The 519,598-nt window shown below is 38.5% G+C and overlaps 5 protein-coding genes and 1 long non-coding RNA gene across 13 annotated transcripts in view; 4 read left to right on the top strand and 2 right to left on the bottom strand.

The window, feature by feature from the left end:
- Positions 1-15,392: 15,392 nt before the first annotated feature.
- On the top strand, positions 15,393-69,365 carry LOC134516586 (uncharacterized). 3 transcript variants are annotated; one of them, XR_010071367.1, is made up of 12 exons: positions 15,393-15,630; positions 25,586-25,699; positions 34,633-34,728; positions 42,809-42,954; positions 44,087-44,230; positions 49,443-49,600; positions 50,424-50,671; positions 59,176-59,326; positions 60,188-60,249; positions 60,854-60,886; positions 61,086-62,184; positions 69,071-69,365. It is a non-coding gene; the product is annotated as an uncharacterized LOC134516586 (long non-coding RNA). The 3 variants fall into 3 exon arrangements; XR_010071365.1 differs by lacking the exon at positions 69,071-69,365 and adding an exon at positions 62,602-63,277; XR_010071366.1 differs by lacking the exons at positions 49,443-49,600; positions 50,424-50,671; positions 69,071-69,365 and adding an exon at positions 62,602-63,277.
- A 74,879-nt stretch (positions 69,366-144,244) lies between these two features.
- MARCHF1 (membrane associated ring-CH-type finger 1) lies at positions 144,245-392,340 on the top strand. 4 transcript variants are annotated; one of them, XM_063335300.1, is made up of 11 exons: positions 144,245-144,380; positions 223,135-223,213; positions 246,736-246,775; positions 246,861-246,944; positions 289,333-289,472; positions 337,947-337,997; positions 351,260-351,339; positions 351,621-352,361; positions 364,660-364,840; positions 382,351-382,498; positions 386,505-392,340. In XM_063335300.1, the coding sequence occupies exons 3-11, from the start codon at positions 246,760-246,762 to the stop codon at positions 386,804-386,806; spliced, it is 1,743 nt and encodes a 580-aa protein (XP_063191370.1). In that variant the 5' UTR covers positions 144,245-144,380; positions 223,135-223,213; positions 246,736-246,759; the 3' UTR covers positions 386,807-392,340. The 4 variants fall into 4 exon arrangements, with proteins under 4 accessions (XP_063191370.1, XP_063191366.1, XP_063191368.1 ...); XM_063335296.1 differs by lacking the exon at positions 351,621-352,361; XM_063335298.1 differs by lacking the exons at positions 246,736-246,775; positions 246,861-246,944; positions 351,621-352,361.
- A 207-nt stretch (positions 392,341-392,547) lies between these two features.
- On the bottom strand, positions 392,548-416,522 carry TMA16 (translation machinery associated 16 homolog). The gene is made up of 7 exons (XM_063335301.1): positions 416,478-416,522; positions 415,219-415,331; positions 406,111-406,148; positions 405,238-405,322; positions 403,979-404,127; positions 396,910-396,952; positions 392,548-395,328 (listed from the first exon to the last, which is right to left on the bottom strand). The coding sequence occupies exons 1-7, from the start codon at positions 416,505-416,507 to the stop codon at positions 395,190-395,192; spliced, it is 597 nt and encodes a 198-aa protein (XP_063191371.1). The 5' UTR covers positions 416,508-416,522; the 3' UTR covers positions 392,548-395,189.
- A 27,670-nt stretch (positions 416,523-444,192) lies between these two features.
- On the bottom strand, positions 444,193-452,647 carry NPY5R (neuropeptide Y receptor Y5). Of its 3 annotated transcripts, none has more exons than XM_063337033.1 (2): positions 451,800-452,647; positions 444,193-445,909 (listed from the first exon to the last, which is right to left on the bottom strand). In XM_063337033.1, the coding sequence occupies exon 2, from the start codon at positions 445,895-445,897 to the stop codon at positions 444,566-444,568; it is 1,332 nt and encodes a 443-aa protein (XP_063193103.1). In that variant the 5' UTR covers positions 445,898-445,909; positions 451,800-452,647; the 3' UTR covers positions 444,193-444,565. The 3 variants fall into 3 exon arrangements, with proteins under 3 accessions (XP_063193103.1, XP_063193101.1, XP_063193102.1); XM_063337031.1 differs by having other exon boundaries at positions 444,193-445,906; positions 452,390-452,647; XM_063337032.1 differs by having other exon boundaries at positions 444,193-445,906; positions 451,800-452,646.
- Positions 452,648-460,921: 8,274 nt separating this feature from the next.
- Positions 460,922-468,552, top strand: NPY1R (neuropeptide Y receptor Y1). Its single transcript, XM_063336826.1, has 3 exons — positions 460,922-461,149; positions 463,933-464,782; positions 464,903-468,552. Exons 2-3 carry the CDS (start codon positions 464,027-464,029, stop codon positions 465,359-465,361), a joined length of 1,215 nt encoding a protein of 404 aa, XP_063192896.1. The 5' UTR covers positions 460,922-461,149; positions 463,933-464,026; the 3' UTR covers positions 465,362-468,552.
- Positions 468,553-514,994: 46,442 nt separating this feature from the next.
- Positions 514,995-519,598, top strand: part of NAF1 (nuclear assembly factor 1 ribonucleoprotein) — a 21,032-nt gene continuing 16,428 nt past the window's right edge. The window contains exons 1-2 of the mRNA XM_063336299.1: positions 514,995-515,391; positions 517,666-517,804. Of these exons, the coding sequence (XP_063192369.1) occupies positions 515,069-515,391; positions 517,666-517,804 (462 nt within the window). The 5' untranslated portion in view covers positions 514,995-515,068. The remainder of the gene's footprint in view (positions 515,392-517,665; positions 517,805-519,598) is intronic.

Raw genomic sequence — 519,598 nt, 5'->3', positions numbered from 1 at the left:
CCCCATTTGCAACTGTTTAAACTTTGCATTGCCCATATTGGTCCCACATGCAGAAAGCAATGGCAGTGGCAGGAAGCCCTCGTCCCCCGTTCCCTCCCTCCCCTTTTTCCCTCCTGAAAGCGGGGGCTGGGAAGTCCCCCCAAGCTCGGCGCTCCTCGCAGCTCGAATGCCTTCTCTCTTCCCTAAACTAGCTGCCAAGTTGTGGCTATTCAAAGTGAAACTGGTGGCAGTTAAGGCTAATGGGTGTCTTTTGTACTGTCAAGTATTTTTAAAGGATCAGAATATTCTGGAATTAGATTTGCGAGACTTTTGGGGTTTTTTGTTGTTGTTGTGTTGTTTTGTGGTTGGTTTTTTTTTTTCATCGTGTCGGGTGAAATAGAAGTATTACACGATGTATCTGTTACAACAGTGCCATTTTGGGGAAAGCAGTTTTGGATGGGATGTTAGGTTTGCACAACCCACCTGTACTATACCACCTGCATTATATTTGTACTGGATTACGGCGAGGGCTCGCTTTGACAAACCGCGCTGGAAACAGCTGGGGGGGGTGGGAGTGCAGGTATGCCAGCCCCAGGAGAAGACAGACCAGCCCTGCAAAATGCGTTGGCAGCAGCGATGGTTTTGAAATCCCATGAATAACTGGCATCAGTTAAAATTCGACTGGTCCTTTTCTTATTTCCAACCCGCTGATTTCTTGGGATGAAGTAGCACCTAGCGATACGGAAAATGAAAATTTGTCCCTTTTGGGGAAAAGTTTCTGTTTTAAAATACATGGGAAAGAGTACATTTCTGAATAGATGAACTACTACTATTACTAATAGAAAAGCATTAGCCAAAGTGGTCTAAAGTTGTTCTTTGCCTAATTCCCAGAAGAGTGGAATATATGCTTTTTTAATTTAATTCCTCCTGTGTTTTCTCCCCTGTTACGGGTTTTCACACTTTCTTTAAAAGCCTCTTTAACTCGATAATGCATGTTAGTCCCTCTTCATAGAGTTATACATCATTAATGGGTTACTTGATTTATCTAGGTAAAGTATACCTGTATGAATTAAAGGACAACTTGCAGCTTGAATACACGGTGGAAAGAGTTAGTGAATGTTATTTTTAAATGATGGCGAGACTGCTGAGGAAGATGTCTCAGAGAAAACAGTAACAACGGAAATCCTCCGCTGGTTGATCCCATTGGTCCGTCATAAGCAGCGCACGCGTCCCAGTGTTCACCTTACAGCTTGCTGGTCATTGTGTTTTCTCTGTACCGTCTCTGGCCTTTACACTAGGCTTATGTTTTCTCTGTACAGTCCCTGGCCTTATAAACTTTAAACTAGACTATATAGACTAATTAAGGTTAATGCCACTAGCTCAGCTGAAATCAGGGTCCCATGGTGCCGGTGACAGACTAGTCCTAAATAGGGTATCCTTTCAAATAGAAAAGTGATGGAGAAGGAGAGATGTGGTGTGGCCGGGTCACACAGTGAGTTTGTGACAAAATCAGGATTACGTCCTCAATATCCTAAATCTCACTTTGTCACCGTCTCCACCGGGATACCTTTAGGGATGCGTTCACTTGTTCACCGTGACTGAGAACATGCTGGCCACTTCATTCATACAGCCCTGCAAATGACCATGACTTTAATTCATCAGTGAGCTGTATAAGGGGTCAGACTCATAATCTTAAGGTGAAAAGTAGTATAGTCTTCAAAGCGATAGGGACTCTGTAAATAGCTAAAAGAGCAGAAGGAATGCATAGACTATTGCCAGTCCCTCAGGCTATCTCTAGGCGTCTTCTGCACCGGTATGTGGTGAAGTTTGCAGACATTATGGGGAGACCTTAAATGTTAAGGGAATTGAGTAAGATGCGATATTTAAGTGCAAAATTTATCTTTTTATTTTTGACTTTAGTTTACTACGAGCTGTTCATTCCACAGTTATTCTGTGCAAAAGTCCAAGTCACTGTAACATAAGCATCACAGATTTCTTGTAATTTTCATATAAGCTACAGTAATAATTTGATGCTTACCCACTGAAGAAGTTTCTAAAAGGTATTACAGTCCCACTGTGGAATCCGTAGTTCTTTTGCAAGCAGCTTTCTTTCAGGTGCTTACCACTGCTTGAAATTGGGCAAAGAACAACTAGGCATAATGAAGTGATGTAATGGTTTCGCTTTTTCATAGTGTTTGCTGGTGGTTTTGTGTTTTGGGGGTTTGTTTTGTTTATTTTTGTTGTTTTGGTTTTTTTTAATTGGCTGAAGAGGAAAGGGAATGTAAAGTACATAGGAAAGCTGAAGGTCTGTAGATAATGCTTTATAAGCTAGAGAAGAATTAGTTCTTTGAATCAAAAGCTTCCCTTCTCTCTTATGATCTGAAAGGAACACCCTAAAGGGATGATGATTTCAGCGCTTATGACCTATATCATTGCTATTTTTCCAGTAGGCTCTCCGTTCCCTACCTCCCCTTTGGTAGGATCAAAATAGTCAAATTATCAGTTTACTTCCACAAAGCAGAAAAAAAAAAAATTAGCACATTGCAGAAATCATTTCAAAAGTTACAACAAGGAAAATTAGGACTGCCTTTGCCGGATAACAAACGTTAACTGTGAGTAACACACATGGCGTTGTCATTTGCTTGACACATTTCAGTAAGTCGTATTCAGTACTGCATCACTTCACTGGATAGAAATTGTTCTGCATGATATTTTCAGTACAGAGTGACCGTTCCAGTCTGTTTGGGGGAAAAATAATTTGAAATCATTGTGCCATGTCTAAGAATAAGATTGAGAGAAATAAGGGAAAAGTGACTGAGGGAGTATCAAATTATTTTGTCACACACAGAAAAATATAAAATCTTTTGATAAGTTAAATGAGGGAGCAAGTGATTGGAAGCACAAAAGATAAAATAATGGGTAGGAGCAGTAAAATTCATAGTAATAAGAAGTAGACTAAGCAGACTTGGATGATATCAACAGGAGAGGAAGATAGTTGGGCGCTTACTGGTGAGGAGTAAGGGATTAATTTGCATTCCCTATTGGGCTGCCAGTCAGATATTGAATCCTACTTTTCCTTTGAAGACCAGCACATAACTATAAACTCTAGTGTTTATCGTTAATCTTTGAGAACAGCTTTCAAGTGCTATCAGTATAAAATGTTAAATGGTAGCTTCTCAAGTGCAGGAATTAACTGTTATAAATGGCAATACTGGTTTCAGTCTCTGTACCTCAGATACCCGCTTGGATAATATCTCTTCCCTCCCTAGAGATCTGTAAAGATACATTGATCATTGTGGATCTCTACTGTGCTATGAGAAGACATGCCAAATGCTCAGCAGAGTCATAGTAATAATGAAAATTCGTGTTTATTTCGACTTAGAAGTGTCAGATAAGATACAATATCAGAGTTTCTAATCAAATTTTTTAACTTTGTGTTCCCCGAATTCATCCATCCTGCTAATCCAGAGGAATTATTTCACTAACCAGTCAAGATCAGGGATAAAAATGTTTACTTCAAGATAATTTGGTGAAGCAAATAATCAAGGCCAATGGCAAATATCATTAGGAAAAGTTCTAGGCTTTTCCTAGTTCCTTTCTGTTACATTGCAAGAGCTGTGCAACAGAGGAAAGAAAAAATGCAAAAAACATTATGTGAGTCACTGCTTGAGGTGAAAAAGTTGGCAAAGCAATTCTCGAAGGGATAAATTTTGAAATGTTGTTTAGGCGTCTGATGTATTTTTTTCACCACAAATTTCACTAGGATTATTATCTCGTGGTTTTATTGGATCTGTGTGCCAGCCACGAATATAAAGGATGGTTTTTCTTCAGCCCAGGGTACAGCATCAGAGGCCAAATATAATGTTTGCCTTCTTCATTGACTATAATTGAGAAGACTACTTTTTCTAGACAAAACTTCATGAGTTTGAAAATTATGACTTCAGGAGAAAATGATGGACTTTCTGTCATGATTTTAATCTGTGCTTGGAAATGAAAACCTACTCAGTAACTAAAACCCATTCCTCCTTTTTTTTTTGCATTTTATGCTTTTTCTGGAGGGAAAAAAAAATTAAAAATCCACTTCTCTGCCTGTTTGTGCTCAGCTGCCTTTCCTCCTTTCCTGCCTGGGGGGTGACGGTGCTCCGGAAGAAAATGGTGGTCATGAGGCCAAAGGAATGCACACCAGTAACCTGACACTGGAGACAGATGTGCTCAAGGAAAGGAAATGGGGGATGTCTCAGACTAGGCTAAATTTCGACTCTTTTTTTTTTTTTTTTCCTGTTTGAAAGGTTTTCCCTGTGCATTGCAGAGATGCGCAACCTAGACAGTACATTTTCTTTATTTTTAACCTGGGAAGAATGTTTGCTGCATCCATGGCAGCGTCTCCAGAGTCTTACTGCAGTACAAGTCATAATTATAATTATTAGAATAGTAATAAAAAGGAAAAACATTCTCTGGTAGACTTCAGTCTGTCTCAGTTCTGTAACCCTACAATCTGTAGAGTTGATGTCATTTAATACAATGAAAGTAGTACCAGCCACGCACCTGAATAATCATAAAGTTTCTCCTAGACAAATGATGATTTCATCAGTTACCTACAGAAGTGAATTGATGGATTTTCCTTTTTACTTTAAGGAAAACACGTTTACATAGGCTTGAAGGTGCACTTATTTGTCAGTTGTTTTCCATCCCTAACTAGTAAATTTTATTCTAAGATTCATCTAGGAAATATATATATATATTTATTTTTTTTTCCTATTATTATTTTTTACCAGGAAAACAAAGAGGTGAACTCTGGAGCAGCAGTGCCTGCAATCCCCACTAGCGCGGCCACATGTTCCATTTCAGGCAACCCATTCACGGTCAGATTCTTCTCTGGCACCGGTCATAATTTCAGAGCTTTTTTTAATTGAAGAGACATTTATGTTGTCTTGAATTAATGATGTTCAAGGAAAAAAAACCGCAATGCTTGCAAAGCACAAGATTCTATAATTAATTTTTATTTGCTGGTTAACTTTCAAATATGTAACCGCCTTGAATATCTAGACCCTTTATGCCCTAGGTTTCAGCCGGGAAACTCTCTAAAAAGTCTATTTTTCATGTTACGATGAAAACTCTCATAAGTGATCACGTAAATAAGGCAAGCAAGGTAACCTTTCTGCTACAGCATCTAACATACACATTTAGGAAAGAGAGGTGCTTACTGCAATGTTTAACATACATGTTACTGTTTATATTTGCTAGGGAAAGTTCAGTAAAGAAACAGAGATATATTTTTGTCCTAAGCTCTAAGTTTTAGAGCTTCATATGAGGTTGGAAAATTATTGTTTTCTATCCGTGTAGTTGTACAAATTTCAGTAAGTTTTTCCAGGTGGAGGATTTTATTTCCTGGAGATGGTTTTCTACATAACTGATCTTCTGTTTTGGATCTGGGCAGCCACTAGCCACCGCAACATTTTAATGCAGGAAATGCTAGGACGTGCTTGGCAAATTTCTATAGAGAGTGGATGAGTAATTACTTGAGAGAGAATTTCAAATGACCCTCCAGCTCTTTGCATATTTATAATTCTGACTTTGGGTAGTAAATTTGGTTTGCAGTTTCAGTAGATTTATTTTTTTTTTTTATGTTGCTTGAAGTTTATCATTAGGGATATGGTGTCAGGTGAAGCAACTCGGTAGGAAGAGCGAACTCAGGTTCCCATAAGGGGGTCTAGTGTGATGTTTTAATATTCCAAATAGTTGTCACCATTAATGTTAACCCTCTGCAAGCCTGGTCACCAACTTGCGACAAGGTGAAACGTGCGCTTTGTGTATGGGTTTTCCTATCAGGGTTTGGACCTTTCCAGTAGAGTCTTTTGAACTTCGCCTATTGGCGAAAAGATTGCAGCTCTGCCTTGCTCTTCATCAATGGCTAGGCTGTGGTGCAGCCTTTTTGTATTTTCCTATCTGAATTATTTCTTTATCTGCTGTGGTCAGGAAGGTCAGCCTTTCTGTTGCCGACATGACTGGTGAAAGGTGCAAAAGCAGAGAAGATATGTATGATTTTTTTCACTTTTCCGACCTTCAGGCAAACTGAAAAGCAGGAATTGCAAGCTTATGTTCAAATAAAGGATATCAACACACGGAAAAAAAGCAAAGGCAAGAAAGTCAAGCGTTTATTTAGGAAGATGTTGAATTTCTCATTGAATTCTTACGTTGTTTGGCCCTTGACTGCTGTGTGGGGAAAGGCCAATGTTTCCTGGTTGCATATTAAATAGTTTTGTTTATTGGAAAGTTTTGCAGTGCTTACTCTCAATTAGGGTAACAGCACCTACATGATAACTAGCCTTGGGTGTTTTATTAGCTTTTTTAGATATTGTATACTTCTAACTAATAATAGATTTTCCAAGGGACAAGATTTATGTCATAGACTTGTGAAACCTGTCTACGCCAGCTTCTCTTTTTAATTACATACACTGGATAATTCAGTTACTGTGCAGCGGTAACAAAGTCCATCCTGCTGAAAAGACTGCTCTGAAGAGGCTGTCAGTGCCTTAGCCGCTGTGCTTGCACAGACGGCCGCTCTGATCAGCGCTTGCCGTGGATCTTGCACACTGATGGTCCTACTGCTTCTCCCACCGTTGAAGCTGCACTGATGGGAAAGGTGGGAAATTTAGAGGAAAAAAGCCTGCTACAAGACAGAGCACTGTAACCTGTCACCCCCTTCTAATCCCATAAGGTGATTACTGGCTGTATAACACCTATAGCTATACCAAATAAGGTCCAGTTGTTGGGTTGGTTTTTTTTTTTTTAATGGAAGAGGGTTATCTCTATCAATGGAAAGACCAAAGACTAAATTAGCAGGGATGAGGCAGTGGAAATTTTTGCAATGCCTGATATTAGGTAGAGGGTACAGTGAAAGAACATCCTTTAGAAGCTGAAGCAGCCGTGCAGCTGGTTCAGCATTGTTCAGGGTTTTATTTTGCCAGTTTTGAAAGGTGACAATGTTTTGCACTGGTTTTGCTTCTGCAATATATGTATGTGTTAAATAATAATAATCTCTAATGTGACTAAAAGGCACAAAGCAAAGCTTATTTTACTAGTTTTGAAAGGTGATGGTGATTTGCACTGTTTTTGCTTCTGCAAAATATATATATATATATATATGTTTTAAATAACAATCATCCCTAATGTGAGTAAAAGGCACAAAGGAAAGCTCAAAGTAAAATGAGTTGATCTCAGTGTTCACCACAAGGATCCTTGCGTTAAGCCCTCAAAGAAGATCTTGAGGGTCCAGGCCCATCAAAGTTTTGTAGTGGATACTGTACTCCCTCAAAAATAGAGGAACCCAGGAAACAAAACAGCAGCCAAAAAACACCAGCCCTCAGACAAAATACACGCTTCGTGGAAGAGAGGTTACATTAGGTTACGGGCATAACTGAACCTAATGTCAGAAAGTGCAGTTCGTAAGCTGCGTTGCATCACAGCTTTAGAAACTCCCAGTTGAATTTGGCAGTGTTTTCATTTGCTTTTGTGGTTAGTGAATCTTTTCAGCTTGCAAATTTCTACTCAATAGTCACAAGAATCTGTTACCAGAGACCCTGAGGAACTTTCGTTTTGATGTGTGCTATTTTATGAAGTTTATTTTGCAAAAGGAGATGTGGTCCTTGCTCCTTTCAACTTATTCCTGATTGCTGTTTTTGAATTCCTTAAAAACAGAAAGATAACGTTATTGATACAGAGGTGAAGATGCTAATGTATATAAATATATATATAGGGTGAAGGAGTATTTAGTGATTTCGTCAAATTTCTTAACACTGTAAGTTTAAAGAGTGTTTATTTTAGCTTTGTGGGCACATACTGCACAGCCTAAATTCAAGTTGTGTTGCTCAGTTGTGGTGGATTGTGTAAAACAATCATCTCATTTGTTTTCAGTGTTTGTACTCATAATGTTTTCTCACAAAAAATAAGCTTGATTGAAATGCTGCTTCTAACGCTCATGAAAACAGCTATATATTGTTTAAATGTTTTCTAGACGAGCTCTGTGTTGAAAAGAAGTTGAAATTGAAAGTAATTGTAGAAGTACATCCCACCGAGGGCTGATTTTTGGTGTGCTTTTGAAAACTGGCCTTCACGTTTGGATGCTATTGTGCATATGTATGCAAACTAAAGCTACTTTTTGCCTTTTTTGTTTTGGTGTTTTGTGTTTTTCTTAAATGAGGCACTAAGGTGAGTAGGGGATAGCTGGCAGTGAGCTTACAGGATATACTTGGAGACTAAGTGATTTGTACCTTTGCAGGTAAAATAATAAATTTACTTTACTGACTTTAAGTTTTCCAGCATGATACATGCAGGATGGAAAAATCCCAGCATGAATGTCGTCGCTCAAGTATATATTGTGGTGCTGTTAGGTAGTAAAACACAGTTTTCCGTTTCCACAGTGAGCAAATTAAGTGTAGAAATCAGAAAGCTTCCCCTGGCCAACCCGTGGCCCTTCCGAGTGCAGAAGGTGTGAGGGAGCTGTGCAATGTCCGGCCGCCAGAGCTGCCTGGGGCTGCTTTAGCCCCTGCGTTACTTAGGTTTAGGTTAAGCTGTCTTTAAAAGCCTCCAGGGAGCTGTCGTGACAACAGGCAGGGATTAATGAGATGCAGGAGTCCAGGCTTGTTTCTGGCAAGGAGGTTGAGTGGGCAGTGAAGTGGCAGAGGCAGCTATCAGTAGTTCTGCCATTTCTGCGCTGTGTGAGTCTCCAGATATCTCACCGGGGCTTAGTAACCCTTTGCCTCTCCCCCTTGCCCACCCTGTGCTGTCCCACTGCTACAAGGGCTCCGTAGCAGAGGTCCACTGAATACGAAATCACATACCATCATCTTTGCAAAGTTGTCTTTTCAAGATTTTTGAGCTTGGATTCAATGTGACTGCGGTTATTTGCAGTAGTTTTGTTTCCCTTTTACAGATCGCATTTATGGACTTATTCCTTATCTGCGGTAGATTTTGGTGATGTCTAAAGTTGAAAGCCTGGGGAGGTCTCAGCACTACACTATCACGTGTTTGGGACTTCTGCAGAGATTCAGATCTTCCAGTCTTCAACTTCATGGATGAAGTCTTGGAGACACTGGGCTTTCTTTGCATGTGCTGCACTGCCCTTGGCTTCCAAGTTGCTTGGAGAGAAGGTGGCCAGAGATGTGGGCCACCACAGTCCAGGCATTTCTTACAGCCTCTTTCTAGTTGTCTTCGCTCTCAGGAGCGGTCAGGATGGAGAACACCAGCTGGATGAATTGGTTTGGTGCCAGTAACATCTTGCTTCTGTTGTCTTTCCTGAGGAGCCCTTTGGTTTCCCCGCTGTTGTATTGTGGTTGTATAGTTTTTGTAAGATGTGGAAAGGGTACTGTAGCCTGAAGATTTGGAGCAACTGATAACAAATTATAAGGTCCGCAGCTTGTTCTGGCAGATGGAAAATGTATTGCAGACTGCAGCTTGGACAACTTGTGGATGGTATTTCAACTGGAAATCCGAATGAAGAATGAATTTATAGAATGAGCATTGGAGGTGTTCTTCACAAGACTGTGTTATCACTGCAGTGATTTACCCATACCAGGTTTAGATGTGCTAGCTATGGTTACCTGAGCAGTGTAACAGCCGTGCTCCTGAGTATTTGCTCATGTCCTCTGATGCGTTTACAACCTGTTCTTAGGGCCATGCTCTCTTGGTGACAGGGGTAGTCTTCCTGAGCTAACCGATTTAAGGCCATCATTGAATTGTTACTAATTTCATCCTGATTAACCAACATTAAATGCTGTGTACTCAGCTAAATAAATTATATGAGGGGTATAGACAATAATGTGTTAATGTAAGTGCATTCTACCTGCTACAGCTTTTATTCTTTTCGTTTACTGTCTGTCTCTGGCATGTAGCGGTATAAATAGACCATGATCTCTTCATGTATGATAGTTCATATGTTTTCCTATACCAACAGCAGGGTTTCATGACTTTAAGTACTTACAATGCTAGGCATATGAAAACTCTTTCAGAATTCAAACCGACATTGACAGCAGTCATCTTTGGTTGCTATTCCTTGTCCCATTTTTCAAAGGATTAATGTGTATTTACTCGGGCCTTTTATTTCAATCTCAGTAGCAACAAACTGAGCTCACAGTTTTATTGATAAAGAGAATACTGTATAATTTTCTCAGTGTGTGTTGGTAGTAATTGAATTGTTAAAGTAATGTTTATACTGCAAAAAAATATTTTTTCCTCTTTGTTTTTTCCAAGAAAACCTGAGAAGAACACAAATAGAAAGTTGAGGTTTATTACACTCTAAATTAAGCTTAAATGACTTATAATCTTATATTTATAGATCTGTGACTATACTTTTTATGTAGAATTTTTATGGAGACCTTAAATAGAACTTAGTGATTTACAGCTAGCTGGTTGAAATACATTATTTTCAGGGTTTGTTGCTTTCGTTACACATTAACTAACAGTGTGCTAACAGCTAAGTAAATGTTTGGCAACTGATCAGGAACTCTAAATGAGGTCATAACACATGGAGAGGTCCTGAGAGCTTACAATTCCTGTTTGTCTCAATGAATATTGTAGCTACTAACCATCCTTCACAGCTCGTAGGCTCCAATCCAACGGTGCACTGGAGCATATACATGTCTTCAAGCCAATAAGTAGATCCATCAGCTCCACTAAGGCCGCCAGTCTGCTTAAAATTATGTACAGGAATGAATACTTCATTACGCCAAGGTGTTATGGAATAAATAAGTACTGTTGGGAGAGTTTCAGTACAACAAGGTGGAAGACTTGAGAACATCTTTGTCCAGTGTGTTGAGTTGCTTATTCATGTATGTGAAAAGCAACTGTTGCTCTATACGAAAAGTGTTGTTTTCTATTTGATTGCAGCTCGTGAGATCATAAATACATACAATGTACTCTTGTTTTATCCTTGCATAGAAATTGTCATTACAGTTGATGTCATGCATGCAGAACCATGAAAGTAATGATTTTAGGCTTATAGGTATGTTTCTTAAGATGTCAGTCTCAATTGACAGACAGATACTCACCCCAGCCCAGTATTTCAGAGGGAATAATTTGTTCACCCCACATCATCTCTAGTAGTTTTGATATAATTTGGATTGACGGATTGACTGCATTGCAGTGGCTGCTAACTGTAATGGGACGGTAAATAGAAATGCATAGAAGAAAAATGGTACATTATTTAATCAGGTAATTTATAGAAAAAAGTATCTTCTGAAGTATTTCATTGTGAATAGGGGAAAAGAGTTCAAAGTCTTTGCGCTGGAAAACTGATGACCAACTCTTAATATAGAGCAAAACTAACAGAAATGAAAATGTGAGTTATTTGGACGTTTGTATGAAGCCCCTCACCTAGCGAGTGGTAGAGATTGCTAAGAAATACCGGTATAAAACACAGGAAAGGAGAAGTATTTTCATGAATTTTTTTTGTTGAAATACCATCAGTTTATTCAGAGTTTCATTATCTCCTCTGTTATCAAACAGGAAGTCCTGTCTTTGCTTTACTGCCTCTGAAAGTTAGTCTTATCAACCAACCATTCTTTGCGTTTGGCTCCCCAAAGTTTCTTCCACTTCTAGTATCTCACAGAGTGATTAGCTCTGAAAGAAGCAGGTGGAGCCAGCCTGTGGTTAGCGCTCCTACACACCATTGGATATTTTATTTGTGTGAAGACAGAAAAGATTAATCTTGGCTCACTGAGGCTGATAAAAAAGTGTCCTGTTTTCAATTTGTTCAGGATTCCACTTCCAGAAAATATAATCGCTTGTCAGAAGGGACCGTGCCTTCCGTTATGGCAGAACCGTGTTTAGCAGTGCTATCAGCTTTATCGTAATGATACACTAATGGTGGTATTAGGTATACAAAACCTAGTTGCCTGGAGTTAAACATCTTGAACTGGAATTATTTTAGGAACGTGTTTTGATTTTGTGTTGGTTTTGGGTTTTTTTGGTGTGGGTTTGGTGGTTAATTTTTGTGAAGAAAAAAATAGTTGTCTTCAACATAGCATCCTTTTTTAATAGATTTTGTTAAAACTCAGATTTTATGTTTTGATGAAGAAGATCCAGAATGGTTTAAAAACAAAAATAAAACCAAAACAACTTAGGAAAATTTCTGTTGGCTTAAAAAGTGTTTTTTCCCCAACAAAATAAAAGAAAAATCCCAGCGACCTTTATTTATAACTAATTTCTCCCATGTCCGATGTGTAGATATAATCCCATACTGAGTACCAGCCGTGATGTAGTGCAGATTTTGAGGATGAAGATGAATCTAAATCCTCATAATAATTTAGTTGGTGTTTTAAATAGTTAATTTTCATATTTTTTAGTTGCTTGCAGCTCCCTTATTCAGATAGAAAGGCCAACAGAAACAGAAAACCAAATATGAGATAGATCATATATTAATTACTTGAGGGAATGTGTAGAAACATTTGCAGAACTGTGGTTTTTAACAATAAATGCATATTTTATTTTACGCTTGTAAATTAAAAGAATCTTACTTCTGTAAGATGACATAGTAGCTCTCCCATTAACTTGGCATCTAAGTTCCAGCCTGTTACAGTTTTCAAGTTCTTGCAGCAAAGATGCTAATTCTCTTCTTGTTTGGTTTTTTTTTGTTTTGTCTCCTGGTGTTCTCCTTGTCTAACCGTAAGCCAAATGGATATATTCGTATAATGTAATAACTTTGTTTCTACTTTAATTTATCCTGTGGATGTTTCCAGGTGACGAAAGGAGACCTTTTGAAAATTGCGTGCTCCTTTCTTTTTTTTGTTAAGCGATGGAAAGCGCGCCCCAGTGCTGACAGAGGCTGCTTTTGTCTCATTGACATGTATGCATAATTTATACAGCCTTATAAATCTTGGCTTTATGGGACTATGTGTTTTACAAATGAGATGAAGAGTGTCCCTTTCGGAATGGATTTGTTAACGCCCAGAAAGAGTGATATTCTCTCCCTCTAACCTCTTGACCACCCTTTAGTAAAATAGCATGGTTTAGTGTTAATGGATTAATTGCATGTATAGCAAACATCTTCATTTTCAAAGTCAGTGCAAGCTGACACCTGTATTGTCCTGTGTTAAAAATAGGACGGTGTTTCAGAGAAAAGAAATAGGGAGGAAAAGCTTATAAAGACAGACTGTGTTTGACAGAGTAAACACTGAGAGACCTTGGCTGTGTTTATATCTGTTATAGTAGTTATAGGCAATTATTGATATAGTAGATATTAGACAATTATATCCCTTCTAAAAAGATTAAAGAGCTTTTCAGAAACACTTCCCTTTCTTTGTATGTTTTTATGCTTGTGTAAAGGGTAGCTTCAGTCTCTAATACTTTGGAACTATTCTTCTCCAAACCAGGTACAGTCTTTGAATTTTATTTTGCCCAGATCAATTTAATGATCATCCTGTATGGAGAGAAAGGCCATCATCCAAATCAAAATGCATTTTTTTTTCTCTATTTTTGTGAAGAACTGAAAGAACCGGGGTGTCCACTTGTTTTAGCATTACACAGTCACTTCCTTGTCCAGAATTTTCTTTGTCTGACAAAAGTGGGGGATCCCAGCATTGCGTACTGAGGAGAGCAGCCCAGTTTATCAAAGACTACTGTTTTCAATTAAAAGCACGTAAACTTAGTTTTTGTTAAAACAGATTTAACATTAGTATGTTTAATTGCCCCCTGAACATCTGTCCATTAACAAACATAGTAAAAGACCTTTCCAGTAGTCTTTACTGCATTATCCAAAAACTTCCAGAAGTGAGCTACCCCCCAAAAAGTAAATGTTTTTTATATTCCTGTGTAAATGGAAAGTTAGGGAGAAATAAAAACATTCAAGTAGATCTAACAAAGCATGTAAAAGCAGCAAGTCTTTTACTAAGAAAAAAAACCCCAAAACCTAATGAAGTAGTTAAATTCTAATTTTCATTAAGATCCATTGACAAAGACAGACCTTTGATTTCTTCTCATTCACTTTCTGAAAATGTTTGCTACAGTACTGCTTCGGTTTGTTTTAGTTGCTCACACACAACTGGAGAACGTGTACATTTGCTATGATCCGTGTTTATACACAGGAGTTGTGCTGCCTTAATCAATTTAGTGAGATTCTGCTGTAAATTGGCACTGCTCCTTTTTATTACAATGACAGATAATTTAACGTTTTTTCATAATGTCTTAATGCCAATTGGCTACTAATTTATGCAATTCCATGTATTTTGTGTTTTATTAGGCTTTGATTTTGTCATAGTCGCTGGTCCTTGGCTATACAAACTCAGAAATTTTCTTTTTTTAGAATACGTAGCAAATTTTGAAGTTTGTCCTAGATCTGGAAGACCAATAAGAAATAGGAGGGAAGTGATTGATTAGCATTAGTTGTATTGGCACCACCGCGCCTTGTCAGCCTGGACAGGGGTCACTCACTGCCTGTTACTGTAGGAACCATACAAAACCAAAGCCAAAGCCCACCAAAAGCCCTCTGCATAATCATAGTGCTTTCATGGCTGGGCTGTGGATGGTATAAGGCAAGACATGCAGTGCAAAGGATCTCTCATTAGGTCAACCCATTCTCTGAGAAAAGCAGATGACTTTTCCAGGCACACAAGCCCTACTTCAGGTCTGCGATAGAAACCAAAATGTTGTATATTAGGAATTCAGTAGAGGTATTGGTTTTATAGCACGTTGTAGTTTCCCCATATGTTTTACCATCACCCAGTAGTTTTGCATTTTATTCTCTGCTAACTAACAGTCTTAAACTCTCTCTGCTTACTAATACCCCCTTTTGTTATACCTATTCCAACTTTTTTATTCCCTTGGAATCCCCCCTAATTTATTAACGTAATTAACATAACCTTAAAGCAAATTGTTCTCAACCTGTGGCTTCTATTTCAAACCTGTCCTAAAGCTTTTCTGTTTTTCCCACTTAGATTGATCAGCCTAATAAAAGGTATCATCATTTCTGAAATCCTGATCTTTTTATAATATGTGTAAGAAACAGTAGATGGAAGAGACAGGCAATGAAATAATATCAGTAAGTTTAAAAGGCAGTGACCAACAGTCTATTTATTCTGTTGATTTTCTGCCTCCTCAGTCAGTTTTGGACGAAAAAATGCAATAAAACTATATTTTTGTGTTTTGCCAATGACAGTTTGTTCTAAACAGTATGAGTTATGACTCCCTAAGCTCAAACAGTTTGGCAATTTCTAAATCAAACAGAAAGAAAAAACTGGTTATCATTAGTTTTTGTGTACATCTAAAAAACACAGTGCCAGAATACATTCAATGACCATCCAGGGCATATTTGCTCTGATGTGGCAATTATGCAAGACCTAGCAAAGACAGATGAAGAGATTTTTTTTATACTGTGATAAAACCTCATTCAAGGCATGAGCTCATGGCAAGGTCAAAATTCCTGATGATATTAGCAGCCAGCCTAGTACGTCTTCAGCTTAGGCTTGTATTACTGAGTATTGAAATGTGTCTCCTAACTCTTCTGATCAGGTGTGCTGCTCATCTATAAGTGAATGAGATCACACATGGGCAGCTGTAAGGACCAGTGTGCCCAGGCTACCCAGGTCGGTCCTTCATACAGTTCATCAGACGCTACTTATGCCTGGAGCTACTGGGCTAGAAGTGCCCTCAGGAAAAGAGGTAAGGGAGTTCAAACTTCCCTGGCTTCCAGACCATTGAATCCTCTCTTGAATAGATAACGTCTCTTCCTAGTCTGCCCTCACTATCTCTAATTCATGTCTCTGGTTTTACTGTTTTTTCCCAAGGCGCTCTCTGCTGCCTCCTTCATTTCCCTTTTTTGTGTCTTTTTTTACTTCTCTTTCTAAACAACTCCATAATAGTACTGGCTCTCCTTTTTCCTCTGCCTAATATAGGGCAGCACTCAGTGGCTTGTATCCTGAAAGCAGTAGAGCTTGGGTTACATAGGCTCAGCTTTCAAGCTAACAAACCTTGCCGCTCAACCGTGCTAATATGACCTCGCCAATTGTAGTTCCAGAGCTTACTTGATCAGACCTGGGTTGGATACTTCTGCGTGGTGCTCCACAGGGCAGGGCAAAGCGTGCTTTTACCTGGAGAGATCATATTCTAGCCTTTTCTCAGCTGCCGTCCCTTACGCCTGTCTACTCCAGAACGTAATACTGAAGAGCATTGCTAGCCTTCTAACGTGGCTGAGGTTTCTATCAGTAGAGAAGTATTTTCTATTGGGATTACAGTTTCTCTCTTCTGTAGTGTAGCTATTTTGATAAAAAGTGGCATCATCAATCAAAATAAAATATAGCAATAAAGTTTAGGCATTGGTAGACTTTACCCGCATCTGCTGAACAGCTTTCTAAACTGTCCTTGCAAGGAGGTTTCTAAGGACTTGAGATATTCGCAATTATGGGAAAAACTATTGCATAAATCAGCCCTGTAATTGTCATCCATGCCAATATGTGAAATGCTTTCTCCAAAACTATTTTGCAAACAGAGGAGGAATTCGTGGCTGTGTTATGAACTGTTATGTGTGATTCATTGGATATTTTAAATTTCAGATTTTCTTTTTCTAGGTATCTTGTTTGATGGTGGTAGGCAGAAAAAGGAGGGGAAAAAAAGTGAAATGGACTGTCTTTACAGTTGTCTAGACTTTAAGTTACCCAGACTAGAATACATGCATTTCTGCATTCTTGTCTCTTCTGTATTTTATGTGATTGGAGAGGTGCCTGAAGTGTTCTGGATGCTGTTATTTGTGCTCTGCACAACTGGTAAGTATTGGAGAACACAGATTAATACAGAGACATGAGTCTGTTGGTCAATACAAAAGTGGGATGGAAGCTTGCCATTGTAGGAATGGATATAAAAAATCTGCATTTCTCAAATCAAGTAGTTTCAAACTTTTCCATATGTGCTTGAGGAGTTGAAGAATACTTATCAGTGACCCATGAAAGAAAAGCAGTTCTAATGTCAGTCTGAAATACATTATACATGAGTGTAATGATTGGAATATTTTAAGGAGATTAAAAATGTTAAAACACACAGTTTTAGGCTACCTCGGAGCTTCAGCGTGCTGTGAGTAGAATGATGCTGCAACGTCTTCCTGAGTGTATCAGCATCTGGAAATGGTGGTTCAGAGGTCTCTTAACATCTCAGGTTAAGCCTAAACTTTGGAACTTCCCTGAAGAGCAGAACAGAAGTAGAACTGGCATTTCAGAATAAGCTGTGCTCATGTGTTCTGGATTAACAGGACATAACAACAGTTACAGTCTAGCAGTGGTCATCTTTACACAGAAAGCTCATTTTTTCAGCTTGCAAACAAGTGAAAACACGTTGGGAATGCTGAAAAACAAAGTACAGAAACAGTAGATGAACCGTGTTAGGATCTTTTGGGAAGGGGAAGGACTTTGGTAGGACTTGGATGTAAGGCCATGTTGTCATAGCACCCAGTTATCGCTGGAGGCAACTGATAAGCACCGACCATCTCCAAGGAAATGGAGGTAAAGTGTGCAGAACCACAGTGGGACGCAGAAGGTGCTGTTAAGGCTGGCTTGAGGTAGAACAAACCATTTTTCTTTCAGTCATTTTACTTTTCAGTGAAGTCTCCTCTGACAGCACTGTCTGAAATTAATGGTATTTTTTTGGTACAGTGTCTGCTTCTGGCAGTGGTAAGGCCTGATATTTATAGTTATTACCAAAGAATGGTATGCAGAGAGGCTCCTGCTTATTCTTATTGCTGTAACAAACAAGGTCAACTGACTTTGTTATTTGCCCCATTGGAGGGTTGGAAGCAGAAAAGCGTAGAGGGGTCCCACCTGTGGGGAGCAGCAGACAGGACAGGTGACCCAAAACTGACCAACAGGGTATTCCATCCCATCTGCCCCATGCTCAGTATAAAAGCTGAGGGATCAAGGGGTCAGCCCTTTTTATTCAATGACCGGTGTCCGGGGAGGACTCTGTCTGTTTGTCTGCCTTTGATCCTGATCCGTGTGTTCCTGAATCCAGTTCCCAATGGTCACTGAGTCCAGTCTGGGATATTCCCAGTGCCTGCTGGCAATGTGATTGTCATCCTTGGAGCTCGATATCATTTTTGTATATATTTGTATATATTTAATTATTTTCTTATTATATTTTCTTTTTATTATTAATATTTCATTAAAGCTGTTTTAGGTTTTTTTCCAACCCGTAAGTCTCTCTCCGTCTTCCCCTTCCTCTTCTGGGAAGGAAGAGGGACACTCTCATTTGTTTAGTGGCCAGCCCAGCCTCAACTGTGACAGCTCATCACAGACAGTCATTTAAAGGTCCCCAGCCATGTAAAAAAAATGTGAGCTGTGGAGTATTACTAATGAGAAAATATAGTTACTGTAGTCTGTGAAACCCTACCATTTCAAGGCTATGCACACTGAAATAACTAGAGGATCAAGGGCAGAATTCTATTTTGTCCCATTTGTTTGTTACTGCTTGGTCATGAGTTATTACATTCTCATCAGTGAGGTCACTGAAGACACTTGAGGCAAAACATGCCATGCTGAATTTCTTTGTTTTCTTTTTTTATGGAGCACTATGATTCTGTCTTGGATTCTTCTTTATTATGTTGTTAATAATTCACATAAGCAAGGCTATGTGAATAAGCTTCGCAAAGCTAGTACTTTGTGAATATGTATGAAGACAATGTCTTTATCCTGAAATCCTTGGTCTGCTAAAATTAGAACTTGCAGTTCAACATACTCAACACTTTGGTTTGATGTCTTAAAACCAAGCCTTAAAATATCATTAGGTTCGCAAGTCAATGCCTATTTGAACTGCATGGTTGGAACTGGAGGTGGTTTAAAACAATCTTCTGTCCTTAGCTAAGGGAAGTCAGAACTTGGCTATAAGTAAAATCTATGCATTTTCAAAGATATCTCAAAAAATGTTGAATTACTCCGGCACTGAACTTTTTTTTTGGTCATTGTAGGCAATCTACATGACATCAGTTTCTAGTAACTGCTGTTGTATTACAATTTTTTCATATAATTGCATTTTCTCTATTTTGCAACCCACTGAACTTTTTTGGGGGTTGGCTTTTTGTTGTGTGGTTTGGGGTTTTTTTGGTTGTTTTTTGTTGTTGTTGGTTTGGGTTTTTTGTTAAATGTTCAGCATAGGCAACCAATTCAGACAAAAGGACAGTAGCAGATGAAAGACAAGGACACTTCAAAAAGAGTCTAAAAGTTGGAAAACAACACCAACGAAAAAGGTTAACCACTCAAAATCTAAGACTGCTGGAAATCACCACAATTTCAGTTCTAGAGGTGCAATATTGTTGTTGTCACTAGGTAACCGTCCAGCTTCAGTGGAGCTACTACGGGTTGCTCTCGGGCCTCACTTCAGTGGGCCTCCATTACTCAATAAGGCTGTTAAGGCAGGTATCTGAGGGCTGCTTGCCGAAGAGAGATCAATTAAAGCACACACTCACCAACTTCGCTGTATGAGAACTTTCAGTCTGAACCTGCAAGTACTGATTTGGCTTCCTTCGCAAGGTTTTGACCAGTCCTAGTTCCCTTCAGTGGCAAAGTTAAGGAGCATTGTATGGACTTGTCAAATGTGTGACACAGGTTCTTGGGGAAGACTTGTTAAGGTCCATGCACCTTCCTGGTGGTCACTCTCTGAGTTAGTAATGCTATGAAGAAAGAGAATAGGGCTCTGTGAAGAGAAACAGTGAGAGAGGAGCCTAAACTGAAAAAGTTTTATCACAGATTACATGAACCTTAAACACTTTCTGAGGAAAGAGGGGGCTATTCAGTATAACTGTTATCTACAGCCAATTCAGCTAAGCAAATACATACTAACACTTAGGTAGTGGGGCCACCTGTCACCAAAACACCAAAAGCCACCTCCTTGAAATAATACTGCTTTTTAGATATCCACCTGAACAAAAGAAATACTTGAAAAGCAAACAACACACAAATATAAATTGCTCACAACAGTAGCCGTGGACAACTCCTTTCCCTACAACAGGACATTGATAAAGACACATAATTCAAGAAAACTAGTTGAGAAATGCCATTTGTATTCCCACTGCACTTAGGTCCTCTCCCACTCATCAAGTCTGTGGGAGATATTTGGGAAGAAGTGTAATAAGATATGAGATGTTATGTATACAAAAGATAAAGAAATTGTCACTTTGATGAAAGGAGATAACTAAAACACCTATAGACAGGTTTTTGCTAAAAACAGGAAAAAAAAAAAGGTAGAGAATTTGATGAGCTCTAAAGAATGAGGGGATGTTGTACTTCCTTCAAGCCCCGAGCTTACTGTGCTATGAATGAGTAGCAATGGATGCTGGTGTCTACTCTGGGTTTTCCTGAGCATGCAGAATGTATACATCAATTGTTTTTTAATCAAGAGGAATATCATATCTTTTTCTTTCTCGGTTTATCTTTCTTTTTATGGTGATTTTTTTGTCTCTGCTAGAATTTCTTCTTCCATGTTTTTTGGTGTTGCTGAGTTAGTGTTCTTGGACTTGCTGAGCTTGGTTTTGTTCATATGACAAAAAGGGAAGCTATTTTGCATGCCAGTTGTGCTTTCTTCAACACTGATGATGTCAATAATAATGGCACGACTGTCAAGGAACTGTTATGCCTGGCTGAAACTTATGAAAAGCAAACCAAAGAAGCATAACATTTTCCTGTTGCATGTGTTTGTGTACAACTGTTTAGCCAAGGATGGCAGTACAAAATCTTTGACCGAAGACTTTTAAAACAAGTCTAAGAACCTAGAGAGCCACACTAAGAGCCAAATTGGAAAGAAAAAGAAGTCTTAAAGATCTAAGATTCATTTAAGTGATGGAATGAAGAGAGGTAGTTCTTGTACTAAACGATTAAAAGAACTCCAATGTAATGGCTCCTCCTTCAGTACAGAATCATGAGTGACTACTGATAAAAGGGCCAGGCAGTTCAGTAAAAAAACATCGTGTCCTAAATCTATTTCTTTCTGGCTTGACTTCCTTCTTCACCCTGCTTTTTCTTCCTTCCCTAATCTCTCTATCCATAATTCTTCTTATATTTCTCTTTTAGTTTTATCCTTCCTCTTTATCCTTCATTTTGTGACTCCAGCTCTCATCTTCCTTCCAGACTCTATTCTTCTAGTTTTCTCTATTCTTCCTTGTTTTCTTACCGTTTTCCGTAACTCAGTTTGAATGTACCAAGGCCACAGCAGCTACAGTGACAGTAGATTATGCCATCTCCAGTAGCTTAGCTTCAGGGTCCTGAAGGGAGAAATTAAAGGAAATATCCAGGTTTGTGCCAGTTTTGGCATGCGGCTATGCAGGTATTTGTACTTCATTTAGTGGTTGTTCTTTAAGCTCATGTGTTATCATTCAAAGATGAGCAGTGTTATAAATGTCAAGAAGGAGGGAAGTTTAAAGAATGTTCAGGAAGAGCCAACTTTTGGAGTTTTTGTTTTCAAGTTAGGTCAGTCCTTGACTTTTTGCTTTTAAATCTATAACCAAAAAGTGCACAAACTAAAAAATGAGCTTAAATCAAATAAATGATGGCTAAAAGCTAGTTACTTAAATATCAGCAAATTTTCTTGAAAACCATAATTGAAACAGATGTAATTTGTAACAGTTTGACACATCTTAATAAATACAGTTGTTACAACAACTCCACAACTCATTTTTTCCCTATAAAATAATACATTAATTTACATTCTTTCACTATCAGTTTGGATTTTAAAAGGGACAGAGAGCGTTACCCTATACTTTTACATCATTCAGGCTATACAATTGATGTAAACTCTGAATGCTCTTCGAAGGCAGGGGTAGAAAACAGAGAAAAAGATGCTGTTAAAACAGGAAATATTTTCCTGAGTGTGTAAGCATCCTATAGAATTCAGTCCTGCAGAAAGTTAGAGATTCAGAGATGCTATGACTGGGTTTGAGATGGTTAGCTATGAAAACCAGGACTACAAATGTACCTGACTGAAGACTTCAGGTCTGAAAAGGAATTTCTGAATGTGCATTCATCACTGGTTCAGTAAATTACAAAGTTAATAGCTGTATTCTGAAACAAGTGGTAATGGGTAATTTTAAGAGGTGCTTGATGTTCTAGCATGGTAAAAACATGTAGCATGGGAAAACGTGAGTTTAAGCAGAAAAACTAACAGTCTCAAAATGATAAAATTTGCACCCAATAATTAAAACAATGGCAAGAAAATCCATACTTTACTAAAGGGTTCTAAAAAATACATTGGCAAGAATGGAGTAGTAATTAAAGCATGAGAAAATTATCTAAACTTTCATAAACATTTTGGTAAAGTAAAATAAATATTTTGTATTAAATATACAGCAAAAACCACCGATGTCTTTCATATCAGCTCTGGAAATAGTGAAAATTTTAGTAAATGTTAAATAAAACGCGTCCTTGTTGATTGCTTCCTCTATGCAGAAGGAAGTAACTTTTTTTTCCCCTCCAAAACAATACTATTTTTATTATCTAGGTTTATATTGTTGTAAAACTAATAACTAGGAATAATGATTAAAAATATAAAATGTTTTCTGAAGCCCTGTAAGGGCAATAAATGCGCAGAGTTGTTTCCCAGGAAGGGGCAGTCGTTGAACTTTGAATGAAATGGGCATTCCATTCAGAAAATTTATTAGCTCCTATTTTAAACAATAATCAACCTTGGCTGAGAAGGTGTTTGTGTTGATTATTGACATTAAAATGTACATTCATTTGCGAATTTTCTTTGGCAATAGTCTTAATATCAACCAAAGTATGTTGGATCTGAAAATTGCCTTTTCTACTTTACTCCTCATCTTCAATAATAAGGCAGAAAAAACAATAAAAATGGTTTGCCTTATTTCCTAATAACTGGTCTCCTCTGTTCTTCTCTTTCCAGCTACTGCAAAACAAATGGAGAGCTAAAATCACGGTTCTGTCCCTTGTGTAACTATGTTTTTTGTGCTATATTTTAGGCTGTTTTCTAAAAGCTCAATTAATCTGTCAGTTGGTGCTGAATATACCTCTAGTGTTTCTAAATGAAGCCTGCAATTCCATTGCAATGTCAGATTTACAAGGCTTTCTGCTTTTTTCTGCTATTGTGCTTATTATATGTGGTACCTGCACTGCTAGTTCCATTCTTTTGTTTAATAGGATGCTAAGAAGAAGAGGAGGAGGAGGGAGGAGGAAGAAGAAAAGGAGGAAGGGGAATAAGAGGAGGAGGAAAAAGGATGAGGAGGAAGGAATAGGAAGGAAGAGAAGGATTACTGGATACCCAAAAGTACCCGTCCATATCATAGCCCTTTAATACCTTTGTAAATATGGTTTTCTTACCTTCATGTTCACCAAAACACTGTGTCATTAACACTGTACTTTCATCTCTTTTGGCCTGGAGCAATAACGTCATAAAATTTACATCTCTGTTATTGTCCTTCAGTTCTGCTAATCTTCCTTAACGGGGCTGTAAATAACACCACTCACGTTCCCTTTAAAATAAAAAGTAAATGAAAACGAGGGAGGGAAAGTCTGCAAATAACTCCTCCCAAGGCCATGACCTCCTCCATCTCCCACGACCAGAGCAGGTAGATAAGGAGGTTACATATGAAAGCAACCCTTCTGAGTGACTACACCTTAAATCAACTTGTGGATCAAGCTTTGACAGGTGCTGATATGAAGGGCTGGCAGAGGCCACATGGGAATTGTGTGCTACATATCTATTATTTTCCTGGTTCCCCAGGATATCTGAAGAAAGCAGAAAGAGTGAAAATCTTCCATCTCTATAAGCAGTTCTTCACTCCCCTCTCACTAACGGATCTGCAGCTCTTCTGCAGCATTATAGTGTTCTCAAGCCATAATATTTCACTCCAAATATTCTTTTGCTTGAGAAAAAATACACTGAGGCATAGAGCCAACAGTTGAAGCGCTATGTTTTCATCAATTATAATTTCAGTTATTACTTTGGGCTTGCATCCAAGTGTAAATTGCTAACACTTTATGCAGTTTCCACATTAATGGATAGTTAAATGGTACATCTAATACAACAAAGATAAAATTATTACAGTGGTAAGGACATTTCCTTGATGTACAGTTCAAAACTTTCTGTGCTATTTTTTTGTGCTACATTAAAACAATATGACAGTCATCGTCCCATTATAGAAAATAGCAAACACAGATAGAAATAAAGACAATTTCTTACCAACAAACCCTGCCACCCAGAAAATAATGTCTGTTCTTTCATGCTCTTTTCAAGTTCATCTGTTTCACGCAATTGAAGAGCTCATACCTTTGAATCTGATAAATTAATTATTCGTAGAGAACTCTTATGAAGAAGATAATAAATAGATTAAAAAAAATTTAGAAAACATAGATCAAAGAGTAATCTTAAAGTCTAAATCCATAGTAGTAGCCCAAGAGGAATATGCAAACAGACTTTTAATCTTTCAGCATAGCTGCCTCCAGGCTTAATTTGAATTCAACACTTTAGAGTATGCGAAACCAAGTAAAGTGTCAAATTTTAGAGCTGAGTACTTTGGCTGAATTCTAACAAAGCAGGTGAGTGTATTAAACTTCAAGTTTTTATGCAGCTACAATAAGTATGTATATTCATGAAATCATATGCTGTCTGGTGGCTTTTTCGATCTTAGTGGTTTTATCACTTTTTATCCCTTTTAAAGTGAATATCCCAATCATTCCGGTTTACGGTGCTTTACTTCCTGTCATGAAGCAGTATCAGAAAGTGCAAACTGGATTCTTTTTTAACTAATTATGAATTGAAGATGAGTACAACAGATGAGGTCCAACTGCTAATGTGCGTTTGGTCCGCAGAAGCTGATATCTGAGTAAATGCTCCTGAAACGTATGTGGTGTGGACGTTGCGTCCTCGGCACCAGCCGTGGTGGTCTACAAGCCTTCTCCCGTGGGGCTGCACGACTCCCTCACCCAGGCGTAACCTCAGCATTCTGAGTCAGAACTCTTGTCTTTTTGCAGTCAGTCTGGTTCTCGGGGTTTAAGGACAAAAGTGGGCATATTCCCTTCTAGTCCAGAGCACTTCAAGAGTGAGTCTCGGAGAAATTTCGAAAATAACAAGAAGCCTAGGTACATTATAGAAAGGGGTAGGAAAAGCCCAGCAAGGGTGGATTTTTTAATTTATACAGAGTAATGATTTTATCTTTGGTCTGCCTCGAGCAACCACAAAAAATTACGCAGTTTGTAAAGCTAGAGGTAATGCCACAGAATGCCTATATATATGTGTGTGTGTGTAGACTACATGTTGCGTGGGTTCAATCCCACTGTACTTTACAACCCTGTGTTAGGCAAGGAATGAGAATACATCCTGAATGCTTTCATTTAAGAAAGCAGGTGAATGCTGTTTTCATCACCTTAATATTACCTTTCTTTGGAATATGTAAATATATAGTCCCGTGAATTTACATCTATCAATTACATTTTAATAAATACAAGATTTACATGTATCATATAAAACAAAGATGAAGGCTACACTGTGGAGCTAACCCCTCAAAAATTCCCTCAGACTAATACATAGAGTTTAGTGCTTAGCTGAATAGAGAGATACACTAACTGTGTCTAATCTCTTTCTTTTTTCATGTCTTTTTCTTCTGTGTTGTGTGGCAACGTCATCTTTGAAGATGCTGTAGCTGGAATTAATCACTTCTCTATATACCAGAGCACTGGCATCCTGAATTTGTTACATCAAAGGATATTGACTGAGAAGACAAATAATTAAATGACCCGTAACACAGGTAAATGATACTCTTGGGATCAAAGGACTCCCCTATGAATACTGAGTGCTGCTCTGTTCTGCCAGTCATGGAAAGTGTCATTTGGTTGCAATGGCTGTAGTGAGGTAGCTTTTGTCAGTCCTTCAAAGCAAGGGTTTTCCAAACAGGATCTTCCTGTTTGTTTTCCTTGTTTGCTAATTGTTCAGAAAATACTAAGATGAATGTAAGACTTGGTCAAATATCAATTCATAGGACATGGCTGCATTAGTACCTGCAGGCTAGGCTTCTGAACCACTTTCAAGTGAAAGAGAAGACAGTCACCAGTAACGTGGTTTGGAAATGGATGGAGATGGCTGACTAAGAATTTCCTGGTGCAAGAAAATATTATGCAAAAGATACTACCTTTAAATCTTACCTTGAACCAAGACTGTTGTTTTTAGTTCTCGAGAGTGAGTTAAGCTTAAGATGTTTAAATCACAGTCTTCTAGTACAAGAGTGCCCATGTAGAAAGTTACGTAGAACAGCTGCTGTAGCTGTAGCTTAGACTGTGAGAGCTTGGTTGCATAGAAATACTGTAATGTGCCTTCCTTGAGTATGTTTTCCTAGGAATCATGGCTGTGTCTGTCAGCGCCTCTGTTCTCTCTCTTCCTCACTTTTTTTGAATATAAAGATCTTATTCAGCTGTCAAGGTTAATACTTTACATACCATTAGCTTTGAACCTGGTTGGATATTTCACTGTGGTGCAAATAAATCATGAAACTAAAAATCTACATGAGTATTAGAAGGCAGAAATAATATCTGTGCTCTGAAGCAGTCATTCTTCATGTTATAGCTTCTCTGATTATGATGGATAAGAGCTGCTCTCCTGCAGCAAAATAATTTCAAATATATTTGTGTGAATGATACAATATTTAGAAGAAGAATAAATGAAAGGTATTGTGATTGTCTAGAAGGTGATGGCTGGATCAGTAGCTGGTATAAATTTACATACTGCTATTGAGAGTCAGAGATATTACTAAATGACTCAAAACTTGAATATGTTGCCTGATAATATAAAAATATTTCCATTCAAAATGAAGCAGAAATCTATAGCTGCAAGGATTTTTGGAAGATTTATTAAATACTGTCTGCTATAGTAAAACATATATTCAGATGTACATATAAATAATAATCTCATGGATTTCAACTGTTAGCCAACTATATACAAATTCTATACTGGTGTGATGGTAATCTGGTATGATTAATTCTTTATGCAATTTCATGTAAAATAATTGTTCACACACATTTGTTTTCTTTCTTACTATTTTTTATTACCTCATTAAAGTTCATGGCTTAGATCCACATTTTCGGTGAGGTACTTCCCATCACTATTTAAAATTAACTTTCTCAACTGATGGTGCTCTTTCTTTTCTGCTTCTGCTTTATAAGGAGAACAACAGTCAGCAGGAACTACATCTATCCGTCAGTGCAGAAACAGTACACTTTATGGGTTGATCCTAAGGAGCAATAGCCACTAAATCTCAGAATAAGAAAATAGTTACTTCACCTGTACTGTGTCTGTACTCGAAAGGATTGCTTCCCCTTTGGAGTCACTCATATGGGAATTTTTTAATAAAAAATGAATTAATTTCAGCCCTGAGGATGTGGCCATTAGGACGAACAACTCACTCCCAGAATTACAGTTCCCCTTCTGTAACTTGTGCCTTGAGCAGGAATGGGCTATTAAGTCTAAGTTGCCCCCTAATTGAATTAAACTGTAAAAATCTTCCCCACTATGACAGAGCCAGATTTACATTCCAGGAAAGACTTGTCTAACGCCAGGATCTTTACTGGGATTCTCTACAGCTGAAAAACTTTACCAAATGTGATAGAAATAACGCTGCTAGTACTGGGAGGAGAAGGAGGATACCCAAGTGCAGAAATTACCCGCAGGAAGGTTTACAGCTGTTCAGGGTGGAAGATGACATGTTGTCTTCTTACAGAACATAATAAAGCATAAGTAGAACAATATCTCTGAATAATAATAGAAGGGAGCACAGAATTTTAATCTGGTAAAGTATAACTGCATGTCCCTAGTAAAAGGTCTTCCTCTCTACTGTGTGAGCATGGTTGCTTCCTGTCTCTTAATGGTTAGGAGAGTAATTAGGTGATGATTGTATGACACCTTTAATGTTCTAGTGGCTTTTATAAATATAAATCATTAAAATTAGTTTTGTTGTGACTGGGCAATAATGTCAGAAGTGATTTTACCTCTGTATAGTGGTATCTGCCAGCATATCTGTGAAAGACTCAGTCTTTGTCTTTACAAGAAGGTTAGGTTGATTTGCTGGGAAACATTTCTGCAGTAATGCAACTCCTGTATGGATATTCTTATTTCAAAGTGTTTTCACAACAGTTCAGCTTAAATGTGTTTGCAATCCGATTCTTAACCAAGAAAGATCCAAAGTGTATGATGATCAGAGGATCTCTTCATGTTCAGAGAAATTTGAAGAGAAATTTCTTTGCAGTATTTAACATTAGTTTTTGTGTTGAGAGCCTTCAAGATGGAACTGAAATTAATCTCTACCTAGTGACAGCTTCTCTTTGCAATAGCAACTTCATGAGTAAGTACTTTTTCACACTTACACCTCTTTTCATTGTAGGGCAACATTTTACTGTCTATACCAGAGTTATCTGGTGTCCCGTCCTGGTATGCTCTCCCCTTTGAAAGTGACGTTATAAATCTTCTTAAAGCTATGTCTCACTTAGCTTGAGAACGCGAACATAGATTTATTTTAATTTTTTTTTAATTCTGTAATTTAATGGCATTTTTAAATACACTTACTGTGCTGGGAGGTTGGTCCCCTATATCTTCTATTAGTTAAAATATTAGAAAGTTCACTTTAGTTCTGTTTAGAACGTATGCAAAAACGTGGGCTGCAATTCAGAAGCAGGATTGAACGTGTATGCTTGATTTGGATCTTCCAAGCCACAGTTCTGAGTTGTGAAGTGCTCTCTTATCTTTGTGTCAACGCTGAATAATTTTTTGCTGGATGTATCCCTACAAACATGAATTGTTGAGAGCATGAGAACATTGGATGAGGAACAGTAGTTTTTAATCAAAATAACTGCTCTGTAAATTAAATGTCTTCAAAGCAATAATAAAAAAATAAATTAAAGACCAAAGAAACTCAGTTTACAAAGAAATACAATTTACTGTGTTTTTAAATAAAAAGTGGTAGAATCTGGATCCTTGTTAGGTTCATTCACCTTAGAACAACTTGTAAACAGCTCATGAAACCACAAATGCCTCGTACAGTGTTTTCTCTCAGAAAACCTTGTTTACACAGAGATTTTCTGCTAAATATATTTATATGACACCTGAAGATAAAAAAAAAAAATATATATTTCTTCTGTTATATATTCTTTCCTTACTGAAGAACTACTTGGTTGAAAGAAATTATTAAAATAGTGGACTGTTAAAACCTGGTCAGTGAGTGGTTTATTCACTATCTTAAATGTGTTCTCTGAACACGTATTTTAAAAAATAATTTGATGTTTAAGCAAGGCAGGAAGTATTTGCAGCAAACACTCTATATTTTGATAATTTTAAAATTTTACAAATTTAAAACTTCCCATTTTATTATTTTATTTCACTTGTTTTGACCATGTTTTCAATACCAGGAACATTTAATGAGATCTTGAAAGGTTAAAAAATAAAACAAAAAAAAAAGTTAAAACTGAACTTGTCTTAACAACAGTGTATATATTGGGAGAGACAGTTTGCAGGATTTTTTATTACCAAGCCATTTAAAATAGCGTGAGACTTTTGCATTGAGAAAACTTGCTAGAATAAAATGACGTGTTTTATTACTTAGTCTGTTAATTAAGATATGGAAGGATTTTATAATACAAAATTCTAGGAGCCACTTCCCTTGAGAGGCAGTGACTCCCAGTGAGGTCCTGCACACACCACAGACATTTCCCTGTGCAAGACCAGAACTGGGCTCTTACTTCTGAATGTTGGTTTTCTTCCAGTTCAGAGTTAAAGAGATACCGACTACTGAGAGGCCTTTGTCTTCCCCAGAAGCAGGATGTGACCGATCACTTTTTAACTCGGTGGGAAGAGGGAATCTGGACGCAGCTGGCCAGGAGACACGGTCTCCCAGCTCCTGCAACCTTCCTGCTCTGCACTGAGTAGCTTTTTTTTGTGATATTCTGAACCAGGCTGCGGGAACGCAGTGAGAAGGTCTTCTGCGTGAGGCACCAGCTCCCGCTGAGGTCCTGCAAGCAAAGCAGCATGTTGCCTAAAGGTGTTGATATTTTCTGCTTATTATAAAAAGAGCGAGATAATGTATTTTACTGTAGGAGGATTTGACAAGGCCTAAACTGGATAAGTGTTCCTGGACTTGCCTACCATTACCAGAAAGCAATTGTAATTTAGATATCCGTTTTCATAGTGAATTGATTTGTTTTGGGAAAACCTTTTTTGTGCTAAGGACAAGCTGGATAGGTAATAGGAAATAATGTTTATGGCATAAACCAGGGATTTTGGATTAATGTTCGTTATCTGACAGAACAGACATTCTCTTTGCTTTCCTAAAAAACACTGACAATCTGAAAATGATGCATTATAATTAGGCTGCTCAACAACTACCATCTGAAGCTTTGTCATACAAGGTCAATTTCTTGGTATTTTTACTCCTGTCACTGTGGTGAGGAACAAAATGACTTCTTCCCTGTACATGTTATACCTTGCAACCCAGCCCTGAGCTCTTCCAGTCATCTCCTAATATGCAAAAAGGAGTCTTCTAGTAATTAGTCTGTAAACTACTTTGTCCTTCCTCTTGCTTCTTTTCAGTTCTGGGCAGAAGAAGCAGTGCTGGTGTAGTGCGGGTACTTGAGACCTAAGGAAATGGGTAGGATCCCAAAAACTGAAAAACTGCAGAAATGCTTTGTCCGTGAGGCAAGAAGGATCAATTCCAAAGCCTTAGGCTTTCAGCAGATCTTCTGGACTTCGGGGAGAAAGAGGTATTGCTTCATTAGCTGTACCTGGTCTGTGGAGAAATGGAGGACTTCTATATCAAGGCTGAGTGAGGCACCTTTGAAAAGCAGCAAATCAACCTAATTTTTATAAGGCGTATTATAAACTTTCTAAATATCCAAAATCAAAAGCAATACTTGAGTATAGATTGCATTATACTGGAGAATTTTAAAAAATATTTGCCTTGTACCTTTCAGTAAGCTTCAGCAGCTGATTAATGTTCACGTAAATTAAGTAACTACTATAATACTGCTCTACAGTCTCATTGTAGAATTATTATCTTCGGATGCCAGCGTTCTGTTGACTGAAAAGTGGGGAGGAAACCAAACATAACTTCTGAATTTAAAGTTCCTCCTTTTGGAATTTAGACCAGATGTGCTCTGTAAAAAAAGCCCTGGTAGTTTTATTAAGGCCATGAATTGGGGTTGTAAAAAGGTGCTGAAGCAGCTTCATGGGTCGTGGTTCATTAACTCTAATTGATATGTCTGGATTCCATCTGATGATGATCAGGTCCTTCCTTTCTCACATCCTTTTTCTCACTGTCTATAGGTGACCAGCTTCCAGAGCTACCTCTTTCAGAAGTATTTCAAACAGTGCACCTGGGTAATCTTCTAAACCACTTCAGTCATACTTGAACGTGTCTTTTTGTTCTTGGATTTGCTCCTTTTCTTGTACTCTTCCTGTGTGGAGCTTTCCTCTGGAGAGAACAGAACCATCATTAATGGAAAGAATTTTAAATTTTGAGAGATTATGTCACATAAAAGTTTTCCTACTTGACAAGACTTGTTTTTGGAGGTCAGAAAATTCTTACATACATTAAAAATAGAAAATGTAAAAGCCTTATCGAGCACCAAGTGCCTTCTGATTTCAGGCTTGATATGAGGGAGTGAAGAAGCAATGTTTTACATACCACCCACGTAAGACAACCACGTAATTTATAGTATGTGGCCATCTGTGTGTTTCCCAAGTTCTTGTTTCTTTATTAGAATTAACTGTGTGCCAAAAGCAGAATATTAACTCTACAGGCAGTGGAAAAGATATGGAATAGGTAAAGAATGTTCCTCCCTTTATTTCAAGCTGTTTGTGACTGAAAGTTATGATTGGTGTCCTAAGAACAGGAATTAATGCTTTCAGACCTCACGTAGCACCTCTCTTTTTAGCAGTAAATATATGGGCACGGAACTACCTGTTTTCCCCACTAGAATTAAAATATTAAAATTTTCAGAACTTGGAATTTATTTGGCAAGTCTAATTCCAAAGCATAACTAAAACCTCATGTCATGGTAACAGAAGGAATAATCTTTCATTACTATGAAAGATTACAATTTCATTGGCTTTCAGTGTGATTTAAATACTCTTAAGTACAGTTCTTTAAAATAAGTAAATAAAGCTGTGTTGTTAAACATTAATTTCATTAGCATGATTGGTGCTAGGGGGTTTTCTGAAATCAAGAGATATAAGAGCTGTAAATCTGAACACGCTTTCTGAGTTTATAAAATCAAAAACTAAGATTCCATAAAGTTGTCTTTTCTCGGCTCTTAATGTTGTTATAAGTATTCAAAAATCTTTAATTTTATATCCCTGATATACTATGCCAAAATAAAATAATCAAGTAACTGTAAACATGTGAAACAGTTATAACACTTCTCATATTACTGGTTTTAAATCTGTTTAATTGACAATACCTGTAGACCCTAAAAATTTGAAAAAAAAATGTTACAAATCCATTTTGCCATTATTATCAGACAGATAACTTCCTAGAATTATTACTGACATTAAATATATATAAATGTATTTATTTTTTTAAAAAGCTTTTTCTAGTGTATTCCATTTTTGTTAATGAATTTGTTTCCCTTCAGAATGCCACTGTCATGCCATGATATTTCTATCATCAGAACTGTCTGATACTGATTTCTAAAATCCTATCAGCATTTATGTTTCTTTTAAAATATTTCCCATATTCTAAAATAGCAAGAAATAACACAGATAAACTACTTTTCACTTCTGTTGACTTGCTAAAAAGATCACTTTTGTAACTGATAAATGCACCTCCATATAGCTATCTATATCACCTATGAATGTTAGCACGGTATTATTCTGTTTGTTCAGGGTTATTATCTGAGCAGTGGTTTAATCCATTTAGTTATAATCCTAAAAAATACCATATGCATAACAAAATTAAAACAGCCTCTCTTACCCATGTCTCAACATGCCTTGTGACTTTTATAAAAAGATTCTTCCTATTCCCTCAAAAAAAATCTGGTGCCATTTTATAGAGTAAACTATTTTATTCTGGGCTCTGCATATCAGCATTAATTTCATTCTTTTACAGCCTCCACTTTTTGGTTATTTATTCTAACTGATCCCTATTTAGCCGTGGCATGCTAAACTCGTTAATCTGTAATTCTGCAGTTTTCTCCATAGTATCCACGTGTCTGAGAGCATAACACAGAGATGAAAACTGATAAATTATTAGACAGCATCTCTGGTCTTTAGTCTCATCACACTTTTGTATTTTTATTGTCTGAAAATTGACTTTTTTCCTGCATTTAATCTAGAAGTGAGGAGCTCACCGGCCTTATTTTCATACTGCAATATCTTAACTTCAGCCTGTTGTGGGTCTTTCTAATTTTCTTTAATAACAGAAGGAAGTGAGAGGTGCTTAAATATAGTCATAAACTATTTTTATTTGAAGCTCTACCTTCTTTACTCTCCAGTGTTAATTTACTTCTTTGGCTTGTACTTTTCTTTTCCTCTGGGAAGCTCTACTAATTTCCTTCATGCTACAGTTTTCATACGCATCCTAGTCTATGTTTACAGATGTTTGACCTTTATTAGCTATAAAATAGTATATAGTTTCTGCTTTGATAGCATCTAAACACTAAAATTCATCGTTAAGGAGTTACTCTATTTCCACTTCTTTTCTTCTGGACCACCACTAGCTGTTTTTACATTGCAGTCTTTACATAAGCTGAACATTCTTAGGCTCTGATATCTGATCTATACAATCTGCCATCAAAGAAAATGAGGCTAACATGTATGTGACCTGTTGCATAAATTTGCAGTTAGGGAAAATATTACATTCCCTGAGAAGAATGCTGGTGCCTCTAGAAGTTGTGAAGTCTAGTTTGATTTTCTTTCTTTTCTTTTTTTGTTCCTCTACTCCTCCGTACTTTCTCCATAATTGACTGGTCCCGAAGTCCTTAGGCATCTGTGTTTTTACCTTTAAAATATGCACTTTTGTTTTTACAGACTTACAAAATACAGTTATCCAATACTTAAAATATTTGTCTAACCTGTTCTTTTAATTCTCTTCTCCTATATTTGCACTGTTACTGGACTCAGGTCTTTGCTTTTGCCTTAGCAACATACCTTTTTTGAATTGTTCTTTCTGTTTGGGCTCATGAGGCTCATTTGTCTCGGTATCAAACGTGGCCAATTTATGTTAGTGTAACAAGTTACAGATGAGCCATCCTACCTGTTCGTATGGGTGTTCTTAACTTGCCCCACATGCAAGGGAATTGCTGTTATTTTTCAAAACCCCTGTGTTTGTTTAAGATCTGCGAGCATAAGTTCATGTATACAGCAACAGGCAACACAGATTGTTTCTAGGGGGAGGAGGTGACACAGAGCTATAGAAACGTAGAACAGGAGAGGGGTGCTTGGGATTATCTAGACACTATTAGTAATTAATGCCTTTGGTATTAATTGCCTCACCATGTTTTCATTTTTTTATGAGTCTTTCTTGATATGAAGAGGTCACTGAAAAGCAGCTGGTTTTTACCTTAATTTTGCCCTCTTTTGCCTTGGTACTTCTAATTCCACCTCAGTAAATCCTAGTACTTTCTCCTGTGCCTCCTGACCCATTAGATTATCTGCTGTGGAAATACCATTAACAATCTCTGAATCTTTTGAAATTTGGGTTGTTAGCTTCCCTCAGGCTGGAAAGACTTATTGAGAAGGTTTCTGGAAGTCAGGAGCATCCCTTGCCATGGAACAGGGCATACAGAAGCCTTCGACTCAGAGGTGAGTAGATTCCTCATTGTATTTAGATGGAAGTTGCATGAAATCCAATCATGATGAGGAAATATATTGATTTAAAAGACTTAACATTTCAAAAGCACGCTTTATGAATAATTTTTCTTTTTAACCCCAGGCATCAGTCCTATTTAGTAATGAAAATATCTGCAGTGTATCAATCAATACACCAAAAACTTATCTACACCAGTTTGAGTACAGATTTGAGGCATTTTCACAGAAATCTACCCCAACCCTTCCTTCCAACCCTATAATCCACAAACAGAAGATATATGGAATTCAAGGCTGTATAGTGAAGAATACAGGAAACGAAAAGAAAACACATTTTATTTTGAGGTATGCTTCCAAGATTCCAGCCAGGTTATGCAAAAGCCTACCTAAGGTCACTTATCTATGCTTCTACAGCTGCCTCTATACTTCATGGGAACTATTAATTATGGGCCTGATGAGAGACGCCTGGGTTCTGTGGAGGCAGAGGCAGGATGAGAGTTCAGGATAACAGGAAGGACCATCAGAGCCAAGAAGAAGTGTGAACTAACTTAGAGACTCCCATTTCAAATGGTTCTAGCTACAAAATGAGCCTGAGTACATGCTCATGCAGGTAGCTTTGCAATATCTTAATATTTTTTTTAGGGCGTGAAGCCGGGAGAGATCCCTGAGATTGGTGAGTCCTTTCATTCTCATATTCTTTCAGATATGAATTCTCCTACGCAGAGAGAACTGGGAAGCCTCTATCCTACTCGCAAAACACAGTCCTCAAAAAGCCCTTTCTAAACACCACTCACCCAGACGGAGCGCAAGAGTATCATATTACTAAGGGAAAAGTAGGATTAGTAGACAGAAGAGAACAGGAGCTGGTGGAGTAATCTTATTTATTGCCGCCTTCTAACCCAAACTGTTAGTTTTTTAATCTGGGAAGGAGTCCTTAACCTCTCTGGCACTTACTCTGCTATATATTTATCAGCAACATTTACCTCCCAGGGAGAGAGAAAAACTTCTGTACACTTATGAGTTTGAACGGAGTCATTGAGTCACGAGTGTTACCCGACAATTCAAAAGCAATCTTGCGACTCCAATATGAATTGAGTTTAGTCCTAAAATAATATGTACCAATTCTTTAGGGATTCCTGGGAAATTCTTAATGTTCAGTTCTAACTCCCACATCATCAGTTTGAAAACACAAGGCTGTTTTTTCTTTCTTTTCTACCCTCCCCTGTAGTGCTTTTCAAAGGTGGCTTATTTTCCCTGAGTTTTGCCACAAAAGGGAGTTAGTAAACTTTAAAGCCTGTGTGTTGGGAGGCAAAGGAGTGACATGAAAGCACTCTGGTAATGTTTTTGTGTGTGGGAAGACTTGCTGTAGGCCTATTATGTTTCTCCAGAAGTTTTTTTGGGAAAAAAAAAAGCAAGACAAGTCTTGCTCCCAATGACCCAGACCCCTTGAATTTTGTATTTGATTTTGATATATCTGTCTCCGAATACCTCCATTTTATTCTGATCAGTACAAGGAATTCCATGGCTTGCTCATTGTGCCATTTTTGAGTTGAAATCCTAAATTCAGTCTGCACTTGAGGGAGCGGTGGCAGATGGTGCTTATGGATGGAAGCAACTCCTTGGTGCTTACACTGAGTGAACAGGGAGGAAAGCACTTGTTGCTATGGGGTTTTCCCCCTGCCAGCTAAATGATATATGACTAGCCAAACACCCGTTCTGGTTCGCTCCCTGGCTGCCCTGGCAATCTTCTCCTTCCTGGTAGCGTGCCTCTTCCAATGCTTCCTGCCCCACCCTCAAGGAATTTGGCGTAGGTCCTCCGGTGAGAGAGGAGCACAGCCATCACGTACATTACGATCTCTTAGCGGTTAAGGCCATTTGTGTAAGAAGTGGAAAACTTAATTTCAGTGCCGCCTTCAAAGGAGCCTAAATACACCAAAGAAAGTGCTGACCACCCAACCGTAACCTAAGCTGACAGCACAATCTATCCTGTTGCAAGTGTGCAGAAAATAATTAAAATTCAGTAGGCTGCTGCTGGGGTTTGTGCACTTGACCAGAGGAAGATGCACAAGCGAGTCTTCTGACAAGAAGAGTGAGTTTGTTTATGTTACTCTGGAGACTTTGTACCACCAGGAAAGCATTGAGCCCAGCATTAAGAAGGCAAGTCGTGCCTCCTGCGCAGCCCTGATGGGTCCTACAGACCAGCATATGGTGGGATTCGGGACTCAATGTTATGCGCAGCATTGCATTTGACCCGATGTAGACAGATTCCTGCTCAGCATAAAGGGTATAGGACATATTGGATTGGCTTAAAAGGTGCGTCTTGCCTAGTATCCTCTCTGACAGCGACCATTAGCAAATACTCTTAGAGAAAGAGTTAAAGAAACAGACATGTATAGAGTGATTGTTTCCCAAAGCATCTTGTTCTCATGAATTTGGTATGTTCTCAGATGTTTAGGAACTTCTTTGTTCAGCATGCCTAGCCTATGCATGGCAACTGACATGTTCAGCTCTGGACTCAGGTGCCTAAAAGTTAGGGAAACCAAGTCCTTGCTCAGTTATAATCCTAAAACTTTTCTAGTTTTCTTTCTTATCACCTTCATACATCTCTTCCTCTTCTGGCCTCCTTACCTTTACAGACTTTCACACTCCTAGCAACTAAAATTGCATCTAAATTACATTCAGCCAAAGGAATCACTATATTTCAGATTAAATACATTCTTTTATTTAATTATTCAGCAATTACCTGCAAATTTTCACCTGTAAGGCCATGTCTGTGTTGCCATACACAGATGGTTGTGTTTCAACATTTCCTGTAGTTCAATCCAGCTTAGGCTCTACTGTTACTCAATAGCTGCACCATGGGTGGTCCTCCAACCAGGACACCCATACAGCTTTTTTTTCAAACAAAGTGTAAAAATGCCCTGTGTTACATCTGAAAATTCTGCTAGCAGCTATACTTACCCCCCAAACCTCCATAAGCCTTAAGATAAATATATATATAGAAGTGCAAATATATAGTATAGAGAAGAATATGAAATATAAAAATCCTCCCACATTAGCAAGTCTAATTCTCTACCTTTCTAAAATGCTTTATTTTAAATCATGAAATTAGGAACATAATTATAATATAGTTTCCCACTTTCAGTATCGTCAAACAATTGAATGCTTGGGGTACTTAAATTTTGAGAATGTCCTTTTCTCGGGTTAATCTTCCATTGGGTGTAATACGGGTCTTAAGTGTACATTTTCTATTTTGGCTTTAGGATTAAAAGTTGTTCTTTTGAGCATGAATCACATGTAGTTTTATTACCAATTTGTGAAAGGGATGTTTGGGTCAACAAAAGCTGTCTCTCCACAGGGTATTGTAAAATGGATACCTGTCAATTTTTAAACTGCATCAGGAGGAAAGTAGTAACTTTCAGTTGTAAAGAAAAAAAATAAAGGAAATTTGGAATGTTCTTCCATCCTCTCATATAGCTGAAGATGTCATGACCACTTATTTGGTGCTCCAATCATATTCTTACATGAGACATGCTATGGCTGTGGTCAGTCCTAAAAATGGTTCTGCATGGATTCTGATTCTGAAGCCCAAGTGAGTCTTTCCCACTGATTTCAGTAAACTTCATTCCTAATTACTGCCAGCAGTAAAAAGGACGTATGCCATATACCGAGGAGTCTTACGTGTTCAGGCAGTTTTTATTCAATTTAAAAAACACTATTAAAATCTCTGTTGTGAAACCCAAGTAATACTTCTGTATTCTGTGTCCATGATGTAGCATAATTTCTATTATAAGTTGTATAAGGATATTATTGCAGTATTTAAAGCAGTTATTGAAAAATTCCTTTCTTTTATTGCTACATTATCAAACAAGAGTGGTAAGAAGCTCACATTTATGGTTGATTTTAGACCAAGGAACATAAATTCCAAAATTCCAACTTCTTTTTTATCAAATTAACTAAAATTTTACGATCATCTCACTACTTAAATAGTTAGGATACTTCTGAATGTTTTATAATACAGGTATAATTTTGGCTTCTTATTAGGGAGATACTTAAAGTATTTTAAAGACCTTTCATGCAGGGTAAAATCAAACACTGAGACAGAAGGAACATAGTTGCTAAAGAAAGGTGATGATCATAGCAATGCCTAAATTGCATTATTCTAAGCTGTGACGCAATCTTTAATAAGACCTGAAAGCAGCCTGAGAAGCGTTAAGCAGCAGAGAAAAAAATCATTTAGTGACTATGTAATCTCACGGTCTTTGACGTTATTAATTATGCCACTCCGTGGGGCCAAGCAAAAAAACCCCCACACCACAGTTCCCTAAACCTGACTACTTTCCTGATTTAGAGTTTGAAAGTATTGCATTGTAGAGCAGAATGCAGTAAGCATATGAATTGTGCTATTGCCTCTCCTCATGGAAAGAAATAGATACTAAACTATCAAAGAAATGTAGGTCACCAAGTGTTGTTACCAAGATGGTGAAGAATGTCCCTTCGTGACTGAAGAAAGGTTAAACATTAATTCCCCAGGTTTCCTTCCGCAGATCTAACACTGTTGTTATGTGCTGTGATTTTTCCTAATAAGAACAAGCGCACAGCCAAGTCTCTTTATTCCTGAAGTTACACTTCGTTAAGTTTTGTAAGTAACGTACAGGTGGGGATTGATGAAGCTGGGATGTTTCCATGGAAATGTGTGGAAAACTTTACTATGTAATGCAAAGCTTTTTATTTAAAAATCATTTAGGAATTCCTAGTAATTGGTTAAGAAAATTCATATTAAAGTCTTTCCTTTTCTTCAGTATTTTTTTCTCCAGTGTAATCAGATTTGCTTACTGGTACAAAACAATGCTCTCAATATTATTCCTTTTTTTTATTTCTTGCAGTGCTCAGGACTTGGCCCTTACCCTTTTCATTCTGTAAAGTAGTAGCTGATGTACAACACTTGTTCCCGTTGGTTGGATTTTGGAAGTTTTGGCTGATGTCATTTTTCTAGAAAGGCTGTAAAGGCTTTCTAAAGGCTGGCTTGAGCCTTTATTTTTATAAGAAAGAGAAATAAAAGAGGTTTTGTCTGCAGACTTGTGTGCTTGCAGTACTCCATGTGACTCCATGGCCTTACAAGTCTCACCAGCAATTCACCGGTAACTCATCAGTGATTAAAAGAAATTCTAGTTACGGAAATCATGGAAAGATTAATATACAACATACAAAAAATAGTAGAAGTAAATTATAGAGAATAACAAGTTCTGAAGTGCACCTACTATTTGTACATATCATCGCCCAGTATGTCAGTACTCAAATCATTTCAGAGATTTATACAGGAATCTTCAGAGCGATCGTATTAGACAACTGTAACTTTTATGGTTGCTATTCTTAAATACCAAGGATCAAAAAAGTCTTAAAAATAGGCAGTTTCATTCTCATGTTCCTTGTTGAGTTTTTTTGGTCAGTACAAATCCCGCCAAAAGTCTCTGCACCCCATGTGAGCAAACTGAGATGCAGTTAGTCAGGCAGATATGATGAAGCTGTGTGTACTGCTGGCACACTTCAATACCCTGTGGCATTGCTTAAGATGTAAAGGATAGAGCAGATTCAAATGCATCTCATTTCTTGTCACTTCCCATGGGAGCTAGGCAGAATGAGTTAGTCAGCTCTATTCACAACTACTGTGGCCATCCTGGCTTCCAGCGCGTATTATTTAAGCTCTGGCTGTATAGAAGGCTCCTGAGATGTAGAGTGGATTATTTCCACTCTGATTTTAAAATCTGTCCTGCAGGATGGCTCTGCTTCACACACTGCCTTTTTTTTAGTGTATGTTGAGGGGATATGACATTCCCCGTCTCTAGCTTTCTTGAGAAGAATAAGCCAATAGCTCATGCTGCCTCCCAGAAAATACTCCTAAGGAAAAGTTATAAGAAGTGCTTGAGGTGTTTTTTTAAGAGCAGCCCTGCTTCCAAGCTGCATTTGTTAAATGTTTCAGAAAGAGGAGTCATCAAACGGGACAAAGGCTCCAGAAACTTCTGCGATTTGCTGACACTGTGAGACATACCAGTCAGTGTGCTGCCTTCACCTTCACAGAAGGATGGTATTTACCTTATAGTATCTGGAGCTTTTTGAAATACTGAAATCGCCTGAATACCACGACTCACTCTTAATGAACGCAGACAGGATCCTTCCCCAGATTTCTGTAATGGTGGCAGAGTTATATGCCAGTGGGGAGGGAGAAGGCATCGGGGTGCCTGCATGAAAAAAGGCATCTTGAAAAATTAAAGTCATTTTAATTTAAGTAACTTTTAAAAATAGTGGTTTAGTTTAGGCAATCCTTCCTTTTTTCCCTCTATATGTATAACTGCTTTTCTCTCTGGAAAAAAAAAAAGAAAAAAAAAAGAAGTATATTTATAGATAAGGAGAAACAAATTTTATGGGGCAAGGAGTATTGCTTGCTAGTATCTTCCTTGCTGTTTTGCCGTTTGGATTATGCTGTATAAGTGCAGGAAAACAGTCAATTTATTCCACCGAAATTCAATTAGTGCATATGAAATCAAGTTCCCCTGAGGCGAAAATCTGCTAAGTAAATAGAAGAAGTCCCTTGCCTGCACCTGTATTTGGAGTAGCTTGTCACGCTATGGAGATATGAATGGCAAGACAGGCATTTTAATCTTCAGGCCTGAGATTTTAGTGCTAACAGACACTGCTGAGAGCAAGGCTTCCAGGAATTCTTGTGTTGTTTCTGGTCTCTGCAAGATAATTCTTCTCCAAGTAGCACAGCTAGTGGTTCACGGTGACTAGAGAACTCCCTCCAGCGGGAGATTTATTGCATGAACTCTGCTTGAAACCGTGCTCTTCTAATGACTGCCTGTCTTTGGCAGCAAATGCATCACAAGCTATTAATGTCTCGCTCCCTTTTACCTTTCTACAATAAATCTGTAATCTTTTATATTTCTTAAAACAAAACTCTGTACAGCACATTGCGCTTTGCTTCAAGGAGCTGTGGTTTGGCTCCTGAGAGGGGGGTACCGGTCAAATAGTTAAAGGGAATTAAAGTCAAGGCTTACCTGCCTCGCACAAGAAAGAATCGAAAGAAACCAGAAGACTGCTTCCCCACTGTTATTCCTTATATAGAAGAGCAACAGTGGCGCTGGGGCATAAAAATGATGTTCCATATAATTTGTGACAGCGGGTTTAGCCTCTTCTAAGAGGGCGGCTGGAAACACATGCTGCAGCCTCCTTCAGGATGACACATCCTCTACAGCTCCCCAAGCCCTTCGCGTTCTTGTCGGCTTTTGCTCTGCTCTGTGTCCTGTACCTCTGGTTGTCCCAGATACTAGCCTGTACACCTCTCATTTTGAGGAACAATATGTAATGCCGGCAAAAAAGGTTTCGTAATACACGCAACAAGTATTTTCTTGATCTTACATATAGGTTTTCTGTAGGATTTTGTAGTACTTCCAGAAGCTACTATTATGCATAGTGTAATGATAAATTACCTTAAATGATATGTAATGTAATGATGATATGTAATGTACAAATGATATGTAAATGTAATGATAAAATACTTTAATTTTCTGAGTTAAGTTTCATGTTCCTTAGAGTTATGATTTGGACATAGAAATCTCTTGACAGCAAAACGGGTGCAGAACAGTCTGCGACTATAGAAATTTCCTTGTGACACGTCTAATGAGGCACTCCTGCATTTTTCCTTACTGTCCATCTTTAATGCAAAGATGTAATTCGGTCTTGTACTTGTTCATTGCCCTTCTTCAGGTATCTCAGTTGCCATGTTGTTGTGAATTTGTCTTACTAGGGCCGCAATTAATGCTGTCAGGCTTCCTTTTTTTTTTTTCCTGAACAGGGTAACCCTGGTTATTCCAAATGATCTGCCTAACTTTTTTAGTTAGAAGCAGACTTTTGAAGGAAAATGTTATGTTTACATTTGCACGAATTAGTGCATTTTCGCAAATGTAGGACAATCTTCCAGAAAAAGCCGTCATCTTTCTGAGGGAGGAAAAGTCTGTCTTTGAATAGAAGGTAAGCATACCTCCCCTCACTTCCCAACTGTATTATTCTGTATTTCTAGTTTGCTACACTTCACCATGTGCACTCCCCTCTCCCAGTCCCTCGCCTCTATTGAAATGGCAGATCTGAGCATTGGCTTTTGGGCTGGCACAGGAACTGCTCCTTCATGCTCTACTCACAATGCTGTGACAAAATACGGAATGTGAGGTAAGAGGTTTTTAGAAAAAATTCCCTTAAAAATTGCTTTAGAAACTTAAGAAATACAGTATATTTCTATTTCTCATTTTCCTTAATCTAAATAAATGAGATTTTTATGAGAAAGGCAAATAACACGCAAGCTTCCCCGTCACAAGAGAAAAGAAACCAAGCACACGCGTCTTCCCACAAAAGTACAGCTATCTCTACCTAAGTATCTGAACTGAAATAATTGAAGCATAAATAAGAATCTTCCTGTAGTCTTCCTTCTGTGTTCAGATAACCTGTAATATGGAAATCAAAGGAGACCCCTTTCTGCTGTTAGTAGAAGACACTGCCCCAGTGCCTGACCCACTGTATGAGAGGATGAGCATGCTAAAAGTCCCATGAAGAACATCTCCTCACCCAAGCACCTCTTTCAGTTAGCTTTGAATCGAGACACGTTTCTAACATGACTCTCATCAGCGTTAGCACAAAGGGGGATATATTGCTTTCATTCTCCTGTTGACGCTGTCTCTGAGGCAGCAGGCTTTATCTTAGGTGCTCTGCTTGCCAGGTGTTCCTCCAAATGCAGAGTTTAAAAACCGTTGTAGGAGAAACACATAAACAGGGCGACAAGGCTCTGTTATTGCAGGACATTGCCTGAATTCAGGGGTTATTTCACTAGCATAGTAAGTGTGATTTGTTCTCACAGCAATTCTGTCCAAGGTCGCTGCATACAAGACACTGAATACAGTCCTAACCTGGAACATGAGAACTAGCCCTGCTGCGTACACCAAGGTCTTCCAGACACTTGGCACCTACGAGCTCTTACATCAGGATTCTCCTCTCACATATGCTCAGCAAACGGAAAGCATGGCTGTAGTGATAAAAACAGGACAAGTGGAAAGTTCTCATGTAGTTTTGACACTAAGGAGATTCTGTCAGAGCTACTCACACTACATCGCTCTAATACATTGCTGTGAAAGCTGAGAGCAAGGAAGGAGACCTAACCTTGTCTTTGCACCCTTGCAGGCATAAGTTTAAAATCAGTATTTCCCCTTTTTAGGGGGGAAATGTCCCCTTTTTAGGACACGTCTCAGTTATAGACAGGTGAAGCTGAGTCTCATTTTCATGTTCGTGCCTGTGCCAAATTGCCCTGCAGATGGTTGGTTGCTGCCATGGGGACTGCACACCTTGTGGCACGTACTTCCCCCGTCCTCGGCTGGAGCGTGAGGAGTTGCTGTTCTTGCCGCATCGGTACAATGGACGTCTCTCACTGAGCTGGTGTCCACGCTGTGTGAATGAGGTCAGTTCTCATGGCAACCACACTTTATCCGCAGAAACGTGCATTGTTTTCTAACACTTTCCCCTTCTGTGTAGAAATGATGTAAAATCCAAGGGGGCAGAAGAGTAAGAAAGAAACCTAATTGGCATGCAAGCGGCAAACGCTGTGACACGTATTTACCTTTCACGCTGATCACTATTGTTTCACAAATTTTTAAGCAGCCCAAAGTTTTATGAGATGAGGCGTATGTTAAGAATACTCCATTGGGGTTGCTCAGCAGCTTGCCCATACAATAGGTTTTTTTATTTAGACAGAAATCAAGTTGACACAGGATTAGGTGTGGCAAAACCCAACAGCTATATTGCTGCGTGCCTCGGGATTATTCCGGTCACTTCCTGCCTCCCTCCTTCCCTTCCCTCCTTCTCCATTTTGAGGAAGCTTGTAGGGGCGAGGGTGATCCCACGGGAGGTTGGGAAGGAGAGGAAGTGCTCTGTTGGTGGGGATGGACAGAGCTCCCTGCTCCTGCCCCTGCCAGCAGGGGATTAGGTGGCACAACGGTGACTGTGACAGCGCTACGGCTGTAACATGGGAATTCTCCGCTGATGGTGTAAGGTTATGTTAAATCTCCTTTGTAGAACTAGCAGCGGGTCGAGTTGTTTTTTTTTTTTCCCCAGATTTCAAAACCTTTTCAATGGGAGAAAGACGCCCCCCGTGCTTTCAATGGCATTTTCACTCCTTTAAAAGGGAGCAAAGACTTGGCCTCAGCCAAATAAAAACATTTACCTTGATTACACGAACTTCCTCAGTTTTGCCAGCCTAAGCATCCTACAACTCCTCAGACCATGAAGTAGGACTGCTGCCAGGAAAAAAGCGCTGGGAGGCTACAGACAGCGCTGCTCTCAGCGGCGTGGCATGGCTCCCTCCGAGAGGGCAGAGCCGGCTGTAAAAGCTCTTGCTCTTGTACCTTAACGCAATTTCTAGCCTCGTGACCTTTATTGATGCCTTAGCGGATTGCTCTTCACCCTTCGTATGGTATTCGTAAAGTTAGTGTCAGGTACTCTGAGTCTACCAGCAAGATTGATCACAAACCCTATAATTAAAATATTAGTTAGTAAAAACTGTAAAGTACTATATCTATTTTAGATTATTACCTTCTTTGTTGTCTTGGGGGTCACTGTAGATAGAAGCCAGGGTAAACAAGGAGAAAATGACAAAAGCCAGCAAGATGAAAGCTACTTCAAGGTTTGTAAAGGGCAGCTCCATGAACTGTTACTGCTTCGCCTAGGAAAAAGAGTAAAGATTTACTCGGCTGGCTGTGGAAAGGGACTGCTCTCAATAGAGTAGTTACGTCTTTCGTCAGAAGGATACTAGATCCTGGTCAAACTGGTTGAGTAACTTTAGCAGGTAAGGAAACAGTACTGCTGGCTCATACAAGAATTCAAGCCCTTTTTACTGAGGCGGATGTAGTATGTACGTTCCTCTAGGGGATATTTACAGCAGTTATTAAAGTAAAGTTGCACTTCACTGAGTGTCTATATCTATCTGTATCCTGTATTTATTTTACATATATTTACATGTGATGCATTTAATAACAGGAACATATTTGGACTCTGAAAGAGTAGTAAATAAATCCTTATTAAAACAAAAAGTATCTGTAAAGATCTGTAGGAAAGCATAGATTTTCTTAACAGTAAGGATCCTAGTATGTAAAACGTCTACCTTCTGTGTAATGGAAAGTTTAACATATATGAGGGAAAGTCCCAACATTACAACCAAATTACAAATCAAATCCCAATCAATAGTTAGTCCAGGGATTCTGAATGGAAATTTAAAGTGTTCAGTTGCTCACAGGATTTAGCTCTAAAAGGCAGTCTCCCTGAAATCTCAAAACCCAGGAGTCCAATACATTTGTACAGAGAAGTTGAGAGAAATCAAAAGCATGTAAAAAAAATGAAAACAGCTTGCAGGAAATAAAGGGAAGCCGGCACTTACTGATTGCCAGGAATTTGTGTGTACATTCCATTGGGATTTCTTCAAAATCATCACAGTTCTAGAAAACGATTCAGTATCGTGGACCGAATTAATCACTTACAGCTAGAAGGATCTAATATAGTGTGGTTCCCTGACGCTTTTCAGTTGCTGCCTCGCGGGTGGCAGGTACAGTCCACATCAGACTAGAGAGTGGGGAAAGTGGAAGGAGAAGGCGCAGCTCAATGAGTTTTTTTTTCTTGTACCTGCCTTCAGGATGCTGGCAATCTGCGAGCAAACCGAAGCAACAGAAGCTGTATCGATGCCATTGGGGCAGTCGAGACCGAAGTTTGTATGTTGTAAATCATGTTGGATTTTAAGTCCTAGTAAAATATTAACATAACTGTAAACAAGACTAACTAGTATAAGAAAGAAACCCGGCTCAGTAAACGTAGCAGCACGAATTTTGAAATTCAGATCCATACTGATATAAGCAATAATTATTGGAATGATGCTGCTATGTTAGCAAGAACCAAACCTGTATAGATGCAACTTACATGAAAAATGGTCCTTCTGAAAGATCTTTCTGATCACTTTGTCAGGATTTTTTTTATTTGCTGTAAAGTCTTGGTCTGAAAAATACAAATACCGTTTATACAAACTAAGGCATCGGTCACCCCTGATTGTATTAGCTACATGTTAATTAAAGGGGATTACTAAACTGTAATTTTTAAATATTCTGATTATTCTGTTATTTAAAAATATCAAATATTTTGACATTGCTATTTTTGAGTTCTGGTCTTTTGTACGGTGATATAAGCAGGAATATTTCCACAAGGCAAAGGAATGATGCTTGTAAAACCCAGTATCAATAACACCAGGATAAAATAGGAGCATGTAAATGATATTTTTACCTACATATCATTGAGTAGTTTAATATCAATCATAAAACCCGAGACATTAGGCACAACAAAAAAAAATTAATCTGAACAGCCGCCAGTAAAAGAACTGATGGTTGATAATGCTTTTTAAAGCTGCTAAATCCCATTGAAAGTACTTGGAATATAAGCTCTGTAGCTGTCCAGGACATCACATTTTTTTCTCTTTGCTGTTGGCAGTATTCGTTAGCTAGCTGCCATACCTTTAAAAATAAATACAAGTATAGCCATCTACTGGTGCTCAAGTGTAACTATCACTAAAGAGAAAGAGAAGTCATAAATGGTAAAAGAAAAATTAAAAGTGTTAATTCTGGATTTATTCTTATATATATATAAATCCTTAAGTCTGAACTAACACAAAACTTATTAGCAAAAATATGCATCTGTCAGAATAAAATTGTAATTTGACTTAATATTAAAAACCACAGAACATTATAATAAAATATTAAATCACAATGTTCATGTATTTGTACATTGTCCAATGTACACTGAGAAAACAGCGCATCTTTCTTCTTGGAGACCAGTTCAATGGAGACGTGTTCAATGGAAGACCAGAATCCTCTGCCTATGTCCTACTGTTGTCATGAAGAGAGAAAGTATGCCATATTTGTTAAAAATAGAAGGCTTGTGCCTTGTATTGAGGTCTTATTAATACTTTGAGAAGGCTTTACAATCAGACACAAATTCTGTTTAGATATCTACAATGACACTAAAGAACATAGGGGGTTAACCCCTCAAATGTGGCAACTAAAATGTGACATTATTTGATATAAATCTCTAAGTTTGTAAGCCATATTTAAAGTTCAAGTTCCTTTTTGTTTTTCTAGGGAGAAGTGTTAAACAGAAAGATTAAGAATGAACTCAAAACCAAACACCTGATTCAGCATCATCATATGACAGGGAGTCTTCAGAGCAAAACAGGAGGTGCTAGTGGGTAGGATAGACCTAAATCTTTCAGTTGAAAAACATTGGGAAGGGAAGGTGTTTGTAAGTAACCACAGGGTCTAATATGCTGTCACTGTCTACCTGGGAAACTATGACAGCTTTCTCTTCTCACCCCCGTAAGATGCATCTTCTGCATTTGTCACAGTATAAAGGTTACACAAAACCCTCCATCTTCCTTAGAGGCTGACAAGTCTACCATATGTTTTCAGCTGAAGGATACCCTTGTTTTAGGAAAATGCCTTTAAAAAAAAATACCAGGAGGGCAAAAATAGCTGGAAAGCAAAACATGCTTTTTGAACATGAATAACCTTTCAATATATGGGTTATTCACTGAATTTCTAATATCATTCTCCATCAATGAAGGCAGATTGTTGTGCGCTGGGTAGAAATGAGGAAAAGAAGAATGTGCAGATGTGGGAAGGAGGTGCTCGTGGTGAAAAAATAGAGACAAAAGTTGATAGCCTTGTAGAGAAATTGGACTAGCCTTCATCATTACTATGTGTTTACAGGGACCTTGTCAAAAATTACCCCGCTTAAGATACAGCTGCTGACATTTTACTGGAGAGCAACGAAACCTCAGATCTTTGTAATGAATTCTGCTAGTTTTGGAATCAGATTAACTTGGAAAAAGATAGGGAAGTCAAGACGATTTTTGAAAGGTTGTTAAAAGGTTTGTATTGAAGTGTATATATATCTATGTATATGTGTGTGTATATATGTCTTTATAACACACTAAAACTAGACGACACTTACAGAATGTTCAATTGCAGCCAAAACCAGATAATAATAGTGTATCTCGTGATTTACCAGTTTACCAGGTGGGGGAAATGGAGTCAGCACCAACCAGAGCTGGCATTTGATGGCTGTGCAATGTTCCTTTCCCCAGCTTTTTCAAATAAATGTGTATGAAAAGTAGTTCAATGACCAGATTCCTCAGACTTTTACTTTCTAGGTTAAATTCTGGCCCCACTGGAATCTTTAGAAAGCTGATTCATTACACTGGTGTGGCCTGGATTTCACGAACACTGTAACAAGTTCCTCCACAAATACGTTTGTTGACTTGTGTGGGATGACTGAGAAAATAAGGAACTAACCGTCAGGACTACACGTATATATCATGGCCTTAGAAAAGATGAAAGAAAAATCTGAGACTGAAAAGAAAAGAAAAATCCAGCATTTCTCCAAGCAGGACTTATAAGAGGTTAGTCAAAGACAGAATGGAGATTAGAATAAGAACTCAGTGGGAGCTGGACAGAATTAAATCCATAATTTGAAGTCTTACTTTTTCTTTTTTTCTTTTTCTTTCTTTTTTAAATCTATGCACGTTTTTTTTCTACTCTAGGTTGCTTCTTGTCAATAAAAATATTATTCATTTTCTTTAGGAATGATCAAGTAAGATTGTAGGAAAAAGTTGAATATGGGACAGGTAGAAAATATAAAGCAAACATATATTCTGCATACCTAGCTGCCTGTTCCCGTCACCGGAAAGAATGCTGCCAAGGAAGCGGAACTATCCTTCATGACAGTGCTTGTAGTTAATGTAAGTTCTTACTGGTTTTGCAGAGGCACTTCCTTATCCATTGCTGCTGCTGTCATTGGTGGTGTCGATCACTTCTGAAACCAAACAGTGGACCTGACCCCGTAGAGAGTATACTCAACCCAATGAAGTGTCAGAAAATGAGGAAAGGCAGTATCCAAACTTTAAAAATGTTCTGCTTTAATTAAAATCCAGCTTTGTAACTGACAGAAATTATTTGATCTCATAAAAATGGTTGACTAAACCAAATAAAGTGCAAGGGTCAAAAAGTGACGTATGAAAGTGTAATGTCTACAGCTTCCATCCAGTGATTGTTCCTATTGCTGATAACATGAGGTACCTACTTTACACAGGCCAAGCAAAGCAAATATGAGCTTTGTAAGATATTAACTTCAGTTATTTGTCTTAATGCAGTGGAACATACATAATTGGTCTCTATATTTCTAGTTGTTCTGAATTTTTTACATGCGTCGCATAATAAAATTATGCTACACTGCCATTTCTTGAGAAAGACTTATGTGAATGTGGCCTTCTTTGCTTTAAAGTAACAAATACTGTGTTATGAGAGTAATATTATTCATAAACCTACTGTATTTTGTTTGCTATAAACAAGTCCTTAAGTTTTTATCATTAAAAAAACAGTAATAAAAGTCAGGCCACGTATTAAAAAAAGAGTTCACACACTGAAGGGAATGGATCTGAGGCAGATTCTGCTAAAACATTTTTTGGAGCACCACCATTAAAGGCATTAAATGATTTGTTAGTTGTTACTGTTTTTCCACCCTTTGTTGCTTTTAAGCTGTCATGCAATTCTGTTTCTTGGCAGGTCTTTCAATTTGCTAAATATTGAAAAGCTGACTCCGTGCTATGACTTCATCTGTTGCAAATTAGCATCATTTGCTAACTTGAAAATGGTGAAGATCTGATGAGCAGCTTCTTCAGTGAATTATAACCTGCCAAGTCATGTGCTGTGGTGGGCTGGGTATCCTAATAAAAGAGTTTATCTATTTAAATCTGCTTGGCTGTTCAGGCATCATGGCTATATCTACAACTAAATCAGATACAGAGGAAAAGGTAAGAGAGGGGTTGTGGAAGGAACAGCCAGAGTAGGAAAAAAAAGAAATTGCCAGAGGAATAAATAAGTGTCAGCGTGTACAGTGTGTGTATATCGAAGAGGATAAGGACAGCCTTTGGACTTAGATATCTGTAACTCCCTAGTTATCTCAGTATATCCTAAGTTCATAGTGGGTATGTTCTAGTCTCTTGTTTGCTGAATCTGCTCATTTTATTTCCTTAATTTGTATTCTAAGCTAAGCGAAGTATAACTTAAACCAGATATATTAGCTGTGAAAAATGCAATAAGGTATAACTTTTTTATGGTATACTGAAAAATAACTAGTTCAATATAAGCTAAGGCATCTGCTCCCTTCATAGAGTTTGGCTTTATTAACAATTGTATAAAAAATGGGATGCTATGGAGATTAATTCAAGCTTTCTCTCTAGGCTTTGCTGAGGAATTTTCTTGAAGAATGCTCAGTTTACAGCATGCGTCCTTCTTCATTATCTCAGTAAAGAAATGAGCCAACAACGTTAGTGACTCAGCAAGGCCCATAAAACAGCTTTTGCTAAATAAAATAAAATAAAGAAGGTGGTTGTATATCTATAATGTTGTTACAAAAAAAGTTGTTGAAGTTTCTCTGAGAATCACTGTTCCTCACTTACTTTTGCAGCTAAACTGTATTCAGTTCAGGGGCATTTTCTGTTCATAGAAATTGTCAGTGACAGGTAGTTTTTCTAGCTACTCTTGTTCAGGGTTTCCTGTTCTTGTTGGGGTTTTTTTTTGTGCTCCAGAGAGAACTGTTATATCCAATGTCTTTCTTATTAAATGTACCTCTGTTTCTTTACCTTTGCTGTCCATATATTGTTCCATGTTTTTACCTGCCTAAACAACTGACGTGGATTAAAAGGCAGAAGATCCTGCCGTATTTTTTTTGTGAGATATTGATGACTTTATAACTCAGCACTGGAGTGAGATTTTGTTTGTAAAACTGAAGCTAACACTGTTGACCTACAGAAACAATTCTAAATGTGAATGATTTTTTTTAATTTTTTTTTCAATGTCAGCTTGAGATCTATTCTTTCTAGTAAACTGTGTGTAAATTGTGTGATCTAGGATATGCCAACCCCTGAAAAACAGTAATTTTACAACCGTGACATTTAGCACTGTTGAAATATCCTCTCTCTAGGGTAAACTTTGGTTTGGGTGTATGTATCACCCTTATCACACTACATGACCATGTGCTTTCCATTAAGCACCATGACTAATAGCTGTCGCGCATCCTCGGCCCCTTCCTTGCTCAGAGGTGAATTGTGTGTGGAGCAGAATTTGGGCAGGGCTTCCATTTGTTTTCTCTGCAGACACATTGTTACGCATTTCTCTTCAGAAAATTGGTTCTAGGTTGCTCCTTGAGCAGAAGTTGATGAGCTTTATGGTAGTATGTAGGATCTCCTGGGCTATGTTAAGTAGACAGACTAAATGAAACTTCGTAATTGTAAAAAGAAATCTTTCTGCATTTCTTCCAAGACCCGAAGGCTTAATATTTTTTAAATTTTTTTTTAAATATATACATAACTGTGGTCACATCAGAAAACATACAGGTCCTATCTGTGAGATATTTGAAGACATAAAGGGGAACTACATCATCTTCCATTCCAAGTCGGTGCTAATTATCCTTTAATATGAAAAAGATTGAGTATAAAATCAGGACCTGACTTTGCAGTGTAGTAACACTTCTAGCTTAGATCATATCAATAAGAGATGGTGTTCATCACTTCATAGGAACCATAACTCACTTCCCAGTACTCTTCAGCAATATTTCTGTATAATACTAAAAACTTAAAAGAAAAGGCACAAAGTAAGCAAATATAAAAGTATTGGCCTAGTAATTAATTAGGAAACAAATAATTATAACCAATTTATTTCAACCTAACTCATCTGGAGATGCAGTTGTATGGTTTGTGTTATCAACCGTGGTCTTTGCATTGCCAAACAGGATGACTGCTTACCTAGTAGCATGAATAGGAAGGCTATATATATTTTTTCTTTCGCCACACTTTTTATTTGTGGGACACATCTTGCCTGGACAGAGATTTCCTCTTTAATGCCACAGCTAGAATGCAATTTCCACTTGGGTTCCTTTTTTCCCCTTCTGTTTTCTCACAGTTGTCTAGGATGTGATTTTTCTCACAAAAACTTTGAAACTGAGAACATTTCACAGCAAGGAAAACTCTGAAGGTATTTAACCACTTGGAATGCACATTTACAGATACCTTTTCAAACTCACAGGCATATCCATATCCAATGCAAATGATTTGTTCCTAGTACATAAAAACAATATTGGAGTTAATAATAGATTTATGTCGGCTTTCATGCTTATTGTATCACTAAAATGATCAGGTGGAAAAAGAGCTGGTAGACAAAAGCCAAAAAGGTGGATTTGGGCTAGTGGTAAATGACTTCTAGTAGCTACTTTTTTTAGGGTTCAGTTTGACTGATCTTCTTATCTCAGTGATGTGGCAAAGACATAAAGTAGCTGGAATTGACCAGTAGTGAGTTGTCCTATGTTGACATAAGACAGTGGAGATAACATATCTGCTTCCTGCAGCCACAGCTCACAACCCCAGCACCATTCCTTTGGTAGATCCACAGTCCAGTAACGCCTGTATATGAGGTCTGGCCAGCACGGGGTCTGCCAACCCTTAACCCTCAATTTCTCCATTACAGCTAATTGGATATGGGGCTAAAGCGCCAGGTTGGTCTTTCAAATGTCCTTGTACACTTCCACTGACGATATATGAAAGGACTAAAATGTAGTTTTCAATTCAGTTAAGTGTAAGTCAAGAGTGAACAACACTCTATTTGTGTGACTTAAATTATTTTAATGTATCTAATGACAATTTCTGAGAATAAATTGGACTTGGGTAACGAATAATGGGATATGCTTGCTGATTTGATCTTACAGTGCCACGTATACTTCTTCAGTTGAATCCCTCTTTTTATAAAATATTGTTATAGCTGTCAACACTGTGATGTCTGTGATATCTTATTTACATCTAAATCCAGTTCTGTGAAATCTTAAAGGAAATATTTTTGAAACTCATTTCATACCTTTTACCATCTGGTCTCTGTACATGTCACTCTTTTGACTATTTTAATGGTGGTATTTTGCTAGTAAATGAATATGAAGGGGACATTATGATTTATCTGCTTCTCTAGGTGCTTAACAATACATTACAAAATAAATATACAAATATATGATTTCATATGCAGGATTATCTACTCTCCTTCATTTACTGCCATTATCCTAGGAGCAGTAGGTAAAATAATAGTTGACACAAACATACACTTTATAATTTTCTCAGAATGACAAAGGAATCTGTAATTACTGGTGTTACTCAGCCTTGTGGTTTTTATATATGTTTTGGTATCTCAAAAGGAAGTAATTCTGCCATTTACCCCAACAGAATATTTAAAAAGTTCCCTCCCACATACTCAAAAATTGGTCTATGGTGTTTTAATACAAATATATTGTATGTGTCCTTAAGCAGTTTGGGACAGCCTATCATTTTGGGCTTCCTTGCTCTCCTCTAAGCCTACCAAGATTAATGTGCACATTGAAATCAGTGAAGTCAAAATAGAAAGAGCACTCAATTATTTTGGTATTCTACTGTTTCCCTTTCTGGCCTCCTTTATATTGCATGGGCCCTGTTGTGACCAAAATTCATGTTGCAGACCTTCCTGGACTGAAACTTTGCAAACATAAAAAATCTGACTGAGATAGCTGGGGCTCCAAATTGGCTCCAGATTTTACTCTGCTGCTGAACCTTAGATGGCAAATTAATTTGTAGGTGGTTGCTTGCTTTTGTATCCCACTGAAGAGATCCTGCCTACCTTATGCAAAAATACATGGCTGATGATGTTTTGATATAAAAATTACTACAGCCAAGTACACTTCCAAGGTATTTTTTAGAAAAATCTGTACCCATTTGTTGCAGTTTATAGATAACCCTGTATGCAGTCAGAATTTTTGAGTTCTTACTATAGAAAATGGAACCGAATAAGCTAAAACAAGAAATGGTAGTAAGATACATAAAAACCTGTAGGTTGGAAGAACAAACACCTTCAAATTCCTGTAGCTGATTTGTAACTGGTGAAAACTGCTCTTTTTTTCCTTGAAGACAGAATTATCCCCGTGTTAACCATTTGGGGGAGGCAAGTGGATAATGACCCAGTTTAAGACCATCTAGATTTCATGCAGCCAGCTATGGGGTTTAAATGACATTTTAGGAATATACTATGGTATGCAAAGCTCATTGAGAATGGCTACTTAATTCAAGTTACTCTGAGCTATCTGTATGCATCTTTTCAGTTTGGTATTTACACCGACGGTTTATGGTTTATATCATATGCGGTACATACAATTGCAAATGACCAAACCAAAGTTGAAAGGGGTCATAAAACTCTGTATTCTCACAGTATTGACATGCTATAATCGGCCGAAAGGGTAGTGTGTATTCAAGTAACCTTTTGCCCGCAGTATGTAATTTTCATTTTCAAGTAGTTTACATTTCAGGCAGTGGATAAAATTTGGCTTTGCAGCTGTCTACTAGAGATTTGGTTTTGTTCCTTGGGTTTGACCTCAGAAAGGAGAAACTAAGGAATACTAGAAAAAATGTTTATTCAGCAGTCTTAAGTTTCCTAATGCCCACCGACCTAGCTGAATTTCTCTGATCTTTACTTAGGGAATTAAATTAACTTAAACAAATATGGTGTTTTTTTTCTATTAGCCTGAAATCAGAGAGTGGCATTTTAATTATTATTAAAAGGGAAAGAGACAACTTGGTTTCAATCAAAGGACATATTTATTGAAAATTTCGTATAAGTAATTCTGATAAATGTGTTAAAGGAGAACTGAATTGAAATATTGAAGAGCTCTATTCATACATTTTGGATACATTTTGAATACAACATTTTGGAAAAATTCCAAAGATGTTGTCATTTATAAACCTTCATAAATTCAATTTCATATATTTATTAGAACAGTCATGTTATTGAGAGCAGGCTATTTTACTTTATAACCTCCTGACTTTTTAATTATTGCAAAGATTTAGGATCGTTCTCATAACTCTAGTAAAAATCCATGTTTACGTGAACAGTCATATGCCACTGCATGTATTTTTCTTCCTAACTTCTACGTCCTTGGTTTTTTTTAATAGTTAGGACAAGTGTACACGTCCTCAACTTCTGGGGCACCATTCTCTTGACATTCCCTAACCCCTTAGCGAAGCATTTGTACTCCTAAACTCACCGTCTGGTCTAATACCTCAGAATGAATCTGGATTCAGTACATTATCACAGGAGGGAGGCCTTATCAACAGCTTATTTATGCCTCTTATTCTGTCAGTGTACAAAAATATATTTTATGTAACTTCTTGATTCCATTTGGGAATGGAGGCGGACAAAAAAAAAATACAGACGCAGAACAGCCATGGGAACTCCATGTTGTTCCGTCAACGTTCCATAAGGAGTTATGGACACCGTGTGTTTTGTCACAAGTTTTGAGAAATACAAGCCCCAGAAAATCCTAAAATTATATCTGCAAATTATTTCCATAATGCTTCAACATTTGATAATTTCTTTTAATCCTAGAAAGTACGTCATTTATGCATTCAGACTTGAGCACCAGCCTGAGAGCTGGGGTGTGATCTGTCATGGTGACACTTATGGCTTACAAAAGATGGCTGGTCCGCAAGGGTCCATGTTACTTTTGGCATTCAATTATTTGTAGGAATGACGCATCAAAGAGAGAAGATAAGGGTGATGTTTTACATATTAAACCTGTTCTGAATTGAAAGAATATTCAATAAACAGTCTTTGGAATCAGTTTTTGTAGAATATGTACAAGGGTGTAATAAAACTCTGACATTGGAGCTGTTCATAGGTTACTAAATCAAATGAGGCTTAAGTCAGTGAGAAGCGCACATAGACAATTAACCCATTATGGGATGATACTTCTGAGGTTCAAAGCTTGTTATCCTGATCTTTCTTTGATCAGCAACTGTGTTATATAAATGAATTTTTAAAAGGGATCCTCTACTGAGAAGTAGAATTTGTATCTGGAGTAGTATCTCAAAATCATAAGAGTCAAATCACGCCCCCCCACTGTCACCCTCCAATGTTTCTCAGTCTTGCTAATAAAACCAGGAGCGAAATACAATCTCTCTTAACTGCCTTATTTATTCCCTATAAATTTAAGTATTTTGAAGTCCAAAGTATTATCCTTTCAGGTGCTCATTTTTGCTTTTCTGGAAAAAATTGTGCTTGACTTCCACTGAATTAATTTGTGAAACTCATGTAACGTGAAACATTTTGGAAGAGAGAATTATACTATGTATTCTTATTGGTATCCATATCCTTAGAACTAGATGGCTGAGAAAGGTGTGACCTTAAATTTTCTCATATCTGCTGTGGAATAAATACTAAATTGGCTAAAAAATACAAAAGTACAGCATTGTTCACACATTAAGGAAAAGTATAAAATCAAGAGGCTTCTGAGGTAGAAAATAGCCGCAGCTGGCATGAAGGACACAATATCTGTGGTTCCCTGATAAGCTACATGAGGTACGGGACGGGATGCAATTATTCCGTGGCTTTACCTTATGATGTATAGCGGATACAGGAATGGGATGATACCATGAAACAGATAAGCTGCCAATTAGCTGCCCGCTAGATGCTCAGAGCCAACATTTTGTCAAATTTTGATGAAATGCTGTCCTTTGTGCGAACTTTGCTCATTATAATGTCATTATAATACCAAAACACACCTCCATCCCGAAGGCTACCCGCCTCCAAGGTGCGACCATTCCTTCTTGAGTCTGCGCCCTGATTTTCTCGTAAACTATACCTTTAATTGTGAAGCGAGAGAAATTTACACCAATCATGATAAAAGTATGTATGACTAAAGTCACTCAAACTCCACCTTGAAGATAACAAATAGTATAAAAATAGCCCAAGAGAGGGGGGATACCCAGGGAAGACACCATCATAAAGAATTACATCACTGACTTCTGGGAGCGGTCGACGGGCTGAGCCTCTCTTCCCCCCCATAGGGACGCCTTTGGGTAAGACTTAGATTATACCGAGTGCTTTCTCGGGAAACTTAGAAATTTCTCTAGAGACTCTCTTTTCCTACATTTAAAGCCAGGCTGTATCGTTTATAACTTTGTCGCGCGTTTTGTATATGTAACAATACTTTCATTTGCACGTGCTTTGCAGACAGTGTATTTATCACCGGCAATCCTAAGAACCTATATATCTGTTGTTTAAATAAACTGCACTTTTTTAAGTAGCTAGTCGTTTTGGTTTCTCACTGAACGCGACCAAAGACTCGAGAGTGGCCGTGCTAGTTCAGGAGCACGACTAGACTGAAGGTGCAGTCCACTATTAGTGTATCCAAATCGTAATAGTTTAATACATATTAAACGCGATTGGACTGATAGTGCTGAATTGGGCATCACTCAGAATTTAAACCTAGCCGCACCTGGCCTCCCACCTCGGTGAGGAGTGTTAGAACGCAAGGGGGTTTATCTTCTGCTAAAACCGCTTTGCCCCTTTTCACGCAACATCTGCATATGTGAAGAATGGTATACGTATTGTATGTGTATAAGTGATAAATAAGCTATTGAAACTATCTATCTGACAGAAAACATTACAAATATTTTTAGATAGCAAGACATATGAGGCATTATCATTCTGATTTTTTTTCAGCGATTTTAATTTTTATTCTTGTGAAAATTCAGTAATGTCAGCTGCAAATTGTCAATGGGAATCTAATCTGTGTCGATTTAAGGCATTAATACATTCTGAATGATGTTTTTTAAAAAAGAGGGGAGAAATAGAGTTGTAAAGTGCTTCAAGAGTGTTCTGCAACATCAGATTTTTCTCCAGTTAAGTCAAGCTAGGAAAATTACTGTTGCTATCTGAAACAATAAGAAAGGGTGACAGCCACAAAGAAAATATTTTAGAGAAAAAAAATTAGAAAGAGAGTGTTACTGGCATTATCTAGCAAAGGTAACTTTTTTCACACCTCAGTGAATTTTTTTAAAGACTTCTTCCCCTGCTTTTTCTTTTTGATCTGCTGTGAACGCATTGAAGTGGATATATAATGCATATTCAACATAAAGACAGAGTTAGGTTTTCTGACACTTAGAAGAGGGAGAAAAACAGGACCGCATGAAAGACCGTGGTGGAGAACTAACTCTTCTATTAACATTGCCTGAAGGAATCATTCAGTCTGGGCGTTTTGTCACTAAAGGAAAGAAAATGCTCAGATATTGCTGTATTGCTATAACAACTCCTTTATTTCTCTAGCATTTCAATTCATCATCCCATTTTCAAGTGATGCAGAAGACAGGATCAGGTTGTGAGATGTTTGAATACTTTACTATATATTTTTTTAAAAAATGGTATACAATCCAGACTAACAGTAATACCAAAACTTGTCTATGTTTTTTTCCAGTGAAAATTAACCACTTTGGGCTAGGAAAAATTAGAAAAATAACTTTGCACTGAGACACATACCTGCACCTATGTCCAGGGACAGTCACACACGAATCAGAAGACAGAATTTTACACATCAGTGACTGTTGCCGCAAGCGACGGAGTTTTGGGTAAGGCTGTGCGTTCCCCTGTGCACTCTGTTTGCTCCAAGGCCAAATTCTACCATCATCATTGCCGCAAATCAGCATCTTATGTCACGAAAGTTTGAATCAAGTTATGCCATTATGTATTTCTCCATAGAATCAGATATCTGCAGAAATTCATTAGGCTCTGACGTTGTCTAACAGTTCCACTTAACCTCCTAATGCAGGAGTATTTGCTTTTAACAGAATTAGAGTATTTTCATTCTGTTTCTAGTCAGAACTAAATCATTCAATTTGGCACAAAAATTGTAAGGCATTTTGCTTTGTGTATCTTAGCCATTTAACCAATATTATAGAATATTTATATTTACTGTGAAAAATCCCCATCAGTTAGACTTAAAGATCTGTTCATATTTTGAGTGTAATACATTATTTTTACCTTTAAAAAATACATTTGTGTGAGGACCGGTTCAATCAGGGATTAGTAATGGCCTATAAAACTGTTCAGATCTAGCTCAAGTCACTGTGGAGGGCTGCTCTGGTTTGGTAGCTGAGGTTTACGCTTTAGCTGGGATCTGGCTCAGCTGGCCCTTTAGCAATAGGTGCTGTATGGTGTGATTTTTATATAATTCAAAATTATAATGCTAGGTTTACGTGAGAAGTCAAAAAGTGTGATGTGCCAAACAGCATGTGCTGGGAAATACAATAGTTCAGTTACCTTTTGTACATATGTGATGTAAAAATGTTGCTTTTTGGTTTTGAATATTTTAATGTACTACCAGGGTAAAAATTAACACAAAGAAAGAAAATACTCCAAAAAAATGGGGTTTTTTTTCTGTTTTCTTATGTCTTATTGAAGCTATCTGAGGAATTGTTTTGCTCACCTAGGCACACTTCAAAATCACCCTGGTGCTTCTGAGTGGACCAAAAGGCCAGTGCAAAAACCATCGGTAATGGAGCACAATGACACAGTCTGACACAGATGCATTGCAGCAGCTCCTGAGGAGACATTATGATGCATTTCACCTCCACATGAGGAAAATGCTAGGATGTTAATATGGGTATAACCTACAATATAAATTTAAATAAATCATGGAAAAGTTACCTCTGTATATACAAAAGAGAATGGAGTTTTAAAACATTAATAACACAGCAGCTTTATTTTTCTTTTCACACTTTCACACAATGTAAGCAAATTGAGAGCTTAAACTTTAGTGTTAAATATTCGTTCTGACTCAAGGAGATTCAGCGATACAATTTCTTTTACTATTTATGGGAGTTGATGTTGTTAACCCCTGTTCAGATGTCACGACGAATTTACTTTTGTATTTCTGAAATTACCTTTTTTAGTATAGAAGGGCTAAAGACTACAATTAGTTGAATTGAAAAGAAAAAGAATTACAAATGCCTTCACTTAGGGGTAAAAACCATTTGGAGAAAAAAAAAATATTTTTACATTCTCAAGTAGATGCTGAAACCAAGTGAATTTTAAATAACAGGCCATTTTAGCTAATTTTCTTGTGTACAATTTTATATTTTCTACTTCTTTTCCAGAAGATACTACCTTTTCCTAGCAGTTTTCATAAGGTAGGAGTATTTGGATGTAAAATCTGGTCCTTCAAGGTGATGGTTTGAGGGTCAATTGCAACATTAAAATCCTTTCACCTAATTTTTGTGAATTATCCTCAATGGCAAAATTTTTGTGAAGATCTAGAGCAGAGAGAGGTATGAAAAAGGCAGCTATGCTACTGTTAAATCTTTTTTTTTTTTTTTTTTTTTCCCCCAGGCATTGGGGTTTATAACTTATATAACTACTACACTGAAGGTTTGTGTGCCGTGGAACCCAAACACTTCCTAAGTGTCTAGGTTCAGTAGGGCATAGGCTGGCTTTTAGCTATATTTCATCTCTTCCTATCAAGAAGGACAGGGAATGACCTAACTCCACCCGAGTGCCATATCCATCAGACATGCTTTGTTAATAGCATGGACTGCACTGAACACAGTGACGAGTCCACCTTTCCTCAACACTGGGTCACTGGAAGAGGGAGCAGTCCTGTCACAGAGCAAAGTAGTGGCTGGAGTGCTCAACCAAGAAGTGGGTCTCGGCCATCCGAAGTAATTTTAGCTCAAAGTTCTGATTAGAAACAAGACTGGCATAGTGCTTTCCTCTCTTGTCACTGGAAGTTTATCATTAAAGAATTCAGAAAGAATAAATATGAGGGAAACTGACTCTGTATCCTCAAGATGAGCTCGTGATCTCTGAGGCTGGGCTGTGTCCCAGCCCATGTTGTGAAAGAAGTGACCTGTTTGCTTTGGCACTCTGAAGCTTGATCTGAACCGTGCAGTATATCCCTGCTCCATCAGTCTCCGAGGTCTAGAGTGGGGATCTTTGCTGGAGCATGCTATGGCGCTCCTCTGGCCACATCTTTCACCTTCTTCCCAGAGCATGGGGTTAGAATGTCATTGATCCTTAGGTTCTTCATTGTCAGAGTCAGGCACTGAGACCTGCTCTTTGGAGGTGTAAGGAGCTTAAGCTGTTTTAGATACGCATATCTGCCCTGAAGCTTCTTCTCTTGCTGTTGCAGTATTTCATTAGGTACTTATAATGGCCAATCTGAATAGAATCCCTAGCAAAAGGGGGGGAAAAAAGCGCCTTAAACTAAGGATTATAAATATATTTTCTTACTCCTGTTTAGCATTTTTTATGGCCTGACTGACCTTTCTTATTGAATAAAAGTCTTTTATATTGATTTAGCAGAGCAATCGATTAGAAGGGCTCACACAATCTATGCCATTGACTCAGCTCCACTAGAGAAACGCATACTTAAGCAGTGGAAATGAATAGGTTGATAACTTCTAATCTGCCGAAGATATCTGCTTATCAGGTGAGTTAACTCTTCACATCCACATAGCATGATAATTTTTAAAGGAACAGAGATCTATGTTGTATTCTTCAAAATTATCAATATTTTTCATGAAGGATACAAATTTGTCATTTGCTGCAATTTCTGGAATAATGAGACCATACTGTGTTATCACACATGCACAAAAAAGAAGGAAAGGTGGTAATGTTCCTAATGAAAGTATTTTATGTTTCTTTTTTATATCTGTGCCTCTGTGGAGGAGTTTTGCATGTGTGATGGATGACAGAAATATAATATAGATAATATAATATAGAAGGGCTGTGACCAAATGAAAGGAATGTCACAGAAGTAAAATACAAAGATTAATGGTAGCAGATGGATGGAAAGGGCTATCTAACTGTTGTTATTATAGTTAAACATAAAACATTTTTCTTTCAGGTTTCTGTTTTCTGAAGGCAGGAATAGTAACTCATTCCCTAGCCACCGTCACGCTGGATAAAAAGGTTTTTTTATCAACTTCAGATCCAGTCGATATATCTCTTGCAAACTTGCCTCTTGTTCGTGTTCTCAAACGACACCACTATGGTGCACAAAATTATTTTCCAAAAGAGTGACTTCTGGGAAGATCAAGTGGGAGATGCTTTTTGGAAGCTAGGATCAACTTGGCTATCTTTTTGTAAGTTAGTTTGAAGCTATACTGTGAAAAGCATCCTTTTGGAAAATTTAATTTTTGTTTTGATAAAGACTTAGTTAATTTTTTTAATAAGATGGCTTGATCAGGCTTAAAAAGTACTTGTCAGGCAAAGGCAGAAATTAGCTGGACTGTGGGGCAGATCTTCCATCTGATTTCATTTGGGAATTCCATTTTATGTATTTACCCTATGTGATGTAGTAAATTGGATTTGCCCCAAAAGCTGTAGGTTAGAACTCTTAAAAATACATATATGTGGTCGGGCCCTGTAAGCCACACTTTTCAGTTTATTTTTGGAAACCTGTCTCCAGTTTTGTGAACACATCAACTCCAATAAAAAAGCCTGAACAGTGTCTCCATATTCCTACGTAAATCAGAAAACTAAGCCTCTAAATTCTATCATTTGGTTGCCTACGGTAGCTACTAAAGTAATCTAGAGGTTGAATTTTTCACTTTTCTTAAAATTGTTCTTGGTTTTACTAATATGGGTTTTTCAGGTTATCTACCTATTTCCATTACACAAAGACATAAGACTTCTGTGACAACAATGAATTTAACTGAGGGAGTATAACTGCGTTAGGCACAGAAGACAGAAGATTTCAAGCTCTTAAACTGTTTGAACGTCCAGGTCTATTTGGGTTTATGGTCTGTACCACCGCAATACCATTCAAATGCCATATTACTGTAACTCCACTGATCTGAGTAATTACAATAGACGAAGGGGGGATTTTAGTAGTTGTGGCTGAAACTCTGAACTTTGTGAATGGAAAAACAAATTTAAAACTCTTCATGCCACCGTGTTGAGTTGTATTTTCACTGAAGATTCCAAATGTAGTGAAGAGGACAATTTTCATCACAGTTAAGAGAATGGCTGCCATTCCAGGCCAGTATGTGGTAAGCCCATACAAAAGTCATTTTAAGTTGCGTCTTGAAAAATGGAAGTAAAAATGGGTTTTACTGTATAATTTTTACTTTTGTTATATTATATTTCGAGATGCTTAGGAAAATTAGAGTCTTAAGAGGTGGTACCTAAGTTGCTATGCTAATTCCCAATGATAAATGCATGCTACACTATCAGTTCTTAGGTATCAGAATGTACGTGGCCAGGTGACTCTTATACCCCAGGGTAGATAAAACTTCAAGAGATGATCTTAAAAGTCTCGTCTGGCATTAAAATATGAATCTCTAAATTATATATTCCTTTGCTCTCAAAAAACCCCAGCAAAACCCAAAACAAAACAGCATGAACTTCTGACTGTACTTGTCAGTGGACCAGAGATACATTGTATAGTAAGGCTTAGTTATTTAAAGAAATGAATACAAAGGAGCAGAATATAATTTCTTTCATTTGATTCTCCAAAAATTGCGACTGGTAGCAATTCAGAACACTCACTTTTCCTTCTAGTGAGCATGCTGAAATGCTTCTGGTTTCTAAAGTGTTTTAAAAATAAATAATAGGAAAAAAGAATAAAGATTTATTGGGTAAAATATAAATAAAAATGATTGACCCTGCAAGCCGGTATCTCTCCTCAGTCTCATTCTACTGTCCAGCAGCTTTTCATTGGCTTCATGAGCTGCACAACCCTTACACAACTCTCTTTAGGTCCTACAAATAGCTTCTTTACTCTGATTCTGGCTAGTGAGTCTTCTCCATGTTGCAATTAAGCCTTTTTTTTCTCTCAGGAGTGTCCCAGGCTCAGCTCTTGTTGCAGTTGTCCATTCCTCTCTGCTCTGCATACCAGAAATGCCTCCAAGCTGTGTGTCATTTTTTTTGATTGTCTTGTTGAGTAACCCTGTTAATATGTTGGGAACAAAACAGAAATATATTGAATTACTGTATACCAAGATGTATTCTGGAGATACTGATGTCAGATTTGAATATTTAGAAAACTGTAACTTCCATTATTCCATATGCTGTGCTTACCTGGAAAGGAAAGTAAGCGGATTGGGTGGGTTATGTTCAAATGAATGACGAAAGTATTAAATCCCTTAACGGAGATGATCTCTTAGCCACTGTCTTAGGTGTGCAAGGAAGGGCTGAGAAATACAGCTCTTTAGGCAATTGAAAGGGAGTTGAACAACTCTTCCTTAACAGTCATTCATGGAGGAAAAAACGCTTTTCAGTAAGTTAACAAAGGGCTTCTGAGAGACAAATATAGAACTTAGCCCAAATTCCTTCCAACCGTTTCAAAAAAGGAAAACAAGAGATTCTGTGTAAGAGAGAAGCTTTCACCATTATATTCTCTTTCTACCTAACGTAAGGGAGAGAGGTTCCGTATGACCATCCTCCTAAGAGAAATTGCTTTGCTGTTTCCGTTAAAACACACCAAAAAAGAAAAAGCATGAAAAATCTTTCAGAAGGAAAAATACTTGGAAGTCTCTCTTCTACTGTTTATTTTTCTTGATTTACTTTTCCCATCAGTCTCTAAAGGGTAGAGATAATGATCCTAGCATGTAACAGGTCGACTTTGGGGATATTTCTACCTCTAATGAACATGGATGCTCATTGTTACCATGGAAGCAGATAAAACCACTGGTTGAGAATATCAGCAGTTACCAGTGCATCTACCAGCCCAACGAGAGATTATAATGAAACCAAACAGTAATGCTAGAAGATGCTGCAATAAATGGCATCTGATTTGCTCTCTTTGTCTTGCTGCTCTAACAGGTTTCAGGCAGTTGTTCCAAAATGAAAATTATCTTTTGCAAAGTCACTAATTGTAAGTAGTGGTCCTTTGCTTGTGAGGACTTATGCTTCTGTCTTCCACAGTAATTCCTAAATTGGCAGTGGTAGCCTGGTTTATATCATCTGAAGTCAGATTAAAGGAGCAGTGAATCTGTTGCTATTGTCCCATACACAAAACACTGGCATGCTTCTTGGGATACAGGAAAAAAACCTGGGGTCTTGTCAAGATTGAAGTGCTAGACAAAACAGATGTGTAGGATGTTGAGTTTGAGATACCCGAGGATAGGTAAATACATATTTTGTAATAAAATAATTTTAGGTAGTATTGTATGTATGTACGGGCAAACATGACCCAAGCCACGTAGACACCATTGTTAATATAGCGCCTAGTCTTGAGGGGTGAAAATATTTGACTACGGTTAGTGATGGTTTTGGGGGCTTTGTGTTGTTTTGACTTGTTTCAGCGGTACTTCAACTGGAACACAAACTCCCATAGACTTGGAGTACAGCTGGAATCCAAGGCAGGCACATCCGGATTTCTGTGTTAAGTCCTGAGTGAGGATAGTGATAGGAGGTCACTATGGTGTCCATAACTTAGGTTTTAGTAATACTCTTCTATTTTGAATGGTTAATTCAAAAGATATCAGTAAAAAATATCTGAGGAAAGCAATAATGGAAAGAAGAAATTGAACAAAACAGAAGAAAAGAAGTTTGAATTTGAAATGAAAACAGAACCTCGTACTGCTTTGGCTGACTCAGCTTGTCATTTCTTGTTTGTAAGGTAATGAAGATGTGAGAACTTTTCCCTAAAGACATCGTGTTCTTTTTTTTTTCCATAGAAGTTATAAAAATATCAAGAAAAATCCAAAACTGGTCAGAGACCATAAAATAGGACTGATATAAACTCCTCTGTCATATTTATGGAGAGAATGATTTATTTAAAATTATTTATTTTGGCTCTAACAGCCCGATGTATACTCCACATGTAATACTACAACTATTTTTGGATGATCCCTCCCAAAGCACCAAATAGTAAGGTTCACAAAAGCAGCTACCTTTGATCAACCGTCAGTGTTTGGAAATGAGAATTCAGTGCTTGGGCAGTTCAATATCGCATATCACGACATGCTGCTGCTAACGGTGCAGGGTAAAATGATATTTCCCCCCCAGGTGTAGAATGAACCTGTAAATTATTCTCCAACTGAAATGACTCTTTTGATGTTAAACCAGCCAACTGATACTTCTTTAAGTTTACGTTTCTCATTTCAAAAAAGAAACTTTACGTTTCTCATTAGGCTAGATTTTATTAATGGTGTCTCAACGTGTGTGGGAGAGGGTCTTCTGTTCCAAGACCACTTTTAATTATGTATGCTGTGTAAGTGGAACATCAGTGACATCCAGTGGCAGCACACGTTAATCACAGGCATGAATGTTTCATACAGCTTGAGGGGAGTCTCATCAGTTTGCCTCCATTTTCTTATGATTTGGCTCAAGCTTCACTTCTGGGGAGCTCAGGCACATTTTGGCAGAATCACATTTTCTGTCTCAAATAGCGGATGGACAGGCTGTTACTACAGGATCATTTGACAAATAGTAAAGGACGAATGAGATTAATCTCAACTATCAGTTACCAACTCAAAGAATAAGTCGTCTTATATACGGTAGTCTTGTGTCATCCTATAGGATTTTTATTTTTTTAAATACTTGAGCAGAATTTACCAGAATTGCCAAGCAAGAGAGAACCAAGTTTTACAGGAGTGTGTACGAGAAATTATGAATTACGAACTAGAGCTAAAGTATTATTTAGGAATATCCATGGCGACCTTTTTTGTTTGTTTTCTTAAGGTGACAGAACTTAGAGACTTGAATGCAGACTGTAGTAGTGCGCTATTTAAAAATGTGCTAGTATTTTAATAAATAAAATTGTGTTTCCTTTACCAGACAACGGATGCTATTGTACACACAAGGTACCGCACTCTTTCTATCAAACTTTCTTCATTGTACTACAGCAAGATTTTTACCAAAGATTATTCTGAATTCATTATTTCTTGCTGAGAGGAAATGAATAGTAATGCTATAGGATGTCAAGCTCTAAGCTGCAGTATTTGAAACGATCATTCAGTTTCTATAGGCACTAACTGAAGGCAGCAGGCCTTTTTTGTAATATACAGGAAATACATGTAATGAAAAAACACACATTTTAATGTTTTATTGGAAGGGTCTTCTCCTTGTTTACTCTTCTTTCTCAACGTAAGCTCATTCTAATCCTAGAAGGTAAATTGTGTGAAATATATTTAACTAACTGTAGTAAATTTCTGATGGAAAATGCTGCTTTAACTAAGCTAAAATTTTTCAAGAAAACATAAATTCTGACAAAATTTTTAAGGTAGAAAAACTAAAGAAATTATTGCAAATTCCTAATTTTTAAAATTTGAAACCTCTTTCAGTAATATATTTTCATTTAAATATTTTTTTTTATTTCACTTAAATAAATTTTAATATTGTTGGTATTAAACAAAAGCCATCATTCTAAGAATTTCTTTCTCCAGAATCTTGTTTTAGAAAACTTCATTCTGATTTGGAAAACAGAATGTCAGAACTTGTGTTACGTTACCTGTTTTCACTGTGTTTTATACAGGTCCCCCCGATTCAGTATTAGTCATTTGCATTATCTTCTAAATTTAAATTATCTTCTAAAATAAGAAAGTCACAAAAATATGACCTCAAGTATTCAGTTACGTGCTCTGCTCTATCTGCCTTTGAAGAATAGCTGATTATCTACCATGCAATGAAAAAGCAGATACGACACCTTGTTTTCATTAGGTTGGAATTCTAGAACAAGGCCCAAACTTGCATGTGCAATTTTTCAACCTGCGTCTGCATGGATTTGCCCCTGGCAATAGGAGCAGGCTCTACCCTGTGGAGTTCCCACGTAGTTTCAGTCCTTAGTTCTTGGCTAGAGGTTATCATTTTTTTTGTAAGGATGATGATTTCTGTTTCTGGCCCTAATTTAGAGATATATCAGATACAGCAACATCCGCATCAGAGGTAGCAAGTCAGGACTATCTAGTTTTCTTTCTCAATAATTTAATCTGAGTACTGTCACTAGGACTTGACTTCTCTATTTTCGTTATGAGATATTCTAAACCATTTTTAATTCCACAAGAGTAAGTGAAAACAAATCTGAATATGCCTGGTAGCCCGCGATTATTCCGCTCCTAAATGTGTCTGTTTCTGCAAAGAGGTAAATATAATACATTCAGTGTACTATGCCCCAACATTTTATTTTCAGTTTTTATAACTACATGTTTTTCCGTAGCAAATTCAGACATATTGCAGATTAATAAAAACACTTATTTTTTACTTTCTTTCAGTAAGGAAAGCCTACTGTTCTCTGAGTTAATGCAATAAGTTTTTTGATATCACTGTAATGAAGAAGAAATCCTCTGACATCAGCATTAGATTAATGAAAATGAGACTATTTGATGGAAACAGAGAATATTATTTACCTAACATAATTTTTTCTTCAGGAGCGTTGTTCCAGCTCAGCAACAAAAAATGTGGAGAAGCTGCCTATGAACCCACCAGGAAAGATCAGGAGATAGGCCGGGTACCTAGTGGCTGTTTCTGCTCTCAGTGACAACAAATGGCCTCAATTCACCATGCACTGAAAATTCTGTTTCAAGGGGGATTTCAATAATTCAAAATTCTTGCTGTTCCAGTTGGGGAAAACAATGACAATTTTGAAATTATCGTAAAGTTGGGGGAACTAGAGCATTTTTACTTTGCCAGATTCTTTTGCTGACTCTAAAATATTACACAAAATACTTAATAGGTTAATAAAATGCTTAGAATAAATGGTGCTGTGTTGTACAAAAAAATTGTTTGGCTGATATTTTTCTTACTATGTTTGCATGTGGCAATGCTGGAAACGGTGATGTACCAGAAAATGGGAAACAGATCAAATTGGTTAATCAAATGTAAATTAGTATCTTTTTAGGTATCAGAGTAGAGATAAAGAAATTAAAATGCCTTGAAAGGAAAGCCTCTCATATTTTTTTCACTCTGTTGTTTGTATTGCAAAAGTGTGTAGAAGCCAATCTAAGGAAGCAGCTCTATTTTGCTAGATAGGTTCAAGCTAATACAAGAGGTGGCAGCAGTGTGGAAAAGAAGGTGAAAGAATGTGACCACAAAAATGGACCGGATGGTTCTACAATGTTTCGGTTTTTATCCAAGCCAACAGCAGTAAGGAAATAAGCCCGTGAAAGTTAAGCAACTTTCTGATTTCTCAAGAGAATTCATGGTCAGATTTATTCCATTCTTGTGCTATGAAGATGGATTCTCCTATTCTTCTGTGACAAATGACTATTTCTGCCTGTTTATAGGGATGGAAGAAGCAGTCAGAAGAAAAATTCCATGTTATAGCTGCATTTGACAGGCTCTTTGTTTTACTCAGGTTTGTTTGGAAGAGTGAGGAAATAATGCCAGATAAATCCATATGAATATGAAGTCATGTGAGGATCCAGAAGAGAAAAATAGAAAATAAGAAGAAAAAAAAAACCAACCCACCCAAATCTGATGCAGAAGGTGTCATCCCTTCTTACAGAAGGTTTCTTCAAGGAGTGGGAAGTTTGTTAAAATGTTTACAAAAGTCTATATCCATCTTTATTTATTTCACTAAACCAAGGACTACTTTTTTTGCATATGAGGGGAAAATCTTTAAAGCACGCCTGTCACAACGACTCTCCAACTGATTCACAGATTTTACTACAAATGCTTAGCATCTGACATTGTAACTTTTCAGACTGCCACTGTGGCTTCCCTGCTTTTCTTCCTACACTCTGAATCAACCTATATATCAAAAAAGCTAATTTAATTTTGAAGGGTTCATTATCAGTGTGACTTAATTGCTCATTACATAAGAATTCAATTTCTAGAATTTGCACCTCCTATGTTTTTCGGACTCTCACAATTTTTCAGGTTCAGAGCATGACCTGCAACATCCGTTTTCGAGCATTTTTAAACACTGCTTCCGTAAACATGAGCTCCTCTGGACCTTGTGACATGAGGGAAAAAAGCTGATATTGGGTCATTTCTTCATAAAAAGCATTCAGGCCCTTCACTCACACAACACAGCTGCATTCCCTACATTTTCCTGGGTGAAGACAAGCTATACCTTTACAGCTGTTCCCAATAAGGTCACCTGGATACATTGCTTCAAAAGCAAGTGGAAACCACATATGAACTCCTTTTTCCTCTTTTTTGATGTGTTTTTCCTGATCAGGGCTGTCAACCAGTTTCTCTGATGTGTGGATGGTCAAAGCCACAGGTGACCCTGTCCTCTGTCACAGCAATGTGAAAGCTGTGATAGCATAGCCATTTTTATTCAAAGCTTGATATAAGCAGGCTTAATTGATTACTGGTGCTACCACAGCATTCCAGAAAATGTGACTGGGAAAGATGTTTTCAGCCTGAAACTCTTTCTGTTCATTCTAAGGAGGCATGGTGGTGAATCTGCAATTGTATTTATCTTTCTAGAGATAATTGGTGACGCTATGAAATTTGGCCTCATTAAATACACCTGTCATGGGATTAGGTGGAAGTGGGGAAAAACTACAAAATCACATTTGGACTAACCTATACTTTGTCTTGAGTAGTCAAAATATGTGGCACCTGGAGTGTGAGAAGACCATTTTGCTTTCTGTAGGGGTTCTTCAGGTAAGAAACAAACAAATTTTTGATACTTAATAGTGCAGTGTCATATGATTTGTGGTTTCGCATTATCCGGGGTTTACCCTGATCTTTAGATGTGGGCTGTTATTTGAGAAGCTTGAACTACAGTACAGGCAAACATGTGTGGTCTGTGGAAATAATGACAAAACAGATACTCCTTGTCTTGAAAATAGGCACAGCATTCCTTAAGTATGTAAGTTCTAATTTCAGAGGTGTTCTGGAATGTTTCTGGTATTTTTGAATGGTGATAGCTAGAGCCTCCCTGTAGGTAAAAGGGAATACTTTTGCTAGTAAATAGTGAAATGTATAACTGAAAAAATAGAGCTCAGAGTGAACATGAAACCAAACATAAACCATTTAGGAAGTCTCTTAACCTCTGTTTAGTTATGGCTCCTTTCTTGCAAAGATTGCAAAGTAGAGAATGGATTTGAGAAGTCGTTTGCGTTTTAATCCGTCTAACTTCTGTCCACCGTATTTATGGTGAAAGGTAATTTCTTTGCATAAATTTGTAAAACTACCATTCTGCTGGACTTTATAAGCCTAACTTTTCAGAGATTATTCTGCAATTTACTTTCTCCCTTCTAATGTTAAGTTTGTTACAAAAAAAAAATTAGCCTAAAAATAACTTTTTTTTAAAACATATTCTTTAAAGACATGTTTAATGTGACATGAACCTTCGCCCATAGTGAACAAGCTCTAGTTCAAGAACGCAGGTGCTGAGCAAGATTTCCAGCAAAGTTGTTTCTTCTGAAATAGCACACCATGCTATTTGGCACCTGAATGGAGAATGAGGAGGTGCCTTCTCTGCTTTTGCTTCTCCCCTTAAGATTTGCTGGAGGAAAGGTCTTCTTATCGTACTGCCAAAAGGAAACAAAGACAGAAACAGAGAAGAGACAAAAGCAAGTGAGGAAGGAAGGCTCAAATTGAAAAAAAATATAGCACTTCAATGGTTCAGTGCAAAACAGTAGTTGTAAATAGCCAGGGCTAGGAAGGGAAAAGCTGTTCCACTGCATGAGATGCTTGGGTTAGAAAGCTGGAATAGGAGGGGCTAAATACAGTGATTCAGAGATGGAAATGAGAAAGATAGTGAGACTGGAGTAAGAAATCAGCAAAGCAAAAAATGTTCAGAAAGGTCAGAGTTTGGGTTAGAACGATCAGAAAGGCTCATTACTGACTTCAATATTCATATCCAAAACCTGAAAATAACCTGAATTTCTGGAGTCATCATTTCTCTGGTCCCAAAGAGTATTTTTACTGTATGGATAAGTAGTTTCCCATCTCCTTTTTATGACTGGCTTACAATAAATGGTCTACTACTGTAAAAACATTAAACTTTACTGCTGTTCTTAGTTGTTCTATAGAATCAAGTAGAAAAGATCTCTGCAGTGGTTTTAAAATTTGCAAATACAGTAGTGAATCATATAGGTGCTAATATGGTACACAAAAGAATCTGAACTTGCAGTATAGTGTTTTGTAATGTAGATGATTGTAGATAAACTTCATTTAAAGAACACATCAAGACTGCAAAGTCAAACATTGGAAAGCTGCAGAATGCAGAACTCTGTATGAATGTTTATTTTCCTCTCCCGCTTTAATTATAGTTACGTAACTCTTCCTCAGGGCTCCTTCCCTTATTTACTGGATAGGAAGACTGGGTCTGATTACCATTCATAACTGTCTCTGTGAAAAGAAAATGCACATCGAATCACAACTTCATTTGTTGCAAAACAGGCAGACAAGAGCCCCCTTCCTTAACACTTGTCAACTGTACTAACAATGAAGAGACAGAAAGTGCGTGCGGGGGGAAAAAAGCTGCTTGTGATTCAGCAAGCCATGTTCTTCCTTATTCAGGACAGTCAATGGTACTAGAGCAGTGTTTAAGTTACTAATGTATCCAAACACTGTCCTAAATAGTTCATTCTTTAGTACTTGAATTGGATTGAAGACCTAGATCCATAATGTCTTGAGATGCCCTTACCAGTGAGCACAAGTTGGGTATCTAAAGAGTATGTGTCTGGGTGTCTTTCCTGATGTCAACAAACGCTACTATTCAAAGACCTAGTATGTGCTCTGAGGCTGACACAGCTTCCTGATCCCCCATTCTCCAAATGAATGACCTTCTTTATTTACCTTGCCCTCTGCAAGACAACCTTCATAAAGGCAGATCTGTCAGAGGTCGGTGTTTCAGGGTGTGAGTATACAGACTTTCTTGTAGTTAAAATGGCTCTTTGCCATGAGATATCAGAGTTTAAATTTAAGATAACCCTTAAACACTTAAAATCATTGTCCCCTGCTCACTATGAGCCCCATTCTAGTCCCATCAGAGCGTGGCAAAATCCCATTGACTTCAATAGGATCAAGAGTAAGCCTTGCATGTGGCTTTAAAAACTGTATTAGTACTATCTTACATTTATATGTCATAACAATTCTCGAAATCCCACAGAGCTTTTCTGAACAAAACTGTTCTTAAAAAAAAAAATAAAAAAGTTTGAACAGAGCAACATGATGATACATAACCTGCAGAGCTGAAAAGAATTAAACTCTATGTGGTCATGCCAGTATAATGGTGCTCACAGCTTGTAATTTGCAGTGGATTCTGCTACTGTTACTCTAATAAAGAAATGAAGGTCGTCTCTTCTGAGCACACACGTGATACCAGAGCAGAGCAGGAGGCTGTCGCACAGTCCTTTTGTGACATGTGAGGAGACCATCACTGAATTAAACAAGCAGCCACAGGTACCTCGGTAACCATGCTGTGGACAGTGGCACCGTCTCTCAGCCAGTGTTATGTACCTACACTGGTCTGCGGCTTCCGTAAGCTCCTTAGGAACTGGAGCACATTTGGAGGCTTAGGATTTTGTGGTGACATATATTGAGAGAAGATGAAAATTCCTAATGCACTGCAAAACTGAAGGGCATGTCAATGTGGTGACTTTCACTGAGAGAGAGGTTTAGTATCTCAGCTAAAATAAAACGGTGAAAAGTAATGGAAAAATATGAAGGCCCCAAAGTTTAATTGATTTTCAGTATAATTAGAACTTCTGGGGGGATTGCAGAAAAGAAGTGTGAATTTCTTAAACCTTCTAGTATTTTGACGCTCCATTTTTTTCTTTTCTATATATCCATCACATGCAGAAATGAAATACAGAATGCAACACCAGTCCCTTTATAAGGGTAACTTGCTTACAGAAGGTTAATTAATGATTACTTGATTATTAATACTACAGTCAGTCCCACCGATAGAATATCAGAATGTTTTACAGACCAAGTATTAAGTTGAAGTTGGGTATCACATGCACGCATCAATTAAGAGACAAAATAGAAAGTAACTGGACAAAAGGTTAATTTAGTAATTTCTATTGTTTATGCCACCCATGAAACCACATTCAGGGATAACATTTCTACAGCAAGATTTGAACTCCTCCTCTGCCCTCTCTCTGTTCTGTTTTGTAGCATCCTTTCCAATTCCAGTGCATTGAAACAGAAATGGATGATTGTCCATACTGGTCACTTGGACTGATCAAGCTACAGGACACAGTGAGTTTGTGTGGGATCAACTCAGCAGATAAAACCTGTTTTGGTCACCACTACAGGCTTTATTCAAGGGCTTGTAATGACTTTGAAATGGCAGGGATTCTAGATAGTGCTTTCAAAACAAAGGATTACTTATTGATCTTTAGGAACGTAATAAGCATGAAACAGGGTTAAGTTACAAAAGCTGATGTATGCATTGTCTTAAGTTCAGCCATTCTGCTACAATTTAAATATACTCATTTGATCAATCAATAATGGGACTTGGAGAGATATTTTTCTTTGCTGTTGCACATGCTTTTCAAGATTGAGTCCCTGATTCGACCTTTTTTATAAGGCCATCTATTTTATCCATCCCAAAGCCTATGCCAGCGGGTCTTATAAGATTCTGATAAGGGATCTTAAAGCTGGTCAGACTGCTTTACACAATTGATCCAGAGGGCATGTAAAAATCTCACTGTGAGTCTCCTTTTTGACAACTTGGATAGCAAAGAGTTTAGAATCATGGAATACCAGGTTGGAAGGTACCTCAAGGACCATCTGGTCCAACCTTTCCCATCAAAAGCACTGTCTAGACAAGATGGCGCAGCACCGTGTCCCACTGAATCTTGAAAGTATCCAGTGATGGGGAATCCACTGCTTCCCTGGGAAGATTATTCCAATGGCTGGTTGCTCTCGTGAAAACTTTCCTCTTGTGTCTAATTGGAATCTCCCCTGGAGTAACATGTACTCATCACCCCTTGTCTTTTCCATGTGACTCCTTGTAAAAAGGGAGTCTTCATCTTCTTTACAGCCACCCTTTAAACACTGGAACATGGTGATAATGTCTACCCTAATCCTCCTTTTCTCAAGGCTGAGCAAACCCAGTTCTCTCAGCCTTTCCTCATATGTCAGGCTTCCCAGTCCTTTGATCATCTTGGTGGCCCTTCTCTGGACCCTCTTCAGTCCGTCCACATCTTTTTTGTATATCAGGGACCACTGAACACAGTAATTCAGGTGTGTTTGAAGAGTTATTGCTGGTTTTCTGCATAATCTAACCTTCAGATTAAAAATTGTATTCTCAGAGTTAGCTGAGTAGAGACATTGATAACACTAGTTTGAATTTGAACCATATTATAGAAAAAACCATGACAACTATTCAAAGTCACAATCATGTTCCTCATTGAGCTGAGACATAACTCTGAAAAAAAGTCCACAGCATTTTCTAGTTCAAAGGTCCAGATGTAAGCTTTAGAAATGTGGCCTGTACTCCATCCCTTCATCCTCCACTCTCGCAATCCTTTGCACATACTGTCAACCCTGCTCCAGGCTGACTGTGGCCACTGGGACAGAACAAACCTTACCTCACTTTGGCAGACTGAGAGCAATGTAATATCAAAGAACACCTTTATGTTATTCTTGAACCTTATGAAAAATGCTGGCCATTATCCTCTACAAGACCACCTGAAGGAAGGAATATAGACAGCTACAAGTACGCTGGAAGCAGTCGCTGTAAACTGTTTTCTGAGCACGTAGTCCAATTTAAAAGAAATCTTACTTAAAAGAGTGGTGCTTCCATTTTTTTCATATAGAAAACTTCAGTGCATTAAGGTTGAAACACATCTGGGGAAGAAGTGCTCGTGTTGGTGCTTTGGTGGATCCTTCTGAAACAAGTAGTCTGCACAGCACCAGACTGTCTAACTAATAGCACCACAGCCTGGCTTTGCATCCTGCTTCCTTTCCTTAGGAAGCTGCGGACAATATTTCACAGGAGCAGTGTGTTTCTGAGCCTGAAAAGGAGATGAATCAGCTGTAAAATAAGAATTATTCTGGACAAATTAAGCCTCAAATCTTACTGGTTTTAGGTATCAAAAGCTTATGAACGACTGAATACTGAGACGTGGCCCATAGATTGCCTTGAAATCACCTAGATAAGGCAGACAATAAAGTAGTTTTTTACATGCATTGCTTCTTGCAAGTTAGTCCCTACCATATAAAAGCCACAACTAACAGAGTAGTAGAGCATCAGTTAAATTTTTCCTTACAAAAAGCTGCCAGAAACTTACCCAAAACCCAAATATTGCTCTTGGCTCAAACTTGTCCCAGAGGGTTTTGGCTAAAATAGCAGAGCTTTTTAATTATTCTGAAATTGATTTATACACAGATTTATGCAGCTGGGAATTTTGCAGGTCTCTGCACCACGACAAGCAGTTCAATTCTGAGTAATTACCTCTCTTTAACTAGCATTCTGAATGAATTGGGTTAATTTCTCCTCAGTCTGAAGTGAGTGTTCATGCAAATATATTTAACACTTGAGACAAAATTCCCACTTTTAAAATGTAAGACCAGAAGAAAAAAAAATGCTCCCAAAAGTTCACATGGTAGAAAAAGTCATATTTTTCGAACTGTCCGTGGATTTCCTGGAAAAACTAATTGCCCTTTTTCATTGGAATAAATGTTAAGTATACTGGATACACATTTCTGAGATAAAGTTTGTCTGATATTATATTGACATGTAACTTGGGAAAGATTATAAGCAAAAAGAATATCTGGATGGAGACAGTACTTATTTTACTTATATACTTTGACCTATTTAAAATCTGACTTCAGAACAGAGTTCAGCACAGGTCTCCTGAGAGACCAAGCTAAATGTGTATAGTTGTCACTCAGAAAGAAAATAATCTTCTAACTGATAGGTAAGCATAGAAGAATCTGTGGAGCAGCCTGTCAGAGTGACTTTTCAGACAGATTCACATTTGCTGATGCAATCCAAATACCCTGAACATCCCTAATACTTACTTCCTAGTCTTCATTTGGTCTATTGACTCAGGCTGTACGGATAAAAGGGTTAGGAGAACAAAACTCTTTACCAGCCCCCACAAATGAGACAGTATGTTTCATTCCTGTGAATAGCTATGAAAGTCAAGAATGGCACTTACTGGACCAGGAACTATGTGGAAAATACCCCAATGTGTTGATTGAATTAAAGCCTTTATAGGAACTTTAACACTTGAAGAATACAAATTAGGTCTGCATTGGCAAATTTATTTCTGGATTGTCCTCACTTCTGAGTGCTAGGTTTCTTTTGATAATATTATTTTGTTATATATCTGTGGGGTTTATTAACTCTCCTTTATATAGACATTGATCAAAACCGAATCAAAGTTGAAGAGTGGTTATCCACGGTGGCTGCATTGAACTAAAGTATTCAGCCCTAAAGTTGAAACAGCAATATGCTTTCGCCATATTAAATATAAACCAGGATAGAATACTCTTGTCACATGTAACCCAATCCTACCTGTTATATTTAATATATCTTGTAATAAATTGCCATCAAAATCTGTAAAAATTCTTTTACAATAAAGAAGCAGCTTTGATTCCGGGAGGATCTTAACTCTAAGCGTATGTATAGATCAATTCCTGTTCAGGAAAGCTCTATCTCTACATGCCTACATAGCTGAAACACCTAATACTTAAGTGTGTTACGTTGAACACACGCTTCAGCAGTTTGCTTGCAAACACACAGCTAGGAGACAGACCAACAAAGGTCAAATGAACCTGAACGCTCCAGCTGAGGAGTTAAGGACAATAAATGAATGCTGGTCTTCAATATGGCTGGCAAATATGGTGCCTGCAAGAGGGAGGGTGTCTTGTGAAGCAAAGCGATGTGGGGAAGACCAGATTATCCAAAAGGGCACCCCGAGTGGGCCACTCTTATGTCAGCGTGTAGCTCATTTTCACATTAAAATTCTTAGTTAACGAATAATAAAAGACCACATACAAACTATTACAATGCATTAAATGGTTTTTATCACGCTGAAAACACCATAGTTTTGTATCCTAAAATGTAAACTAAAATGTCAGAGCAATTAGGAATTGTCACTGCAGCAGGCATATTTGAGAATACAAATCAAGAGATGAGTTCTTACAAATTCTATCAACAATACAACACTAAGTAAGTCAATTTCAGGGACAAAATTTTAATTAAAAGCAAGTGGAATGCACTGGCTATATTGAGAAATGAATAAACTTATTGTTTGACCTGTGTAATTGTAACTAATTCCACCATAGGGAACACAGTATTTGTATGCTTTTATCGCGTTTAATAGATGAAGATGTGGTCATTCATTTGGAGGTGTATTATTCCATCACTTTGACTGCAATTTTCCCAAGTAGCCTCCAAATTTGACACATACAGACTTTGAATGTGCATATTTGTGGTGATGAATTCTGCTCATGTAAAATTCACAGGAGGTGAGCTTGGTTTAAATGCTGAACACATTACCTGAACAACCTCAGGAGAGTATTTAACAGAAGCATGATTTGGTGAGCAGAGTAGAATCTGCCTTGACTCTCTTCTCTCCTTTTGAATGTAGAGAACAGTCTGTTCTTACAAAACTTGAAATATCTAAATCTTGGCACACTATTACAGAGAAAGGAATCACTTGCTGTGCATTTGCTAGAAGTAGCCCTCCTGTTAGCTTTCATGTGAAGTACCTTATATCCATTCAGATATAAACACATTGGTTTAGTCTGCATCTATGATTGCTAGACTGGGAAAAGGAGACAACAAAAAGGAAAAAAAGAAAGCAACACAGAAGATGTAGAAGTCTAAAGCAAAATCTGAAATCAAGCTTATCTGTTACCTCTGTCCTTTTTAGCAGTCCCCTCCACACTCCTCCTCTTCCTCTTTCTCTCTTTTTTTTCCCCCTTGATTTCTCCCTTAGGTATCTATTACACTTCCACAGTCTCTGTATATCTATCCTGCTTTCTGTACCCATCTTGGTTCTTGCTTCTTTCTCCTTCATACTCATGGCCTGTTTCCCTAGGTCTCTCCCCTCCTTCTTTCTTGTTTCTTTTTTGCCCCAATCTTTCCATACCTTCCTGACATCGCTAACCCCTCTCCATTCTGCTCATTTTCCAGTTGCTCTTTTCTGTTTCCTCTCACTCTTCTCATTCTTCTCATTTCCCTTTCTCTAGACTACCTTTTTGCTCTCTTTCCTCATTCTGGTTTTTCATTCTCTGTTATTTTGTATTGGGTCCTTATCCTTGTCTAACTCTTTCATCAAGCTTCTGTCTCTTCTCTTCCATTTATCTCCTTTATTTCTTTACCAACCCTTTATGTTTTTATTCCCAGTGCCCTACAGTTCTCTACCATTAACTACTCTGCTTGTTCTCCTCTTTTTCCCTGTAGCTCCGTTTTTCAGTAGAAAATGTCATCGAAATATGGGGCAGTTTTTATCAGCACAGTGATGTTGCAGACCTGATCCACTCTGTTTAGTCATTTCCATTTCAGTGTACGCAGCTTTTTACTACTAATTCCTTTGAAGTGTGAAATCCATTGTTCTGGTAAAATACTACAGTAATGCTTTGTGGGGGGGAAAAAGCCTACCTGTAATGGAATGTTAACTTGCTAAATCAAAATCACAATGTCGGACAGATATGTAAATAATGAGATATTTATACTAGCTGTCACTCTACCTTATCTAGAAAATAATTCAGTAGTTCTTATACACAATCATGCCTGGCATGTATTTTGATGTGTGATAACTGTAAAACATTATCAGTGTCAGGAACTGTACATACTCGCGTCATTTTTCATTTTAATGGAGCTGAAAGTGCTGAGAACAAAGGCTCGCAACTGATGCAAATCTTCTTCTGATTAATGCCAAGTTTGAAGTATGTTGTGCACGAGAGAGACTGCACAGCCTTGTTTCACAGAGTCCGTAAGCATATGCAAAGGAAATTGTAACTGAAAATGAAAAGAAAAAAATATCTTTAATGTTTTGGAATTGATTAGGCCTGTATCCAACTGATTGCAGGCGTTCTTTGTGTGCATTAAAACTGAGCATTCATAGAATTTTAAGTACACTGCAGCAGTTTGCTAAATATTTGTTGTAACAACATTCTCTTTCCTTCTATTTAAAAAAACCCACCCTAATCTAGGCATTCTGACTCATTTTATATGTTTGCAGAGATTAAAATGTTGCTGCATTCTTGGAACATATGCTCAAACAGTTTTATCATCTGCTCCTAGTTTTCTCTTTTCCTATGTCCTTTTACTCACAAATGTCATTTATCCCCGTGAAGCAATAGGAAACCTCTGTTAAACAGGCCGTGGAAAACGATAATATCCACTTTCAAACTGTGACTACTGCCAAATGCATACATGGGAAATGATCTTTATGTCTGTCCATGCAAAGAGTCTATATTGGCTTGTTATGTCTTTGAACATAAGATGAGGTAATCAGGAAGAGCAGTTTGTGCCGTAGAGGAAGGTGCCTGGATGAGTTCCACGTCCACTGGCTGGCATGAGCTGCAAACCCTGCTCTACATTTCCTCTCCTCCCCACCAGGCAGCCAGTTAGGGTTACTCTGCACCCATAGGAATAAGACTGATTAGGATGTGAAGAGGTAAAGACACAATGTCAGGGCTGCTGATTTCTGTTACATTAAATAGTGAAGCGAATGTTGAGTGGAATGGCGGGACAGAATTCCAATATGTTGTCCTCTGATAGAGACAGTCCCTTTCCCTGGTGCCCATTTCAGCTGTAGGAATATCCAAATGTCACACAGTAGACATACCGAATCTTAGGAAAGTCATATAACCCAGAGGATATATGTCATACATGCAGAATATTGGGAATGCCATATATCCCAGGGAACCAAGATCAAGATGGATCAGGTTCAAAATGCTCCGAATCCCGTCTTTTTTTTATATACTCTCTAGCACCAATTTATAGAGACAAAAACTTTACACAAAGTAATTATACAGTATTAGAAGCATCCCAATTAGATTTCTTAAGAGTCACCCCACCTACTATGCTAAAAGTATAATCAAGCCAAAATTTATGCAAGAGTGAATTAATTTTCTCTTACACTTAAACCTTCTATTATAGTGGCAATGGTACAGAAACTTCTGCCAGTTCTCCTCAGAGGTGTCCCAAGATGGAATTTTCAGATACACAAAATATTTTTGAGATTTAAAAAACTTGTTATTTTGCCTTTGTACTCTATTTCTCAAAAGAGGTAAAAGTGTAATTTAGGAGGAATCAAAGTAGTGGGCATGGTAGCTTCCCGCTAGCTCAGCGTCCAGCTACCTGTGGAAGAACCAGGGAGAGCAGAGATAAAAGATTTTATAGAATGTACCAAAACACCTTTGGTTTCTTTAGTGTGAGGGCAGGTCATGAACTAACAAGAGAAGTACAATTAAATTTAGATGGAATTGTACAGAAAATATTTATTTTCTGGCATTAGCATTTTCTTTCCCAAGGTCTAGTCTTGATCATAGCCTGCCTTCTCTTGTGTAGGTATGCAATCCTACATGGCCCAAGACAGCAAGCACCTTGCAGAGTGCACAGGTTCTTTTTTTTTTTTCCTTTAAGTATTTTGTGTCTCTTTGGCTCTAGTCCAACAAAGCTCCATGAGACTACTTCTGTAGGGCAGTGCTGTAAGTTTGTGTCATTGTTTGAATCTTTACAAGATGGGGTTTTGCAAAAAATACATGAGTCAGTTCTTTCTCACACCGTTTTCACACTCGTGCAGCAAAATTAAACTGTCACAAAATGTTTCCCTGCTTCCTTTGCTGATATTGTGTGCTATGAAATGGAGAACTAAATCTCTTTCTCTTTTCATCTGTTGCAAAGATGCGAAACACCCTGAGGTTCAGGGTAAAGATTTAAAACCATAAGGACAGTTTCTTGTGAGCTCAGAAATGGTTCTTATGTGTGTGAATATATGTGTGCATGTACGTATGTGCATCCCGTGAGAAATTAACCTGAAGAAAAAAACATAATATAGGGTTATCTGGGTTCATATCTGCTTTGCACAGAAGGGCAGCCTTACACACAATTTCTTGTTTTACACAGATGCATGTCTGTAAGAGTTCTTATGCTTCCTATGGAACAAGGTCATGGCTTTGGTCAGTTCTTTGTCAATAAAAACTCATCACTTCACGTTTTACCTCCTTTTGAAATACTTTCCTGGTATTTTTCAAGTGCCTTCTGCTATATACTAGATAACACACAGCTTTAAAAGTGATCATTTTGAACTTAATGACTTCCTTCTACCCTTCTGTTCTTCTTGAGATAGGAGGCAGAACTCTTCTCATTTTTTTTTTTTTTGACTTATTGTCAGCTGATCATTTCAGGAAAGTTGCAGTTTTTATGGGCACCCTGGTGAATGTAAAAATGTCATTGGTACACTCTCCTGGAACATACCAAGTACTAAAACCTGGATATCCTGGGAGCAGCATTTTTGTTAGCTTATGTTTAGAGTGGTGAAGAATGAGGATAGTTGGTTTAAGAAATACTTAATAGAAAATATGTGTGTGAAGTACGTGTTGAAAACTCAAGTCTACTGTTTTCTTTGTCTATACATTATGAACTCTCTTCTGCTTTCCATGATGAGTCATTATGTTACTTCGGAATTTTTTTCCCCATACCTCACAGGATCCCACACAAGCTTTCAAAAAGTCACCAAGAAGACAAAAAAAAGCGCCAATTTAAATAACATACCAGGGCATATTTTACTCCTCCATTTGCTATGAAATCCCAGGAAAAAAAATTGTGTATGAGCAGTTTTCTATCAATCTTGTGCTAAAAGGCTGTTAAGCAAGAGAAGGAAATTCCTAAGGATGAGAACATGCAAATACCCTAAAGAAAGTGCTGCTCTCTGAGGGGCAGACACTTGAACTTTTTATGAAGTTCAAGGAATCTTTCTAAAGTTACGAAGCACCTTGAGACAGAAACATCTTCTTGAAGCACCCAGACTGTTGCTAGGCAGAGGATCATAAATTATGGAATGCATAGATTTTCAGTCCTCACACCATTTTTATGTCTGGCAGAATAACTCTATCTGTTATATCTTGTTGCTACCCAAGAAGATTTATTAAGGTGAAAAGCATTGTATCTTTACTGAAAGAATAGCAGTGTACGCCTTACTATATATATGTGTCCTATCTAAAGCAGTTTGTATTTGTGCAGGAGGCTTATACAGTCTATTTTTTCCTGACTTGAGTGATAAATTTTTGGAAGACTGCAGGAATAATGATCTGGAAAATATATTTTCCCCACAAGGCTCTAATATTTTTTTTTTTTAGCCAGTGGCTTTAGGATCCCATAAATGGTACAGATTTTTGGCAGGTATAAAACATTCCTGGAGACTGACTACTAATGACAAGTTAATCCATGATTAGATTGCTCCAAAAGAAGAGACAAAAAAAATCTTGTGTACTTTTTTTCCTTAATTTTTAGGGTTATTTTGCCAGAGGCTCTGAAAACACAGGACCATAAAGCCTTAAGATATTACTAGGGCTGGGTCTTAGGTGGTCACAATTTTGATGATGCTATTCTGCACAAACAAGGTTAGTTTCTAGGAAAGAACTGATTATTCCTCTTGTGCTTTATAGTATGTAGTGAATAAAATTATTGTTCATAGCTGTACCTATTCCTGCCCTTTTCCTGTCTTAATAAGGGCTACTGAAATAATGAATTTTGGAAAGGAAGGTTACCTGGGACTAACTGTTGATAAAATGTACAGCACATAGCTTGCATTGTTGTTAAGGTGTGGTGGTCAATACGGTTAAGTTACTTGAATAAGAACTGTGATTTTTTTTTTTTTTTTTTTTTTAATTAAACTGTCTTATTTGATAAAGTGAGGGTCATCAAGAAAAAAATATATTTCCCCACCTTTTACGACTTCTCCTATTGCCTTTTCAAAGAAAATATTCTTCTCTTGCTTAGGAATGGATCCTCTTGTGTAGCAGTTATTTAGTATAAACTACAGGAAATTAGAGAAAAGTCACTGACCGGAAAAATTAAAAACTCTTAGCTCTACAACAGCTGTTAAAACTACTAACATAGTTAGTAAATCCCTGGAGGGATTTAAAAGACTTGTAGACATGTTTTTTAGGGATGTGGTTTAGCGGTGGACTTGGAAGTGTTTGGTTTATGGTTGGACTCAATGATCTTAAGGGTCTTTTCAAACCTAAATGATTCCATGATTCTGTGCGCCTTATTCCACAAAAACTTTTGTATATTTTCCCTCTGCACACATCCCCCGAATATCACTCAGTTTTTGGGCACCATTTTAATTTTTATGCCTTCTTCAATGCCTGTGTGCTCTCATTATTACAAACCGTATTTTGTCATATGAAGCACAATTGTATTGAAAATACTAAAAAAAAAAATAAACAAATAGTCACCAAAAAGGTCTTGAAGGGATGACACTTTTGTGACTAGACAAATGTGCTTTCTGTATTTTTCCATCTACCTCTCTCACGGAAAAAAAGAGAATGTTAAATAGCAGTAAGAAAAAGGCCAGATGGAATAGCTGTCTCCAGAAAGATGCTTGAATAGCTTTGCCCTGATGAGGTATTGCTACAATACATCAACAAAATGCAGTTTCTCTGAGGTAGTTGCTACTTGCCAAATACTGCAGTCGAGGAAATAATCTCTGCTTGTTTTTAGCTGAATGATTTTGGGACTAGAATGATAGTAGGTAGACTACAGAACTCTCCAGAATTAATTTTTATAAATACGGTTGATATGAAAGGCAACTGTTTGAATTTCAGACATGTTCCAAGTAAAAGCATATACAAATTTAGATGATTAAGCTTTTACATTTTTTTGCATATTTGCTAAGCTATGCTCCACATGCACTTCTCCAGCATATGTTATAGTGAGAGAAAGTCAAAGATAGACCTTTAGAAGGAAGTTCTGGCTTGAAAAATGGTTTGATGTGAAATTCTCCCTGGGGGTGGGAAATCATACCTGGCCTTTTAAACTTCTTATATTCAAAACATAGGTAGGTTTTCATACTTTATGTAGAACTGAGACAGCATTTCAAAGGGCGCGTTTTACTATATCCCAAAAGAGGCTCTGGATGACTGAGGAAATTAATACAGTCTTGCTCAAAGTACTGATGTTTATCTTAATTTTGTAGCACAAACCAGAAGAAATGGCCCTATGTCTTTACCTATGGTTAATTCTTTTTGATTGTTCATCTTTCCTTCTTCCATATTCATTCTTTTCCCCTTACTATGCTACTGCCCTATTGCCTTTTCCACAAATTCAGTGTCAATGATCACATCAGCCTGCTTCAGCCATGACCTCTTCAAAAATCCAGCTATTTCAGAGGACGGTTACTCTTCTGTTTCTCTAACCCCAGCTCTATTTCAATGCAGTTACAGCATGGCGGAAAAGAATAAAACTAGCAGAGGATATAATTTGTTACCTTTTGTAGGGACCTTAGGTTTTGTATCTTAAGTGGTCAGTTCCTTGTTAGTTTAATGAATATGCAAAATTTTCAGCCTTATAAATACACTTCAGTTCTGGACCAATATCTCATAAAGCATGAAATACTGGCATGATTCAGGTTGCATTAATTGGTTATCTTTGGGATCTTTTCCTGACACAATAACAGACTTCAATTTTATCTGCACCTGTAGTGGCTAAAATTCACCCGTGACATTTATCTAGTCCTTACAGTCACGATACACTGTTTGTTAGGATATTGGTATTATTTAGAAGCCAACAGACTTTAATAATTCATGAAGCAACATAGGTCCGGAAAGCAAAAGTGTACATGTTGTCCACATACAGATCAAATATGTAAGGGCACTAAGAAAAAATATAAAGTTACCAGAATGCTGAGATTAAAGCACAACCCTAGCTATGTGTCTGATTTATTGATGCTTTTATTTATTTTATGCATTTTTTAATATCAAGTCCTTATTTAAATTCCCAGGGTAATATCTAAAATTCAAAGCTCAGTCTTTGGGTCACTAAATCCTGCAACTTAACGTTTTTCACAATGTATCCGTTTGTGGTGGTTTGTGTGGTTTTACTTCCCTTTTTTTGTTTGGGTTTTTTTTTGGTTGTGCTTGTTTGTTTGGGTGTTTTTAGAGTTTTAATACGCACCAAAGCAAAAATACTTTTCAAATACTTAGTGGATTTACTTTGACAAATTTGTACGCTGTAATAACCTAGCCTGCATAAATGATTACTTTCGACTGTGCTTGTGATAATTTTCTATAGCAAATGCTAGAGGGACCAGCATGGGTAATGGATTATTCCAGTGGGCGCTCACAGGCAGGGAAAAAAATGATGGTGAATTTCATGCTGGTGTCAGGTTTGGCTGATCCAGAAGAGGGCTGGAGAGATAATCAGCAGATTAGGGCTCTGCACACTAGGAACACGGACATTGTTGCCAGGGGTCAAGGAGCAGCGGGGACTTGCCGCTCTGCAAGGGAAGGTGAGACAGGGGAAGCATGGTAACAAGCGCCTAGGACAAAGGGTAACGGTTTTAAACTGAAAGAGGGTAGATTTAGATTAGATATTAGGAAGAAATTCTTTACTCTGAGGGTTGTGAGACACTGGAACAGGCTGCCCAGAGAAGCTGTGGATGTGTCATCCTTTGAAGTGTTCAAGGCCAGGCTGGATGGGGCTTTGAGCAACCTGGTCTAGTGGAAAGTGTCCCTGCCCATGGCAAGGGGGGGCTGGAACTAGATGGTCTTTAAGGTTCCTTCCAACCCAAACCATTCTATGACTCTATGAACACAGCCAGTAGAGGCAGTGGCTTCCTTGTAGGGGCCCCATAGCCACAGTACCCGACTGAGGCAAGTAGGTCTGGTGAGGGCAATCAGAAACAATGCAGTGATTGCCAGGCTGCCCAAGGTCACCAAAGGAAAAGGGACAGCCCTCAGCTGTGCCGTCTCTAAGCAGTCCCTGACCCCTAGACCTCCTGGAGGCGGGACGCTCTCAGGGTTCTGCCATCAAGACTGGTCAGCATGAAACTGTTAGTGACCTGACAACTTAATGGTGACGGAAGTGGTTGTCATCTCTATGCCATCCTCCTCTTCTAGCAATTCCACCTTCCTGTAAGCAGCTAATAATTCGCACATGATATCACAAGTACTTAAGAACACTTAGAATAGATGTGCACTTTCTTAATTTAGCAGATTAGTTTATCAAACAAAGATGCCTGATTATTCTGTCATAATATAGCAATGCAAAACCGATGTGATATTTAATCCTTTTTTCTGTTTACCTCTATCTTTAATTAATGTTTCCACACACAATGTACCTGCGACTTGCCTATTACTAAGGTCATGTTATGAGGCATACAGCTGCCTGGATCACATTTCCTTTTTTCAGCTATAATTACTATGCTTGCTGTTTGTTAATTCTGTGCCTAGTTTCTGATTTGATAGATTTATTAATAGCCTTAATATGGGATTTAAAATTATACTCAGTTCTTTTAGTGCCCTGGGATGGAGATTATGTGATGTAGTCAGGAGACGTAAGATCCTCCGTGTTTTAATCTTACTGTTGATGTAATTTCGTTTTCAGTATTCTTAAACTATTTGCCCTTGCACCTTTGACACTACACTGGATGCCATAATCCTTGCGGAAAACTAATGCAAAGTGTTCATTTAGATTCAAGTCATAAACCTCAATTAGCTCCAGGCTCCAGGCTGTCCTTACTGAAAAGATGCCCCAGTTCTTTTTTCTTATTTTTTTGTTGCTGTTTTTTTTCTTTTTTTTTTTTTTTACTAAATTGGCCAAACACTTCCTTTCAGGTTCTTTCACACAGTCCAGTTTAACTTGTTTTACAGTTACTTTCATTTTTCCTTCTGCTTTCCACTTCCATGACATGCCCCTTTTTTTTTTAATGTCCTTTTTTCCATTCCAATATCTTTCACTATCCGTTTATTGAGAACTTCAATCTCTATGTAACCAATTCTTCATTTTTCAAATACGTACTTTGCAAATCTAGAAGCTCAATTAGTTATTTTTCTTTTACTTTTTACTAGTGTTCACAGTCTTAAATATCTTTTGAATACAATGCAAAGCTCTCTTTGAATATCTATTTTATTGATAACATGTATTTTCTCTGTCTCATCCTACATGTACATCTGTTGAATTAAAAAATGGCAAAACAGGATGACAGTGTAAGAGTAATGAAACTGTACATATATTTATATATTTTCAGGTGTAGTAGGAACGTAAATCAAATAACTAAAGAATGTTCATTTTCCAGGTGCATAAGTAGATTGTCAATATTTTAAAAAAAATACAGAAAATTAAATTTGTAAATAAGCAACTAAAATAGTGGATTCAAATAAAAAAAACACCTTTTTTTTATTCTGGTAACTGGTTTTGGTTTGGTTGTTATTTTTTTTTTTTTTTTTCCCCCAGTAAGTAATATATTGATGATACTTGGTACCATCATGGGAGAGAAAATTCAAATGCTTCAGATCTGTAAAATCCATTTTGTTCTACAAGTACCCTGAAAAGTAATAACAGTGTTTAGTGTTATTACTCTGTATGTTGACACCAGGAGTCTTTTAGCTCCCCTAGGTCCAAATTACTTGCAAACAGTGTAATGAAATTAGTTAATCACTTGCCACTGAAATAAAGATAACGAGGGCACACCTGGGAAGTTTGGTATAAATGTCTGGGCTTGGATCAGGAGTGTGCTTTTGAAACACATCGCTTGTTCGTTCCCCCTGCTGAGCCTTGGCTCACATCTCACAGCAATCTTGGACCACAGGCAATGAACCTCTTTGGGATAAAATTGAACTAGAAGATGCGACCTGGGAGCCCATATAATGCACTCCAGCTACAACTGGGCATGCAATTCATTGCATGACGTCCAAAATAAAACAGCTCTGGTGTGCAGAGTACAGCCCTCAGCTCTTTAGCTTTATTGATCTCTTCCTAGTGGTCTACATTACCTGCTAAGGTAGACACAGCTGCATGCAGGTAGACGTTTTCCTTTGGAAATCATAAGTACAATATTTATTTTAAAAAGTTCAGGAAAGAAATACTTTATAGGAGGCCAACATATCCAATGTTAGCTGCATGACCATACTTTTGTTCTTCCAGAATTGAAAATGAAGTCTGCAGTACCGTAAGCTGTTTTCTAAGCAGCGCTATGGGACTTTCAGAATCACACCTTTAATTCTGCTCTCATTGAAATAAGCTGAAACTTTTCATATCGAATTGAATAGAAATAGTGATAAGTGAAATACTTTGTTAGTATCTGTAGTATTTTCAACATCGGCTTTTAATAAGCACCAGTATTTAATTTTATGTTTGTAAAGTAAAATTGCTTTTTCAAACTGTTCAGGTCAGTGAAAGCACAAGTGTGAGTAGAAGAAGCGAAGTTCAGGAGGGAAAACAAAATCTATAAGTGGTATGTTAGGTTTGAAACAATCCCTGCATTCTAAAATAATATATATATTTGGGGGGAATCTGATCGAGATGCAATGGCAAGAAAGGAAAGTCAGGAATCTAAATTATTAACACTGTTCTAACTCTGTGAGAAGATTTTAAGTGCCTTGCAATAACTGATATTTTATACAAAGGTGTGGACTTTGCAGGCTGCTGAGATACTTTGCAACTTGCTGTACGCATTAAAAGGGACATAGTAAAAATGGTGATTTTGAGGGCTTTGTTCTTCCTGACAAAATGAGTGGCATATATAAACTGTTGAAACATTATCCTGCCAGGGGTCTATGGCTTGAAACCCCTCCTCGTTCCTCTTGCATCTAAAGGATCTTACTGACAGTACTGACGGTATTAATTTTCCCTCACTTTCCAAAATTCACAGAGGCCTAGGATCGGGTGGGAAAAGTGGCAGATGAGCCAAAACGCTAGCTTTAGAGATTCTTCTTCCCGACATCATTTTGCCCGGTAGCCTCTCTTTCACCCGAGCAAAGGAAGAATTTGTATTTGCTTTATTTACAACTGTCATTGTTATAAGTTTATTTTACTTACTGGGAATTTTTAACTTTCTCAAGATGTCCTTCAGGATTTAATACTCATTCACAGGGAGATCCCATTTTCTTCCTGGTCCCATTTAAGCCAGGTCCCTCTCTCACTCAGTGAAATCATTTCTTAAAATACAAAACCATGTTTGTTTAAACTGTCCTTTAATTGATGGAAAAAACAAATGTCTAGAGAGTAATATGATTAATATGACTAATTTATTAAGTGCCCAATACTACAAACATATCAGAGACTTACGGAGATGGAACACGTGCTTTTCATTTTCAGAAAAATAATCTGAATTTTCCAGGTAAACTTCATTTTTTATTATAAGCACCATAATTGTTGCTGTATTTAATAAAAATAATATATATATAAAATTCTGTATTTCTACCTAAGTAATTTGGGTGCATGTCATTTCGCATCCCTTGCCTTCAGGTGAAGCCCTTGAATAAGTAAAAACAGACAGTTATTTGTCTGAGACAGATCGTGGCCCACTTTTCCAGGGTAATGCAAGAACATGGGTAGGCACCATTTGTAGTGTTTTCCCCTGTTGCTCCATCTCTCCATCGTAGGATGACATCAAAGCTTGCTCTGACTCTGGAGTTTTCTCTCGGGCTGTTCCAGCATATGGTCCTTCACTTAGAGCTATGACAAAGTCACAGGTAATCTGTTCATCAGTCATCTTATTTACATTTTATACAGGACTAGTTGAAACACTCCTATGCTTTTTCACTATTATGGCCCTCATTCAGTACAACTGTATCTTCTTGCTGTCCCAAAAGGTAATTTTTAAAAAACTAAATGTTATGGCCATATGAGAATAATGTTTAAAAATTATTTCCAGTCAGTTTGTAAAGTGTCATTTGCCAAAGTTTTGTCTGAGTTGTTCTAATATTTCATGTTTCTCACATCTAAAAAACTTGTCCACAGATCCAAACGTCATAGCTGGATATTTTTTTTAAGAGAAAAATGTGTGTCCTAAATGTGTGACAACTTGATCATACAACTTCAGGCATGCAGATTTGCCATCTGGTCCTAGATCTGACTCTACTTGTTTTGTGGCAACCGGTGCATGGTAGTCTAATGATAAATGGATGCAGACTAGAACCACTTGAAAGGTATTTGAAGGATGAATACAAATGTTTGTAGCTTCATATTAGAACTTGATCAGGAGCAAAAAAATTTAGATTTATATTTTTTTTTTAGGTTAGGTAATCTTTGTTAGATTACCAAGTTTGATTTTTTTGAATGAAGGACTGGCAGCTACAGAATATCACCTGAACTTAAAAGAGCACACGAGTTCTTTCATGGTCTGGGGAAAAATCATGGTTATGTCGCTACTTCATCCACCCTATTTACCTATGTCTATATCACTGGCATGCATGAGATAGAAAAAAAAAAATGAGACACCATACTTCTCCACAGACCTGTTGTAGGGAATGGATCACTTTCTGGACTTTTAAAAATGTAATATTTTGGAAAAATTCTACAGAATTATTGACTCCCCCTCCGTAGGACTACTGAGAATTACAAGTTCAAAGCAGCTTGATTTTATACTGATCAAATGTTTTAATTCTTCAGAATATTTTTTTTCCTTTGATTGTGAGTTGTGCTTTTTTTCTGTCATGTGTTTTGTACGTATTAAGGTTAAGATCTACTAGTAACAGTTGAAAAAAATGTATAAAAAAAACCCTTAAAAAGTTTCAGTGCTTATTCACAACATATTCAATTATTCACGTGTAGCACATAGTATATGATTTATTATGTCTGTTGCTTCTCCAAGTGATCGATGGTCTTCCTTGCTGACCACCATTTATCACTCCTGCATGTACCGCTTCATTCTGCACTTTATTTTTGCAACCTTTTAGATAACAAAAAGCAGTTTTAAAACCTTCAGGCTGAAACAGCAGTTCGGTCAAGACTTCTCACTATCATTATGGGGAAGACGCGGGTGGCAGGGGTGGCGGGAGGTGGGCAGCCTGCCCACGGAACTGCCCAGGTGAGGAGCAGCTGTCAGAGGAGATGAGGATCTTCATGGAGGCTCTGTGGAGAGGGGAGGCTGACCCACATAGATGGAGGGTCAGTAAGAGGCTGGGGTCAGTGTGAGGGCATGTGGAGGGTCCCGTTATGGGGAAGGCTGGAGGCCTGTGACTGCTGATGGCAGAGGGGCAGCTGCTTGTCCACCACAGACCTGTGGCTGCAGGGTAGGCTTGGTGGCCCGTGAGAGTGGTTACCTGCGAGGGGGAGAAAGGCAGGTCTGGGGAAGCACTGGGGCTGCCCAAGTCTGAGACATGCACTGACACCACAAGGAAGTCACAAGTGGTTGTGGCGGGGGGGAGACTTGGGCCTGCAGGCGACATAAGGTCCTCTGCAGACCTAACTGTGCCATCTTGAGAGGTTTTTTCCTGGCCAGAGGCTCACATCAAGGACTCTGCACAGAGACCGCAGAGGCTTGCAGAGCCCTTGGAATATTATCTCTGATCTGTTTCAATGTAGGCACCAGTGACACTGCAGGGGAGATCTCAAGCTTACTGAGAGCATCTGCAAAGCTGTGAAGAGCAAGGAGAGGTTGAGAGAATCTGTTTTGTTCAGCCTGCAGACTTTGGGGAGGGGGGAACACCTAATAGCAGTTGCCCAGTACCTACAAGGAGGTCATCAAGAAGATGGAGCCAGGCTCTTCGTGGTGGTGTGTGGTGGGGGATGGGAGAAAAGAGCGTAAGCTGAAATGCAAGGTTCAGGCTGGATATATAGAAACCCTTTTTCCACACGGTGAACAGTCAAGCACTGGAATAGGTTGCACGCAGAGGTTATGCGATCTCTGTTCTCAGAAATTTTCAAGACCTGACTGCACAAAGCCCTGAGCAACCTTGTCGGGGCTCTCTTTACCCTCTTCTGAGTAGGAGGTTGGACTAGAGAGCTTCCGAGGTCCCTTCCAGACTGCAAGCCTAGGACTGAATCATGATCCTATGTACTGTGTAGGAGTAAAAACTAAAATAAAATCTCTGAAATGCACAGAGGTGATCTGGCATGTCAACTGCTGTTAGCTTCATTTGTCATATGTTGTCATATCACAATGAACCATAACATGATATGACTAAAGCAATCCAATGTGGTACCTAAAATTCACCTCACAATGTGACAGCCCTGATGGAAAGAATGAAGTCTGACTGTTTTTCTGGAAAGTGAGAAGCATCTTTAAAACGGCGTCTATTCTAAATTCCTTTAAAATAGATTTACTGTAAAAAAAGTGAAAACCACCCAAGCCTTTTTATTTGCTGCAGTCCCCCTCCTGCCCCTCCCAATGTAACAGGTTTTCAATCCTGCTTTAGCTACCATGGACCTTCTGTCATCGAAATTTTTGCTAAACTATTAAGAATGTTTTAATTTGAACATTTTATTCTGTCAGGAAAAAAAGAGACACTTCTCACAAAATAAAAGATTTCTCTTAACTCTGTGAGCTAAGCATTAAATAGGTTAACATTTGGGCTCCTGTCAGGGGAAAAAAAATAAAACCAGTTTCATTAGTTTCACAGAAATAAAGTTTGCATTTAATGTTGTTCCTGTTGAATCAGCATTACTCTGTTGCCAGAGTTGGAAAGGCAGTACACTTCCTGAAAGTGACCATGTGTAGTGTTGGATAATTTTTTTATTATTTTTTTTACACTTAACAGAAATGTCAAAAAGACAAGAGTTCAGGTTCCACATTAACCTTTAAATTTGCTTTGTTTGGGGAACTGAAATCCTGAGCAACCTAGTAAAGCCTGTGTGTCATTGTTTTGATCTGTGAGGAGAGGTTGTAGGACCAAGGCATGGAATCTTGATTTCTGCCTGATTTCAGCTTACCTGCAGACAGACTTGAGTGCACATACCTTTTTCCTGCATGATAAGCTGGCCAGTTGATAGTTGCGTATCAGCTGACTAGTCATACTGTACTACCCACGGCATGCCTGTACCCTCCTTCTTTACATTAAATGGCTGAGAGAGATTTTGACGTGTAAAATATGCGAAGATTTTATGTGTCTGTCCCTTATCTGCGATGGAAAATGAATTTTTGTGCATACTCGTATGACTAAAATGCTAGTCAAAATACTATTATGTCGTCTTGTGTGTTTTTTAGGTGGTAGAACAAATTAGCTGAAGTTCCCATGAGCTACGATAACATAGAACTTCCCCCGATAAGTTTTGTTTCTTTGTGTGATGACATATACGTTATGTGTATATTATTACTTGGATGTAATAGTGAAATTATCAAGATAGGCTTATGCATACAGTGGTCAGAATCATCTGCTGCTTCAGGAAACAGTTTTGATAATTCAAAGAATCAATGGACCCTTTTATAGGCACATTATAACCCATGCACACCAGACAGAAATGTTATTCACAGTGTTCTTAGCTAAAACAGTCAGTGTGTACATGAATTTTCTTGTATGTACAGACAGAAGATAGAACAATAGTCCTAGAAGTATTCAAAGCTACTTGTGTCCACAATTCCTCTATTCATTCTTTACTGATTGCACTCTGCATGTTATTATTATTAACATGTAAAAGGGGAATTTGTTGCCGTTGAACCTTCTATGATTTCTGAGTTTATAGGGAGCTTTATAGGAGTTTATAGGGAGTTTATAGGGAGTTACTCGGAAACTCTGACTGGGCTCTTACCAACAGCAAAGGATAATATGTCATACATTGTGTAGGAATGATGGGTGCGTGGGATACGTATGTTTTTCTTATTGATTAGAGATCCACCGGTCTCAAGCAATTCTTTGACAATCTCTGAGCACCCACTCACCCTTTGACAAAACTGCATTGACACAAAACGTGATTAGTCAGTTGCTGCTTAGTGTAATCACCAGAAATGCTAATGCTTACTTCTTTCCTAGAAGACTATGATATGCTAGGAAGACCAGTTATTACTGTGTCTTGAATGATAAAGCTGACTGGATCACTAATAATGTATCCAATCATTATAGACTGGATACATATAGACTGAATATAGACTCCACTTCTCTGTTTCTCCTTCACTTGGACATGTTGGTTTTTCAGGGTGGTTAAGAAGCAAGGTATGTTTATTGATTTAGCAGACTTTATTTTAGTATTTACATGTGTATAGTGAAAGGTTCACATTATAGTATGAAGAGAAACATATCCTTTAGCATTTGTTTTCCGTTTTAGTCAATTAAACAAGTTAGTTACAGAATTGATTAAACCTTTTTCATTAGGCCCCACAGGACTTTAAGTGCTGGGTTAAAAATATTTTCCTAATGCTGTGCCGGCAGTAGAAAATTTCATAGGTAGAGTGATGACATATGCGTATACACATTGCTATGGCATGTATGTGATTCCTTTTGCCAGTATTTCATGTAACAATCAGAAGTTGTACTAGCAAAAGTTTTGGCATCCAGTATATAGATGCCAGTGCTCCTTGGATTACTGTCTAGCGCTTTGGTTTTACGACATTTTTACATTTTATGACATTTACGACATTTTATGTGTTGTGGGGTGGCAGCAGGGTACTCAAGGAAATAGGACAACACAGGATTTAGTCACCACAATATTATTTTAATCTACCTCTTTATTTTTCTCTCTTTTTTTTTTTTTTTTTTTAAATTAAATTCTCTCAAATGTGAATTCCAAGAAAACAACTACTCCCTTGCCAGTGCCTGGTTATGCTTTGATTAAGTCGAAACCAGGAATACAGGATGCTGTTAGAGCATCCAGTGTGTCATTTAGTGAGCAGCTCCACCTGAGGTGAAATGGTGTTTCTAATGTACGGTCCTACGCTCCTGAACAGTTGGAAAACCAGAGTGTGATGGAGTTTGGGGCTTAGGAGCAAGTCTGGCCAAAAGGAAAGGGCACATTTCTGGAATTTCTGCTGAAGTCCCCCAGCCGTTTAGAGCAACAGCATTGGAATGACAGCCCCTGTGACAGCTGGTAAGCAGATCATGATTATGCTCTGGAAGCTTAAAGCCTTATTAGCTGTCAGTCAGTGGCCACCCTGTTCAGGCAGTCCAAGGCAGAAACAGTTGTCCTACAGCTGTGTCCTCCATTTTGGTGCAGAGAAATAGGAATGTGAAGAGTGAGAAGGCTGCAGGGATACGAAGCAGTAAAACTCCCACAGGATGCGCAACCAAATTTTCTCCCATCCCTGTTCTCTTTTTGAGTACTTACCAGAAAAGAATACTTTTAAATCACTGTATTAATCCTGGCAAATACTGGAGTTGGTCTGTCAGTGTTATCATTGACTGGGAAAGTGTTTGATGCTTGCAACTTCATGAATTCTAGATTTTTTTGAGAATATGTAATTAGGAAAGATTTTTCCAGAATAGCGTATTTACATTAGTGAGCTTAAAGTGTCAACAAGACTGGTGGTAGTTCAGTCCATCGTTTAAGAAATTGTGGATCACACCTGTTTTCATCTGAGGCAAAAAAGCCTCACCAAAAATACTGATTAAAATTTTCTGATTAAAGCCAGTTTAGAAAAACACTGGAGAAATATTTTCAGAGAATCTCAGACGAGACGACTAATAAATGAAAACCTTTCAGAGATACTGTTGTTATGAGAATGGAAGGGAAAATGTAAGTCTCCCAAATCCCTACATTTTTGCTCATAAATCTTTCTGAATGCACGCAAAGCTTCATTCAGAGCTGCATGATCATTAACAACTTAAAGAAGACTTAAGGTAATTGTTAAAAGTTGTTGTTTGGAAAGTGTTAGGGGAGGAGACTTTTGCATATTCTGGGGTCTGGGTATGGCATTCGTTCAGTAAATGTTGTTATATTCATTATGAAAGACAATGCGAGATTCTAATCACTAGGATTCCTGGACAATATAGTTGAAAACTGTGAAGAGGATGGTCATTCAGGAGGACATACTGTGGGACGTTTGTGGGAGGCCATGATTTGAAATATTTTCTGTAACACTGTAACACTAAAAACACAGCGGTTTTCAACCATTTCAGTGCTAATGCCCATAGTTCACCAAAGCACCACATTAAATTCAAGTTAATTAAATGTTTTTCTTTCTTGTTTACTTATGATCCCTTTTAAGTCATTATGACTTGTAGGATTTGCTTCACTGAAAAGTTACATTGCTTCTTGATGACTATATATGACAGAAATAAACAAGTCTGTAGCCTCAATTTAACTGCAAAAAACCCAAAAGTCTTTGGAAAAGATACTGTTAGGAATATCTATGCATTTGTTCCTTTTAGAAAATACAAACACTCAAAATTGAAAATATCTGTGGATGTTTCATTGGAGGATTTCTCAGGATTTACTTTTTAGTTAAAAACAAAAATGGAACCTCAAAGGGAACCAATAACTGCTGGGATGCTTACACAGCAATTATCGGGGCTAAGGTATCAGGTCCTTTTTCTACCTGATTCTAAGTTAACAACTTAAGTGTACTTTTTCCGTTTTTCAGGTGAGTGTGGTTATTGTATTTTCCTGTTGGCTTTTTTTTTTTTTTTTTTTTTCCTAATGGAGGAGTTTTGGAAAGACACTCTTATTTTGATGTGGAACAAATTGTAAATCAAATTAGCAGGACTTAAAAAACCAGTTCTGTGCTTCCCTCTGTAATGCCTCACTGAAAAGTACCCAGTGCTAAATTTGCACCCTTGCTGCCTTTTCAGTGCCCCTTCACTCAGGTGTTTCCAGCTGTCGTCTTTTTCCCTTCAGCCCACACCCAACATGCTGGGAGTCCCCTCCATGTTCCCTGTGCTGTTGCTGGGGAGACTTGGGCTGGTGAAACCTCTGCTCTGGCTAGTAGCAATCAGCCCAAGCAGCGGCTCCAAGCTCAGGGCTCGTGCACTGACTGCCCAGCAGGCCATGGCACACCCTGGTGGCAGGTGCCAAACTTACTGGCTCTTGCATTTGAAGCACTGAGAGTATCTGATTCAGCTATCAAATGTTATGGAATTTATGGGAAAACAGTGTCTGTGAGACCTCTGCCACCTGTGAAATTTGATTGGAATTGGTTGGCGGATTTGGCAGGTTTGTGGAACCATGCAAACCATGGAACCGTGCAAAATGGTTCTGTAATGGCCAGGATCAAGTAAGACATCATTGCTTACCCTTTTTTCCCCTGCCTGAGGTAGTAGATCTGTTCTGAGCCATTTCCCTGGGTGATGGCAAGGTGAGAACAGTGCTGGAGGATGGTTGTCTCAATCCCACCTCCTCTCTTTGCTAACAATAAAGGTGACGTGGTCACAGCTGAAGAGCTGATGACAGAGCAGGCGCTGCAGGTTCTCTGCAGACGCGTGTGCACTGGCATTCAGCTTACCCGGGAAGCCCTCTGTTGCGGGAGGGGTGGTGGGAGGAAGGAGGAAATAGCGGGGTGTGTGTCTGTGTGTGTGTGTATTTTCCAACGTGTAGGCCTGTAGCATCTGTAAAGCAACAGAGTTCCCTGTAATGGGCGATCCAGTGGACCTTCTCTGGAGCAGTAGTCACGGCAACCCCTTTGCGCTGGACCACCAGCACTAAGAGCACTGAGAGCCGAATGAATTTATGCAAGACATTTTTGTACATTTGTTAAAGACATGAAGGTAAAATTCAATTTGGTGTCTCAATTTTACACAGTCAACCATATAAATATAAGGACGTTACACATTTTTAATCTGGTAAACCTAGCTATAATTTGAGAATTTTCCTGGCAGTGTATGTTCCGATGTTTGTTCAGTCAGACTCTGTTATTAATTGAAGCTGTATTCAGACCCGTCAAGCAATGGAATAAGGAATCTAACTTGCAAGTTACTCAACCCGCTTCTCTGCATGTGCCTTGTTGTGACACTGTCTCGGGATGTCTCTTACTGGCAGACACCATTCGGTATTGCCCAGAACTTCTGTAATGTGAACCTTCTGTAACGCGACACCCTTATTCGTCATTATGATGCCCTGCCTTACGGAAAGACAATGACATTAGTCTTGACACCTGCAACCAGCCTGAATAAAGCCTGCCTTACTCCTAGATACGGGAGCTGTCATTAAAAAAGGAGCTCTGAGGTGAACGTACAGAAAATAATTTTATTTTTCCTGGTATTGTGAATGTATGTAGTGTGAATATGGGGATGGAAATTGCATGAATTTATTAGTTCTGATAATCTGATTCTTTTACATTGTCTTTCCAGTGTTTTCTGTTTTATACAGGAGGTAATCAGGAAAAATCCCTCCGTATTTTAGTTAACACTGACAATTCCCATTGACAGAAACAAAAATTGCAGTCTACTGAACAGCATCCACATTTCAGTGCAAAGATAGTAAGTCAAATCCTTGCGGGAGGATTGTATTTTTATGAGACTTTTTTCATATCTTTTATTCTCTTAGGGTCAAAGAATCATTACACCTTCAACACATAATTATCTTTATCATCCAAAAGTAATTTACATTTAACAAGAATATTTAATCACTTCATTGCTTGAAAAAGCAAATGAAATGCAGTGGTTTATACCTAGTCTGCCTGAATATTTTGCTTGCAGTTATTCCCTGTTATGAGCCAAAGAACAAACACCGTTTGAAATCCCTAGTTTTTATTTTATTTTTATTTTCCTAGTACACTTTAAAGGTTTTATACTGTAGTCAGGAAAGGAAAAGGGTAGAAAATAATTTAATGGTCGAAACCCCTCTAGTTACAGCCAAAAGGCTGAAACTTTCAGAAGTTCATCATCTTGCATCTGAGATAAATGTACAACAAAGATGTTTAGCTTCAGATCTCTTTTCTGTAGTTACGAAATATCTCAGCTATGTTTTTATTTTGCTTCAGTAGAAGTTTTGCCTTCAGAAGGGTGGGCGCCCCGCTCATGTTTAAGTGGTAGCTGCTTGGAGCGGCTGGCCGGAAAATGTAAGGACTCAGTTGTCAGCAGAAATAAAAGATGACCCTTTGTTTTGGAAAGCAGGATTTCTAGGTCTAAAGGTGGCTGTAGTGAATATCGGGCTGTATTTCCTTGTTTGTTAGAGCTTATGTAATGTTAAGTCGCTTGCTTTGACTGTTCCTTACATGTTCTGTGTGACACTGACATTGATTGTAAAATCCAGCCAGGATATATACGAGAGGAAAATGGGCAAGGGTGCATGCAGAAAGCTTCTGCTGGTTGTGTGTTATGGTTTGAAGAACCCACAACAATTTATTGTCATCCAGACAATTATTCTGTCACCCGATGACCCCTCCCTACCTGGGAAGGGCAATCGGGGAAAAAACAAGGAAACACAAGAGTTGAAATATAAACAGAGTTAGTAGAATAAGACTAAATAATTAACATTAATAATACTAAAGAACCAATATTGATCCCAATACCAATATCAAATATACGGGGATTATACTCAGCCCGTTCTACCGGCAGGAAGCTGTGCACTCCCGGCAGGGGACAGCAAATGTGGGACACTGCGAGCGCTACAGCTTTGGGAGGACAGGAAGGGCTCAGGGGGTCTGGTGCCAGGGCAAGAAGTTCTCAGGATCACAGCCATCAAGGGAGAGAGGGAGATTTGCAGCAAACTTTCTAATTTCTGTTGAATGTGACGTTCATGGTACGAAATAATCCTGTTGGCCAGCCTGGGTCAAATGCCCAGGTCTTGTTCCTCCTTGTCCCTGCACCCAGCTAACTTGAAAACATTGAGACCTTGAAACCCACACGCTGTAGCTGGCTATAGAGTAAATATTTTCACAAATTCAGACACTAAAGTCTTCTAAAAGTGCAGTTTTCCCCAGCATTAAGAGACCTTCCTGAAAAGTAAAATTACTGAAAGAGAAATCAATGCTGTGTCTCTCAAACCAGTACGTTGTGCTCCTTCGCTAACCAGCATCTGTTAAAAATAGTCCACAACAACAAAAAGCAAACTGTAAATTGGATTCTAAGTTATAAACAAACTAATCCTTTTGAGTATGCTCATGTGCGTACCGAGTAGGGATTCCTCAGGATTCTTCTTGAATTTACCACGGAACCTGCAGAAATACCTTAAAGCGTTTACCTGAATGATACTGGGTATTGGTATGCAGCAGAAGTTGACAAGTAACTTCAATATTAATATTTATATTGTAGTAGCATAGAAGATTCCCATGTAGCTGTTACTGACAGACATTAAAATTTCTGTCTCCACTATTTTACAGACTAAGTACCAGATGGTGGGATCAGCTCCTGCCACCTGACTAGAACTTCAGCATAGAAAGCTTTGTGCTGTTAAAAAAGTGTACCTGTGCAGGGTCCGTGGCTTTGCACATGATAAAAACCAGATCCATCCTCCACATGTCACACCTGGATATCAGGGCATGACAGAAGGGATGTCCTACAGGACCGGCAGCATGGCATGCAGGCATGGAGGTGGCCCTTTGACCATTTGCTTCAAACCCGGGACTGTAATAGCTGCCGTGACCGTGGTAGCTACAATTACTCTGCCTTTCTTTTGAATCTTTGTTGCAGGAACCTGCAATGCACTTTAGCATGTGTTGTGGTAATGCAAGTCACATCTTCTTAACGCTGAAATTGTTTACGGATTCTTTTCTTACTTAGCCTGTTTTTATTTTTTATCGATTGTGAATGAAACATTCTGATTTGATATAAACATGGTAACGCATTGGTGAGGCTATGGCGAATAAAATATTTTACGTGGAGTTAAACCCCAGCAGGTTTAAAGCTTTTGTCAGTTTGGTTTTGATAAAAAATAATTATGTACGTCTTCCTTGATTTTTCTATCACAATGAAGAACTTAGGTCTTGAATTTGCTAGCTGGACCCTTTACTCAGACTGAGTCAAGGACTCTATTTAACACTGTGATTGAAAGCTGGCGCTATTCTGCCATAGGGCTTCTACACGTAATTTTGACAACTTGCTCTTTATCAAAGAAATTGTGTCAATCTTTAAAACCGCTGCTTTCCTTATTTACTTGCAAGGCTTGAATATCAAGCTCCAAGAGGAAAGGAAAAGCCACATGAAAGAAAAATTTCAAGGTAATTTTAAAACCAAAGGGAGGAGGTATATATTTCCCAGATTTTTACAAGCTTTGCTCTGCACTCCTGTTTCGCCTTTCAGTTACAATTCTCTGAGTTTCCTTTGGGCTGTGCTAATGCGATATTCTCAGCGCTCTGCTTCGTGTCCCACTTGTTTCCACCAAAGCGAGAGAATCGCTATTAGGCTTCATATGCCTGTTGGCTTAAATCCATCACATAGATAGGCTACTTATTCAGTGGGACTTCTCTCACTGGTATCCTTGCTCAGGACTCCTTGACTCCTCTCATTACGAAGTTTCCAGTGAAGCTAAGAGTAATGTTTTGATCCTAAAAAAATCTCACTCAGTCTGGACCACCATGCACAGTGGTACTATCAATCAGAGGTGTGATAAATGGGTGGCTGGCTGGATATTCTGTGGTCATAACTGAGGAAAATAAGTGTTTAAGGGTTCTTAACTTGAGATCTTTGAGAAAGCATTGACATATGCACTGAGCTTTCACAGATTTTATTGGAGCATTTCCTTCTGAAACAAGGATGTGTTCCTGAATCAGGGTGACTCTTGTTCTGAAATAGCTTCAAGATCTGGCTACCTGCGTACAGATAAACATGTATTTATCTGTAAAAAAGATAGCTTGGCTACTGCAAATATTCTCAGTCACAAATGCACCATGTATTGTTGTAATTATAGTTTACTGTATTTTTCAGAGCACAAGCATTGCAGAGTAAATTAACTTCTGTAGGGGTCTATCTGCCACTGACTAGCTGCTTCTGATGCCCAGGCTTGTGGTTTAGGTACGCTTCTTATAAATTCTTGACCTTTAGGCTGTGCTTTAAAAACAACTTAATGGGGAGCTGTTGGTGGGAGGCTAAAGTGGGTGTTAAGTGTTCTTTAAGGAAACAGTTGGGGTTTTTTATTATTACATCTTTTCTCTTGTGTGTCTGTCTTATGAGAGATCTGAAATAACATTGCATGGTTATTGGTTTTGGTTTTGTAGTTATGAATTGATTTCAACAGATGTCACATCACTCGGTCTGGAAATTTCAAAAAGTGAGATCATAACATGAATAAAGCTGAAATCAATTTAAGGGAAGACCAACAGTTATATGGTAGTAACAACTTTTCTTCATTTATTGGAATAACTCTAAAGAGTACATAACGACTTTGATATACATCTAGAAGTACTAACATCAAAGAGCATTCTGTGTATGAATCATATGTACGATGATATAGTCCTTGTTGTGAAAATGCATTAACAAAAAATGAAGTACAGAAGGCAGGTGCAGAAGTGGTAAAACTATTTTGCCCTTTGCCAGATAATGATGTATGGAAACTTAAGAGACTGACTTGAAGACAAATACTTGAACATAGAGGCTAGTAAAATTTTTTAAACTTGACCCTTTCCCTTAGGCATTTGCCTGTCAAATCCTAAACCTAATGAGAAATGAGATAACAAAAAATACCTGTGATTTTTTTTCCTTTTTGCAGTCTTTCCCTAAAACAGATGACTAAATATTTTTCTGTTGAAGGAGAAGGGATGGGAAAGAGAAAGGTGTCAGCATTACTAGCTACAGTTTTATAAATGCTTGTTCTACCTTTAAAGTATTATTGAATTAGGCTCCATATCTTGATGTTGATACCATGATGTAAAACATCCTTGCATCATCAGAAGGGTCTTCTCAATATTATATATCACTGTTGATTTATTAGCATAAAATCAGGATTAGTCAATAGTAAATGCTAACCATGCTTTCTTGCTAATACAGTATATAGTTTTCAGTGGTGGGAGGAAAATCCCCTGAGAGAATTATCTGCTTTTTGAATGCCTCCCATAGAGGGGCAAGAGGGAGAGAGAAATTCTTTGCACAAAAGCAGCAAATCTGCTCTGACAGCCGGCAGCGTAGCAGTGCAGACCACACCACTTCAAAGCTGCAACGCTCTCTCCCATCAGCATCGCTATCGGTGCTGCTGGGCTTTCTCTGGTCACTCCACAGGGAGGGGATAAGTACCCGAATTCTCAAATATTTTCTATTATTCACACTTCCTCCTGGCTCCGGTGAAGACATGGTGCAGAGCTGTTATCTACAGTCCTCTCTCGCTGACATAGGTAGGTAAATTTGTAAGGTTAGCCTGTTAGCTAGTGATAAAGACTGTCTCTGGGCAGGCAAATAAGTGGCAGGTCCATGACATAAACACTAATAGTGAAAACATTTTTAACCAAGCAGATGTCAATAATAATCTATATTCAGCTACCTAATAAAAAGATTTATTTTTATTGTGAAATAGTTGTAATTTCCACTCTTCCCTTTTCTCTCTTCTGGGAGGAGAAAAAAAAAAATACTGGCAATTAATTTTTTCAGTGATTCTCCCAGTCTTCATGGTTGTGTAAGGAAAGCACCTACAATGCAAGCTGCCAAAACTACAGTGAGCCACATCTACTGGCTCTTTAAGTCCTTGTAGTGAAGTTATCAAGGGAGAAGTGAAAAATAGCCCAACGACTTCTGAATTGCAAACACTGCGATGATTTCACTTCACATTACATCACTTGCACGCTCTCCATCCACAACCTTCTACTTGCTTATGAAATATAAGAGAGAGAGACACAGAGCATCTGTCTCTTCCATCAGCTAACTCTACTCTCTTAACATTGCTGATAGTATGGAAATAGGTGAAATACCAAAAAAAAAAAAAAAAAAAAAAAAGAAAAGAAAAGAACTGTAATTGAACCTTAGCTAGCTGTGTGGCTGAGCATATTCCTTCCTGTGCCCTGGCCTGGGAATTTTAGAGTGCCATTTCTCAGTATTTTCAATTCTATTGTGAATAGAGTAGGCATCCCAGGAAACTGGAGATAGATGTGGGGGGGCAAAAATAAGGGAGGGAAAAGCTCTGATTCAGAATTTATTATTCCTAAAACATAGAAATGTAGAAGTAGGGTTAAGTTTAACTGATATGATACTTAGACTATGGAGGTTGAAAATGGCACGTATTTCCTTCAATAACAATAGTTAATTGAAACCCAAGGTGATCTGAATTACCTTCTGTGAGATACGCTAGTAAATAGAATAAATATTTAAAAAACACACAGCACTTCATGCAGTAGAACTAAATATGCATGATGTGGGCATCCTGAAATTGTTGGTTCCTAGTGCCATTTCACTGTAGGGAACGGCTGCGTAGCATGTCTCTTCTGCCCGGTTCTTGAGACCCTCATGCTATCAGAGATTCAGGTTTGTAAGTCTCCACGTATCCATCCATGCACACTACCCACCCTTGGGTCAAGGAGCATATATTCTGGTTTTGCATGTCAGCTTGAGTGTTCCTGCACCCTGTTGCTCCCGTCCTTTCAGTTCCAGTGGTAGCATGGGGAACATCTACGGTCTCTACACCCACTAAATCAATATCTGCCTATACATCCAATGTAAGTACACGGGATGGAGCCTGCCTGCATTCCACTGCTCTGAGCTGTTGCTTGGAATATGGATCGTAGTTATTTTTGTTTGAGATCAGTAATGACTTGGAAATCAATCACCATATGTAGTGTATTATAAATGAAAATATATTTTCTAGTATCATATGATAACAGTCCATGTTTTCTAGATTATTAACACAGGGAAAAAAAATAGTTCCTAGGGATAAAGAGAGTGATTTCCTGTATAAAAAACAAATCTCTAAAGCAAAGCTTTTTCTTAGCTTTATCCACTGGGTACTTTTTGTTTCAGTATAAAATTGCCGTGTGTTTTAGTTTGCGCGTATTGTGGTTTAAGTGTATTTCAAATCAGGGTTAATATATCACATTAAGTTCAGAGTTGTGCTGTTTGTAATAAAAAAGTAGCCTGTCTTTATGCAGGGATATTACCTGCTTGTTGTAACACACCTGGGATTCTTTTAGGGCTTACAAAACACTTTGATTCTGAATTTATTCTTTCAAGAAAACTAGCACTTCTCTGTACTTTGCATGCTCGGAACGTGTGAAATGGATATTTATCATATGACACATAACGCAAATAACATTTACTGTTACTAGGTGTCATGATAGCATGGTACTGAGCACAATGGGAATTGAAAAAGGTAGCTTGGTGCTTCTTTTTTTTTGCCTTTGGATTAAGGAGATATAGGTAAGGTGGGTTTTTTCTTCCCCCTTTTTTTTTTTCTCCCGCCCCCCCATTTCATACATTGTCCATGTGCCTGAGCACTGCTTTTGAATTTAGGGTTTGTTTTAACACCTCAGAGATAAACGCAAGTGTTCATGTTAAATTGTCTGGGCTTTGTGCTTAAGCTTTTTATCTGTAAAACAAAGATGTTTAATACTGGCTTGCCTTGCGGGTATTGTGAGGACAAATTCTCTAGCCTTTGTGAGGCAGAAGTACGTGGATAAATTCAGTTTTTATTTGTAAAGCAATTTTTCAGATTATGTATATTGAAAGCCCGTTCGTCTTAAAATGTTCTATGGGGAAAAAATTAGTGTTCAAGACCACAGTGATAATCTTCATCTATATCACCTTTTTATCGAAGTCCAAAGGATTCTGCAGTTACAAAGTGTAACATGACTGTTCATTTTCATTGGTGTAACTAGCTCTATTTTAAAGATTCCAACGTACAAACAGGAGCCCACACAAAGAAAAAAAAAACAGGGTTAACTCTGCATTATTGTGAAGCCTTGCTACAGAGAAAAAAAAGCAGTGAATTCAACTTTATTGCGAAGCCTTGCTAAGCAGTTCCCAAATGTCCCAAAAGTTACTTCAGAGACTCTTACCACCCCATAGATCGTAGTAGCACCGCTGAGCAGCAGGATAACAAGGAGACCCATCGGTACGGCAGAGGGAGGTAGGCACAGCCCTTGCTAAGCAGTTCCCAAATGTTCCAAAAGTTACTTCAGAGAGTCTCACCACCCCACAGACTGTAGTAGTACCGCTGAGCAGCAGGATAACAAGGAGCTACATCGGTACGGCAGAGGGAAGGCAGGCACAGCGCTTGTTCAGGGCATCCCCTGCATCTTCAAAGTGCGCTCATGTCTCTCTCTCTCTCTCCGGCCCAAGACAGACCCCCTTATATCCTGCACTGGATTGAGTGGAAAAGTACAGGGTAGAGTTGCTGCACGCGTGGCCAGTGCATGCAGCGAGCCTCACCAGACTCATGATCCAGCTTTGCTGACAGCGTCTGTCTGATACCTGACTACACTGTTGTACTCCCTTCTTGTTATCTTCTTCTTTGAAGGTCAGGTTCTCATGGATACACACATAGTTTTTGCAGCAACAGTACTGAGGTTCTTTTTCTCAGCACATATACTGGGTTTGGTTCAGCTAGTAATTTTCCATCGTGTCTCACTCAGACCATCCTCTATTATCCCTAACACAATTGGGTCACACGCTGTGATGAAAACATAGAGTTGGGACCATGCGCCCAGGACGAGATTGCAGGGTGCGTGACTGTAAACTCAGTAACAGAGATGGGCTAGGTCTGAATAGACTCTGTTCAGCTGTAATTGGTAACAACTCACTGTTGTTTATTAGACATAGTTTTCTACACTACATCTTACTCTTTCTTGTGAATACAAAGGTACAACTGATTGTTTTAGATTTAGCAAACATGCCATGCAAAATTCCCCACTGGATAGTACAGTAAGTGTATTTAAAGTCTTTTTCCAGCCGTATATTTGAGTACTATTGACTATGAATCAAAAGCCTCTCCTGGTTAGCGGCTGAGGCAGATTCATCATAGCAAGTGACCTGCGTCCCACACTACAGCCAAGAGCAAACCCTCCCTTTGCCCTGTCACATGTACAATTCCAACAAATATATCCAGGGAGAAAAATTCCCCCCTGTTGCCCGGCCAGACAACTTTTTAAATCTTGAACGTGTAGAGAGAGAACACCAATCTCAACTCTGAAAATTGTATGCTAAGAGAAACAGCAGTACAACCTATCTCCTGTTTCTAGCTCTAGCTTACCGCAATTATTTCAAAAGATCAAATTCAGACAGAACCCAAAATATAGGTCTATTTTGTGAGGAAAAGAAAATGTGATCCAGTTTTCTTTCAAAGGATAGCATAAGATTCAAATCACAAGCACATTTTCTTACATGTTGTTTAGAGTTTGTATTTTCACTATTTAGGTTCCTTTCTATGGTAGCAGAATGTTATTGTTCATTAATCCAAATTCTAGTTACGGCTGTAGTACAATTAATCACTAGCTGGTGATAAAAGTAATTGCATTTTTCTGACTTTCCTCATTTGTCAGAGCGGTTTTGGCAGTTATTATTGTTAGCTGAGCAAGAACTGTGTTCTCAGAAATGATTCACTGGGGTATATTCCGGTTAGAAAGATGAGGTTCTGGGTCATCTCAAGCGCATACTAAAATCATATAAAAGTTGCTGCTGAAAAATAAACTGACTGAACCAGTGTTAATGTGATGTTCAGAAGCAGGGTTTTTTAAAGTCTAACTTCAAGCATTACTTTCCCACGGATCAATGACTCGCTGTTTTCATGATATAACACATCAGCTGTTTTCTATTTATTATTTAGTAAAGAGAATTATTTCACAGAAGGATTATTAAAAAAAAGACATTAATTGTACTGAAGTTAATTTTATAAGACTCAGATACCAATGTGTTTTCTAAATAGGTAAACTTTATTGCAAATATCGATATTGAAGTTATATAAGACTAACTAATTGTATAAGACTAACTAAGGTGTGGAAATCACCTATCCTATTTGTGTAAAATTTTCTATTAATCATCATGCATTAATCATGCTGTCAATTGGGTGATCTGTAATAGGTCCATGTTAAAAATGGAAAGAGGTTCTCCAGAGAAAGAATGCAGGAACTTTCCTCTCCAAAGATTTCATAATGCTGACAAAGCAGGGTTTTGTTTGGTTTTGGTTTGGTTTGGTTTTCCTTGGATCTTCATTTGAAATAAGTAGAATATTTCAAAGCTAGGATTACTTGATAACTCTTAGAGCTAGATTTTAAAGCACAAGACTCTAGAAATCTTTCCTTTCAAGAATATGGTGGCAAAAGGGCTTAAAAAATCCTGCAAAACAAATCCTAAACTTGTGTAAAGAATTCTGAATGTTTGTTTACAAAAGGAGCAGACTTTTAGGAGAACAAGAAATAAATTTGCAATTCTTTCACTTTGCACTCTATTTTAACCACACTAACTTGTTGCTAACTGCCTTTGTGTGGCAACTTCTTCATTCTGTGGTGCAGGAAGAAAATCGTTCCCTGCAACAGAATGGCATCTTAAAACTCTGTGCAAGCTTCCAGCTTCCCATGAAACTCTGTGCAAAAGATTGTGTATCAAGCAGTTCCTTCAGATGTTAGTCTTTGTCTCTTGCTCATGATTTCTGAAGACACTGTAATAATTCATGCCAAGTTTACCATGCCATTCAGTGGAGTCCAGGATGTCTGATATATTTCCTTTCTGCGTCTTGCATGGATATATTCAGAATAGATGTTGAAATAAGACTAGTAGTGTAATTATCACAATCCAGATATGCTGATTTCTGTATTTCCTTTTTCTGTAGAATTGTATGCCATTTTCATAAGTTCTTTGGAAGTGCCTGGATATAGTGTAATATTTGTGAAGTAAGGCAACTTTTGTTACTGCATCTATAGTGTCAAAGAGAAGGTTTCTATTTGGAGCACTGAAAAACTGATGTTCGTGTTGGGGAAGAAGTTATTTTCTTCAATGAAGTTTTATTTCTATCTCAAAATCCTGAAGCAAGTATCTAGGATGTTGAGGTGGTTCCCTAAGTCTCACTCGGCCTCTTGCTGAGGAAGCAAATACCAACGTCTGAAGCAATGCAGTTTGTACATAGAAACTTGCAAGGAAAATGGTGAATGGGGTATTACAAAGATTGAAAAGTACTGGTGCAAGCACAGAATTTGGACTGTAGCTTTGAGTACTTATGTGAACGCTTTTATTCCAAAATATGCAGTGTAAATTTCTGTTGCAGTTTGTGGATGAGTGTAGCTTGCAGATCTATAGGAGCTTGCTCTAAAACCACACCAAAAGAAAGAGTTTCTAGAATGTGAAGGTTTTGAAGTAATTCTCCTTAGTTTAAGACAATATAAATTTTGCAGGCTTTAGTTCCTAGGTCTTAATTGTGATACGAAAACTTGATAAAAATAAGATGCCTGTCATAGTATCCTTTCTTCTTTCAGATCCTAAAGGTTTCTAGACAAAGGATATTAAATCTATGAACATTTTGTGCTTTCATTCATGTAAGCCCTTTGTATTGGGTTTGTGTGGTGAGGTTTCGGTAATGGGGGGGCTGCAGGGGTGGCTTCTCTGTGAAGCTGCTAGAAGCTTCCCCCATGTCCGATAGAGCCAATGCCAGCCAGCTCCAAGATGGACCCGCTGCTGACCAAGGCTGAGCCCATCGGTGACAGTGGTAGCACCTCGGTGAGCACATATTTAAGAAGGGGAAAAAGTTGCTGTGCAACAGCAGCTGGAGAGAGGAGTGAGAACATGAGCACACAACAGGGCTGCAGACACCAAGATCAGTGAAGAAGGAGGGGGAGTAGGAGCTCCAGGTGCTGGAATAGAGATTCCCCTGCAGCCTGTGGGGAAGACCATGGTGGAGCAGATATCCACCTGCAGCCCATGCAGGACCCCATGCTGGAGCAGGTGGATGCCCAAAGGAGGTTGTGACCCTCTGAGAAGCCCACACTGGAGCAGGTTTGCTGGCAGGACTTGTGACTCCATGGGGGACCCACGCTGGAGCAGTCTGTTCCTAAAGGACCACACCTCATAGAAAGGACCCACACTGGTGCAGCTTGTGAAGAACTGCAGTCCGTGGGAAGGACCCAAGTTGGAGAAGTTCGTGGAGGACTGTCTCCTGTGGGAGGGACCCCACGCTGGAGCAGGGGAAGAGTGTGAGCAGTCCTCCCCCTGAGGAGGAAGGAGTGTCAGAGATAACGTGTGATGAACTGACCACAACCCCCATTTCCCATCCACCTGCACCACTTGGGGCAGGGGGAGGAGGTAGAGAAAATCATGAGGCAGGGGGGAAGGTGTTTTAAGATTTAGGTTTTATTTCTCATTATCCTCCTCTGATTTGATTGGTAATGAATTAAATTAATTTTCCCCGAGTCGAGTCTGGTTTCCCCGTGAAGGTAATTGGCGAATGATCTCCCTGTCCTTATCTCGACCCATGACCTTTTCATTATATTTTCTCTCCCCTGTTCCAGCTGAGGATGGGGAGTGATAGAGTGGCTTTGGTGGGCACCTGGCATCCAGCCAGGGTCAACCCACCATGACATTTTTGCATTTATTGCATTAAAAAAGGCATGGAAAATAGAGAGGTATCTGAAGATAACCTCATGTGAGGGCGATTCCACATGTTCTGATGCAATTGCCACAGGTTTGTCTTTGACATGACTTTTTTACTAATACTTTGTGTTATTTTGGTTTTGCACCATGTGGCTATCACATTCAGATTTACTTAAAGCAGTTTTTTCTCCCCTTGATTTACACTTAATAAGTGAGTTTACAGGTTTTTCAACTTGACTTTTATGAAGGCGATAACATCTGTAGTGTTATGCCATATTTTTTTACCCCTGTTGGCAGTGTCTAGGAATTTTGTAAGCAAACATTTATGTGTGCATTTCTATCTAACATACTTCTTGTACATAGGTTCCCTTTCAATTTGGGGGGATGAATAATCTTCTAAAGCTTCAGGGCATCCTTGACTCTGTATACTCTTTGCCTTTAAACTCTTTAAATAAATGTTACTGAACAAACATCAATTAGTCCAAATAGATGAAATAACAATGATAGCTGCTAACAAAGATTTAGGACAGATAATAGCTAGACAATATATTTTAGCCAGTAATAGTAAGGCTATATAACTCAGTAAGTTCAGTAACAAGACAATGCTTGTTATGAAGGAAGTTTGAGAATGCAGTTCTTGATACTAGTAAGGGTAAACTGTCTCTTTAGGGCCCAACGCAAGGCAAAAATCAAACTTACGTTTACCTGTAAATGTTCTTACTCTTTTGCGTGACAAATCTCTGGTGTCCTAAATGTACTCTTGAAAATAGCTGTCAGAGTGCAGTTTACCCAAACTAGCAAAGCAAGTAGTCACAATAAGAAAGAATACTCGTAGGGAACAGACAAAAGGAGACAAATTTCCAAGCAACCTATATGAAAAGTTTGTACTAAGAGTATACTAAAAGTACTGGAAAAACATACCTGCATTCCCTGGATCTTGTAGAACTGATCAAGATAATCAGAAGGATCCTAAAGAGGAATGAGGTTTTTTTTCTCTGGTGTAATGGATGAGATAAGAAACAAAAGAGGAGAGGACAGGCTTGGGAGCCTGGAAGCATTCCTTCTTGGCAGGAGTCAGGGTGTCTGGGAGCCAGCAGCCAGGCAGAGGCAGAGGGCTTTTGCCCTGAAGTCCCTGGTGATCAGTGAGTCTTGGGAATTCAGAGCATAGGGTTTCCTCTGTTCTCCTAGCTAAGAAGCTCTTCTGTAAGGATTTCTATCTCCTGCACGTTTCCTATGTGGGACATGTGATCTGAATGTCCGGACAAGAAATAAATACAGTAGATATCCACATGCACTGAATTCACAAGATGAACTGGAGCAAGTTTTTAAAGAAATTTTAGACAGTCTATGGACATTTTTTGTAGCTGGTTTGTTAACAAAGGCTTTTAGAAATTGGTGCAACTGTTTTGATTTTGTTTGTTTGTGCTGTTCGGCGTCAATATCTGGCTTTTGACATCCCAGGCATATACACAACAACCAACTAACTAAATTTTTTTCTTACATAGATGTAATATATTTCAACCCTTATTTTCAGTTTTCACTGGTTCATTTTTAGAGGATGATCTAGCCCTGTACTGACTCAGTTATCTGAACACACCTAGCCGTTGTTATGATAGACAAATGAGTTTGCATTAATAGGTTAATGAAGTCTTTCTCAATCCCTCTTTGGTGGGAAAATCACAGAGATAACTCAGAGCAACAAACTATGGCAACTATCATTTAGTAACAAAACCAGAAAACAAAAGTCAGTGGTTAAAGCCAGCAGTGTACAATACCACAACCTTCTAGAAATTCACAGTAAAAGTTCAGTGAAGAACTTGGCCCTTCAGCCTGCTGAAAAGCAGGTTTATTCTTTGCCTGAATGTCTTTGAGAAGAAACTTCATCTTTATTTACTGGGACATTAATGGTCCTAAGGTACTGACTCAAGTATCTCTTTTCTCTTAGATGCTCAAATTTCATACAGATTACAGATAAGGAGATGCATTCTCTTGGTTTGTAGATCTACAGTAAGGGCAAATACATGAATGTTATCTTGCATGGCTAGTGTTTTTAAAGCATTTTATTTGTTTCTTTTTTAAAAAAAGTGCTTATTATTTTTTAACATCTTTGATTTTTCAGCACTCTTTTAGGTTAACATTCTTTAGAATAACCACAGTTAAGACTGTTGGTGTCTATGCTGTGAGATCCCATGTAGCATAGATGAACAATTTTCAGCTATTGCTCAGGTTTGGTGTTTGTTTTTTTTTTGTTTTGGTTTGGTTTTTTTCCTTTCTTTCTTTTTCTTTTTTTTTTTTTTTAACTTGCCAAATGCTCCTACTTTCATTTTAGTTACTTTTTGTCAGACAGAGTTGATCAGCTATCAAACTACCATCATCACTTTGGCAGTAATCAAAGGCTTGACAGTGCTTTGATACCACTGATTCCTGTATTTTAGATTTCACTGGATGGCAGCTGTCCTAAAGGATGTTCCAGAAACCTGCAAGTGAATTATTTTGATTTATTGTCTTGGCCCAGTGCAGATGATGCTTACTATGTGGGAACTGGCAGATGTGTATGAGAAGGCGTAACTGAGCTTGCCAGACAGCTTAGAGCTCTCTACTTGGTAGAGGTACAATATGTCCACTTTTGCCACCCAGACTACAAACCAGGAAGATAGTTAATGCCCGTAGTAACAGGGTGCCTATGATACAAATGGCTTTCATCGAGATAAACCTACTGCTGACCCCAACAATGATAGGGAATTTTTAGTATCAGTTTCCATCCTGGGTTAAGTGGAATCAGCAGAGACTTTGCAGTAGGATGGATTTACTAGAATTTTTTGGGTTGTTTTTAATTTAGGATGGGAAAAACTTTCCAACTCAAAGAAGAGATAAACATGTTTCTGTGAGAATGCCAAGGAAAAAAGACGATTTCCAGAATCTGATGTTATCAAGTTAGTTTCCAAATCGTTTGGCACTCTTGAGCTAAAAGTTTTGTTGGATTATGTGCAATTTAACCTCGTGGTCCCTTCTGGCAGAGTGCTTACAGTAGTTAACATTTAAGTACATGTTCTCTACCATATGTAACAACTTCCAAAGCTGGTGAGCCAGTGGAGACAATCCAGGGGCCTCTTTCTTGTGTGCAAATGTCTAGTAGTACTGTGAATTGCACCACTATGAAAAATTATTTTGGCTGCAATGAGCCAATTTGTAACCATCTTGTTAGACAGCGTTTTTTGCTCCTACTTCTGTGATGGCTAAGGCAATTTTGTAAGGCTTTGATCCTGGATACAACTCAAGAAATCCTGCATGGTTTGTATAGCCTGGGGAGAGGTGAGGGAAGGGTATTAGCACTGGTGTTACCTGCTACCAAATTCTAGTGCTTAGATCTGTACTATTATTTGGGCCAAATCTATCTGGAAATATGTTCAACTTTGGGAGATGGAAGCTGAAGCATTCTCAACTCTGGCACAGATACTTACTGTGGGAATTTCATCCAGGATCAAGCATTGTTCAGTTTGTGTGGGGAAACAGCAAAACAGTGTGGGGAAAATTGAGGGATCCTAGGCAATCAATAGGTCAAAAAGCTCCTATGGTTTTGTGAATGGTGAGAAAAACTTTTACTTATTAATAGTAGATGTAAAATTTATAACCAAATACATACTTGGTTTTGCGTTTTAGCAGCCATGGGTGCTAGCAATGTAATTTGATATTGCAGTCACTTAAGCTAAAGTCTGAAGTTGATAACCAGAAACAAACTCTATTGAGCTACATGCAGACTCCTATAAAGCAAGCCATTTAAGCAAATATACATTCTATTAAGAGTTACCATGGTAGACAAGCTATATCTCTCAACATCCTCTACTACTTGGATTTTTCATACAACCGAAGTAAAAAGCTTTTCCCTATTTCTCAAAAGAATACAAAACTCGAATCCCTGAATTGTTCCAAGGGAAGAGAAATGCAGAAACAGCACATTTATTTGGTAGAAATTTGTTATGGTGCTACTTTAAAATTAAGTAAGATTCATGCAGGAATGACTTACACTAAATCATTGCATTACCCAAGCGTTATTACATTTGCTGCTAAATTCAGGGAGAGAGAGAGAGAAAGAAGGAATGAAACAGAGAGAGGGAAATGCTGCAAAACTGCAGCACAGAATTTATAAGCAAATGTGTGTGTGCATCCACATGCACGTATATATAAAATCCACAGTTCTTTTGAGATCAGATAGAATAGCTGCCTCAAGAAAATTAAATTTGGGTTTGGCTGTAACACATTTTTAATGTTCTACACTAATAGAAAACAGTTATAAAAGTGATTGAAAATCAAAGTGATCACTGAGCTAGTTGTAAACAGCTCTACTGTCAAAATAGTTTGGAGATATCTCACTTGATTTAAGGATTAAACTCAAGAGTTGATTTACTTTCTAGCCCATAGTGGTTCATGAGATGTGAAATATAGTACATGGGCCAAAAATCTGTCTTTAGAGAATTTAACACGTGTCAACTGGTGAAGGTCTGAAGTGGTTGGAGGAAGGAAATAATCTATATCCTCGGGTCATAAAGTCACAGTAGTGCTCTTCTTCCTCCTGGGTGTATAAGAGTAATTTGGCACTTAATACGACTACTGTCACTGTTCTGGCCTGCAAATTTTCTCTCAACAGGTATTAAGAGAACCTGTGGAAAAGTTCATAAACAGCCTCTATTCTGCCCACTGCAATGTGAATTGGGTTACAGAATTTTTCTTCTCATAAAGATGAATGATGGTGGCTATAAAAACCTAAAAACTTCATGTCAGTAAGACCACTGCATTTAATAGATACAGCATTTGCCTTCCTTTGCCCTGGATAACAGCTTTCTACAACTGCCTTTTCCAGTTGCGTATGTCATGTATTAGTATCAAGGATGGGGTAGTTAAAGATAGTTTCTGTTTCCCAAGATGGTCTGTACCATCAGATCACAGAAACCCAACTCTTGGCATTGATCATCATCCTAAGTAAAAATGTCACCAATGATGCGTACCTTGAATAAGTTGTGAGTGGCACCTCTGCACCTATTTCTACCAAGAATGTCTCGCGGGAAAAAGATTTTTCTGTCATGTGTGGGTTACTTAGTAAAATTGTCAGAAGGTTGTATAAACTTGCTTACCACTTAGTCCAAAGTAAATGATACAAAGGTTGCAGAATCCAATCAGTAAATGCCAAAACCTAAGAATCAGTTTGAATTGAGCTAAATAGAGTCAATTACCAACCTCATTAATTTGGATGATTTTTAGGAGGATCGTCACTGTGGCAATGCAGTTAGTCAATAATTAGTATGATAAATGGATTTGATGGAAGTACAATGTTTTGACTACTTTGTGTTGGCTACTGTGGTAGTGGCTGATGCCGCTTTGTAGTTTCAAATTGATCTGTGGACTAACAGTCAAGCGATTAATAATTCTGTATTGGGTATCTGTCACTTTTATTTGATTCAAGACCATTAAATAAAAACAGATAAGCAGCAGTTTTGAGGGGAAAGAGGGTAGTACAAAGTTGTTTTGCCATAGCATACATTGAGTTTTCAAAGCACTGGCAACATCATGACATGGGGAACAGAGATGCATATTGAGAAGAAGCGGTGGCGTTGTGGTTGGTGTAAAATACTAGCTGAATAATCAGCACATGGTTGATGAATCTTACGTGTTACTTTAGGATTTTCTAGTTACCTTGATAACCTGTTTATTCCTTTGGTTGCTGCCTGAAATCATACTTCTGGCCATGTTAAAAGCATAGGATGCTAACCTTGTATGCTTGTGGTTTGGGGATAAAGCTTGCTGTACTGTAACAAGAAATCCAGCTTTGATGGTCTTTCTGTGGAGTCTGATGGAGTGTCTGTCATTCTGGCACCTTCTGTCTTCTGCCCATTGCTCATCCTCTCTGCTATATTCATTCTCAAGGGAAAACCCTGGAACACCCACACCCAGGAGATCTGGAGCAAAAAAAGCAGGAAGGAAGAGGGACACAGCAGTAGACCTAAGAGTCTCATCCCATTACTTGATTATGCTAGCAAAAAAAAAAAAAAAAAAAAAAAGAAAAGTCTTAAATGTGATTCTGCAGCCAAAATGATACTTTTCCTCCTCCATACCATCTGCAACATCTCAGATTCAGGCTGTTTTGAGTTACAGAAATCTGAATTAACTATCTCAGATAGTACTTGTTTTGAGCCCTTTAAATCGTGACAAAATTCTGCACTTCTGCAGAAAAAAATGATAAAAAGAAGCACAAAAAGTTGGCTTTCAAGATGTCAGAGAAAGGGAGCAAATACTCTGCTAGAAGTTCAGTTGGTTGAAGTAGAAGTAGTAAATTCACTGGAGCAGTGAATGTTTTTGTAGGAATTTTGTTTTACAGCCCATGTATTTGACTCATTTGATTCTGGCTAGTAAAAGTAAACAAGAGGATACTAAGTCCTTTACCCAGATATGGAATAATATTTATTTAATGTAGAGTAATCTGTTGTGTGAACTGTCAGCAGTAGGTACCTGTATGCATGCAATTTCCTGTTTAAAAAAAAAAAAAAAAGTCATAAGGTGCTTTACCTTGCTTCCAGCGAGGTCTAGATCTCCTCGCATTCACCATGTAGCAAGACCATTGTGTTACAATCTGGTCTGCTCCTTAATGCTACACATTTTATTGCATTTAATGTAATCTAATGTTTTTATTATTGGGTTTTTTTAATTATCAACATATGTTTAAGCTGGCTGGCCTGAGTGTAGCTTCTGTTTGGGTGTTGCAGTACTGCCTGGTGCTGCCAGGGCTGGTTATGGCCTCGGGGAACCCTCTCTCTCTTTCCCTCCGCATCACACTGCCAAAGCCCCCATAAACACAGATGCAGAGCTGAATGCCTGTCATTACGTTTATACAAATATATATATGCACACATACACAAAAAGTGAGATATCCATCAAATTTGGTGAAGCCATGGGCCATACTGTGGAATACCTCCTCGAAAAATAGTTTTTTGCTGAAAACCCCCATAAAAATAAGTCCTTTTTCCCTAAGGTTTTAACTTGCTCGGTTCCAGTTTCAGTGATTTCCTTCTGCTGGTAAACTATTTCATAGTATAGGACCAGCATGCAGCCCAAGAACCTTGTACAAGTGTCCTCCTGTACTACTGAAAGGGCATAAAGTCATGACTAGCAAGGTAATAGAACATATGTTTAGTTTGGGGACAAATGTTGCAGAGCTTTGAACACAACAAGGAGACTGTGTTTTCAACAAAACGTGGGTGCCCATGACAGTAGCCAAGTAGTGCATTAATGAACGAAGTGACTTTTACAACGGCAGTGGAACTGATCACTGGTGATGGCTTGAAATTAATGGTTGTTTTCCCACTACTGAGTGTTGAAAGGTGCTTTTATAGCTTTACGTAGGCAATGGTAGTCTTTAAAATTTCTCATAGATCCTGTTAAAGAGATCAAGAAGCAGGGAAACTTTCTATCCAAGCATCTGTAACTATTAGGCCTCGAACCTAGTTCAGGAAGGGAAAAAGACCTGAAATTTTTCCCTAAGAAATGCTGAGTTAGAAAACCCATTCTCTAAAACGAAGAATCGAGTTAAAGATACTAGCTGATACAGGGCCCTCTATAATCCTCTGTGACTTCTACGTATAATGGTGTGTGCTAAGTAAAAGGAAATTAGAGCATGTATAATATAATTTCTTTTACCTAAAGTAACATCCTAAAAATTTAAGTGCCCTCTATGATACTTGGACTGTTTGCATGAAAAGGTAAATAGCAAATGGGTAGAGAGAGGCAAAACTGGAATGTCATAGGCCACAGTATACACCAGAAAGGTACCAAAGACTAAGCAGAAGTCTGATGTGTTCAATTTTTTTTTAATAAACATGGTAAATCATCTCTAGTTTCTCTGCTTGATGAAACAATATGCTACTAACTTAATTAATCTCTCTAATATAGAGGAATCATTTTCTTCACATCTGGTTCAGCTGCCAAAAATGTAAGTGGCAAATGCTGCAGATCTTTTGACAACTGAGAAAATATTCTGCCTGTCAAAAGGACTTGATTAACTTCAGTCTCTGCAACAGACTTACACTTTTTGAATATGGGAAATATTACAACCTCACTCTGTGTCTAGAAAAAAACTTTAAACAACAGCTAAGATATTAGATTAAGCAGTTTAACTAAAAACATGTCAATTACCAAATATATGCCATGTGAAAATATAAAGTGAATTTTTAAGGAAGAGCGGACTATTCGTAGCTTCGGTTGAACACTTACACGGTACTTAGTGAAAGTCATAGCTAGAGATCTTGAGCACATTTCTGTTGGACATTAATCCTTTCCTCTTGTCACCATCTGTGTTACACTGCGATATGGATTAGCTCCAACAAATTAGTGTTAAGGATTCAAATTCATGTTTGTGTGTACATGTGTGTGTACATGTGCTTTAGGTACCACAGGGACTGCACTGTTACAATGAAAGTCATCGTGCTGTGGAACTGAAGCCCAGCATGGAAGACAGAGGCAAAGATGCTGTAAGTCTTTACAAAATATATTTTCATCATTCATACCAAATACATGTATCACACCGATATAGGAAAGATAGCACTTTTTCAGTAGTATATGCTACCGTCAGTGCCTAAAACACCCAGTTGCCGAATTAACCAAATCAGAACATGTCACTGAACATGTCACTAGCAAGCCCGTGGAAGAGTTGGATCCCAAAGGTCAGTTCTGTCTCTCCATTTCTGTTTTAGTAAAGATTTTCACACTCCAGGGCTTGGGCATTAATCACTGATTAATTGTTTTCTTCAGCAGGCTTGATGCTTCATGTGTTCATACCACTCAAGTCTAAGTTTGACGTTTTCTTGGGGGAGCTATGCATTAATTGCTGAATAAGAACTATTTCAGATGCTCTTGATGAAAAATCAGTATTTGTGGGTAAGCTGCACGTGACATCGCTGTACAGTGCTAAGCAATGTGGCATCACCCAAAAATACTGATTTGGAGCAGTGAACCGCCTGCTTCCTCCAAGTGTTTTCACCCTTGTTACTAGATTATATTTCTGTTCCTCTCACACTCACAGTTGCTGTTCGTTCTGTCTAGTTATTTTACACTTAATACAGGCAAAGGCATCACAGGCCTTGTGACCGCTGGTGGTACTCATATTGGCAGACACAGATTTTGGCATCACTAGCCTTGCTCACTGGCACGTAGCTTTGATCTGTAGAAGCTCTCATGGAATTACATAAACTGTGTATTACACGCGGAGCTCCTTGCTAAACCAGAAACTGCCAACCCAGGCTTTCACTTGTGTTCAGAGATTGAGTTACCACACTGACACACAATATGGTGATATCAGCTGGCTGGGTAGAAACAGCCTAGGAGAAAACTTGAAAGACTGTTTTAACATTCATATCTTCCATCCCATACTCCACCAAAATGTTGGGTAGAGAGCCAAAGTGTTGGAAAAAGTAATGTCTACAGTAGCTGAGGTACAACCCTTTGCATCGAGAAAAATAATAGATTGCAGTCGAGGATTCTGACTTGTGGTGAAATAAAGAATTCTTTGCACCGGTACGAATGTTTGGCTGTGAACAAGATGTCTGTAACACTAAAAAAAAACCAAAACCATCAAATTGAATTCTTAAGGACAAGATGGCATGATATCAGCATCATACGTGCTAAGCAAAAACAAACTAAGTGCCTGTAGCATGAGCAATACGAATGTTGTACAAGAGAAATCCCAGAAATATAACAGTATTAATTACAATTGAGTAAATTATATTAATTAGGTACAAAAAATTATATTAATGCAATAATATATTGCTATTAATACATACTAAGACAATAATGTATTTATGTTCATAATTAAATTTTATGTCAATATAAGACTACATTAATTACATACTGTAATACAGGAAAACACCAGAAACTGAAATATGCAAAAAAGCATTTGTTGAATCTGGAAACAGTAAAGGAAACTGAAATGCATTAATCTCAAAATCATGCTATTTTCCACCTATTGTGTTCTCCATAATGACTGTGAACAGCTCCTATAATACTTCAGAGTCCAGAAGCAAGTGTAAGTAGACTGGATTTCTCCATCATCATTTTGTGGTTCATTAGCTTTTTATATGCTGTAGTAGCCAATGAGGAAGCATTGGGAACTCTTCCAGGAGTTATATCCGTGCTTCATTAGTTTTAAAGCCATCTTTCAGCCTCATGCTTACTTGTAAAAAAAAATCCTTATTCTCTGTGGAGCAATGAAAGAAAAACCCTCTCATCTTTACAAGCTTGTATTTCCTTCCAACAGCATATTCTCTTCTCAGCTGACAGGTACAGAAAACTGTAGCTGCCTGGAATTCTACAGATCCAGATTATGGCCTTAAATAAAACGGGCATTCATGTAATTGAGAAGTTGTTATGAAACTCTCAAAGACAAACTTATATCCAGAAACAGGAATGACATTATAAAAGTCACTATTCTTTACAGATAATGATACTACAACTTACTAGGAAAACGTTCACATTTCAGAAAATTATTGTCTGCGAGCAGTATGCACACATTAGAAAGACAACAAATGACTCTTCTTCAGTAAGCCACCACCTTGAATGTTAGCTCTCTCTTCATAACTAAAAATAGTGTGCATTCATCTGTCTAAGACAAAGTGAAATAGCCACCTGCACTGGCTGATTATTTTTTTTTAACACATCTCATAGGGCTTACAATTACGATACACTACAGTTCATTTTCTGTCCATTCAGGAATTGGCTTTTCTTATGAACTCGTTTGCATGGTCATCGCTCACTACCATTTTTTACAGTGGTTTTGTGCAATGCAGGTTTACCTACAGTGGCAGAGTTTTAAGTTCTTGATTAATGAAAAATGTTAGAAAGAAACGCAATCGATCACATAAAAAATAATTTCACAACAATTACTTTCAGAAACTGGAAATAGTTGAAAATAAAATTTTTGTTTCTAACGGTGAATTACATAATCAAATATAACATGGGTTCAAAGAAAAAGTCTTGTAAAACTCTTAAAACTTCTGGATTGCTTTGTATAAAACTGGCCAAGCATGTTTTGTGAAGATTAATTTAGACTGGAGAAATGCCGAGAGGAACTGCACGATAATAAGGGAATAAGCAAACTTTTAATGACAGGGGATACAAATACTTCTGGCAGTTTCTTTTGCCACCACAAAGGTGAAAAAAATGACATTATTAATCTCTGTATAGCTGACTCCAATGGCCAGATAATGGAAAAAAATTAATAATCTGGTTTGCAAAGGTGTGCAAGGAACTGCACTGAAAAGTAAGTAGTTCCACACAGAATCAGCTAAAGTCCAGCAGAATTTATTAGTTCTGGCTCAAAACCGGCTCTGCCCAGCTGGGGTTAATTCCTGGGAACTCACTTAGTCCCAGGTTGTCCTGCGCACTGTCTCTGTGGACATCTCTGGCCCAAAGTGCTAATTAGCTCAGGCTGGGCTCCCAAGAAGATGGTTGTGTTACTTTCTGTGTCAAGTTGGTTTTGGATGCAGAGCAGTCACCTGTGAGCAGCTGGACAGGTCTGAGGATGAACTCCGGGCCTGAGACTTTCAGGGTATGAATAAACACTGTTTTTCCCCCAGCTCCTAAGTATTTGAGAAGTCCACTACTATTTGCTAAAAATCAGTTTGAAGAGGAAATAACCGTTCTGAGGGTCCCCTTTTCTCAGGTCTTTTTCATACACTTTGGTAGAAGAAAACTAGGGACTAGCAATTCCCTTCATTCTAGGGAGAATTTTGAAAAAAACACACAGCAAACGTGAAGACTTTTAGCTATTGAGAACCGTACTGAAATGCAGACGTCAGAGTAAAAATACCGAAGAACAGCAATTACACCAATTGCATGCCAGCATGTTGTTGCCCCTCAAATCCACTCTTCTTATTTTTGCAAGCATAATTGTTTTGAGTGGTTTTATCTCTATGAAAAATCTAATCTTCATATTTTTGCTGATGGTTACTCAAATTAAAAACGACACAGTGCTGAAATATTTAAATGAAGGGAATCAGTGTTTTGACACATGCTTCGCTGTCTAGTTTGTCAAATAAGCAAAAGATAATCCCAATGATTAGGTAGATTTTTTTTTTTTTCTGGGTGGTACACATTTCTCATAGCTAATCATGTCAGAAATATTTTGTGATGACTTCAGTATAACTGGCAACCATTATTTCCATTTTGTTTGATGTATTTGGCTCTGAAACAGTGATGTAATGATCTCAGAAAGATGCTCCCTTCATTAAGTCAATTATGTGAACACATAAGGACCCTCATAGCTACCAAGAAGTTGTGTATCACAAAATACTGTAAATAAATCTTTGCATCCACACAGTGAAGATAATGCTGATAGCAGATGAGAATAACTTTGTTCTGATATTTTCCCTCCCAAATACGTGAAAAAATTCATCTTCTTTACCTTACCGCAGTTCACCTCTTTGAATTTGACTCAAAAAATAAAATAAAAAACCCACCACACAACCCCCAAACTTTTCACAGGAATAGTTAGCATACAGTATAGTAGGCTTCTGCTTCTTTTGATATGGGCTTTGTCTCTCACTGCCAGTGTAGAGTGTTATAAACCTCATTCACTCATGGATGTTTTGGCTATTCTGTCAGGGAATATTTTTCTGATGATATCACATTATTGCGCATTTGAACCCGCTTGCGCTCCTACTGGTGGCTATGACACATCTACTGAATGCACTTTAATTGGTTCAGGCTCTTTGGACGGGGATTTCCAAACCTCAGAACCCACAATGAGATGGTACTAGTTCCCAGCTCTGAAATTATCATGAATTTGTACTTTAAAATTATGCTGCAATTATTACTGAAGTAACATAAGAAAGGAGGCAAGGATTTGGAATTGGGTCTGAATGTATTTTCACTGCCAATGCCAGAAAATTTACAATATTAAGAAGTGTGGGACAACGTTGAAGATTAAGTATTTTAAGATTTAAAATGACATAGGTCAGACAATGCCCATGTCTATAAAAACAGCAGTTGAGTAACATGTGCAACTCAAAGGATAAATTTCTGTTCATCTTTTAGGTGTATAAATTACTTTTCTTGAAGAGAAATTGCATTTCTGTCTTCTGGATAAATTCACAGGAGCTCGTGAAGGTTTATACAGCATGTGACTTCGAAAAACTGTTGGCCAAATATGGTCTAGGTAAGACCAGTCTCTGCACCATGTCCCGAGAGAGTAAGTTTTGTGTACTATGGTGCAAAGTCAGCCTGAACGCATCTGGCTTTCCGGAGACCCAGCATAACCCCATGTATAACAAATTCTAGGAACAATCTGAATGGGGGCACAGAGAGGATAACTGTGACAGCTAGAAAGACGTATCACTGACTCCAGAATAAAGCAAAGAGGCAGCACTAACATCTCCAGGGCAGGGACAGAAGGAGATCATGAAGGCAAATCTATGCCTAGGCTTTGCGTTGGGATCTGTGACACTACATGCTTATTATTTGAGTGAAGTATTGCTTCAGTGATGAGCGAGTCCTTCCAGAGCACTCGAAAAAAATTGTGCAAAGAATCCCATGTGGCTTCGCACCTCAGGCTCATGAAGGAAATTGTCTCCACTTGACAAGAATCCATGGATTACATGGTACCAGCATCTCCCCTGGTCTCCAGAGCCGAAGCCTCATGTCCTAGGTGGCACTAGAAGTAGCTCAAGTTCTGCCTGCATGTGCACAGGAGGAAATACTTGGCTCTGAAGCTAAGCATTCACCTGCAGGCAGAATACATTCCGGTTAGACTGTAGAGTTTCTGCATTGTTGCGTCTGTAGCCTAGACATATGACACTTGCAGGTTGTGTGTGTGTGGTAACTCTCATACATCTGTCAGATGCTGTGAATCCTTGCATAGGTGGGTCTTAAAAGTTTGTATTCATACTGGACAGCAAGGGAACTCCTGGGAATCTCCATAACCTAAATCCCCAGCTACTGCATACAGCCATGGTATGTTCTGTTTTCCATAAACCACCTTAAGTTTAGAATAAACTAGTTTGATTTGGTTTATCCTTAGTGAGTTACATGAGTTTCACTTGCTTGTGCTTCTGCTACTCTTACAGGGCTATCCTAGAAACTTAATTTCCTCTCTTCATTTCCAGATTGAAATTGCCCGTGAACAATTCATATACGCTCCTTCTCCAGCCTTGTCCTTCAATTTAAATAGCTCTTCTTTTCCTCTTGTGTGGCCTACTTGAGTTTCAGTTCACTATGCATACGTTCTGTTTGATAGTCGTTATATGTCATTTAAAACAGAGGTAGATGAAGCTTTGGGACAGCTCACTTCTTTTTCCATGATGCACTTCGGGAACAGCATGTGTAGTTCTTAGTATTTGTCTTGCTAGGCTTGACAAACCAAGCTTTCATCATACTCATATCCTTTCTCTATCTGAATTCATCGTTCTAGCCACCACTGGTGTACGTTTAATTCCAGCTAAGGTTTCACTAGATCTCTGTCAATAAAACTTAATTTTGCTGAAAGTACCTGTAAGATTGAATCCAAAGGTACCATTTAATTTGTCTTTAAACAAACACACATAGTCCAGGTTTTTGCTTCAAGGAAGAAGACAACAATTAATTTCATCTTGGCAGGAAGTTTTCTTATTCATCTTGTTGTTTTCTATTGAGCAACTGACACTTAACACTGATAGTTTAGCTAGACGTAATTCTGGCAAATATTTATTTTCTCAATGACATGGGTCATATTTGGCAGTCCTATGCATGGTCTGCTGTTGGGTATAGAATTCAGTTTCATACTTACCTATGCTTGTCAAACAATAAGTAATCATTTAATAGAGTGCTTTAAGAGACTATCATAGGTGTGAAACCTGTTATATAAAACAATGCATTTTCCGTTTTACATTATGAGAGTAATTCCAGCTACGTACAGTTTAAATATCACCATCAGCATCATGCAAAGTAAATACATACCAAACTCCAAACGGGTATCAGAATTAGTCGTGTTATACCGCTTGAGTCCTCAAACCTCACGATGCTGCCCTAATTACTAAGCTTCCTGCAGTGAGATTGGTGTTCTGGAGCCTTGTAACAGCTGGGCACTTGCAGTTGTGTTCATGGTGCCAACTCAAAGCTTCTCATCACCACAGGCAGAATTGAAAGCCAAGTATCAGCCTCTTCAAATTCTCTGTGTGCAATGGCTTCAGACCGGGCAGAGGTTTTTCTTTGCTTTCTCTCAGCCATTCTCTCCTTTCTACAACAGATTTTAGCCCTCCTTTTTGCCTCTGCTCCCACTTCTCCTGTGTTCATCGTTAAAGTTAGAAAGTAGTAGTACCTCAGAAAGGATAAAGAATATACCTGACGTAGAGTAACTGTCGCTCCAGACTGCTTCCTGTGCCAAGACAATGCTACTTCTCTTTTTCAGTACTTCAGTCTGCTTTTTGAGACTATACTGGAACGTTCCTGGTTGTATTCTCATTCTGTCAGCAGCGTCTTCCCGATGTTTGTAGATACTCTATTTTTTTCCAGTAAGTCCCCTTTGGCAAATGACATTTACAGTCTTATATACAGACTGTTATATAGCCTTATAAGAAAAAAATGCCACATTTGTAACAATTAAAGGCATTCACATTCAACATCCTTGGAGGTAAGGCTCCTCCAAAGCTGCTTTTGCTCACATACTTGTTTGCTTATAGAGTCAGCATCTATGTTGAATAAATCATGCAGGTTTTACCCACATTTGTCTTCAGAAAATTATGTAATGTAAAACGTAGTTCAAAGTGAATGCAAGGTGCCTCTGGTTTTCTCTTTAAACATTTTATTTTCTTATTTTCTAAGAGTGTGAGTATGCTTTTTATATCCAAGTAAAAAATTAGGATTGTAAATTTGACTATGTGCTGCATATAGAACAGCAAAGTAACACTTGCTAATTTCTCACACATTGGGAGATTGTGTATAGTTTCCCACTACTCTCAAGTTGCAAGTCATTTGCATTACTAATAATGGACTGAAACCACACTAAATATGAGTTGCTCACAATAGAGGCCCTGCAAAATTCTGTGGTGCGAATGAAATTAATTAGCCCTTGCCACTACTGTGTTCTGCAATATGAAGACACAATAGAAGAGCGGCCTGTAATGGGGAAGGAATTTTTTCTTCATAGGAAAGGCATTATGATCCTTTGACCACAGATGACACCTTCTGTACTGATAAGGTTTAATTTAGATCTTTAGGTAGTGGAAGTTTTTCTCTAATTTAGCATGAGACATTTTAAATCACTTTCCAGAAGACGACCATAGTATGGTAATTACACAGAGGAGTGAAAAGGCAGTTGCTTCCTCTCTAATTGAGTCAATATAGTCTTTATCAATTTCCGTGCTTCTTATCTGTTTTCTTTTTAAAGCTTCAAAAGTGAGTATAGTATTTTTCAAAATACGGCCTTGAGTTATGCATACTTTAATTTACCAGTCCAGTATATTAAGATCTTGTCTGTGTGTATATACACACACACTGTAATCCAGTATATTAGAGAATTTGATAAGAAATGCAAAGCATCAGGAAAGTTGTTTATCCCTAGTTTGACTGTGTCATCAGTCCACCTTGTTGAAAAAGCAGTGTTTGCATTAAAAAAGGAAAAAAAAAAAAAAAGGAACAATTCAGTGTCTGGATAGTTTCCAGAAGGATCCTTCCTTATAAAGGAAAAAATCTGGTTGACAAGCAATAGGCAGCGTAACCAGAAGTTAAATGAGTTTAAGATTCAGGAATCCATAGTCTGAAAATAGCCTTGATAATTGTGTAATGAAGAGTTTGTTAAACATCTAGTGCTTCTTTTTAATATTAATGCTTTTGTTATTATATTGCTGTATCTCAATGTTGTTTTGACAAAACTTAGGTCGTGCAAATTAATAATAATATTGTAAGTTAATAACAGTTTAGTTAGAAAGTAGAGAAAGAAACGAGCAGCAACAACAGGAGAGCTAACATTAACTGTTCAAAATCAAAAAAATGTTCAGTTTGGATTGGAATCAGGTTTTCACCTGTTCTTTTATTTTTTGAAAACAACTGTTTTCCATTCACCAGTTTTGCATGAAAGAAAAAAGATGTTCTGTGATGAAACATAGAAAAATCTCCCATATTATTAATAGAATTTATAGTACATTAAAGGGAAGATGTTCTAATGAAAATCATCTATTTGCTTTGAAGCCAGTGTTCAAACTGATGCTGGAAATGGATGGCAATAAACAGTAAAAACTTATCACTTTATCACTTCATTCATGAAAGAATTAATTTATCTTAGAAATTAGTCATTTCAGGGGGCAGCTGTAACTCATATTTCTTAAGACAGTTTTATTTAAATATAAATTGGTTGGAGGGAGATAAGGGTTTTTTCTCCACACTATTATATCCCTCATCCATAGGCAATGTACAGAACAAACATAGGAATTTGGTTTTTTCTTACTTTCTTTCTGAGCAGACTTGGGAATTGGCCCGTGTTTTTTTACCTCAAAATGCCCAATTCCTACTGCAAATGCATTGAAAACTGCTGTGGGCTGACCCCAGCCAACAGCTAAGTACCCATACAGCTGCTCGATCATTCCCCCCACCCCAGCAGAAGTGGGGGAGAGCATAGGAAGAGCAAAAGCAAGAAAACTTTTGGGTCAAAATAAAGACAGTTTAATAAGTGAAGGAAAGAGAAAAAATGCAAGCGATGCAAGGGCAATCGCTCATCACCTCCCACAAGCAGACCAATGCCCAGACACTCTCTGAGCAATGGCCAGCTTGGAAGCCAAGCCCCTGTACCCCATTCTTCCTCTACCCCTGTTTTTATTGCTAACCGTGACATTATAAAGCGTGGAATATCCCTTTGGCCAGTTCAAATCAGCTGTCCCAGCTCCTAGCTGGAGGGCAGGGTGGGAAAAAGAGAAAGTCTTTTTACTGTGTACTGCACTGCTCAGGAATAGTCAAAGCATTGCTGTCTTATCAACGCTTTTAGCCACAAATCCAAAACACAGCACCATACCAGCTGCTATGAAGAAAGTTAACTCCATCCCAGCCAAACCCAGTAGAAAACCTGAACTCTTATTTTCAGTATAGGAAGGTACATGACATGTGTCGCTAGCCTTTGAGATAGTTACAGACTATTAGAAGTAGTTGATTTAAATCATCAGAGGATCTGGTCTTGGATATCTCATGTATTAGTTGAAGATCAAAAGTCAATCCAAGACCACCTTGTACAAATAGCAATAGGATATGATTAATTAGCAGAATTAGATTTCTTGCATAGGTAAGAAAAATATAAGTAGTTTGGTAGTCTGTAAGAAGACCGATCGCTAATTTATGATAATCAGAAAAAAAAAATCCGTTAGACTGATTATTCTGCAGTCATTTAGAAAAAAGTTTCTTATACCTTCCGAACAAGAATTTGGTACTGGTCACCAACTGAGTTTAAAAGGACCATGTTCTGAAATTTTGTGATAGTTGCTGGACTACTTGAAATTTTTAAAACTAAAAAAATTGTTATAAGTGAGCAAATACCTTTTGAGTTTAGATGTAAGTTAATGAGAAGTCGTTTATTTTGATATTGTATTCCATAAAGGGGCAAGAGATCGTTTCTACTAGGGCTGCAAGGCAGCATACTAATTGAGGGATGAATATAAAGTGATGTACATTGCTTGTACACTAAGAGATCAGCTGTACATCTTTTCAAACGAAATATGCGAAGTTAACTGGCACTTCTGACATTAATCGTTTTTCCTTATCACGCATCTCATAGAATGGAGGAACCTAAGTGTGCTAGTAGCAAAGTTCAGTAAAAAGGACACAGGCAAATGTAATCAATGAAGTCCAGAACTGCAAATTGAAGCTCTTCCCTCTTCTCATGCCACTTAAACTCTGACTATTTAAATGCCTGCCTTTTCTACTTTTAAGGTCATAGGCTATCAAGAGTATTGCCCCACTTAGCACTGTTTGCCCTGCCTCCAGCGAAGATCCAGATAGTAGGTGACCCTCTTTGCCTGAGCGTTGATACTGATCACCCTTCAACACAAACACTATGAGCGGGGGTGGGGGGGTGGAATTTGTCTAAGTGGGAAGGAGTGCCTCTGGTTCAAGCCTTGCCTCCAGCCACAGCAATTCAAACTTGCTTTCCAACGCAGTCAGACGCCAATTTGGGCTGGAGCACTTCCCAGCCCTGGATTTGAAGCACAGCAATTCTAGTCTCTTGATGCGGGAGAATGAAATCCCGGGTTCCGAGTTCTGTTTCTAGTTCTGCTTTATGTATTAGAGACATGGATAAAATGTATACTTGGACCTGGCACCAGAATTGTGTGGATTATAGCAGTTTGGTAATCAGATGACTCGCATCAGCACTTGTTTTACTTCTAAATCTCTGCTGTTTTGGTTTGGAAACAATTTTATTATGAATCTGTTGGCGTTTTATTTTTAAGTTTTCCACCCAGAACCTAGTTTCATCATTGGTCAGTTTTAAATGAACAATAAAACACTATCAGCTGACAAGAGGTGCAGGAATTTCTTGTGAAGAGTCCACGTTCTGCCAGGCTGCACAACAGGCATCCTAGTCCTGTTTGGGTTTAAACCAGAGAGGTCATGCTGGAGTGGCTTTTAAAGACCGGTCTGATCTGCATCCTCAGATGCTTATTTAAAACATGTAAACGTACAGGAAAAAAAAAACCCATGCAGGTTCCAGCTTTGCATGTGCAACTTAGGTTCTCCCTTTGCTCAGCATCTGGACAATAAACTCTCATCTTCTTGGGCTATTATTTGCTAAGTGTTGTTAAGCATGGAAACGTATCTTATCAGCCTTAACTGGACCCATGTAGCACAGTTTTATTTTTGTGTCTCTAATTTCAGTAAAGTCTTATAGAAGGCAAATGAGGTTGACTAAAAATATGCTAGTGCATATGTAATTCTTGTTTTCTTTTATGTCTGTGTGCTTTTTTTTTTTATTTCAGTGAGAGTTTTCTGCAAAGGGACTACTGTGGTATGAGATGTTACCCAAGGTAAATACAAATTTGAGAAAATGCTTTAATGTTGGAATTTGGTTTATCTGAAAAGTTCCCACACAGTTTACCACAGTTTTTTTAATGAATGTAGAAGCCTCCCACTCTTTATAAAGTGTTTGTTACATTAATTAGGGGGTCTGTTAGACAACTAATTTCCCCCATAAAAGCTGCTAGGAAACGATGAGCATGGGAGCGCTATGATGTGAAGAAAAGCACATCTCAAACTAGAAACAGGGGCTGTTAGTTACTTAAAATAAAAGTAAGTTTTGGTGCTTTGTAGATTTATATATGTTGTCTTCCCACCTTTCAGGTCCATCCATTGTTTGGAAAGAAATACAAGACTTGCATGATAGACTATTGCAACCCTTCTCTATTACCATGTGAAGAGCCTATTGAAAGTGCTAACCATATTGTCAGCCATACTGGCAATTGAAACAAAACAAATGCCTCTGAGAACATGAGATAATTTCTGAAAATCAGTATCTATGCATATCAGTTGCCATGCAAACTAGTACTATTGTACTCTGACAAAATCAACAAGCAATTAAGTAATGAATGTTTGTTTCTCAAGATGTGCTAAGCACCTGGATAGGCAGAAAACTGTCTACAAAATACTTAAACCAGCATGTGGTATGTAATACAAAACAAGCTTTGAAAGATCTACTACCCTAGAGAAAGAAAAATGCTTCAATTCATGCCATGACGGTAAAATTTTCAGGGTTGTTTCTACATGGCCTTTTTTTAGAGAAAAATTGACTTTATTAGTCCTTCAGCTATTAGCTCTTTTTCCCTTTTGCCATAATGCTATTGGTATATCTGTTATTTTCTCCATATACTTTCAGTACTTCCTTTTTAATTCTCCAAGATGGGCTTCGCTTTGTGTAGGAGGCCATCAAACAGAAAGTGTAGTATTGTCGAGAAGTCTACTGCAGACTTGCACAGCGGACAAAGCTGGTGCCATGTGGCTTTTCTCTAGAGCTGAGGTGGGTGAATTCTGTTGTCACTTCTTTGTGAGACAAATGCATATTGAGAAATGGAGAAGGCTAAGTAATGTCCGTACGTGATACTGGACATGACGTATATATTATAGGTGAAACTGATATTGCACGTTAGGAGTGGTTATAGGAAGTAGATGGAGTAATGAGCGCAAGCAAATCCTACTGGATTTTGAATCAAGAGAAGTCATTGATATATATGCTTCAGCAGCTATAATTAAACTTGGTTTCCTGGTCTGCATTACCTACATGGTGGCAGAGAGCAACTAAATACCTGTTCATTAGTAATGCATTTGCATGAAGGAAGATTGGAAATTCATACACACATGGGTGATGGCTTGGCATGTCATTTAAATTAATATTCTGTTAGTCATAGGCTTAGTTTTGCATGTTAAAGAGTAATTCTACGTAAGCAATTTGAAATCATGAACACACAACTGCAGTGACAGTAAACGCTTTATGCAGAAGTATTTTTCAAGTCTTGTACTGAGCAACTTTTCAGGCCTTGTACTGAGCAACTTAGGACTGTGATGCATGAACGGAATGCTATGTACTGTCACATTAAAAAAAAAGGAAAAGAAAATACTTATGGAAAAATTTGGATGCAGTGATAGTTCTTTTAATTGAAACACATGAATGCTAGTTCCTTTTGAATCAACTTGAACAACAAAAAAATCTAGTTCCAAGAAGCTAGCATAAATTATGTATCTGTATTTTTTGAGTTGACTCTGATTGCTGTTACTTCCTGAAATGTATCTTTTAATGACTTTTTGAAGTATCATTAGTGCATTAAGAAAAACTTAAAATTGAGTACAACTTTGGTTCCCATTAAAAACCACGTCTTTCTGTCTAAATCCTAATTCCTAGAAAATGGGTTCTTCCCTGCAAGCCTGCAAAATAGGAAATAACTTTGCTGTCACTTCACCGTTTCTGCCACCTGCTGTGCACAATACCTGCCACATTATTAATTGCAACAGCTCTTTGGGACCTGGATTCTGGAGCAGATCCCCTGTCAAAGAACCTTCCCAGGGTGAGTGAATAAGTTAAAAGATCTCCAGTGTATTCCAACAGTTTTTCATTTGGGCAGGAAGGGAAAGGTCCAAGAAAATGTTTCCCCAAAAGCAACAACACACATCCTTTAGTAACTTCTAATAATTGGCATAAAGGAGAAAACAGACATTGTATACAGTCAAGGTAACTTCTGTGTTCTCGGCACAATTTATTAAACTGAAATGATATTCCCAAGAATATCAACAATATTGCCACAATCACAGTAAAAATGCCTTAATAAAGAAACTACAGAATCGGCCATTGAAATGTCTATTTGAGGATAGTTGCTATAGCTTTCAAAAACTTGAATGTAACTCAATTAAAGTATCTGACAAATTCAACATAAATTCGACATATCATAAACCAAGAAACTGAAGAAACAGAGACCACACTCACATAATCTGAATTTCAACCTGTTTGAGCATTGCCTGCTGCGTCCATAACCATGACAGCCTCCCAGTCTTTGAGCTACAAAATCTAGAAGAACCTTAGAGAGAGTGAAACACTACACCCACCGCAAAAAATGGGTCTGTTCATCCTTTCCAACCACAAACTTTTCTTATCCCTCAAACCCTAACGACTTTCACCATGGCCAGAACACCACGTGCCATTGAATGACCTCTCTCTGCCAATGAGGTCTTCTGTTTTGCAGGTGGACTGGTGAAGAGGAAATGCTGTGAGAATTCTACTGAAAAACTTTGGGTGGGTTTGTTTGTTTGTTTGTTTGGTATGAGTTGTATAAGTTTGCAAAGCTGGATACTACTGGATAGTAGTTTTTCTAAAGGTTTTGACTTCCTCCTTGATAGAACTGTCATTATGTATCGAAATACCGTGAATTTGCAGCAGCTAACTGTGGGTGAGACAGAACGCTCCGATGGCTTTTTTCTCAAACCTGAATTCTCATTATGTAATATTTACATTACCTAGAAGAGATGTGTGTGTGCATATAATTAAACCTGAAACCAGGAAGGGAATATGTTTTTTTTGGTCAGATCACATACTTAAATCTTAATAATGAGCTAGATCTTTTGGGGACTTTGTGAAGCAAAAGTTTCTTCTGGGTACAAACACCCTCCAAGCTTTTGCTTTGTTTTCAGGACTATGGGGAGGAGGAAGGATGCAAGGGATCAGGGAACTGTGTAAAGCTAATTCAAATGACAACAAACAGTCACTAACTTAATCCTGAAAACTCACAGGTCATGACAATAGCAAGTATGGAGACATTAAGAGTGTCAGAAGTGACACCTAAACTACAGAAAAACTGGTTAAAAAGCTAGCCTGTATTTAACTAGGTAATGCATTTTAGTAGATGCTTATCCCCACGAGCAAAGCATGATATATGAATGTCTGTCTCTGGCCACAGATGCCAGACTTGGGCTCTGTGAAATAACTCCTCTGTTGGTTCATTTGATGAAAAGTAAAAATGCATTTCATCTGTCTTAATAACCAGCTTGACTCACTTAGGGCTTTTGCTTTGATTTATAGGGCCAGATTACAGCATTTGTTCTTTAGCACGAGCATATGTAGTTTCCTATATTTACTTGTGTGAGTGATGCTACTGCAATCAAAGCAATGAATGTGTGTCAAGTTGACTCTTCAGATAAATTATTATTATAGATTTTTTTATAGGTTTTGTTGTGGTTTGAAAATTATTGTCTCCCACTGCCTAAACAGTGGATGAGTCTTGTCTCGTCAAGTGTGGGAGGAAAACTGATCTTTAGACATTAATGCTAACTACAGATAGAACTAAATGAAGCTACACATCTGAGCACATTTAAATGAGCTGTTGACTGACCTTTCCTTTCTTTTTTGTACCCCGCAAACTCCCCAGCAGGGAGTTCCTTTTTATGTAGTATTGTGTTGTCAGGCTTGACTAAATTTTCACCGGCAGGTAAAGATGGCTGTTATATGTTTTTAATTAAGCATTGAGCCTCAACCATTTTTAATCAATTTGTTGTTCTTGGAAAAAAGACAATGCACTTCGTACGCAGGGGCAGATGCATGCTCACACACATACTCCCAGAATTATAAGCTACCTCAATCTTAATTTCTGTTAACAGTTTTTGTGTATTCAAAGTCATTGCTGGTTAATGAAATATCTTAGTAATTATATTTAAGCAGTTGCAGTAATGTGGAACAAAAAGTGAATCCTATTATATCTCTCAACTTTGGAGATGTGAGCAAGTCAGATATATGAATTCTGGGCAATAGCTGTTAAGCTTCAATTATTACTCTTTCTTAAAACGAAGGGAGAATGAGGCATAAAGAAATATGTTATGTAAGTTATGTCATCAGCAAGGTACATATAAAAGAAAGACTGAAAGGGTTTCTGTTGCCAAAAAGATTCCTTTTAATTAAGGAAAACAAATCTAATGAGAATCCAGCAATTCCAAGTTATGTATGATAATGAAAAGCAGTACAAGGGATAAATCAGTTGATGTAGTAGTAGTATTCATACTGAATACTATTGAATAGTGATAGAAATATGAATAGTATTCAAGGCAGGAGAGAATACCTGGAAAGAAAAACATCACAAACTGGGAATGCAGTAGCAGCATTCAACAGTTGAAATAAGAACGGCCCACTGCCAGTATAACTATAATATCCACTTCATGGGATATTTATGCATCTTCAGCTCAAGTACAAATGTGAAAACTAGAAACCAACCAAGTGAACTACACCAGAAGTGCGTAGCCCATCTGTACACCGGACAGTAGTTCCAACTCAAATAAAGCTCAGTGGCCAGGCTTACACAGTGGAATTGACCTTCCACATCCAAATGAATGGGAAACTGGAGTATCCAAACAGAGAGTTAATCCTGATAATGTGAGCACTTGAGAGAACAAGGTAGATGTAGCAATTGCAGATGCAATTTGGATATGCAAGTCTTCAGCATCTCCAGCATAATGTCAGCCTATAAAGAGCTGTGAAGGTTCCTGTAGCACCATTAATTTATTGTTTCAACAATGCAAAAAGCTACTGTTGATGAATTTTTGAATAGGATGTGGCTGTGAAATGCATTTTTTATAGTGACTGAAAATGCTCGCTCTGCTTTAATATTAAGAATGAAACCGATATAGCTGCTGCGGTAGGCTACTGTTAAGCAGCTGGAGAATATGTAAAACAGGCCACATCTTTGATACTTAGGGGAACATCATATAAAGCTTGGAAACAGCTCAAAGAATAACACAAAATAGGAGGTAAAGAACTTTCTTTGTGTCCGAAGCAATGCTTGGATCACATGGAATGTATTCAGATTGTCATCACCAGTACCTGAACCACCACTTAGAAGAAGCACAAGGAATAATCGGAGCATGCCAAGACTCTGTGCATTGAATAGCATTTTAATATACTAAGAGAAGAGAAAAATTTGGTAGGTATTGTACATGGTGTGCTTGGGGGGCAGGGTGCAGCATGTTAAAATAGGATGCCAAGATAAATGTAGACCTCCTTATCTTTTCAGATGAATTAGCGCTCCTGTTATAGGGACAGAAGTTTCAGGCTCAAGGAAAATCATGCAGTATTGCAATCCCAAAGAAGTTCTTCTAACAGGTTGTTTTTTCCTTTGGCTTTTCCTTTCCAATTGCTACGTATTGCCATTTGTGAAGGGCAATGTTGATCCAGAATGCTTCCTGGATAGATCTATTGGCCCTTTTTGGGAAAATAGCATTTCTTTACAAGAATCAAACTGTGTGCATAGTTTAATTATAATATCATTATTGAAACTAACTGTTTATGAGCATGTCCATGTCTGTTCTGTAGTCTCTAAATCCTGGATTGTCCTCTGTATAGAAAAAGTTCAGTTTGCAACTGGAGAAGCTGCAGATCACAGACTTAATTTGGTCTTATATGTCCAGAAATCCTGCTAGTTAACCTCTCTATATACACAAATAATAATGTATTAATGAATAGACAATAACTTTTCAATCCACTGTGCTCACTGAAACTTTTCTCAATCACAATTTGACTCTTAACCTATAAACTGCGAAACACTATGTGTAGGACGAACACACCTGTTGGCATAAATCGGTACAACATATCTTTTCACATCTTAGTACCAAGGAACCAAGATATGAAAATACCTAGTAGCGGGTTTGGCAATACCTAACTTAGCTTATTTATTAGGTCATAAGTGGTTCTCAGGAGTGGGACATCCATTCTGTAGTCTCATGACAACAAACTTTCTTTTCAGTTCTGTAAAACCTATTCATTTTTAGTCCATGTTTGAATTAGGATCTTTGAGAAGGCAATGCACACCAGGAACTGTAGGTATCACAGAGTAAAAGATCACAAGATGAAAAATAATGAAGTACCAAAATGGTATCTAAATGAAAATACTTTTCTCTCATAGTATTGTTTTGCCCAATCTCTTATTTTTTATTATTTGTTTCTGGTGATAGACAGCTTTTTTGTGCCTTTTGGTCTTAATATTCACAGTTTTTATACATTTGTTGACCTTAAGTGGGCATATTGGCTACCAAAATACCATTATGTTTGCAATCCAGTGGTAAAATTTCAGAGAAGAAAACACAGAGTAATATTTGTAACGTGAATTCTGTTATGACAGCAGAGAACAAAACTGCTGGTGGGGCAGGGGGGCGGAGTGAGGAGGTATCATGGGCTCTTAAATGTGAGTTATAACTATTCAAAGCACTCGTTACCAGGAGCCAGAGTAACATTTTCACATCACGTATAGAACATGAAGATATGAAGGCCTGAATTAAAATCATATGAGAGGTAACTTGAAGTGCAGTGTTTGTCGGCACGATACTACAAGGATTAAAGAGGAGGACGGCTGGCAGGAAAGGCAAGATTTCCCACTTGTGATTCTAAATTACCACAACAGTTTTCCTGTTAGAAAATACTTGCCTATGTGGATTTGTGTGTGCTGGGTTTTGATAGTACATTAATTCTCGTACTACATCGGTACACCTTTTTATTGAAATGCTCTTCAAATTGTTAATAAGGATGCCGCAGGATGCCAATACTTCCACCTGTAGAACTACACATGGCACAGATTTGGTATTAGCATAACGAAGGTGACCCGCTCCTCTTCAGAACAGAACTTGCATTGCAGCACACGGCAAATATTTCTTTAAAACCTTATATCCTCTAGTCCTCAGTGTGAAGTGCTATATTTTATAACAAATCAACACTTTTGCAGTTTGGCCCTTAGGCTTTCAGCAGACGTTTATAGAATGAGGAAAAACAAATGTCTGGGTTATGCAAAGTTAATAAAAACAGATGCTTTTTACAGCCCACTGTACTGGTATTCCATGCACCAACATAAGCGCTGTTTTATGTTGGTTTAGGATGAAAGAAAAGGAAGGAGCTAGAGTAAGGATGAAATAGCAAAAGTGTATAATTGGTTATAAAATATAGAAGGCTGACTTATGAAAAGGATGATAAATTGATACTTTGTATTAAAAATACTTTGTGGCGAGATCTCTCTATTCCAAGGAACATCATGAAGAAATCCATCAATCAATCACAGGCATAGTGCTGTGGTGGTGGTCACACAGATGAGGATGTCACTTGCATAATTTGTCAAACTAAAACTGGCTCACTAATGATGAGTATTCAAGGTCAAAGTGAGAAACAAGAGTTATGCCTTGGTATTTTCATCCAGGTAATTGTATATTCCCTTTTAGCTTGGTTCATTCAGGCAACAGGCAGCATGCTTTTCTGTTGCTGAATGTATAGTAGGCAACGTGACATGAAGTCAGTTTTAATTTGGTAGAGTTTTTTACTCAGAGGATGGAGAAGAACAAGGAAAGTAACTTCTGTCCTTCCTCTGTTGCATCTCTACAGTCATTCTTTGTGATGTGAAATAGCTCTACCTTTCTGTCTTCTCTTTTACCTCCTCCTTCTTCTGAATACATATGAACTCAAGCTTTAAAGATGTAGCAGCAAGACAAGCAGCAGCCTAGGGAAGCGCTTCAGTGAAGCAGGAGCAAGTGGCTGGGTTCTGGGTTTGGGTTTTTTTCTTTGTTCTAACAAACATCTTTTGGGTCTTGGGGATATGTATTTCTAGCATTTTTTCATCATAGTTAGCTTTTAATCAGAGTCCAATGATGATTTAAACACGAATGAATGAAGCATCTTTTATTTTATCTTGAAATGAAGAAAATCCTCAATGCAAAAGTCATTACAATGGATAGAAGACAAAAAAAAAGCACAAATAGAAAAGTAATCAAAACGAAGAAGTTGAAAGAGTTGCAGGATTGTTGGAGATTCACTAAGCTGCAGAAAGACTTTTCCTCTCTTTTTATCTGTTATCTCTGTGGTTAACACACTTGTCCAGTCTAAATGTGAGACATGCATTCAATTCCCTTCTCTGCCTGAAGGGATTAAAAGCTGCACTTCTGATCTTCTCAGCCTAACTACCAGGTTGTGATCGGCTCTGAGGAGGCACTAACGTAGTCCTTCCTGTTTTGAGCTGTTCTACTGCAAAGCAGACTTGGTTACCAAGAAAGCTGTTTTCAACTTATTGAAACAAGAAAAAAAGGAAGTTATTGCATTCAAGAGCATCGTAAATCTTTGTCTCTGGGATAACCACTTCCATTCTTGCGTGTTTGGCAGCTGGCTTGAGTTAGTGTGACCACATTTCTGCTTGAGGCTTTCCTTCCATTTTCTCTCCCCCAGACCCATGTGCTGAGCTCCTGCTATGCTTGTGCAAGCACTAGTGATTGGTGACAGCTGGAGAAGAGGGTATATATAATTTTCTAAAACTTCCAGATTTGTTGGCAGCCTGATAAGTAAACCCATCTTGCTCACCGCATCAGCCATGTATTCATTAATGCTGATTACTGGGAGGCTTGGGAATGCCTGAAAGAAAGGAGGAGTCGCTTTCTTGGTGGGAACATCTTACCTAGGCTTGAACTGGCAGTGTAACTACATCCTGAGGGCGTAGCAAAGGCTTGACCACGAAGTTTCTTATTTTTTAATAACAGGGTGGTGGTGTTGCTGTCTTTTGTTTCATGGACCAGGCCTGCAGAACCTGACACAAATCTATTCCCAAATAGCTTTGGGAAAGCTAATGTCGTACTCTTACGACAGACAAGATTTGAATCTCATTGCAAAAAATATCATTAAGTACTCATTGTAACGTTTCCTGCCTTAATCCCCTTTAATTGTAGTTTTGGTTTAAATAATATATATAGCATGATTCTTCCCTCTCTTTTGCTTGCCATGTCCTCCATGTTAAATGTGGGGGGTTTTTGTTTGTTTGTTTGTTTTTTTAAACATAGAGTTTGACATAATATTTCGTGACATGTAGCTCTACAAGTTTGTTGCTCTATAACACATAAGTTTATGAAAGGTTTGTAAATACAATATTCATTTTTGATACTTGGAAGGATTAACTCAGAAAAGTTTAGCCCTGCATGTAAACGTGGTGGTTCTGAACCCATAAAGTTGCTGCTCAGGACTTTCTTCAGCACAAACTCTTTCTCAATGTTAATATCTGTTTAAAAATCCAAATTTACTGGTTTGCAAGAAGACTGAATCTTGATGTCCAAAGAAAAAAGTTCAGGTAGAGTAAGCAATGAACTCAGACACACGTTTGGTCATAATAAATTGCTCCGTCGTGTGGTTCTTGGTCATCTTAGTCATATGGAATCAGAGGAGCTGTAGTTACAGAGTTGTTCACTTGCTCAAGGTATGAAGGAATCTAAAGTTTCCTAGAGAAAGCTGCAGCTCTCCTTAAACCAGTACTTCCACCAGTGTTAAGTGATTCAGTAGCAGCAATCTAAATACGCCTTTTCCACTGGCAGACTGATGCTCTGCTCTGCTGAGGAATTCACTGTGAGGGAATCGCTCTGCGATGGCGAACCGAGCTCATCTTTTTACATGAACTTCTCTGAATCAATTGCCTAGTATGCATCTTCTGTCTAGTATACATCTTTTTCCAGTTAAACATTACTGTTCCAATGTCACCTTGTCCCTTGTTTTATGTCGATAGCTGCCTCATTACTCACTTAGTATCAGTCGTCTGTGTGGGTTTGAGGTATTTTTGGTCTTTTAAATTTTTGTGTTCCACTTAATGAAATCATTGAAGTGTCTTACTGAAATGAAACTGCACTGAATTCGTGAGCTGAGTAGCCTTTACTAGACCTCCGCGATTAGCCCACTTATCCAAAGCAATGAGCTAAAGTTGCATACTACTGCCTCTGCCACGGGCTCCAGGACCCCAGGTGGGAGGGCGATTTTTTTGGAAGGAGAGTCCTCATTTCTGCGTGTATGTTCTTACTGATGCAGTTTTTGAAAAATTGTTCTGCAGATAACAGGAAACGATTTAACACCCAAACACTTTCTTTGGAAGGGAGAAAGGGATGTATTTTGGTGCGGTGAGTAGCCATGCAAGTGTGTTAAAATGGTGAAGCAGAGCAGCAATAATTGAGGCTGATGTAGCTCCATTTTCAATTTTATTTTCAGGGTATAAAAATTGCTGTTACAAACCTGGTTAGATGAAATCTCCAATAAGACAAAAAGATAAATAAGGTAAGATAAAAAATGCAAGTATGAGTGAAAATGTACCCGCGTATAGCTGAGAATTAAAAGAATTTTTAAACCAGTGCCAGAAGGTGAGAGGAGAATTTTGAACAGCTTTATTTCATTTTTACTGTTCCTCAGAAAAGGAGAAGAAATATATAACAAGCAGATACGACTTTAGAAAACCTCTCATGTTTTGATCTTCAGATCAGATCCCAGGGCTCAGAAAAATGTGAGAAATAATAGTTTATTGTACTTGAGTGAGCTCCATAATATACAGGCTTAATGTTTTCATCATGATGGAGGTGCTGCTTGTTTAGACACTTGCCCTTATGGCAACGGGACTTGAGAGTTCTCCATCTTCTCAGTGGACTTTGAAGAAGCCTGAGGCTTGTGCTACCACTCCTTCCACGCTGCAGCTCAGACTATTGTTTTCTTTAATTTCTAGACCTGTCAATCGAGCACAGTTGAAAAGAAAAGAAAAGAAAAGAAAAGAAAAGAAAAGAAAAGAAAAGAAAAGAAAAGAAAAGAAAAGAAAAGAAAAGAAAAGAAAAGAAAAGAAAAGAAAAGAAAAGAAAAGAAAAGAAAAGAAAAGAAAAGAAAAGAAAAGAAAAGAGTCTGTATGTCCTCTTTCTGCTCTTTCTGTCCCCTAAGACCGTAGAGGCATACTTGAAATCAGTCCGGAATGGTTTATTCTGGTGATGAAGCCTTTATCAGTATATGTAACTAGTGAACGTGTTGTGCTGCTGGAAATTTGGTCTACAGTTGATTTCGTGAGAAACAAGTTCCGGTCCGAATGAAATAGGCTCAGGCAGAATCCTCTGTGAAGCACATTTTTATTCACATTCTTGCAAGAGCGGATGACCTAGCAAGTAGGCACACTTTCAGTTCTTGAAACACACCTTTTTATTCCCTAATCCCGGCCGAATTTTTCCCTCCCCTGTTTCCCATTGGTTAGGTACTCCAGGGTTCACAGTCTGTTCGAGGCGCCTAAAATTCTTTCCGCATGTCCTGCCTCTGTTTACTTCTCTTTATGCTACACCTAAAGGGATTATCTGACTAGTTTATTTCTTTCCTTTTTGGTAAAAGATTGCTCAATGTCATTAGCCCTGGTTAAATGTTTGACTACCCTTCTAGACGCTAATCCAGGAGGAATCAGTTTGTCCTTTTGTCTGGGTGATAAGAGATGTTCTACAAGCCTTTGCTGGAGCCTCTTTGTCTTAGTCATTCCCTTATCATGCCACCTCTGATGGAAACGGCTTTTCTCCTCTGCAAAAGCAATACCTGCCTTTCTTACAATTTTTCATTTTATTTTGGCTTTCCCACTCTGGACTGCTCGCCGAGCACACAGCCTCAGGACATTAGTTTGCTAAGCCAGCTAAGCCATTCAAACTTAGACTTCTTTTCAAACATGACATGAGAACAATTACACAAGCTGGGGTCCAAGCTGGAGCTGCGTGTTGTCGTGTGCCCCCTCCCGTCCCCTGCACTCCCCCCTTGTCCCCCCTCCCAGTTCTTCTCCGTGTTGAACCAGTGGCTGAGGGATGCCATTCCTGCACAGCTCTCTGAGGGGAAGGGAGAATCCAGGCGACCGCTGCCGTCCTTAATGCAAAGAGAAGTAAACCCGCCGATAAGCCCTCGCCCAGGGCTTCCACGCAGGATCTCTACGCTTCCAACAAACCGATTTTAAAGGATATTTCACAGGAAACGCAGAAACCGGGTGAGGGGAGGGAAGAAGAGGGTCGGGGGGGGCGAATCCCCCAGTGTGAAACTCTGGGACCACCAGCCTGTGTCCCCCCCCGGTGCTGTTACCATGCGAACGGGCAGCGCCCCCCCCTTCCCCCGACACGCGAGAAGGGGCGTGGCTCGGGGGCGTGGCGATGACATCATGGGGCGTGGCGGTGGGCGGGGGCGTGTTGGAGCCGGGGCGGGGCTGCGGGGCGGTGGCGGGCTGGCGGCGGCTCGGGCGGCGGGATGGGGCGGAGGGCGCAGCCCGGCGGGCAGCCTGCCCCGCCGCCCCGGCGCCCGGCTCCCTGAGGCACCTCGGCCCGCCGCTGGTGAGTGGGCGGCGGGGGGGGCGGCGGGGCAGCTGCTGGGTCCCGGGTGCTGCCCTTTTTTTTGGGGTGGGTTGGGGTTTTTTCCCTTTTTTTTTTTTTCCTAGGTTTTTTTTTGTGCGTGTTTTGTTTTATTTGCTTGGTTTGTGTTTTGGTTTTTTTTGTTGTTGTTTTTGGTTGGGTTTTTTTTGGGAGAAGCGCATCAGGGCACCCACGCGGGTTGCTGTTTGCGGGTGCCGGCAGACAGCGAGGTTTCCCGGCAGCTTCTCGGTTCACCGTTCCCTCGGGCCGGCACTTTGTCGGTGGCCGGTCGGGAGCAGCGGCCGTAGCTGCCCCCGTTCCCTCCGCCTCCAGCCTCCGCGCTGCTGGGAGAAATCCCCTACCGGAGTTTCTTTTGCTCTGCCACCCCCTTGCCCCAAGCCGGGGACGGACCCCGGGAGGGAGCTGCCGCCGAGCGCCCGCCCCGGCCTCCCGGTCCCCATCCGAGCCGCGGGGCCGCCGGGGAGCGGGGGCTGCCGCGGGCATCGCGGCTCGGGCAGCGCCCTCCCCCCCGGCGCACCTCCCACCCTGCGAGGGACAATTTCACGTTCTCTTCAAGCTTAACACCGGGATAACCGCAGCTTTAATCTTAAGGCTTTTCTGAGTAAGCGCGGCACGTAGCGACTTGGTAACAAGAGGAAAGCAGGGTTAGGAAAACCTGGCTTGGGAATGCGGGCGAACTTACTTGTCCTTTGTTTGTAATAAATTTTTCAGCGGTTTTTATTTTTATTTTTTTGTTTTTGATGATGCTCTGTGCGTGGGAAGGGGGATAGAAGTACCAGCCCTTATAAAATGAGACCGTAAAAGCTGTGGAAATGTGAACGAAGGTGTTGAGGCGTCCACCGCTTCAGCGCGTCTCGCTGGGACTATCCAGCCAACGTTCCGCTTAATCTGGCAGTTCTCCTCACTTTTCCTCTATCCCGTGTATTTTGCACGGACTTCTGGGGAGCATAAGCGTAAAATGCCTTCTCTCGCTTCTTCCCCGTCTTCCTCTTGTATTTGCAAGTTGTGGTCACGAATGACTCGAAAGGAGGGGAACACAACCCTGTGCTTCAGTGCAATTTAAATTGTCCTTATTGCCGAACAGAAAGGTAATGAACTGCCCTGTATTTCTCCTCCTCTGTTTGAAATGCTGCAAAGTTCGATTTATCTGACTGTGTGTGGAGATCTGCAGATCTGATAGTTATTGTAGTGTGTTTTCTTAAATCCCTATGACCGTGGCACGGATTGAAGGAAACGTACAAACTAACGTACCGCCTGAGAGAATGAGCTTATTTTGCAGAACATTTCCTTTTTAATACTGAACGGCTAATATGGACGCTGCCACAGTACTTCATTAAAAAGTTGAGAACTAATTAGCTGTTTCTTACGGCTAGAGTTCCAGATTTTAATTAGAGTTCCTGTCTTCAAGTTTAAACTGATTAAAGTAATGCCAAAGCCACTCTGGTTATTTTCAATGTTTGTTTAAAAAAAGAAAGGAAAGGAAGAGTAATTTTAAGCAGTTTGAACTGCATGTTGGAAAACAAACCCTTCTGTTTGGGGTTCTGTCCCTGAGCCTGCTGGGTGTGGGGGGTGAGAAGATGCGTGTTGTGTGCATCTTGTATTAGAGTGAGGAAGGAAACTGATTAATGGTGATGAAACTTACAGGTTTGCTGTTTGCAGGGCATTGGTTTCAACAGGAAAATCGCAATTTGAAAAGGAAAATTGGAATGTGTTAACTAACAAAGGTAGCACTGGATAATCTGTGAGCATTCAGGTGCATTTCCCAGTGTTCAAACCACGTACAAGGGTGTGTTTGGACATACAATGATGCCACTTCCTAATAATACTAGAAACTCTGCTAGTGTCTAATATTCCTGGCCAAACTTACATAAAGCTGTCATGATGATTAAATATTGTCCTCCATTACCTTCTCTATTAATCTCCTGTGCATACTTCTGTCTTCATTCTGCTGAAGAACGGTTACTTGCTTTAGACTTGAAAAAGAAAATTCAGTGTATGGCTCATTCATGAGTACCCTGCTATATTTTTAACAACTTTCTTACCCTTTTTAGGTGTTTGAGAGATTTTCAAATTGATAATTCCCGAGGGAGTTGTTATGATGATTCAACTTGCATAGTGGGTTTATTCTGAATATTTCACAGCGCTCTTGGCACTCTTCATGGGAAGAGTTTAATGTTTTTCTCACACTACTAAGCACTTGTGACAAGACTTAGCAATGGGTGCTTTAAAATCCCCAAAATGAGGTTTTCTGGAAAATGCGCACTAAATGAATGACACCCTTTTAAAGTGCACAGATGGGTCAAACTTGAGTGTGCTTGAAACTGTCCCATATAGGACGGACAGCTGACCTTAACTGTGTCAACTTGATTTATTTCAATGTTCGACCCAGTCAGAGCTGTGGTAATCCTCATGTCATGACAGAAAGTTCTCTTGTCTGTTCAAACATTTAAAGGATTTCTTTTTAAAAATTAGTATTATTTTAATAGTGACTGAATTCTGTGCAAAAGAAACTTCTTTCCTTGGGTGTTAATTTGACATTTGTAGGTATTCGCATTCAAGGCACTCAAATGCTTTGGTGTCAGGTATGCTGCCAATGAAACCTTTATAATTAAATCTCTTAAGTAAATGTGACTAATTTTTCCGTACTATGATTATTCCATATGTTTGTTAACTACAGCTCACATCAGCTAATATGATGTCAGGATGGATAATGAGATAAACTGTCACCTTGGTTTTTATATTTGACGTGGGATTTCTATATGTGACTGCTGCAATTAAGTGTTTTTAATATCCTCAGAATAATTGTCTGGCTTTTGACAACTGGCCTTTCTTTCGTGGAAGAAGCAGGTTCATGCACTAGGAAAAACTATGTGCAAACACTAAAGCATTTATTAGATTTTTAGAAGATTTTATTAGCTAGACAGTCCTGAGAATCCTTACATGTGATCTAGGAACAAAATTACCCAAATGTGCCCCGCTGCTCCTCCAGGGTGAGGAGTGCGGAAACTGGAAGTTTCTCTGTAGCCTGTGGCATCTTACTGGAATGGTCCAGCTAGGAGTTGATACATCTGCTGGCAGTCTTTTCTCAAGATGTGTCTATTTCCTTGTAATTTTTGTCCTTTCCTCGTTTTTCCAGTTATTGCTGGCTTCTGCTGCCACAGCCATGCTGCTGTCAGATGCCTGTTTTCTAATTTTGCGGCCTTTTTGCATTGCTGCCTGACCCCTTCGAAGTTTTCAACTTGAGTTTTGTTTGGTTCCTGTATTCATATTATCCATTCCTTAGTCCAGTAGATCCACCAAAAAAAAGGATCTTTAAAGAGAAACATCTTGTTACGTGAAATTAAATCCAGAATAGGCTCGTCATCTTAACAGCAGTGCAAATTCAAATAATGACTTAATAGAGGAACTTAAACCTTTTATGTGATGAGAATAACCCTGTTAATTATCAGGGTTAATGAGGTGCATTCCTTTAAAGTGAACAGAGTGATCACAGGCCAAAAAAAGGACATCTCTTCCACTGGATGGTATTTTTCCAAATCATTGGTAATTGAAAAGGAGATTTTCTTCCAGACAGGCGTGTGATATTGCAACAGTTTTTATCAGTTTCTTCAAGAAAGAGGAATAAACACCTATTTAAAAAGTAGGCTGTATGATTCAAAAAGTCAAACCAATATTAAATAGTAAAATAACTTTACCTTGTTTTGTATAGCTATCTTGTTTGACAACAAGACATATGCTGAAACTTAAATCTCTCTAATCAGAGTTCCATGATTTGGAAGTAGTAGGGAGTTTGATGTTATTGCGTTATTCTGTGTTGTTTCACAGCTCTCTAGGGTATTTAAGTGCTACTTGTCTCATGTAGTTCCTTCTATGGAATAGTTTGTGGGATGCAAAGGAATTACAGGTGCTTCGGGCAATTGCAGTGCGGCAGTGCTGTCCTGTTGGTTGTAGGACAGGTGTACAGGGTCTGTCTTGTCCTGTATTGTGAGAGGTGTTGGCAGCGGTGAGCTGCAGAAGGGTATAAAGTTAATTTCAGCCTAGATGACTATTGAAAAACAGTTTCTGATTTTACAGTGAAGATGATACTATATTTATAGCTCTTCTATAATCTTACAAAATGAGTGTTTTTGCACAAGAAGTGTGGCATCCAAGGCGTCAAAAGCATTTCTGGTAGCTTGTGTGTAGGAAGAGTTATAATCCTGCCGAAATTTTGTCCCAAATACCTTTGCTTGTCTGTTGCCAGATTTCTTTGCAGGAATGTCTCCGGAATTGACCCATCTCTGTCTGTCTGTCCCTATGACACGTGAGCGTGGCTGCCCTGGGAGGTGCAGCACAACAGGAACCCTCAGCTCGTTAGCTGCCACCCTGAACGGGCTTGGCTGAGCTCTTAGTGCTTTGGAGTGAGGTAGCTGCCTGTGTTACGTGCTCGCGCTCTCTCTCTCTGTCCGTCTGTCCTCACAGGCAGTGCTGAGCAGGCGGTTAGAGGCAGTGGTTCTTTCTGAATCTGCAAAAATGTTCTGTGAATGTGCACCTGCCCATCCTCTATAAAAAAAAAAAAAAAAAACAAAAAAAAAAAACCAAAAAACCAAAAAAAACCCCAAACAAACAAACCAATAAAGGAGAGCAAAGAAAATGGAGCTAGATGCAGCAGTTACTGGAAATTTTAGGATAAAGAAGAAAGGGTGGTTTAGTGGTATGTAAACTTTTCTTGATAACATAAGGCGTGGCGGTGAAGGAAATGTGGTTTTACTGTAGATTACTCATAGGCAGTCAATGGTAGCTCGAAAATTCTCTAACTTTTGGCGGTTTTAGTTTATAAAACTTAAATCCCTTATTTTTATTCCTTTAAAAGGCAAGTAATAGCTTGGTATTTTTATAAAATGTGAAACAATCATTAAAACTTCATATTAGGCAGAATTGAGTGCAATTTTGCAAAGCCAAACTGTATGATATTAAGTTAACTTTCTTTCATTTATAGCAATGTGATCATGCTTTATAGGGAAAAAATGGTAGTGCAAACCCTCAGACTTCAGTGGAATAAAATATATAACTTTAGTCTGGCAGATCAAGGAGGGTAGTATGTATTGGGAATGTTTCTATGATTGCCTACCAGCAACTAAAATCCAAGTTCGGACTATGTGTACCTTCAAATGGACTTCTAGGTAGACAAAATTAGATGTCAAACATGATTTATGAAAAAAGGTTATATAGTATTTGACTGTATTACAATATTGGGCTATGTGGGACGTGGTGGAAAATGTGGGGTGCAGAGTACTTCAGAATACTGAACAGCTTAAGTATACCTAATCTGTTCAGTGAGTCAGTTCGAGAATCTAAAAACCAGAAGCTTGCTTCGTTTGTGATCCAGAGCAACACTCCTCCTTGTCTATTTATCTCCATTGCAAAATTAAGTTCTTTAAATAAGGTAGTGGTCACTGACTGATTTCCTGTAAGGCTTTCCATTTTCCTCAAAGGAACAGTTTCTCTGTCTTTTTTGATGTCTGTAAAAGCATTGCGGTTAGTTACTCCCTTGTGTTGTGCTCTGTTTTTTTACTTCATGTTGCGTTACCAGCTGTAGAGGGGACAAACTGGGGAAGGGAAGTGGCACCACGGTTCTGCAGGAACTTGTGGAATTGTAATCATTGTGGTATCGTGTGGTTAGGGCTCCCAGTGAGGATATGTAAGGGACAGCTTCTGTGCACGTCATAATTGTTTTGGTCGTGTTGGGTCAATGAGTGAAAATGTGTTTGAGGGCAATAGAGTACTATCCCAGTTTTCCAGTTTCTGCCCTTCAGCTCTCTACAGGAGAGGAGAAGAGATTCCAAACAAAAGCACCGTGAGGGAAAGCCAGGCCATCTTTGCAGTCATGGGAGCAGCTTCCTTGACCTCCATGGAGTGCGGTTTACGTTATGATGGCTTGATGACTGCAGATCTCATGGGAGGTTGGCTTCTTCCCCCCACCCCCTCCCTCCCTGCCTTCCCCAAGGTATTCTTCTCTGAAACCTTTTCCAGATGGATTTTTTGAAATACCAGTGATGTTATGGAAGAAAAGGATTTCTTTAGCATGGAGAAAAGGTTTAAAGAGGAAAAAAAATATTAATACATTGATTCAGATGTAAAATTGATGTAACATGAGCCATTCTAGGTACATACCTAACCTAAGGGACAAAATTTTGGCACGAGATCAAGTAGTAATAAAATAAGGACTAGGATAAGATTTCTAGCCAATGGAGAAGTGAACTTTTGGAGCTGTCTTCTCACAGGACGAGTGTGCGCATGTGTTACATGGTCAGAGTTTTAAGGGGAAGCCCAAGCCCACTGTAAGACATTGTTGGACTTGGTAAGTGTGACGAAAGGAGGCTGGGAGGATAACTTGGACTGCAGCATTAATCCTGGTGTATTGCTGGAAATCATCGGCTGGAACTCAACTGCATAGCAGAAGAATGTGAGGCCAGCTCCAGCTCTCTGGTTATCAGGGTTGTTGGCTGAATGTGGAATGTGAGTGAGGAAGAAACCTTGCTCAGAAATAGGCTGTGGAGTGAGTGTCCCACATGCTAGCACAAAATAGTGTGTAACAGGACTAAATCTAATCATGCTTTCCTGATCTTTGGCCCTCGTAGGAAAGGGATGATTATGGTTCCCAAGGGAGGGTCTTGTGCTTCAACACTTCCAACACATGAAACTGGCATCAGGCTGCGTGAGCTGGCCTTGCCATGTAACCTGTGAATGTAGGCACATTCTCATCCTGGCCTGTGGTGGACAATATGCTACTTTACCTCATTGCTGCTGCTGCTTCAGGGTCAGAGGGTCTGTGCTGCTGCTTTGGAGAGAAACCTAAACCAAACTCCTGAGTGCCAGCCCCCTTCAAAAGATGTCTGCTGTCTCCTCACAGTGGTGTGGTCTCGTCTGTCTAAAGTCCTTCTGCCGAGTGCTGCCAAACACAGGTCAGCTAATGTGACCGAGTTCTCTTTCTGGGGAGTAGTGAAAATTTCTCTATGTAATAACAGTATCAAATTGTCTGTGTATGTACTAGCTCTACATGTGGGTAAAACAGGCATTAAGAGAGTCAGCTGATGGATATGAGTTTTTGTCAAGACAGATGCTGATAAATGTTTTCAGTCCTGTAGAGTTATGTTTAAGATGCATCTTCCTGGTTTGTATAAGTACATTTCTTGAAATCGAACAGTAAAATCAATGCCTTAGGTTAGTAGAAGTCCTAACAGACAGTGCAAGGTATTGGATGGAAGATGGCATACCTGCAAAAAGGCCAAACTAATTTCATCTCCATATGCCTCTTAAATGCTGGTCTTCACAGCCGGTGGGGTGCAGTATTCAGTGGAGCTCAGAGAAAGGGACTGTCTGTCCAATAGAGGCAAAACGCTTCAAAAAGATAAAAGCTCTTTGATAAATTCTTGCTAGAATGAAGAACTGAATTCAGCTTTGTAATCGTGTATGGATATGCTGAAGTTGGTAAGGTGAGAGACTTAAGGTAGAGCAAAGCCTGAGAAAGCAAATTCTGTCAAGAGGAGTAGGTGGAAATGGTCCCTCTTCTGCAGCCGCACACAGCGGAGGAGGGGAAAAGAAGTAGCTAAACCGTTTTCTTGGTGGGTTTGTTACATGAGCAGTCTCTGCGCTTTGTGAGAAATTGTTTCCTGAATTTTTTGAGTCCTTTGAACTGCATTCGTAGTAATAGTCTACTGATTTTATTCTGTCCTTCTGTGAAAAAACTTTATTACAAACCCTGTTCAGTCAGTAAGTGTTTGAAAATAGCCATGTTTTATTTAAGTAAGAAGAAGAGCGCCTGAATTGCATGTGTTTCTCTTTGAAAGAGAGTGAAAGGCAATGTTACAAAGAATGAATTTTGGCAAGCAGGAAGAAAGCTGAAGAGGAATGACAGAATGTGTAAGGGGCAGTTTTTATCCCTACTGAAAGGGTGGTTGGGGAATTCAAAGAGGAAACGATAAAAAGAATTTCAGGGAGAGGAAGACGAAGGTAAGGTTATAGAAAATGGAGAAAGGCCTAAGCAAACTAAAGGAAAACGAACCTGTAAAATCTGAGGTAGGGGTAGGGTGGAAGTGAAAAGGAGGGGAGGAAATATCTATGATAAGAGGAGATTGATATGAAGTGGGTGAAATGATCTGAGTGGAAAAATAGTGGAAAAGGGACACAATTGAGATATGGAATGAAAGATGATGATCACTGTATGTGGAATGAGAGAAGAAAATCTTGTTTTAAGTGTGTGCTGTGTTTAACTTTTGAAAAGCCTTTTGTTCCCATGTGCCAGGGGAAAATTTTTGGCCTGATCCGGCAGCCCGAGAAGGGGGAGGCTGCCACAGCTCCGTGCCTGGGCCCCAACCAGCAGGAAGGTTGAACGTGTGTTCCCAGTACATATGCCTGCACCTGCTCCAGGTGCTCCACCACGGGCACGTGTGTCCCCATGACCCACCCCAGGCTGGCACTTAAGCCCACTCGCCCTGGTCTCTCCGGAGGCTGGCAGCCAGGTGCGTGGGCTGTCCCACCCCAGTCGCTGCACTCGGGCCCCCGAGCACACATGCATAATGTGTAGAGCCCCCACCCAGGGGAGGAGTTAGAAATGATTTAATAGGGTGATAGGACGGACTGCGCTGATCAGGTGCCGGGCACGGCCAGGCAAGTGAACCAACCAGCACACCAACCAAACTATTCACACGTAACCGGCCCTCTTTATCCACTTACTCATCTGTTTTCTCACACTTGTTACTCCGCAAATCATGTAAATCCATCCCTTTCCTTGCCTTCTCTCCCTTTGGTTCCTCCTGTAAAGAGTCCCCCAGTAAATCCTGTGCAATCCCCAAGTGCCCTTCCCTTGCGTTCTATAACACGTCCCACAGCCCTGGGCGGTGCCCCTTCTGTGTCCAAGAGCTGCTCTGATGTTGACTCATCGTGATGGGTTTCACACCTGGACACTGGGGCTGAGGCTCTCCTGGGACAGCCCTAGGAGGAGTCTGGATGGGGCCTCAGTTCCTCCAAGTCCCTAATTTGCCTTCCTGCCTGCCATTCTGCATCCCTGTAGTCCTCATGGCTTGTGGAGATGGGCCTCTGATTGCTCCCATGATGGGCCTTTGATGAGCTGGGCAGGGTATTATTTGGGCTCCCCTCCCTGCCACTATCTCTCTGTGCCCCTTTTTTGGGGTGCAGGTAAGCTTTTATAATCTAACAATATACAACCATCCTAATTTTCTATGGGAATTTTACAGAGTAAACTTGTGATAAAGATATTTTGTTAAATAATATGTAGGAATGAAAAAAAAAATTGTTTTAGGGCATGTGCTTGCCGTCTCCTTGTTTGGCTTTATGCTGCGGAATACAAAATGTGTTGTATAACCTGTAGGGTCTAGTCAAGTTAGATTTTTATTTTAAAACTTGAAAGGCATTATTCTTCAGTTAAAGGTCTAGTCAATAGCAGTAAGCAACGATACAGGTTATGACACTACTTACGCATCTGTGAGGAATCCAGGTAACAGTAATAGTTACAAGACAAAAATTGAGGGGGTGCTTGTGATTGGCAGTGTTGTAGCTAATGGGATGGAGTTAAATTTTTTTCCAGAATTGCCACCAACATTTATTTATGTATCTTCAAGAATTTAGGCTGCATGTAAAGACTGTAACCATTATAATTACTTTTTTTTAAAGCCATGGTTAAACGTATGCATGTTCTGCAAAGCTGTCGTTAAGATACACTTGAACTCATGGAAGAATGATCATGTTCATCATTGCAACTAGATTTTTCAGTGCCTTAGGACTGGAGGCAGGAGCCTGCAGAGAGAAACTGTCAAGCTGAGTTAGACCCGGCAAAGGGCATGGGAGTAACTAGCACAAAGTTAATCAGATATGTTTCCAAGAGTGGGGATGGGGAAACATTAAAAGTCAGTTTGTCTAAAAACTTAATTGTGCACCACGTTTTACACCAAGTGATTTCCAGTCAGCTACAGGAAAAAGTATAGAAGTATGGAAATGGAAATTAAGGTGGAATCCAAGTGCAGATCCACTGGAAAGTGGAGCTGATAGCTAATTAGGCATTAACAGGGCAGTGTACTTTTTTTTTTTTTAAGAAAGGGGGAAAAATTAATCCAGGCAACTGCAGGATTAGGGTTTTGACGTCAGTGTTATTCAAGTTCTTAAACTGCTTTTGGAGGAAAGGATAGTTCTGTGCATAATGGCAAAAGAAAATTAGAAAAAGGTATTAGGAATTTACCAAAGAGACTGGTGCTAAGGAAGTGTGACAGATCAAAGGCCCCTTTGCCTCAGCTGTACTTGTATCACAGTTTGTATAGCTACAGTGTAAATAAGATCAATTTTGATTTTAAATCAGCCTTTTTTGACATGTATTGTGTCATTAGTTGTGAGCTTGACTTCTTTGGCAAGATGAAATTTGAGAGAGTATGTGAGTAGTCTGTAAAGGTGTGGGGATAATCACAAGGAAAGAATTACTTAGAGTAAGACAAAGCTGGTATGAGAGCAATTGGCTGTGTATAAATTTTCTCTAGAAATTAGAATAGGATTTCTAATCAATAGAATAGCCCCCCCAATTGAAGGTAGTGTATATCAAACCGTATCTTACTGCATTAAAGCAGAGTCTAAGAAATTGATGAAAAAGTTCTCATAATGGTGATGAGATGCCTGCCAGAGCAAAGAACTAAATTCATGGCACAAGGGAACTCTTTTCTGCCGTATTTTCCTAAAATAAAATTCCCAAAAATTGAATGCATCAATATTGTGAAAGTATATTTGACAGCAGATGCAGCTCGTTCTCTCCATGGTGGTGGAGATAGGTTTTTCAAACAGAAGCAACCAGTTTCAACCACCAAAACAAAATAAAAATAATTTAGAGAGAACAGAACTTTCCGCAGACAGGCAATGGAAATTTCAACAGGTGGAAATTTGAAATTGCTATGAAAGCCTAGAAAGGAGTTTTCTTGGGTAAAAGTTCTGAAATAGATAGTTGAAATGATAGTTGAAGAAGGTGGTGTGATAAATGATGAATACTCTTCTCTCACCCATATCACCTATTTAAAGTTATGTTTCCCTGATGTAAGGCACTGGTCACTGCTACTTATGCCTTTTGCTGGGTTTTAAACTCCCTGTGTGATGTCTGCTAGTCTTTCAAGCAGAAATTTTTGAAGGTTTTGGCAAGGTTAGAGAGCTGAGCTGGGGGAAAAAGGTAACTGTCAAATGCTGTTGGAAACTTACACGCACTGATGCTTCAGGGCAGGGCCTTGAAACAAAACAGATTGATTCTTGTGCAAGGAATGCATTTCTCCCCTTCCTCAGAAGATTTATTTGCTTGGGGAAAATGGTAGACATTGAAAACACCTGTTCTTGTGCTGGGAAGACTTAGACCTTATTGGCTAAAACCTCTCTTAAAATTTAATGGTTGGGCCAGAGCAGGATTCCTCTGAAATCACAACTGTTGAGTTGTTTGGGCTGTGGGAGACCAGGGCGTGAGCAGCCCAACTGACACATGCTGCCCTGGAGCTCTGGAAGAGAAAGCTGCTTAGAAGGAAGGGTCCTGCAAAAGCAAAAGTAGGAGGGGAAAACAACAGGGAAGAGAACAAATCCAGAGAGATGAGTGCTTGAAACCTGAGGAGTGAAACTGTAGGAAGGGGAAGTGATATTCAGAGTCTAGGCTAGAAAGGTGTGACGCGCTAAAAAATAAAACAAGAATTGACCTGGCAGGATGCGATTCAGATGAAGATACCGAAGAGAGGAGATGATGAGGAGCTAGTTAAGAAGAACATCAGCTCAACACCACCCGTGCAGTTTGAGAGGGTGAAGGAAGACGGGCCGGCAGGTGTGCCCAGCTGAAGCCAGGAGTCCAATCCGAGGTGCTGGTCTGATGGTGGTGTAGGTGAAATGTTAGTTGATTTGAATGCTTGATCACACGGGCAGTAATGCCTCGGCACTGTTACTTACTTTGGCTATTACAGCAGACTGCAATTGCTCTGCAGGTTTCTTGGGTGTACGTGAGTATGTATTACAACTGCATGTAATACTTTTTTTCCATCCTTTTGCGCCCCTCTCCATAGAACCCTTGCACAAAATTCTGATGTACAGGGGATAAATCAGAGCTGTATGACATTTTTATCAGTAGAGCTCTAGCCTCATTTTATTGTGCATGGTGAATGAGGCAGGGATTACTAGGGGAAAAGTGTTTTCTGTCGTCAGGCAGCTAAATGTTACTCTGGAGATATGGCTTATATCCTTTTCTGCCCATGTAGGTTGTGTTTAATGCTGGTCAGAGTATTTGCAGGTGTTTTTTCACTGTGTATTTCTCGTCTTTTCTGGATGTCCAATCTGAAAGTCAGGGTCTAATCTGCTGAAGAATGAGGTGCTTGCATCTGAAGTTGGAGGAATTTTAGTGCTTGTTTGTCGTAGAGACTGTATCGGCTCTACCTGTTAGTGTCTGGAGGTCTGCCTGAGTCAGGTGTCACACCTCTGTATTTAGTAACCTTCTGTATTATTCAGGAAATAAAATTACATTATAATGGATGCCTTTTGGTGTAGCAGATTGGTAAAAGAGAATTCTGCTCTTGATTTTAGTTACTTAGCCTCAGACCTAGCTTCCTGCTTACATATTAATGAGGAGTAGTGTGGAGCCTACTCCAGTTCCCTTTCTGTTTTACTCTGTAGTGCTGTGGTCTCTGTAGGACCTTTGCAGCTGTATGACTTTCACGTTTATTCCATTGAAATAGTTATTACAGCGCTGGAAGGTTCTCCATGCTTTAATACTGTATTGGCTATGCAGTTCCGTAATGGTACTTCAAGCATTATGTTGTCTGTAATTCCTTGTGCAATCATCACAGCTCTTGCTGCATCACTTAAAAATGCACAGGGAGAATGCAAATGCTTTAGTGGTAAAAGACAACAGAATAGTCTATCTTTTTTTTTTTTCAAATATATTATTTTTCCATTTCACCTTTAGTTGAATAAGAATTGAAGCCTATTTTTGGATCTCTAAATTACACCTTTATGCCTTACCATCTCTACAATAATTCTTCTGAAGTGTAGAAAACTTTGTTACTGCAGGGCCAATAAATTACACTCTTCTATGCTGAAAAACTAGTAAGAATTGTGACAGGCAATTTTGCTTTTTGTGGTAATAACAGGAGAATTTTTTTATTTCACCAGACAACAAATAATATAGCAGACATCTGAGAACATGATAATTAAAATTCTCTCAGGGAAAGGTTTCCTTTCTCAATGTTATAAACAAAAAGAAAAAAATAGTAATAAAAATGCTCTTCAAAGTATAATTAATATCCTGTGTATTATTTACATCTTAGGAGGATTTAAATCACTTGCAAATGGGGGAAATGCCAGGAAGTAAAACAGATGATGGCTTGCAAAACTGACAGAGAAACCAGGCAACTTCTGGTAGTGTTTAATTGATTGGGAGAGCAACAGTCAACCTGACTGGATCCCTCAATTTTATACAGATACTAATGGAGTGACTGTTAACATCTAGGCAGCTAAAAGCTACTCATGATTAAGACCTTTCATCTTTATTGCTTTGGAACGCAAAGAGATTAATAACAAAATCTGTTATAGAAATAAGTTCATTTATAGTAAGGTGTTGTGGAAGAGCATGTCCTATATTTTCTTAAACTATTTATAAAGGAGTTTTTTAAAAGAAGATTTTTAAAAATAGTGGAATAAGATTATAAGACAGAGAACAAAGAGATAATGTGTGCTTATTTGCCTGGGCTAGAAGATGATGAGATGAAACAAGATGTATCTTCCCCAAACAGGCACATTTAACTTAGAATTCGCAATCTTTTTTTCGGTGTGATATTTAAAAAAAAAAAAAATTGTGGTTATTGACTTCTTATTAATCTTGCCCTTGGTAGAATAATTTCTGTAGCATGTGTTGCATAAAATAGTGCTAAGCAATGCTTATTATAAGCCAGGAAGCTTAATGAAATATTTACATGAACAATTAACTAACAGACATAACTTTTAAGATTTAGCAGACCACCTGCTCAGCAGCTGAAATAGAGCAATGCTGTTTTCAAAACTAGTGCAGTTATTCATGGCCAGGGAAACATCCCGGGTAGACCTCCCAAGAAAACTGCTTTCTCATCCCATTAATTCTTTTTAGCTTTTTTTTTTTTTTAAAATTACTTGAGAAAACATAAGGCTTCCAAAGGAAAAAAGAAGGATGGGTGTGTGCAGGAGAAGGAAGAAGAGAAGAAAAGAAAGTGGCGAAGAGACACAGCTTAGAGTAGCATCCAAGAATGGTCTCTTAACATAGGAGACTCTTGGTCAAATCTTTGGCCTCTTCACCTTATTCTAATAATTGGCTAGTTTAGCACAGTTTTTTTTCTCCCCATATTCAGAGCTGTCTGTGCTCTGCCTTCAGTCCAGAAGCTACATAATGCTGTGTTACTGTGACTTATCCAAATTGCTGGCTCTCTTTCACAAGCCTGATTAGCAAACACATCGCTAGTGCTGGTCCTGGAGCGGTTTGTGTATATTTGTCCATGCAGATGTCTTTTGTGTACTGGAGAGGCATGTGCTAAACATAAGTAAACCACAGACATTGTTATGATCAGAAATATCACCAGTTTAACTGCTGGGATTTTTCTTCCAACTGTAGAAATCTGGGAGTAGACAGGCATATCAAAATAATTTTGACTGTATCTGTTCCAGCAAGGACTTTATCTGAACGAAATAGATACATCTTTCAAGTATGACATCAGATAGTGATTAAATGCAACATTTTGTCTTGTAAGGGTTTCTTGTCAGACACGGTTACTACACTTCCATTTTTGCATTTAAAATTGTTTTCAAGTTTGTTCAGTCTGTCACAGTGGCATGGCCTATCCTCTGTACTTGTGTCTAGAATGCGGTGAGATCCATGGAGTTATAAGCTAGTGCTGTTTCAGCAGCTTTCATACAACACATACCCATTTCTTTCTAGGTTCACCTGCTCACACAGGTAATGAGGAGAAAGAAGCCTGTAGAGGAGCTTCAAAATCTGAATAGTCGTGTGGGTTGGCAAGAGCCCGAAGAATTAAATATCCAAATATACACCCTTGACAAATTAACTGTTAAGCAGTAGATGTGTGATTACAGACAAATTTACAAATTCTTAACTCCTGCTAGCACTTCTGTTGTGAACATGAAAAAATAAAATATATTTTTTTCCTGCAAAATAAAAAGAATTGTTCTTCTCAAGTGGACCTGAGAGGGTTGATGTTTTCCATAGATAAGGAATGTAAAATACCCTCCTACTAGATAATTTTTTTTTTTTGTGCTGAAGCAACAAAGAACATCCTTTCCACTTTTTCAATATGATGGCAGTTGCCCCTACTATCATATAGCTACTATGTTAGTACCATGTATAGAAGTAACTGTATGATAGTAGTAAATACTCGGGAAAGGATATGTGATGTGTCATACTCTGCAGTAGTGTACAAATCTTGGTCAGTGCTATAAGTGGCTGGTCTTTCTCTCTGGACAATTGTGGCATCCTCACCAGGCAAACACACCAAATCTTACTCAGCCTTGAGGCTGGCGTAAACAGGCACAAACACCACACGTCTTGCAGGGTGTGATTTGAATATTTACCATCTTGAACTTCATGGTGCTGAAAAAGTGAGTATTTTGCCACAGCTCTCATTACTACAGTTGTCAAGCAAGATCTGGTTTTGACAATGTTCAAGTTGAGCTAACTTACTGATGATTTTTGGCATACTATTCAAAATGTTGGAAATCAAACCATTTTCTGTGTCTTTCAGTCAGCATTTTAAGCTTAGGCTTTGTGTTTTGTCCTGTAACAAATGTTATAAGGATTGCAGAACTGGCAGGTACTGCAAGTACTCTGAAATAACAAACAGAGGCCTTTTCAGCTAGCGAAACATTTGACAATTGTGAGCGTTTCTGCCAGGAAACATTGCAGGCATCCAATTAAGGAATTCCGTAACAAGAATGCCCTGAGTAGTTTTGTATCTATGTTGGAAATATAGTTTGACTGACACCATACAGTGTATGGAAAGCAATAACAAATGGTTAATTTAGAGCTTTTTTGGAAAGCCTAACTGGAGCTGCTGGTCTAGTCACCTTTCTGGACTTTGGTGTTTGTTTACTTACTGGAGGATTTGAGAAGCAATTTGCTGTTCAGTGTGACTTACCTATTTCTGCCTTGATTCTCTATTTTATCTTCCTGAAGTTATTTTGGCTCAGAAGACATCTTCCTTCAGCCTAAGTCTTCTTTCCTAATTTTGTTACTTTATGTACTGTATAGTAGTACATATTAATTAATTGTATTTGTTGAGAACTTGAGTTCTCAGTGGAGAGTATTACATGTGAGGCTTGTTAGCTGTTGGAAGTCTGTCTAGTTGATAAACAGTTGTTGAACAGATGCAGAAAACTTTTGCTTAAGGGAAGAGGATTACCCACCTACATATCAGTTTTGTGGAAAGTCCTGGGCACATAGTGCGCTCTCTGGTTCATGGCCCAAATCAAGATAGAGGAGAAAAATGCTGTAAGGGCAGGAAGTAAAAGTGTTCTTTATGAGGAAAAATGTCAGCTGTTATCCACACGTTATCCGTAAAGATACTGTGTGTTGGTATTTAATTGTCCCTGGGAAGCATTCCTATATGGCACATTGTCATAATGAAAGACTAAAACCTAAGGTGTGTGGGATAATGGAGAACTGTATTTGCAGGTGGACATCAACAAAACAGAATTAAAATAAAGTCAGGTGATGTCCAGCTCTCAGTCCTTGAGGTTGGCTCTAGATCAGTGTTTCCAGTTATGAATAGCGGTCGTCACAGTGAGAATACAGCTGAGAGCGCGGTGGTGTGGACGCAGTACAGGCAAGAAGGGCCCAGGCAGCGGGTCATGGAGAGTGGGAGTGAGCACGTGTAACGGTCTCTACAGCAGGCCTCGCTTCTGTCTTTACGCATTTCAGCTGGCAAACATCATGTTTTTAGCAAGTTTGGCTGTAAAGTTCCATTCCTCTTTCTTAAGCAAAAATACGTTGGGTAGGCTCTGTTGTGCTACACTTATATTTTCAACAATTCTGAAATGTGTCTTCAAATAATATTTATTGTGACATAGTTAACTCTTTTCAGTAGAAAGACAAGTGCGTAATGGGATTTTTAGGTTCTATTACTGATTTCCATTGGATACTGCATTTTACAATTTAAGCAAAATATGACAATTTCATTGTCACTTGAATCAACCCACACTTGATTTTCAAAACCGATTTCAGTCTCTAGACAGAGCTAGAAACCAAGCTCTTTAATTACTGTAGAACACAGCGACACAACTACACATTCCTACGAGGACCATCAGGCACCTCAGTTCTTTAGGACTAGCTGCGTGGGTTGAGGGATTAGTTACTGATGGTCATCAGCTTTTTGGCTTCTTGGCTGAGATTTCCAGGAATGACACTTCGTGCCGTTTGCGATTGCTTGGCTTACTTTTGCTAAACCCTTTATGGAGATCTGTACTAGAAAGATTAGGGTTGGTATGAATGACATAGGAATGGAAAAGTGTGTTTAACCACCAGAAGCAGCAGCAGAAGGGTTAAAAGAAAGGCCTATATTGATAATGAAGAACAACTCTCCAAGGGTGCAGCTCACAGGACACTATTCCCAGTGGTAAGATTCAGGAATGCATTATTTATGTCAAGACCAGAATGCTTGCCCTCTGACAGAACAGATGGTTCATCATGTGTACCGTTTCTTTTCCTGCTTGCCTGACAGAAAAACAGACTATAGACTATATATATTCCAAATGAAGAAAAAACAGAGGAGGAAACAACCTGGTCTAAGATTTATGGAGGCTGAGGTAGGTGGGGGGTTCTGGTGTGGAGGACCACCCACAATGGCTACTGGCTCTTAAAGGCTATGAAGATCCGTCCAAAAACTAGTTTGTTGTTGCCAGTCTAGGAGACACCCAGAAACATAGGACTTGAAAACTGGTGCCTGTTGTCCTCTTTGTCACATGCAGGTGATCCTGGACAAACCACTTGGGCAGACATGTCACTTGTGTAAGTGAGCGTGAGATTGTGAGTGAATGAAGTCTTTGGAAGAGTGAGTGGGGTATTTGCAAATAAATATCTTCCCGTTTCATAAGATCTGGTGTAGAAATTTGCTACAGTAACTAAAATTTAAACCATAAATGAAGAACAAGTCAGATGGGAAGGAAAAAGACTGGACAGTGTCTGTTACTGAGAATTTTGTATTAATTAAACAATTTATATTTAATATAGACATTTATTTTCTTTTTTATTGAAATATAACAGCAATATCAGTAATACTAAATTAATAAAATTAATTTTAAAAATTGTCAATGATATCGATGTGATATAATTCTAGAGTATGATTTTATTATGACTTATTTTTAACACAGGCATTTTTAAATGGCTACACAGGATCCCTAAAGGAACCAGCATCCTTTGATGTGATTAAGAAACCTTGGGACTGCAGGAGGCTGTTTGACCTTTGTCCTCCTTGGCATTTCAGCACCAAAATGTGGCATTATCACTGTTAGGTTCCCTCTTTTCTCAAGAGGTGTATTATCACTCATGTTTCCTTCAGACTAGATAATAAGCAGGAAATACAGAGGAAAAAATAGGGGGCAGCGAGAAGAAACTATTTTTATAGAGTTCAGACAGTTGTGTCAGGAGCAAGCCTGGTGAGCAAAGAGGCATTTTGCAAGCCAGAAGAGTAGCTGTATGGCACATGCTATATTTTTGTGAACTGTCTTTTCGGAATGAAAAATGTAAGCATCGAGATAAACATTTGTACTTATGTACTTGATCACGCGTTATGTTTGGTATATGTTCAGGCTTACGCAACAAACCAGTGGGAAAGACTGCCTAAGAGACAAATAGATTTACTGTCTAGCAGTTCTTGTTTAGGTTATTTCTAGCATGTAAAGCAGTTTCCCGTTTACACGTTCGTTGTTTTGTATGTTTGTTTAATGTCTGGTAGACTATAACATGGTGCTTTTGGTGCCCGGAACCTGCTGTTTTCCAGGGCCTTAAATGTAGTGTAATTAACTCCCCAGAGTGAAAGGGGGAAATTCTTTGGCACACCTCTTTATAAGAGCTTTGCAGAACTTTAGGAAGAGTAGAAGGAGAACTAGCAAAGTACCTGATTGCTTCCGTGTGTCTCTAAAGCTTGGCTGGGGAAGAACCTATGTTGTTAAATCAAGGAACACTTTTAAAACAAACCCCAAAACTTTCCTTATCTTTTTGTCTAATCTTTTTTGAAAGCCTTTTAAAATAATTCTGAGCTTTTGTTTTGTTTTAGCTATTCAGGGGAAAAAAAATAAATCGTAATTCATGAAACTTCATGGATAATGGTATTGGGTTGCAGACATACTAAATTTATTTCTATGATGTCTTTTCCTAAATGCTTATGTATCAAACCTGTGGCTTGTTCTGTGTTACGTGCTCTTTATGAAGTTAAATGTCTGGAAGACAGTGCGGTAATTTCACTGTATTAATACTTTATTTGGTTTTTATTTTGTATAGAGATGGTTTGGGTTTCTTAATTGCTGAGGGGGAGTGCAGCTGAATCAATGTGCTGGGAGCAGCAAGAAAGTAATATCTCATTTCATGCTCGCAGAAGTGGTGCCTCAGGTGAAACGGTTGTCTTTAACTTGCCTGTTTAGAGAAGTGCTGTGTTAGAAGCACTGACCTTTGACTTAAACCTAGAACGAAAATCTGTCTAATGAAAAAGCTGCCAGAAATGAAAGGTCGTACAAAATGCAATGAATTTTTCAACTCCTCAAGAAGGATTTCTCAAAGTACTGTAATTCCCTATTGATTTGCCTAACCAGAGTGATATTTGTCACTGTTCGCTGAACACAGTTTTACTTTTATTCATGGTCTCTCTGTGAATATAAAGCTTCTAAGAAGAATATAGCTTATGGAAACGGTCCAGCCTAAACAAACCGATGTGTTTGATTCTTTATGAAATTGTCAAACTGGGTCAAAAATTTTATCCTGAGTCAATTCAGTAACAGCTGACCTTGAATATATTTTTTTCCTTCCTGTTTCTTAGCAACAGCGAACTTTTCTGCAGGATGACTATTTAATATCCTAATCTGTTTTAGAAGCTTTTATACCTAAAGAGGAACAGATGGTCTAAGGAAATTTTGTTTGTAGCAATAGAGATAGGGAATATCTACAGATTATTTTTCCTCATTTTATACCCTATTGTCCTGCACTTACAATTACCTAATATCTCCTTGATGGTAGCCAAAAACTTCCATCAGGAACAGAGAATAAAAATAGCAGTCTTCAAATGCTACAGGTTTACTTTTTTTTTTTTTTCTCAATGTATGATGCAAGAAAGCAGTGATATCTATGCTCTAACAGCTGTGATTGCATTCCTTATACAAAGTGTGAGAATATGTATAATTGTATTCTGTAAGTGTTGAACTGTATCTGAGTAAATGAAGAAAGCGTTATCTACAATGTAATTTTGTTCATTGGCAGTTGCTTACTCTCTCTCTCTCAAAATCTATCATGTGAAGTGGCTTTCTGTCTCCTTTATTATAGATTCCAAAGGTTCTTTATATTTCAGTGAGAAGAATCTTTTTTGAAAGGTTATTTTTATGTGACTTGGTGTTCACATAAAATACAAGTGAAGTCATTAATGACACTGAAATACAGAGCTCTGAAACACTGTTGTGACTATTTTATTATAGGCCCAATGAAGAAATAATTCTGTTTATTTTTCTGGTGGCAAGAAACTTCTTACTTCCAAAGAAGCAGGTTGAATGCTTGTAGAAGATTGGATGATCTTGGATTTTTCTACATAAATTTAAAATTAGTTCATGAGCCTCGATTCTGACTTTATTGCAGCCACCTGCAAAGGAGAGAATAAGAAGACCTGTTCTCTTCTAATTCTTTTTCAAAGTGCTGTGTAGTACGTTTGCTTCCTAGTTCCTGAACTTCTTCGTGCAAAGAGAGATACCTCCCCTCCATCACTTAGTTGGGGTCTTCAGAATCAAGCTGTAATGACGCTCATAAATGCCTGACAATGAAGTCATCTGGTTTTCTGTGATTGCTGGTTTGTCATGGAGACAGTTATTGACATGTAACTCCCGATTAGCAGGTGGAGACATGACGTCAGTGTGGTGAGGAGTGCTGAAGGAGTGTGTGTGAGCATATATATACGCATAAAAACAAGTGACGCATTGAGCAGTACGCTGTGGGTCTTCAGGCGAATCATCTGGTGCAGTTTTTTCCTCTGTATTGGCATATGTCATACTTTGTTTATTATCAGTGGCTACCAAAATTGTATAAACTGTAGGATGAGCTTGTTTTTGATAACCTGACAGACCTGTTGCCTGGCCTGCTCTTGAGGTTTCATCACTTATCATCACTTACCACTCTTGATCCAAAGTGAGATGTGCTCAGTAGCCTTTGTTAGAGCTCTTTTAGCTGCATAGCATGATATGAGGCTGTCTCTTACCGTGAAACCTCCTTGACATCTTTTGTCCCTATTGTCGTCTTTGGATGTTGTGTGCTACCTTACCTTATTAGCTAGCCTAGAAATATTTCTACTTTCAACTTTTGCTTGTTGCAAGGAATGACAGTGTCACCTTTGTTTAGTTCCACTGAAGTAAAATTCTTCTGACTTCCCACATTTTTACACAAAGTATTTTCAAATGAAACTGAGTGTGGAGCTTTAATATCTCCTTTTCACCTTCAGAGAAGAGCCCTTCCATTTCATTTTGCCTCTCTTTCTTGTATTGGGGGTGTTGGTTGACAGCCGGCTGAATATGAGCCAGCAGTGTGCCCAGGTGGCCAAGAAGGCCAACAGCATCCTAGCCTATCAGGAATAGTGTGGTGAGCCAGACGAGGGAAGCGATCATCCCCCTGTACTCGGCACTGGTGAGGCCCCACCTCGAGTACTGCGTTCAGTTTTGGGCCCCTCGCTACAAGAGGGACATTGAGGTGTTGGAGTGTGTCCAGAGAAGGGCTACAAAGCTGGTGAGGGGTCTGGAGGACAAACCTTATGAAGAACGACTGAGGGAGCTGGGGTTGTTTAGCTTGGAGAAGAGGCTGAGGGAAGACCTTACCACCCTCTACAACTACCTGAAAGGAGGTTGTAGAGAGATGGGGGCTGACCTCTTCTCCCTGGTGACAAGTGATAGGACGAGAGGAAACGGGTTCAAGTTGCGTCAGGGGAGGTTTGGATTGGATATTAGGAAACATTTTTTCACTGAAAGGGTTATTAAAGATTGGAATAGGCTGCCCAGGGAGGTGGTGGATTCACCGTCCCTGGAGGTGTTTAAAAAAAGGGTAGCTGGGGCACTTAGGGACATGGTTTAGAAGTGGCTTTTGTCAGGGTAGGTTAAAGGTTGGACTCGATGATCTTAAAGGTCCCTTCCAACCTCAGCGATTCTATGATTCTATTTTAATTAATTGGTTGGGCTGAATGAAGTCTGGAGTTTTTTGTTTTGCCCGGTTCCACCGCACCCACTCCTCCGTTCCCAGATTTGTCATAAAAAGTAATTTGAAGCTTAAAACAGGCTCACCCTCTAGGAACAGTAAAACTCTTTGCTTAGGAATGTTTTGTGTCTCCCAGCGAATCCTTCCAACCCTTGAGTCTGTTCTAAGTCGTGGTGAAGGCATGTCTAATCCAGAGACGAATGAGGTACATTTTGAAAAATCATTAAACAAGCTGCAGGGAGTCTCCTAAGAGAAGTAGGAAAGAAAGCGAGAAAAGGTGAAAGTGGGAAATATTTTGTTTTCATTTTTCTTCTTTCTGTCATCTTTCCCATTATCTTTAAAAAGGAATGATAGGAAAAGAGAAGAGAGCATGACTTTTAATAGGTACTTAGTCTAATGTTAAAAATGGAATATAAGCTTTGGTTCTTGAAATCCTTCATGTGAAATGGCGCCACATGTAGCTGCCTGAATAAGTGGATTGCCTGGTACATTATCTTGCTTTTCTGTGTTTTTGTCTGAGAGGTGGCTCATTAATAAGAAGAAGGGTAGTGAATCTCTACACTCCGTTATTATATCTGACTCTTTAATGCAGAAATGATAGCCCTTCATCTACAAATGGTTGGGGTTTTTTTGGGTTTTGTATGACTAGGGAGATCAGTCTAGGAAGGAAGAACTCTTCAGTCTTAAAGGAGTATTGTCACAAAGCCCGTATGTGAACGCCGAGGGGCTGGAGAAGTGAAAATTAAAGGATTTTTTTTTTTTTTTGAGGAAAAAAGCCTCCCCTAATTTTTTTTTGCTGAGTTACAGCTCTTTATGAATCCTTTAATATGTAGTACTCAAAGCACATCTGGATAGTGCGAGTGGCAGAGCATGTCTGCTCATCTGTTATGTTGCCGTTCACTAGTAGACCTCAGTATTGTTTAACTGGATCACAGTAGTTACTGAAGTTTAGAATTCTGTGTGGTTCAAGTCACATATTAGACAAGAATTTACTTTGATCTCTATGAGCATTGTTAGAACGGGCTACTAATGAAACCAAGTCTATACATTTTTTCAAAAACTGACTTGTTGCTGGGATAGGTGCTGGGTTTTTTTTTTTTTTTAAAGTAAAGCAGCAAATTTGAGCTATTTTGTAATACTTGACAAAAGGTGTGAGTGTACTTGAGTTCTGAACTATGTAGGAGAGCAAACCATAATCACTTAACTGTCCACCATGGACTACTACTTACTGGTGCATCAGACTCTTATCGTGTGTCTCTTTCTAAGGCACAAGATAAGTCTTTTATAGGCACAGTGTCCTCATTTCACTGTGACAAAGGATGTACATGTCTTCACGTGTTGGCTTGCTAAACTTCAGTTCCTCCTCTTCCTTTTCTGTTCCTCCTTTTTCTGGTCTGACCAAGTCAATAAAAACAAACAAGAAAACCCCAAACAACAAATAAAAAAGAACAAAAAACCCACAACCCAAAAAACTCCACAACCCCCACCCCCCAAACAAAACACAACCAACCAAGCAAAACTCCCCACCGCAAAACAGAAGTAGTAACTTAAAAAGCTTATTAAAATTTCTGCCCTTTAGTATTATGATAAATTCTGAATTAAGAGATAGCTGCTGCATTAGGTTGTTGGTTTAATCTTCATCAATGTATAATCTCAAAATAACCAGGTCAAAATGCTAAAGAAAGGGAGAACATGGATTGATATCACTGTAGTGTCTAGAGCACATTAATTTTCTTTTCATGCATTATATTGCTCTTTAAACATTTTAATTCATAAGGTGGCCCTTTCTTACTTTGCTTATTTTAGATTTCTTAATCAGGAATATAACCTACTCCCACTGTCCTCTGTAAAAATAACCTGATGGCGTCACAGTTCACGTCTTAATTTGAAAAGCTGGGTACCGTATGTAATCTATTGTAACATAACTCATCTGTCACATTTGCTTTTACTAATGTACCTTGGCATCTGTTAAGTGGGTCTCGATAGATGTCATTATTATGGCATTTAGGATTCTTTAATTCACAGTTCATCTTTCGGCATCAAGCAGACAAAACTAACCTTGGTCTTGTTGAGTGTTTTGTCCAGGAAGAGCAAATACGATAATAGTGATAACAACAACAGTAATGAAAAAAAGACGCACTTACTGATGCATGCTGAATTCAAGTTGGGTATGTTCTACGTTATTTGAACTCAGTGTAAGTAAATGCTTTATCCGGCTGTTGGTATACCAATTGTTTTGTAATTTGGTTTTAAATCTCCCCCCAATTCTTCTTTTCATTCTTACATCACTAACTTATTTCTCTATTACTGTCATCTAATATAACGTTACCTTTTCTTGTATGAACAGTTATGAATTTTTTTTGGTTCAATCTGAAATTTAGCAAATCATTAATTCTTTGCATGTACTCATGCTGTATGATCTTGTGTGGTTATTTAGGTAATACAAAACAAATTTCCATGAAAATAAAAGTATGGCAACATAAGCATGCAAGGATTTGATTTTCTACAGATATCTATGAGCAAGGCCATCAGGTGTGGGTAAATGACACTTTCCTGCTATAAAATTAGATCATAATGTTGACAGCATGTAGTGGTCCACTGGAAAGAGAAATTTTATAATCCAAAAGCACCAAAAAGCCTGTCTGGAGAATCTTTCAAATTGAGTGAGCGTACTGGTGTCGTCTGTTGCTGCCTATACTTTCAAACTTTCTGCATCTCACTAATGTAAATGCAGCATGTCTGTCAAACTTTATAAACTAAACATGCTTGTTAATGTTTTTTTCTAGTTTTCACGCATCCTCTTCTAGATCTGAAAAACTGTCTGAGGCATTTGTAGCAGCCCATTAGACCTTTCAGAACCCATGCAACACCTTCCCCCAGCCTTGTTTTCATCCCTGCATGAGATAAAATACGTTGTCACTTGTGTATAAGAAAAAGGGTGAAAACCCTCCACTCCAATAATCCCAACATAAACCAAAAAAAAAAAAATCCCCAAACCTTAACCATCAAACCTGGTGATTTGCCTTACTGGTTTATTCTTCAGTCATTTGCCTTCAATTTTTTTTCCTCCTTGGGAGGAGGGCGAATCCAGTGCATCTGGCAACTTTTTTTTGTTTGGCTGTCATATTACAACAGTTGCTCAGCTATCTTCTGTGAACACCCACAACAGTAAAAATGCTTTAAATTTTTTAAATATGTCAGAATTCACACATACCCACACAGAAACTAAGAGTATATTGTGTCATCTAATCATTCTTCTCAGTTTTGATCCAGCTTCCTTGAGATTGTTCCTCTCCTTTCACTTTTCAGTGAAATTGATGGAAGGGATAGGAAGATAAATGTATAGATTCTTGGCTTGTGGTAGCAGCTAATCTGTGGCCTTCCTGGGATGTTGGCCAATACAGAATTTGTCATACTTTTCACATCAAGAAAACTTGAGAAAGTTTAGGACAATCCAAATTTTTTTCAATGAGTAACTTCACAGGACTAAGAAGTGTTTTTTGAAGCCTATAGAATATGTGAGAAACACATATGAAGAAATATCATAGAATCATAGAGTCATTGGAGTTGAAGGGCACCTGTGGTGGGTTGAACTTGGCCAACAGCCAGACACCACACCAGCATCTTGCTCACTCCCGTCTCCCATGGGACAAGGAGAAAACAGAAGGAAGGTGAGCATGCTCATGGATTGAGATAATGATAGTTTGATAGGGAAAGCAAAAGTCTGACACTTAAGCAAAGCAAAAAAACCCCGTTCATTCACTAATTTCCGTAGTCAGGCAGATGTCTAACTGCATCGTGGAAGGCAGGTTCTCTGCATGCATAGTGAATGCCATAACCATAAATGTCCTCACTTCCTTCTTTCCCTGAGCTTTTATTTCTGAGAATGACATCATATGATATGGTTAGTATGGGTCAGCTGTCCTGGTTGTGCCTCCTCCCAGCCTCTTGCTCACCCCCAGCCTGCTGGCTTGATGCTGTGCTAGCACAGTACAGCAATAGTTAAAATGTTGGTGTGTTACCCACACTGTTCTAGGTGCAGATACAAAGCACAGCACCATAAGGGCGCTCTAAAGAAAGTTAACTCCATCCCAGACAGACCCAGTACAATCTCTACCCTTTATTCTATGCCATTTCTGTACCTTCTGGAATTGATCTGATCCAGCAGCCTGCTCAGAGCAGGACTGGATTTAAAGATACGTGGGCTGCTCTGGGCCTTGTCTACTTGTTCCGGATATTTTCAGGAGTGAAGATTCCCCGGTCTTTCAGGGCAACCGGTTTCAGTTTTTGGTGACCCTTATTATGAACAATTTTTCCCTCTTATCTAATCTGAATTCCCCTTGCTTCAGTTTACATCCATTGCCTCTCATCTTTTTGCTGTGCATTTCCCAGCAAGTCTGGCTCTGTTTTTAAATAGTTGAGTATAGCAATATGATCTACCCTTAGCTTTGTCCTTTAGAGGCTGAACAGACCCGATTCTCTCAGCTGCTCCTTATCCATCCCACGCTCTAGCCCCAAACTATCTTGTTGGCTCTCCACTGTACCAATCTATCTTATACTGGGGAGCATAAAATGGAATACAGTATTCAAGTTGTGATCTGGCAGATGTGGATTAGAATAATAATTTACCTCTACTTGCTGGTTCCGCTGTGCAGTCTAGTGCAGTCTAGTATGCCCTTGGCATTCAGTTTCTTGCAAGGGTGCATTTTTGACTTATTCAAATGTCCACCAGTCCCTGCGTGTCTTCTTGTGCAATACTGATTTCTGATGAGTTAGCTCCCACACTGGACTGTTGCATGGGGCTATTCTGTCCCTGTTACAGCATTTTGCATTGTCTTTTGTTGAATTTCCTTGAGACTTGTCAGCCCATTTCTCCAGTCAGCTGTGATCCGTCTGAAGCACAGCCATGTCCCCTAATGTGTGAACCCCCGCTCCCCCTCCCTCAGTCACTAGTGAACTTGCTGAGGTACATTAATCCCAGCATCCAGGCCATTAAGATGTTAAATACAGAATCATAGAATATCTCAAGTTGGAAGGGACCCATAAGGATCATCAAATCCAACTCTCTGCTCCTCACAGGACTACCTAAAACTAAACCACATAACTAAGAACATTGTCCAGATGCACCTTGAACTCTCACAGGCTTGGTGCCATGACCACGGCCCTGGAGACCCTGTCGCAGTGACAAACCACCCTCTCCATGAAGGACCTTTTCTTAATGTCAAATCTGAACATCTCCTGTTTCAGCTTCCTTCCATTTCCTTGTATCCTATCGCTGGTCGCCAGAGAGAGGATATTGTTTTAATGATACTGCTCATCCTGGGCTCACAGGGGCAAAAAGTTGAAGGGACTGTGGGGAGGTTGACTATTGAGGTTTGCAGACTAATTTATGTTGCAATCTGTTACAAATCAAATGGCGACTTAAAGGTTTAGATGTCATCTGGATTTCATTTGTAATCAAATGGTTAGAATTTCTAAGTTGTCGGTACTCATTCGTTTGGGAGATACTGAATGATTGGGAAAAGGGGCTGAATAATAGTAATATGGATACTAGTAAAAGGAGGAAAGGGACTATGAAACCGTAACAAAAACGGAATGTTTCCCTGGGACAAAGGGGTATTTTGGCTTTTTGATATACTCCTCATTTGTTACCCAATCTTTAGCAAATCTCTGTGCTTTTATTGGTTCTGTTGCATTTGTTTTATTTATTTTGCCCAACTTCAGCGCAGGTGCAATCATTTCTGTGAAATACCTAGGCTCCACCTGTAACAGATTCAACTTATATGTGGATAAGGTAGCCAGACATAGCGCTTGTTTTGCTGATTGCTGATAGGATATAACACTAGAATAGGCTAAGAAAGTTACAGTAAAACACTTGCAAGATTTAATTTCCTAAATGTTACATCAAATTTGATTTAATTACTGTCAAAATCAGCTAAGCTTTGATTATACCCTTTTAAGCACCACTTCTTTTTGTTTTGCATGCCATTTTTCTTTTTGCTTACCTTTATATGCCAGTACAAAGAAAATATTGTTTGGAATGCTTTCTTAATTTCTTCAGCATTTTTATTAAGCCATGTGTATGTAGGTACTTTTACTTCTGTGAGTTATATGTCACTTAGCAATAGCATTGGATGAATTTGATGGCTTAGACAGTCTTTGAAATTACAGGTATAACAGATTTAATCAGTAGAGAGTTGTGATTTCTTTATTCAGAGAATTTATTAGTGTATATTTCAACAATTTCTCACTTGTGGTTTGTGGGTTTTCTTTTTCCTTCCTTTTTGTAATTGCAGTCCCTAAAGCAGAGACGTCTTCTTTCTTTTAGTAGTTCAAAAAGAGTTTTTCAGTGGATTTGCTCTGCTGTCAGTCCCTTGGAGATGCTAACTCAAGGCACCAAGAGAGATTTTTCAGAAGTACCAAAGTTAGTTAAAAGCCATACAGCCAGTTGAAAATTGATGGGCGTTTTCCTAAATCAAGATAATTTTGATGTTCATTTGACTTGGATGCCTGTTATACAGCTGAAAATTCTGTAGAGACTTGGTTAGCGTAACTACTACATAATGAGTGGAATCCATGAGCAGAATGAATATTGCTAGATATTTAATAGAGTCTACAAGTATTTTTGTAGGAGAGGCTACACTCGTGTGAAGTGGTGGAAAGATTTTCAGCCACAATGTTTTCCATTGGTCTTTCATTACTGTCTGTTGTGTGTGTTGCTACTTTCCATTAACTTGTGCATTGTACTCTTATTTTTTTACCTTATTATGGGTTACATAGAAGTAACATGTAAGATTTACTGTCCCCAGGTATTTTTTTCTTTCCTTACAAATGGTTTCAAATGTTGACATTAAATCATAATTGGCCTGATGAGTTCTTTCATTGCTGTCATGGAACAAATGGGTGGGAAGAACATATGTCAGCTTTGACATCACCCCACTTGTGCACAAGCTTGAGGAACATCTGCTGTTAACGGCTGTTGATTGCTATGACACTTTGTTGAAAGGTCGAGAACTTTTTGTCTCCACCTTAATTTTAAACTAGAAACGTCTTCCTGAAGATGATGTTTCTTGTCAAGTTGTAGCAATAGTATTAACTTGCCATATATGTATGCAATTCATTTTTAACTGTCATTCAATTTCTAAATGGTTGCTCAACGAATGCCGTAATTGTGTTTCGGATGCTTGGTAAGTGGTGTGAAACTTTCACACTTATCTTGCATATGCCTCTTAAATTATAGAGTAAATATCTTCTTGGTCCATCTGTTTGCTAAGGGACTGCTGAATCTGAAAATCTAGAATTTAGTGGAAACCCAGGTAACAAATAATGATAACCCATAATTTTGTTTGTATACGCACAGAATTCTACTTGACTTTGACTCAAAATACTAGCAGCTTTTCCAAAAATCTTGTAATGGGTGAAGTACACCTTGATTTCTGGAAGCCTGTCACATAGACTTTAAGTTGTTTCCCCATATTGCCTTTATCTTTCCTTTATACACCAAAGCTGGGGAGGGGGGCAGGAACCCTGCAATCTCATGCCAAAGAAAACCTCCAAAAGAAGCCTGCCAGCTCTAGTTAGTTTTTTCTCTTCTCTGCTAATTTCTTTTCATCCATGTTTTCAGTACTGAAAAATATTGCACTTTGTATTTTTCTTTCCTTTCTGTCTTGACTGTCTCTACCTTGCAGTCTGTAAAGTGACAGAGTCCAAGCTTGTTTCCTCACACTGTTAATTCCTTTGCCTGACATTTTATTGGCTTTCCACTAATAGTATTAGACATACATCCACTTTCTTCTGTGTCTGTTCCTCAGAATTCATTCTGAGTGATTTATGTTATTTTAGTTTGTTAAAAGTTATTTAGTGCCTTTAGTTATGAACCCACAAGTCTTCCGATAGTAAACCTATCGAAATGTTTTCCCTGAGTGGAGATGCATTTTTTTCGTTAATATATTGAAGGGATTTTCTGCAAAGAAAAATTTTTCTTGTTTGTTCTTTGTGTGTTGGGAAACATTGCAGTGACTCCCTTTGCACTTCCTAGCTTTGCGAGCACTTGTGCCAAGGCCTGCTGTAATTTTCTGTGAATATTACAATTTGAATACAGAGAGTTGTCAAACATATGACTAATCTTTGCTTGCAACATTTCTGTTGTGTTTTGGCATTCAGACAGACTTCTTTTTCATATGCATGTAAAGTGATATGTTTAAGTCTGCAGCGTTGTTAATTTGCAGCAACCTTGTTTTTGGAATAGTTTGGATTTTACAATTGTATAACTCATAACACAGTTGTCTGACTTTTTACTTTTTTCTTTCTACCCCACCTTCCCTACTCATTTATCAGAAGTTTTACTGCAGAATGAGGTGACGTTATTAAGGTACCGTTTCCCAGGATCTTGAGATGACTCTTTGAATACCTTGACGTGTTTTGCATGTGTTCTGCATGACATAAGAAAACATGAAGCATAAACTCATTCAAAGCAGAAAAGAATAATTGGTTGTGCTCCAGTATTTACCATTATGATTCCACCAGGTGAGGGGAAGGGGGCTTTGAGGGAAGCTATTTGTCTTTGAGATTGCAAAAGAAGGAAGAAGTTAAAGGCTGATGTTCACATGAATGGAAGATACCTATTAACCTTGCCAACTATGAACTCCTGAACTTATTTGTATACTACTAGAAAGTACTGAAGTAATACCTGAAGAGATTCCCATTATTCTGTAAGCCATTTGCTTGAATGGAAAACTGGATAATTCTTTTTGACCAATTGTGAAGTCCTTTCCCTCAGCAAAACCTTTCCTCATTCATGTCTACAGATATGTAGCAGCTCTTCTTCCCCTCTGAAGATAAAGGTTCACTACTACTTTAGCAGGCTACAAGGCATGTTTTTACTTGGATTATCTAGAGGCAGGGAATTCTAATGGGGAGGATGGGATTTCTGTCTGTATATATTTCCCATGAAAAATAAGGTCAGTTCCTGCCTCTTTCTACCTGCTGATGATATTCTGAGCAACAGGTGTATGCTCGTTGGTACCCGTGTAGTGGAAGGAACCAGGAAAGAGTGTGATTCCTACATCACTCTCATTTCTTACACAAACCTTGAATGTCTTAAGATGTCTGTAGGAGAACATTATTGCTTTACTTTATGATAAGACCAGAAAAAAATAGTATTTAGCTGTAGCTGAATTCCGGAATACCTGCTCCAGTGAAACAAAGTATGGATACTTTTTCCCAACTTAAAGTACAATGTTTGGAGTAATTTTAAATTTAATTACAGAATTATAGAATATTTGATGTTGGAGAGAACCTCTGGAGGTAATCTAGTTCAATCTCCCTGCAGGGAGCAGAGTCAACTAGAGTGGGTTTATAAAGACTGTGTCCCATTAGGTTCTGAGCATCCCCAAGCATGCTCCACAACCAGCCTGGGCAGAGCCTGTTACAGTGTTCGATCCTACAGCATGTCACCCAACAATACAGGGGCAAACACGAATCTGTGCAGGGGTCAGGAGCAGAGGGGTACCGATGACACCATGTCAAAGCTTTTTCTTATGTTTAAATGGGTATTGCTGTATTTCGGTTTGTGTCTGTTGACCTGTGACTGGGCACCACTGACAAGAGTCTGTCTCTGCCTTCTTTAGTTCCCAGCGTTATGTTTTTAGACAGATGGATTAAATCCCCTGAGCCTTCTCTTTACCAGGCTGAACGATCCCAGCTTTCTCAGCTTCTCCCCAAATGTGTATGCATTAAATCAGTCCTGGCAGGTCTTAAGATAATCTTACACTAATACAACAGTAGTTACTCACAGTTACTCACAGTTGTACAGAAAAGGGGATGGTACTTAATTTGGGTGATAGAATAATATGAAGGCTTAACTCGCAAACATGGGGTAGGACTTTGGAGGAGATGATACTGACCTTTACACAGGTCAACTTAGCATGTAGTTGAGATTTTCACTATGTGCACTTGAATTTGAACAAAATTATACTTTTTGTTAAGTTACAGTTGAAGATGTGTGAAATGGAAAATTTATTTGGTATTTATCTGGTAAATAAATCTGGTATTTATGGAACTAGTTTATTTACTTAAGGGGAGGAAAATGGAAGAATAAAAATTTATCTATGCAGCTCACTTTTTTTTCACTGTCTATGTCTTTATTCGGTTAATGAATTTTTTTTTTCACTGTGTCTATATTTTTTATTTGGTTCTATAAGTGAATTGTATTTTTCAATGTTACAATGTAGTTTCTGGTTAGATAACAGGCTGCTTTTTGGCTTTGGTTAAAAGGTGTTTAAATACCAGCCTGGGATAAAATATGTAACAGGCAAATAATCTACACTGTATCTCTTTTCCTGTCTTTATGAAATGAGCTCTTCCCTTTTAGAGTTTCTCTTTTAGTCACGGAATTCACCAAGTTTAACTTGCTCATTTGGTTCCAAAATAGTGTTGGGAAAGGGATCTTTGATGTTACTCTAAGGTGTTCAAAATTTATTAGCAGTGGTAATACAGTGAGAGTCAACTGATAGTCCTCTGCCTTCCTTCACTTAATGGTGTTGTCTAAGCAGAAAAGAAAATTTAGAAAGCTGCATTCTCGGGGCAGGGGGGAGGGAGTTTATATTTGACACTCTACCAAGCTGTATGACAATCCCCCTTTTACCCCTATTTCTGTAAAGCTTTCTGGTAAATAGTACATTGATTTTACATTTCAGGAACAAAATGCCTCTGCACGAACAGCAGTAGAGTGCTTCATCCCTGCACCATATGATCATCTCTTCTGAAACTCAACCTGTTGTAAAATATTTCAGTTATAGTTGATCCTTTTATATACTGTCCAAGCAAGAGGTCAAAACCTTTTCAATCTTATTATTTTTTTTAATGCTGCAACAAACTGATTTATTAAGTTCATAAAAATTTTGGGTATTATTTTTACCTTTTCCCTGTCTCCTCCCTCTTTTCCCTCCCCCTCCCAGCTTCCCTCACGGTATTTAAAGATAAAGACAGTAACATTTGGGAGGGTAGTTGGAGTGGAGAGATCATTACAAGAGTGCCTCAGTAGTAGCAAGTTATCTGTCCTTTCCCGAAGTTTGCTAAAAGCTTGATGTGAGGTATGTTTTTCTATTTCAACAGGCTTGAAAAATACACTTCCAAGTTCTCGAGCCTCAAATTTACATGGGAATAGCCCTGCAGCTTATGTACCTGGAGAGATCTTGCCTGAATCCTGGTCATGTTTAACCAAAAAAACCCCCACTAATTTCTTTGATTACATTGTTATTGAAAGGAGGCTTATCATTGAAGAAGATGAAGTAGGAAGTGCTTTCTGCCAAAGAGTAATTTTATGTTTTCTGCTATAGACAGTGATTCCCCTAGAGTTTAGACAGACTCTTTAAAACTGCTCTGTGGATAGAGCAAACCAAGGAGATGAAATAAAGCATTCTTGCCCTTTAATATAATCTAAAAAGAAAGTCTCTGCTGGCAATGTGTTTCATACAAAAAACCGATGCATAGAGTTGTGGAAGAATAAATTGATGTCTGATTACCTAATGCTACAGAAGGAGAACACAAAGGCACAGAGAGCTTATTCTTTTAATTCACCTTTTGCTTTTGTATGGGAAAGCTGTACTACTTGTTATCAGTACGTGATAGTTCAGAACAGAAGAATATTCTCATGGTACAATGACTTGTTGTTACCCATTAGTTAATTCAAGCTGGGAAATTTTAGAGGTGAATTAAGTGTTAGGCCAGGGAAAATATTGTTTTTAAGGGTTTCATTGTGTTCGCTAATTATCATTTGTCACCAAAACTATGTTCAGCATTTTTTATTCTATTTATACTGTTCCAATTTATTTTGTTTGTTTAGCTGTACTGTTTTCCACAAAGAAACTGTTAGTTTCCCCGTTGAAGGAAGGAATAATTCATAGAGAATATCTGAAGCTCCAAAAGCTGCTGAAAAGACCCACAGAGCTGAAGTGAAAAAAAAACCCAACACACTAGATAGCCCAGCAGATTTTCCAGTATGGAAGTGTTTGATACAATTCAAAGTTTGATTAGTTTTTTCCAATAATGCCTGTGACTTGGTATTTCTGAAATGCTGTTGCAGGTGAAAGAGATTTTTAACAATGGGTTTCTAAAAAATTTTGAAAAACTAAGATTAGAGGCCTTCAGAAGTATTTGTAAATGAGATTTCAAGCTGGAGTATAGTTTTCAAGATAATGGGTAAAGCAGTACTTATCTTCAAAACTTTTTAAGTATTAAGTATTCAGATAGTTAGCTTAGGTATTTAATTTAGAAGTCTTCTTCCTGCAGGCTTTTTATATTACTGTGTAGGCTCATTCAAAAATAAATTCCAAACAGGAACTTAGGTCTAAACCTAAGATCTGAAGCTCCAAAAGCTGCTGAAAAGACCCACAGAGCTGAAGTGAAAAAAACCCAACACACTAGGTAGCCCAGCAGATTTTCCAGTACGGAAGTGTTTGATACAATTCCATAATTGTGAAGAGCCTGTCTGTCAAATCTCTATATGTAGATGAATTATTTCTGACTTGTTTCTGCATCAGTATGAGGAAAATCTGGTATCTGATTCCCCTCACATGGAGGAAAGGGGAAAAGGCAAAAGCACTACAACCACCGTGGGTGTCGGTAGTGAGATGGGTAGTATAAACTACTTAGGGCAGTCATCATCTCTGATTAATCATAGACTAATGTAGGTTGGCAGGGACTTCTGGAGGTCCCAAGTCCAGCCTTGTGTTCAACATGACATTCACCAGAGGAGGTGCTCTTCCAGGCAAGTTTTGAATATCCTTTATGGGTGGAGGTCACATAGCTTCCCTGAGAAACTTGTTCTGTGAACTCTCAGCTGTCTGGCAAAGAGGAGGCTAACTGCTACTAATAGTCAGATTTGCAATAAAACCAAAGAACAGTGTGATTTGCTCCACTGTTTCCTTCTAAGCAGCTTGAAGGGCCGCTTAGAAGGAAAAGTTATATATATGTATTTTTTTTATTCTGTTAACTATTGCATTTTCTAGAACAAGACCTAGCAATTACATGGAAGAGTAACATTATCATAGAGGTTTCTCTGAACACAATGAACTAGCTTTTCTATTGCTTTGCTTTCTTTGTGTTTGTCATCATCTGTGCTTTCTGGTCAGCATTCTTAGCCTAGACTGATGGTGCTTGTCCTATTCCAAATTATTTCCAGTAGTTAAAGTGCTGACTGGGAAGATTCCAGTCTCCATACAAGTGCCTTAGTCTGCCTTAATCAATTCACATATAATCAGGTATTAAATTCGGTCATGGATAGTTGCATGGATTACTCTTGATTTCTTGGTATGATAAAATTGGTTAGAACTTGCTGTCAGGAAGGCTCTGTTATGCAACTAGTATGAAATATTTGTCAAAATAAAATTATTGAGGGCTTAACAGCTATGGCGTGTACTGGTATTACAGTGTTCTTGCTGTGTTCAACAATAGAGCAGCAAAAGTCATCTTCACGTGACCGCAGAAAGCGACTACAGCACAGCTGTATACACAGATAAAACTTAATACAGCGACGTGTCAGGCAACAATGGAGTGCTTCAAAGGCTTGACAGGTCTAAATGGGTTAGAGACTCTGATAAACCAGGATGATGGTTATTTCAATTCAGATCTTTTAGGTTGACTTGCCCAGCATTTCTGTCTATTTGAGAGACATTAGTGTCTGTCTCCATTTAATGTTCTGCTTGAAGGGTAATAAATTCTCTGGGACAGTAAATGCTAAGAGTTTCAGGATGCCATGTAACGGTAACAGAGGCAAAAAGTGTTTTTCTTATTGTGCATGAAGAACTGTTAGAATTGTTTATCTGCATCTCTTATTGCAGTTTTTTCTGGTTTCCTGGGGTCTGCCATATGTGTGAGAGTTAATCAGCTCTTGATGGGGTTCTCACACATTGAGGTATGTTTCTATAAATGCATTAACAACTCAGTCTTTAATACTAAGACCAGTTGTTCTCTGGGTACCCAGCCCCCTGAGCTGGATGACAGGGATGGGGAGCAGACTGAAGCTCCCATAATCCAAAGGACAAATGGTTGGCAACCTGCTACACCACTTAGACGCACACAGGTCTATGTGGCCGGATTGCATCCATCCAAGAATACTGGGGGAGGTGGCAGATGTGCTCACCAAGCCACTTTCCATCACTTATCATCAGTCCTGGCTAACCGGGGAAGTGCCAGTTGACTGGAAGTTAGCAAATGTGACACCCATCTGCAAGAAGGGCTGCAAGGAGGATCTGGGGAAGTACAGGCCTGTCAGCCTGACTTCTGTGCCAGGGGAGGTTATGGAGCGGATAATCTTGAATGCCATCACACAACATGTACAGGATAACCAGATGATCAGGACCAGTCAGCATGGGTTTATGAAAAGCAGGTCCTGCTTGACTAACCTTATCTTCTTCTGGGACGAGGTGACCCACTTAGTGGATGAGGGAAAGGCTGTGGATGATGTATGCCTAGACTTCAGTAAAGCCTTTGACACTGTTACCCACAGCGTTCTCCTGGAGGAACTGGCTGCTTATGGCTTGGGTGAGAGTACGCTTCGCTGGGTAAAAAAAAAAAAACCTGCATGGCTGCGCCCAAAGAGTTGTGGTGAATTGAGTTAAATCCAGTTCGTGGCCAGTCACAAGTGATGTTCCCCAGGGCTCAGTACTGGGGCCAGTTCTGTCTAATATCTTTATCGCTGATCTGGACCAGAGGATCGAGTGCAGCCTCAGTAAGTTTGCAGGCGACACCAAGTTGGGCAGGAGTGTTGATCTGCTTGAGGGTAGGAAGGGTCTACAGGGGGATCTGGTCAGGGTGGGTTTTTGGGCCGAGGCCGATGGTATGAGGTTCAACAAGGCCAAGTGCCAGGTCCCACTTTTGTGTCACAACCCCATGCAGCGCTACGGGCCTGGGGAAGAGTGGCTGGAGAGCTGCCTAGCGGAAAAGGCCCTGGGGGTATTTGTAGACAGATGACTGAATATGAGCCAGCAGTGTGCCCAGGTGGCCAAGAAGGCCAACAGATCCTGGCTTGTATCAGGAATACTGTGGTGAGTAGGGCCAGGGAAGCCATCATTCCTCTATACTTGTCACTGGTGAGGCCACGCCTTGAATACTGTGTACACTTTTGGGCCCCTCACTACAAGAAAGACATTGGGGTGCTGGAGTACAATGAGAGAAGGGCAATGAAGCTGGTGAGGGTCTTAAGCACAAGTCTGACAAGGAGCAGCTGAGGGAGCTGGAGTTGTTTAGCCTGGAGAAAAGGAGGCTGAGGGGAGACCTCATCACTCTCTACAGCTACCTGAAAGGAGGGTGTAGAGAGGTGGGGGTTGGTCTCTTCTCCCAAGTAATAAGCAACAGGACAAGTTGTGCCAGAGGAGGTTTAGATTGGGTATTGGGAAAAATTTCTTCACCCTTCCAGGGTTATCAAGCATTGGAACAGGCTGCTCAGGAAAGTGGTGGAATCACCATCCCTGGAGGTATTTAAAAGATGTGTAGATGTGGTGCTGAGGGACGTGGTTTGGTGGTGGGCTTGGCAGTGCTAGGTTAACAGTTGGACTTGATGATCTTAAAGGTCTTTTCCAACCTAAATGATTCTGTGATTTGATATGACCAAATTAAGCCAGTCTGTTGGTTGACTCCCTGGTCTTTCACTGCAGAGGGAGTAGGCCGCTGGAAGCCTTGGGAGTCTTATTTTAAAGTACACTTCAGGGACATTGTGCAGAGAGAAAATGTAGTAGGATTATACCACAGAAATGTATTTGTTGGCTCCTTGGACTGGGTACAGAAAGCGGACAGCCAGCAAGGCAAGCAAATGAAAAACTTCTAAAAAAAAAAATATATAGTTGGGGAAGTAGCTGAAGGGAGGAGTTTTGGACGAACCAGAGAAGGCAAACCATGAGGAAAATGTTCTTTTCAAGACAGGCTGACAGAAGGATGAGTATTTTAGCAGGAAGAATGACAAAGGAGGATAGACTTAAAAGAAAGAAGCTGTAGGGTTTAGTGAAAGAGCATATGCAGAGGAAGGAAGAAAGGTGATGAAAGATGAGACACAGCCTGAGAATTTGGGTAATGCTGTCAGGGAAGATGGTGGAGTTGCCTCCCAAGAATGTGTAGATGGAAATATTTAAGAACTGAAATAAATATTACATGGTTAGGCAGCTGAGAGAAATCCCTGGATTTTATTTTTGGCACTACTGCCTCTGGGGAAAACTGCTAAAAAGTTCGTGCTCTGCATTCTGAAGATGAGTTCTGGTGCACAAAGATGCTGGTAAACCTTTTTCAAGCTGCTGAACTATAACTGAACACAGATACTCTTTTGAACCTTTTTTTCAGAGCGTTCAGTCAGTGGGGGAATCTGTTCTGCAACCATTTTAACTCTATGTGCTAAAAATATTAACTATATTACTACACAGTTCAGTAGTTAGTATCCAAACAATAATGACATCAGATCCAAGATAAATATGGATTTTATACACCTCAGGAAGCACTGGAGTGACTTGAAGTTGCAGGGCTATCTGGTTCTAGTTTGCTTTCCAGATGAAGTTCCTTATATCCATGAATATTTCCACTCCTTGTAAATGTTTTTTCTTTGTATCATGTTTCAGTTGGCTGTTACGTATGAATCTTGTAGCTCTATGTTGTTCTGTATAGAATTAAATGGAAGTTTACAGTTTGAAAGAAACAAATACATGCTAATCACCTTGCAGTCAGTTTTGTTCCCTCTATTATTAAAATTAGATATGAAACCCAATTAGTATTTCTAAGTGTTACTAGCGTTTCTAAGCTAGATACTTTCTCACTACAGGCTTTAAAATTCTGAGAATAAACTTGGTCATCTCTTTTAAAAACAAATATAGAAAGCTGAGGGATTTACCTATCTGTCAGGATGTGCTAGTGGAGAAAAATGAGAAGCAAATAAAGATACAACAAAATTCAATCAGGAAAAATGTTTTTTTTTGTTTCTTGAATGTTATGAAAGGAAAAATGCTAGGTTTCAGAGAAAACTATATCCTTCTAAATGTAAGGATGATAGTTTTGCAATAAAGGAATAGATGAGTTGGATATGAATAACTGTGATACATAATCTTTACAATGCACATGATGTTTAGTTGTGTAGGGTGGTGACTTGCAATTTGTTTCAGATTTTTCTGTTTGGTTTTGTTTAGGTGTCACGTATTCCACATACTATTTTTGGTGTACTGAGCTAATAAAATCTCTACACCATCTTGCCAAAAATTGTTGATAGAAGCCCTTGTGAAAATGTGCTTAATTAATAGCAGAAGGTCAATGGTCTGTTCAGAAATAAGAACTGAATTGGAGCATACATACTACCAATTAATCAGTAATTACCATCAATAAAAGTAGGGAGGTAGTGAACCTGGATCCCAGTCTTGGATTTGGTTGTCTTTTGAAGATCCTGCAACCAGCCGCGTCTGCCATTCTCAAGTTGTGTAAAAATGTGCTGTTTGAATTTCTGGCACCTGATAAATTTAATTTGTATCTTTTCTATATATCCTCATCTAATAAAGATTGTATTTAAAATTTTGCAAAGTCAGCGGTTGGAAGCTCTAATAAGGATTAAGAAAGTAGAAATGTGTATAATAGTGTTTTTTAACTCTCCATATGTAACTGAAATCAATGTTAGTGAATGTTGCATCAAGTAATAATGCCTAGGGAATGCCTGAAGTTGCAAACTGGAAGTGTAGGCTATTGTTTACTTATTGTCTAGTTCATCAGGTGAACGTTAAGTACCTATTGAAAACCATAGCTCATTATTTAAAAAACGTATTTGTAAATCCATCCAAAGAACAAGAATTATTCCAACTTGAGTGCTATTTCTTTTCAAATTATTGCAACTTGCATTCATAAAAATTTCACAAAGTAGAAAATTTATGGATGTCTCTTAAAAAAAAAAAAAAAGAGGATTCAAATTTTTTTTTGTTGTTGTTCTAACTAGTGAATCTTGAAAATGTAAATTGCATTCTGTTAGAAGAAAACCTCGATGTCTACTTGGCTTTTTTATCTAAAGGGTTCAAGTGACAGAAACATTTTAATCAACCGCAGTGGTGGTAAAAGAAGATACTGATCCAAACAGAAGGCAGAAGTCTATTTTAGGAAGCTTGTCTTAAAGATCTCTGTTCTAGGCGCAAAGCAATGTAATGCAAGCTGGAATAATAGTGTGTCGTAATTATTTTTGAATATTGAAAGTGATTGATTTACATACTGTGAAACGTGGTGGATTTGAAAAATGTTTTATTTTTCTGAATTGCATCCAGAGGAATGTTATACATGAAAAAGAAATTAGGTTTTCCTGTGAGGATGCTAAATACCTAGGAATTCTTCTGCATAAACTATGATGTAGTGTCTGAGATCATAATTATCTTAGAATGGCAATCACATACACAAATCCAGATGGCCTTTGGGATAAGGGTCAAACAGTTGATCTTTTCAAGATAGTTACACTTCTGCTTTTATGTTCATCTATGTATCAAGCCATTACTTAAATGGAAAATTTCACTTGGCAGAGTTGCTGCAACAGATCTAGTACAGAGATGTTTATTCCAAAAAGCAAAGTGGTCTGTCTTTTAAAGACATTCAAGTGTAAGTTGAATATTGATTACTATCAGGCACATTCTGTATGTGTCTCTAAATGTATTTGGAGAAGTACATTCAAAACTCTTCACTTTCCAAGTAAAATTTCACACCTTAATTCAGTTTCTAAAGCATCCAGAAAACACATACTTTGCTAATTGTTTGATTTCCTAGGAACACCTGAAATTTAATATAATTAGTAAGGTATGGAACTAAATTCCTGTTCTATATTCCTTTTTGTGCATGTGTCCATAAAACATTGAAGTCTTCTGAGTGTTATAAATGGCCATTCTGATAGGGATGCTATTTATGGCTTCTCCAGGAATAAATTATAATTTTCCTAAAACTGATGGGAGACTAGTGTACTTGTACATTAACCAAAATACACATTTGGCTGCTTTTTCAATATTGAATTTGATTGTTTTTTATGTTGGTTGTTTTTATGTTTAAGATTACGATAATGAAAACAAATCACAATAAACCTTGATATGTGCAATCTCCTAAATTTACACTGAAAACCAGAGCTAAATTATCCAGGTGTTTTGAAGGTAATGAAGTTAGTGTATGGCCTCATTCATATTAGTATTAAATGAGAAGCTATATACATTCACAGAAGGAAATTAACATTAGCATAAATGTTTACATTACACTAACATTTTCAGTTTTGGTTCTCTAGTTACAATTTTTTATTTTTTCCACTGAAGAAAATGAAGTTCAAGTTCTGATCTATACCTGTTCTATTTAGTAATGTACTGAAAGGACAGAAGAATTTATCTTGGCATGTAGGGCTATACTTTGATTTAACTGGCTACCAAAGCCATGATAGTTTTTAGCCTCTGGCGGGAAAAACATCCTATATGAAAAGAAATATTTTAGGCTTTGAACAATGTTTTCATGATACGGCTTTTACTTTTTACAGTCATACTCTAAAGAGTAACTGAAAACCTCTGTGTGTGTGTATTGCCAAGATAAACATCTTTAAGATAACCTACATTTTAAAGGGCTGTTTGGTGCTTTTTTTCAAGGGGAGAATATCAGCCAGTGAAAATAATGGGTTGCTTAAACCTTAAACAAAATCTGTCTGAAAAATGTTCCATATTTCTGTAGTATTTAAAGACAGCTTGGTCAATACTGTGAAAACTTACAAAAAAAATTCTGATTTTTCTGTTGCTGTCAAGCTTCTAAATACAGCAACTTTTTATATGTTGTGTGTTATGCGTACTCACGCTCCCCCATACAGAAATAGAGTACATGTGTTCACTTATTTGTTAAGGTCAAAGGACACTGTAAAATTCTTTGCTATTAGGAAATAAGGACGTACCACAGCAGAATGTACCACAGTGGTAGTGGGTATGCTAGCAACATCGCTGGCCCAATTCAAACCTTGGTAAAGCTTGTCGAAGGTTATTGGTTCAGTAAGCTTCTGATCAGGTCTCAGGGTAGGAATTGTTATTGCCTTATGATTTGTGTTGTAACATTAAAGCTTTGAAGAAAAATCATTTAAAAAAATTAGGGCACAGAAGATCTGTAGTGTGATATCAAGATCGTTAGGATGCTGTGAATGAATTGTGAAGGGCTTCAAAATGTTTGACTGTTTATTCATTACGCTGATGTCATCTGGGGAATTAATGGTGTACCTTTAATGTAGGATGACTGCACTCTACGTATTTTAGGTAGTAGTTATAGAAATGACTGCCAGGTATGCAGCTTATCTTTCCAGAATACCAGCAGGAAAAAAAATTCTTGATGAAAAAACATAGCAAACTAGGGTATAGCATCTCTTTTCAAATACGTGGGCATGTATGTGTATTTTGAATGGAATTCTAAATACACATAATGCTATAACAAATTCTGTTTCAAGGCTCGTAATACCACATAGCTGATTAATTGCTTTAAGTGCAATTAAGATATGAAAAAATACATAACTTCTGATATTTGAGGAAAAGGATGAATTGGAGGAGGAAAATAGGGGAGAAGGTAGATGCAAAAGGCTAATTTTTACAGTGTGACTTTAAATGTCAAGTATTTCATCTAGCTGTCAAAGATTTTCATCAGTGTAGAATCAATACTAAGTTTTGACAAGTGGTTAGATAGGGAATTGGGAAGAAGACAAAAACGATGAATCAAAAATTTACTCTGCTCAAGAAATGATTTGTTTTTACATCAATGGTGGTCTACTTAAGATATTGCTAGACTTCATTTCCCTGAATCACAATGTGCATATGAAATAGGTGAGTCTACGTTAATGGTTTATATAGATACTTTGTGAAAGCAGCTTGATTATAGAAGCACCTTCCAACTTGTAAAATATATCTTCCCAAAAGATTAGAGGTTAGGTTAATTAACACATCTGGAATTGATTTACATTTGCAATGCTACCTTGATTCAATTCATTTGACTTCATAGAGGTGAGTGATAGAGGTTCAGCCTCTCATAGTACCAATGAGTAGTAATTTTATAGAGGTTCTGATTAGCCATTTAAAATGGCTGAAGGTAAAAGTGTTGAGTATAATCACATAATGGGAGTTAAAATTTTTTACTGTAATGCTCCAATATATGAAACAGAAATTTCTACTCTTCCAACACGTAGGTTTAGAGTAGGTATCTCCAAAGAATCACAGAATCATAGGGTTGGAAGGGACCTCTGGAGATCATCTAGTCAAACCCCACTCCTGAAACAGAGACAACATCAGTATTTTCCTGTCGCCAGAGTGTGCCTTAATCCTACTGGCTTCATTTGTCATCCAGTCCCAGGAGAACTGACATATATAGTATTCACAGCAGGACTGTGAATGAAAGTTTCTGAGCACCCACTCTTCAATTTTTATCTCTGTATGGTTCCCAGTCTATGTGATGAATGAAGCAGGACTTGAGCCAAGAACAAAAGTAGGCTTTTGGGGCATGTAAGAGGGGACTTTCCTGAAGACCCTCATAGCTGTAGCAATTTATGGAATATTTTAAAAGCTAGAAAAGTTGCAAAAATAGAATTCAATTATTCCCTTTAACTCAAGCATTCCACCTTGCTTTACACGTATATATGACATTAGGTATCCAATAAGAAATAAGTTTAAAAACAATGGAGATTAAAGGTCACATTCCGCCATGACTAACCTACATATAAAACTTTGTTAAAATAAGAAATTCCCTTTCCATAGGAAACTGATATTTTAAAAAATAATTTGAGGTTATGTATACTCATTTTTCAGCAAATCTGACTCAAAACAGTTTTCTAATATTATATTATTAAATGTGATCTATTCTAAGGTTAGAATGCAAGGATTTTTGTGCTATAAATTTTTTTGTGTTGATGTTTCTGCTTAGGGTATAGACAAAAAGAGTCTTCAGTATTTTATAAATGCATTCATTCTGTTTTATCAGGAGCTGGGTAACTTATCTTTGAAAACGTATGTGTGTGAAGCTAAAGCTGTTTCATGGTAGATAGTATTTATAAAATGAGGTCATTCACTTTAGGTGCCAAAAGCTGTTTCAGTTTCATATAGAAATCATAGCAGAAACTTTTTTCTGGTCCTTTGATAGCCCAACTAAACGCCTCATCTGTGGAATGTTGCCTAGCTTGGCGAATTGTGGTTTTGACCAAAAATTCTGTCTTGGGTATGAAAATTTTCCTGGTTAAAGCCTTCTTGCAATTGTTCCTCAAAATTTGAGAGAGAGAATGCCGTCCACAGGCTAAAGAGGGGTGGTCTGGGGCAGCATTTTCCTTCATGTGGATAAAGCTGCCTTTGGTTTGATTGCAGTGCAGCCCCTTTCAGGGGGTAGGTTCTGCTGTTCTCCTGTGGCATCACCTCTGCAGAGAGAGGTGAGCTGCTGTTCTATAACCAGTGAAGCAAGAGATTCATAGAGTACATCACACTTAAAAAATAATTTTAAATGCAAGGAAATCAGCTTGTAGTCAGTACTACATTCTGTTGGATTGTCTTTAATTAAAATATTTATACTTCCAAGTGATTAAAATTCTGGGTGACTTGCAGAGTTTTCTGATAGAATAATGTAATTTGTAAAGAGGAGGAAAACATGTAGAATATCCTTCCCCATAAAAAAACTGTGCTGGAGGATCAGTAGATCGTTCAATTTGTACTTCAGTTTCTAAAATGTTGGATTCGTAGAAGTCTTTTTACTACTAATGTTTCTAATGAGTTCTACATCATATAATTATCTCAGCCTTCAGTTTTAAGAAGGTGGCAATCCATGGCTGGCATTCTCAGCGCATTATCATCTCTCTAATCACATTTTCTAATTTTTTTGGAAGAATGTATCTTGATTCATATTTACAAGCTGCTTGTTATGTTTCAAACATGAAAATTGTTTGTGGGTGGCATACTTTCTCTTATTGTGCATGTGTATCAGAAATCATCTGTCATCTGATTTAAACTTCAATTTAGTCAGCACAGCATCTCAATTTAGAGAAAATTGGCCTCCATTATAAAATACAATTGCAATAGGATTATAGCTTTATGGTAATGTATGTAATTTATCATTCTTATTATTATGTAACAGATTGTAGAGTAATGTTTTGACTTTCTCCTTTAAAATTGCTGCGGAAATTATAACATTACTCTTATGTAGATTTTTTTCTTTTTTTCTTCAAAATTTTAAGGAGACATACAGTAGCCTGACTTTTATGGATAACATTATAAGGAATTTTCATAGTATTACAGTGAAATTGTATATTCAGTATTTATGTATTTCTTACTATGAGACAAGTAAACAAGGGATACAATATTTGAACAAAAAGCCGGGGAGGGTGTTTATTCAGGAATGAAATGAAGATCTTTTAATTAAGTTATGGAATTCCAACTGTTTTTATTTACGGTAATCTGGGATTTTGCAGCATGGTCTTTGGCAATATCTTGTCTCTGAGCAGATTAAGTGCTAAAGTTGTGAATACACTGGAGATGTTAAAGCAAACAACCTTCCTTTCTCAGGAGGAACTTCATAACACTTTTGCAAATATTGAACTATAATAGCAACTCCAAGTTCATAAAACCTTCTAACTGGAGCTACTGGCCAACTTCATGTCATCCCTGGGAGCCTGCATTCTGTCGTTTTGGATTTGCATTTTTCCCTTGAAACACCAGGACTCGTGCTGGGAGTCAGCAATTTCTTTTGTTCCAGAAGTGTAAGGTCTGAATCTCTTGTGGCTGTTGCTCAACTGAAACCATCCCTGCAAAGTGAGCAGCTTCTTTCCATCTAGAAATGTGCTTTGTAAGGGATAGCAGTCCTATGAGATCTCTGTGCTGTTTGTGATTATCAATTCTATTTTATCTGCACGGTCTAGTCTATTATTAGAATATGCAGAGATATTCACGTAAATTGCATATAGCTTAGGTTTCTTTCTTTTTTTTTTTTAAGGGGCTAGGAGCAATATGCATTACTTTATCTCTACACTTGTTATTTTGTATCACTGTGTTCTGAGTACAATTATTCCATAGGCAGATAGGAGGAATGGTGTGCATACAGGTCATAAGCACATGCATTCAGAGTCACCCCAAGATTTCCTTTGGTTTTGTTTTATTACAAGCAGATACAGTGCAGACTAGATATCTTTCAAATCTAAAAACTTGGGGTTTGGTGACACTTTAAAGTGCTTTGTTCTAAATAGTTACTAGCAATAATTATTAGAAGACAATCAGGAAATTTAAAGATGTGTGTCATTTAAAAAAAATATAAAATTTAATGTGAGGTTGAAATAATAATTATTTCAGACACTGACAACTTTACTTTTCATATGTATAAGGGGTGAGGGGAACTCTAGGAGATTTGTATGGACAAAACTTAAACCCGATTTATGCAAATTAATTCTTAAAATGGTACGTTAATTATTTTCAGTTGTTGACAGTCCTGTGGCACCCTCAGAGGTTGTTGCTGATATTCATGCAGTTCTGTGCAATGTCCTAAAGTCGGTGTATGAATGAGTAAATTATGTGAAATGTGGTATTCTTTAATCCTTATACAGCAAAATCTGTGATGTTGGTGATAAAGCTATTAATCTGTTTGGAGGAGTTGTTTTCATTGTGGAATAGTGCAAGATGAGCAGATGCAATATTGCAGATGAGCTTTGCTGACCCTGGAGGGCAATTCTGCTTGGTCATTACGGTGTGAAGGTAGGAGACCAGATAGCAGGACACTTGAGAGATTTGCACTTCGATGGTAACATTGCAGACAGGGACAACAGCAGCGGGGGAGAACGGCTGTCAAGTCTCTTTTATATGTTGGCATATTATGAATCATGTGACAGAGCAAAAGGGAGGCTTCTGCTAAATTGTTTCTCGGAAAGGGTTTTGTTTTCTTCATTCCAAAGATTAAATTTTGAATTCAGGTTTAATCTTTTTCCTGATAGTTTTTAAATCTTTCTTCTTAATACCTGCATTTCAGAATACAGTCCCATAGCATACTTTTGGTAGGGATTAAGAATTGCTATTGTCCTCACATTTATGATCTACAAATGTGCACCTGCATTTTCCAGTTTACCTCTCAATTAACAACACTGGTCTTTTTCTGCTTTTAAGGATGTTTATTCTCTGAGAAATGCTTCATTCTCTCTCTTTCCAATAGTTAAATGTTGTTTCTGCCAGGCTGGAAAACAAATGGACACAAGGAGTAAGATTCTTACTGAGATAGCTAGAATTAATTTTCCAGTAGCAGAGGTGAGCCACAAAATATGATACAATGCATGCTTTTGTACTATAGGGAAGCATTTGGCTAATAAAATGTTGGAGCCTTTTTCTTGATCAGTAATTAACCTAATTCTGGGGTCTGCCCTCCTTTAATAAAAAGGAAACTGAGATTTTCTTTGCCAATCTTTTTTGTCTAAGCTTCAATTAATTAAATTTATACAGATTGTTTTGTTCAGATCCTCTGCCTTTTTTATAAGTCAAATTATTTATCACTTCATTGCTTTGCAAGTTTTTTCCTGCTGTAAGCATTTTTCTCAAATCAGAAGATGTAACTACAGCTTTAATAGTGTCTTTCAGTGTAATGGATTAAAAAAAAGAGATTCTGAGGAAATTGGTACAAGCAAATTTATAATTCTTTGTGCTATTTTTCTTTGCTTATCTAATGACAGCTCTTTCTGTGGAATAGACAAGCTTTTATGTCTCTCTACAGCTGTATCATGTGACTGCCTTACTACTTTGAGCATATTTCTTGATAAATTCTCAATATTAGGGAACAGCTTTTGGTCTAGAATAAAGGACTAAAGACTGCATTAAATGCCAAGCCAATTTACTGAGGATTTTTGTTTGTCTATGTCCTGCCTTTTTAACCCAAATGTGCATTTTTTTGTCATAGTCATTTCGTTTTGATTTATTCTGAGGCTTATAAGCTTTTATAATGGCCAAGACCCTAAAAAAAAAGAAAGGTATAGAAAATAAAATAAACCCAAAACAACAACAACAGGAAAAAAGGAAGTTTTTTCAGCCTGGAAAGCTTGCAAGCTAAATGAGAGGTGAATTGATGAATACAGACAGGTAAGAAAGAACAAAGAGACAAGATGATGATATTGATTTAAAAATAAATAAATAAAAAAAAAATTGGTTCTGTTATTTGCTGCAGCCTCTTAGTTCTCATATTCTTGGTCTGGTTTCATACACTTGGTTTGTAAAGCGTGTGGCATCAGGTTGAATGTTTTTCATTTACACAGGGAAACCAGAGAGATCTGTTGTTTAGAGAAAAAAATACCTCCCAAGGGAAGGACTGTCCCTTCAAAACTTGGCCGTTTCCCTCCTAAGATTGGGTCGTTTATGGTTAGCTCGTACTCAATCATTACAATGCCACTTTCTCCTGTATTTTACTTGTTCTTGCGAGAATATGGATTAAGGTATAAAGAGGTCAGTGTGACCAAACAGAGCGATAGTGAGGGGGAGGAAACCTTAACTGAGAATAAGATGCGGCCATGAAAGCAGTTCCCAGCTGAGCATGGAGTGAATCGTAGACAGATCTGTTGGAAAGGACCTCAGGGGTCATCTAGCCCAAACTTCCAGCAGAAGTGGGCTATGGCCAGCACTAGATCAGGGCTCTGTAGAGTCTGGCTCGTCTTGAACACCTTCAGGGATGTGGAGATTTCATAACCTCTACGGACAACCTGATCCAGGGCTGCATTACTCTCTTGGGGAAATGTCTCCCTAATGTTCAGCCAGAAACTCCCAAATGCCAGTTTGGGGCTGTTTCCCTTTGCTTAGCTGTTTGCTTAGCCATTACTGAGAATTTGGCTTCCTTATCTTTGCAGTTCCCCTTCATGTCAGCTTGCCCCTACAGCTTGCTATTCACCAGACTGGACAAGGCCCATGTCCTCAACCTCTCCTTATGGATCACGTGCTCTGGTCTCCTGACCACGTGACAGTCCTCTGCTGGACCTCTCCACATTGCTTTTGAAGTGGAGGTGCAAAACCCGGCTCTGTAGTATTCCGACCTCATCAGTGGAAAGATGAGAATAACTTCGTTTGTTCTGTAGGCCCTGTTATCTGTTAATGGTGCTCAGGATGCAGTTTGCTTTATTCATGATGAGGGCACTGTTGGCTACGGTTTAACTTGGTGTCCACCATAAGTTCTGGGACCTCTTCAGCAGTTGACTGTGGGCCTACACTGCAGAGTTACATTGCTGCAGGTGTAAAGCTTTGTACTTTTCTATGTTGAACCTCATGAGGTTAGCCCAGTCCTCAAGTTTGCTGAGGTTTCTCTCAGTTGAAGTTCTGTTGTTTACATCAACCATTTATTCTACTTCAGTGTCATCTGCAGATTTGCTAAGGATGCGGTTCAGGTAGAACAGTAAAGTGTAATATAGTGATTGGAAAGGATGTAAAAGACCAACAAGAGCAGAAGGCTGATAATTTTGCCATTTCTAAAGTGAATTTGACCATGATGAGACCTATTGAGATCATCTTTTGAATGCACAGGAAAATAGTTGCTGCTGCTTTTCTCCAGATACTGAACTTGGAAAAAAGTACTAGCTAATATCTGCTTAAGACAGTAGTATTTATTGTAGGGAAGAAGATAAATATCCTGACCTTTATCCATATGTTCCTATTTGGGAACACTTTCTCTGTGTTTCAGAGAAACACAAAGTATGGGCCAGTGTGCCTTGGTGAACCGTGTCCCAAAGTAAGAATCTGTAAATAATGTTCAGAGCAAGTAATGCAACTTATAATTCCTGTCTTCTCTGATTCATGCTCTGCCCAGGTCTAGCTAGCTGTGTTCTTGCTATCCGGCCTCAGTTTTTCATTTATTTATTTATTTATTAAATTCTTATCAGTACATTTTCAGATGCCTGGTGAGTAACACAGCCTGCAAGGATGTGAAGGGTGTGGGTAACATGGATTTAGTCTCCTCAAGTTCAGGAGGGAGCTGAACATGTTTCCCTGGCAAGCTGGACAAGTTGTCTTGCCAAGATGTTGTATGAAGTGATGGTAGTGTCTTCTGTCTTCAGTGTTCTTACGGTAGTTTAAAAAATGGAGTGGTTGCCCCTATTAAACAGTGAGGATTCCTGGGCAGAGAGAGCAATTCTCTGCACTCTTGAGTAAAGTGCCTAAATTTTGGAGAAGATAAGATGTAAAACTGTCCCCCTGCCCTTTTTTGGCCTTGCAAATATAGTGAAGTGAATGTATTAATAATCGTGTTGAAATTATTTTATTATTTCAGAAACAGAAAGCCTGTTAAATCTCTCCAGACGTGCTCATCAGTCCTCAAGTTAGCATTATTCTCATGAGCTACTCCATTCATTAGTGTTAAAATTCACAGGTGATCTGCAATTTAGCAGTTGTGATTATAGATAAGCACCTTGTCTTCAAGCTTAAGTTTTATATCCACAAAAACTCAAGGAAAGAAGTAGTTATCTGTAGAACTTTTAAACATGTCAGCCCCATTTCTGAGGGAGGCTACAGGACAGTTAAGAATAGACAGTCAGAATAGGACAGTTAAGTAGCCAATATGTATTTGGTCCATAAACATAGAAGTGAGAGACCTTTTTGTGTTGTGTATCATTGAACCATTCAGCTCTCAGTGGAGGAAAAAAAAAAAAGAGACGTTTAGTAACTAGCTGTGTACCTGAAGTACAACTTTGCCATAGCACTTGTTAAACAAGCCTGTGTTTGCCAGCTCTGCTGGCCAAGGAGATGCCTTCTCTGTAGATGCTGATGGGAGTATTTCTGTTTGCAATAGACTGAAATTCTAGTGTAAACAACTTAAAAGATTGATTAAAATTCTGAGAAACTGAAATAATTCTCTGTTTCTATGTAGTCTTAACTGTTTGTAAATTAACTGTTTATGCTTTTCTTCTAATAAGATACTGTCATTTGCTCTTTCTTCCTTACATGATGAAGGACTTGTATGCCAAAAGTTTCTCTGTGGGGTCACTTGCTATCAATTGGTTTAACAAAAATAGTATTTTTCCCCTGCAAACTTTGCTTCTTTATAAAATATATTATTTGTTTTGCTAGGGTAGTGATTCAGTGGCCTCGTAGTAGAATTCGTTGGAGTGCCACAGCAGACAATGAGAAGATGTAAGCTTTGGGTTTGTGCAGTTAATGAGATGACATATATTTTGACAGACACCTAGTAATTAGAATTTAAAATGATTTTTTTTTTCTTTTTAGCATTTAATTATTTTTTATTTCAGTTCTTTGCTGAGAAGCTTTTCATTAGCTGTTAGGAGTTTACGTTACTGAATTTCATGAAGACATTTAAGTCATGTCATCATGGGCTTTCATGTGCAGAGCTCTGTGTTTTTCTGAAATTATCTCCAAGATCAGGATGTTACATGTCTGTGGAGTAACTTCTTTTAAGAGCCAATTTAAGCAAAGGGAATAAGCTCAGATTGCGTGTGCAGTTAACTATATTGCTCTATTATGATTTCTGCTGCCACTATTACAAAGACTTATGTTGAATTAAATAAAGATATATAGCAAGTATTTTACTATATCTTCAGTTATAATAAAACCTTCTACTAAAGTGTAATACTTAAATGCATTTTCTCAGTTTGGCGGAGCTGTCGTTATGGAGAGCAGATCAACAATCTTCTGTTGTTGCTGTTCCTTTTCCTTCCCAAATACTTGTTAGAAGAACTTAGTACTAAAGCTGTTCATTTACACTAATGGTATACTTGTTTAGATTTAATGTACTTCATTTGAAAAAAAAAAAAAAAAAACAAACCTGCTCTGTGAAGGACTTGTCCCTCTTACCTACTTTTTCTTAAGTCCTGACATGAATATTGACTGTGTGAGGTTTATTTTTACTCTGAAAGAATTGATTTGTAAGATTGTCATCACACAACGTACATCCTCCTATGATGTTCCCCAGAGAGTGTTGTAAGGTGTTCATCTCACTGTTAACCTCCTCTCTCAAGTTGTGGCATAGCTTTTGTGAATGTGTTTTTTTTCTTCTGTGAGTACATGCTGCATAATATTTTGCTATGTTGATGGATGCAGGAGAGAGGCAAAATAAGGTGTATTCAGTGAAGCTTTTAATCCTGAACTCATTCCTTGAAATATCAAGATTTCTTTTGTGCTTGCTTCATCAGCATTAGTAAGATCACCTGTATGGTTACACTTGGCTGTAAGCTTTTGGGAACACTAAACAGGAATGGAAATTTGATGACTAATACATTAAAAGGAAGGTAAGGAGCCACATGAAAAACTGCCTCTTTGCATTAACCAGACCCCAGTCCATTTTCTCTCCCCAGTTCACTGGAACACACTGAAGGTCAAGTGATCATGAGGACCTGTCTCTCGTGCCTCAGGCTCTTGCATTTTATCTGCTCGCTTTAGTGCTGTGATCCAAACTTTTTATAATCTCTTCTGTGTGTACTGATTGATTTTTTTTTTTTTATTTTTTATTTTTAATTTGTTGATCAGAAATCACGGTAGTGAGAGTATATAGTGAATTTAAGGTTTGAGATGTTGAGAAGTCTTTCTACTCTACCAGTTCTTAGAGCAAACCAGAACAAATGTACCTGGAAATGCACAGTATTTGTTTTGAGTTACTATGGGAGCTGAGTGTAAGGACTGGTAAAGAACAGTGCTGGCAAAGAAACAGCTTTTCTGAGGCATAAAAATTATTCTAGCCTTCTATTAAAAAAGTCTGCCAGAAAATCTTTCCTGAGATTTTTTTGTACTGAGCTTGGCCTCAAGAAGTTGAATCAATGGAGCTGGAAGGATCCTCACTAGGTTTCCGTGCACAGGGGAGGGGATGTAGAATATGTTGTCTTGGCCATAATGCCTGTGTGTCTCCTTACCCTGATGGTGGGGAAAAAACTGGATTGTACCTGTCAAATTTTTTTTTAATATCCTATTTGAGTACTAGTACTGCCCTCGATACTGGGGAGGTGTGGGGTTTTGTTGCTTTTTTGGTTTTGTTTTTGTTTTCTTCTGGAATCCCAAATAATTTGTTTGTTTGTGTGAAGTAGTTGCTTTTGGGGGACTTTTTGGTTGGTTGGGGTTTTTTTGGTTTTGTGTTTGGTGGTGTTTTTTCTGATGTGTTTTTTTTTTTTTTTGGTTTGTTGTGTTCTGAAGGTTGGCTGTTTTTTGTTACTCGTGTTCAGACACAAAACCAGTGGTAGCATTGAGAGATACTCCTATGTGTACACATGGTAATAACTGTACATTTGTTTTTTCATTATGTTTCACTATTCTTGACTTTGTCACTAACTTGTCGGGGGAAACCTGAACCAGATAAAGGAAGTGCACGGCAGACTTGCTTGATTGTACACTCAGAAATCAGCAACTTGTTTGTAACACCTATGTTTTGAATGCCAGGATTACAACTATGACAGAGTTTTTTGAGATACTCTTCTTGCTGGCATATTGCTTAGTTCTGGCAGGAGAGAGGGAACGCAGATGTAGCCATCGAAAAGTAGAGCACTGCTGATGACACCTTAGCACTGTGGTTGTAATCAACGTGTATTTACAGTATTATTCAGAAAACCCTTAGTTTGCACAGGTCAGCATTGTTATTTTTATTTAAAAATGCAAATTAGAAAAGCATATCTATAAAAAAGTAATTAAACCATAACTGAGTCAGTTGACTACAGGACACATTATGTTATCTGACAGTAAATATCCACGTGCTTGTAAGGGTAACATAGGTGTCTGATTTAAGTTACGCCTTAAGATGTCAAATTTTACCACTTTCCTTGCAACAGGAGTAGAGAGACATGACAAAACTGATAGAAAGCTGGCAACAAGAGGAGGCTGACATGAATATTCTCACTGCAATATCATTTATCAACAGGAGTAGTCTTTGAAGGAAAACACCAGTGCAAGCAAATTTGCATTAGTTTTTCCTTAAAACAAACAAACAAAAGTCCTCCCCCAAGCATCAAGACAGCTTTTCACTGTTTTTAGCTTCTGCAAAAGTGCAATTTTACAACTAGCCATATTTTTTCATCAGGTTTTAGAATTTAGATCTTTTCCAACTCTTCTTCATTTTCATATACCATGTTTCAGCAAAGCAGGTACTGTCTGAATTTTGTGTTTTAGCTGACAAATGTTTTCAAGAGTAAATCCACCAGAAGCTACTGGGTCTTGATAGGACACATTTAGGAACATGATAAAACAGCAAACGATATTTTTAAAGGAGCTTTGCATGGACACATTACTTGTAGTAGATATGAAATTAATATAAAGTTAAGGAGAGACCCAGAAGCAATTCTGGGAAGGCAGCAGTCATCAGAACCGTTTAAGTTGCACTTCTTCTCTTTAATGTTGTCTGACATTTATGGCAAACCAGGTCATTTTGTCACTAGTTCACCACTTCTGCACAATTCATTGTTAGTTGTTCAGCACAGTAGATGTTTCTAGGCTCACTGGATGCTGCATAATATTGTAGATTGAGAGTGGCAGACCTTTGTTGTTCTTCCATTAAGACTGAGAGAAGTAAAGCAGTACTTAGCCCTGCTAAACAAGAAGTTAAAATGAGTAATAGCCCAACTTAGTTAATGTGAGTGTTACTTTCCAGTCGAATTCAGTGTCTTCTGGAAGTTGATTGTGTCTTCTAAAAGGGTTAGAAGCTGTTAGTGGGAGGGGGTCTCTAAACTGGGGAAGGATTATACTGGCTCCTCAGCTGCAGGGGAGTAATCTTGCTGTTGGAATTAAGGAAAAGTAGGGTTCCTTTCAGGGGTTTCCTCTCTGCTTTCCATAGTGAGTATCAATGCAAGATTTTTTTTTTTTTTAATGTGACAGAATCACAGAATGGTAGAGTTGGAAGGGATCTCTGGAGATCTAGTCCAACCCCCCTGCCAGAGCAGGGTCACCTAGAGCAGGTTGCACAGGAACGCGTCCGGGCGGGTTTTGAATGTCTCCAGAGATGGAGACTCCACCACCTCTCTGGGCAGCCTGTTCCAGTGCTCTGCCACCCTCAAAGTAAAGAAGTTCCTCCTCATGTTTAGGTGGAACTTCCTATGCTCAAGTTTGTGGCCGTTACCTCTTCTCCTGTCCCTGAGCACCGCTGAAAAGAGCCTGGCCCCATCCTCCTGACCCACATCCTTTAAGTATTTATAAGTGTTGATAAGATGCCCCCTCAGTCGTCTTTTTTCCAGACTGAAGAGACCCAAATCCCTCAGCCTTTCTTCATAAGAGAGGTGTTCCAGTCCCCTACATCATCTTGGTAGCCCTTTGCTTCACCCTCTCCAGCAGTTCCCTGTCCTTCTTGAACCAGGGAGCCCAGAACTGGACACAGTTCACTGAAATGTTGTTCTCCTCTGTGGGTATTTTTTTGTATCTTGATTATCAACTGGTGCTACAGAATTTCTAGCAGGTGCTTAGCTCTGGTTGGGGTTGCATTTAGTACATAGCTTTGATTTCTGTGTTACTCTTTAAACTTTTTTTTTTTACCTGTTTGTATTTATTTATTCATTTAATTCACCAGGGTTTATGCTTCTTTTTGTCTTCATCTGAGCATAACCTAAGCTTTTCAATGAATGGATTTTGTTGTTGTTGTTGTGGTTTTCTTGTTTCTTCAAGCTGCTCTTAGCCTGTTTCTTCAAGGCAGTTTCCTTTTAACTTTTAATCAAGCCTTTCTTAACGTGATGTGTGCTAGCACTGTGTTTTCAATATGGTGTCTTTCAGTGATATACATGCTGTCTCTGGGATTTAATTCTTTTAGCAGTCTTTTTTATCTTCTTTTTAATAGGCTCGCTCATTTCTGTGTCACTTTCCTTTTGGAAGTCGCATGCAACTGTGGTGGATTTTCTGGCTTTTGTAACTGCTGTAGGGATGTTGAATCTGAATGTGTTATTAGCGTGCCTTTCAATAGAAAAATTTTGAAAAAGATCCTGCATACTATTCAATACTAAGTCTGGGACTGCATTTCTAATGGTTTCCCCAACCAGCTCTCCATGAAATGATTATTGTAGCACTAAAAGTTTCTTCTCTGCTTTGTGTCCCAGTGTGATATTTGCCTGATATTCATGGCTATCTGCCATTAGAACTGTATTTCCTTCCCTCATTGCCTCTCTGATCTCTCTTAGTGTATCATAGGTGGTCAGTGCTATGATTCTGCTAAGGCAATTGATAATAGAAACCTACTTTGAGCTGTTACATTTGGATCCAAGAACACTGAATGATTTACTGAAATCTTCCTTCTTACCAAAATTCAGTCAGAGGCCAAATACTCCCCTGGACCCTTCATGTGGACATCTGAGAGTTGAGACTATCTACTTAGAAAACTTAATACCCTGTTGTCATTCTGTTGAAATAGCAGTGTATCAAGTTCCAAGCCTTTTATAGCTGGTCTGCAAGATGTGGCATTTCATGGGAACAGGGCAATAATTGCAGAATACTTTGAGTTTGTCCCTATTCCATCACAATTGATTATCCATTTTCTTTCTGAACACAAACTGTTGCCTTGATGGGGAAAAACTGTAAGCATTGTGGACGTCTTCAGAGCCCTTCTTTACTTGTAGATTCTTGTCTTCATGCTGAAATAATACAGGTATCTGAAGAATATACAAGGTGAGAGTGAATTGCATCGCTAATTGAAATTAACAGGAGTGCCTGGCTCTTTTTATTCAGACATCTGTTGGCCTCTGTGCTCCAGTTAACACTGCATGTGTTTGTTCAGAGCATTGTCCATTCAGAATGTTATATTACAGCTAGTAATAATCGACTGGCATTTTAATGCTAATCTGTACTATTCAGCTCCTGGGTCCAATTACTTATTGTTGAGGGGATAGAGAATCAATGGTGGTTTTTCTCCACCTCTCCCCTAGATTATATGTACTACATTGTAGCTATTTAAAATTCAAAAAATTGCTCAGTTCCAAGTATAACATGCTATTATTGTGCTGTTGGCTACTTACTTTCAATATATATTCATTTTTGTGATGTACTATAACACTTTCTTTGAAGCGTGATACTTCTAATAGGGTTTTTCTTGTTTGTTTGTTTAGCCTCAATTTAAAGTGATAATATTGGTAGTAATGGCAAAAACATTCAAATAAGATATTTTACTGAGAAACTTTGATCTTTCGTATGTAAGTAGAACTTCATACATAACCAAAATCAGCTCTTTTTTGTAGGTGAGTTTTATGGAAGTGGCACTTGGTAAATAATAGGGAAAGGGATCTGATGAATTAATTTTACTTGAAATCAGACAGCTAATTCTCCTTATTGCACTGATAATTATTACATTGAATTGTAGGATTGTTTTTCTTTCTTCCATGGGGAAAAAGTAACCTTAAAATAAGACAGGGAAGCATTGATGCTGATGATTTTAGAAATTGTATGTATAAGATCTATGAGTCTTTTTTGCATAATAACTGAAAACAATAATAATACTAAGGTTTTATATGGTCCTTAACTTTATCAATAGTTTTGGTAACAATGAGGTTTGTCTATTAAATGATTATAATCATATAATCAAAGTATAGGCCCAACCACAGATTGTAAATGCCCTAGTTAGGCTTAGAAGAACCAGGTGGGACAGAGGGAGAAAGGTGAGTCTTTCTCTACTCGTTCTTACACTGCTGGAAGCCTGTAAGCATCAAATCAGAATTAATCTTAATGCCTTAGAACTGTATACCATAAAAACTGTATGATCAGTGCATCTACATTCCAGTTCAATCCCCTATCAATCTAAAATGTTCAATCTAAACTGTCATTGATGCTAGATTTATGGTGCATGTTCAGCTGTGTGCATTTTAGACTTTCTGTCCCTGAACTACGGTACTCCAGCTCCCTGAAACAGATAAGTGTTCTTGAGGGATGTCTGAATTTAGTGACTGTTTCTTGGTTGAGATGCTGGTCACTTAGGCTGCAGCGCTCATTATTTTGTCAGCAGTCTACGTAATATTGAGTAAATATTTGTATTTACGTGCTTATTCAATGTAATTGCATGGTAGAGTTTTGTCTTCATAGCTGTAGATTATATTATTCCCAGCAGATTAAGAGAATTCTAAGTATTAGGAATGCAGCAAATCAGCAGTAAATTCTGCATGAGACAGTGATGTTGCTTGCAGGTACTCTTGATTTTACAAAAATGTTACAAAATACTGAAATCTTGGCTTTACAAATAGTTATGGAGTGTGAATTTTAAGCATGGTAAATAGTGAAACTTGTACAGGCTGAACTTGAACTTGTCATAGAATGATGAGCAACTAATTCTGTGTATTATAGTTATCATTTAGTGCTACTGTTGCAATGGAATTTCTGATTGATGCACCTGAAAGCTGTACAGTTTAGAAAAAAATTTCTATCTGATTGATAAGAGACTTCCTTCTGCTAGTTTCTTGTTTATTTTACTATTTGTCTATCAAACTTGCCATGTAGCTCTAGCACATACCACAAAAACAAAGTATCACATGAGAATTTTTTCCCATATAGGCATAAAATTGACCTGTAATCTGCATACTTGGAAATATTTCTCCTTATAGGAAATAATGGCAGCTCCTTTCCTGTGTTAACATTTGATACATACAGAATTTGTAAATAAGAAATTCCTGCAATCGTAATGTGATATGAGAAGTCTTGGCATGGGTATTTAGATGAGGTGGTGAAGAAATTTTCTTAGTAAACCCCTATTAATTCAGTGGAAAGTACTGGTATGCTCAACTGAGAAGCCGATACCATGAGCCTGCTTTAACCAATAGGTATAGTAGTATTTACTAAACAAGCAACAAACAAAACAAGCCCAAAATATAACATTAAAAAATGGCAAACCAAACTTTAAATGCACAAATAGCTCTAATTCTTGACACTTTTCCCTTTAAGTGGCTCCGTTGACAAAGTTGGACTCTACACAAAAAATAAATTGAGAAAACTCCAAAAGTCAGTAGTTCTGCAGGATTAATGGCTAGAGGTAGCTTTTTCACAGGATTCATATTTGAGTCAACTGAAAGTACACATATGTTTTCTGTCTTTGGTGATTTGTTCATTCCCCAAGAAAACCACCTACGTTTTTCTGAGGGAGAAAAAACAAACCAAAAAAAATACTATTTCATGTTGAAAATTCTGAAGCCTAATGCTTCTCAGCTGAAAATAGCACAAAGTTTTGACATTTACTTCTATGTCCTTAAAAAAAACAGGCCCCTTTTTACACTGTGCCAAACTGAAACATAGCATGCTAAGGTAAATGTTTAAGAAACAATTTGAGAAAACAGGTAATTTTTTTAATATTTATTTTTGGTTAACCAGAAGTTTTTCATGTTTTTCTTCTAACCGATTAAAGTGGCCTAAGTTTATTTTATCTTTTTGATGAACCAAAAAGTAGATATTTGCATGTCTGTAGTTATAAAATAATTGTAAATTGCCATCTCCCACTGTATTTCCTAGTTTCACTGCTTACAGATATCCAGTGCTTTAATTCTGTCTTGTATAACGTACACACTGAAGTTTGCACAACAGCATATTCCAAACTGCTTTATTTTGGATCCCACCTGTATCTTTTCTGTCATATGTTTCAATACGTATTAAGTCTACAGACCTGTGAGTTTTGAAAGGAAAACTATAATTTCTATGTTTTATATTCAAAATCTTTTCAGTTACTTCTATATGAATTAAAAATAATGTAGTTTTCTTTTCAAAAGGCTGTGACATACTGTTTGGGGAATGTTTCAAATACTAAATTTCTACCCAAGAAGTAAATGATTGAGTATGATGAGTTTCTGTATTTTCCCAGTGCACATGTGTTATTCTAATTCATAACTTTTTTCATACTTAAGAGTGAAACAGAGATTTATCGTTTCATGGAATAAGGAAATGACTTTTTTTTTTTTTCAAATATTTACTTCAGCATAAAATGTTGGAATGAATAATGGACATCAGAGGTGGAAAATAAACGTACTAAGATGCAATTTGCACTTTCCTGAGTAGGGCATAAAAGTATCTTGTATATTTATTTGCTTTGTTACACTTTAAATGTCCTAGCTGTTTCAGCCACATACTTTTTAACAATTTTTTTTATAGCCTAATAAATATCAATATATGATAGTTTTCCTTGGCATGCCATTTTTATTTTTGTCCTAATTTCAGACTGGTATTTCCAATCATTGTAATTTCCTGAATAACAGACGATACTTCTTTATATATATATACTGTTTGGCATACAGGAGTAATCCTTTCCTCCTATAATCATCTTATTTCTTTTTGTTCTCTGAGATGGATTGCTTCTGTAGGTTACTTCCTAAAACTTTTCTGTTGTTCTGATGATGGAAGAACTAAGTTTTAGCTTCATTTATCAGTGAAACTCTTAGAAGCGAAAGATACATGCTATATCTTTTCCTATCCAGTAATGAAATACCATGGTTACTATTAGAGATCGTTGGGTGCCCAGGTTGGAAGTATATGTCGTTGTTCTATGCTGGATTCACCCTGCTTACATTTAAAGCTCTATTTGTGAAATATAAAGCTTTTGGAAGCGGTATCCTATGTGAGGAGGACTTTTTCTTTGTGAATACACTGCTGTTCTCCAAGAAAAAAAAAAAAAAAAACAAAAACCAAAAAAACCCTGGAAATCGCACAGTGACAATTTGTCCATGAATCGTCATCCTAATTGGATACTTGCAAGGATTTTGGTTGCTGGTACAATAGCACTTGTGGAAGATTTAGAATTTTTAAATGGCAAAAATTGCTCTTTTTCATAATTCTGTGTCTCTTCTGGGAAATTTTTTCACTTCTTGAAAAATAGCTGAGGTGTTCCTTAGCCTAGGTGCTTTGTACAAGCCTGAAAGTTAGGGCTAAAGAAACTTTGGATCTTGAAGGATCTGTTTGCTGCAAGAAGGCAGAATTTTTCTGAATTACCCTTTATCTTAAGCCTTTAACCAACCCTTAGTAGTTTAATAAGGTAGGCAACGAGCTCCCTCAGCAGGTTGCTCTCCTACCTATTTGACTTTATCATTGTGATTTCCCTGAATATAACCTCAGTGTTTTTATTCCGAAATATCAAGCCAGAATCTACATCACAAACCAGAATATTTCACAGCATTGAAACTCTTTTTTTTTTTTTTTTTTGGTAGTTGTTAAGTGTGTTGGCATATATGTGAGTAAAGTGATGGCAACTATGCTTTCAGAAAGCAATTTTTTAAAAAATCCCTATGTAAGTCTTTCTCTGACATGAAAATTGTAATACTCTGATAAAACCAAAAAGCGTAATTGTTTCCTGAAACCGTGCACAAGATTTGAGATTACTCTGAGAACTATTGATTTTAAAGTTCATGAAGAGTGTCTGTAATCAGCATAGCAATTTGACTTCTTAATTAGACTGGTCCTGTGAGAGTTTGGCTCCCCATACAGTATGTTTATGAATCTAATCAACCAGGCGGCAAAAAAACCAATTATAGATACTATCTTTATTTTTTAACTCGCAAAGGAGCAAGAACTGAAATACTGGAGCTTTTGCTTCTGTGATAATTAAAACATAGATTTGAATGAATAGAAATGAAAAAAAAAAAAAAGAAAAAAAAACCCTACCCTGAAGAAATCTATACACCACAAAATGAGATTGTTGGCAGCTAACAGAAGCAAGAAAAGGACAAAAGAAACTCTTGGACTGTGCCAAGACTGTGCCATCAAATACGAGTTACCTGCTGGACTAGTATGCATCAATCTTCATTTTTTTCACTGAAGATTTATCAAGTCACAACAAACCGTATGGGAGATTTTGGTTTTCTCATGACAAATCACTCAGTCTGTTGTCTACGTTTAAAAAAAGAGAAAAAAGAAAAAAGTTTAAAAAAAGTGCTGTCTCTTATCAATTCATATCCTTAGATTTGTCTTGTTTCTTATTGACGTAAATGTTGGTAATTTGATTTTGTCATTAACTGTCCTTTGTGTATGAAGTGCTTTGTAGTGAAAATAGCTAGAAACAATAGTTAGATTAAAAATTACCCTAACCTGATTTGTTATTTCTTCTGTTTACTCTGTTTTCCAATAGGTTAATTGTTCATTCTGCATCCATTTGTGACTTGGAACATTTCAAGCTCTGTTTTTGGTTTTAAAACTAAGTGAGCTGGCAATTGAACTGTGTATTGTATTCCGCACCCATATTGCTATAGTAGTTGAGGGTGTTGGTCTGCTGGGTGACCAACATGTCTATGGTTTATTATTGCCTTTTCCTTCCATTCTTCTTCCTTCACTGGCTTTCTTCTTGTCATTGATAGAGAAAACTTGGGTTTTCGTTTTGCACTGTGCTCATGTTGAAAGTTCATAAATGCCTGTGAGAGAGTTCTGATGATTCTAGGTAGGTCAGGCGTATATGCTAGAGCCTTTTACAACTAGAAAACTCTGGTTTTGCACAGATAAACCTATCTCCTGGGGCAAGCAATTCCACTTTGCTTTTGGAGTGGAGTTGTTATGTTTGTTTATTCCAGAGCTCTTTTACAGTCTTGTAGCTATACTTAAGCTAGACCACTGATAGCCTTAAGTTGTCGACTGAAACGTGGCACTTGATACTATGCCAGATGCAGAGCAGAAGACAAAATTTAGATTCTCGCGGACATCATTGACCTTAGTGTAAATTGCCAGAACTCCAGCTATGAATCTTGCCTATGAGTGGATTTCAATTTATTATCTTTTTTTTTAATTGTTGAATCAATAGAAAGTCGTTATAGAGGTAAACATTATTGTCAAAAGGCCATCTGTGATATTCAAAGGGAAGGGCATTTATTACTTTCTTCCTTGTTTACATCTTCAGGTTTTCTTTTCGTCATTTAGCAGTGATTTTTGTGAGGGACTGTTGGCAGTAGCGGTGCAGGAGTCCACCATGGCTTACTGGGTCTTTCGGGAAGTGCCCAGTCAGATAATTTTTGAATGTAGTATACTCTTTGCCATATTTGAAGCAGTTTAACATGCTATCATTCTCTTTCTTGATTACGCAAATAAACTTTGGATAAAATAAGGATATTCCTAACAACAGTTGGAGAGAGACTTTCAGAGTCCGAAACAAGAAACCTGGTATAATAATATATTTTGTGAAGTGTTTACTGTGAGCAATGAATTCCTCTTTAACTAAAAGACACCTGATGGCAGCTCTAAGAATTAGAGAGGTATTTTGTTAATTTCACAAGGTCTACGAATGTATGATGCAGATCACAGATGCAGCCCACGTGATCATGAAAACTACACCCATATGGGCACATACGCGCTCACTCCCTGGCCCATTGACTGGACCCTGACTTAAAGGCCAGAAGCATGCTTTTGCATATAGACTCCATAGGCTTTGTCTGTTAACATTCCGGTTAGGTTTGCCTTAGTGCTAACTATGTTAGTGGGTGTTGGTTTTGGTTTTTTTTTTTTTTTCTTTTCCGAAGAGTCTAATTTTTTTTTTCCTCTGTGGTTTGACATCTCAGCTGAGACCTGGAATAAGGTGATCATTTCCGTTCTCAATTCAGATCCATTTCAAGTGAACTATCATAGGAAGACAATTTTCATCCTCTGCAGATGACGTGGAAAATATGCTTGATGATATGTCTTGGGGATATTTACTTAAGTGCAGCACAGTGATTGAGCCTTGAGAAGCTGAGTTTTGAGATGCAGAACTTGATGTCTGAGGTAATTAATGACAAAAGCTTCCCAGCTTTCACTGTGGGATCCTTAAGCGTATGTTAGCCAGCATGTAGTGCTTCAATGAGGCAGAGTGCATTGGAAGAACATAAGTAGCAGAGAACAAATGCTGTTTAGATAACGGGAAGGAATCTACAGAGATCGGATGTTTCTCATAAGACCTTAACCTGGAGTTATTCCAGAATTGCAGATTTGTAGAGATGTTATCTGTCTACCTAATCGCTGAAGAGTCTGCATGTGTGACGGATGGTCTGTGCAGTTTGTTTGCAGTTTATTAGCTGCTCTGTGTCCTCTTCTGCTGAAAGGGGCACAGCTGGAGCACCGTGGAAGAGGGCTGCCTTCCTCCACATACTAAAAAATGGACTGGGTAGAAATCTTGGGGAGGAAGGGGGGACTGCCCCTTCCCAGCAAGCAGCTCTCCAGATTTGCCTGGGGAGAGGCTTTGATGGTGCTGGGTGGAGCAGGTAGTCAGAGACTGTGACTGACTTAGCTTCTAGGAGGGCTTAAAACAGGCAGTAAGATGGGCTTTGGAGAAGCAGGCAGGCTGTATGTCTGTGGGTTCAAGTTTTAAAGGTAGTTAGAAAAGTCTTCTGGAAGATTGAAAAGGAACTGCCTGGAGTTTGTTACAAACCAGAGGTTTTCTGGAAGTTCAGGTTTGTTCTGAGACCAGTAAAAAGGAACTTGCTGTGCAGCAATGGGGCATGGAGGAAGACATCTGTGTGCAAACCTTTTCATTCTGCTTACCCTTTAGAACCAAATTTCTTTATTCCAAGATTTCATTCTAGTTCATTTTCAAGAAAAATGCGCTACATCAATTTAGAACCCCTTTTATTTTACTTGATGACTTCAGCTTAAAGCAGGTAAATCCACTTAAACCCCGGTAAATTTGATAGGCAGGTATTGTACAGTAACGCACTTATGCAAGAAGCAGAGCAACAAGTGCCAGTCTTTGTTTAACCTGCAGAGCTTACCTTTTCTCTTTTTTTTAGTTTTTAACACCTTTTTTTTTCAATTCTACTGAAGCCCTCTTGGTCTTCAGAAGTCAGCTACAGGAAAAGCTTTAAAGACACAAAATAACAATTGTATTCTCCTGTTTCAGTGGCTAAATAGTAACTTGAATTTATGAAACATAGAATATATGCAATGTAGCAGTGGTTTGAAATGCTGATATTCCATGAGTATTTACTGGAAAAAATTCTGGGAAGATGGACCTTGCGTGTGCATAAGTAAAATGGATCCAGGCTTTGGTTTTTATTTTGGTTCTTTTCCTGAGAATGGGGAGAACAAAAGTTTAAGCTAAAAAGGCTTTTGGTCCCATGGAAAATTCTTTATTAAGATTTTTCTTAGCACTAGCCATCCACTTGAGGAATTCAGGGCATGCATATTATCTGACAAATATGTTGCACAAATTTTATAGGGGAATTACAGTTTTGGGGTTTGGCTTAATTGATGTAAAGGCATAATAATGCATCCTCTCTATCAGAAAAAATAGCGAGTTTATGCAATGGAAGTTTTGAGAATGATAGTATTTGTATACTATCAGTATATATAGTATCAGTATACTGAATTGTAGAATGCAAATGTTCGGTCAGAGAGGCTAGCACTGGTAAGACAGTGCTTTGCATGTTTCTTCTGTTTCAGAAACTGGATTACTTGAGGCACTAACTTAAACTTTTTGCTCCAACTTTAAGACAACTTTTTCATTGTAAGTGCATCTTAAATGTGCAGGAACTCCAACTGTACTTTCCTTAGGTTGTTAAGTAAGACTTTATTGGTTTCGAAGTGAGGTACACTAGGTCATCTAAATGTGACAGTGCTACTTCTGAACATCACCATGATGGATAACAAATCTTATTTCCTCTTTGCAGAAATCATAGTCCAGAGGCCAAAGGCTATGTTGTGATACCTCTCTAACTTAGTCTTTAAATATCCCCAGTGTATTTAATCATCAAGCACCAGATCCTCTGTGACCTGATGAAGTTTATGCGCCCTGTCACTGGTCATGTATCCTTCACCCTGTCTTATACTTTGTTCTAGTTTCTGAGGTTGTAGCTTCATAAACACTTTTTAAGTCAGTAATACCCAAAGAATCCTCCTCCTTTTTTTTTTTTTTTTTTTTCCCCCGCTGTTACTTTCTTCCTTGATCCTAGACAAAGGATCATTTCAGGATCCTGGTAACTCGTAACATGGAAGAGATCTAGTTTAAAATGAATACAGCATTAAAAAAAAAAAACAACCAAAAACCCCCCCAAAAAACAAACAAACAAAAAAACTAACTGAGAAAAAAATTCTAGCTGGTTCATAAGTGGGAGGAAATGTTTCAGGAAAAGGTAGAATGGCTCCCTGTGGCTGTGTAAGGAATGAGGGTCTGTAACAGGAGACAGCATTTGGGGACAGGAAGGTATGTACTTCCTCATGTAGAACTTCCATGTGATGGCTTGCTGGATGTCGCTTCACAGGTAGGTACTATGAATTCTCAAATACAGGAGCTATGCGGAACTGAGTATTCTTCAATTAAATATTAATTTAAATGCTAGATGAATATTCTATTCACAAAGCATCAAAACAAAACATAAAAGGAGGTTATGGATGAGTAACATAACATTTAAATTGTAAAACAGTCTTCTCGTAAGTGGGAAATATGGAATGAGAGTTATATCTCACTTCATAGAGAATTACAAACTTCGAGGTTTTGTTTTTTTTTTTAAAGATTTTGAGTGACATGCAATGTCTATTTTGTGTAGTGTATGACGGTGGTTGGGATTGGGACTTATTAAAGGCAAATTTACCAGGACAGGGAAAACAGCTGTTACTTTGAAAAGTCTGCACGCTAAAATCCAAGTGATGACATTATGGAATAATTTTACCGAAAGACAGTTGAAAAGCAAATCACAGAATACTTATTCCTATAAACCCTCTTCTCTGGTTTATTTGTTTGTTTTAAGATTTTCTTTTGACAATTAGTCGGGCTCTAGTGGTGCTGATGAATATGAGAATTGTTACTTTCAAAGCAACAGACAATAATGAGAATAGACTAGTTCAGTTGCTCATGAAGTTGACACTATGCAACAACATAGTGGATGAGAACAAAATACTGTGTAGGCACATTAATTCTCAATGTAGGAGAGAAACCACACATGGGTTCCCTACTTTAAAGCCGGAGATGTTAATTCTTAACAGGATCAGAGAATAGTTGAGGTTAGAAGGGTACTCTGGAGATTGTCTGGCACAACTCCCCTGTTTACAGCAGGGTCACCTAGAGTAGTTTGCACAGGGCTGTGTCAAGTCATTTTTTGAGTATGTACAAGGATGAAGACTCCACAAAGAACCTGGGCGACCTTTTTCAATGTTTGACCAATCTGACAGTATGAAAGGTTTTTCTGATGTTTAACTGGAACTTCCTGTATTTCAGTTTGTGCCCATTTCCCTATGTCCTGTGACTGGGCACCACTGGCAAGAGCCTGTCTCTGTCTTCCTTGTATGCCTCCCATCAAATATTTATAAAGATGGATAAGATTCCCCTGAGCCTTCTCTTCTCCATGCTGAATGCCCCCATCTCTCTCAGCAGTTTCTCATGCAAAAGATGGTCCGCTCCCTTAATCATCTTCATGGCCCTTTGCTGCACTTGCTTCGCTATGCCCATGTCTCTCTTGTACTGGGGAGCTCGAGACAGGACCCAGCACTCCAGATGTTTCTCACTAGTACTGAGCAGAGGGAAAGGAGCACCTCCCTTCACCTCCCGGTGACGCTGCCAAGTTGCTGTGATCTGTCGTTGCTGTGAGGGTACACTGCTGGCTCATGGTCAGTTTGTCCACCAGGACCCTTGAGTCCATCTCTGTAAAGCTGCTTTCCAGCTAGTCGGTCCCCAACCTGTACTAGTGCCTGGCATTATTCCTTCACAGGTGTAGGAATTTGCACTTCCCCTTCGTTAAACTTCATGAGGTTACTGTTTGCTCGTTTCTCTAGCCTGTCAAACTTCCTCTGAATGGCAACACAACCCTCTGGTGAATCAACTGCTTCTCTTAGTTTTACATTATCTGTGAACTTGCTGAAGGTCCGCTCTCTCTCACCTTGCAAGTTATTAATGAATATGTTGAACAGTATTGGCTCTCATATTGACACCTGGGGTGTGCCTTTGATGACTGGCCTCCAGCTGGACTTGGTGCTGCTGATTCACAGCCTTTGGAGCCCAACACTAAACAGTTTTCATTGTTGATCACTGTTGATTTTAGGAGGAGAACTTGGTTGATAGTAGCTCTTAGTATGAGCAGGGATTTTTAAGTACACATGCGAATGTGGCATACTATGCATAGAGACCAAAATATTTTGCAGAAGGCAATAGTATGGTGTTAGCATAATTCACCTAAAAAGCCAATCAACAGATGCAGAAACCTGCCTTCCTCAGTTCTGAGGCTCATGGGAAGTACTTGCATCTGCTTCATCTGGCTCTAGACCATCCGTTGATCTTCCAATGTGCTCTTGTTTTGATGCCAGGCTAGGGTTGGGAAATGTTGGAAAGAGAAGAACCCTTCTAGTTGCTCTGTCTACATTGAAAAAACCTGAGATCAGCAGGGTTAGTGTCATCAGAAGGGCGGCTTGAAAACTTTTGGCCATATATAGGCGAGAAAGATCCCAAACATACTAAGTAGGGAAATAAATGCATGGATTGCAAAGTGCTGGGTTGTCACAGATGGCTTTTTGTCGTCGTTATTCTAAGGTTAAAACCAACATGGAATCTTCAAGTATGTTCACATAAGAGTACAGTTTTAAGATATAAAGGACAGGGTGATGTTACTCTGCCTATGAAAGATCACAGGACTTCACAAGATGAATATGAAAATAACCTTCTCACACACTGTGATCTTTAGGGGTAACTGTTGAACTAGTGATACTCTGTGACTAAAATTATGATTTACAGATTGTATATGTGCTAATAAGTGGATGTATATGATGCTTTCCTAACTTCATTAGGTCCCTCTGCCTGTTAGCATCGTATCAGTGTAATCCAGGTGGATTCTTGTCATCTTATGTTCTCTCTCGATATGGGGAGTAGGAAAGACAAAGGAAAAATTGAGTGGCATGTAAGGCATCTAGTTTATTCAAATTAGTTATAAGATGTATTTCAAATTATTTAATCTTTACTGTATTTTTTTTCTGTGACCATCACATTTTTGGAAGTTAGGACAGTTTCCATAATCACGTGTGTGCTTACATGTAAGTGAAAAGTGGGGAGAAGAGTTTTCCTTTGCGTTTTTGGGAACTTATAGCAGGGGTCCAAGGATCCAACACTTCACCCAGTGAACAGAGATTCACTTCCGCTTTTTGGAAGTTCTGCTCCTTGGAGTGCAGTATGTACCTGAATTTTATATATCAGTCAATAGACAGTAATCTCTATTACATAAAAGATTTCAGACACAATTGAGAATTACTCCAAGTAGAGTTCTTTATATTCCATGAAAATGAGGCTGTGGGACCTCATGCAGAAATCCAATATATCTACTTTTGTTCATTATGGGACAGTAGTTAAGGATTCAGTGACCTATCTGTTATGGGTATGACACCTGACTTTTAGATTGTCATCGTGGTGATTGATTTTGTCGTTCTTCAAGCTTAGGAGATCAATTGCTGTTTGTGTATTTTCTGCTTCCGATAGCTGTATTGGAACCATGTGGGCAACGTTAATCTATAAATACTATACGAAGGCTCAGGTTCTGCTTACTATGTTGTGTTTAGGAATGTTTTGGGATTTTTTTTCTTCATGTGATTTTTCTGGAATTTGGAGAGTTGTATGACCTTCCTTATTTAAAACCATTTGAATTATAATTAAAATTAGGTGTCCAAATTGTCAGAATATAATTAATGAGTCATGCCATGGTTTCAGTTCCTATACTTTCATTGCAACTGAAAGTTTGCAGTTCAGCAAATAAAATAGCCAGTTTTCAAAAAGAGATGTTTGTTTGAATGTGCCTTGGCACCTGCCAGTCTTTTAGTGAAATTTCATGGCAAAATTTCTGCACAAATCTTGAAATATTTTGTGAACTTGGAGCCTTTAGGGATGTATCGAATGTGAGGTCATCACTCACACTATGGCCATGTAAAATGGTAACTATGGCAACTGTGAAGTATTGGAATGGAGGGCGAGGAGAGAGGTTTATGTGAAAGAAGTAATATCATTGGACATAGAAAACATCCTCACAGAGCCTTCTCAGATGAAGGTATTATATGGACGTTTTATTTGTGTGAGGTTCCTTTTGTTTTCTAATGTCAAGGAAAATTAAACTTCCTGTGACTAGTCCTCTTACAAGTTTATTTTAATTGGTACCACAGGTTTTAAGGAGAGGTTTATCGTGTGTTTCCCCCATAATTTAAAGCTTGCAGAATATTCTTAGGGCTTTAAAGGTATTAACCCCTTAGAATTTAATGTGGTGAAAACTGAAGCTATGAAAATATGTGGCTTAAAGTTTTGATTTTTTTCTTTTCGTTTTATTATATAAATTAGAAAATATTAAAAGATGAATGTGGAAAGGAAGGAAAAACAGCTTTTGAATTTTGAAAAAAACTTTATGGAATAAATTTAGGTAAATAGTAAAGTTACTTAAACAGGCACATAAAGATAGAATGCTGTGCAAAATTTTGATGTGAAGCCTGTGGGAACAGAACATTACTGCTGTTTTTCAAAGCATTCTAAGTTGTAGTATTTGCAAAAGCTCTCATTGGATTTGGAAACACTTGCAAGTCTTTTGAGAGCACTTACACTTATTTTATACTGTATCAGATCTCTAGCTTTTCTGATTTTCTTTTTTTCTCCCCAACTTTAGGTAATTCCTATTCATAGAGCTGGATTTAATGTCTTGTGATTTGTCCCATCGGTGCTGCTTCCTGCTTATGAGCCTTTTGCAGCAGTAAGACTGTGTGGGAAAAGGAAAGTACCTGTATATCGTGCTCTCCTCTCCTCTCCTAAGATTATAGTTCAGAGATGGTACTGTCAATAGGGATAGAAGTACTTTCTTCTATAGCCTGAGTGGATGAAATTGCAGTCATTGCTAATGACAAAGGTGTTTTGGTTGCTTTTTTTTTTAAAGTAGTAAGGTTTATATCTTTGATTATCTTAATGCTTAGGATGAAATTGAATCTGGATCTCTAGCGTTTTGTCAAAATGTTCTAACCATTAAGAACATCCTTGCCTTCCTCAATATGCTTACTGTGTTTTAAAGTAAAGGTGGGCCTCCCTCTGTTTTTTGTTTGAAAGACAGTACCAGGAATATTTGGAAAGAAGCATTTTGTGCATCTTTCTTTGAGTGTTGAATTCCCAGAAGGGTCTGGGGCTATTATTGAGCTTCACACAGTGACTTCCAAAATGTGCTGCCATTCTGGTTTAGATCAGGGACAAGCTGAAGGTCACAGAATCATTGGCCAAGTCAGGTGCAGAAACTATGATGACAGGACTTTGTCCTCTACAATAGTGACAGGAAGCATGGCCTTTAATTCCCTCGTATGTCATCCTTGTCATAAAGATACCTAGGATGAAATCTTTGCCCTGCTGAAGTTTATGGGAGTTTTGCTATTAACTTCAATGTAGTCAAGAGGTTACAAGTTGTGTATTATAGAGGAGAAGGTAGAAGTTTTAGACTTGGGTAACTCTCATGAGAAATATATTTTTTTTCTCTCTCTTTTTTTTTTTTTTTTTCAATTGAATGGAAATATGATTTCATTTTGCAATTTTGGTGACCTCTTAAAAGTAATCAAGTGATCTTTCTTTATCCTATATGAACACGACCTTGCCATTCAGTCTTGTTGCTTGTTATAAGAAGGGCAACAGCACAATAAGGAGCTAGAAAGCAGAAATAAAATACCATATGTAATAAAACTTTCTCTTGTTTGTGGGAATCATCCCTTCCCCCAGACCAAACATGCACACTTCTTACCATAGCAGATATTTTGTCTTTGAATCATGTTTGATTCTAATATAATGCAGAAGTGAATGGAAGTATAAAATCAAATCAACAGAAGTGGAACTAACAGTTAAATACAACAGCTAAGGCGGCAGTGAAAATTTTTAGTTAAGGAGCGTGGTATCCAGTACAAGGACTTAGGGAAGTCTTTATTTTAAAATTAGTGGATTGTGGAATATATTCCAATGCTTTGATGATTACAGCTGTGAAATATATTCCAACTACTTGCAGAAAAACGTAGCTCCTCTTAGGTGCCAAGTGTAACTCCTGGTAATTAGGATTCAAGCAAACAGTGGCAATGCCATTAGCTTAGTTTACCTGTAACCAATGTCAGGACTGAGTTGGCATTGAAGTTGCTCAGTGCTGTCGTGACAAAACCCAACATATCCAAATAGGATACAGGATAAAGCTTGTCTTAATCTTCTGAAACACCGTCCCTCTTTCAAAGTAGTCTACATGGAGTAGGAGTCCAAGACTTTCCATTTCCTATCAATAGAATTCTTCTACAATGTAGACTCAACAGATTATTTGTAGTCTGTCTGTACTGTCACACAAAAGATACTGTAGGAACAAAGGTGGTTTTTATCTTTTGCGTGGGCTTGTCCAAATTGCAGTGCAAATCCTGGTGTCTCTTCCTTTCTAATACTTGCACCTCAGTCTGCTGTCAGAAAGGGAGTGAGATGGCGAGGTTGAAAGCTCATCTGTTGTGCTGTTTTGTTGATGGCCATCCAGCAGCACTGACTTCATGCAAATGAGAGCTAGTTTTGCTCTGAGATCTAGTTTGAGGTGGTACTGTGTCATTCCTGATGGTAACCAAGTTTTAAAATGAATTTTGAATTTATCTGTTGATGTCCTTTTAACCTTATGGTTTCTTTTGCTGTTATGTATAAAGCATAAATATGCAGAAATTGCTTTTAAAAGAAATGCTTGTCACCAATAATCTTTTTTTTAATCATATTTTTTTTTTTTAATCTTTGGCTTTGATTTTATGGTAGTATTGAATCCCAGATTGAAACCAGCTAATGGATTTCACAGAGAAAAGGCATAGTTACTATGGCTACACAGCACCCTGGAAGCTTAAAAGGACAAAGGCTAAATGAATACGGTACTGGCTGCTTAGCCGTTTCTAGAATAGATTCTAGTAATTTAAAGGCTTTACAGTTTTTCAGACACTGCCACTAAAAGCAACATGTTAGTCCTTTAAGGATTTGTATTTTATTTTTAGTTTAGATCATTACTTTTGAAGTAGCATATTTGAAAAATATTTGTCAAACCATCCTCTGCTTTTAGCCAATCTATTTCACATATATCGATTGCATGTAATGAAATTGACTATTACCGATCATTTTATCACTGATATTTTTACTGTGGTATTTTAAAATGAGTAGAAATCTAATCTTCCTATGGAAAAATAAACACAGAGTAATTGTGGTTTGATGAAAACTTGCAGTAATGTACTTTTTATTGCTTTCACTGTAGTTTTGACCGAAATGTTTCTACATTTGATTTTCTTACAAGCCAATCTACACATTTAAGGCAAACATTTTGTATATAGTAATGAATAGTAAAACATATGCACAGTTAGGTTCATACAATTAAGGAATTAAATTACCGTTTTTTTGTGTCACCTGATTGACTGATGGCAGAAGTGCTACTACCTGCTTTTGCTTGAAAAATGAATTGCATTAGAAATCTTAAACATATAACTCATCAACTCAAGAGCATATTTTAATGACCTGTTAAAAATAATGCAGAATAAAGATTTTTAGAGTGTAATGATAAAATGCATCTATTGTTTACCTCAGATAGAATTTTTTTCTCTACTGGTAAAACTGTACTTTGACTGATGGCTAGTAGAAAATCATTGGGAAGGTAGCAGGTGAGCTTACGTGTAGTTTTGTAAAGAGAAATTTCATATGCCCTTATATGCAGGGAGAGGGCTCTTGTATTTGTATTTTGGATTTATCTGTCAAGCAACATATGCATATATTTCTAAAGTGAACTGGACTTGCTGCATATGCAATAGACCAGTTGAGCCGCCCTCCTATTGTAGCTCTGTCCGGTGCTCAACAGAAATGCCACGTTGCTACGTTAGCCCATAGTGTCATTTATTTTTAAGACATGCAAAGAAACCTTTCTACCTAAAAATATCAGAATTATTGTACAGAACTTCACCATACAGACCAGCAATCTAGACTAATCTATAAAACCCGTTTGGGCCAAATTGCAAGATGAGCAAAAGAGAATGCCTGGCAAAACTCGAGAATAACCCAAGTAAACGTATAGGTGAAAGAGGATGACACTGGCAGAAAAATATGTGGTAGTTCTAGGTTATAAACTGCTATAAACTAAAGTACAGTGGTGTAGAAGTGACCCAGAAGGTCTGATTACCTTTTAAATCTCCACAGGGCATGTTCCTAGCAACCTCTGGTGGTTTTGGACTAACAAATCTAAAGATACCAGACGTTGAGATTCAGCAGGCTAGTTTTCCTGACTTAAGAAAATTCTACTTTAATTTACGGTTTGAACTGTAAATTCTGTTACAATTTCACACAGAATCAGTGTGCTCAAGACTAATATGGTATTTACTGAGGTATTGGGTGGTTCTGTTTTTGTTTTTAAGCACTTACTTGAAGAGAGTTTTTTCAGAAGGTCACTTAAAAATGAATGTTATGTATTTCTACTCCTTCTTAAAATAGGGAGAAGGAGTTACTGAGGTAGATTCTCGGGTAAGATATAAGTTCCTTTCAGGAAATCACTGTTACTAGTTTTTTATCTTGCATGAAAATGTATTGAGAAATTTTCCTCTTATTTGTATTTCCTTGATTGTTGTAAACATGAGGATGAAAAAATTAGATGGCTTGTTAATGATTTTTAGGTGATGATACCTAGCTGAAGTTGTCCCATAGTAATCAGTCATTGTGGACTTTTCATTCCAAAACTTAACTTTCCAGCATAGTGTAACCTTGTTCTTTGAAACTTGTATTGTGCACAATTTGTTTTGCTACATGTAACATAATGATTTTGAAATTTTAATCAAGTAAAAACCACCAGCGGATTGACAGGTTTTTTTATAATGTCAATCTCCCACCCCGGCCCTTGATGGTTTAAATCTAATTCTCTCCAAAAATGAAATTATAAAAACAATAACAAAAAAAAATAAATCCCCATACGAGGATTTTTTATTCATGGGTATTTTCTTCATTCATGGGGTTTTTTTTTTGGTTTGATGAGCTACTCTATTTATTATTTACTTAAGTACTGCAGAAAAAGACGCTGCTTGAAATGCAGGAGTGGATCAGTTAGAAGTGCTTCAACAGAAGACTGGGACTATGTGATATTTGATGTTGCCATGGGAAACTGCTTTGCAAGAACATTTGCAGAGCAGATGGACCAAGATAAATAAAACACATACAGGTATTGAATAGAGATTGTGTTATGTTCTGTGAAACGACAGGAAAACATGAACTCATATCTATGTAACATAGTTCTTTGATTCATCCGTTTTTAATGGGTATGCTGATAGCTTGATTTTCAGAACACAGTTCATTATAGCAAACTTGTTTTGTCTTCCTTTAAATAGGGTAGTATATTTGCGTCATATTTTATCTTATGCCATTAATAAACAACAGTCTGATATGGATAGCACAGTAGTGAAAGTTTCCTATAGATTTTGAGTTTTCAACTCAATTTTCAAAGAAAATTTCTGGTTTATCTGCCTCATCTTCTGTGTTATGCAAAACCGGTAATGTCCTAACTTTATGCTGTAATCTACTGCCTTTTGAGCTAGCCTATAAAGTTACATCTAAGTACACAAACGCTATGGAAAGAAAAATCTTTATTTCAGATGTTGTAATTTTGATAGCTTAACATGCTCTTGGCTATTGAGAGCTCTTCTGTAACATTATACACTAGCCTTTCCCCCTCAATTTAAAAAATAAAAAAAAAGGAGACACATACCCAGCCTGTTTAAGAACTAGAATATCTTTGAAATCGTATGTTTGGCACAGAAGTTTGTTTCCTTAGCAACATGAACACAAAAGATACCCATGTAATTGTATGTATGCAACATGCCTTTTTAAGAGTACATATGTACAGAAATCCACTGTATATTTATTTAACATGTATTCTTTGTTCTCGCTGGCAATGACTAAAGTAGGCATGTGCTGAGAATTTGAAATATAATTTGTGGTCATATCTTTTCAAATTCAAAGTATAAAAAGAAAAAGCCTCTGGAAAAATTAAAGCTTAATCTGCTCTCTTGAAGGCATATGATTTCAACTGCTAAAGAATTTTTTTTTTTCACGATGTGATATATTGACTGTAAAAAATTTCTTTGGACTTTTAATCTACAGTCTATCTGTCCTTCTGTTCTTCATGAGTTATAAAACTTACTCCATGGATTGATTTCTCCACATGCAGTGGAACAGTTCTATGGGGCATGCTGTCATAAACGCATGAATGCCTACATAACTATTGGTGTTTTTCATTTAGTATGAAATGCCGTGAAATACCATACCACTGCATACCATGCAGCTGATTCACATTTTTAGAGTGCATATTGACAATTTTTTTTGAGTTGTCAGAGTAATGCTTGTTTGTTTTTAAGTAAATACTCCATTGTGAAACCAAATGCATTTCATGTATTTGTTGTTAATCCATTTTAAATATCATATGTGAATATCTGCCTGAAGTTATGTATTTATGTGAAATCTGTTTTTTCAAGGAAAACTAGGAGAGTTAGAAGCAGGAATTACTGGGAAAAATTTTATGGCTTCTACAATGAATTGGATCAGAGTATCTCAATTTCTTCCGTTGCTTTTAATCTATTGTTGTAAAGTCTTGCCATTAATATCAGAGGCGCCAAAAGACGTGTTGGCATTCATTAGGGTCAGGGTTACTATATGTTGCTAGCTTTCAGCTATAACCTTTTAATGCCTTTTTCACTAACTAAAGCACAATGGGGTTGATTGTATTTTTTTTTTTCCCGTGCATCATGGAGAGGAGATTTCATGGGTGATTAATTTAACCTCTTTTCAATTTACTTTAAGCAGAGACCAACAGTTAAATAGAAGACTTTACAGAATCACAGAATCATTGAGGTTGGAAGCTAATTCTGGAGATTGTCCAACCCCTTGGTCAAAGCAGGGGTCACCTTGAGCACATTGCCCAGTACTGTGTCCAGTTAGGTTTTGAATATCTGCAAGGATACAGACTCTGAAACCATCTTGGGCAAGCTGTGCCATTGGCTGACCACCCTTACAGGGAAAAATAACTAAAGAATTATGTTTAAATGGGGTTGTCTTGTATTTAATTTGTGCCCATTGCCTCTTGTCCTTTCACTGAATACCACTGAGAAGAGCCTTCCTTACTCCGTCCCCCATCAGGTGCTTATAAACGTAGATAAGATCCTTCTGAGCTTTCTCTTCTCAAGGCCTCCATCTCTCTTAGCCTCTCCTCATACAACAGGTGCTCCAGTCCTTTAATTATGTTCATGACCTTTTACTGGACTTGCTCCAGTATGCCCATGTCTGTCTTGTACTGGGGAGTCCAGGATTGGGCCCAGCATTCAGGATGGCTCACTAGGGCTGAGTAGAGAGGAAGGATCACCTCCCTCAATCTGCTGAGGTGAATTCCTCCTATTCACATTGCCCAGTGTTCCTTGCTCGCCCACCTGGTCGTTCTCACTTGATTGTTGGTCATCCTCTATCCTCTCCTGCCCCTGTTATTCCTAGTTTTAACCTCTCATTACTGAATTGGCCATCCTGTTGGCAAAAATATTTTTCCCTGCTTAGGTGGATACCATCCCTGCTAAACAATCCTCTGTCCTTGTAGAGCATCCCATGATCATATAAAACTAAAACCCCTGTTGCCCATACCAACTGCACAATAAATTGTTGACTTGCAGGATCTTGCTTTCCTGATTGCCCTCGGCATCATCATTGATGCCAGTGTGGAGGAGCAGCAAAGGGTGATAGTCTACAGCAGCCTTTCCACAATGTCCTGATCTGAGTCCCTGGCAAGCAGACAACCTCCCTGGGCAACAGGTCAGGGTGGCGTCTGGGGGCCTCCGCCTCCCCCCAGCACAGGGAGTTGCCCCACCATGTGAATGTCCACCACATGTTCCTGCACCACTCGGGTTTAGCCAGTTTGGGTGCTTTGCTGGACAGAGCTTCTATTTGTTGCCCTCATAAGACAACTATTGTAGTTAAAGGTTTAATGTGTTTTACTCTCTGTTTTGCAAGCCAATGTGTATAAAAACATTGCTAGCGAACAAAGTACATGTTTTGGCTTTTTTGTTTTATTAAGCTTTGTTTATTCTTGCATGGTATTCTGCCAGTGCCATGCAGGTTAGCTGGCTACAAAAAGGCTTTTTACACTAGTGTGGCTGATAGAAGGAAAATCACATATGGTTCTCCTGTGCTTAGGGAGATCAAAGATTAATCTCTAGTTAATCTCAAATCAATCTGTGAGTCTACAGAAAGATGAATGGGAACCAGTATCTGGTATGGGACTTGATAAAGGTTATTTAGGACTACCTATCAAGTCCAGAAGCGTTGTTTAAGGTTGTACCGTCTGGAAGACATCAGCATTGAAAATTTTTCAAAGCTTGCTTCATAACACGATTTAAGGCTATTAAGTTTAGGTATACAAAATTTCAACATGATATAACTAGTTTCACATGTGTCTTTTTTCTGTTCTAGGAAATGAACCCAGGAAGTAATGTGAAGGACCATGTGAAGTTCTGTCTTAGCAGAAATTTGCTAAAAGATTGTTTTACCTGTAAGTTCTTCTTTTCTGTTTTTAAATGTTAAATTACATTCATACTGCTGGGAAAAAAGGGTTTATTTTGGCATTTTGACTTGCAGCTTGATGGTGAAGAGAACCCTGCCAAGTGCCTTATGTTTAATGCCTGCTATTATTAACTTGCTATATTTTAGTGAAGAGCAAACAAACATTTTTTTTTTTCTCTTCTATTTAGGTTTTTAATCTAATGAACGAGATTTTCATGTTGTGTCATTATAGGTTGTATATCCACTGTGATGCACACTACACTGCAATAGCTTATTTTCCAGAAATTTTTTAAAAAGTGAATGAAAGGTAGAAAACATCCAAACCTGTATGAGTGTAGAAACTTTTCCACTGAAAAGTTCTTTAGCAAAGATTGCCTGGGCAGGTGGGTGCCTGCTGTGATTCAGACCTCTTCTGGATTGGTCATCTTCTTCCAGAGTTATTAAATTATATGATAATCCCCTTTACAGTTGTAAAAAGTTTCATGTGGTACTGGTGAAACTTCAGCAATTGCCCTGTGTTATCCTAAGTGTATTAAAATGATTCAGATGCTGAAGATTTTCCTTTGGTTTTCCAAAGAAGCTGGAGGGGAGTATTCCAGGATATTTCAAGGAGACTTTTATGATTAGTCAAGGAAAAGAGAAGAGAAACTCATACTTTGATAATTCTGCCTTAAAAACTCTATTTGTCAGATTTTCAGTATTATTTGGTGGGTTTAATTACTTTGCACTAGTTAGGCAAGTGGATTTCTAGTATCATAAGAGTAGCCTTAAAAAACCCGAAAAAACTGAAAAGAGGAAAGACTGAGTCAGAACTGGATAATTTATTTCAACTTCATCTTCTCTTTCAATTGGTCTGTTCACCTCTTCATGTCGCTCTGAGAAATGCAAGTATTTTATATGCGTATATACATAAGTATGTGTGTGTGCATGTGTATCAGTTGTAGATATTTATATTCATTGAAGATACACAGTACATACAGACTTGACTTGGAAAAATCGTAGGTGAGAATATGGAGAAAAGTCTTTGACAGGATGCAAAAGTTGAGAGTCATATTGCACGTTGAGCACATTTGTAGCCCCCCAGACAACAAATGCGTTATTTGGAGTCCTGCAAATATGCTGATTTCCATCTGATTTTAATAGTGTGACTGCATCTGAGGACAAAATAGCAGAAAATACAGGTGTGGGTTGTTTTTTTTTTAATCTAAATGTTGCCAATTTCTATATAGTTACAGAAAATACTGAAACCTGGTTAGAGAACTGTCAATTTGCAAGCATGGAGGCATATTTTCTTCCTTTAGCCTAAGAACTTATTCCATATCTACTCTTCCCAAGTGCCAGTGAGCCTTTTTCTGGTGTGTGTTATGAGCAAATGGTCACATACGTGAGATACCAATAGAGTATGGGCATTAATAAATTACATCAAAGGTACCATAGTCCTAAACTTCATTGCCATCATTTTTCTGTTATACAAAGTATTCTACTCTAGGTATAACTTCAGTCTTGCAGAAGCATTGAAGATACTTGTGCACTTCATGTAAAGATCCTTCATGTGAGATCACTCTTATATGGAGTAATGGGTTGCTTTGAAGCCCAGGAATTTGAGAATTACAGTGGACTAAAAAACTGCTTATACTGCGTAAAGAGATTCACATGGGCCAAGAAACTGCCTTTTTTGCAGGAAGTACAGGCTTCAGCCGTTTTTCTTAAACCTGTTGCTCCAGAAAGATAACGGTCTGTCACTGGTCCTTACCGCTAGTGGACATTTATGAGTCTTTAATCTGCACTTGAGGTGTTTGTGCTGGCTGATGCCCTGGCAAGAGTGAACGAAGAGTCCACTCCAACACTTTGCAAATACACTGACTTGGCACTCTTTTCGGCATCTGGATCACATGCTGTGGCAATATAGAGAGGAGGATATATTTTTACCTCTAGTATAACTGTGTTGAAATGCTGTCAGTACCTTAATTTCTTGTTTATTTGTGCCATTGTAACCATAGGCATTTGAAAATGCTAAGGATATTGCAGATGATTCTTATGGGGTAATCTGAACAGGAACAAACACATAGGCCCTAATTAGATAAATATAATAGCAGTTTATAAGATTGACATCAGTCAATACGGGGGTTTTTTTTATAAGCATTGGACATACTGTTTTTCATTAAATCTGCCTACTTTGGCAGCGTGCTTCAGAGAGAAACACTGAGAAGAGGAGAAGAAAAGGTTCTAGAGACTGATTGTTGATTTAATAAGGGCCTAATAGAAGAAGTAATAAAGTAGTTTCGGTTTGGAATAACTTCTGACTGGTACTTTATGCAGGCCAGAAGGAATAACATGCCTTATTTAACCAATTAAATCTTGCTTGAAGAACTGTAGGCAAGCAATTCTGGTTCTGTTTTCTTTGATTGTCAATAAGTTAATGAAGCTATGGTAGCACTCTGTATTTTCACAGATGGCTGGACTGGCTTATTTCAAGTCCTCCTATACACCTCTATATTTAGTGCTTAATCTATTCACTTCTTGTTAAGGAAATGGGGGACAGTATCAGAGAGACGTCGCAAAGCAGCGTATATACAGCTTCCTACTGAAGGCTGCAATTGATTTTAAAATTCACATATTCAACCGCTATATTGCTACAAACAAAAAGACACCACGGAGAGGAAAAAGGATAATATTATTATTATTGTTGTTGTTGTTGTTATTATTATTCTATATTCTGAGCACAGGTTACTACAAGAGAGAGAAATCTAACGTTTTTTTAACCATGATATAGTTCCAACTTATTTGTCTCAAATGTTTTTCCTAGAGATAATTCCATGCTGTTAATTGTGACATTGATTACAGTATTTATTTTATGCATTTAAGTATAAATCTGCTATATCTGGTAGTATTCCAATCAGTATTGTAAAACTGGCTGTCGTGATGCATAGACAAGTAACTATGTAACTTACTGAGATTTGTAGATCATGGTGGCAATTACTTCATGATGATCAGTTTTGCGTATTTTTCTTCCAAAGGGAGTTTGCACGTATAATTTCTATTAATGTTAATTGGTGAACAAATAAGAAAACAGAAATCTTTTTCTACTTCTTTTTCCACACAGCTGGATTGTTCTGTGTTCAGCTAATCACCATCAAAATAACATTTCTGTCCTGTGCTTATAAAAGATCAAAACTTCAGGTATCTTAGTATGTTCTATGTAAAATAAGCAGTAGCGAAGTCTACTGTGTTATAGAAGCACAACAATTTCTAAATATGATAACCATTCATTTTGACAGAAATTCAGGAGCACAAATATTCTGTTTACATAGATAAAATAGTAAATTATTCCTCTTTATGACAGGCATGTTTGCTGATGCACAGTGACAAGAGTTCATAATTTTCTCTGAATCCTTGCTGGATCTCTGGAGCACTGAGCTTTTCCCCCTATTCTTCTTATGTGCTCTGAAAAAAAGGTTTGAAATACCTTCTCTTGACTTCACAGAGAGTACAGGGTTGGGTCACTTATTTGGAGATCCTGATGAGAGTCCAGTGCAAGTATGGCAAAAGGTGAAACTAACCCAGTTGAAAAGCAAAAAAACCACACTACCAAAATCAGTAGTAAGAATTTAAATGATATATAGAGAAACTGGTGAAGAATGGCATAGGGTTTTTTTTTTTGTTGTTGAAGATTCCGACACCCTAAGAGCACGCTAATTTTCCACGGAGTGTCTTGCACAGCTCTAATTAGGGTTTCAGTGATCACTGGGGAGGAATCTTCCTCTACTCTCCCCATGCCTTTCTCTTGTCTTTCTGAACTAAACTCAGACTTGAACTTTAATCTTGTATGTTACCTGGCGTATGATTTTGTGTCAGCTTCTGTGAATATATTCAGGGCAATACAAGTTTTAATTGTATCATTTTTGTGTACTGCAACCGTCTTCCTGATCATAAGCTAGTACAAACCTATCTTGCAAAGTAAGGAGAATAGAATTATTGTGAAGGTCTTTCATCCTTTGCTTCATGACTTTATTATGTAGGATTTTTTTAATAAAGGATATTAATTGATGTATCTGAACTGATGACACTAAGAAATACATCAGCTGTCCCTGGTGTTGCTTGTTAATTTACTTTGCTGAGGTATAATTTCGTGCCTTGTTAAAATCACAGACATAACTGTGGTTTGCTGAAGGTGGAATAAGGGGACAGCCTCTGTGAAACTTCTGTGGTTTTAAAAATATATGATACCAAATTTCCACCAGTAGTACTGAAAGCAGTGATCAATAAAAAAATAAGTTAAATGTGGTGACACACGAAAGAGTATCAGCACTAAACTAAGCTGAAATATTTTATCCTTTGGGGTCACCATGCAGTCAACATTTTGCTCTAGGTATAAACTTCCTAAATCTCAGGTAGTGTCAGAATGCACGTGTAGATACCAAAATAGCAAACATGTGCACAGCATTTGTAAGCCACAAGCTATGGCTTCGTTGTTGCTGAACATAACAAAAGATGGAGAATTGTGCAAGCTGCCTTGGAAATTTAAGAGGTTGATAGCTCATCATAATAATGAGCAATGACAAATTTGAAAAAGAGCTGGTGGAAAAACAGAAATAAAAAACACACACATAAAAGAAAAAAAAATGATTGCAAAGAATTCTCAGGAACTGAAGATTAGGTAGTCTATTTTGATGAATAAAAAAAATTTTGAGGTCTAGTGGGAGAGAAGGGATGGAATGGTACAAGCAGTGAGTACTTCTGCCTAATAGTGTTTATTTTTTATTTCTGATCGGTCTAATGTTTTTCAAATTCAACAGAAGACAACTGCTTAGTTTATTTTCAGTGTTGTGAAAATATACGTTAATTAATTCTTTATTTTCTGTCAATAATAAGTTTCTGGTTAATTATGCGTTGGTTTACAGAATGTGTGGGTAGGAATGAGAAAAGCTTTGATTCCCTCATTTAGCATGGTGTGATTATACTATATGGTTCCAAAATATACAGCACGATTTGGCTTCACAGCCTCCCTCAGACTGAGTTTGCATCTCTCCCTTTTGAGGTGACTACCTTGCCTATGCTACAGAAATAGCTTGGAAGGTAAGGAATGGGTACTGTTATATAGTCTGTCACTTATACTTCACCTGATTATTGCACTTGCTGGATATTACTCCACAATTAGTCCGTTGGCAGGAAAGGGTACCTGGGGTTAAGAGCCAGTGAAAATTTTTTTCCTGAGTCTGTCTGCAAATAGTTGTTTGTCCTGCGGACAAGGTTACCACACTTTAAAGCAAGAGTCGTAATGGTTTTAAAAAAAGTGCAAAGAGAATTCTCTTTAGCTTAATTCACACCACTTAGCAGGTATATCAATTTTGGGTGAGATATGGTATTGCAATGCTGTACGTCTGCATCTCATACTACCGGGTTTCAGGCAAAACCCTCTTGTTTCAGCTTCCCAGCAGATGAAAGGTTCGTCTCTTGTATCAATAACTTGCGCAGTGTGGAGGAATTGTATTGTCATAGAGACGCAAGAGGTGCAGCAGGACCTCCAGAATGCCCGCACAAGGACATTCACCTCTGGGGAGCAGCATGAGGAGCTTGTTTTGACCCACAGAAAGCAGAATGCTCCTGAGAAACCTCAAATTGGTAGAGAAGCAATTTACAATTTCTTTCTTTGTGTTTCCTAGGAGTTGATGTGTCACTGAGTGATGTGTCTCCCTCCTCTGAAGGCAGGCTTAAGGGTGACTGTCTCAGGAAATGGCATTTTGCAGGGTCACTCTTACAGGGTCTACTGATACAGTCTGGGAGACTGTAATGATTGTGGTGCTCTGTGCATCCACAAAGCTAGAGTTGATAATTATGAGTATTTATTAATGTAACGGACCAAAGACAGCACTGTTTTTGTGGGCTGATTCATGTGAGAATGGTCTAAGGATTCTCCATTTGTGCTGACAACTCAGTACTTTCCTGGAAAAAAAGTATGATTTCTTGGCTCTAAACTTGAATGGGAGAAGCAAATTCATACTTCTATAATTGTATTAGTTGCAGTTCATTGTTGTAGTCTATTTCAGATAAACCTACGCTGCATGAATCATAAGAAATTACCAGCTAGAAAACAGAGTTACAATGTCAAGAGGTGCTTTTGCTCCACAAATGACTAGTTCTCCATTAATGTCAGGTCTATGTGTCTGTAAGGTTGTTGGCTTTTTTTTTTGTTGTTGTTTTGTTTTTTTAATCTTGTGTGCATTGTAAGAGCATTGCCTCTTAACTATGCAGTAATCTCTAATAGGTTGCTTGTATTTTTAGAGTTTGTATGACTTTTGTGCTCCTCAGGCTTTAATATACCATTTTTATACAGCTCTTGCTTTGTGAATAGTTTCAAAGTGACCGTGACTCTAAGCAGGAGGCTTATTTAAGCAGAAAATAAACGAAGAAGAACATCAGAAATGACTGTCAAACTGACAGGAGGGCAGTGGGAATACTGATAGGTTTCCCGTGGATGTTTCTATTTTTGTGATCAAGTAAGAAGTCAATAATCCTAAAGTAAGCAAGCAAAACTTCTCTGTGCTGCGCTCTGCAGCTCTCTGTTAAGTAGGAGCTAGTAAGTATTAGCAACTTGTGGGTTTTTTTGCTTGACTAGCCCAGCAGTGTACATAGTATATATTATACAGAGCTGTGTAGAAGATCTTGAGAAAATAAGGTTTTGTGCATTATTGCCCTCTCCCATTACTAGCATTGCATAGCCATTGGAGGTGCAATCCTGGCCCTTTCCGTGTTCAATTATCTTATAATTAGTGGTAAAATTGGAAAAATATTGCTGATAAATGGTATTTGTGTGTTTAAATAGCTAAAATAAACAGTAAAGTAAACTATAAGCTGTAGTTTAAATATGGCTAAAATTCCTAGCAGATGTAGCCTGCAGCATTCCTTGGTCATCATCTCCTCTAGTTGGGGATGTGGCTGGACTTAAAGCTGTGTGCTTCCTGCCTGCGCAGGTTCCCTGTGGCACAGGTTCCCTGTGGCACGTGCATAGTTGAGAGAGGAACAGCAGGTCTTATGAAGGGACAGCTGGGGACCATTACTAAGTCCTGTAGTACAGGGATAACCTATAGATCTTCAACCATCGCCTGGAATGCTTAGTGTCCTGAGGGCAACTAGCAGTTTTTAGAATGAACGCTACTGAAAATTTAAGCTACAATGACATGAATCCTTACCCATCTGTCTGCTGTATATCAATCTAAAGATCTGCTTTCATTGCAACTTGAACAAGATTGTGTAGACTGCCTTCACAAAACTTGGGGAGAAAAACACCTGTATACACAGTTTCAGATAGTTAAGGTTCAGAAGTAATACACTCTACTTGGAGGTGGTACCTGGTGTCTTCTGACCAGATGAGTTGGATTCCAGGATTAGCTAGATGACACAAATACATCTTTGTGTGAGTTTGGAAGGTACTCTTCCTGGAGTGTTTTGCAGCATTCATTCAAGAATTCCTGATAAAGTGAAAGCTTCCGTTGATAAACTCTTTTGTGTAAAATGTCCAGAAAGTTAATTCCCGAGGCTGAGTTAGCACTGGCTAACTGGTGTTAATTTCACTGAGTATGAAATTCGTCCAGACATCTGGCTTAATAGAGGAGAGTAGATGCCTTGGAGTGCAGACTCCACACACTTTAAGTTGCTAAGGTTGGGACACTTTAAGTTGCTAAGGTTAGGTGGTACATGTACCTTTCCACTCTTTCCTCGGTGTATATCATTCAAAGAAAGAGGATTGCAATCACTTCCATTTTTAAGTGAACTTGGCTTCCGTTTTCAAACGATCTGTTGAAAAGGTGACAGTAGTGCACATGCTGAAGTAGTAGGTTAAATTATTTATAATGGCTCAGTTTGGCTCAATTGACATTAGAGGGCAGGAAGATATTGAAATGATCCTTACACACTTGGCTCCCTAGCTGCCCCCATCAGGAGTGTATCATGATTTCACCAGATCTGAGTACCTGTCTTCCACCTACTCAAACATGAACACCCCTGAAAAGGCAGAACAACTGAGTCTTCTCCTGTGACCTGGTTTGAGGAGGAGGAGCACCACAGCTGTGACACTTGAAGGTTAGAGCATAAGGGATGCTCTAAAGTGCCTCTGTCCTCACGAGTACTGACTTGGCAACGGAAGTATGTGTGTGTTGTCCTGGAACTGTTTTTGTGTAAGATGCTGTAATGAAGACATGTCCTGAGAGGTAACAAAATGTAACTGCATTGGTCACAAAGAAAAATTGAAAGCTGATGTTCATTTCTTCAGATAGCAAAAATAAAAATGAAAGCAAATTTTTCTGACCCTAGACTAACTTACATTTTGGTTTGGAAGAGATTGTGTGTATTTTCTTTTAAATTATGGTTTTGACATTTTTCTTCCGAAGCAAATCACACTCTGTTTAAAAGGTGCTAAATATAAAAATAGAGAAGAACTATACAGAATTAAACTAAGCAGAATCAAAATTAAATAGATATAAAAGGAAGCCATTATTTTTTTTCCTGGAAGATTTCTCTAATTTGCAAATTAATAATTAATAGTCCACATAAAGCAATTTTCAAAGATTTCACCATGAGTAATAGGATCATAAAATGGTTCGGGTTGGAAGGGACCTTAAAGATCATCTAGTTCCAACCTCCCCTGCCATGGGCAGGGACACCTCCCACTAGATCAGGTTGCTCAAAGCCCCATCCAGCCTGGCCTTGAACACTTCCAGGGATGGGCCACCCACAGCTTCTCTGGGCAACCTGTTCCAGTGTGTCATCACCCTCCAAGTGAAAAATTTCTTCCTAATATCTAATCTAATCTCCCCACTCTCAGTTTAAAACCGTTACCCCTCATCCTATTGCTACACTCCCTGACAAACAGTCCCGTCCCATCTTTTCTGTAGGCCCCCTTTAGGTACTGGAAGGCCTCTGTAAGGTCTCCCCGGAGCCTTCTCTTCTCCAGGCTGAACAACCCCAACTCTCTCAGCCTGTCTTCATAGGAGAGGTGCTCCAGCCCTCTGAGCATCTTCATGGCCCTCCTCTGGACTCACTCCAACAGGTCCACGTCCTTCTTATGTTGGGGGCCCCAGAGCTGGACGCATCACTCCAGGTGGTGTTATATTTGGGATATACATTTAAGTACAGCTGTAATAATAATGTAAAAATAATAAGAAGAATAATAAAGTAATAATGATGCCATGTTAAACCCTCTGAAGCAGGCAGATGTGAACCCGTCCAGAGAGATGTATTGTAGAAGTTCTTTCAACGAAATATCTAATTGTCTTTTGATTCTTAATGTTATTGTGGCCTTAACTACAACCTACAACTGAATTCTTTGCTCTAATTTTGTGCTTTATGAGAATGCCAGCCATTTACAATTTATTAATATTTTTCCTTACAATTTCATTTAATAGGCCCTTATTTTCTGTCCTGACAGTTCTTCATCTACTTTTTCTATGTATCTTTCATTACTTCATTAATTTTTGTTCTTCGTCATTCATCTCCTCCAATTATGTGATCTGTCCTTTTCATCTGTGTTTCTACAGATGTAAGTTGTGTGGATTCTGTACAGTTTAAATGAACCTAATGTGTGGGAGTGCCACGGTGAATATTTATGACCTTGTGGCAACTGTCTCTGAAACTGTGACAGTTTCCTCAAAAAACAGAGAGCGAGTATATGAATAGTTTGGGGGTTTTTTCTCCATCTTTTTTTAGCGTAATTTTACCCATTTGTCCTCCCGAGTTTCCCTTCCATTTGTTGGTTATACAAAGCTTTGTTTTGATCCTATTAGGTTGGACTTATAATATGCTTACTTTGTTTATGTTAGAATGAGTCATAGCAATAGTCTGTCTTGTTTGTTGCAAAAAAAATACCCTAATACCCGTGCTTAGTTGTTTTCACGATTAATTGTGTTCTCTGAATGGAAGAAAAGATGGCATTTGCAGACATGAGTTAAGCACTGTTATTATTACAAGAAGTGGGAGGTGGGAAGGGTTATAAAGATTCTTTGAAATTAGTGACTTTGTTCTCCTTTTGTCATTTTTAACAAAACATGTCTGTTTATGTTGATACTGCCTAAAAGTTTTAATTTGAATAAGAACAGGTTTCGAATTTGCTAGATGTGACATGCATATAAAGAAATATCCTTTTCCTGTAGGAGCGCCTACAGTCTAAATATACAAAAAACACACGGGTTGCAAATAAGGCTTTACAGTTGTAGTGTTTTCTTTAAATGCAGCTTATTTCCTCTGTCCTTTATCCCTTGTGTCCCGCTTGAAAGGATGTTTCTTAAAAAGCAGCTTACAAGGAAAGTTGTAGTGAAGTCTTAGTTCACCGCAAAAACCAGCGCATATTGGTTAAATGAAGAAATCGCAACCATAACTGAACAGACAGCATAGGAAGGCAGACACTCCTATGTGCGTCATACTCACAGTCATCCAGTGTGTTGAGTAAACTGGGCTGTGTAATTCAAAGGAGGGCCCTTGTCAGCTTTTTGTTACTCATGTGCCACCAGGGACTCATGCTCAGGGAACAGTGGGGAATTTCAACACTTTTCTAAAGCAAACAGTTCCAAAAATTGCAGCTGTAGGGCGCTTGATCTAAAAACAGATTTGTACCTGCTATTAATTGGATCCAAGGGTGGGCTTCACAGCATGCAAAAGAAAGGGAAAAATTTATCTTTTCGTCACGAATGTAATGAAACTCTTGACCCGGTGCCACTAATAGCTGTGGCTTAGTTGGCACAATCTTATAGCTTTCTTAAGCTAGTAGGACAGCAACGTCTCACGGCTGTGAAAAGTATCTCATTCTTAGCTGGGTAATAGGAGAGAACAAAGCTGCTTCAGTCATCGCTTTGTGTCTCATAGACATCATCTTTTTAGTCTTTCTGGTAAATGCATGTTACTGTATTGTTATTATAGGTCTTATTCTCTGTTGTGTCACTTCAATTTTCCTTCGTATCACTGAAGGAAAATCATGTAGCAAAGAGTCCTTTTTTAACGGCATTTTCTATCTGAAATGAGAATTTCAGTGGGATAAGACAGCTATGGGTTTTCATTTAAGTTGGTTTAAGTTTACTGCTTGTGCTGGAAAAAGCCAGAGGGATGAGATTTAGGTGATAAAATGCCTTGTTAGGCAGCTAAGGAATATTGGAGGAGGCGAGCAAAAGCTAACTAGGAGAAAGTTCTACAATCTATTTATGAGATAGAATGTTATTTTAAGGTAAATGATCCTTAAAATACTAAAATCTACAAAGTGTTTATCAATGGATGATATTATAAAAAGTGGTAATCAGAACAAGATGTGCCTCATTAGTTTTTGTGAATATTTGAAGGTGCAGGATTTGTTCAAGGTGTTTCTTTCTGGGAAACATGGAAATGCAATGTATGCATCCTTTCCTGAAGGAATTTAACAATACTACGTATTTCCTCCAACTAATGTTTGGCTGAAATAGAGATTTGTGAAAGTTCAGTTTTGCTTCAAGAAGTTTGGCCTTTTTTTTAGGTTTCTTTTATTTTGACCTGAACTTGCTCATTGCTGTTCATATATGTTCATATGCTCAGTGCTGTTCACGTTTTATATCTAATGTGTCTTTTTTATGGTAAGACCAAAATTTCACTGAATTCTGTTTGAAGAAAGCCAAGGATAAATCAAAAAAATCTTTCAAAGATATTCAGTGTAGATTAAATCCATAGTAACTGAAAAGGATAGGGTTTTTCAAATATGATCGTAATGGATTTTTCAAGGAATTTGGTGCCGAATCACCTTTGAAATCTAGCAGGCACAAGGCTTTAAACTTATTTAGACTCTTTGGGAAATCCAAAGCCTAATTCCAGTTTTAGGCACTAAATAAGTCGTACACAAGGTTGGAGGATCTTTAGGTAGAGAATTCAGAAATACTGTCTGAAGAAAGGGCTGATTTTGTTTGTGGATTCTTTTTTTTCACTTTGCAGCTAGCGTTTGTTTCTGATGTGCCTATGAAACTGACAGTCTAATAATGATATTGTCCAAAGCCTTTATTCATTTTGCCCAGTTCTTCCCATTTTGATGTTTTTTCAGCTGCTTTATACCTTTTTGGGTTTTTTTTGTTATTTAGAAGTATTTACTTCAAAGTATCTGTTTGGTTTCCCTATGCAGTTTCAAATAGTTTTCCACTGGTATATTCAATGGTTTTAAAAGATCACCAATGTGTATGCCTAGTTACTAAAACCAGTATTTTTGTGCGTTGGAGAAACAGGTTTTCCACATACGTTAGCTGAAGTTTGTGTAATAGGGTCTTATATCTGCTGTAAAAATATATGAGATAATTGTTAATGTGGTAAAATACTCAAAAATATAAAATAAACTTTTCATCAGTATGTGATGTGAAGAAGCTGGTTAGCTTTATGGCACGAGGGAGGGGGTAGTAAATGTTACTTCAATCCTGAGATTTAATTTCTTAGCTGTTTTTAAGCAGGAGATTGACAAATCTGACCTTTTGTTAATTTAGGCTCTTAATAACCTCTTCTGACTCTCTTAAAAAATGCAGTTATTCAGTGAGAAAAACAAGAAAAAAATATTTACGTCTGAAAATATTCTTGGGAAGGATGACTTCAGAAAGCGTACTGGAGAGCAATTGTAACTTTTTTCCCCGATTGTTGTTGATTGATAGGGGCAAATGGTGAAAAATTGTGCTCCCCAAAGGCAAAGTAGCTGTGCGGAGAAGCCTGGCGCTCTGAAGTGCTTAGTGGAACTTAATGGAACTGGAACTAGTATCGGGTCTTCTCAGGCTGGGTTTTCTTTCGGTGCTTAAGTACTGGTGTGATGATGATAGAGCAAAGTGCTTTTCATAGTATCCTCACGTTGCACAGGAGTTCACTATAAAACATTACTTTTATGTGGTATTGAAGAGAATTAAGTTTTTTATTGAAGCTTGACAGAACAGATAAATGTAATAGCACATTACGTTTAATCTTATCTTCCAAAGCAGAGCATCCAGGCAGAGGTAAGATAAAGTATAATCAAATTAATCTTGCAATGTTTAGAAAGCTGATAATGGGTAACACAAAGAAATATATGACTTAAATCTGTAGTAGAGTTGTGTTAATTGGAAATGAATATTTAAGGTACATAACCTGAAGAAATACATAGAGAATATTGCAATTATTTGCCTGGGTGTTTATGCTAAAAGATGCTTTTCCTTTAGGAAATTATTCTATCATTCTCCTCCTGCCAACCCCCCATCTGAATTACCACTGTTAGATGCTTGGTTCCATGGAAAAGTAACAAACAAAACAAACCCCTGCAAAACTCTTGATTTCTTAAACAATAAGCACCATGTGAAAGCATGAGTAATTCTTGTTTCAGTACTCCTTTTCAAAAAATCTTCACAGACTTGATAGTAACCATCGGATCCTTCGTAACAGGAGTTTGAGGGATTTGTTTTCTGAATCTGGGTCCTCTACAATTTAAAATGAGAGTATAAAGTTGTTATGGCTATGTCCATCCAAGTGTAATAATTACAGAATTAGATAGATAGGCATCATAGCAACACATTGTATTTTATTAGAAATAAATATCTTTGTAATAGTTATGTGGCTCTACTTTTGGTATACTTCCACAGCTTTTAGGTGAAATTATGAACTTAATCTCATGTTTTTTGTCTTGTGGTTTAGTAACACTTGGAAATTCACTTTTTCTGGAGAAATTAAAGAGGAATGAAGAAGAAAAGGCTTGTGTATGTGCAGGAGAGTGCTGTTTCACACATTTCTAAACTTAATTATCTTTATTTAATCAGAAATGTATTCCATGTTTGTTAAAGAAATAACCTTTCCTGATTTCATTAAGCTTCTCGGGCATGTAGAGTTTCAGCCAGGGAATGTGCTTTGTTTTGAACTCAGTCAGCGACCCCTATAAAAATGTTTAATTAACTTTTTGCCAATGTCAATATAGTTCTATTATACTCAGAAGGCTGGATGAGCTCCCTCTGGTGGCTCATTTACATTGAAGTGCTGTTCCTTCCTTTACTTAAATATCTGTTTACTCAAGCGAACAAGGCTGCTGACCCCAGGCATCAGTCAGGCATCAGTTCCTTGTGGGCTTACGTTTTAATTGAAAAACATCAATAATTTCCTTACAGAATGAAACACCAGCATTTAAATTCACAGCAGTTTCAATTTGTTAGCAAAATAAATAGAGGTACTGGGTAACAAAGTAAGCAAATAAAACTGAATTAGTTCCTTTTAAGTCTAAATCGCACAATAGGTGGGTGGCAGTAATTTAGGAGTGGCACCCACTTACAATAGTGCTTACTCTTAAACTTAGGAAATACTTGGATATTAAAGAAAATTATTCAAGAATGTGAAGCCTGTGTTTTTAAAATGGTTTAATCCCTGTAGCTGACCTACAATTTGAGTTAAAATGAATCTTGGTATCAGAATTCATTTAGGCTATTTCATAGCATTAAAGAGAAGCATAATACCATCTCACTTACGTATAGTCATCTTTAAATTATGAAGCCAGAAGTCTTTGTGGGTCAAAACCACCAGCAAGTTTAAAGTGCATTTGCCACCTCTGTAATGTTAGTTTCCACAGATCCTTTCAAGCTCCATGCTGTTGTGATTTAATGGGATCCTTATTATCCTGGCAATGAACTGTCCTCGCTCTGAAGCAGTGGGAGGTGTTTCAAAGCCAAACAACATGGAGACTAGACATAAGGTTAAATACTTGGTTCAATATAAAAGATTTCTTTTATTAAGCTATTTTCAATAAAGCTGATTACAGAATAGAATACTAAAGAACTAGAGAAATTATAGTTCCCGGAATGTGAATATTTAGCCAAAGATAAAATTCAGCCTGGGTTTTTCTGAAGGAAAGGAGGATGAAGGGGTCACAGGAGATGAGAACAGGCAGGAAATGGCAGTATTTTAAGTTTATAAGATAGAGATGTAAAATAAAGGGAAAAATGCAGTATAATCGGCAAGGGACACCTGTAGGAAGTTGAGAAGAAATATATTCTAAAAAGTTTTTTGAATGAATATTCATTTGCATTTTTTAATTAATATCTTCCGTTTTTTCATGTCCCTTAAACATTCTAGCAGCTGAGATTCACAAAGCAAATAATGCTTAGCAAACATGGAAAATCTCCAAAGGTAGACTTTCAGCGTTCACACAGATGGACCTGGCTGTAAGATTTTATTTTTGATCACAAATTGTGCATCTGTCTTCATTCTTTGTCAAATAATGATAGGGAGCACAGTTCATAGTATAATCTCCAACATACTCTGCACCTGAATATCTGCATTAAAACCAACCAAACTTGGTCTTCCATTCTAATTATATGTAGCCAGTAACAGAAGCAGGTGGGTTAGCAAATAATAATTTCCTGTTGTGCAGATTTTTTTAGAACAGTTTCCCACCGTGTCCAAGTTTAGAATCTCCTTGATGTTGGTGATTAGAACTTTGAGAAGTGAAAAGCCTAATTTTTGAGGAAATTACTGGTGTACTTTTTTCAGGACCAAGAAGAATTGGAAATAACTTGCTTGGTGCACCCTGGGACTATGTTTACATTTTTGCAGCTGATGATAATTAGCATTTTCCAGTCATCCTTTGATTAAGAAATATTCTGATCCTTCTTGTCAGTCTGTGCTCCTGGCTGCTACCCAACTTCTTTTTCCTGTTCTACCAGTGCTGTAACTGTGTTGCTTGTACTACTGAACTTCATCCTGTTTCTAATGCTCTCATCTAGAAGATTGTCCAGCTCTTCCTGAATTGTGCCCTGGCCGTCCTCTGTGTTGACGGGTAGCTTTGAATCTTGGCCAAGAGCTAAGAGTCTGTTCTTACTGAATAACAGTGGAACTCTTTAAGATTCTTGGATTCAGGTTTGCAGCATTTAACCCAGAACTAAGCAGGTGGACTATACTGCTTGCTACGTTTTGATGTTTCTATTGTAAAGACTGTTAACTACCCTCTCTTAGACAGCTGTTAAAATGCCTTTTACATTTATGTCATTAAGAAGTGGGAAATATAATGGGAAAAATAATGGAAAATAATATTTTAGGTAGCAATGTCTTTATTTACCCTCTACTCTTTAGTACTTTTAGTAGGGTTTTTTTTTTCCTGTAGTAAACATAACCAAATAACTCAATAGCCATTTCCTGAACAACTAGACTTGTATTTGTGTTCTGAAGCAGCACATGGACAACAGCATTTTAATTTTATGTTTGTACGCTGGTGGACATATGTAGCCAGACAGCGTGGCATGCAGGTTGCTTCCACCCCTACAAAACCGGGAACATAATTTCATACAGTGTAGTTTTATGAAATGATACCACCTTTATATTGCTGAAGGTCATCAGTGTTTGTAAGCAGAGTGATGGCTGAGAGGTTAGTGTTCATCATGCAGGTAGAACTGCCTGAACTGGAGAGGTGGTAGGCCCTCTCCACAAGTTGGGTACTGCAAATTAGAGTTAACATAGTAGGATCCTTGTCTGTGTAGTGAGTAGCTAAGTGTCACTGCAGTATAGATAGTAGTTTCTTGAGTGTATGCTTTAACTGTATAATTTAATATCCTTTGTCGTGTACGTCGTGTAAATACATAGTCTGCCCATTCTGTGTAAAAGTTTGCCATTGGCTTTTTCCATTTTTCCATTTTTATAAGATGCAGCTAAGTTTAAACAAAAATTCTAAATTGTCACTCTAACTTGTGAGAGAAATGGGCTGTTCAAGCTACTGGTGGTGTGTAGAACTTTGCAAGTCTTTGTCCCCTGTTTCGTGGGGACACTGTAGTGTGATAAGTGAACAGTACGCTTGGTTTAATTTAGTGCAATTAATTAAATTAATTAAATTAATTAAATTAATTAAATTAATTAAAGTGCAATTTGGTTTAAACTTAGTGCAAACACTGTATTGAAGACATCCATGAAAGTGTTTGTGTTGAACAGTGGAAATCAGAAGTTGTTTTAAATTCCAGTATCTATTAGATAATGGAGATAATTACAGACAGGGGCCACATTTTATCCAATTTACCAATGTTCTGTCATTTCGTAGTTCACTTTTGTCAAATCTAAATTTCAGCTAGGTAAACTTCTATATGATGTACCGGGCATATTTTAATTCAGTCTCAGGTATTAGTTTTTTAATTTTTTACTTGCTTTTTGACTTGTACCCTTCCATGACCTTTGATTTTTAGCCTTTCTAAAAGTGCTTAGGCAGTACATCTGCACAGACTATGTGAGCGGCAAATAGGTTCTTTCATGTTTGCACTGACTTCTATTTTAGCCTCTCCATGGAGGAAAAAGAAGACCTGTGATTAGTAATGCTGTTTATGAGATGATGCATAATAATGCACAATATCCTGTGAATGGCAACATAGAAAAAAAAAATCCAAAGACATTCATTTGAAATTTTTAGTTGATTACTTCCTTAATACTTTCAATACACCTACATTCGTACTACATTACGTGGTACTTCTCAGCACTCCATTTATGAAGCTAAAGGTGGGCAAAGGGGAAAGCTGCCAAAACCCCGCTGAGGATCTAACACCATGATGGCTACATTCAGGTCTGTATCAACTCCCCAAAGCATTTCAAATGGAACTTGTAATACAACATCTCACAGTCCTTTCTTCTAATTTGTGAAGAAGGCAAATTCTATTCACCTCTTTTAAACAACTTTTAAGTTTTGCTTTTTTTGAGGACTTACTTGCACAAGGGTTCTGCCTAAAAGTCTTGCATTCCTGAGGCTCCTCGATTTGAAGCCAGCCCACAGTGCAGAACAGTATTTAAGACATACTGGTCCAGGTAGCAGAGAACAACAGGTTGTCCCATTCAGAGGAAAAGATATCTGGAAACTGGTCCATGCTGCTTTGAAATATTTGTATTTGGCTAAAGATATCTTTCATGTTTGCCCTAATTCCATGACTACCTTTTTACTGCAGTAGGTTTGAACTTTTTTTTTTTTTTTAAACTGTGAGGGACAGGAGATGATCTAAAGGAATTTTTCATTTACCTGAAAATTTCATTTGGTTCTAGTGTCATGTAACTTGAGGATGCTGTGAAGCCCAAGGGATTGGTTTACACCAGTCTTGTTTGGCCTGCACTAGGCAACTGCTAGCTGCATTTTTAATTTAGGTGTTAGAAGCTTCTGCTTGTTAAAGTGACTGTACTTCATCCCAGTTGATCATTACCGAGTACTGATATCCACTTCCACAGCTGCTGTAGTGATCAGACTTGCTTCTTTGTACCTAAGATGTGAATATAAGACAGGCTGAAAGTCACAACAGGTAGCCTGCATTACATTTGCTAACATCAGTGAGATCTGTGTTTTCTTTCCTTTTTTCCTGCCAAAACTTTATGTAAGAGGGTAACTGCTATTTTAAGGGGAAGAAAACCACATTAATTATTTGTGAGTGAAACTAGGCTCCTTTCTGACTTTTACTTCTTAGTATACTGTACTAAATTTTATACTGATTATCTATGTGGAGCTTGTGTCTTCTGAAATATCCGCAGAAAAGCGAAAACTTGTGTTTGAAGGCCGTTATTGGAAGTTTTTATATATATATTTGTGTATGTGTAAATGAATTAAGGCCCTCTTAAAACATACTGGTATGTCACCTTAATTTTTAGATATGTGCTGATACAGTTTTGATAGCCTGACAGCAAAATTGCATTTAAAATTGTAAGCAGGATTCTTTTCTTTAGGACTTCTCTATGAATTCTTTCGAAATCTGCCTCCTGACAATACCCCTTATTATTATTATTGTTTGCAGATGTTATGTGCTTTACCCTTTTGTAATTTTGTCATCAGTGCAGGTCAGAGGTGAGAGGCTTAATTGCTTTGATGCACTTGTTAATGGGAGGGAAATGGAGTGGATCCTTTGCAGAAATCCTGGGTTACAGATGGATGGCTTTGTACTTTATACAGGGGCATATCTGGGACCGCGGTGCGTCTGAGTGCGGAAATGGAATATTATCCAGCCCAACCTCATTTCATAAAACCATGTTGTTTTGTTGTGTTCTTAAATAAAATTGTGATGAGAACAAATGAGGTTCATCAATTTCTTATTAAGGAAATGAAGGTAATAAAGATGCTGAAGGTAATACATAAAAGTGACTTTTCAGGACACTGGAGGTATAGACTAGAGGTGAGGTAAGATGTTTGTAGTATATAGGAAACATGTTAATAGGTCTGAAAACATTTGTGAGGGTGTAAAATCTCCCCAGTTAAGTAGTAAAGGGAGCGTAGTATATACAGTATATGTAACTTTTCTGTATTATTTTTGGAGTCAGTGAAACTCATTCCTAGATCTCAGGACTATAGGGCAGGTCTGTACCTTTTCATACTTTGTGTGTTCGCAGCCAGTGTATCTTTTTGACAAATAATGTGGAGTCAAAACTACCGACTTCTAAGCATTTTATGCTGAGTAAAAAAGAATTAGATTTACCTGTTCCTGATAAAAGACAGGTTGTTTATGCAGGGAAACTTATTATTATGTTTTCTTCAATTCAAGAATCTTGTGAAAAATTGGGATTCTGTAAATGATGGCAACAAGGCAGAGTGATTATATGTAAGCTGCCACTAAACTGGCAGTACACTAGTACAGTGTTTCCTTGTCATTGTGTTACAAAAGGAGTTGTATCGCTGTTTTTCATTCTCATTGACGCTTATGTCACCACCGTTGGACCATCAACCATGGTTGATCAGATTCTTTTCTTACTTCAATGCAGTAGGCTTGCGTAAATGAGTACGGTGAGAAAATAATGTGATCCTTATTAAATTAAAATGAAAACATTGTTTGTGTATGGTTAGAATTCTGATCCCTTTTTGTTGTCTGATTCTTATGGAAATGCATCTAGGGATGGTTTGCACAGGGAATGTACGTATCCTAAGCACGACAGAGGGCGTAGTACCCTCGAAGCCATGGATGGGGGGAGTAGATGAAGAGGCTGCATGTGTTGCAGGCTAGAGCAGAAACACACAGTGTAGTCCGCATCAAGGGAGCAGCCCTGCGTTGTGAAACACCAGGAAAATGGTTTCTTTTGTCTTGATTTCCTTCATGGTCACCAAGATCAGACTGGTGCTGTTCGCAAAGTACATACTGAGGGCAGAGTGTTGGGTGACTAAAAATTAAGTTGGATCTCTTGGCTTCTCTGAATTGGGATTAGTAGGGTTTCAAACCATAGGCAAAAAGGGGGTAATTTCCATCGTATGTAACTTCTGTAGTTACTTGCTTCAAGAACTTTCTGTAACTTAAATCAGTTACTAATGGCCCACCCAACACACAGCTCTCTTCTCTGACACATCGTTTTCACCTGCTCCAGGTCACCAATTCACTTCTGTTATTGTCACCCCCTCGAGGCTGGAACCCCATCTACCTGCTTTGCATGGCAACTCCATACTTCACTGAGCAGCTGTCATGCTGTCCTGTGGGTGAGGCATGGCACCAAAATGATGACTCTTTGGGTGGTACATTTGCCACAATTGGTGCTATTTAAATAGAATATCCCAGGGTGGTCACCGTGGGAAATGAGTGGAAGTTACCATATTTTCTAATGAGTTTGTGTGTGTGTATATATATATCTCTCTATATATCTAAAATGACTTTATTTACAACTTTGAAGTACTTTGGGACTCTGGGAGCTAAAAACACATGGTAAATTGAAATCAATAGTTTTTTGTTTCTGCAAGGTGTGCTCTGATGTTGTCCTGCTGTTCTGAGATCATAGATGTATTAACGCTGACGCAAAAGCTTTACATTTTATAATTCTATATAGTAAACTTGAAAAAAGCAAAGAGGGAACACTAAACTAAAGTGTGGGATAGAAAAATGATCCCCACCCCACCTCTGCCACTTTTATGGTGCGCTTTTGCATATGTTCTGTATTTTCCAGCAGCTTTCTTGCCCCAAAGCAGTGGTGCTCCGCGTATTTCCACATATAGCAGTACTAGGCTTGAGTGTTTTGCGACTTGTTTTAGTACTGGGGCTGGGAAGAGCCATGTTTAGCGTGTCTACTGTGAGGGCAATCACTCATTAATTTGGAGTCTCCACATGGTGAAGAAGTGTAATTACTGAAACAGTTAAGCAGAATGTGAGCGTGGATTTACTTAATGATAAAGTCATTGCCTTGCTTTGCACGAGGTTTTGTTGTTATATACTTTTTAATGGCATAGGTTCACTGTAGGGGGGAAAAAGAGGCTATAAGAAGTCATAATTTTAAAAAGCATTCAGCACATTGCACCATTTAAGGTCTTTATTCTGTCTAAAACAGACATAGATGGGATTAAGGAGATTACTGGTTAACCTAGAAATCTCTGACTTGAATCTCAAGTTCAGACAATTTAAAATGCAGAATTATTGGCACAGCATCAAAAGACAAGTTGACTTTTTGAAGCTTAACTAGACATGGAAACGCACACGATAGGAAAGCTCCATTTTAATACCTCAAAACCACTAGTTTTCTCTCTGTGTTTTTATCAAAGAGGTGAGTGATTATCATGACGAAGCACAGCCAGGTTTAGGGATTCTTAATCCACTTGTTCCTCAGAGGAAGGAAGAGAGTTTGTCACTAGCTTTAAAACTTTCTCTTGAACTAAGAAGGAATTTCCTTTACATTATAGTATGGTTTAAGATTAACAGTTAAACTTCAGTAGTCTGGTATATGACACTTCTTGTGTTTGATTACTGCTAGAAGAAATTTTTATATTGCAGCTGTCTTGGTAAACAGGAGCTTGTCTTTTTTTTTTTTTTTTTTTTCAAGATTTATATTCAAAATTCAGAAAAATCTCTCTGTGTACATTGGAAGCTGTTTAAACTTACATTCAAACTAATTTTGAAATATCAGAGAGTAAAGATGGAACAAGCATGTAAAAACATAATTAAAAATGTGTACAGGAACCGTGTAGATGGCAATAGAATTCATTTTATTCTTTGTAAATCTGTTTCATGACTATGGATATATATAAAAAACATATATAATAAGCATATAAATATAAAAATGTGCACACATACACACATGTCTTGCAGCATTTGTAAACTCCTACTACAGATTATGTTTCTTTGTTAATGCGTTTGATAAGCCCGTATGTTGGAGTGTATCAATATACCTTGGTTTAAACCAGTGATGTAAAACTGGGATGTCAGCATGAACCAGATCCTGGTTTATCTCTGGCTAGACTCTTGTAAGCTCTGTTAACTCAGACTGAGAAATAGTAACTAAAGTAGTGGAGTAGTGAATCAACAGTATTTAAATCCTCCCCACGTGGCTTTGTTAGAAAATCTAGGCAGCATATAATGCCATTATTTCTTGTTAGAATTCCAAGTGCCACTGTATACAGCTAGAAATAAAGATGACTTATTTCAAAGCCTGGGTTATACTTTTTGTTTTAATTGACAACATATTAAAACATTGTTGGTGCTTGCCCTGCTGTGTGGTTTTTTTCTGCTTTCATTCCTGTATTGTTTATACGGTGCCGGGAATTTGACTTCTGATCTAATTATTTCTTTACTATTTTTGATCAAAATCAGTTTTGCTTGCATTCTTAATATTTATCAGGAGTAATAACATTTTTGAGGAAGTATAAGTGTTAAGAGTTTCCTTTCTTCATATCCATTTTTGTAATACAGCACCTGGGACCTTCTGCTATTGTTTTGCATTTTAGGGGGAGGGGAGGTGGTGAAACAGTTTTCCTGGGCATTTTGCATCTTGAAACTGAGAGAACAGAAGATGTTGGGTGGGAGAAGCGCACATAAATGACGTTTTCGGAGTGCATGTGATTACTGTAAAGACACCTGTGTGTCTGCCTTTGGCTTGTCCTGCTGAGCTTGCTTCTGGTGGTGTCTTGGAAAACACGAGCACAGCAAAGGGTTAACTTTTTACTATCAACCTCAGAAAGGCACACTTGCAATCCCTCCCAGTCTTGTCTTCCTTTATACACCTCATTCGCTCACGCTGCTCTTCACTTCAAGGCAGATCCTTTGACCTAAGCAGATTATTGTAGACGCATGAAGGACACAGCAAGCTATCTGTGCTTTTAAAGGAGGAGATTCTGGCTCCAAAATAGGACACTAAGCTTTTCAGCCTGATGCTGCTTTACCTAGTCAGCACGAGGGGGTGTCTCCGGGTGCTTAGTGGGCTCCTGTGGCATCAGATGGGAAACAAAAGCAGAAGTGGCAGCCGCTGCAAATGTGGGAGCCTCTGCCATTAGAGGGAAGCGATTGCTAATAAGGGCCTGCGAGACCCGGGTTTCCTTGGTTTCCATGACAGTTATTAGGTAACATGGAGATTGAATTGTCTCCCACAATGCTCTTGGGGTACAGGGGGGCAAGGGGGTGCTCCAGGGACACAGCATTTGAGTTATGACATGCAGCAACTCATCACTTTAAGCATGTGAAACTCTCTGGATTATTGTGCCTTACTTCTTTGTTTGCTGTTTGTGTTTGCGATTTGCTCTGCTTTACTTTTTTTTTTTTAAATTTTTTTTGGTGGTGGAAGACCCTGGCAGATGCTACACGGTTTCTCAAATAATATTTTCCCCTTTTTATTTAGAGCTGAGCTTGGCAAAGCAAGGATATGAACAATTATACAGGTGGGCTACTCGGGGGGAGTGAAGATATAAGGCATCCAAACAGGTATTGGCAACCTGCAGCACTGTAAAAATGCCCCTCCAGCAGATTTCTGTAGTTCCAGCGCGGGAGACTGCCAGCAATGGGAGAAGTTCAATGGGCAGAAACAAAGAGAAGAGCAAGGAAGTCGAGGTAAGAGGAAGGTTTCGATTTGCTACGGTAGGACGAGTCTGCCTTTGGTAGCCGGTGGGTTTGGCTGCTCAGCGGGACACGGCGTGCCGTAGTGTTCCACGGTACACATGGGTGCAGCGTGCTTTAGCACACTGAAGCCATCTCCTGGGATAACATCTCAGCATTATAGAAAAAAGGAGGGCATTTGGAAGAAAAAATAAGTGAAGTTGCAAACTGTATTAGGGGGTTTTAACATTTTTATTTAAATGCATGCGGTCCACTAGTACTGACAAACAGTCATCGTTCCTTATAAGCTGTCAAGTAGCAGTTTCTGTATAATAGGTTGGGTGAAAAAGTAGTTTTAATAAGGTTCCTGTCTCTGTTTAAAACAGAAGAGAAATACGATGCTAAACCCTGTCTTTCTAATATGCCTGTGTTATTTGTAGCAACTGTAGGCATGAGTTCTATAACTTTATTATCATTTAAAAGGCATCATTGTTTAGGTTTTTTTATCCCTTTTCTGACTTCCTTTGATTCATAAACGTACAAAATGTTGTTCCATCAGTAAACATTGTATCCCGTTCTTTTCCAGTTAAGAAGAAACTGTAGGTTTGTATTATATTAATGTAGAATACAAATTACAGAAAATCTGTGCATTTTAATTTATTTATTTTTTACCTGTAGGAATCTCTTTTGCTATGTATAGATTAAACATGTATTGTGCAAGACCAAAAAAAAAAAAAAAGAGACATCCCTTCCCATCCCAAAACAGAAGTAATCTGTTTATAGAAGTAACAGTAAATGTACATAACATAGACATCATCTGCTTTTTACAGACATGTTTCTTGTCTCTTTCTTTTTCTGTTTCCTCTTGCTGTATGGAAAAGAAGGAACTATCGGGAAAACAAACATGATGTCTTTTAAGTGTTATCAAAGAGATTGTGTGACAAACTGCATCCCTGAAAGTAGTGGTGCTTTAACTTTCTTTTTGTGGTTTGTGTGACATAGTTTTCAGGAAATGTTTAAGTTCAGCAGATGATTGATACTCATATCATGTCTGTGTGATTGTGGAAAAGTATTGGTAAGCTTGCAGGCTTTTATTTATTTATTTTATTTTTAAAGATGCCTTTATTTTGCTCAATCTTTGGCTTTGGCAAGTTCACTGAATGTGATTATACTGTTTTTTGTTTGAGCATCTGTGTATAAGCAGTGTCCTTCCCTGGAAGTAGTCTCCAGTTGCTTAGGGGTAGTGCTGTCGTCAGAGTTCATAATGTCTAGAGATTTGTGTACTGAAATGGAAAACTTCTGCTTTAGTTTGTTTTTACTCTTCCGTTGATAGGTTAAAAATGAAGGTTCAGGTGGGAACTGTTTTTTGTATTAAGACTCAAGAAAAGCAGAAGTATATAATATTACCTATCTTAACAATGCTCTCCAGCATTCTTGTTTTAATTTGGAGTTAACTGAAGAATACATGCAACATTCACATAGGGGTCAGAGAAGCGTGATAGTTAACTTAAGGGAGTGGGGGAAGCGTGGAGCTTCTGAATCATAAGAATTATGTGCTTTTTTTAGTTGTGTAGGGTTTTTTGTTTTTTCTTTTTTTCTGGGTCGTGTCATTTTAGCAAGACTCCAGTATCCCAGAAAGCAAAGTCTTTTTTTTGAAAGTTCTGGAAGTTATATAGCAGAAAAGAGCAAAATAGCCAGCATAATTAAGTTAATTAAGTTCATGAAAGTTCTATTCTAAAATGAATACATATAAAAAAAAAACAAAACAATACAAAAACCAACCCTCCAAAACTCCCAACCAATCATCAAGTACATGCTGATCGTTTAAATGTATTTGCTGAACTGCCCTCTGCTGGGCTGAGCCTAATCATCCTGCTCATCCCTTAAAGCTTACGGCTGTGATTTATACAGCATAAAAACTCCCTAATGCTATTGATAGAGATCGTAGATCAAGTGGTAAAGACTAATGTTTTTCACATATCTACAGCTTACATAAATTATGATAATGTTCAAGTTTGTTTTGTGTATGTAATTTGGGAATAGTGAACCAGCCTTTTTATTGTCCAGACAGAGGTTGCTCAGGCTTAGGTAGATGGTGTTCCACCCCTGCAATTCCTACACAGCATGGTCCTCACAAAGAAAAACTTCCTTGCTTGTACTCACTGTTTCTGTTCTGTCGGTGAGGGTCTTCTGGGTTCATGGTATCCACTGTTACTGTTTCTGCAAGTACCTGCATCCTCTGCTTTTCCATTAGCCAGGCCTTTTGAGGTGAAAGAGCTAATTAAAGAAGTTAAACGGGCTTCCTAGAGCAGTGAGACTGTCAAGCTGGTCCAGGTTCAGGAAGACATGAAAAAATGAAATATCTGAAAGGTCTTCCAATTGCTAGGATAACAATTGTTAGGATTGTATGCCAAATTCTGTTATTGCTAGAAAATTTTGTATGATGTCCCTACAACAACATTAAAATTTATGAAGAAGAGTTCATCTTCTGTCTTAATTGCAGAGCATGCTGAGGGGAACTACTTCCAAGTTCACAGAGGATTATGTAAATCTGCCTGACTTAAGTACCTCAGTTGCATGTGACTCATGATGCAACTCATTCTGTAATGCTTTTCTGTGATTATAGACGCTCATAGACATACTTTATCTGAAGGTTTTAATACATGTCTAGGCACGCTTACAGATGATTGCCAAATATTGGTCTATTTTTAAGACTACTATTAAGTGCAGTATTAATTATCAGCCACAAGTGCCCATAATTGGATAGCTGACCAATATTAGGAGTAGAAGCATGGTAACAATGGCTAGAGGGAGCTTTATAAGGCAGTCTTCCAATGCAGTATTCTTTGTGGGAGCAAAAACTTTCGTGCAGTCTATTCCTGTAATTTTTGGGTGATTTCACGGAATCACGGAATCTTCAGAGTTGGAAGGGACCTCTAGAGATCATCTAGTCCAACTCCCCTGCTAAAGCAGGATTGCCTAAAGCACATCCCTCAGGGCTGCATCCAGGCGGGTCTTGAAAGTCTCCAGAGAAGGGGACTCCACAACCTCCCTGGGCAGCCTGTTCCAGTGCTCACATTTGCCTCAATAATGAGCAGAAGTTGTAGCTAACAATGGATTTTGCATCAAATTTAACTATAGAGCTTTGACTGTAAAGATGAGGTAGTTTTTTTCCATAACAAAGCAATGAATATGTTGTATAACTTGTTGCAGCAGCTCTGCACTGCATTTCCATATGCAAGTATACTCTTCCGCTAGTTTGTTTCACTGATTTTAGGAATGCTTAACAGTCATTAGTGCTACTTGTTTTGCCCAAAACTTTTAAGTGAACAAGCTTTCTTTCTTATTCTCTTAGTAATGCTGTTGGAAAAGATTGTTGCAGAAATGAAGGACAAAGTACAGAGTATAGGGTGCATTCACAACATGATGTGAACTTTTTTGATATTCAGTAGTTAATGCAGCTTTCTTCAGTGTTTGACAAAGGTCATAAGTTGACAGTGAAATGTGTGTTTCTGTGGTGGAGAAAAACACTTGAATGTCTGTTTCAGAAGTTTGTTAATAGAACTCTTGTTTAAAGTGAATTAAGTCAGTAACCTGAAAATCAACTTATGTTGTCAGGACTCCAAATCTTTTAAGTTTTCGAATACATACACTCCAGTGCCTTGAGACCAGTGCCATATTAATATATGTCCCACGTTTTATATGTGTATAGTATTTAAAGTTATGCTGGACTTCTGGTTGGTTTTCTCTACTGTGATAAAAAAGGCTAAAGACTTGTATATGGTTCCTGAAGAATATGGTTGATGAAATGCCTGCCCTGGCTGGTAATTTCATTATTTATTTGTGAACACACACTGTGAAGTTCATAAAGTAGGCTCTGTTTACGTTGTCTTGTGTAGGGGCATGGATTAGTATTCTAAAGTGACTTAAGTACAGAAAGAAATTTTCACATAGGAGAGAAAATTGGACAGGGCAACTGATTGAAGCTTAGCAAAAAGACTAACACTAACCTAGAATTCGCGAGGGTCATAGAATAAACTGCTGTGACTACTGCGGAAAAACAAACTTCAATGTTGTATACTCACAGTGGTAGGAGTACGTTTATAAAAGGCAACAATAAATGTCATGATATGGCAAACAAGATACTCCTTGCTGCCGAACGAAATTCGTAGACACTGTACCCTTTCATCTTAATCATTATTTTTCAAAACTACTGGAATACTTACATGCTGATTTTAAAAGGATTAGCATAATGAACTCTTGTCCACAAAAAGCAAAAATTAGGTCAGTTTCTCTAAGTGTAACCATTTCAGAGAACAAGATATTTTAATATAGAAGGCAGTGACAGATAGAAGTCAATCTTGATTTGGTTACCTTGCAGGAATTGTCGTTAAAGGGAAAAAAAAAAAAAAAAAGGCCTCTGGAACTGTAATACGGCTTTTGGACACATTCATGTAGTAGTATGACTTGCTTGCGATAGTGATGAGTCTTATGTCTGTTGACTCAAAACCAAACCCAATATCCTAGAGATGTTACAAAATTTGATAATCTCTAGTTACTATTAACAAATAATGAATTTGCCATGTTATTGTTGCTTTATTTTTAGTTTTGATTCTTTTCTCATAACTTACTGGTAAATGGTTTTCTACGTATGCCTACTACATTTCTATAGTCTTAATATATTTTGTTGTTCTGGCGGAGGTGATGATGAATACTAGCTTCCTTCGTGGAATTTCATAGAATGTAGTAAGATGCAAGGAGGAATTTTCTTTTTCTCCAACATATACAAAAAATAAGTGCTGCTACATTATTTTTCACATCTACCTGCTTAAATGTCTTTCTCTTTCCCTGTCAGATCCTCACCGCAATGTTTATCATACTTGGGCATGAAATTTAATTCTGCCTAGTGCACAATTCTGTGCTGTGAAAGAAACACTGTCCCTCTGTCCTTCATCAGTGTTTTCATGTTCTGCCGTCTCAAAGGCAGCAAGACAGCAAGAGATCTATAACTTTGGAGGCTTTAAATGTTATCAGAGAAATACTTTGGCATTTATGGGGAGAGTATGGTAGATTAGACTTGAACTTGTTGGTTTTGCTGTACAGTTTGTACCTTAATAGGATTTGAATGTGTTGCTCAAACTTATGTATGCCTGTTTATTGTGAGGAGCATGCATTTTTTCATAAGCAGATCTCTTCAAGTCAGAATCGAGACTGAAACCTAATAGTTATTTCAAATGCCACATTAGAGTAGCTGCTAACATTTATTTTAAATGCCAGACTAGAGTTGGTGCTAACATTTACCTTAAAGCTTGTAAATAGTTTAGGAGACATTGACATGCTTTTAAGGGAGGAGGTGGTAGCTGAATGTTCTTGATGGGAATGAATTGTTTTACATTTACCTATGTTATCTCACTAGTTACCTGCTTAACTTCAAGTAGATGTAGTGATAGACGAAATAATTTTAAAGGCATGTACTTTCTTGTGTGCTACAAAGAATGTAGTGCTTATACATTTCTATTAAATTATTTTCATGGCAGTTGTGAAGTACATGTATACATGAAGTACAAGTATACAGAGATATTTGTTACTTGAAGCATGTCTGTAATTAATAAAAGAAAGGTAAAGGTTTTACATGTCTGTTTATGTTCTTTTATTGTCTTACAAGCTTAAGTCAAGCAATGTATTTCTTTTTTTTTTTTTTTTTTTTTTTAGATGGGGAGGCACAATATTTAGTGTAGTTAAATTTGTTAATGGCTTTGATCACTATACCAAAAGCTGAAATTAGAGTAACTCCTGATATGTGGAAATGTCACTTATACCAGTGCTAATAAAATAGCAGATATTTCTTCTCTTGATGGCTTCAGGCATGCGATGCAAGGAATAAAAGCCTTAGAATTCCAGGAAATTGATTAAATTGTTCTTCAGCCAGATAGCATGTGTTACTGGTTTTGTTGCTGATTATCTTAAATTCTCTTCTTAAAGTTTCTTAGGTATAATTTAATAGATAAATAGATATGGTCACTTATTACCTAATGTACAGGTGTAATTTTTTTACAGGAAGTGTAAGGATGTTTGTTTTCAAGTATAGCTGCCTGAAGAGAATCATGTAATTGCAGTCTTTTTAGGAGGTATATTTTTTATTCAACGAATAGATGTGGGGGTGGGAGAATGGGAAGGGAGAGCTCTAGCATATGAATCAGGTTACTGATGTACTTTGACACATATTGATTTTCCTTCATAATTTGTATTAATATAAAGCTTATATTGGACATGATGTTACATACAATATATGACAAAATCTCTAATCCTGTATATTGACAATATTGTGTGGTATTTCTCAAAAGACATGTGAGGTTAGTCTTTTCTTGACATGACCACAGTTTGGACTTCTATGCTATGTTTGCATGGAAATCCACCTGCAGTTATAAGACACTTACTGCTTCCTGCTGAAGTTGTTCTGTAATTTTGTGGTGATAGATTACTGTTGCATTTGATGGTTAAAGTGCTCCCAAAGTATCAATGTAAGTCAGTCTGTGGTGTGCTTAGTTCTCATAAAGATGCTATAGAAAGTTAACTTCCTTATCAGTAAGTCTTATGACTCCTGTTTGGGAACTGTTATTATTTTGGTCTGACGTGTGATTCTCATGACAGGCGATTTCATGATAGTGAGAGAAAGGGGGAGTGTTATCTAGTACAGGCTGGGTTTGTTCTAATAATTTTGGACTCTTGTTCCTTTTTCATATTCCTGTGAATAAAAAGCATTACTCTGCTACCAGTAAGAAAATAAGAGATTGCTTGCTGTGCTTTTATTAGCATGCTGTAGGATAATGCCAATTCTTTACAGGCTGCTTTTCCTGATAAGATTACATAAAGGCTACTGGCTGCGTAGTATGATTGTCAGGCTTTTTATGAGAAGAAGATGGTAAAAGCATACTTCACCAACTTGAGTTGCTGTGTATTGACTATGTGTCAAATACCAGTATTGATTTTCAAATTGGTCTTTTCACCGATAAAGGATTTGAAGCTTAAGATTCCGTATCTCAGTAGCCTTCTTCCTCTTCATGTTTCTAGTCAATGCTTACAATCTGCTGGCACATGTATTCTGATCCTGCTGAAGTTTGACTACAAGTCTCATGAAGGAAGCTTTTATAATTCCTTTTATCCCTGGGATTCCCTGCTCCAGTAAATTGACGGTTTGGGCTTGTTTGTGTACTTTCCCTCTCCTACTTTAAAATGTTTCTGAGTTTAAAACATTAAGCTTTGGATTTCCTTTTAATGTTTTTACAGAGGATTGTAATGATTTTACAGAGGAAACATTGCCATATTAAAAAGATATTGCAAATATTTCCTGCTAAATTGTGTTTTTTAAAAAATGAATGCAAACTCCAACAAATCAAAACCACATACACAAAACCCCCCATCTTTTTTATTAGTGGTTGTTTGTCTTGTCTTCACCTATAACCTTGCATGGCTGGCTTAGTTTCATGACTTACTTAGGTCCTGAATTAGATTGAAGCAATGGCTGTAATTGAGACAGCTTCCAGAATATGGTATAGTTATTGGTAGCTGAATGGGGCTGATCTGGAACTGTAAACAATTCAGTAAGCTAAAAAACCTGATTGTTTGCCTTTCACACTGACTTCCATTATGAATAATGCTCTGTGAATGGTTCTCTCTGCTGCAGATGCTTTTCTTCTGGGGGTGACATGTTGCAAATACAGTTCAAATGAAAGTTATCTAAGGCAGAAGTTTGTCATCAGCAAAGCCTGTGTTCCAAGACTCATTTTAGAGAAGTACTCTCAAATATAGACAGCATTTTAAAAAGCAGCTTCCATAGTCACATATATCCCAACAAGTCTCGTTCTGATTAAAGACAGCTCTCAGGCATTGAAATCTGGTTGACTGCAACTATTTGATTAGTTAAGGAACATCATCATAGAGGCTCAAATTGCTTGTGTGTACTGCCAGATTTGTGAAACTTGTAATGCTAGGCCTACAGGTGTATCCAGTTTTGTCTGAATCTAGCTCTCTAAACAAAGAAATTTTAAAGGGAAAAAAGCCTGTGTATTCAGGTACATAGTCAGCCCATGCAGACTTTGTCAGCTTGGAGGTCTTTCTCAAAGACGCTTTGAATGTAGCTCATTCTTGTGAAAGTGCAAAATTCTCCTCTCTATAGCACAGTTTAGCTCATATCCTCAGCTTTGGAAGGGGAAGGGTGTTCATTATCCCTGATTTCAGTGAATTGTTATAAGTGTATTAGAAATAAAATTGTAGTTTACACATGTGTATACTTCAGAAACTGTTTAAATGATGTGAAACTTGTTTATTCTCCTTTTTTAAAAATGAAGTGGTTATTGCTATCTGCCCAATTCTGCAGCTGCTGGCAGCTGAGTGCCTCGTTTCAGCACAAGGGACAGCGCCCAGGGTCTGCCGCGGCCCGCGCCCTTCTTAGCTCCTGTTTAACATGTACATTTATAAGTTTATTGTTTTGAGGTTTTCTTGAATTTTGGATTATTCTCAACAAAAAGAGAACAGGCAAGATTTTGTATTGGGGAGTGGAATTCAACAGTGTAACCTTACTTTTAATGGGAATGCAAACATCAGCCTTTCTTGTTCTAGGGTGGGATGATTTAATTTTGATAAGAAGATAGAGGATGATTCTCAGCCTATTTTGAAGTATTAGGAGATCTCTCAACTCTTCTCCTAGGTTTTGAATACATAAGAGCCATGACTTCATTTCTCCATCAGTGCCATCTTCTTACATTGTGGCAGCAGTAACAGAATGCAGGCAATGGAAGCATTTCCTTGTTCAGAATGTTTCTTAGCTGTATCTACATTGTAGAGCGAAACTTTTCATTCACTAGAATGAAGTCTATACCTTCATTTAGCTCACTTATTTGCCAAATTTGTCCAGCTATGTAGTCATAGGATTATGTCAATATAGAAGGATAGGACTATTTTACTGGCAATAATAAGAAAACTGTCTCTTGGAGCAAGCAGATGAATTGTCTGGATCCATTGATATGTGATCCAAAAAAAACCCTTTTTAGTTTACTTGCTGGATGTATTTGAGATTACTGCTGTATTTTATAGCACTGTCATGCTGAAACAGTTTAAAGTGTTTATGGTAATATCTCATTGATTTTAAAGAAGTGTTTGTCTTATTAGAGAGGTTTGTTGTCTAGTGGCAGATAAAAGATATCTAGTCCAGATAAAAACAAACAAAAAAATCAAAACAACAAAACCGCACACATGCTGTCCACTGTCACTTCTCTTAAAAAAAAAAAAAAAAAAACCAAAAAAAAAACCCAACCAAACCAAAACTCTTGCAGATGCTTAAATGGAGACTTTTTCCATTCTGTGCTCTACCATTACTGCAGTAGCCTGTTGCACTGGCTTTACTGGTTTCTGTGAGATAAAGAGGGTACAGCTAACACCTTACCCTCGTATTTCCAGGTATGGTTCTGGGCAAGAAATTGGAAACCTTCATTTCAGTATAGGAAGTAAATGTCAAGTACCTGGTGCAAGAACAAAATGAAGTGGGGGAAAGGGACAGACAGCAATACTGTATTAGTATTCCTGAGTTTTAACTACTTCAAGTATGTTACTTCTTTTTACCTCCTTCTTTATCTTTGAGAGAAAAATAAAATATTTGATAGCATACCCAGTCATTTGACTGGGATAGATGAGACTAACATAGAGCAAATGGTTAATTGGACAAAACCAGTGCATTTGGTTTGTGAAATGTATTCTGTTGATGTGTTTGCCTTTTTGCAGTGAACCATGCAGTGCTTGTGAGTAGGTACCAAGACATCTGGGTGTGCTATATCACATGAGAGATGCAGCAAGAGAGGACTGTGATTAGGCAGTGTACAAGGCACAAAGAGGAGTTGGTTTGATAACTGCAAAGACTGCGTGCCTGGAAGGACACTGTATCTGTAGTGCTGGGTGAGAGAGTTAAAGGTGCTGGAGTTGCATGGGATAGTGAATGCGTGAGTGTTGTGAAGGCTTTTCTGCTCTCTCCCAGTTTTCTAATCCCTTTCAGCCTTTTGCTCTGAATACTAGAGATCAGACACAGGTGGGTATGTGAACTGGCTTTCCCAAGCTCTGTGTTAGGGCTATATCACTATTATAGATAGGCAGCGACAGGAAGGTCTGTTAAAATCCTCTAATTCTGCTGCTGTCTCCTACAGTGAGGAAAGGAGGTCACAGCATGCACAGGGGTAGTGCTGCTGTGAGCTCAGCCTAACCGCATGCCTTGCCTGAAATGTGTTTCAAGTCTCATTAGTGAGGAATCCCCACTGTAAGCCAGTGTCTGCAGGTTGTGTTGTTTGGCCCTCCTGAGGCACAGTTGCATGTATTGAGCCATCGCTGGTTCTCTGATGATTCTCTTTATAGGATCCATGGCCAATCATTTAATGCATGAAAATAGTGTTATTTTTGGTGGTAGTTCTTCTACTGTATTTCCTCCTCTTCCCTCCATCATCTGTAATGCTGTTCTTTGAGTCATTATAACAAGGACTGAATCTGATGGACGCCTCACAGAACTGTGACTTTGGTTCTCACTCCAGATGTATTTTTCTGTGCTGTCATTTTCCTTGTCTGAAATTAGTGTGTCACTGCTCCTTCTGCTTTCATAGAAGATCCGAAATCCCCCAGTGAAGTCCATTTTATAAGGGATGTCGATGCGTTGTGTTGTTTCCTGTAGGTGGATCCAGTAGGTAAAAAGTTTCCATGGAAACAATAGACCCTTCAGCTTTTACAGTTCTCACATAATCATGAAACTTCTGTGCATACGGTGCAGGTTGGCTCAACTTATTTCTCTTGTGGAGGCTCCTTTTTTTGGCCGTTTTAAGCTTTGTTTAAAATACAAATGTTAATCATTATCTCTTGTGGATTTGTTGAGTGTGGTTGAGAATTTGGACTACTGATGTCATTGTCCATTTAAAATTTCTGAATATTAACACATATGAAGTAAAATAACAAGTTAGAAGAGGTTGGAAGAATAATGGTAGAATTTGATGAAAAACTGTTAAATCTTTTGTAACATATCAGTTGGTATTTATGGCCTACAGGATACAACTTCTCATTCATGAAATTTCTAGTACCTTTTTGATTGTATGAGTGTTTTAAGATTTTCTTTATTAACACAGTCTTTATTCTGTGTCGTTTAGATGACCATAAATCATGTTATTGGTCTTCCATGTTTTTAGCAGATGAGTAGAAGGGCAATTTACCATAGTTTCATAAATTATTTTAAGGTTTGGCTATTCCAGTCAGGCTCACAGTGTTCATTTCTGATAAAATTAAAAATTAGTAGACTGGCCATGATAGTGCTGTCAATACCAAATGTGCAAGGAGGAAAAAAGAATCGCCGTAGGAAAACGGGTGGGCTCAAAGACCGTCATTCTGAATTGTCTGCTTCAAAACATTTCAACCTAAAAAAAAAAAGTCAAACCATTCAGCATGGCTTTTGTATAATTTCACAGACTGTGTTATCAAGCTTTTTCTCTGCAATCATAATTGCAAGACAGTGTCTTTTAAGGGAAATTTGGCATTCTTGCTTAATAACATGACTCTAAGAATGAGCATTGCATTCCTTACTTTCAGACATTTCATAGTCTCAGCATCTGCCACCAGCCAGCCTGGATGGAAAATTTTAAGTTCATTTGAGATCTTAATATAGAATACTCTATTCTCCTGAATTGCTGCTGTCCAGGTGTTATAGGAGAAATATGACAGAATCAATTTTCTCCCTGAAGCTAATGTAACCTTTATTGTCAAATAGCTAAACTCAAATAAATAGTTTATGACATGACTGGGAATAGTTACTCTGCTGTCGCCATTTGCACAGTTCACAATGCTGCCATACGCAAGTGACGACCTGTTTTGTAAAACTTTGTGGTCTCAGAACTTCAGTGTCTGTTCTGAAAAAAATGGCTAACCTACAGCATTTTGCTAAACTCATACTTTCCTGATTAAAAAAAAAAAAAAAGAATAAGGGGAAATTTAAACATGTGATGATTGGATTGTTGATTCATACAATGCTTTTTGCTAAAATGATTACTCCAAGTAATATATGTGTCTGTGTATGGTGCAGATAAGTCAAGTTCAGGTTAAATGCATTTGACTAAAGCTTAACTAAAGCTTTTATCTTTAATGTGACATCTTTTTTATCCTTGTTTGTTTGCATTTCCCTTGGCAGCCCTACATTAAGACTTGATACTTTCTGGTGTGCACAAGCATATTTTGTTTGCCATTCACTTTCTGGCAGAATAGCATTTGGCACTGGGTAGAATCAGAAGAATTGGAACATTTAAGAAACAAATGCTCTATGTCTACTAGTAGTGAAGTATTACTCTGTTTAAAAAAAACCCAAAAAAACACTAAGCAAACCCCGCTGATGTTCTAGCATTAACTAGTCAAAGTATACTTAGCCTTGAAATCAAACATCGTGACAGCAAAATAGGTTTTGGATATCCTCACGTTATTGATAATGAACATTTTGGTAGCACTGAAAATGGTAACATAATATTATCTCATGGAAGTACAAGTGGCATTATGTGAGATAATAAGATGTCAGAGTTCTCGGGTCTGTAGTGCATTCACCTATTCCCAATTTTATGCTACGTTAATGAGAGAAAACCTAAACAGTATTTCTTCGGTCTTACTCTGCCTGAATTGCTGCAGTCAAAGATGTTTAATGTTGAACTACCATTTCAGATATCATTTACAGAAACAGATTCACTTACTGTCCTTCCCATGATGAAGAAAAGAAAAAAAAAAAGTAAACTTTCATGGTGATTCGGCTATCTGTTTTTCTTTTATTATTTGCTTTGCATATTGGTCTATGTGCTGGGGGCTTCTTAATTGTACTGTCTTTTATGATCTAAATTGACTGCTGTAGCTATGTTCAATATACTGCCTGAGTAATTAGGCTTTTTTAAATAAAGGCTTTTTTTAAACCTTAAAATGATTACTTATTTAAAAACGAAAAAAAAAGAAAAAGAAATAAAAAGCAGCTTAGACTCTGCAGCAGACCAACTTCCTGAAAACTTGGTTTCCCTCTGAAAGGAGGTTACATTAATAGATACAGTCAATGATCTGTGAGGGGGAGAGTAAATTTTCCATTGTCCTGCAGGGGAGTTACAGTGCAAGGCTTTTTCTGTTCTTACTCTGATCCTACTAATGTTTTCTCCTTCCAAATTTCTGGTTAGGAATAGTGAAAGCTGGAATAATTTAAGGAAGAAAGTATCACAGAGAACAAGTAGAGATTTTTTTGAGGCTCTCTGGCTCTGCCTACCTACTCTGACAGATTTCAAGGAATTCTCAAACTGTGAAAGTGTTCGCAACCTTGCCAATTTCGGATCTATGCTTTAAGACTCTGCTTATAGTCCATAAGGTGATGACCTGGGTCTGCAAGTGTGTGTGTGGGCATCACTATGCAAGCCCTTCCCCATCAGAGACCCCGCGATTCAGGGTCTACCCTCCAGAACAACCCTAGCGCCAAAACACCACTTTCAGCTTTTTAGGACTCTGCTACATTCACCATCTGGCTCCTCAGGACAGGAGAGCTTGCGCTAGAAAGAGAATGTGTCATGAAACAGATTTGGGACCCTTTTTTTGTCTAAGCTGATCTAAGAACAACATAGAAGGTTTGTGCACTGTAGAAGAGATGTGTATTTCAATAACATTTTCTGTGTAGCAGGTGTTTCTGATGGTTTCAACCATCTTGTTAGGGAGAGATGTGAGAAGAATATGTAAGTGCAAATCTCAGCAGGAAACAATCATGAGCAATCAATTGAGATTTTTGGCAAAATGTATATGAATAAAAGTATGAAAATATATTTAAAACTTATACAAACGTCTAATCTTGAAATTTGCTGTTTCATGAAAAAACAAAACACTTAGTTTTGCTGGTTTTCTATGAGAACTGATCTCACTGTGTGCTGAGTGCTTCAATGAGATGCTAGATACTTTTAGATGAGGAGATTTAAGAAATTCCTGAAGCAGCAAGCATCTTTTTCCTTGCTAGATTCAAGTCCCAGTTGATATTTTAACTAAGTAAATCTTACCTGAAGATAAGCTGAGGTCTTCTTTCTCACCAGCAAGGTGTTTGGATGTGAAATACGAGTTAGGGTACTACTTCAGCTTCTCTTCTGTAGATACTGAGTCTCCTACATTTCCTAGGGTAAGCTTTTGATTTACTGTTCTATCTAAAGTTAGAAAGGTGTGTTGTTATGAGTTTTTTGTTGTTTTTTTCGTTTGTTTGTTTGTTTTGGGGTTTTTGGTTTTGTTTGTTTTTTAATGTTTTTATTTCCCTGATGGGCCTTGGCTGTTTTACATCATTGGTATCTTCGCTTCGTCATCTAATAGGCCTGATCACTTCTGGTTATTGAGCAGTGTATGTAGGAGCTGCTTTGTCTGTGAAATTAGTTCTATGAGAAACATTAAGTCTGTTCTATGTTGGGGTGTTTTCACATGGCATATGGATTGTTCTTCTGTCTCAGCAGTTGTAGGGTCTTGTCTTTTATGGTAATTCCAAAGGGATTTTTTTTATGCCTTATGCAGCTACCTGGTGATAAATCTAAGATTGTAACAAATTGAGGCTGTCAGAGATGAAATAAAAGCACCTCCAAGGTAACCATTGGTCTGTATGAACAGTGTTTGCTTGTGAGTGACAGAGAATCAAGTTTTAAAAAATTTGAACCTCATAAGAAGTCTTGCCCAACTTTACTGCTTGTCTGATGTAAAAAGACTGGTTTTGGAAAAACTGGAGGAAGGGTGGCTGTTTCAGGGTAAAGGACACATTCCATTTTATGCACAACGTAAAGCACAGGCAACTTTTACCAGGTGTCCTCATAAAGTCAGTTGCATTTGGTATAATGTTAGGGCCACCAAAACCCACATTATGAAACACTGGCCTTCACTTTTGCACCTGAAAATAATATGTCTGAACAGCAATTATTCCTCATGCATGTAAAATTGTGGATATAAAAACTGCAGAGTGTGTCACTATGAAAATTATTTCTAAACACTTTATGCACTGAGTAGATGCTCCATAAAATTCATCTTATACAAAAGAAATAAATGCACAGGCTGTAAAGAAGTGTGCAGCAGAAATGCTTTTAATTGTAAATTTGTGTTTTTTCTGTGTTAAGGACAAAAGGTTTAAAGTAAAAAGCTATGCAAAAATCCCCACTTTGGAGAGCTGAGCAGCTGGTAGAAGGTACCCCTTGACAAAAGTGGCCGTACTGATCGTGTTATTACTATGAGTTTGTACAACTTTTATGACCATCGGAGAGCAAGAGTCTGAGGCCTGAAGATGCCAGATGGGTGAAGTATGTGTATGTGCCTGCAAGTCTCCAGAGTCTGACTTCTGTATGCAGAAGTCTCTGGCATGGGTCAGAGAATATAATGATTTTCTAACGTAATTAGTTTTTTATAGTGTCATGGGCATCTGAACATATTTCTGCAATTGCGTTTAACCTTTTGGGTTTTGTTGTTTTTCTGTTGTTGTTTTTTGTTTGTTTGTTTGTTTTGTTTTTTAATATGGAACTTTAGCTTGAAGAAAGACTGAAATTATGCATAAAAATGAAGCAATAACTCATCAAATAATTAAGAATAGATTGAAAACTCCATTTCAAAGAGAAAATAATGTTAGAGCCTGCAATCAAACATTTAGAATATCTGCATTATTTTTACCTATGGTACGTGGAATTCATGTGTGGGAAATTGTTTTCAAATATTTCTACATGTCAAGTAATTATTTTTTGACCATTCTCCTTACGTATTCTTCATGAATGCATAAAACCTGGACCTTTCTTCCTATTTGAGGTTTACAAATGAAGCTTTATAATAACTAGCATGTTTTTAGTTTTCAGATTTGGAGTAAGAGATTTGGGGAGGAAAAAGTGCATGCAGTACGTGGGAAATATTGCATAGCTGTTAAATGCAGACTTGTATTACAGCATGTAGTGTTTGCAGAATTTTCAGTAAACACAAAGTACCACTTATTGTGCAGTCAAAAGACATCTGACACTCAACTTTAAATGAGAAACCTATAAGCTTGAAACAGTGAGAGGATGCTAAGGATTCTTGATCATAGCATTTGATGGTCCAGTGGCTCCCACTTCTCAGGAAGTTTAAAATGTGGTGATGGCAAAATGTATTTAGCCTGAAAGATTTTTCAAGAAATGTTTTATTGCATTTTGAGGTCCCCCAGAGTGCAAATTTTTATTGTTATATATTAGTGATTATTAATGTGGATTTAATATGAGAAAGCTCTGCACATAATATAGGAACCCTCTAGAGAGGAAAAATATATATTTCTGCAGGGAAATTTAGGTTGAGGGTACCTAAACCTTTGAGTTAAAAATATTATAACATTTTGATTTTTCTTGTGGTTGAAGTTTCCTAAATATAGAGAGAGGAATTTAGACAGTAAACAGCTCAAGGTGTATTTCCTTTACTTTTTTTTTTTCCAGTATGATATCTGCGACTTCTGAGATTATCTGCCTTTTTGATTCTTAGGCTGAGGGTACCTCAACCTAAATTGCCCTGCAGAAATACATATCTGCAAGAACAGAACCACACCATGGCATAACACCACTCAGTAAAAAAATATAAAATAAATTGCTAAATGGGATGGCTATAGTGGGTTGACAGTAACTTCTGTTGTAAGACTTCTTTTCTGTGAAACTCAGGCATTCTGTAAGGACACACTGTAAGGACATCCTGCCCCTCTGGCCCAGCTGAGCAGTGCCATAGGCTGGGGGGAGAGGGCGCTTGCTCCGAAGGATCCGTGTGCCCCAGTCCTGGCTTGCAGCTGCCTTTTTTGAGTAGCCAACTGTTCCACCTCTGCATGTTTTCCCTATAGGTGGCTTCCCACTGACGGGAACCTTTCTTCACTTTTTATTGGTTTCTGACTCAGGTTTCTGACTTGTAATAATTTTACACTGAAGTAAGTTGTGTGTGTGACTTCTAATGACTGACGGCTGTTAAGATAGTATTGTTGTTAAAATTATTGCATGAGCTAGAAAGTGTTGAGTAATTTTTGTGCTATCCCTTTACTTCCATTTAATTGTAGTAGGTCACGTATCAAAACTTAGTCTTTATTTAAAAGTTTCTCTCTTCAGTGCCTGGTCTCATTTCAGCACGTGGGCTGTTTTGATAATGCAGACAGTTTTGTCATGCTGTTAAGTCAGAATGTGTAAAGTATGAATTACTGGCTGATAAAGCAATACCCACATACCTGTAATCAGTTAATAGGTAGGTATTGTTCGCAAACATTTCCTGACGTAGATCTCCCATTTGAAGCATTTTTTTATACCCAGCTGTAGTTTCACAATTTTCATTTCTGGAGTGAGACACCCGCATTTTCCATTTTGTCTAATGATACAGTTTAATGCTGGTTTCTCACACAGAATAAGAGTTTAGGAATTTATCTGGCCAAGAACACGAGAGCTTTAGTTTCATTGAATTTTGAGGGTTGGTAATTCAGATTTTTGTCATCTGTGAGACATAAAAGATATTGACTAGCATAAATTGTATCTGATTCCCCTATCTTTTCTCTCTTCTTTCCAGTAACTGCTGGAAAAGACGGTAGCAGTAGGCTAGAAGTCAGCTAACATTTGGTGTTATATGCATTTTACTTCATCTTTTTTTGTTCCTTACTAAAATCAGGTGAAGAAGTTGTAAATCAAGCCTATTTAAAATTCCAAGTGTGCAGATCAGTGCAGGGAGTGCAGACTTTTATTTTTGCTTTGTCAGACGCCCTATTATTTTACACAATTGCTTGCAGTATTTGGGTAGTCATTTGGAAATACTGTGTGACTTCTAAATTTGTTTCAGTATCACTAGTTGTAAAACTTCTGTCTTGCTCGTCACAGTTTTATGTTATTCAAAAACTTTAAACATGACCTGCTTCCAAAATGCAAAAGACCACGATGCCATTTAAGAGCGCACAATAAAAGTGTAGTTGGGCAGGTAAACCAGCAACATTTACAGCCCTAATAAACTCAGGAGAACACATTTGAGAGGCTGACACAGGTTTTATTGTATTGCACTAGGAATGTAATACTGTAATCCTTGCAGCAATTCCTCACTGTGAATCAGAATCACAATAAACAAACAGAAAGTAGACTTTTGGTAGTTTTGTGTGCCTTTTAATATTATTTGTTGAATATGAAACTTATAGTGGTCTAGATAGGCACAGATGCATAAAAGTACATTCCTATTATTAAAAAAAAAAATCCCTTATGGGTTCTAAAAACCAGATACTGGAGAAAGAAACTATTTTGCATGAGAAACTAATAGAAGGCTTTAAATCTTTAAACTAGACAGTAATAAACTTTCCGATCATCTCAGAGCTCTGCACAAAAAGTATAGTTTCTAAAATCCCATGAGTCCTTTTTCTGTGCAGCCAATGACAAATACAGTAATGTTGATACTACAAACGTTTTCACCATATTTCCTTATTCATAATCACTGTACATAACTATAATGACACAGAGATAAATACAAGCCGTTCTTGCTCAGAAACATAGAGGAAATTAATGAAGAATGAGGAAAAATCAATGCAACAAGAACAAAAAAGCAATTTACGGGAAGTGGATCCATTATGACAGGCCACACAATTTTATCTATCTTCATTTTACCAGGATCCATTCTTTCTTCCTACATGTGGATGTGTACTTACATGAAGACAATCCAAAGCATTTATACGAAGCATAGCCTAGTCTTAGTGAATTTGTTGCTTATACTATTTCTTTATAAGGATTTCTATTTTCTATTTAAAATTCAAACGCTGTCAAGCATCAAGATGTAAGTCGTATCACGTTACTACTAAATCATCCAGTTAGTTACTTACTGTCCAAATTAAAAGGATTAAACATAAAAGTTCACTGTTAAAAGAATGTGTTTCAGCTGAGAAAAGTAACGGTGTCAAGTTCAAGAATATTACTTTCCTCCACAAAAGACTGAAGTCCTGTTAGAAAATAGTTATTACAAAAGGTGAATCAAAATTAGCTTATTTGAAAAGTGATGGATTCCTTTCTTTCCCCCCTACACAAAAAGGGGTAAACGTGTCAAGCAGCACCTTTGAGAGTCAATGGCAGCAACAGCTTTTTCACCCCCCTGTTGATTAACAGCATGATTTTATTGAAGCACATGAAGGGAATCTTCAGTAATCCCTGAATCATCAGGGTAAGCAATAAGTAGAAATCAGGAAAAAACATTCCTTGATTTTTTTTTTTTTTTTTTTATGGCTGGTTGGATTTAGTTAGTTTCACAATATCCCATCTTCAGCAAATACTCATTACAATTAATACATAGCAATTGCTCTGTTACTGTTACATTAAAGATAGCAAGTATAACACATTTTTGTTAAGAAGTTTGTTATTGTGCCTTAAGCATTCCTGCTTATGAAGTACACTGTTACCCATGTTCCATCCTTCGTGGGACTGTACTCCTTTTTATTGATTGTTGCATCTAACAAAGCCATGAAAGCAGCTCAATTTTCTGCTTAAAACGAAGTGAATGGATCCCTGGCTGTTTATGATTGCGTGAACATGGAGTCAACATGGAAAGAACTAACAGAGCAGAAAAATGCTTGCACAACTAATGCAGAATTCAGCTTCTGCAGTCTCACCAGTCCAGGTCTCAGAAAGTCTGAAGTTTGGGCCATAGTTGCGTTCTGGACTGTGACAGTTATTTTGATGCCTTAAATTCAGGATGTGATGTGACCCCAAAATCTAGACCTGAATTAAAGTAAGAACAACAAGAGCAGTAAATAGGGCCTGCAATAGTGAAGATGCAAGGGTATCATTTGACTTTGTATTGCGAAGTTAAGTAACCGTACCCCATTTTCAGGAACTGATAAAAGCGAGGCTCAGATGAGCCAAATATTTTGGTGCCCAAATACCATTAAGTGCTCTGACCGACATTTAGGTACTGAATTCCTTTTAAAAATCTGACGTTTTGGCATAGCTGTAGTGATTATTATGTAAAGGCATAAATTTCCCTTGTGTTTTCTTTCCCTTTTTAGAAAGTAATGAACTGAATCAGCAGAGACATTCTCCAAGCCTAACAGTGCTCAGGATATACTTCTCTTTGTGTTTGCTAGAATTTAACAACCAGAAAGTGTGAACAGGGTAAAAAGTTAAGGAAAGAGTAATCATCAGGATACTAAGTTCATCATTTCTAGGTTACTCTGAAATAGATTTGCTTCTCGTTGAAGAAGTAGTTCAGAATGTAGATTGTATATTGAAGGGGCATATTGAAAGGATTTTATAAGCATGAAAACCGGTGAGAACCTACTCTAATTGGTCTGTGGTAGCATATTTCCAAGAAACTAGATTAGATATAATTATCTTGGGAGGTTAAGCAACCCTCTTATCCCCATTAGTGTACTTACATAATACACATTTTAATAGCGTCTCACAGTAAGGCTCCTGGTAAACCATAGGAGATATGCAGATTCCTAGTGTTGCCTTCTCTTTCTAAAAGGCTCAGAAGAGATATCAATATTCCTGGAAATAGGTCTTTGTTCCTTGTCCTTTTTTGACGTATCTCATTATTGGCAATTGTAATTTTCCCGCTAGCTTGGCCTCAGGTATTGGTTGTTCTAAAGGAAGGAAAAAGGTGTTGTGAACAGCTGAGTGTTTTTCCCTGCCTTGCAAAAGATTACACAGCTGATAATGGCTGGTCAGTCTGCTGGTAGAAATCAGCAGTAGGAGGAGAAGAACCATGATTTTATACTCTTTTTTCTTTTCTTCTTTTTTTTCCCTGTAGTGAAGGAAAGAGAGCTTCTGGGCAAAGCCTGATACGACTGGGAGAGGTATTGCATGTGTAAAGTCCCATGCTAATTGTAAAATTTCTGTATGATGTTACCATGTAAACTTTATTAGTAAAACAGCAGATTAGGTTTTGACATTCAAGAAACCCCTCATTAAATCCTGTGAATACAGCCCTTACTAGGTGTGTATTAAAAAGGAGGAGAGCATTTCTCCACGTACGCATCATGCCCCCATGAGTGCAATACTGTCAGAAATGTGTGAACTTCTTGAAATGTCTTTCAGTGGAAGATTATTTTTTTCTATTTTTATTTGTCTAGGTTTTAACACTGGCAGTTTTAGTGATATGACAAACATGAGGACTTTGCAAGTGCTATCTTCTTTTGTTTCAGCTTTCTTGCTAGGATTTAATCTCCTCAGAAGCTTTTGTTTCTGGGTTGTTTTATTTTTTTTTTTCATGTCTGAATCATTTTGAGGGATAGGCATCTGGAACAAATTTTCTTGTATAAAATGTACAAGAACCACTACCTGGCACCGAAATAAAAAATGGCATTCAAATTTGGAAATGTTTTGTTTGTGTTACACATTTTAGACTACACATTTTCCTGGCATTCTACTTTATGCTTACTGATATGGCCAATGACCAAAATAGTCATAAAGAGGCTGTTAGGATGAATCATGTCAGTGACCAGGAAGGACTAATAAAACCAGTTTTGATGTAAAAAGCAGCAACCACAAAACCCACAACCACAAAAAACCCACCCAAATCGTCTACATTTTGTAGTTAGCCCATTTCAGTAATTCCACAACAGCTTTGAGTGCTGATTTGAAAAGCGGTTCTTGGACATGCAGTCTTCTATGGTGGGTTCTTCCAGTATGTATTCACCAGCTTAAAGATGGTTTCCTCCCCCACTGAGCTCTGTACAAGCTGAAGTTATTTTGAGCAGTCTGGATTGGCAGATGGTAAATCATTAATATTGATGCCTTTACAACTTGTGTGTTTGCAACTTCATGGATCCTTCTGGGGAGAAGTCCTGAAATCCAGGATCTTGATTATACCACGGTAATATTGACCGTTGTATCCATTATGGAATACTTATTCTTATTTAAGAAGCAGACAAACTCTTGCAGAGCTGAACTGAACCTTTAAAACCAGCTTGCTTTCTGTACTTTTCTGATAGATCGTAGTATAGACATGTACTATTGACAGCAATACCTATCGGTGGTATAGAATAGCTATCAATAATATAGAAGCTATAGTACTAGAAAATATAGAAGAATTGTATCGTGTCTATAACTTTGCTGTCAAGGGTTGTCCTCTTTAGATATACAGAATTGTATAAGAGTTAACCAAAGATGATGTGAGTCAACAAAAGTAATCCTCAAACGGGATTGCATGTGTTTTCACTTTGCCTAATTTCCATGTGAGGCCTGTGGGACCTTTTGTCTGGCAAAACACTGGATTTTTGTATTTAATTCCAAGTTGTGGCTTTTTTTCCCAAAAATGTTCAGATACTACAGTGGATCAATGTTTTCTGTGTTTGGAGCTACCGCATTTATTACTTCAGAACACAACACTTTTTGTGTGTGTTTGAAGCTCTCAGAAGACATTTCAAATAAAAATTTTGGGACACTGCTGCAAGGAGTTTAAGTGAACATTTCTTCCTTTGATTTCAGTATTTGCTTTGCTTTTACTACATTATATTTTAAAAAAGGGAAGTTCTGTTTTGGTTGGTAGTTCCCCTGTTTCTTAGGGGATAAAGATGTTCTCCGTGACCACATTTGGATCAGAAACAGTGTAAGACATGATCTTAAGGAAATAAGACATTTACCAATGTATCTATTTTTATGAGGGTTTGGGGGTTTTGAAGGGCACGATGGAGATGTCAAAGATGTTAGGCAATTTAAGTAGTATTTTTGATAGTTTTGAATAATAATAAGATGAATTATTCATTTCTGGTGGACTGCATTTTTAGAAGAAGAGAAGGATATTGTGTGAAAGACTAACATGATCCAAAGACTTTTTAAATAACAAACTTGTGTTTTTGAAGAGTTCATTTGTTGCCATATGTTTTGCTTTGTGTTTGAATGAATAAGCTACCTAGCAACCATAATGGTAATAATTTTGTTATCTAACATTTTTTGGTCGTCTTTAATTCCCTGACATTGATATCCATGACTGTGTGAAAGCAACATGGAATTATCCTATCTTGAATATAGAACATACAAAGCATCATACAGAAATATCTGAAAATACTTTTCTGAACAGTTAAAACAGTTTAAAGTACTTGCTGTGCCTCTCAGTCAATTGCTTACCTTTTACTATGAGGTTGATATTGATGATGACGACTTTAGGCATATATGAACAGATGCACGAGTCCAACCTTGGAGCTTACCTATAACTGTTCTTACATATATAGGGATGACTGCATTGATATATTTCCCATAGTGTTTTCCAGTCTGTACTTGCGCCCTCCCTTACCTGTTACCTATGATGCAATCACCTGTCACACAGTGATTTACTGTTATTTCACAAATCTCTCATTTCAACCCCAAGTTTTGTGTTTTATTGGGCTGTAAGCTTATGTGGAGCACCACTGAGTTTTTCACTTGAAGACAATTTCCTTATTTTTTGCTCCTGTTTAATTACTTTAAATTACACAGTGAAAACAGAAGGTGATACAAAGAAATAGGCTTGATTCTGGTCTTTGTGTGTGATTAGTATTTCTTTACTAAATTCCAGACACTTTCATCTGTGTGAAAAACAGTAGAATTGCAAAGGTATGAAGAGAGGGTATTCTGTAATGTGTTGGGGTTTTTGGATAACACATGAGAAGACAGGAGCTTCTTTTCAAAGCCTAGGCTGATTTGTCAGCAGTTGCATTTGGAAAATTTATGTGGTATTCGACATTTCATAGCAAACACTGAAAAAGTGTTTGCCATTTTTATTGCCACTAGTCAGAAACGAATTGCAGTATAACTGAACTTTGCACTACTTAACTATTTACTTCGTGATACTTAACTGAGCAGCTTTGCCATCTGAATGTTTTCAGTAGTGGGATATCTCAAGAAGAGGAAGTAAGAGCTTAAAAAAAATAAAATAAAAATCACTCTCACTGTAGGATTGGCTTGCGGCTGTCAGCATGCCAAATTTGAAACCAGATTGCAAGTTGTGGAGTGCATTACAGATCCTATTTTCAGCAATGTTCATCTACTGCTGAGAAAGTATTAAATAAATCCTGTGTGGAGAGTGATAGAGGAACACCGCGGAAGGCATCCGCTAAATGTGATCACTAAGTGAAAATGCACACACCTCTACAGTTTTGGACTAGTCAATTTTTGTATCTTCCTTCCTCTATTTCCTATCTTCTCCATTCCTTACAAAATGTTAGGTAACACATATTCACGCAGAACATGCTACAAATTTTATCAATCTGTAAATCATTGAACTATTACAATACACTTATAACTCTAGTATTTATAAACTTTTTGCCTTGCGGAAGTGGCTATACTGTTGCTAAAAGTGCCTGGAAAACAGGTTTCTTATAAGCTCTGGTTACTGTTTTTCTAAGTCCAAACTGTCATCTCACTGTGCAATAACAGAAATGTTATATCTTTTTTCCCTTTGTTGTTGTGCTGTCCCCACCCAGAAGTTTGGGTTTCCTTCTTCTTAGCATATACGTGGTCATAGTCACGAGCATATGAACAAGGGAGAAATAGGTCTGATCTTATATACTGTTCCTGACCATTCCCGATTCTTTTACAGCTGGGTCTCTTGGCAAAGTATTTATTTTCCAGACCAGATTTCAACTTGCTCTTCATTTCAAATTTAAGTTTCTCCTCACCAAAGATGTGCTTTCCTGCTGAATCTCACCCTCCCTCCACTGGCTTTGAATTTGTTCAAAAATATACCGCCAGAAACTGCATTTCATTACTTCAGGATTTTAAAACTTGAGTTAAAGGTTTTCAAGAGAATGGTGGGCAGAAATTGAGTATTAGCTCGAAAGGTAAATGTTTCAAATAATCAAGACTGCCTCAAAGAGCAAGAAATTTACAATTAAATGCTTTCTAAATTGTGGGTTTTAGCTAATAATTTTGCTACGACACTGGCATCACACAAGAGGTGTTATATTTTTAGTATGTTTAAATTACTAGCTGGATAGAATGTTGATTTCTGATCTTTTGGTTTTCAGAGACTCTCAAACAATATTATGACACATAAAATGGATGTTTCTTCTACTATTTAGAATGTTATGCCAGTGCCATGCTTACTACTGTGTATTTGCTTCCAGACCTTTTATAAAGAGAGGTTTACCATACTTCAGTCTTGTGGTTGTAGTGGAAAGAATATGGAAGTCTTTGTTCAGAAGTGTGTTCAGGCAAGAAATTTAGTGTTGTAATAACATTGTAATAAAAGTTCCTTCAAATTCTTTAATATGAATTACATAAATACAATTTTTTACTTTGTTAAAATCCTTGATTCTTCAAATATTGTTCAAATGAGGCAATGAGCTAATGATTTGCATTATAAGAGGGAGGCCAAGTAACTTTTTTTAATCAGCGTTATCTACTTTCGATATCTGAGATGAGGAAGGTGTGTCAAATGGGAGGCTATCAAGATGAGTTATTAATTTCTAACCTATGTTAATAGAAATGCTTATTCACACAAAAATTAATGTATTTGTTTCACGCCTGGAAAGATTTTGTGTTAGAAAATAAATTTGTCTTAAAGTGAGCTGAATGAATGGCAGGGGAAGGTACGTTTATATGGGCATATTAGTCTGTTTTGAGAAAAATGATCCTCTCCTCAGAAGATTATAATATATGGTATTATTTGTTCATTACCGAAAAAATATTAAACCATGGATGTACTGTTTCAGATATCAGTTGTTGATTGTTCTTTTTGGTGGGGTTTTGGTTTTGTTTTGGTAGTACAGAACCCTAAACTTCCTTAAAGATTATGTGATATTAGATGTCTTTAAAAGTTTTTGAAGCTAGAGACTGTTCGGGTTGGTTACTGTCTTTATTTCTCTTGGTAAGCTGAAGAAAATTCTTGACAAACTTTATCGTGTGGTTTTGGTTCAGTGTTTTTTGGTTTGTTTGGTTTTTTTTTAAATTTCTGAAGCAGATGTTTGTCTTCTATGTGAGACATAAATTGTAGGATGTGGTAGAGGTGATGAAGTTTACACTTTTCGTAGCCTTCAAAAGTTATTGTAAAATCACCAGCTGTGTTCCCCTGAGTTTATCACTCAAATGCCCTACTCACATGATCCTTGAAATTCTGGGAATGACAGATTTAATTGAGTCAGTTCTCAAACCAAATAATATAGATTTGCTTAATTAGGTGAAACATAATCTTGAAATATGATATTTCTTTTTTTTTTTTTTCAAACTCTTAGAAACCCTTTTTAAGTGCCTAAGCCCATATGTTCCTCATGCTGTGCAAAACTGTTCAGAGGGAACAAAGCCAGTTAAAAATTCAGGGATCTAGGGGAAATAGATAACTGAGGAAGATGCATAATATTAAGGGTTTGCACCAAGATTTCAGTCTAGAATTCAGGATTAATAGGAATTCAAAGCCACAAAGCTTTAAATTTCTATTGCTGACTGGAGGATTCCTGACAGCTCAGGTCAGATCTCTTAGCGACACCTTGCAAACCGGCAAGGACAAAGCTGTTGGGCAAAATGAAACCACAAGTCTACCAGCCCCCTTAAGGCTTTATAGATTACCTACAGGATTGCCTTAGCCTCCTGAATATGGTAGGAGTGGAAAGATACGAATGTTATTGTCAGGTATTGTCAGGCAGTTTTTATTCTCCTTCCTTGCAGTATAAATACCGTGCGTTGCAGAGGTGAAAAACAAAATAACATCACATATCTATGAAAGACCTCACAAATAAAGTTTTATAGGTGTCAGAAGTTTAAAATGAATGCTTTAACATTAATGAAAATGCCACTAAAGGATAAATGCTAATATATTTTTTTTTTTTCCAATAAAAGGGCCAAAGAGAGAGAATACTTGAGGGAGGAAATTTTCCTTCCTAATTCTCAGTCTATCCAGCCCCGGTAAAGGTCGCTCATTGCATAAATCCTGGAGAAGTACTTATCAGAAGCATTTTCCCTTAAAAGGTGTACAGGAGTGGAAAGAAGTAGACATCTAAGTTTCACAAGAATCAGAAGAATAAAAGAAGTTTAATTCTGAGCTGTCACCTAAATGATTTTCCTGAAGTTGTAAAACTAATTTATGCAAACTTTGGCAAGTAGAAATCAGTTCTTCATTGTCTGCAATAATGGCAAACCCAGCTAATATGTTGCCAGGGCATAACAGAATTTGACCTGCAGAGAACTAGTAATCTCATCTTCACTCAAACTGATTCATACAGGAATGCTTGAGAATCCTTTCACAAAATTTTATGGTGCCCCAAGTGTCAGGCGAGTTTTGCTCAGGCGCGGTGTGGCCCCAGCTGGCTTCAAGTGTTCATGCTGTGGCTTTGCTTGCAAAGCTTCGCAGGCTGTGGCCGCCGGGAAGGACAATGCTCACGTGGCTTTTCAGAAGTCAGCTTGGATGCGGACTTGCTTAATAACAATTTCACACCTAAACTGCTTCTAGCCCCATAACCCATATGGCTGTAGTCATATTTACACGTCAGCAAAAAAAAAAAAGCGTTCAGAGCCAGGCTGTCTCTGCACAAGGACCGACTCTGTGACTACATCAGAGACATGACTAATTTGAAACCTGTATGGTTAATGACATGTGGATAATGGAGAGTTTTCTGTGTGTTTACTAATGGTATAGTAGAACCTATGAGGAAATTAAAAGTCATTTTTTGAAGAAGGATCTGGACAGTACAGTAAACATGGTTTCATGTTCTTTTTTTTCTCCTCTCTCTTTTAAGTGATTATTTTCCACTGTGTGTATGGAATAATGCAAGGAAAAACAGTATGTGACCTAGAACTAATGAGGTTATTGTGCATGTATACCAGGCTGTTATAGTTTGGGTGTTTTTTCAACTTATTGTTTGATTTGTCAGCTTCAGTGACTTCCTTCAAGTGATACTTCCTAATTTTCAAAATTGAAAGACCATAGTGTAAAACCTTGAAGCTATCTTCTTTGCACAATAGAAATAGTTCATTTATTCCTGTCTACTGTTGCTCAACCGAGACGTGGTTTTGCCCAACACCGAACTTGACCTACTGCTCATGATTACTTAAATATCTTTTTGGGAAGCTATGCCCTAAAGTTCTTTGAGAGTCAAGGTAAATAATAATTTGTCATCTTTGTTTATTATACTGTTGACTTTCCACCAAGAACCGTAAGGGATCAAAGCAGCAGGATTTGCCTGTATAGGATTCTACCCATTCTTCCCTATTACTGCATGGTTGTCTGTGTCATTTTAGATTTAGCTCATTCTGAAGGTGCTTGCCTTAAAATGCTAAAGACCATTACTGGTGTTTTTTCTAAAGGTAGTCACAGCACTAGTTGCTTAGGCAACCAACAGTTCTTACGTGAAGCCAAAGAGTCGAGACCAGGTTTCATCTCAGTGTGAGTACTAACAAACCAAAACTATACTGTGCAGAATAATTTAAAAATTACTTACAGCTTTTGTTCATTATGAATATAGTTATGCTTCACTATTAGCAAACAGTACTGTGAAGCTAACTTATTTCAAATGTTCAAAGCTAATTAAAACAATTTTCTGTTAATCTGAGATTCCCCATTATAAAACAAACAGTAAGCATAGTTTATGGGTATCTTAATTTATGCTTGTTGGAAGCTAGATTTTGCAATATAAATATTTAGATATACTCAATCTTCAGAATTAGGTTAAGCATATGTCCGAAATTTAGATTTGTGACAACAGCTCTGTGATGATGTATTGTACAATGTTTTATCATAATTATTTCATTAGCAATGTATGGTTCATCAATTCTCAATAAATGATTAGTTCAAAATCTACTAGAGAGGTTTTTCATGGTAGCTATCGGTTATTCTGTAAGTAGCTTAGAAATATTTAAAACATCCTAATAGGTTTCCTCCAAGAACTATTGTTCTTAACTAAACAGTCACAAAGCAGAGGATAGAGAAACAGCAAAAAGGTCAGTGGGGCACAGTTACTAGCAATAAGAGTCTACCTGTCTTGCTTGTCACCTACCAAGCAGTCTTAGTTTGGTTCTGGCTAATTGACACAAATTGGGAAATTGACCTGCTGCTTCATTTTCCGAAGAATATTTAACATCCTTACCTGCTGCTTGATGACTGAAGGTGAGAAATGAATTATTCTGTACAAATATAGACTGAATGATGAGTCTAAACTCTTAGCAGGGACTCTAAATTGATGCTGTGCTGGGAATTCTATGGATTGTTTTCTGCTCTTTATCTTGAAAGAGCAAGATTTAAATTCTGGAACACAGAATTCCCACTACTATATATGAATTACTTTCTGATAGAAATTTTATTTCAGATATCTTTCCTCCTAAGAGGAGGGACAAAAGTAAGTGAGCATAAAGCATTTAATGTTTTGGATAGTAGCCTATTTAGTAGAACTATTTTGTTCTACTGCTGTATGTTTTACACTGTGAGCCTGAGATACCTTTCTGATGACCTGATAAATTGCCTGGACCTATTAGTGGTTGTCAATACAGTAAGTCCATATAGTGTCATCTTAACATTTAATTAGATTTATATAATCAGCATCCCCTGACATTACTGTGGCAACAGTACTGGAGAAGACCCTAATTAGTAAATTCCCATAGTGCTTAAAGGGTGCGCTTGGCATTTTTCTTCTCTGTACATTTTGATTATTTTACCAGTCTCTGAATATGAAAAAATGTACGTTCTAGTACTTTTTTTTTTGTAGTGTGGGAACAGTTAGTGGCAAGCAAAGGAAATGTGTAATTTTCACACTTTTGATAGCATGTCTCTTCGTACTTGTACTGAGCTTGCATGAAGCAAAACATATTTTAATTCCCAGTGTTGTTTCTATTTCAGGGGTTTTTTTGATACTCTTGTAACTTTAAGGACTATACGGTGCCTTCTGTAAAACTTTAAAAAGTATTCCTTCTGTAGTAGAGCTATTGCTCTGCGGAAAAGCAAATTTGAGCTGGCACTTTCATTCTACACTGCCACTCGTGTGGGCTTTTTACTTGGTGGGAAACGAACTTTCTGGGATGAAATTTTGCATATATGTTAACAGAAAGATGTATTTATTTCTGTCTTATGATGGAACTTTAATTTAAATGTCATTTAAAAAAATAAAGAGGTCAAAAATTAAAACTATGTCTGTTTTGCTTGATGATGTGATCTTAGATATCAGGCAGAGGTGTATTCTTAGTGCAAAGGTACTTTCTTTACAATGCAGGAAACGTAAGACATATAAAATGCATAATATTAATCTGTATTAACAACAACTGCTAACACTAAGCAAACTGCAATCCCATGGGTTGTCAGTAAAGACTTAAGTAAATATGTACACAGGGAATCAATATATTCTGTGTCTGAGAACAGTCTGTCCCTTCCTGAGGACAGCACGTCGTAGCCCTTTGTTGGCATAGATAAATGGGTTGTCATTCTAAACATATTGGCACGTGTCCTCTGTCAGCCTGGGGAGGTCCTCATCCTTCAAAATGTGACATAGCTTCCGCACAAACACAAGATTAACAGACTGTCCTTCATTTCTTAAATCGACCGTAAAGATTTGCAAAGTGGATTAATGAGCCCTTAAACATGCCCATGGAAGTTCAAGTCTAAGACAGTGCCCAAAGACCATGGTCATGTTGGGCAATAAGATTCCTCTTCCTGGTGCTTTGCTTTATTATATTCTCTGTGCACATTTCATTTCCCCATTTTTCACATCACAGTTGAGTGTGGTTGACCCCACTGTTTGAGTATCTTCCCTGTGCTTTACTATTTGTCTTTCCCTTATTCCTATCCACTTCCACCTGATTATCAGGGGTCTGACCCGGATTTGCTATACCCCAGATATTGCGAAAGCTGAGGGAGGGACTGGGATCTTCGTTTTTCACTTGGAGTCTTTTGAAATAACTATTTCCAGTAGCAATAACAAGCCAACCTGTATGTAATTATTTTCACCAGTATATTTTCTTTTTCCCCTCAAAGCTTCTTGAAATGCTCCTTAGTTTTGCGGGTGGCTGCCTGCAGTTAAATACAACTTTTACTTTCAAAGTTAGTTTCTCTCTGTTTCGCTTTCTAAATAAGTGTTAAAATTCAGCGTGTGCCAGCTACCTACATATCCTTTTGCATTCATCTGTTTTCCATTGTTTCATGTTTCCTGAGGCAAACTTGCTTTCTGTGGAGCTATATACAGAGAAAGGCTGCTTAATAAAATCTCATCTGTTGAGCTAGTACTTGGCAAGTGTGTTTTCAGTTCACTCGTGCATTTGAGGAAAAGAGAATGGAATGGCATTGGGAAATAGGGTACTTGTGCCAATTAGTTCGTTGAGACTTGTAGCATGGCATATATTTCAGAGTTGTAAATAAGTCTCCTGATAATGTAGTAAAAATTGGTTTGTTCAAGTTACATGGATCTGTAGATGTGCTTACTAAATTTTGTAATGTATTGGTTCTAGCAGCTTGCCAGAATTTTCTTGGTGACGTTTTATTTAACTCTTTCAACAAACATTCCTAGTTTAATTGATTTTTCTGAAGAGAATAAAACCAGTAGTGCTAGAATGAAGGTTACTTGCTTTCTTCAAATGAGAGAGCGCCTCTCTCACAAGGCTGTGATTAGAGATGCGTATATATATGAAAATACACGGTATAACGGAGAGCTACAAGTGTCAAAGTACTGCAAACCTTAATTAAACCTTAAAGAGATAAAAATGTCTGAAGTCAGCGTAAAATGTGTAAATTCTAAATGAATAAAATTTGAACTTCAAGGAACTGGGCAGCTAAAGAAAGGAGGCATAACCTATGTACCAGCTCACAAGCCTGGTACACGTATGTATTTTTATGAAGGAGAAATGTTATATATTTTAGTGATTGGAACAAAAAGGTTACATAGATTGGTGCTGAAGGCAGAAGAAGCCAGAATTGGTAATCGAAGAGGCAGAAATTTTCAGAAAACAGGGAAAAAAAACTAGTGCATTGGGAAAAAGAGCTGAAAAAACAGCAGCCAGGGGAAGTCTGTGCACAGAAGAGACTATGTCAGTGCATTATGTTGCCTGTCACGGCTGTGGAAGGCTTCGATTCTAGATCTTCTTGAATCAAAAGACATGATTACCCTTGAGGAGGAATTTAATGCAGGTCATCAATGGTATCAGGTATCTTTGGAAGCTAAGGCTTGTCTCTGTTACACCTCACCTGTAGAAATGAGAGAACAGCACATACATCTCACAGAGATGGTGAGAAAACAAACCATTCAAAACTATGGGGTGCTTAGGTATTATGAGTCATGGACACACTAAATACATGAAGACAACTCATTAAATGACACTGCAGAGCTACTCAAGTAAGCACTGAGCTTATCTGAGAGGCCATGTGACTGCTTAAGGAGGTCTCACACCACCCTGCAATAGTTCTCACGAGGGCAAGACTTACGGCTTAGCCATGGAGCTGCTCTTCGGTATAGCAGTTAAACAGCTTTTGGAACGGGGCCTTTGTACAGGAACGCACGGTGTTACATAGCTGTGCCGGGTCACGTCCCACAGCTGCCATGGGTATCTCTGCACCACACTATACTGCCTGCTTTTGTCTCGACTTCAGCGCCAGCGTTCAGTGTAGCCTAAAAGAAAGCAGTATGGCTGGTAGCAAAGTTGGAGGAAGTTGTAACTGCAAGTTGACATGCTTCGGGGAATTGTCAGAGGCAGAGGACAAACATTCTGGGTGGTACAGGATGAGACTTAGCTGCCTGAGCTGCTGCACCACGGCCGCGGCAGGGTTGTAAATCTTTGTGTGTAAATCTTTGTGTCGTTCACCCAGTCGCTAAAGGGAGCCAGGGAGCAATGCTGTGCCATCGAGCATTGTGTTTGTCTTCTCCTGTACACTCTAGATCTCCTGAGATCTCCTCAAGATCTCAGTTTTATAAGTTTATGATATTTTGTCAGTATCCTTGCTAATATCTTCTTTTGTTGAGGTTTTTTGAAAATACTTGCAAGGGGCTGGATACCTATTTTGCACTTAGAAGAGAGAAACTGATGCTGTGCCTTGATTTACGCTTCAGTTAGCAAACACAACAAATACTAAATTTTTTATTTTTTTTAAAGGTTTGGAAAGAATAGCGTATTTTAGATGTGATGTGTATACGATCTGCGTGAATCTTAGCTTACTGGCAGCCACAAGTGTTGTGCTTATGATAACTATATATACTGTATTGTTTGTATCTCCCAAAGAAGCAAAAAACAGTATTCTCTATGGAAAATAATTAATAAATCATTATGGCCTGCTATAATGTTTTTATTTTTGTTCAGCTGTCAGTACCGTTAGTCATTTGCCCTCATTTTCTATTAGATCATTTTATAAAACATTATTGTTTTGTTTCTGGCTCCTTATTTTTATTTTTAATAAATAATGTTTGTAAGGAATTTGCTCCTGATTAGTGAGCAATACTGTCATATCCACCAATTCAAATTTGGAGGTATCCTGTGACTGATGAATAGTCATGAAATAGATTATTTGAATGCTAGTTGACAGAAAATTTAGAGTCACCTCTGGAAACTCTGGTGTACCTATTTTCTTGTTAACAATTACAGACTTGAAATCAGTTAAAGACAGTAAAATTTTAGATTCTTTTGGAAGCTACTTATTAAAAAACTTATGAAAGTTAAGTTGTATGCATTATAATAAAATTCTGCTAAATATTTTGAAGACGGCTTATGTTGTCATAAAAGATTAACTGGGTATACTGTCTATTAAGTTGATATAAGAGCCAAATTAGGTTTCATGAAAACTTGTAACGGATCTGCTGAAGACAAAATTCCTTTCTAACATGTGTTAAATAAGACCATTAAATAGCTGTTACCACTAAACTAACTGAAATATACTATTGCAAATAATCCTTTTTCATACCTCCACCTTCTGATATATATTATGAAGATCGTGACTTAAGATCTGACCTCTGCTGGGAGGAAATCACAACAGATGGCCTATTCAGGGTTTTTCAGGATAAACGGATTCCGGTTATTTAAGTTATAAATAATTACTGGCCTACTGGCCTAATGCTGCAATTACTGTTAACAGCTTAAATAACCAGTCCCTTACATAAGTAAAGTATATGTTAACCTAAAAGCTAATAATTATGTGAATAAACTTCTGAATAATTATACCGTGATATTTTTCAACTGCAAATTCTAGAAAACAAATACAAAAATGGGCCTCAGAAGTGAATGCCTAGGTACAAAATAAATATTTATTTAAATGGGGTTCTCATTAGACATTAATAATTATGGTGGCATAATTATTGGAAGCAATTATTCTTGTTGCTCTGGCTGCTGTCAAAAAGTAAATCAGGAAATATTTGGAGAAATAAAGTAGGGAAAAAAAGAATTGAAGGATTACGTATCCCTTCTAGTTTTTATGTTTCTAGTTAACTTAATGAAATAAATAGAAATGTTTTTCTGAATAGATAATGAATCTGGAGAGGTGCCAGAAGATTGGGTAAATATTAGTATGGCACTCGAAACAGAAATTAGTGGGTTTCTTAAGAGTGTCTTCAAATAGTTTCAAATCAAGCCTGAACCTAATTTATTATAGGGCTTTTTTAAAAATGAGGCAAACCAGGAAAACCTAATTAATATGACAGAAATATAATTTTAAAGTGTTAACCTACTACTCACTATTGGATGAGCATTTATTTAATGGTAGTGCTTTTATACCATGGTTGTTTGGGAAATAAAGCAGAAATAGTCAAAACAAATAATGAAACACACTTGTACATACACCGCTTAAGCACTGTGAATTAAAAAAAATTGACAATAATATATAACCACATTCTCTCCTGTTCTTAAAGAGTCAGCAGAGAATAAATGCAGGAAATATGCTGGGTGTAATGGACTTAATTATTATTCTCAAGTTATTATTGAAAAAAAAATAATTCTATTTCATCTTGCTTCTATATAGAAAATGATCCTACTGGAATTTTGTTGGGGTGCAGTGATTGCATTCCTGCCATTCTGATGTTACCCTAAAAGAGATTCTGAAAACTGTCTGAAATTATGTAAGAAAAATTTAAGAGACCAGCAAAGATAAGGTAGCAGCGACCTTCTGATATAGTCTGTCCTGTAATAGAGTTGTTACAGGTAGCATTATGAAGCGCAATAGTATCTAAGCAACAAGATATGTCTTTATTTCCAGCACTGATGACCATCGTCTAGTTTAAGTGCTATATGACAGACCTATCACAGGAGCAGTAACCAAACTGCTCACAAACACGAAGTTTCTGTGTTTAGGGTTGTCAAAGGAGGATGGTTTATGACTACCCAGAACATTGTATTTGACAGAAGAACTTCTGTTAAAAATACTGCTCTGACACAGGGGAGATACTTCTTCCGTTAGACCAAGCATGGTCAAGCGTGTGTGTACTTCTGGCACTTCAATGAAATGTGATTTAATGTGATTTTCCTTTTGTTCTTAAAAGTAAATTTAAATTCAGTATTAATTATCCATCCTTTGAAACAGGACTGTTGAGCGGTTAAATTATGTCTTTCAGATATCTAACCTTTATTGGATTAAAGAAAAGAAGCTACTTATGTCTTCATCTTTGTATTTTACTTAGTGAGCTCTGCCTGATTCAAAGTGGTTTAATCTTACACCATAAATATACCCTTCTTCTCTAAATAAACCACATAAGAATGAGGAGAAGCTTTGCGAGATAGACTTTTCCTTTTACATATGCAGAACAAAGTCTGTTAAGGACTTCGTTTAGCATCTTATGCCCCCTGCATTTGGATAACTGCATGCATAACTTAGTTAATGCTTTACCTTCTAGTGGATTTTTTTCCGTGTTACACTTTCTGCTCTTTCTGTGGCCTCCCTGAAGAATTTCCAGTATGATTTTCCAGTGCTCAGTATGATTTCAACATGTGCACTTACCAGTCATGCCTTTATTGTTGATTGAATCTTCGGTTTAAGCTGCTTGGCAATCATGCACAGTTAAATGCAAACTCACAAAGCAAAAACATGCACTTTGTTCTTGTTCTTAAATATGTGTTTGTTTCAAGACCGTTCTTTCTACTTGGGAGTCTGATGCATCTGGAATTTACGTGGAGAGATCCTGAGGGAAGGATTAGGCACCCTTTCGTCACTCACCTGTAGGCAGGAACATGCCAGGAGCACAGACTGTTGCATTGCTTTTGAAAGCTCCGAGTACTCATTCTAACCTTGGATGAGTGAAGGTAAAAAGTAAAGTAAAAAGTAAAAAAAAAAAAGTAGAATTAAACTCTGCATAGGCAAATACAGATTCGGCAGTATCAACATGTGTAAAGATTATAATTATTTTTAAATATTAAATCAGTAGCCATAAATATACATTTCTCCTCCTAATTTCTCAACACTTTCTTCTTGTACTTATCAAATATGGAAAGAGTAGAATTACAATGCTAAAAATTTAGCAGCGGGGAAAAAAAAAATGTTCTGCTTTCTCTAAAGAGCCTTGAATGATTTAAAATCGCTTTCTGCTTTACACAAGAGATACTTTTGATTGTAAAAAAAAAAAAATAAAATAAATATATGTATGACTATAAAGACAAACGTACCCACAATTTTTGTATTTTTAGTAAACCAAAAGACTATTTTCTTTGAAAGCTTTGGGAAGATTTCTTGTCACTCTTTGAGTGTAGTGGTTATGGAGTGGTTAGACAAAGCAATGTTAGCTGCACTAATTTTGTACCAGTCATCCTAAATTGATTTATTTTCAATGATTAAAATGTTTTAAATAATGAGTGAAATTTGGATCCTTAGTTATGACAAAAAGGAATCAGCATCTTGAAGGGCTAAGGACAACTTAAAATACATATTGGCGGTGTAACAGAAAAGAGCAAAACATAGGTTGGCTTTAGTTGGAAATAATGATATGGTTAATTATGGTACAGGAGCATCAAAGTAGCCACTTTATAGTCTCTGAAAATTGATTGGATAATATAGGTAGTAATTTAAGCAGATGCTGTAGTTGACACTTTGCAGGCTTAAACAATTGGAGCAAGTTCTAGAAAACTTGATTACAATAAAACTTCTAATGCTCTAAGAGGGGTGCTGATACTGTGGTTATACTTTTAAGAGGTGCTGAAGGGACACATTTGGTAAGCATAACTAAGTTAAATGACAACTCTGTTTTGTCTTTACAGCTAGAGAAATGCATTTACTTGTGCATAATTGGGTTTGCTCTTCAATTAGTGCACTAGAAGCACTTCTGAAATCAGTCATTAATAAATATGAGACCATGTTTGAATTCAGATTCCTACATCCACTTAATGCAGGGGAGCTTGATTGTGTATATGCAGTAGCTATACAAGAAAACTGGTATCTTGATCAGTACTGTAATTCTTGGTGTCAACTAAGTAATTTGTGGACAAGTGTACTTGTTTTTTATTGGTCTCTGCCTTTTTTTAATGAGGCTAGCACATTAGGTATATATTCTAGCTAATTGCTGCAGGTATCAGTCAGGAACATTTTACTAGCTTGATGGCCTTTGAAGCTACTGACGCTGCAAGTTATGTTAATTAAACGCTGGACTCATCTGTTTCTTACAAAATTACTCCTCAGTTTGGAGGGGCAGGTGGCCCTTTTTGATGAAGAAGTTTTTACTGACAGTTATCAAATTTGTAGGTGGAAACTAATTTTTTCCACCCTGACATTAAAGAGCTACCAGTGAGTTGTACTGGAATGGAATATTTTACAGCTATTGGGATGATCACATATATTCTAATACGACTTTCTCTTTTTTTTTTTTTTGTTAATAGAGAGATAATTTTCAAAATTGAGGTTGAGCTTCTTATGTGTAAACATAGAGAGTTAGAGCCATTATGGTGTTACGTTATGGCTAGACTGAACTGTTCTCATGAAACACTGCAGTCGTAGGATAATATTGACTCGCTGGTTGAGAAAAGCCTATGGCTCGCTTGTGACGCAAAAATAGCACAAGCTATCAGAGCTTTCTAGTGCATCCATCCCATGAATTTATGTTTGTTTTCAAATTAGAATAATTGATTGGAAGTCACAGCTTGATAAGACTTACACAAGGAACAACAGGGACTGTATTTCTCTTAACAGAGCTCAGCAGTTGAAGGCTATTTGCATTTCAATATTCCTGCAGCTCTATTCATGGAATATTTTGATGATCTGCCAAGTCATGCAGTGTGTTTAGTTGCTGGACAAATACCATCACTTTGATTGCTGTTGGGAATCTTCGAACAAAATTATTTAGCTTAGATAAGGAACAGTATGTTTTGTGTTCAGTTTCCAGCTGTTCTATGGTAGCTGTTAGATGCTAGTAAGGACTGAAAAAGCATAACCTTCTCATGTGCTTCATCTTAATTCAGCCTTTGTTGAGGCCTTTCTTACCCAAATCTAATTATATTCCTGAATTAAGCTTACCGAGTGATTGATCACTTACTGAGGGGTGTTGGTGGTGTCACTCTTTGTAACGGTCGCCTTGCAGATCCCTGGAGGGCTGTTGCCGCAGGTAAATGGCACGCGTTGATCTTGGGCATACACTCTGCAGTACATTTGTGGCTCAGGTAGACTCTATGGACCTCTAAACTAACATGTGTTTAAAAGGTTGTAAAACTTTGAGAATCTAGACTTCTTGCCAGCTGACATTATAGAAGTTCTGCAGGAAATTGTTAAAATGCCATATACCTGTCTAGACTGTGTAGAAACTCATAATGTAATGACTTCAAGTAGTTACCTTTGTCATACTGAACTGCAGTTGTTGCCTGGGGTTTATGGTTCTTTGTCAGTTCTAAGTACCAGGAGTATCCAGCTGTGCAGAGTAATTTTGTAGAATATTCCCTAGACTAAGATATTTTTTCATTTCATCTGTGATCAAACCCAAACTGTGTAGTATTACACGTTGTATGCTTATATGGGATGTGTAGAATTGTATTCTCAGGTTGAATTGGCTTATAGCCGCCCCAAATGTGAGGACTACGTGACTCTAGAGATGGTGCAGTTTGCATTACTTCTCTCCATTAAACACATCTCTGGAAGAATTCACTGTATACTGAAACATGAAGCAATGAAGGTTCTTTTTGGCTGAAAGTTTAATTGAAAATTTGGTAGACAATCAGAAACAAAGAAAGTAGCTTGACACACAAAGCTATATGAAAATACTAGCTTAAAATAATGGTAAGATAATAATTCATAAGCAGTAATAAAATATTAGAAAGGGTCTTCAGTGAAGACCTGAAGTTTTCCCTCTTACTAAGGGATCAAGAGCATGATGGTTCGCAAGGAAGCTTCAGATAACTACTCACGTGAGCAGCTGCTCATCAGTAGGTGTAGCAGACTTTTAATCTGGCCTTAGAGCTCTAGGAACTTGGGAGTCATATGTTTTATTCCTAGGGTATCTTTTCAACCATTTATCTTATACTAGGTTAATTTTATTGCCTTTGCAAAAACATGTTTGTGTGTATTCCGTTCAGAGAAGGAAGTGTGAGAGTGAGCATTTTGATGTTTTTGTTTGTTTGTTTTTTCAGTAGTAGAAAGACTGGATATTCTTGTGGGAGAATGGTCATGGAGTCTTCCATCTGACCAATGTCCTGGAGAGAAGTATCTTTTAAATATTATTTTAAAATCAGAGTGAAGACTTTTTTAAAAGGTATATGCTTTTTTTTTTCCCCAAGTTCATACTCTTTATTCAGGGAAGAACCAAAGCAATAAAGGGCTCCCCAGCAGTGAGCTGCTCCAGCTGAACATGTAGCTTTATTGTTCATGGTGTGCATTCAGAGGAACAGTGAAGTCTGGGATCTTTTCAGACATAGCAAGCCAAAAATTTATACATACATTCCTCTGCGCTGTAATCTTCATATAGTATTCTTCTGGGGAAAACTGGGGAAAATAAATATTCTTACATTTATTCCAATTACGCGTTTTGTGGGGATTTTTAAAATTTTTTTAGGATTTTTTATTTCCTCTTGCCAGCATTAATCTCTAGTTTCCAGGCATCTGCACAAAAAATGCAAAGCAATAACTTACTGATTGTGAGAGAATGCTGTTCAGCAGTCCTAACAAATTAAATCTGCTCATAAGTGCTGCGTGTAGTGAAATGTTTTACTGGTTGTTTTTACCAAAATGGAGAACCACTTCCCCAGAGCTGTTTGTCTCTCTACGAAGGTTCAAGTGGCCGGAAAGATTGGCTCAATGTCTTTCTGACAAACTTCACTTGGTAGCCGTAAAGCAAGTGGTACCTCTTTGCCCAGCCCCAAGTGCAGTCAAAAACAGAGCAGCAGCAGCAGCTCATCCCTTTTCATCCAGTTTAATAGAGTTGATCGGTGTTGTACCTGATACAACTCCCCTCTTCTGCTTGTAAACTCCACTTACTGGGCAATAGGTGAGAACCACCATCACGGCTTCCAGAGCAGCAGAAACAAATGGTTTGTGTCATTTTAAAAAGTCTAAACAATATTGAAATACTTTCTGCCTGAAATTTTGAATGAAAAACAGAAAATTCCAGAGACATCAGAATAGTTTCAAAAAGACATTTTACTTTGTCAGAAGATTTTATGTGCTCCCATTTAAAAAGCAGGGGAACAGGATGGAGACTGGTTTAGTTAGAAGTCAGACTCCACTGTTGTTTCAGTCCTGCTTAGTTGATAAATACTGTTTCAGCACAAATGATGTAGAAATTACCTAGAATTTGCAGTAGAAGACTGAAAAAATAAAAATTGTGATTGATTGTCTCATATTGCAGGGGAGGACAAGTGCGTATGCTTGTCCTCTGATACTTCTGCTGATTCTCCAGTTTTACTTATAAGTACTTCATTAAATGCTGGATATACATGAAAAACATTTAAAACCTGGTTTCATTTTTTATATCTGTGTACAGGTGTTTAAATGCATGAGCTGTTCGCTGGTACTTTAGTCTCAAAAACAATCAGTTTGGTAGATGCATTCACAAAAACAAGGAAAAAAAAGTCTTGTAGGGCTTGCAAGGGAGTGGATGCTCTGGTCCAGTGGAAATCAGAGCTGCTGCTAAGTTGGTGACAATGAGTTTAGTCAGCGCTTCAGTTAGATTTCTCATTGTGAAGCCTTTGTTGGGTTGTACCCATGCCCTGTACTCAGTTCTTGAAAGTCTACAACTGAAACCTTTTATTATGGAAAAAAGGATTTGACTCCGCAGTAAACATACTGCATGGCAGTCTTCATGTTATTAATGCTTTACTGGCATATACTTTCTTTTATCTCATGTTAAGATTTCAAGAGACTGAAAAATTAATAAGAATCAGTTCACCTGTAGACTCATTCATCTAATCATCTCCAGTGCAATAAAGCAAGCTAAGGCTAGTTTCCACTTATTGCTTACTGTCAGTTCCGTGAGGTTGTGTGGAGAAATGCAGTTTTGTCCTGTACAGCTTTGTGCTTTGAGAATTACATATTGATGGTAAGTGCAGAAACACTAGAGCAGTAGTTATTCAAAATGGGGCCGTAGTTTGTCAGAATCAGAACCTGGGAAGAAGAAAACCTGCTGTAAACACAGGCATGTCTTGTGTCCTGCATGGAGATGCATTGCAGAAAAAATAAACCTACTTTACAAGTACCTAATAATCAATCACATTAAATAGGTGCTACTTTATCTGTAAGGTCTTTAGCATTATTGTATGTTCCAGATCTATTCAGTCTAGTGCTAACATTATTTAGAGTACAGGGCACTCAATCTGGTAGGTTAATCTTTTTGGGGTTTATGTTTCATGATATTACAGAATAACATGTTTTAAATAAAAAAAAAATATTAAAATACTTAAGGTTTCTTACACTTAAAAACCTTACTTGTGCTGTATTTCCAGAATGTGTTATCGTGGCTTAAAAAGTATTTTATTATTGTTACAAACTAAAAATTGGTTCACGTGCAACTAATAGTGGGCATGTGGCATTTATTGCTGGTGTGTGTACATTACTTTTTGCTATTTACAATACATCCTAGTGTAACACTTCAAGACAAGCCAGGTATTCTGCTGTGTGTGGGCATGAGTATGTACATGCTTGTGTGTTTTCACACCGCTGATTTGTATTTAATATCTGCTACTGTTTTAGGGCTATTTCTAGTTGTTTCATGGAATGTGCGGTATTGCATCCAAATGTTATATGGTTTTAGGAATGGTGCCAGTCTCTCCGTTATTTTGTAGTAAAATTCCTTTAAAATAACACTTTTTTAATTAAAGTGACAGCTTGAGAAAGATTTAACGTGGAGAGAAGGCACTGAACTTTCTGACACTGAAATAGTATTAATGCATGTAAGGTGTGCTCAAAGTGCATGGTTCCTTTCTAACCTGCATGGTGTAACCCTTCGGCATACTTTAAATAAACATGTTCTTCTAAAAATATGTTTATTAACTTGTTTAGATATAACTTAAAAGCTGTTTTTAAAGGCATGCATCCAGAGACATACACGCAATAAATTCAAAGTGTCAATGTTTCAGGGAATCTAAATTATTTTCAGAATTTCAGAAATTGAGAAGGGATAAGTGGAAGGAGAAAATGTTGGGCTGGTGCCAAGCGATAGCTCGTAACCCTCACAGACTTCCAAACAGCACAAGAACACCCGAGGTCTCAGGTGATGCTTCACATAACTCTACTTTGGTGAGTGAAAAGTTGCATTTCATGACGGTGGCATGCTCAGATGAACTTCAGAGGTCTTAAATTTATTTTTAAAAATGTAGTGTTTGCCATTGATTGCATTACCTCAGTGTGTGAAACCCTTTGATATTGTAGCCGTTTACTCTTTCCATGTGCTATTTTTTCATCTTTTATGTTATGCATGGTCCATTCTGACTTGCATGCTGTGTCTATAAATCAGTATTGATGTTTTGTGAATGATAAAGTCCTTTAAGCTGGAAATGTCCTAATATGGATTACTTACGGTGTTTGTGATCTTAATCAATGCAGTGGCATTTGGTCCCCGTTGAATACAGCTGGACATTTTCTAAAGGTATCTTGTTTGCTCTTTGTTCCTGCCTGTAACAGGAACAAAGTATAGCACTTGTGTTAGACAGCTCAATTTTAAAATTATCTTCATATATTTAACATGATGCTGCAAGCAGCGGTTGAGTTTCTGCATGCAAAAAGCCATTGATAGTAGATATTAAGGCAATGTAAACTTGACAGTTTACATAGTGGAGTTATTGTGCATCGTATGAAGTTGAATAAAGTGACTCATTGACGAGAATTTTAATCCTGCAGTTTTTGCTCATTCAAATAAATGCATTACATCAGTAGACATCCCCAGGTGAGTAAGAACTGATACTTGAATGTAAAGGCTTCAGACTGTTTTTCTTGGTTTTCTTCAACTGTATTGACATTTTCAGACTACAGCAAAACTGATTATTTGAAACATATTCCGTTAAATATGCCTGGTCCAATTTCATTATTAAGTTTAAAATAGGCACAACATTTTCCTATCTAGAAGCGTGAGGTGTCAGGAAGTACTGCCCTCCAGTAATTGTTGAAACATGGACGTGATGACATCTAAGCTATGAAAAATTGTTTATAACCACTGTAGTATTCCAAAGAGTGTGAGGAGAGTTATAGACGAAGACGCTTGAAATTTGTTGAAGTTCTATTGAAAAAAGCTCCTACTTAATGTGGCAAAATTATCTTGTTCAGTGGTAGACTATATAGGTTATATAGAATGTAAGTTTCTGCTAAGGAAGCAAACACAAAAAGCCAGCACTGAAAGTCACAAATTTTATGGTTTACTTAATATCCTAGATTCTTATTATTATTATAGCTCACTTTCATTTGGAATTCTTTTATTTCAGAGAAATAAAAGAAAATTAAAAAGCAATGAGTCATGAAAGAAGAATTTTCAAGTATATTATCCCCATATTTAATTACTATTACTATTTTCTTTTTAAATTTTATTTAATTACTATTAATGTTTAGGTGTTGCTAGTAATAGGTGGTAGCTGTTAAGGAATTTAGATATGTGCAAATTTGCATGTTTTGATTTCTGCTTGACTGCTAGCCAACATTTAATTCAGTTTGATACTTCAGAGATAAGCGTTCCAGTCTACCAGATGGGACTTAGAAATGATGAACTGGGAATGTAGTTCATAACAGTTGAACCAGTAGTGCTAGCATGTTTTAACATTATTAATATTAAAACTTGTTCAAAAATAAGACTGCTGCTTAGTTGATGAAGTGCATAAGAAAACCAGGCATATAAACAGCTGAGGAAGATACTGTGTGTCCTTTAACGTTGTGAGTGGCTACAGAACAGTAATCTTCACAACAGGAAATAAAACAATATCTCTTGAGGCCTGTCAAGCTTTCCTCTTCATTTTCTTTGCTTCCAGCTCTCTCAGCCATTACTCTTTCTATCCCCCACTTCTGAATTAAATGACATTCAGTATAAGCTTTTGCTGGCAATGTCTTTCCAACTTGGGGGCTGTAGGCTGAAAAACCTCATTTTCATTCTGAACATTTTGAAACTGAAATCTTGTTTCAAATCAGTTTGGATTTTGCTTAGTAGTCTTAGCCTTTTAAAGCTGAAAAATTTTCCATCTGGTCTTCAGTGAAGATACAGACTTTAGCAGTGGAAAATTAAAAATAATGAAACAGCAGAAAGTAAAGAATATAACAAATTATTTTTGTAAGAGTACAAAGCCACTTCCCGTGACATATTCAAGTCCCCAGTTTCCAGTGCCTTGCATTTCCTCTGTGGACCTGGTTCCCTTCGTAGGGGTTTATTTGGTCTGTCTTGCGAGCCCAGCTGTGGTAGGAAGACACAACTCTCTGCTTCCTTAGACTGTGGATGGCAAGTCTGGCTTTGGTGGGAAGCAAACTGGAATGTACACTGCGCTTTTTTTTTCACCTCTGCCATGTGCTTTTTGTGTACAGTTTGTGTACAGATTCAGTAAAATGTCTTCTGTATTTTCAGAACTTCAGCTAAGGCTTTTCAAAACAAACTTTCCTTTCCCTTTAAAAATGAACCCTCAAAGTGGTTATTTCACAATACCACTTCCCCAAAGGTGGATGATCTGAAAATTGCAAGTACGCCTTATTAATTTTTATGAACAGAAATATTTTTCTCTCTTAGTGAAAGAAGGAGGGAAGCTTGTGGAGTAGGAAGCAGGTTACGATCATTACCAAATTGCTTTTTTCATTAAGCAAGTAAATTGAATACTGAACAGCAGTGCAGGAAAAAATAAAAAAGAAATTAACTCATAAAAACACTGTAATAAATTTAAAGCATTTAATAAAATCAGTTATATAATTTCATTTTATTTTGGTTTTTTTTTGTTGTTGATGTTAAGATGTTGTACCTTCATCCAAATCAAAAAATTCTGAAATATTTCAGCAAAACTCAAATAAATACTATTGGAAACATTTTTCCGTTATTATTTTCAACTTACTTATAATATTATCCGCAGGCTTTATCACCTTTGTCTACTTTATTTAAAGATTAAAACCTTTGTGTTCAATTTCAGGTGGAACTCTAGCTTCTTCCTTAATTGAAAACAATCCAGATCTTGAAAGCTCATAATTTTATGCAATAGTATTTGCAGTTTTTTCGCTTCTGAAAGTCTAGTGGATACAATTGAAAACATACAGTTTCAAATTCTTTCTTCATGAGTCACTTGTCTCTGTACTGACAGTGTCTATGTATACTGTGATTCTGTAAGCATACGTATGTATGTATGGTTAGTTCCAATGATTTTGATGGGAATACATAAATATGTATTAACATTGATTAAGCAATTTGACTAGAAGCAGTTCTGTGTCTTCCTAACTTTGCTCAGTGTCTAGTGTTTCTTGGGGTCCTAATTCAGGACTTGAGCACTATCACAATCTATGTTCTTAATAGCTATGTATAGGCTGTTCTGCATAGGGCAAAGACTGGTCTTTGATTCAGTGCATCATGTTAAACACATGAAGCTAATGGGACATGAGCACATACTAATGCTGAATTGTAGTCATTAGCACATACTACTTTTTCCTGTTACATTCCTCACTAGAATTATGGTTGAATATATGTGGAAGTATAGTCATGTGAGTAACTAGATAATTTATGTTTATATATGCAAATGAAATTTAGAAGTCATTTCAAATGATCAGGCATCTAATTTGAGTCTAAGGAAGGATTTTTTTTTATACTAAATGATACCATCTGCTTCTCAAAGAGAAAGTAAAATGTGTTTATGAATTACCTGTTTGACAAAGACAGATTCCATGGTGCCACGTCTAATCTACAGATGTTGACTGAGCAAGTTAATAGTAGTTAGTGGTCATTCTAAAATATAATTAAACAATGGAAAATGGTTTTGTTGTGGTTTAACCCCGGCAGGCAGCTCAGCCCCACACAGCTGCTCGCTCACTCCCCCTCAGTGGGATGGAGGAGAGAAGAAGAGGGGCAAAGTGAGAAAAATCGCAGGTTAAGGTAAAGACATTTTAACAGGTAAAGCAAAAGGTGTGCACACAAGCAAAGCAAAACAAGGATGTCATTCACTCCTTCCCATCAACAGGCAGGTGTTCAGCCATCTCCAGGAAAGCAGGGTAGGTTACTTAGGAAGACAAATGCCATCACTTTGAACGTTTCCGCTTCCTCCTTCTTTTCCCCAGCCTTTTTTTGCTGAGCATGACATCAAATGGTATAGAATATCCCTTTGGTCAGTTGGGGTCAGCTGTCCTGGCTGTGTCACCTCCCAACTTCTTGTGCACCCCCAGCCCACTGGATCAGGCAGCCTGAGAAGCAGAAAGGGCCTTGATGTAAACCCAGCTCAGCAATAACTAAAATGTCCCTGTGTTATCAACACTGTTTTCATCACAAATCCAAAACACAGAACTATAGAAGCTACTATGAAGAAATTTAACGCTATCCCAGCCAATACCAGTACGGGTTTTCCTCCAGTGATGATAAACTGGGAAGCTGTGCTTTAGCTGTAAGTTCTGCTAACTATATGAAAGTTCTGAACAGTGTAGGAATGATTTATCACTAGATGATTCTTAAAGGTCCTGTCCAACCCAAACCATTCCATGATTCTGTGATCTTTATCTCAAGCCCAAAACTCCAAAAAAACCCCTCCAGAACAAGAAAGATCTCGTGATCTGAGCTTGAAGTGTTTGCCTGATTTACATCAAGGGAGTGTAATTCCTTGCTGAAAATCCTGTGAAATTGGATCCATCTAGGTTTCCTTGACAGTGGAAGGTTGTTATCCAAGAGGGGTTGAGGGGATCTGTGTTTTAATTTTTTGTAAGAAAATTGTGTAGTTTAATACTCAAAAACTAGATGTAAATGAGAAAAGAGTAATTAGCTTAGAATATAGAGTTGGTTTCATCTGAATTATCTTCTTATTTGCATAAATATTAAGTAGACTTTATTAATTAGGCTGCAGAACCAGCTAGGAAATCCACAATACTATACCTACAAAATTCTCTATTAGACACTGATTTTGTAAATTTAGTAGCAACTTCAATATAGTAGCCAAACAATGTGTATATGTGAATCAAACTGTGGAAGAGAGAGATTCTACAGAGAAATGTAATTTCGAAAGAGGCAGATTTATTCACCAGGTATAATAAATGATATGCTGTTTAAACCTGCTCTTAGTCTGTACTTCCAGAAGAATAAAAGTAGAGCTTGGTGCAGCATGTTTGATTACGCATTGAAAAATGGAACTGTTGAGAATATAACCTTTTGTGGTTCAGGCATACTGCTCCTGGCTTCTGTGTCAAGTACCTTATGGAATAATATATGAGGTCTGAATAAATTTTCTGGGGGGGAGAGGAGGTTCCTAAATATCTCATGGTCTCTGGTGCTACTTATCTCAGCTGGGCCACTTCCCTCTGTTCTTCTGGTGCTGAGTTCTGTCCTAAGTGACTGGGTTTTTCTGTTTACTTCTCATGGACATAGTGAAACTTCTGCAGCATTTCAGTTAAAGCCAGCATTTGTTCTGATATTCTTGGGCTAAAATTCTTGTTGCCGTTGTTCATAGACTCACAGAATCGTTTGGGTTGGAAGGGACCTTTAAAGGTCATCTAGTTCCACCCCCCTGCAATGAGGAGGAACATCTTCAACTAGGTCAGGTTGCTCAGAGACCTGGAATGTTTCCAGGGATGGCACAATTCACTGTGCTTCTTGATTCACCTCACCTGTTGTTCTTTCCTCAGATGCTCTAAGGCCTTGTGAGAAGAAATTTAATTAGATGCATGTTCATTTTTAGCATTTTACACCAAGTTACTTTTTAGCTTTTTATTCAGTAAGTCCCTCAGTATCTGTTAATGTTCAGCTACGGAAACTTTTCCTTGTGATGTAGATGTTCCACACAGGGCTCATCCTTCTGCACAATGCTGCATGCTCCCCCACAGGGCGATTGTTTTAACTATTTATCGCTTTCCAATTTACAGGGTCAGCCTAAGCTGTCAGTGGCCTCAGTAGCCATGCCACTTCAGGCCAATCTTATTGATTTTTCCTTGTATTTAAAGGCAATTAGCAGTTGTTACCTGGGTTACCATCACCTTCTGGCTTCTCACCACAGATGTGTTATAGCGATGTAAAGTAGTTAAGAGTTCATTTGCGTGTTTCTTTTCTGTGCATATGTAAACGATTAGAGCAGGGTAGATATAGGACAAAGCTTTTGGGTAAGTCTCCCCCAGTGCTCAGTTTCTTCCTCGGTGCATACCAGCGTCATTTAATAATTTAAGAGCAGGGCAGATGTGGTCACATTTTTACTTATTTGACCAGTGATTTCAGTTAGGCTTCCCCTGTGACAGGCTTAAAACGACAGTCCTCATTTAAATCATTTTCATTTCACTTGTAAAAAGAATGACGTATTTCCTGACCAAAAATGGAGGCCACGCAGAAAATTACTGTTACTTTGCATTTGCAGAAGCAACAATAACTTAAATGTTAGAGAAAAAAAAATAAAGCTTACCTGAATGCTGGCTTCTATGTGAGATGATGATGATGATTATTATTATTAATGTTTTATTTAGCTTTATAACTTACATGATATTTATGTTTTCTAGGTGTTAGTTGTCCATATTTACAGATATCAGTGGAATTTATAAGAAATTATTTTCTGTAGATCAAATTACTATAAGCAGATATTGACAATATATATTTGTTAAATATCTCTGTAACTTAATAGATTGTATTCAATCCTTTATTCTTTCCCCCAAATATTTCATGCATCCTTTTTCTCATAGCAACCTGAGTTCACAAGATTGGTTCAAATCTATTTCATATAAATTATTCATAATTTGTTTCTTTTTTGTATTGTTGAAGCTGCCTTGTTAGCCTGTTTCACTTAGGAAAAAGGGGCATCTTTTGAGTGTAGTATTTAAAATGTATTAACTTTTTTTAGTTTTGGAGAGAAGAGTTATGTCTCAGTACATTAGAATTCTTCATGTAACTTTTGACTGAAAGCTCAAGAATTATTTATCTAGCGACTTTCAATATATCCATAAAAGTCTTAGATTTAGTTCAAAGTGTGCAAAGCTCCAGGTTGTATGATGTAGGTTTATAGATACTGAAACAAAGAGGGGATTACCAGATCGCCATTCAGTTTCTATCTGGAAAATGAGTTCTAGAAAATGAGAAAATCAGACAGGGACAAGTAATTAACCTAAGTTTTTTATAAGGTGAAACGGGTTATTCTCATTTTAGCTCGGCGAAGCCTTCAGTCCCATCGTTAACTGAACACCTGCACTGTAATGGGGAAGGCAAGATGACAGGAAGCATCAAAGAAATGTCTGTGCTCATTCATTTATTGCCAGAGCAAGGAAAAGCTATGAAAGCACATCGTGTTAAGAAGAAAAAAAAAGGACGAAGAAAAAAAAAAAGTAGTGGTAGAATATGATTCTGCAACTTTGTCTTTTAAAAATCTCATGGTAATACTAAATAAATTCCATTGCAACTTTACATAGTACTCCATTCCTGAGGATCCATATTTTTCAATTTTTTTTTTTTTTGCAGTTTAATACTACTTGAATTACAGGATCCAGAAACAGTTTTAGGATAAGCTCTCTACTGTGCTGACTACTATGGTCTGTGCCACTCAGTTCTGTAAACAGGAACGTGTATGCAGAACTTGCTTGAAGAGTCTATACTGATACCATTTGCATGCTTAGAGTGAAGTATGTGTGTATAAGTTTGTGCAGCAGCAGTTTAAAGCATTGGTAGAAAAGGGTTAGAATAAGGATTTCCCTTTTTTATGTATATATATAATATTTTTTTCTTTCCTACTAGTTTTCTCCCTGATAGTTTAAATTGTGCCTAATCACATAAGTTTGTGCAGTTTCTGCAACGGGATTCATTCTCACTGCTAAGTGGTTAACAAAGTAATTATTACCTCAAAATATACTCCAAAATACTGCAAAAAATATTCTTAAGAGGAAAATGGGGTTGTATGTGCAGGCATAGAAACCTTTTAATGCATTCACATTAGTACCTAAGTCTTGCTAAGAAGAAGAAAGTACTAAAGTACAGGGAGCTGTATGTCTCCCTAAATACATCCCTGATGTATTCCGCTACCTTATCCTCAGAAAGAGTCTTCCCAACGCTACAAATGATTTGGTGTTGGGTTTCGGTGCTGTGTTCCGCCCAGCCTGCGGGCTGGTTTTCCTGCAGCATAATGAGCCTGCCCGTATCGTGACTGTCTTGTGAACACCTGCCTCGTACGGGGAGTTTGAGGAGTCATCGCAGTTCTCTGTGGCTCTTCCTTTTATCTAAGAGTGACATGCTGCAGCCCAGAAGATTAAGCAGGGCCTCTTGAAATCTGCAGCATGTATGAGTTTCCCTTTTTATAAGATTTTCGTGGAACACTGAGCTAGGAGAGGAGAGCTAGGGGGAGAAATCAGATCTTCAAACAAAACTTAACCTTTGTAAGCGGATTCTTCCAAAAATATTCTGTGGGAAGATTCTGAAATCTAATGTTATCACTCTGTTTTCCAGTTGGCAGCGTTGCTGAATACTTATGATTGCAACTGCAATTGTGGTGTCCCCTTTACAACAAAGAACAATAACAGAAAGTGCTGGAGTGATGAACTGAAGCAGAAAAGAATCGTAATTATTGTGTAGGTTAAAGCGCTGACTTGCATTTTATCTAACACACGTAACTATTTATATCTATGTTTATCTATGATAACTATGTTTATCTATCACACGTAACTTTGTGAAAGCCGCTTCTACTTTGTGATTTCAGTCTCATTAATGTGAACTAACGATAACATTCAGGATAAAATTTCACTTACAATTGTAAGGTGCTTAAATACTGTAGAGACGAAGGTGTTAGACTTATCCTGGTTGCTAGTGGAAGAATTAAATTAATTTGGAAAATTAGTGCAAAGGAGGAGGAAGAAATAGGGCAGAAGACCTAGTGGCTTTCTGGAGATGAATCAACAGACAGGCTGAGGTTTAGCATTCGTTCCACAGGAGATGGAGATAACAGCATGAACCAGGTGCCCTGCTGCAGTTTGAGAGGTGTTACTTCAGATCTTGGTCCAGATTTGTAGGAAATGCCCGTTTTATCAATTTATTTAAAAATGGGTACGTGGTTGAAGATGACCGTGTGTGGATGCTGATCATATTGCTTCTGTCGACTCTGTTGACTGTGAATGAAAACTGCCTGTGACCTCATTAGGCTAATTACATCTGGAGTTAATCTTTTATTCCCTCCCCCTTGTCCTTTCATGAAGTATGAGATGAGAGTAAATAGGATGAGATTAAGAAGGGAAAATTTAGACTGAAGAACATATTCTTGACAATGAAATGTCTTAGGCTGCTATATGATTTTTGTATTGAAGGTTACAGGAACACCTTGTCTGTGATCCTTGAAATCTGGAACGGAAACATTTGCACACAATATTTGTATTAGTTTTTTTCCTGCCCCTGACTTTCTGTGCGTGTAGTTTTTTTCCTGTTGTAGAATAAATACAACCAAGCTTTTCTTGCCCTGGTAATCCTTTTATAAAGTCAATGGTATGAAAGGTACAACTTCTGTACTAGTTCAGTTGACCTGACTAATTTGTCTAATCATTAAGCACTGATTTAATAGAAGTGTTTAGATTTCATCTTTTGTGAAGATCTATGTAGTGGTAAAGTGTCTGTTTTCTATATCTGTGCCTCTTATTTCAAATTTTTTTCTTTTTCAGTCTGCACTGACAGCAACAATATTTACTTGTTAGCCATGGAGGTTGTAATTTATATAATTGAGTTACTGTTTTTCATAAGGTATTGTAAATAGGACCTTATGTTTGACTCACATTAAGAAGAGAGGCACCAAATGTAGGCATGCTTTTAGCATTTTTATATACAACAGTTAAACACTAGTTCTTTCATAATGGATGAGGGAGAAAAATACTGTCTTTTTTTTTTTTTGCTGTGCCTTTTTTTCTCTTTTCTGTTATTTTGGAGAAATAGAATTTTATGACATACAACATAACCATGATCTGGCAGAAAAAGAGGAAAAGCATAACAAAAATTTATTTCACAGATGTTTCAATACTACAAAGATGAGGTCTTGTTTGCCATTTATTTTCGATTTATGCAGAAATGATACTCACATTTTGAGAGGCATTTGTTATTCTTAGTTTTAATATGGCATTTGTTTAATGTACAAGAATTATATTTCAAGTTGCACCGAGGTATGCTGACACACGTAGTCTACATTGTTATTTTTCAGGCTGTAAGTGCATTGTTCTAGCAATATGTAAAGGTGATATTAAATGTATTGTGAGTTTTATTACTAAATTGGAATACTGCACTTTTTTTTTGATGCTGTGAGAGAGAAGAAAGATTTTCATCTTACACAGATGTTTGGGATTTTTTCATTTGAAGGACATAGAAGATTGTATTTATTCAATGCAATCCCATTTTACTCTTCCTGGATATAATTTGGCTCCCTCACAGTGTCTTCAGGTCTCAGGCGCAAGAATCAGTACTCCGTCAGTCAGTCCATGATTAGCATTTTCAGTATAAACATTGGAAGAAATATGTAAGGGTAATGTGTAAATAAGGGGGAAAGGCATGTTGTGGAAGCAAAACTGCTTGTAGGAAAAGTTCATTTATTGATTTGGCCATTAATCTGAACTTGTGGTTTCCCTAGACAAAGAAACCCCCCAAAAGAAACAAAAGAAAAATCTCCAAATCTGAAGTACCTGCAGACTCACTGCTCCTTGTATTTCACAGAGAAGCCGTTGAGTACAGGCTCTGCCTAGTCTATGTTTGAGGGCAGGTAGAATAAATTTTCGTGTAGTGAAATGTATATTAATGAGATCATTGAACCAGGAGACATGTTGATGTTGGTCCACCAATGAACTCAAACGCACTGTAGATGAAGACCGCAGAGGCACTACAGATGTTTCCGAGGGCTCTCAAAGTGCTCTGTTGATAATGTGGAAACCTGGGGCGTCAAAACCATGTACTCACACTTTGCGTTTAGTGGGGAAATATAATTTTACCTGTTCAGATTTAGGCATATACTCTTCTTGGTAAGTGACACTAATTTAGACTACAGTATTTCCTGATGCTGAAATAATTGAATTTATTTTTTTATTATGGAAACCTGAGTTTATTTAATCATGTTGGATGTTTGTTTTCTCTGGGTAATATTATTTCAGAATGTGCTAATTGCTTCTTGTAATCTTTGTAATCTATAAATATTAATGCTCGTGAAGTGTTAATAACAGCTGATAAAAACGAAATGCAGAAAAATGAGCAATTCAATTAATCAATTTAAACTGATTTCATAACTGCATAGATAATTACTAAATTGTCAAAACATCAATAATGATGCCTGCCGAACTACAGTAGTATGAGGTATTTTGAATATTTTATACAGACGACTATGTATGACTTCCCTTCAGTTTCTTTGCTGTTGTGGGTTAAGGCCTTTTAGTTTAAAACGGAGATCACAAAATCCTGAAGATCTCCACTTGTGGACAGCCAATTCAGGGTACTCATGTCATTTTTTTTAAAGAGGTGCTGATCTGCCAGTAACTTTAAATGGCTAATGATGCTCCCTATCTCTGAAAATCCTGTTCTGTAGTCGAAGAGGACTTTTGAAAAGTGTGAACCTAAAATTTGCTTTTAAATAATTATTTTGGGATTTTAATAAAAACGGGCTGACTTTCAGAGGAACCAATTGAAATTATATGCTTAGAATATCTGAAATGATGCATCTCAGAGGTTGGTGATTTATGAAAGTGTGATTTTAAGGTCCAAGGTCTCATTCAGATAGCATCAAAAAATCTGCCATTACTGAAATCTTGCCATAACCAAGGTTCTATACTGCCGGGAATTGTTTTAAATAATGACAGGATGATTCAGGCAGATTTTTTTTTTCTTCATTATGTTTAGTTCTCCATAGAGGGAAGAGAAAATGAAATGATGGAGAATGGAAAAAATAATAGGATAAAAGTAAATTCTGTATAAATACAGATGTCAGCTCCACTTTGATTAGTAACTTGTACAACTGTGAGTTCACTTGTTCTCAAAAAGAAAAAAAGTTCATTTTCTTCTAAATACTTTTTATATCATACCATATTCACAGTTCAGCTTGGTTTATAGATTGAGCAATATTGATGGGTGATAGCAACGGCAAGGCCAAATATTCACTATGTTGACACTTCCAACTAAATGCATTTTTTGAAGCGTTCTGTGGGAGCCTGCCCTTTTAACATGCAAACACCTTTTAAATACACTGTAAAAAAATTGGAGACATCCATCGTTAATCTGCTATTTTTGCAGATCTGTTCTAAGGAAACTTTATCTGAGTTTATACGTGCACCACCGTTGACAGGAACCACAAATAGTCATCTTGCTTCTGATTTCTGTACTTGATTCATGGGATCATTAATTTTTTCTGCTTGATCTTAATGTTTTTATTTCTTTCTAAACATAGAGATAGAGAACATACAGTATAATTAATGTAAATGTGTTTCTTGGAAAAGCTTTTTCCCATGGCTCTGAAGAAGTGATTAAAAGGTAAAGAATTCTGCGAAGTGTAACAGTAAAACTTTGCTTTAATGCTGCAAGTGACAGAAAAGCTTTTTGTTTAACATATGCAAAAAGCTTTCATGTAATACATGTCTACACATAGGACTGAATCAAGAAATGCAAACTCTAGTACCAATCCTGAAATTACGGTCTATTTTTTCTTTTAAAAAAGTCTTTTAAGAGGAGCTTTCATATCGAGTTTGGATAGGAAAGAATTTCAGCAATATTTGAGAAATCCACTTTTGTGACATAAAGTGACTGAGCTTATGTTACTGTTTTCTATTTCCTTGTTCAGGTGTTCTTGGGTGGTGGTTTTTTTTTTTTTAGGAGGAGGAAACAAGGTAGAGCCCTGTATTCTTAACCTACTGCAGCATCACGTTGCTGCTCCACAGCGTCCTTTCTGTCACTGAACTGTGGAAAATACCATGACTTCAAATTGTGTGGAGCTGCAGAGGGAAAGACTGTTGCATGGCTGTTTCTGCACACTGTCACAAATACACTGCCCTGAATTTAAACTGGCACAAAGATCCCATCTGCCATCAACAATTTCTTTGGAATTAATTAATAAGACAGAGGTTTGGTGTAGGTAGGGTTTTTTTTGACTTGATATTTAGCATTTGAAGAACTCGTATGCAAAGGGATACTTTTTTAATAATGTGGATGACAGTAACGTGAGTTAATGCTTTGGTCAGTTGGTACCTGTCATGGAAAATGCGTTGCTTATCAGCTTCTCAGATGCGTGAGATGTGCAATTAGCTTAGTAATTTTGTATATTTATTCTCAATTCAAAGCGTTTAGTAAAGCAATTGGTTTCTTGCAGATAAAAAAAATAATTGAAAGCAATTTATTTTCGTACATGAGAAAATTCAATATGCTTTGGTTATCTATGAATTTAGTTTATTTTTGGAATGTAATTAACTGCATAAAGGCCAGTCAGAATGGGATCTGTTTATGCCTATCTATATATCAGTGCGTTCAGAAATGACTATCAAATTGTCTGCATAAAAAAAGGATATTTGGGGCCAGAATGTATTTTGATCAAAAAAATAAAAATCCCTACAAGCAAAGAGCCTCCTTTGTTTTTCAGAAATTGTAGTCATGTAGAGATCTAGTCATATTATCAGGAATTTTGTTTCTAGGGGCCATTGTCTGGGTGTTTCATGTTCTATTTTTCATTTTATTATTGTGTGGTGCAAGCAAATATGTATATTACTGAAATATGTATAAAGATGGAAGAATATTTGAGAATTTTGCTTTCTGTTCACTAGTGATTTTTTTTTTTTTTACACTCAAAGCAGTATAGTGGAATGAATGTGATCTTACTTCTATGCTTTTTGTTCTAAATCAAGAGACTAGAAACCTGGTATTTGCATTTTCCTGATTACGAGCTTTTATTTTGCTTTAATACAGATTGTCTCCTTCAGAGAAATAAGCTAAAAAGCATTCTGACAAGCTTGCAGACTTGCAGCATGGCTGTCTCAGGAAAAGTAAATATAATTTCTAACTTAATCTGTTAGAACTTTTTTAAAAAAATTAATATATTCGCTATTTCCTACCATTATTTAATTAAAGTAATGCACTTTTGAGCCTTTTAATGCATTTTTATATTAGATGTAGTTTAAAGCTAGAGTCAAATTGAATAGACTCCACCTGTATAAACTCATATTGTGGCTTGATTTAAAATAATATGTAAAACATATTTGTTTTCATCCCATATTGCTGAGAGTGTAGCAAGACAGTTCCCTAATATAGCTTAGTAGAGTCTGGTTTTCCCTGCAGACAGTATAGTGTCTAATTTGATGCACAGCATTTTGTTTTGGTTTGTTTTTTTTTTTTTTACAAATAACTACAACAGCTTACCTACCGAATAACATCTGTGTTGCCACAAAATTGTAAATGGTGATGTAGACTTTCTTCCTCAAACAAGCTGACCACTTCTTTCAAAGCTTTCTGTACACCATCATGGTCTCAGGTTTAGTGCTTAGATGAGTTTGAATCTCTACCAGACTTTGTAAGAAGGTCTGGAAATTATGAAATCTCTGATGTCCTGTTTAATGGTATATATTTCTGCTTTTTCTGTCTGATTACACATTCTAGGTAGAAGGTAAGGTTTGTAATTAAAAACCCATGAGACAAGAAAACTGAGAATCGGTAACTTGTGATACTCAGGAGTAGCGTAAAGATTTTTTAGTTCTTTTTTTTAGTTATGCAGAAACATTTCAGAAACCATTCAGTTGTCTTGGACTGATCGCAGCTGCCATAAAATGTAACTACTTCAAGATTTATTAGCTGATTGTTTACATTAATCAGCTGATCCACAGACCATCTGAACCTGCTTCAAGGGCTATGTTATTCTTATTTTTACTCTTTACATAAAAGCAAAAATTTCGACCATTTGCATTATTATTTCCATACTATTCAATTTTTAAATACCTTGGAAAAGGACTAATATTTACATTTCAGACATTAGAGATCAACAAGGGTGTCCTGGTTTGGAGGGGCACAAAAAGTAGGTCTACAAAACAGATATCTCTCTTCTTGTTAAGATTTCATTTATTTTTTCCAGCAGATGCTATTCTTCCATGCTTTTTCATTTATCTTTTTCAGGTGCATTGTTTTGAAAATAAAAATCAAGAAACTTCACCAGTCATCACTAAATTCTTGGACACACAGCAGTTACAACATTAATTTTCTTGTTCTCGTGTTGGGTAGTAGATAGAGCTTTTACATAAACACTTAAGAGTATACAATATTACCTAGCATGCAAATATGTTTGTAACTCAAGTTTACTTGTTGCTATAGCTACGAATAGAATGTCTTTATATGAGGCTAAGTATTATATAAAGTAAGCCATAAACTATATTTTTGGTGTTAAAGGATGCATAAATATGATGGAGATTGGTATTATTCACTGTACTCCTAAATTGAAACATTATGCTCTTCTTGGAATTGTTTTTCTGTTTTGTCGAATTGTTGAATAATGATAAAGCGATAATGAAATTCAAACTGGAGAGCTTTACATCTCTGTCCACTTAAATAGATGGACATAAAAATAGCTCCCAATGCCAGCCTCATTCAAAATCCAATGATTTGGATGGTTACCAAAGGATTCATCTAGCCCAATGTCATGTCTCCTTCAAAAATAACTGATGCCTGTAGAAGAATACAAATATCAATATTTCTGTGACATGCTCCTCAAATCTGAAGAGATATGAAGTCACAGGTCCTCTTCATCCATATGAGATATCACAGGAGTTTTAACAGCCTGTGGCAGGTTGGCCCTGGCTGGAGGCCAGCTGCCCACCAAAGCTGCTCTGTCATTCCCCCTCCCCACTTGGAGAGGGGAGAGAAAATATAACAAACACTTATGGCTCAAGACAGTTGCCCAGGGAGGCCATGGATGCCCCATCCCTGGAAGTGTTCAAGGCCAGGTTGGATGAGGCTTTGAGCAACCTGGTCTAGTGGGAGGTGTCCCTGCCCATGGCGGGGGGGTTGGAACTAGATGATCTTTAAGGTCCCTTCCAGCACAAACCATTCTGTGATTCTATTCTATGATTCTATGAGGACAGGGTGATCACTCAGCAATTACCATCATGGGCAAAACAGGCTTGACTCAGGGAAATTAATTTAATTTATTGCCACTTAGAAGTCAGAGTTAGAGTACTGAGAAATAAAACCCAAATCTTAAAACACCTTCCTCCCGCCCCTCCCTTCTTCCCAGTCTCACCTTCACTCCCAATTTATTTACCTCCTGCTCCTGAGCGGCACAGGGGGACAGGGAATGGGGGTTGTGTCTCTGCTACTCCTTCCTCCTCAGGGGGAGGACTTCTTGCACTCTTCCCCTACTCCCACAGGAGACAGTTCTCCACAAAATTCTCCACCGTGAGTCTTCCCATGGGCTGCAGTTCCTCACAAACTGCTCCAGCCTTGGTCCTTTCCATGGGGTGCAGTCTTTCAGGAACAGACTTCCCCAGCATGGGTCCTGCACAGGGTCACAAAGTCTTTTCAGCAAACCTGCTCCAGCGTGGGCTTCTCTCTCCATGGGTCCACAGGTCCTGCCAGGAGCCTGCTCCAGCACGGGCTTCCCACAGGGTCACAGCCTCCTTCGTGCATCCACCTGCTCCGGTGCGGGGTCCTCCATGGGCTGCAGGTGGATATCTGCTCCACTGTTTCCCTCCATGGGCTGCAAGGGGGCAGCCTGCCTCACCATGGTCTTCACCATGGGCTGCAGGGGAATCTCTGCTCTGGCGCGTGGAGCAACTCCTCCTCCTCCTCCTTCTTCACTGATCTTGGTTTCTACATAGTTGTTGCTCTCACATGTTCTCACCCCTCTCTCCAGCTGAAGTTGCCCTTGTGCAGGTTTTTTTTCCCCCTCCTTAAACATATTGTTACTGAGGAGCTGCCACCATCGCTGATGAGCTCGGCCTTGGCCAGTAGCGGGTCCATCTTGGAGCCAGCTGGCATTGGCTCTCTTGGACATAGGGGAAGCTTCTAGCAGCTTCTCACGGAAGCCACCCCTGTAGCCCCCCTGCTACCAAAAGCTTGCCATGCAAACCCAATACACAGACACAGAAAATGTTTTTTCTTTCATTAATTTCTCCAGTTGCATGCCTTTTAATGTCCATTGAATGTTAACTTCTAACATTGGCCACTTTCTCTGGCAGAGTTCCAGTGTTTAATTACTTGGTTGTGAGAACTACTGCTTGTTGTTACTATTAACAAACTCCCTGGGCTCTTACTTAAATGCATGTTGAAATAAATTATCAAATCTGATACGGATTCTGTAGAAAGATTGCCCTTTATGCTTCCTTCATAGCCCAGATTAAAAAATTGGAAGAGCCTCTAAGGGCCTAGCATGCATTTGCTTTTTCTGAACAATTCTGAGTCTATTTGAGCCAACAAGGAGAGGAGCGCTCCTGGACCTGGTACTGACAAACATAGAGGGACTGGTGGAGGCTATTAATGTTGGGGACACCCTAAGGTTGTAGTGATCATGAAATGATAGAGTTCAGGATCATGGGTACTACGCACAAAACAACAAGAACTAAAATTACAACCTTGTATTTCAGGAGGGCTAACTTTGACCTCTTCAAGAAACTACTTGGAGAGATCCCATGGGATAGGGCTCTGGAAGGCAAAGGGGCTCAAGAGAGCTGGTTGGTATTCAAAGACCACTTCCTTCAAGCTCAGGATCGGTGCATCCCTAAGAGAAAGAAATCGGCCAAGGGACGCAGGAGACCTGCATGGTTGAGCAGGGAGCTTCTGAAAAAGCTCAAGTGGAAGGAGGAAGTTTACAGTAAGTGGAAGAATGGACTGACCCCTTGGGAGGATTACAAGAATGCTGCCAGAGCGTGCAGGGATGAAACAAGGAAAGCCAAGGGCTGCCTTGGAATTAAACCTGGCTAGGGATGTCAAGCTCAACAGGAAGGGCTTCTACAAGTATATTGGAAGCAAAAGGAAGACCAGAGAAGTTGTAGGCCCACTGTTGAATGAGACAGGAGCCATGGTGATGGAGGATGCGGAGAAGGCGGAGTTACTGAATGCCTTCTTTACTTCGGTCTTTACTGCTCGGCCCAGCCCTCAGGAGTCACAGGCTTTGGGGAAAGTAAAGGGGAAAGAAGAAAAATTCCCCTGGGTTGAAGGGGATCGAGTGAGGGATCAATTAGATCAATTAGATATTCACAAGTCCATGGGCCCCGATGGGATGCACCCGAGAGTGCTGAGGGAGCTGGCAGAAGTCATCGCTGGGCCACTCTCCATCATCTTTGAAAGGTCCTGGAGAACAGGCGAGGTGCCTGAGGACTAGAGGAAAGCCAGTGTCACTCCAGTCTTCAAAAAAGGCAAGAAGGAGGAGCCGGGGAACTACAGACTGGTCAGCCTCACCTCCATCCCTGGAAAGACGATGGAACAGCTTGTTCTGGGCATCCTCTCAAGGCGTCTGGAGGAAAAGAAAGCTATCAGAAGTACTCAACATGGATTCACCAAGGGGAAATCATGTCTGACTAATCTGATAGCCTTCTATGATGGCATGACTGGATGAATAGATGAGGGGAGGGCAGTGGATGTGGTCTACTTTGACTTAAGGAAGGCGTTCCACACCGTCTCCCACGGAATCCTCATAGGGAAGCTTAGGAAGAGTGGGTTAGATGAATGGACAGTGGGGTGGATAGAAAACTAGTTGAAAGACAGAGCTCGGAGTGTCATGATTAGGGGCACAGAGTCTAGTTGGAGGTCAGTGACGAGTGGTGTTCCCCAGGGGTCAGTGCTGGGTCCAGTCCTCTTCAATATATTCATCAATGACCTGGACGAGGGGATAGAGTGCACCCTCAGCAAGTTTGCTGATGACACAAAGCTGGGGGGGGTGGCTGACACACTGGAAGGCTGTGCCACCATACAGAGAGACCTGGACAGGTTGGAGATCTGGGCAGAGAGAAACCTTATGAAATTCAACAAGGGCAAGTGTAGGGTGCTGCACCTGGGGAGGAATAACCCCATGCACCAGTAGAGGTTGGGGGCTGACCTGCTGGAGAGCAGCTCTGTGGAAAGAGACCTGGGAGTCCTGGTGGACAACAGGATGACCATGGGGCAGCAATGTGCCCTTGTGGCCAAGAAGGCCAATGGCATCCTGGGGTGCATCAAGCAGAGTGTGGCCAGCAGGTCGAGGGAGGTCATCCTCCCCCTCTACTCTGCCTTGGTGGGGCCACACCTGGAGTACTGTGTCCAGTTCTGGGCTCCCCAGTTCAAAAGGGACAGGGAACTGCTGGAGAGGGTGCAGCAGAGAGCTACAAAGATGATTAGGGGACTGGAACACCTCTCTTATGAAGAAAGGCTGAGGGATTTGGGTCTCTTCAGTCCGGAAGAAAGACGGCTGAGGGGGGATCTTATCAACACTTATAAATACTTAAAGGGTGGGTGTCAGGAGGATGGGGCCAGGCTCTTTTCAGTGGTGCCCAGCGACAGGATAATGGGCTAATTACCCAGAGGTAGTGGGCACAAACTTGAGCATAGGAAGTTCCACCTAAACACAAGGAGGAACTTCTTTACTTTGAGGGTGGCAGAGCACTGGCACAGGCTGCCCAGAGAGGTGGTGGAGTCTCTGTCTCTGGAGACATTCAAAACCCGCCTGGACGCGTTCCTGTGCAACCTGCTCTAGGTGACCCTGCTCTGGCAGGGGGGTTGGACTAGATGATCTCCAGAGGTCCCTTCCAACCCTATGATTCTATGATTCTATTGTGTGAATTTTGCAAAGGAAAAAATCATTAGCACTTATTGATACTATCACCAAGGTTACGCCTTGTCAACCTTTGACAGTCACAATTAAACAAATTAAACTAGGTGCTTTAAAACACCTGTTCTTGTCGGAAGTCTAAAGAATATGAAATACCTTCAAAAGCATATCAAGCAGAGTGCTACTGCTAACTTCAGGTTTCCTGGCAGTGGATTCCCAAATAACCAGAGCAGGAGGAAATCTGTCATCACGTTCATGAGCACTGAGAATTCAGTTGAATGGAAGAGTAGAAGGCAGCGTTAACTGTTCCATTTTGGCAAATTCCACTGTCCTCCACAGTCTTGGTGCTGTGCCTAGTCACTTCAGAAATGAGAGGCAAGGATATCATGATGAGCAATCAGAATGATAATTTGGGATTCCTATCCAGGAAATGTGTGCATTTGGCTTCTCGCTTCTTGTGTCACTTCCAGTATTTTTTGCAAGGGTAGAAAAGAATAGCAGCTTTTCCCGGGCTGCTGACTTGACGGTGGAGGAGTTTGAGGAAGGGACCAAAAGTTCAGTAAAAATGAAAATAAAAATTGCTGACTTTAATATAGATATCAAAAAGGATTTTTTTTTTTAAATGTGTTTGGGGGATGGTTTCAGATTAAAATTTAACCAAGATTTTTTTTTATTGAGGACCCTTAGGCAGAAGGGTTTTTGGAATCAGAGTGGAGTTCTTTGGAGGAGCGGGTTGTTCTTGAATACTGCTTCTTGAAAAGCTTTCTCTGAATAGATGCAGAAAGAAGTTCAGTTCATAATTTTGTATGCAGGTTAGTTCTTTAGGTACTTGGCAGCAGAGTTTCTGTCATCAGGCATAAGCAAAGGTGAAATTAAAAGCTTCATGTTTCTACCTGAAGACAGATCTTCTGTGATTTCCAAATGTGGAGCTATATTTGTATGAAAAGTGTTGCTAAGACTGATGCTCTCTTGTTGTTTCTGTAAAATGAACAGTGCAAAACAATCCTACGTGTTTTAAAAGTAATTGACGTGCCTCACATAACCTGGTTTTAGGATGCCTCTGTATTATATAGCTTTTACAGTGTACTATTGCACGGTACACTTGACTTTTAGTCAAATTTTGATTTTGGTATGGGGCAGAATTTGGCCTGTAATTTATGCAGACCCTCTGTGGTATCTAAGCACTGTAACACTTGCCAGGAATTTGACTTTCTGCTTTAAATCCCAAAGTCTGATCTAAATCTTACCCTCAGTTTCATTTCAAAGTAGTTATTTTTCTGCCTGACATATTTACACGGGAAGTAGTCTTTCATCTGTCTCCATGAATTATGCAGACAGCCAGGTTATCATAGAGAGGTGGAAAAGGCTTTATGTTCAAAGGCTTTACTGGAGTCAAACGCTATCATTGGAAGCTCTCCCACTGGCAAATAATAATTAAAATTTTTGATGCGACTGTAAGGTGATGAAAAGCGGAAAGGGTGGAGATCAAGACGTGCGGCTGTGGAAGAGGAAAGGGGTGAATGCAGGCTGGATGTGAAAGCAGCAGAGCGTATTGTCAGACTAGTCCTGAAGCTGGGACTGCAGGTGACCTGCTTAATTTACACCCTTTAACTTAGTTATCCCTCACTTGGGTGCAGGATGTTTAATTTTTTGTCTAGAAGTGCATAGGCAATGAATATACTGTCACAGGGCAGAGTTTTTGTATGATTCCATATTTTATGTTATTTTTTGTGCCTGGTCTTAATTGTGCCATCATTTATCTTGTATACTTGCATTTAGAAGCATATTTTTTATTTATGCCTTTAATTAGTTGTGCAAATATTTAATTATATGTTTTTGGTAGCTTATAACAGCAGCCTCAGAGCATTTTAAAGTAAGATTTCTAAGTAGGATCATACATCTTTAGAAATGAGATGCTTGGGTTTTGTCGGAGAATCTTCAAGCGTTTTTGAAACATTCAGCCAGTTTTAGAAATAGCTTGGGGCTTTAAATATTAAGAGGAATGTTAAATGTCCTTTTTGCTGTTCTCTGTCACATAGGCATTAGGATATATAAATGCAGCATTTTCAACCAGTAAGCTAGTTAGTAGTTTGCAGTTGTCAATAAATGGTATGGGGATTTATAATTTTTATTATTATAAAATTATTTAATACTTTCTTGTTCTGTTGTATGCATGCTATGCTGGAGTATGTTAAGTTTCATCAGTTCCAAGTTAAAATTTTCAAGGTACTTGTTAACCATAATACTAATTGTATCAGGTATGCAGTAAGATATTAGATTATAAAAAAATATTAATTACAGTAATTTAGTAGTTAGAAAAAAGCCATTGAGTTCCTGTTACATTGCTAAACATCAACATATACTGGGTAGTTTGTGTATACGAAAATGTCAACACTGCAGTAGAAGCAAAGCTAGTTCCAGCTTTGGTAAGATTAAATACCTTCTCTTTAAGGTCAGGCAAGTTAAAAATAACACCATAACCAAACTACTCAGGTGTTTCTTACTTTTCTTTATTATTTCCCTTTTCTAATGCTCAAGTACTTGAAAATAAGCTGAGACAAAAATTTTACATTGCTTCAAACTAATGGGAAATTTACAAGCAAGTCTTTGTGTTCCCAAATTTATTCATAAAAGTAATGAATATTTTTGTGGTATTATACTCTATTTTCTTAAGCTCAGTCAGCACAGGAGTTTGCAGAGTGATTCAAGTACATGGAATTTTTGAAGACGCAAAATGATTTTTTTACAAGAAAAGGTAAACTTACGTTAGCCCGTATTTTAGTGGATCTAAGCATGTTTCCCTAGGGGCTGGGGTATGTGCAGGGTTGCTACTTCCTTTTTTCTTTAACAGACTTCGACTTCCAAATATATCTCACAGTTTTCAGGGCAAACTCCTGTCCCAGGCTTCCGACAATGAGATGGCACAGGACTCATAATAAACGCTGGTGGTAACATTCAGTCGGAGTGTGAGCATATCATCAGGCACTTTCTATTAATTCTTGTATTTCCAGTATTACAATGACTTCATTACAATTACATGGCTATATAGCCATGCCCTCATAGCAGGATTCAATTTACTAGTGAAATAAATGAAACCGAAATGATAGGCAATTCAAATCATTCAAGCTGAGGCTTTACACTGAATGTGTAGATTTGCATTAAAGCTTTTGATGTTGTTACCAAATTGAATGGGAATTTTAGGTGTTATTTTCTCTATTGTAAATCAAGTCTGAATGAAAAACCAGTGGCACCGTTGCACTTGGTTGATAACAGGAGGCAGAATGCCGAGCATAGAGAGGAGATAATACACTGATGTACAAATCTTCACATGTCCTGCATTGCAATCTGCATCATAACAAGCCAGTATCAGCAGGGCCAGTCCCAGTGTTGCAGATGTGCAACCAAGATTCTCTTCAAAAAAAATAAAAAGAAAATATGTTTTCTCCCTGCCTGTTCATTGGTTACTAAAAGAAGACATATGACCAAACCAGAACATGCTCCTTTCAGGCGCTGCCTCTTCTCTTGCAGCCCTGCTGGGCTTCCTTCATTTAGGGAAGACTAAAACATGGTTTTCTTCAAATTTTTACCTTATCGGATGCTGCAGAGTCGTCACGATCTCATGTCAGCAGCGGGTAGTCGCAACCATGAAGGCAGCTGAACTTGATTATTTGTCAGAGACTGTAATTTTGGTATTCTGCTAGGTAAAAGGAGTGCCATGATGCGTAGGCCACTGGGCATGGTTTGATTTGGAAGGTAAAATTACCTTGCTGGTTATATGTTACCTTGCTGTCACAAGTTTGTTGTGTTTCTCACTTCATTTCTGATTTAGATTGTGTGAAACCAAGTTCACACAGAGTTCTGTTTTCTTTTTAATTGGGTATTCATCATTGCACCCAAATCAGTTGAAGAAATCCAGTGCTATATCCTATTACCAAAACTGAATAGAATAAACAGAGAATAAAGTTTAGATATTCACTAGTATCCTAAGATACAATTTTAATAGTATAGCTTGTAACTTAGATATGTTTTATAGTAACATACTAGTGAAATGCATGGTGTTACAAAATCAAAACAGATGTATATTGGTGTTTGGAACACTTTAGAAATTTGAATATAAATGAATCTAAAGTGTTTGGAACACTTTAGAAATTTGAATATAAATGAAATATAAATGAAAGGCAATAAGGTTGTGAAAGTGGTACAGATTTTGGAATAGTTCGTGTTGTCTATAATTTAATGTGAGCTGAACTGACAGTTCTGGAGTCAACTGTCCAGTACAGGAATGCTGCGGGAGGAGAAGAAACCTTTTCCCATGAATAAAACACATCTTTTTATTAATGGATGAATGTTGTCTAGTGAAGTCTCCCATACAGGCTTTTTATTGCCTAGTTTCTCCCATAGGTTGAATTGAAAATAGTGTTCCTTCAAAGTTTTCTAGTAATACTAAGATGTAAATCTCACTACAAGCAATGGGGAGTCAGTCCAGTTTGTCATATTGCCTCAAATGATGGTATTCAAAAATAAGCAGGTGAGACTTTAGTTTATTTTTATACTTTTTATTGTTAACTTCTTAAAGTAAGATTTGAATAACAGAATAAACTGTCACTTTCAAAAGAAGAGGGGAATCAAGGATTAATAGTAGTATAAAATTTTAGTGGAAACATATTGCAAGGTCCAACTGTGTTGTCATAGCTGGGAATAATGATTTGTTGTCATTTTGAATGAAGATATTTATCTGTATAAAACCAGTTTTATTGACGGTTATTCTAAAGAAAACTTGAAAAATTGATATTTATTACAAATACTAGTAATTAGTTTTAAATTTAAAAGAAAAACCCTTTACAAGGCAATAAACATCTGATGCATTTAATTTACACATGCCAACAGTATAATGTAATAAAATCAAATTTGAGAACGTGGTATATATCTCTCTGAATCCTCTCTAGTGGCATATCGTGTTTAGAGACCAGCAGAAGCAACACGTAAGGAGAAGTACAGATATATTTAATTTGCTTTGAAATGGTGTGCACTGGATGAAACTCAAGCAGCAGTATCAAAACAAAAGAAATGCTAAAAGCCAGTGAGCGATCCCTACCTCAGGTAACCAGGGCCCATGTGCTATTTTGGTATAAAATAAGCTTTTATGCTTGGGTGTCACTGACCTTGCCTGGTTTACTACAGCTCCGTGGATCCTTCTGCTGTGGTGCCTGTGATCCTAGGATCGGTGAGATGCCAGGGTTGAGATGCCGTGGTTCTGCACGGCATCTCAGGTGTGCGTCTCTAGCAGGACTCCCATCTGAAAGTATATTGGTAGAAGTTCTGAAAACTAAACATCATTCACATTGAAGACATGTGACTGGTATGATGCTTTTAGATTAGGTTTTTATTTGATGCAAATATCAACTTCTGTGTTGGGAAACATTCCAGAATTTTTGCGTAAATTCTGTACATTCAAATCTTAAAAATTATTTAGTAGGATGTGTAGGAAGGATGGTCACTCTTGGGCATAACCTTAGCAAAAGTAGTTACACTCAGAATTTTCATCGGAGTGAATATTCACAAACACGCTTTTGAAGTTGCAGTATAAGTAAGTAGTAGTAAGTAGTTGCAGTATAAGTAAGGCAAGATGAAAAACTCAAAAATGTATTAGGGAAAGAAAAAGTAACAATGCATGGAAATAGCCTTTAGATAGCAAAGGGAAATGGCAGATTAGATAAGCCCAAATCTTTTCTGTGACTAATAAGGTCCTTGAGTGGTTTTGAAAACATTGAGGAGATATGGAGTCAAGGATTATGCAAATGATGTTTGTTAATTATTTTGTTTCTGTCAAGATAAAGTGGGAAATGAAACTGGCTAACTAAGGGAAGGGATAACTTCTGCTGATACTAAGGGATTATTCAGTCTAAAGAAAGTAATAAATTGTAGAAAAATCAACTATTAATCTCAGGTTTGTTTTAGTACCAGATTTACATCTTGGCTATAGTATGTAATTCTGTATCAAGTTCCTGAAGAATGTTCTTATCAAGATATCTAGTGTTTAAAAATAGGTGGTGGTCTTGCTGAAAACTGAGCTCTTTCTCCCAGTTTAAAAAAGGTGCATCTAAGCTTTTAGTTGAAAATCAAGCTTTTGTGTTTGAAACCTCAAGCCAGGTTTTTAATATTCCTGTTAGTTACTATGACTGCCTTACTCATCCTGTATTTTGCGTGTTACATCTTACAAAATCTTTAATAAGTTGTCTTGATACAAGTAGTCTGAGATCTGAGAAGGCATACTTTATAGAGTTGCTTGGGAGCAGATGGCAATAAAGTGCTTAAGCTGTTTTATGCTTCCTAGGACTTTCAAAACTGAAGCTTGGGAATTTTTCTCATTGGAAGTATTGCTCAGACAATTCATTATTATAGGTATTGGCCAGGTTTGAAACAAAATTTTTCATTTTGTTGGCATTAATACTGAATGAAATTTTAAAAAAACAATCATAGTATCAGTGGAAGGCAGACTGGTTTAAGAGAAATCTTTTTCTTACTAAGCAACAATTTTGGTGAAAATGAGATACTTTCTCTAAGGAAAACTCCAAAACATTATTTTCAAAGTAAAATAGAGGTGACTTTCTCCATCATTGAGTCTGTTATAATTTTCACATTATTCTTTAACTTATTGCCAAACAGTTGTGTTTTTTCTCCTTTTACTGAGAAGTTGTTTTTCTAATAATTTAGTATCTTCTGTGTTGAGCCTAAATTTACTCTGGATATTTTATACCCTTTTATTTTCTGCAAACTGTGGCTTGTCTTAATTTTTCCCTTCCCTTGGTTATCTACTGCAGAAGTATTTATACATAGCAGATAACCTATCTATCTCAGCCATTGTTTTGCTAATCTAAACCGGTCAAACTCTTTAAGCCTCTCTTGGAGAGTATGCTTTCCGTTTCTCTAATGATTCTCCTGGCTTTTCTGCCCCTGTTCTAGTTTCAATTAATCTTTCTTATGTGTCTGTCCTTGTACATGCTGTTCTAGATGTGACCTCATCAGTGCCTAGCACAACAATGATAATATTTTCCTAAGGCTTTGCAGAAAGCATCCATCTTTCTTTTACTGTAATTTAAGAAAAGAGATATAAAGAAACCTGCTCTTGAAGACTGTGGATTAAAAGTTGTGTTATACAAAATACTGTGCTGAAACAAACGTATCATTTAAATAAGAGTAGCAATTACCATTTTTATCTTGAAAAGAAGGAAGGATGCAGGGAAGTAAAGAAGTAAAGTTTTCAGCTAGAAATTAGTTGCTCTGCACAGAAGAGGTTGAAGCTGAAAGTTCAGCAAGGAGCTTCCATGTTATATGATCTAAAAAGTAAAAAGGGTGGTGCAAAGTCCATAAGGGTTTTTGTTTGGTTGTTTTTTTACCATTGAAAATACTGGAATTTAGATATGGTAATTTAAAACAGGTTTTTACAGCATCCAAAATTAACTCTTTCAGAAAAATAGTCAGTGTCCTGTTATGAAATCCTCTGGGGAATCTTCCTCAGGATTCAAAACTATATGCAGTGAAACTAGAAGTGTGAGAATAGATACATCAAATGTGATGGTAACAGTGCAGACACTGTAATGAAACAGTGTAAATCAATAGTAAACGCTAGACAAGACATCTAGAACACTTTGTATATTTTGACCACATTTCAGAAATTATAACTCAAAAGATTTAGATTAAATTTTAAAGCTTTAGCCTAATCTTTAAGGTTTGGGGCGGGGAGAGATAACAACAAAATAGGAAATAACAGCTCAGCTCAAGGAGAGGTAAAGGTATGTCACTTCAGAAGTAGGGGGAGACCATACACATACTGAATGACACAGCAAATTGTTTTGGGAGTATTATAACTTTCTCATAGTGCAGTATTTTCCGTAATGATGTAAAGTATTTTCTGAGTATTCTCTGAGTAATGGTGTAAAGATGATGCTCAGCTGGGAAGGATGGAAACATTTGAGTTCCAGAATGGATGGAAAAAATTAGTTCCAGGAGGGGCAAGTTGACTAACGGGGTTTAATTCAGTTCCCAGAAGGACAAGCGTGATGCTCTGTACAGAGTGTGTGATTTCATATTATGGTTGAGCTGAATTATGAATTTGCCAGTACCAAAACGTGGGGGTCTTTCCCTGACTCATGGTGAGTAAATCTTCTTCCCTTTCCCCCAAACAAAACCAAACATGGGGGCAAGAGACTGGTAAGAGATAATTAATATTTGTCCATATTTTTGATAGTTCCCTTTCTTTCCCCAAAGCCTGTGTGCCTTTCTTTAATTGTTTCCTTTAAAGTCTCTTTTCATTTCAGGGTCCTGTGGGCTATGAATTAAGGCTGTTAAGTCTGTACAACTAATACAGATCAGCTATTTTTTTTTTTGTATTTTTATCTTGTTCTCAGTTTTTTGCATGTTCATCTAGTTCCTTCAAGTTTCCTGTACAATACTCAGTGTAGTGTCTAATGACCTTTTATAGCACTAATCTACTCATCAGGGTTTTCAGAATAATTATTCTCAGGAGTCACAGAACATGAAGCATGCATAGTATAACTCCTTTTCTCTCTCTCTCTCTCTTTTTGATGGCAGCATGTAAAATTATAGTCCCACGTCGCTATTTAGCATCTGGTTTCATTTCTCAAAATGTATCTGGCAGTCTTCTTTACTAGGTTTCTGTTTATCTGTGTTATTATCCTTCATCAAAGGTCTTTGTAAAAGGTTGAAATATTTAAATGAACTTTACTGAAACTTTTGGTAAATGAGTTAAGTGCATCAAGGTTCTTGGAAGAAAGGAGGGAGTTACTGGTATGCTATACACTAGCTTTCTGTATGCGTATATATGACCTGTAAATTAGAATGAGAATGAGAACTGTTTATTCTCAATTATCCTGCCCATTACTAAGCAGCTTCTTAAATGGATACAGTCTGTGATGGTGATTCTCCTTTATCTCATGTAGAAGTGATCTATTGTATCAGAAGTGTCTAAATTCAAGGTAGGTCAGAATACATTGGAGTGGAAAATAAAGTTTTTCAAAGCATACTATAGTGAAAAAAAGCCCTACCTACCCCTGACAGAAACAAAAATAATTCTGCTGGTCAGAATAGGGTGGAACTAGGAGTCTGGGTTCTTTCTTTCTATCTGTCTGCCTCTCCCTCCCTCCCTCCCTTCCCAGCAACAGATTGGTATTATCACGGGAGAGCTAATAGTTTTGTAGGTTTAATCAGACACACAGGGAGTAGCATCCAAGTCTCACAGTCGGGTAAGCTAATTCCACCAACTAACCACTCTTTTTAGGTGAGTAGGAACCCTTTCCAAATGGAATTTTCTTCAAAACCTAATAGGTATGAAATGGTTTTGTCTCAAGGAACACCTACTAAAGAGAAAATTGAAAAAAAATCTCAGCCATCTCTATTAGTAACTGCAGACAGTGTGTATATGTTTGTGTGATGTGTTTATGTATGTGTTTATGCTAGTTTATATTGACTAACTCCTGCATTGTAATCACAGAAATGTTGGAAAAGTTGATTTATTCTTTATATATCTCCCATTAAATAAATGTTATGAAGTCTACTTAAAGATTTAGGTATTCCTTGCTGTTCCTTGAGTGGCCTGTAGAATAAGGCCTGCTGCTGTAAAAATCTTTAGCTACCTGTGCACACTGTGAATTTAGGATAACATCTGGGGATTTAGCTTCTGGTTTTGGTACGTCAGAGCTAAAAAGGTTATTGTCTGCTGCTTTACATACCTGATACTTTTTAGATTGCAATGTAAAGAGCAGGAACACACTGTGTAAAGTGGTACCTTAAGCAGAATATGCAGAGATACTAGCTTTGAAACTTTTGATGAAAATACTATGTGTCATGAGGATGCTCAGATACTGTCATATTTTTCTTGCTACCAGTCTAATGCTGTATGTATGCTGGCATGATACTGTTCATTAAGGACAAATTGGAAAACTAACTTCATTATAAAAATATTATCAAGGATAATCTGAGTTACATTGTGTGGTATTTGTAACCCTTTTATACAGAATATGGAATTTTTGCACAGCTATTATAAACCGTTGAATTTGGTTTCCTTATAAATGGTAATATTTTTTAAAAATGTTTTTCAGCAAAGGTAAGGAGTTACTGTTTAATTTGCTCTGAACTTATTCTGTGAGGAATAAAATGCGGACAAAGCTGTGGACAAACGGCTAAATCTGAAATCCTTTTAAAATTCTTTTTATACACAGGCTCTTTATACTCACCAGTAACTTTCCCAAATACAGATGAATTAGCAATCTTATGATTCACTGCAAGTTTTCACATATACATAAAAAAATATCTCCTCACAATTTTCAGAGCTGTTGAGTTTCCAGGGACTTTGAGTTAGTGGGAGCTGAATCATTTTCTTTACACTTGCAATGATATCTTCCAGGACTGAATTAGTGAAATACTGTCATACGTAATATTGTACAACAGTTTTATTGAGTAGTGTGAAATGTTCTCATTTATCTCCATTTTGGTAATTGAAATGACAAATTTCAGTCTTACAATTATCCAGTGTATGTCTATTAATATAAGAAGATCCAAATGAAGACGAACTAAAAGCCCGTGTAGCCCAGTGTGCCATTTCAGACAATGGCTAATTGTGAACGCTACAGGAAGGGGTAAGATAAGAGCGTGCACTGTTAGTGTGGCTCCCCAGAATATTTTCCCGTCATCCAGTAATTGTAGTTCGGTAATTCTGGCCAAGAAGTAATTTTTTTTGTGTTTCCCTTGAATTAAACTTTCTTCTGCAAGTATGTTCTGTCACTTTTTGACCCTCTGTAAGCTGTTAAAAATTTCTGATGTGCATATTAAACATCAGCCACTGACGGTATTTACTTTGCTCTGAACCTATTGCCAGCTGGTTTGATTTGATGTCCTCTTGTTCTTCTATGGCTACACTGGAAAATAATTTCCTATTTTCCACGTTTCTTGTGATTTTGTGGCCCTTTATCATATTTCAACTCAGTTGCTCCTCTTCTAGTTTGAATGGTTATAGTTTATTTATATTCACTTGTTTCTTGTGCAGAGGCCATTCCATCTATTGACCATACAAATTTTCCATCAGTCTTCTCACTCTTCATGTGTTTGGGGGAAGGAAGAGTATTACTGTGAATGTTTATGCCTTTGGCAAATTGTTGCTCATTGTTGTCTCTTTTTTTTTTTTTTTTTTTGGCCGGTATCCTTTTACATATAACCACACAGAGGGCATATTTCTTCATGTTTTCATGGACACAACTTCAGCTTTTTTGTAGGATTGCTTTACAGCTTTACATTCATTTTTTTCAACACTAAAGGGTTCTGAATGCCATGTGAAAATTCACTTGAGAGTCTTGAATTTTGAAGTCTAGAGCAATATACAGATGTTAAGGCAAGAAAAAACTTTTTGTCTACCTGCTTCTTGGGCCAAGATGCGGAATTTCACCCTGAAGAATTTGGGCTCCAAAGAGGTATAGATGAAACTCAGTCATTTTCGTGGTGACTTATATTACTATTAATTTCTTTGAAGTTTTGAATAGATGTATGCACAGTCTATATTGGTAGTACTTTTTTTTTATGTCTGAATTTGTCTTGACAGTGCTAAACAGAATACGAAGTGCTGCAGAGACACAGTGAGACCTGTGTACGTTGCCCACTGCTCAACAATTATTCTGCCAGCTAAATACAGAGAAAGGCCTCAAAAAAAAGAATTTTTGCTTGCCTGTTTTGGCTTAATTTATAAACAGGAAGCTTAGAGCCGTAATAGGGGAAAAGAAGCCAGGTGGTCAATGTGTTAAAGAAGGCTCCAGGAAGACGCTGCCACCGACTTACGAGGTTCAGAGTGGCCTCCCCCTCGCTTCCCAAACTCTTTCTCAAGGAGGAGTCCAGGTGCGGCTGGATGCAGTCTTAGCCTCCAACTATAAAAAAGACATCAGACCCTAGGTTCTGTCACAGAGTGAGTTTAATACAGCTCGAGCCGTGTGCCTCCAAAGAGGAACCCCCTCTGTTATTTTCCTGTGCTTTTTAAAGCCTCACAATCTATGACATAAGTTGTTCATGCACCTGTTCACGTGACAAGCAGGTGTCTTTTGTCCAATCAAATTGTTCAACAGTTACTTGTCCTCTTTGATGACTGAAGTTTTGGTATAGGCTCTTTAACCTTACACAGTTTCATAACCTTTTTGTCCCCTCTGCACCTGAAATTCATCTGCCTTCTGACTCTGGGTAGAATGGTTCCTTTCGTCATTTCCACGAGTCATACTTCAAGCATACAATCTGCATTAATATTACTTATGCAGTTTCATTGTGTTAGGTAAGTTGCCATTCTTCTTGGACTAAGAAGGAGTTCTGCCAAAGTTCATTATGTTGCCAGGCTACACCTGGAAGGCTTCACCAGTCCAGCTACTTGTGAAGCAAAACTTCAGTTTCCAACACAATGGTTCATAAGAAAATAATCTTTCATGGTGGCCAAGATGAATTTGCAAAGGTTTGGGAGGAAAGTGCTTTGTTTTTTTTTTCCTTTTGGCTACCCTAAGTATACAACATACTGTAGAGTGGATTTTCTATACAGTGGTTGTCACAGCAGAGCTGGCAGTTTAGAATACATTGCAAATGCGTACTTAATAAACTAGCGATTCACCAGCTAGTGTTCATTTGACAGGTATGATTCTTGGCATAATTAATTAATTGAAATAAATAACTCTAAAAAATGCTGCCTTTTTGTCGTGGTTCTGCTTTGTGTCATTTTTATCATGAAAAATATCATGAGCTGTTTATTATATTTCTCATTATTTCCTTTTTATGCTTTTTAAAGTGCCTGAGAGTAAAAGAGCAGAGGAAATTACCCTTAATTTACCAGGGTTTTTTAGTTGCCAAATATCCAAGCTTGTTGCCGTGGAGATCGGTGCACAACTCGGATGCCTGACTCGCTGCTGGTAAAGGGAGCACCTTAATGGATTATCGAGTGAATGTTTGACTATATTAAATAGCTAAATAAACTACAGGGATGAGAACACATTTATTTTAGGATGCAAGGGAAGTTACTGATATCCCCCAACATCTACCCTCCGATTCCATTAAGTACTTGTGGAAGACGCACAGCTTTTCAAACTCTGCTCCTGTTTCATGTCATGTTTTCTTAGTATCAGTTATAGCCCTTGGAGAAGTGCACTGTAAAACTGAACTTGGAAAGTTAATATAAATATGAACTCAAAGCTGCATGCGCTGTGGCACTTAAAGAGCGGGGATTTAGCTTGAAGTGCAACGCAGAAGTGATTTGAAGTGGTGTAAAAGTATCATTTCTTTTTACGTTTAAAGTGGAAGAATCGATTCTTGCTTGTGACTGAGAATCTCAGAGACAGGATGGGGACTTCTTCCTTGCGTGTTTTAAATTCTGTAGCTGATTCTGGGCTCTCAGTAGTGATTTTTACAGTGAGAGAGCTGAGGGACTGATAGCAAGGCTCTTTTAAGGTTTTTTACCTGGAAGTGTCCCTTAATGTTTCTGTAATTATGAGCTAATTTCACTTTCTCTCTCCTTACATTGTGGAGATTCTTACTGAGCAGCTCATATACAGACCTGAGAAGGGAAGAAAATCCAGCTGTGCTACTTCTTCCTTCCAGTTAATTGCAGAGGCCGATTAATTACCATGAAAAAATACCATAGTGAGAGAGCGGCTGTAGGGATATAACGTTGTCTGTTGTACAAGGGAGAGCTGGGACGTTCACACGGCTTCTCTCTCACATGCATCTCCTTATATAAAGAGCTATAATACTTTGCCTTATAGACACTTTACATCACAGAGGCTTAACATATTTTATCTATGTAATCCTTATTCTACTGTCTTTTATCTGGGCCTTCTGAGCGTATTTTAATCCAATTTCCCTGTGAAGCATAATGTAGGGAAGGAAGCGATCTCACTTTTTGTTAACTATGAGTAATGCAGGCTGAGAAAATTTGGATGGCTGAGATGTTCATGTTCACAGGGACTGTAGCTGTGACTGTCTTTTGCATACACTGGGAGGGGGAGGGGACTTTCACTGTGCTTTCCAACTAGACTATGTGTGCACTGGTTTTAAGAGAAATTGTATCAGAGCTGTTGTTTTGGGGGGTTTCATCTTTTATTGCCAGTAAAATTTCTCCATCTAATCACAGTATGAGGTTATATTCCTCATCCTGCTAATTGGCATCTTATTCAGAAGTTCTGTCAAATTTGTCCTTATCTTCCCTCCTCAGTTTGTCTCTAATGTGGATGAGTAAGCTGAGTTATGTGCTGTAGTGCTTGGCTGTATTACAGTTCAGTGGTTTTAGCACATCTATTTTCTTTGAATGCAAAAGGTTAATTTGGTTTCAGTGTAGATTGAATCTGGATACTGACCTTTACAACTGGAAAAACAGATAGAATCATAGCTTAATTAACCTCCCAACCAGGATACGTATTTGAAACATAGTCAAGAAACCATATGTTTTAAGTTCTACTGGGAGCCATGTAGGAATCATCCATATCTGGAAGCATTAGGATTGTCCAGAATTAGATGAAAGGAAAAATTTATTACTGTACTGGTGAAGCATACAGCTGCACTTGGAAAGAACTAAACCAAAATTGAAATATTGACATTTTGCCATCATACTTTGTCTTTATTGTGAAGTGGGAAAAGCAAAGAAGACACTGAATTCGTCAGCTTCTCTATTGACATTTTCCCTAAACTGTCCTGTTTTCCAGCTCTCTGTGATAGTGTTCCATGGCCCTTCCAAGTTAAAACACAAGTTCTGTGGAATTAGATTTTGTGCATGTAAGTTTTAAAGTAAACTAAACTCTGGAAGCAAATAAAGAAAACAAAAAAGATTTTGTCCCTTTGCATTGGTTACTCAGCATTTGTAATCAGTTAAATGCTTAATAAAAAAAAAGATGACTGAAAATTGAATCCTAATCCTTTCTCTGAGGTTCTTCTCTGTAATAATTTTGTCTCTAGTATCTCAGATTGCAAAAGCCCCATTTTGCTTGTTTATAGCAATAATTGGCAAGAATACTGTTTTTGTATGAGGGGAAAAAATTCATTTGGAGCTAAAGATGTTTTTTTGATATAAAAGAGAGTCACCTGAATACCATCTGCATTTTTATAGCTGTATAAGCCAATGTTTGCCAGAGTTGGGAGTCTTCCTTCCCAAAAATCTGAAAGATAATGCGTTGCTGGGGATGTTCTATGAGCATCATACTGCACTGTGGACCACTACCTGAGGTGAATAAGCCAAATCTTCAGTGGACCTGGTTCAAGTTGACACTGTGTAAGTCACCAGTTAAATACCTGCTTCAGATACAAGTGGCAGAATGTTGCTTATTTTCTTATAATGGTTAAACTGTACTTGAAGTCCTTTCCAAATGCACTGAATACTAAATATCTAGAGCATTTATCAGATTGAAGACCTGCTGTAGCGAAATGAGAGAAGGTGTGGTATCTGTTTAGAAATTGACAATAGTGATTCATGTGTAATGTTATTTCACATTACGTGTTGTGACTAAGAAAAGCAGAATTCCTTGGTGAGAAAGCACAGAAAAGAATATAATGGAATCACACATGCTTCATTGTTGCTGCAGTAATGGGAAAATACGCAAAGCATAAGGTATTAACTGATATCTAAGATAGTAATTAAAATGTTTCATGAATAAGAGACTAGATAATTTCAGTGGTGCTTTTAGGCTGGAGCCTTTGAAGACAGGCACACATAAATGCATAGAATATTGTGTGCAAATACTCGAGTCAATTATAGTGTCAGGGTGTTACTCCCAACACATTAGTCTAAATTCTGTGCAGTAATTAACAGATATGGATAAAATAAATAAAGTCTATTCTATATTCTGGTAAGTAGCTATTTATAGCCGCTCTGGGAAAGTTTGAATTATTGTCTGTCCTAATTATGCCAAGGACTTTTTTTATTAGGCATGACGGTCTGACTGGGAGGAATTAACAACTGCCTACAATGTCTTTGCGTTATAGCTAATCAGATAGCTTGGCAGAGCCGCATCTTATATTTTTGGGTTTATTTTTCTGTTCATTCATTTATTAGTCACATCTGGAATCAGAAATTGTGCTCTCAACAGTGAAGTCTTCCCTTGCCTAAGACAGAGTAGCTGTTTCTCTTCCCCAGGAGAGTGTCCCCATTATCTGTTTTCCCCAGGCTTCCTCCTTCTTTCCCCCTCAGTGTTCCCCTTTCTACCCGAGAGATTTCTGTTGTAACACAAAATCTGCTAAGAAGGAGTAATCAGTAAATGGTGTGCTGTACGTGTCCCTCTCTCAGTACATCTTTGAGAATGAATATGTAGGTCATGTCTGTCTGGGAATAAAAGACCTGTAGAAGGCTTCTTGTCATGAATATGTATGACTTGCTGGGCAAGTCTGCTAAGAAATAGGTGTATACTATGTTCCGCACTTCTTTTTACTTGTGTTGTTTTTAGTGGAAAATAGAATCAAGATTTAGCCTTTTAATTAAACATTAGGGTAGCTTTAAAGAAAAAAAAAAACAACAAAAAACCTTTTGTATAACAGTTTCCCTCGATCTCCTGACTGAATAAATGAATATTTAGCAATAGGTACATATGTGAGTTCTAAGAATAAGTCCTATTTGATTGTAATTTCTACAGCTTCCTTCCTCTAATGAATATATTGAATATTTCAGAAGGCAAAGGAAAAAAAAAATGTGGCCTGGATGCTGAACCTTGCAGTCCTAAAATATTCCAGATGTAACTGCAACAAGGATCTAATTTTTGTCATGGAAGCTCTTCAAAGGATTGGAGTAAATGACACATTTCTGGGTTTGTGCAGTAATAAGCTACTATTCATTTCTGATGCTAACTTCTTTATGAGCAGAATCAGTAACTTCAGAGATGCAAATCAGACAAGACTTAGCTGTAAACAATAATGATCATTTCTGTAATAAAGGTCTATGATAGCACATATGGAAACTTCACAGTAGGAAAATTTGTATTACCTTGATGGTGGATCCCATCAGTTATGAAGGATGATGGTCACTGGATCAGCGTACATAGAAATAAGATTTAAATGAACTTCAGTATTAGTTCTGAAGCAGAGATAAGTGGCTGTGGATACATATTCTATCTTGAAGCTGTCTTTGCTCTGAATTTTGTACGCGTTTTAGTGTGAATAAATATTTCACTCCATGAACTTTCATATAGAGCTTGGTTGAGAAGAGATTTGTAAGAATTTTTTCATTCAAGTTCTGAAGTTTATGTTTTGCTTTGATTTTTAAAGAGGGAGGAGTTGCAATGTTCAAATTTATCTTGAAAATCAAGAACTACATAATGGCTAAACTAATGGGTAGATAATTAAATTAAACTATAAGCCCCAAATGGTTTAATTATTTATGAACTTTAGTTAATCTATCATTAAGATGGATTTGGGGATTTCCAGAACAGGTATGAAATATGCTGATGAACATATCTGTGAAACCTATACACATCTCAGATTCAAGTGGCATAAAATTCCTTCACGTTCTTCCATTTGTTATTTTGAGCTCGTGATTTTAGCCCATAGTGCTGAGTTGTGGGAGTTTGAATCTGGGCCTGCTGGTACAGAATTAAATTACTCAGCTGGTAACATTTCTGATTTTTCAGCTGCATCCAGCAGTAGCAGTCACCAGGGTTCAATGGGAATTCTCTTAATCCCACTCTTACCTAATGTCAGTATTTTCTGTGAGCTCTACTATTCTGCCTACAAGCCTATTTCTGTTATGCACATGGAGATCTTTGAGATACACGTTTGCTGCATATCAGAAGCCAGGCGTATACTCAAACAGTGTTCTTTATCCAGTACTGTTTCCATTATTTTTTCTTAGCATTATTACTTAGCATTTAGGATTTATGTTCAAGAACTTGATTATTTATGGTTTTGCTTCTGTTCTTGTTACTGTTGGGAGATTAGCAGATTTGAATGATAATCATAATGAATCAAATCTGCCAATGAAAAGTTGCACCTGTACTTTAAAGGATTTGAATTCTTGGATATCCTTTAAGGGACTGGGAAAAATCCTTTTATTTTCCCTTTTACTTGAATGAGTTTGAGTTCATGGTTTAATGGGACACAGAAGACATAAAACTTGTAATCAGATAAAAGGTTTGAAAATGGCGATGTTTGAATGTACAGCACATAATCAAGTACTGCTTTATAGCTCTGTTGTAATTGAGGCACTTTGACTTTGTGTATTTAATTAATCTTTTGTCCTTTGATAAATATTTGGCTGTTAGACAAGTAGTTGGCCACCCACAGTCTTTCATCTCTGGTACTAATTGACTGGAATCCAGCAGGTCACAATATCTGGCAGACAAAGTGGCCTCTGAATTCCGGCTTCTGAAACAATTTAGTTTGTCTTTTCAATTAAAAAATTTGCATATAGTCATACTTAACAAAGAGGAAACTGAATGCATGTCATTTATGAATTAAAAATTGGATTACATAGTCCACAGACAATTATCTATGTCTACTTTCTTGTCAAAAAGTTCCTATCCATTAATTGTTACAACTGTTTGATGAAATTTGCATACTGACCACCAAGAGCATTCATAAAAGAGAGGATCATTGCAGAGACCAGATGTTTGGGGAAACGTCTGAAGGATGAGGAAAGGATGTCTCTGATAAGAGAAAAATAAGGAGTGTTCGGACTGATAATTGAATTAACATTGATTGGAGATGGTGATGAGAAGACCACATCGTCTCTTCGGGCTCACTGAGAAGCTTAAGGAATAGCAAAGTGTCATGATGTACTGGGAGCTTTGGAAAGTGGCTGCTGTACTAAAGTTGGCAAAAATACATGATAGAATGAAAAACAGATCTTTATTGATCCAGGGTGGAAATACTTAAATACTAAATTATAGTAACATGTAAATTATAGTACCATTTGATTTAAGAAATGCTGCAGTGAGATTTATTGTGTTGTGTTTCTGCTCATCATAGAAGAGAGACAAAATGATAATTTGATGTCATAGTGAGGAGGATTCTATTTCACTTTCTTGCTCCGTGTGTCAAACCCATTTAAGGAGAGTAACACAGTGTGAAAGTAAGTGATAATTAAATAGTTGGTTTATTTCATATTTGAAACAGAGACGTACAGTGACATATATGCATCACATCTCTGTAGAATTAATAAAACAAAGCTGAACTGATTGTCATACATTAGCAAAACAGATTGACAATGTAAAGCCTGCAGACTGCTGCATTTGTAGTTTATAGAAACAAAAGTAGAAATTGTTGCTTGTCTTCATTTTCTATAGCTGAGTAATGCCAAGAAAAAAAGGTATAAAAATAGGATTTGCAATTTTCCAAGGTAAGGTATCTTTATCAACAACACCCAAGCACAAAATCTCCCATAGCATGTCTCCAGTAATAAATGAATGTAAATCAAGTGTTAGTGCAATCAGGCAGGTTGTTTATAATTGCCAGGTAATTTAGACATTAGCAACCAAGTAGCAGAAGGTGGTTTTGACATGTGGAAATCTATCACAAATTCCACTGCTACCTGTTATAACTAAAGTGCTCTGATTAATGTAGTGAGATGGCAGAAATTAAACAGGCTGTAGTTTAGACATTGATACATTAATAATAAAAAGCTCCCTATTTTTGCTGAAGAGAAGTATCTTGGCAAACAGCAGTGGAAAACAAAAACATTAGTGAGATGTCTGTAGGGCAAGATTTGTTTCTAAAGGTGACAAGTAAATCTCTATAGACACTAGGTGTCAGAGAAGTTAGAGCTTTGTATTGGCTGTCAATATGTGCACAGTTCTCCAGTAAAAAACTAACAGCAATGAATTCATGCGATTACTCTCCCTCCCTGGAGGTTTTTCTTTTGACTCTAAAGAACTAGCTCTTTTAAATGCCCATATACATAGGGAAACATTTTATGTGGTTCTATATTTTGACGCAGTGAGGAAAACATTTTCAAATGGTTATTTTCCATTCCATCACTTTTCCTGTCTATTTGCCTTTTCTGGTTTTATTTATTTATTTCTGTAATCTTTTCTTCAGTTGTAATTAATATTATCCCTCTTTGCATTTTTTCGTTTAATTCCATTTGCAAATAGTATTCCATCTGTCTTGACTGTACCAAGGTATATCATTAGAGTACAGACTTTTGATTTTTAGATTACAGTCTTCCTCTGCTTTTTTCCTGTGACGTTTTAATAAGAAGGTAATGGAAAGTTTCACTTGTGCAATATCTATCTTTGCAGCTTTTAATTTTTAACTATGTGGTCAGCTTTGGATAAAGAAAGGAATTACTTGTATCTTGTTAGAAAAGTGCTAGTAGGAACTATCATTTTGTCAGCCTTTTTTTTCTTTCTTTTCCCCAAGGTATAAACTGAATAGCAAAGGCAGCAAATTACAGTAGGTTTTTCATGCAGTGATTGATGCCTGGTGTTCACCAAATAGTTCATGAGTCAACAAGGACAGATACTATTTTATACGTGTATTTTTGCATACTAAGAGTGATTTAGAATACCTAATGATAGACAACAACCTTGGATAGAATGCCTGTGATTTTTATTCAGGTTAAAGTAAGCAAAAGAGTAAATGAAACCTGGTTAGTTTGAAGAAAACTCCTGACATTGTTAGTCAGATGATGAATTCAGTGGGTGGAACTAGGAGTGTATGGAAATTATACATCTACTTAAAAAATGAAAACAGTCACGTGAAATTATGTTTTGTAAGCGTATGTTAACCTATAGACTAGTTAAGATATTTGTGTCCATAGTTTGTGATGGATAGTGTCATTTGGAAATGAACTGGGTGATACAACACTGATTTCTTTTCAAAAAAGAGGAGCACCATGAACCTCCCTGACAGTAGGTGCCATTCGCTGTGTTGCCCTCGATCGGAGGAGGCAGAAAGATCCACTGGCACCAGGCAGTTGCCACACAACAGGGTATTACTTATTGCCCAAGCCGATCCTGAGCAACATATATGTTTCGCTTCCTAGTAGAGACATTTATCAAAAATGTGATGCATTGTATCGAACGATGCAAAATACATGTACTTCTTATTCAGATCTGTTTCGATAAATCCCCTCAATTCTCTTTAGTATTTTAATAATTTGATGCTTTGGACATAGAAACATATCATACTTCAAGTCAGGGTGTTATAGCAGCTTATCTGCTTCAAATATACTTTCTGAAAGATGTTCTGCTGCTGAAGGATACGTAGGCAATTTGTGATATGTTTTTATATGCTGGAACTTCATAAAATAGCTCATGTTGGAAACATCACCTGTGGTAACTTGTTCAAGTGCTCAGACCTGGAACTGTGTGGGGCTCGGGCTGGATTGTTGCACTGCATTTTATTGACTCGCACAAAGTATGTAATCTGCAGCAGAAACATGTGGAAGATGATTCTTCGATCAGCTTAAGATTTATTCTTTTCTTGCATTCAATAAGGGAAAGGACGTGATCTCCTTCAGCCTCTGAACCGAATCAAATGGCTGTCTTGCTCTGTAGGTGCAGAAAGAAATTAGACCCACTTCCAGCCCTCAGTTCCTGGTTATCTTAATTGCAGTAGGAACAAGTTCACTTTGCTCCTAGAAAGCAGGAGGTACTAATGAGCAAGACCTTTTGCTGTGTATGTTTTCTTTGTTGTAAGACTCTCACTCACCCTTATATTTTGGTCTTCTGAAATCCTGGCCTTTTTTATTTTCAGTTTTGTTCCTTTAACCTCATTCTCATTAGTATTAGTCATTACCAGAAATAATTTTCCAATAAAAGCTTCTGGCTAGCTTCTTATCTCATGATCAGTCAAGGGCAGCTACGTGACACACATTCTCTGTTTACTGAATTGTGTTGAACTTATTTTCAACTTCATAATTGCTTCATTTGTCATTTTGGCAAGGATTTCTAGGAACTTTTCACTTTTGCTAAGTATGGTACAACAAAGTCAAATCTGGCTCTTTATGTGAGCTATTAAAGGAATTGCACTTATGTCAGGTGGGTGTTTAGTATGTGCTGTTTTCTGACTGTATTCTGTGCATGCCTGTCCTGTGCTTCAAGGTCGATTCAATGCTGGATTATTTTTTTTTTTAAATTTAGTGGTGTATTTATTCCCAGTTTTAAACCAGTTATGACCTTGTACATCTATGCAATATAGAGAAAGTAACCTAATATTGTAACATGGATGTTGTCCGTGTAATTGCAGGTAGAAGCATCACTGTGAAACACTTAACGTTGTAACAACAAGCGTGCCATTGACTCGTCTTGGCCTGTGATGGAAATTGCTCTGAGCCTCATTAAATTATAATTAGCATTTTCAACACAAAAGGGCGGTGGATCAGATTCTGATACATTTATCATGCTTATTAGCAGCTTACGCTAAAAAAAACCCTGCTACACTGAGTCCAGTGAGACTGATGTGGAGTAAGCTGGTATAAGATATGAGAAGAAAGGAATCTAGTCCACTAGAGATACTGGCCATAAGTAATGCAGTGACATGTCTGTGCCGTGCAGTTAGTGGCATTGTAGAATTCTGTTCAGAGAAAAAATAACTTCCTAAAATGTTTAACTCCAAATCTTATTTCAGTGAAAGTACCCGTGTGTGGTTTTTATAGTCTTACGTGATGCAAATCTGGCCACAAAGATCTCTTAGTTGCAAAATAAGTAACAGGATGCATGACAACTAAAGCACCTGTACATTATTCTTATGTAAGGTTACCCAACAGCCCATTAATAGTGAGGTTGCTTGATCATTGCTGTGTACTCTTCTACCCACATACAAATATGGAAAATATGCAACTTGTAGGGTAATAAAACTAACTTCTTTGTGTCACACTGGATTACGTAGTCTGTCTCCACAGATGACAGTCAGAATGTCATGCTTGAAATGCTTCAGCATCCTCAGAAGCTTAGTTTGAGATAATCAACTGGTTTTGTACAGCTGTGATTTACAATATAGACCTTCACTCTGTTTAGATTTACCTTGTCCACAGGCTTTGTGCCTAGTGACCTTGTTGGTGATTTGATATGAATGTTGAACTTCTTAATGAAGTTAAAATTTATTAGAATGGCAAGCTCAAAGCCCCATCCAGCACCTGGCCTTGAACACTTCCAGGGATGGGGCATCCATAGCTTCTCTGGGCAACCTGTTCCAGCATCTCACTATCCTCAGAGTAAAGAATTTCTTCCTAATATCTAATCTAAATCTCCCCTCTTTCAGCTTAAAACTGTTACTCCTTGTCCTGTGGCTACGCTCCCTGGTAAAGAGTCCCTCCCCATCTTCCCTGTAGGCCCCCTTTAAGTACTGAAAAGCCGCTATAAGATCTCCCCAGAGTCTTCTCTTTTGCGATCTGAACAACCCCAACTCTCTCAGCCTGTCTTCATAGCAGAAGTGTTCCAGACCTCTGATCATCTTCATGGCTCTTCTCTGGACCTGCTCCAACAGGTCCATGTCCTTATGTTGGGGGCCCCAGAGCTGAACACAGCACACCGGGTGGGGTCTCATCAGAGCAGGGTAGAGGGGCAGAACCAACTCCCTTGACCTGCTGGCCACCCTTCTTCTGATGCAGCCCAGGATGCGGTTGGCTTTCTGGGCTGCGACTGTACATTGCTGGCTCATGTTGAGCTTCTCATCCACCAATACCCTGAAGTCCTCCTCAGGGCTGCTCTCAATCCATTTTTCCACCCAGCCTGTATTTGTGCTTGGGATCGCCCTGACCCATGTGCAGGACCTTGCACTTGGCCTTGTTGAATGAGGTTTGCACGGGCCCACCTCTCAAGCCTGTCCAGGTCCCTGTGTATGGCATTATATGTGTATACTTGTATTTATTTTAATAATTTAAACCCCAAAAAGAGAAACTGTGAAATAGTTCTTGAATAATGTAACAATAGCTGTACTGTGGGAGAGTGTTATCTTGGCTCTGGCCATGCCCAGCAGCACATAACTAGGAAAAGAATGGATACTTTTACATATCTATACATATAAATACATTCATAGATAGATAGATAGATGTTATACGCATTTAGATGTTTTATTTATTTATATCTATAGATGTGATATAGTATATATGAATAATATAAACAATACATATGACACTATATGTATTTTGTTGATTATTTATTTATTTATATTTTATTTCTTTACTATTCCTAGCAGACTTTTCTTCTGTGAGTTGGCACTTTGAACCCAGCCGTTCTTTGATATTGAAAATGTTCTGGGTTCCACCTCAAAATTACGAATGATGCCCAGTAATTACACAGTGTGTTTATGTCTTAGTTAATTATGGGCGTGCTCTGTAGATATCCGGTGACCGGCACTGTTAGTTGAGATCATCTACATATCTGGTAGCTCAGGCCGTATAGTGAAAGCAGTTTCTGCTCCAGTTCAAAATTCCAGAAGTGAAAAGGTGCTGAAAGGAGGCTCCTTTGTGGATGCGATGAGGGGGTACTAGGTGGAAAGGAACTTTAGGCAGGCAAAACCACTTTTGTTTGGCTTGTGTTGTGCTTACATTAAGGAGACATTTATTTTTGTGATACCTTCTGATATGACTTCTAGAAGAAAATCTGCCGTACAACCATGTATAGAACTCTAAGGCTGAGGACTGTGTGCAGATGTGTGAAACAGCATGTTGCACCACTGGGATGCAAAGGTTAGAGCCCACAGAAAAGAAAACAAAGGCAAAATATTTTGTACAAAAGGGGTGGGGTGTGCTTTGGGTGTATGTGTGTGACAGAAGTTGTTGCTTAAGATTCTCCTGTGAGTTGAGATATTGCGATTAGTTCTTGATGCTCTTGTGCTCTCTTCAGAGAGGTGACGTGCGATCTGTTAGCAAGCTGCCTGGTCAGCTCAAGTGATGCCCAGAATCAGAGCAGAGCAAGGGGCAGCTAAAGGAAAGAAACCAGACAAACAGATTAGTTCGTTTAAGATGTGCTTTGCTACCCAGCAAGACTTCAAATTGTTAACTGTGCATAGGAAAATTTAGCGTGTGTCAGAAAGCAACCACCTGTTGTACCACTTTCCTCCCTAGAATGAGAGCCTGAAATTTTTGCAGCAGTATTTTAGGCATTTGTTACTACTGCCCTGCTTATTCTCTTGCTTTAATAAAAATACTGTTGTTTAGCAGTGTAAGTCACATTTGCAAGTTGGGAAAAACTGTATCTTTAAGCATCAGAAAGTTTAATGAACTTGAATTTTAGCTCGTTGCCGCAAAAAAAAAAATCAGTTCAGGAACCCAGTCATGTGCTGAAATGAGATTTTAGGAGGTGGTTTACTGACAAAAAAAAAAGAGAGATTTAACTATTATTTTATTTTTAATTATTTTAATTCCTTATTACAATCGGAGTCGGTTTCTTGGTACGATATGGTGGGACAGGTGCATATAACATTCCTCCCAAAGCAGTTTCACGAGCATGTCATAATCTGAAATTTTGTGGCATTATTTCTCTTTTGTCTTCCTCACAGAATTTATATTGAAGGTTGAATTTCAACAATAGCCTTGTAAATGGTCTTGATAAAACTGAATTGTTAAGAAATTTACAGACACAGACTGATTTTTCTTGATATTGCAGTGGAATTGTTACAGGAACTTGTTTCTGTGCTATTACAGTTTTGAAGAGGTACCCGATGGGTGTTTGCAGGATGTAACACCAGACAGAAGAGATAGATATTTGTGGTACAGAATGTCTGGAAATAAGGAGAGGCATTCTGGTGTGTGTTTTTTGGACTGCGTAATACAAGCTGCAAGCCGAAAAGCTCATACCTGTCATGGCCAGGAGGAGCCTTGGAGGGAGGTGTTTTGCTGTTTTGTTCACTGGAGAAAAAGACAGTTTCAGAATTTCAGCAAGAGATCTCTCTGAATATTTTGTTTTCACTTTGCTTAAGGGCCAGACCTCTGCATGTGTAAATTTAGAAAACTCAGTCAGGGAGATAAAGAGCCCTAGTTATAGGCAGTAAGTAATTCCTGCTGAGATGTGTGAATTCTAAAAGGCAGATGCTACTTTCTTTGAAATAATCGGATTGGAACGACATGATAAGACATTTCCCTGATGTACAAAAATATGTATGTATAGATGTTTGAACATATATTTCTTTGGATATAAACTTTCAAATGTAAATTAATATTGAATGTGTGGGAGAAAAAGATCTTTTTATTATTGTTTAGCAAGCTTGTAGGAAAAATGTTCTTCAATAAAGATAGCTCCTCTTCACTTACAATAAGAAAAGGAATCAATTATTCTTAACAATGTGAGTACTTTGTAAAGATAAACCATTAAAGTAGAAGCGCACAGATATTCTTTAAGGACACATTTCAAAAGAGATTTTGCCGTAACTTTTCTATTCTGTTCTTTCTTTGTATGAACAGTCATGCGAGTTCAATGTGAACTTGAACGAAGAATTCTGTCTTCGATTTATGTATGGTTATTTAGTGCAGCATTTTGTGTTTTATTTATATGCTTTTCAGGATAAATCACCATGAAATACCTGAGCTTGGAAATGATGATTAAATTTATTTATCTATTTATTTATTTTACCAAAAAACTGTACAGACAGCACTCTTTCTTTCAACTGAGACTATTCAGTGTATGATCTAGTACTTTGCAGGGTTTGGACGCTAAGAGTTTTCAGTTAGAGGGTCAAGAGCTTGTTGTAACTAAAGTGAAGGAGATATGTGCCATAGTGAAGAATGGATCATATAAAAAGCCTAGAGAGCTGTAGCCAGGAAACAGATTTTGAAAATGAATCTCTGATGACAGTTTATTAAAAGAAAGGAAGTTAGAGTTCGAGAGTTCACTGCACTGTCAGAAAATACAAAATATTTCTTTAATCCAAGTGATGGAGAATAAATGTTGCATGCTTTTAGCAGGGAGTTTCTCAACTATGATCCCCATTCATAATTTTTAACCACAAAGGGGGAATTAATTTCATGGGTCCGTACCTTCTATTATTTTGAGGTCAAAGCAGAGCTCCTCTGAATGCTGACCCAGAATATCCAAAGTATATTTTCAGTAGGTATAAATGAAGACATTCAAAACAGTATATATTTAATGTTGTATAGAAAGTATAAGCAATTATTAATTTATTGCCAAAGCTAGAGTAGATAATATATCACAGAAGTAATATTTGAATCATAGAGTGCTTTCGGTCAGAAGGAATTGTCTAGTTCATTTCCCTGTTCAAAGCAGGGACAACCTCAAGGACAAGATGTAATAAACGAGTGCATAACTTGAACAATCTTACGTTTAATTCTTCCTAAAAAAGAGAAAATTCTGGCACCCAAACCTGAAGGTGGTTAAGTCCTGAGAATTAGCCGGTATGGTAAAATAAAATGGAGAATGATGTATGGTCAGGTAGTTCAGCAGCGCTGGAGTACGTTGTGCTACTTAATGCTAGTGAAGACAAAGTAAAAAGAGAGATAGTGCAGTATATTAGTATTTGCAGTGCAAAAGACTGATGGTGCTGAGGGATGGAGCAAAAACATAAGCTCATAAGCTACCTGCCGGCTGACGGAAGAGAGGTACCGTAGGTTTATGAAACAACGAAGTAGGTTTGAAACTTTCTGTAGAAACTGATAAATTAATATGTAATTGTGTTTTTTCATTTAGGTGTGCTTGCTGGGGTTGAGATCAAAGCTGTTTTGATATAAAAATGGTGGTGCGTTTTTTTCCAAAATGTTTGCTGACAAATAGCCTAAGGTTGGGGTTTTTTTTGTCATTTTTGCCATTACAAAATTGTTCTGTGCTACAAATTATTGGGGAAATTCTAATTTCTAGCCTAGACATGTGCATTAATGGAGTAGGAAGTTTAGCTTTTTTAACTGGTAGCTTCTGTATTTTTCTGTAGTCGTTTAATGAAGGATGAGGAGAGAAGGGTTGGAGTCAAGTTGAAAGCCTTTTATGGACATGTACGCATCAAATTGTTAATGTATGCGTCTGCCTGCCACAGCGATGCATGCGTTGCAAATTTAGCTGCATAGGTGAAAAGTCTGCTTTGGGTTTTGTCCCCATGTTCCCCTCTGCCCCCTGCCCTGAGTAAATAATTTAACAATCTTGCACAAATGCTATCTAGTTCAACCCCTTCCAGGTAAAAATCAGTCTCGTTTATATGAATAGTTCACCTTAGTGTTTGAGCCCCCATTCTCAATGCTGAGAAAAACATTTCTATGACCTCCCTAAGGTATGTGCATTTGCCGAGGGGGATGAACATTGTTTCTGAAATATCATTTACCTTTTCAGTGTAAATGAAGCTGAATCTAGTGCTGGGGAAGTGCTGGGTTGAGCCACTGCTTCACTCCTTTAAATTGCCAGCAAAAAAAGTTGTGCCATAGACATGTAGCTATTCAACGCATACTTCATTAGTGGATTTCAACCTTTGGTGTTGGTTTGGGTGTGTATGTGGGTGGGAGGGGATGGAGGGGCAGGTGTTAAATTCAACTAGATCTATGATGCCTTACTATTTGTTGCTCTCAGACAATGTCTGGCCAGGAAGTCGTGTAGCGCTGGTTTAATCTTCCCGAAAGGATGAATTCAACTTTTTGGATGTGTCCAGTCTAACTATGTGGATTTTATTATTTGTCATGAAACATTCCTGTCATACAAGAGTACACATTTGCATGAGAAAACGACATGATACATTAATCTTTCACTGAAAATGTTGGGTTTTTTTTTTAAATAAAATTAACGGTAATTAAGTGCTAACATTAATTTCTTACAGAAATTTTTACTGATTTTAATTTGCATGAATATTGTAATGATTTATTCATCGAGCTGTCTTCCATTGTACAGTCAGTAGCCAAACTGAAGAGAAATAGAGGAAGAGAAAGTCTGTGCATTCAAAATACCACTTCTTTGGTAGAATTTGAATTACATAACTTTCTTTATCTTTTAATTTTGTTTTTCAGAATGACAAATCCCCAGGGCGTTCCACGAGTCGATCAAGTAACATTTCAAAGGTATGTGAAATCTATTTCCTTTGTATCGAACTTAAAGAAAACTGCATACAGTACTTTACTGCATTTAACCATATATGCATCTTCTGATGTTTTCTTTATAAACGTCAGATTAAGTTTTTTACTGCCCAACATTATGTTTTCCATGTAAAGTCCATCTTAAAGTATAAATATTCAATTAGCTATTACTGTAATATGTGTGATAATGAGAAGGAAATAACAGTTGCAGTTTTTTCACCTGGTTTCCACAACTGCTTAACGTTACATTAACACTTTGTCTTAAGATAGAATTACTGCTTGATTTTGCTCCCCCTGCCCTACCCAAATACTAACAGCTGTAACATGTAAAGCTATGAATGTGTCATCATTTTGGATTGAATTCTGAATTCCTTTTACAGCGATTTATGGTTCACTGCAGCCAGGACTTTATATCTAGATGCTTTTTAGTTTCTAGGAAACAGAGAGGGAAAACTAGGGGAAAGCAAAATGTGATTTGTACTGGGGTTCTTTGGTTTTAACCCCCCTTTTTCTGTATTTTTGGTTCAGAGGTGGCTGAAATTTATTCCAAAAAGCCAAGATATACAGGAGGTAAAAGCTAAAAACTCAATAATTGTTTTAATCCCAGCCTAAACATCTGCCATGTATTTATTATGTTTGTATCTAAAGATTTAATATTTTGCATCCAGTGCAAGCGCAGTATTCATAGGCCCCTTTCCCACAACATTATTGTCTGTAGTGTACCCGCTGTAAAACTGTTTTCTTTTCAGAGCTTTAAAAAAAAATATTGTGATTTCTTAATTAAAGAAACTTGGTATATGTTAGGTTCTGCTCTTTCAAGAAGGAAAAAAAAAAAGGCAAGGCAAAACGTGCACAATATATACAGCCTGTTGTAGAATATGGCTGAATCTCTTCCTGACTTGTTGCCTATTTTTAAAAAGTATATAGTTGTATACTCACAAGATTGATCACAGTGAATTGTATGTATTATTTTTGCTAAGAGTTTAAAGTGCACATATGTAGTTACAATTACCATAAATCTATGCTGATTTGATATTATTTTTTCTGCTTTTTAAAGTCAGTTGTGTGGGTTACATTGTGACAAAGCATAAATATATTCACCGACACGAGACACGTGGCAGTGACTAACATTTATTTTGAAATAATTTCTGTAGAAATCAGTATAGGTGCATATTAGAAAGGGGTGCTTGCATCTGTTGAAGTAGTACATTAATAAGCAAGGTTTGCAGGCATGCATTTAATCTATTTCTGATGTATAGCATCATTCGTTCTTTGGCATCATTTTTTTTCTGTGACGCTACCTGCCAGTGAAGCTTTTCAGATGCTGAAAGACACGAAATTGGAAAGCCAGTTTCCAGTTTATTGTTCGTTTCAAAATGCTTTTTTTGGTAAAATGGCAGGGTGTATGTGTGTGTGTACATAGAAAAGCAAACACCTAACTTCTCAGGTTAATATCGCATGGCACAAAGTATAGTAACAAATACTGCACCTCAAAAAAAGATTGGGAGCTTCTAGGGCATGTAAACTGTATACCAAAGGCAAGAGTTGAGTTCTGTGCAGGAGCAGATCTTGCAGATAACAAAAATTTCAGTTGACAGAAAAATTAGAAAGTCTTTGTCTAGAAATATAAATTACACTAATCAAAACACACTGTTTTGATTTTGTATCTTTTACAGCTTTCATTTGCCTGTATGAACAAGCAAAAAAGGGTAAAATAGAGAGTTATATTTTAATAGTTACTGTGTATTGTGTATGCCACCCTTGGTTGTATAAGGGGCTCCTGGTCCAGAGCAGAGTAGATGTTCCCTGATAAAGCTGGATTTTGTACCACCTTGTTTGTGAAATGGAATATAGCAAAGATTCTGCAAATACAGATTCGTATTTCATAATGCTCTTAAGTTGTTTGTTCAGAGAGGACACCTGAGGTTTGCAGTGTATGCTTGGGCAATTTTGTGTACTAGGTACATTAACTCTGAATTACCTGGTATTACGGATTAAACTGAATTGTTGAATATTGAATATGTCTTATCTAGACATAATGAGAAGGAATGGCTTTGGGTTTTTTGTTATTTACCGAATACTAGTTACTATATACTTATTCAATCTATACATTTTAAAATCAAACATTCCCTAGAGGGGTGGGGGGAAATCAACACTTCAGTTTTACCACTCACTTTTGCTGTCCATGGAAAGCACAGAAATTTAGCATGTTGCAAAGACTTTTCTTTTCTTGCATATAAGTTTCTGGTAAGAGTTTCAGTAATAAACTATTTTAGGCAAATGAAAGAACAAAACCTAAAATATTTAGATACTATTTCAATACAAAATTATTTGTAAAGTCTATTGTAATACATGTTACTAAGTAAAAACAGTGGCTGGCCAATATGTTTCTGTACATGTACTATTATAAGATTAAGCCAACTGGAATATTCACAAACGATTTTCATGTAACTATAAAATTATGTAGCTCTACCTCTGAAAGTATTTTTTTTTTTTTACTTGTAAGTCATTTTTTTTTTCACTTGTGTAATGGAGTATTTGATCAAAATGGCAGGAGTAAGGCAAAATCCTGCGCTTCCATTCCGTTAACCTGACTCAGCGCTGAATCAAGTACTGTTTTATTTGTGGGCGAGAGTACATGAGCAGCGATACTGAGTGTAGCAGGGCTATAGCTCCCACTGCCCCTTGTCCCCCTAAGACCCTGTGCTGTACCCCTTCTGCCCATGGCCCTCCCCTGCCAGGCCAGCACCGGTTTGCTCGGCAGGTAGGAGAGGGAAGCGAGCATTTGCTCAAACTAATTTGCTGATCCATCTCTGTGTTCTTTTCCACCTCATTACTGTGACCTTAAATATCCTGCTGGTGGGGTAACTACTGAGTTAATTGCAGGTTTTTGAAAGTAATCTCATATCATTTTGTACTCTATCACTCTTCCGTACTCTGCCCAATTCTGTCTGCCTGTTTCTGGGTACTCCTGACTGACGGTCAGCTCTGGCCGTCTTCAGCGAATATCCACCTGGGACATTCGTTCATTCGCTTCAGCCTATACATCAACAAAACCGTCCTGGGACTCCAAGAGCAACTGCTTCAGTTGGTTTTCCAAGCAGAGACAATTAGGAAAATGTATCAGTGTCCGATTTCTGCTGCACTTCTGGTAATAACCTAGATTTTCCCTGTAGAATCAATAAATCAATAAACAGGTCTTCTTGCCTTCTGCCCTGCTGGCATTGGGAGTAATAGATCATATTTGGGACTGAGCTGTATTTTGTGTTATCTCGCAGTGACGAAGTAGAGCCCTAGTTTCTAACTATGGCTTTCAAAACCTATCTACTGCAATACATATAAATAAAAACATAGAAGTATTGGAAATGTAAGCTAAGAACCAGCCTTGCTGGTTTTAAATTATTGTTATTATTTTTTTTAACTGTTAGACTTTCTCTCCCACCCATTTCCCATGGTGCTGGTAGCAGAGGCAACTTTATTATTCTTTGTAAAAGATAAGCCTTGTGCAGCGTTCTGGATTTCAGAATTAGAATTATCTTATCTGGATGTGTTTAAAATCTAAATAAATTAAAACCTTGAGCTTGTTCATTACATATTTGCCACTGCTTAGTTCTGTGCACTGTAGATTTTTTCAGTAAGCTTGTTATGTCTTCCTAAATATGTGTATAATTTAAGAGGAAAGCTAGTCTGAGAAGGATCTGGTGGATTCGTTTCTTTCCGTTGTGGTTAACCAGTGGAACAAATCTGGTGTTTGAATTACAGTCTGTAGAGGTTATGCTTATATGTGTTTCTGAGGCTGTCTGGTTATATTAAAATGCTTTCTAGAAGAATTGTTTCTAACACATCGTAATTATCTTTCTGCATGTTAATTATGATTCAAGAGCTCCTTAGAGAAGGATGCTCTCTCAGCAGTAAGATTAGAAATTCTCTGATGGGATCTTTGGGCTTACTTTGCAGTGCAGAGAAGTTCAGGCTTGGAGCAAATTGCCTGATTTTTGCTTTGGCTCAATTGCTTCTCAAAAGCCATGAGCAGGTGTTAGAAGACTTTTTATTTACAGGTCTCTGAAGCATCTATCTAACAAAACTCTGTTGAGTTACATCAGGAAGAAGAGAGGAGATAGGTTTAGAATATTCAGTGTGATAATAGTCATCGGTCTAATTCAGAATCTGAAAAACAACAGAGGAGGGAAAGAAAGAACTGGTTTTACAATATGTTTATGCAATTTCTAAACGGATTTCTTATGTCAGGTAGGGCTCCCCTCAGTAAGACACAAATGAAAACCAAAAGGCACCAGCTTGTCAAAGTAGTACCCACTAAAGTTTTAGATGAAAAATGTATTGTTGCCAATTTATTGATTGTGGATTTGAGCTACTCGGTTTGTGATTTTTGAAATGTGTTTCACAAACTGAATATCAATTTATGTAATATGTAGTATAATATTTTATCCTTTTGAATTACAAATTTCCATTTAATTTCTTCCATTAAAATTTAAATGTTCTTTCGTGTGGGTTTTGATATTCTTTATTTTTCGTGTTCTCTCACACAAGGTGAATGTGTGAGGAGTCCTGTATCACAGTTCAGGTGTTTTATGCAACTTGAAGCAAAACTCACTATGCATTTTTTTAAATGGGTAAACATACCACCACGTCTTTGGCAGTGTTGTCATAGTATCTTCTGGCTGAATTATTGCAAGCACAAATGATCAGGTTTATGGTGAAAAAAGCATAAGGGAACTTAAATGTTCATCGTAGAATCACAGAGTACCAGATTGGAAGGGACCCCAAGGATCATCTGGTACAACCTTGCTTGACAAAAGCACAGTCTAGGCAAGATGGCCCAACAGCCTGCCCAGCTGAATCTAAAAGAGTGTCCGGTGTTGGGGAATCCACCGCTTCCCTGTGGAGATTATTCCAATGGCTGATTGTTCTTATTGTGAAATTTTTTTGTATCGTGGACTTAGCCTGAGAGAGGATTGCAGCGTCTCCAAGATACCTGTTGCATGACTGAATTCTAAGATTCAGTCATGCATATTCACACATAAATGACAATTCTCTTCCAGATTGCCATGGTGTTTTTTTTTCAAGGAAGCCTGTAGCTCCATCCTTTCCAAACGTAGCTTCTAGATTACTGTGATAAGCCACTGAGGGAAAACTTAGAGCTTTCAAAAAATAAAATAAACCAAGAAAAAAACAAGTCCTTGCTCTTGTAAAGTGTAAAATGTCAGCCTTCAAAAGTGCTGTTACAGTGAATAATATCGTGTATACAAAACCAGCATTAAAATATGAGTGTAAATGTTATGTTAGTCATCTAAATGATTCTTCTTGCTCATAAACAGAATCATTAATATCAAAGGTGAAGGCTAACTTGGCACTTAACTCTCATTATGATTCTGTTACTGTAAAAAACAAGAGCACAAAGTAAACAAGTTAGTGAAAAGTATTTTGTTCATCAAAAAGCAGAAAAAGGCAAAAAACTAGAACTAGAGACAATGGCAAAATAACTATTCCTGCACTTTTTTTTTCCCCATTAGATGTAAATGTTTGATTTCTTTGTCTAGAGAATACTTTGTGGCTTGTCCATAAAATTTATTGTTTATTTACAATAACCTTAACAAAAGGCATGACTGCAGAATTTACCTAAGTCTGCCTGAAATTTGAACTTCTGAATAAAATTGCATAAAATACATCTCAGTTCCAGCAGACACCCGGTAGAAAACAATACAATTTCAATTTATTCTTAAATACACTTGACCTGTATATACTTGACAAAAATACGATTGTATGTATACAATCTATATGGATTCTATTTTATTAAATCACAATTCTTACCAACAGCTTGTTCTGAGTATACCTAAATGTGCCACATCAGCACATCCAGGCAGAATTGCAGATGCGTTTGAAATGTGTTAAGTACCACAAACTTAATGTGTTTATACAAGCTTACCTTGTGTGTAATGCCTATATGTAATTTCCACTTCTGTAAAGACATTGTCTTATCACTGATTTCAGTCCTATACTATGATATGCAATACCATACAGGTGAAATAGTTTTGCTTTGTTTTCAGTAAACATGGTATGCAAGTTATAACAAATGCTTATTGTTTAGTTTTCAATAAGAATTATCATCTGTAACATACCTACTCCATATGTATGTACTCCTGGAAATTTTTATATGGCATTTATTTCTTCACCATGGCACTCAGAAACACATTTCAGGTCTTTGTCCTAAAAATAATACAATTAAGCAAACTTTATTTCTACAGTGATACAAAATTATTTTCTTGATGCAGTCTGAGGTTCCTCGCACTTCATAAAAATATGGTGTCTCCTATTTTTCGTAAGGGTGTGTTGTCAGGGTTTCACTGTCTTTTGGCTTAGGTATTTCAATATTCTTCCTATGGCTCTTTTGCTCCGGTGCATTTAGGTTTCTCTCTCCCTAAGGGATGGAATAAACAGATACCCAATACACACCAGAGTAGAGTTGTTCAAATATAACAATGGTTCAAATATAATAATAATCCCTCACAGATGGGAATTCATCCAGTCCGTGTCCTTCGTAGCCCAGATGATCAAATGAAGAACGGGAAGAATGTGTGCACTCACATACATATGCACTGGTGGGAGAACGGCAGGAATGTCATATGTTTGAAAGCTGTTTAGTACACGGAAATATTTTTAGGGTTTTAAGTCTTGCAGATAGGGGGATATGTAGAAACAGATGCCTTCTTTGGAAGAGAAACTCTAAATGATGTTGTCTGAATACCGATACTGACTACCTTTATAACTAAAATACTACAAAAAAGAAGATGCGTGTTTTGTGCTTCACCTTTTCTACAGGCTAAGTTTGCATTTAGCTCCTTCCAGACAGTCAGAAGCTGCTGGTCTCAGGGCTTTGCACCTTTTATGTAAAGACCAGCACATCCCTTGTTTCAATTGCCTACACCTGTGTATTTTTCCCTAAGAGCTACAAAGCATTTTTATTAAGAAAGTGATAATGCCTAGAAAGATGCATTCTTGACGAGAATCATGAATCAAAAATATTGCATTGCTGCAGTACAAAGACTTTTGCAAACTATAATCCCTCAGATAATTCAAAGCTTAGCTAGCTGTGCTACATCTGGAGAAAGAGTGGATTTTTGAGTAGAACCTCTACCTTTAAAATAAAGGTTAGCAAAGATCAGTAAGACAGGGGAAAGGAAATTAAAAAGCTTATTGAATCTACAAGTCAAAGTTGTAATTGCTTTTGTTGGTGTCATTTTTAAATAGTAGGATAGATTTGCCACTTGCAATTTTACTTTGATGGGAAGTAAACCTACTTTAGTGATTTAGATTTCAAACCATTTTATCATACTGACTTTCAAAGGTGCTGAATGGTATTGCTCAGCAGAATTGTAAGGATATTTCTTCTCCTTCCTTCTGTGTTACTTTTCCCTTTATTCCTTCTCTTCAGAGGCAGGTGGAAGGAGGGGGGTGGAGGACAGCAGAGAAAGAAAAGAATCGGGGAGGAAACGTGCAAGGAATAATTTAAAAAAAAAAATCTGTGAAAGAAAATGAAACAGAAATTGAGTTACCAATTAATTTAACAGTTGCTGTAAAGCCATCAATCAGACTATAGTAACTCTGAGTACAAAGCAGGAACTCCATCATAAAGGACCAAAAAAAGAAAAGAAAGAAACCCCCTTCTCCCAAACCGATGTGCTTAAGTTTCAGTTGCCATCAAGACACTCTTTGTAAGATGCACCTGGCTTGGGTCATTTCCACCACGTTTTTGATCTTTTTAGACCTGAGAAATTATCCAAAGAAAAGTTTATAAAGACAGACGTTTTCCATAAAAAGTTGCGTTGTTTACAAAGCAGAAATTTTCAGATGAAAATACACAGACTGGATCTCCTGCTGAGCTAATTGCCATGCAAACTGCCATAATCTTCTAAGGTATCCATTCCTTGGTGTGCCATTATTTTAATCGGATAGAGTTTCAGCTTTTTAACTATAATGGCTGGTGGGATCTGGAGGATTCTGTGATGCGTCGCTGCTATAAAGCATAATTAGTAAGAGAATCATAGAATCAGAATACCAGGTTGGAAGGGACCTCAAGGATCATCTGGTCCAACCTTAATAAAAGCAGAATAAAAGAGCAGTATAAAAGAACAGATTAAAAGCATTAGTCATGTTCCCTGTCTGCCCTGCCTTCCCTCAATTTTCTGTGACTTTGTACTTAAGCAGTGTTGTAAGCAGAGCAGCTTTTGGAAGTGCCTTCCTTATTCAGAATAGAGGGATTAGAGGATTCATTAGCCTTTCTGGTGGTATCTGTGAGGCCATTTTGTAGCAGCTGTCTGTTACGTCTGGTTTGTTATTTTAAAGCTTAACTCCATTCAAATATGAATGCTTTGCACTTGTGGAACGTGTTTTTACTCAGCTTTTCTGTTAGGTCAAAGAAGAGCCCTTCTCTCTTCTGAAGAAGAGCACAACTTGACTCATGTTCTCGGACTAGTTTCAACATGCAGTGTTAAGCAATAGATGATCAGTGAGGACTCTCATTTTTCATCACTATCTGGAAAATTCTATCAGATCCTGAACACCAAAGTAAAGGCAGTCTTTATTTGAAATTCTTACTGTTTTCATCGGTTTAACTTCATTCTGTCTCCCATTTCTGCCTTTGCTGAAGTCTTTTAACAGACGTGTATGTGTAATATTAAAGTCCTCATGTGTCAGATAAATGATTATCGTCTCGCTTGTCCTGAAAACTCTATATTTAACAGTATTCTCTTTGAAAAGCATAGTACCACATCCTGTTGAACATATCAAAAATAATTACGGATAAGTGCTCTGTCAATTTTGTTCATTGAATTGCGTATCCTTGACAAGAAAGTTCATCCAAACTGGCCAAGACAGCAGAAGGTGGTGACTGGGGAATCTCTCTACTAACAACATTTGTGAAATGCCAAACTTAATCAGCTGGAGTTGGCATTATCCCTCAAGCATCTTCCTTGTGTTGATGGCATAGAGAAATGAGCTGCCTTGTTTATAAATGAATTGTTGGACTACTTTATTTTGAATTACTGCATTTAATTATGCTGCTGATACAATTTGCTACGATAAAATTAGTACAGTGCTTGTTTAGTTTTCCTCTTCCAAGGAGCTGTACAATATAGCTGTCTGAAGTAGACATCCACTCAAGGAATACTGTTCTTAAAAAATATCGTTATTCTACCTGCCAAGTGGAATTGGAGTGCACAACATCAATCTCATCCCTCTATTCAACAAATACAGTATCTCAAAATATTCATTGTGCTAAACAGCAATATAGCAATGGGATAGCAATTATAGCAAAAAGATCTGTGTGCTTGAGACTGTTTCCAACATCTGTTGTATATACAATCCCATAAGAGCTGGATTGATATGATATGAGCAGAATATATTCAAATGATCGTGTTTTGGTTTGTCATATATGCAACTGAAAGGATTTTGTATTTTTTTGCTAAAACTAGCAGTAAAGATGAATAAAAATAAAAGAAGGCTTATATTATGAGCAGGGATAGTGGACTTGTTCGGTGCTGTGTTTTGTGGCAGCACAGTTTTGAATGTGGAACTTGTGCAGGGCAGTGCTCGGTTGGGTTCATCAGCCACTCTGCTGCTCAGAGGAAGCAAAACGCTCTGCTGATACAGCTGTCTCCCTAGGATCTAACCTGGAACTTCCGTATGGCTGTATGCTGTGCTCTGTAAACACACCAACTGACTAAATTTCAGGACAAGAGGTAACGGGCACAAACTTGAGCATAGGAAGTTCCACTTAAACATGAGGAGGAACTTCTTTACTTTGAGGGTGGCAGAGCACTGGCACAGGCTGCCCAGAGAGGTGGTGGAGTCTCTGTCTCTGGAGACATTCAAAACCCGCCTGGATGCGTTCCTGTGCAACCTGCTCCAGGTGACCCTGCTCTGGCAGGGGGGTTGGACTAGATGATCTCCAGAGGTCCCTTCCAACCCTACCATTCTGTGACTATGTGACTAAATGCTACTTTAGGTATCTTCACTGTGAGGCTGGACTTAAGAGAATGTACATTTTTTTAAAAAAAAAAAAAGCTTGTAAAGGAGACGGCTAAGAGGGAATATTACCAAAAGAAATGAGGTAAGCCCAGAGGCAGCGTTGGCAGCAGAGAGCACATGCAGTTTATGCTGTCAGAACGTGGGTAGGGTGAAAAAGCAAAGGGGCCTGGAATAGGCTTCCAGCTGAGTTGGAATTTACAAGTTTTTAAAAACAACTTGACTAGCTGTGAATGATTATATTCATATGACATGTGGTAGCAGGGACAGGCCAGATATTAGCAGGTCCTTCCACTCCTGTTTAATTTATAGAGATAAAACTGGAATTATGTACAAAATAAGGCCCTCTATTACCTGTGAGGTCCATAAGCAAACATCTGGTAATGAATATCAGAAACATTAACTTTCTTGGTTTTAGAAATCACTCCATCAGTTCATTTTACCATTAAAAGCTATTTTAAAGTAGATAAAAACCAAAATTTGCATTTAAAGGTTGTAGAAACCCATTGAATGAAACTTGCTCACAGATAAGAATCTGAATTATCTTGTGCATAGCTTGGCATGTTGGAGTTTTCTTGTTTTGTTTTTGAAGAGTTAAGTGATGCATGGGCTTTTTGACTGTCCAGATGTCAGGTTTGCTCCAGCAGGGATTAGACAAACACAAAAAAAAGCATTCATTTTTTAAAAAGATTTTGATGTAAATTATTTTAGAAGGACATAAACCTTCCTCTGAGTTATGTTAACTAAACATAACATCATTATGCCAGTGCAGGGGAACTAGAAAGTAAATTTGACTGAGCAGGGCTGAAACAGTCCAGACCTCTTAACAGCTGAGAGTGAAATGTAAGATTTAAGCAATCAAACTGGTAATGTAATTTTTGTCTTAAAATAACTAGATTTCCACCTGTCTCCAGTCCCAAATAGTAAGTGTAAAAGCTTTTCAAGGAGTTTGTTTTAATTTTTGGCTTGATTCCAGCCCTCTTAAGAAGTGTCTAGCTGACTTCCTGCTTTAATAGCTGCTGAAAGTTTCTTGAACTCGTGCAGACCTACCGTACAGTTACTGGGCCAGCTTAGCTCTTCCCCTTATCCCTTCAAAGGGTAATGCTTGTGGCAAGGTGATACAAATCTTGCATTTTGGCATGGGGGTGGCCTGACCACTGCTTAAAGTCCAGCCAAACCCCTGTAGTACACGGATCCTGAAAGAAGCAATGGGAACAGCCCTGCAGCTATGAGGGGGAAAAAGAAATGGGAGTCAGTCACGAGGGATGAATTCAGAAGTCCACAGTCGACTCCAGGGCTGCATTTCTTCAGCAGTTCTTTGCCTGAGGTTTAGCCTGGAGGGATGTTTTTTCACACAGCAGCAACATGTAGCCCAGTAATGTGGCTCTGGTGCTGATATCTACATCTTTCCTCATTAAGTAGCTTAAGGTATGCCTAATCACGTAAAACTAATCACAAAGGCTGAGGTGGAAAAAGATTATATACCCAACCGTACCTATACCATCTGTTTCTAATGTGTATGTAAAAACAATTCATATTCCTTAACAGTATGTGTAATTGAAATGTTCCTTTTGTAGAAAAAAAAGATATGAAATCCAGTCTCTCACTGATACTTGTCCTTTCTTCTGTCATTAGACTGTAGGCACTCTAATGTTTCTCCTTTACCTGGTGGGCCCAGGCATTGAAAAAACCATATGAACATAAGGATTGTGCCCAAATGCTGTATCAACTTAATTTCTTATGTTGGCTTAGTTTTCATACCTCTGAGTTTCATTTCTTGGAACCTAGTAGTAAAGAATTAGTAATATTTTTTGTGTTGTGATATTAACACATCAAGTGGTAAAAAGAATTGCTTGAATTACGAAAGCTAGAAGATTATTTTAATGCAAAAGCACCGTTCCTAGGTCTCAGCTGGTATCCCATTAAAAGCAAACATGCACATAGTGGTGACTGACGTTTCCAAAAGATCTAGTCATGAAATATAATGGATATTAAGAACCTTGGATCAAAGTGAAGTGTCAGCAGGTACTTGCTGTATTTATTTATTTTCGCTTGTACTATTAATTTTCAAACTGACACCACAAAAATGTCTGTGAAAGGTGAGCTAGAAATAATTTTAATTATGGACTCTACATGTGACTGAATTTGATTTGCTAGTACAAAAGCTTGGGATGACAGCCTTTACGTCTTTGTATTATTTGTACTTTGTACTCAATAATCATTCTTCCCCTGCATCTGGTGCGGGATCTTGTGGAGCCCTTAAGGCTTCTAGTATTTTGTCTCCATTTGGTAGCGGTGCTCACACCGGGATAGGGTTGCTTACTCAAAGCTAATGCCCTTATCAGCTAAAGGAAGGTCATAGCATTAAGAATGATTCATATTGAACCCTCTCCCCACAGTACTGTACCCCGTGAGTGCTCCCGAAGAATCAGAGAGCCTTGGATTTAGATTTGGGTTCTGTACAGCTATGCTGCCAGTAGATTGTGAGGCAGATTGAAATGGTTTGCTGTAAACACCATCAAAATATGTTTTCAGTGGAAGTATTGAGCAACTGAGACTGCAATTTGTAGCAACAACCTTATGAGCAAAATGTCACATACTAAACATATTTTATATCTCTCCTGCTGTTTGAGAATGTGATCAGCTCTTCTAGAGATGCAGTCTGCACTTTGGTCTTCCCAGGCTCATCAGTTTAACGTACTTGAGCTCTTCTAGAAGATCTGATTGCCTTGAAAACCTTTTAAAACATACTTTAATTTTCTCCCCGTTCCCTCAGTCCACTCAACATGGGTTAGCTTTGTGCTCTTCATTACTCAGCATAATGTAAACGTACTTCACTCCATTTTGAAAGGAATCATCATGGTTGTTTGATTGCATGAAATAAAAACAACATCCTTTCCCATCAGACATTTACAGTAGATCAAAACCAAAATGAAAATTCAAATGTTGAAAGCTGCTTCCTCAAACAGCGACAAAAAGTAGTCATGAGCAAATGAGAGCTGAAACATTTCAGTCATATTTAGTTCCACAAATAGGTTTTGCTTTTGGTCAGGCTTCCTGTATTTTGTGAGCTTTCATGTGTTCAACAGTGCGCTATGAACAGCAGCATCAGTTACTTTAATTTTGTAATCATGTGGCAAAGCAGTAAAATATCTGCAATGTATTTCATAGATAAAGATTCCAAATTATCTAACTTATTTCAACAGGCAAGCAGTCCTACAACAGGAACAGCTCCCAGGAGTCAGTCACGGTTGTCTGTCTGCCCTTCCACTCAGGACATTTGTAGGTATGTGCTGAGAAAAGTATACTCTAATCTGGCTGATGTTTGTTAGCTGTTGTCTTTATCAAATAATATGTAGCTCTTGCTTCTGCTTAACACTATTCATAATTTACACAGACTTTAGTTTTCTTTTGATCTGTCTTTGTTTTAGTTCTGGTTTTGCTTTTCAGTCTCATGTTTTCCTATTAAAATTCATGTTCTCATTTTCATCCTTTTTTTTGTGATTTCTCTCTTTCCACCCACCCTTACCATTTCCATCCCTTTCCTTTGCTTACTGCTTTGACCAGATCTACTACCTTGCATGATTTGTCAGAAGATGAGCTTGAACATACAACTCCTGTCATGGTGCTGACCCCTTCTAATAGGGAGTCTGGTAAGAAACAAGTAAAACGAAGGTTTAGGCGGAAAAGAGAGACTGGAAACAATGGTGAGCATACAGAAAAGCAAGGAAAGGGGAGAGACTGTAAATTGCATCCTGAGCCTGCGAGATCGAGCTGGAATGCATCCGATTCGTCATCATCTTCGGATGAGAGTCAGTGGGCTCAGGCTAGGAGGAGAGCAAGAGAAAAGGCAAGAATGCCCAGGAGGGGAAAAAGGAGCAATAGATCATGCAGTAACCAGGATGGGCCCTCAAACAATAATGCTGTTGAACTTGTCTCCTTGGGGACAATGGGGGAAAAGAAGCAAGAGTTATCTGACCCTGAGAATCCCACTTTAAATCACCGCCGAAGAAGGGTTCCAAGGCTTAAGGAATCGCAGTCTTCAGCATCATCTCAGGAAGCACGGATTTCCGCAAGAAAATGTGGGAAAAGCAAAGGGAAAAGCTACTACAGAGATCGGCAGCCTGCGTCTTTCCTTAGACACAATAAAGATACGAAGGACTGCTTTGCAGAGGCAGGCTCCGGCAGTGATGCTCTGGCAGTCCCAGATAACGGAGCTCCTGCTGGGGCAGGGCCCAGTGTGACTGATGCTGTTCAGAAGCCTCCAGTGTTGTATGATGACTGGTCTGATGATTTAGAAGTATGCAGGTTAGTCCCTAATAAGAAAGATTTAGCGTGCTTAAAAGGAATTTCTCGCCGCCGTGGGCTGGGTGCCCTTCTCTTGTCTGCTTTCTGTCACTGTTTCTCAGTAATAAACTGCTAGGCAGGCTGTAAGAAATAGCACTAAGACCTTTGCTACAGAGAAGTTAGCATATCTCAATCTGAAGACATAGTTCTCTGGTTTAAAAACAGTAATCCTACAAGAGAACTAAATGTTTCTATTTTCTTCATTTGCCCTCATGAAGGTGGACACACTGTGTCCTCTGGCAGAGTATTACTGTGTTTTAAAGCTCGAGCCAGAGGCAGGGCATGAGGCAGAGTGCCAGAGAGCTCAACACAATGGGATATGGAGCTTTTCCTTCCTAGGTGATCAGTTCAAATACAGCTTTGGTCCCTCTTTGTCATTTTTCATTGACTTATATGAAATACAGTTATGGTCTTGATTCAGTGTCCTCTAGAGCTACCATTACCATGGCAATCTGATGGGCGGTGCCTGAAAAACACGCTTTCCAGTTGGGCATGAGTTGTACGGGACTGTGAACTGCTGGACACCTCTACACTGTGAAAGTGTAGGGGCTGTTAGTTTCCTACCCATCACAAGTACCGGAAGAATACAAAGGGTGACTGGGCAGAATAAGCATTAAAATAAGCTTTGGGAAAGAAAAATCAACACTGGCAGTTCTCTCTAGTGCAGAAGTTCAGGCTTCTGACAGTCTGATACCCTTGGTGTGAAGCACACAATGAGAAGGTGAGCATTTTCCCCTGGAAATGAGAGCAATGGGCTAATGTCTGAATCTGGAGTAGACAGCTGGGTGGACTTGAGTTACTTAATTGAGTGGTAAATGAAAATGCACCATCCCGTAAGTTTAACAGAACTGAAACAAGTTTGGTGGTTTTTTTTTTTTTTTTTTGTTCTCCCCAAACTTGTGAGCCAGCATTGACTCTCATCTACAAAGTGTAAATGAGGATCAGGCTTAGTTTCTTGATCTGGTAACCCAACACTTCTCACTTTTCTTTGCTGGGAAGAAATTTGCATGGAAATGTAAACACAGTCAGAATGAGGAAGTTCATGATGCCACATCATGCAGTTTCACAGTCTACTTCAACCTAGTAACACGTTACAAAGATCCTAGTTTTAAAAAGAAAAAAGATAACACGCAGGCATTGTGTTTTTTTTCATAGCGGGAGATATAAGCCATTACTAATGCATGTAGTGCTATGCACTCCTTGTTACGCTTACCAAGTAAGAATGGACGTTTCCGTTGTCTGACCGTTGTCTATCGTGGTAGTTTAAGATTCTTCGGAGTAAAGTCCAGCTGTGTTTGTACATCAGCTCGTACATCGGGACCACACCCCTGGCTTGGGACCTCTTCCCCTTAGAGAAATGCAAAGGAACAGCAGCGGTGGTAAATATGTTATACATTTTTGAAGCACTTGAAGTATGTCTACATGGTATGATGCAGAGCTGTGCACAGATAACTGCCTTAACATCATCAGAGTTGTCTTAAATTTCTGAAACAACAAGCCTGCCTGTATTTAAGATTCAGTGTAGTAGGCACAGTAAATATACAATAGGGCTATTCAGTCATTATTAACTGAATATGAGCTACCCAAAAACTGAAATAAATTATTTCAGTATGGAACTTCATATAGGCTTAACTACACCTTGTTAAGACAAAATAAAAAAAAAAAAAAAGAAAAGAGAAAATAAAGTCAAAGTTTTGCAATAATCTCAGGTAAATTAATCCTAGCTGTTGCCTAAGTCTCCAAACTTAGACTTTGCTTTCAGATGGAAAGCGGACTGCAGCTTATTATCTGTCTTCTCAACCCATTCAATTTTATTATAATTATTCGGGCTCTTTTTGCAAGACTTGGAGATTGGTTCAAGGCTGGACTTTTTGGATGCGCATGCAAACTTTTCAGCTGGGCTCTTGTTTAGTAGAGAAAGGTTGAAATCTTTTGATAGGTGTGTGTTCCTGGGCTCACTGTCAGCAGAAGTGATCTTTGAGCAACCGGACTTAAACTCAACACGGTAGATAACTTGGCCTGCTGTGCAAAATTTGTCAAGACAGTGATAATTGCATTTATCTTCATGTCAGGGGTAATGATGTATGTTTTGTTGTCATTACTAGGTGTATCGTACTGATGATAATACATCTAGGAGAAACATTGCAAAATCAAAAGCATGTTAATTTTTCATAGCTAGTAAGCTGTCTTAATCAATTTGCAGACAGCTGAAGAAAAAGGAAGATGGTTTTACTACTGATTCAGTATAGACTGTAGTTTCTGTTTTTCAGGGCAGGTCCAGGCACTTAAATGACTTATGATCTGTGGCATGTTTTTCTTCACAATCACAATCTTGCTTCTGAAACAAAAAAAAGAATGACATTTCGATGCAGTTGTGCACATAGACAGTAACCATTTTTCTGCATGAGAAATGGTAAAAGGGTTTTTTGTGATGTTTACTCTAAAACTGGGATTAACATAGCTGGTTGTGGTGTGGAAAATTTATTTTCTTGAGATTTTTTTTTCAAGCTTTTCATCCTAGGTATTCACGTCGTCTAGTTGATGTGACAAAACTGGCTGAGAGGCTCTCACCTAGATGGGATTGTGTGGAAATAGCAGAGGAACAGGGACCTCGAACACCTCCTGGTGCCAGTTATTTTGTCTTTAAGTGTTTGGATAGGCGTTTTTTTTTCCCCTTACTTCCTCATGAATTACTGGCAGTGAAACACATTTGTAGACGCACATAAGGCAGTGAATGGTTTCCTCAATATGCATTTCCCACATGAGCGGGAATGTGACAGGACACACCTTGTTCCAGCATAAGCACAATAGTCATGCAGATAAAGTGTAGTACCATGGCACAATACGTACTTCTGCCAGTCTAACACAGGCCTCTTGGTCACTTCATGTGGGACATTTCTCCTTCTAGTGTCACTGTTTCTCTATTTCCAAGACGAAACAATGACATGACACCAATGATGATCTTTACAATCTCTTCCCTGAACCTATTTCTTTCGTCTGGAGTCCATTAGAAGGCAAGGTTTCTGCTTCTGGGATTAGGGACAACTATATAAGTTAGTTCTGACCATGCTGAGTTGTTTTGTCACCTATTTTTTTTTATGTTTTATTTAGATTTACAGGGTAGGCTTTCTAAATCACACAGTTGGGTCCCCTTTTTCCTAAATTGCCCTGTGTCTGAGATTTTCTTCATATGTACTGTGTTCTGCAATTTGCCATGTGGCTTGAGGCACAGCCTCAGAAACAGGTTTCTTTGGTCTGCACTGAAGGCAAAGGCTCTGTGTGGGACACAGTAAAGTGAATGGATTGTGAGGATCAGGCCCCATGGATTTTCATGTAGGAACCACAAAGGAAAGAAAAAGGCTTAGTTGATATTATGATAGTGTTTCATAAGTGGGTTGTGTATCGACTCTGAATTAATGTTATGGTATTTTTATTATTTATGATGGGAGAATTGAAAGATATTTTCTGTTTGACTAGTCAGGCTTTTGGTGTAAGATCCTTTTGTAGGACTGGTGCAGTCATTTCAGCAATAACACTGAACTGTAATTCTGTACGCTGAAAGAAAGCACACACACTTAAATAAGATGGAGTTTCTCACTATGAAAAAAAGGCATATCGGAAGTAGAATTTTGATTTTGTTGAACTCCATGAATGACTCTATATGAGGTCAGGTAAAGGAAGGCCCTCATTTGAGGAGTAAACAGAAGAGTAGAGCATGCCAGAAGGCTGGTAAGAATGGAGAAAAGTAAGGGAGAAGTTGATCATGAAATCTGCAGAATTTACTTCAAGAATAATTTTTTAAATCAGCTTAAAAAGCTAGTGTATTAATTAAAAACCCATTATAAACTTAGGAAAAGACTAGGATGAGTATTTCTATGTGTTAACATAGGTGGAAAGAAATAGCGTACGTTGTACTTGACAAGAAGCAATATGATTATGTAGTTTCTCTCTGGGAAATCAAGTTTTGTAACAGGGTTTTTTCTTCATAATATTATTTAGCAGGACCTGAAAAAGTAGTATTTTGCATGAAAATACTTACATCCTGAAATATTCTTGTAGCAGACTGCTCAGAAAATCAGCAGACCGAAAGCCTCTTAGGAGTAAACAAGTCTTGAGGAAAAAAGAGAAAGGTGAACACAAGATAGATACATAGGCTCAAATATTACCATTGAAATTTAACACTCATTTGAAATACTTATACCGAAGCCATGAAGTTTGATCCATGAACTGCCAGACTGTAGTGTTTGGCTGAAGAGGTTTCTAAACTGTTTCTCCCTGGAATGTTAGTGCCTTCCTTGGGGTCTCAGGATGATACGTTCCTTCATTAGGAGCCAGATCTCTGAATCTTGTCCTGCAAGTTGGCTCCTCGCCCCTTCCTTTTAAAGAATTGTGACCGCTGCTTACTTTCCTGTTCAAAGCCTTCTTTCTGCAAGGTGACTTTCTCATAGGAATCTCCTGCTCTTCAAGGTATCTCCTCCTCTGTGTGATGGTCTAGTGGTTCATCAGTCTTTGAAGCAGCACGAAATCCTGGTTAATTCTATTCTCCGCCTGATGGTTCAACGCCCCATCTGTCACCTCTTTAGCCATCTGGTTATGCAGTCTCTTTTGGAAGCTCTCCATGATTCAGAAGGATGCAAGGAGAGCCGAAACAAGGCAAGCATGTCTTTGTTAGGGTCACTTAACCGGGGGAGAACTGACTCCTGGTTTCTGCTTCTTTCTCTCAAAACCTATCAGTGAAATGACACTACTTTCTGCTATAAAGTTTGGGTGAAGGGAGACCCTTGGTTTTAAGGGTCCTGTTATTAAATACTTAAAGTGTGCCTATGCTCTGTAGGGAGTTTAGTTACTTAAAGCTTTGACTGTCACTAGGCAGGTGGGAGGAAATCTAAATCCGTTTTTAAGTTGCAGTCCCTAGTTCTTTGAACTGTGTTCAGTGCAGTAAATCTTGTCTGACATGTGCCTTGAGTTGCACTGACAGTGAATCTGAGGCAGGAATTACATGTAAATCTTTGGATGGTTAGATATCCTGTTTATCACCTATAATGGAAGATTAATAGGAGGACAAGAAATGCTGACAAAATAAAAGATTTAGTATGCTTTTGCTAATGTTGTGTGCTCTTGGGTCTCTTACAAATTCTGATCACGTTTGCAGAAATCAAGAGAAAGCTTTACCTAGACCATTACGAAATTCCACTGGTGTGGTGCAACATTTAGAAAATGTTTTTTCCTCTAGTCAGATAAAGGCAGCTGACTCTATAACATAATGGAAGGGCAGAAGTGACAGGGAAGAGGTATACGAATTGATTACATTCGGTATGGAGAATTAATGTGCTTCATTCACACTGTGTTTAAACGGAGAGGAAGACCAATTTGTCATTTAGATTACTTTATGATTTAACAGTGGAAAGAATGGAAATGAGATTAAAAAAAAAAAAAGCTGCAAAATGAAAGCAAGGGAAACATGGCATATTGTAGCCTATTGCAGGGTGAACATATTTAGTGAATTTAAATTTTTTTTCCCCAAGTGATAAATTATGCAGGAGCAGAGTTTGTTATTTTTTTTGTTTCTGTTTATGAATGAGTTAATTATTTGATGTGAGATGTTCATAAAGTTGTTTGGTTTAATTTTAAGTTCTAACTAAAAGCAGTGTAAGCACTTTATAAATTGGCGAAATGAGAAAATGACCTTTTCTGGACAGGAGAATAGTTTTCTTAAGATTATCAGACAGTAACGACAGCAATTTTGTGCATCCTGTTGCAAATGTGGAATTGGTTCCTTTTGGTCCAATTAAGATAACCTTGGAGCTCATGGTATTTCATGCTGGCAGCTAATAATCCTCTGTCAAAAATCAAAGCCAGGGATTCGCTTGGCCCAACATCTTCCAACTTTGCTGTTTCTCCCTGACTAAGCTCCCTTTAGTAATAGTGAGATATAGCAATGAGATGTAGCCGCTAAACAGGGTATGAATTTATCTTTGCATAATCATTATAAGTCCAGGTGTGCTTTCCAGAGAAGGTCAAGATTTTAACTGCCTTTTCAATCATTTCTCACCAAAACTAATATTTTTTGGATTAGGCATTATCTTCCTTGGGCATATTTGTACGGAGAAGATATTTCCCCCTTTTATTAGGCGGATTAGTAAAAAGTTCGAAAGCATTTCTATTCTACTGGTACACTTCCATCCACAGGAAAATGACAGTACGGGGATTGGGCTTCTGCAGTAGTTTATTACCATGCTGTAGTTCACAATGCATAGAAATGGCATCACAGGGGCAGTAAACATGTCACAGCCACAACGCAGTAGCTCCTCCTAATTTTGTCAGTGAAGAGGTGTCCATTAGTGCTTTAGTTCAGAGAAGGAGACTGTGTTTGAAGCACATCTGATCACCTTTACTTTTACCATGATCTAGATCACACTGAGGATCGGTCTCAGGGTTCTCCAACTATGTTCCTTTTGAGTGAAAGCAAACGGAAAGATGTATTCCTGGTCCAACCCCAAATCAGAATCAAAACAAAGCAACCCCTGCCAAGATGACCCTGATGTGGATACCAGGTTTTTAGCACCAGCTGTTTTTTTTTTCAACAGATTTGCTACACTTTCACTGCAGTACTTCTTAGCACAGACACAGCTGTATAGCACCTAGGAATATTAGAGAACAATACATTTTTTACATAATTATGCCATTTATAGGCCTTAAACATTACCATACGTCATTAGCAGGATGCCCATGCCCCCACATACATTTCTATTTTTGAAAGCCTCAGAGGCACTCCTCTAGGTTGTACAATTTGTTAATGAGGGTAAAACTTGAGGTGATATATTTTTAAGGAAGTCTGTAAAAGCTCTCTGCACTATGTTACTGTAGCTAAACCCTTTGTCTATATGTAATGGCCAAGAATCCTTGAAAATTTTATTAGCTACTGAACTGCAGCGCCAATCTCAAATACAGGATCCACTGAAAGAGTTCTGGTGGTGCAGAATTACTGCAAACTCTTTTCCACCAGCGCCGCTCGTAATGACAAGGCTCTTCCGTAGCTCGAAGCACAAGCAGGGAGATGCTAATTCATTCTTAGCCTTAATCACCTTCCTTTGGCGATAGCCGTCTATGCAACCCGGCTGCACAGATACTGTCAGAGAGGAGCGCTTGCCAGCTGGGTAAGGGTACAGCACTAAGTTTCACGATGCACACCTGACTCCTGCACAATAACTGCATTTTATACTTCACTGCAGTGGCATAGAAATTGGCCTATTTCCTTAATTACCGAAGAGTAAAGTGGATTAGTGAAAGACAGGTTAGGATAACTGCTGTTTTTCCAATGAGAGCTGAGATTAGGAGCTATTCTCTTTAATGAGAGTAAAATTGTTATCTTGCATGTGAAGGAAAAGCAACAAACTAGCTGGAATCTATCTGTATCTCTTGCAATAAGCAGTTGAGATGGTGACTAAGCATCTAGATTGTAATTTTTGGTTGCTATGGTTTTGCCAAACTAAACCATTGTTGGGAAAACCTGAAAAATGTCCGTGTGAACTCTTGCTTCACACTGATTTTAGTTGACCTTTTAAACTGAGATTAAGTTAGAAATGTTTGTCTATATGTAAAAAAAAATAAAATTTAATTTGATGAGAAGTGAAGAACAGTCATCCACGATAGCTCTTGCTGTTTTTCTGAAAATCAGCCTAATCCCAATCAGCACGTGACTGTCTACAAGCTGTAGCCAGCTTGTTTCATCCTTCCCTTCCTGCCTTCTACCTTTTGCAATGAACCAGACCAGGGGAAACAAGGGAAAACAGTTCACGGTCATGGAAATAAAGACAGCGCGCCAATACCACGTTCTGGAGATGCCTCACTTCTGGGAGTTTAGTTTAGTAACATCACATTATTTTAACCCAATAAGAAATTTCTCTCATTTATGAAGAAAATATGAAGAAATTATGAAGAAACGTATGGTGTCAGTATAGCCTTCAGTGAGGGAGGTGGTATTCCTTAAACTACTGGCAACTTTACGTACTCATTTTGCATAGTCATTATGGTACGAAGCTTCGTATGTCACATACCATTTCTCAATCAAGCATTGCGTTATCAGTGAGTTTTTCAGCATCCTTTCAGTGTGCCTTACATTTGATGAATATTTTGAACAAATAGAAATACTGTAAAATAATTTAAAATGCTCCCAGCACACTTCTCTAACTCTTCTTTTTTACATACATCGTTCTCTACAATTTGCTAAATTGAACTATTCTGTTTCTATTTGAGAATTGTTTTTTGTGTAGGGAACATACAAGAAATCTGAAACAGTTTTATATGAATTATGCAAAATCTTTCACAGAAACAAATTTTGTTTTCAATTTAGCATTTTTTATTTTTTTTCCTTCAAAATATTTTTTTTTGCCCATTTATTGCATTATAAGTGGACCTGGTATTTAAGAACATCCTTTTAAATGCACAGTGTTGGCATAGATTTCTCTGTTTGGCACATCTATGCACTGAAGGTTGTAGAAACAATTCTGTACTAGAGAAGTATGTGCCGGTTAATTAAAATACTGGCATGTAAAGTAAAAACTTAAGTATAAGAATCACTGCACTGTTAGAGTGTTATTTCATAAAGTTTCACAGTGAGCTTTCTTTAAAGAAAAATAAATATTCTGTGATCTCAATGTGTAGGGATATGTCTGTAGGTGTATATTATACACACACACACAAAATAATTTTTATATCTGAATCAGAAGTTCATCTAATAGCTCATATATGCTGTGTTGTCTGGTGTATGGATGATTTATAATGCAAAAGCTCCTTTGAAGCCTTGTACTCATCTTTTTCCCTAGCCAAGCAAGGTCCTGTTCCTAGGCAGGAATCTTTAAAGCACGAATCTGACAAACATACCAAAAAAAAAAAAAAAAAAAAAAGCCAGCTCAATTTGTGACTATAAGGGGATTCTAACTAAAAGGATTTGGTCAAATAGCTGACTTCCCTCCCCTCCACTTCCAGACAGTCAAAAGTATTGCTCTATAATGAAGGCCATTTATCTACTAAAGGACTAGAAAGTTTGAGAAAAGCTGAGTATGTAAATTCTGTAGGCGTGCCTGAGCAGCTGGAACTGCAGCTATTAACCATGATCAGTGCTGTACTACAACTTGTAAATAAATCAGTATGGATTTAGCAATTTATATATATTTTTTTTTCTTTTCTTTATAGTGGAGAGCAGGGGGATTTCATTCAACTCATTTCTAAAGTATGTAAGCAAATTTTACTCTCAGCCCTGTAAATGGTCAGTCTGATGGGTCAAAATTTTGAACAGTTGTGATCGTGCGAAAATAGGAAACTAGAATGAAAGTTCTCTGCCTCTGACCTGGTTTAGATACAGTTTAGGTAAGTCTGTGCTTTGTATCCCTACTTCAGTTCTGTTTGCACAACATATTTTTCAAAACCATTATTCACAATTTATTTTCTATGATTTGGGGTAATTATGATGTACGTGATACATAAATACAGCAAAGGGCGAAGAGGAACAAAATTCTGATTCAGTATTCATGACTGAGCAAGATAATACAAGTTATCTGGCCCAAGTCTTTAAAAGATATTTAAGCAATTAGCCCACAGCTTGTTTCAATAGCTGTCAGGCACCCACGTATCTTTAAAGACTGTGATTGTGAGTTTAGGTAGCGTAAATTTCTTTTAAGGTAATTTCTTCTGGCTAAACAAATAACGAAGTGCTAAATTGCACCAAAGAGCATACAAGCTAATGAAAACCGTGCCTTTGGTTATTTTCTTTGGACTTTAATTCCATTTGAAGTTTGGTTTTATACTCATTACATATTTCATGGTTATAAAGCTAGAAGAGGCCATTAGATTATTTAGTTCGAGGTTCTGTATAATGTAAGTTCTTAATGTCACCCTGTTATTTATATGTTTAGCTTGTAAGTTCTGTACAACGAAGGCACAAATAGAACATATAATTCATATAGTGTTTTTCTGCAAAAGCATTTCTACTAAAGAATACTTCTATTCATTTCACATTCGCAGTGTCACTTTATTTGAAGATCCCACTGGAGTTTTAGGCTTGTATTTTAGCTCTTAACATAATTTTAAACAATCCTGGCAGTAGTGGAAAAAAGGCTCTTGGGTACATAGCTTAGTTGTCTAATTTCTAAATAGTTTAAATGCTAAGCCTGTAAAAAAAATTGTGTATAGCTTGAACTTAAATGAACAAAGAATACTAGTTTTCCTTTGGGAAACAGCTTTAATTTAAAAAGAAAATGATGTTTTTTATGCACCTCTCAGCTGGGAATGCATTTGTTAGCAAAATAGCTGTTCAGTGTTTTGAAAATTTAGTTCTGCTTAAGCTACAGGCTCAATAAGAAGTCAGCTCACAGACAATTTCCATGTAAGAACTAAGCTGCTGATGCACCTAGCTTGGCTGGGTGAGTAAAGACAAGACTGTAAACTGAGTTCTTGTAAAATGTGTCTCACAAAAAATGAATGTGTGCAAGATAGGAGTTGTGGGTATTTTCTTCTCCCCTCTACTCCCATGGGGTATGAGATGCTGATTAGCGTATGGGCACCACTGTAGACACTGAAAACCTGACTTTTGTGTACCATGTTCCCAGAGCTTCATTTTTTTGGCTGTTTTTTTTGGTTTGTTTTGGTTTGGTGGGGTTTTTTTGTTTGGCTGATAGGTTGTTTGGTTGTCATGTCTCATACTGTATTTCTAGCAAAACAGCTTTGTTCTGCTTTCCCATTATTGTAGATTCGTTTTCTCATGGCTCTAGGCTACACCGTGGAAGAACAGTGAAGCTGCTGGGTTTGATCCCTAGATCTTTCACATAGACATTGAAATCTGCTCCTCCCCCTGCTTGTGGACTTGGCAGCCTCAGTGCTGTGCCGTAGCCGGTCTCCCCCGGGTGTCTTTGCCAGGCTGCTTCCTGACCTACGCCAGGCGCTCCTGTGCTATGAGGAAGGTCACCCTTCTTCCCTAACCTGGCTGGTAGGAAGAGAACCTCAACGCGGGGCCCTCCCCAGCCTTTTTCATACCCCAGGAAGCAGTGTGGCCACATTTTTCTGCAGAAAGGGGTGAGTTATTCCTCAGACATGTTTGGCCTCCTCTGCACGCGTGTATCTGAGGGTGCCTTTCCTAAGTACCAAGTTTCTAAGCAATAAGTTTTGTTTGCGTGACACCAGGATCTGAGCTGTTGTTGCTACTTCTCTATTTTGAAATAACATTTCTCAGGCTTCAGCTCTTTTTGCCCTTACGTGCTAATTTGACTCTTAGGACATTCATGAGGGTTTGGGTGCTTTGCTGTGCGTTTCTGGGGTGGGGTTGGGAGGAAGTTACTCTTCGTTGAGGTGAACCTCCTTCACTTCAGGTGTTTGGTTAAGTCTTCTGCTCACAGTAGAGCTTTCTCTGCCCTCACAGAGATACTTGCCAATAACGCTGGTTTCGATGGGTGAATGTTTTCTTGATATAATCAGGAGTCTGTTTGGAAGAGGGGAAAATCACCAAGACGTTTGGACATGTGTCACAGAAGAAAACCATCAGATTGTGATGTTAGGACACTGAGCATTTTATGCAAAACCGCAACGTGAAAAGCTCTGTATCCCATTACAAGGTAACAACAATTCTGGGATCAACCTTGGGGTCTGCTAACAGCTGTAGCTTTTGTTTTCCCAGATAACACAGCTATCTGCTTCAAAGGGACGTTGAATAATGAAAAAGAGGAAGGACCATGACTTTTTAACACCTGCCTCCTAAAAAGTGTGTGCATGTGTGCGTACTCTGTGCCATACACATTACTCTAAAGCGCTCAAAACTGTTCTCTTATCCTTTTAACCGTGTAACTCCAAAGAGATATCCTAGGAACTTCTTGTACTTTTCTTATTGGATATTTCCAGTTTTGGTTTCAATTCTGTTAACTTTGTGTATTTTATTGGCATTACTTACAGACCAAGGACTGTTCAGCTCTAAGAAAGACCACTGATATTTGTCTTAAAGGTTTTGCTATGCATAAAAGGGAGAAACAGTGTTATTTCTATTGATTCGCCTTCAGACTACGTAGCAAATTCAAAGAGAAATAGCTAAGCGATATTACTAAGTGGCAGAAGGGAACAAAGAATATGTTCCTGGGCCTCAATCCGAAAGGTCATACAGCTTGTGTCTTATGAATGTCAAGCCTGAAAACGAAAAAGCAGTGTAAATAAACCAGTGCCTTTGCCTTGCTGGTTGGCAAGTTCCCTCACTAGCTCTTGCTGTCCTTCCTGTCAGGATCTGTCACTGTGAGGGAGATGATGAAAGTCCCCTCATCACACCGTGTCGCTGCACAGGGACCCTGCGCTTTGTTCACCAGGCCTGTCTGCACCAGTGGATTAAGAGCTCAGACACACGCTGCTGTGAACTCTGCAAGTACGACTTTATAATGGAGACCAAGCTCAAACCTCTTCGGAAGGTACGGTGCTTTTGAATTTAATTATCCTCAAGCGTCAAATGGCCGGAACGGCTGCGCGAAGTACTGGCACAATTAAAGAAACATCTGCCTGTCCAAAATGGCTTTGTATTCGCTGTAGTTAAATCAGTCCCAGTGATTTTTTTTCTGCGTTGAAGTTAGGTAATTTGCAGTAGCAGGGGATTTTGACTGAAGATTTCATTTCAGCACCCACGCAATATAAATGCACAAGTAATAGTTTATTGTATTTAGAACTTTTAACTTCAGCTTTTTGTTATTGTCTGATCTGCTTATTTTTAATCCGGAAAGAAATCTTACTCATCGTGGTTTGCTGCTGAATGACACACACCAGTTCACCCAGTGTTTTTTACACTGAGCCCATAACTTCTGGTGGAGAATGATGCTTACACCAATGTGGAGACAGAAATTACAAAGTAATACAGTCAATCAATTTAGCTGCATCTGTTCTAACGGTTACACTTGTGAGCAAATTAATCACTCGTACATTAAGATTAGTTAATGGAATCTAAACTACAGAGCAACCTTGCATCCTGAAAGTCAAATGTATATTATCATCTGTTTTCCAGGATAAATCAATTTAATGGCACACAGGCTGTCAGTATAGGGAAGGTGAAGAGCTTGTTAAACATACGTGGGTTTGGTTTTCTTTGGAGCAAATAATTTCTCCTCTAGTTTTTCTCTAAAAATGCTCTCATCCTTTTAGGGTTTTGTTGCACCTTTGAAGTTTAAGTCAATCTAGAACATGGCAAGTTTTGATTTAAAATAAATTTCAGTGTGAGAGCCCTTGAAAAACATGTAGCGACTATTAGCTTACAACTAGCGTATGCATATGTAGTAGCGTTTTGATGGCAAAAGACATTTTGGTTTTGTCAGCTTTGCCACAGGTAGCAGTTCAGGGAAAGAAGAGCAAATGAAATTCCTTCTCATTTCCCATCCAGAGAAATTGTCTAGTAAGTCCCTGATGATAAATCACTTTTGAAGAACTCGGATTGATTTGACAAGCAAAGCTGGTGATAGAAAAGGACACAGTTCTCAAGTGCCAGGTAGATCTTGTAAATAATGTAAATAAAAAACTGATAGCTAAAAACTTAATTATATTGACTTAGTTTTTTAGCAATTGCAGATAAATTTTAGCTAATGTGACAGGAAAGAGATAATTGTATAAAATCCCCTGCCTGTAGCATATCTTTTGGGTTTTTTTCCCTGTACGTGTGTTTCTATTTTGAACACAAATTGCTTTAACCTTCCATCTAACAAATACACTTGGCACCAGCCACGTTCCCCAAGAGAATATACAGGTATCAGTATTTTTAGGAAAAGCCTTTTCCTGATTGTGTTAGATAATAGAGTGCCTTTAAAAAACTTGAAATAAAATTTTTAGCATCCAAGGTGAAAAGGAGTGAAATATGTGAATAACTGTTGATATCAGAAGTAGACACTTTTAACTGTGTGTGTCTCATCATTGCCGTCCCCCCTCCCATTTTTTCTTGTAATTGAAAAAAATTAATGGAATACTGTCTGATTTAGACTGGTAATGTAATTCCTGTAAGTCTGTCTTTTCTTAATTGAATGATTAACACCTTATTTATCTTACCATTGGTTCTCAGGTGAGTTTTTTCTTTCTGACTTATCAAAAATGAGCCTATTCTTTCAGACAGGGTATTTTTGTTTCTGCTCAAAGCAGTACTCAAATGTAGTTTATCTGCCTGACAGTAAATGCTGGCAGCATTCCCCCCTTCAAATGCAGTGCAAAAAAAATTTGCCTGTATGGTACGGACCCAGCATCTAATTACAGATCCATTTTTATAATTTACACCCATTTCAGAAACCAAACCCAAAGTTTCGAATTAGTTATCCTTTTTGCAAAAATAGTTATCCTTTTTGCAAAATTAGTTATCCTTTTTGCAATTATAACATGCAATTGTGACACCTTTCATATGTTATATTAAACTAAATATATCGTCCCTAATAAGTGTATGCACTATCATTGCCATCATTCACAAATCTATGAAACACTAAAGGGTTTATGAGAAGCTGTTTTATAAACCAAGTATTTTGACAGCTGTAGCAAAGACAAGGTAAGGGAGGAAAGAGTGATCACAGAGAGACCTGCTGGGTGACCACAGCTCACTGGTAACTTTCCACCCAAACAATCTTTAATAAAAAAATCACTGAAAATTGCTGTTTTGGTAAAAACGATGTATTTTGCCAAAGTGGAAAATTCCAAGGAAACACTATCAAATTTCTTGCAAGCTTTTACGGAGCCCAGGACCTCAGCGGTGGGGCATTCCCTAGGAGTCCAGGTTTTCAGAAGATGGCGTGAAGACTGATTACCAGAGAGCAAAGTGCTGTGGGACAGGCAGCTCCTAAAGCTGATGCTCACCACAGTCCTGTCTCCTTGTTGCAGGATCTGAAAGTCCCTGTAGAGACTGTAGGACTTAAAGACCTTCTTGAGAGCTTTAGGTTTCGCTAAGGCTTGGCTCTGTACTAGATCCCGAGAGCCTTCAGTCTCCAGCACTAAGTCCAGCCTGGCAGCAGTGAATTAAAACTTCCCAGATCTCCTAAGGATGGAAAATGAGGAATTCTCTGGTCGTAATGGCAGGGACATTATGAGCAATGGCAGTTATATCTGAAAAGGATGCCAAGTGAAAACAGCGATATTGACAAAAAAAAAATTTATTTGTTTTGATAATAAACTTTGAGGAACTCTGAAACCAGATTTCATATCAGTGTTTCCTAAAGAAAAGACCACAAATTTATTTTAGAAGAGTGCCTGTTCTTTTCCATAAGAAACTTATTTTATGAAAAAAAAAAACCCTGAAATTTCCCCTAAAGTGAAAGTTTCTGGCCAGCTCCAGAAAATGCCATTTCCATGGCCATTAGACCTGGATTTGAAGGGGCATTCTACAAGTGAAAGGGTCACATCTCTCAATCAGTTTTGATTTTTAATCTCTATTTTATCTGTGATGTGAGATTCTATAGCTTGGTTCTTGACTGTGCATTGCTTCGTTATGATGAATTTTATCATAATACCATTGTAACATGCCAACTGCTGGTCTCCTGAAGGGAAAAATTACAGACCACAGAACTTAATTACAGGTGTCTATACTTTTGTTTTTGCAGTATCACAAAAGCAGAATTTAAATATAAAACAATTTGATTCAACTGGTGAATTAGCAACTTTATTCATGCCTCAGCCTTTCATGCACTCACAATGTGTCCTAACAGTTTTTTTATCAAAATCTAGGGGTTTATAGCAAAATCATGTTTGATATCATGTCATACAGCTATTAGCACCCATAAGTGCCAATGTGCAGCATCCTAAGTTAACATAAATAAAGATACCTCTATTAAATCAATAGGCTTGTGAAATGTGCAGCAGTTATTTAATTACAGAATCCCTGAAAGCACCAGACATCAAATAAAACTTAGCTTAATCATTTTAGTAAGTCTTTGCATTGAAGTAATCCTTTTAAGCATTGATCAACAGGGATTGCAAGTGTTTCATATATTTGAGCACGTCTAATTACCTTGCTGAATATAAATTTAGAGATTAAACTAAGCATTGCTTGATGTGTCTGTTTTATTTCTCATGGTCTCTGTTATGTGTATCTATGGTTATAAATAATACAAATGTATTTGTAGCTTTACCTTTCAACGTTTGCAATCCATAATGCAGAATTTCTCATTTATAAAGTGACTTTATTTATCATGGAAGGAATTTGAAAGTGGCAAGAAGCTTGTGTGGGTTCCTTATTGAGCTCTCTCAGGTAATAGCTTCATCCTGAGAAAATCACTGCTTCTTTAAAAAGGATATAATCCTGGTAAAGTAGCACCTGCATTGCATATCTCTTGAATTTGCTGTTTGAAGCATAGTAGAAACAGGAACTGAATGAAAATACTGTAAGTATGAAATGGATTAAAATATCAAATTAAAAGGCACTTAAAATGCAGAATTGTTTTCAAATGGAGATTTCTCCACAGTGTCTATACTTCAAGATACTTTTAATATTTAAATTGTGCGATAATTGTAAGATGTCTGGTATCTGATGAGATGTTTTACTTTGATGCATTATCCCAACAGATTATTCTGTGGTCTTGGATATGTCTGTTTTCTTCCCTGATTTTGTTTTATCTTCGAAACGATTTACAGACAATGTCTTATTTATGTGAGGCATAAGCAATATTGCACATTGTTACCATGCAGTTACTCTTGGTCCTTAAGGAACAGTAAGGCAATTTTTTGTTCAGAGAAGCATTATGTACCAGTTGAGGTTGATTTTCTTTATGATAGAAAGGGTATCTGAATTCATCCCTTTTAAAAATAGAGGATTGAGTGTGTTCTTTTAGAACGGGGTGGTAAGATTCTGTGAAATTAAACAGAAGCAAAGCCAGTCTTAAAATACTGGTAATGAAAGAAACTTGATCTTCTTGTTTATTTTGAATGTGTACATATATCTTCTAAGCGTTTACTCCTCTTCTATTCTGTATTTGCTTATATACGGACAAATAGCACTTCTAAATGTGATACGAGGTGCCTCTCTTTGGGTTTTACACCATTGAACTCTGTAGAACTTCTCGTGTATGCAGCTGCTGTCATTAGAGGAGAAGGAAGGAATGCTGTCTCCCCACTTGGTATCATTTATTTTATAAATAACTAGGTTGTAATAAGAGTGACAAAATGTCCGTGCCAGCTTTAACTCCCATACAGGATTCAAAGGTTTAAGTCCCAGTTGGAGATATGTGGTTCACAGCTGCGCAGAGCAGGGTATTTAGGTCCTGGAGAGGTTACGGAACTGGGTAACTCAGATTTCTGTACAAAGCAAAACCCAGTCCAAGCATAAGAAGTGACCCATTGTGGTCAGTTTAGTGATTAACTGGTTAAATCAGTTTGGAAAAGATTTCAGCTGTTTGGTGTGATGCTGATTTAATAATTGGATCAAAAGCAAATATTTAGTTATACTATAGTACGTTAAAGATACTCTATTTGCAACAAGACCATCGGATTGGTAGCAGCTGTATAGCCAATTAAGATGTAGGGTTTGAGCCAACAGACGTCAGTGCACTCAATGTGGGGTAATGCCCAGCTGGAAGGTAGAGAAATCCGCAATTCACAGGCCCATTAAAAAAAAAAAAAAGGTGAATCGCCTATGGAAGCAGCAGAAGAAAATCAGAATGCTGCTTTGAGAGCTATGATGAGCTAAGGAAAGTCTAAAGTGAATCTTTAAGTCCCATTTCTCTCGCGGACTTAATGTTTCACTCTGGAGCAGGAACACATCTGCTTCTGCTCCCCTTGTTGGAGCTCGAACTGCATAGGGTGCCTTATTCTACAAACCAGTCGTCATCTGCACTACTCTAAATCCAGTTGTTAGAGCTCTTGGCTGATGTGTGAGCGTGCCAGATTCAGCTCCCTTCTCTGTGCTTAACGTAGTCCTATAAAAGGAGTAAATCTTAAAAAATATGACTGCCTGGAGGAATTCATTCATAACCGGGTGCTTTGTGGATAAATCCTTTTTTGATAAAATCTGGTAGGATGCATGATAAATTCAGTGACGGCAAAATATGTTAAGGGTCTGGATGTATTTTTGATCCAGTGCTAGCTGACTAATTCGTATTTACATTTTTTATTTAAGAGTATGGTGATCACTGCTGAAAGTGATACAGCCTGCAGAGACATCTTTGTGAAATCCTGCTATGAAATCAAAAGCGGTCGCCATTAGAAACCACTTCTCCCACCAGAGTAGACTCTCAGAACCAGAAGTGACCTGCAGAGTCTCCCAGGAAAAAAAAAGGAAACTTTGAGCACTCATTACTATATCGCTTGCTGTTTACTTCTTATTGCCCTGTGCTATGAAGTATGAACCATCTGGCTTTTTCATCAGTTTTCTAATAAGGCTCATGATAGGACGTGATAGCTAATACTGCATAGGTCAGGTAACACTGACTTGCTGTGGGATTAGTTCTCTTTTAACCCAGTTTGGTGAATACTTTGCAATCCTTAACATAGCAGAAGAGCCGACATTTCCTTTTGATTTCTGGTGCAGCGGCACAGTGTCGTCAAGGCAACCTGCTCCCGTGTTTTCTTTCTTCCAGTAAACTGCCTCAAAACATCACTAGCCTCAAATCATTTCTTGTAATATGTGGGGTCAGACACTTCACCGGCATGCACAAAGGCACAAAGCTATTACTTCCTTATTGGCTATCATGTCATTATAGTGAATAACTTTGTGCTCAAGGGAGAAAGCGTATATTAAAGCTTTTAAAGTAAAAATAATTCTATAGCATTTGTATCCTATTGTGATGCCTCGAGGATGCAAGGGACTACTTTGTTCAGACAGTTGTATTCCTAATTTTGAGAGAGAGTAATAGAGCATTGCTGCTAATTTATCTGTACATAGATAACATGCTGTAGTTCGCAGAGTAATGTTGTCTTGCATTTTGTGCCAAAACAAGAATAACAGATCTTACCTTTCTCATAGTGGTAGAATTTGGGTTAGCTTTCTATCTTATATTTCTTTCTCTTCCATTCAACACAGCTTTTATTCACCCAACTGTTCCAGTTCCCATGGACCACTGACTAGCGATGCTGACCTTCTGTGCCTCATACCTTGAAATCATCATAACATACCCTTAGGCTCTCAAAAAGCCATCTCATTATGATACTTTGCCGGTACACCCTTATGTGCAGCATCCTTCCTGGAGGGGGAACAAGATGTCTGTATTGTCGTTGCTTTGAACTTGCATTGTTTTAAGAAGCAAACAAAAAATCTTATACCAGAAAATGAAATGAAGACTACTTCCTCTTTTAATTAGCTGCTAGTAACCAAATTTGCTACTTCTGCTGCCTGGTAGAATTTACAAAAGCAAAGGGAATTCAGGAGATTGTCCATCCCTGGGTATTAGCGGTGTTATCCACTGTTGCACAGAACCATAAACATGAGCTCTGGGAGGTACAAATCCTTCTGTGCTTCCTGAGCCTGAAATGAACAGTTGGTCTGAGCTGTTTTACAGATGCAACTTGCATCACGAGGTTTCATCTTCCTTTTACTTAAAGGGTCCTACCCTATCCTTCGTCAGCCTCTCAGTTATTTTTTACGTATTTGGGGTCTCCTTTTCATTGTTTTAATTCCAGCTCTTTCAGTGTTCCGTTTTTAAAGCTTGGCCTCATCAATAGTTATAAGAGAAGAGGGGCTGGGTAGCTGAAGCATTGGAAATAATTAAGAGGATCTCTTGATACTGGCGTAAAGAAAATGTAAGCGGAATGGTGCCCTGACACAAAATGTATAGCTAGTAATATAAAACGTAAAGAGCATAATCAACCCAAGCAGTGACCTAAACCACTCATTGTTATTCACGGACGTTTGTAAAAATGCCATTTTTACTGTTTAATTTTGAAGCTAGGGATTTTACCAGCTCTAATGGGAGTGGGCTGCTATTCATGATCTGATTAATGCATGTATTAATCTCTCACATAACTAATTAACACATGCGATTTTACAGTGGTTATTTGCCTCAAATTTATTTTGCCTGGGACCTATTGATGTGAGAATGACCTGAACTGAGTTTTAGTTCACAGGCTGATGCTTGCTTGTTGGTGGAATGCATGCAAAAAATGGTTTCTCTTGAACATAGTGATGTTCTCTTGAACGTAGCAATACTGTACTTGATCTAAATTATGATCAAATAATCATAAACTGATAATTATCAGTTTATTCAGTATATTTTATAATTTTTAGGGTTAATTTAATTTTATTCCTATAGCATTTTATTTAAATTATTTGGAAAAAAAGAAAATTTTCCTCCAGGAATTATTCAGATCGCCGATTTGTATGCGGCAAAATTGGAATGTATGGCATTTGTTGGAAGTCTTTCAGAATTCCCTCAGTTCTCTGCCAGAACACTAGGCTGTAGTTTTGTGTTAATTACTCTAGCCTTTCCTCAGCCCAAATTTCCTCTATTTCATTTTTATTTAATTGGATCAAAAGAGTCTCTCTTGTGGGAAAATTAAAAGACAGAGAAGGTAACTGTAGCTGTTCGTTGGGAAATCAGTATTCTTGCTAAAGTCGTGTTTATAGATAACGAAGCACATCAGCTCCTTTTTTTAAATCTTGGTTATGTGGCAATTCAGACATATGTACATATACTGTATATATAGTTCCAAAAATAAGATACGTCTAGATATATTTAAGCAGCAATGTATTTAAAAATACCAGGGTTTTGGTATACAAGAACATTTAAACCAAGCCACATATTTGTAACTTTTCAGACTGATTTGGTTAAGGGAAGCTCAGAAGCTGAGTTACATTTCCTATATGTAGGTCAGTTGCTCTTATGACTTCAGGAAGAAAATAATGACCACATAAAGAGAATTAGTGTTCAGGTTCACTTGTACTATTAATTTAGTGGGTGTTGGGGGGGAAGAATTGGTAAGAGCATCTCTGATCTATAAACATGAAGGACAGAAAATGAGATAAAAGGACACGCAAGATGATCTTGAGGTTCATCCAACAGTACCAAATGGCTACTCTTTGTTCAGTGACTTTCAGAGATAGCTGCTTTCTATTTCCAGTCAACTGTACTCCTTTTCTTCCAAGAGTCCTTAGCATGCAAAGGTACCTCTGTACCCTTCCTTCCCCTCCTTGCTGCTGGGCTTCATTCCTCTTACGACACGTGATGCTGAAGGGCCTTGGGCTGTAGCGATGTAATACATGCTCCTGTAGGCCAGCTTGCACAGCAAGTTCTCCAGGTAAATGGCTATAGGTTTTTCATTCTGTAAGATCCAAATTAGAACTCTAAGGAATTTTACATATTGGAAAGAGTGTTTAAATTGCTAATGTATCAAATGGGAGAACCTAGGACATGAACAGCAAACAAAAAAGACCAAGCACATTTAGTATAAGGCAGTTATGAGAATTTTCATGCTTGCACTGCTCTAAGAGAAGGCAAACTTAGGTGGAAAATATTTTCAAGGTGGAATAACTAATATTCTGTTGTAACTCCTAGAGTTACATCATTTATAACGACAGCTAAATAAACAGAAACTATATTTGTTGATTTAGCTTTTCAGGTGCCACCAATTTTATTTCATCATCTCTAATTTCAAAACGCATGCTTCAAGATACTTATCAGCAGGCTAGACAATTTGATATCGAGGAAATTAAGCAGTGTGATGAATACTAAAGAGAAGGTGATTCAAGTAAAGGCTCTCTAACAAAATTGTGATCATATATTTTAACAATGTCTTAGGTGCCTAAGGGAACAGGTCTTCAGAGAAATTTCACTTTAATTGGGCACGACTAAAGAAAGTGGAGAGGCGTACAAGACTATGTAATGGGATGTTGATCTCCAGCATGTTGCTATATCCACCTTTCTGTCTAATTTCTCTCCTTTTCCTATTTCTACCACGCTATCCCAGCCTTCTGTCCACATCCCTCGCGCTATTTAAGACCAAAATACACTCAGATGTGCAAAGGCAGTTAAGAGACTCTGGCACAGACTGTTGGGAGATGGTTTGTTATGGCTGCTCTAGTGGAGGAAGGATTCACGTGTGCTTTGTCGCCGGCACAACCCATCTCAAATCCAGCGCTGAGCATGTGTCACGGCTGCTCTTGTATTGCCCTTAGAGCGCATATCGCAAAATGCAGCACCCCCACCTGCTTTGGTTGGAAAATGAAATCTCAGCTTAACTGGCCTTGCAGGAAAATTATGACCTGTGCTTTGTGGTATGATAGTTAGATTGATTGATTTTTTTTTTTTAATGTTGGGGGGTTTTTTTGTGTCTAATGTTGTTTGAGAGCTGGACTGTGATTTAAAGGCATTTGCTACTTAGTGACTGGAGGAAAATGTCACGCCTTCAATTAGGTGTGCTGCTCTTTTGGAAAGAGAAAGGAGACAGAGGCAGGAGACAACTAGCTGCAAAGAGAACAAAAGTGACACACAAACTAGATCCATTTGATAGAATGGTTGTAAAAATACTGTAGGGAGAGCGGGTAACAGTAGCATCTGCTTGCAGTTTGGACTGACTGTAATAAAGGTTAATGGAGACATAGATTCTACCCCTTTTCCTTACTTCTTTATGGGTTGCCCACATGTAGCTTGTTTGTTTGTTTAATTTTTGAGTAATAAACTGATATGTCCAGGCACCTAAAGTCTTTTCTAGAGTTCAAGATGTGTACCAGACATTCCCCATAGTTTTTATGAGCTTTGCATTATAGTGATGGTTCACTTCTGAACAGTGGCTCAATGTTTTGCCTGCAGTTTATCCATCATTATAGATTATCTTATCTATAAGGTAGCTGAAGCGTGCTATGCCAGGAGATGATGGTCCTTTTCTTAAATAGCTTACACACAAGGCAAGAGAAACAGCAACTGTGAAAGAGAAGCTCATGATACCAAAGTTCCAAAGTAGTTCATGAAGTACCAAAGGCTGTTCATGTAGACCTCGGTTGAACGAAGAATTAGTTAATGCATTGTTTCAGCATTCAAAAAGGATGCTTGAAATTAAACACTTTGTAGAGTACTTTTACATTCCATATATTGATGTAAAATAATTTCTAGCAGATGGGAGCTAGGAAGAAGCTCCCAATATGGAAAGATTATGCTATAATTACTTGCCATGGGGTTTCTTGCATTTTTCTCTGAAACATCTGGTGTTGGCCTCTGTCGGAGACAGAGCATTGGATGAGAGGGACATGAGGTCTGGCAATTCCTGTATTTCCAAAGTGTAGCATTTTTGTGGTTACTTTGTGTTGGGGTGATTAGGATGCAGATACTGAAGTTCTTCTAGTTGGTAAATGACAAGTATTCTCAATAGTACTTCCAGATTGCAAAACCAGCTACTTCATTTTAGAAATTATCTTCTTAAATTACTTAACACCTCTATTTTACATTATTTAAGGGTCTGCTAATTGATGACATACACAGCTAAAAAGTGCTTAAGTTTGTGAAGAGTGCATACTGATTATATCTCTCAAGTCCAGCTCTTTTAACTGTCACTTAAAAAGAAATATACCACTGTCTTGATTTTGATAAAACTGAATTATGATTCTTTGCAGCCTATAATCTTAGGTGTGTTTATCAAAGTGAGATTTTTCATTATGTAGGTCTTTACTTACTCTAGGCATGCATATCACACATAAAAGTGAATCAAAGTGTGTTTGTCTTTAGAAATGCACTCATTTCTAGTTCAGGTTTATCCTTTTAATAGGTGTTTTAAATACACCACAGGCCTTAATTTCAATTCCATCCAGGTTTGTTTAGTGTCACCTAGGGACAGAAATAGATTTTATGTAAACATCAGGAGGGTTTGCCAGAGAGGGATTTGTACCAGCTCATCTAATGAACTAACCAGATCAAGGTAAGGTTGCGCATAGATATGGCCGTACGATGCACCATACGACATGGGATTTTTAAAATTTATTTTTCTCTTCAGTGGCTAATTTAGCAGGGGCCTGACTCTGGCTTTCTATTCTTGATCCTTACAAGAGTTCCTTCTCTGGCCTGTATCTTTTGACAAAAGGCAATGACAAGTATGTTTTCTGGGAACCTGCTCAGTTCTTCCTCTCTGAATGTGCTCTGGACGCGTTTGGGGAAAAGAACACGGAGGAGGTGTTTTCATGGCCCAAACCCTTCTCTTTTCAGCCATCAGACCTGCCACATTCTGTTTGACCATATGAGGGGCACTTCTCGTCTTGGTGCACGATGCAGCATGGCATGCCTTGTCCTTCTCTGAGATGCAGTCCCTGGGGCACAGGCTGTAACCACCTGTTGTTTAGATGGCGCAGAGCAGCCCGAAATGCTTTTATTCAAATTACAAGGAGTGAAGTCTCATCTCCCATCAACGCTTCAAATCTGCACAAGGCTATTTTGTTCTCCCAACATGTGTGGAGCCCTGTTGTCCTTTATTACTGTCATTCCTTCCTCTTCCACCCACTGCACAAATTCCATTCCTGCAAACTACCGTTGCAGCTGCTTTCCTCCAGCTGGTAGGTTGATAGTAATGAACAGTTTTCTTTGGAGCCTGGGCCAATTAGTGCTGGAACAAGTGACCAAAAAAACCCTCCCTAAACCACAGAAAATAAATGACTCTGAGCTACATGTTCAGACTTCTGACATATCTTCCCTGCCTGGCTCACTTCATCATTCATTGCTCCAGTTCTTAAGAGCTTTTTTTCAAAAGTGCTGGCTAGGTCCTTCAGGCCTGGTTTGAGATAAGAAAGATGTTTTTCTGTGTATTCCTGGACTGTGTGCAGAGAGCATTTCCTACAGCAGCTCCTAGTAAATAACTTCAGCCTTCATTTTGCAGGCATGAGTATTTAAAGACAGAGGTTGCCCCAAAATCTTTCTTTAGACTGTAGAAAGAATTCAGAGAATGACGCATGATGCCTTTAGCTCTAGGTGAGATCCTCCCAGCTGTGGGTGCAGTTCAAATTACATTTGTTGTCATTTCTTTACTAAATGTCATAACAGGAAAAACATTTAATATTAGCAATGCCATGCCCGTACCAGATTGCCCTGTCAGGCCTCTTTACATACGATTTTTAAAAATAGGGTTCCTGAAAATACCTAGGAGTTAAAAGTCCAAGCATTCATTGCAAAGCAGCTTGTTAACTTCACCTTCACTTTGGCATCCTCGGTGACGAGCCCCTGCAGCAGAGAGACCTTTGATTGTAAAGGTTTGGATCTGCAAACCTGCAGTAGGTATGGAGTTGGTTCAGGAAATCCGTGTAGACAAAATTTTGTGTCCAAAGTGACAGAAAATTACCACTAGTGGGAGGCAACATGCGGACACAAAATGGGGACGGGGCAAATAGACAGTAAACCTACAGCCTGAAGGTGGGGAAAAGGAATACAAGCAGCAAAGTTTGCAGAGTCCAGTTCTGTGGTATGGCAAGAGCTTTTGTGCGAGCAATGTGAAACTTTTCGTTCTGCATTTGGCCGTGACGAAACCACTTTGCAGAAAGCTTAACGTATGGGAGGGAATTAAAATTGCAGATTCACTTCTGTCTATAAGAAGAGAGGCAGTATTGGGATCTCTAGGATGTGAAGCAGCATCCCCAGATCCACTAACAATCCATTTTCAGAGGATATTGAAAAATATCCGTATTTATTTGTTGCATATTGACTAAACAAGCTTTTATTAGAAGGGACGTGCAGGGAGACAATTTTGGACCTTTAAAATAAATATCAGGGATTTTCTCAGACTACGATACAGGAAAGGGAAGTGGTTGGCTACATATCATTTAGACGTCCCCTGTGAGCAAGGCTATTAATTTTTTTTTTTTTCCCCAGAAGCCTCATGACTACATTTTGTAATTGCAAGAGTGGGTTATGAAATCAGTAACCGTTCCCTTTAAGTTCCAGAGTGAGACGGTCTTAAAGAAACAAAACCAAAACACGAGATAGAAACCTAGAACAGGGTATAGTTTTACAGCTGCCGCTTTCAAGGTTATCACACGCTTCTCTGGCAGCAAAGCACAGGAATTCAGGCTGAGGTGCACCTCGTGTTTTAGAAGTAGCTGTAAGTCGTAGTTGGGGTGGGAGGAGTGTTTCTGATCATATTTACAATTCGGCTTCTTTCCTTTGATAGCTCATTCTGGCTTCTTGGTAGGAACCTCCGAAGCAGGTAGACGGTCTCCTATCACCCTCCAGTGGTTTGCAGAGCACAGTACAAATGTAACGTTCAGAAAAAGCTTATTCAGAAAATAAAAAGAGGGTTGAGGATATTTCAGGCTTTCTTCTTGGGATACTTATTGTTGCATTGCACATTTGTTTGGTGACTTGTGTAAAAGGTTTTGTGGTTGTTAGATGTTACGAAGTGGTTTAGCACGCCTGTTCTGTGGAGCATAGTGATATTCATGCGGTCGCTTGCTTTTGCAGGACATCAAACCATCAGCATTGGTGATGATTTCCAGTCTGTGTTTGTATGGCTGCCAGGATTAAGGGATCTGTGGGTGGTGACAATCAGACGTACGACAGTGAAGGGGTGCTTCAGAGGAGGCTGGGCAAAAACTACAGTGTTTGTCTGTCAATTTAGTGACTCAATAATTTGCAAGTCATTATAAATGTCTCCTCTGCCTGTTACAGTCTCCCATTTCTTTCTCTGCTTCCAGTCTCTAGAGCACCTTAGGAGTATTAAACATATAAGGTTCCAAGGGAAATTGCATCTGGGCACTTAGTTTTGTGCTATTTTTCTGTTCTTAGTGGCATCTGATATTCTGTCCGTGGCACGTCACAGTGTCATCAGCCTGATGGTTGTACATTTTTCCAGATCACTGGTAATAAAACGTGATGCAGTTTATTTTTATCTTGCCATCATGTACTGAATGTAGAGAGCCATGAGAACCGCAGAAGCTTCACAGGACAGCAAAGGTCAATCTATCAGTGGTTAAGGAGGCATTCATGTGCTGTGTGACATGGTAGCAGCTGCCAAACTTACCTACCCCTCTTTAGGCTATTTCAAGTCCTGGACTACAAAGCACAAGTAGAAGGGGCTGATGCTTTCACTGCTCAGTATGTTGTTGTCTCATAGACTTTGCTATGGACTCTCAAGCTTTTTTTTACTGCACATAACTGTCATTTTATCCAAGCAAGTCTGTACTAACATTAACAGTTAAATTTTAGATTTAAGCCTATTGGAAAAATCCTGAAATAGTGAATTGCACTTTTCTGCTCCAGGGCAACTGAAATTGCTGGCTTATCTACTAACATCACCCATTTAGTAGAGAGTGACAGTAGTCATACAGTACTCTCTATTCAGCCAAGCTAAAATATGTGAATAGGACAAGAAAATTAACTCAGCTGCCACAGGGATCACCAGGAGTAGAGCACAAAGTTTAATTGAATTTCCCCTTATGAGCTCAGCCCATCATGACTGGAGAACTGGGACCGCAGTTAGGGCAGAACACCACAGAAGCACGTCCTTGAGAGACACAGAGAGTTTTAAAATGCTCCGAAGTGCTCTGATCGCATCTGTCCACGTGAGCAGGAGTCTCTGCTTGGTCCTTGTTTCTTTCTTGCATCCCAACTGGAATTACAAGGTGCTCTGCAGAGTATTCCAGTTCCATAATCACCTGGTGGCCTCTCCCGGTCTCCTGCCAGCCAGCTTGTTTCTGCTGTGGTGACGCACATGTGGATAGAACAGACGCATAGGGATGCTGTCTTGTGGGAGAAGAAGAGGGGCCAGAGAGCGGAAGGAGAGGCTTTAGCCCACTTTCCGGCTGGATTTGATCACAGGATGTTAGCAAAAAGGGTCTGCTTTAGCCTGTTCCCACTAGCTCCCTCGCATGGTACACACCCTTCTTGTAAATCTCAGCAACAGTTTGTGAGGTTGTTCTTTACTTACCTATCCTGCCAGTTGGCCGTTTGGTTTTGTCTTTTTTTTTTAGCCACCTACAAAATGTTTACATTTAGCGTAATGGGACCAGCATTTTTCTTCTTTGACTTTAAAATTCCATACGAAAAAGCTTTATTTGACCGGGCATTCAAATCAACACTCTAAGGCTTTTGTGTGTTACAGAGCCTAAAATGGCTATAATGAGACTACGTGACAATGAAAATTTAGCACAGTATTTTCTCTCCAGTAGATTCTGCTCAGTGTAGCATCCGTGTTGAGATGACAGAAAACTTCTGTTTGAGAACACAATTCGTTCTGCTTTATGTCCAGCATTGATCTCCCACAAAGCATGCAAAGCTAAGTGAAGGGTTAAGGTAAAATCCTTTCTTCCATCTGGACAAAGAAAACTTTTTCTTTGGAAAGGAAGCCTGTTGCAAGGCTTGAATTGAATTTTCACTACAAAAAGGATGAAAGTCTCCAGGTCAAATGCTGTGTAACCTGGTGTAATGATATGATAAGACTGTGATGACAATGCCGCAGTCTGGTCTGACCCCTGAATACTACCTACACGAACATAAGGTTCTGTTTTTTTGTTTTATTACTTTTTTTTAATGCCTCCCATTTTCCGGACTGCTATATAAAATCCTGCGGGCTTACTTTTCACTCATAAGTGCATGTCTCAGAAATTGAAATCATGTATCAGCTGGTAAATAAACTGCTAGCTCTGTTTCTTTTTATATTTCTCAGGAAATGTTTCAATTCTTCTAAACGGTTATTTAAGCCCTGTGTTTGTAAAATTCTGGCAAGGGCTAGAAAATGCTCCAGAGATTGTGTTTTGAGGCAACAGCTCTGAAACGTGCAAGCTTTAACTGCCATAAAAGAATGAAATTTATTTGGCCTAGTGTGTATTGCTCTAAAAGTAATGGCTGGAAGAAGCATTTCTGAGAGTCAGCCCTCTTGGTGACATAGTCCTCAGCTTTTACTGCAGTTGTGCTCCGTGGAAATGTGACTAAACAGCAAATAGTGCCCAGACTAGAGGAACGGCCGAGTTGGTTCAGGGTAAAGTTTAAGCATCTACCTTAGATCCATCTCCAACACTAGCCATAAACAATTCAGGGAAATTTGTTATTTGCCAAAACCAAACCAAACCAAAATGATAAAAACAGCAGTGACCAAACCCTGGGTGTACCAAGGGTCCGTGCAGGCAGAGGAGCAGCTGTGCTGTCCCGTGTTGCGGCGGCTTGGATGCTTCAGCTTTCTTCCCTGAGCGCGACTGCAGAGAGATGGCACTGTTGTATTGTGGTTTGTACTCGGCTTCATTCATCGCATGCTGGCGACCGACTCCCAGATTGTTCATCAGAATCGAGGCATTTTGCTTTTAAATGTCATATTCCTTCATCTGTTTTCAAAGGCAAGCATTTTAGTAGAGAAGGGTTTTATTTTAAAGAAGTGCTGAAAAAAATATCTTCGCGAGCGAGATTTAAAAAATCGCCTCAAGAGTTGCATTGTTCAAATGCAGAGAATCGCCTATTTCATCTTAAAATAGCCTTAACTTAAGCTAGGATTTAATGCCATAATTCACAAACATCTGCCTGGAAGAGCCTTCTTGCGTTACTGAGGCTGTTTGCCTGCTATCATGTACGATCATTTCCACATAATCATCTTTTCAAGTTTATTGAATTTAATCCTCAATGCAGTAGCATTTCTTATGCTTCTATTCTATGGGAAGGCTGTTCCACAACCGCATTCCTCTAATTTTAAGCAATTGAGAATAGTTTAAGTATTACAAGCTAAGGTTTAGGTTTTTTCTTCTCTCATCGCCAGAAATGTGCATCAACTAAAGTTAAAATAAATATTCAGGTTTTTACCTGTCTATTAACATGTTATGGCTGTACTGCAACGAAATGACTTTAGATGTCGTGCGCAAGCAGACAGCAACAGAACAGAACTCTTCATTCCTCTGAACCTGTGAAAATGAGATCATTATGAATCTTACAGTGACAATGCACATACTACTGTAATGCATATTATCAAAATAAAAGGACTTGTTCCTTTTATTTCTGCTTGCTTTTTTGGTAGAAGGAGCCATAATGGGCTAATCAGTTTATTGTATAGTCTGATTATTTTTTTTTAATTACTTTTTCTTTTTAAATTACAGTGGGAGAAATTACAGATGACAACAAGTGAGAGGAGGAAAATAGTTTGTTCGGTCACATTCCACGTAATTGCAATTACCTGTGTCGTTTGGTCATTGTACGTTTTAATCGACAGAACCGCTGAGGAAATTAAACAAGGCAATGACAATGGTAAGTGTCTTTCTTTTACCTTCTTCAATCTCGCACCAAAGCAATGGATGGATGTGAGATGCAGATACGTAACCACTCACATTCTGTTCTTAAGTAACAGCTCACCGATACGTGGCTACATCAAATGCTTTAATGCAGAAGTAATGAATGCATCAGTGTTAAAAGCTTATGCTATGCCCCTGCAGGGAGACCTCTACTTAGAGTAATCATTACAACAGCTTAACTAGCCTGCTGGTTCTTCTTAGGTTAATCTCCCATTATCTAGGTATTTCTAAAGCTCAGACAAAAAGATGAGTCAAATTCAAACAGCTCAGTGGAAGTTCAGGTCATAAAATAGCAATTCGTTTATATTACCCACTTGAACCTCGATGTCCTGGAAAACACAATAGAGCCCTTTCATCAACAAGCTTCCTAATCCCAACTTCCAAAGGATCATGTTCCAGTTGTGTTAGTCCTTCATGTGAGACTTGAGTAGCACAGAAAGCCATTCCTGCATCCTTTCGAATAGAATTTCACTGTCAATGTCCTCATTCCAGTTGTGTTTATTGTGAGGGAGGTCAAACCCAGGAACAGAGAGGTCGTGGAGTCTCCATCCGTGGAGATACTGAAAACCCAACTGGACATGTGTAACAAAACGCATGTTTAACATAAGTGGGGTTTTTCTTGGACTATACTTACCGTATGTGGAAACCATATTCCAAACTGAACTACCGTTTTCCATTTCAAATCTAAAATTATTTGGTCTTAAGTTTAGTCTTAAATATGATTGTGATGATAAAGAGGATAAAAAGCTTTTGAGTTTTGATCTGACTTGACTGCAAGCACAGTAGAGGGACAAAGGTCTCTAGCTTTGTGCTATATTCTGAAGTTAACGTGGAAAACAAAACAGGCGGAGCTTTGTGCCTTGCTGGTTAAATAAATATTTGATGGTACTCCTGATGCTTGCCTTTCTTGCCTATGAGAGGAAAATATGTAACAAGCCTCAGTAAGTCACGGACGAATGTATATTACAAAGTCTTGTTCTGCTTTCTTTCTAAATGGGTAACCCTCTTTTTCATCTCAAAAAGCCGGCCCTGAGGATAGGACTAGGAACGGCTTTGAACTTCTGAGTACAACCACATCACCCTACTCATTAAAAAGGGGAAAGGTATTTCTGTGGCTTAGCTGAATTTATACAACAAAACAGCTAACATGAATTTTTGTTGTTATATAGAATGCGTAAGAATCACATAAATTAATCCCGCTGGGCTCAAAAAGTATTTATAATTTGTACAGAATTGTGTTTACCAAATGTAATGGGTGATTCTCCACACTAAAACATGGATAAAGAGATGCCTTGGAGCTACTTAAAACGTGTGAAAAGAAGTGTTTGTGAAGAGAAGTCTTTTGCCGCAAAATTTGCTTGTTGGGGGGGTGTACTTTTACAAAATCAACTGTATTTGGGGGGTGTGTGGGAAGAGCTGTATATGTAGTTTGCTTTTCTCTCATTATCTCTGTTTAAATGGGAAATGCTGGGGAAAAGACAGTGAGCACTGGAGGAAAAACACTTTATAAACATATTTTGAGGAGAAAAACTGAAAGCCCTGAATAATACTAGTACTCTTTGTTAATATTGCGTAAGTTTAAAAATCCCTTTTCTAAATATATCTCTGAAAATATTTAAAGGGCTTTTTTTTTCTCCTTACAAAGGCATATGATGCAAATAAACTAAAAGTGTAAACTTCTGAATCGGTAAACCTGTCACTGGTCTATAGAAAGGACAATTTAAAATATATTTAAAATATTCTAGAATTTATATGGCACCAGTGGTAGGGAATCAAGTTTCAAACAAATTTGCTCCGTTTGAAGGAGGAGGTCTAGGCTAAGCTGAGCTTTGTCTCTCCTAATAAAGCTCGAGGCTGTGACAATACGGCAATCCTGGAATATGCTGAAAAGTACAAAATTCACTGTGCCTTACCAGTTAAGCAAAAAACGATGCTTCCTGTATTACCGTGGAAGAAGCAGCAGCAGCACATCTTTACTGCCACGGGGTGGGAGAAACTCTGAAGGCAAGCTGAGCCGTTTATTCAGCCGCCTCTTCTGAACTCAGCTCTCCAGCTGTGACTTGCTGGTTCTAAGTGTCCTCACCCACTGATGGGGCTTAGTCAGATGCAAACCATACTGCTTTCGTAATTACAATCAAGACAGTGATTTTTAAAAACAGTTATTAAAGGGGAAAAAAAAAGAAAAAGCACATCACTGGCTACGACACCTTAGCAAAGTGTTCCTTGTTACTTCCTCCTGTCCCAGGTACTTCCTTCACTTGCAGGAAGAGGGAACTGAAGAAAGTCACGACAAATGTTTTGTGAACAAATTTAGCAAATATAAAAGGATTTGTGCCTGGCAAGTTCAGTTAACCAGAGTAAGAGCGGTTAGGGAGAAACGTGATTTTACATGGTCTTTGTATGCTTTCCTTTTGCTGCAAATTAAAAAAAAATTAATTGGCTAGTACCATCCCGTAATACCTTGTTACCATTTCTAAGTACTAGTAAACAGTTACCGTGACAGGGAAAACTGCAGCTACTTCAAACATTTTGTGTGCTTTTGCGATAATTAATATTCTTTTGGTCTCTATTTGTTTATCTAATTAAAACCCCAGCTCCTATGTGTTTAACAGTAAAGGGGATACTTAGATTCATGAGACTCGCACAGCTGGCTAAAAGCAAAGACTTGTTTTTGAGGAGTCCAGGTTACCAGGTCTGGGAGTGGAGCCTGGCTCCTCACTGAAGCTCTTCTGCCGAGTCCCAAAGGAACACAGATTACTTTCCTGCCTGTGCCAAACGTTTTTTCCCTGGATAAAACTTGGGTAAAACTCACAAATCTCACCAAGTTGTTGCGCCGTATCACCAGTGGTCAAACAAAGCATTCAAAGACCTTCCATGTAGGACCAACAAACCTATTTGGATTGTTCGGGCTGAGAGGGTAAGCGCTGATACAGAGGGCTCACTCTTGTGTACAGCATTTAATCTTTAAATGTGATGAGGCAATGGGTAACGGGAAGGCTGGTAGCTGGTCCTTTATGTTAGGCTGCTGAATGGTTGAAAAAAGCAGATGCAATGGTGTGAGTTAATGAGGAGAAGGCTATTCTTAATACAACATTAATTTATTCTGTTAAAATCTTAAAGACACATTTAGGCCAAAGCAAATAATTTTAACATTATTTATGTCACGAGCAAGTTGAAGTGCTCTCATGTCTAGCTTTCGTGTGTTAGCAGCTATATATTTTTCTGTAACTATCAATGTGATTGATCAACGCAATGACAGAAGTAAGAAGAGATACACCAATACCTTTAAGTTACTTTTTTAGTACATAGGAATATAAAAGTTCTGCTTTTTGATTTAGGCGAGTTCCGTGGGGTTGCACAGACAGCAGGAAAAAGAGGCCAACGAAGGCAGGTGATGCAGGAGATAACAGCCCTTTCCAGTAGCTTTTTTTACTATACCCTGGCTTCAAAATGAAGCCAGGACCAGGTAATGATGTTGTAAATGTTGGTGTTCCACGTACCCTAAACAGTGTCATGCTTCTAGGCACGATTTTGAAAAGCAGTTGTTGTTGAAGATATGCATAGTATTTCTAAGTATCCATTTATCTTGGTATTTTTGTATTTTTGCTTAAGCAAGCTATTGACTATGGGGATATTATTGAAGAACAGTAAAATGTTTTGGTTTTTGACTGCATCAAGCATTGTATTTCCTTTGTGAGAGCGGCCTTGCATTTCTTATTTGACCAAATTCCAGTGAAGTCCGTTAAAAGTGGGAGGCAGACGTAGTTTCTTGGCTGGCCTATAGGATAGGAAACTGCTGTTGTCTTCTGTTCAAGCCCCAACAGCGTGTACAAACCTGGGAATTCTTGGGAATTCTTAGGAATTCTTAGCAAGTGGCTTCTTTTCAAAATATTTTACTGACACTCAGTACTTGATACTCAATGTATGACAATGGTAATAAATATAAACATTTTATTTCAAAGGTGTCCTTGAGTGGCCATTTTGGACCAAACTCGTTGTGGTGGCCATTGGATTCACGGGGGGCCTGGTCTTCATGTACGTGCAGTGTAAGGTTTATGTTCAGCTGTGGCGCCGGTTGAAAGCCTACAACAGAGTGATCTTTGTTCAGAACTGCCCAGACACCGCCAAAAAACTGGAGGAGAGGAACTCTTCGTGCACTCAGACCTCGGACGTCAAGGACGCGGTGGTGGTGCCAGTAGCACAGACAGGTACAAACTCTCAGCCGGCAGCTGAAGAAACGACGCCTGAGGTGATGCCAGTTTGACAGAGACCGCGTCATTTCTTCCTTGCAGAGTAAGGCGTAGTGTTTTCTACACTACAAATGCTAAAAGAGAGTTGAAATGACTGTGCATTTTTTTTTTCAGTTAAAAAAAAAAAAAAACAACAAAAAAACCCACACAAAAAACAAATCCCTGTAAGGAAAACGGATCCGGCAAAGCAACTTGTTACTGTATGGAATGTGACCGTTCGTGAAGTAGTTTCGCAACTAGTCAGCAAGTGTAGTGAAAGTGGAAGTGTAGAAAGTGCAATAGAGAACAGGTTTAACAGACAATGCCAAACCCATGGGACAAGACTATTCTTTTTTTTTCTTTTTTAAATTGAATGGCTGGGAAAGTAGAAACAGACCTGATGATATAATCATTTGGTTTACAGAAAACGAAAACCTTTCATCTGTTTACTACTAAAAGTTGTATTTGCTATTTATCTCCTTGAAGATACGCTTCAAAAGGGTACCAATGAAGTTATATGCATTAACTGAATTGAGGTACAAAGAGCCGTACCACAGCACTCCCCCTCCAAGCCTCATACGGTCGCACGCGTTCATGGGACTGCAGTGGAGCCCGAATGTCTGGGCAGCTGTGGCAGCTAAGGATATTTGAAACATCCGAAAGGTAGCATTGTTTTTAAATATGCCTGAATTTTTGAACCGTAAGCAATTCCAACCAGTAGAAACTCATGTCTCCATAAGCTACAGCTATTTTTTTTTTAAGTATACCTGTCAGCAAAGTAAATACAGGAAGGAGAGAATGTGTAGATACATATTTAGCAGAGCAGCTCAGCTGTTTGTTTTACTTTGTAAAAGTGGATTGGTCGTAAATTGGAGACACAAAATTTTGAAGTAAGAACAATAAATGAAAAAATGCAGTTTACCGCAGAATCACACAACAGTAAATTGCGTATTATCAAAGGTCTGAAAAAGGATGTCACATAGGGAAGATGGAAGCCATTTTTGGTTTTATTTTTTTAGTCATGATACAGAAAGGTAGACATAAGAGAATATACCTACATCTCTTAAGAAAACATTAGTTTTTCTCTCCTCATTCCGAAAAGTTAGTTTCTATCTTCCTGATTGGAAAAATAAATCAAGTTTCCCTTTGTATAGGTAAACTTGAGGTGTTAGAGATTCGACAGTTCAGTTGTTAACTTCGTGTTTTGAGCATTCTCATATAAAAATGAAGTGTGAATAGCATTAAAGGGTGCAATAGATAAATGAATGTAGATATAATACTGTGTCCAACAGGGTGAATTTATATATAAAGAACCAGTTTTGTGATTCACTTCTCATACCTGTGACGTTTACCATCAGGACACAACAGCAAGTATTGACTTCGAGTAGTTATGTACTGGCGGGGGACAAGTTTGGCGCCTGAGTGTAATGTATATTTAAAAAAAAACAACTTAAAAGTTCTTTTTTGATCTTGTATTTAGGTAAAGGAGGAAAAGCAAACAAGCAAAGAACCAGAGCAAAGAGGATAGGAGAGCAGAGGTTGATTCAAAGGGGGAAATCTGCCACAGTTACAGGTGAACTACACTTCTACAGAAGCCTTGCAGTTTCTAGTGGTAAATTTCCTCTTTACACGCTCAAATATCTACAATTAAATAACAGGATCGTCCCATTCTTGCAAACATCCAGGGTGCTGGGCCTAAGATGTATTGGAGTTTATATAATAGGCATTCCTTTGTGAATGTTTCTACTGGCTTAAGGCTCAGGGCATACTGGAAGTAGCAGTATTAGCAAGAAATGTGTCTTTTATCAGACCATTATGTTCTTTTGTATTGGAATTGCTCATGTAATTTGGCTGTGACTAAGTGACTGTCATCTGGCCAGACAGGACGCAAAATCTTGGTGCTTGAACAGGCCCTAAATACATATTAATATTTGCTCTAAGTTACTCCAGGTTAGTTGAATTGATGTTTTAAGTTTTTTCACATAATGACATGCACTTTTCATATAAAATAGATTTCCAATTATACAATTGCAAATTGGAACTGTAGCAACCTGTCATTTGAAATGACATACAAGAGTAACCAAATAATTTCTGTTTGTAATTGTGGAAGAGACTTCAGAAGGACTTCAGAAGGTCTTCAGAAAACGATGCCAGTACTAAGGAACGCCTTGCAACTGCACTCGTTTAAGATAGTCTGCAAAGGCGTGGTTTTCAAAAAGTGTAAATCTACTTGATAAAAAGTAAATCTCATGAAATCTGAAGTTAAGACACTTAAAATTACTAGCAGCATCTAAATGTTTGGGATGATGTTTACAGTAAAACCTGATGAATCAGAGCAAAATTCACTGACATTCCATTGTTGTGGAAGATAATGAAGAGCTTTCTGAAATAATCAGGAAGTTTCTTACCAAGTGACAGTAACCCTGCTTCTTTAGCCAGCTTGTTCTTCGACCTGCTGTAGCATCGTGACCCCAGTGAGAAGACTTAATCCCCAGTTTACTGGAGACTAATTCACATCATTTTTTTCTTGAATAAGTATAAAATTCAACTCAAATTAAAAAATACCTGAGGCTTCTGAAAGCAGATTTCTAGCATCCAACAAGATTACTGTACATTTTTAAAAATACACCGAGGAGTCAGCAACAGAACAGACAACTTGCAAAATTTTATACTAAGAACTTCAAAACACTATTTTGGCACTCAACTACGTGTGCAACTGAGCTTACAGCTAGTTAAATGCAAGAATGGAGAAAGGCTTCAGTTGAAATTCCTCCTCTCCATTTGAAATATAAATTTGGACAGCAAAAAAAAAAAAAGGAGCAAAATGGGACACTGTCTGCTGAGACAGACAATGAGGAAGCCAGCAGCAAGGGAGACTACAGCAGGCTTGAAGCAGTCTTTAAAGCATTACAGTATTAGGCCGTGCATCCCTGTCTTTTCTTAGGGGCGCTGGATATTCCAGAGCTTTCAGGGATTTCATGCAGGATTGGTATTTGTTTCTGAAGCAGGGCGCAACCTCTTCAAGAGGGCACAGAGCTATTCACACCAACATGCCTCGGGTACAGGTCTTCACGAATAAGGAAGGTGCACGAATACAGGCGCTAGACAGCTATGACTTACTTACCAACCAGTGGTTTTTCCTTTCCACACAAAGCACAGTTTTCTGTATCAATTTAATAACCACGGGATTCTATCCTGCAAAAACAGCGTACTGAAAGTTTTGAGATACATTTTAAGACTTTTTTAATGAAAACGATATATCAAATAAAGCTCCGTATCAAGCTGCCTGGGTAGCCACAGTGCATCTTGGGCAAACGTGCTGACAGTGGCCTTCAGCCTGGCGACACCCACAAGGGCAGAACCTTGCTCTGTGCTGCCGTTACCAAGAAGAGCTTAATCTGCATTCGTGTTTAAGCGAAGTTTAAATTAAGGTAGAAGACAGAAGTAATCTGGTGTCAGATCAGAGCTGGAATTTTAAACAACATCCTCCTAACCTATGAACATGCAGGGTTTTTTTCCTGTTTTATGTTACAAGCATTATAATTTGGACAAACTGACATAAACATACCACTTTTGACTATCATTAGCATTACGAAGATTCTCAACGAGTCCAACAGTGCCATTCACACACTGCTCTACCTGAAAGCAGTGGTTTTGTTATGTAGAAAAAAAAGTAGTAATTCCCCATCACCAGAACAAACAGTTTATAATTTCTAATAATGCAATGAAACTTACTCTATGATGAAAATATTTGACTGTGTATAATATTTGGAACTACAAGTTTGTGTTACTTGTTTAACTCCCTCTCTTTTGCAAAAGAAAAACTGTATGTTTTTTGTGGGTGAATGTGTACTGAAAGACAGAAGGTAAGGGAAACAAAAGTAATATATCTGCTTATTGTTGTGAAAAAAATGTATTTGTATTAAACAAATGACCCAAATTACTGTGGTATTCTACATTTGTCCCTGTCATATAGAGCATCACATGCTGAACATGAATTGCAAAACCACACTCTTGCAAGACAGGTGAAAAATATACTCAGCAGCATACTTTTATATTGATAAACCTGCTGGCTTGAAGGGGCTAGTTTTGGGTACACACCTTGGCAGAATGCTCAGGAAAATACCTCACAGAAGAAAAACACTTGAAAAGAACTACGGTTGTTTAACTTGCAGAAAGGAAGACTGTGAACAGGTTTCAGCTCCATAAAGGACTCCCAGAAAGCAACTGGTTTTACATCCATAGCAAAACAGACAACTAGTACTGGGTTTCAAATGCAGGAGGTTAAGAGGAAGAAAATTTCCTAAGGAGAGCAGTGCTTTGGACTGAACTCTTTGTTATATGTGATTGTGGAATAGTCAACACTAAAAAGTTTTAAAGATGGGTTGGACAAACAGTTAAATGGTTTAAAGCTAATCTCACCTTAGATTGTCAGAAGGGATCACATTCCCTTTTAAATTATTTCAGACTTCTACTTGGTGAAATTTTCTCCTTTTCCAAAAACCCTAAAGATAAATGCTTTTTTTAATGAAAAGAAATATCACATGTTTGCGTTATAAAAGAATCTGTGCACTTCAAGTCAGGTGTAAAACCAAAGAAAGTATCCTATCTTGATAAATATGCAGTGTTCCAACCAAACTACAAATTTAGTTTTCTAAAGAGGATTGTAACCATCTACCCTGTATCTTTCTCCTAGATTTGTCAGCTGGGGAGAGAGTGGGCTAAGTTTCAGAACCTCACGGTTCTAGCTGGAATAAGTCATCATAAAGGCGGCGACTGCTAAGAATATACACTCAAAACACAGAAGTGTTCCAACAAATTACATTCCCTTCATCCAAGGCCGACAGATTGTTCATTTTGTTAAAGCTGCCCTAACTAGCTCACCCGTGTAATTCAAAGATGGATTCACAAATCCCTACAAGATATAATACAGAAGAAACAGCATAACCGAAGAAATTCTAGTAATGAAGATATAATCATTTCCATTCAATAGCGTATGAAAAAACAGAGCCAAATTTGGTTTTAGAGTTAAGACGATAGAGGTATAGGTCACTATGCCTTTTTGCTTTGCACACAGGAGTTCGAATCTCTTGATGGAGGGTACCATTAGAACACAAACACGCATTCCTGCTCAGTTTGCTCTCTGTATAAACATAAAAAAAGAAACATGCTAGATGGTATTTACTCACACCTTCCCCCCAATAAAATATTGAGGATGTTCTGCATGAGATTGAACTAAAAGTAAAAAAAATTGTCAGTTAATGAAGAACTCACCAAAAATACTTCGAATGGTGTACCACATTTCCACTGCCTATGATACAATGCTCAGAAAATAACCTCGGATAAATTTTACACCACGGTTGAGAACAGAACGATTCCAGTCTGCTGGAGAGTGCAGGCCCTAGGACAAACTTGCCCTTCTATTACTTGCAAATACTTACGACTGATACAAAATGAATTACAGAACCTTTTTTTTAAAAAAAAAAAAAAACCAGCTCAACAGTAATATATATGAAAATACAATAATCAGCACTATTCCATATAAAATCCAAAGACAGGTCATAGTAATTTTTAAGTGTGTTAACTAAATAACTAAAAAAAAAAATAAAAAAAATCAAACTGTCAATTACAGAGAATTATAAGAGGATTTAACATTAACACTTAACATTAACATTGTAATCCTTAATTACAAATCAACAGAGTTTCAAGGTATTCCCTACAGCAAGTTTGTAAGAAGAGAGAACATCACATAGATATTTCCCATTCCCACTATTAACGGCAGCTGCCTTCTAGATTTTAATTTTAAAGAAACAGAATAACAATTCAGAACTCCTGAGAGCATTCATCCTTTTTTTCCACCATAGGGAAAAAAACTCATCAACATACAAAACCCTAATAGCTGGCTTTAAAGCACAGGCATGACTGGATCATGAAACCCATAGACGAGATTCCACTATCTTGACTCAGTAACACGTGAGGCAAAAGACTTCCTTAGATTACTTTTCAATTCAAATATGAATACTTGACAGCTACATGTGATTTTTTGCTGATAATTCAATGTAAAAAGTTCACACACAGAAACTGTTCTTTTTTCATTACTTATGCAGTCGATCAACAAAACAGTTTAAAAGCCAGCTAACCAAGCAGTGAATACGTGGCCTTCAAGGGCAAAAAGCCACAAACTCAACAAAGTTCAAACTGCAAATGTGTTCTTGAAGTGTGAATAAGAAATGTTAAAAAAGAAATCACTTCAAATATTTGATTATCACATCAACCACACAAGTAATAGTTACTTTTTTATAATGTCTTATTGCTGATTTGTTTGAAGGAATATAGAACATCTCGTTCTTCGTAACTTTGCGCAACAATCTTTTTTAAACCATTCACCAGGATGTCAGCCTAATATATTGTCATTACTGTGACACCTTCTAGTTGCTTTAATGCTCATTTTCCTTCTGTATTTTAATGACTATGATGAGAAAGTGACTTTTTCTGCACTGTTTCTACTTAAAATTTCAAAGCACATCAGACGCTGTATACACGCAAAAATTTAAGATGAATCTTCTGAAAGGCAAAATCTGTCAAAGCACTGAAAAAGCACATACATGGCTTTAGTTCAGACCAATTACCCTGGCTCAGCTTCCACCAGAGTTTAACACCTCAAGTTTTATAAATCAAAACAAGCTGAATTCCACAACACAGCTCAATTTAACAAAGTTAAAAAAATACCAAAGACTTGCCCTGAACTTCAGCACGCTTATTTCTAAAACACAAAGCAGTGATTTGACAGCCTCGAGATATGACTGGTGTCAGAGGATAAGACTTGTAGCCAGGATTAAGACATGCAGTCTTAAAGCTGCATTACATCACGCACACATCCTTCAGGTCTCTTAATCAGGTTTCTTCTTTAGTTTAATTTAAGGAGGACAATGGTTAATTCTATATTACCTAAACAGATTGGTTTCCTAAAACATGAAAGGATAGCACAAGACTATTTTGTAAAGAGGTAAAAACTTAATATAGATCTTAACAGAATAATACTCATCAGAAACACATACTGCACAGCTAAGAAAATACAAACCTGGATAGCTGAAAAAGAAATCTGGGAAACCCACATAACTATTTACCATGACAAAGCCTTGCTGTGTAACACACAGAACTATACTGCAGACCAATTACTAGAAAGATCACCAGGAATAATTATTTCCACATAATTAAAAAGGCATCTGAACTGTGACTCCTACAATGGGTACAGACAGAATATCTGAACTCCTGCGCCCAATCTGATCCGCACTAACAGATATGTCCTACTTAATGCCTGCTGTGAAATTATCCCTGGCTTTGCCCTTGCCCTTTTTTCCTTTTATCTTTATTATTTTACAGTATTAAAAGTGAGAATCTGCTAAGAACCTCCCTGAAAGACACATTTAAAGGCACCTAAAGAGTTGCTTCATAAAGCAAGCCTCCTATTTAAAAGTCCTAAGCAACTTAATTTTAAAATACACAGCTTTCTCAGCAGAGGGGTCAGCAAAAAAGAAAATACGGACAAAAGATATATTTAAAAACAGACCGTAGGGGCTTTAATTGCCTTCTGATCTGAATTCTTCAACACAAGAGCGGTGAGGACAGTGTAATTCTCTCAAAATTCTCTTGACAAAACATAAAATACTCAATATTTTATTGAAGTTTTTCCAGCCCTCTGGATTCTCAGACAAGAGAAGGTACAAGAGAAGAGTTCTTCATGATTAACTGATGCTCCATGTATCTCATCTTCTGCATATACTTTTCCACCAAATGGGAGAGCATTTCTTACACCCAAGGTGAGTGTTCTGTGCCACACAGCACAGGATTTTGTGAAACGAGGCCTACCCCTGCTCTCCACAGAACTGTGGACACCTACAGACATCCCGGCCACCACCACAAGAGATGGGTAAAAGTTACCATTGGCTATTCCCGCTGTTTACCAGGGTATCTGCTATTTCCATACCAAATGATATACATTCTTGCCATTACCAGGAAAGGGTAAGGATTTCCCACCACAAAGTATTTCTAACAGATGTCTGAATCCTGACTGCTGTATGACCAGGGAAGAGGTACTCAGCTAGTCAGGATTTCAAGATATAAGCTACAATTGCTTTGTCAATGCAGGAGCCCGCATCCTAAAGAGAAGGTACAGTATGAAAAGTAAGGACACAATTAAAATTTTAAGTATTTATATTGATGTTTTTTTAATTCAGTAATATACAGCTTTACCCAGTAATATATTGTATCACAGGTACACAGCGAGCTCCTAAAAAATGCAACTAGCAAAGCTTTTGCAAATATAGTTAGAATTTATTCTTGTGTCTGTGATAATTAAAATAGGTTTCTTACAATTCCTCTCAGCTGCTTCAGCTCTTGAATCTGCTGGTGCTCTCATTAGGCCACCTCTTCTGCTTTATTCAATTCTTCTTTTGCTTCCACATCTGCCACCTCAGGGTGACTACAAGCAGCGTCCTTAGCTGAGAGCTTTTTCATTTTGATGTTTGGCAGTTTCCTCAGATCACCATCCCATTCTCTTAAAGGAAAAAAAAAATAATAAAAAATTGAAAAACAATTACCAATACAAATAGCAAGAAGGAATGGCAGAGTTAATTCACCTTTCCTCAGAAGATGCTAACCCAAGTGAGGTTTCTTTTCTCAATGATACTACCAGTCCTACTGCAGTATGAATAAGCACCAACATTTTCACCTGATCTTGTACGCTACAGCAGCTGCAACTCCTCTGTGAAGAATTAAGTACTTTCAGATCTGACATTCTGAACAAAAAAAATATATGATTCACCTTATTCCCACAGACTATTTGTTTCCTCAGTTACTTTAGGCCATCTGCTTTTAGATTTGACACACTAAAGCCCCAGTTTTCTAAGCAATGGAAAAGCAGTTTGGATGTTCAATTTGCAGACCTAATATCACATGTACATAAAGTTCTTCATTATGGTTTATGGTAACTGTTAATTAACATCTTGTATGACTGACTTCAAGGGGACACAAAATGTTAGTAAATATAAATTCACGTGATAAGTACAGTATTTCAAAAGGCTGCATAAAAGGAGGAAGGGTTCACTTAAATATTACAAGTCAAATACAGTACTCAATTAATAGAATGCTTTCTTGATTATGGTAAATGCACTTCATGGATAATTTTTCTCAAGGGCAAAACCAGCATTTGCCAATTATAAGATGAACTTGTTTTTGCTCTACCAAGGTAATAAAATGACACTTCCATCAGATGCTGCAGTACAAGAAGTCAATTGTGTATTTATAAACACAGCAGACAGGGTCCTGTCTCTTCTTTTGAGATTTCTGGCTTTATTCCAACATCCTGTAACTATAACTTCTGGCTACATACCCCCCCCCAGGAGTTAGTGGTATATCATTCCTTGCTACATAAGCATTCAGAAGCCTGTCTTTTTTTTCTTTGAAGTATCTCATTTGATAGAGCTGTCAGCAAATTGCACAGCTCCCAGATCTTTTAACTGGACGCAAGTCGTCAATTCACTTAAGATTTTCAACTAGTATATACACACAAACATACTGTACTACACTTACAGTTGAATCTTAGAAAACATGACTAAGAACTTAGTCAGAATTATCATTAAGTAACTAAAACAGCACTATAAATACCTTAGGTCACTACGTTATATGACTACAATTACCGTCTGAAATCTCATTTCGGGTAAGAAAACAGTGTAATTCCATTTATCAATAAATCTACGTCTTGATCCTTAAACACTAATAGTAAATGCTAACCCTTTTTGTGTAAATCAGTGAACAGCTGAGGTGAGGATTTTAGGTAAAGAGAAAATATTCTCTAAGAATACTGAGAAAAAGATACTTAAGTTACAGAAATGGAATTCCAACTGTTGAAGCTTTCTAAACCTTCCAATGTTTTAATGATTACCTGTCACCAGCGTTTCGCTTCTAACAGCTAAGAAATGCCAAAGCAGCAACAGCATACCTAGTCTGCTTTTTCAAATGAGAAATTCTTTGACAGTTTTGCATAAATTCTTTTTTAAGAAAAAAGACGTAAAACATGTCAAATTCAGAAATGCTGTTTTGCATAAACAGATCAGTAGTGATAATATAAAGAACTTACCTGAAAAATTTAAGATGCTTTCTGTTCATAATGTCTGGGATTTCTAATGGGAATGGAATGAAATTCTATTATTAGATGTGTTACATTATTCAAGTGAGTCTCATTTCAAAGAAAGAAATGTGAGCTACGGGGCTGAACATACTATTTCAGAGATTAAAAAGCCAAAAAAAATGACAATGAGGATTCATATTAGAAAGTTTCTAGACCAATATATAAACAGGAAGACCTCTCACTGCTAAAGAAAACAAAGTGAATTTATACCCGTGAACTGTTCCAGAATTCAAATGTACCAGTTACTGAAAAGCCAATCCTGACAAACAATAAAAAGAGGGTGTTGCATTTTATCTGAACTGAAACATCCAAGAAATAGCAAAATTTTAGGCACCTGAAGTTTCCCTTTAAAAAACGTCCAATGAAGAAACTAGGAAAATAATTTCTTATTTGTTTTAAAAGCATAACTAACATTCTCAACCAAAATCAAGGTCTGGCTATAGTAGTTTTTAAACAGACATTCACTTACTCACGTAATAAAGAGACAATTCTGCTCTGCAGAACTTACTATAAAAGGTAAAATAAGAAACCTTAGTTTCAAAGCTGACCTAAACATACAAGCCTCACTCCAAATGAATGAGTACGAAGTGGTCCATAAGTATTTTGAAATGTTTCTGGAAAAAATTTTCAAAGAAACTAAGTCACCACGACAGGCAGAACAGATCAACAGTACAGTTAGGAAAGCAACTCTGATAATTCAAGTAAGAAAATGTAACAAACAGTTAAATACACTTTGTAAAATTTACCACGCAGTACAAGCATATATATATATATGTGTGTATGTTTTTAAAATATAAACACTGGGAAGAGTACAGTAAGATGTCAGGTTTGTAAATAGAACACAATCTTGGATTTTGGAATATAATAGTACTGCCTTCCACCTGCAATGTGACAGTCTGAGAGTAAAGAATGGCTATTTGATAACAATTAGTCTCACTCTAATGCAATTACAGTTTCCATTGTTAAATACCTGTTCTATAAACCACTCAATACTGGGAAACTGGAATTCTGTGGTTGCTGAAATGTCTGTTAAATACTGCAGTAAATGCAATACAATATTTACACAGACTGTTGGCACATGTGTCCTCTCATGAGCTGAGTTTCCTCTGGGTTGAACAGAAACAAACATCAATAGTTTTAATGACTGCAAGTTTTCAGTCTTCCACACTAAGCGAAATAAGTGACACATACTCATAACAAATCTTTGTTACCTTTGGTATTAAAAAGGAAGGCAAACATCTTGTACAGAGACCTATGGGACAGACCTTTCCAACCCCATCCGCCCCACGTGCCCTCCTGGAGTAGCCAAAACACTCCTACTAGATGTGTCATTTATAAACTCATGCAGAATTTTACTGAGGATGCCTACGTTACATTGTGTTAATGCAGCGTCATTCTTTTCTTGGTCAGTCCTGAAGTACTGCAAGTGACCTGTGTTTAACATCTTCACTAATTCATAGATTTATGCCTTAGGAGCCTTGAAATTTTTGCACAGTACAGAATACCTCATTACTGTCTATGAACTGTACAGATTTCACAGTCAGCAGATTTCTCAAAGACGCCACTTGCTACCTTTTTAACGTTAAATACACTTTTAATATTTTAGCTCTTAAAAAGGTGGTATTTCAGCAACTTCTTATACTGTCCTCTATCGAATCCCAAACATACAGTTCTGCCTTTGTTCATCTATCAATTTTCCCAAGTCTTGCAGTAATAAATCAGATCATGCTATCAATGCAGTATTATAGATGATTTTGCTACTACAGAATATAGGATGACGATACCTGTACTTACCTTTGTGGCCAGATAGTCTTTTCTATTCAGAAAAATATTCCTTCCTTTTACGCTGGGTTATAAAGTTACCAAGTGAAGAACTATAACATACACAAAATGTTTTGATAACAACTACACTGATTTCTGTAGCCTGCTTCCTGGTAAACAGATACTGCTTACAGCTGAGCAAGGCAAGGCAAAGAAACACATACCTAATCCCTTTTTTGTTGGCCGATTTTTTGGTTCTGATAGACATCAATGCCACAGTAGCGCCATCCTTCCCAACTAAGCGTTGAAACAAAGCCATGGTCCCTCTTGGTTCCTTTGCAGTCCTTTGGTCTGCACTCTTGGCAGCACAGCGCCAAACACTGAAACATCCCAGCCCCCAGGAGAGAAAGAAGTTCTTCCCTTCTCTCAGGTATTTTACAAGGAGCAAAGCCCATTCGGTTCGCTCCAAGCACAGAGCTTAGTGATGTACGCAGTGAGTTTGGCAGAAGTGGCACCATGCTAATTTGTGCCGGCTGCCCCAGAAATATGGTGAGATTTGTATTTGTTCCATCTATCAAAGCACTGATCCAACATACAGTTCAGTGTTATTCCCAGACAAACCAGGACATTTAGACAAGACTTTCAAATGAAGCCCTTTCAGTTGCTTTTTTTTGACAAAGAAACACCTTTGAAAGCATTTAATGGCTTTTATTAACTTACATAGGACTTTCTCCAAAGAGAATATTCTAACAGTTGTATCTAGCCTGTCATTCAGGGCTCACCAACGCTATAGAAAGCAGGCATTCTGAAGGGGGGAGGTTCTGTGACAAACCAAGATTTGGCACTCAATCAATCTTTACTGGCTTGGCAATGACAAAATTTTTAAATTATGCTTACATGTGTGTTTGCAATATGTTATACAATACAAACCACAGAGTTGCCAGATTAGGAACAGAACTAAGAAACTCCAGTCCCATGTGTATAGAAATAAAGTAACTACATACTGCACAGTAACTGATTTTTTAAATTGTGGTGGAAAGCTGCAGTAGCACTGTATTTTCAGATTAATAACACTTCTTTTACTCAGAAGTATCTCCTGAGTATACCACCAGTGTCATGGTTTTTGCTGCCACTTGTGAACTTCTTAGTTTGCTTTAAAAACATTAAGTCACAGGAGTGTGGTTTCTGAACTAAAGATGGAAAAAATGGAAGATGGAGAAATACAGCACAGGAGTTAGTGGAAAACAAATCAATACAGTATTTTGTCTGTCATTTCTAAGACGAAGTATTCAGCAATCTATGTGCTGTAAGGAAACAGCAGTGAAAAATTTAAAGCAGCATTTTTTTCATGTTTCTAACCCTTTCGGATAGTTTTATTTTCCCAGCTGTCTTCTGAGGAAGAACAAACAGTGTGCTAGCTCTCAAACTTTGTCATGAAGATGTTAGTGCTTAACACCATTTCCTAACAAGGAAATAGCAAAGTGACTGAGCTTAATTTATTACACGGAACTTGTGTAAAATACTCTAAAGTCAGCACCTTTCCAGCTGTTTGGATGGAGAAGCACTGGACCAGATTACTTCAAAGTTCTTATGGGCATCAGAAGAAAAAAGCTTCCGTCAGCTGTAGGTCTAACCCATCCTGCCTCTGTGCACAGGCTTGAACTGGAAGGCTTCTAAAGCATAACTAGAGAAAAAGGGGACAGAGGAACCAATCCCGGTGTCAGAGCGTCCTTCTGCAGCTGTATCCCACAGCATTATTTTTTAACCAAGTGCTCTGTGACAGTCTGCTGAGATGTTTTATTTCCTTCCAGAAGTATGCTGTTAATAAAAACATTATCGTTCTTCGTAGCAGTAACCACTTCTCTCTCCCAAAGCAAAGATCCGCACAAGAGATTTACCTAAATCTCACAAGAACTGAAGTCACTGCTCTGTCAGTGCTCTGCACAGACTACAGGCTGCATATATATCACAGCCATTAGAACCGTCATACAGAGAAACACCCAAGTCAGGTCAAAGGATGATACTGCAGCCTCAGGTTAAAAAAGGAAAGGGATGTTACAAAACTGTAGATGTTCTTTAGACAAAGAACCTTTCAGTTACACAATAATGATAGTTACAGAAAACAGCAGCTAACAAACAGTACAGTAGTTACAGCAGCAGATACATGTAAATCCTACAACTTTCTTCTGAATTAAATCCCTTTACTTATAACCTGAAGTTTCAAGAATTAACTAATAAAACTGGTGCTTTTAGCTTTAAAGGTAATTTTTCCCCAAGATTAACATTATGCTTCTGAGAGAACATGCAAGGTAATTAGAAGCAAATTATCAAAAATGTATGATGTTCAGATGAAATAATTATGATGCCATTCAACTGAAAGCATGCAAACTCCGAGTTCCAACGGCATATCCTGTAAACATCTAGGATTCCCTTTCAATACCTTTGCTACAAACGTGTAAGACCAAATTAAAGAAACAAACCCACACAAATGACAACATCAGGAAGAAAACTGCAGTAAAATTAATGTAGATATATTTAAGGAGTAAGGAAGTGACAAGAAGCTGCTAACAAAACTCAACAACCTCACAGATAGACTGAATGTTCTGCGTATAGGTACTATTTTTTGTCAAAAAAGACTAAAATTTGCTATGCTCTTGGCTATCTACTGCTTTTGTAAACAGCCAGTAAAGAAGAATTAATTTTTCATTTGCGTATGTGATGTACATATAAATACAGCATGAAATTTTAGACTTTCCTAAATATGAACAATTCATATCATGTAGTCTCTGCATAGCAAACGCATATGCGTACAAGAAATAACTGAGTTCAAGAATAGGGGGGGGGGAAGAAAAAAAACAACAAATACTAAGTCAGTTATAAAAGCTCCACTAGCTACAGCTTCCAGGGATAATAATGAGCTAGAGCATAAAAGCACAGTTTCCAGCTGATTTCCATTTATCCCCAATCTCTAATTACAGTATTTAGTAGCAACTATTTTCTCTGAATGAATACTGTCCTAGACAGAGAGCAAAACCTGCAGCAGCTGTGATAACAAATAATGAATGATTTGAGAGTGTATTTAATATGTGAAGTTGCACCATGCTCTCTGAATGCTTTTCTTACTAATACTGTAATAACCTCAAATTTTCCTTACAATATTTCTGTATTCTTCTTTATTTTTATGTTGTGCTTGTGCATTTGACATCTTTCTGTCTAGTCCTATTGCTTTTTTCTGTCAGCTTTCCACAAAGCAGTAAGGGAAAAAGGAAGAACTATAATTTAAAAGCTTAACCCAAAACGACATTTTCTACAACTGAGCTATTTGATGACATTCATAGTATCCATTTTCCTATGACTTTCCCCCGCCTCCTTCTAAGAAATCAAAGATTTGTGAAAGTACTAACACTGACAAAATTTTAAAGCCACTCACTTTCCTTATTTGTACAATATAAATTGGGGGAAAGGGGAATATGACACAAAACCCAAACCTTGCTGTGCTTTGTACCCTAACCACAGGATACTGTAGATTTTTCAGGTCTTCCATGACATACTTTCACTGTTAGAAGGACTGACTGTGCCTGAATAATACTTTAGCATTAAAGCCAAGTTCATTATTCAACTCCAACATGCTTATTTATTAGAGCAAAATAAATAAGTTTCACTACTATTTTGTACTTGACTCTCCTCAAAACAACACTTTGCTTTTTGCACTTTCATTATCCCTTTGTATTTCTCCCTTATTTCGCCAGATTACTGCTGCTTCCATTCAGCCTAGTTCCAGCTATCAAATTTTCAGTCTTTTATTTCTCTTTCTCACATGTAGCCTGCATCTGTGTACTTCCTCCAAAATAGAAAATACTTTCAAAAAGAGTTTAAGTGCTGCTTCTTAAAGAAGACTATACACCTTAAGAGGAAATCTTCAGCTCTAATACTTATGTTGTGGTTTTCACGCGAGTGCTCCTCAGAAGATTTCATTATCTAATCTGCTGGCATAGATGGCTTACACCAAAGGAAGATAAATGATAATAAAAAAGTCAACGAGAATATCTGGCATTATGATTTTACTCAAACTTGTGATAATGGCCAAGGCAAATATTTAAAAACTCACAAGTGCTTTCAACTAGGCTCTTATATACAAGATTTTAAATTTTAAATCTTCAGTTTTTGCGGGTTTTTGATTATTAACAGGTTAAGTGTTAGGCCCTTCACACACACAGAGCACTTACGCTCCCTCCACCAACATCTCCAGTAAGTCAAAGACAGGAGCATAACTCCTCTGCCTGAGAGGAACAAGAGGAAAAATGTGTTTTTCCTACTTGTCGGTATCACTTATGCTTGTAGAATAGAGCCTTAACAGTAGATGGGTCACAACAGTCCAGGATTTCTTCCTGGAATACCTAAATTTTAATAAGAAAACTCCAGAAATATTCAGATTTTGGAAATATATCAGTACTACAATTTCTGCTGCAATCATTCTCCCACATGAAATACATCTCAGTGTTAGTGGAATGAAAGGTCTCTCTCTGAAGATGTTTTAGGCCACCGAGTTCAGAGGCTTTGGTTCTCTTCGAGTTCATGAACCCCGAAGCCCACTCTCGCATGATATGGAAGTTCCTCATGCCACCAGTCCACCTTGGTGGAAAGGGGCAAGTCAGGCCACAGGCTTATGCCTAACAGGAATTTTGTATGCTATCAAAAGAATGGTGGAGAAAGCTGTGTATAAAGACTTGATTGGCACAAGTCCAGATAACAAAGCCCACTTAAAAAAAGTAATTCATTTGTAGATAAAGCGATGCTGGTTATTCCCCACAGGAGGAAATAAAGTCTTCATTCTAATGCATGTTAAAACATTCACACCCACTGAAACACCCTTTTAAGATAAAAAATATTTTGTATATAATGAAGGTCCAAGCAAGCTGCTGAACAAAATTTGTATTTATACGAGACAGATGCATTTAAATCTCACTTTAGTTTCAAAAATGTGTTACATACACCTGCATTAAAGAGGCAGTAATAGCAAGGGTGCATGAATGCAAAGTAGTAAAGCAGAAATACGATTCAGATCTTCACCATCATTTTTCTCCTTTTCTTCAACCTGCCCCTCCTCCCAAACTCCTCTGCAAGGCATAAATACCTAGCACTTGGTGAAATCCTTTCCAGAGAAAAATAAAGATAACGCCTAAAAATTTCATTTAGATTCTAGCCTTGCGAGCAGGAAGAGGTGTGACCACAGATTGTTTCTAATGCTTTTACATACCTATTCCATAGCCTTCATAGAGCTGTCTTTCACGTTCTATGGTCTGCTTGATGACAGTTTCCCGTGAACCATGCTGTCTTCCTTGTCTACCTTTAATACTGTTTTGTAATTCAATCTGCTCCAATTCAGCATTGAATCGACACATGTAACTGAAAGAAATGAAATGCATTTATGCTAGATGCAGTCAAGCAAAACTTTTGCAAAGCACAATTACTTTGAGAATCTAAGAAGTTATTTTACTAATTGTATTTATTTTCTAAATTATTCAGAGATGTTTCTTAGATCTGAGCTATTACTTTAATCTTCAAAGTTAGAAGCTCCATTTAGAACTTCATTTGAATCATCTGCGGCTTCCAGAAGGATTAGGTTTTTTACTTGCTTTTAAACTATGTTTGCATAAAACAAAACTCCCATATTATTATAATTCACCTGCTCTGGAAGACAAGCGTTAAATCTAAGTATTGCTAACTTTTAATTGCTGAATTACACCACCTCAATAATAATTTTTAAAGTTCTTCTTTTAAAGTTCTTTACTTTTAAAGTTAAGTTCTACACCATCTCACAAACATCCAACCCAAATCCAAAAAGTAAGCTTTTATTGCCTTTGCAGTATCACTAGCAGTTTACAGGCTACATGGACAGCGTAGGAAATACGTTAAAGCTTCTGAAAGGAAAGTGCTATAGTACACCTGTGTACTATACATATTATCTTATATGTACATACATACATACAATACATACGTATTATCTTATTTAGCTAGCAGGTGAAAAATGGTAACAAGCCACAGGTACATACATCCAGCAGCACAGAAACAACTGAGTTTCTTCTTATCAGATTCAATTTTGGTGTTTCCTGCCCTAAAAATTGACCCACCTGAGTACTGTTTAATCTTCTCGACAAAGAAAATTAAAGAATAATGGAATACCTAGAATGAAATCTATGCATTTAAGTGTCACTGAATAACCCAACGAGAAAATTCATGCAATTACTACTATCCAAATCAAAGCAAAGATATACTTAAATAATAAAAAAAAAACCCAAACACCACCACATGACTTGCTTCAGTAATTCTAGTGTAAATATATACATTTTTCAATATCCAATTAACCTCAGTTGCAACAAAATCAAGTACTTGATATTATTAATAGTAATATACAAAAAGTCCTCTGAGTCATCATCACTTTGCAGATCTTACTTAAGAACATTTTTAAAAAAGACAAATCAAGCTTTTAAATCCTACTTTTAACACCAGTCTTACTTTTCAATTAGTTCGCCAGCTTCCTTCTTTGTGTACTCAATTTTATTGGGGTCAAGGTGACTTTGAAACCATTGCAATTTTTCTCCTACAAGAATAAACTTAACATTAATGATTACATCACCACTGTAGCACCAACACAGATTAAAGTTCTTCAAAGTTTTTGAAATAACCCCCCCATTTTTTGAGATTTTGAATGGCATCATAGACTCCCTGACATTGTATCATGTATGAAATTTGTTGTAATAGAAACATCATTTCAGATGTATTTTATATCTTCCTTGTGGATAAAAAACATTACACTTTGCTTTACTGGAAATTAGTGTTTAAAATATCACTGTATCAGTTGCTTAAGATGGAAACTTACGAAGTCCCAAAGGGGAAAAAAATAACACAATGCCTGAGCAAGAGTTCCGATCATCACAATTTTTAAACTGATTAAATTGAAAAGGTGCAGTGTCAATCATACGAAAGAGAAAAACATTCCAGGTTGCGTCTCAACGTTTTGAATTTACTTGCTAGCAGAATGTGTCTGTTAACCCACATATATCATCCTCTTTTACAAGCAATTAAAAAAAGGACGGAGACAAGTACAATACATGTACAGATGTACAAAACAGCCATATGGTCTATATTGCCCTGTTGTCCTGTACACTGACTAAAGATTAGGCTATACTCAGCCCCAGCTTCAATTCTATACATACTACTTGAGTGAACACGTCAGGTATTTTAGCATTTCAACAACGTCTATTTTAAAATTACAAAGTCAGATTATAGAGAAATAAACTTTTATTGGAGTATCTATAAAGTTCATAAAACTTAAAATCTATGCTAAAAAGCTGAATACTGTATTCAGTAATAGAAGTTTCTGCTCACCAATGATACTCAAACGCAAAGCTTTGTCAGTCTTCAACCTAGCAGAGAAAAAGCAGATAAGTTAGCCAGCAATGAGCACCAAATCATTTTTTTGTAGTCACAATGCAAGTCAAGGTAAAATTTCAAATAGAAATATTTGCCAAATTCAGAACAATGTAAAACTTAACTCTGCTTCATCTAAAAATTCTACTTTTTGGTGAAACTACTGTCTGAAACTTGTCCAGTTTACCTATTAAGTTAAACGGATTCTTGGAAGAAATTAGGACACAATACTTTTCTTAGAGCATAGCAAAAGGAATTTCACAGAAGACCTGCACTGTAATAATTTCATTAAGTATTTCTAATATTCTGCTGGTATGTTTAATGAGTTTGGAGATCAAGAACAAAAGATTTCAACACGCTGCATCCTTGCAAATCAAGCATACAATGTGAAAAGTACCATTCTGGTATCTAATAAACTTGTAGTAATATAAGTTTGTGCTTAATGAACAGTAAAAGCTAATGTGTTGAGAAACCAAAACTAACAACTCTCTAAAAAAAGATGAAAAAAATCCACCTCAAAGTATTTTTAACTCCACCTCAATCTCTGGCAGGATACTTGAAGTCTTCTGTAGTCTATGGGATGTGTGTACACAGTTTGGGTTGGGATTAATTCCTGTCCTATTGAGCAGTTCTCAGAGAACACAAGTTTTCTAACAGGTAATACAGTGCCTCATGTGCCTTTGTCCTGAAGCTCTCGGATTCAGTCTGCAGCAATGGATCTTGCTGAATGTCACTTTATTTCCAAGAAAGGAAAATAACACGTGGTTGGGATAAACATTAAATTTGTCACTGGAAAAAATATCTTAGCCATGCATGTTCAATGTATATATCCAAGGACCTCTAATAAAACTGACTTTTTCTTTAAAAAATATTACTAAATAAGAAAATTGATAAAGAAAATCGTAACGGATATAATCAACAAAGAACCAATAATGGCAAAATTCAATTCAGTTCAAAGCTAATGTGCTCCTTCGTTAAATTCCTTGTACTCTACAGAATTTAATGAGCGCTTTAGAGTTAACTGAGGTAACTCAGAGCACAGAAGTCTGTCACCTGTCATAAAAATTTGGATCAAAAGAGAAAGCCCTACTTTCCAGAGACAAACACATTTGTGCCACTTGGCCACAAACCTACATTAGTAAAACAAAGATTAGCTTTCTCAAGAAGTATTTCACCCTCTGAAGACCATCTAAAAACCACATAAAAGCAAATGCACAGCATGTATGAACTGCTAAGAATTCCATTAACACCTCTTTGCTTCTATAGCTATCCCAGCATCTGGGATAAGCGTTTTTAATACACTAGTCTATAGGACTCAAGCATGGGGTTAGAGTTTTATCATCCATGACAAAAAAATCCCAAGCTGGTTGATTAATTAAAAGATTTTAGCGTTAAAACAAAAATTACTCTCGTTCCTGTGGGTTAAAGGACAGACCTGGATGAGACTATGTAAAAATGGAAGGAAAAGGAGTTAGATTAGAAGTCAGCTTTAAAATTTAGCTGTAGAAGATGCCTTCAAGAAAAACTGTGGTAGGTAGTCAACAGAGGGCTTACAGCAGGGAATTCTGAATGGTAACAGTGACAAAGAAAAGGACACATTCCACAGGGGAACTTCACACCAGCAGTCCCTGCTCTGAACCCTGCATGGCAACACAGCCAGCCAAGCACCACTGCAAAGCGTTGCCATGGAGAAAACTACGATGCCACCTAGAAATGCTGCCTGATTAGAATCATAAATCATGTCCAGTATCTATGCTTTAAAACTACAAATTACCATTTGCACCTGCAAGGGTCACTAGATTGTTTATTTATGACAGCAATGAAGTATATAACAAGGATCTTTTTCTGGAAGAAGAACCATCAGTCTCTAGGTGTACACAACTTCTTTCTCTATGAGAAATACTGAATGATAGCATCAGATGTCGCTTTATTGTACTTTTCATAAAAGTCTCACCTCAATGGCTGCCAGAAGACAACAGTATTAGCAGGGAGAATAATGAAATAAGGTTAAGTCAAAGAAAGTTCCTCTCATCTCCTTCCACACAATAAGTAACATCTTTTGCTCAAGGAAAAGAGAGGGTGAGGACAGGGATACAATCTTGTGGCACGCTGTTGCTTCTTAATGATTTTCTCCTCCACCTGCCTCCTAAAAATCATCTGCTTAGGCACTGATTATTGATAAGGATGATTAGTGGTTTTCTTGTTGTTTACTAAGTACTTAAAAGGTTAAAGCCCTCATGCTCCATCAGCACCTCTTTATCTCAGATATTGTATCCAACTGTTCTACTTTAAACACTAAAAATGAATAATTATTTGCCAAATCAGTTTACCAATTCAGTATTTTTCCCCATAATATTCACACATACAAATGCTATCTATGGCTCTGAGAAGCAAGACTCTTTAATTAAAAAAAGTAATTCATGGTGGACAGGACATATTTCCTTGTTTCTTGTCTCAGGTTGCTAAATACCTTCCATATTTCTCCCTACAAGTGTCTGTTTTTGTTAGCTTATCAGTGGCTTGGTTAAGCATTTTAAGATACTTCCATATGAAAATCCCTCTATGAGAATTAAAAATTCTGATTTTTTTGCAGTTCATTTATTTTTTATTTCTGTAAGCAAAACAAATAATTTTAAAAGCTAACGTTTTTTTCAGTTCCACATAAAGAAGCTGCAAGAGTACACCTCAAAGCATCACTGCTGCAAACAGCGCAAGTAGAAGCATAGTAGCACAAGGGAGATTAAGAGGTTAGACAACAGAAAAGCTACGGAAAAACAAATACACAAAGAGCTCCACAAGGAGGTATTTTAAGGCTACTGCTTACTCCTAAGGGGTCGCTTCATGCCAGATCAAGAAATACTGTAAAAACTCATCTCTCGTATCTCAGAGCACGACAGTGTTAGACTAGTATATTTGTAATGAAAATGTACAGACTCCTAAAAAATTTACAGTATATGCACAATAGAAAGGGTATATTAATAATCATAGAAGGGTAATAATAATAATAGGAAGGCATACTCAAGGGGGAAAAAGACAGGGAAAAAAAAATTCCAGTGCTAGATCAGCTTTAGCTACCAAAACCAGAGAGAGATTTCAGCAGCTGCAAATAAAACATGATTGGTGTTGGTACATCACTGCTAAGAGAAGTTCCAGGAATACCCCGTTATGGTCTGGTTTCCTAAAGTATAAAAAAAGCCGTGTTCTACTGGCGCCAGTGAACCAGATATTGCTGTCTAATACAAATATCTTTGTAATTATTTAACAGAGCAAAGAAGTTGCCTACAGGAATAAGAATTCACATGTAGATTAAGAGAGAATAAATTGGTAGTAATATACTACAATTTTTGCTGCCCAGTAGACCTTGAGGAGAACTGAGAAAAGGGATGCAGGCAAGAAAAAGGTGCAATTCAAGTGAACAAGACAATTTAAGATTGCAGTCAATTTTCTAAAACCAACTGGTCTGTCTCCTCTTATTATGGTCAAGATTGGACTTTTATAGTGCAGCCAGTATCTGGACAATAAGCTTATTATTACTGTCATATCACATTGAGAATGCTTGCGTTGAAGAGTATCTGGACAATGGAGGCTGTAAAAGAGTTCTGCAACTTAGTGCAGAATTTCGCCTTCCTTTTTCCCAGTGTGCATTACGTATTAAAATTCCTTGTGGGTAATGTCTGTATCTTATTTGGACAAAAGATACTCGAATATGCATTTCATAGCTGAATGCAATTTCCTTTCCTGTTTATGTTAAACAGGAATGTTCACAGCATTTACTTCTCTTCCTCCATCATATAAAAAAATAAAAAGAAGCCTCAACTGTCCCTAGTCCTGAATCCTGTCTCCAGCCAAGTACCAAAGGAAAAAAAAAAAAATAAAAAAGAAGAAGAAAAAACCCCACTCCAAACCAAGGCAAACATTTACCAGTACTTCTACAAAAGACGTTCTCACATTACAGTATGTCCCGGTTTGAGGTAAAACATGCCATTCAAGGGCTTTCTACACCCAAGGTAATACCTTTACTGAACAGTAATCGACAGATAAAATGCGCGCCTGATAAAAAAGTATTATGCACAAATTTAGCCAACCACAATTGAAGCATCTTCTGACAAGTAAATACACAGCTAAATTAAAGTAATAGAGATGAATCATATGAACTTCACAGATTCATTGACCGACCCTTATTTTTGAAGGAAGACCGAAGAATCAGTTTTTCCATGCTGCAGAAGCGCATTAGCCTGTACAGAGAAATTATTCTCTTTACTCAGGGCTGGTAAGACACTGGGAATACCGCCTCCAGTTTTGGGCCTCTAAAATGACTTACAATCACAGAATGGTTTGGGTTGGAAGGTACCTTAAAGATCATCTAGTTCCAACCCCCCTGCCATGGGCAGGGACACCTCCCACTAGACCAGGCTGCTCAAAGTCACATCCAGCCTGGCCTTGAACACTTCCAGGGATGGGCCATCCACAGCTTCTCTGGGCAACCTGTTCCAGTGCCTCACCACCCTCACAGGAAAGAATTTCTTCCGAATATCTAATGTAAATCTACCCTCTTCCAGTTTAAAACCATTACCCCTCGTCCTATCACTACACTCCCTGACAAACAGTCCCTGATCTTTCCTGTAGGCCCTGTGATCATCAAGGTAATAGAGATCCAAAAGAAACTGGAACCCTTAATAAGACTTTTAAAGACACCAGTGAAGGAAAGAAATCAACATTATTCATGTCTTTTGAGATAAACTGATCTTCAAGCCAAGACAGTACAGAAAATAATCTTCCAATTGTCTCTATTCTAATGCAAATTATTTTTAGAACACCACAACAAAACAGATCTAAAAAGTGCAGATCTGTGAACAACACTAGTTAATTGTATAGGACCTAGAACTGCAAGATGTAGAGATCTTATTTACAGATAGATCATTTTGATATCACAATATGCTTTGTATGGTCCAGCCTGACACATTACTTGTGGTGGAACAGCTTCCCTATGCAAAATGAAGGGTTACATCTTTTACCATCAGCCTATAGGCCTCACACCTGACATAGTAAGACATCTTGAAAAAGAAAACGCAGAAATCAAGAAACAAGAGTCTAAGGGAAAGGATAATTAACTACATCCTCTAATCTTAAACTGAGTTTCTCTCTATTAAGCACTTCTGCTCTGTGAAAGCATTAGGCTTCACTGATCCCCACAAGAATTCAGGATCTGTTCTTTCAAAAGGTAAGCTTCAAGCAACCCAATATTAGTTTGCTTGGGTGCCAATATTTAATGTTTTTTCATAAAACAGTGCTTTTTTCCCCTCGGGTAACCCATGACACGTACCAAATGGTGGTCGTCTTGTTTCACTTGGAAGAATTCTACTGCCATGACTAGCTCCTTTTGCTACGTGTCAGAGGAAATGAACAGGAAGCCTAATTATACTGCTATAAAGACCACTGTCTCTTAAACAGGTAAAAAAACCCCAACATTTATAAGTAAGTTCATTTCTTTTTTAAAATTCCTTTTTAAAAAGCAAATAGCTTTATAAAAGAAAACTGAAGTAACTTGTGTTAAAAAAAGCATTCAAATTAAACTTAAATCCTCAAAAAAAAAAAGCTTTCATAGAGAATTAACCTGTCATTGTGTGCAGGGCACAGGAAGTAAACTCCCTAAACGTATACCATCGATTCATCCTTGCGTAACCTGGTTCTCCAGCACTGAGAAGTTAACTGCTGATCAATCAAAGAGCAGTTAACCACCAGTTGTCATGGTTTTGGCCAAATTGGCCAAATTACCTCAAACCAGGACACCGGGGTTTTTTTTAATATTGCAATTATTGATGTGAAGTTTAAAAAAAAATATTAAAAAAATAACGTGGTTGAAACAAAAGCTGCATTCCACAATGTATTAACTGGAGCATCTTCTGTCAAACTACAACGATGGGGGCTAGTGCAGATAAAAGACTGGTATTGTCATGTGCTGAACTATGAGTTGTAATCTACTCTGGCAGGCACAGACAGAAATCTACATAGTAAAGACTAGGCACTAGAACCAACTCTCAGATGAGCAAGTCTTTAAATTAATACATTTAGAATAGAATAGAGCATTTTAGTTGGAAGGGACCTACAATGATCATCTAGCCCAACTGCCTGACCAATTCAGGGCTGGCCAAAAGCTAAAGCGTGGTATTAAGGGCATTGTCCAAATGCCTCTTAAACACTGACTGGCTTGGGGCATCGACCACGTCTCTAGGAAGCCTGTTCTAGTGTTTGACCACGCTCTAAGTAAAGAAATACTTCCTAATGTCCAGTCTAAATGTCTCCTGGCGCACACATCCTGTCACTGGATACCAGGGAGAAGAGCTCAGCACCTCCCTCTGCATTTCCCCTCCTCAGGAAGCTGTAGAGAGCAATGAGGTCGCCCCTCAGACTCCTTTTCTCCAAACTAGACAAGCCCAAAGTCCTTAGCCCCTCCTCATAAGACACGCCTTCCAGCCCTGTCACCAGCTTTGTTGCCCTCCTCTGGACGCATTCAAGGACCTGAACATCCTTCTTAAGTTGCAGGGCCCAGAACTGCACACAGTACTCAAGGTGAGGCCGCACCAACACTGAATAAAGTGGGATAATCACCTCTTTTGACCAGCTGGATATGCTGTGTTTGATGCACCCCAGATGCCAGTTGCCCTCTTGGCTGCCAGGGCACACTGCTGACTTGTATTGAGCCTGCTGCCGACCGGCACCCTCAGGTCCCTTTCTGCAGGGCTGCTCTCCAGCCACTCCTCTGCCAATTTATACTTGTGCCCAGCATTACTCCATCCTAGGTGCAGAATCCAGCATTTTGACTTGTTAACATTCATCCCATTAATCATTGCCCAATGCCCCAATCTATCCAGATCCTTCTGCAAGGCCTCTTGTCTCTCAAGAGAGTCAACAGCACCTCCCAGTTTGGCATCATCAAACTCACTAATGGTACATTCAACTCCTGCATCCAGATCGTTCATAAATACATTGATCAGAACTGGCCCTAGAATTGAACCCTGGTGACAGAAAGAAAGGAAGAAAAAATTCATTTGTTGTCTGCCACTGGGGGACCCAGAAATTTTTTTCTTTTTAACTAAAGGCTTAAGATCATCCAGGTCATCCTAGAAAGGACATGGTGTGATACAATTGCTTACTACGAGAGAGAAGCCTAGAGAATCGTTTGGAATGTCAGCCATATTTCCAGTGCACTGAATCCTGGGTGCTCAAAACTACTAAGTGGCCTTTAGCTCCTAAAACAATTTTGATTCCATATTTTGCTCTGTAGACTTTACTCGGCAATGTTAGCAACAGAATAAGAGTCCACTGCTGCAAAGGTTGCTTCAGCAGTTCAAAACACCCTGACACTATCTGAATACCCTTAGAGCAGTAAACCTTTCAGCTGATCAGCTGAAAAAGCGCCTGTGTTAGAATTAGCAACAACCCTACTTGCATACTATGACTTGCCAGATCTATCTGCCTCAGTAACAAGGCCTAGTCACTACAAAACCAGCATCTTTTCATTCCTTTTCATGGAAAGGATGACCTAATTACTGCAATATTAACGCATTAAGCAGAGAAACGAGTGATGCATTTGGTACTCTCTTATCTGCGACAAAATGGATTGTCTTGCGCAATCTCTAACACATACCTAAAAACCTTCTCCATGAAAAAAGTAATTAAAGGGCAAGTTAAATGGGAGAAAGCTATTTCAGTGGGAGTTCTTTGCCTTAACTTCTTGCTGTTGCAAGAGGAACCAAAAATTGCACTCTAAGAAGAAACGTCAGCGCAAGTGTCTGTAACAGTATAATTCTACCCACAGAGACAACCACTAAAAGATTTGATTGAGTGTGCCATGTCCTAATGAATAATCAGTACACCAACTCCTTCACTCAGTAAGTTTCCTTGTGCATGTTTTTCTTTATGGCAAAGTCACAGATGTAAGCACTAAGAATCAAATATGATTCAGTTATCTTTTGTGATTAAGCTCTCTGAGTGGCAGTTACGAGACAAGAAGAAAGAGTTAAGGGGAAAAGTAGTCAGTTTAGCACTAGGAAAGTAATCTACTATAAAAACTTACTTACAATCAGTAGTTGCGGAGAGCACAGACAAAACGTGAAGCAGCAGGAAAAACTTCTTGCACATTAGGAAACTGCCCAATCCTCAACACATGCTACATTTAAACTTGAAGCAGCTCTGCTTGAGGCTACATGACACAGCTACGTTTGTGAAGGGCCCCTTTCTAGTTAGGCCAGTCTTACAACTTTCCTCTGGACAAGGTTGTACATCCATCCCCAACCAAATAGTTGCTCAGTCTCTGCGGAATATTTCAACTGCATCAGGAGTTCATAATTTAACATCTTAAGATATATGAATATTTGTGCCCTGCTGTCATGGTCCATCCAAATACTAGCGTACTTTGACAGAGAATGCTTTAAGTTCACTTTAATAACTTTCTAAACAAACAATCGTAGCATATCAAATAGCAACCTGAGAGAGAATGGAAACCAAAGACCAGTCTTCTCCAGCTATCTTTTCCTTCTGTAGAGAAAGGAAGTAAAACTTAAAACCAGAAAAACAAACTTGCCATGGAACAGCAAGAAATCACCAAAGCGGAGTTAACGATTCAGTTTTATTCGGAAGTCCCTCTGGGAAGGTTTCGTGGTCTTCTTTTCTATGAACTCAGCACTTCAGCACAAAAAGCTAGACCCAAAGCAGGATTCTTATTAAATCTTGGAGTAAAGTCAAACTAGGTGACTAAGTTTCACGTGAAATCACCAAAATCATGCCTTTCAGATTATAAAAGCAAAATGCCATGATATGAAAAAACCTAACTTGTACAGACAATACCAAAAATCAAGTAGCTGAACTATACACTTTGTATAAGCTAATTTCATGAATGAAAACCTGTCCATTCACATGGCCCAGCAATATTAAGTTATACAAGTCTTTCTTTTATCTTAAAGTTATATCAGCATAATAGTACCCTTCTACTACCACCCTCCTCCCTCCCAAAAAAGTGTGATATTATCCTTTGGTCTGTACACAGATTTTGCACAGTCAACTTACTTTTCTTTCTTTTCCTGTTTGTGTGCTTCCCTCGCAAGCTGCGCAGCTTTTCTGCTGTAAGGATGGATAACTTTTTTCTCTTGCTTCCCTCCTTGGGTTTTTCGTAACTTTGGCTGAAAGGAAATACACTACTAAAGTTAGGCAAAATGTTAACGGGAAGACAGGAGTACACACCACGGTTAAAACTAGAAAGGTCATGCATCAATATCTCAGAAAGCCCTGAGCTTATAGCAGCAGCTAATTTATCAGTCCCGCCAGTTAGATCTTACCCTCCTCAGTAACAAACAAAATTACTTGAACATGGTACATGCTGTAACAAAACTACTGTAGCACAGAAAAGGCTGTAAGAAATCTCACATAGTGACTACTCTCAAAATACCTATTTTGTAGAACCCTGCAGCTAGGAAACTAAAATTACCTCTCTGTACCTTTGCAGTAAATGTCCCCATTCAAGCTTCTACCCAATTGTTGCAGCTGGATTTCTGACAAAGGCCGTATGTCATTTGTACAACGCCGCAAAAAGGGCTCTCGTGTCCCACCCCCGGCAGCCCACGAGAGTCCTCGCAGCCCGAGGTGCCCCTTCCCTGGCTGCTGGTGCCGCACAGAGGGGGGATACCACTCACGCACGTAAAACACACCGCAACGCTAGTTTAAGTTATGCCACTTTTCTGGTGAAAAAGTGCTTGAAACAAAACTGAAAGGCCTTTATCAAACAGCGTTCTTTGAAATCTTTAACTGTGTGCAAAAGAAACGCCTGAAAGCACGAATTGCAATCAATGAACGGAGACTTCAGCACACCCTGTTATCTGTGTTAGCACCAGCGTTGAGAATCGCGAAAAAAAATGGCAACATAAAGACAAATTATCCCGACCAGCTAAAGAAGCCCCGAGAGGCACCGTGCGCCACTTCCACAGGCTGACCCCGCTCCTTCTTCCCTCCCCCGCGGCAGCCCCCAGGCCCTCGATAGCGGCCGCCGGCACGAAGGCCCAAACGCCGCCAGCCGCTCCGGGAGGACCGGCGACCAGGCAGGGTCACTCGGGGCGCCCCCCTCCCCGCTTCCCCCGGGGCCGCCGACCGGAGGGGAGGGAGCAGCTCATAACCCGAGGCCCCTTTACCGCCGGTAACGGCCCACGCTACCGCCCAGGCGTTTCAGGGGCTGAGGCCTCTCCAGGGACGCCGGCGGGGCCGGGTGAGGAGCCCCCCCCAACGCCGCCCCCCGGAGCGGAGACACGGGCAACCGCCGCCCCCCTACCCCTCACCCGCCATGCCCACGCCGCCACACGCACCATGGCGAGCCGACCCTCCTTCCGCCGCCGCGGTGCACCGGACAAAGGGCTCCGGGCGGGCCGGGGGGGCGGCGCGGCCGGCGTTCCGCGGCGGGGCGGTCGCCAGCAGCTTGCCCGGCTCCAGCAGCTTCACTCGGAGCCCAAAGACGCGCGTCAGCCCGGGCTGCGGGGCCGCTGCGGGGCCGCTGCGGGGCCGCCCCAAAGCGGGGTTGTGGTGGGAAGTCACCGGCCGGGCCCGGGGCCTGCGGACGGTCTTCTGTGGCTGTTCAGGTCCGAGCACTGCAGAGACGCCGTCTTTAGGCCTCGTTACATCATGCTTTTCGGTCGCCGATAGCTCTTTTCTGTCAAGTTGTTTTAATTCACGTCTGTAATATTGAATGAGAAGTGCTGGAGGTAGTCCTGCTTCGGTTTGGACCGTGTGACTCCTCACCAGGCTTTAGAAAGGGCTTTGTGACCCAAAACGTCCCCTTTTGTGCCAACTTCACCACCTGGGCCGACAGACTTCGTCCCTCCCCATAAACCGAACATCTCTGGGACACTCTCGAAGTGCAAGACGAAGATTTTACTGAAGGAAGGAACACACAGCCAGGGGCGGGCGTCCTCCCCCCGCGAGGAGGCCCTGACGCCCACCAGCAGCTGCATTTGTTCCGGCCCCGCTTCTGTAAAAGGACAATAAAAATTATGTCATTGTTTTAATTTATTTAATTTATTTGTCATTATTTTATTGTCTTAATAGAAACTGAAGTTTTATGTTAAGACAGGATGTTTTCTTTTACTGTGGTGAACTACCAAACCCACAGCACGAAAGACCTGCTTCTAAATTAAAAATTCACTGGCACCCGCACGTGCTATTATTTTCACATAATACTGAGGTATTAAGTAGTAGCTTCATACTAGTTCTTTCTTTCACGGTCCCTGCGAAGATCGGTGAATGCAGAAGTGTAGAATAAAAGTCCTTTTTACAGTATAGTAGCGCCTCAAGATTATGATGTTTCTTACTAAGATAAAACTTTCTGCAGGCATAATTCATAATTTCTCTAACATCTCAATGGCGCACGTCAAAGTCTCACGGTGGGCTAAGGTCACTGCTATTTTGTTAAAATGTTTTCGCTGTTGGAATCATGAGTGAATTGTTCAGCTTAATGATGATTTACTTTGACAGTATGACAGGTCAGGGAATGTAGTTTACAGTTCTGTGTATTGCCAGGTAACGTGTCACCGCTGGGGACTTGCTATTCTTCAAGCTGCCAGAAGCAGTCAAACGTGCTTGTAATATCAAAATGTGTAGGACCTCCAGTATTAGAAACGTAAAAAATCTAAACGTTGAGGTGTCAGGCAAACCATTTTCATTACTTATTTTTTTCTGTTGTAGCAATTGCTAAAATCTGTAGTTTGGTCTCATAGCATGGTGTGCTATTAATACCGGGAAGCCCATTCCTGTACTAGAAGTGATTTTTTTGAGTGTCCTTCTCCGCAGACCTCTTCCAGGATGTCATTTCTCTTCTGCTTAAACACTTTCTAATGTTCATCACAAATGTATCCGTCACCAATTTATGCCCATGTGCATTGTGCCTTCTTGTGCCAGCATCATCATTTTAGCTTAAATAGTACTTCTTTCATCCTTGTCTGCGAAAGAAAGTGTAAAGCTTTTTATTTTAAAAACTAAGACTCCAAGTTCTTCCAGCTTTTTAACTGTCTTTGCAGGAAAAATAGTAGGATAATAACTCACTGATAGAGAAGGTGTCTCACAGGAGCTGACATGCTTTTTAGTGGAATACATCTACTATCAGGAGAAAGGGTCCCAAAATAGATGTGGCTCCTACTAACATTGTTCTGCTAGTAGTTCTTCTTACTATATATGATCAGTTCGCTTTCACTTGTTTAAAAGTACTTTGCTATCTTTTACAAATGCTATATGAAAATTTGATTTTTTTCAAGTTGGAGGACCAAATATTTAAAGAAATACATTTGTTGTAAAGATTGTCCCTGAACAGTATTTCCCCAAGTTGTTTACTAAAAAAAAAATAAATAAGGAAAGCGTGATTAGCTTGAGCAAAGTCTTCATTTAGCTTGTAGTGGAACACTATCTGTTTGTGCACTTGCAATAAAACTGATTTAGAGAACTACAGAAAGCAGTGACAGTAGCATTTTATTATTATTTTTTATCCAATAATTTAGGATGTAGCAGTCATAGGCAGGAATCTAAGCACTGAATTTTAAATAGTCCATCCAAGTAAATAGATTCAGAGTTATGCTGTCAAACAGCACAGGAATCATAGTAGCAAACTAGGGACTAGCTCTGTTTTGATAATGTTCAAGTCTACACGGGACCAGCAACTTATGTTTAACTGAGGGATGCTGAAGGAAGTCAGACAATATGGTAAAAAGACAATGAAAACATTTTGACTATGGGGTCCCACTCGTGAATACAAGCCAAAGATGAAAAAAGTAAATTTTAGATTCTTTATTCATTTGGATGAACAAAAATGTGGCTATATTTTTTTCTGCTAAGAAACTAATTAAAAACACCTATGAAGAAACAAGTCAATGAGACTTAAGCCTTGGCTTTTAGACGAACAATTTCCAAACTTGCACCGTGACCATGTTGTGATTTCAGTCCTTCCTTCCTTCAGGCTCCCAAATGCAAACACCAGCGTGAGTGCTCGCTTTCCTCTTGGCCTGGTGGCTCCGCTCACAGCCGTTACAGCCTCACACAGACTAATGTCCTTAGCCTGGAGATTTTAGAGCGTGCATGCCTGGAAATGTCCATAGCTATGCTATTCCTGGCAGAATAGCCCAGAAGAACTACTGTGGTCTCCATCTATTTTTCTTTCCACAGAGATCTGCTGGGCGGGAGGCAGAGGGAGGTGTACAACTGGCTTTACTTCTGAGCTGGAGGACGCGGTTGGGACCCAAATCAGAGCTGAAAGGTACCCACAGAGCAGGATTACTGAGACTCATTCTACCTAACCTTGAATTTTTAATTAGGACATTAAGAAAGAAGCATAGGCTCCGTAGATACTTATACCTAATGGGCAGCTCCATGGGGTTATTCAGCTGGTCTTTCGCCATTGACTATAATGAGACCCTTGGGTGATGATGCATCTAATTTGATGACCTAGTTACAAACCAAAAACTATTCAATGTAAATGCGCACTGATTTCTAGTCCAATCTTGTTCTTTAAATAGTTCATAATCTGGAAAAAAAAAATTGTTACTTCTCAATACTTCACTCTCCCCATTTACAAAGGATCTTTTGTAGAATATCTTGACAGCTGTGTAAAATAATTGCTGTGTAAGTTCTCCTAAGTCATGTATTTTTTTCGGGGGAAGGGAGGGAAAACACAAGAATCTAAATTTGGCGTGTTGGTATCTGGATCTTAATTTGCATTTTTTTGCATTAATTTTACCGATACCATTGCAAATGCAGAAATTAAAATAAAGGGATACCTGGCTGGGAGAGTCTTTTCTACTGTGTTTTGTATCAATGAGGCAAAATAAAGTAGGTTTACTACGTATAGACTAAATATTCTTACATCCATGAACAGATTTGCCATTAAATTCCAGTTACTGTGGAATATCATGTTAAATATGATAAAGCAGGGACTACAGTACAGTACTTAGGAGACAGTAGCCATACAATGCTGCAAAAGAGACCCCATTATAGTGACAGTACCATGTATCCGATTTTCAGAAATTCTGACATGTAAGAATTAGACCCATTGACCTGTAAGAGTTAGACCGATTTCTGAATGTTCTTGAAAATCTCATTTACAGTGTTATAACTGCATTAATGAGAATGGAGCTTAAAATTGTGGTTAGCTTAGCTTTAGTAAAATGCAAATTGCCTGAGTTCAAGGGAAACAAGTAAAGGTTAAAGCAATTAACAGCTGGGTTTAGAAGCGAGAAAAAAAGTAATGAGCAGGGGAAACTACATCAGCGAGGGAACAGCGAGCAGTCAGACATAGCTTTGTCAGGATGTGAAATGCATCCGAAATGCATCTTGGTCTGAAGTGCATCATGGAGCACATGTGGAGACACATGTAGAGTTTCTTGACTATATTCCAGGTTATCAATAAGACGAAGCAATACAATGGAAATAGAAAATTGCAGTTATGCTTGCAGTTATTTTGTGGTTTTTTTTTTAAGCTAATCTCTCTTACAGTTGTGATTTTTGTATGTGCTATTACCTTAATGATTGAAGGATATAGCCACATGATGGTAAACATAATAAAAAAAATACACCACTAACTTTAAATTGTGTTGATTTGTTTTTTGGGGGGGGGTGGGGTGTTCTGTTTCACTTAACGTATACTTATTGCAAAGTTCCTGATGTAAGCTTGCTCTTAGGAATGCAGAGTTTAGATCTGCTCACAGCAGTGGGGGTATGAATGAGACTGGTATGGTATTATTGCAGGGATTGCTTAAATATAAATAAATTGTCTAAAACCGATAAATCGCTGAAACTGATACATAATCTGGGTTATCTTTAAATCAACCTTTAGGAGAATAAATCAGCTAACACTGAGCCCAGCACTGTCACAGTTAGGTCACTGACTGAGCTTCAGCAAATCTGAGGATGCAGGCACTGCTTTAAAGAGGTACCCTAATATTTGCTGTCTCCTGATTTTGTAAATACAATGCTTTTAATTTAGCCAGGTTTGTGCTTTGAGACTACATTCCTATCAATTCAATGCCACTGTTTAAGTCTACAGTTTACAGATTGTGAACACATTTATCCACGTAGCTGAGGCAGTATTTCTGCAAATTGGACTTTATTGACTCAACAGAGCATTAAATGAAGGCACGAGGGCCTTGTTTTGAAACTTGTGTTCTTTGCGTGGATTATAGCAGATTTTCCAGCATTTGTCTGAAATTTTCTTTAAATTGCTTTTATTTGGCAAATATTTTTATTACTTTTGTCACTGATTCTGGTGTATTTTGCACTGATATCTTAATTTCTCTGCTGACAAACTAAGAAAAGGTATGAGAGAAGTACCTGCTTATATCATTTACTCTCTCCTTCCTGTTTTACAACTATTTCTAAACTGTACTGCACAAGAAACTACTAAGAACACCTAATATGCTCCTTTGATTATGTTTCATGCTACCTATTTCTGCATTTCCCGATTTCTCTAAATGCTGCTATGTTTTTTTTTGTTGTTGTTGTTGCTTTTAATCTCTCCTTTCTAATTATACTCAAGCTCTTCCTAATGGATTCCTGTCACTAATCAGAGAAGCAAAAGACCACTTATTCCTTTTGGCAGAGCCTCCTAGGCTAATGCAATTACCTGCCATAGTCAACCATTTTATCATTCCCTTTAACCTTTTAAAATTAGTGCTCTTGCCACTTTATTTGTTTAGATTTTTAAGAGGCTCTCTGGTGCACTGTATGCTTACAGATATTTTAGAATTCTAAATAAGATTTAGCATATTAAAAATACTAAAAGCTATGTAGCAAAAATCATCATCTATGCAAATAACCTGCGATTTCTTGTAAAATCACTCTTTTCTGTCCCATCTGTTTCATGTTTTCCTTTCCCATCCCCTGTACTTCCACCACAGCCCGACAAAATTCACACATGGTAAAACAGAAATGTTTTCAAATAAGCCAAGTTTTCTACATATTTTGAAAGTCTCTGGTAAAACAGCAGCCACGTAGCACATGCTGAAAGTTCCCACTTGGGAAAATAGAATTAAAAGTTTAAGCCTCCCATTGGACATAGAATTTAAAGTTTAGAACTTTCCTAGAAGAAAGAACCTGAAATGAGACTACAGAGTAGTAGTATAATGTGCTGCCACTGTATAGCATGGCATCTTCAGCAAAGAAAATCAAATGTCATATACCAGAACCTTTAGACACTCCATTTCGCAGGCTCCCTTCAGGACCAAACTCCAGTCAGGGTGCAAGTGAGTGTGTAAATCTGCAGAGATTCAACTCTCTGGAACCTAGAGTTTCCTTTGGGCCCTTGGTGTGCCCAGGGGCTCAAAGCTCAGTTAAAATGATCGACAGCTCAGGATGTGGGCAGATGTATCTGGGCAACGTGCCTGCAGCTTAGAGAATTAACTTCTTCTGCCTCTGCTTAAGCTTCTGTCCAGCCTGCCTGGGCGCCCATCTGAATAATTCCTCCTTATAACCATTAAAATGTACCTATTTGTGAAGTTGCAACTGAAATTCACAATACAATGACTTAATATTATTCTTGTGAGACTTAAGCTATCGTAACTTTTTTCTTCGATAGTGAATTGAATCTACTGCCCAATAAATTTATGAGACCTGTCCTGGATATATCAGGATATTTTTACTGTACGTACACTAGGAATGGAAACATAAGAAGAAAATTCTTTGACAATATAGAAGATGGTTAATGAGTTAGCCAAAAAAAAAATCCTATTTCTGTGCAACACAGAAAAATATGAAATGATTGAAATCTCAATGTTTTGTGTACCATTAAAGTTTGAGTGACAGCAGATAATTTCTCAGGCCTATTTGTTGTCTGGTTTGAGTGGTCTCTTTCCTTCTCCTCCTTTTCGATCTCCTTCACTTCAGGCCTTGTAGCTGCAGCAGTTGAAGCTATTATATGAACATATTGAATAATCTTTTAGATGAGGTGATGCTGGAAATTCAATTTTGTCTGAGATTCATGGAAACAAGTGTCATCCATCAGGTCTCAGGAGGTTTTCTCCAGCTCCTCTAGCAGGCTTATTGGGGTGTCAGGTGACTGTGAGGCCACAAATAATTTCTGATTTTGTTGTTCATACTGATTTATTTACTCTTTTTTTTTTAAACTTGGAATAGACTTTCTCATTAGTGCTGTCAAAGGACGTTACAGTATTATGCACAGCTAAAATATACATATATACAACCCTCTGATATTTGCAGTTTAAAATCATGTAATCCTGATAATTTATGTAACATTACACCATGTTACAGTAAGCGAGCACCTCTCCTACAATGTTTATTTTTCATTAGATAATCCACATACTTTTGGGTTTCAAACTGGGTCTGCAAGAGTGATCTGGGGATAGTTCAGATAAACATGTTCAGGCTCATTGCTATATACATATATCACAAACCACATCCTTTTAAATTTTATTTGACTGATTTAGCTGATTGCCTATCTTGCCTCATTAGACATAACTTCTTGTAAACCTTCCACCATCCTAATAATTCTTCTGTTTATCTCTGTAGTCCCTTTAATGTTTTCTATTTTTTTCAATTATTTCTATTTAAAGGAATTAACCTTTTAGAAGCAGAGGAAGATAATGATGAACTTGGACTGTTTTCAGCTTTTGGAGTGTGTAATTTTTAGAGACTGGATCATTTTGTCCCCTGCAAAGCATAAAAAAATAGTTTCTAAAATAACTAAGAGTGAAAAGTACCATGACCCATATCCAACAGTGTGTTTATTCCTTAAAAAAATATTTTTCCCTACTTAATGGTAATACTTGTTTTGACAGAGGATCTTCAATCCAGAAAATGGGTGATTGGTTTTATAGGTCTTTATTAAGAATATAAATCTAGAAAAAGTAATTAAAATGTGACATGGTTCATCAAACATAATTTTGTTGGGCTCATTTTTGTGTATATGCTCAGCATCAGGAACATGCAATGTGCATAACGCTGTATAGAAGAAAATACAGATGGGGTTTCCAATGGATAGAACGTAATTTGCTGCACTACACAAGATAAATTGAGAAACTGAGGTATTAGAGGAGGCAAGTTATGTTTCATTTAAGATTATAGCAACTGGATTGGTCATCATGAAAAATTTGCTATTTTTACCCTGGATAAACAGATATATTGAGATATCAGTCTGTGAATTAAATGCTCTTCTCCACCTATTGTAAGAAACGCTGGGAGCACAGACTTAACAGTTACTGTGATTGAAATCATTACTGCATGCAATTAGTGGAAGAGCAATCATTGTGGGACATAGTGACTGCTGTGCAATGCACTTCTGTTGTATGAAACTAAAATTGCCCAAAGGCAAAGGTCTTCAGTGAGCTCTGTGCGGGTTAATGGCACTGAATGAAGGTAATGAAATCCTGGGGAAACTCTGCCTCCATGTTCAGGGCTGTTCCAAGGCAGCTCTGCGGTGCTGTAACTGCACCCATCGACAAAAGGCAATTTCCCCGCCAGCTATGACCTGACACAGCAAATTGGGTGGCATTCTCTGTGCTGTGGCTGCCGTGCTCGTTGTACGTTAAAAATTACTTTGGAGAAGAAAACTCGCTGGAGTTAACCTTGTTGTGTAGCTGCTGGTATTTAAAACAGGGTGAAAAGAAATTCTATTGAGAGTATAAACACTTTGACAGTATTAGAAGATAGCTGTACCAACTGATGTGCCTGATGGACTATGGCTCCGATCCTTAGTGGTGTTATTTATCATTAGCTCACTTCCCTGTTAAATTCTGAATTTCAAACCAAACCAAACTTCTGCAATAAGAAGCAGAAAAAAAATTTCTTTCCCAAACAAAGGAAATTCTTTGTAAAAATAATTTTGAAATAATTTTAACTCCTTTCCATAGAAGATCTTTACATTAAGTAACATTACATTCGACTCTGGAAAAACCATGTGCCTTGCCCGAGCCTGTCTGTTATAGCATCCATGGGCAATCTTGCCTCCAGCATTCCTTTCCTGCCATGCTAAGGAAAAGGTTGCATAATGTATTTTTTTCTGGCTAAATGACCCTCAGGTTTGCAAGCTCGGGCAAAAGCCTTCACATCCGTATTGACTTCTGCATTATACCGATTGTAAGCTGCATGACTCAGCCAGGAACCCAGAAGTTCTTGGTTTGACATTGGTGAGAGAAAGGCAAAATATTGCAACAGAAAGTCTCTGTTCCTAAAGGCTCTCCAGCCAGACCCTCAGCTTTTATAAGCTGGCACTGCTGGGAAGCTGGAATATGATTTAACATTACTTTGCTTTCTTTAGGTACAGCAGTCACTGAAGCCAGTATTTCAAGTTACAGCTCCTGAGGATTCAAGTCTTTATTACTTATTTTGTAGTATGACATGCATAGGAAACATAATACTACTGCTCTGGCTACAGCAAAGTGAAAAGCCCCATTATTTTTAAAATTATGAGCCGCTACGTAAAACCGTACAGAAATAACCAAATAGTATCTGCATTTTCTAGTAGTTCAAAATGGCTTGGTATCTAAACAAACTGGAAGATAGCTACTAGTGACAGTATTTCCTGAGGGAATATAATTACAGTTTCATGTTGCTAGTTCTGTTACCTTGTCTTTTGTTCTTGGATGGCAGGAGAGGGAAAGATAATTAAAACCAAGAAGGAACAGCTAAAACCACAGTGACATTAACTGAAATAGCACAATAGGCACCTACGTGTCTAGAAATACAAAACCATTTTCGCATGTCATTGTTTCCAGCTGTAAATGTGAATTGGTAGAGAATTAAACGGTGCCTTTTGGGGCTGTGTAAAGTGTTGCTAACAATTGCTGCATTATAGTAACGATTCTATCAAGGTGTGATACAACTGGAAGTTACAAGCCCTTATGTAGCTACTGAATCTTGAGCCACTATTCAGCACAACTCTTATACCTTCCCATACAGGCATCCTGCTCCCCTCCCTATTTACCTCCTATCATTTAAGACCAGTTAACGCATAGTAACTTCTCAGTGACTGGATGGCAGAGAGTTGTTCCATATGGCAAACAAAAGGCTGCCTGGTAGCAGCACGCGTGGAAATGGAGGGCTACGGAGAACTGAAAGGGTTAAATCCATCCCATTAGGAAATCTTAACACACCATAAATTGATAACCTGTTATCTGTTTTAAATATGACCATGTGTCTTCATGAAGTTGAAATGTATTCCGCAAGATAGGATCCGTAGGCGCTATCCTTTGTTCTCCTTCGCCTCTTTACATCTGGAAACTATGGGAGACTCTGTTATGTCCGGAGGTGCCAGCATTTACCTGAGGTTTCAAGGGTCTGGTGCAAGCAGATGCAAACAATCCACAGAAAAGCCCTGTGATAAGTTTGCCATTGTTGTCCTGAAGGTGGGGTCTTTTACCCAGTGTGCAAGCCAATAACACACGGAGCAGAGGTATTTCCAAGTGTATTCCATTAACGTGCAGAAATGGGGTGCTCGTCCCAAGGGAGCACACCTTAGTTTCAAAACTTTCCCTTTTTATGCACTGGTTATTACATATTCTAACAATTAATACTCATTGTAATATTCATTGTTATTCTCTTTATTGATTGGTCAAGATTTCTTCGCTTCCTATGTAAATTAGCGCACAGACTCTTTTCTCTTCCATCATTCTCTTTTGAGTAGGTGGTATCATTTGGGTAGGTGGTCAATGAGTTGGCGGTCGTGATCTCCCCCTGCCGGAATTACCTTTTACCTACTTCTCTAATCTGGGCAGTTCCAGGTGGTTTTCTCAGTTTGCTGACCAGGCCTACAATTCGTCACCCTCTTGACAGGAATATCCTGCTTAGTAACAAAGCTGCATTGTCTAATAGTTAGTTCCTTAATCTAATCTTAGATAAATCATGTCTAGTCACTATTTCTCTATAAATGATCAAACAGGGTTGGGACCGTATAGAGGACTTTTCGCAGCAGCTTCCCTTGGTTGCTTCTATTACGTTACATTTCATTCTTCTAGTTAATATCAATTTTACTACAACACCGTGATATCCGCAAAGACGTGGACTAGTACTTCCCTGCAAATAAGGTTTGAGCCTTGCAATTACATTCATGCCTAGAAACCTGTAACAGAAATTTGTTAATTGTTTACGTTAAACACTTACTTGAAACCTCATTGCCTATATGGTTCCTGATGTGTCAAGAGCACAAGCACATCTCCAAACCATACTTGCTTTCCTAGCAGCTTTATTAAATAATAAACAAATTGGCAGCATATTTTTCCTGTTATCGGGAAGAAATATAACCCGGACTCCCATAAATCTAGCTGAACTACTATGCATCGAGATCACCTAAGTTCAAGCTGTAGCACGAGTCTGGCTTGAACCTTTGTCAGCTTTGAAGTTCATCATGATGTTGTGAACAACGTACCCATTTTGGAGTGCCCACCATTCAGTGGCTGAGTTGTATAGTCACTTGGCTCTCCTGTTGTCCTACAGAAAAGCTGAAGTACTTCACGACATTGAGCATCTTTTTTTTTTGCTTTACTGAGAATGGAACAGACACAGAAGTCTTTGATGAAGTATTCACACGATCGGTTTATACTATATTCGTAATAAGATTCAGAGCTCCTGAGAAACTTTTATTGTGAAATCTGCCTTGCGTGTCTGAATGTCTCCCAAACATGACGTTTGTCATGAAACATATTAATTGCACAACTCTTGGTAGTTTTCCATGAAAATAACCAGATCTAGCAGTTGGACAGTACAATCAGCGTTCTGTGTCTACGTAGATACATGAAGTGTACAATCTACTCAATTCACACTACTCATGAAGTGTTGTTATTAGATAATGAATTGTGTGGGCAAGTGTGGATCCACATAGATGAAACTGAATTTCACACTTCTTTTTTCCTGATAGGGAAGGCCAGTCCCCTTGGCTGACTCTTCCCTCCTTTGGTTTACAGGCATTACTCCTCCTAATGAGGTTCTGGAAATGATTTCATTTGTATAAGCAGAGAAGCAAAACAGATCAATTAGTCAGACTGTAAGTTTGGTACTACAAAAATGAGAAGAAAAAGCAGTTCACCTCCTCCTGATTTTGTTTCAAATTTATTTTTCTTTAATTTCCCAGAGGAAATCGGAAGGATTTCAGGATGACATGTGCCACACTGCAGTCTCAATTAGCTTATAGTGAAACAGTGCCAGAGCAGGGAGATACAGCTTTACTGCATGGCATCACGGGGAACCTAGGAGCTAAATTAACCTGCCATTCTTGTCTCTAATGATCCTTTAAAAAAAAAAAAAATTACAACACAATAGAATTTGAATGTGTTCAAAAAGAACGTTCATTTCCTTACTTATGCTTCAGTGCTACGTCCTGCTGCACGCATTCTGAATTTAATCTCCTTTCCTTTTCAGCTACCACAAAGGGCTTAATAAGATAACTGCCTTAATATGACAAAATAAGAAGAGGAATATAGATAGTGAGTAAATCTTATGTCCCCCCCTGTGATCACGCAGAGCCCAGGTGGATTTTCTCATGGCAGAGCAGGTCCTGGCCATGGAGGGAAGTTCTCCTCTTTGGTCATTCCAGACTTACAAAAAAGCAACTCTGTTCCTAAAGGATGCTCACATGAGAACTTTTTGCTGCACTTTTAGACACAGGCAAGGCCATGCAGGTGGCATCACCACCAGTATGGAGGGGGAGCTACCTGCAGGCTCCTCTATGGCAGTCAGCTGGCTGGGTTTATCCTGTGTCCAAGGGAGTTGTGCCACACCAGCCTGTGCCCATTCAGGCTGTCAGGTGGACCACCATGATGTCCAGTGGTGTGTCAGGATGTGTATTGGCACAGAACCTTTCTTGGTACTTCAGTCTAGGTGCATTTATTATGTAGTCAATCATCTGATTCGCAGGTTTGCCATGGCTTGCTATTGGAAAGAATCAGAGCAGTTGTTTATTGGCATTGGGCTGGAGGTCATAGAATCATGGATTGGTTTGGGCTGGAAGCGACCTTAAAGACCATCTAGTTCCAACCCCCCTGCCATGGGCAGGGACACCTGCCACTAGACCAGGCTGCGCAAAGCCCCATCCAGCCTGGCCTTAAGGGAAAAGAAAGCGCAGAGAGGAGGTGTCTGAATTTATTTTACTGCTACCAGGAAATTCTGGAGAATAGTGGAGAACTATTAATTAACCACGGATTTTGTACAACTAGTTTTATTTGTCAGGCGTTCCCCTTGATCCTATTTTCATCTTCAGTCAGCTACTCCTAACTTAGCACTTACTAAATATAAATAATTGTGGTCAGTGTGTTTATCCCATAACTAATCAATACAGAAGAAACATGACTGAGTGCATGGGTTATTACTGTTTGTTGTACACATGTATACACAGAATGACTTGTGGACTTTGTGACTTTGCGGTGGCTCCTGGCTTTCAAAGACTCACAAGAGCACACGGAAAGCGTGCAGAGAGGCTTTCTTTTTGCGTTTTGCTCCCATGGCTGTAGTGATCATCAGATTTTGTATATATTATCAAAAGAAGTATGCATACCCTGAGGGGAATATCTTCTAGAGGATGGTTGTGAGGACTTTTTAAGGAAAGAGGGTGGTGACATCCCTCTGGCAGCCTGTGAGAAGGAGATGGACGCAGAGAAGCTTTTTTTTTTTTATGATGGAGGAGTACTCTTTAAAAACCTTGACTCTTTAAAAAACCTGACTTGAGAGAAAGAGATTTGCACGATTTTTTTGGGGGGATGGAGGCGGAGGTTCATCAGATTTTGTTTTGTCTGTTAAGTAAAATCCTGTTGAGACAATTTATCAGTGTGATTTCAGGAGTTCCCGCTGGTAGTAAAAACAGCATAAAGGCATTGCAGGTGTTTTATTCCAAATAGAGAGAAAACATAAAATTATCTTCTTAGAGAGTATTTTCCATAATGTTTCACACAACATCATGCAGGTTTTATAATTGCTTAGTAATTTATTAGTTTTGCATCTTTTGCCTTCTTTTTAAATTTTATAGTGCAAAAATAGGGCTATTTGGGAAGGCTTTGGTTTTATCATCCTTGAGAGATCACGATGTTTTCCTCTTCAGACTTTCCAGAGGATTTCTATTCCTAAATGTGACAATTTCTATCAAGAGGAATTGGTTTACTTTATAAAAGCCTAATGTCTTGAAAAGCAGTTTCATACTTGGTGGGCATTTGCCGCTTTCACTAGAAAATTGTTCTTTCAGTTCATTTGACACTTCAAATAATAGCCCATTTATCAACAGCTAATGCCATCCACTGCTGCAACAGCAGAATTTAAGAAGTGCTACCTAAGAACATGGCGAGAGCAGGCACTTGAAAGGAAAAGCTTTAATGAATGCTATGAGCAGAATATTACCTTTAGGGCTGCAATTCTTATCAACTAATAGCCATCAGACTTTAAGCAAGTTTAGGATTTGGCAAAAATTCTTTTCAGAGTTGGTACAGGGGAAGCCAACAACTTCAATATAAAGTGGATTTTTAAAATGGGTACTAGCGTAACTAGGAACGTGAGAGGGATGCAGCCTGGATGCTCACGGAGGTGGAAGAAGGCAAAGACCAAGGTTGGTGTCGCAGCATGCTGATGAGGGCAAGGAGGCAGGAGAGCTTTACGGCTTCCTTTATCACCAAGGAACACATCACAACAAGTTTTTAAAGTAAAAGGCATTTCCATGCCCGCTATGTCTTGCCTCAGCTTGGTCCTTGATGCGCTCTCGAGCAGTTCAGTTACACGGATGTGTTGTATAACCAGGTGGATGCGTTGCAGTGAGGAGAACGGGAAGACAAGCTGAAGCTCTCTCTGAAATTACTTGATGCTTCTCAACGGGTTACTATAATGGGAAGAACTGATCTGAAATGTCTGTCAACTAAGAAATGAAAGTCTTGATATGTAGAAAAATGTTATCTACTGTGTGAGGCGCACTCTTTGGGAAACTGTTTTCTTTTTGTTTGTGCTGGTGTTCTTCTGTAATGAAACAATTTTTGTAGGAAAATTGGGTTGTCTTTTCTCATACACACTTGATCGCTGTTGTGTGAACTTTCACAAATATGTTTTTAGCTGGATCTTTGACAGAGTTTTTTTCCTCTCCGCTATCATGTAGCTTTAAGCTATTAAAGATTTTTAGGGGTAGTGACAGATCTGGAACATCTTCAAAACTATCCAAGGGATCTATTCATGTAATCCCTATTTGAAAGTCTGGATTACAGTGCCTAATTACTAGAACAGAATTACTGGACATTAAACGTCAAATGTTTTTTAGAGCAGGACAATACCTCAATCTAATTCAGAACTACCTAGATGGTAAATATGAGAATCTTATACTAAATTTCTTTTATCCAGTTGTTGCGCCGGCATCCACTTATACTGGTTTCTACAAGATAAAGAGACTGTCAGTGATGTACCTTTGAGCCCTGTTTTACTCTAGAGCTAGAATTATTTTAGTGCTTTAAATTTTAAATCTCTGGCTAAACTAGCAGGTCTTGTTAAGCAGGTATTGTGAGTAGCATAGCTGTTTGTTTATGGCGGTATCTGCATAATTGTTATTTTAAGTAAATTGGTTCACAGAAACTGAACCGGTAAATTCATGCGGAAAACATTCATTATCATCATTACAGGTTTTGGTTTTTTTTTTGATCATCTGTTGTTAGCTTTCTGTAAACATTATATCAGAAAGAATTAGAGATGGTGGGTTTGTTTTTTTTTAAACATCTGTTGAGTTAAGACTTCAACTTTTGGGATGAAATTTTGTAGGCATTTCTAGATGGATCAGACCAGGTACTGGTGTGGCTCAGAGCCCCACGAGTGGCAGTCAGAATATTTTGTTCATACATCTGTTTGAACTGAGTCTGTGGCCTCATGATTAAGTTCTTTTATCACTTAGCAGGTGTAAAAAAGGTGTTTCTGTAAAAGTGCTGGTTATGTTGTCATCAATGGATACAGTTTGCCAAGACTCTGACCTTTGCAATACCTTTGACAACAAATCTACAGATTAATTATGCATTGTGTTAATAATGTCCTTTTACAATCTGCAGTTTCAATTCATCTGAGAGCCCTTTTCTGCAGGTGTCATTCAGAGGGATTAATAGTGGTTTCTATTACCTTTTCATTAAAGCTGTCTTTTTATGAAGTTCACCAACTTATCTTATTGCTAGTAATGCATTTATCAGATGGAGATCATCTGATTCTTGGATCTTCTTCTGTTCTGCTCTATTTAAATACAGATCACCAGAATGATACATGCAATTGTATATGAAAGCATACCATTCATTTAAAGGACTGCATGACACTTTTACATTATTTTATTTGCTGCACCTTAACCAATTAAAAAGAATCATCTTGCATAATCCCTTCTAAAGTGGCACATCTCAGCAGTCACTAGTTTACTGAATTAGTGGAGGAACGGCCTCAGATTATTTTTTTGTTAAACCTGCTGCGTAGGTAAATTGGTACTTCCACTGATCTACCCAAAACAATGAGTCTTTTACTGGAGAAAATAAACTGGATTGGAACTAGCTTTCTTGTCTGTATGTAGAAATGGCACAGCGCAGGTATCTGAGGAACCAGACAGCCTTGTGTCTGGTTCTCCTGTTATTCTCAATCACCTTGTGTGCCTGGGTCTTTCTCCAGTCTGGAATGGGGATGAGACAAGGTGTGCACAGACCTGGGAAGGGCTCCCAGGTATTTCAGCTTAGATGTAGTACAGCGACAGAGAGAAACGGGGAGAAGAGAAAACTTTTACAGCTATATTTCTTTTCTTCAGGTCCTCAAGGTAAAAGTGGAAGCTAGGATGTGCCCCCTGCTTTACCTGCCTCTGAAGTGTGTGAGCCGAAATGGGAAGCATAGCTCCAAAGAGCAAGTGGGAGCCAGCAGAGCTCTCCTCAGGATGAGATCCAGCAGCCGCCTTCACGACTCCCGAATGGAGGTGAGCAAGAAACACATTCTCCTTTTGAGGCTTCTCTATGTTTTGCTTTGCCCCTGATTACGCTGGTGTCTGAAGAGTATCCACCACTTCTGAAAACTTCCCCTAATTTAGGTATGTTGATCTAGGATCCTTAGGGCTCCTGTAATAATTAATCAACTATTCAGTATTATCTGTGGTCTGTGTGTTACTTTTTTGATGCAGCAATGCTGGCCAATGGCTGCCAGAAAATCCTCCTTGCATTCTCTCACCTTGTGATACAGGTCCTCAGTCCAATCCTTTTAGCTTTTCAGGATATACGTCCCAGTTTCCAAACTCATCTTAGAGTACAAATGCTCTGACTTGGTTTGCTTTGCGTATCATTCCACTATAATCAGTCGTTTCCAGATGAGCAATGAGCCCTCTACTTGCTGTTGTCATTCAAACTTACCTTTAATACTGACTTCGATGACAAAAATGAATGTATTTGTTTACTTCATTTAAGGAAAAGACTAGGGTAAAAATAAAGGCAGTGAGGAATGGAACAAAAATGCAGTCTTGTAGTATGGAAGTGTTTTCCTAGCTGCCGCTGTGAATCTTTACAGCACATTTCAGCTATAGCAGCCATGGGATCAACTTTGCTAGCGCTACTCTGCCTCCAAATAGTACTTCTCCCACTTGGCCCCTATGTCTCCTTGGCACACTGGATTCTAGCTGGTATAGCTGAAGCTAGAAGTAGCATTGTTGATGTGCTTTGCTGCTGTAAAAGAAGCAGAGGAGGTAAGGTCTTATATTAGATCATCTGAGATGGGATCTAAGCTACATATTTATATAAAAGTATTTCCTGTATAACAAGGGGGCCTTACTGTATTTCAGCTTTTTTGAGCTCTTCAAGAGGTAGCAGGGCTAATGCAAGCTGAACTGGGAATGCTTGTCTCTGAACTCATGAAAGGTTCTTCGATGTGTTCATTCTCTGCTCATGTTTTCCTTCTTGCTGAGGAAAACAGTTGTATTCTAGCTGCAAATTGGACCTTCCCTTTTCAGGCAGAAAAATTTACATGGTGAAACACTTGTTTTTCTAACTGGTTGCAAATTGCGTATCATAAAAGCTATCCACTGTGTAATAGTTTCAGATGTGTATAGCTCTTCTGACTCGCCAAAGTGACTACACACCACACCTTAATCAGCCGTGGGTCAACATTAAGAGCAAAGTACATATACTAAACTCCTTGTTCTCTGAACGTTTCTTCCCCTGGCAGTTGCTACACAGCCAGCCTCTGCCGTCTCCACGCAGACCCTTCAGATAAGCCAATACAATTTAAGCTGCTGGGCAGAAAAATAGACCCATAAACCTCTCTGGGTTGAAAAGAACCATCTTAAAAGCGGTGGTGCTTTTAACCTGGATAAAGCTTACCTTTCAGCTGAGATGAATTTGATGCAAATGAAGAGTGAGTTCATTTTAGGCTGTGTAGGCCGGCATTGCTTCCTGGAGAAAAACACTTGGGAAACTGTGCTGTGAGGACTCTCCTCTTCCCCAACACGTCGGGGGTTTGATCGCCACCCTAATGCTCAGTTCCTACTGAAATTGAAAGGTGTTGGTGGCCTCTATATACCCTGAAGCTCTCAAACTAGAAACTTAGATTTAGGCATGCGTGTATTTTTATTGTGTTGACATTATTTAAACTTCCTTTGCCTCTGAACTGAGATGCGATCTCAATATTAAGCTGGACTCAGGCACCTTTGATAGTTCATTGACTTAGTCTGACTTGAACTTAAAATTAATGTTTTCAGGGCCTCAAAAGTGATGGAATAGAGAGACACGGTATCCTTAAAGTTAATACAGTAAATCAATCTACCTTAAATGTGAAGGTAGGCAGGACAACAAATGGAAGGGAAAAAGACTGGATTATTCAGTTCAGCGTTTCAACCGGAGTTAAGTGCTGACGACAGGGAAAGGGGAGAGCAGAGCAGGAGAATAAGCCAAATTTATATTACAAGTATAGGTATTAAGCAAAGCGCAAAATTTTATAGTAGTAACTAAAGACGGGGAAAGGTGGATGACAGGAAAATAAATTGTGTTTAATATACTGTCTTTCCCGGCCTTCCTTTCTGAATAATGTGGTCAGTCTGCCTCATACATGCACTAGGAGTGACGGGGAACGTGTAGAAAAAGACACAGTTTTGTTAGCATGAAAGAATAACCTGTGCACCCAGTGCATGCCGTCTCTTGTTGGTCAGAGAGGAAAAAACAGTGCTCCTGCTGAGTGGGAGCCTTCCTCTTCGCTGCCCCTCTTAGCGGATCCCAGGGCACCCTTCAGATGCGATGGGACTTCCAGACCGCACTTCCTCGTTCATTCCCCACCTGGTCAATGTGTCTGTACAACCTTCTCAAGTACCTATCGCTAAATTAACAAATCTTTAAAATAGCTTTATTTAAAACACTGCAGTGCTTCCAGAAGGACGTCAGTTTTAACGGTGCAAAATTTGCACTGGTCTGAGAGTATTTCGCAGCTTGCATTTGTTGGCAGATACCATTTTTTTGAGAAGTATTTTCCTTGACTTTCTGCTTCACTTTGTGAGGTGGTATTTGGAAAATAGAGCCCCTGTTTTTCAGCTTTCTTAACTTAAAAAAAGGATTAATAAATTTTTAAAAAACCCCTTAAAAGTACATTCATGGGGGAAATAACATTAAAAACTCTAAACACTATCCTTTTTTACAGCAGGAGTGTCTGTATCGTAATCTTTGGCTGGGAAGCGGCAGCTGGAGAGAGATAAATTGTGTTCACCAGGAGAGGGCTCCCTCAGTCTTCTGATATTACTGAATTTGGGCGTTTGAAGACCCAAAGGTGTAGCTACAGAAAAATTCATGCAAGAACTGCTCAAATTGGATTATAGTCACCACTGTGCCATAGATACCATAAATGTAAAACAAATAAGTAAGTCTGATTTTGCTTAAATGGTTTTCTTTTTAGAAAAAAAAAAGTGATGCTGTTGCAACTCAGCTTGATTTTTTTTTTCACTTTATAAGGCTGTTGTTAAACAACATTTAAATGATATTATAGAAGTCAAATTTGTAAACAGCACCACCACCACTGTGCAGATTAACACTACTGTGCTTGGCTTTGCCAAGGAAATTCCAGAGACTTAAGAAGCCCATTCATTTTGGGGCGCTTAATATGGTTTAATCATAACTAGAGGAATAAAAAATCATGTTTCAGATAGGAAACAGCATTTTTTTTGGCATATTGTCTATCATCTTTTGCCGTCCTTCAAATAACCTTAGGTATCATGAAGGATAAATTTATATAATGATACAAAAACAGAATCAGCCAGGCTGTACCTCTTATTTCTCATTATACCTTTTATTTCTTAAAAATAAATGCAGTAAAATCTTTATATGAATGCTGTTGTACAACTAGTGTAACACATGCTGTCTTCTGTTCTGCTTTAAACAAAAGAAAGCAAGGTTATTTCTGTTTCTAGCAATGGTTACATGAACTCTGCTTTGTAGTTCTTGTTTATCATTGTAAATTACAGGTTTGGTTCTGCTCACAGTCTACTGTAAGCATTATCCCATGAAATTCATGCATGGAAAGCAGAAATCAGTTTATTACAATGCATGCAGTCAGTAATATAAACAAATAAAATAAACCATCATTAATTTATGGTGTGTTCTTTAAATAAAAGCTTTTTCTTGCAGTTTTTTTTTGTTGTTGGCCATGAGGTTCTTAGTGTAGTCATGTCTTTTATTGGTGTTCATAATTAAAGGGACAGGTTGGAAGTTTTATTTCAGCAAAACAACTGCCAAACTGTGGAAAAGAAACCTTTACTTTTCAGGTATTTGAACAAGTGTCAATGAAATATTCTGCATGTTCCCCCAGGTTTTTGGGGGTAGTGTGATCTATTCAACTTCTCATATTGACAGATGTGCTCCTTTTTTCTAGTGCTACTCTCTTAATCATTTTCATGGTAGTAACGCAACAAAATCTTTTATCAGGATCAGACCTATTATGCCATGTCATGAACCACTAAAAATGGAGGGGATACTTTAAGAGCAAAGGGTAGTTTGGTGTTGGAGCTGCATTAAAACATGAAGTTGCTTGCGTCTGAGCACATACCAGAGTCTAGCTTCAAGGAGTTAAAATAAATTTTTCTTAATAGAAGAAAGTAAACAAAACTGCATATCCAACTATCTAAGCTTTTTTGCCGTGCTGTTATTCAGGCCGTAGGATCCTGGATGTATTGAATTAATCAGCTGGTCCTGCACTGATAGATTTCTTCATTCCACTTCACCTCTGGGAAGTGATTCCTCATTCCCTCTCCAAAAGTCTCACACAGGTGTCTTCCACAACTTTCTGGAAGGTCTCCAGTTTTAGACTGTTTCAGATCAAGAGGCAAAACAAGTGCCATAGAGTTTGCAGTCTCATTCACTGCTTTTTTTCAGCCATCTCCTCTCTTCTGGGAACGGAATAGCACTTGAGAGCCCCTGCTGACTGCAGGTGTGATGATGTGCAAGGGGGAGATTGGTGTTACGTGCCCCTGAGAGAGCTCCTGGGAAGAAAGTGCCATTTGTCTGGCATAAATGGCCTTGGAGCAGCTTTTCTGAAGAATGGGCTCCCACAAAACCAGTAAGAGATCAACTGTGCCCCAAACGATCTTCGCTTCAGTCCCCGAATGACCTTAAGACGCAATCACAAGCCGAGCATATCGCAGTTTGGTTCTGCAGTAGGAATGAAATTCTGAACTTTGCCCGTCATGATTTGCAGTGAGGATCAGATGAGGCTCCGCTATCTGAAATGTGCCCTCATAGTCTAGGATATTAATTGAGAGAATGCATCATCGAGGCTTCAGACAATTACCTTTATAAGATGTGTGTTGGAACGATGGAGTCTTAAAAAATACGTAATTGTTTCGCCTGTATTGGGTCCCAGTAGTTACATAAAAATGAGTTTAATTTTCCTGCAGTAAACAGATTGCACTTTTCCCAGTTGTGCTAACACCACAAAAAAAACACCCCAACAACAAAGCCAGCAGAAAGTAAAGATTTAAATAGTATTCTGACCTCTTGCACAGCTCCTTAATCCTTAGGCCAAGACACCAAAATACTTATGAATACTAAATGAACCCTGATTTGGTGGAGAGCCTCAAAAAGCCAAGGGAGTTACTGGGAGTCAGAACAAGATCGTCATCTTGTTCAACATAAGTAAATCTGTGTGTAAGGTACAAAGAGGCAGTAGGATTACTTGTAGTAAGGATGGTTTTATTTATCTCCTTGCTTAGCTGTTTTTCTCTCCATTTACACCCCCCCCAAAAAAAAAAAAGAAAAAATGCAGATTTATAGTTAAAATTATAATTAATGGTCTTGTGGTCTGTCATTAAATGGGGTTTGTGTCTCTGTGGTTCCTACTGAGTCTGAAGACATGAAGAACTGTTTGCTTATCACCAAGTTACTCCTCTGGAGAAATTTTGCACCAGAAGTGCCTTTAAAATCCTTTTGTACATTAAATAATACAGTACAGTAATAAATGTTTCCTGCTCAAAATTGTCCAATTAATGTGGCATTCAAATGATATAGACATGAGCCTTCTCCTGCTAAGACAAAGCAAACATTTGTTTAACTGGATGTAAGAGCAGGACCAACCTACTTTAGTCTTGAATGTCAAATCACTATTCTGATAATTTCCCAGAGGAGTATTTTTAAGCCTTATTATTAAAAGGATCATCTTAATGTGACTACAAGGGCAAAACGAAGCATTCATATTTGTTCAACAGAACTGAATTTGCATTGCGACAGTATTTCCTAATATTAGTATGTAATGAAGTAATGTCATAACTTTCAAATATTTTGCCATATTTTCTTTTCAAAAGCAAACGAGATTAATAAAAATCTGACTTGTATAGTTATACTGTATTTATAACAATGATGCTAATTGTACCCTTAACGCACAGCTCAGCTTTTTGAAATGCAGCGTGACCACATCTTCCTGTCTGCACTGATATTCTTTCTGGGAAAATCAGACTTTTGACAAAGTGTGTGTCAAATCAATAAGACTGTTTTTACCACGGACACGCTGTATTATGCTTTTTTTTTTTTTTAAACTATATGTAATGAGACAAAGTTTAATAAGGAGGCCAGGAGATCATGGTAACCTTTGGAGTAGAGCAGATGTCACTATTATCTCTGAGCTTGCAGAGATTGAAAAAAAGGTGCTGTGGGAGGACTCACTGGCACGTGGATAGCCTCATACCATGGAATGATGACACAGATTGACTTAATGGCACAGAACGATGCATTATGAGTGATCACAGGCAAAAATGTCATTATCAAATGGTTGGAATGAAAATGCTTTTGCTTTAAAGAAACATTTTGAGAGGGGCAAGGGCACATGTATCCATACTCATTTATTAGCTCTTACTTCCTAAGATTCAAAAATTTGCAATATGATCTCTAGCCACACATAGGATTAGCAAAGTACTGTCCCAAGCTCATTGTCCCTGGCAGATACTTGAGAAGGGTCGGGCTCTGATGGGTTCCTTTGTCACTGGCCCAATGTGGCTAGCTAGCATTAGTGTGAGTACGCTTTTATTGCTCTTTCTGTCTTTTGTTTCTCTTCCTGTCAAAAGCCACTCCAACTGAATATGAACAATAACAGCACCTCTATTTACCTTCACCAAGCAACTTCATGAGTCTTCATTACATGCTGCAGGTAAACATGCCTTAGAAAAAACAGGGTTTTTTGGATTCAACAGTGTATAAAAAGACATGAAATAGCAGAACAAGAAACCTGACCTCAGAGATTATGAACCATATATCATGGTCAAAAAGTGTTGAAAAATTTACCTAATAGTTTTTATAAAGATCTTCCATGAGGATCATGATTTTATACCATTATTTCAGTCATGTGGCGGGAAAAGGAAGAGACTTGTCTAGGACCAGAGTCCTGTCACTGCCCTAAGACAGTTTTCAGGCTTAAAAATTCTGGACTTACAGACTGTACCAATGTTATTTTCTGGGGAGGGCTTTTTATTGTAAATAGTATAGGCATAATTTGGCTTTCATCAAAATCAAAGGCCTGGACCCAACAGTGTTTATGAAGGATATCTTTCAGGAGACTATGACATTTAATACTGTTTATCTTGTACGCTGCACAGACAGACTCCTGCGAGAAAACGATTGATTGTCTTTTCAAAAGTGCAATGACAGTTGACAGACCCCTATGGATCACAGAAGGGTTTTTTAATCTGTTAATAATCTTTAGGTAGGGAAGCTTTTCCATGCCACCTGTCCTATACTTCTCAAAAGGAGAGCTGGTGCCTATCTCAGCATGATTGGGAGTGGACACTTTTTCTTCTGGACCGTGCTCCTCTTCTTGGTTCTTGCACATCTTCAGATGGGTGGATGGTGGGGTTTTTTTCCTTTCCTCGGGTGCTCACACTGCTGAGAGGGAAATGTTTTGTCACGAGAGCTCCCAGGTTCTAGAAACAGGCCTACGTGCCTGGAAAGGCTGCAACCACAAGCAAATACGGTGGCAAGACCAGGCTGGACGGGGCTTTGAGCAGCCTGGTCTAGTCGAAGGTGTCCCTGCCCATGGCAGGGGGGTTGGAACTGGATGGTCTTTAAGGTGCCTTCCAACCTGAACCATTCTATGATTCTGTGATTCTGTACCTCTCCTGCTGCATCCCTGCTGCCTGCTGTCCTGTGCCCACAGCCCTCCCCAGGGCTGGCTGTCCCCCACAAGCCACAAGGCATCTGCCTGGGACTCGGTGCCCCGGCTGCCCCACCACAGGCAGGGACCCTTCACCGCCTGCTGTGATTACAATAGCTCTAGACCTATGGGAGCCACACGCGTCTTGTCTCAGCCGCTGTTGCCATGGCACTATGGAGAACCACGGAGGCACCGACCTTTTCCCCCGACCTAAATAAACATACTCCAGTGTTAGACCATATTGAGCTCCCGGCATCCTCGGCCCCGCTGGCCTGGCTGGCTCAGGAGCGACCCGGCCACGCCAGCACTTCTTAATGGGCATCTGTTTCTTCTCTGCTGAAAGGAGAGGGACAAAGGCCAGCTATTAACAACATTTAATCTTTGACATTTACCAAAAGTCAACTTTGTCAATTATATTATTTTGTAGAACTGAAAAAACCCATTTATTTTCCTCATATGAGTCCAGTCATAAGAGTTTTAACATTCATCACGCACAAACCCCAGCTGTTTGAGAGAGTTTTTTCCAATCATTTTTTTTTTAGAGAGTGATCACTGTACCATTGCAATCCTTCATTCTTCTAACACCAATGGCTAGATGGCTCTGCAACTGGCATTTCCTGATCGTACTTAGTGAATGCTATCAAAACAAAACTCCTGTCTTCCTCATTATTTAGGTTTTTAGTTACAGAAGGAATTGACCCACAGTAGTTTAGTTGACTTAAGGACTTGATTAAATGCGCTATTTGAAAATCCATTTTAATGTGCTTTTTTTTTTTCTAGGAAGTGTACATATCCGTATCTGTACCTGTACATATATACCTGTATATATATGAGAATAATATAATGCCATTGCATATTGCGGTGAGATACATCTTCACAAGACATATTGACATACATAATGGAGACAAAAATCACACCGCTAGTCACCGTCGTATGTAAAGCCCGTAGGAGCATCTACTGCATCTCAAACTAGATGAGGCCTACTCAACAAGCAAGGGGTGGCAGGATCCTTGTGTTTTGAATTTTTATTTTCTTTTTTAATGTTCCAGACTGAGAAAACTTCAAATGGATGGTTCAGTTGTTTCCTCTCCCACTCGTAGAAGTTACTCTTTTGGGAATTGGCTTCTGCCTGATTTCAGTTGCTTCTGCTTCTTACGTATTCCTTGCTGATACTGGGAAAAATTATACTTCTTGTTGAAGGAAGGTAGAAAGTGGAAAAGTTATTTTATTTTTATTTAACATTTCAGAGGAAAGACAGTGATATTTTGGAGATGTCAAATTATGATGATGATGAGTATTCTATAAACTAAAAGAAAAGACACATTCTCCCACCACTGACCATCTTAAAAGAGAGAAGACAGATTTAGATGGCACAGGACTGAAGAAGTTCAGTAGCTGCCTTGATTTAATTCTCTATTGCCACGTTGCAATTTATTGTGCTTTGAACAGTGTAAAGAGTAGGGAGCACGGCTACTGACTCCATGCAGGATAATGGATAGGGCTGATATAGGATCACCGGCGTACGGACTAATCTTTGTGCACCTCAGAAACTACAGCAAGGTGTGTCATCTACAGCAGAAGCGAGTACAATTTGATCTGAAAAGAGTAATTTGAGAATAAACAGTTGTTTTATATTTAAATAACAATCCTAAGTGTAGGAGTTAAAAACGGTTGAAATCCTGAAAGTATATAAAGGAAGGAATAGAAAATAAATAGCAATTAGGAAGGAGCATAACAGTGAATTGAAAAAAAAAAAAGCTGGAAGGAATATTTCAAGCTGAAACAGTGCGAATGCTTTCTTATCCTCTTAGGCTATTTGGTTACATCACATAGTATAAATAAAATTAAATGGTATATTTCAGTGACGTGAAAATACGTAGGCATAAATCAGGCATAAACTGCTGTAACTTCTGTTACTGTCTTCTGGCTGTGGATTTAGTTCTTTTTTTTCCTAAGTTTATCTACCAAGATTAGCTATAAATATTTTTAAATTAAACTATTTACAACTTTTAAAAAGCTATTTTAAAATATATTGTTCCAATATTCTGTATTCTGTACCATTTGTACTCTATAAAATGACATACTTTAGGCTTTTGGGAGATAATAATCTGCAAAACGCAATAGTCAGTGTCCAGGAAGAAACTATAAAGTGTATCACCGGCAAAACCAAAGAACAATGGGTTACTGGGAACTAGGCTTCAGGGAAATATCTTAATAATAGAAGCAGAGATATTACCAACCGGTATGTAATAAACTCCTTAGCAGATGATGGCTTGGGGAGAAAAGGTCTTGGAATTGTAACATTGTGATAAAAATAATTTGACAATTCCTCAAAATAAAAGAACTGCTTTCACTTTTAAAGACTAACTGGAAGGGAAGTACCTCAAGGCAAAAAATGCACAATGACCCTTCCCATCCACCCATTTATAAAAATAATGACTTTATTTCTCAGCCTGGAAAGGCTATGTAAAAAAGCCTATTGGATTAGAAATCTTAGTGGAGAAAAAGAAATAATCACCAGCTAGACCCGGGGAGAGGTTTTACGGCTTAAAACTCAGGGCAGAGGCTTTGTACATTTACTGAATCCTGAAGGCGGAGTTGGGTTATTAAATTAGAGTAATCCGGGGGGGAGAAAGGACATATATATACACATATATAAAAATATATATATTTATTTTATATATATATAAAATATATATATACACACACACCCCTTTTGCATTTATGCTATGAAATGTAATATGACTTCCTTAGGGAAGATGCATGTGATTTCAATTTGGAAGAAAAAATACTGATCTGATTAAAAGCATGAAAAGGAAAGATGGGAGAGCGATGTGGAAAGTGTGTGTCTGTGCGTGCGCGAGCGTCTGTGTGCACACACACAAGCACATGTTTATTTGAAAGCTGCTGCAGCTCTCCAAAGCAAGTGGGTCACCTGTAATGAAGTGCAGTAGGCTTTTGCTTTTCGGTAAAGGAAAACAAAAAATCCTGCTGTCTTTCTATTTTCTTTTTCTTTCCACTCGCACTTACTTAGGTAACGAAGGCTTACTCTGATCAGAAGCATGTTGCAGGTTCAGGGGAGTCATCGCTGTATAAACAAAGGCATAACTACAGGTAAGTTCAGGCCTGGCTGAAAAATTACATAAAATGACAAGGCAGAGTAAAAATTGGCTGCGGAAATCAGAGATAGGTTCTACTGGGTAAACCCAGTGAGATGGAAACAATCTAGACAAGAACAACTACCCCCAAACCCATTCCAGGGACTAAAGCAATCTGGGAAGCAGCAGCAAAGCATCTTGCAAAGATACTGCAAAGTATGAGTCAAAGAGCTAAGGAAAAATATTTTTCTAATTGCATCCAGAAACAGATTGTTAATTATCTCAGAAAACAGTCAAAGTTGGCACTGAAATAGTCTCAACAATAGTTATTTAGTAAACGGTATGTATTTTATTGTAGTTTTATGACAGTTAATACTGATATGTCCAAGTAGTCTTACATTTATTACTCATTACATATTCTGTTTAATTCCAAAGTACAGATTGCCAATATTTCAGGTAATGAAAATGGAATTCTGAGTTTGTACACCAGGCATGATTTCCTATGTGTAACAGACAGAAGAATATTATATGTACATATTTCTGCCCAATGCAAGAAATACACGCAGACGCAGAACTATCCATTTGCATGAAATGCGACTAATCACAACCAAGTCAGACTAACTAAACTAAACTAAACTGATTTAGCTTTTACAGCTATACACATCAGTAGACTTGAAAGCCAAACTTGTTTGTTTTATTTTATCTTGGGGCGCATAAAATCACGGTATTTGGCAGCATGGAATAAGGGACATTAAATCGGCTTTTATGCTGTTGTTAAGGAACCCGTAGAGGATGGGATTCAAGCAGCAGGACATCATACCTAGTAAATGGCATATGCAATAGACTAATTTGAAATGTCTGTTAGAAATGAGAGTGGCATTAAAATCTGTCACAATGTGGAAAAGGTGAAGAGGCATCCAACTGAAACCAAAAACTAGGATTAGCAATGTCAGTCTGCAAAAAACTCTCCTAGATCTTGTCTTAATTCTGATGACGGATTGGGATACCGTAATCATGTCCTGGATCTCTGTATTTTCTTCTGGTTTCATCTCAAAACAGATAGGTATCCCAGGGATGAATTTACTGGAGGAAGAGAGCTGGCTTTTTTCTGTGCCAGAGGTTTCTGGGAGGCCTCTGGAATGAGTACCCTGATGATGCCTTGAAATAGCTGGCACCACACTTGAAGTCTTTTTACTGTATCTTCTGTGGTGCTTTCTGCCGAAGGCGCAGCTCCACCTGGAACGGCCGGAGGGCTGCACCTGCATGCCAGTACTCTTAGAAGGATGAAGCGTTAGGTTTATCATCTCCTTTTCTTCAAACTTGCTTTCCTTGTTTGACAGTCTGGAACCTATGCTCCTGCAGACGCTGGTGTGACTAGCGGTTAAGCAGGCCAGCGGCAATATATACTGCATGAACAATAAGGCTATTGTAAAGGCGATTCTGTAGGAATCAGAAGGCCACGACTCAATACACAGGAGCCTGTTCTCCAGTGCCTCTAAATTCAGAATTTTGCTGAGGTCCACAATTCTGTGGAAAACTGGCAGAGGGGAGCAAATGGCAAAGCCAAGGGCCCAAACGGTCACTATTAAGAAATAGCCTTGTTTGGCTGTTAAATTGCTAGAAAGGGGATATTTGATCATACGGTACCTGACTGCAGCAATAGATATTAACATCAAAGTTGAAACTAGAACTGATGCGCACTGGAGGAAGGGCATTACATGACACATGATAGTGCCAAACATCCATTGGTCAAGCAGGACGGATGTCAGTGTGAAAGGTGAACAAAACAGCACAACTAAGATGTCAGAAAAGGCCAGGTTGCTGATAAGAATGTTTATTATTGTCTTCTGCTTGCGCTTTAGGAGAGCCATTAGTATAAGCAGATTTCCCACAAAGCCGGCCAGACTGATCAGTGTGTACAGCCCAATAAGAAAGTACTGTATGTCATCAACGCTACTCTTATAATCTTCCCAGGCAGAAAAATTCTTTGTAGTAGCCGAGGTGTTCTTGGTAGGTGTCCTGTTGTTACGGTCTTTGAATCCTAAATCCATTTTACAGTCCTGCTTAGAACAAGAAAGGCGTTAATTAGCACCTGAAGGAAGGATGATACTGGTGTTAATCAGAATGTAAACGAAAATAAAATTACCTTGTATCACCTTAAAGTAAATAAAATAATAGTGGTGTTATTCTACCGTGAGGCAGATCCTGTATAACTTCAGGTCAACACAAATTAGTTTCGTAGGTTTTATCACGTGGTGTTCAGCACACCTAGGCTCCTGCCTGGCCGCTCACATGGGACGATGACAATTCAAGGTTCTGTATTATGAACTTGGCTTTTCACCATGCTTTGCTACAGCCCATATTGTCAGCCTTTCCATGAGGGAGCAGTTAGCTCCAAAAGCAATCCATTTAGAGCCGGTGAGATTACTCATGTGAATAACAGCTCATTGATATGAGTAAGGAAATTACAATCACCATCTGGGCATGTGCCTAATCATTACATGACAGCAAATTATAATGAGAGCACCTGAAAATATATGATGTTTTGACATATGCTAACAACTGCAGTAGTATTTCTTACCTTGCTAGTAGAAAACTGACACAAAATAGGTGAGAGCTTTCAAGAAGGATCAGTTTATAAGGAGACCCACTGTCAGTGATCCAAGATGGAATTCCTAATGTGGTGAGGATACAAACCATCACCTATTAAGCGTGGAACATATTTTAGCTGTTATTCAAGCAGAAAGGAAAACTGCCTACGAAACATCCAGAGTAACTAGATGTAATAGAGAGAGGACAACGTTGACTGGAAGCAAATCCCACACGGCCATTTGAAAATTCAGGGAACTGCTAATTATTCAGCACAGAAACATCTAATGTTAAAACCTAGCTCAGCACAAAGTTATTCTGCCTACAGAATCTTCATGTATTAGCCTTCGCTTTAGAAGAAACAGAAAGACAAGAGCATTCAATTTAAACTCCAGTTTACCATAAACATCTGCATGCACGAAAGTTTCAAAGTCAAAATTCCCGAGTGCCAATGTCCTGTACAAAATTGCTTAATGTTTAGAAATCCTACGCAAGGCAAAACAAAAGGATCTAAACAAACTCAAAACATACCTAAATTGAGCAGGAGGCTAAACCTGTCAACTGAAAAAGGCAGGGCTCTTCCAGAATGTAGCTATCCTCAGTGAGCTGTATCGTCCTGACCTTGTCAAAGTTTCCTCTACACGTGCAGATGTGCTCCTTCCTCCACATCACAACATGTGCCTTCCTACCGTCAGGTGCCAAAGGGAAGCTCGAACCATAAAACACCCTCAGAATATTCACTGACAGCGTGTTGTGATGGGGAAGGTCCCTCATGTAAGATTAGAAATACTTATTTAAAAAAAATACGAAAAGTCGCAACGTTTTGTGTCTTGCAAGTGACGTGTTAGTGAAAAGAACTAAGCCTTGCCAACTTCTCACAATGTTGAGTTAAAATGCTTTTTAATAGCTAAAATAGAAGTAAGAATTTGATACATGAATTTAGGTAATCTAAATATTATAATTGTCTGCGTACAAGCAGGGCAGCATTAATGCAAATTATTTCTGTTTAATTTTTCTCTATTTCTAGTGAAATGGTGGAAAACCATGTAATAGACAAAAAACATTATCTGAGACTGCCCTTGCCTCTAGACCAACTTTGAAGGAGCAGACTAGTAGATTCTGTAAGTAATGCACTATTTCTATATTGATATTATCAGGAGATTTTATTTCTGGAGGCTTCTCTTTTTACAACTATTAGCTAAAGAAGTAAGTAGTTTTTTACTTAATTTTTCTGAGTTAGTTTCTCGGAGTTGCTAGTAATCATCTGAAAACATTATGATCTGCAGACCGCAGTGACTTCTAAAATTAGCTTAAATTTCTTTCTAGTCTCCAAATGTGACTCAACATAATTTTTGTCTGAGAAAACCACAGCAGTATTGCTCTGCCCTGCGTAAAATACATTCCCCTACCTCAGGCTCATGGAATTATGTCCCTGTTATATCATACCTGTATCATTTTTTCCCCTTTGTTCAGCATGGAGGGACGATGGGTTTTGCTATGACTGATGCTTTCGCAGATTTCATTGTGTGTATGCATCTGCAATTTGCAGACTCTCTTTTGATTCATGAAAGCCATTTCAACTGTACATTGTGTTTCAGTATGAAATATTATCTGCCTAATATTTTCAGGGTGAACATTCTATTATCTTTGCACTACCACATTCATCTTAGCTGAGAAGTCTGTAGGAAAACCCCTTGCATACAACTGAGGAGTTAATAATGAAAAAGCCCTTAGTTTAATTCTGGACAATTTTCTTTTTGCTTGGACACCTTCCTTTTCCAGTTTATATCTTGCAGAGATTAAGACAGCATTACTAGTTGAGCATCCCGTTGCCTGATAGCCGGTTTGAAACCAATCAGGAGTTATTTGAGAAAGGGAAATTAAACTTTACTCGAGAGCTAGATCTGTCCAAATCTTGGTTACTAACCAACCAGTCATTGAATGAGAACAGGAAGACTAATAAGAAAGAGGGAAGGAAATCAAGTACCACCTTGGGATTCAGAAAACCTCAAAAACTCTTACAATGCTCTCAAAGTGGTGATGACTCTGAAGGAACGAGCTTTTCATTTATTATGTGTGTCTACATAAATAACTCTGTGCTAAGAGGGATCATTCTGTGTAGTCTTCTATTTTAACTGATACTAGGTTGAAGGACTGACCTGTAAAGGAGAAACAAACTGCAGATGTTGTTTCTCTCTCAAAAACCTGGAGATTAGGATTGCTTTTAAAGTACCTACAGGTGCTGTCTGTAATAGTAAATTCCCACACAGTCCTATCTGTCTGAAGGTGATACTGAGTAGTAACAACGCACACTGATGCTTAAGTTATAATAGCAGCTATGCATGTGTGAAAGTTTTGTCGATCCCTGTACCAAAATTGCAGCTTCCTCCCTAGACTCTTTGTTGATATTGGCTGTTATTGAAAAGGCTGACCGTAGACCATAGGTTCATCAGTGCGTGGAGAAAAAGCAGGCTTCTCTACTGGTAGAAAAGACTCTCTGTATAGTTAGTCCATTCCACTTCAATTGTGTGCTATGGTCTGAAGAGAAATCTGTATGTTTTCTTCAATTTTGTTTAGTTTAAATTAATGTATTCTATGAAGAGGACTGGAAAAAATCTGTTGGTGTCGCTGCTATTTCCTACTGCCACTTTCAGCTTTGGGTGACTAAAAGTGAGAAAGAAGAGACTCTCAAGTCAAATGCACCATAAGTATTTTCTCTTCTATAAATGTATATTCCATTGAGGAACTGCTAAGACTAGGTCCAAAGAACAAAGTTGTATCTGTTGTTATACTGGAATGTGCTTATTAAATGAATGTTTACTGAGTTCTTCTTAAAAATTTAATTGAAAGATTGTTGCTAGGTTCTGTGGATTTCTACACCTTCATGTAAAGCTTTTGCAGTATGGCTTTACCAGAATTGTTCATCGTGTTTTTAATAGAATTCTTTAAAAACAAAAAGTGAATATGCTGGTTTTGCTGGAGTAGACATTTTGTTGAGACACATCAACACAGAAAAACCTTAACAGAAATGCCTCTGAAGTCAAGCATGGGCTCTCCAGCTCCATCCCTCCTCTGCTACGGCTGCCTTCTGCCTTGGGTGAGAGCTGAGCATGATTCAGGGAAATGAAGATTCCTGAAAATCCCACTCTGGGAAATAGAATTAAATAATACAACCTTTTTTGAAAACCTTCTCCTCATATTTGAAGTGTATTTCTAAACTGAATGCATCAAAGTTCCAGGGTGCTCTTGCGCCTGTTTTCAAGATCAAATTTAATGAATCTGAAGGTACCTGATGGAGACTTTCTAGCCATCATCTCCAGAAGTTGTATCACTTTCACCTCCTACATCAATCAGTCAAGCAAATGCAGCTCCCTTTCTGTATTCCTGGTCCACGTACACTCCTCAAGACCATGCTCAGCTACACCTGCATGAGCTCTCACCCTGTGACCTCTAAGTGGGTTTGCTTTGGTCTCCTTTAGTCCCAATGGGACGCTTGAGAGAGGAAGGTAGGCTGCACACGGCAGGAGGGACTGCAGTTTTGTGGCAGGATCCAGGGTGGATTTGAATATTTACTGTAAGAATCAAATTCATGCAGTTAACACTAAATACAAGGAGTATCTGTGGTTAACTTTTACAGTAAAATACATTTTATGACACTTGAGGTACTGTGATCTTGAAAGATTTCAAGTAACACCTCCCTAAATCACGTTCATCTGTGATACACCTCAGTGTGACTGCCTGATGTGACTGATGTGATTTTCACCAAAATCATGCTTCAGAGGAGTTTTCAATTGCAGTTGCTATAAGGCCTGAGAGTGACAGGAGGAACTTAAGCTGTTATTCAGGTTTAGCTGAGTTAGAGGTACCATGTAACCAAAAATATGCCAGTTTAATATGTTTAAAATCTTAAAATTAATCTCATTATTCCACTCAAAGCTATTTTTTAAAATACAAAATCCATAAATCATAATGTAGGAGAGTATATAGGCTAGATAGTTCTCTTTCTCTACATATTTAAAGGGAAATTTTCAAGAACACAAAAGTTAGGCAGGCAGCCACCCTCCTCTGAGGGCAATTGTTCTTCCAATCTTCCTTCTATTAGATGAGATGCTTTTAGTAAGGTTTATTCACTGATAAGACCTCATAACCTAAAATATTAATACCTACTAAGTTAACTCTGACTGGCTGGTGCCTGTATAGTCTAGTCAGTTCGGTCTGTGTATCAATAAAATTAAGCTGTGAAAAATTTACAGTCTTCGGGAGACCTTTTTCTACCTTAAAAACAAAGACAGACAAACACATACACGGAGGAAGCAAAATGTGAAAAGTCCCTAAGAAATACAACCTTTCTGTACCTGTAATACTACAGTGGTATCAAGACTGTAGAGAAAATAGTCAGAGAAAAGTCTTTAAACTTCTACACAGTTGTAAATAGTTAATATGACAGTCTGTAACTGCCTGACCACCTAAGCTTAAGGAAGACACTAAGCTATGCTGTTACTACTTGAGAAATGATGCCCTCTTATCATTAAAGACTGAGATAAGGTCTGAGCGAAAAACTGAAACCACCAAATAGTCGCGTTCACAACACAAGCTAAAGATGAAATGCTGCCGCTTCCAATGTTCATTACAAGCGACAGCAAAGACTAGTCTGAGAACCTGGGAGAATTCAAAAGATTGAGATTACTTCAGAAGTCCAGAAAAATGGATTTTCGTGCATGTTAATGGTATGCCTCTCTATCTGCCTAACTAAAAGAGGAACTGCAACATTATCCTGGAAAACAAGAATACGGCTTCCCAACATAAGCAAAAACCAACTAATGAGATTATTTCTCCAGCTCCAAGGAAATGTTATGCAATGCAATGGGGCATTTGCTGGCCAGAACAGAAAACTTGAAATGCATGACTACATATTTTATGATATGCAGGAGCACAGCAGCTCCTGGCTTGCAGAGGCAAAAAACCCAACCCAACCCCAAACCAAACCAAACCAAACCAAAACGGGAAAGTCTGTTATTTTTGCCCTTCGGTGCCTCGCTAGGGAATCACTTTGCATCGTGCGCCCCGTTCCGCCCTGCCCCCGAAACCCCGCACCGTCCTTCGCCGGGAGCCGCGGGCTCTCCGCAGCCGCAGCGGCTCGGGCTGCGGGCGGCGGGGACGGGACGGGACGGGGAGCGGCAGCCGAACCCCCCCTGCGGCTGAAGAGAAACCCCACGATTTCCGCGCGTTCGCTGGCAGGGCGCTGCCCCGCGCAAACTTGCGCAGCCGCCCCGTGCCGGGGAAGGCGCGGGGGGCGCGGGGGGGGTGGTGGTGGTGGGAGGGTGCGCCCTGCCGCGGCCGCGGGGGTGCCCCGCGGAGCGTTACCTGCGCGCGTCTGCGGGGCGGCGGTGATGGTTGCGGTGGTGGTAGGCGGGAAGGGCCGCGGTGCGCAGCGCGGGTGCGGAGCGCGGAGCGAGGCGGGCACTCATAGCTCTGGCCCGGGCCGCGGAGAGGCGAGCGCGGCTCCCCGGGAGCGGGGAGAAGCGCGCATCCCCCGGGCTGCCGGGCGGCGCATCTTAGGCGGGTGCGGTGGAGGCGCCGGGGCTCGCCTGCGGCCGAGGGCCGGGCCCCGGGACGGGACGCTGCCGCCGCCGCCGCCGGTCGCCGTTGTGGCTGGTGGCCCCGCCGCTGCCGGGGTCAGGGCTGGAGGCGCCGCGCGGGCGCATTTCGGGAGGCTGCTCGGTGCGGTACCTGGCGGCTGTTATTTCAGCCTGGCACGGTATGACAATTAAGAGTTTCCATGGAAATGCAGCGAGGCTGTAAACAAACGCCGCGCTGGCCAGCCCCCTTGAAGGGATGCGCTCGCTTTGTCAGCCGGGATGCAGGACACGGGCGTTTTTGCACAGGTGAAATGCTCGACGTGCCGCGGGACATGGGGAGGTGCGAGCGTGGCCAGGCGGTCGCAGGGCACTGACCTGAGCGCTCTCCAGTTCCCCTCTCTGGCTGGAGCACAGCTTCGATGGCATTTATCCACACCGCTCGAGCAGCCTTTAATTTTTACCATTCTTTTCGAACAGGTGGGAGGTGATGGATTTCCCTCAAACAGTTTTCCTTTCTGAGTTGCGTAACTCTGTTCTTACGGAGGCAAAGATCTGAAGGGCGGTTTTAATTTTATCTGGGCCATCAGTGGGAAGGCAGGGCATTTTTCTTAAGTGAGCAATATTTTAAAGCATAAAAATTGTTGGGTATGTCATAGCGCTAAGCATGAAAGGACAAATTCTGCTGTTCTCACCAGCTGCTATCTTCTAGCACGAGAAGAGTCATTGATCATAGTCCAATTACAGGGCTACTGGAGAACTGAGTGACATGCAGGTCTCTGGGAGCACAAGTGGCAGAATCTGACACGAAAATGTAATGACTTTTCCATTTGCCAAGGCACTCCTTCGACAGTTGATATTAACACATCACTGCAGAAAAGCTGTCAGTATAATTAGCTTGTGAAAGACTGCACCACGCAAAGACAAAACAGCTGGATTGACCATATTGTAAAATAACTTTGAAAGTCCTGTTAGGTTCCTTGTTTAATTTAGGTTAAAAAATACTCATTTTAGGGTAAGTGATCAAGGAACAATTAACTTTCATCTTCAGCGGATGAGCTCAGGATGGTGGGGAAAATTGCGTCCCCATCTTCTTTCGCCTGCTTCTGCATTATTCACCACCCACTGCTGGTGAATCACTGCATGTGCAAGTGGAGCAGAGGGAGCTGCCAGGTGGAAGTGACGTGCCAATCCATCTCATCCCTTTAAGACAGCTCTCCCGTTAGTCACAAAGGAGAAAAAAATGAATGCTTTTTAGGACTGAGCAGCTGTTCTTAGCGTTTTTGACCGTCTTCCTACCTAACACTGATGGCTTTGAAGCTTTTAATGCTAATATTTGGCTGGAAGATAGAAACCTACCATGGTTCTAACTTGCTATGGGGCGGGGGGCACGGTTAAGACCATCTCCCAGGACACCAATTTGCATGGATGTCTGTCGTTCCAGGAGAGCTTCCCACACTGCTGGCCCCACTGCTTGGAGTGGAAGTACCCTCCTGGAAAGAGGGAAGTTGTAGAGACATTATATCTTTCTATGAAAACCTCTGGCTACAGCAGACTGACACTGTCTTTAAAAAAAAAAAAAACAACCTAAATTTGCTGGCAGAGCTCACAAATGGGAAATTATGGTTTCTTGCATTGCAGAGCTATGATTTATGTGGGTTGTCATTGTACCTTTGTAAAGATACAAACAGCCTACCTCCGTATTGACTGTTTCTAAGGTGGGCAGTTGCCTGCTATAGTTTCCCAAACAGCCTCCAGAAATTACATGCTTCTTAGCAAGAGCAGTCAGTAAGACAAGTGTTTCTTCCTCAAAGAAATTTTCTCTAAGAATAAATATGATACTTGTTTTGTTAGTTGTCTTATTTCAGGAGGGTTCATCAACCAGTAATATACTGGCAGGTGTGGGTTTGTTTGGGTTATTGTTTTCCCCCAGACCTGTAAATAACACCAGATTTCTCCTAGCTGTATTTGGACAATTCATTGCTGATACTTGCGCACGTCAGAGGCAATTACTATTCAGACCATTATCATTTTTTCCTTTTCACTGTTTGTGTCTGTCTGTCTTGCCAGTAATACTACTGAATAATAAAACAGGTGATCTAGAGATAGGAAAGGTACTGACATTAAAGGTATCTAATGTCAGGACTGAGAACAGAAAATAGCACAAGTTCCCTAGAAACCAGCCTCCATAGGGTTGTTGAAACCTTGGAGGAGTACTTAAGGCAAAGGAAGTAAGAGATGGTGATGATGAAAGGTATCTGTTCTGGAGAAGCTGGGGAAGAAAAATGGTGCATTGGAGAGAGAAAGCTGGGATTTCCAAGAGAGAAGGGCACAACAGAAAATACTGGAGACAACTCTGGTTATAAGAATACAAATTAATTTTGACATGTTTCTTAACACATTCCCAAATGTATCTTTCTTTTGGGAGTATTGTCCCAATATCTTTGAAAATTTAGCCTCTAAAGGCTAACTGTGAAACACATGAAGACTCAACGCTCCAACTGAAGGTGGTGAGAACCGATGAATGCCACAAAAAAGTCAAGGTCTAAATCAGTTAGAAGAGGCCCATCTAAAAAGTAAAATTACAAACCAGAAAATTGGTTCTGTTTAGTTCTTTTAGTTTAGTTTAGTTTTAGTTTAGTTCTTTTTCTAAACTCGTAAATCTCCTTATCTCTTCCTCTCCTCTCTTTGGAGAGGGGGCGGGGGGAGGGCCATCTGTCATTCTGATTGGCCAATCCGGCCAAAACCACAACACCACCCAATGTCCAAATTTCACAGCATGCGGTCAATTGCCTGAGGCATGAATCAAAGTCTAATGTTACTGTAAAGTCTGCTACCAACGGAGCACCTAGCCATGGGCAAGACAGTCTAAAACAGTAGGACATAGCTACCACAGAGTTTGAGGCATTTTGTGAGATACATATAAAGCATTTCTGTTGGTCAAAAATTTTTCACACATGTCAACCCAACTGTTGACCCCCCACAAAAATACTATTAAAATACTAGTACAAAATACTATTAAAAATACCACTGATGTCTGGCTTCTGTAGACGTATATTTGGCCCATCTCTTCTACAGATTGTTATCTCACATAAAGAAGCTGGGCATGAAGACAGCAAGCCTTAGACTACTAAAAAGGCTGCAATGGTTGAAAAGTCTGTTTGATGAAAGGCAGGACATCTGATGGTTAGCTAATGAAATACTTCCAAGGGTGAGCACGTAATTGATCATTTCTGCTGCCTAACATGTGTCATCACATTTGTTGGCTGGTGTTACTCATGTTGACTATTAATGCCCCTTCCGGATGATCATGCTGGAGCACAGGGCCTATTTCTGCTTCATCAGAAGCCAGATGAGAGCTTGTGTATGAGCATACATGAGTTTGAACCCTGAGTGGACAGAGTGGGGTGGTTGTAGCAGAAAACATGACTATGTATTTTAGCCAGGTGGACATAATTTAGGTTATATCTCAAGCAGTCTTTAAGCAACACTGCATATGATCAGAATAGCTTTACACTAGTTAGCTTGGCTGTATTGTTGAAAGTGGAAATGCAGCAACAAGACAGAGATCAACCTCTCAGCAGATATCAGCCACGTAATTATTCACCCAGCTTCTTTGGGTTTGTGACATTAGCAGTCAGATGAAGTGTTGTTATGTTTGGTGTCAGTTGCAGTCATTGAAGAATAAACATACTCTTAGCCAAACAGAGAATTTGCTGCTATTCTCATTGTACTCAACAGCAAAATGCCTATTTAGTCTACTGATGACAGACTTTTGCCCCAAGGAGGATGAGTTCCCTTATCTGTGAATAGCATAATGGGAAATGCAAGTATTTCAATGGTACTGATGTTCATTACTAGAAATGAAAACAATAAAAATAAAGTTAAAAAAAAACCTTCAGAGAGTGTTTCCATTCATTTCCATAGTGGTGACTTCAGTTTGTTTTATATACGGTAGAAACCACAAATGACTCTTGTGGTGTTCTTTCATTTGCGGGATTTTATGTTTTACAGAGGGATTGCATTGCCTGAACATATGACAATACATTGTAATGAAAGTGACAGCCTCATTTTATGAGATCTTTGCTTTTCCATTTTTGAGAGTTACAGCGAGAGAGAATTTTAATGGCTTGATCTCTTGGCATATTTTTTCCATGTGTTTCTTAAAAACATCTTGTTCCCTTCTCAGTGCCTTTGCTTCAAAGAAATTCTGTACTCTTTTACTCAAGCTGTTCTGTTTCCTTAGTTGAGGTACTTGTGTTCTGTTTATTGTACTTACTCTCTTTTTGCAATGTCATGCCTTCACACAAATAAACATATGCACACAAATAAACACAGTCTTCCAGTCCAGGGTGCTTTTGATGCTCTCAAAAAATTTACTCCCTGGAAGAGGATAATCTTTAACACAATGGCTGTCTTGCTACTCCAGTGTTCTCACGTCCTCACAGTGGTCATCAATAGAATAAGAGTTAATAAGGAAGCATTTGACATCTTTGTGAGTTCGGTGCTCCAGCTTGAGACACTCAGCTTGGTGTTGAGACTGGAGATGCACGGAATAGCTAGGAACTGCTAAAACCTGAGTTTCTTACAGAATATACCTGACGCTATGTGGAATTTACTGCACAGCATGTATTTTAGATAGCTATAATGGGAAGAGTTTGAAAAAAAACTGTCTCTCTTTATTAGGGTGATTATTTATTAGTGTGTTTTAGTGCTCACATGTATGTGAAGTGCTTCAGAGAAGACTGATATAGCTCCAACAGATTCAGTCATCTGAGGTGGGCACACAACAGTATGGCAGAACAGGAAGCTTGTGGTAAGACTCGGGTTATAGCATGTGCATGTATATTTTTGTATATATATACACACACAGAGATATGTATAGCATATACGTTTGAAAGACTCAGTGACTAAGGCAGCCTTTTCCATTGCTCCACTGCACTATTTAAAGCCTGACCTTGTATCCTTCTGCAGTGTGAATAACTCTATGAATATCTGTTGCCATCACTGTGAGTTAAGGTCACTTAGTGACACATACGATCTATCTTCAGTTTCTTATAAGTAATTATTATATTTCCACAGTATAAAAGATGTACTGTGAGGCTTGCTTCACCTGTGTTTATACAATGTTTGAAATTCTTGTATATACTAACCATTAAAATATGAAGTATTATGCATTGCTTCATTTACAGCTCAAATGGAGATTTTCCTGACTAATGACAAAATGGAGAAAAGACAATCATACCTATCTGAAACTTCGGAAATTTCTGTGGCAGAAACAACGGCATTTCTCTATTTGGATTTTGCTAGGACAACAAATTAATGCCTCTGTGGTAGGTCAACCCATTAAAAATAGAGTAGGATGGTGTGAAACAACGACAAAACTACCCTCCCCCCCCCCCCAACCCCTGTCCCCTCCTCTTCCCAGGCCCCACCTCGGTCCTTCCTTCTGATTCTTCTACAGTCCCACCTTCCTGGGCAGCAGAGGGCGACAAGGAATGGGGGTTGTGGTCTGTTCATAGCATGCTGTCTCTGTTGCTCCTTCCTCCTCGTGCTGCTCCCCTGCTCCAGTGCAGGGTCCCTCCCACGGGATACAGTCTTTCACGAACTGCTCCAATGCTTCCCACAGGCTCCAGTACTTCAAGAGCTGCTCCAGTGTGGGTCTTTTCCATGGGGTACAGTCCTTCAGGAACAGACTGCTCCAGTGTGGGTCCCACACAGGTTGCAGTTCCTGCCAGAAAACCAGCTCCTGAGTGGGTTCCTCTCCATGGACCACAGCGTCGATTTCTACTCCACCGTGGTCCTCCATGGCTGCAGAGGAACAACTTGTGCCACCATGGTTCTCACCACAGGCTGCAGGGGAATCTGTGCTCTGGCTCCTGGCTCCTCCTCCCTCTCCTTCACTGACCTTGGCGTCTGAAGGGCTGGTTCTCTCACATTTCATAGAATCGTAGAATCTTCATGGTTGGAAAGGACCTTTGAGATCATCGAGTCCAACCAAACAACCTACAATCTCTGCCACTAGAGCATGCCCTGAAGTGCCACATCTAGACGTTTCTTAAACACCTCTAGGGATAGTGACTCAACCACCTCCCTGGGCAGGCTGTTCCAGTGCCTGACCACTCTTTCAGTAAAGTAATTCTTCCTAATATCTAACCTAAACCTCCCCTGCCGCAGCTTCAGACCATTTCCTCTGGTCCTGTCATTATTCACCTGGGAGAAGAGGCCAACACCCACCTCTCTCCAACCTCCTTTCAGGTAGTTGTAGAGGGCAATGAGGTCCCCCCTCAGCCTCCTCTTCTCCAAGCTAAACATGCCTCTCCTCATATGACCTGGTCTCCAGACCCCTCACCAGCCTGGTAGCTCTCCTCTGGACACGCTCCAGCACTTCTGTGTCCCTCTTGTACAGAGGGGCCCAGAACTGAACACAGTACTCGAGGTGAGGCCTCACCAGTGCCGAGTACAGAGGCACGATCAGTTCCCTGCTCCTGCTGGCCACACTATTCCTGATACAAGCCAGAATGCTGTTGGCCTTCTTGGCCACCTGGGCACACTGCTGGCTCCTGTTAAGCTGGCCATCCACCAGCACCCCCAGGTCCTTTTCTGCTGGGCAGCTTTCCAGCCGCTCTTCCCCAAGCCTGTAGCATTGCTTGGGGTTGTTGTGACCGAAATGCAAGACCTGGCACTTGGCCTTATTAAACCTCATACAGTTGGCCTTGGCCCATCGATCCAGCCTGTCCAGGTCCCTCTGTAGAGCCTTCCTACCCTCAAGCAGATCAACACTCCCACCAGCAGATCAACACTCCCACCATTTTTATCACTCCTCTCTCTCACAACTGGTATGCAGCATTTTTTTACCCTTTCTTGAATATGTTACTACAGGGGCACCACCAGCATCACTGATGGGCTCAACTTTGGCCAGCGGTGGGTCCATTTTGGAGTCGGCTGAAAATGCCTCTGTCCACCATGGTGGCAGCTCCTGGTGTCTTCCAACAGAAGTCACCCCTGCTTCCCCCCCGATACCTTGTCATGTAAACCCAAGCCTCTTATTCTGAACTGGTCCTAAACATGTATCTCTGCTCTGGATACCTGTTGGCAGAGTACTAAAATTCTGTATCACAGAATGGTTATTTTAATTTTTAAAATACCCATCTTGCCTATATGGGTAAGAGCATTACAGGGAAGTAGTGGGATCATCCTGGCATAGAAAAATACTTTTTCCCTGCCTAGCAATACAGCTATTGCACTTAAAAATCTCTATATTGGACAATAATTCTCTTTTTGTAATGTGAATGGATCATTCCACATCCATAGCAATGAGAATCCTCAGTTCTACGTGTCCTGGAGTGTCACATCTTCAGACAGAAACATGCTCTTTATGGGATCTTCAGCTTAGATCTCTGCCTGAGTGTCTCCACCTTTGCTCAGATGGAGTCTGGTGCATGTTAATGACCCACATGTGACTGAAGTTCTTGAGAGGCAATATATACAGCCTGCACTCACCTTCTGGTTGCTGCTGTTAAAATGTCAGCAGGGCCCCGGCTACTGGTTTATAGCAACCTTGAGGTATGTCTGCACTTTCCTTTCTCATATCGAGGACTGCCATTACAATGCAGTTGAGCCGAGCTCCTGGAAATACAATGTAAACATCAACCTCTGTGCTGGGTTCTGAAACCTTCCCAGGAGGCTCATTCTGCAAAAAAATGGAACAGCCATTTATTATGTGCAACTGATTTTTTAGCTCTACCTAACATGCTTTCTCACTTGAGATTTATCCATGACATAATAGTGTCACCATATAATAGGAGTATCCCCGAAGGTAAGAATGCAAGAGCAGGTAATTCCTTACACTTGAAAAATTAATCTGGAGCCTTGGAAGAGTTAGGGCACTTCTGTTTTCCGGGAAATCCAGACTCCTAATACAGCCTGCAGGGTTTGTCAGGGCATTTTTGAAGTGCTGCTTAAGTTTATGTGGGTAACTTCTCTTGGACTTCCAAACTCATTGGGGTTTATGCTTATTGAAGTAGATCTTCTGCAGCAGTGCTTTTTGTGAGTGAGAGAGCAAGGTATTTCAGGATCATGAGAAAAGCAAATGGAAAATAAAATTTTCCATTTTGCTTTTTATGAAATTTTTCAGTAAACAGTAAACAATCCTCCTACAGATGATAGTAGCTTGCAGAGCTGCTCATGCCAGCTTCCTTAAAAAAAAAAAGTCTGGTTGTTGGAAACTGGAGTTTTCAAAAGAAGCAGAAGAGCTGGCCAAGGCAACAGCGAACACCTTTCCAGCTCTGCATCTCACCATGGGGATTTGTTCTTTACGTTTCAGGGGCCCATTTTCCTTCCAGCTCCCTGCAATATCCCACTGCTTTGTATGAACCTGCAGAAATGCCTTCTTTTTTCACGGGTCATAGAGGATGGTGAACCACTTGGCTCGGATGAATGAGAAACATACCCACAAGGGCCATGGTGACAGTTGTATTCTCTTGAGGTCTGATAATTTATTGACTTAGTTTGCTTTTAAAATAGTTTCTTATTGCTTCTAGCTGGAAAAAAGTATCAAGAACAGCAACTTGTCAATTCTTATTAATCCAGTCATTGCTCTTCATGATATATACAGACTAGAAGGTAGTTGTACTAGTTTAAAAAGTCAATCCTGAACTTTGTAAATTGCTCCTTATACTTGAAATCGCCTTCTCCTCCGCTTTCCAACAAAGCTTCTATTTCCATCTTAAGTTTGGCCACAAGATGGCAATAACTTGCAGACAAAATGCTGAAACAGCCACACAGTGATTTGAAACTGTCTCCCTTCTGAGCTTTCCCTGCGCTCTCCCCCCTCCTCTTTTGTTTCAATATTTAATTGCATTTATTTCGGAATTACTAGGCAACCCACCCCCAGATGTGTAATTTAAAGGTGATGTGCTTGCAGTGAGATTTTCAGGACCTGCTCAGCAGAGCACCATCATGTGATACTGGGATAAGGTGGAGTTCGGCTTTAAGGGGGAGTCTCCAGCCTTCCTCACCAATCTTTAGGATCTCAGCTGGAGGAATACCAGAAGATCCTTCCCCTACTCCTTCTTCTCCCTCCAGCCTCCTCAGCCAGCCCCTGAGCGGATCAAAGACGGGCAGAGCAGTTGCAAGGTGAGTTTCTCCTGACGTTGCTTTCCCATGACTGTGGGTGGTTGTGTGCAGGTTAGCCTGGTGTTTGCTTGCTCTCTTAGGTGCAGATGACAAAATCCCAGGAAAGGGTAGGCTCCAGGTTGGACTTGTGAGTGGCTGGGTGAACCAGTGGCTTGGGCTGACAGCGTTTTGTGCGTCTTTTTGAAGAGCTCCAATAGTTACACAGTGCATTTCCAGTCACCTCACAGCACGTTATTTCACCCTTTCTGTCTGTTGGTGCTAAACTTTTGACCAAAATCCTCCTGGAGAGTCAGAAGGGTATGTGGGGTGGGGGAGAATGCGCAATCACCTGGAGGGGTCTGCAGTGCTGTGGGCTCTCCCCACCCCACGCCAGCACCCAGGATGGGGAGGGATCTCTCTTCTGGCTTGGGAGTTGGTGGGGTAGGGGACAGGGAACAGTGCAGCTGTCCAAGTGACGCAACTTCATCCCCTCCTGATGTCTGTTCCATTTTGGCGAGGTGGGCAGGGAGGAAGAACTTCTTGTCACTTGCCAGCAGTGCTGTGTTTCTGAGCTGGTTGCCAGCCACGCTCTTAGGTTGTATCTCTGCTATGGGGAGAGGTGAGGGACCAAGAAGCAGTGGCATTTTCTGGTTTTCAGTTTGATATTTAATAAATATGCAAGAGGAGAGCTTGGCTAAAAGAGCCTGAAACCTAGACAACCTCATTGCTGGGTGCAGTTTGGTCACAGCTGGTGAGAAAACCTGCCCAATTGTCTCCTTGCAAAATATGGCCCCTCGTCCACTCTGAGCCTGACATCGTCCCGTCAAATCCCATGGCTGGGCTGCCCACCTTGTGCTGTACAAGTGAGAGTGGAGATCACGATTAAATCCAGAAGTTGCTTTTCAGGCTGGGGTGAAGTCATACTGTTGGAATTGAGGAGTCCTGACTCTCTGCATCACCCACACCACCCTTTGGGTAAAGCACCTATTTCTGGCTCTGGGTGAAGTGATGCTTCAAGAGGCCCCGGGAGGTGGGAGGTTCTTTATTGTACCCTAAAAGAGACTTTGTGGACTAGGGAGACCTGATAAATTTAGTTAGTAGGGGCAGCAGGTCTGAGAGAGAATGCTCAGGTGCATGCCTAGCTAGTTTGAAAATCAGAGTAGCCAAACCTCAGGCAGAGATGCCTTTTGTCCAAAATCACTGACGTTGACTTTGACAGTAAAATGTCACTCAGAGGCAAGCTACATCGCTTGTTGCGGTTTCATGTAACCATGTGCTGATTATAGAGCCGGAAAAAACAGCTGAGGTGAGCTTGTGATGCTGGTGAGAAGACATGGCTTTGGCATGGTCATCCTTTGGCTGACCCTCAGGAGGAGCCGGAGCTGCAAGCCCAGCCCTTGCACACTGTCTCTGCCCCAGTGAGGGGGTAGCCCCAGCTCTGTTCCCCAGCACACAGCTGGTTAAAAGGGTGTCTGCCACCAGTAACAAAGACGATTCTGCTCTGGTGACTTAGATGGCACTGAGATTCATATTGAGTATTATTTAAGAGCATGAGCCCACCCATTCAGGGTAACTTTTAATGAAGTACATTTTAGTGGGCAATGTTTTTACAGCTTTTGTGATAAGTGCCATATGGAGCTGGGTTTGAAACCCACTTGTGTGAATTTTAAGTGGCATTACTCTCATTACCATAACCTAAGGTTAAGTCAGCAATAAATTTAGCTCATGGGAGAGTGGGCAGAAAGTTCCAGATTCAGGGCAGCAGCCACTGATGGTGAGTTGGAGTAGAGGTGTGTCAGGTTATTTGATTTCTTTCTTCTTTTTTTTTTCTTTTTTCTCCTGAACAAATACGCCTGAGTTTTTCTTATTTTAAAATCCAAGGCCTTGCAAAGGGGTGATTATTTAGGCATGCTTATTTGTGTTGCATGGGTAAAGAAATTTTCTGCAGTGTTTTAATTTTTGCTAATTTTTGTCTTTCATCTTATTTTGTTCTTTCTTTGCTGCACAGCCCTGCTAGATGAGATTAAGGTGTTCAGAGTTCCTGATTTGCCTTTGACTCAGTGCCAGTGCTGCTGTGGGCACTCGGCTGCTCAACATCAAGTGTATGTAATAGGTAAAAAAGAACACAGTGATTTTTGGAGAAATTTTTCCACCCCTCACATTAGTCGGATGGGGTTTCCCCCTCGCTTATGTGATGGCTGGATATAATTCCACTTAGAGTAGTTTGAGAAAGCAGTCCGTTGCAGATTAAACTTGTAACAAAGAAGGAGATGTGAAACATCAAGTAAAGGCTACGCTGGTGGAAGACCGAAATTGCTTCTCAGCTCGTTATTTCGTGTAATTCGTGCCGGCGGGAAAGGGTCGGGAAGGGGTCGCATCCCTCGCTTGCAGAGCTGCATTTTGATCCTGCCTTCTGCCTTTCTCCCCCGGGACTGCAGCCCCCGCTCCCGCCTCGGAACCTGGCATCGCCACCGCCGTCCTCCCGCGGGGCTTTCCCCGGCTGTCCCCCACCCGCGGGGGGTGCACCGGCTGGGTGGGTGACCCCCCACCCGCGGGGAGAGCGTCGGCGGGGTCGGTGACCCCTACCCGCGGGGACAGCGGCGGCTGTGTGGGTGAACCCCACCCGCGGGGGCAGCGGCGGTGCCGCGCAACCCGCCCGCCCCGCTTATCCGAGCGCGGGGCGGCTCCGCTCCCCCGCGGGACTCGTCCGCGCCGTGGCTCCGCGCCGGGGGGGCGGGCGCGGGGGTGCCGGGATGGGCGACGTGGCTGGGGGTGACCGTCCCTGCTCCTTGCCTTCTCCCCAGGTGGTGCGAGGGAGATGCGGCACCGAGGAGCGGGCTCTGCCGAGGGTCTCCTAACGGGCTGATGGGCGCGTTTTGACCTGCGGGAGAGGTCTGGATGACAGCGGCAGCGGCGGCGGCGGCCGTGAACGTCGCCCAGCGAGTTGGAAACAAGATGAATACTTCAGTTCTCGCCCCCCTGGGAAATATTTCTGGTCACCTGAATTTTTCGGAGAAGAACTCACAGATCTTGCAGTTTGAGGATGAGGATTGCCATGTGCCTTTGGCCATGGTCTTCACTCTGGCCTTGGCTTACGGGACTGTGATAATTCTGGGAGTCTCTGGGAATCTGGCCTTGATTGTCATTATTTTAAAACAAAAGGAGATGCGTAATGTTACCAACATCCTCATTGTCAACCTGTCCTTTTCTGATCTTCTCGTGACCATCATGTGTCTTCCCTTTACCTTTGTGTATACTTTAATGGACCACTGGATTTTTGGGGAGGCCATGTGCAAATTGAATCCTTTCGTGCAATGTGCCTCAATCACCGTCTCGGTCTTTTCTTTAGTCCTAATTGCTATCGAACGCCATCAGCTGATCATCAATCCCCGTGGCTGGAGACCCAACAACAGACATGCCTACATGGGGATCGCTGCCATATGGATTTTAGCCACAGCTTCATCTTTGCCTTTCCTGATCTATCATGTGTTAACGGATGAACCCTTCAGAAACATAACATTTGATGAATATAAGGACAAATATGTGTGTTTGGACCTGTTCCCCTTGGACACTGCCAGGCTTTCTTATACCACGACACTTTTGGTGATTCAGTACTTCGGACCGCTTTGTTTTATATTTATTTGCTACTTAAAGGTAAGAGAGAATCCCCTTGCGGTATGTACTTTTTTCTGTCTGATGCTTTTTTATCCTTGCAAAGATGATGGTTGTAGGTTAAATTATCCCACATGTTTCTCTGTGTTGAATTTCCTGCAGATATACATACGATTAAAAAAAAGGAACAACATGATGGACAAGATGAGAGACAATAAGTACAGATCCTCTGAAACCAAAAGGATCAACATCATGCTGATCTCAATAGTGGTCGCATTTGCAGTTTGCTGGCTGCCTCTCACCATCTTCAATATCGTGTTTGATTGGAATCATGAAATTCTGCCTGTTGCCACCTGCAGCCACAACCTGTTGTTCCTGATTTGCCACCTCACCGCCATGATCTCTACTTGCGTGAACCCCATCTTCTATGGGTTTCTCAATAAGAACTTCCAAAGGGACCTGCAGTTTTTATTTCATTTTTGTCATTTCCGCTCCCGTGAGGAGGATTATGAGACTATAGCCATGTCCACTATGCACACGGATGTTTCAAAAACCTCTTTAAAGCAGGCAAGCCCAGTTGCATTTAAAAAAATAAGTAGCGATGATGATGACAGAATATAAAGAAGTAATAAAAATTCTACACCAAACTGCTGGAAGTGTGATCGCAGGTGAAACGTGTCCAAGGACAAGCACAATTACATAACAAGTACAAAATGGGTAATGTTTTTCTTCTTTTTTTCCCAAGGAACTTTGATTGTTGTCACTTTGAAATTATACGCAGTGCATTTTTGCCCCTCTTACTGCTTTAATGTTGGCAGCAGTTATATCTGAATCTTATTATACAACTTAGTTGGACCTGCTACTACCTATGGTTTTCATCAAATGTCTTTTTTTTCTGTTTTCTTTGTACAGTTATGTGCACAAAGATATATTTATTGATTTTTTCCAAAGAAGTAGTTTTCAGGAGTGTCCCTCTAAGACCATTAGAAACAATATGAACCGCAGGGAGGCTGTCACTACAGAGGACACCCATCCCAGAAAAAAATTAGGACATTCTGATTTGAAGAGTTCTTCTTCTTCCTCTTCTTTTTTTTTTTTTTTAAATCCGGCTTTTGATTGATGTTAAAATCCTGTAAAATCAGCGTGGGCACACAGAAAATGATTCTGTGAAACCTGTAGAATGTGTTAAATGGGGACATGCATTTGTCTCGTTCATAGAGGCAATTCAGGTTGTAATCACTTAGGTTCAAAAGCAGGATTAAGAGAGAAATTCTGTTCTCATTTACAAGAATAAAACCCTACAGTAATTCCACAGAGCACAAAAGGATAACTGATGTTTCACCACAGCAAATGAAGGCACAAATGGGCCTTCAGTCCCAACTGATTATAGCTGATTTTAATAATACAGACTTTTTAATTTAAAAAACCCAAGCACCATTTTCATCTGCCATCACTGACAGGAGTTAGTGTTGCTGGGATGAAATGTACTGTCTGTCCCAAGCCTATGAACCTTGTAAATTCTCCTTGGGACCTGTGTCCAGAATCTAAAGGGAGATGGGACTGTTCACTGTCTGTATAAGGTGCAATTCCACCCTCGCAGGTGACAGTGAAAATCACGTCTGGTATTAAAAAAATAAGGTTCAGCTACCTGAGTCTTTTCATAATAATTAGCGTTGATCTATATAAATTATGTATAGCCTCATAATATTCTGTGTTCAGATGCAAGGGTATAAACCTGGATTATCTCCAAGACAATGGAAGGTTTAATCAAAATCTGCAAAATTTAAAAGGAGGATATAGATACAGTTTGGGTGTCATTGGTATGTTTAGCTTTCAAACTCACATTTTCCACAGTTGGTTGAAGTGTGGAAATGTTTGCCAAATATACACAATAGAGCTCTGTGTGTTATTGCTTAAAATATATATCCTCTAATTTCACAAAATATACATGACTAGATCCCCAGCTGAGGGAAACCTGCATAACTTGACTGCTGTAAATGAAACTACAACAATATCAGCCAGCTGAGGTTCTGTGTCATACACTGTACTTTGCTGTATAATCAATGCCTTTTCAAATAATCAGCTTTTAAAAATACAATATAGACCCTACTTTCTTTTAGCAAGGTCAATTTAAACCATTCTGGCAGAGATAAAGGGTCTTTAAAATGGATATAAATGTAAATGTAGCATAAATGGAAATCTGACCTGACATCTTTCTGAGCAAAAAGATCTCAGGTTGTGATAATGAATTTAACGTGTTCTAAATTTGACATGGATAAATGCCTAAGAAATGAAAATTATTGGGTTTGCCAGTATTTAAAAGTAAAAAACCGTGCCTTGTGCTGTCTTAGAAATTGTGTAGAATATTAAAGTAGCAATGTGTTCTTGTGCATTATAATTCCATGTATTTCTCTACTGGCAGATAATTTAATTAAAAAGGAGGTTTCTGTGGTTGAGAACAGGGAGGGAATACAGAAAATGAATTATAAGACAGAACTTTCTTTCAGAGCTTTGCCCTTTTTTTATTTTATGAGATTTCTCTTTCTTTTGTGGTTCTCTATGGAGTGTGTTGTTAATACTTTGACAAGAGTCTCCTGAAATTATTCCCCTGTCACTTTACAATAATTTCATATGCGAAGAGATGTGTATTTTCACAAAGAGATACAACGTAGAAACCCAGCCATGTTTTTCTATTAAGAATGTCACAGTAGGCTTTTCCCATTAGAAAGGAAATCACAGAAAATTTTATGGTTTTTCCCATTTTTGAAAAAAGCACTTTCTTCCAATCCAGTGGAAGAAGAAAACAGAATTATTTGAGAAAGTTTCCAGTTAGTTTGCTGGAAATTTTTGATCAGGCTGAATTAGGTGTTTATACAGAGTAGGTATTGGAGCAACTTTAGAGGAACCTGCCAGTGGACGGAGACCTAAACCTGTATGTCCTAAGATTCAGAGGTCTCCAGTGGGATAGCAACATAATTCCTCCTGTGTCAACCTTTCTCCTGCTTGAGGTACAGTCTCAAATCATACAGCCCATCTGATACCGCCTCATACTGTCTCCTGAGAATGCCTGTCAGGTGGTTTTTGCCTACCAATGCCTGATACACAAGTTGAAGTGTAGGCAGGAACGTTCCTTCGACTCCTAGGAGCCACTGTTGTCCTAGGATCAGGCTTCTCTTACATGTTTCCTCACTTCCCTGCAAGAAGCCTTTCTGAGCCTTTGCTAAGGACGCAGGCTAGCACATCATCGTGCGAATAGCACAGGGGATGCTGCCTGAAATGACAGTGGAAAATGAATACAGTGTAAAGAGCGTTCATCACAGAAATGCATTTGGAGAATTTCAGAAGCAAAATCGTTGCTCTTCCGAAGAATTTGTTATGAGGACAAAGATAAAAGTAGTCTCTCTGAGGTGCTGACCTGCCATCTGCAGGGCGTAGATGACATCTCCCAAGAGCAGTATTTTTGTCTTTGGTTTCATGACTTGACTCTGGAGTCCTCAAAAGCCACTGGAGACTTTCCCCTCCTGACACCTGGCTATGACACTAATCCTTTTTTCACTTTCAGAGCTCCAGCATGGTTTCTTATCCTCTATATGCTAAATTTCTTTACAGGGTAAGCTGTTGGATTTCATGTTTCTCTATCATTTCTCAGTCATTCTGGCTTGATATTTGTTCCTCCTATGTGCTGTTTTGTCCAACTCTCCACACTTCAGCCCATGCCGATTCCTATCTCAAAAGCCTGAAGATCCCTCTTATTCTTTCAGATTGGCAGAAAAGTTTTACTGACAGAAAAACAGAACATTAGGGGATCTATAACGTATTTATGCACATCTATTTATGTGCAATACATTTCATGTCAAATCTACAGCCTTAAATGACAAATATAACTATTTAATAAACATTAATATCTGCTTCATTTGTCAGTTATTTTATCATCTTAAACTTCACTTTTATCCACCACAGACATTTAAAGCTTCTGCATAATCTAAATACACCAGCATATTTGTATGTCATCTTAATAAACAATTCTGTATTCCCATATTGCTTTTTTCAACATATCTCTTGATTGTATCGTTGTCACTACGTACGGTAGTCCACAACTTTCACATCTTCATAAAAAAAGGATAACAATGAAGGAGGCAATTAATTGACATTAATATTCCATTTTGGTAGGCTAAGAAAAAGATAGATATTTAAAAAAAATAAACATCAAACCTGGTTTTCCACCTTATAAAAAAAATCAGATTTAAACCAGGAAAAGGAATTAACATGGCTGGGCCCCCCCAGGCTGCTTGAGCTGATGCTGACTGCATCTCATCACTGACGAAGGTGTGAAGGGATAAGGGTTCATATATTCTGGCTCTGCTGTCTTGCAGTACAGTACCAGCTATTATTAATGGATCCTAAAAGCAAAATTTGATACTGATTCATATTCAGACTGTAAATCAGCATATGTTTAAATCCAGAACTGTTCATCACATTCTGATTCTGACCTCAGGAAAATGTTTTTGAGATCAATGAAAATGGAGAATTTGCTTAAAGTTAATAATTTGCCTAGGCACTCTACTGGATAAAAGTGCACTCCTGACTGGCAGCTCACACTCTTTCCTAAAAATCAGATTTTGGATTTCAACTTGTTATAGAAATGACATGTAGTTTTTCTCTGGATTTTTCTATGGCTTTTCTCTGGATTCCAGTGCCTGACAATGCTTCAGTTTAAGGCTTTGCTTCCTAATTCCTCAGATCAAAGAATTTACCAAACTGGTGCATAGAGAATAAAGACAATAAGGAAACTTTTTTTTTCTGTTCTTATTTTTAAAGCATATTTAACAGTAGGAAACATGATCCTAAATAACACCTCTGTCTGCCACAGATTAAATTAATTCAGCTGAATAGAAAGAGTGGAGGAGTAATAATTATAACCAAATGATAAGTTTTGTTGACCTCCATTTCTGAACTGAAGGATATATACAACTCTCTATTCTACCATGTCCTTTTCACTCCTGTGTTATTTAATATGCGGTATCTGCCTCCCTGAGTCATTACTAAATACCCAAGTCATTACTAAGGTTGATGTGAAAGAAAATTCTTTTCTGCTGTCCGTGTTTTGCAGAATTTAAAACGTTTGAGGATTACATGTAAGAGGAAAAAATATAACTAGCTTTAGTCTCTTTACACTTTAATTTACCTGTGACCAGAAATAACTTCTGTTCAGTATTTCGCCCCATGCAAGAGAGTGTTAATCGTCCAATTGAAGCTGCTATTTCAAAGATTAAGGAGAGCATTCACAAAGACTAACTTCAGCTGGAGGATGGCAGTTTTCCTAGTCTCCTCCAGTGGCAACCCAAGGCCACTCACACCTGCTCTACTTTAGGTGCTGCGCACCTACTAAAATGTCTTTCTCTCCCTTATCTATAAAGGCTGCTAAGGGACGGCCAGCTGCCAGGGCCACCAATAGGTCTAGTGACTACTGCCTCCCTTCCTCCGGCATCCACGGTGTCTCTGCTGTCATTTCATACTTCGTACCCTTGGCAGCTGGTTTCTGAGGAAGTGACAGGAATTTGTACTCTGATTTTGTAAAGTGCCCGAACACATGGTAAAATTCAGCTCTATTCAGGACAGTGCTTTAAGCATGTGCTCAGCTTTAAATAGTTTCTTCCATTAAAATTCTCTTCCGGCAAGTTTCTGGCAGGCAAGTTTCTCAGAATGTGCACTCCATATAAGAATATAATTGCAGCAAAACTGACAGTACACTCTGCCTCATGTTTTCCAAAGATCTGCGTTGATGATCTGGTTATCTGACATAAATAAGGCTTGGTTGCAAGAGATTTGCACCAGGTGCAAACGTTTTTGAGACTGCTGCACAAAGGAGGCTCTGCACGGTTAACTAACTTGCCACAAGTTATGCAAAATTTCAGATATACAGATATACAGAGAATTTGGAAAAGAGCAAAAAAGCAGATCTAGATGAAGTCTTGATGCATTCTGTCAGATATGCGCAAAAAGACTCAAAGGGAGACTCAGACATTTATTTATTTTTGGGGACAACAGACTGATACACAAATGTTTTTTTGGGCAAAGTGGTGGTCAAAAATTATGTGTGATTAACAGGTTCTCTGCTCCTGTTTTCAGAAAAGGAATATGGAACTATATAAATTACTCTGAAAATGTATTTTAAAATTTTTCACCTTAGTTTAATCTAGATCTCTTTTTGAGATGAAGGAAACAAAATGTTTTTGGCACAATTGAAGAATAACAGCTTTTCATCGCAGCCACCCACTGCACATGAGTCCATTTGTTTTCACTTCTGCACAACATGGAGAACGTTTGTTTATGGCAGGAGAAGCAACCTGATCAAGAAAGCTCTCCTTGTCTTTCTTGGTTTGTGTTCACACTGATACTGTGTTGCTGTTTTTCACTTTGCAATCTTCCCCCTCCCCCCCAAGCTATGACATTTGTATTATGCTATTTATATTGTTTCTTAATAAAAGCTCTCTGTGAAAAGATGTTCTTGAAAGATCCTTATTCAATGTGTGCTTAAACATATGGCTGGAAGGCCATACAGGATTTTAAGAAATGTGACTGGCAATGTGATGATATTTCAGGGGGTAGACAAGTAGAAAATATATTTGTTGCATACTGTTATTCAGCCCTTGTCATTTAAAGCTTTCATTATAATTTTAATTCATGTAATCTACATATCAGCTAAGTCTATGTGTCTAGTGTTTTCTCTTGGTGACCAGCCTCCAGAGGCATCCAGTTAGTAGGAGACACTGGGTAACACAACTTGTTTCCTTACCTGTGGCCTTCATGATTGCCTATAAGCTTCTCATTGTTTGTAATACACTTCAAGATATATATGCAAAGTGTTCACTTCTTTTTGTTTAAGACTAGTAAATGTTGTACATTTAGGAGATTTAATAGATAGGACTGGAATATCTTTTCTAATGTTTTCCATTATTATTATGACTCAGACATTTGAGGTTCTTCAATTAAGCCTTGATTTATTATAATTTTGGGTACAGGGCTAGTCCCCTGGATGTCAGCTACCATGTTTATGTGCTTATAATTAGCCAGGTGCTAAAGTAAGAGCCTTAAAACCTGACCTAAACCACTGCAAGGTTAACGGAAAGCCTCCCATTGACTTCAGTGAACTTTGGCTAAGGTCCTTGTTTCAAATGACACCAAGGTGCAACACATGTCTGACTATCTGTTTCCTAGAGAGGGCAGCAGGTCATAAAAAGTGACATTTCTCTATATGTATGGACTCCACAGAGACACAACTCCACAGTCGTCCATGTCACTCTGAGGGACATACCAAAAAATCATCTTCAGCTGGTACTTACAGTAAGGTTATTAGGTTCTTGTGTGAGTTTTACTCTGATGCATTTTCTTGACATAGTTACAAGTTAAATGTATTTGCCAAGCTGCCTGGCTTACTGATTTAAACGAATTTGCTTCACAGAAAATTGAAGAGGGCACTAGCAATTCTGAAGGTAGTTTTGGCTCTTGACAAGTATACATATTTATAGATTTCCACTGCTTAAAGTGTAGGGTTTGTTTATTATTATTATTATTACTGCTGCTTTTTTCACTTTGTCAAAAAAAAAAAAAAAAAGAAAAAAAAAGATCACTAACTCCTAGACAGCATAGTTTACATTTAAAATTCACTCCAGGCAGTAAGAAATCTCAGCCTTCAGCGGGAGCTGTGGATTTACCTGGTAATGGTGCTCCTACAGCAGTAACATCAGCAATCATAAATAAAACAACTGCAAATAGTTGCTTAGAAAAGGCTATCTTCAGAATTAGGTATTAGGTAGAGGCACCTTTAAGTTAACATATAGAAACTTGAATTAAAATACTAATGTTTTTGTGGTGGAAATTATGCATTCAAATAACCCAGTCACTTCATGAAATTATAAAGCCTGAGCCTGGTCTCACTCATATTAGTCCAATGCTGCAGTAACACCTCTGACATTGTTCAGAAGATTACGGTGCAGATGTGGCAGGTAAGTGAGATCAGCCTGTGGAGGCTGTCAGACTGGTGTTTTAGGCCCATAGATTTTATATTACCTAGGATCAGGATAGGATACTGAATATTTAACCCTGCTGTGTTAAGGAAATTATGTAACTTGGCTGCCTGTTCTCCCTTCCTTTCCTTGTCTTTTGAATTCCTTGATAATTTTCACTCAGACCTGACGGATTCACCAAATCATTATTGGATAAGCGGAGTACCTGTTTGTTAAATAAGTTTGTTCTTTAAAGCAGGATATACGTTAGAGGTGTTAACATCAAGTATTACATGCTACATGGTAAAATATAGATATATATGTTTAATATCACTTAAAGTAGCATTTTAAAATGCTGACTTCAGGTGAGTTTTATATATTTATAAAAAAGCCTTTAGCAGTTCTTATCTTCAGGGCATGTTTCTGGAAGGAACAAACCAAGCTGCAGTGATTATGCAGCTGTGCTGGCTGTGCAGCTGGTCTGCTTGGGAGAGATGGGATGCACCTCACTACGTGAGACAAAGATATCTTTGCCAGCAGGATGGCTGACCTGGTAAGAAGGGCTTTAAACTGGGAGCGATGCAGGATGAAGGGTATTACCAGCAACTGGTGAAAGAGTGATGGACAGGGCTGAAAAGCAAAGGGCTGGGGTGGTGTGAATGAAGACAAAGACAAACCCAACAAACCAGAGTTTAAATAAGGTCACCTCAAGCATTTCCAGGTAAGCAAGGAAGTGCCTACAAGGCAGCGTTATGGGAATAATCCCCAGACCCTTTTTGGGAAATGGTCATGCTGGAGTGCCTTTCTGAAGTGCATGTACACTAATGTGTGCAATGTGTAAGTAGAGATCTGTGTGCAGTTGCACAGCTATGGTCTTGCTGGGATCATGGAGAAGTGGTGGGATGATTCCCATGACTGGAGTATTGCAATGAAGAGATATAGTCTCTTTAGGAAGGACAGGGTAGGAGGATGAGGAGGGGGAGTTGCCCTTTATGTGAGAGAGCAGTTGGAGTGCATGGAGCTCTTCTGAAGGTGGATGAGGAACCAATTGAGAAGTTCTGGGTGAGAATTAAAGAGCAAATGATATGGGTGACACCTCATGGTGATTGAACAACTAGTCCTGGAAACCATTTTCAGGCTCATGAAGGACAGAAAGGTGATCAGGAGTAGTCAGCGAAGGTTCTCAAAGTCATGCTTAAGCAACCAGCTAATGTTTTATGATGAAGGTTATCTTACCAAGCCATCTACTGGCTTGGTAGATGAGGTGAGAGCAGTGGATATTGTCTACCTTGACTTCAGTAAGGCTGTTGACACTGTCTCCCATAATGTGCTTATACAGAAGCTGATGAAGTATGGGCTGGATACGTAGGCAGTGAGGTGGATTGAAAACTGTCTGAATGGTCAGGCCCAGAGCGTGGTGATCAGTGGCTCTTTTCAGGTGGTGCCCAGTGACAGGACCAGAGGCAATGGGCCTGAAACACAGGAGGTTCCCTCTGAACATTAGGAAACACTTTTTTACAGTGAGGGTGATTGAGCACTGGCACAGGTTGCCCAGAGAGATTGTGCAGTCTCTCTTCTTGGAGATGTTCAAAACCCTCTGGACATGGTCTTGGGCAAGTGGCTGTAGGCAGCCCTGTTTGATCAGGGCAATTGGACCAGATGACTTCCAGAGGTGACTTCCAACCTCAACCATTCTGTGATTCTGTGAACTACAGCATCAGAAATTTATCCACAGAATAGACATGATTCTGTCTTCAAGTAAAGGTTTAAGAAAAGCTGGTTTTATCTCCAAGCTACAAATTATTGTGTGTTTCTAAAACTTACCCCTTGGCAATCATATTTACTATGCTGTAGTTACTGTTACCTTTCCATTTATTTTACTCCAGTGTTGTAACACTACCAGAGAAAATGCTCTCAAATGCCAATTCTTTAGGCATCTTGAAAAATACAATCTGATTTCACTAATCTCTTAAATGACACTGGACTCTCAAAAAGCCTTTTTACTTATTTTGTAAACATTTCAATGCTAACACATTATATGATATATCACTTTTACTAAACCGTCAAGCAAGATCCAAGCAACCTTCATACAGAAGTATTGCCACTTACTTCACTCTGATTTCCGAATTTGGTATAACAAACTCTTAGATAGATCTGTTAAACTATATTTGATTTATACACACAGTGTTAGAAAAACACTGAATATAAGAATAACTTGGTACAGTTGTACTCTTACAAGTTTTGTGAAAACTAGGGGCTATGCCGGTAAAAGCATTTTTATCAATGCCTGAGTAAGGAAAAGAATAGAAAACTCACTCTTGCCTGCTGTATTTGGCAGCAGCCACCTGGCCAGCATTATCCAGGCAATGAGTATGCCCTGATGCCTGAGCCAGGCAGAGCAACACGGGAAGGAGGACCATGGGACAACTTAATGCAGGAGTGTTGTGGTAATGCAGTGTTAGTCTGCATGGGAATATGCGGGGAGAGACGAGGCAAATTTGGTGGGCTGAGGAGCAGGTATGGGGCATAGAGACATAGCATACAAATCTTATTAATTTTGTTATTTAGAATAATCTGTGGTACGAAACGTATGATAATTAACAGTTTCTAGGCCAAGCTGTGGTGCATGCCAAAGTTTCTGGGTTTGGGCATTTTTATTTATTTTTTTAATAAAACTCGCAATTATTTGAAAAGTAAAATCCAGTTTAGCATGGTCCCTATGTTAGAGAGACAACTTGGCAGTGAAGGTGCTGGCAGTACAAATTATTCTTTTGCAACTCTAAAGCCAGATGAATTTGAAAGAGTTCTGATTGCTCTAATATACTTTGCTTACTTGGTATAATATATATTTTTTAAAAAGCTACAGATGAAGGAGTGTTTCTGATGAATATATATGCAATACTACCAGCTGCATAATAAAGACACAAGTGTTATTCATACATTTTTACTAAAAATTTGTGCTAGCCCTGTCACGCTGGATACTGCCATTTGATTTCTCACATGGTTTTCTTAGAAATGCGTCAGTGTTTGTACAATGACTATGATTGCAGCTAGGCAAAAAAAAAAAGAGCCAAACAAAAAGTCTCTGCTCAGAAGGTATATTTTTTACATGATTTCCTCAACCCTCACCCCTCTCCATCAAACACCTTACCAACTTGTGTTTTTAGTCCAGGGTAGCAGAGAGAGAGTTCTGATGATTTCAAAAACCTCACCGAAGGCCTCTACCCACACTGATCCAATCTGAAATCTATGCTGATTTCTCAGTGCTCTCTGAAAGAGGATGTCTGCTAGCAGGAGTATTTAATTAGATCTCAAACTACTCTGTTACTGTGCACTAGTAGTTAGCCAAAAGAGCAGATAGGATTGCTTTAATTAGACAGAAACTGAGATAAACATATTCTTTGTGCAATGCTTATTTAGAAACATCTTAATAATAGTACTGTTTCCAGAACAACAGGAAACTTACTGTAAGTCAAGTTCCAAGTAAGCCTGGGTTTAAGAAGCTGTGTCTCTGTTTCCTTTCAGTGTTGCGTTTGCAACTCTTTACACCGACCTTCTATATTCCCATTGCAAGCAGCCAATATTGCAGTCACAGAAATAATGATCACACAGACCTCTTGTAGGTATGGTTCAGGATTAAGCAATCCCTCTACCCACCTTCCACTCTTCCCACGCCTACACATTGCAATCACTTGTCACACTGAAGGGTAAACTAAGCTGCAGCATAGATCCGGTTTAATAACAATAAACCTAAGAATAAAGAAGGGATTTGTATGAGGGAATTGGTCCAATTTGTCACCTGGTTACACAAACGCTTGTTCTGGTGTGAAGGGCAGAGGTTAATGGGAGGAGTGAGTGAATGACTTGGGATGGGAATGCACAGTGTTCAGGCTGGCATGGCCACATAAAGATGCTAGTCAAACTGTGCCCTAAAGCTGTCGTAAGGAAAATACTTATTAATCCTTCAGTGTTGGCTCTGACTTGCTATGAGGTCTACTATTTTGGGTGGCCACTATCATGTGAACAGATTTTTTTGCCAAGCAGAAAGAGCTGATTGGACCTTGTCTAGAGCCTGAAGTGCTTACTGCTTTAAATGAATCTGTGCTTGTCTTTTGATTTAAGCTTTGTGTGCTGACAACCGTTATTGCCTTTCCATATAGAACCACCTTTCATGCATGCCATACTGCAGAAGCCGTTAGCTCTGTTCCAAGAACGTAATAATCACGGAAGTATGTATTTTCTAGTAAACTCTACAACCATGTGCAGAGATCCACGATGTGGGCCTCTGGATTGCAAATGCTGGTATTTCTGTGATTTTTTTTTCTTCACCTGGAAACTAAAAAAACCCCAGATTGCTGCCGGGCAACATCCAACGAGTAAAGAAAGAGTTATGCCCTTGAGTCTGCAGAGCTGTATTCAGTATAATGCAGTGGTCAAGATTCTGTCTGAGGAATAGGCTAAGCAATGTTATCAGCCTTGATAGTTAAGCCTTCTCCAAATATATTCACGTATGCAAGTAGGTTCAAACTGTTTTGCCTAAATCAGCGTGGGATACTTTTACCAGCAATTACTGTGTTGAACCACTGTGAACTCCAATTTTCAGCTCACTTTCAAAGTTCTAACTTAGACGGAATTGCCTTGATTTAGCTAAGCTTGACCTATGAAATCATAGATGAGTCAGCCTGTCTTCCTTGTAAAGTGCTCAGAGACTATGATATGTGATACAAATAAAATGAGAGAGCCTATTTCCAAGTGTGAATTTAATTACTATGTTCACTGAGGCTGGTTTGTATCACATATTTAAGTTTGAACAGCAGCATGTTCTTGAAATAAATAAATAAAAACTAAAATCTGAAATGTGAAATTGTTTTAACTGAGTTTCAGATATAGATGTGCACATTACATTAACACCCAGTGCTGGGATCTTTTCACTGACTGTATTAGCAAATAATTGTGGGGGCACATATCTGGATCACACATTACAACTTTTGCATGTAAATATGTAATAAATGCATACAAATTCATCGTTAGATGGATTGGAAAGATTGCTTTGTATGGAAAGGGAGTGACTGAAATAAAAATCTAGATGTTTTTAGAATACTGTTACTTCTTGACTTGTCAGAAGTTTTACAGTAAAATAGAACTTGGTTTTGACACAGAGCATTCTGTCATGTACTTGAAAATACATTTCTAAAAAGAACTCATGATAGCCTGGTATTTTGACTAACGTCCTTTTTCTCAGTAAGTTCTTGCTCATAAGATGGATATAAAGTCTAAGAGATCAAAATGGAGTTCCTCTCTGAGTTCAGTATGAGTTTTGCCAGAGGAAAGCATAGTAGGAGTTGCTGATTTTGCTTTATGTCGCGTGCCTATTGGTATTGTGCTAACACTGGCATACTCCCACGTGTTCTTTTCTGCTGTGGAGTTTGTTCCATCATTTTCCTTCTGTTCTGTTCCTCTTTTAAAAATACTTTCCTTTTTCTGCCCAGCCCTTCAAGTGATCTTACTAGCTCTCTCTCAACATACAAAGAATTTGATGGCCAGTTTTCTAAAATTTAAGATAGAATTTACAATGGTCACGAAAGATAACTGTGTGTGATTTATACAATGTATGAAATAAACCCAGCAACATATTAGCATAACTTTTTAAGAGAAGAAATTGATCATCATTTTCCAGAAGGAATTTAGCTTTTTGAGGTATCAGAGCTTTGGGTTCTTTGCTCTTATTTTATTCTTTCTTTATTTAACAGTACTTAGAGTATCTACAGGGTCCATTTAATTTTTTTTACTGTTGTTAGCACGAATACTGGGAAAGTAAACCCAGAAACACTAAAGGCTTAATTTTCAGGCACAAAAAAGACTTAGATACCTAACTCATTAAAAGGCAGCATCTTATGTATTTGAAATTCTTTTTGCTACATAGGCATAGTAGTGATGAAGATAAAGAAGCAGAAAATAACCTGTCCAATACCATTAGAAAAGGTCTCGGAACTCATGTTTATCCCTGTTAGTCTCTAGCCTTGCATTATTCTGACTACTGTAGTCGTGATCGCCTAATGGAGGCCAATGACCAAAATGCCATACATGGGATAATCATCCAGCTTTGTTTAGCCAAGATCTTCCCTGTATTTGTTGCATTCGTATTAACATGTGGCATACCCACACTGTCATAGAATCATAGAATCATTTTCGTTGGAAGAGACCTTTAAGACCATCACGTCCAGCCATTAACATAGTCCTGCCAAGTTACCACTAAACCATGTCCCTCAGCACCACATCTACACAGCTTTTAAATACCTCCCTCCAGGGATGGTGACTCAACCTCTTCCCTGGGCAGCCTGTTCCAATAGTTGACAACCCTTTCGGTGAAGGATTTTTTCCTAATATCCAATCTAAACCTCCCTTGACACAACTTGCGGCCATTTCCTTTTGTGATATCACTTGCTATTTGGGAGAAGAGACCAACCCCCACCTCTCTACAACCTCCTTTCAGGTAGTTGTGGAGAGCAATAAGGTCTCCCCTCAGCTTCCTTTTCTCCAGGCTAAACAAACCCACTTCCCTCAGCCGCTCCTCAACAGACTTGTGCTCTAGACCCCTCACCAGCTTTGTTGCCCTTCTTTGGACTCGCTCCAGTACTTCAACGTCCCCCCTGTAGTGAGGGGCCCAAAACTGAACACAGTATTCAAAGTTCAGCCTCACCTGTGCCGAGTACAGGGGCAACGATCACTTCTCTAGTGTGCTGGCCACCCTATTTCTGATACAAGCCAGGATGCTGTTGGCCTTCTTGGCCACCCAGGCACACTGCTGGCTCATATGCAGCTGGCTGTTGACCAATACCCCCAGGTTCTTTTCTGCTGGGCAGTTCTCCAGCCACTCTTCCCCCAGCCTGTAGTGCTGCATGGGGTTGTTGTGACTCAAGTGCAGGACCCACCCGTCCAGTTATGAGCATGGAGTTGTACAGTAAAATAAGCCAGCATGAATTGCAATCACACCTTCAGTTTCTTAATCAGATCACTAAAAGCCTTGTTTAGGTGCCATGTATGTCTGTAGAAGCATAAAACCTTTTGAGATCTCAAAATGGTATTGCTTGTCTGGTGAGAGATGCGGTGGTGTTCACCTCCAGCACTGTACCTTACCTGTCTTTGGGAAAGTCCCATTTGTGCTGCAACTATGTTTCAGATAATTTAGGTAACAGCTGCTACATTTGTCTTTTGTAACTTGGGGGAAACAGATAACCAGCCTACAAACCCTGTCAATACACAAAACAGCTGAGCCATTTCTGTACCCATGCTGTCTGTTCCGCACTGTCCCCTCCCCCAAAACGCTTCAAATAATAGAAACAAAACCTCCTTTACATTTCAGATATGGTAACCTGAGGTAGGGTCAGCACATTTCTCATCACTAGCCATTCATATCAACATCTTACGTTTTTCCCTACTGATCCCCTCTGGCAGCTTTCTGGAATTGCTTTGAATTTATAATTTGTGATTCTGGGAATTTTAAATGTAATAATAGGTTATATTTGATTTACTCAGTATTAAATATCAAGGCCCTGCTGTGGAGCCTACAAAAGTCCACAAACTTCATTGCAATGAGACATGCATTCTTTACCTTGTTGAACATTAATGTTGTTGCTGCATATGAGCTGTGCTCCATGACTCATCCCACATTTTTTTGTGTCACAGAATCACAGAATGGTAGGGTTGGAAGGGACCTCTGGAGATCATCTAGTCCAACCCCCCTGCCAGAGCAGGGTCACCTAGAGCAGGTTGCACAGGAACATGTCCAGGTGGGTTTTGAATGTCTCCAGAGACAGAAACTCCACCACCTCTCTGGGCAGCCCGTTCCAGTGCTCTGCCACCCTCAAAGTAAAGAAGTTCCTCCTCATGCTTAAGTGGAACTTCCTATGCTCAAGTTTGTGCCCATTACCTCTTGTCCTGTCACTGGGCACCACTGAAAAGAGCCTGGTCCCATCCTCCTGACACCCACCCTTTAAGTATTTATAAGTGTTGATAAGGTCCCCCCTCAGACGTCTTTTTTCCAGACTGAAGAGACCCAAATCCCTCAGCCTTTCCTCATAAGAGAGGTGTTCCAGTCCCCTAATCATCTTGGTAGCTCTCTGCTGCACCCTCTCCAGCAGTTCCCTGTCCCTCTTGAACCGGGGAGCCCAGAACTGGACACAGTACTCCAGGTGCAGCCTCACCAAGGCAGAGTAGAGGGGGAGGATGACCTCCCTTGACCTGCTGGCCACACTCTGCTTGATGCACCCCAGGATGCCATTGGCCTTCTTGGCCACAAGGGCACATTGCTGGCTCATGGTCATCCCATTGTCCACCAGGACTCCCAGGTCTCTTTCAGCTGAGCTGCTCTCCAGCAGGTCAGCCCCCAACCTGTACTGGTGCATGAGGTTATTCCTCCCCAGGTGCAGCACCCTACACTTGCCCTTGTTGAATTTCATAAGGTTCCTCTCCGCCCAACTCTCTAGCCTGTCCAGGTCTCTCTGTATGGCAGCACAGCCTTCTGCTGTGTCAGCCGCCCACCCCAGCTTTGTGTCATCATCCTGTGATGTGTCCTGATAATTTGAATCAGGAAACCTGCTCACAACTTTTTTACTCCCTTTCAATGACAATAAGGGCACGGCCTAGGACATGGCCAGGCAGATTCCTGGATTCAGGGTTTTGGAAGAAATTTTGGGTTGCCCTCCTCTAGACAAAACTGGAAAGGATTAATCCTCTGGGAAAGATAAGAGATAATTCTTTCTGCTGTAAAAACTGCTGAAAAGACTAGCTTTTTACTGTTTCTCATAGTTTTTATTATCTTGCATATTTTTTTTTTATTTTTTATTTTTAGTGAATGGCCTAGTCATCATTGTAAGTGAATGTATTCCCAGAGCGCTGCTAGTAGCCATGTTGGCAGGATACTGTTCTTGAGTTAATCATCTCAGCTTGGTTAGAAACAGTTCAAAATTGTCTGAGATTAGGCACCATGATATTTATGCATATGTTTCCATGTTGCAGCACTAACAACACCCACATTACGGAATCACGGAATCACAGAATTTTTCAGAGTTGGAAGGGACCTCTAGAGATCATCTAGAGGTGCTAAAGCAGGATTGCCTAGAGCACATTACTCAGGACTGCACCCAGGTGGGTCTTGAAAGTCTCCAGAGAAGGGGACTCCACAACCTCTCTGGGCAGCCTGTTCCAGTGCTTTGTCACCCTCACCATAAAGAAGTTAGATATCTTAAAGTTAGCGTGAATAATTCCAAGCAACCTGTAACATAAGACATAAGCTAATATTCTTAATATTGTGAAGACAAAAGAAACCATTGTAGTGAGTACTGGATAACACAAGCAGTTTTCTTACAGCCTAGTAAGTAAATGTAATTGTAGCTCTGAAATCTTGCCAACCTGTCTGCTAGTTCTTGAAGTAGTGCAGGTGGTACAATTTGAGAAGCGAGCCTTCAAAATGTGATGGAGGTAACAGGGGACAACTGTAAGTGTCAAGATGGGAGCTCTCTCCATACATAGGTGATTTATGCTGTCTTGATCTAATGGACAGAAGAGCTCTCCAAGGGACAGGCTATCCATACAGACAGCCTGCCTTTGACACAATATCTCTTTTAGCAGAGTTTTCTTCCTGAACCTGGAGCTTACAAAGTTTTGTAGTTGGAAGAAATACTTCTATATCCAAGTAGAATGAATAAGCTCAATCTATCAGGATAAGCACTGAACCAATAAAGTTCCATTATGACAATTCTATGCAAAATAAGGCAAAAAATCAAAAGACGAAGAAGGTGGCTTTCAATAAGAAACTGATAGAAGAATGAGAATTAGAAGAAAAGTAGCTTTGGTAACAAACTTTCTGATTTCATGCCAATGTCCTTTTTGACTATGGGTTAGAAAGAGAAGCAACGTTTGCAGCCGTCTCCCTGCAGGCACCAGATTGCTAATAGAGGCAACAGAGCTTGCAAATCCTTTGGTAAAGATCCAGTGTGGTGAATGGATGAGGAAAATGTGTAATAGCTTCATTGGACGCTGAAATTGGTATTGAAATAATAACAGATTTTTTTTTTTTCAGGATCAAACAGAAAAACATCAGGGAAATACATGGTTTGGACTGTGTGAGAATTCCAGTTTGGGATTTTATTCAACAAAAAAACAAAATGAAAATATTTTTATATTGTTCAGGGTTATTCAACCATTTAAAACATGTTTTTCTCTTAATCTTGATAAAATTTTAATGAAAAATGCTGTTGTGAAACAAGAAAATTACATTCTATTTTTAAATGTTCAAAATGAGCTGGTTTGGTTTTTTTCAAATAAAACACTTTATTTTAATAAGACCATGAAGCACTAAAAGGCATTTAAAATCCTCTCCTCTCCCCCCAAAAAACCCCATATTTGTTGAATGAAGCCAACATTCTTGTTGTATATCTTGTGAATAACATTGTTCCAAATAAATGAAATTTTTTCTGGTTTTGTTTCTTCGTAAAGATGCACTGATAGCACTAATCCAGTTCTTATCCACTCTCATAACATCTTAGATGTTACATGTAATTTCACAATAAATTACAAACCTTTTAGTGTAAATGAAAACCATTTTTTCTTCTTTCATAATTTTTCTTCATGAATTATCCTGCATTCCATGTTTGTGGGTGCTAAAATATTATTATTTTATTATAGAAATTGTTTGTGAAATATGAAAATTTAAATAGCTGGGTATCCTATTGTCATCCAATATCATCTGAATACTGGCATGGGACTACATAGTCCTGTTATGACCATTCTATGCAGAATTGGGCAGGAGAATTAGAAAAGGATACAGAATGGCTGTACTGTAACTTTTCACCTCACCTTCCTAAAGAAGTGGTAACTCAAGAAAAAAACAGCATAACCAGAGGCAATACTAAGGAAAAATAGTAGAGAAGATTGGGAGCATGACTTTTAGACGATGTTCGTCTTAGAATCTGTAATAATGCTTGTTGCTTTAAAAAGTAAGTTGCAAATTGCCTAAAGTCAATATGGCCTCAGAAAAGCAGAAAAAAAATGTGATATATCTTCATTTTTCAAATGTTTCTTGAAATCTTTTTTAAAAAATAAGATGAAACCTAGAGAAAGTAATGAATCCCTCGCAAATGACAGTTCTCTTTTCAGTAAGCTAACTCCTATCCTCATATGTTTTTCCACAGTAATTCTCACCACACATGCAATTCACACTCTTTTCTGTGAATTTTCCATAAAAAACAAAGTACAGTACCTACTGTACTTATTCTGTGGTACTATGTATTAGAATGTTTATAGCAGGAAGAATAAGCTGAGAGATGTGTGGGCGATGGCTTTGTTATTGTAGAAAGACTAAGCTTGAGAAATAAGCTCTAGTCACTATGGCAATGAACTTAAACATACCATGTGCCATTGTAAGGTTTTTAAAATTCCATTTTTCTTTCTTTCTTTTTTTAAAAAATGTAACATACAAACAATGAAGGAACAAGTGAGTGTTGATTTACAGCACAATTCTGCAAACCACATCAAGCTTAATGCACAGATCCTGTGGTGCTGGAAAATGACGAAAAACTGAGACAGAAGGTGCAAGAGGGAAAAAGAGAAGAGAGGAAGAAAAGAGAGAGAATACCTGCATAATACTTTATCAGCCTTGCTTGACAATAGTTTTGTTACCATCAGCTGTATAAGCTTTAACTTAATTTTGTCCAGCAGCTAATTTTTCTTTAAAGTTTGGCGTGCAGAAATTAAATGCAATTTTCTAGTCATTGCTGAGTTTCAGGCATACGATTGAATGTTACAATTCATTCACTGAAAGCTGCCATTCCCATTGTTCACAGGACTATTGGTGAGCTTTCAACTAATGACGCATTTAGTATTACGCAAGCAACTGTCAGGATGCAGAAAAAAAAGCATGCAGAAAAAAAGGCTGAGCTGTATTAATAATGAATTGTTAGTGGAACAATGGTTTCAATCATTAGTCAGTAAAATAAAGGTGATTATATGATTTTATATATCCTCATACATACATACATATGAGTGTGCGTATATACACACAAACACAACATTATAGAAGAGTTTTTGTTTTTCTAGTTTTATTTTAATCTAATAACCAGTCTGCATAACCCTGTAATGTGATGCTGTGTACAGAGATAATACTTTTGAATACCCACTGATTGATTACATCTCTATCTTTTTGGTCTACATGCGAGCCTTTCCTGTTGATGTAGGAATGAATTTCTGTAGCTGTTATAAATCGAACAGTTTAGTCAAAAGTGCTAGAAGTAATCAAAAGGAACTAAAAGAGAAAAAATTGCTTTTGTATTACCAATAATTTAATTTCTGCCTGTTAGGTGAAAAGAAAAATTAGATTAAGCACTATAAGCATTATAGTTCATGCCACCAAGTGGCACGTCCTCAGTTTTTCAATACTGGAAGTTGTCCCTCAATTTTTTAAAGGAAGAGGATAAGTACAGAGAACCAGGCTATGCTGGATGTGTATGTGTATGGGGAGTGAAATATAACAGATTGGATGAAATAGGAACTTTTCAGTCCATTCCTGATTTTGACGCTGGCAAATGGTCAGTTATCTTTGTTCCAAATGCAGCTCATACAACATTTTGTAAGATCAAGCTCTCTAATAAAATATAAGAAGTACTAATCACATTGCTGGTGAGCTGCTGGAAGACATACAGATGCCATAGTAATGCTATAATCAGCACTCGAGAAGAACAGGTATAAATATGTAACCTAATTTAATTCAGGAAAGTACATATTTTTATAGTATTACTTTCTGCTTAGACTTAAATGATTATTTATAAAATCAGAACTGTCAGTTACTAAAATAAATAAATGTAACTGATCCTTTGTCTCCTTTGTTTCCCTGACTACTGTGTATGTAGTACGTCAGTCGGGACAGTTAATATCTATATGTCCAGCCTACTGTTTTTCTTCCTCTTATCTCTGTTATTTGTAGACCCACAGGTGATCTTTTCCTTTTTTTCCCATCAAATTACAGTTTTCATTATACTGACAGGTGCCATTAGGCAACAAGGAAGCTGATTGCCGAGTGTGGTGAAAATAATTGTTTATGAGTCCATCAGGCCTGTTTAGGGGAATAATTGTGGTTTTTTCTGTTTATCAGTGCAGAATTCAGATTGGTAATATTTACATACTCTCATTTTATTTTAACTGAAAAGAAAGTATTGCTCAGATTATGAACACCAGGAATTTTCCCAAAGTTAACCACCCAAAAAATCATTGGCTTTGACAGAATGACGCACTGTTTTTGTAAAGTCTAAATAAAATAGCCACTACTTTTCTTTCAAGGTTGCAATTCCTGTTCATTATTGTGTAGCACAATCATCTAGATCATTCCTCACAAATCTTTTACCGCTTAAACATACACACACCTCCACAAACTCCTTTGAGTTAAAAGCAACAAGAGGATCATTGCAGACTGAGTAACATGGAATCTTTTTGTGATGCTGTTTTTGGGGCAAGAGCTCTTGACTGATACATGGGAAGTAGCAAATCAATAGGTTATGAGGGTTTAAAGAAAAGTTAAGATTTTTATCTACCAATGCATACCTTTTCTGTTTTCCCTAATTAATTTTAATTTAATGTAAATTCCAATTGGTTAGACTGCTCAAATGGTAAATTCAAAATCCTAAACTTTTAAATTCATGAATGTATTAACATTCATGTAGGAAAGGGTAGGAAAGCCCAAACCCCAACATTTCCAAATGGATACCTTCCTACTTTAAGTTACGACTTTTCTGAAAGCTTGAATAACTCATAGAAAAGAGCAAAGCTGAATTTATGGAGATAATATAACTGTCTCACCTGCCTCCACCATAAATAGATTGCATTAATCTTAGCTGCCCTCTTTTTGATTACATTTCATATTTGAAATGATTATTGTCCTAAATTATTTCCTGTTTGAAGTATAGATTTTTCAAGTCAGTCTGACAGACATGCTTTTCACTGGGGTGCCTAATTGCCTTTTATACTGGAAGATATTGCTTCAAAATCATGTGCTTTCTAAACCCAGACTGATTCATACCTAAGAAAACATCTTGACAAGTTTATTTTTCAGCATGCAACACAAGGTATGTAAGTGGTACGAGATCCAAAGACTATAGAAATGAAACACCTAAAAGTCTCCTGTTAATTCTGTAGGAAAAAGCTTCTATATTAGGATTGAGACAAAGTACTAGATGTTTCAGAAAAAAGGGTAAGGATCCTATGTGCTCAGAGACTGTGTTTTGCCTTAGCACCCCAACTGAGACTGTAACCAATGCAGCTGAAGAGCCCATCAGACCATAACCCAAGGCAGCCTGAATAGAGACTACATGGGAAGTATTATCCTTCATGTGTTCCTCTCATAGCTGAAAACAAGAGTTCAGGTCCAGGATTAAAATATTTTTCAAGCATTTAGTTCATTTAACTACTTTTGCTATGCTTCCTATTATTGAAAACAAACCACTTTTCATTCAAAGTAAATGCTACAATAAATCTTGGTACCAGAATAATTGGTTGTATGCAGCACATGCAGCCTTTTCTGTCATGTCTTTAGGCTAACATCAGAGAGGGTTGAGGTGCAACATACATCAGCCCCAAAGTGGAGTTAAGCATAGGGTATTTACGCCTCTGAGGCAATTTTTTTTCGTGTTTCCACATGGGGAGGGGTCAAAAGGGTCCAAAGGAGAGTGGGTCTAGAGCAATACATGTTATCCTGTGTAAGCCAGTGTATCTCTGAAAAGGAGCCTCGACACAGATGCATTAGGTTCTTGTATTCTCTTGCAAAGAGTCTGTAGTTCAAATCTTAATCTTGTGTAATAACAAGAAAAATAATTCTCAGTGATAATTGCTAGGAACATTCCAAGTTATCTTTTACTCCAGTGTGACTTAAATATCTCATTAAACAGTGTGCATTTGTGGAATTATATGAAACTCATGATAACTTGGTTTAAAAAAAAAAGTTTTTGTTCACTAAGCCTGTTCTCTTCCCATCAATAAACATCTTTGCACATTTGGTTTCTCATTAGAGTTTCTAGCATCCTAGTGGAAATAAATGTCACAAGATTGTTTTCTCATGCTAAGTTAATATGCTGGTTTTGCAGACTGGAGGATGTTTTCTCAGCAGGGAAATAATAATTCTGAAAACAATGGATTTTTCTTAATGACATCTAAATCTTCCTAAGATATCCAGGGCTTCTGGCCAGACCATCCACAGCATGAGTTTGCCTCCATTTCATCAGTGATTGTGTCAGTTACTATGTATTAACAATGATCCTCATTTTACTTATAGGTGTATAATTAGGTATATCTGAGAGCTGGCACAGTTAGTGTGCTGAAATAAGCCCTTCCTGATACCTGTACAATACCCAGCACCAAGACATTAGAGTTCTAATTAATTCTCAAGGTTATGGTATTTTTACAAATTACAGTGTAACACTGGCCACATATCTGGCTTTGTAGACTTTTGGTAAAATGAAAAGCTACACAGTTTTGATGATTTTGTGAATAAAAGCTACATTAGTTCCCCATTCAATAATTTTTCTCAAAATAATAATTTTGGTATCAGAATGGCTTAATACACAATGGATATAAAGGGAGCAGTTGTATTTACTATTATAAACTTACCTTAAACTTCTCTGCCCACCTCCAGTCTATCTTTAATGAGGTTCTAACCTCACTGTGCAAACGCACTAGCGAGGACAGGCGGCTAAGCCTACATTGGTCCCACTTTATGTAGCTTGTTTTTTGGGATGTCTGGATCTTCAGCAACTTCATTCAAACTAGATTTGACCTACACCCATAGTTCAGACTAGGTTGATGAAGACTTGCAGCCTCAGATAACTGGCCACATTGCGCAAGCCTCTGCCACGTGTGCGTGGGCCGCTCCAGCTACGTGTGAGCTGTGGCATCCCTGCCAGGTAAGACTCATGCTGTGTGTGCTAGTGGACACAGGATTTTTCAGGTAGGGAGGTGGCGTGGTGCTCTGTTACCTGTCATGCTTGCAGTTGTGAAGCCCAGCGTGGATTAAAGCCATGTCATCACCTGTGTCTCTTTGACTCAAGAAGCTGTGCTGTAGGCCAAGTGATGCTATCTTACTTTGACACTGTAATTCTAGACAACATGCAACACGTAATAAATAGGCACTTTCAGTGATTTCTTCTCAATTTTTGTAAATGCAAATAAATGAGGGAAGTCTGTAACACAACAGTTAGCGTTTTCCCATATAACAGCTATTTTTGATCTTAGTCTTGCCTCATTCATTTAGCTTTAGGATGCTTCAATACCATTAACTGAAATGAGCTGGGTTACATTAGGCAAACTCATTTCAGCAGTTTTCAGGAAAGAATATGCTAAAATTAAATTAAATTGCCAGAATAGAAGTTCTCTTTGGAACTTTAAGTCTTTAAAGCTTCCTCTTGATATGCTTTTATAAATGTGAGACTCTGGCTATGGTGTTTTAAATAATACTTATTTAGAGCTTCAGATTTAATTAAAAAGTATTTGATTGGGAATATTATTGTTTATCTTTCATTGTCATTTATTCACATTATTGTTTAATGTCATTATTTAAAGTGACATTTAAGAGAAGTTACTGAATGTAATGTCAATAAATTCCAAGAATCCAGCTGGTTTGATCACTGCCAAGCTACCATTATTTTTTAACCTCTGAGTTTGACTGCTGTATTTGGTGGAATTTACAAACAGAAGCAGGAATATTTAAAGTTCTAAATGATAATAATACACTACTGTAAAAATATTTTTCCATGTAAAATAAGTACTGCCACAATTTTTCTCTGAGATCAGGAAAGGTCAGGGGATATCTTTGGAGAGCCTTCTTTACCAGAAGAAATTACTTAAATAGTGGTAAAACTAATACTAATAAAGTTTCTTATTATGTTGATTACTTACTGCATTGAACACATCTCCATTTTTATCTACTTTCACCTTCTTAAATAATTCTAATAGCTTTCCTTTGTAAAAAAAAAAAAAAAAGAAAATTTTAAAAAATTTGGTGTTCTAAAATTTTACCTTAATTTTTTTATCTACAAATTTCTGCCTTCTCCTTCATTCTCTACTCCTTTTCCAAAGACAGCTCAGGGGACTGTAACTCTTTATTAAAAATAGCATTTGCAAATCTTCTCTTATTTCAGACTGTATTTTGTGCTCAGGCTTTCCTAAAAGCAGGCCCTTTGTTTCTTAAAGGGTCTATTCTATAACCAATATTTTTATAGTGTCTCAATTGTACTGCTTATTTTAATAAGAAAAAAATTGCTGAAAGCGATGTAAATTGATTTTCAGGGGCCAAGGTTGCGCAAAGAAATCTTATTTCATGTAAAAAATATGTCCCTGTGTACCCTGCTTGACAATAGAGAGCTCCCAGATAGGAATTGAAGCAGACAATTAATTTAATTTAGTTTTATGTTATTTTAATTATGCCAAATTGATATAAAGTATAAAAAAAATTGAGAGTATTCCTCATTATTCCATGTCTGCTAAACTCTGTGCTTCTCTGATGCAACCAGCACATACACAGAAGGCATAAAACCATCCAGCTTTTATTTGAGTGAGTCGTTGCATTTAACACACAGTTTAGCCACAGTTTCTTGAAGTTTGGAGTTCATGCTTAACATGTCACAGTATATCTATTTAGTCAGTTTTGCAAAATGCCTTTAACACAAGGTGTTGTGCACTTCTAACCAGTCTAATATCACGCCACAATAGACTAGACGAGTGCATATGGTCCAAGTACCAAATTTCAGCATAGTAATAGTAATCTCCATACACAGAAGAACTTTCTGAACTGCTATTGTTTGGTTTCTTGCTGTTCCTTAGTGCTAAAATACAGATTAAGGTACCCTCAGCTGTTATTTCTGACAAAGCCCAGAACTGGAAGTAATTGTCACCTAGTTAAACTGGTATCTCTGTCATTGTGTTTCCTTAGAAATTCCCCTCTTCTGGTTCTTATGCTCATGGTATAAAACACAGTAACAAAAACACAGCATATACCACAGAACAACAAATCATAGCATTATCAATAGAGAATGTGCAAAAACCCCATATTTCTGAGGGTTCCAAAGAACCCCATAGGCACAGCTTGTTGGCTTGTTGTAGGAGGTAACATAACATAATTTACTGTTCAGAAAAGTTCCTCTTTCCCCTTCTTGCCTTTATCCAAGATGTGGATTTTTCCCAAGTTGGGTATCAGTGGAAGCATTAATCTCTCTGTATTGCTTAATATGATTGATAGACCTTGGTTGTTTTGTTTTGGTGGGTTTTTTTTTATATGCTCCTTATTTTACAGTGATGATGCCTCTGGAAGAACTGATAACATACCCATGGGACTGTAGTCATATAAATCACAAGTGTCAAGCAATGCAATGCTTTTTCTCTAAACAAAGCAGAAGTGTTGCATATAGAGTAGATTCTTCAAATGTCTCTCTGGGGAAGCTCTTCCAGGTTTTAAGATCTTACATCTGAGCAATATTGCATCCTGTCAAAAAGATCTGCTGTGAATTCTAACGTTTCAAATCTTGGACAATATGTTGCACTAGTCCTTACAGCATCTGCAATGCGGTAGTCATCTTAACAAAAAATACCTTTTCATCTGTCTTCTGGGCTCCCCAAAACTAGAAATTAAGGAGCCTTATTACTTTTTAATCAAAGATAGTCAACAATCTCCAAATCCTACTTAATTAATAGATATAATTTTAAATGAGATATGTCATCTGAATAATAGAAAATATTCTGCAAAGTTATGCGGCTTAAGTCTGTCTGGGAAAAGGAACATTTCTATCCATTAATCCTTCAAAATGCTTTTTAAGTTTGATGACTGACACGTTGATCTTGCATAAAGATCTCTATGGGATGCCACTAATCATCCATGGATAATAAGATATACAGTTCACTGCTATTTGTAATGTACTGCTGACTGATCTGTGCTCACTCTTCCAATAGCTTTTTGTGGACAGCGTAGGAGAAAATGATGAAAATAGACCCATGTAAGAATCTAAAAATCTAACTTTTGAGGAAGAACAGTGTTTGCCTAACATTACTTTTTCTAATAAAGGAATGAGAAGTGTAGCTGGGAAAATAACACGCAGATATTTCAGCATGCATCTATTTGAAATGTGTAATGAATTTCCTTGTTTTGTACTTATCTCATTTACTTAAAAGGACATTTTCAATAATAAAAGCCATGGTTTGAACCTGGAAACCAAATGATAGGCATTTAATGCTTGAGTTAATAGAACTATACCTCAGTCTGCAGTGCTATAATCACATAGACAATTCGTGTTCACTTTTTATGACATGCTTCTAACTTTCAGTTGATGTTTATGAGAAAGAACATTTAATTGTGTGTAGAACATTGAGTAACAAGGTGCCCATTTTTTCCTTCTAGCAGAGCTTTAAACTGATGATCACTTCTATTCAAAGACCAAGTGGATCAAACTTTTGTGTTTTTTTTTTTTTTTGTCCAATCTCTGTGTGCAGAATTTTTGCCATAAAGATTCCTGCAGCACTGACAGGAAGGTTCACTGACACAGTGAGAAATGGGATAAGAAAATATACGAGTGTTTTCATACAGAAATCTCAAAACTAATAAACATTTATTTTAAGGGTTGGTTTCTCTGATTATTGCACAAAAGGAAATATTTTCTTTACAAGTTCAAAGCCATTGACATAAAAAAAATACAGCAGCTTTAGCTCAGTATCTGTAAAAAAAATTTGCTTAATACAAATTTGGTATTAATTTTATAACCCCTTAGAAGAAATAGAAATCTGGAAAAGCATTGTCTCAATTTAGGCCGTAATGGAACATAGCTTTCTGCAGTCGTTCATGTCATGATTACCATTGGACACAACCTCAGAGAGCTTCAAAGTCTTTCACCCACCTATATTTGTTACAAGCAATGAAAACTGGTTATTTAAAAAAGTATGTAAGGGAAAAGACATGTGCTGCCTTCATGTATTTCCAAGGCTACAGAAAAGAAAAAGGACAAGGGAGACAAGCGATGTTTGCATATACTACATTGTTGCTAAAATAGAACAAAACATTCTCTAAAAAAGAGGTTGCCTCAGCTGAAGTGCATGCAGTGTTTCCTATGTAAAACAAGAGCCCCATCCCAAAATGCTGAATCCTAAAATCCATGGCACTCCATAGTTACTTGCCTTTTACCAGTATCTCACGTAGCCTCCTACTAGCCTATCTGAATTTCTTTTCTTAAACCAGAAATAGGCCAGCTGAACAATATGAATCCTGTCACACCAGTGGAGGCAATAGCCTCCCTCCAGGAGCGTGTAGTTGGAGAGGACTAGGTCTTGGTCTTTTTGCAGGTATTTTCACTTAACTACCATGTTTTTCTTCTTGCTGATATAAGAGAAGTGAGATAGCAAGTATTACACCGTGATTTTGAGGGGAACGTTGGGAGAGGAAACTTGAAGCCTCTCCTTACTCCTGATTCTTTGAGGTCTACAATGGAGACAAGGCAGTCCGAATATCAGAACAGACAAAAGTCCTCTGCTCTCTTCTCCAACGCACTGCTGCAGCAGCCAGCAGAATTTCATTTTTGGTAACTCAGCACATTTTCATGTCATAAAAGAAAGAGACAGGTCCACTGCAGCGGCTACCTGCATATCACCTGTTCAACCCCATTTTGAAAGGAACCTGAAAATCTGAAAAGTCAAGCTAGCTGAAGTATTCTGGGAGTGGCTGCTGAACCAGCATTTCCCATTACATTGTCATGAGGATCAGATTTACCTTATGGGTTGCAAAAACTGATATTACAATCAAACCATATCCTATCATATCATAATGCTTTCCATAAATTTCATGCTTCACCTAAGAGTGTGAAGTATGACTCCATATCTATGTGAAATTTAGCAATCCATAATGTCCCGTGTCTGTCGCTGACATGAAATATCAGTGTCATTGATTCTTAGAATTGCACTTATATAAATTTATGTTTTTGAGGCTTTGTTTGCTTAACGAAAGCTGATATTCTCTTTCACAGGGCCAAAGATCAGTTCTTTTCTCAAGGGCTTTCCATGAGTCCTTGTACTCATGAATAATCTCTCTGATATCTAAAATGTCACTCATTTCTTTTTTTCTCTGATTTGACCACACACAAATGACTCAAGACTGGCTGCGCACAGTGCAATGTTAAAAATGTGAACAGAAGATTTTTCATCTCAAAGTGATTCTCTCAGGACACAGCCCCATCAGCAAGGCCTGTTTGTAGCCTTGAGTGTTTGAAATTTCACAATGAGAAGCAGAGTGCAAGGCTTAAAGTCATAAAGCAACTGTTGCATGGTGGCAATTGTACGCAAACTAGCAGGTTATGCTGTTTCCAGGAATAAGAGGAGGGGTAGGGGATGATATGTCAAAATTGTACCAACAGCAGTGGTGAGGCTTAACTTCTGAATATCAACTGACGTGCAAAATAAAATTCTAAGTTTCTTCTGATGAGTATTGTAGGAACCAAGACGATACCTCGTTTTCATACCCACAAAAGAGGAGCAGAGCTGCATCTTTCTCAAATGTCTCTAACTTTCCACTTTCCGTATTACTTTAGCCCACTGTATACATCTCTCCCTTTGCAAATGCACAGCTAACTCAGTGCAAAATGGAAATCTTAGGGCAAGATCATCTACAAATGTTTCAGATTAAACATTACATGCAAGTTAATGAAGTATTTGTCTATTTGTGCTTGCAAAAAAGAAATAAGGAATAACACAAACCCTGCCACCCATAGTGCCATGGGTGGGTGGCAGCCTCGGAGATCTCCTCTGAGGATACCACTGCCCTTGGCAGCTGGGACCCCACTCCCAGATAAAGCCCCTGCCTTGCCCTGCTGTGGAATAAATACTAAATTGGCTAAAAATACAAAAGTACAGCATTGTTCACACATTAAGGAAAAATATAAAATCAAGAGGCTTCTGAGGTAGAGAATAGCCGCAGCTGTCATGAAGAATACAACACCTGTGGTTCCCTGAGAAGCTACATGAGGTACGGGACGGGATGCAATTATTCCGCGGCTTTACCTTATGATGTATAGCGGATACGGGAATGGGATGATACCATGAAACAGATAAGCTGCCAATTAGCTGCCCGCTCGATACTCGGAGCCCACATTTTGTCAAATTTTGATGAAATGCTGTCCTTTGTGCTAACTTTGCTCATTATGATGTCATTATAATACCAAAACACACCTTCACCCCGAAGGCTACCCGCCTCCAAGGTGCGACCATTCCTTCTTGAGTCTGTGCCCTGAATTTCTCGTAAACTATACCTTTAATTGTGAAGCGAGAAAAATTTACACCAATCATGATAAAAGTATGTATGACTAAAGTCACTCAAACTCCACCTTGAAGATAACACATCGTATAAAAATAGCCCAAGAGAGGGGGGATACCCAGGGAAGACACCATCGCAAAGAATTACATCACTGACTTCTGGGATCAGTCGACGGGCTGAGCCTCTCTTCCCCCCCATAGGGACGCCTTTGGGTAAGACTTAGATTATACCGAGTGCTTTCTCGGGAAACTTAGAAATTTCTCTGGAGACTCTCCTTCTACATTTATAGCCAGGCTGTATCTTTGTAACTTTGTCGCCCGTTTTGTATATGTAACAATACTTTCATTTGCACGTGCTTTGCCGACAGTGTATTTATCACCGGCAATCCTAAGAACCTATGTATCTGTTGTTTAAATAAACTGCACTTTAAGTAGCTAGTCATTTTGGTTTCTCACTGAACACGACCAAAGACTTGAGATGGCCGTGCTACTTCATGAGCACGACTAGACTGAGGGTGCAGTCCACTATTAGTATATCCAAATCATAATAGTTTAATACATATTAAACGCGATTGGACTGATAGTGCTGAATTGGGCATCACTCAGAATTTAAACCTAGTCGCACCTGGCCTCCCACCTTGGTGAGGAGTGTTAGAACTCAAGGGGGTTTATTTTCTGCCAAAACCGCTTTGCTCCTTTTCACGCAACACCCTGCCCTCTCCTGTCCTCCCCTGCTCACTGTGCCGGTTCCAAACAGGACATCACCCTTGTGTACCTCTTCCCTTCTCTGACTTTCACCTCCTCTCCTCTCTCCCTACTAATTAAAGTTTAATATCAAAATAATGAAAAAACCCACACATTTGATTTTTTATGACTTATGCAATGTCAGGAAAGAAATTTTCTGAACTTAGAGCCTCTGTTACATAAAGTATGTTAGGAGGTAAGGGATTACAATAAAATATTCTCAGAGGTCATGAAAAGGAGGGTTTTATTCCATTTTCACTGTCGTTTTATAAGAAAAAACGTAACACACCTGTAAAACTTAAGACAAGTTACATCTTCTCCCTGAATTTGGATTAACGTAAAATAACATAACAAGAATTAAATAATTTTATTTTCTAATTCACAATACCTTCTAGTGAAATTAAACCTTGTGACGGTTTGTGATATAAACAAATAGCATGTTTATCCCAGTGAGCTCTGGTCAAAGGAGAATTTGCAATTTCTTTAACAGGTGTTAGAGCTCACTACTGGATTTTTCTACAAATGTTGCACCTTTATGAATTTGTGGAAATTCAAGCTTGGTGAGGTCTACTGCAGTGCCTGGGAACACTTCAGCTACACATGGCCCTTCTCAGCCCACTTGAGCAGAGGAAAACGGACTGATGTAGCCAGTAAGGTGTTATGTGTCTCAGGAACTTTCAAAAACTCACCCCTACCAACTTTCCGTATCAGTCCAGTTGCACAATACATTCAGTCTCAACTTTGCCCCCTATGCTGTACCTAACAGTCCTCTATAAAATCAAACCAGGAATTTCAGGACACAGTTAACACAAGCCAGCACAGGGCCTGGGAAGTCTGATCCAGAAATTTGCCAAACTCTCCCTTAGAATGAGATGCCCAGTTCCTCAAAGCCAGTGCAACAACCTAACTGCACAGGGGAAACTTCTTGAGGCAGAGTTGAGAAATGTGGCCTTTAAACATAAGCAAGTACTAAAATAACGTAAAAAAAAAAGTTCTTGATGCTGAAGAGCTGAAACCCAGGAATTTGCACACCATTCCACAGAGGAATAGGAAATTCCCCAACTTCGCAGACTAAAAAAGCAGGCGTAGCTCTGCTGCAGATCATGGAGAGAGGGATGTTTCTCAAGACACACATGAAACAATCCACCCATACCCAGGCCTTCCACTACAGCAGCAGTGACCTGAGGATGCCCACCCCACTTGCCTCCCAATTCTGAACTTATTCTGGCAAAACTCACCAAATCCCCTGCAGCTGAGTGTCCTGCCCCGGCACAGGAGGCGTTGCGGCGTCTTGAATGAAGCTTGCGCTGCGCGGGGCCCGCAGGAGCTGAGGCTGGCCCTCTGGGCACGTGGAGCTGGGCTTGGCAAGCAGCGGTGACAGAGGCTTCTCCCCTGCAGGGCGACACCCCGGGGGGATGTCTGAGCTCAGCCTGCAGCCCCCACAGCAGCAGGAGTGACTCCCCACAGCCAGGCAGCGGGGCACAATGGCAGAAGGCCACTAGAGCCCGCACCCCAGGGAGGGCGCTGCCTGCTCCACACTGCTGGGCCCCGCGCCTCTGACAGGCCCGGGCACGAGGCACCTGCCTCCGAGCAGGGGGTGCCTGTCTCCGAGCAGGGGGACACACGGAGCCCAATCGGCAGGGCCTTGAAATGCCACATCTGGGATACCTTAGTGTTTCCCACCAAAACCATCTGCTGTCCCCTCAGACAATCATTGGCACTTCCCATTTGAGACTTGACCACCTTCCTTCCTGAATTAACTCAGGTTTTACTACCCAAAACTGTTCATTCTACTTTCTGAGGCATATTAGCACCTCTAACCACATCCTACTAACCCACATCCACCATCTAACCACATCCACATCACTCTGAGGTACCTCAGTGTTTCCCACTCACACACGTGCACTGCTCTCTTCAGACATTTGGGGATGTCCACTCACAAATTTCACTGTCACCTTTAGGCACCTCAGCACTTTCTATGTCCCCTTAAAACAGCTGAGTGCCCTCCACCCCCAAGAGCCTCCAGGGCTCCCTCTGGGACACCTCATCTTTTCTCCGCCCAAATGGTCTGTCACCCTGATGCACCTCAGTGTTTCCTGCCAAAAATCTCTACTGCCCAGCTCAGATGTACAGGGTTGGGTCACGTCCTGTCCCCCCCACACACTGTCCCTCTGAGGAAAATGTGACAAACCTCACCTGAGACCTCAACCACCACTGCTTCCGTTTCCCGCCCAAATCCTCCACCGCCTCCGCTGATGTGTCCCAGCATTTCTTGCCCAAGTCCTCCAAAGTACCTCAGCGTTTCCCACAAAACAACCTCTGCTCTCCCCAGAGATACACGTCAGCTCTTCTGCCACCGCTGAGGTACCTCATCCTCTCCCATCCACAGCCAGAGGCATGGCTTGGAGGCACGCCGCTCCTTCCCGCCAAAGCCCTGGCTCTGCCGCTTCCAAAGCACCTCAGTGCTCCTGAGGGACCTGAGCACTCTTCTCCCTGAGGTAACTCGGTGCTTCTGTCTGACAATCCAGCACTTTCTGCCCAAATACCTCCTCCATCCCCCTTGAGAAACCTCAGATAAAGGTGTATTGCAGGCTTACTGAATTTTGATTACTAGAATATTAATTAAATTCTGTCTGTGGCACTGCAAAATGAACACCCGCTGAGGTACCTCAGCACGTCCTGCACTGCTGTACCTCAGAGGCGTGTTAGAACGTCATCTATATAAAATACAGCCGAGACGCCCATAATGGCCAGTACGACAAAGTAAAACTTGTCTGGATGCTCTGTCAAAGCAGCCCTATCAGGACTGTTGTTCCAATTTGCCAGCTCACCTACTGAGCAGTCGTGGCTGATCTGAAGTAGATCATACCTAGAGAATCGTCACAAATTCTGAGAAGCACTGGAAGAAAATGTTCCATCGGAGAAACTTTAACCACAAATTACTCCGCAAGAAAATAAGCTTGCAGATGAAAAAACCAACCCTTCTATTATGAAACAGCAAATCTCCTGAAATGTATATAAAAAAAAAGGAATGGCATCAGGTAGGTGCCTTTGATGCACAATATCAACACTTCTGATGGCAAAAAGATCAAGAAGCTTGTTTAGAGAGATCAAGATGCCAGTTACATTCTTTGAGGGTTCAGGATGAAAAATATTAGAAGCAGCAGATAATAGTGTTCTCTGTCTCACCCATTTTCTGTGACATAGCGACAAGAGGAATATTGAACTTACTCAGACAGAAACAAAATAGGTGAGTTTGCTCACTGTAACACAAAAAACTGCCCACCCCGTGCAGATATCAGTGAGCCTAATACTTTACTCACCTGTTTATGTGGGAATTGCTAATGTTTATGCTTAGCCTAAGTATGAGCTTTCTGTTGAAAATAAGTCAACCATTAGGACCAGGGAATCTTCCCCAGTCAGTGTAGAACACTTGGAAGATTTTGGATCTCCTGTGCACAACTGAACAGGAGATAACTGGATCTCCAGTCCACAACTGATTCCAAAGACAACTCCACCCTGGGCTGCATGCAGACTAGGAATTGCAGCTGGTCACTGCCAAGCTTGCTTGCCCAACTTCCTCGTAACGTGGCCTTTTATTTTCAGCTGAATGTCAGTGAATATGCGACTGAAGTATACATTTTGATTCATCAGTCACTGAAAAGCACTGCAGTTGTAAAGACTTATCATCCCATTTTTGTATCTCTCAAAAAGAAATGTCCAGGAAACACAGTATTTGAAAAACCTGGAAAATACAACAATATATAAATACTGCCTTTCTTTAAAAGATGAGCTACTGCAAATTTATTTAGATTATACATTAACTAAATGTAGCTCAGAAAATGAAACACTTTATCTGTGAAAACATTTTAATTCAGAACAAGTAACTGTAATTGGTGAACTTGTCTTCTGAACATGCTTCAGATAGGGCTGTACCATCTGGAATTATCAGCAATTTGATGAAATGCCAGAATTCCAGTTTTGAATTCACTGATATTACTGGACTCTATTTGATATATTCTTTATTTTGGATTCACGACTAATATCACAATGTACTTTTTGCAGAACAAAAAGAAAAAAATGCCTAACAAAACCACCTAGCTATTTCTATTTTTGGTATTCTTATTTTATAATTAAGAAGCCTCTAGGAATATCTAGCTGAGTGATCACTGCATTACCTAAACAAACTCTTTTGCAACGTGCTAAGTGTTTTGTTAGTATTATTCCTGATCCTGGTCAGCTTCACAAAGGACACCAGCCCCCCAAAACATGGTTTATTAAATACATAATACAAATATACAAACTAAATACAAATCACAGAAGGTTTACTATATTGCTTAACAACAGAAGACAAAAAAGGAATTGAGTGAAGATTACATGCACGTAGCAATAAAGTAGTAAATCAAAGAAAGAGCATGCTTTAGTAATTGTCCTTCAAGCATCTTTGCATTTGATGTTCTTATTTTGTGTACAATTTACTAAAAGTAAGTGCAATAGAAATAGATTTTAGAAGATAAAAAAAAAAAGAAGATGAGCACCCAAATAATGTAGGTGCAAAAATTCTGCTTTACCTTCGTACTTCAAATTTACTCAGTCTCCTGGCTATCTTTGATTTTTTAAATTTAACTTTACTATGGCTATATGAACCACTAATTTGGTTAGTGGTTCTAACTAACTGATAACTTCTACTGCTTAATCATTATGCCCCTAAATACTCTAATATTGCTCTTCTCTGCTCCTTGTATATTATCTTTTCCCAAATAGTTTTTTAGTTGCTTATAGTTAGCTTGTCCACAAATTAGGGCTTTATATGTTAATGTCACATACATCACAATGTCACAATTTAACAACTAATGCTTCTAGATTACCTTCTCATTCACAATTACTGCTTCTCTTTCAGCTGTTACCAGGAGCCAGATTTCCCCTTGCTACCATGGGCATTGTCTGGTTCTAGTGTTTGATGTTCTAGCATCACAGGTCTAGTGTTTTTCTCTTTGAAAATAATTGGCCGATCACCGTTGTTTCTTTTCTCTCAATCTTCTCAAATCGGTGTTTTCACCAGCCTGTTTGTCACATAGGCTGACTTGTGCCTTGTCAGTAATTCCTCTTATTCACAGTCAATCCAATCAGTTCTCTCTGGCACTACAGTAACCGTTTCCCTGATGACAGTGTGACCTCTGATCTGATATAATTTGTACTTATCATTTGTACTTACCATTTGTACTTTCCCACTCTTGCATTGAGTTCTTCAAAGTACAATGAGATTCCTACCTCATTGCCAGAGAGAAAAGATATAAATATCAGTACTACTATTAAATTAAGGTACTCTGTTTTGAGTTCTAGAGAGCTGAAGGACGAGAAATCACATCAGAAGCGTCAGTTGTCTGAATGAATAAGATGTAGGTTGAAGATACAAGGAAGTGAGTCTGAGGAAATGGTTCCGCTTATAAACTTACCATCTGAAGTTTCTCTTCTTTTTCATGAACTCATCTGCAACTGAAACTCCCTCCTTTACTCTGACACTGAGCAGACAGGATAGTTACCTAAGAAGGCTAAAAAGCAGGGACACACAGCTGCCTTACCTTTGTGTGTGTGTCCATGTAGCCATTTTGTGTATACATGATTTCAGCCTTGTGGGAATAAGGAGCTAAATCATGTACAACAAACTGGCATGCCCAGATGAGCAGAAAACAAATGAACATCTCTGGATTGTGTTTCCTGTGAATATATTGAGTTACCTGAGTAAGCAAATCCAGTTAAGGAAATTATAGGCTTACTTTTACCAGAGAGGGCCATGATTGTTTAAAGTTCAAGAGTGTCACTTTCTGTCCGAAAGAGGAAGGAAGCCTTTCTCCCTGATGGAATTAAGCTCTAATTATTTATTAAGGAGTTCACCACAGGGTGAGAAATCAGATGTCATGTCTCTCTAATGTTTTGCTGGTATCTTGTTTCTCTACTCAAAATTTTTGTTTTCTTACAGTGAACTGTTTTGGAAGCACCTTCTTCCCCACTTCTTTTTCTTCTTGCCCCCAGAGAAAACAGGACAAAGCAAAGTGGTCTAGTTTTTAATATCCAGCAAAGTATGATCTTGGATAGGGGCAGTACACGTTACTTTGCAATGAAAACATTGCTTCTGAGTGGAAGGGACTGAACTTCTAGTGAAGTTTTACTTCCTTTTCCACACTGTCTCAGAATTAATGTTTCTGATGGAAATATGCTAGCTTATACAGAGGGTTTAATCCGTAAAATAAGGTAATGACAGATGGTAGTACTTACATCCATAAGGAAGACAAAGTCCTAGAATATCTACATTCACAATAACAGCTTGATAGACAACAGGATATGAAGAAAAATTAGATGTCCTGAAAGTATGAAACCTCCCAGCTGTAGACTTACTGCATACAGATTGTAAATGAGGGTAAATCTGTTCAATTGTAACTTTTGCTAGCATATGACCTTTTTTCTTAGCTTAATCAATAAAGCAACCAATAGTTCTCCAGTTTTCTCTGAATCCACCTTGAACAGCAAAAACAATTTGTCTATTGCATATCTCCAAAATTCAGAAAGCAAACCTCAGGTACTGACTGACAAATGGAATTTTGAGATATTATTTTAGTTGATCTAAGTAATAAGAGATAAAAGCTTATGAAGGGATATATGACATTTCCTGAAATAACCTGAAATCCAATATAAATATACTGGATGATGTGTCTTGTAGCACACTAATTTTTTTGGTGAGAGGCAACCACTAATTATCATCATTAAAATACAACGTGGAATGCAGACGCTACATTCCTTTTTTCAACAAAAACGCTTTGTGCTTTACAGTGCCATATTGTGATTGAAATTAACCTTCTGAGTAGGAGTAGTAAGCCATTTCTGAAACAGATTAATTTATTTTTATTGTTCGCTAAGATGCCTATATGTGTCTCTGAAAAATTCTGCACAGAAATAGGAGTACATACACCACACAGCACATATATTATGTCTCTCTTTTAGGCAATGTCAAACCAATTGTGTATATATTAATAAATTGACTGATAAGTCTCTGAGTGTGTACAATAACTCAGAGCATCCCTTCTGTATATGACTTAGTGTGCATAAGCAGATCAGGCAGAGAGTTCTTGTGCAGTAGCCATTGCTTCAAGAGTTCTGGATGTCAGGATGTCTCAGGGGAATCAGGCACTCAGGAACTACTGCTCTGAGAAAACACAAAACCACCTGTATTGGTTTAGGCCAAAGACTCCTCTAGCTGAGTAATCTGCCTGCAGCAATAGATGATGGTGCTTGTCTAAAGGAAAAACATAATTAACAAAGCTAGCATAGGTGCTCCTAGCCTGCAGCAATCTGTGTCTCAGGAGCTTTCTGAGGCAGTGATGTCATCTATACAAATAATATAAACTTCTGGTATCCAAAACATTTTGTGGAAAGGAGTTCCATAGCTCAATTATATGTGTTGTGTGAAGGACCATCCTTCTCCTTTTTCATTTTGACCTGCCTCATGCAAGTTTTGATGTTTTAATGTTTCTTGTTATTGTCAAGCGGTGTTTCTCATTCACATCCCTCATAAATCTCTCTTACAGTACATCTGGGTTGTCTTTTTGCAGACCAAAGAAGGCTCTCTATTTAATACGGAATCTTCCCTACGCTTATTCCAGTTCTACTATATCCTCTCTGACGTGAGGGATTCCATATGGTATTCAAGATGCAGAAGTCAATTTATTCTGCAGCATATTTTTATGTTTTGTTCTTTTTTTTTCTCTTTTTCTTTCTTTTCTGTCTTTGTCTTCTCTTTTTTCTTTTTCGGATCCTTAGTGAGTGCCCAGCTAAGGTTTTAATAGAACAATTTGGTATAATTCTAAGGTGTCTTTCAAGATTTGCACTAAACTCGTCAGAATCTATTAAAGTATCTGTAAAATTAGGGCAGCTTTGTCTCATATGTATGATTTTACAATTTTTGATTCTGAAATTTTCCTACCTTTTTATCACCCAGCCCCTCAGTCTCTCAATGTTCTTCTGCAGTTCTTCACAGTCACCCACATCTTTACTACCCTCATTGGTGTAATAGCCAGAAAATTCTGCCACCTAATTTTTTTCCAGATCACTTGTGACAATAGGTAAACCAAAGTTTTCATATATTGGCCATCTAATGCTTCAGGATGAGAAGTGTCACAGTCAGGTTAAGCAGTTCAGAGGTCAGAATTCAGAAGCTCAGCAGATCAGAGATCAGAATTCAGAAGTTCTCACAGAGTTTCAGAACACATGGTTCAGGACTAAAATAATGGATTACCTTTCACAAAAAGATACTGGCTCAAATCAGGGGAGACTGGATATTGGTACTATTGGTCCCATTTTAACTGTACTTCTGCCTTTGCCTGGTCAAAACTGAAGTAATTTATGTAAAAAAATGGCCACTTAGTGCTGTAGGGAGAAAGGTTTTGATCATTTCATAGGGTCTGTTTTACTTTCTTTCTGAGGCACTGTAGTAGCATTGCTTTTCATCTTATTGTACAGTTCATCAAACAAAAAGAAGTAGTTTCCATTTTGTGATGCAGAGAGTGGATGTTTTTCTAGCCCTACTGGACTAAACATGAATCACAGGATTGTCTGAGATTGCAGGAGACTGGATTTGATGAGTGACGTCTCTTCCACGACTCTGTTCCTTAGTTCCGAAAGAGCCTTGTATCTACAACAATAAATTAATAATAACAAAAAAGAGATAGGTTTAAGTAAAACAAACAAGTAAGAAAAGGAAAGAAAAGGAACACGGCATGATAAGAGAAAAGAGAACATATAAAACTCCTGGGACAGACGGAGGTGCAGCGTGAAACACAAATTCCCTGGATGGGAAAAGGAGGGAAACCAGAGACAATGAATTTTAGGAAGTCTTGGGTAATATATTCATTCTTGTTTCTCTTTCCATTTTCTTTAGGTCATTGTGGTATATTGGGTGTAACTTGCATATGTAATGTGCAATGTGCTTGCTTGTTCTCTTTCTGATGACTATTATTTCAGAATAATCATTAAGTGATCTCAACCGTGTTTGTTTCCATGTGTCTTACTGGTGACATTATGAGAAGATGACTCCATCTACAAGACTTCCAATTTCGTCTGAAGACACTGAGCTAACACGCACCATAATTCTTCTCAAGAATGAATTCCATATTTTATCAGGTGGGTTTCCAAAAAGACTGCTTTCTAAAGACATAAGTTTTACTTGTGAGGTTTGCAACTCACTTGTAGCTCTCATAATGTACAGTGTGATGCAGATCTTACCTATCAGTGAGGAATCCGTAACAAGATTTGAGCACTAAGGCAATATGCTTTCAGTAGCCATTTTAGCTAGGCAGAAAAAGCTTTTGTTTTCTGAGATGTTTTGATTTTTTGGTAATGTTTTGGTGTTGGGGTTTTTTGTTGTTTTGTTTGGGTTTTTTGGTTTTGGTTGGTGATTTTTTTTTTTAGGTACAGAGAATTGAGCCAAAGGTCAAATGTACATTGGTTCCCTGTGGTTAAGTCTGAATGCAATGGAGAGATCACCATGTTCCAGCCAAACAGATGAAAAAAAATCAGTGTATTTCGTGGAAGGATCTCCCTGAGTACCAAAAGAAATGTGAAGGCCAAATCAGTATCAATAAAATTCTTGAGGATATAACGATTTCCCAAAAGCTATTCAACAATAAGTCTAAATATGCAACATTCTCATCTGCTGGTCTCCTGAACCTTCTTGCTATCTTAGGTTAGGCTGCTTTCTTTGGATACTTCAAAGAAGTGCCTTTTTATGGTTTTCCATACAAAATAGTTTTTGTTTCACAGGGACTTTTTAGGATTTTTCATAGTCCCTTTGTCGTTCTGTTTCTTAACATTGGTCTTTTGGAAAAAAATTTAAAAAAACCCAACTAGTTCTTCCTTGTGACTGGGAGGAGGCAAACCTTTCAGTCCTAGAAGCCCATATATTGTCTCTTACCTCTGAAATACCTTAGCTCTAGCATCTTGACATTTCACATCCCACAGCCCATTTATGGTGATGGTAGCATTTGTAGGGCTACACAGTGAAATGTGGGATCTGATCTGGATAAAAACTAACCTGGGGCAGGGTGGTGGTGGTTTAATTCTCACTGGATTTCCCTGACTCACCCATGTCTGCATTAGCACTAGTGCTGGCACAAGGAACAGGATGGAAAACTAGGAGGGCAACTAGGAGGATGTATTCCAAGCTTAAGACCCTGGACTTCAGGCATGCAGACTTTGATCGCTTCAGGGATCTGCTGGACAAAGTGCCTTGGGACAAAGCTCTAGAGGGAAGGGGGGCCCAGGACAGCTGGTCAGTATTCAAGGATCACCTTCTCCGTTTCCAGGAGCAAAGTATACCGACAAAGAGGAGGGCAGGAAAGAATGCTAGGAGACCTACCTGGATGAACAAGGAGCTCCTGGACACACTGTCACACAAAAAGAAACTTTACAAGGAGTGGAAGATAGGATAGCTGGAATGGGGGGCATAGATGGAAGCTGTCCGAGCAGCAAGAGACCTGGTGAGAAAAGCTAAAGCTCAGTTAGAATTAAATCTATCCAGGGAGATCAAGGGAAACAGCAAAAATTTCTATAGGTATATTAATGGTAAGAAGAAGAAGACTAGGGAATGTGTGGGCCCCCTCAGAAAGGAAACGGGAGAACTGGTGACAAGTGATATGGAGAAGGCTGAGGTTCTCAACGACTTCATTTCCTCAGTCTTCACTGGCAAGGGCTTCAGCCACACTCCTGGAGTCAAAGAAGATAATGGCAGGGGTTGGAAAGAACTGTCCATTGTAAGTGAAGATCAGGTTCGTGACCATCTGATGAACCTGAAAGTGTACAAGTCCATGGGACCCGATGGGATACACCCACAGGTACTGAGGGAACTGGCGGATGAGGTTGCTAAACCACTCTCTATTATATTCCAAAAGTCACGGCAGTCTTGTGAGGTCCCCACTGACTGGAAAAGGGGAAACATAATCCCCATTTTCAAAAAGGGAAAGAAGGATGAACCAGGGAACTATAGGCCAGTCAGTCTCACCTCCGTGCCTGGTAACATTATGGAGCAGATTCTCCTGGAGGCACTGCTGAGGCAGAAGAATAACGAAGAGGTGATTGGGTACAATCAACACGGCTTCACCAAGGGCAAATCGTGCCTGACAAACCTGGTGGCCTTCTATGAGAAGGTCACAACATCAATAGACAAGGGCAGAGCAACTGATGTCATTTACCTGGACCTGAGCAAAGCCTTTGACACTGTCCCGCATGACATCCTGGTCTCCAAGCTGATAAAATATGGCTTGATGGACTTACAATTCAGTGGATAAAGAACTGGCTTGACAGCCGCACCCAAAGAGTGGCTGTCAATGGGTCCATGTCCAAGTGGAGGCCAGTGACAAGTGGAGTCCCTCAAGGATCAGTACTGGGACCGGTCTTGTTTAACATCTTCATCAGCGACATGGACAGTGGCACAGAGTGCACCCTCTGCAAGTTTGCTGACGACACCAAGCTGTGTGGGATGGCTGACACACTGCAGGGAAGAGATGCCATCCAGAGGGACCTTGACAGGCTGGAGAGGTGGGCCCATGGCAACCTCATGATGTTCAACAAGACCAAGTGCAAGGTCCTCCATCTGGGTCAGGGCAATCCCAAGCACCGATATAGGCTGGGCAGTGACTGGCTTGAGAGCAGCCCTGAAGAAAAGGACTTGGGGGTGCCGATGGACGAGAGGCTCAACATGAGCCGTCAGCGTGCACTTGCAGCCCAGAAAGCCAATCGTATCCTGGGCTGCATCGGGAGAAGTGTGGCCAGCAGGTCGAGGGAGGTGATTCTCCCTCTCTACTCCGCTCTCATGAGACCCCACCTGGAGTACTGCGTCCAATTCTGGAGCCTTTACTACAAGAGAGATATGGATGTGCTGGAACATTTCCAGAGAAGGGCCACGAGGATGATCAGAGGCATGGAGCACCTCTCCTATGAGGACAGACTGAGAGAGTTGGGGTTGCTCAGTCTGGAGAAAAGAAGGCTCCAAGGAGACCTTGTAGTGGCCTACCAGTATCTTAAGGGGGCCTACAAGAAAGCTGGTGAGGGACTTTATAGGATGTCGGGTAATGGTAGGACTAGAGGGAATGGATTAAAACTAGAGATGGGATGATTCAGACTGGACGTTAGGAAGAAGTTCTTCCCCATGAGGGTGGTGAGACACTGGAACAGGTTGCCCAGAGAGGTGGTGTAAGCCCCATCCGTGGAAGTTTTTAAGGCCAGGCTGGATGGGGCCCTGAGTAACCTGATCTAGTAAGAGGTGTCTTTAAGGTCCCTTCCAACCCTAACAATTCTATGATTCTATGAAAATAACAACTGGGGAAAGGCAAAATTGGCTATTTTGCTGGCAGTGCCAGTATATGCTGCATTGAAGTTGTGAAACTACAATGTAATAAATACAGAGATGTCAAGTGTGCATAAATCTACAGTAAAATATCTGAATACATGCAGAAAGATCTTTTAGATTGAATTATTACATAAGTGGATTAAAAATCACATTCTTTAATTTCTTCATGAATTTCGTGCCTAATGCTTGTCGTATATTGACACTTTAATGAGTGCCTGTCTACCCAAAACATTATTGCAAGCACGGAAAAAATGCTAAGCTGTGCAGCCGAAATGAGATGGATTGGTTGAGAGCACGTGGCAGGACAGAAAGAAAGCTCTTCCAGGTTCTGGAGACAGTTGGTAAAGCACTCTGACAGCCACAAAAACTTCACACAAGGTTGTGTGAGACATGCCTGAACCACAAGAATTTATGATAATCAGATAAACAACCAGTTTACTAAAACTTGTTCTTTTTCTTATATTGAGGTCATTGTAGGGAAGTCACACTCAGTTTTACAGAGCATATTACTCTATCCAAATGTGGCTTCCTACAAACTCCAATATGCTGATTTCAGTGTTGCAGACATTTTAAATTTCTGAGATATTTATACATATCAGAATAAATCACATTTCTAGATGCAGCTTGGATGCAGTTGGTTTGGCCACTGACCAAATTATGCTTATATTGGTATAATTTAAAATATTGGACTGAAATCATAACTAGAAAAAGAATGTAATAGACTCTAATAAAAGAGTTGATAAATTAATGGTACAAACTCTTAGAATAACTGGAGGTGAACCAGTCCATCCATCAGTAAAGGGATTTGGATTGCTATTGATGAAGTTGGCTTTGGGCAGCTCAATCATCAGAAAATTACTGGCTATATTTAGAATAATAAAGCAAAAGAAGAATATGGGACTGTAAGATAAAGTTGTGTATTTTTCCATATTTAAAAATATTTTGGGGAAAAAGTCTTTTATCCTTCAAAGTCATATTGCTTCTTTTCATCTAGTTATAAACTTCTCAAACCTTTATAAAAAGAAAGAACTAAGGACTTTGTGTAATTTAAGTCTGTACAATAATTTGAAGTCTTGAAATGAGTAAAACATTCTGTACTGTAGCTATTTTAATCTTGTTTCAGAACTAGATATCTCAGCTGTGCAAGCTACAATATTGATTCATCTGGGCAGAATGAAATATGACTAGCAATAGTGATACAAAAAATTCTGTTGATCTGATTTCCTCTCCCTCCCGCCGCTCCTGACCATGAATTACTTAACCTCCAATAGTTCAGCTGATGAGTGAAAAAAAAAAGGCTCTGAGATTGGAACAGTAGTTTCAAAACTGTTGCAAATTTAAGCCCATAGTTTCCCCTTGAAACTGGACTAAATATAAGGAACAAAAAGAATGTATATATGCTATGGGGGAACCACAGTCATCACCACCAGATACTATGAATATCCCACCTACTGTATGAACATCCAAGCATCCTTGGACAAAGTCTTCACTGCAAATTGGCATACAGGCAAATTAATATGGATGTGTCACCAAGGATTATCTAATACAAGAGAAGCGCTGATAATTGTCATTTTTTCCTGACCTTGGTTGGTAACGGATGTAGTAAGTAAGTCTCTTTCAGTTCTATTTCTAAGCTGCCTCTCGTAACAGCAAGGGAGTGAGCGAGCAGCTGTGTGGTCCTAGTTGATGGCTGGGGTTAAACTGTGACAGTTTGCAAATGGAACCAACCATTCAAAGAAAGTTTTGAAGTGATTTGTTCAATTCCCTGGAGCAATTATTCTCAGATGTTAGAGTGACGATTCAGACGTCAGCATTCTAACACTGCTGGTCATTTTAGAAGACCCATTCAGCTCGTACTTATCTATTTTTGTAGGTCAAAATGAAAGCAATTTGGAGGACTATAACAGAAATTTTCTTTCCTTCATCAATTTAAAAAGTGAAGTATTGCGATGAGTGATGTGAAGTGCCATCCTTTTGCTCTGGGTCACTTGGAGCAAGTCTATACTAGAAACTTGAAGCATGGCAAAGGCACATAGGGATGTGATTTTTTGATATCACTGAGCTGGCAAAAAGCCCTACTATAATTGCAGTTTTATGTGTTTACAATGCTTTTTCCAGTAGCATTATTCCAATACTCATCAAATCCATACATTCTCTCTCTCTGTTTATAGGAGAAGAATTGGTGCACACTTGAGCCGAAGAGTTGATCAGCTGTATAACTGTACTCACATCACATGAAAAAACAGCAAATGCTGTTCTGACCAGTGCTAATGAAAAGGCTAAATCAACACTAATGGAATTCCCGTCACCTCTTAGCCCAAAGCAGGGAAGAGTGTCACCAGAAGAAACGGTCTTCTGAAGGGCTTCTCTGACCCCATCACAGGATATGAGATAAGAACTAAAAAAGCATTTTTGCTAATCCAATTATACTATACCTCTGCATATGTAAACAGAATTTCTAGAAGTTTTATCACCTCGTGGTACCGTGAGACCACCTTTAGAGCTGTGAGGAGGAATCTGTCACTATGAACTATCTGCAGTCTCAGTAAAGCTACAGTTGGGTGAAAAGTGAATTGCACGGTAATAAGCAAGGGAAGAGGGTATGGCAGTTGAAACCATCAGGACACTGTAACAACTCACTTTCAGGTTCTGTTTTTATACACCTTTAAAACAGTATTTCCAGGGTGTTCTTTTTCTTATTGTTTTATTTTAAAAATAATTCTTAACTGACAGAAGAATCCCAAGGAAGATCTAATCATAGAATCATAGAATTGTTTAGGTTGGAAAAGACCTGTAAGATTGTCAAGCCTAACCATAAACTTAGCACTGCCAAATTACCACTAAACCATGTCCCTCAGCACCACATCTACACAGCTTTTAGATACCTCCCTCCAGGGATGGTGACTCAACCTCTTCCCTGGGCAGCCTGTTCCAATAGTTGACAACCCTTTCGGTGAAGGATTTTTTCCTAATATCCAATCTAAACCTCCCCTGGCACAACTTGAGGCCATTTCCTTTTGTGATATCACTTGCTATTTGGGAGAAGAGACCAACCCCCACCTCCCTACAACCTCCTTTCAGGTAGTTGTGGAGAGCAATAAGGTCTCCCCTCAGCTTCCTTTTCTCCAGGCTAAACAAACCCACTTCCCTCAGCCGCTCCTCAACAGACTTGTGCTCTAGAACCCTCACCAGCTTCATTGCCCTTCTCTGGACTCGCTCCAGTACTTCAACGTCCCCCCTGTAGTGTGGGACCCAAAACTGAACACAGTATTCAAGGTGCAGCCTCACCTGTGCCGAGTACAGGGGGACGATCACTGCTCTAGTCCTGCTGGCCACACTATTTCTGATACAAGCCAGGACGCTGTTGGCCTTCTTGGCCACCCAGGCACACTGCTGGCTCATATGCAGCTGGCTGTTGACCAATACCCCCAGGTTCTTTTCCGCTGGGCAGTTCTCCAGCCACTCTTCCCCCAGCCTGTAGTGCTGCATGGGGTTGTTGTGACCCAAGTGCAAGACCCAGCACTTGGCCTTGCTGAACCTCATACCATTGGCCTTGGCCCATCGATCCAGCCTGTCCACATCCCTCTGTAGAGCCAACCTACCCTTAGGCAGATCAACAGTCCCACCCAACTTGGTGTCATCTGCAAAATTACTGAGGGTGCACTCAAGTAGCTGATTATACTGATTATACTAAGTAGCCAATTACACTGATGAAACACTGAAATTGGTTGCACACAAAATGCTGTCAAATTACCTAAATAGACCAACCTGAAATTTAAGAAAAATTTCTTTCAGAACTATATTTTTCAAAGTTACTATCTTCCTTCTATTAATTAAAGTGCATTGTTCTTATACTACCTATCGCCTCTGATATCACTGTTGTATTCCACTAGAATATGAAAGCATAAAATCTATAAATGATAAATGACACAATAGTATTTGTTTTCATATTTCAAATATATTAGGAAACATGACTTCCTTTCTAATTCATGCCTTTTCCTCTAAAGACATAAAAAGCACCATACTGAAATCTCCAAGCGATTTTCCACCTTCAAGTTCAGGAGAGAGATCAGGATCAAACCATGTTTTTCAACAGATTTCTCTATTGCATCCAAAGAAATTCAAGAAAACATTGTAATAATAGCTTGAATGGTGTCATTTTAGCTTTAAAAGTGTGACGGGAACAATTACACACACCTGACTTAGCTGCAGCAATAGAAAAAATAAATGTAGAAAACAACACCTCCAGAGAGCTTCATCAAAGAAATTGCAGGCAGAAACCAGGCCTGCAATCACTTTTAGCCCTGCCTTGACAGATGACGTTGGATTCCAGTCCCAGCAGTGACATTTCTTAACTGCTCAGACCTTGAAAACAAGTGTTAGAACTGCTGTGATTCAAGTTTTCATCTATGAAATTACTCTTTTCCTAGAACACTTCCGTGCTTGTGCTGCTACTTTGCAGATCACTTAAAAATGCCATGCCTGGATGGATGATTATGTTTACTATGCATCTTGCCTTTCACTATCCTCATTCTAAGAGAAACGCTATCTTACATGTTAAAGGCTAAGCTGCCGTGTTCAGATGAAATAAAGTATCTCCTTGTTTGAAAGATGCTGCCAGTTCTGCACAAACACAGCGGAAACTGTCAAAACACAATCTAGGTGCCAGAGTAAAGCTGCAAAACACTTACTAAAATCCTTTAAAAAGCAGGAAAGACATGATTCATGAGACAGTTGAAGAATTTTACTTACATAAGTGCAAGGCAGAGACTTTAATATGCTTTTACATTTCTAAGAGGTTTATATTTAGCAAATGAAATTAATTTTCATTTCCTCATCATTCAACTAATTCAGTCCTACATTATGAATTTTACCTTTTGCTCAGAAAGGATTCAGCCAATATAAGGGCTTTGTCTGCTTTAGGGAAATTATTCCCTCTCAGTCGTACTGGTAAACTTTCTCACACAATCTCACAAATCTTGCATTATGGTCCATTTCAGGTACACCTCAAGTCCCAGTTCTAAAAAACAAACAAATAAATGAAAAAAACCCTCAAACTAACGATAAACTCTCCTTGCTCAGTTTTAAAATGAAACTTGGTTTTGCAGGATCAGTTTTTGCAGGATTGGGTTTCAGTAGGATTCTGCCTCTACTTGCTCTTTAATTGGATATATATCTCATTTCTGTCACTTCATTAAGGATGAAAACATAACCGACAGGGAGATTCACTTTAAATCATTCTTCCGATTGTTCAATATTTAATCTACGTGCAATTGACATCTAATTGTTGTTGACATTTACTTGCACGAATTTCTGAAGATCCCTTTTGTTAAGGAGCTTGCAGTACAGGGCAGCAACATCCAGACCACAAGCCCCACGTACCCTCACTTCAGGACCCCAAGGATGTCACTGAGGAGAAGGTGACTCCTAATCTCGGTGTTCAGAGTAACCATGTCATCAGAGCGCTTACTTCTGCTGTTTATTCACGGAGCCTATACAGGCTGCTCACTTCAGACAGTGCAAAACACACCAAATGCCCATAATGTGCCTGTTCTGCTGGACTTATACATAACTTTAGATAAACGTGGAAAAAAAAAACACCCCAAAACTGATGAATTACGCTATATGTGTATTTGAACATGTTTAATTTTCCTACTGAATAAATTCTGCTGGCTGCATCTGCTGCGTCATGTTGCAAATGTAGAGTGAACTACCAGAGAAAGACATCTACTGCCTGCCCAATGCTCACTTCAGCCCGTGTGGAGCACTTGCAAAGCACTCACTTGTGATGTTTTTTTTTCCAATGTATCCCAGCCATTATGGAGAATAATGAAGAGTTTTGGGTGCTCTTTGGGCACAGAGTCCTCTCAGAGGGGAGGGGAAGTTCATTATATGGAAAACCTATTATTCCCTCCTCCGCTCTCACCAAATAGTCAAGCCCCAGTCCTCTTTGGTGCTCTCAGCATTATCACGTTAACTCTTTCACGTATTTATTTATCGTGTTCCTCCTCAGACCTATATTGCACTCTGCTGTTCACCCTGCGTGCCTGGGAGTGGAGACAGCCTTAGCTCTTGGTTTGGAAGCCAGCCCGAAGGACAGCGTGATGAAGCTCCGTGGTGGTCAGGAGCCTGCAGCACTGGCACAGGAGCACAGCTGGCTGGTTGCAGTTTGGAGCCTGGGTTGAAGGGACCTGCCTGTAGTCACCTGTCAGTGACCTCCTGAGGATGCTTGCCTTTGAAACACCTTCTGGGTCTTCCCATGGGTAAGTTGTATCCAAGAGAAGACACATTCCTGGCCTCCTGAGTTATTGCCACAGGGAAGAGCTTTAAGTCTGAGGCTGGGGGAGGGCGCGCGGAATTCCTCCCTTCTCTCCTACGCGAGAGGTCACCATGTATGACCAGACCCCTGGAGGCCAGAAGAACAGCCTGAGACACCAACAGGCTGCCCCGCAAGGCCGCGTGCAGCACCGCGCTACCCTCAGGCCCAATACAGTTGGTGTTTGCGGTGACCCTGGAACTCGCACAGGCATTTATGCTGTGGCGAGTGGTCGGGCGACCCCGAGGCCGTGGTTAGGTCCTGCAGAGCCACCCATTACTGCAGGGCTACTACCCCAGGCCGAGACGCCACCACAACGGCAACGGCAGCCACAGCCCCGCGCCTCGCGCGCGCCCGCCCCCTCCGCTCCACGTCACGTGACGTCCACGGGATGACCCCGCCCTTCGTCCCACGCACGCGCCCTGCCCCATCCACCGTGCCCGGGAAACCATCTCCTCGGGGCAGCCGGAAGTGGCGTACTGCGGGGAGGGGGCGGGGCCGCCGGCCGCGTGGGGCGAGAGGGGCGCGGGCCGCCGGGTGCAGATATGGAGGTGGTGGCGCAGATGGAGGCCCTGGCCTTTGAGCCCGGTACCGCCGGCACCGCGCCGGGCGCGGAGGGGGAGCCGGGCGCGGAGGGGGAGCCGGGCGCGGAGCGGGAGCCGGGCGCGGAGCGGGAGCCGGGCGCGGAGCGGGAGCCGGGCGCGGAGCAAGGGTCGAGCATGGAGGGGGCGCTGAGCCCTTCGAGTCCCCGGGGGGGCACTGGGGAAGCCCAGGCCCCACCACCCCCAGCCGAGGGAGCGGGCAGCCCGCCGCCGCCTGCGAGCCCCAGTGGGCCTCCTGCCGCCGCCCCTTCGTCGGACTCGGACAGGTGGGTTTAGCCCTGGCAGCCCCGGGGCTGGGCCGCGGGGCGAGGGTGGCGCGTCGCGTCGCTCTCCGCGGGTGGCTCTTTCCCCTTTGAGGCCTCTTGCGCGGCGGCGAGTGTGGGCCGCGGCGTGGGTCGCCTGCCCTGTGAGCGCTCTGTGAGCGAGGTGTCCGAGTCCACCCCTGTCCCAGTGTTTCAGCCGCTGTAGCTCTTTCTCCCATTAAAGATGACACTTTCTGTTATGTTTCACTAGTAGTTTTGCTGTTGAATTAATAAGTCTCCAAAACAATGAGTGTAAGGGTATAGGATTTAATGAAAACATGAGTTTGGTGGTGGTGGCCTGTAGGGCATAATGGTTTGTTGGGCCACCATGACCAATGGAGCGTCTTGTTTGACATGGTCCTCACAGGGTGCACCTACATTGCTTGTGACAAGACACCTGCGGTGTTATTGCTGAAAGAAGCTGAATGTTGGACTCAAGGTAAAGAGTCTGCAGATCTTAACTCATGCTCTAATGTTGGCATCTAGGTGGAAATCTCGTTCTCAACCTGTATGTTTTTTATAAAAGGTTCCGTCTTCCGCTGCATCTGTGCTTTGGTTTTCAGTGTAGTTGGTGAAAGGTAACTTTGGTTAGATGTGGGGTCTGTTTCAGTCTTAGAAGCCTGCATATTTTTTCAGTTTCAGTGAGTTTTGTGTTTTCTTTTTGAGCCATTGCAGCAGAATAGGTATGTTCTTCTAATTAGGGAAGGCTGAAATGAAGTCTAAGGATCTCTTCTTAAAAAGAAGATACCGAGCTTTGTTAATAGTTAATGTGTTAGAGCTTGACTTTGGAAATACTCTGTTTGCTTGGTTCAAAGTTTTTCCAGAAAATCATGAAGTGATGGAGAGCAAAATTCCTGACCTATGGCAGGGGCTTCACCTCTAGTATTTGCTTCCAAAATCTGTTGTGCTGGTGTTCATATGAATATTAAAGACAAAATCTTGATAGCTTTAACTTATTTGACTCACTATGTGTATCTCAAACGTTTGTTCTTTCTTTTTTTTTCTCTGTCTACTGATTGGTCTCTGGTAGTCTGACTGATTTTTGTCTTTCTGCTATGTTGATTTTGTTCCAAGAAGTCCTTATTTGGCTTTTTCAAAAGGTTTATTTGGAGAGATTCTCTTACTTGTTTTTTTTCCTATCGGCATTTGTTGGAAAAAAAATATGCAGAAAAAGATAATTGAAAGCCATCCATTTGCTTGTGAAGGAGGCAATGTAATACCAAAGAAGCTAGGAGGGAGTGTTTTTTATGTTTTATTTGTCACTTTGTTTCTAAATGCTGCTTTGTTAGAGGCCAGATCAGGTAAGAAAGGCTAGATGCAGTTTTACAAACATTTGCCTGCCTTGGTGTATTTTTGTGTAAGGCTTGTAATATGTTTTTTTGTTCACCAGGATCAATTACTCCATGTGGTTTTTCTTCCACCAGTTCCTGAAGAACTTAAACTTTCCCTAAAACGAATGTGTTGACATGAATAAGGACTAGTGTCTTACTGTGCTCTTTACTTTGAAATACTAAGAATCTGAGACAATAAATATCTCTTACACATGTGCGAGAGAGAAAAATTAAATTACTAATCTGTGTGAATACGTACTAGGGGAATTCAAACAGGCTGTGAATTATGAAAGTAATCTCTTCTGCAAAAATTAGTTTTGTGTTTTTTTTACCTTCATAGTGCAAGATGTGTTGCTTGGAATAAGTATTTTCTTGATTTACACTTAGCTTTATGCTCGTGTTGGGATTATACAAAAGAGTCACTGTGAGCTATAGCAGGTAGTTTAATGTATTATCTTTCATGATTTTTTTTATGCTTAGTTACGTCAAATGATGTTCAATACTGGGAGTACTGTCATGTATGTATGACAGAGGGAGTTATGCTGGTGCTGGACTTCTGTGTGGAGTAGCCAGTGGGAGAAACTGGATTAGAAGAATTTAAAGAGGTGATTGCGCTCATGCCATATTCACCATTCAGCAGTGAAACAGTGGGAACCCAAGCGAGCCATTGTAGTTGTTAGCATTTGCTCCAAACTGCTGAAGCTACTACTCTTCTGAGGTGGTTTTTTTTTTGTGATCTTGTCCAGTGGCTTGTAGGTTCAGAAAAAGTTGCTGCTCTTCTGTATACAAGTGTATAGAGTTAAGAAAAACATAAGTAACCAAAGCTATATGAGTAATTTATAATCTAGCCATTCTTTTATCTGTAATGTAAAGTCTATATTCTAACTCCCATGTTTGGTTTTTTTAGTGATTCGGATTCAGATAGTTCATCAACTACATCCTCCTCTTCGTCTTCTCCTTCAACAGTATCTGATGATGATCATCATCCAAATGAGAAGGATAACAGGTCTTACTGTGTTAAAACAAAAGATGAGTTGCCTATTGATGTAAGTACAATGCATTATCTTTTAAACCTTTTTCTAGGAACTCAGTTTAAAATATTTTAATGTATTATATTTTTAAGTCATTGCAATACCAAGTGATTGAATGTATATTTTTATACTAGTTCAGGTTTACCGTAGTTATAACTTAAAATGTCTTATTTTTCAGTATACTAAGACCAATCTGAAGTGAGGTTTACAGCACACTTCAGGTTCATATTTGTATAAAATCACAGTTGCAATCGACAAAAACAAATAAACTTCTGGATAGGATTCTGGATATTTTAGAACTTTTTTTTTTTGTATATTCCATGCTTTCATCGTCCTTTCTCTGTGTGCGAGACTTGAAGGTCTGATATGTCTTAGATATATTTCAAATATATTTAGCCTTGAGGTAAAAATTTCAAATATTGTATTAAGCCTTCTAGAGGTTCAGATTGCATTGCCTCTACTCACTTAAGCAAAATTATTGGAGTGGTCATAGAAGTGGCTTGTACTTGTTTTATTCTACAATTTTTGTTATAGCACTCTTTTTATGTATTGTGAATCAGAACCTTAATTTGCATCGAGATACTGTCTTTTGGTTTTAGTTCTCATAAATAACGTACTCATTAAGTATTGCTGGCATTATTCCTCATTATTTCAAAATTAAGAGGTTTAAAGGAATGAGTTTTAGTAATAATCTGCTAATGGATGATTAGCTATACATCATTTGTAATGGATTACAAATAAAAGGATAATGTAACACTGTAATGTCAATTTACACTAACAGTACATATTTATCTGTTATTCTGTAGATCTCTTCCCTTCATAAAAAATGCTTTCTGGAATGAGAAACAAGCCCAGTGGAGGGTACAGGAAATTATTAGAAAGGCAGAGAAAAAAACCTCTGAAGAGCAGATACAATTGGATACATTTACCTTTGTTTCAGTGCTCTGTTAAGAGTTTGTAATGAATGTCTGGAAAGGCTGAGGCATTGACAGGCATTAGTAGTAGCAACAACAACAGGAGATGGGAGTATGTTGTTGATTCTTAAACTGTTCTCTATGTAGGCACTTAGAGTGAAGAAAAGCTCTTAGCATATTCTTTTATCCCTGAAATTAATCAAAGATTTAGAAACACACATAAAGTTATGTTCTGAAGGAGTAAAACATCAGAGCAATTCCTGCTTACATGCACTTTGTTTTGAAGTATGATTAATAGTAGAACCGTTAAAAGTGCTTCTATGACAACGTTGGGTTTTTTTTTAAAGCACTAGACTTTTGAACAAAAATCCTTGCTCAAACAGATATACTTGTCAAGTTTTATTTACCTTTCATCTTAATTATTTATTTAAATAAAACTCATGACAGTCTGAAAATGCTTGTTGATCTACACTTGTCTCATTAGTGTACTAGCTTCAAGTCCAAGTGTTTACAAAATATCATCTTCCTTTTGAGTAGCGGCCTGATTAATTTCATTGGTTCAGCAAAGTTATAGGTTTTTTCCAGTGATAGTTAATAGGAACTTCTAGCAATTACATTATTTACTGTATCTTGTACTAAGCCATTCTACTGTACTAGAATTAGTCTGTAAAAATGTTGTAGTTTGTCTTATGTAAGTTTGAGAGAATACAATTTGAAAATTAAAACGTATCTGTTAAAAAGTTGCCAATAATAGCTAACTTGCTAAGGCACGGGTCAAAGATAAAATGAAAAATTAAAGAAAATGTTTAACTGGAATATGTCCTTGGGGAAAAAACACACACATATTAAGGAGTGTTAGTGGAACTATTTTTCAGAACCTCCTCCTTTGAAGTGT

This window comes from Chroicocephalus ridibundus, chromosome 5 (genome assembly GCF_963924245.1).
Source record: "Chroicocephalus ridibundus chromosome 5, bChrRid1.1, whole genome shotgun sequence".
Classification (NCBI taxonomy): domain Eukaryota; kingdom Metazoa; phylum Chordata; class Aves; order Charadriiformes; family Laridae; genus Chroicocephalus; species Chroicocephalus ridibundus.
This window is presented reverse-complemented; position numbering and strand designations above follow the sequence as displayed.

Coding starts and splice junctions, on each gene's coding strand:
- MARCHF1 (XM_063335300.1), top strand. Junction 289,473..337,946: donor CTTCACATAACTCTACTTTG/GTGAGTGAAAAG, acceptor TTTGTTTTTCAG/AATGACAAATCCCCAGGGCG. Junction 337,998..351,259: donor GATCAAGTAACATTTCAAAG/GTATGTGAAATC, acceptor TTATTTCAACAG/GCAAGCAGTCCTACAACAGG.
- TMA16 (XM_063335301.1), bottom strand. CDS start 416,507: ATGGTGCGTGTGGCGGCGTGGGCATGGCGG. Junction 406,149..415,218: donor AAACAGGAAAAGAAAGAAAA/GTAAGTTGACTG, acceptor TTTCTCTGCTAG/GTTGAAGACTGACAAAGCTT. Junction 395,329..396,909: donor AAGCATCTTAAATTTTTCAG/GTAAGTTCTTTA, acceptor TTTTCCTTTAAG/AGAATGGGATGGTGATCTGA.
- NPY5R (XM_063337031.1), bottom strand. CDS start 452,440: ATGCCATCGAAGCTGTGCTCCAGCCAGAGAGGGGAACTGGAGAGCGCT. Junction 445,907..452,389: donor GGGAACTGGAGAGCGCTCAG/GTCAGTGCCCTG, acceptor TGTTCTAAGCAG/GACTGTAAAATGGATTTAGG.
- NPY1R (XM_063336826.1), top strand. CDS start 464,027: ATGACAGCGGCAGCGGCGGCGGCGGCCGTGAACGTCGCCCAGCGAGTT. Junction 464,783..464,902: donor TATTTATTTGCTACTTAAAG/GTAAGAGAGAAT, acceptor AATTTCCTGCAG/ATATACATACGATTAAAAAA.